Below are 576,716 nucleotides of genomic sequence, written 5' to 3'. Positions count from 1 at the left end.
TGTTCTTGTGTGCAACTGCATGTAGGTTTTTCATAGGATACCTTCTCCCTCAGACCACAGAAAAATAGCTGCTTGACGAGATTATGACCACACGGAAGGTAATAAAAATAATTTAAATTATCAAAGTGACCTTTCAATACAAGTTTCACATATTATAAATGTCTCTTCTTTTGCCTCATGAGGTTTAGCAAACTACTAGAAAGACTTTGTCTCAATTAACAGATCAGCATCTGCTATGAGGTTAGTTGCTTAATGCCACTTCAGCAAGCAAAATTAGCACCTTATTTGAGGCCCTGTTCCAGGGTCCTGGAATACAGGAAACTTACTGGGACAGGAGCTTGGTCCCGCTCTCCACAAGCCGTGTCAGCACTGTAACCCCTTCCATGTTGATGAACTCTGTGGCAAAGGTCACATCTGCTGAAAGTTTAGCCAGTTCCTTCATGGCATCCAGTCGGGCTTCCATGTTGTGCGACTGGATCCTCTCCATCAGCTGGCGAGCTGCCCTAGACTGGGAGGAAAGAGGGGTGATGCCAGTTACAGAACTCAGTCACCTGCCGACTGAGTTCTACCAGCATCAGCATTCTGTCAGAAGTCCATGGATGGGCAGAAAGAGCACAGCAAAGGTAGAGAGATACCAACAAGGACAGGATAAGTAGTAGCAGTCAGCAAGTCTAAGATAGACTAAAAAAAGGCTGCACTCAGCAACAGTTACAGCCAAGCAGGAGGCGATTAAAATGCTATTTTACATGTTAGAGTAAATGCTTGTTTTTCTTCTTGGTGAGGTGAGTGGAGGTGGATATTGAAATATGGACTGAGACTATTAAAGAAATACTTTTTTTTTAACATTGTATCTCTCAGATTTAAACCACCTCTTGCCCAAATAACTTCTTCCTGTTCTACTCACTCTCAGCTATATGCCATGACACTTGCACAAAAAAGGTCTAAGAATTTCAGTAAAAAGGAAGCTGCAGGAAGTCTGCAAAAGGCAACTGCTGAGGTCACAATAGCAGAAGTCACTAGGCACAACCCCCTCTGCATCAAATTTGTTTCTTATTTTAATTTCTGCATTAAGTCACTAGTACTGTTGCTTTCTCACTGATAATTCTAACTGCACTCATATTGAGAGTGTGCCTGTCAGTGCTTTATAACATGCTAATCTACAAAATACAATAAAAATGTAGACTGCATTTATTTACAGAAAGTCCTATTAAAGGGCAGAGCATCCAAAGGAAAGGTACACACCACAACTGGGAAGGAAATCAAGAGTGTACACCTCTGTGCGGAAAGGCCCACAACAAAGGTAAGCCCCCTTCAATTTAGGGAGGAGAAGAAGAAAAGCAAAGAGGCAAGAAACAGCCTGCCATGTGAGGATAGCTACTGAGAAAAAGGGATGTGAGGAAGCATTTACCGGGGAGACAGCCAGCTGTAGGATAGTTCCATTCTTGATGTCACAGCGAGTCTGAAAGAAAACATAAATTTTAAACTGCAGCAAAGTGTGGGGGAAAGAATGCAACTGGATCTACAGTGCACATTTGTATGCACAAGTAAAGGGGTTCCTATACCACACAACCCTACTGAGGGTGTTGAATTGAGTCACTGGGTCCTCACACCTACAAGCACGCAAAGGGAGAAGTGCAAGGCTCCTCGGCTGCATGACACCATTCAAGTCTGAGTATTTTTGATAGCGGAGGTGCCTCAAGGATTAGGGACAGTATTGTTCCGTGGCACTAGTCCAAGGCATTCTGCACTGTTGCCCAGGACATCAGCAAATTCTACCTCTCACACTGACCTGCTCTGTGATGTACAGCTGAGGACCATCAGCATACCGCAAGGTGTAGTATTCTGGGTTTGACAATGACCACCTGGCAGAGGAAGAAGATGGGCACATAAGGTTTTTCTTCTTCTTTCTTCTGGCTCTCAGTAACAGGCACTTGATCCCAGGAGGGTGGAAAAGAACTTTGAAGCAAAACTTTAGCATGGGAAATTAGGTCTCCCAAAGAGGACAGAAAATGCCTTCCTCTTGAGGAGGGGACAGGACTTCAGCCTGCTCTAAGTCAAGCTCTGTGGAATGTCTGAAGAGGCCTGTGCTTTATGAACAGCAAGATGGGCCAATCCTCAGAGACACTGACCCTAGAGGCATACATATGCACACACTCAGAATCAAAATAAAGATGCAAAGCCCCTATTTTCCAGGAGATCCTTTTGCTCCTGATTTAAACTCTGCCCCATTCCATGGCAAAAACTGGCAGCAGGCTGCATGGATCATGCTAGCAGCACATTGACAGGCAGCAGAGACTTTCCACAGTACCCCAGGAAGATTTGCCAGGGGGACAGACTTTCTCCACAAGGGTTAGCAGAGGATGACTCACCCATCACAGACCTCCTTGATGATGGATGCAAGAGGCCTTTTCTAGAACAGAAAGAGAGTGTCCTCAGTAGCCATGTTCCTCTCAACCAGAAAGGAATACTGCCCATTTCTATGCTTTCCACATTCCCGTATCAAGGTTGTGGTGCATTTCCTCCCCCACCTGGTTACCAGGTCTCACCTGATCTATTTCCAGCAGCTGGGCATTGGCACCTGGCCACTCAACAGCTACTTTTACAATGTCCGAAGGTGGTGGCATTGCTCCAGACTCCTCTGGGTGCCTTTACAACGGCATACGGCCCCACACCTGTTAAGAGAAAGGATAGTGAGCAGCTCTTTGAAAATTATTTCAATTGTCATACTGCATCTAACACCAAGCTTCAAAACACTACATAAGAACAGCCTTATGGCTTGCTGGGCCTGCCAGGGACAAAACATCCAGTGTACCAGATATCAAGGCCTCATACTAAAACAGCACATTGTGAAAGGTGTGCCCAACCTTATCACCAAAGAAACATTTCTGAGAGCTTGTTGGGGTCCTCGCACAAGGAGAGTCACTCTGATCAGCAAAGCCCCATCTGCCACCCACTGTCTGTACCGCCAGGTAAGTTTACAAGGCTAGTAAAGCAACAGCTCCCTAGGCTCAGCTACTGTCTGTACTGAGAGAGGGAATATACTGTCCAGGTAGACTCCCTCTCATGGGTGGTGTTTACTGATGCCCCATTCATATTTTTCAGATACCTTGATCCACTCAGGATACCCAAACAGGCTCCTAGGCAGAGCAGCAGCAGCTAGCTTTATCCTGTTCCCTTCCTATAACATCATAAATCCAAAACATCAACATCCATTCACAGAAGAAAATTTAACTCAGCATTTCCTCCGGAGGTCTACCTTTCACTCCTTTATCTGCCTTAGAGCATAAGCTTGCGTTCAAGGTTTGGTCCCAGACAGTTGTCAGACATGCTGGTTTGTGCTTTATCTGGTAGTAAGAGGCTGTAAAGAAATGTACTTGTTCAGTTCCTTTTTAATCCTCTCCTGGATGGAGGGAGTAGCCCTGTTCTCTCCGACAGAGCCACTGGGAGAGAGACAACACTCTCCATAAGCAGTTCTCAGGAACAAAGACTTCAAGCTGCCAAAAATGAGATCTGACCAGACATAGAAATAGTCCTGTCCTTAAGGACTCCTCCTAAGACTCAATTTCCAGCATACCCTGAATGAGATGGTAAACATCCGAAGAACAACTTCCCAGCTCCTATTTCTCCTGTTGGGGCAACCCAATCCCCCTTTCCCAGAATAGAGATGAGACAGTGCTGAGCAGGGACATTGTTTCACAAGTAACATTCTTTCCCAACTTCCTTGATCAACTGGGAAAGAGATGCTAAAACAGGCTAAGACTTGAAGGGAAACCAGCAGCCTTTGGAATTTTCCTGATGCAAGGCAAGTAAAGAAGAGAGAACTAGAAACATGGATCAGTGAAGACCAAGCAGCTGCAGAGATACTTGGCCCAGAAAATTAGTCTACATGACTACCCTGGAAAAGGGAATTTCCATTAAATTAGCTGAGTCTACCACTAAAGGCAGGTATGCCTGGACTGTATAAGATGTTGACCTAGAGATCCACTGATGATCTCAATCAATGAAGCTCATATAACACTTCCTTCCCTCAGAGACTGGTATCACTGCATGGAGAGATATGAACACTCAGGTGCGTGAACATTTCTCTGCATTTGTACACACACAAACCCCTTTATCATCTCCTTGTGACTTTTCTCAATCCAGTTGAGGCAGCTTCCTCACCTAGGAAAACAGAATGCTATGATCTCCTGGTGCAACCTTCTGAGATAGTTACACAATTATCATCACTCCTGCTGGCTGCAAATGCGGATGAGGGGTGCAAGTTTAGAATTTCTTTCATACCACCTCCTAGAAATGCCCAGTGTTATCACTGAGCTAGCCTTGCCCTCAAGTCTCCACCAGATCAGAGGTACTTGCTTTACAACGAAGGCATTTGCTGGAGAGAGAGATCAGCCATTCCCCTATTAAAACAAGTATTGTTTTCAATGAGAAGCCCTTCTGAAGCTGCCTTGCTCAGTTTGCTCTATTCTCAGCGAGTGTACGGTCTTTGCAGTTCCTGCATGAATCCAGGAAGCCTAAACTCCAAAGCTGTCTGGAGCTTCAGCCAACCCAAAAGGGAGGTTGGTATTGCATATGCACAGGAACACCATCCTCCTCCACTCCTATGACAGCCAGACTTTGTCCACTCCACCATCCCACCACCTGGAAAGTATCTGGCAAGCCAGCTTACCTCAACTTACAGAAATTATTACAGTCAGTACTCCTTGTGGCCTTCTCTTTCCTTTTTAGCACCAATCCTGAGAGTGGCTTATGTTTTCTAAAAACCCATAAAATGACTGTAAGACTAAACACATCTCATGCAGAAAAGCGCCAGTCAAGTTTGGTTCAGCTTTGCCAGTTTCTTAAAATAACATCTCCAACCTTTTAGACAAGCAGCACAGTGTTAATTCAGACTAACATATCAAGAAAGAGCTGGCCTCAGAAAAGCAACAGACTTGGTGTACCAACCAGGTTAAGCAGGTCTCGGGGGCAATGACAGAAAAGCATTTATATGATCCCTGTCATAAAAAATTGCAAATTAGAGTCAAGCAGTTACACAAACAACATCTGATATCTTACTTCCTAATCCTGGAGGGAAGACAACCAAGTCATCTCCCACTCCAAGATTCGCTCTGGATAAAAATTTTACCACTCTCATCTTGGCAACCAACAGGGAAGCCTGTCCTTCAGACGAAGTGCATCAGGTAAAAAACTCCAGCCTGGACAAGGTGAGGTCACACACAGGAAGGCTGCTCATGAGAGCTCATTTAAATCAGTGTTTCAAAGAAGCCTTTGCAGCCCACAGAGCCAGGCTAATTCACAGAAATCACTGAGCATACCCTATCCTATGGAAACACTGTCTCCATATCCCATGAGCATGTGCTAACATACCCCCCTCTTTCTTCACAAATTTTTATTATCAGTGTTCTCTTCTCCCACTCCAAGACAGAAAGACACAATTTACTCTTTGCTAAGAGAGAAATGTTAACTTGCAGCAAATATGCTCTCAAGAACCCTAAACCCATACAGAGCTGCTGGTGCTATTTTCATACCCATTACAATCAGGACTCTACTCTTTTCTTCCACACTCATCCTGAAGCAGCCAGTCTTCTTCTGTCCAAAGTGAACTAGGAATTCAGGCAATAAAGCATAAGGAACCCAGGGTCAGAAGAGCACCTTGCCTCATTGCATAAGCAGAGCAAAGCACTTAGGAACCTGCATAAAGACAAGAATGCTTTGAACATGATATATTTAGAAGACTGCAACCCCTGTACAGCACTTTTTATTGGGGTTAGTATCCATAGCAAGCCTACCTATACCAATTATCCTCAGCCTGTTCACAAGTCAACACCCAATACCTGCTATTTCTGAGGATAGGAAAAGTCTGCCAAGCATGCTGTACTGCAAGTTAGAAGAGTCCTTCCTGATCTTAAAACTTTGACTTTTTCTAACATCCAAGTACAATGTAATAAATAGACAAGGCAGAACCGAGAAAGCCTGCTGAACCAATGCACTCTGTAGCATGAGCTGTAAGAATTTGAAGCTTACCTGACTCTTCTGTCTTGCAAACAGATAGCTGAGCCTAAAAAACTATGAATCAGTCTTCCTCACTTCTTTTTCCTGAATTACACACACAAATAAATAAATACATTTTAAAATTCATTTAGACTTTCAAATTGCTTTTGCAGCAATAGCTCAAAACAAGGATAACTCATCAACTAAATCTTTAAGTACACTATGGCAATTACTGGTATACAAGCGGTAGCACAGCTCTGTACGTATTCCCCAAAGTGCCTAATTCGCACAACACCCCCAGATCTGCAGGATATATGGGTTTCCACCCATTAAGTCTAGAAACAGACAGGCAGTTCCCAAATGGTATATGATTTCCACTCACACTGCTCCATTCAGCAACTAAAGCCTATGATGGCCTAAACCTGAAAACCTGAGAAATCTTAGTCATACAGCACCAGCACACATCAGCTCCAATAATCAGACTGGCTCACAATAACAGAACTGATAATTACTTCTCCCACGAGTGAACCAACTCATGACTAGAAATAATCTAAATCCATTCAGTGTTCAAGGCACAGCAAATATACTGTGAAGAGGCAAGGCCCAAAGATCACATCCTTGAGTATTAAGAACTGAATTTGCAACTCTTTTCACTAATATACTCATAAGTAATTAGCATCTAATTACCACTTCTCCCTTCAGCCTTTTGCAGTACAGCCATAGTCTTTTATTTGTACTGCAACTTACATTGCAAGTTGCTACTGAAGAGTACAAGGAAATACAGTACTTCACATGCCATAAGAAAGAAGCCCAGGTTACTATAGAAGCCTTTACAAATCTCTAACTTGTCTTCTCCCTTGCAAAGAATATGCATCATTCACAGAGAGGAAGTGCACATTAAAACAAAAGCACTGATATTATGGGAAATTCTGCAGAAATCATAGAATGATTTAAGTTGGAAAAGACCCTTAAGATCATTGAGTCCAATCATAATCCTAACACTGCCAAGCCCACCACTAAACCATGACACTAGGTACCGTATAAATATAAATAAAGTCTCCTGTTTCATCAAAAAAAGTACTGCAGAGGTTGGCCCACAGCTCCTAGAGGTAATGCACTCTGTCTGCAGCTTCCTTGATAACCTCACCACTAAAACCAGTAACCAATCAAGTTGTATTACACTGCCTTCATGTCTCAAAAAAGCTTTCAGCTGCATACAAACTCAGAAAGTAACCCAAGTTAGACTATTTCTGCCCCAAACTTCTTCCATAAATGAGCACCCAATCATGACTGGAAACACTGTGCCCTATTCCAATCAGTTTGAGGCAGAGCAAATATGCAGTGGAAGAAATAGAGCTTAAGGACTGTTTTTTTGCACGGCAGCACCATTGAACAGATATCACATGAGCCTACCAAAGAAGAGATTCAAACATTAAAATCAATTGGCTAAGCAGAACCCAGAGAAGCAGGAACTAAAAATTAACAAAGGTAGGAAACTCTCCAGCAGTCTGGGTCAAACAACCCTTTGAAGGACCCACGCAGATCAGTGGCTCAGCAGAAGCAGCTTTCCAGAAGAGGACAATGAAGACTAGACTACAAATACAAAGGGTACTTCAGGTCAGCCTCGTAACATGAGGTTGTCTGTCAAATGCATTCTTTGAAAAGATTTTGCTGTACATCTGCAGACAAGAGAGGTGACATACCTTAAATTTTTCAATGGATATTTGCAGTGCACCAGTGATACATCTAATAAAAGGACTGTTCAGAAGTTCTTGGGAAGAAGCACAGGCTGCGATTTTGCGTAATTGTGATTATCAGTCACTTATGGGTCTCTCACAGCACATTCTTCTCAACAACAGCACGCAAGCAATTCTCACAGTTTTATACAGGGAGACAGCAGCCAAGCTGCAATCCATGAAAGATGAATTCACTCTGCTTCTGCAGAGCAAGTTCCTTCGTACAAAGCAGTGGTGTAGGGGTAGCTGCAAGGCAAGGAGAAATCAGCAGAGCCACTAATAACACACTATTCAAGAGACTTCTGAGAAGCTGCAAGCTAAAACAGAACTTCCCTATTCACAAACTCAGCCTTCTTTTCACTACAGATAGAGAACAAAGTGTGCTGCATACAGAATGAAAATGAGGAGGATGAAAGAACATTCCATGAAGAAGAAAAGCTGCCTGGTAGAATCCCCCTGTCAACAAGTGAAAAGCTGCAGCTTCTGAAACCTGTAGATGCGACAAAACATCCTAGTCAGTTCTCAGCAAGTCCCCAGGCGGTGGTACCAATGGGCCAAACAAAAGGTAGAAGCGATGTTAGCAGTGACTTGCTGGACAAGTGTGCAGAGAAGCCAGCTTCCTTGACCAAGCAGCACAAGAGGGTAGCACACAGCAGAGTCCAACCCGAGGGCTGCGTCACCTCATTTAGCATGCAAAGAGAAACATCCACCACTAGAGAAACCAAAGAACCAGGTGGCTCAGATTCTGTCTCTGGAACCCTACCTTCCTCCAAGGCCTTCCACAGCCACACTTTGGCTGCAAAACACTAAGCCTACGACTCTGGTCTCTTATATTGCGCATTCCAACAGAGTTGGGTAGAGACCATCTCTTGGCAAAGACAGAAACTGATAGCAACAGGAAAAAGAGAGAGGACTGCTTTTTTATTATTTTTAATCAGTCAAGCGAACTGAAAGCAGCCTGGCATCCAGCAGCCCCCGAAGCTTGGGCCACAACTCAATTTGAGGCGCTAAACGATTTTTTCCCCTGACGAAGCGCTGTCCGTTCGGGTCCGCTCGGCTCCCGGGGTGGGGGCGCGACCTGTGCCCTCCTTGGGCGGCTCCTCCGCCCGCCCGCCCCTCCCCGGTCCCACGGCCGCCCAGCGGGCCCCGCGCCCCCCCCCGAGTCGCGGTACAGCGGGAGCTCCGGGGCGGGGACCCCAGGCCAGAGCCTGGCGGCGGGGCGGGCCGCCGGAGGGAAGGGCCGCGACGGGCCCGGGAAGGCAGCACCAGGGACGGGACCCGCCAGGCACGAGGCCAGCAGCACGCCGCCCGGTTCCCCCCGGCTCCCGCCCGGTTCCCGCCCCCGCCCGCCGCCCTGCGCTCACCCAGCCCCGCCGCGGCCGCTCCACGCTCCGGCCGTCCGGCACCTCCGCCGGCCCCCCCTCCCCGCCCAGGCGCCGCCGGTCATTGGTGCCGCCGGCTGTCACTCAGCTCGCCTCGCCGCCGATTGGCCTTTACACGCGCGTCACGCGCCCGCAGCACGCTGCCATGGAAACCGCGGGCGGCTGACCCCGCCTCGGGGCGGAGCAGACCCGCCGGGCCAGCGGCGCGCGCGCCACCCGCCGGCCCCCGTTACCCTTCGTGTGTGACACTCTCCCCCCGGCAGCCCGAGACAATTACGTCAACCGAATCTCCCTCGTCCCTGCGCCCACCGCTCCTTCGGGGCCGCCACGGGAGGGCTCACGTTGGTTCCCCGTGCCTACGGCGCCCCGCCTCCCGGACCGGCTGCCACCGCCCCGGGCTGGGTCTCCACCGGCTCATGCACAACGGCCTTCCCTGCAGCTCTGCCGACCACACGGAGACTGGCAGGGAACAACCGGAGCAGCGGCGCCGCGCACGGACACCTGCCCCTCCGGAAGCGAGAGCGGGTCCGCGGCACCCTCCGCCGCTACTGACCGCCCCCACTCCGACGGGCCGCTCCCCGCCACCGGAAATGCGTCCATCGCGCGCCGGAAGGGGGCTGTGCGCGGGGCTGGGTGGGCAGCCGCGTGCGGGCGCGAGCGGGCGGAAGCGGCGAGAGCCGCGCGTAGGAGCTTCCGGCGGAGCGGACGGTGTGTCGGGAGCGAGTAACGGCGGCGGCGGGAGGGAACGCGGAGAGCTGCAGCCATGGTGAGCCGGGGCGAGGGCGAGGGGGGTCCCGCTCGACCCCGGTGCTCGGTGTAACGGGAGGTGCGTGTGGGGGGGATGTGTGTGTCTTTTGCAGACGGTGGGAAAGAGCAGCAAGATGCTGCAGCACATCGACTACCGCATGCGGTGCATCCTGCAGGACGGTCGCGTCTTCATCGGCACCTTCAAGGCCTTCGACAAGCACATGAACCTCATCCTTTGCGACTGCGACGAATTCCGCAAGATCAAGTGAGCGGCGCGGCCCGCGGTGCCCCCCGCCCCAAGCCCTGCCCGCTCCGCTGCGGCGGGAGGCGGCGGGGACATTTGCCCGCCCGGAGCGGAGAGCCGACACGGCAGCGGATGCTGCCAGCCTCTGCAGAAACAGCCGTGGCTTTAGTCTCGTTTGTCAAATCCCCAGACTACCAAGGTTCAAGGGGGACGTTGTTTCAGTTCTTTCCCGATAACCGCAATACACCTGCATGTGATGCCAATGTAGTCACCCTAACAGTTACCCATCACAGGAGAAAAATAATGGAGAATATACACATCTTGGCTTAGACTTCTGTGTGTACTTAGTTTGAGGCATATAAAAATGTGGTTTTTATGGTAGGTTCTCCTCTCTAGAATAGCCAAGTCATATATTCTATTGCAAATTCAAAGAGCATTGATTTTCTGCCCTCCCCCCGCCCCTTGCAACGTTTTCTTTCTTTTCGCACTAGACCTAAAAATTCAAAACAGCCGGAGCGGGAAGAGAAACGAGTCCTTGGTCTTGTGTTGCTGCGAGGAGAAAACCTGGTGTCCATGACAGTTGAAGGACCACCTCCAAAAGACGTAAGGAGAATGAGCACAGAACTAAGGAGACCGGAGGGATTTCTGATAAATTTGCTTCCTTGCAGGAGAATGCTAGTACAGGGTTGTCCTAGACTTCCAGGTGCTCTTGTGACTAGGTCCAACAAATTTTACTGCAGGAAGTTCTAATCCCTTTGGGGATTTGGACATTAATTGGGCAAAAGAGGGCTGTGGGCATCCCTAGGATCTGAGGATTTTTCCTTTGATAAATCTTCCTTTTGGGGGGGGTCTGTTTGCAGACTGGAATTGCCCGTGTACCTCTTGCCGGAGCTGCTGGAGGACCTGGAGTTGGGAGAGCAGCAGGGAGAGGTGTCCCAGCCGGTGCACCCATGCCACAGGCTCCAGCAGGATTAGCTGGCCCTGTCAGAGGAGTGGGAGGACCATCCCAGCAGGTGAGCTGCTGTGACCCATTAGAAAAGAGTTGTCTGTTGTATTCTGGGGTCACTTTTAATTCTTGGTACCAATGTGATGCAAGAAACTGGTGGAGTGGAAGAACTGTAATCTTAGTCTGTTACCAGGGAGTTTGAGCCTAGCAAGGCTTTTTGGTACTAGATTCCCCTATGTGTATATACCACGCAGCCGCTCGCTCACTCCCCCCACCCCTGTGGGATGAGTGAGAGAGTCGGAAGAGCAAAAGGAAAAAAAACCAAACCCACAAAAACTTGTGGGTTGAGATAAGAACAATAAGAAGAGTTAAACAATTAAAATAATAATTATTATTATGATAATAGCAATAATGATAATATAATAAAAAGGAAAAGGGGAAAAAGGAAAAAACTAGAAACACAAACGATACAACCGCTCACCACCTGCTGACTGACACTGCCAGTCCCCAAGTCGCGATTGCTCTCAGCCTTCCCTGGCCAGTTCCTCCCAGTTAACATACGGGGCATGACATTACATGATATGGAATATCCCTTTGGCCAATTTGAATCTGCTCTCTTAGCTGTGCCCCCTCCCCTCCTGGCTTCTTGTGCACCCGGCAGAGCATGGGAAGCTAGAAAAGTTATTGACTAGTATAAGCACTGCCCAGCAACAACTAAAACATCGGTGTGTTATCAACATTGTTTTCATACTAAGTCCAAAGCACAGCACTGTGCCAGCTATGGTGAAGAAAATTAACTTTATCCCAGCTGAAACCATGACAGTATCCACCCCTTATTCCATACCATTTATGTCATGCTCAGGTCCCATACTATCTAATACAACTTCAATAACCCCCACCTGCCTTCTCATCCTTTAATAGAATATATAGATTTCATTTATTCCCCTAGTCTATGGACCACCCCTGTAAAATGTCTGTGAAGTGTCCATTTAGTTAATTTAGTCCATGACTCTGGGCTCCATCTATTGTACGAGTCTTTCAGGGCCAGAGAGGTGGTGCGTGTGGCGTTGGATTGTTGCATGCTGAAGTCAGTCCTTGTTCCATCACCACTGCACTTTTCTTGGTTCAATGAAAGTTGGTTTTTTTATTATTTTTAATTTGGGAGATTCCCACCATGATACCATTGATATGGCATATAGCGACCATAGTAGTGATGACATAAAACATAATATAGCAATTAACAGCATACCATTAAGATCATTCGCTGTTTTCACCCAAAATCAAACCCCCTTGAGGTATACACTGGCCTCCTCCATCCTCCCGCATCACCCACCAAGTGCACCCAGGTCCTTGAGCAAAAGCAATCCCACAAATGGGTTTGCCTTTGCCTGAGGCAGGAGTAACCCAGACTGTTTTCCCCAACATATTTTTTATGTGCACTACAGGGACTCTCTCCCTTTCCACAGTACGTAAGGGTTCTGACTGGGCAGGGCCAGCTCAATTGGCAGATCCCCTCGTGTTGACTAACCAGGTGGCTTTTGCTAAATGTGTATCCCAGTGTTTAAATGTTCCACCCCCCATTGCTCTCAGTGTAGTTTTTAATAGTCCATTGTATCTTTTGATTTTCCCAGAGGCTGGTGCATGATAGGGGATGTGATACACCCACTCAATGCCATGCTCTTTGGCCCAGGTGTCTAGGAGGTTGTTTCAGAAATGAGTCCCGCTGTCTGACCCAATTCTCTCTGGGGTGCCATGTCGCCACAGGACTTGTTTTTTCAGGTCCAGGATAGTGTTGCGGGCAGTGGTATGGGGCACAGGGTATGATTCCAGCCAACCAGTGGTTGCTTCCACCATTGTAAGCACATGGCGCTTGCCTTGGCAGGTCTGTGGGAGTGTGATATAGTCGATCTGCCAAGCCTGCCTGTATTTATATTTCAGCCATCGTCCCCCATGCCACAGAGGCTTTACCCGCGTCGCTTGCTTGATTGCAGCACATGTTTCACATTCGTGGATAACCTGCGCAATAGCGTCCATGGTCAAGTCCACCCCTCAGTCATGAGCCCACCTGTACGTTGCATCTCTCCCTTGATGGCCTGAGGTGTCATGGGCCCACCGAGCTAGAAATATATCACCTGTATGTTGCCAATCCAGATCTATCTGAGCTGCTTCAATCTTAGCAGCCTGATCCTCCTGCTGGTTGTTTCGATGTTCTTCAGTGGCCCAACTCTTGGGGACGTGAGCATCCACATGGCGTACTTTTACAACCAGGTTCTCTACCTGGGCAGCAATATCTTGCCACAATGCAGCAGCTCAGATGGGTTTGCCTCTGCGCTGCCAGTTGCTTTGCTTCCATTGCTGTAAGCACCCCCACAGGGCATTTGCCACCATCCAGGAGTCAGTATAGAGATAGAGCACTGGCCACTTTTCCCATTCAGCAATGTCTAAGGCCAGCTGGATGGCCTTTACCTCTGCAAACTGGCTCGATTCACCTTCTCCTTCAGCAGTTTCTGCTACTTGTCGTGTAGGACTCCATACAGCAGCCTTCCATCTCCGGTGCTTTCCCACAAGGCGACAGGACCCATCAGTGAACAGGGCATACTGCTTTTCATCTTCTGACAGTTTGTTATACAGTGGGGCTTCTTCAGCACGTGTCACCTCCTCCTCTGGTGATATTCCAAAGTCTTTGCCTTCTGGCCAGTCCATGATCACTTCCAAGATTCCTGGGCAACTGGGGTTTCCTACTCGAGCCTGCTGGGTGATCAGTGCAACCCATTTACTCCACGTAGCATCAGTTGCATGGTGTGTAGAGGGGACGTTTCCTTTGAACACCCAGCCCAGCACTGGCAGTTGGGGTGACAGGAGCAACTGTGCTTCAATACCAACCATTTCTGAAGCAGATCAAACCCCTTCATATGCTGCCAATATCTCTTTTTCAGTTGGAGTATAGCGGGCTTCAGACCCTCTGTATCCCCGACTCCAAAACCCATGGGGTCAACCTCGGGTCTCCCCTGGTGCTTTCTGCCAGAGGCTCCAGGTAGGACCATTTTCCCCTGCTGTGGTGTAGAGCATATTTTTTACATCTTGTCCTGCCCGGACTGGCCCAAGGGCTACTGCATGAACTGTCTCCTATTTAATCTGTTCAAAGGCCTGTTGTTGCTCAGGGCCCCATTTGAAGTCATTCTTCCAGGTCACTTGATAGAGAGGGCTTATGGTCAGACTGTAACCTGGAATATGCATTCTCCAAAAACCCACAATGCCCCAAAAAGCTTGTGTTTCCTTTTCGCTAGTTGGTGGAGACATGGCTGCTATTTGTTGATCACATCTATTGGAATCTGACGACGTCCATCTTGCCATTTTATTCCTCAGAACTGGATCACTTCTGTGGGTCCCTTAACTTTACTTTGTTTTACGGCAAAACTGGCCTTCGGAAGGATTGGGCTATTTTCTTCCCTTTCTCAAAAACTTCTGCTGTGTTGCCCCACACGATGATGTCATCAATGTATTGTAGGTCTTTGGGAGCTCCACCTTGTCCAAGCATTATGGATCAGTCCATGGCAAATGGTAGGGCTGTGTTTCCACCCCTGGGGCAGTCGATTCCAGGTGTACTGGAGACCCCTCCAAGTAAAAGCAAACTGCGGCCTGCACTCTGCTGCCAGAGGGATGGAGAAGAATGCATTAGCGATATCAATTGTGGCATACCACTTGGGTGCCTTGGACTCCAGTTCGTATTGAAGTTCTAGCATGTCTGGCACAGCAGCACTCAACGGTGGAGTGACTTCATTCAGGCCACGATAGTCTACTGTTAGTCTCCACTCTCCATTAGACTTCTGCACTGGCCATATGGGACTGTTAAAGGGTTGGCTCTCCAGACGGTGAATGAGTTCATGGATGGGGATGAGACAGTCTCTGTTGGTGCGATATTGCCGCCGGTGCACTGTTGTGGTGGCGATCGGCACCTGTTGTTCTTTGACCTTCAGCAACCCCACAACAGAAGGGTCTTTCGAGAGGCCAGGCAAGGTAGACAGCTGTTTAATTTCCTCTGTCTCCAAGGCAGCTACACCAAAAGCCCACCTGTACTCTTTTGGGTCCTTGAAATACCCTCTCCTGAGGTAGTCTATGCCAAGGATGCACGGAGCCTCTGGGCCAGTCACAATGGGGTGCTTCTGCCACTCATTGCCAGTTAGGCTCACTTCGGCCTCCAATACAGTTAGCTCTTGGGATCCCCCTGTCACGCCAGCAATACTGATGGGTTCTGCCCCTATATAGTTTGATGGCATTAGGGTGCACTGGTGTCCACTAAAGCTTTATACTCCTGTGGGTCGGACATGTCAGGCCATCTAATCCACACAGTCCAGTAAACCCAGTTGTCCCTTTCCTCCACCTGGCTGGAGGCAGGGCCCCTCTATTCCTGATTATAGTATTTGTTACTCACTTCTTGGAAATATGAATCACAAGTGTCTCTGTTAGGATCAGAAATAAAATCGGCGCTTCTACTCCTCTGCCTGGGGAATTGCTTACTGGAAACTGGAGCAGCAGCTTTCCTGTAACCCCTCTTAGTGATTGTTTTTCTTTGCAGCTCATGTACCCATGCCTCTAGGGTCAAGGTAGGTTTTCCATCCCACTTGCTTATGTCCTCGCCATGGTCACGCAGGTAAAACCATAGGGTGCCCCGTGGTGTATGTCCTCTCTCTTGAGCAGAGGGACGCTTATTCCTAATGTCCGAGATACTGGTCTGTACCAGTGGGCAGTAGGACATATCTTCGTTGAGTTGCTGGACTTCCCGGGACAGTTTCTCCACAGCTGAGACGAGGGAGGAAGAGAGATTTGCTTTGTAATCCCGGAGTTTATCAATCACCTTTGCCACCCTTGGTGCCTCGTCATCTTTCCAGGACATTACTGCCAATGAGTTTCTGTGCATCGATGGTGTGCTCTGTACAAGCTTCCACCACATGGGTCGTGTGCACTGGCCTTCGTCTGGATCTTTGGATGACCGTTGGTCACTATAAATCACCTCACGCACAGCTAGTTCCCTCAGGTACTGGGTACCTTTCTCCATAGTCACGCATTTTCCTAGGCAATATACAATATCTTCCTTGAAGGGATGCCTTTCTCCTACACTGGACAGGAGTTGCCCCCAGAAGCTGAGGGCTTGTGTTACTTTTCCAATTGCTTTGTCAATGCCCTCTTCCCTAGAAAGGGATCCCAGTTGTTTGGCTTCCTTCCCCTCTAATTCCAGGCTAATGGCCCTGTAATCCCAGCATCAGAACAGCCAGGTGGCAATGTGCTCACCTGAATGACAGCTGAAATCTTTTCGCATATCGCAGCTCACTCAAGGACAGGGATCGGGTAGTTTCCATTTCTTGTACGAGTTATTCCTCCTCTTCTCCTTGTGATGGCCCTGCTGCTTCATCATCTCTTTCTAAATGAGTTGACTTTCTCTTCCAGGATTTCTTCTTGTGTATAGGGGCGACTGATACTGGCACGTGTTGATCCTCTGATTCAGCTGCAACACTTGTCACCGGGGTTGGAGTAGCTGCAGTGTCTGTCGCGGGGGTTTGAGTGGCCGCAGTGCTTGTTGCTTTCCTTGTCTTTGTCTTTTTAGATCCAGAGACCTTCTCTTCCCCTTGGGGGTACTGAATAGTGTTAAACAGGGCTCAATAGGCATGGGCCAGGCCCCAGCACATTGCAGTGATTTGTATCTCTTTGGAGTTGCCAGGGTGACAACATACTTCCTCCAAATATTCTCATTTTTCAGGATTCTGCACTTGTTCAGGAGTGAAGTCCCACATCACGGGGGGTGCCCACCGTCTTAGGCATTTGCCCATACTATCCCACATACCCTGCCACGCATAGCTATCGAGCCTTGGGGCAGATCTCTGGATGATATTCTTAAAGTGCTTATTAACCTTAGACAGAACTGACACCGTCTGCCAAAGCAGTATCAAGAGATGTATCTTAACTACCCAAGGATGTTCAAGATACTGAAAAGTTGTTGTAATGAAGGAGGAGGCATTACAGCAGGTGGTAGCTAAGGTGCCATTCTGTATTTCCTCCATAAAAATCTCTCAGAGCAGGAGGTACAATTGCTAATTGTCTCCATGAGGTGGTACCCGATGTACAGTAACAGCTTCAATATAAACTTCAAATACCAAACAAAACTCAAGGCCAATATTTTAAAAATAACTCTCCCAGGCAAAACATCGCTAATCCCTGCAGAGCACAGCAGACCACACAAACCAACACCAATCTTTAACAGACACAGCAAATACAAGAGCATGATGCAGATCAGATAAACTACTGTTGAGAACAGAGCCTATGCTGTGACCAGCAACTGTTATCACCTCAACCCTTCGTGCCCCACGTCGGGCACCAAAAAGGACTGTCATGGTTCAGCCCCAGTCGGCAGCTAAGCGCCACGCAGCCGCTCGCTCACTCCCCCCACCCCTGTGGGACGGGGGAGAGAATTAGAAGAGCAAAAGAAAAAAAAACCCAACCCCAAAAACTTGTGGGTTGAGATAAGAACAGTTTAATAATTAAAATAAAATAATAATAATAATGATTATGATGATAATAATGATCATATAATAAAAAAGGAAAAGGGGGGAAAAAAACCCCAACACAAATGATACAACCGCTCAACACCTGCTGACTGATGCTGCCAGTCCCCAAGTCGCGATTGCTCCCAGCCTCCCCCGGCCAGCCCCTCCCAGTTAACATACTGGGCATGACATTACATGATACAGAATATCCCTTTGGCCAGTTTGGATCCACTCTCTTAGCTGTGCCCCCTCCCCTCCCGGCTTCTTGTGCACCCGGCGGAGCATGGGAAGCTAGAAGAGTCCTTGACTAGTACAAGCCCTGCCCAGCAACAACTAAAACATCGGTGTGTTATCAACATTGTTTTCATACTAAGTCCAAAGCACAGCACTGTGCCAGCTACAGCAAAGAAAATTAACTCTATCCCAGCTGAAACCCTGACACCCTAGGAACTCTGTCTTACATAGTGGGAGGAAAGGCTTGAGAAGTGCAGCTTCTTGCACAGAATTCAAGTGGTATCCATGGAATTATATTACAGGTTTGTAGCATTATTTAATATGCTAAGAAGAGACTGGCATAATTTTCTGAAGAGGTAATAATTTAAATCTTGCTTATTTCTTAGTTATTAATGTAAAGCAGGTGTTGTGCTGTTTCTCTGTGAGCCTGTTTATTTTGTTTACAGGTGATGACACCTCAGGGTCGTGGAACAGTTGCAGCCGCTGCTGCAGCGGCCACTGCTAGCATAGCAGGAGCCCCAACTCAGTACACGCCAGGGCGTGGGGGTCCTCCCCCACCCATGAGCAGAGGAGCACCTCCTCCAGGTAGGAATTACTCCACAGCATGGGGCAGCAAGGAGCTCACATTATGTGGCAAGACTGGTGGTAAAGAGGTATTTATTTTTGAATATTCAGCTGGATTTATGTGCTTGTTCTTTCTTTGGCTTAAGGAATGATGGGACCTCCTCCAGGCATGAGACCACCTATGGGCCCACCGATGGGAATGCCACCTGGCCGAGGTGCTCCGATGGGAATGCCCCCACCAGGCATGAGACCACCACCCCCAGGAATGAGAGGTGAGCAGAGGTTATCTTAAATGCCTAGGAGCTGTAAGAAGCCATAACAAATAAAATGTTTGACGGGTGCTGTTTCAGTGCCTCCCTTGCTCTGGTAGTTGTCAGTAAATGCCTCAGTGTCAAAAAAGGGGTCCTTTTGAGCATGTCAAAAACGTCCTTCTGGTTTAGCCTTGCTTCCTCTTTCCTCTTCAATATTCACCTCGTTCCTTTATTCCCAGGACCCCCTCCACCTGGCATGCGTCCTCCAAGGCCGTAAGATATTCTGTAGTGTACCTTAGAACTGTGAGAAGACTGATGAAGGGAATATACCAAGCAGTACCACCTGTCAGAACTTTGCTATGTATATTTTATATTTACTGCTTGTAAAGTTGGCCCTTTTTAATAAAGTTGGAAAACCCAATACTTTGAGTCACTGTTGTGCTGGTCTGTTTCAGGAGTGCAGCCCTTACCTTTCACTGCTGTACTTGGGTCACCATAGAAGAGCAAGTTTGAAGCAAAAAAGCTCACTTTGTATTGACAGCCCAGAAGTTAACAGATTTAGGTCAATGTTGGCCTGTGTTCCTTATAGGAATTAAAGCATATCAATGACGTTGTAGCAAGCCTGATGGAAAAAAAATTATTGGGATGGTGGAGAGAGCAAAAATTCAAACAGAGTTTAATATTTTGATGAAATTAACTATGGGTTACTGATCAGAATTCTCCCCGCTTCATTCACAGTGGAACAAGTAAAATGGTGCCTATATTAGGAAGAGTGATCTCTGATGCTCTGCATTAAGCTGCTGCTTAATAGCCTACAGTAAACTTGCTTGTTAGTTATAGGTGGAGCTGCATGTGAAAAAAAAACAAGCCAGGATGAGCAAATTATCATTAATTCTGTACAGTCAGGTAAACCACCCTGCACTCTAGTTGTAGTCTTCCCTTCTTGCCTCAGCTTACAGCTGCTTTCTTTTCAGTTAGGAGGAAGCTGTCTGTGCCCCTGGCCCCTTGGGGATAATCCTTTCTTCAGACAGTAGTATCCTCTTGGAGATTTGTTTTAACTCCTGTGACTGTTATCTCTGAAGCCATCTTTGTGAGAGTCAGTCTGAACATTTTTCAATGTTTTTTCCCCTACTTTAGAAATAGGCTCTCCACCATAGAAATGGCTTTCAGCCATGCTAACCATGGAGATCACAGAAGTATATGAACAAAGCAATAAGTGTTCTCCAGTTTTTGCCCTAAAGACAACTTGACTTAGATGAACTAAAAGTCTGATAGAAAGATGTAACATATGCCAGCCCTCAGGTGTTCTAGCTATCCTATAAACCAGAACAAACATTTTAGAAAACAACAACAAAAAAATCAATCCTTTATTGCATGGGCTGCTGAAGATGTTTTCACGCAGGGTCTTCAAGTAGGTATTAACAAACATCCCAAAGCTGTTCCAGAACTTGAAGAAAAATTATTCCATTCTACTGAAATTGTCTCCTTGCAACACAAAGAAATCCAGGCCCTGGAGACAGCGTGTCTGAAATGTCCAAGTTAGCCATTTGGTAATTGCCAAGAGTTCTTACTTTCTCTTGTACCTGAAAGAGAAGATACTTGAAATTACATTCCACCAGCCTGACTCTCAATGATAGATAAGGAGCAGCACTGAGCATTTTCTAGGCAATGCTCTCCCACAGAGAAGCCTAGGTATGTGCTATTAAAGGCAGTATCCTTGACTGCCCCAGCATCAGACCTGCGGTAGGCGGTTAAGCTACTGCAGAGCCAACAACCCTGTTCAAAGGCCCTTGCTAAAAATCAGAAGAGAAGGAAAGAGACAGCAGGAAAAAAAAAAAAAAGTAAAAGGAGCTATACCTGGACTTGGATTTGAAGTTTCCTCCTTTCCTATGCTGGGTCATACCCAAGCGTTTTCGATCTTCAAATGATGGGCTTTTTAAGAGAGAAGGGAAGGTAAGACAAAAAACTATGGAAGTACATCAATAGCACAAGTACTTCTGGGAAGAATCCCTTTTCTGCTCTGCCCACCTTTTTTCCCCAATATCAAAGTACCCCTGAGAAAGGCCAGAGATGCAAAAAAACAAAAGTCACACCTAATAAAGTCTGGACTAATATACAACTGCTAAAACATTACCCGGCACGGTACTGCTTCAGAGCCTTCCTGCTTGTGTTGGTAAGCTCTTCGTCAAACACAGACAGTTTTTTCTTCCGTTTGGGGCCTAACACAGAGACAATAGTCAGAACATTGGCTGTAAAGACAAGGCCACAGCATCATCTTGTTTACTAGAGCCAGTAGTCTTGAGCACACCGATTAGCCTAATGAGCAGGAAAAGCAACGACTCGTCTCTGCAAATGCTCGCCCTGGCCCACACTGGTGGCCGTCCCCTCAAAGATCACCGCCTCCCTCTAGACAAACTAGTTTAGTTTACCTATTTGTAACAAAGTAACTGGCAGAAGGTAAGTCAGCTGTAAAACAAAAGTCTCCACCTGCTGGTGCTGCTGCTGGTTCCTCTTCTGGCAAGGCTCTGGCTCGCTTTGCTCGGCGATTCCTTTTTGCCAGCCGCTCAGCATACATTTGAGATTTCAAGATTTCAAACTGTGACCTCTCCTCTGGCTGAAAGGTGTTAAAATGCAAGTTTACAGTGATGTGAGGTTTTGCTAAGGGAGAACTAGGATGGTCCACCCAGGGTCCTGCTTGTTCATAAATGTACTCACTGTCATTTGGGCTTTTTTCTGTCTGTCCTGCATAAATTTCTTCCTTTTCTTTTTGCCTCGTAATGCTAGGTCAAACTCCTGCAGGGCTTTAGCCACTGGAGAGACAAAGAAAAACAAAGGATAAAGAACCTCTTGAAGTACAGAGTCCAGTTGCAGCTATGGAATTTAACACGGCAGCAGTGTCATGACTCACATTTCTCCTTCTTCCTCTCCTCACGGGTCTGGAACCAGCTCCGCTCCAAACCCTCACCCGCAGCCTCTTGTTTTCCTGTCTCCAACTGCTTCTTTGCCCTATTGATCTGAGATAATTCAAGCAAGTGAGCTCGTGGTGGCTAGAAAAATACCTCTCTCTTCCCTTTCTAAAGTAGGCAGGTTAAGTACATTAGGTATCATTATTTTAGCTGGGATGGAGTTAATTTTTCTTCGCTGTAGCTGGTACAGTGCTGTGTTTTGGATTTAGCATGAAAACAACGTTGATAACACACCGATGTTTTAGTTGTTGCTGGGCAGCGCTTGTACTAGCCAAGGACTTTTGTAGCTTCCCATGCTCTGCCGGGTGCACAAGCAGCTGGGAGGGGAGGGGACACAGCTAAGAGTGGATTCAAACTGGCCAAAGGGATAATTCCATATCATGACATCATGCCCCGTATATTTAAAGGTTGGACTAGATGATCCCTGAGGTCTCTTCCAACTTGTGATTCTGTGATTAATTGGGGGAAGTTGGCCGGGGGACACAGCGATCGCAGCTCAGGGACTGGCAGCATCGGTCAGCAGGTGGTGAGCTTGTGTTTTTTCCCCTTTTTTATTTTAACAGGCTTCATTTCTCTCTCATTTTCCTTATATATTATCATCATCATCATCATCACCATTATTACTATTACTATTTTAATTATTAAACTGTTCTTGTCTCAACCCATGACTTTTCTTGCTGTTGCACTTCCAATTCTCTCCCCATCCCACAGGGGTGGGGGGAGTGAGCGAGCAGCTGCGTGGTGCTTAGTTGCTGGCTGGGGCTAAACTACAACAATAGGGTAACTTCTTTATGCCCTATGTGTAGTCCAGATCCTAATAAATAAATAAATAAATAAATAAAATTCCTAAAAAAAAAAAAAAAAGCCCTTACCTGGGCCTCTGACTGCTGCATCTCACGTTCCTCACGCTCTAAGCACAGAACTGCATACACATCTTTCTCTAAATTCTCAATCTTCTCTCGAAATTTTAGTATGACATCTGAAAACGATATGGCGTGAACATCAGAAGCAGCTCGTGAAAAGTCCATCCTGGTTTGTAGCACTTCTTTTAGTGTCCCCTCTGTACCATGATATCCCCTGCCTACTGCTCTCCTGCTTTTTACCTCAGTGAAGTGCATACCTTGCGGGAGAATTCTGGCTTTCACTGGTGTTTTGGCAGCCTTCACAATATCTTTCAGCATCTTGCGCTCTTCCTCACCCACAAGTGAAACTGAACGACCAGCCCTGCCTGCTCTTGCTGTCCGCCCCACTCGATGAACGTAGTGTTTGGTGGTGTTGGGCATGGTAAAATTGATTACCTACAACAGAAACAGTGTTAGTAGGGAAAGGATACTTATGGACTCATTAAAAAGCTCAACACTCTAAATACTCACTGTTTTAACACCTTCAATATCAAGTCCACGTGCAGCCACATCTGTAGCTACCAGAATATCAATCTGCTCATCCTTAAAGCGCCTGAGATAAGAGATAGCAAATGCATTAGCAATGAATACAGCAATCCACTTCTGCCCTAAAACTTCCGACTCCTGCCTTTTTTTTGCCTATGATTGCCAACTAAGCCTGCTAATACCTGAGTGCTTCCAGCCGCTGTGCCTGAGAGAGGTTCCCATGAAGCTCCCCGACCCGTAGACCCATCAGCCCAAGCAGGATGTGCATACGGTGAGCTTGCTTCTTGGTCTGGGTGAAAAGCATCACATGATCTGGGAAGGTTCGTGTCAGTAGAGCTGAAAGAAAAGTCCTCTCAGTAGCCTGCTTCATGGTCACCTACTGATTCCAGCTTTTCCTTGCTCATTGCTAACCTGATACAATGGCCTCACGGTCCCCCTCTCGGTTGGGTCTGATCCGGATAAATTCCTGCCGCAGGAAAGGGGCAACATCTGTGTTGCTGTTCACAAAAATTCGGACAGGATTTTTCAGGGAAACAGAAGCCAAATCTTTCACCTACCAAAACAGGTTAAGGAAAAAAGTCCATACAGTCTCTGGTAAAAGACTAGATAAACTTCTATTCAACTTTCTGTGTCAATATGCTTCTCAGCAGCCTGTCTTACCTCCTCTGTCATTGTGGCAGAGAAAAGCATTGTCTGACGGTGGTTGGAGCACAACCTGATTATTTCCTTCATCTGTTCCTCAAAGTATTCATCCAGCATCCTACACAGGAGAAAAACAGCAAGGTAAGGCACCTTCATCTGGTTCTAGCTAAGAAACATTACTTAAGGCAGGGCAGCAAGACTGCCCTAATGCCTGGGAAAAGAAAAGCAGAACACTACCATCTTATTTTTCACTGCCGTCCTGCTTAGCGTACCTGTCCGCTTCATCCAAAATCAGCACCTCAACACTGCTCAGGTGGAAAGAAGGGCAGTTGTGGAGATGATCAATCAGTCGCCCAGGAGTGGCAATGAGAATGTCTGGCCCAGAGCGCAGAGCTGCTTCCTGAGTCTTCACATCTAGGCCACCTGAAAGAGAGCGAACATGGACTGCTGACTCCCTGAGCAGGCTGCAGCAGAGTACACAGATCCAAATTGCCTCAGAAATAGGAAACAACTCAGATGAATAACACATTCACAATAGAAGTGACCCCCACCTTTTCTTTCTCAGAAACCAACAAATAAATAGCATGGCACGGTATTGGAAAGTGAGATTTTAAACCATAGCACACCTACTAGAAGCATGCCTGCAATAACTGAACAGCCTCCAGTTCTATACCACAGAACTCCCAGTTCTGTATTGCGGTTTACAGCGGGCTGTACGGTTCACACAAGCAACTTAATACTCACCTACAGCAAGGCAAGTTGTGACACTGCTGAACTGTGCCAGCTGTTTTGTGACAGAGTGCACCTGAATACCCAGTTCTCGTGTTGGCACTAGAACCAACACCCGTGTAATTGGAGCCTGACGAGGTTTGTAAATCAGGCGCTCAAGGACAGGCAAGATGAAAGCAGCTGTTTTACCTAAAGAAGAAAATTAAGAATAATTACAAAGAATTATCAATTGTTGGGCATAGCTGATTCTCCATGTTTCCTGTGTCCTGCTCAACCCCCTACCTGTCCCAGTAGCAGCACAGGCACAAATATCCTTCCCCAGAAGGCCCACTGGGATACAGGCCTTCTGAATTGGCGTTGGTTGCTTGAAGCCAATTGCTGTGATTGCCTACAAAGGAGACAGAGCAATTAAACTGTGCCTTTGGTATGGCCAGAACTGGAGTGCTGGTCTCATCAGTACACGAGAGACATGGACATACTGGAGAGAGTCCAGCAAAAGGCCACGAAGATTATGAAGGGACCGGAGCATCTCACATAGGAGGAAAGGCTGACAGAGCTGGGACTGTTCTGCCTGGAGAAGAGAAGGGAAGGATCTTATCCATTTATATAAATATCTGAAGGGAAGGCAAAAAGAGGGCAGAGCCAGGCTCTTCTCAGTGGTGCCCAGTGACGGGACCGGAGGCCATGGGGCACAGATGGAAACACAGGAGGTTCCCTCTGAACACCAGGAAACACTTTTTCACTGTGAGAGTGACCGAGCACTGGCACAGGTTGCCCAGAGAGATTGTGGAGTCTCCATCCTTGTTGATACTCCAAAGCTGTCTGGACATGCTGTTGGGCAACCAGCTCTAGGTGGCCCTCCTTGAGCAGGGGTTTGGACAAGACAACCTCCAGAGACCCCTTCCAACCTCAGCCATTCTGCGATTCTGTGACAAGTTTCACTAAAGATAGCGTTGACATATTGCAAATCAAAGAATGGTTTCCATTATTTCAGAATAACAGCTCCTAAAGGACTATCACACTAGCTCCCACATAATTTCCTTTTCAGAAAGGCTGAAAGAGAATAGGAATTTGACGGTTCTGATCGGTGGAGTGGAGGCTGTACAACATTCTCCAGAGTAACACATGTAATAACTAAACTAGGTAAATACCTTTAGCAAAGGTCGTGAAAGATTCATGTCCTGGAATGACAAGTTATCATCGTATTGAGAGGCATCTTCAAAAAAGCTCTCTGCTTCCTAGAAACAGCAACAATAACAAAACTGGAACAACACAAGCAGCAACAAAACATGTTACCGAAGGGCTCTGGGCTGTTTCTGAGCTACGGCGTGTTAACCAAAGTCAAATTCCTCCAGAAGACATGCTGGAGAATGACCTACCATCATTCTGTCCATCACTTACCTTTTCTCCCTTTTTTGATCTCTTCCGTTCCTTCACTTTGACCGTATCTGCAGAAAAAGAGAAACGTGACAGGAATTAACAAGCACAGCTAAACACATAACAAATACGGTAACTACCTTCATCTCATACTTTTTGCCCTGAATATGTTATTGAGGGAAAAACCTTGGAAACAAGTACAGGCATGCAATAGAGTGAAATGCCAAGCAAATAGCCTTCCTCAGGGACAAGTTCAATTAAAGTGCTATGGCTACCACTCAAAATAAGCTTGACCAAAATCAGAAGGAATGTCACAGAAGGAGAACAACAAAAAATAAGAGGTTCTTGCCCACTCCCAGCAAGGCTTCACCCCAGACTTTTCTCCAGTGAACCAGCTCTGTCAGATTCTTGCCCCTGACCACCTCTCTACGTACTGCTAATACCTGCTTTTGTGAAGATAGTTTCATCATCTAATGAATACTGAGACTCTGCATCCTCTTCTTCGTCCCTACTGAAATCTTCACACTCCTCCTTTTTGATTTGATTATCCTCAGTCTCTGCATCTTCATCTCTCACCTTTGCTTGTTTAGCTTCTCTTTCCTAGAAAAAGATTTTTTTTTAAAAGTTTTCAAAAAAGTTTAAAATAAAAGCATAAAAAGAAGTTTTGAGCTTTTGCTTGTTGTTATTATGAGCCCATTCACAGATACATGGTTTTGCATAGCCTTAAATGTTAACAATTCTGCATTCTCCTCAGTTCAGCAACGCATCAGGTGCGGCTGCAGACCCAGTCGAGGTGATGAGCTGAGGCTCGAGCACTGCAGCTCAGCACGCTTTCAGTCTGTGCCTCCGGAAGGCCAAGCCCATACCAGTATTTTCAGTAATGAGAGAGAAAGATCCTGACCTGGGACTTCCTTTTCTGTCTCACTTTCTCAATCTTCTCATCCAGCGTCGTGGCCGCTCTCTAGGCAGGAAACCACACAAGAGGAGCTGTAAGAGGAGCCCGGGAGAGCGCGGAGCGCTGCGGCCTCAGGCTCTGCGGCCCCGGCCCAGGCCTCACCTTGCCGCGCAGCTGGCGCAGTGCCGCCGCCCAGGCGCCTTCCCCGCCGGCCTCCGCCTCGCCGAAGATGAAGGCAGCGCTGAAGTCTCCTCCTGCGGGGCCCCGGCGCCCGAGGCCCGGCGCCCGGCGCAGCTCCTGCGGTAAAACCGATGAGCAACGATCGCATCCCGGCCCGGCCCGGCCCAGGCAGCAGACCCTGCTCAGCCCCACCTCCTCATCCTCGGAGCCCCCAGACTCGGGATCCTCAGGCCCCGCGTCCCCCTCCGCGATGGTGCCCACCAGCCCCAGGCTCTGCAGCATGGCCGCGATCACGGCCCCGCCCCGGAACCGCGCTCCACCACGTCAGCCGGCGCCCGTGCGCGCGCTTGTGGGCGGGGAGACGCCTGGCCCCGCCCCGCTGGGGGAAAGGCAAACCGAAAGCGGTAGCGGCGGCACTGGGTGGGGGTGGTGGGGGGCTGCTCTTCCCACCGGGAACGGGGGCGAGGTTCCGCATCGGGGACGCTGACCGCTGGTAACGGCTGGTACCAGGGGAGGGCGGGGTGCGCTGCCCGCCGGGAGCGGGATGGGGCTGGGGCGGGGGGCGCGATCTCGTCGAGGGAGGCGATGCCCACCGGGATCGGGGCCGTGGGAGGGCGGGGGGCGATGCTGACCGGGGCTGGGGGAGGATGGGGAGGGCGATGCTCGGTGGGAACGGGGGCGGCGATCCTTGCTGGGGCCGGGGCCGGGGAAGGGCGGGGGGCGATGCTTATTGGGAACGGGACTGGGACTGGGACCGGGGGAGGGTGGGGGGCGGTGCTGAGCGGGACCGGGGACAGGGCGGGGGGCGGTGCTGACCGGACCGGGACTGGGACCGGGACCGGGGCCGGGGTAGGGCGGGGAGCAATGCTCGCTGGGAACAGGACCGGGACTGGGATCAGGACCGGGTTCGGGGGAGGGCGGGGGGCGGTGCTCGTTGGGACCAGGACCGGGACTGGGACCAGGACCGGGGCCGGGAGAGGGTGGGGGGCGATGCTTGCTGGGACCGGGGCCGGGGGAGGGCGGGGGGCGATGCTCGCTGGGACCGGGACTGGGACGGGGGCGGGGGAGGGCGGGGGGCGATGCCCTCTGAGACCGGGACAGGGACGGGGGCGGGGGAGGGGCGATGTTCACCGGGGCCGGGGGAGGGCGGGGGGCGATGCCCTCTGCGACCGGGACGGGGTCGGGGCCGGGGGAGGGCGGGGGGCGATGCCCTCTGAGACCGGGACGGGGTCGGGGCCGGGGGAGGGCGGGGGGCGATGCCCTCTGAGACCGGGACAGGGAAGGGGGCGGGGGAGGGGCGATGTTCACCGGGGCCGGGGGAGGGCGGGGGCGCCGCCCGCCGAGGCCGGGCGGGGGCGGCGGGGCGGCCCTTACGGGGAACTGGAAAGCGAAACTTGGGGCGGCGGCGGCGGCGGGGCGGGCCCGTCGGCTCCCGAGCCGTGCCGGGAGCGCACCAGCGCCGAGCACGACGGCGCCGGCGTTCGGGTGCAGGAGCGGCGCAGGCCCCGGCGCTGAGCGGTGCCTTCGCCCCGGACAGCTGCGACGCCCCGCGGAGGAGTCTCCGGGCCCAGCCATGGAGGGCGCCGGGCAGCAGCCGCACTCCCGGCAGCCCCGAGCTGGAGGGGGAGGTGAGTGTCGCCCGGTGAATGCAGGGCAGAAGGCTGTGGAAGCCTGGGGGGGATGGTGCTGGGGGTACAGGGGGGTTCCACTCCTTCCCTGCCTGTGTATAGCGACATTTCCTCTCAAGCCTAAATCCCAGCATTTCTGTATTTCCCCCTGGAGTCTAGCTGGGGCTATGAGGTGATGATGCACTGCTGCAATCTCTTTGCTAACTGTTTCTGCTAGTATTCAGTGCCTCCCAAAGTATTCTGTTGAGACCGTGACAAAGGCTATATGGTCTATGCTTGGTCTACTCTGAGAGGCCAGACTTTGTCCAGAAAGTCTGTGTTTTAACTGCTATATACAGTCCAAGTGGGCTACTACTGCCTTTGTCATTATTTCCATGGCTGAGAACTCCTGAGGAAATCCTGTCCTGTGCAGGAAACTTCATCTTCAGCCTTTCTTAATTCTGCTTTCTGTTCGATAGAAACAGTTTAGTTTTTTAGTGTCTTTGTGGCTTTAACAGCTTAAGTGAACTCTAGCCATGGCACACCTTTTAGCAGTTTGAAAAGGGGTACAAAGGAAACACCAATTTGAAAGTCTGTGTGCAAATATAATGGTAGTTTTCTAACTTGATGCTGACTGTCCAAAACCTGTCAAAAAGTCCATGCTTTTGTGCTGGGAGGCAGGTTAATGTGGTTGATTTATAACTAAGGAGTGTCTTTTTAAATTTATTTTATTTTTAAGGACATGCAGATCTTTGGGATACTGGCTTTATACGAAGAGGCAGAAACAGAACAAATAATATGTCAGGCCAGGCAGCTCAGTTCGGGGAAAGCCCACAAGCCAGTAATTATACTCTTCTACCTGGCCAAAGAGAGGAGAGATTTCATGGTTGGATTTGGAATGTTCCTCAGTCAAGCAAGAATAAACCAAGAAACCAAGGTGGACAGGCCAACAGTGGAGCTGCAGGACACTGGAATGAACAGGAGAATGAGGGAAGGAGAATGAGGCATCAAGGTGGACAAGCACATGAGAGGGCAAGAGGACCCTGGAACGAGCAAGAAAGTGAGAGTAGAGGAAGGAGGTATCAAGGTGGACAAGCACATGAGAGGGCAAGAGGGCCCTGGAATGAACAAGAAAATGAAGGTAGGGGAAGGAGGTATCAAGGTGGACAAACACATGAGAGGCCCAGAGGACCCCGGAATGAGCAAGAAAATGAAGGTAGGGGAAGGAGGTATCCAGGTGGACAAGCCCAGGAAGGAGCTAGAGGGCTGAGGAATGGGCAGGAAAATGAAGGTAAGGGAAGGAGGATGCAACCTCAGGATAATCCTCATTTCTACCAGAACCCTACCCCAGGTGGTGCCTGGCTCAGTGAGCAGCCTCAGCAAGTCAAAAGGATTGGCTATAAATTCCTAGAAAGTCTCCTCCAGAAAGACCCTTCAGAAATTGTCATCACACTTGCTTCCAGTTCAGGTTTGAAGGAACTTCTTTCCCAAATGGTTATGAAACCCAATTTCCTTCAACTCATTTGCCAGGTGCTTCGAAAAGCGTGCAGTTCCCGAATGGATAGACAGAGTGTCCAACAGCTTCTTGGAGTGGTGAAGGACTCCAACTTTCTCAAGATCTGTCTGCCACAGTATGTGTCTGACATGGTAACAGAAGCAGTCCCTGCTGTACGTCATCAGTACCCTGTGCATATTAGCAACATCATTTCAATTCTTCAGGACCTGATCAGTATTTTCCCAGCTAGCTCTGTGCAGAAAATCTCCATTCTCTTAACAGTCTTGCCAGCATCCATAAATGCCCTGAGAGCTGCTGGTGTGGACATCACAGAAGAAACAGAGAAGAATCTAAATAAAGTCCAGATGCTTGTGCAGCATCTGCAGGAGAAGAGACGTGAAGGCACACTGAGGGCTGATAACTATACACTTATGCAGCCTCAGACTCGTGGTCAAGAAGAAACCTATCGTACAATGACCATTTACCCATCATACAATGAGGTACACCATGATGAGAAACCCTTTCTACGTCCCAATATTGTTTCTGGAAGATATGAGAGCACCAGCATTTATCTTGACACTCATTTCCGGCTTTTGAGAGAAGACTTTGTAAGGCCTTTAAGGGAAGGTATCTTGGACCTTCTGCAAAGCTTTGAGGACAAAGGTTTGAGAAAGAAAAAATTTGATGATATCAGGATCTACTTTGACACACGGATTATTACCCCTCTCTGTTCCCCAACTGGTATTGTTTACAAGGTCCAGTTTGACATAAAACCACTGAAGTTTGTACGATGGCAGAATTCCAAACGCCTGCTATATGGATCCCTGATCTGCATGTCCAAAGATCACTTTGAAACATGCCTTTTTGCCACTGTTTCTAATCGTGATAATGCAGACCTTACCCAGGGGATTGTGCAGCTGTGTTTTAATGCACAGAGCCAGGCACTGCTGGCAGAGGTTCAGCCCTCAGACTCCTTCCTCATGGTAGAGACAACTGCCTACTTTGAGGCCTATCGGCATGTGTTAGAAGGGTTACAGGAAATCCAGGAAGAAGATATCCCATTCCAGAAGTACATCGTGGAATGTGATGCACAGGTGAAGGAGCCAACATACTTGACAATGGATACTGCCTACAACTTTGCACCCTTGATGCAAGATCCCTTGTCAGATGAAGAGATGCACCCTGATAGTTTGCAAAGAGAAAATGTCCGTGTTCTAGATCCCAAGCAGTGGCCTTCAATGGAAGCCTTGAGATTAGATGAGTCTCAGATGCAGGCCTTGAGTCTTGCACTCACCAAGGAGCTGGCTATTATCCAAGGACCTCCTGGGACTGGTGAGAAACATTTGCTTTAAGTCTCTGTTTTTTAAGGAGTTCTCCTTGATTCCTGCATTTAGGGAGAATAACTTCAGAGAAAGCCAGCTGTACTGTCTCCAAAGCTTTAGCACCATGCTTAATTGATGCTTGAGTAACCCAGTTAGCATGAGCTGTGGAGAAGGTTAAAATGTCCTCAGATACTCATATCTCAGCTTACGCATTGCTGACCTAGTGGCAAGTAGACATCAACTGCACTGTTGGCTCTGGTTGTGTACTGGGGAGAAAAAATTTTCAACCATCTTCAATAACATGGTACTTCTTGCTGTGAAACAGTCCTATTTTGTCTTCATAGCATGTTAGAACGTTGGGAGTGTTCAGCCATGATCCTTTGTGTAAATAAAGCATTACAAGATTAACTGTAATTGTTCTGAATGGTACCTGAACTCAACAAGCACCAGTGCTTGTGTTCTACTAGTATATGGATGTTTCATGCACAGCCAAATGTCATGTATGAAGCCCATATCAGAGTGGGCTGGGGGACACAGTGGCAGAGGAAACCCTGGGTCCAGGTCGAGCGTATTAACCAAAAGACAACATTCTTGCAGAGCATGGCCTTGCTCAGCTACAGGCTGGAAAGACAGTGTCATGCTACTTCGTTTACATTTTGTAAACTAGTTACCTCTGGGGTGAGCGCTCTTGGCACAGACCAGATTTGCAGCCTAGAAGGAAGTCCTGTATCTGTTTTTGATGATTCCTATGTTTCAAGGCACTCTGTGGAGGATGGATCACTGTTTTCTGATTCTGAGCTTGTTTTGCAGGGAAGACTTACGTGGGTTTGAAGATTGTTCAGGCTCTCTTGACTAATAAGCACGCATGGCAAAGCACTGTCCAGAAGTCTCCCATCCTTATAGTCTGCTACACTAACCATGCACTGGATCAGTTCTTAGAAGGTAAGAGTACCTGACAAGTATGATGGAGGGTCAGGTAGAAATTGTAATATAAGTCTTACTCTGCCCATCTTCTGGCATGATGACCTGCCCTTTTGGCTTTTTCTAGTGACTCTAGCCCTATTGATACACTGAAACTTCACTCAGACCAATCCAGTGTAGCATTTGCAGACAAAGAGCATTCTCCCTACCCCTTGTCCTACTGTAGAAAACAGAGCTTGCCTCTTTAGTACTAATATTTCTCTTTCGTTACCAGGAATATACACATTTCAGAAACATGGCATGGTGCGTGTTGGGGGCAGAAGTAGCAGTGAGGTCCTGAAGCAATTCACCCTGAGGGAGCTGAGGAAGCAGGGTGAATTCCGATACAACTTGCCAATGCATCTCCGCAGAGCCTATGTGAATGTACGTGCAGACTTCACTGGAGATGATGGGACTGCATTGCCTGTGCATTGGAGGAGCTAACTAAACTTCCTCCGCACTTGTTCTTTCACCTTGTCTTACACTGAAGGCAGTCTCTTAATTCTTCTGTCCATGTTCACTTTATCAGTTTCTTGTCCTGCTGTTTCTGAACTTTGCTTCTCTGAGTATGATGACGCCTCCCTTATCTTTGTTGTGAGTAGATAACCAGTGAGATGAAACTGGCTGAGGAGGAGCTCCATGAAGGTGCAAAGCACTTAGAGTGCACAACATATGGAATTCTGCATGAGCGCCACTTGAAAGCATGCATTGCACCCCAGCACTGGGACAGTCTGATGAATGGCCTGGTAAGAGAGGTCCCTTTCTTCTGAGTCAAGCAGTCTCAATGTATACTTACTACACTTTCTGCTAATGAGTCTGAGGTTCCCCAGGCACACTTCTTTTTAGCATCACTTGGCTACTAGGAAAGTGAGAGATTGAATAGCAAGCTGTGCCAAGTGACAGTAGTCTAGACTGGGTGGGGCAGGCAGGGGCTTTAAATTTTGCTCCTTTAAACTGTGGAGATTCTAAGTAATCTTTATCAGCATAAAAATGCAAGTGCCCAAATGAAAGCCTCTTAAACTTAAGGGGAGGAGGGGTGCTCTTTCTGAAGATCTGAGGCTGCTCAGACTTTCTTGCTCTGGAGGTCTCTCAGGGGACTTGTCCTAGTTGCCTGCTGCTACAAGGTGCTGCTTTGGCATCATCCTAAGACTCTGAAGTGCAATAGGCCTGGCTGCTGATGTGACTTTCCTTATATTAGGATGATGAGGAGTTTTACTACAGTGCTTCACAACACTCAATGATTCTGGAGTGGCTGGGCCTTGGTGTAACTGTCTTCACCCAGAATGCTGCAGAGGCTATAGATGCTGAGAATCCAGGTAAAAAAAACCAACCAAACAAAAACCACCAGACAAAAAAACCCACCTCATCCTCTACAGGTGTGTTTGCTTAAGCAGTGCATGTGTGCTAGAAAAGAGACACTGCTACTTTAACAGACACTGAAAGATGCGTGATGCTGTAAGGTAGTGGAAAAAAGATTGATCTTAATTTCCACATAGTGATCTGACTGCTGCACTGTGATTCTGCTAGAGTGGCTGTGGTTTACTGCATGTGACTGGTGATTCTCACAGGTGATCAGCAGGAGAAGGAGGAGGAGTGGGAAGGTGAAGCAGAAGAGGAGCTTTTGGACATCCCAGAGGAGGCTGACCTGATTCAAGCCGACAGAGTGATTGAAGATGAAGAGGCAGCAAATCCTCAGAGGAGGAAGGAGGAGGATCACAGAGCTGATCGTGAACTAGCTGCCATGCTGTTGGCTATGAGGCTGGAGGACCAAGAAAAAAGAACAGCTCAACCACAACAGAAGGCTATGCAGTGGGAGGTAACTGCATGTACTAGCATGCTCTGGCTATGCTTGACTATGTAAAGAATAACATGGGTATGCTAATATGGAAGAATCTCTGTGCTGTAACTGCTTATTGGGGAGCTTTTTTTCTGCAGGTAACTGCTGCCCAGCGGAAGAAAATGAAACAGAAGATGAAGGCTGAGCTCCGTAAACTGAGTGCAATGACAGAGCTAGAGGCCGAGGCTATTCAGGATCTGTGGCAACTTGACCTGAGCTCCCGCTGGAGGCTTTACAGGTGACAAACCTATTTTGCAGGGTCTCTCAGGTGAATGTTTCCTAGGGCTGTTCCAGTCTGCAAACTCTTTCTGTCAAGCCACGGTGTTTCTGTCCATACCTGTTTAGCTCCTTATTTGAACATGCTTGTTCTTACTTTCCCTGTATCGCACGGGCAGTGCCATCATCTCCACTATGTGTGTGTTTGGGACTAAGTACAGCTGCTAATAATCTCTTGACCAAAAGACACAGAGGAAGTTTTGAATGGAATCCACTGAGAATTTCTGGATTGCCATTCTGTTCCCCTTGCTCTGTATGATAATGGTACTTTCTTCTCAGGCTTTGGCTGCAGACCTATCAGGGGTTTATTCGACGGAGGATTCTGCAGCATGAACAGCAGTATCAGGCAGCAGCAGAAAGGCTGGCAGAACTGAGGCTGCAGGAAGATCTCTGCATTCTCAAGGAGGCCCAAATTGTGGGGATGACAACTACAGGTGCACAGCAGTTGGGAAGCAAACCAGTATTGCACTGCATCCAGTAATGGTTAAAAGACCTTGTTGCCGAAAGATTAGTATCATGTGCTGCTTGACAGCCTGGGTCAGGCTCTGCATTAGTCTGCAGCCTTCTTAATCTCTGACTCGCTTTGCAAATGTAGCTGTTATGTGAGTTGTCAGTTAACTGCATGAGCATTTTCTGTGCACTCTTGCACTCCCTCCATCTCAAGCAGCATTCTTCTAAGAGAAATGCTTCACTTCTTGTGGCTGAGTAAAACTAATACCTGCACTGCTATCCCCACGTCACCTTCTGGTGATGATAGTGTAAAGCTCATTGTAATATGACCCTTTGGAGAGAAAATTTTAGGTTTGTTTATGTGTGTTGATCAATGTATTAATTAGATATCTTATGTTGGAAGACAGAGTCATGAAAGGGCCACGGCAGGCATAGGACTCTAATCCCAACCTGCCTTCTCCAATAACTCTTCATATAGAAGCCATCCTTGGTATGGTGCAGTTTTAAAGTTCAAAAAGCTGAGTCTTGAAATGGGGAATCTTGGGAAGAACCCCAGTCTTTTGTGGGATACAGCCTGCTCCCCTCCCTGAAAATGCTTGTCGTACTGCCTGCATGTAATTACGTTCTGCTAAGTTTTATCTTCTCTCCTGGCTCAGGTGCTGCCAAATACCGTCAGATCTTGCAAAAAGCAGAGCCGCGAATTGTCATTGTAGAAGAGGCAGCAGAGGTGCTTGAGGCTCACACCATTACTACTCTGAGTAAAGCTTGCCAGCATCTCATCCTCATTGGAGATCACCAGCAGGTAACATCCATGACTAAAGCTTCTAACTGTTATGCAAATGAACTAGAACCTTTTAACCAAACACCATATGTGAAAGGTTGCCAAGGCTTACTGCTCCCCAGCGTCCATATATATGGTAGGTCCAGTCTCCTGTAGATTTGGAGTAGAGCTCCTGTGGGACTTGTCTTTTAGTTTAACTGATACAATTTTACATGTTCTTGTATCCACTTCAGTTGTGACTGTATCTAACTTTGATGTTTAGCACTTCTGCAAGAATGCAGCCTCTGGCCTTTCTATGGGGGACCAGTGACAGAAAAAGAAATGAGTGAAAAATCTTACTAATACATAGGAAAAGTGTTAAAACATGGATTTCCTATCCCTTCTTTTTCAGCTGAAGCCCGGTACAAATGTATATGACCTGGCCAAGAACTTCAATCTGGAAGTCTCTCTCTTTGAACGGCTGGTGAAAGTTGATTTCCCCTTTGTCCAACTGAAATACCAAGTGAGGAAAAGCTATAAAAAAACCTCAGTTGCATTTGCATTTAGGTTGTTTTAAGTTTGTAGTATGCTTAGGTTCATATTTCTATTCTCAGAGCAGCCTAAAAGAAAAGAATGTGCTATTTAATTCCCAGGAAGAATGGTAAGAGCAGTGAAACCGCCAGAGTGTTCCACTATATTTCTAATTATTCAGTGATGTCGTGCACAGCGCTGTGGTTCTCACATGTTTTAGTGCAATGAACATGGCTTATTGTGGCATCTGAAACTTCAGAACTCTGGAGACTGACAGCACAAGTCTTCTCAGGCTGCTCCCTGCTAAATTGCTGTAATCATCTATCTTGGTGCCTGGAGAAGTTCATTCTACCTCCAGCAGTCCCGTATTAAAACTATATAGAAGAGCTCATGTAGTGGTTAGGATGTGGTGCTGGCTTTTGTTATTTAGAGCAGTGTTCCTAGATTCACATTAAAACCAGCATTCTTAATACACCAAACTTGCCAAATGATTTTCCTGAAGACATTCAAGAATTGAATGGTAATTGCTGGTAGTGGCAGCGATGAGGGGAGGGTGGGGATTGGGACGTCCACCCTTCTTGACTCTTACTGGAAAGTCATCCTTGCCTTGTATTCAGCCAGTCTGTACAGTGGAACAATAGAATATTGACAGGGAAATATGGTGCTCCTTCCCTGAGACTGATAAAGTTGCTTTGTGTTTCAGCACCGCATGCGTCCTGAAATTGCCCAGCTTCTCAGTTCTCATATATACCAGGAGCTGGAGAACCATCCCTCTGTCCTGAAGTACGAGAACATAAAAGTGAGTTTTCAGCAATCCAAGCAATTGCTTTAGTCCCCTGTTACTGACTAAAATGAGTTTCTGTAAACTATGGTGTTCAAGGATTTCAAATTCTTAGATCAAGTTCATTTATTGAAACTTATACCTGAATCAAGGAAATATGATATAGAATTAAGCAAGTAATTTGTAGTTCTTCTGGCATTTGTGATGGTGGACACTGGAAATGGATCCAGTACCGATGACTTTAAAAGAACAGTGAAAAAATGGAAGAGGAACCAAAAGAATTGTAGGCAATTGAAAGCTAGGAAGAAATCTTAAATGAGGGACTTAAAGCATAATATGTGAAACTCCAACATAAGATAGGTGACTTGATTACTGGAACCCTCCTTCCTTGGGTTCTCTGTTTGGGCATTTTACTGATACACAACATCTGCAAACAAGCTCTATTCAGCTTAATAAAGCAATCGCTTATTGGCTAACATGCACAATAACAGCTAGAATTTAATAAGTTCTAGGCATTAGTATCCTTGCCACACCATAAGATGCTTGAAGAGTCTTTGCTATAGTCAGGTAGGTATCAGTCAGAAGAAGTGTCAGCCTCTGCTTTTTCCTTAATGTTACTCAGTTTCCATCTAAACACTAACTCCCTGTTTTCCGATTTTTCTTTCCCCACCCTAATTAGGGTTTCATACCTCTCCATGTTGATGCTTTTTTTGCATCTTTGAATTATTAACAATCATATCTCTGTGTGTAGTTTTACCTTTCTTGTCTTGCATAGCCCTGTTCTGCAGACTTGCTCGCAGCTCTCTGTCACAACTTAATTATTTTCCCAGAAGTCTGAGTCCAGGTTACACTGCCATGCTGAATCAGAGCTAGGCCTTGGATCTCTGAAACACAAGTGACTGAATACCCTGGGAGGAAGAATTGGAGGTAGCTACAGAACGAGGATTACAGTAGCTTAGCCTACGTAAATATCTCCTCATGAGAAGACAGTACTAATTAGTTAAAAGCTCTTTAACTGGAGGAGGAAGGCACACTGAAAACTATATCAGAATGCTGAAGCCAGGCAAGAGAAAATTAATACTGAGGATGATTTAATTACTAGAATATAAGCTATCTGGGAAAGTGGCAGGTCCTCTTTTGGTATCTTGAAATCCAGATCAAGTATTTTGTAGAAGATGCTTTCATTAAACAAATAAAAAAAACTCAAAACGCAACCAATCAAAAAAAACCAACCAAAACAAAAACGCCACCCAAAACCACAACACCTTAGGAGACCACAAAATTTTATCCCATTTCTCCTATGAGAAGCTATTCTGGAGAATCTTATGGTTCCATCTGGCCTTAAAACAAACTTGAGATACCAAAAGGCATCAGAATTGAATCTTCCCATCTAATACAGAAACCAATATAGGTGATCACTGAATTAAATTGTACAGCAGTGGACATTATGCCACTGTGGACACCTTGGAAAACCAGAGATCTGTGTCTGATCTACAGAAACTGTTCTTTCCTGATAAAAACAGTCTCTAGGTTTTGGCATGCAGCCCAAGAATTTCATATGGGTAGAATTCCAGTTAATAGCCAAAAAATAAAGGTCCCCACTAACTCAAGGCAAGTGGAATTTTTGAACAGGTGAGTAGGTAACTCTACACCCCTGGAGCTGGTACGTGACTACTGGAGTCCCTAGTGTTCCTAGTTATCCTGGTGGCAAAGCAATCCTTGTTGCTTCTTTATGTTTTTAGTGCAGTAACAGAGAATGCATGTTTTTTGCTAGGCAGTTTTAGGCAACTGCTAAGCCTGTGTACGGGTAATTTACTATCTCTTTCCCACGTGGCCAAAACAAGACATTGTTCACAAATGTGAAATGGAACTATGATCCCTTGAGAAATGTTACTAGCACTTAATCTTCTCATTTCTACAACCTGAAAAGATACAGTAGAAGCAACTCTGAAAAGATAGGCAATAAAATAATCCACAGGAACTGATTTCATATTTGTTTTATTAGTGAAATGTCACTAATAAGCTGAAATGTGATTAACAAGCTTAAACTCTGATCTGATGAATATGCTATGGAAATCTAAGAGGAGATCACCTAAGTATGCAGTAACTGCATACTGTAGTCCTCTCCTTAAGAGTCCTCCTGTCAGTGGATAACTGGGGACATGGAAACAGGCTGCAGTGACAGAGGCTAAAATTCTGTTTTTGACATTTCTTTCTCTTGTTTCAGGGGGTTTTATCTAACCTCTTCTTTGTGGAACATGACTTTCCCGAGCAAGAGATCCAGGAAGGGAAAAGCCACCAGAACCTACATGAAGCCGAGTTTGTAGTGGAACTGTGCAAATACTTCTTGTGTCAGGATTATCAACCTTCTCAGATCACCATTCTCACTACTTACACTGGACAGCTTTTCTGTCTGCGTAAGCTCATGCCAGCCAAGACCTTTGCAGGTGTGAAGGTTCATGTAGTAGATAAGTACCAGGGGGAGGAGAATGATATTATTCTACTGTCACTCGTGCGGAGCAACAAAGAGGAGAGAACTGGGTTTTTACAAATCCCTAATCGGATATGTGTAGCATTATCCAGAGCTAAGAAAGGGCTGTATTGTATTGGAAATATGAGAATGCTTGGCAAGGTTCCTCTCTGGAGCAAGATCATTCACACCCTTCGGGAGAAAGGTCACATTGGCCACTCATTGGTGCTTTGCTGTCAAAACCACCCTGAAACCAAGACACTGGTATCTACAGCAGCAGACTTCAGCCAAGTCCCAGAAGGAGGCTGTACTCGTCCCTGTGAATTTAGGTTGAGTTGCGGACATGTTTGCACAAGGGCATGTCACCCATATGACGCACAGCACAAAGAGTACCAGTGTCTGAAGCCTTGTCAAAAGGTGCTTTGTGCAGATGGGCATCGCTGTCCAAGGTCGTGTTATGAGCCCTGTGGTCGATGCATGGTGATGGTAGAGAAAACTATCTCTAAGTGTGGCCATCTGCAGATGGTGCCATGTTCTATTCCAGAGAATGAGTTTCTTTGCAAAGAACCTTGCCAGAAAAAGTTGAACTGTGGCCATGTGTGCAACAAATTCTGTGGGCATGAATGCACTGAGCGGTGTCCTGAACTGGTTGCAGTCACGCTGAAATGTGGCCACAACCAGGAAGTTAAATGCTGGATCACTGAGGAGATGAAACATGAGAATCCTGTGGAATGTAAGGCTAAGTGTTCTGTCACACTGGCATGTGGTCATGTATGCTCAGGTTCCTGTCATACCTGCTTTGAAGGAAGATTTCATAAACCATGTAACAGCCCATGCAAGCGCTTCCTGGTCTGCGGACACAAGTGTCGGCAGCCTTGTACTACAGAATGCCCCCCCTGCCAGGAGGAATGTCAGAACCACTGTATCCACAGCAGGTGTAAAAAGAAATGTGGAGAGAGCTGTTTTCCATGCGCTGAGCCATGCGAGTGGCGGTGCCAGCACTACCAGTGTACCAATCTCTGCTCTGAACCATGCAATAGGCCTCGCTGCAATGTACCATGTGCTAAGCTACTGTCCTGTGGTCATCCCTGTATTGGATTGTGTGGAGAGCCCTGCCCAAAGAAGTGCCTTGTTTGCGACCATGAGGAACTCACCCAGATCTTTTTTGGCTTTGAGGAAGACCCAGATGCTCGATTTGTACAGCTTGAAGACTGTGGCCATATCTTTGAGTCCCAAGGCCTTGACCATTATATGGATGAAGATGATGATGTCATCAAGCTGAAGGTATGCCCTATGTGTCAGACACCTATCAGAAAGAATTTGAGATATGGTACCATTGTGAAAAGGCGGCTAGATGAGATAGAAAAAGTGAAAAAGAAAATCCAAGGCCCAGCACAGGAAATTGAGTTTAGCAGACAAAGACTGCAGGCTGCACTGACAGGGCATGCTGTTCTGCAGAAGAATCTACCCTGTAAGTACCTCATGCTAGAAGACAAACTAAAGGCATCTGATCTCTCCACAAAGAAGATCGGACTGATTGAGAACCAGCTTAACTTCTATGAACGTGTAGCAGACCTAACCAATTCTATGAGCAAAATTGAAGCAAGTGAGAGGAAAGGGCAGAGAAAGCGGCTGGAGGAAGTTCAGGAGTGGCTGGATAGGCCGCGCCTCAGTTTTACGGGACAGGAGTTGTCTGACCTGCAGGCTGAGATCCAGAGACTGACCTATTTGCAGAGTCTCTTGGTAAGGTGCAAAGGTGCAAGTGGGATGATCACCCCAGCGCTTGCAGCAGAGATTGCCAGGGTACGTGAGATCCTGGAAGCACCAAGGAAGTTCACAGAGAAGGATGAGGCTGCGGTGAAGGCTGACCTGGAGAGGCTCTGCACTGCCTTGCCTGTGTCAGGGCTGGGAATCTCTGACGCTGAGCGGGTGCAGATTGTCAGTGCTATTGGCTGTCCCCGTGGCCACTGGTTCAAGTGCAAAAATGGGCATATCTATGTGATTGGGGACTGCGGGGGGGCAATGGAGAGGAGCAAGTGCCCCGAATGCCACGAAGTCATCGGGGGCACAAACCACACCCTGGACAGCACCAATAGCCTCGCCTCCGAGATGGATGGTGCGACCCACGCCGCCTGGTCCGAGACGGCCAACAACCTCCTCAACTTCGAGGATCTCCGCCGCCTGCTCTAGTGGGGTGTCAGCCCCGCTCCTAGCCCCGCTCCTTACCCCCTTCCTCCCCCGACCCTCGCGCCCAGGGCGCCGCATCACCTCTTTATTTTTGTCACTTTTTTGCTGAATTTTGCTGAATCTAATAAAGCGTATGGGTGCGCTCTGGGACGGGTGCGGTTTGTCGGGGCGGGGCAGGGAGAGGGCGGGCGCGGCGGTAGAGGCGGGGCCGCCTCCTGTCTGCCGTTAGCGGAAGTGACGTGGGGCGCGCGGATGGGCGGCCGTGACGGAGCGGGAGGCGCCGGCGTCAGGTCCCGCCGCCATGGAGGGGCGGGAGCCGCTGCGGGACCTGCGCGGCGCGCTGCGAGCGGTGCTGGCACGGGTCCGAGGTGGGCGCCGGGGCCGGGCGGGGGCCGCGCCGCGCCGCGCCGGCTCTCCGCTGGCTGAGGCCTCTCTCTGCCGTTACAGAGGGCGAACCGGGCGAGGGCCGCGAGCCGTTCGAGCTGCCGCGCTTCTGGGACGCGCTAGGTACGGGGCGGGGGGAGCGGGCGGGCTCTGAGGGGGCCGGGCCGGGTCTGGACGCCTGGGGCCGGGGCCTGGGCGGGAGCCGGTGCCCGGCTGGGCTCTGACGAGCGAGCGAGACCCCCGGCAGGTCTCCGGCTTTTGCCCTTCCCCTCCACCTGCTCCACCCCTGGCGGAGCAGCGGCCGGTGCCGAACTGTTGTCGCAACTAGATTTTTAAAGCCTTTAGTCTCTGCTAAAGCCCCGCAGCACGTCCTGGTGAAGGTGGCACGGACCGGGAAGCAAAATGTGGTTGTGAATGTCGTTACTAGCTAAGTAGAAAAACTGGGAAAAAAGCGGGCTTAGGACACATGCAACATGCATGGCACAAATACACCATGGAATTTTTCTTTTTCTGTATCGAGGTTTAGTTTATGTCTTGGAAGGAAGGAGTGGTAGTCAATCAGTATAGCAAAGCAGCATCAGAGGTGTTGCCCATCTAGCTGCTCTGTTTACCTTCTACCCAAGTTGCTTTCTATAGTTTTGCTCCCATTGAATCCTTTCTAGATCAGACATTCAAAGTAACGTCACAGGAAGCTACAAAGCTGAGTCTGGCATTCTCAAGGCCTCCACTAATTTCTGCAGAGGTGAGTGAAAGCCCCCACAGACTGTGAAATTGCAGTGTGTGTGACAAGTTTCAAGTATCTTTTCATTCACTTGAATAAAACAAAGTAATTCGGTTCAGTGCAAGCAAGGGATGTCAGTATGGGCTGTGCATTATAGAGTGTATTAATCCAATTCAAGAATTGTCTGGAGAGCTAATTTCTCTAAGTTAGGGAGACATAACCAAATAGAGGTATTCTTACAGTCTTGTCTTTAACACCTACAGCCGGTTACTGATTGAGACAGGATATTGGACAATACAGACCTTACATCTAACAAAGAATGCACAATATTTAATATTGCTGCTGTTAATTGACAGATTGTTGATTTTTTATCACACCTGTGTTTGGAGGAGAAAAAAAAAAGATCTCCAGTTTAAAATAATGATCTAAGCTACTTCATCCTTTCTGATGCATGAACACCACACCAGTACATGTTTTGCTACCAAATCATGGGGCGGCTTATGATGCATACAGCTTGATTACTGTATCTTCTTGTTGTGCTGTATTTGTTTCTCAAGCAAGACGACTGTTACTACACTTCCCTTTTTTCAAAACAACCTGAATATAAGTGATTGCTTGGGAGACTTTCTAAATGCAGTGCAGCATTGCACTGCTCACAGTTAATCCTTTTGCCTGTCCATTTGCAGGATTGCCAGAAGCTGAGTGAAGATGTCCAGAATGCTATTCTTGCAGTTGCTACAGTGTACTACTGGCTCCCCAAGGGCCAAGGTGAGATAGTGACAGCAGGCCAGTCACCACTATATGGGGTGGTGGTTCTTTCACCACTATATAAAGAAACCAAATATTTCAGAGTCTAGTGAGATCTGGCATCTGCAGGAAAGCAAGTTATCATGAGCAGGCAGTCCCATTATCAGCTGTTCTGTAGACCTGCAACATGTTTATGAGTGAAACACTTGTCTGTCTACTCCTGCAGATTTCTATCTGTGAAAGAGTGATAATGTAGGAAGTTGTATGGTTGATTGAGCATTCATATTTATAAAGTGTTGAAGTCCTTGTCCAAAGTCCTTTTGGAACTGGGAAACATGTTGCTTCCTTCAAAATACCTGTAACTTCTTATATATAGCGTATCGATACAAGCAGAGCCGTCTATGTGTTCATCTTCGGCAGTTGTTTTCTGTCAGTGCTGACTTTATGACAACTTTCTTGCTCTTAATCTCAACCAGGTACTACTCTTCGGAAGATGGTACGAGATGCTACCACTGAAGTAGTGGAAGGAATGATCCAACTCACAGAAACAATTCTCAGTGCTCCATTGGAGAGGTAGTAATTTTCTAGAAAAAAAAAGGAAGAAAAAGTTACAAGTAGACTTGTTAGGAAGCAGCAAGTGCAGACTGCTTCCTAAGGGAAGGCAGAAGCAGACTGTTGTTATGAGGCAGGAAGAAGCAGTGGCCACATCAGCAAAGGCTCTGTCCCCCAGTATCTGAGTTAGCAGAGCAGTGCTGGTGGGGGTAGTGAGGTTCAGCTGAGAGTCCAGATCATCAGATAAGCCCATTGCAATGAGGTCAAGCTGGAAAGTTAGGCCAGCAAGTCAGGGTGAGGTCCAGAGAGAGTAACCAGCATCAGACACCATCCAGTGTTTGCCCAGCACCTCCATTACAATGAGCTGGGTCTGAGGTCAAGGCAGGAACATGAAATCTGTGCGTCAGGATCCAGGTCAGAATCAAGGGGGTACGAGACTGGGTGCAGACAGTTTGTGCAGCCCTAGCACAAACAGGGCCCAGTGAAAGAACATCAAGGTAAAACCATCTCCTAGGGTAAAGAAGGGCTGGCCCTCATTTCTAGCTTTCTTCACAATACCTCCTGTCATCAAAGGAGCTGATCTTGTACTTAGCCAGCTAAACTTCAACTGAGCCAACTAAAGTAGGAGGGTGGAATACACTGAAGGCCCTGACAGTACCCTTTTGCCCTAGTGACCGAGTTGGGTACATTTGCCTACATGGAGAATAGATTTTCATCCTGTCTGTGGCAAGGAGAGATGCTGGGAGCAGGATTCCCATGAAGGTGCTGGATAGCGTTTGCATTGTTTGGCACTTTTTGCCCTTGGAGTGAACTGTCATATGCAAAGATTATGCGACTTCATAAAGCTAGTTATTGGACCACTATGGACCGCTTTCTCTCCTTATGGATTATGCAGAGGTCAGGAATCTCTGACACAGACTTCTGATTTGCATAGATTCTGAAAGATAAACAATAGGCCTAAGCACCTTGAGAGGCCTTTGTAAGAGGCTCCTGCTTCTTGTTCCAACAGATAATTAAACTTAGTAGGAGCCAGCACTTCTTGCTTTACACAGACATGAGGTACTACTGACAAGCTTGTTGGTGACATCTTTCCAGCAGAGCTTCTACTAGTGTGCATCATCTTTGGTGCAGAAAATAAAAACATAGTCTAGCAGAGTGGTGTTACTGAGTCTAACTTTGGGAGGCTTTGTTTTGTTTCAGCTTGTCTCAGGAACAGCTTATATCAACTGGTGGTGTGTGGGAGGCATGCGAGCAAGTGTCCAACCTGCCACGAGGTGAGTATTGTATGTGCAGAACAACAAAACTGGGACACGCTGTCTTGGAATATCAATAGCCCTTGCAAGGGGCATTCTAGCTAGTGCAATGAAGGCTCACTCATTCTGCAAAACCTGACTGTGTTTGAAATTTATAAGCTTGGAAGTCAGGCCAGATTCTTTGCATGGCAACCATGCAGATCTGAGCCTTGCAAAAAGTTTGATCCTATAATCTCAAGATCTAATGATTGCAAACCTACATGAACATTGTTGCAAGCTGATTTGAATCAGTGCAGTTACTCATTTTTCATCCTTTTACTTTTGCAGATAACCAGGCAGCGGTTGCATCAGCTCTGGCTGCATGTCTCGGTGTGGTCAAGGATGCTCTGGAGGAGATGGAACGTGTAAGGAAGCCCCTAAGCCGTTGAGGAACCTGCAGTGATGGACTGCAGCAATGGTTCAGTGATGGAGCGCAGGGATTGTTTTATATACAGGCTTTGATTTAAATTTGTTCTGATATGAGCTAGCTTATTGTGTTTTGCCTGGATTTTTAATGAGTTTTTAAGCTCAAGCCTGGTTTGCTTTATAGGTTTCCATAAGACATCTCCGAAATAGCGGGGGAGAGGAGCAAGGTGGCAGTGGGGCAGTTTATGTTGATGTTAAGAATGGCACTGTTTGCCAGGTTCTTGCTGTTTGCTCTGTTGACTTGGAATGGGGGATTCGTTTTTCTTAATCCAGTCCTGCTAGGGTTAACAGAATCTGGCAACTGAGGTGCTGGTTGGAAAGAGATTCCTCCATAAATTATTTTATGATTTCTAGATTATGTTTTCCCTTGCCTCCTGGGTGTTGCTGGAATTGATGTTAGGCTCTGGGTTTTCCATGCATCTGTGTTCTCAGGCTCTGGTAGAAGGACAAGACCCCTACAGTGACATCATGGAAGATGAAGAACTGGGCTTTCGGGGCAACAGAGATACATATTGGTCAGAGGCTGACCGGAAGCTGCTTAGCTCCTGCATGGGATTAATGAAGGCTTCTAAAGCTTGCCTGAAGAAGGTCTTGGGTGTAGTGAAGGCTTATGGCAAAGCTGATTCTCCAGAGCAGATCGCTCAGCTGGATGATCTTGCAGACATTGCTAATGAGATCAGTCCAAGGTAAGCAGGTCTCTCCCCATGCCACTTTTTGCTCCAGAGCAGTCTGTCTGTCTTGAGGGCTAGCGAATGGAGTAGGAAAACCTTTATGATGCTGAAGCTGTGAGCAGGTGCTGGAAGCAAGTGTGGTGGGGAAGACTGTTATTGCATAGGCTGTTGAGAATTGTGCAGGTTAGGAGAGGAACATGTGTTGCAGCTTGGAGTGGAGCTGAGGCCATGTCTCACTCTAAGGTGAGAGTTACAGATGTCTGAGAAGCCAGTGAGAAGCATCCCATGGGTATGACTGACGTTGTCTCCTTGTCATGTGCTGCTGTTCCTGACTTAACATTCAGGATGAGTGTAGGCTTTGACCAGGATCCATGAGTTATGCTGTCAGGACTTTTCTTCCATTGCTCCCCTCTCTTTTATTCTAGTGTTGATGAGCTGGCACTGAGCATGTATCCGCCTATGAACCAGCTGGCTGTGCGACTCAATGTAAGTATCTGCAGCCTGCATGCAGGTCTACACTCTTGTATGTAGAGGGAAGAAATCGCATTGGAGGGATTATGGAACTGTTAGGGAGAGGTGGGTGTTAGTGACTGTCTCGGTAAAGAGTTCTTAGGAATGAAGAGTTGCCTTTGATTCTTAGCTTAGCTTCCTTCGAGTGAAAATGCATTCCTCATCTTTACCTCTTCAGGGAAGAGCAGGGCCATTTAAGCTTTGGCTCTGAACTATAATCTATAGAGACATCCAATGACAGCACCTAAGGAAAGTGAGGTCTGAGGCTGCCGATGTACTGTGTGTCTGCTTTTGTTTCTTGGGTAATGTCAACTTGCTCAAATAAAGTTATCTAAATTAAAAGTACAAATTAAAAATTCTCACAGTGAGCGTTGTTAAGCACTGGAACAACGTGCTCAGAGAAGCAGTAGAATCTCCATCTTTGACAGTATTGAAAACTTGGCTGGGCAAGGCTCTGAGCAACCTGACTGAACTTTGAGGTAAGCCTTGCTTTGAGCAGGAGGTTGTACCAGATGATTTCCAGGGGTCCCTTGCATCATAAATTAAGTACATGTCTTCTCATATCTGAGAGTTTTTATTCTTAATTCTCGTTTCACGCCTTTGTCTAGTGGCTTGATTTTTTGCGATAAAAAAGAAAGTATTGCCTAATATCAAATTGCATTACAGTCAGTTACTTGTAACTTCATGCCTTAATATCAGTTAACAATTTCTAAGAGGCTTATCTTTTTAAAGAAAAAAGCATTTTAACGTATGCTTTAAAAAACAGCGTGGTTTTATTTTCACTTGTCCCAGCCAGCATTAGGTGGAGAGACACTCCCAGCATGGCAGTGATAGATAGCTTCCTTCTGCATCAGGATCTGTGGCAGTTCTACTCCTTCTTGGTTGTGTCGGGCATTCCTGCACGTCCTTTTTTTTCCAGTACTGCTCAGCCTCTTTTTTCCCATGTTTGGCTCACCCTATTTCCCTTTTGTTTCCTTCTAGGCTGCTAAGTTGGCCTCGGTATTAAAGAAAGTCTTAGAGATTACAAAGTGAGTATGAGTTACAGTTTTATAAGCATGTGTTTCCTGCTATGAAGGTTGATATCTTTCTGCCTCTTGTCAAAGATGACTAATTTTTAGACAGTAAATGCTGGCATTTTTTTAATAATTATGATGTTATCCAGTCACGAAGGGATGGGAGTAAGAAAAGGAGGATAGGGATGAAAGTGGTTCTCACTGAAGACACACACATATGTGTTAAGGTTTGGGACTAGAGACATGCATATGGGTTCTTCCTTGCTCAAAGCACTCTGGGGCTATAGCAGTCCTATTTTAATGCTGTGGTAATTCAGCACTTCACAATACCCACGTGCTGTCTAGATGCATAGGAATAAGGCACCCAGGAGGCTTTCCTAATAAATTTTCCTCCACTTTTGCAGGACGAGCCATGTATGTCCACCATCAGAGGAAGGCTGGGTGCAGTTTCTAACTGGTGCAGTAGATCACAACATGAATAAAATCAAGAACTTCACACAGGGTCAACTTTAGCTCTTCTATGTCTACATGTGTTGCTGTCACTGGCTCTGGCATATGCTTTTCCAGTGAATCTTGCTGTTTTCTAGCTACTGGGAGAATTATGAGAACAATGATTTTAGGAGAACTTTACTGCCACTTGGTAAAACTTACCCAGGAAGTTGCTCTTTGCCATTGCAGGAAGTGTCATTTTGCTTGGATTCCTGGGATGGTGCCATGCTGCATCTTAATGCTGTGAATGTGCCCCATTTGTCAGACATTACAGCTACCATGGGGTTCAAAGAACAATAAAATATTGCTAGATTTGCATGAGTGGCTTTATCTGTTTTCAGGTGGCAGAGCACATATACAGAAGGAAAGAGTCTTGCTGCTTTTGCAAGCAGCCTGATGAATCATGAAAAAATATGGAGCACTGCTGCTGTTTCCTGTCTAACCTTAGAGAAGAGTGAACTATCTTTCTCTTTTCTGTTTCCTCAGAAAGCAGTAGTAAATATTTACTACTTTACCAATGTCAAGGATCTGTAGGGAGATAAGGGTGTATGACTGGAGAAGTGCTGCATCTATCATCACTTTAAAGTTCCAGGATATCTTTCTTTGCCACAGGTAGGGAAAAATGACGAAGTGGTGGGTTCAGCTCATATGCATGGTGACAAATGCAACATTTGCTTTAGTATTTAGCCTATCTTTGTCACAGTAAGGTTCAATTTATAAAACTGGAGGGTGGGCATAGTGGCAGATGGGAGAGACTTGTACAAATAATCAGTCAGACATGGTTTTAAATATAACTTTAATTAAACTGTTAACATCTATGCTTGCCTAAGATCAGGGCACAGATCATGACCACTCTGTAAAGAGGACAGCAGGACCTGTTCTAAATTGGGCATCAGGCAGCTGCAATGTTGATAGTTTTGTAGCTCTTCAGGTTCTGGAGTTGAAGGCAGGTAAGACGTGCAGTGAGTCTTCTGGGTCCTGCTTGCGTGGGGGTCAAAGGGATTTGCAGCTCTTGAATGCTTTTAGGTTGCACAGAGCCCAACCTGAAAGGCAAGAGGGATTATACAGGAAGTGCACCTCTTTGTATTTCTAGTTACTGGGGCACAGGAGATGCATTTGCTAGACAGCAGTGTGGTGCCAAAAAAAGGAAGGGGAGAAAAAAAAGAAATAGAAGGCTAGCAGTTATTTAAACTACCACAATGGAATTGTGATCTGACAGTAATCTGGGAGGGAGACATGACAGGAGGGTTGAACTCTCCATGGAGGCATCTAAGGTTGCTTTGTCCTAATGCAGCTTCTTGAGAGAAATGTGAGGGTTTTTTCATGTGAAGGAGAGCGTGCCTTTTTGGATGACTCTTGGTTAAGTCAGGTTTGCCTGGCTCTTCAGTAGAGAAGGGGCAGATGCTGTTAAATTGTACCCAGGGACTGTCTTCATTGCTGACAGTGGGTAACGGGTGGAAAGATATGTCACAGACAATGTAGTTCTACTCCACTTACAGATGTTCAAGTGGCTAGCTCAAAAGCAATTGATTTCTTAACAGCAAATAATTTCAAAATTCCATAGCTCATTTCAGTGACCTGTAACTGTTGTCTTATTTAATGTGTATTTTTGCCTAAGCCTAGTGGTACTTCTCCTGTTACCCTTTTTGTTAGCAGGGGCCTCTGCTTCTGCTGTCTAGGCCTTTGGGGTTGAAGCTTTCACAAATGTCATACTGGCTTCAACTTATGTATTATACCTTTGTTGAAAGTTCTATTATCTGGCTTTTCTCCTATTCAGTGTGAAAATCTTCTGTATTATCTGTAAATAAATGACTGGATGCCTGAGGCTTTCATGCTGTAGCAGTCTCTTCCTGCCACATTGTTGTCCACTTATTTTTCAGTACAGCCTTTTCTGTGTAAGGGTTTGTCTAGCTCGCATTGTGTCTCTTTTTCCATTTACCATTCTTAGATCAATCGGTTTGCACTTACCTGAACTTCCTTTGTCTGTAAATGAGCCCTCGCCCTGCAACCACTATTACACACTTCTCCAAGGGTTCGGTGAGAGGGTTCAAGATGCTGATCTTTGCTGTGCTTGGCTGATATTGTACCATTTTTTCTGGAAACTGTAGAAAGAAGGAAAAGAGCTGAAACTAGAAAGAGATTCTTTTATGATTAAAAGGAGATAAATGATTTTTTGGTGCCAGAGGTCTCAGCCTGAGCTGCCAGTTGCCAGAAGAGGCAAAGTCCAGCTTACTTCCTTCTCAGCTACAGTCTTTACCTGTAATTTCCTACTGCAGGCTCTGATTTCCAGTCTGGTGAGTGAGTTAGAAGTCATGGGGATTTCCTTGTGCTCACGCATAGACAAGGTAGAAGTGGGAGTACTGTATACAACAGTGTGGCACAACTCACCCTTCCCAAACTGATGTCTCAGTGCTTTGAAAGAAAACAGCGTGAGGGGAGCCACTCAACCCAGCAGAATTTTTTTGCTGCTTATGATTATGAAAGCTGTTTTCTCACTACTGCAATAACAGAATAATAGACTGATCTAACCTCAATAGTGAGAGGGGGGTCTTGAATGCTGATCTCCTCCTGTGCAAAGTACACGTAGGAGTCTTCGTGTCTCAGAATGGCAGTCAGCCTAAGCAGATTGTTCTCTCCCAACTCCTTCCTGTACTGTGAGTAAGGCACAGAGACCTGCCAGTTGTTAGCTGGAATAGAGTGATGAAATAAAGATGACAATGCAGATGATAAGTACAGTCTCGTCTTAGCCTGCATGGCACCTAGGAGTATGTAGCGCCCAACATTGTACTAAAAGCTGCATTTAAAAGCTTAAGTGATCCAAACTGGATTTGCAGATTCAAAATCACTAGGGTGATGTTGCCAAAGTGTGTTATTTCAGTCACCTACAATCAACTATTCAGCCAACTGTTTGCAAACATGGCTAAGTCATTTTTTGCTGAAGTGAGAGAACTAGATATACTTTTCTAGCCAGGCACCCAGTAGAGTCCTTACCTTCATTGCTTTTGAGGATAAAATGAAACTCTTCCTTCCAAAGTTGGGTAATGGGCACACCATTATAATGTAGAGACTGGGCCCCAACTACCAGGTGAGTAGCCTTTTCTCCACCACTGTAGTTAAACACTTCAATGGAAAGTGGAACATCTTGTCCCAATAGCAGAGAACTCTTCAACTGGAGGTCGATGAAAGGGTTAACTAGCTCTTCAAGTGCAGTAGGAATGGAGCTAAACTGTGTTTTGCTGCCGCTGATGGTTGTCTCAAGTTTATTTATATTTCTGTAGGCTTTGTCAAGTACTTCTTTCTCCTGAAGAGAACCTGTCGTGAAAAAGGGAGCACATATTTTAGTATTCTTTCCTGTTTACTAGTGTGAACAGTAGGATGGCATTGAATTATCCTGGCAGTACTGTAGATAACTGTCTCTAAGAGCAGAGAGATATCCTGTTGTGCTTCTGTTTGGAGCAGTTTAAGAATTTCAGCTAACAGACCGTTCATTGGATGTACCTGAAAGATTCTGCCTGGGAAGATTTGTCATAGTTTTCAAAGTACCTTGGTGCTAACATATGTCTGAGTAAAAGAGGCAGTTGCCTCTAACTATAGCTGTAGCTAGGGCACAGTACTGTGTTCTCTTGTGATGGACTGCAGCGAAGGAGACAGTATGCCGTAGGCTGAGATAAGTAGGGTTGGGTCAGGGAAGCAGCACTCAATAATAGGTTCCGGAGGGGAAGCTACTTTTTAAGGGAGAGATTTAGACTGTTTCTGGGAGCACAACAGTCATTTTCAGAAAGCTGGAGCCTGAAATATATCTATATGTATTACAGGGGTAATGGGAGGTGAATGTACAGCGTGTACAGGTTACAGAAATCAGGAAAGAAGGTTTTCCAGACAGGCAGGAAAGTGCCGGGTAAAGAAAGGCCTGGCCTTCTAGACAGCTGGTTAATATAATTAAGCAGGATGAAATTTGAGGTATGTGTGTTTTGATTCTGTAGACAGTACGAGTAAGGTGTTTGTGTGCCATTCAGGAAGGGGAAGTAGTGAGAAGTGGATGACCCTAATCCTCTGGTAAGGCTCTGCTCTCTAGTCCTTTACTCTTCACTTGTAACACTGACAGGGAATGTGCTCAGGCACTTGCCTACCCTGTACCTTCAGGATACTTGTAGTTGTGTGTGATATCTTCACAGCGTTCGCTGCCCACACTCTTGGTGCTGATGTTGTTGCCAGTGTACTTTGTGCCACCGAGAGCTGGCTTGAGGGTGTAATCTGCATTTTGTATCCAGACCTGGCATTTGGCGTTCATGGCAGCAAAGAAGTAGCAGACATCGTAATCAACTTCTGTGTCCCCTTCTTTGATGGCTTTAACAGGGGCTGGCCCACAGAAGGATGGACCTGAAGAGAAAATATGACCCAGTTAAGATCCATATGCTTTCCCGACTAGACCCATGCCTAGTTCAGACCTATACTGGGAGTGGTGAAGTATCTGGTTTAGGAGGACATTAGGGACCAGTGCTGTGATAGAGCTCTTAGAACTATACAAACTGCGCAAACCAAACTGATGATGATTTAGTGCTTAAAGTCAACAGGGTAAGTCCCTGTCCTTTTGCATCCTTCCATTGGAAGTTGGAGAAAGGAGCAATACTGAACTGCTTTATTTCCCCCCCTTTCTAGTCTCCCCCACTCCCACCTTCCCAAGCCCGTCTTTGATATCTTACCTTTGCTTTTTTCCTGGCAGGTGGCATCCAGTGCCTGCCACCCACTGTACTTTGGTAGCAAGTCCGATCGAGCCATCCAGCATTCATTCCAAACGTGGAAGGTCCTGCAAGAGGCAGCATCATGTGCTTATACCAAAGGACTGAGCCCTGAGGTACAGTAAAGTTTTAGCCAAACCACAGCCAATTAATGCTCCTTTGAAAGAGCTCAGTGCATGTTGAGGAGAGCAGAGACCAGGGGTTTTGACACAAGTGGATTTTCTCCAGCTGGACTGGGTTATCATTCTTCCTTTGTGGGCCCTAGTTATAGGGCACACTTCAGTTCGGGTTGCGGCGATTTCTCAAGAGCGGGTCATGTAGACAGGATCGCAGCTGAGCTGTCTCCTGTCCACCTCTCTGCAGCTGTTTACCTCTTTCTTTTACCCCCTCTATGACTTCCTAGATCCAGGTATTGTCTCAAATTCTTGCTTGGGTCCTGCCATGTTTTCTTACCAGATACAGGCACTCTTGTCTTGTGTAAGCAGTGTCCCATCTTCGTCATAATACTCATCCACACTCAGGCTGCTCTTAGTGTTGTGAGCCCATGTAAAGCCTGTGACCACCCTGGTAGGAATTCCCAGGCATCTCAGAACTGTGCAGAAGAAAGAGCTGTGGATCAGTTGTGCATCCTGCCCTAAGGGTGCCTCTGCTGATAGATGTAGAGCCTTTTTTGGTGCTAGGCCTATTAGGAGTGGCACCAGGCCTGCTGTGTGGACTTTGCAAGAGGCATTGCTCCCTTGGAAATACACTATTTTAAGTGCGTTCAGTGAATGGTGTGTACTGATACTCTTTTTATCTCAAAGCTAGTGATGCTGAATGTTGCTGAAGAATCTCTGAGGACCTGTCTCTCACCTAAAGATCAAAGGTTATGTTACTTGGATCAGTGTTAATCCAGGTGTTTAGGCATATGCTAGAAGTTCTGCAGACCAAATAAGGCTTTGCTCAACACAAAAGTCTTTGAACCACCACTGTACCTGAACACATGACTGCAGCTAATACCCAGCACTGCCCGTAGCGGACAGGCTTGCATTGCGATGCAACCCACTGCCGGAGGATGGGGCTGCTTCCCAGCCACTTGGAAGGGGGTGTCCCATTATAGTATTGCCCAGTCCCATATTCTGTCAGGATTACTCTAAACTCATCGCAGTTCAGCTGCATGGAAGAAAGAGAGAAAGAAAGAAGGATTAAGGAATTGCCTCTGTCTGGTAGGTATACCTCATCCTGTTTGATGAAGCCACTCCCAAGGCAGATGAAACAGGGATTTTTTGTGCAAAGCATGAAGGTCACGGGTGAGCAGAATAGGTGCAACAGTCCCCCCAGAGATTTATTCAGTAAGAGTACTGTCACTGCTAAGAAACTCCTGCAGCACTACTTTGCTGCAAGAATATCAGGAAGGGCTGGAAATGGTCAGGAGGTGTTGTTTGGAACAGCCCTGGGCAGGCTTCCTTGTTGGTCAGTGGGTTGCCATAAACTGGCATTGAGAAGACGCTAGCTTTCGCTCTGCATTTGGGACTTATCTGCTAGGGTCAGGGCTGCTGTCTGCTCTCCTTACCATGGCAGCAACTGTGCGGCAGATGTAAATAGGGTTCTTGCGCTGGGTGTGATCCTTGTCTCGTTGACGGCATTCACCTACATCCAGCAGTGTGAAGCAGATGTCAACAATATCCTCATCAAACTGAAACAAGAACACATCATTTCAGGATATTTAGCTTCAACATTTGTTCTGCGGAGTCCCTGCAAGAGTTTGTAACTGTGCAGATTATTTCTGCCTTTCTGCTGATAGTCTTATGTAAGTGGGCTGTAGAGGAGAGCTCCAGGCAGAGATTTGGAAGGGGAGCACAACATATTAAAGGCAGACCTACAGCTTTATTGAAGCAAAGTGGGAAATGCATTAGCATGATACTGCATCTCCTGATTGAGGGAAATCGATGCTTTTCTGGAGCACTCTTTAGGTTGGCACAGAGGTACTTTTGCGATCTGGTGGCACTAGAGTGGAATAAAATTCTGTTCTAATCACTGGCTGTGTCAGATGGCTTTGGGCAAATTGGAAGATCTACTTGTCCTCACTTTACTTGTAAAATAGAGACAGTATTACTAAGCTCTGTTAAATGCTTTTATATCTGTTGATGAAATGAAGGCACACAAAACCCAGATATACATCAATGCATTTCTTCATAGAGAACAGCATGAGAAGGTAGCTAAGATGACATATACTGGCTTATGGGACTTCATACACAGGTCCCTGTTCTCCTGTACAGTCTTAGACAAAGACAGTGAGTGCAGAGAGCAAGTTCTTTCATCAAAGCCACAGTATGGAAATGGGTAGCATACAGCAGATATGCACGCTTCCTCTGCTGGTGGCTGCAAGAGAGCACAGACATGTTGGACCTCTTGCTTACCTGACTGAAGTCCCAGGGTTGTGCTAGGACTGCATTTTCAGTCCCCCAGTAGATGACACCCTCTGGGTTTAAAATGTACTCCTGCCGCTGTGCCTCATTAGCCAAGAACACCTCATCATCTAGATTAGAGGGAAAAAAGCATCAGGAAGAAAGCATTCCTGGTCTCAGATGCACTTGCATCTCTCTTTACATCAGTAGACTCCACTGCACCGCAGGGACTTCGGCAGGCCCTGGCATTCTGCCCTGGAAAAATACCACAGATTCTGAATCAGACAGGAAAGAAGAATTTCATTGTCATCTCTGTCTCCTTGTTCAGAAAGTTCCTCCAGACCTAGACTGTTGCACTAGCTAGCTCTTTTACTGTCCTGGTTGTTGACTTCTCTATCCCGAAGAAAGATTCAGTGGCCTTAATTAGACTAATTATAATCTTGACTCATCTTAAAATCTTTATTATAGGAAATACTTTATCAAACATTTTTCCCTTAGCAGGAGGACAGGGCTGTGGCAGTGGAGTACTCCAGGAACGGGATGGAAATCCTGAGGCAGGCAGCTTTCGCCTTTGATTAGCCCCTACCTCCTTCCTAAGGCACTGTGAGGAGCAGGGCAGGAGTGGCGGGGAGCACTAGGTGAGTCAACCTCAACCTCCACAGAGGCAGAGTGCCAGAGCTGAAAAGCTGGCTTTGTGAAGAGACTGATCCTGGCCTGCCTTTCTGTTTCTGACCACGTACCTTGGCACCAGGGATTAAAGAGAAGGGTGAAGTTGCCCAGGAAACAGTTAGACTTGGAGGCATGTAAAAGCAGAGTGTACTGGCCAATGGGAGCATTGGCAGGTGTGTTCACAGAGATGGTCCAGAAGTACGGGTCCTGTTCTTCCAGTGCTGCGCTCCACTGCTTCTGGTCTCCCAGGCTGGAGATGGGAAATTCAGTCTGGGTTCCATCTGCTTTGGAAGGATGTGATCCTGCAGCCAAAGAGATCTGGTTGTGTCTATTCTAGACATGCATCCTCACCCCATGCAGACTGCAGGGACCTTATCTATATGTGGAGCCATAGCTCTCCTTTCTTGTGAGAGAGTCTTAACCCTCTAGCAGCTTAATGCCTAGTGAATATTCCTAAGGTTAGTACTGCACTCAGGCCTCCATGTTTGAAGGTGGGGTGTGTATTTCATAGACTTGTAGAAACCAGGAACAGCCAGAATGGTGCAGACCTGCTGCTTCTTGGATTCGGTGTCTTGTAATGAAAGTCACAGCCAAATGCTCAGATTATGGTAAAACAAGCTGGAGCTGAATCCTGCTGCTTTTCTCAGGGGTCTTACTAGAAAACACTCTGTAACAGAAAAACATCTGTAACAGGCTAGCTAAGTTTGAACATTTCTAAACCAAAAGCCAGGAGAGAGGAGAGATCCCATGAGTACTTTCAAATCGTAGAGTAGCGAACCTGCACTGGTTATTGTGCTGCAGTGTCTCTTCTGGGAAGAGATCGAGTTTTGACTCTGCAGTCCCAGCAGCAGGAGACTCTACTCTGCCTTAGATAAACAGTTCAATGGCCTCACTTCTAAATGTGGGCACCTCTGACTAGCTCTGAAGATGGCTTTTGCCACCAGCTCTGTTATTCAGGTGGGTGGAGGACCAGAGCTCTGGTGATTATGTTACCTGTCTGTACTATGAGGAAGGTCTTCTTCAGCTGCTGCAGGTAGCTGTGTATCGGAGCTGAGAAGCTCAGAGTGATAGTGAATGGCTGCCCCCGCCTCACCACAAGCCTTTCAGTGGTGATTTCTTCTGTGTGGTGGTTATTGTTGTTCATTGTGATATTGAAATCACATTTTTTGATGCTCAGACCTGGAGTGTGAGAAGATACAGAATGAGTTTGGGGCTGTGAGCTGCCTGCAGTCTGGCCCTGGGCCACATCCTGAGACACACAAAGAGCTGATCATGTTTCTCCACTCAGACAGTGTCCCACTGTCTTTGAGACTTTCTGCTCAGTAACTGTAAGGGCCGTCACTCTGAGCTTTGTTGTTCTTGCGTCAAGTGGCTAATGAGCTGCCTTTGCTTGTACTGGTAGCATCATTAAGTGAACCAAATCATTATGCAAAAGCTCATTTCTGCCCAGGAAAGGACACGGAACAGACCTGAGCATTCAAATGATACAGCTATTATGGTTAGCACTGAGCATGCACTGCGACTACATTTGAATTCTTACTCTGTACTCAAGTGCACTGAAGGCACTCGAAGCAGCATCTTTCCATGTGGATACACGGTTGAAATTATACACAGGAGACAAGCTACTACACCCCACTTGCAATGTGGGTGCAAGCTCTTCCAGCAGTTACTGCACTATGTATGTCTGATATGCACCAAAGACGAGCAACGGGTGCGAACTTCACTGCTGGTTTGAATGCAGTCTGGCTGTATAGTCCTGGGACTATGCTGGATCACGGCAAATCAAACACCAGTTGTGCCTTCTTTGCACCACAAGGTTGGCAATCTCACACCCAGAGCTGCAGGAGACAGGAGGAGGAGTTCTTCTATCTCCTGCACGTGCATTATAGACATCATACATGCTTCTGTCCAACACCAGAAGAGAGAAAAAATTTGCCACAATTTCAAGCACCAAATTTCATGCTCAGTGGCTGAAGTGCCACTTGCACTTCTGGTTTTGGTGGTGTTTTAATCCTTTCAGACTTCTTGCTGAGAAGCAGATAACACTCTGTTTTTTCTCAACCTTGGGATCACCCTGACCTTGCTTATCTCTGCAGCTCCCAACTCATCACTAAGATCCTTGAACCTGTGGATTGTAACTGCTGCCCTTATATGACACATCCTGTCACCTATGTCCTGTTGCTGACCCAGGCTCCTCCCTTTGTTCCAGCTAAAAAAAATAAATCCACAGAGCATTCCCCTGCTATCTAAAGCCATTGGTCCTGTGCTAAAGCCATAATTACTTCTCTTTGCAGTTTTCATTGGTCTGCTCTCTCCTTATGTCTAACTTGCCTTGTCCTCTGCATTGATACCTTCTCCCATTGCTGTTGTCCCTTCTGTCTTTGTTGTGGGAGTCCCACTGGATTGTGTGCTTCATTTCTTTTCTCCCATATGAATTTTGCCATGCGTTGTTTTCAGTGAATGATTCTGGTCTGGCTTTCAAATCCTAATATGGCTCTCCTAGTTCATAGCCCTGCACCAGTTTAAGCTTTACAGAGCCACCTCTAACCTCACATATTTTCTTCTCTGTGCTGAAGATGGCTGTTCTGGCTATCTTGTAGACTGGTGAGTCATATGCAGTCTGGCTCTCTATCCTTCATATGACTTTTCATGGATCTTAATGTCACTTTCTGCAAGGTTACTTGGAACCTGGACCCTCTCCCTGCTCAAGTGGCTAAAACACTTAGTCATCCCTCTGCTTCGGTTTTGTACTCTGGCTTACCTCCCCCCACCCCCTCCCCCCATCCCCTATGGTAAGGATACCTCTCTTGCTTTTAATTCCAAATTCTCACGTCTGCCTTAGCTTCTCTCAAACTCCTCTTAGGTATCAGTACCAGCTTTTGTTCGCTGTCCCTTTTTGTGCAGTCCTCTATGCGACTTGAACTCCCTTAGCCTTTAGAGCACTTTCTTGGCTCCTGCCCTGTAAGAAGCTCACTTCTTCAGCAAGCCTCATGAAGGCTGTCTTGGAGCAGGGACAGTCGTTTTTCCTGGCAGACAACTGGCAAATGCTTGGGACTAACCAAAGTGATTTTTGCTTACCTTGACCCATGTCTAGTTCCCTGTACTGTAAAAGTCTTCAGCTTCTGCTCGCTCTGGTGGGCAATGGCTCCTTCCTTCAGCTTTCTTTAAAAATTATCCACTTGCAAAGTTGTTTGCTTGATTTCTTTATTCAGGGTGGGACGTGTTGTTGCCGCCTCTCCGTCAGCTTATCTTGCTGGCCTGCTGTGCAGAAGTTGAGGACTCCTTTATCTCTCAGACCACACTAAAGAGACCCACAGAAAGGGGTGACTTTTCCTACCTACAGATAAGGTTAAATTCCACAGCTGGGTGTGAAGCCTTTAGACAGCCAGTGACAACTTCTTCAGAGCTGTGCACTGGGGAGCCCAGAGTAGGAAATGGACATCTTAACTTGGCTCTAAACAATGCACAGAATGCACTTCAAATGTAAGCGTTGAAGAGCTGCTTTCCAGCACTGACCCTAAGTGACTTAGATCCTAAACCCTTCAAGCAGTAAAAAAAAGTCATTGCGTCCATTGCCCTTTTGCCTAATTAAAAAAAGTGAAACCACTTCAAAATGAGGAAACTTGTTAAAAGCAACAACTAAAAAAGTAGAATTTCTGTAGCATAATGCAAACTATTTAAAAATATCACACTGGAGACTTGGACTAAATGCATTCTTAAAGTTGCCATAATATAAAAGGAAGGTCACTGCATTGATAAATAATTGCTCAAAAGACAGGAAGATAGTCAGCAGAAATAAACAGTGTTCATTGCAGAGTGTGTCACCAGTAGTTTTGCAGAAATCTATGATCTTCCGCCAATTAATGAATTATTTGAGAAACAATAAAAAGACATGAGGTGGCAAAGCTTGCTCAGTTATTCTAAGTAGTAAAGATGAAGGAGGCAGCTTTGGAAAAGTTGTAGAGGAATCTGAAGATATTGAATGACTAGGCCATAAGAGAGCAAGTAGAGATCAGTGTAGGCACAAATACAATAGGAAAAAGGGAACAATATCATATATAAGCAGTGATGCATTCAGAAGTAGTTGTAGACATTGCAGAATGAGATTTGGATTTATACTAGATAGCTGCTGCACAATATGGTCCAGTGAGCTTGGTGTTTTCTTAGTATTGTGATATTAAACTTTACAATGGTTTGCTTTTATGTGTCATTTAGGCTAAATACAAACTCTCTTAGTTTTAGTCATTTGCAGCATGGCCTTAATTGTATAGATTCACAGAATCGCAGAATGGCTGAGGTTGGGTGGGCCTCTGGAGGTCGTCTTGTCCAAACCCCTGCTCAAGCAGGGCCACCTAGAGCTGGTTGCCCAAGAGCACATCCAGACAGCTTTGGAGTATCAACAAGGATGGAGACTCCACAATCTCTCTGGGCAACCTGTGCCAGTGCTCGGTCACTCTCACAGTGAAAAAGTGTTTCCTGGTGTTCAGAGGGAACCTCCTGTGTTTCCATCTGTGCCCATGGCCTCCGGTCCCGTCACTGGGCACCACTGAGAAGAGCCTGGCTCCATCCTTTTTCCACCCTCCCTTCAGGTATTTCTATACATCAACAAATTCCCTCCCCTGCCCCTTCTCTTCTGCAGGCGGAACAGTCCCGGCTCTGTCAGCCTTTCCTCCTGTGTGAGGTGCTACAGTCCTTTCATAATCTTTGTGCTCTCCAGTACGTCCATGTCTCTTGTACTGCTGAGCCCAGCACTGGGTACAGCACTCCAGGCGTGGCCTCACCAGTGCTGAATAAAGGGCAAGGACCACCTCCCTCGACCTGCTGGCAATACTTCACCTGGTGCACCCCAGGGTGTCGTTACCCTTCTTTGCAGCAAGGGCACATTGCTGGCTCATGTAAACTTTGACTGCTTTGACTTTTATTAGGAAGCATGGAGGTCCCCAGATTTGCAGAAATTGGTAAACACTAAATACAAGCACAGTGGGAGATCTGCTAGATAATTCTGTGAGTTTATTGTCAACATACATTTTTCAATGTCAATTATGTGTGATTTTAGTATGCCTCTTGAACTTTTTTATATAAAGAGCTAAACACAGCACATGACTGATTCATGCTCTTTAAGTGTATGCAAATTGCAAGCCAATTGATTGTGCTTAAAGTCTGACTTCCTTTGCATGATCAGTTATTTTAAATGCACCTTTGCAGTGTATGTGTTTATGAACATGTAAATTAGAGTGATTTAGATGCAAGCAGGTGTTTATCCTATCACCAGCGCCTTGTAATGGCTGTGTATACGCATAGTACCATCTCTTGGTCAAACTGGCAACTGCAAGTAATATTTACTACATAGGATGCACTGTGTAAACTGTAAACAGAAAACTGTTATTGTCCCTTTTTATCCTTCATTACACAGAAATGGGCTAAAAAGGCCCATTGAAAAGTTTAACACACAAAAGAGACTTGTGCATGCAGTGCTCAAGTGCTTGTACTAGCATTCCATCTGGTGAGAATTTGTGGTCCTACATTAGATACCTGAGGTTTTCTATCCAACATCTGAGAGAAAGAAACAGGAATTGGCCAGTACAGAAGTCAGAACATTCAGCAGAAGTGCTGAGATTTCCTACTTGTGAATCACATTTCTTTCTGTCTGGAACATGGGTTTCTCATATTTTGGTTTGCTTTCAGTTATCAGTTGTTTCATCTGTTACTTTAAATGCCATTCACATCTGATTCAGGACTTGTGTTTGGTCAAGGCAGACCCCAAAACGTTGTCTGCATTACTGATGGTACTAAAATGGAGCAACCATTTCTGTATATTGCAATTGTAACCACACTGGCAAAAAGCTGAGTTTGGATTGGTTCAGCGATTTTGCTGTCCTCAACCAGCAATTCGCATGTCTCTGTGCACACACTGTGAACTTTTAGACATGTTGATAGGTATTTCTAAAGTGTACATACAAGTATTTGTTTTCCTTATATGTTGGTGGTTAAAAGGTGGTTACACAAACACTTTGGAGTAGTATTTCTTCCCATGCACTCAGCATAACTGTATTTGGAGTGGTGCACAAAGGTTGTCCTCTTCTACTGGTTGTCTAGCTTCAGTACAACACTGTCTGTTGATAGTGATACGTTCTGTGTCAGGAAGTGGGCAAATGGACAATCCTTCAGATGCAATGACATATGGGTCCTTCAACGGTGTTGCCCTAAGATCCTCCAGAAAAGAAGGTCAGACACTGCAGAAAAATAGTAATTTTTTTAGTCTGAACTGCAAATTCAGTAACCCTTTGACTTACTTTGTCTTGCAGATTTGTTTTAAGGGTGGTTCTTTCATTTGCTTTCCACATGGCTGTTACTTAGGTGTTTCTGGCTCCAAAAAGAGAAAGTCTCTTCAACAGGAACAACTTATCTTTGCTGGAGCTCCAGGAACAGCATTCATTATGACATTCTTTTAAAAGACTGTGTTTGGTTTTCCCCTGCAAAATCCACCTCTCCTGTAAGTCCTTCTCACTGACCTCTCCAGTCACAAAGCCAACTCGATACCAGGTTTATTTTTCAGGCTTCCTTTTATTTAAGAAGTTGAAGCATTTGAGTTCAAGCTGTCCTTTATTATAAGATGTATTCCACTGCATTGTGCTGTACAGTTGCTAGCTGTGAACATAATTTGCTCAGGCATTTAACACATGTTAATCATGCTTCTGATATGTACTATTGTTTGTAAAACTACAGTTGTAATAGACCAGCATCCTTCTTACGCTGATTTCAACTTCTGAACTTGAGGTTGCAATATTGTTAACATCAGTGTTAGCACGTTTATCCAGTCTAATTCGGTCTCTGGCAGTACACAACGCCAGATGCCTTAGAAGAATGTGTATGAGCTTCACCCCAGCAAGTGAGGCATTGTCTCATACTAGATGATTTTCAAGACTGAGTATTTCATGATATGCAAGTTTTAATATCACTCTGAGTGTTCTTGTTAATCGTAAATATTCTTTGTAGTTGTCCCTTCCCATCTACTTTTCAGTCTAACATGTCATTAGTGGGACTCATAGAAACACAAGGTGCTGTCATCTCAGTTGAGCTGTCTGTTTATGCCAAGCTCTTGTTCTGCTCTTGATATGGCTGATGTAACACTCTGCATGATGGCTGACTAAAAAATGGCTTTCCTGCTGTGCGTTTACCAGGCTGAATTTCACTGAAATATCGTAATTTATTTTGCCTTGTTTGGGACCATCTGAAGTTCCTCATAGTTTTTTAGTCCTCAGTAATTTAAATGGCTTTATGTCATGAGCAGATTTTGTACCCTTTTTGCACTCACTTATTGCATTGCTGCTTCTGAAAGACTTCATCGAGGTCTAGGCAAGTGTTTTCACTGTTCTGTATCCACTGTGTCCCTGACATGCTTGCAGAAATCTAAAGGAAAAGTGATCTGTAGGATCCTTGAAAGTATCTATCCTGCATGGATGTAATGTGTTATTATCTTTACAGTGCTTGGGATTCTTGTTTTGCATGTGCAATCATAAATCTGTAAAAACCTTTATCATCTTTCTTACCTATAAAAATAGAACCTTAAAATGTACGTGTGCATCTTTAATAACTGGATCTCTTTCTGAATGTTGTGATCAAAAAATAAATACATCTAAGTTTCCCATTTATTTTGTCTACATTTCCAGCTCTGACATGGCACATCCGTGAATTAGATGTGAATTTTCCTTTTTGGTGGATTTTCTTGTTTCTTTAGAGCAACAAGAAATGCTTACGCTGTGCCTTTTGGTTTGTCTTTTATAGTGAGCAGTGCCCTCCACATTCAGTACACAAGAGTGATAGATACCAGGTGGTAAAGCAGTGCAGCTTTGGTGACAGAACCAGCTTTGAGTATTTCTGTTTGTTTTGTTTTGTTTTTAATCTGTAAAAGGGTAGTAATTTAATTGACTGCCTGCATCAAAGTGATGCCATGAAAAGCCAAAATCAGGACTCAATAGCCTGCACGACTATTAAGCAGGTTTTCCTTATTGCAGCGCTGGACGCACAGGGGATCACTCCTAATGTGCCTGCCCGTGCAGGGTTAATTGCGTAACTTATACAAGCTTTACATACGTATTCAGTAGTTTTCCGAGGACTCATTATCATATGCAAATGGACTTTGCGCATGCCTGTTGGTGTCTCTGGGTGGTCGTCAGGGGTCTCTGGATGAAGGATGTACCCTTCCTCACTGTGTCCGCTAGTTACCTTTTGCTTTCGTGCAAACTCAGTTCTGAGATCACATATGTACTGTCCTTGAGGGATAGCCTGTTCTGGTTTAGTGTTTGCACTGCAGTCCTTTATGGTTCAGTACATCTGCATTTCTAAGGTCAAATGTTGTTGTTGTAAATTTTTTTTTTAGGTGCTTCTTGTCTTGAAGCTTTTCTGACTCCCCCAAAGCAACAAGTTTTAGTCACAACAGTTCTAACTCTATCAAAGGCCCTAGAAACTTAGATCAGGAGAACAGAGTGGTGGGGAGAAACATTCAGCATACTGGAGACTGATTTTAATGTCTTTCAAGGCCATCTCATAGTATGAATGGGTCATAACAGCTAGTGCTCATTTGACTTCTTTTGAGTGATCAGAATGGAATGAGGGTGGGTCAGCCTCTTGGGCATGCTCAGATTTAAACTGCGTATTTATAAAGAAAAATACTGATAATTATCCATATTTTACTCTACCAACTTATGACTTCTGACTAAGGGCTGTGTAAAGATTCTAAGTTTGGCAAAAGCTATTTAAATCCTTCCTTGGGCACTTACACATTTTCCTCTGTGGTAATAATTAGTTTAATTGAACAGTTGTCTTATGTCTAAAAAGGAAGAATGTTTATTTCTTGTACACGGCACTGGCCAGATCTGCATTTTAACACATAAACTGAACTGGGTGTGGTTGCTGAGGGCAGTTAATAATGCTGACACCGTAACAACTCAGCAGCCCCAGGTGTTGCGAAGCTTGGAACTTGGCACAAGCTTTCAGGCTCATTTTCTTTTGAACAGCAGGCTTCCTTTACAAATAGTTAATTAGGATGAGGTCATTCCAAGCTCGTGTGACAAATGCTGTCTGAAATAATTTCCTGGATTGTATTTAAGAAGAAATAGTGAAGGAGTTTGAATGGCTTGGCTGTACTGTGTGTTGAATGTAATGACAGTCTGCATTCTTGTAAGATTTAGTGAGATTTTGTGAAATACCATCACTGCCTCAAGGCCTTTTCTGAGGCTTGTGGAGGATTGTATACCCTGACTTTCCAAGATCCTGGAAGACTTAATTGATAGGTGCACAGCTACCTTTTCCCCTCTCCTTTGCCTGGAGAAATCTGAATTCCTGTGTGCATGTCCTTTTCAATCTTCATTCCAGTCTCTCTGGGCTGACTGGTTTTGACAAGCTTCCGCAACCCTTGTGTATATGTGTGGGTGGCAAAATATTGTAGTTGATGTAATAAAATGGGAGATTACATGTTTTGAAGATTTTGTTGGCTTTAAATCAAAGAAATTTAAATGAGACCTCAGCTTAATCTGTGTCACAGAGTCAGTTTGTGCCACGATACATTCTTTCTGGGGAAGCTGGGACTGCATTGCTGACAGTACCAGGTGTTGTCAGGAGGAAAACATTGAATTGTCTCTTAGAAACATTCAGATTTTTGCTGATTTGGCTTGTTAACTCTGCAAGGAATACATGGACACAATGCTGGGATTTAGATATGGGTGGTATAATGCCTTCCTCCTGGAGGATGATGATCTACTTTAAGCAGCTTTGTGGAGTGAGGATATGTGGCTGTTAACTGAATTTTCATACATCCTTCTGATTATATTGTTCTGAGCTTTTTCTTCCCATCCTGTTCTTTCTGCACACTTCTGGAAGTATTGCAAAGTATCTGCCTTTGCAAACAGAAAAATCAGTCTTTTTTTCCCGTCTTCTTTATGATACCTGCGTGAAAGGAAACAGGTGGAACTTCCTCTGACGTAGGTTAGGAGGATAGATACAATGGTTCTGTAAGATACAGATAAAGGGCTGGGTGAAGTGTGTGGCAGCAGGCGTGGGTGAGTAACAGCCTTGAAGGTAGTGCCAGTACAAAACAAAAATACACGTCATAGGCGGCTTTTTCTCAAGTGGTCTCATAGGCAAGTTTGGCCAATTCTCCTGGTAGTATAGTGAGAAGTTTCTGACCTGGAGCAAAGTGAAAACACCCAACCTTTCCCCCAGCCCCCACTCCAATTTTATCAAAATACATCATGCCAAAATAATTAAGACGAATGCACTGATGGATTGCCTGTGATGGTTACAGCTTCTGATCACTAGACTGCCTGTTAGTCCTAGAACAGATTCAGACTAGCAGAGGATGAGATTACAAAGCCAGATAGCATTGTAAAGTGGGTCCCCACACACATTAATTTTCTCTTTGGGAAATTGCTTGTGTTTATGCTTAGCAAAGCCTCTGTAATTACTCCAAGGCAAATGCTGCAGTTCCTTATGAAGAGGATGCAGTTTGGGGTCCTTTGCTGTGGGCCAGTATGATAGCTTAGTCAGTTTTTCCTGCAATAACTCTTCCAAATCGGCACCTTTGTTTTGTCCACCATTTGTATTTAAAATGCAATGAAACATAGCAGTCAGCCTCAGTTACATATAAGTCCTGAAAAATTTTGGTTGTTCTTAAGTTAAAAAAATTATAATAGAAAATATTTAGGTAATACCTACAGTATAGGTATCAGTTTTGGCTTTGTCTGAAACCGTTTCTGGAGCTACTTTGCGAAACTGAGGACCTAAGTTGGCAGAATATTGAAAAATTTACTTATTCATTACATCAGCTGCATTTTTTTCTCTTTCTGCCTAATGGGAATAGGAACCAATTTTTCTTCTCCTGTAGATTCTTTTTAAAGTGAACTTTTTTCTTTTTTTTTTTTATTTTTGTTTTTGTCTGAGTTTTTGGTAGCTTTTCTGGCATTTGTGGCTCCACCACTGCATAGGGCCAGTTGCAGTCATGTTCTCTTAGGCTTATGGAAACCAAATGCATTTTGTTTGGATTAAAACAAAATGATTTCTTGAGTTCAGGGCTCTCTTCTCCTATGAATTCTTAACATTTCTCATGTTCTAAAGGTCTAACCACCTGGTAAAAAAGAAGTTCTTTATATTTTCCTTTTAGTGCTCATTAAAAAGAGTAAACTGGGGCAAAGACTTTTTCTTACCACATCTTTTAAAGGAACACTGTGTATATCTGTCCAGCTACATAAATAATATATTTCTAAAGATTTTATTGTCTTAGATAGCACTAGGAATGATACTTTTGCATATGTGATTGATAGAAGAAGAAAACTTTGGCAAATGGAGGTTTAAGACTTGGATAAAACATTCTGCTCCTTGAAGAGAGGAGATTTTATTTGTGCTCCTGTATTCCTTTGGAGTACACTTGCTGTAAAATCTCTATTTCCTAAAAATATTTTGTGACTTGCATGAGAATTTCTATATATTCCTGCCTCAGTGGGTGTCTCATACCTGAATGCAGTGTTATCCAGCAAGAAATTTCATGGAAGCTGCTGTTAAAATGTCAACTGATTCAAATAAAATTTTACATTAAAATACCAAATTTATAATCCAGAAGCTACTTTGGGAGAGCGTGACTGTAGAGATGTAGCCAACTGAACAAGATTTGGGATTGAATCTGTAGTATAGGGGCTATAAGACATTCTCACAGTATATTTTCCTTGTTAAATACCTTTTTCTCCCCTGTCAAGAGCCAAATGCTTTTCTTTTTTTCCTGGTAGAGCCAACTAAAGTAAGTGATAATTGAGGCTGTAACAGGAGGTGAATTTGTACGGTGTGTATACATGAAAATTTGCATAGTGCTTAACTGTAGTGTATCAGTGATAGAAATGTAATGTGTTTTGGTCTCAGTCAAGCTGGCTGTGGTAACGATTTATACTTTTATCTTTGGAGAAATTTCATTCATTCACTTAGTTCATCCAGAAAGAACTATGGGCATTTTGAGACAGTGGTGCATGCGTGAGGAGCTATGTGTGTAAATAAATGTGTCTTAGTCCAGATGACAGATCACCTATTTACTGTTTAATGATGTTCTGCTTCATTCCTATTTTCAGGAATAGCTATTCCAGCCTGTTACTATTTCAGGTGCTCTAGTGTTTGCCACTCCTTAATCAAGGGCATGTTTCTTTTAACTGCTTTTATACTGTTACTCCCAGTAATTTCTTTGCCAAATATTTCATTATTTATAATTTATCACATGATTAAATCATGATCTGAATAGGGAAACTGTGGACTGAAGAGTATTATTTATCAAATAGCTTCTCATTTTTCCAGTTATAAGAAGAGACTGCCATATTTTATTGCTCTATTTTCCTTCTAGTAATTACGTGAAAATGATAAAATTTTAGAATTGAATTATGTCAGCTACTGGGATAGTACTTTGGCTGTTACTGAATAAAAGTTATATTTAGTGAATATAATTAAATTATATTCAATGAAGCCTACAAAACCAGTGATATGAAATGGTATTCCTTGGAAATCTAGCTGCTATCATTGCTACAGGCTCTAATGCTGAAAACCATTACACTTGATCCTCTCCTTCAAGTTAAATTATATAATGATTTCCACTACTAATTCTATTCATGAATATCCATAAACTGGGTTAGGGAATGAAAAAGATGACACTTATATAGTGTATAGTACCTTTTTATTAATTTCCGTTCATATTACCTTGCTTTATGTTGGCTGAGTAGTCTGCATTTCTGTGCTCCCAGTCATAATCATGTACAAACAATGCACCAGTCTCATAAACAGAGACAAAACTGAACTGATGTACAGGCTGTATCACTGAGCAGGAGCCACATCAAGCATCACAAACCCCTTAATGCCTGAAAAATGGATGGAAAACAAGTCCACCTGAAGCTGCCTAGTGCCACTTTTGTAGGGAATGATTTCAAATTGGACTGTTGAGCTCTCCATGGGGGCCATTCTTGCCACACTAAAAGAGAAAATACATTTGTAAGTTCAAGCAGCTGAAAAATTATTGCTAAATGTTCTTCAGAGTCCCCAAATCTAAGACAGTATGGAAAGGAAGAGTCAGAGTAAGTGGCTGCTGTGTTTGTATGCTCCTAGCACAGTTGGACATAACCTTCCATGTTCACAGCCTCCTTGAAGAACTAATCAAGCTGTAATGGATGTGGTGCAATAGTTGCAGTTCTTAACCAGTGATAGAGAATTAGGGGTTGTATCATGAGGGCAAAACGCATTGAGCACCTGAGGAATGATCAGAAAGGTTATCTTTAGAAGAGCTCAAATCCCACTGTATGTGTTACCCTCAACACTCACAACGTTTAGAGTACTCTAGATATGCTCATGCTGTATTTTGGTGTGGTAAATACAATTACCTGTTGATTTTATGTCCATAGTTAGAAATGACTCTTGGCTGTCCAACACAAGGAGACCGATAGTAGCACCAGGAAACAGAGAGTGGGGGGAAAGGGCCTAAGGCAGTACTGAAGCTAAGCAATACTGTTGCTGGTAAGGCAAGGTAAGGTTCAAGGTCAGGATCTAGACCTGAATTTTGTATTCAGTGTAAATGAAGCTGTAGTGATTCACATAATTATCCACCTTTTGCTATCTTTTTTTGTTTTCTTCTCACAGTTTCTTGGTGCTAACTCCCCCAGCATAAATATTTTAAAGACCTTTAAAAATGTTTTAAAAATAATAACCTTGGAGGAGATGGGGGAACCATTTCTTACTGGTATGATACAGTGGACACATTTTTAAGGTATTTTGTTGCAGTATATGTCCTGGCTCTTTAGTAATTTAGTATCTGAAGGAAAAAAGATGATGTCACTTTCTCACTTTTCCTTCAAGGATTGTTTGGTTTTCCTTTTGCAAACCACACAAAGAAGAAAGTTTTTAAATTTTTGCCCTTTATATAGTTCAGTTACTAACTACAGCACTCTGATTTACATACTGTTGTTGAAAGCAGGCCATCTTTTTACTCCCTGAGCATTCTCTAATTCAAATCTTGGCAAAGGAGGTGTAAAAAACTCCAGCTAGTGTATGAAGAGTACTGACGTGATGGTATTTTGTCAAAGGTCGGTGCAAACAAAAGTCATGAGGTTGACAGAATCTTTTTTAAAATCCTGCTTTTATTCCGGATTTCCCACCAAAGTGAATGAGTTGCTAGCCAGATAGCATTTACGTACTTGATTCTGAGTTGCTCTTTGAGCAGGCCGCTACCTTCTGCTCTCAGCACACAGTCTGTCACCACTTCAGACAGTGGGTTGGTAAATGTGACCTGCACAGTAACAGCCTTGCGTACCACTGTTGGACCAAGGACCTACAGAGAGAAAACAATCTGCTTAGCCATGGCATTAGTCTCACTTCTTTCGTATGGTTTTCTCTTTTCATTCCCATTGCAAACTGCTTGATCTCTTAGGATCTCCTGGACAGGAAGGAGTCAGGAATTAATACACGTACATATTTCTGGGCATCAGAGTTCAGGCTTGAATCAGCCATCCAGTGTGGTTGAGAAAGAACAAACTACTGTATAATCCACCATTTAGTCCTAACTTTTTAACTAGGTCATTGTATGGTGTTATGTATAACACAGTATCTGATACGTATCAGAGTGAGAACAGAATGAGAATACAAGTATTAACTTGGCATATATGGCCAACTACTGTAGGCACCATAAGTCAAATTAGCTTTAGATAGGCTAAATGAAAGGCTTAGGATTAGAAAACATTGGAGGTGTGAGACAGAGGTGAATTGTGGCATCTCAGGGAAAAAAAATGGAAAGCCAAGTAGCAAATAAGCATATTCATTACCTTATTCTGACTGAGATAAAGTAGAATTGGCATATCTGGTTATCTTTGTAGATAATGTGATATTAATTAACATAATGGAGAAGTCAAGCACCCCAATTGCATTTCTGTATTATTGACTGTATGTTTATGCAGAAGTTTCAATCAACAGAAACATAAACCCTTCTTGAAACTTAGTCACTGAATTGAAGTAGTTTAATTCAGGTGCCTGCCCTATATAAGCTGACTGTTACTTGCATAATTCAGCACAGAAGGGTTTTTACAGAGTCTCACTAGAACTTGGCATACAGAAATCTCCAGACCTACAAAAATCCAAACTCTTTATTCCTGTGTGTAACCTTGCTTTTCCTGTACACTACTGACAGAGTGGTTTGGGATAGCTAATCTACTCTGGAGGCTCTGAAAGACTCTGCAAATTATCATATTCCCTCTATGTTGTTCGCAGTACAGTAGGCAGATAGCATTATATTCCATGTCTGATACAGCATATGAATGTGCTGAACTGTCCAAAACAAGTTAAGCTAGTTTCTGTGGATGTGATGGGCCATGCAAACCCAGGACTGTCCCCAGGCAGACATAGTGCATGGTCTTTCCTGTAAATTAAGAATTGCTTTTTACCCATTGAACAACATTTGTCAGAAGTCAGTCTTAAGTGGAAAAAAAGCCTTCACTTCTAATTATTAATCATTTGGGAAGATGTTACAGAAGGTGAAAAGTGCCACTTTACCTGATAAGGTAAAAGAACTTATTTGAATATTAGTAATAATGATAATAGTAATAAAGCCCCAGGCATTACCAGTGAAGCTAGTCAGTGAAGATGTTTCGTAAAAATCAGGCTTCCTAAATAAACTGGAAGAGAATGATCAGACTTCTTAGATATGGACTAGATCTCTCCGTCCCTCTCTGTTTCTCTCTGTCTGTCTGTCCATCTGTCTCTCCGGTGATAATCTTACCTTGTAACCCTTGTAACACTGAGAACTTTATCAGTGCCATGTCAGCAAGCACTGGCAAGAATACCGTAGCACATCTGCGCCCTGCAGAGGTTTGCTTTTCCTTAGTGTGTTTAATTTCACTTGTGTCATATGGCCTATTACTAGAGCAACAAGATCAAATCACCCTCGGGCATGATTTCACTTCCCACACTCCTTCCCATGAGAAGTAGATGGAGGTAGGATTCTAGCTGCTGCTTCTCAACACATCTCTCTAGGGTCACAAAGGGGACTAGCTTTTACCTTGATGGTGAGAAAAGGATCCTGAAGTACAATATCCTTCTCCACTAGAAGTGAGGCTCCCTGTTTGATTTTACACACAGCGGTCACTAGGATCTTCCTGTCATCCATCAGCGAGTTTTTGTACTGGGAATAGGAGATCTTGAATGAAATCTCTTTCACTGGAATGGAAATAGAAACAGAATTTCCCCGTCTTCTGTGTCTAAGTACCAGCTATCTGTAATATGTTTGTATTATAAGCAGCAAGGATGCTGTCACCCTGGGGCTGTCCATTTGTGGGTGTTGACAGCCAAGAGACAGGAATGATGCTCATAGGTGACTTCTACGTACACTCACATTGAGCACTAAATGATGAGGTACAATTTGGTAGCTGGACAGTTCTGAGGTTGGATATGTGTAGCAACCCCTGCTGGTGTTTTTATCATTTCTCTAAAGATGGGCATTTAACTCTCCTTCCTTGCAAAGAAGGCAGCAGTGAAAAGATGGGTTGGTGCAAATGCCCTTGCTGATGCAGCTGTTCAGCCTCTGCCTTAAAGAGGGTGCACTGTCAAAGTCTCTGTTCTGTGAGGAAGGCAGTGGATCTCAGTACATTGAGGAAAAAATGTTCATCTACTGCTGGAACAGTGGAAAGAGTTATAATGTGTTGTCTGTTAGCTTGGGAGGGTAGTTAAGTTCATCTGTGCTACACATCTCATTTTTCAGCAGTGTCCCTATAAAAGCAGGGCAAAGGCCATTATCTGCAGGTGGTGTAGCTCTTACGGCAGTCTGTAGTTACTGTCCTGCTGCAAAAAGACATAGGAGTATGTTTACCCCTTTAATCTGTCTTTATACTTTGCTTATGGGGAGCTGGTAGCTGAATAATCTCTGGTGTATGTCTCTTAGTTGTTCTCTCTTAGCAAAAAAGGTCATAATGTAGGACTAATAGTGGCTGTGCTGGGTCACACAAAAGGTCACCCAGCTCAGTATCCTTTCTAACAGTGCCCAAAAGCGAATACTTAAGACAGTGCAAATATATATGTTTCTCTTTCCCTGAATAGCCTTAACCTCCAACCATTTGCATGTCATGCACTTATTGAGCCATTCGTTATTTCTATGTGATTTGGCCACAAATCAAAGCTATCTCTTGTCCTAAGCTGTAATAAAATTAAAATTACCTTCTTCAGATCCAAGTTTAATAGACCTAGACAACTGCAAAATCTCTGCCTTTGGTTTTCTTGTGTAGAGAATGGCTGAAGCCCTCAGTTTAACCTTTATGGTCTTGAAATCTGAGATCAAGTTCTTGAGTGCCAAGGTAAGGAGGATATCCTGGCCAATTACAGGAGTCGCATCAAGGATCAGCTTCCCTGAGATACCGGGTTTTTGAGCAGGCTGTGTCATATTTTGTCTCCATGCTACTGAAGATCGTCTTCTAATTTTGGTTCTTTTTCCAGTCCTTCTCACACCAAGCAGCTTCAGTGCTTTTTTATACACCTGCCTTTCTTTTGAGGTTCCTGCTTTGAAAGATAACATGGTCAGAGTTCTCATGCATGCTGGGTATAGTGCAATGGAGCCATAACTGCTCTCAGTAAATACAGCTTAGGAAAGCTGAGGAGGGCAGCGATACACAAGAGGAGAAAGTGAGGTCTAACCTAAATGCTAATTTTGACACAAAAGCAAATGAATATACATGGTCATGAAGGCTGGAAAGTAAAACATGCCTGTTGGTTTTAGCTGGCTGTTCATGGGCACCTCTTAGAAGCTGTGAGCAGTAGAAAGAACTCCTGGGAGAGCTGAGTTCTGCATAAGCTGGGGCAATTGCCATCTCCTCTGAAACTAAGAAGGGTGAAAAAATCCTTTTGCAGAAACTGTCCCCAAACAACACTCCAGAATGGCTATTGCTGCATGTCATAACAGAAATATTTGTACCAGCTGATCAGAACAGCTGGGACAGAACATTTTACAGAAGTAGCTTTGACGTTGTATTGAATATATTAGTATTTCATCAAGACTCACAAAGGCCATAGTGAATCACTCTCAGCTGACAATGAGCCTTAAGATTTTGAAAATTCACAGTTACTTTCCTCCAGAAGAAGTAAAGAAATTGAATTGTAATAAAGAATTTACCTTCTGGATATTTGTAATTAGCAGTGATATCCACACGGGAGTTGGTGCCCACTGCTTTGGTGCTGATAAATTTTCCAATCTTCCTAGTATCAGAATAAATCCTCTCTTTTCTTTTTTTGCTATAGTGAATCCAAGTAACACAGTCAGCATTCACTGCTGCAAACACAAATGAGCTGTCGTAGTCCAGGTTCACATCCCCTTCCTTAATGGCTCTGGTGGAGGCAGGACCACACTGATATATGCCTGTATTAGAGAGAGGGAGAAGTTAAATGACTGCTTATTGTGAAAGAACACAAATCCTCATGCTGACAGCAAGAGGGAGAGGTAGTCACTCCAAAGACACGTTTAGATAAAGTGTGTTTTTACTTAATCAGTGCATTATGGTAACAGGAAGTCCAGAGACTCCACATGCATTTTCTGTCAAAAAGTAGGAGCACAGAGAAGGTTGTAAGGCTAATAATGTTTAGGGATAGCTAACACTTCTTGTGATATGTGCTATGTGAAATGTTCTAACCCTCCAAAGCTTGCAAGGCTGTATGTAAGCTGTCTAGGGAAAGGAGAGGAGAGGATGGGGGCCAAGTCAGAAGTACAGACTTACGAGGTGTGAGTCATCAATGCTGTATGTGCATTGAGAAGAACCAGAAAGCTAAATCTGATAAACTTGGAAGTGGGGAATGAGAAGCAGTTTATCTGGAGTTTGATGGGTTTTAACTGGCCAAATAAATGAATGTTTTGATGGAGGTCATCAAACTAGATCCATGAAGTTGTGTCTGTATTAGTAAATTAAACCAGAGTCAAAGTGTGAACCCAAGTCCACACTGTTTATTTGCTAGCAAGCTTCTTAGTGTGTTTTTTTCTGCCCCGCCCTTGTCAAAGAGTGATCTTTCAGACAGTGGCTGTGAAGAATTCAGGAAATGGGACAGACCAGGGTTTGTTCGCAGCAGGCTGTGCTATTAATTTGGTCTGGGAGGGGTAGTTCAGTGCTGTGAACAAAAGGCATTCTATGTCACTTGGTTTCAGAACCAGAGGATAGTTTAAGGCTTCTTTCATGTAGCTTTGTACATATATGCCATGTTGTTGCGTGCCATGGGGACATCATATGAAATATCTTTCTACACATTCCAGTGTGTCCTGTAAAATATCGGGTAGCGTCATAGGGCATATTTTATTTCCTGTTGTAAACTCTTTGGTTCAACCCTGTGACTATAAGCTCTAAAATCTTTACTTAGCAGCTTACTAAAAGGGGATTCAATTTGTTTTGCTACTAAATTTGTCCAATGCAAGCCAGCAAATGTGTCAAATGCCAGGAATGTGCCCTTGCAGCAAGGAAGGCCAGCAACATCCAGGGCTGCATCAGGAAGACCGTTGTCAGCAAGTCAAGGGACATGATCCTTTCCTTCTTCTCAGAACTGGTGAGACCACATCTGGAGTGCTGTGTCCAGTTCTGGGCTCCTTGTATAAGAAAGATTCAGACATAAGGGAGCAAGTCCTGCAAAGGGCCACAAAAATGATGAAGGGATGAGAACTGGGGCTGTTCAACCTGCAGAAGGGAAGGCTCAGGGGAATCTTATCAATGTGTATAAATATCTGATGGGAAGGTAAAAAGGACAGAATCAGACTTTCCTCAGTGATATCCAGTGTAAGGACAAGTGGCAGTGGGCACAAACTGAAACACAGAAAATTCCATTTAAACATAAGAAAAAAACTTTTTCTATGAGGGAGGTCAAACTCTGCAACAGCTTGCCCAGAGAGCTTGTGGAGTCTCCATCATATGAAATATTCAAAACCCAACTGGACCTGGTTCTGAGAAACCTGTTCTAATTGACCCTGTGCTGAGCAGGGGGTCGGAGTAAACAAACTCTGAAGGTCCCTTCCAACCTTAGCTATTCTATGTCATTTTATGAATCTGTCTAATGTTATGAGCTAAGACAAGCAAGGGTGAGATAAGTGAACTTAAGACGCACTGGGTTTTGTGGAAGCAGAGGATCAAAAAAAGTAGGAATTCGCATGCTGGTAGGTAATTCAGAGGCTGATAGAAGAGCAACCTGCTGGAGACTGATGTGGATATTGCTTTCCTTGTGCACCAAATTAATGCTACATCCCCAGGGAGTAGATGGAAGAGAGTTGTCCTGAAATTTAAGTAGCAATCTTTAGGAGTAACGATATCAACAGCTGTTTATATTTAGCACAGTGTTACCTTTGCTTCTTTCCTGGGGTGTTGCATCCAGAACCTGCCATCCATCATAAAAAGAGCCAAGATCTCTTCTAATGAACCAGCTTTCATTCCAGACATGGAAATTCCTGTAAGGGAGGTAGAATGGGGAATCCCTGATTCATATGATTAATTTTATAGTGAAAGATATGATACATTTGTGGTGCAATGCAAGAAGTAACCCTAGTCAAGTGAATGAAAATTCTTCTGTAGAGATCAGCTGCTGACTCCTTCCCTGAGTACCTCTTCCCCCTTCTTTGCCAGCTTTTTGTGTTCAGATCTCTGAGAAATGTTGGGACTTATGAAAATAATAATGTTAAAAGGAAAATAATTCATTGCAGAGTCAGGTATTCAATTCCGGACATTCCAGAACAACATACTGTACAGCCAAAGGTCTCCTGCTCACGTTGCTATCTGTTGGTATTTAATTCACAGTTCCTTCCTACTTCATGTCACCCTTGTCCCTTTCAGTCCACATGGTTTAGGGTGGTTGGTGACTGAAACACGGATGCATGCAGTACAGCACACATGTGCAGTGTGATACTTTCGGTGCACTTGTTTGTCAAAAGCATAATTTTTAACAGCTTTTCTGAGGTGAAAGAAACAGCATGTTGTTCCTAAAGGATGGGATGGAATTTTTCTCAGCTGCATTAAATATATTACCTTTACTTTAGTAACTTCTCAGTATTATGCAAGGGATGTATAAGGGTAATCATGAAAGACTGAGACAACAGCATGTAGCACAGGAGCTGGGTCTAAAATTTATGGGCTTCTGAGAGTGCTCTGCTTTAGGAATTGAGGCACAAGCTGATATTTTTGGGCAAGAGGTTGGTCACTCTTCAACTTTTTTTTTTAATTTAAACTTTTATACAGTCAAGACAAAATGAGCAGATATGTTTTCAAATTTTATGTTGAATAGCAATTGTACAAAGTATCTCCTCTGTTAGTTCTTCAGAGTGATGAAGCTGACTACATTTTGAATTTCTGAACACTGTACGCTGTTTATTCTTTGGTATGGGGTTTTATATCACTGGGAGCATGAGGTTGGGGATGTTTTTCAGGAGTATAATTCTAGGTCTTTTAATTAGAGGAGAATATAATGGAAGAAACATTAAGAAAAAAATAATATTTACCACACGCTGTCTTCAGTCAAGTGCAGGGTCTTTCCAGAAACGTCAATGTACTTATCAATACTCAGATTTATATTCTTGTCATGGGCAGAGTTGAAGTTTGTAATAACACGAGTAGGTATTCCCAAGCATCTCAGAACTGCAATATAGAATACCATAAAAGTGCATTTAGAAAGTATTTTTCTGTTTTTCTTGGCTTAGTAGTCTAGTGTATATGTTTTCAGTGGGGAAACAAACCCTCTGATGCTTTCCTCTCAGATATGATGCAAGTCACAGTCATTGTGCAAAATTGCTTAGAAAACAGTTCCACTCACACGCCATTCTTAGCTGCCATGTTCTTTTTAAGAAGTGTTAAATTCACCCATTTATTCTAGTCTTTCATTCTTCATTCTGTTCTCTCCCCTATTTATTCCCTGTCTTCATTTCTGTTACCTGCTTCTTTTCACTCTTCCTCTCTGAGACACACCTCTCGATTGCGTTATTTTTCCTTTGTATTTTCCCCAAAGTGACTGTTGTCTCTCAGAGCAGCTCTGAATGGAAACTGCTAGGATGCAGTGCTTTTCCTGACTTGCAGCTCCCTTTACAGGTCCTCAGAATTGTGATTTGGTTTTGTGTCACCAGGAGGTAAAACACAACAGTAGAAAGCTGACACTGTGAGGAGACAGACTTAAAAGAGCACTGGTTTTCTTTGAATCCTAGCTTTGAAACTGGAAACCTTGCTCTTTTCACCAGTCCAGCCTGGCAAACTGCTTTGCGTTTTGTTTGACGGTTTACAAAACTGGGGTGAAGTATCACAACCTGTGGCTGTTTAAAATAGAAGAAAATAACCCTTCATGCATGGAGAGCAGAGGTTCTTCCCTCTCTCTGTTAAAGCTGAAACAGCTTCAACAATAATATCACAAAGTTACGACGACAGAAATTCTAGTAAGCTTCCTTTGTGATAGCATTCTTCGTCCTTTCACGTATACCTGTGCACATTACTCCTGCGAAGACCCAGCACTGGCCATAGCGGACAGGTTTGTATCTCCCCCTGTACCACTTTCGAAGGATGGTCACACTTCCACTCCACTGCAAGGGGTTGGTTCCTGAGCGGTACTTTCCATTCCACTTCCCTTCCACTACTCCTTTTTCATCATTGCTGTTAACCTGAAAGAGTTCTTCTCATGAGAGAATTAGAATATTTACAGAAAAAGGGAGAGGGAAATAGGCAGAAATTACCCTTTTTGTACCACTGTTCTCATTGGCTGCGTGGTGGGACACAGTATTTGAATCTTAGATAGAATTTTATCTGCTGAAGTGCAACAATTGGATCAAACCCAGATCAGACTGTAGAGTTTGAGGATTCAAAACTGCCTTGCTTTTCAGTACAAATGTTCCCAAATGTACTGACTGCCAGCCTATTTAAATAGTCTCTGTTTCACTGATTAATTTAACCTCCCTGTGTGTCATTAATACTGTTACACGGTGTGTTCAGTATTGGTTCACGTTCTCAAGTGATTATTTGGAAGCCTCTAGAACTACATATTTTCTCTGAATGTGCACTTGTTGCAAATGTGCATATAGAACATATAGCTTGATCAAATTTGTTAGATGTGCTTGCATATATCTGCACACATCCATTTGAGAGGCCTGTTTAAGTGTCGTGTATGGTTGTACAGAAAACAGTTCTCTTTTAATGATTTTTTTCTTAAGTAGTTGTACTTTTAGTAATTTTTTACATCTAAGTAGAGTTTTTTCATTTATATTTAATTCATGTTGAAGTTGAAATTGCCTAAAGTGAGCGCTGTCGAAAAGGGTGAAAAGGAAGCTTTTGGGAAGCAGGTAAATTAAACTTTTGGGGTATTTTCCCTTAAGAATAAATCTCCATTTTACCTCTTCTGTTGCTATTTTTTGCAGAAAAGTTAGGTACTCCTAAGAAACATTGAGGCATTCACAATAAAGTATTGGGGTTTTTGCTAGTAGGTGCATTGGAGAGTTGTAATTAATTGATCACTTTACCATAGCGCTGATAACCCTGCTCACATAGATAGGATTGTTCCGCTTGGATACATCAACAGCTGGATCCTCCTGGTGGTTCAGGCTTCGATCCAGTATAGCCAGAGAGATATCAAGGATATCCTCTTCAAACTGAAATCAAACCAAGCAATATATTAAAGGCTAATTTAATAAATAAACCCAAGGATAGCCTCCCTACCTATTTTCTTTCTCCTAGCACAATAGAATGATGTTGATAATATAGGCATTTTTCTGTACTGTTAAAGAAAATGGAGCCAAGAAGAAAGCATAAGCACTAGGCTGCTGACTCTCCACAGTATGTTAAAGACGGCATGTTTATGAGCATGGTTTGGGGCCATAGCTACTAGCATTCATGAAGACATTACGTGGCCTGGTGGAACAGACAAGCCCACTTCAGGTCTGGCTCGGCAGGCTTTGCCCTCCCACATCCTGTCATGTCCCTACAGGTACCCCTCTGTTGTGAAAGCTTCACTCTGATGGGCCGCCTTCACCTTGTATCAGATGATCGGAACTGAAAGAAACCCACAGAATCATTACTGAGGATTAGGGTCACAGAGATACTGTGTTAGGCCCAGAGAATGCCAAAGTGCTATGCTGTATGGATGTGGTCAGGCAAGGATGCCACTTGACCTCTGAGACACAAAGCAGATCTAGCTGTTTCATTCATTAGTATAATAGAAGCCACAGTGATCAGGAGGATTAATAGAAATGTTGTCTGTGCAACTGCTGGTGCAGTTGTAAGACGTGAAGTGGTCAGGAATGTTTTGACTGGCCCAACAAGTTGCAGGATAGCTATGTGACTACAGCTGGGCTGTAGTTATGACTGTATTTGTAGCAGTTATGCTTAGAAGGCCAAACTGATTTTCAGAAATTCCAACTTGTTTCAGTTGAGTAGATTTGGGGTATTCTTTTAGTGTCTTCTGCCCCATTACTGAACCAATTGTGTAAATATTTAGATGTATTAGCCTCGCAATACGTAGAGGTTAATACTGGAATGGCTTCCTTTGCCCTTTACAAGGGTCAAGAAACAAGTAGAATTTTGCCAGTTTGTGTAATAGGCAAAAGAAACTAAAATTGTGCTTTGTTTCCTTTATTTTATATTTATTTTATGCCAGACAGGTGAAATGATCCTGGTGCTGCTGTAATGTATTGATAAGTGAGACATATATCTGCAATAAAATGATAAGTGAGAGGAATCCTGAACTCTTATACTGTGAGATAATGATTCTCTCTCCTCAAAACCCTATATATCCACTGTTCTTGTTTTCAAAGTTCCGGAATAGGTGATGCTGTTTACCTGTCCATAGTTCCAGGCTTCTTGTTGAATATATTTTTCCAGTCCCTGAAATATGATTCCACTGTCATTCAGGACATACTCCTGTCTCTCCTCTTCATTAGCCATATAGACATCATCATCTAGAAGCAGAATGAGACATGCTGGCTGAAAGGAAAGCTGTTTTGCTGTAACTGAAAATCTCACTTCAAGGGGAGTTCTAGGGAACAGGTCAGGCTGCCTGTGCATTCAGGCCTATGTCTCCCTGCTATACCTCTAGAGAGTATATACAGTGAATAAAATAAGCATGAAGTTCCTTTGACGGAACTGACTATTCTCCTGTCCCTTCACTAATATCAGTATGGGTCTTACTAGTAGTTATTGCTTAGTTTACAACTGAACACAAGTATCAGTAGGAAAAAATTATAAAATAAATATTTGGAATATTTCCTGCCTCTGATTTTTTATTCTACAAGCAAGAGGCTGGATCTTTGATGCATTGCAGCACTGAAGAAAGGGCAAAAACTCGATCCTTGACTTTGAGCAAAAAAAAAATCTTTCTGTAGCTATGACCGTCAGGTACGTGCTTTACTGTGACACCCAGATTTCCTGACTCAGACAATGAGTTTTTGAAGGATGTGATACATCAAAACATACTTGGACACCAGGGATTGAAGAGTAGCACAAACTGGCCCAAGAATGTTGAAGAGACCTTGTTCCCAGAAACAATCTGAAGTTTGAGTTTGTATCGTCCAATGACAGCATCAGCTGGGCTGAATATCATGAAGTTCATGCAGCCAGGCTCACTGGGCTCTTGGGTTGCGCTCCAGCCACTGGCACCCTCCTCAGAAAGGTTAAATATGGCCTTGGTCTGCTGTGATTCTGCTGGAGAAGGTCCTGCCAGAGGGAAGAAGCACAGCAATTCTGAATGACAGCTGCGGGGGACAAACTGGGGGTCAGTGATGATCGCAAGTCCATATTATTTTAATGACTACATTGCAAGATTGTGTCTTATCAGATCAAATGCTTATTCAATGTAAACTAGCTGCACTCCAATCCATAGAATCGTACTATGCAGCCCTCCGCGTTATGTGCACGACCCAGTAAAGGTGAGTATGCCCATAATCGTTCTAGACAAGCGAGGAGGCAAGCTTGTTGTCCTGAAAATCTGGCAGTTCAAAAATATGTAGGCAGGATGGGCCACACATGCTAGTACACATTTAATTAAGAGTCAGCAGCTGCCTGGAGAATTTTGTGGAGAAGCCTTTTGGGAAGATGCAAGTGGGAGTCTGATGAATGGAGGGGTCATGTAGACTGTTTTAGTAATAGGGAACACATTAAATTCATCAAGGGGAGTTTAAACAGGTGAAGTACAGAGTTAGGAGAGGAGACAAATGGGGGATGATGGTCCGTGAGAGGTAGAGCTGGAAAATGGTCAGGGGCCACAGAATGAAGACAACTTGCAGTATTGCAGGTATGTCCTTAGGAGCAGAGATACGGGCTCATTTTTAGAATGAGGATGGCCCTTACCATTCTATTAATGATCACCTTAACTGTCTATTGCCTTAAGGTACAGATTGAACTTTAAAATGGGAGCTCCTGAGGCTAAAAGGACAATGAATCCTGAATGGTACAGGAAAAGCTTAATGATTCAGGAATGCACCACATAGAGCTGTACGGCACTAGTGTTTTGGAGCTGGAGTGAATTGGAAGTGAGGTGAGTGCCATGGGAAAATTACCTGTGCTGGCAATAAAGGTGAAGTTGTCCCCAGATTGCACCGCTGTTTGGAGGTTCAGGGTGATGCTGAAGGCCTGTCCTCTCCTCAGGATTGCTTCTGTGCTGCTGTAATCCGAGGTGTGGTGTGCAGCTTTGTTTAGTTTGGATTGCCAATTGACATTTGCTATTTTCAGGACTAGAAAGACACAAGGCAAGTTAATGAAAAACATTTCTCCTTCAAACCTGTATATCTTTTCAGCTTTTCTAATGTAGTAGTTTTATTATATTTATATAAAGGTGGAGTTATATGCTCTAAGAAAACAGAAAAATCCACTGTCATTACTAAAAATTGCAGAATAACAACTGAAAGGAACAGCTAAAATGTCTTTTCTGCAGGCATCTTTCAGAGAGAGAAGAAAACACCCATTCAGAGAATTCATCTTTGATTAAAAAAAAAATCAAAACCCTGTTGTATTTAGGTAAGACTTTGTTAAAGTTTGAAGAGACTGTTCTGTTCCACCATGTTCCTGCTCTTTTCCTGTGGGGATCTCTAGTTCCCAGGATGCTTTACAGTTGCACAGAAAGAAGTATTAGACTTGCTCTCATGAGCAAGTGCGTGCCTGATCCTGGAAACACTGTATGACAGGTGGTGAACAGAAGGCTAGTATCTTCATTGTTGAACTTGCACATTATCTTCTCATGTATCTTATATCTCTGTTAATTTACACTCTTGTTGCTTGAAGCTGGGTGTTATTTCATACACTGTTGGAAAAAGATAACCAGCAGAGGACAGATGGTAGGATTAGGAGTGGCATATCTTGAGGCAGTGCTATGGGTTGCTCTGTTGTCTCATGATATGTTGCCTGCTATTAAAAATGGGACACTGAAGCACAGATCACAAAAGCTTTCAACCTTTCTTGTTCCTCAGGCAATTAAAACAACTACAACAAAACCCCAACAAACAAGCGAAAACAAAGCAGAAAAATACAGACCCTTCTATGAACACATGTGTTTGTGAAGTGTCCTTCCCCAGTATGATATTCCTGAGGAATTTCGCTTGAAGGAAATTTCCTGCAGGACTAAAGCATGTTAGCCCTTTGCAGACTAATACTGCTGTAAGCAACGCTTCCATCATTTCACTGAACTGAGGTACAGGGCTTGGTTTAGCGCACCTTGAATCATCTGGAATGAGGTTCATAGCTGAGGGAATCCGTAGGGTTCTGCTATAGAAATAGAGGGGGTGGGATCTGAGTTTTCTGCTGTGTTTGCAGCACAGAATTATGTTTTGTGAAGTCTTGATGTAGTCATAACTATACTAATTTTTCATCTTTTTGGAAGAAACATGAATGTGCACATGCAGTTCTGAGGCTGCAGTAAGACCTTTGAGCAAGTTGCTTTCCTGTAGTTTGTAAGGACAAACATGTTTGAGTATTTTCAGTTAAGTGAAGGCTCATGCTTCAGATATGTCACCTGGAGAAAAAAATTCCATTGATAGGGGTGTGACATTTGAGTCATGTGAGGTAAAATGTCTAGAAAGTTTCTCACTTGCATCATCACTTTATTTTCCTGACTTAAATATATTTAATTGAAAAGGACCTACAGAAAACAGCATTCCTAACATCAGATCCTCTAATTTAAGAATGAATTAGAACATATTTCTGAGGTGTACTTGGGCTCAGAGTTTGAAAAGAAGTTAACGTTGCAACACTTTACCGATGTATATCCTACCCCTGCGTATCCTGAACGGTGCAAGTTAAATGTCCAGGCTCTTCGGGCTGGGGACCATGCGTGTCATTAGTTGTGCAGCGATGCAGATAACTAAGAGCATTCTGCATGTCTGCAAATAAAAATGTAGCACGTATAGGATTTAATAGCAACTGAGCCATGGGTTTGGTACAAGTGGGACTCTGACATTTAGGGACCTAAACAGTGCTGCTAAGACTTTCAGAGTGGAACATCATAGGCAAAGAGAAGACATACAACAGAGTAAGAGGGAACACCTGGAGAACTAGGAAAGGTAAAGAAGGCAGTGGGTAGTGTTGGTTAGTTCTAGAATTTACTGCATTAAAAATTTGGTTTGCCTTACAAAGTCCACGGGTACAGAGGCGTTTCCAGTGAATATGTGCAGGACATCAGCAAAAACCGGTTTACATATGGGGCAAGAGCACAATAAAGCCTGATACCAGTCTTTTGTCCATGTGTACTTCAAATTTCTCCTTGTTTTCATCTTTGCAGTTTCAATTTAAATCTTATAATTTCTTTTTCTGCTTTTAGTATCCCTCTGCTGGAAAAACATATTTTCAATAATTCTGTCAATGTACGATTGGTCAAACATCTAAAAATCTGTTGGAAGAAGTGTTTATCCTCTAATGGGTGGACATTGGGAGCATGCTCATAAACAAAAGTCTGCAGAATTGGTGATCACTGTTGGAAATGCTGATCATTACGCACAGAGGGTTCTTGTTGCCTCTGACAGAAAGCTGAAGCTATAACAGAAAAAAATCCTTAGGCTAAATTGTAGATAGACTCTCTGTGTGCGTATGTATTATATGATACATCTTTCTAACTAGAGAACTTTCCGGAGAGCCTGAGAGTGAGAGCAAGTGCAGTGTAATGTATAGATATTGCGATTGCACTTCAACAAAACAGCACACAGAATAACACAGCCACTCTGTAGGGAGGTGAACACGGAGTCCAGAGGTCATCAAGTGACCTGTCTGAGGCCAGACACCAATTCCATATCAGAGAGGGATTAGACCCTGGGACTTCTATGTGGCAGTTTGATGCCCAAATCACTAGCCAACAATGTTGTTTAGGTGGCTGCAAAAGCACTGTATAGAGTAGTTAATGGATATGATAGAAAAATATTTTCTTAGTCTATTTTTCTATGTTACAGGAAAAAAGAATACGTTCAAGACCCATGATATATATATATATAAAAAGAAAATCAGTTCTAGTAGAATAAACTATAAATGCATTTAACCTAAAAAGGGCTAAATTGCCAAAAGAACAACTAGATGTAATTTATCATGTTTCTTCAGCAAATGTCACTCATCTGTATTGGAAGAGTGATGTCTGGAGCAATCAGGCTGTTTTTAACTTACCCCCCATAAGGTTTCTTTCTTCTTTTCCACACTTGTGCGTAGTTCAGGTTACAGATACAAAAGTGTGCAAGAACATTCTGAATCCTCTTCCACCAGCATGATTGATGAAAGGCTTAGGTCTCTTGACTTCACTACATAAGCTAGAGTTTATACAAGCTGGGTGTGACCTGTGGTTACTAGTTACTGTTTTTGTACTGATGTCTTACGTGAGCATCTACTTATGACTGCTCTAATTGCATAATCTTGAATCTAATTATGATTATTTAAAACGCATGAATGGCTGAGGAAAGATGTTAAAGAGTATCCTGGTGTCTTAACTATTTAGAGAAAAACATCCCAAATTGGATCTAATGAAGGAAATATGGTCTTAAGTAGACAGAAGAAACTTAATTTTGGATGGTTTGGTTTGTGTCGGTTTGGGTTTTTGGAGACTATACATAGAGAGGGCAGGTGTAGACAAATATACCTATCGTACAACATGGATGTATGGGACGTGGAGTGATCTAAGTAGAGTTATAATATATTAGTGTTACTGTCCCTCAGTAGCATCATGACTTTGCATAACATAAACCACCTTTTTTTTTTGGCATGTCTGCCTGAAGATCTTTCACATAACTGCATATAATTCATTCTTTCTTGGAAGCACACAGAGTTATGACGTTCTTATTATCTGTTCCTGACATGATTACCTATAATGTGCATTTCTTACATATGAAGCAATAAATCCCACTGAGAGGGTGTTGTCATGCAGTCACCTGTACATCAGGGATTTCTGTTAAGTACAGAGGAGTGTTTAATGGCTGCCTCTGCTTTTAATGATTTTTCTTTATAGGTCGGCGCTCATAATTCGTGTACATAGTTTCTCTGTAGCTATTTGGCATGGTGTCTTGACTTGGGCCCTGGAGGAAGCTACAGAGCTGTTCTTCTGGTGTAAGCCCTGCCCACCCTAATTGCCGACAGTCTTCTCCAGTCCTGAAGCTCCCTCGTGTTTTCTCCTCCCTCCTCCTGTGTCACAACTTATCTAGAAAAATGCCCTGCCGTTTGTCCCGATGGGAGGGTGCATGCTGTCCTGAACGTTCAATGGCTGTGACTGAGGAGTAAGGGGAGAGGGGGTGATCCCTTATTTTCCTCATCTCTACATTGTGTCTTTTTGTTGTTCTTTTCTGTTTTGTTTCCACATTCATATGAACATTGCTGGCAACCAAAAAGGCAAATCAATTACCTGCAGCTTAAATGTATTTTTAAAAAAGGAATCCAAAGTTTTGTTATGGTTTCTTGTGCATTTTTTTTTCAGTAAAAATTTGTGATCATGTCTGGATGCGTCAGACTCTGAAATATTATCACCTGTCAGACAAAAGTTGTCCGTATCGAAATCCTGATGGCTCTGTGGTTCAGAATCTTGGCCTTATTAATTCTGCTTTAAACATTTGATAAATTGGATGACAAATCTAGATCTTCAGGCTTGGCAGAGCTGTTTGTACACCATTACTGCCCCACACCCTACTTCTGAAGCGTGGCCAGGTGGTTACTGTGCCCTGTCAGTCAGTAGCTTTCATAGCAGTCCCAGAGATGCTATGTTGCCTGCAGTAATAGAGGATCCTTAAGGCTCCTTGGAAGTGTGTTTCAGGTGAGACCTGGTACCTGGCAATGTTAGGATCGGGAACCCACAAAGCAGGCATCCGCGTGCAAACACTCAACGGAGGTGTGGAGTAGGGGCTGCCTGTGAATGAGTTACATTGGGAAGGTTTGAAGAGAGATGTGTTCCTTGTCTCCAGTGACCTTGTGCTGGTGGGCAAAAAGTGTAGGTGACCTTGTGTTGCTGGACTTCGATATTAATGCAAGACTCTCCCTGTGCTTTGTGGTGCGTGGGGGCTCTGTCATGTTACATAGGAATTAAGTTACTGATTTGAATATGTACATGTGTTGTCTGCTCTGTGACAAGGCTGTGCCCACAGGCCACAGAAGCGTTGTTGTCATGGACCCCACACATTACTTTTTCCAGCCTTTGTAGGCTTTTTTCCTCCCCATTCCCAGAGCTAGAGGTGTCACAGAATACAGAAATTAAATGAACAATGGAGGAAATGTTCTACTTTTTAAAGTAAGAAGCTTGTGAAATGAAGGAAAAAGAACTTTCCTCTATCTTGTGATTTCTTGTAATATTTCCATGGAATGTATAATTCATTACAAAAGAATACAGTTAGAGGAATGGTTTTTATTTGTTGCTGGCAATTAGAACGTGGTCACAAAGAGATTGTATTAATTATCTGATGGAAAAGTCAAAACCAGGAGCTTAACAGAATGAGATTTGATAAAACAGTGAAACTATTTCTACAAGGAAAAGGCTTCATTTTTCTAGACAAGAGGACAAAAAAAAAAAAAAAAAAGAAGAAATACAATTAGAATCTAAATAATTAAGCACTGTTAAAGCAGGAGACTTGATTCTTTTGCAATGTAAGAAGTCACCTATTTTTGTGGAAAGTTTCTTGCTGTCATTACTGTCCCTATTCAGAGGAGAATGTCTTGCCATGTCAGTGCTGAAGTAGGAGATTGATTCCGTCACATTATGCACGTGCTACTGCAATGGTTACAAATCCCTTAACATGTGAAAATTTGTCACAAGAGAAGTCTACTTGCAGCTGTAAGGGCCCAGACTTGCGAGGTGTGAATTCAAAATAAATTTTTGATCTCTCCCTCGGCCCCAGTCGTGCCAGACTGAAAAAAAAATTAGAAGTCAGTTAATTCAGGCTTGCATTGTCTTTCCCTGAGATTCCCAAGAAGCAGAACTGCATGATAGCTAGGGCACCAACAGTTACTTGAGACCCAGCCTTGGTTTTTGAGAATTACTTAGGATCTGAGGCTTTGTGTAGACTAAGAAGTGAGAAAAGATAGTACCGTCTTCATTTACTCTTGAATAGACAGATGGAAATGAGAAGTGCTACATCATGCCTCCGTGTTAGGGCTGGGTACAAGTTTGGATAGTCAACACAAACTCAGAATAGGAAAACTCTGATGTCAAAGGTCAACACTCTGTCCAATGCCTGCTGGTTCATATCCATTTTGGCAATAGTATGGTTTTTCTAATGGCTGGGGTGCTTTGTTTTGTGTCTCCTTTTGGCCTAAATTGCCCTAAATTAGTCTTTCACTGGAATAATGTTTTCCACATTTTTATGGATTATTATGTCTAAATATTTCCAGAGCCATAGCAAATCAGGCTGTTTTATAATAAAACAAGCTTTAGGAAATACGAACTACTCAACACTGAGTTAATCCAAAAAGCAGCAGAGTCCAGAGGAAAAGAAAAAGGTGATAGAATATTTTGCTCTTATGTTTTGAAAAGGCATGATCTTCTACTTTAAAGGAGAACAGAGCAACTTCTTGTTTGGACTGAAACGAGGGGAGCTATGGCGGTGTCTTATTTGCTTTAACTCAGGCTTACTTTTGTAGCTGTAGAAGAAATATCAGAGAGACAAAAGAATTGGACATGCCTATTTGCTGTCCCAGGAAGGAAGAATGTTAGCAGTTTTTAGTTGTTAAAGAAGTTCCTATGTGGAAAAAATAATACAAGATTGAGAAATCTTAATATCTCAATACATGTTTGGTGGCATTTTTACTTTCATAAATAGAAAATATGAAGAAGACAATTCAACCATGAATATTTCTTTTGAGAAACTAGTCATGCTATTAGTCATGTTAGAAGAACTGAGTAAATGTTACAGCTTTCACTTACTGTATCTTGACCTGTTGATTCATCAAAGTCACTAGTAGTACACAGTGGTTCACAGGTTCAGGGAGGGGATTGGCATATGAGATCTCTAGAGTAACAGCTTTGTTCACTACAACCCGACGAGGAATCTAAATGGGAAAGACACGTTTCTGATCATTCAATGTTTTACACTTTTCTGGAGTCAGACTTGAGTCAAACTGTAAGCAGAACATCTCCCATATTTGAGGATGAAAAAGATACTGGTAGGAGCAGCGACATTTAACTGACAGTTGGTATGCCTTTCCTATACTTGAAGCTGGATTTGGATTATCTAAATAGTACTGTCAGGATCTATCGCTTGAATGGACAAAAAATGTGCAATATTTTATGCACAGTTTCAGAGAAATAGATCCCTGACTGTACAGACGCATCTCATTAAACTTGTCTGATCTTTTATTTGCTGAGTGCCTTTTTTTGGCATATTGTTGATTAGGATTAAAGTGTTAAAACAACATAAACCGGCCTTCACATAGATTAGAATTAAGGGTTTCAGTCTGTTTTTTGGGAGTAGGCAAAGTTGTTTAAAGGCAACACAAGCACTCGCCAATAACTAGAATACAGATGAAATGAAAACAAGTTCTGCGAACATGAAAGCAGTGGCATGCGACTGAGAAAGAAAGAAGGTGACAGAGCTGTTCTGAATAACGGGGCAGATTCCGGCAAAGATTTAAAACTGGTCTCTCCCATGCTTACTTTCTCATTTCAAGCAGGCAGAATTTTAGAGCAACATCTGAAACTGCAGCCTAAATTAATGTCTTTACCCCCTCATCTTAAGATCTTATCTTAAGATCTAAGCTCCAGAAAGACTCTTTAGTTCTTTCTGTCTGTTCAGGTCATCAGGGAGAGAATTGTTTACCTTAATGATAATGTTTGTGTCCTCTAAAATGATTGTCTTCTCCACCAGCAACTTCACCCCATGCATGTGCATGACTTCACACAAAGCAGTAACTTGGATCCTTTTGTCAGTAGTCAGATATTTTCCATAAGAAGAATAAGGGATCTTCAAGCGGATATGTTTCCCTGGAATTCAGACATATATTTAGGAACCATTACATTCTCAAAGAATGCTAAAGGAAAGAGAGTTATTGTGACAGATTTTGAAATTATTGAAGAGAACATTAGATAAAACAGCTGGAGTCTGTTTATATTTCTTCCTTGTGAGACTGGTTATGCATTTCCCTCTTCTGGTGATCCTGTTCTACTTTAACTCATTTGACCCTTAGAGTTTTGAATGGATGATTTTGGCCTGAAACTGAGGGATCTGCTCATCTTGCATTTCACTGGATTCCTGTCCCTTTGTATTTCTTATAATTAGAGGTGAATTAGAGGTGTAACCATTTTTATCTATTCCCTCCTTATATCCTACTTGTTTTACTTCAGTCAAGAAGAAAGTTTGGGTCAAGTTTCACAGAGAATCTTTTCAAGTGACCTGGTCAGCTGCTTATTGTAGTCCTACAACTTTTCTGCTGTGTATGGAAGAAAGGGTTATCTTTGTAGCCCCTGGAGATGAATATATCTCTATAACAGTTTTAATAGCCTTGACTCTTCAAAAGAGAGACGGAGAGTTTCGCTATAACTTTTAACCTTTGTCCTGGTTAATTTCTATTAAAGTGTCGCCTGTGGAGTATCAGAAAGCATACATCAGACTTTTTTTATTTCTGAAAAGAGTAAAATGGGTTTCTATACATGTAATAATCACCACAGACAGACAGACACATGTGCACATGTGTATACACACGCACATATACTCACACAGACACAGACACACACACATGCACAGTGTTGCTTCTGGACCTATAATATAAATGTAGCCTTCTATATAACATTTCATGAGACATTCAATTCCTGGTTGAACTAGTAAAAGTTTTCAGAGGAAAAAGAAATTTTATAAAATACAGTCTTAAACAATGCTATTAAGAGATGGACCAAGTAGATGCACTACAAGGCTGATATAAATATGACACTGATGATTTTTCCTTCCAGCTGCTTTCATGTGACTAAGAGGAGGGCTATATTGGCTCCTTAGGGACATTAAGAGTTACCTTTTTTAGAACCAAGATCCACAGAAGTGGTTGCCTTCAGGACCTCTGTCACTGCTCTCCTTGTGTACAGGACGGTTGATGCACTGAAGTCCACCTTCACGGTCTTGTGGTCAGAAGACAGGTTATTGAGACTTAAGATTAGGGTAATGTCTTTGCCAAACACTGGAGGTTCAGCCAGCTTGAATTTCCCAGAGATCCCAGGGTTTCTAATTGTCTCTGAAGGTCTTTCATGTGGAGATTCTGTGTGTCCTTCTGTGGTGTTTGATCCAAATAACTTGGCCAAGGCCTTTTTATAAACTCGTCTTTCCTCAGAAGAACCTGATTGAAGGAGAAAACCAAGTAAAATTCATAGTTTTGTTGCCATTTCACCTTCTCTGTGTAAAGGCTTTCAGAATGATACAGGGTGTCAGCTCTGCATCACCCAGAAATGTGCAATACCTGAAAGTTCCCCATTTTTTTTTATTAGGCCTCTGTTCAGCTTTTTCACAGGAAAGTAATGAACACACTGTAATAAGTCACTAAAAAGAAATATGCTGCATTTGTATTTGTTTAGGATGCAAGATTTCTTTTTCTTTGGTCAGAACATGCAGTGTGATAAGTGTTACATTGTTAATCTGATGATAACCAGCCTCTGTATTAAATATGGTTGCACTAAAATCTTGAGGAGTAAAGTATTGAAATATGGCCACTGATTCTGAATGGCAAACTTTTAAAAATGTTAAATACATCTTCCTCTTTTTTTTTAAGACTTTGAGCCACAAACATTAAGCAAACTGTTATATGAAATCTGTAACCCTAAATTTTAAAAAGATGGAAAGACATAGGTGCCAAGTTTTTGAGGGAAGACAAAAATATTCCTGCAAACATATGGCCATGCAGTTCTTAACTTTTGCTGCTTTGTTTTCCTAAGTACAGATGAATGGCACTTAGTCCCATTAACGTTTCCTAGTAGTTTTGTTTCCAGAATCCAATAATGTGGAGACTGAGTCCACCGGGAGTGCAAACACATAACAACCGAATGGCTGGATGTCAGTCCGGGAGCACAATAGATCCTAACTTGGTGAGTTTATACAGTCAGAGAGGGAGATTGAGTGAGTGACTCCTCTTGGGAGCAGAATTTATTTGCTGAGAGAGACTGAGCATGACATTGTAGGGGAGACGGATGTCTAGTGTTAGAGCGCTGGAGTTTAAGATTTTGTATTAGCGGTTTGATTGTTGCCCCACTCCCTCTGCCAGATATGCTGGAAAACTAGTACTTATTAATCTGCTACTTGCCATACTACAGACCTCTGCACAGTTTGTGATACATGATGGACTTGGTTTTAAGACTTTTTGGTATGACAGCTTGAGAGTTTGTCTGCCTTGGGTAGTAAAATGTATTTTCTAGCCCTGTTTTGTGTATATAGTACTTCTTGTACTTCTGTCTAAGGGACTAAAGTATATTCTGTATTGTGTCTTAAAAATGAAACTACTAAATACACAAAACCAGAAATATAATACTCATATTAAGAAAGTAGTCTGAGAACACTGGCAGAAATATTTTCTGAAGGAAGGGGAGAGATGCTCAAACAAACCAGGTTACCCGTCCTTGTTCTACCTGGAAGAACTACCCTGCTAGCTCTTCCTAGCACCAAGAACTCAGTAGGAGATAATTGTGATAACAAGGAGATAATTTGTGAAAATTCCTTTACCTTCTGGATATTTGTAATTACAGGTGATATCCACACGGGAATTGCTGCCCACAGCTTTGGTGCTGATAAATCTGCCAATTATTTCAGTATCACAATAAACTCTTTTCTTTGTTCCATCGTTGTATACAATCCATCTGTTGCAATCGGCATTCACCTCCGTATACACAAATAAGGTGTCATAATCCAAGTGTATATCACCTTCTTTGATGGCTATGACGGATGCGGGGCCACACTGAAATAATCCTAAAATATGAAAAAAAGATGTCAAACTATTAGTTGTGCTCACCTGGGAGAAAGAATGTTAAGTCATGCTAAGAACTCCTACTGTTACCTTTGCTTTGTTCTTGTGGAGTCGCATCTAAAACCTGCCATCCATTGTATGATGTTCCCAGGTCTGGGCGAATGAACCAGCTTTCGTTCCAGACGTGATAATCCCTGGAGACAAAGAACAATGTCTAAAAAGCATCATAACATAGAGTCATACAAACTTCCAATTTGAAAGGAGTAAGGAATTTTGTTTTTAAAGATTCTCCAAGATGTGACACAAGCTGTCTAGTTACAGCGACTCACTACCTCTTTCAAAGCGTAGATTTACTGCATTCTTTTCAGCTGTAGACCTCAGGATGGGGAGGGAGAGAATATAGATGTCAGCAGCTTGCTTTGGGAGCAATATGAACTATAAGTGAAAGACTTAAGCCTTGGATATAGGCAACACTTGGTGATTGGGTTCAGTAATCTTCAAATGTGGGAAATGCTTCATTTAAAAGAAACTTAAAATAGCTATACTGGGTCATATAAAATGCTTATAGAGGCCAATAGTCCATCTATAGTAGTGTGCAGCAGCAAACGTTTGGAAAAGAGGTAAGACCAGCACGTGAATAGAATATTTCCCGATATGCTTTATGATTTCTTGCAGTCAGAGAATTAGGGACTTTCTGAATTAGTCATTACATTGAAACCTCTGCATTTAATGGTAATTAGTCATCTTATTCTCCATGAATCTTTTTTGCCCTGTTTAAAAACTCTTTATAGCTTTGTTTTCAACAGCATCCAATGGTAATGAGTTCTACAAACTCTGAAAGGAAAGGATAGCACAAAAGATTGGTAAAATGTAAATCACAGGAGGACCCAGAAAAGATTTGTTGGCTGAATTTTCTTCAGAAGCTAATACTTTTAAAGAAGTGAAGAGGTGAAAGACTTCCCAGGATACTTCAACGACGTACACTCAGTGAAAGGAAGCAGACTAAAGATGATACTTTTTGCAAAAAGTAGCGTGCACAGAGGCTTTCAGCTATGTGATATAACCTTGGGCCTAGGTAGTTTACTTTCTGAAAAGTGAAGTGGCTGCAAAGTAAAGATTTTAAAACTGCAGCACAACTAAATTTACTCAAATTTTGGGGTTTGACTGATGATCGTGAGTCACTTTCAGTTTACAGCACTGAACTACAATAACCAATAACCAATAACCACGTCTGGAGGGTGTTGGGACTGTTCTCTTTTTCAGCTCCCACAAAGGGAAGATCTAGCTAAAGGAGTGCTGAAAAACTTCTTGGGGAGACTCCCATCTACTTGGGGAGCATGACAGGCCAAGCTGAGAAACACAGGCTCTGGATGTTTGATGAGAGAAAATTATGGGAGCAGTAAACCAGTAAGAGCATGGAAGGTACAGAGCTGCATTATCAGGAACAGACTGGTTAGGTGTCAATAATTAAAAAAGCCTTGGGAACTGGTACATTGTCAATGGAAACATGATTTTTAAAGAAAGTTGCAACTTGTTTGAGGTCAGGGACTGCAATAATCAGGCTGGTTAGTTGTTTGATGTAACTGTTACTTCAAAACCATGAAGTATGTTTTTCTTTCCAAATGGATATCTAGTGTATTAATTTAGATATTTGTATTAAGTTTTTTCCACTCAGTTGCTTTTGCACTAGTAGTGTTCATGATTTTAAGTCTCATAAATCCTCTCTCTAATTATTGGTGAGATGCAAAAAATTATATTTACCATGTGGAATCCTTGCTGATGTTAAGACTTTTTCCAGAGCTGTCATAGTACTTATCAATACTCAGGTTTCTATCCACATCATGGGCAGAGTTAAAATTTGAAACCAAACGAGTTGGAATCCCCAAGCACCTCAGAACTGAAATATATTAAAAACAAACAAACAAACAAAAAACCAAAAAAACCCAAACACAAACAAAAACCACACACAGCTTTCAATGATTACAAATATATGAGAAACAAAGTTAAATGTCTACATATTTTGTGACTCTTCAGCATTTGCAATCTTCAGAGCACTTTTTCGCTTGTAAAATTAATTGCTTTGTAGTTTTGATAAAACTAGAGGTCACAAATGCCTCTATTTCACCACAGTCGTCTATTCTTTAAGCTTACCTGTACACATCACACCTGCAAAAACCCAGCACTGGCCGTACTGAACAGGCTTGTAGTTGTCCTGACGCCATTTCTGGAGGATTACCACACTGCCATCCCATCTGGATGGATTCTCATGTGAATGGAAACTTCCTTGCCACTTTCCCAGGAGAACTCCATTATCATTATCATTTCCATTGATCTAAAAATAGGCCAATGGACAGAATGCACAAAATCAATTGTGTGTAATGCACCGTATCTAGTTAATTATATTGCTGAAGGTGCAGGTGGCTGAGTCTCAGTGCTATAACTAATGCTTTCTGCTTAAGCATGTGCAATTAAGATTAAGTTAGCTATTTCTTACCATAGAACTGATTACTCTGCCCACATATTTAGGATCTCCTCTTCGGGATACATCAATGGCTGAGTTCTGACGATAGTACAGGCTCAGATCAAGCATGGTAAGACAGATGTTTAGAAGGTCATCTTGAAACTGTGATCAGAGAGATAAATTTTTAAGAAAATGGATAGTTCCACAAACACATTTAGAGAAGATTCTACTGCAGTTTCTCCTTTGTAAGATATTCCAGCCCAAAAGTGATAGGCACAGTGAGGCACAAAGACAGTAGTATGCAGTTCCCACTGCAATATTGGCTAAAGACAGGGCTAACTAAATAAAGCAAAAATCTGGCAGGATGCCTTCTGCCATCAGAAGAGACGACTGCAGCAAAACTAAAACTGCCAAGCTTATTCTGACTACAGTTATTAGATTCTCTTGAATTATATCCCTGGAAACATTCAAGGTCAGGTTAGATGGGGCAACCTGATCTAGTTGATGGCCCTGCTCATCGCAGCGAGGTCGGACTAAATGATCTTTAAAGGTCCCTTCCAACCCAAACCATTCCATGCTTCTGTGTCAATGTCAGTCCACACTTGTACCATGAGCATCAAGTACATGTAGAAGTCAGTCCTAGCTGGAGTGCTGTGCTAAGCCATCTCTCACACCGAAGTCCTATTAGGCACCCAGTGAGCAAACCACAAGTAAGGCTATCCAGGTTTGTTCAGTTTTCATATATAGAGACATGCCTACCAGAGAGGCAAATAATGGTAAAACAAAATGCTATTGGAGACAGAATAAGAGCCCAAATGAATTCTTTATGGCTTACTTGGCCATAGTACCATCCTCTTGCTTCAATGTACTTTGCGTTGCCCACAAAGATTATTCCATTTTCATTTAGAACATATTCTTGTCTCTCGTTTTCATCAGCCATGTAGACGTTATCACCTGCAAGCCAAGTTGGACATGCTTTTACACTTAAAGCTAAGAATACTAGCAACCTTTCAAAAACATTTGTATCTTGATTTAGCAGGGAGAAATCTATTTGGAAGGTGCATTGTTATAGCTCCTTGAACATGTACAGTTCAGAGAAAATGCCTGCTATTGTATATAGCCTGGGGCAAGGGGAATCCATGTTATATAACTTTAACTTTTTTCTTTATCTTTATGGTTCAGTACATCTGCTTTTCTAAGGTCAAATGTTGTAATCGTAAATTTTTGTTCAGGCGCTTCTTGTCTTGAAGCCTTTCTGACTCCCCCAAAGCAATAAGTTTTAGTCACAACAGTTCTAACTCTATCAGTAACCTTTCTGTATTATCTAAATGTCTCCTATCTGTACGTTGTATTTTTGTGAGGAAGATAGAGAAAAGTACAGGCTAGCTCACTGGATTTTTCTGCCTTCTCACAGTAGTTAGACATAGAATAGACATTTGAAAAGAATCACACAGATGACATTTTCCTCTATTTTCCACTGGTGTTCGTCTTGTTTTAAGATTCCTAAATGAAGACCTCTACTTGCCTGATCCAAAGTGCTATCAGGAATGTTATTAGGATAGCCTGCTCAACAATTCACTTTGATTTCACTGTTGCGCATTGGTTTCCCTTGTCTATGGCACAGTAGGTAGCTGCTGTGTAAGCACTGGCTTCCTACAGATGTTTAGGTCGTTTTGCTCACTCTTTAGGTAGCAATATCTACTTAGCTCTGTGTTTAATTTCATAACGTTTAAAATTATTTTCTGAAAGCTTCAGGATTTCAGGAAATACATATAAAAATCAGCTTTTCTATTTTATTGAGTCAACTTTACCTTCCTATAGGAACTTCCCATCCTTCCCTTCCTGCAGATAAAAAGGTTGTGTAATTTATTTTGAAAATTATATCACATGATATAAGTCTATTTTAGTGATGGCTGTCCACACTTTATTTTTTTTTTAATACTATAATCATTGTTGATTCCCAAGCTTTTGGGCCAGCATAGGCCTAGGGAACTGTGTGCAGTTCCAGGTGCCGCACTTCAAGGTGTGGACCGGTTGGAAAGAGTGAGAGGATCGCGGAAAACGCTCAGCAATCCTGCAAATACAACTTATGAAGAAAATGTAACTTATGAATTAACTCAGAATTATTTAAGGTAGAAAAAAAAATCTGGGTGAGGAATGGGCAAGCATGACAATCAATTCCAGAAATTCTTGTGAAGAGGATGGGGTGGGGAAGGAAATCTGTTCTTGGTGTCTATTGTATATAGGATGAGTAGTTATATGCTGAAATCAAAGCAAAAAAATGTGCTTAGTTAATAGGAAAAAATCTAATGGAAAGGCTAGTGTTTTATTGGAGTGACTTGCCAGGGGAGGTACTGGAGCTTCCCTAATGGCTGATCATTAAGAAGGAATTCAAGATGTCAGGAATGACGTAAGTGCTAAACTGAACCTGCTTTAGAGCATGGTGTGGGACTAGGTAACTAATTTATGAGTTTGTGATTCTGAGCAATCTAAATATCCTATAATCACTTGAAGACCATCATTTTTCGAAGGTCCATGCTCTCAATTATAATGTTGTAGATCCAGTCCTCTGAATAAGTATACCTAGACTTTTTTAATAATAATGCTATTCCTACCACTAACTCAGAGCAAAATTAACATTAGTTTAAAAGGAGGAAAAAACCCACAACACACCACAACAAACCTCTTCCTTCCCAGTATAACTAAATAGTAACAACCCCTTCTTCTGTTACTGTCAGCACACAAGGAGAAAAAAAACGCCATCAGCCACGATAGTCCTCTTTTCACAGTTATAGAAAGACAGACCACTATAGACCTAATCCTTTATTAAGTTAATTTCTTTTAATACAGAAATACAAAAGTTATTATATATTCTGTCCTCTCATTCTGAACTTCAAATTTATCCTGGCATAGTGAGAAACAAGCAGGATGTAAATTTCTGTTGACAGTTTTTAATTAATATGTAAGTACACTTTCTAACATAGGTATATTTTTAGTAATTTCTTCATATAACCTTTGCCACAGAAACACGTGGCAAGGGTCAGCCATCTAGGGAAAAAGATGCATTCTACAAAACTCTCAAACATACAAATCCTTTTATCTCCTAAAGCTTTACAATTGATACGCTCACCTGTGAACTATAGACAAGCAGATCATTCATTTAGTTCCTGATTAGCACTCTTTATTCTAGTAGTTAACTGTACATTCCTTTAATACCATTAGGACATAATGCATCATTACCAGAGGCTGGCTTGCAAGTATCTTAGATTTCTCTTTAAATGTCCTTAAAAGACATCATTAATGTTAAAGTATCAGTTTTGTTTTATCCACAAGTTTGAAACAAATATGTTAGTGAATTAATAAGCTTATTGGTTTGTTACCATTATGGTAAGATAGGTATTTTCTGTGTCCAAATTCAGATTTGGACACAGAATTTGGACACGGAATATTATTTCAGATATATGACCTGTGAAACTAATTGTTTTCAACTTGCTAAACTAGAAATTTTCTTTTGTCCAAAAGGCTTTCCATGTGTTCAGTTATCCTAGTAACCCTTCATTGAACATGTTCTAATTCACAATTCCTGTTCAGGAAAGATTAACGGAACGAAAATTCCAAATGAGATCTTGTCACCTTGAACAATGGCATTAATATTTAAATCCTAGTAACTGTTTCCTCCTATACAGTTTAAGATTGCATTTGCCTTTTTCAGGGCCATTTCACTTCAGTTCTCATTCTTTGACTAACAAGTATTTTCACATTCTTCATGATTTCTAGCTGGTAAGTCTGCCATTGAAATTATCGTTACTTCTCCCTAAACATATGATCTTTTATTTTGTATTATTATATCTTATCCCTTCTTAACCACTCCAGTCTCTAAGGTCAGACAGTTATTTCTGTGTGGTATCCCAGCCCATCTGTGTATGGACAATGCTGCTTAATGTCAGCATATCAAAGTCAGTAATGAACCATTTGATCGGAGTTGTTTTTTCAGATGACACTTAAGGATCCACTAGTAGTTTTTCTCCAACCCAGTGCTTTTCCTTTCATCTCTAGTCCTGACTGTTTCCTTGTAAGTAGTTCTTTACTGATATTACAGTTTATGAATTAATTCCTGTCTTTTCCAGCTTAATGAATACCCTCCCATGTGGAACCATATCTACAGACCAGATCTGCCGATTATCCTTTGCTGAGAAAATAAATTATCTGTTTCCCTTCTGCAATGACACTACAGCGGTAATGTACCCTGAAACTGAATCTGTTCCTGTTTGTCAGGATCAGGGAGCTAGTCCACTCTGCAGAAGCTTATTCAGCAGCATCCTACTGTAAGGATAGTCCCTTTTGTTTGGCAGTGGTCGTTACATCGTGTGACAAATCTGGAGGGCTCTTTTGCAAAATCATTAGTTTTGAACTGGAATGGTGCAGCTTAATTTTTCTCAGTTTTCATCTGAGAACAAGTTTTCTGGTCTTGTGAGTACCACTGCTACTCTGGTGTTCCAGTTCAGGAGCTGTCAAATATTGCAGTCCCTGCAGTGTGGTTTCCATCAATTAGAAGTTACGCCACAAGTGATCTCTCAGGGGGTTCTGGGAAGGTTTTCCCCTCAGGACTGTCTATGCAGAGACAGTCTGAGTTTCCTGAACATACTCCTATAATTATTTCTGTCTTCCAAGACATGCTGAGTTAATTAGCAGCTTTTTTCATCTTGGTTCTTGATATATTTGTTAGTGGCCCTTGACTAACATACGGTCACAGAAGAAAATAGTGGATGATTGTGGTTACTTTTCTCTTCTTTTATAAGCTGTTTAGGCACTTGGCTGGCTAAGAGCTCCCTTAACTCTAGAGTGGCATATTTTAAGGCTAATCTAGGTTTCTAGACTATTCCATATTTGCAAAATCTGAGTTTAGGGATTTGCATTTCTTCTGCAACAGGCTGAGGCTGCAGAAATAAAAAATGGAGCAGCGAGAGATGTCCCTTTTCAACCCATGATGAAAGCCCTCTATCAGCTTTTATCAAGTTAGTTGAGCTATTGTCTTTGCAGTTAATATCTACAAGAGCAGCCTTGCTTTGATTTAGGTGGAAGCCAAGGCTGCTACTGTATGCTCGCTTCAAGTTCTGAGAAGTACATGCACTTATGAAAGTTTGTCTGCCCTTGTCTGCAGAAAAAGTGATCTGCTCAGTCCTGAAGAAAGAGTCTGTGATATCACCCCATACGGCACATGTCTTTAGCACAAAAGGGGGGAGGGGGTGCAGCAGCAGCTTTTTAATGTAGAAAAACCGGATCTCTGAACAGGTAGCTGAGATTGCTGCTGCTGGTGACCCAAAGAGAAACAGCATGAGGGAGCAAGCTCCCTTTAGCTATGAAAGCAAATAGGTCGATTATGTTCAAGAGCAGAGGCATCAGTACCTACCTGGGCACCAAGGGTTGAAGAGTAACACAAACTGCCCCAGGTATCTGGAGAAGATCTTGTTCCCTGAGGTTACCTGGAGGGTGAGATTGTATCGTCCAATGACAGCATCGGCTGGGCTGGATATTGTAAAGTTCATATAGCCGGACTCACTGGGTGCTTGGACAGCAGTCCAACCACTTGCCCCCACCTCAGAGAGGTTAAATACAGCCTTTGTACGATGAGATTCTGAGGGGGCTGGTCCTGCCAGAAAGAAGGGGTAATTGGTTTCCATTCCAGAGTGTGGTTACAATATTAACCTCACACTTGAAATAAGCACTTTAAGGGGGGAAAAACATTAAAAATACATGAAAAGAAACCCACATCTTTAAATAGAATTAGGGGAGAATGACAAGGGGTAAAGATTACTGTTCTGTGAGAACATGGATTAAGCTAAGGGGCGTTACCTATTTCAGTGACAAATGCTAGCTTCTCCCCAGTCTGCCTTGGTCTGTTGAAGTACAGGGTAATAGTGAAGGCTTGTCCTCGCCTCACAGTCAACTCAGTGTTGGCATATCTGTCAGTATGGTGCGCGCCTGCGTTTACTGATGGCTGCCAGCTGATATGTGTTGGTGTCAGATCTGTAAAACAGAAGACAAGCTATGAAGAAGCAGCCAGCATGGAAAGAAGTAATTTGCTGGTAAGTGGCATGATGAGGTTGCTAAGAGCAGTTATCTTTTACTGGAGGAAGGACAACTAAAAAGCAGATGCTCCATTAAATTGATTAAGTCTAGTGGTCAATAATAGGAATTTTTTGCTTGGGTTTTGTTACAGGGCTGTCATACACCAAGGACTTATATACTTCCTATACAGTGCTGGGTGCTCTTTCATCATTGGACTTAGAAAAATATTTACAGGAGCAAATCAGTGTCATGTCATTGTCAGGACCAAATAAAGTGGCCTGTAGCCCCTCTACATTTTCAACATATATATTTTTAGGATCCCAGAAATGGCTATTCGGGCATCTTACTTTTCCTGCTTACATCCTGATGCCATTTGGCCTGGAGCAGGGAAAAATACATAGTGAGCGATCATCTGTCTTATATGAATGAACAAGAGGTATTTGTGGACATAAGTTGGAGCTTTTGACGGAGAAATCAATCCGACTGAATTCAGCTCTATCCAAATGACAACTGGACCACTGGGACTCCTGTTCTAGTAGTTACTACCTTCATGTCCTAGAGGAATTCTGATGACTTACAGTGTGCTTAGAGTTCTCCGATATCAAGTGTCCTCCTGCACACACAATGTTATTGTGGTCTGTGGTTTAAAACCTGTAAAGTGGCTCTTGCCACCTTAAATGCTAAACTACCTTTTTGGCAAGCGAGTATGTATATGAGCTTCCTTGCAAGCTTGTTTTCCCTTCTATAGTTCATATTTTATTGCCACACTCAAACATGAGCAGTTATTCTGTCTTTGGGAGCTCTGAGGGACACCATCCTCTGTGTTCATACCTGCCCTACGAGGCTCCACAGAGTACACCTGGAGCACTGTGTTGCAAGTTTTGGCAAATGCTCAGGGCAAGTACCTTGGTGAAGAGGCTTCAAAATAATTTTATTAATGCTAGTATCATAAACGCAATGAGGTTGGGGGACACACACACAGGATAGGGGACATGACCACCACCATATTAAAGGGAATTCAGAAGAACAGAATAACAACAAAAAAGGTGAGATGGAAAGGATGGATTGAGGCCTATGGCACTATGCACTATTATGGTAGGGATCTTCAAACAAGATTGCAAGCCTGTCTCATACCATATAGCATAGCAATGAAATACTAAGTCAGATCTGAAACAATATAGCTGCGTATTAAATTACAATTTACCTATAATCTTTGAAGAAATAAAAGTAAAATCTAAACTATGCAGAAAAGTGTCATGATTAAATTCAAGGAAGAATAATTTTTTCTTTGTAGTCTTAAGACCATGAAGAAGTAATGTGAGTAAGCACTGATGGGCAAAAAAGGAGACTCTTTAACATGACTATCTGGGAAAACAGTGACTGCAGAGCACTGCTGTTTTCCCTGCAAAGCAACATTTTAAAAACTGATTTGAAAATGTTTGTTTCATCATTACAGAAGAGAGAACCCTGCTTTGCAATTGCCCAGTTCAATAATCATCTTAATTTTAAACTTTAAAAAGCAGAGATATTGTCATTACTGGTTTCCTTTGGTAGGGTTTTAATGCATCTTTGAATTCCCATCTGTAGGCTCCATGCTCACAGCTCCATTAGGACGAATTACACTGATTTTCTAATACAAAGCATAATACATCTCTGAAATAGCATTTAAAAACCAAAGGGTTTAGATGGAGTTCTGCATGGTGCCTTTTGAAGTAATGGGAATTTCTTTTCTTTTTTTTCCCCCCAAAATATCCTCTGTTTAGCTCAAAAATTCTTCTCAAACAGGTCTTAATAATAACCACATTAAAACTTTGAAAGTGAAGTGCAAGAACAAATTATAATGTAAGATTTCCTTCAGATAAGAAATCTGAGCAGATACCTACAGGGCATGTATCTTAAGGAAAGAGTCCTGAATAAAGTACCTGCTGAAGGGAAGCAAATGACACACAGAACTCACCTGCCATTCCCTCAGCTTATGAGAATTGCATACAACTTCTACTTTGTTCTTCAAGGCTGTCGAAGTCACATTAATCATAAAAAGAAAAAACCCAGCAATCTTTTTGTGCCGTCAGCTGAAATTTGAGAGAAGGGAGAAGTACTTAGCAGTTGTTATTAATACGTGTAGACTTGTCAAATGAATTAACTAGTTCCTATAATATATGTATGTCTAATGCCAATGTTCCTACTCAACGTGGGTGTAATTATGGGAGGAGATACCAAAATTATTTACTCAGAGGAAATGCATTCTCTTGAATCCCGAGACAAGAAGAACTTCCTACAAAGGATAATAGGTGTGCCATGAATAAGTTATCTTTAAGGATGAGGAAACAGCGAGTGTGGTGGGACGTAAAAGCCATATGAAGGGAAAAGGAGCATTTCCTGATTACTTAACTTCCAGATTGGTTAATGTCACTTCTGGTTCTGTTCAACAGCTGTGAATTGGCTTTAGAAGGTTTTTTGGGTCTCAGCTTGTCTCCAATGCCCCCTGACTTATGTTAAATGATAAATTCCCACCAGAAATAAATGTCTGTTTACTTGTTACACTAGGCAGCTCCATACTACTACTTCAGCATAAGTTTTATTTCAAAAAGAACCCCCAAACTATGAACCACGAGTAGTTTTTATCAGTGCAAACTCTAAGCCTGTCTGTCTTCATGACTGTGATTATATTGCTTTTTAGTTTTGTACCCTCACTTAAAAATATACAGGTGATAAAGTGACATTGTTGTGGGGAGGAATATTTATCTGTTTAAGAGTCTACAGCTCCACTGATCAAGTTTTAGCACTCAGTAAAGACTTAAAAAGTAAATTAGTCTGAATTGAAGTTACAAAGAAAAAAAAAAAACTGAAAAAGAAGCAGAAATTAAGCTCCAACAGCTGTATTTTTTTGAAAAAAAGATTGGTTTCTTGCACCTTTTTGAGAAACTTTGTTTTGCTACCACAAAAACTAAACGAGTACATACTCATATGACATCCATGTTAGCCCTATCCTGAAAGAAAAACATTAAAACTTTTCACACTTGGCAGCAGTGTATCTGGTATGGTCTAGCTCCACTTACATTATAATTCAGAGGTCCGTCCTCCTCTTGGAAGTTTCCAGGATGTTCAGGCTGTCAAAACTTGTTCCAGGAATCGCCTCAAATGGATTTGATTGCTGTTCAGAGCTACTTTGGTTGGTCTTTTTCTCTTTTCCTTAATTCATAGTCCTTGGAAACCATAAGAGCCACAAGCCTCTGATGTTACCTGATCTTCACACACAGCCCTAGTGACAAACCGCATCGACCAGTTCTTAAGTTCAGGTGTTCGGTACTTATAGTGATTGCTTCAGACGTTACACATTGCTCCCACTGGAGTATGACTATTTCCTCTCTTCTTCCTTGCTACTCACATAAGTAATTAAGTCTCAGAACACTTTTTCTGTCTCGGCTGCAACCACCTCCTTTACCTCTGTATGACACACCCACAGTGGTGTTCACCAAGCCACCAGAACCTCTCTCAGACTGGCCTACATCCCAAACTGGCACCTGCCAGTCCGCACCTTCACCACAGCAAAGCATCAGGAGCTGTTTTTGTAATCCCTTTGGAATGCAGCGGTCATGGTTCCTAAGTGACTAATGATGTAACATTGTCACAGGTGTTTTTCCTAGCTCAATTCCACCCACCCGTCATCCAAAATGGTTCAAAATATTTTTTTACTCCTTTTCCCTTGTTTCAGAGCCTTGAAATTTCAGGTAGTGCAGGTTGCTAACTTTTAGAGAAAAACATACTCTTTTATTTCAGCCATCTCCTCAATAATTTTGTCTCTTGTTCAAGATTTGCACTATCATATCCTCAGGGTAACCATACTGAACCTTACACTTGTCTTGTTGCTACTCTTTGCCAGAAAAAGGAGATCAGTATAACTTCTACAAAAAACCTTGCAGAGTCCCTTCTATGAGTCTGTACCCACGTAAGCACACATTCAATTAGAAATGTTACCTTCATGTGCGTGTGAAGTGTTGCAGGGGAAGGGTGTTGCCTTCCCATTAGTTCCCCTAGAGGTCCAATTTACAAGCTTCTCTCATTTCTGCTAGTGCAATTCACTCGATTTTGGTATAGTCTGGTTGTTTTCACACACAGAGGAGATGTAAAAGGAAGTCATTAAGTGTATATCCACATTCTAAATCCAAGGCTATGCTTGAGCTTGGACTTCTACTGTTTGGTCTACATGATGAGGGCTCTTGGCTCTGGTGAGCCTTGGGGAAGCTGAGGAGAAAAAGAGAGGGTACCACTGTGGGCTACTTGTACAGCCTCTCTGTAGCTCATCTCATTATATATCCAGTATGGTCTTGTGCTGACATCATGTGATTGGCAGTGGAAAACTAGGTGGCTGCAAGTGCCCTCCTAAAGCAATTTTTCTGGCTACAAGGGCAAACGGAGTTTATAGCCAAGCTGAGCTTGGGCTGCTCATATACCAGTGAGGAGTCCCTATGGCAAGTCACAGGTACCCTGTGCTGTGTGGTGGAAGTGGGGGCACAGAGCTGGCTCCAGGCACTTGTTAAGATTTCACTGGCTTCGGGGCCCAGCAATCTGAAGTCCAATAGAGCAGTAGCTTGACTTTCCATTCACTTCATCTGCACAGATAATTTTCAGAGATTGACTTAGTGTTGTACAATTATTGGCCATAAACCAAGCCACTCACTGGGCTACACCTATCTGACTTGTTCCCGGAATCCAGCTCTTGGTCCATACCTATCCTCCCGTAAACCATTTAATAAGCTTTACTAAACTTGAACTCTGAAAGATGACTTCCTGACACACATCGATAATGAAGAGTTCCTAACTCTTCTCAAGTTAAAATACCCTTAGACTTAAGATTATCCTCCCTTTGATTCCCAAAGAACACTTTCAGCAAGTGCAAAATACCAGCACGTGACAATATCATGTATGTTGAGCTGGGCAATTATCTTAATGTGTTTGTCAAATGGGTCTCAAATTGGACACCACCCAAATTCCTTCTGAACGTTTTCTATGCCTCATTTAGTCACTACGATTTACCAAAAAAGGAAAAATGTCAGGACAGACTTTGCAGCAAAAAAAAACCCCAAAGATAAAAAGCTAAATGACATAAATTGTGCAACTCATCCTGGCTACTTTCAAGTATCATGGTTGCAGTAAGGAGAAACACTGCTTTGAAAGTCCTCTAGATAAGGCTTTCAATGTGTAAAAATGAGTTTATGGATGTTTGTGCAGAGACATCTGGAGCTAGAAAGAATGATTTCCAAAGAAAACCAGACAAAAGACAAACAAACAGTCTCTGAGTAGAAGGTAAAACGCTCTTTTTAATGTTGTGGACACACACACAGTAAATGAAGAATCAACTATTCCTCAGTCTATTTAAAAATAGAATGTAAAATTTTAATGATATGATGTTGGTAACCCCTTATCACAGGAAGTGAGGATTTTGTTTTACTAATCTTGTCATCGTTTTCTGATGATATTTTATTCAATTTATACACACACAGACCATTTGTTGTGTATCTTCATGTTAGTCAATCACATTTACCATCTTAAAGGTCTTGATATTTGGAAATTTATCACAGGAGAAATTAACAAGCAGATGTTTGAGACCTGCCTCAGAAGGGATGAGTTGAAACTTTGTACTGGATGTCTCACTGGCTTTCACTGGTGGTACACTAAAAATAGGAAACAAAGGGAAAAAGATAAGCTGCAAACTGGCTTATGCATCATGCTTGAGTTTCTTTGCTAACCATCTCCCATCTTAAGTAAGAATTCCTATCAATTCAGTTTAGGATGGCCATGAAAAGACCATACAGGGTTTGGCTATCTGATATGTATTTAAATACTCAAACCCATGCATTAAGGTCTCTCACAAATACATTACACAGTGACCCAGATAAGAACACAAAGGGGGACATACTAGTATAATGAGATAAGACTTCATGCAGAACACAGGGCGTAAAACACATAATTGAATTATTAAAAATAATAATCTGAGACCATGAAGAATGTTAATACAAACACCTGAATTAGAATAGATTATAGCACCAAGAAAACCTCAGTGCTTACACAGCAGGAAATTCTGAACAGAAGTTAAAATATTTTAAACCAGTGTATTTTGTAATTTTCTGAAACTCATGTTTATGGTTTTCCCAAAGAGCCTTACCCTGACGTATTGTCTTGTCTTGCCTGAGGAAAAAGTTATATGTGATAGACAACACAAGGTTGCTAAATTCCCTCAGGAGAGCTTCTAAATGATGGGATAGATCACTCCTAGTTGCTCGAGCACAAATGGCAATGTTAAGTTGGTGTGTATGTTTGTTTGTTTCTGTTTGTCTCTGTGTGTGCGTATTCAAAGAGCACACCCATATCCCAGGTATTTTTCAGAAATAACTGCATTTGCTAGAATATGTCAAAATTTGTGTGCAATTTTGTATATGTAAAAAGTGAGGGACAGTCTGAAAATTTAACCTTTCTGTTTTAGTTGTGAAATACTGAAGGAAAAAGAGCAAGATACAAAATCATCAAAGCATAAAAATAGGAACCTGGGATCTAAAGTAAAAGGAAACTTCCAACCTGTGATTCTGTGATTCTGTGAAACTATTTTATTCCAGTCTTCTCATTCATCATGTCAACACCATCTAATAATTTCTTGACTGTCTTTATTAATCTCCTAAAATAATTATTTTGTATAGTTCTGAAAGCAGTGCTTGAAAATCAGTGTGTCTGTAGTTCTTGTTTTGGAAAAAACCTTTTTTTTGGTTTGTTTTTTTTTTTTTTTTTTAGTTAAAAAACCCAACCCAAGGCAACCCAAACTTTTATTGTAATATTCACCATTTTCCCAACTGTCTTCCTGCCTGCCTCATGGATTTCAGCTGTGTTCAACTACCAGGCCTTAGTAAAGTAAATTAAATAATCTAAGAAGTAGCTGCTGGTCATGGTTTAGTCTGTTCTTTAAAAGCCATCCTCCTTAGTTGTGATCTGTTGTGTCTGGAATAGCTACGCATGGAGCATACTTGGGGTTGTACTTTGCAGAGGTACCACCGTTTGAGATCACAACCTGTGTCTAAACAATCTGTGTTCATTTTTGTTCCCAAAGCTGGGACATCAGTGCATTTTCTTTTTACAAGTATGTCTATCTCTTTGATGTAAATGCAAAATGTTTAGAAGGCTGACACCCAGACTGGCACCTGCAGTCTATTTAATAAAGTGAAAAAAGAAAAATCCTCGTTAATATATGCTATAATTTGGGTATGGCATGGACAGAAACAGTCACGTATCCTATTGTTGGCCCTATGGGCACAACAAGAAGGTTCAACCTGTTTGGTCTATAGCAGCATAGACAGCCTCAGCAAAATTCACTGCATGGCTAAGAATGTACTTTTTGCTGGAACTGTGGGGCACTGTGGACAGGCAGGAAAACAAGTCCTGTCCAGTTATGACAGCAGTTATTTGACCTCCCAAACTATGGAGCCAAAGCCTAGCTTAGATGAAGAGCTGGTTCAAAGCTGTGTGCTTCATTACAAGAAGTTACATTGATTGGCCTCCTAAGTTACAGCAAGAAGAAAATGCTGTCTCATCCCACTGTTCAGTTCCAAGTCATCCATGCTTACATTCTTGCTCATGTATCTTTAATGGCAGGAAGGAGGCATTGCTTGCACTTACTTTATCTCAAGGATTTCTTTGAGCAGGCCATTGCCTTCTACCTGCAGCACACAGGCCATCACGTCTGTATCAATAGGATTGGTAAATATCACTTCCACATCCACTTCTTTATTCACTTTTGCTTCACCAAGTATCTGTGCAAAGAAAACACTTGAAAGTCCAGGTTCTCAGTATTCTTTTCTATGCAAGCTTTCTCAGTCATCAGAAGAGGAGATATTATGAGATGCTATGGTGGACCATGGCAGAATGTGAGCAGAATATCTCTTTTGGGGAAGAAAGTGCTTATAAGAGCTCATTTTCCTCCTTTCCTTGCCACTGCAGTTAGAGCAAAGGGACAGCAATTTACCTGTATGTCGATGGTAGGATTGTCCAGGCTGATGTCTCTTTGCACAAGCACTTGAATCCCACCTTCTACATGACATAAAGCTGTTACCTGGATCATGTTGTCTGTAGTTAACTGCTGTTGATATTCAGGATATGGTATCTTAATGGGAAATTGTTTCTCTGGAAGATAAAAGAAAAAATAATTTATATAAGCCCACAGAGTTTCACACCTAATATTAGTGGGACTAGGAAGGCCTTCAGCCATCACTGCCAAACTCAATTCATGCAGATCTACCAGTTTGCTATAGAAAGAGTGAGTTCTTCAGTGTCACCCCTCCTCCATTCCCTACATTGCCTGGCTTATTTTCCTCCCAATTGCTCTGAAAGATAAAATAGCTGGAGTTCAAGGAGTTTACCAGTGCTACTCCATTTGTTACGGGACATGCTCTGGTAGGCCTCATCGGTCCTATTTGCTCATGATATAATGAGACGAGCTGAATGATGTCTTCATATTTCTTTTATCTTTCCTAGCCCTATCTGCTTTTTATTATCATGTGTTTTTACAGTAGTTTCCATGCTGTAATTCAAATCAAGGAATACTGGGTGGGAAGGGATCTTCTCTGTCTCTGAATCCCAGCAATTCTGCATTTTTGCTATTTGTGCAATAAACATCAAGTTCAGAAGAACTGTGCAGAAGCTATGCTATATGCAGCAGTATATAGCAGATGAAAAACACAAGAAAAGATGGCAGGTCACCAATGCCTCACACTTTAATTGCATTCTAATGTGCTAATGGATGAGGGGTTTTTTTCTGCTGTTAGCCATGTCCTGTTACTTTTCAGTAAGGCCCCTTGTGATTGATGAGAACACATTTAGCTGGACTTGATTTCTATGTTTTTATGTTGTCCTTATCTTTTTTTATGAAAATTTTGTTAAATGACACTTCGTGTTTACTCACCATCTTGTTTTCACTCCTGAGATACATTTTCCAAAATGTGCAGAGTACTTAAGGCAATGATGGTGTGAAACATGACTTTTTAATATGTTTACAAGTGCAATTTTTTCAGCCTTTTATGCTTGTAGTTTATTAGAGATTTTTCACCCAAGTTGACCAGCTTCTAATGTCCATTTACTGATAAAACAAATATAAAATTATAATTAAAAGTCATTTGAAAAATTACCTTCCTTAGGAGACACAGTGACAGATATAGAGTCCTTCCAGATCTCATTAACTGGTCTTCTCGTGTACACAGTGCTCCAAGCAGTCATATTTACATGAACAGTCTTAGCCTCAGACTGTAAGTTTGCAAGAACCAGAATTAGATTGAGATCTTTGCCAACTTCTAAAGGACCAGCCACCTTAAACTTCCCGGAGATGTCAGGCTTTTGATCTATTTCCTCTTGTGTCGGTGCTGTAGGGTCAAATTTATCCTCAAGACCCAGCTTCTTACGGGCTTTTTTAAAAATCTCTCTTTCTTTCCTAGAACCTGTCAGAGAGAACCACGAAAATTATCCTCAACAGTTAACGTGTATCTCTTATTTTACATGACTGCTAGAGACAAGACAGGCGAACATGGTGTCTGTACTTACAGATGAACAGAGCCTCTGTTTTCCAGAGCCACCCCTAATTTTCTGGATCTGCAGTCATTAATGTCACTACCCTTCTAAGCACATTTTTTTGTAACACAAAATCTTAAGACCAAAGTTTCTCACTCTTCCCATTTCTATCCCTTTTTATGGTTGTAATATTTAGAAATGTCAATTCTTATTTGCTACTACAGAAAAGGCCCGTAACGTAAGGGAAGACTGATGGCACCATCAGATGGGTTGACTCTGGCTAGCAGCCAAACATCCACCCAGCCTCTCACTCACTCCCCATTACCACAGGATGGGGAGAAAACAGAGGGGAATAAGAAGACTCGTGGACTGAGATAATGACAGTTTAACAGCGAAAGCCAAAACTGCGCGTAAGCAATGCAAAAAGGGGAATACATCCACTACTCCACATCCGCAGGCAGATGTCCAGCCACTTCCTGGAAACCAGGGCCTCAACACATGTGACAGTTGCTTGGGAATACAAATGCTACAACCACGAATGCCTCCCACCCGTTCGCTCTGCCTTTTGGTGAGCTATTATTGCTGAGCACTAAATCATATGGTGTGGAATATTCCTGCGGTCAGGAATATTTGGGTCAGCTGTGCTGGCTGGGTCCCCTCCCAGCCTCTCGCCCACCCACAGCCACTGTGGCAGGAAGGGAGAGGGAGGGGTGAGAAAGCCTAGACACTCTGCAAGTATTGTAGTCCAAACCTTGATGTGTAATCAACACCTTTAGGGGGGCACCTATGAAGAAAGTTAACGCCATCCCAGCTGGAGCCAGTACACAATGGAAGCTAGTTATTTGGGCTCTGCTTTTCAACCTTCTGATATATATTTCCCTTAGCAGTGTTCATTCTTTGCACTTGCAAATTCAGTTCGTGATTGTAATTTTTTTTTTCTGCACTATCAAACCCAAAGCTCTGACAGGTTGATATGCTGTTTGACCCTTTGAAAGAGTTGCTTTTCCTGGGCCTGAGTGCTGATTTAGCTTAGGTTTCTGTAATAGGCCTTTCATCCTGCTGTCAAATAACTGGGCTGTAGACTAATTCTCGCAGACATAGTGCATATTAGCAACAGGCAGGCAGAACGGTGAATGCTTTACTCAGAGATATTTGGGCTTGCCTTATTTAGGTTCCACAAAGAAGCTCCATATCAGAAAGGGCAAGGCAGTATTTTTTACTCCTTACCTTCTCTTCCCTTCTCTGTTAGAACTGAATACACTGAGTATAAATTTTGCTCCTACCTTACAGATGTCCAAAATTTCCCACTAAGAGACTCCTAGCCTAAAGTTTATGTGTTTGGGAATGAAGCAGCTATGTAACCGCAAGAACCACTGTTTTTATTTACCTTCTTCATATTTATAATCGTTGGTGACATCTACACGATCATCTCTGCCGACTGCCTTTGTGCTCATGAATTCACCAATTGTAGTAGATTGAGAGAATATTAATGTTTTCTTTCCAGTTGCAAGGTCAATATTCCAGTACATACAGTCTGCATTCACTTCTGCAAATACGAACGGGCAGTCGTAGTCCAGATTTACATCTCCTTCTTTGATGGCGTGCCGTGAGGCAGGACCACACTGATAAATTCCTACGGCGTCAAGAAAAAATAATTCAGACCAAATCAAATCTTTGACAGTAAGCAGATTACTAGACAGATATTTATCAATGACTCATGATTTGCCCAGTGCTGTTGTCCCATTCTAGCCCACGGAGACCCTAATACCAGGCCAATCATTAATGCATCTTGTCTTTATTCTGAAGGTACACTTGATTTATTTTATATTATCACTTGATTCTCAATAGCTCTGGATATCTACATTGGAAATACAGGAATTACTGCAAAAGAGTGCTCCTAGAAGTCTCATTTGTTTCCTGGCATCACAGATGATCTGAGGCTTTTCTAATGTGATACATAAAATAGTCTCTTCTGCCACTCTATTTCTGAGCAGGATGAGAAATTACTTTTTCAATGGTTTTACATTTTTTCTTTTTTCATCTCTCTGAAAGTGACTAACTTTAAATTTTTTCAGCATTACTTTTGAAATAAAATATGTGTACCTCCACTTTCTTCTTGGGGAGTTGCATCCAGAATTTGCCATCCATTGTATGAAGGGCCCAAGTCACTGCGGGAAAACCAGCTTTCATTCCAGACATGGAAATTCCTATGTGCAGGAATGAACAAAGTAAGCTACTAGTATGTGTTTCTAAATTCCTGTTCACATCCATTAATCAGCCATCGTAGTTAAATGCATTAAATGCCTTATTTGGCACAGGTTCTTATCTGACCCTGACCACTTCCACTCTGATCCTGACTATATGGGAGTTATAGCTCCTTCAGATCAGAGCTGAAAATTGCATCGTGGAACAGACATAAATATTCAAGGGCAGAAAGCAAATTTGTAAAATTATACAAAATGTCTTGGGCCTGTTTTTCTCCAAAAGTTCTGAGCACATGCACTTCCTTAGTTTTAGCTGTTTGCCTTATAGCACAATGCTACAGTTATGCTTATCACTTATATTTAGAATGGGTCCAGAACAAGCAGGGGAGTAAACAAGGCAAAAGGCGCGGGACTGCGCCTGTTCTTTGCTGCATGCAAACTTTTTTGAATTGCATTTGATGCTTAATAGTGGCAATAATTAAATTATCTTCACTGCAAATCATGGCATGGCAAAAAAACCCCCAAACAAACACAAACCCAAACAAACGAAAAAAAAACCCAAACCAAAAAAAAAGAGTCAGGGAAGCCTGTTCTGTTGTACTTTCATAGTTTAATGTGAACTGTTTTTGAAGAATAGTTCCAAACTAAGTAAAGTCCCACTGTTTGACAGTTCCGGTATAATATCACAAATTTTCAGTCATCTGTGGCATCATAACTGTAACTTTGCCTGCCCTGGCTTCGATTAGCTGTTGTAACTCATGTCACAATTTTCAGTTTAACTGAGAAAGAGTGAAAACACCAAGTTTTGTAGTATAATTTGTAATATTTTTATTGATCCTCTGTGTGTATAGTTTTAAAGGCAATTTTAAAGAAGGTAACACAGCATTTGTCATTAGAATCTATAATCAGCACCTGAAGACTCTATAGGCATTGATAGGTCCTATTATTAGATATTGTAGAGCCTTACCATATGCTGTCAGCTGATCTGTTCAAATTATTTCCAGAAGCATCGTAAAACTCATCCACACGCAGATTTCCGTCTGCATCATGGGCAGAGCTGAAGTTTGTAATTGTGCGAGTGGGAATCCCCAGGCATCTAAGCACTAAAGAGTGAATAGAAAACCATAGTCAGAAAGCAGTATTTCTGGAATACAAAGTTTCCTGTAACATGTCTTGCAGGAATGTCGTGTAGGAAGTATTATTAGTGCTTCTTTTAGCAGAATCTGCAGTGTCAGTGATGTGCATGACATAAAACATACCTGTAGTCAATACTGCTGCAAAAACCCAACATTGTCCATATCTAACAGGTCTGAATCCTGATTTCTTCCACTTTTGCAGGATTTCACCGCTTCCAGTCCAGCTGCTTGGACTTTTCCCACCCTCATAATTTCCACTCCAGTTTCCTAGCAGCACCCCTTGGTCATCATTGGCATTGACCTGTAAAAATATTCACTAAATTTATGATGAGATAAATTAAGAGTTTACAACAGATGTAGCAGTGGTAGGGGAGTGGGCAGAAGAAGAGCCTTGAATGACATTTAGTGGACAAAAGTCACTGCTTCATGCAGCTGGCCTTTAGGAAGAAGCCTTATCTTTTCAGGGAAAAGAAATATGTGTCCTCTCAAGAAATGGAGAGCATTTAATTACTGTTCCTCCCACCCAAGTACAGTAGCACCAGGCAAGAAGGCAAACACCAGTTTTTAGTGAACCTTCCTGACGTGAGGTGGCCACATTACTACTGTATGATTGAATGGTGTCATCAACGCATATCATGCAGCTGAGCTTTCAGAACGTGCCTGGATCACCACATAGTGAGCCCTCAGCAAATGTACATTAAATTAGGGGAAGCGGTTGACACAACAAATGGGGCAGAGTCACCTTGAAAATCTTGGGTACTGGGTCAATAGAAATGTCATGAAGGTGAGGAAGAAAAGGCGTAGATTGAGGGTGTTGGGGTATTCTACTTGGGGTAGAATAACCCCACACATTGGTTCAGGCTGGGAAGCAGCTGGCTGAGTGGCAGCCCATCTGAAAGGGGCCTGGGAGTTACAGCAAATGCCAGGTTGAACTTGAGCCAACTGTGCTCTCATCATAAAGGGAAAGCCCACACTAGGCTACACTGGGAAAAGTGTGACCAGAAGATTTAGGGAAGCTATTAACCCCCTTTAATTATCCCTACTGAGGCTGTACCAGGAATCCTATCTCCAATTTTGGGTCCCTGAGTTCAAGGGGGTGTTGAGACGCTGAAGAGGGCCCAGGAGGGAGGGCTACCAAGATGGTCAGGGGCCCTGGAGTACAGTCTACAAGAAGTTGAGAGCACTGGGCTAGTTCAGTCTGGTTAAGAAAGGGATAAGGGAAATGTAGTAGCAGCTTAGAACTACTTGAATGGAACATAGTAAGTTGCCAAGAGTCCAACTTTTCTCTGTTCTGGCAGGTTATATAACAAGGGGCAACAGCAGAAAGTTGTAGCTTGGGAAAATCATATTTGACAGAAAAGAAAAACTCCTCACTAGGAGGGTAGTGCAGCTCTGGACCAGTCACCCAGGGAGGCCATGAAACCTCCATCCTTGGACATTTTCAAGGCAGCCTGACAAATCCATGGCTGAGCTGATGTAGTACCACTGGTAGTTCCACTTCAAATGGGAGGTAGGACTAAAGGCCTCCAAGGGACTGGTCCCTCAACATACCACCCTGTCTTATACTTTCGGTTTGACTATTGGATATCAAAGTGATAAGTATCAGAAATACCACAGATGAGGGAAGTCTAGCAGGCTGAGAGCAGACGACACCTTAGGTGTTTCTCTGGCCCATATTTCTGGTGCATACAAACAGGGGCCTAAAATTTTCTGAGACCTGCCTTCAGACTTATGTTCACTAACTACTTTAAAAGAACAGTTAGTAGTTTGGACTTTTTGAACATTTTGCTTACCATTGCGCTGAGAACACGGCCCAGATATTTGGGGTCATATCGGTGAGATACATCTGTGACACTATCCTGACGATAGTTTAAGCTTCGATCCAGCATGGCAAGGCAAATATTGAGAATATCATCTTGAAACTATGTTATAGAAAGAAGTTAGTGTTTTGGAAACACAGGTTACTTTACTGAATTCAGGAAAAGTAGACCCATATAAGTGTTTAATGTTATTTTTAATCACTGAATGAAGTGCTGCAGCTCAGACAAGAATTACCATCTAAAAATGTGGCCTCAACAAACTGTGAAGATTAGAACACAAAAAGCTTTTCAAAACTTAGAATCTGTGGACTTAAGGCTGGGACTTTGCCTCTCAGCATTGCTACAGTACTTTACCACCTAGCAGACACTAAAGTTTCTGCACCTCCAAATCCTAGGTCATATCACTGACCAGTCAATTACAAATCCCCATATTAATCAGTATAACAGGGCTTCACATGAGTCCTGCTTTCAATACCAGACTCCTGCTCTTCAGAGGTGTGTGACTATGATGAACTGGAAAAAGCAGGCAAGCCTTGGCCACCCAGTTCATATGAAAACCAGAGCACGAATCACTGTCTGATGTTGCAGTGCTGCATTTACCTGGCCAAAGTTCCATCCAAAGCTGCTGATACGATTTTTATTGCCTGCATAAATGATGCCAAACTCTTCTAGCACATACTCCTCACACTCAGCCTTGTTAGGCATGAACACATCATCACCTGAAAAGCCAAAACAGAGGTATGTACAACTACAGCAGGCAAAATAAAACTAAACCTCAGGAGCCTTGGTCTCCATCAATAAGAATGCTTGCAGATATCCACCCTTTGCTGTTATAAACAGATCATGAAACTCAGGATTTCCTATAATTAGAGAAAGGGTGGGGAGTGCCTGAGTGAAGACAGAGATATGACACTGTCAAATCTGGGAGAAGATGGCAGCTGGTAGATATGGCTCTTTTCTTGGTTCTGCAGAGACCAGACACGCTCTTCTAAACTTGTGCAGAAGTAGGGAAGCTCCAAAAAAAGCAGAACTTAATCTGCTTGAGCAGAACTTAATCTTTTAGGGCAAGCAGCTCTCCAGTTAGTACATGATACAGAGCTAATTTTATGTACCAGAAGGTCCTAAGAAACTGTTAAATCCTTCTCTTTTCCCATTGATATATTATGTGGTGAATGTTCAGCCCCCCCATTAAAGAAGCATAGATCGAATGGAGAAGCTGCAAATATTAATGAAGCTACAAGCAACTTAGTTCTCTCAGAGGAGATTCAACATGTTCATACCTGAAGACCAAGGGTTAAAAAGCAAAACAAAAGTGCCAAGGCTTGTTGGAGAGGAGCTGCCACTTGAAGGACTTTGAACGCTCAGCTTGTAACGTCCGATGACAGCATTAGGTGGGCTGGAGATAGAGATGCTCACAGAGTTGGAACTGGTAGACTGTAGAACTGCACTCCAGCTCTCCTTGCTCACTGTGCTGGAGATACCAAATGTAGCCTGCGTCTTAGTCAGCTTTGAGGGTTTTGGACCTTTTAAGGAAAATAAACAACATTTTTTTTCCCCAGCTTGCTGAAATAGAGATTTAGTTGTCAACAAACTCAGCAGGGATGTAACCCTCCCTTCAGATGAATTTGTGCCGTATGTTGAAAACTGAAGAACGCTATCACTGCTAGCTGAGATGGGAGTAATACAACAAACACCTCACACAGTTCCATGGCTATGTGAACCAGCACGCTGGCTGCCCTGTAGTGTGTATCAGGCCAAAAGAATGCCACAAGGCAGCATTACTCTTTCTGTGAAAGAAGTTGGGAGCCATACCTATTTCTGCGATGAATGTTAAGTTTTGCTCCGGCTGTTCTACTCCGTTGAAGGAGATAATGAAGGCCTGTCCTCTCCTTACAATCAACTCTTCGCTATGAAATTTACTTGTGTGGTGATCTCTTGCATTTTCTTTCAGGTGCCAGTTGGTACTTGGCTGCGTTGCAGCTATGAAAAAGTGAGAAAAGCAAGAAAACTTGAGGGTACATCCAAGGAGGAAGGAGCACAGACACACTTTACAAGGAGAAACTTGTTACTTTCTACAGGTAACTAGTACCCATGTGAGGTTTCCACCAAAAATAGAAATAATATATTCAGAGGTGCTTTTTTTTTTTTTTGTCTGAGACACTCTGCCTTGCATAGACCTGCATAATTAAATATAGAAGGAGTAGTATATCAGTACTAAAGGAAAATCAGAAAGGCATCTAAGAGGAGAGAACCATGAGAGAATTAAATACGGGTAAGTTACTTGGATAAAGAATCTGGCTGAACTCAGGTAATTCTTTCAAGGTGTCATCTGTTCCAAGACATGGTGTTATACTAACAAAGGCACAGCCTTGCTGCCTCTGAATAAGAAATAGAGAAACCTGATTGAGCTGAGAAACACTTCTGCATTTTAAACCATGACATCTGATCTCTAGCCCCATTTACGTGTCATGTACCTCTGATATAACTGACAGCTGCTATCTGTTGGAGGGACCTAACAAGAATATGTTGATAGACACTAGGCTGTCATTTGGCAGTGGGAGAGGTGGCAGAATTGGAGAGAGAACACTACTAAAATTGTGTATGTGAAAAAATATGTTGCAGGACGCTCTTGCATGTGAACTATGGCTTCAGTCAGAGGCCAAAGAGTAAGTATCTGAGGTTGGTTTGGCTCTGACATCATCAGAGCCTATGGAGAGTTCTCCAGTAGAAGATAACTCCATGGTTTAAATGAAGTGCAGAAATACAGAAGAAAAAGATATTTTGTTTTTCCTAAGGGCACTGTGTGCTTTTAAAAAATATTTTTATTTTTCCCCACCACCCCCCACCCCCCCAAAGAGGGAGAATAGGAAGGAGTGACAGTGTGGTCCTCAGTAGTGGACCACAGCTACCAGTGTCATTATTGAGTAAAAAAATCATTATCCCGTGTTCATACAGATTTATCAGTGTGAAGATTTTTTTACATCATGATCTTAAGTTTACCAAGTTTAGGCAAGTCTTGAAACAGCTACATTAGTAGTCTTAGCAAGGCAGTCACAGGTCACATGGGGGGAACACTTTTTTACAGTATCAAGGCGAGCAGCACACACTGATTTTTCAGGAACATACCTACTTTAAAAAAAGAATGTCTTCAGAAACTTAGCAATGAAGCACATCTATTGTAGAACAAACTGAGGGGTGGGGGAGATTTGTCTTTAGAAAGGCAGGAGTTATCTGGCAAGGTTGGAAAATCAACATGGGACTACTACTAATAATTATTAAACTGGTCAATTTGCATATGTATAATTATTAGCATGTAAGCAAAAAAAACCACCACACCCCGCTGCAGCAAACAAACCACCAAAAAAATATATCCCCTAAATTTTTGTACCCTCTCTGCCTTAACTTCAGGTTTCAACCGTCTCTGCTTGTTGTAGCCTCCCTCAGCCTTTGCAATGATACCTTCTTCAAATTCTGCTTTGCTCTGCCTCTTATGTCAGATTTGTCAGTCTCTCTTTTGCACTTGTTTGACAACTTCAAATAGCCACAGACTTCCTCTTCCTGCCTATTTGCAAATCCAACATTTTTACACCAGATAATACACCTCTTCTCCCAAATCTCATTCTGATAAGCTTGCTTCTCCCATGTGCACAGTAAGTTAAAAATGCAATTCTTGTGAAAATCCCTCTCCTAACTCTTGACGGAAGAGTTTTCTCTTCTTTTTTTTTTTTTGGATCAAAGCTCCTTAGAGCCGTAGTGATCTTCCAGTGTCCAGTACAGAACTGAATATGAGGTATTGATGTAAGAAAATAGCAAACAGAGCACTACAGAAGGGGCTTGCCCCTTGCTCACCTTGGCCCATATCTGATCAATACGTCCTGTATGAGCAGCTTCTGGAGCTTTCCTCTGAATGTCCTCCTCTACTTCAGTTGACTCAAGGAATGGCTGGTGCATTTCACTTCTTTAAAAGTCTAGGTGTAAAGTTGCCTGTTTGCAATATTTCCTGTGGGGGTGGAGCTTGAACAGCCTTCTTTGCCCCCGGCCTTTCTCTGGCCAAAGGGGCTTGAGGATTCATTTTTCATGAATTTTTCACTCTCTCAGTCCCCACATCCTGATCTCATTTCCTTGCAATCTAACATCTGAAGCTTGGACAACATTTATCGCTAACAATCTGGCCACTTGTTAAGAGTTTCTTAATGTATTTCAATTCATAAGAATTTCAGCATTTAGTTGCTTTTCTTTCTGTTATAATGATGAAATTATAGGAATAGCGTAACTCCTTCTTGCAACACATTGTTTTTAATTTGGAATACTTCTTGAGCAATATTTACAGTGAATTTTTCTTGAAATAATTCACTGAATACATTGTTTTCCTGGAGCTGCTTCCCCCCCCCCCCCCCCCCCCCCGCATTGTAGTAATTGCAAAACAATGAGCAAGATATTGCCTCTGCCCCAAATTTGATCAGGCCAAATTTAAAGAACCAATTTTTCATTTATCACATAATTACTGTTCAACAATGTTAAATACACAAGCAGTCCATGTCATATTTGCGTGACACACTACAGAGATGATAGTCAAGTACATCTGTGACTTGTGATAAAATAGCTATCACTGTTTTCAGCTGGTACACGACTATTTTTTGCTAGGCTATCTCTGAACATGCAACTGGCAATGCCAATAAATGCACAAATACCTTTCACTTAACTTCAAGGAGAGTGATTTCTTCTTATGCTTTGTAGGTGGCTCCACTTTCTGTTAAGAAATAGAGAGACTAATTCTGGTACTTTTATGAAACAACTGTAAAATCTGATGTACTGAATGTACAGTCTTAAGGATGCCACTGAGTGACACCCATTATGCTGGACTGGCCACAGCTAAACACCTTCCCAAATGCAGAATTTTAACTGGCTCGGCTCAGTATTCAGTAAATTGTTCTATTTTCAGGTTTGGATCATGTTTGGAAATTCCAGAACAGGAACTTGCTCAACCCATTTCGTATGCAGACATATTTTATTCTTATGTCCTATAAAAAGCTGTTATTAGAAGAAACAGTTTTTAACTAGGTATAATTCAGACTGCTGCTCTGAATCTCTGTTAATTAATAATATTTAATCTTAAGAGGGACCATAGTTTTATCACCCGCAAAGCCAAATTGTGATTTTAAAATTATAAGACTTCAATTCTTAAATTTAAAATTTGTTAGAATTTTATTATAAAATTCTAAGTCCAAACTTTAGAGGTTTCAGATGTTATGCTATACTCGCCTACCCATACTTTTAAATTCTCTTAAATGACATGCTAACAATTTTCAGAATAAAGTTGCTTTAAGATTTCAGCCTATCCTTGGATACATAGCAAACTGTTTCTCTTTGATAGAAAGATTAGTTACTGTTGAAAGGAAAAAAAAGTCAGCGATTATTCACCAAACAGCTGCCAATGCTTATTTGATCACATGTTTCACCTTTTTTTGTGTGACAGCAATAGTGTGCTGGATATCATCATCCTATAGGTCAGTGGCATAATTGGTTTTGGTATCTGATGGTCTGATAGTATAGTTACAAGCAGCATGTTCCAAAAAACAGATACAGTCCATTTATTCTGAAAGACAGAATGGCAAGGAGAACAAGTTGCGTCTGTTGTATCAGCTTCTGGTGTTTATTCCCAGCTGTGGCTAAGTTGCCTTGCAGGCCTCTGGTGTGCTTTGTTTGTAAAACAGATGAATGACACATACCGGACTTTTGGATTAAAGATTATGGGCAAAGGTTGAGAATGAGGGTTGAGTTAATGAGAAATACTGACACTAGTCAAAATACTAGTCAAGCAGAATGCATCTGACCCAGGCAGCTTCCTGTAAGCCAAGTAGTATTTGCAGAGCTTGTCTGGTGGCTGTAAGTGCTTGAAACTCTGGTGGATAACAAGAGAAGATTCTTTTGGACCTCAGAAAATGAAAGTTAAAAGCCATTTAGTATTTTGTTTTGTGTACCCAGAATAAGCCATATCAGAATCAGCTTTTGCAAACCAGTTCAGTCATATAACTCAGAACGTCCTTTTCCAGTTATACCCAGATTTCTTCCCGCCCTCCAGTAACTGTGTTAAAGAAATGAATCTGTAGGAGGAAAAGTTCAGCACTGAACGGTAAAGGACAATAGCCTAATTCCCTTCAGTATTACTTTCTCTGCTTCTTTGTTTGCATTGCCATTCTCTTCCCCGCCAACTCTGTATGAATCCACAGTAACACTTGAATTCTATTAAATGTCACCTATTAATTGTGCCTTTGTTTCAGGATGGAAAATCAGGCCTTAGACTAGCCTATCTGCTCCTTTATTCTTTCTGAGCACAGCTCTTCCTTACATACCCCTGAAGCACCACGCTACAACCACACAGCCATGACTCACTGGGGACCGCCTCAATACCTGGGAAGTTTGAGCTATTCTGTCTCCCCTCGCATTCCCTCATTGGATAATTAATCAAGAAATTTCAGCAGGAAAACCCACTCCTGCTACCCTAGATACAGGAAGTCAAGTAGTTTTCTATAGTTTTACTGTATTTGTGAACTACACTAGAGAGAGACCTGGGGCCCTGGAACAGTGGTATGGATTGACTCGCATCCTCAGGACTAGAACCCCGTGACGTAGTGTGGCCAAGCCCATATGGAAAAGTGTTTGGCTGAGATCTCTTCTGGGTCTTATGTGTTGTCCGAGGCGTACTTCTTATTTTCTGTCTTCCTCTTCCATTCACAATGCCCCAGGCAGCAGGGGCATCTTGAATGGAAGCCTGCAGCCTGCTGCTGCCTGAAGGCTTCCTGAAGTTCCTGGTTGTTCCTGAAGTTCTCCAATAGCCAGACTTTGAAGGCACCTGAACTTGGCACAGTCAGCTCCCATATTGTCTGTGTAAAGCAGGCTACCCTGTTAGCTGGGCTCAGATTTCCTCTTGGGATCTTGGCTCATTCCAGACGAGATAGCTCATTCCAGAAGGGAGACTGACAGTGACGTAGCAGTGACATGTACTAATATGTGAACTTCAAGAACTGCCATGGGACCAGTACACAGGAATAAGCCAAAATGACAGCGCTCAGACTGGGATGAACCTATGTTAGGCTCCCCAGACAGCTCCCACATGGTCACACGCAACCTGTTATTTATAGTCTATTATATTTAAATGTGTTTCCCTACCTCTCCCACTTACGCACACATTTCCATCGGAATGGAGTAAAGATATTATTTGGAAGTTCTAACTTCCAGCTATTGCTGCACACTCATCAGCAAAGAATACCTCTTTGCAGGCTCCCATCACTATGTCATACTGCTCATTTCTTCTGAGAATAAGACATGTTGTGCCGTTCTGTGGTCAAGCGCTTTTAATTCTAATGCACAAACAAGATGCTTGCAGGTGTGACTCACGCCTTAGTTGTAATGTCACTGAAGCTTAAAAGTGACAGACAGAAGCTGAGATAATTATTTTGAGTGTGAGACAGTGAAACAAATTGCTGAGTCCTTAGTAGCAGTAGTGTGCTGCAGACTATCAAAACCCTTCAAAAAAATCACCCTGCCAAATTCATAGGATCTTTCTAGGTGGCTTTCCCTTGTCTTTAAGCAACACGTTCTGGATTCTGTTTAAGTAGATCCATTAGAGATTGGCCCACAGATGCATAAAAGTCTTTGAGGAAAAAAGGTGTGCATTTGCAGGATGTGTGTGTCGGGTGGGTGTGAGGAGGGGGAGTGAGAGAGCGGGAGTGAAAGCAGTTATGCGCACACACACCTGCATGCAGACCCTCACAGTTTTTTACACTGAAATTGTGCGTGGCACAGTGAGGAGCATCCCCAGGCACTTTTGACATCTCCACTCAACTTGGGCTTGGATATTTCTTGGGTGCTGGGTATTTCTCAAGCAAGTGCTAGCCATAGTCAGCAAACACCAGTTTGTTCGTTAAATGCTGCTATTGCTTCTTTTATTTCATGCAATGAGAAAATTGTGGTTAAAAAGGATAGCCTGGTATATGACACTTAAAGAGGAAGTTTTTAGGGATCACCTTGCTAAAATATCTTGGCTAAGTTACTGGCAAATCGTTGCTTAAGAGGAAGTGTTACAATGCAGAAACAATTGGTTTGTGGTTTTTTCCCCATTGCTATAGATGAAGGTTTTTAACTGTCCACTTTACCGTACAGTTCTTTTGTTAAAAAGAAGGATTTTTCTACTCAGTCCAATCTTTCAGCTTTCAAATTGTGTGTTGCCATTTATTCAAGCTCTGCTCAGTGGAGATTTATGAGGGAATCAATAGCCTTATGCCCATCGTATGCACCTGATTCCCTCCCAGTCTATGTTCTGCTCTTAAGCAGGTAAGCATTTCGATGGTATTACACTTGGCAGATGCACTGAGGCGGTCATTAACTAAGTAAGCACCATCAAACCAGGCAAACAGCAGATGCTGTTGAGGGATGCTAGCACAAGTAGGTCAGGTCAATAACGCAAATTATTTCAAATAATAGTACATGGGTGAACACTGGTGTCCTACGAGTTCATGCAATCAGTTCTTCTAAAACTGTGAGAATAGGGTAACCGTGCCTCTTTTAAGCTCCATGAGGGACAAACAATGCCTGTCATTTCTGTCCTCAAGCTTCTGCTCTTTGGATGGTTGTTTTTTATTAATTTCCTCAGCTTTTCAAGCCTATGCCACATAAAGCCAGCACAGCATGAGCTCTATGCCTAGACGATGTAAAGTGGCGTCATCTGCACTCAGGCCTCATTACACATTTTTACACAGGTCCCAGCAAGTGAGAACATGGCCAGTCTTGCGTAAGTGTATTGATTTAATATCTTTCCTCCTAAGACCTCACTGCTGGACATCTCCTTACTTTGTCTGTATTTTAAAGTGCCTTTGCCTCTCACACTAATTTTAACAAATAGTTAAAATGGCATTACAGTTTGCTGACTCTGAATCTCCACGAAGGAATCTAGCCCGTAGTCTGTTCTTGGCACAGATATTCCCATTAACACAAGACTAATTCATACCTGAACTATTCTCTGATTCATTAAGTTTCATGCTAAAAAGATAGTTTGCAGTTTGCCATGACTACTTCTGCTCTATTTGCGGTTTTATAATATTTAACTCCTGTATGGCAATGTATGGATTATCTTCTTTTCCCTATTTGTCTCTTTTGGAAAATTCAGGAAAGAAAAATACTGAAACAACCTATTCATAATCTCAAAATGTAGTGTACTCCAACAACTCAGAGCCCTTCACAAAACATAATCCCACAGAGAAAGCTAACATATGGTACATTATTCAGTTGCCCGTTCCTTATGCACAAAGAGACTTTTTTTTTTCTTTTTCCTTTTTTTACTTACCAGCCATGCTTCCTTTCTCCTCTGTGCCTTGGACTTTGTATTTCTGTGAGAAACTGTAGGCCTATATGATAAGACTTGAAGCTCTGGTTGTGTGGCAGCATTTATAGAGAAAACTTTAGGCCTCTCCTTATGTTCAAACCAATTATAATTCACATTAGGTGGGTGAGGCGGATAAGTCATACCAGTGGGCATGTAAACTTCCTAGTGACCATATATTAGCTCATGGGTTTTAACACATTGCACTTATGCAATTTAGGCTATTTATCCAGAGGGTTAACTGAGATGCTTAGAAAAGAAGAGCATTTAATTGCAATCCTGGTATCCAGAATTTCATATACAATGATGCGTCACTTGGGAAGGGATTTTTTTTGAGTCAATATGAATTAATATATTTTCCCAGTATGATCCACAGATGAGTATTCATGCAATAAAAGTACATATTCATAATAAAATTCATAGGGTTCCCTCCATATGAGTGTACTCGTAAGTCTGGGAAAAAAAACCCAAACTTTTCATTTACCTCATCAGTCCTTTTTTGGGGATCACCACAGTAATGCCTTGGTGTCAGCCCCTCCTTCGAGTCTCCGTGAATTATACTAATGGTATTAATGCTGTAAATGTAATGTAAGCTACTATTAACTTGACAACCACTGAATGCTGAATAGCTCTGAGGAGTGGATCTCAAGTGGTAACTCTCCCTGCACAAAGAGAAACTTCATCCTCATAAAATAAAACACTCATTTTGTAGCAGGTACAAATTACAATTATAATTTGTGCTTCTATGGTGGTTACTCGTCTAGTTTCTGACTATAAAGACACAACAAAATATGTTAAAATACTTTGATCTGCACATATAGGACATTTTATAGACACAAAGAAAACAAATTTGTTAGCATGGCCCTACAATGTTTCTGGTTTTCAGTCTAATTCTTCATTTTTCATATCAGCCCTCTAGCAATTTGATCACGGATCTCTCTCTCTCTCCTTATACAGGAACTTCCATTTCCTTACACTTACACAGATCTGAACAAGGTATTTTGTCTCATTTTATTATTACTTCATCTCACTTATCTACAAAGAGAAGAGACTGAAGCAATCTCAGGAATGTTAGTGCTTACCTTGAAGAACTTGAAGGGCAGAAATTTCATAAGATCAGAAATGGGCAAGCACAATATCTATGTATAAAATGGGGCAAGAGGCATGAGAGAGTTGAGAAATTATAGTTGACTTCAACTAGTTTGATGGCAGTTCCTGGAAAATACTGAAATAGATGAACTTGTTAGCATCTAGAAGATGATTAACAGCTAGCATTGGGTTGCCAAGAAGTCAATCAAGCCCATTTAATTTTTGGTCCTTGACAGATCAATACACCAGAGAAGTAAGAAGCGGCAGCTATCATACATACTGACTTTCATTTGCAACAAGATCCCGCATGGTATTTTCATAAGCACACTTTGGAAACACTGATTACACAAGATTTCTATTAGTTAACTTCATAACTTGTTGTGTAAAAACAAATGCTGCATCGTTTCAATGGATCACTCTCAAACTGGGAGGGCACAGCCACTGAACCGCCATTAAAAGCTGCCTTGGAATTTTGACATTGGTTAAATATGCTCTTTCTGTAGTTACTAAGACTTCAGCTGAAGTACTATGTTAGCCCTGGGCTAACCTCAGCTGGATAATGTCAAGAATACAGAGAATGGAGAGCTTAAAAAAAATCAGAATGATGAAGTTGGATCTGTCTAAAACAGGGGCAACTGCAGAGATATGATGATGATTTTTGAAAAAGGTGAAAAGTGGTTATAGAAAGAGGGGGCCAGCTGAGGAGTCACGGTCTTAAAAATTTTAGTCTTTGACAAAAGACACTGAAGTGGAGCATAAAATGAAAATGTTGGCCGTGCAGAAAAGTACTCAGCTAGACCCTCTAGGTAGATTGTAAAAACTTTAGTAATTTTTCCCATGGAGATTAAGAATGGACTGAATGCACATTTGTCAAGGATAATATATATGTGTATAGCTGAGCTGTACTTGGGGAATTATTTCGATGTCAAAGCTGTGACAATTACACTTTTTCCCTCGTTTGCATACTCTTGGGGCTTGACGCTGAACTGTATGGTGTGGCCTTAGTAGGGAAACTAAGTATTCTGCGTCCAGTGCTGAGTCAGTCTCATTTGCCTTGCTATTGCTTTATTGCTGTGACCGGCTTGCCCACGGTGAATAAACTTCACATTGTGTCCGATGGTGAAGGGTTACTGAGTTCCTGACTAATATGACACACAAGCCTCCAGACTGCTTGCACGTCATGTTCATCTTAAGGACTGCTCATTTCAAAGAAGTAATAGAATGTTTCACAGCGAAATAATGTTAGCACTGTATCTGCCCAGTATTGAATCAGTTGAGATTCCTGTTTCTGCCGGTATAAGCCAGTTCACAAGAATCACCAGGAAGCCCCACAGTGGTCTTTCTTGATTATCTTGTGAAGGGAAAACCTGTCCTGTCTCCAGTCACTTGGATACTTATTCCCTGAAAGAAGGAATTTACAAAAGTGACCTGAAAATAACCACATATTTTTCTTGTGCAGAGAAAAGCTGACTCCTTTTTAGAATCCATTAAAGTTCATTGACTTTTTTGTGCCTTACAGCAATGTTACACATGCTAATTATGAGTTGTGTAAATAATGTTCTAAACATTTCATTTCTTCATTTAAGATCCACTAGTCCTTACATTGTCGGGGTTAAAAGGTACCCATGGCTTTGCTTCACTTTATTGTATTCCTCTATAACATCATGCCATAAGATACGATAATATAACCCTCCAAATTACGTAATTCCAGACTTTTCAGTCTCTCTTCATGCTTATGTCTAAGCTTGAATATGTCATGCATTTCTGAAACTTGTTCCATTTCTTCTGTATACCTTCTGATATAAAGGAAAAAGAATTGAACGTGATGCAGCAGGGAGAATACACTATCAATAAGATGGTGACAATGATTTTTAGTATTTTGTGATGTATTTTCTATTAATACAATTTTTGTTTGTTTGTTTGTTAGTCAAGCGTTTGCTCAGCTCAGCCCACAAGACTGTATTTGTTAATCTTATACAAAGGAATGGTGTCATAATGAGATATAAAACAACATGATCCTGGACAAGATATTTAGATGTGTAGACAGGTAAAAACAGGCATATTGGAAATCTTGCAAAGAGAGGCTGCACAACAATCTGGTGGGTGGAATCCATAACAAGAAAGGACAGGATTGGAGAGTATGAAATGAACTTGCAAGGGACTTGTAAATAACAGGCTCAGTGAGCTGATAACTGCAAGGACAATGCTGCAATAGATGGAAAGGCAAGCGGAATCAATTGTTTGAGATGGAAGAGAATATTGTTATTAGAGAGAAGCCAAACAAGTGTGAGAGACTGAGGAGCAGGATTAAGGAGAACAGGAATTGGGATGGAGCACAGCAGGAAGTGAAGAAGATGCAAAATTCATACATTTGAGACAAAAGAGAAATAGAGAAATTAGAGATGGAAAGTTAGGCAGGAGTACAGCTAAGGGGAAGAGGAAAATCACACATTCTGATATATTTTCATGGAAGAAATATTCCCCTGCAAGAGGAAAAAACATCACAGAAATGAGGGAACCTAGGGGTGAGGCAAAGATGGAGGAAACTGAACCATAATGATGGTTTGGTATTCATTAAAGTGCAACAAGAGTAGAACTGAGGAAGAGGAGAATGAAATTTGTGGAAATATCATCAGGAGGAGGTACTGGGAGAATCCCTAGCCTGAGGATGGTTGGCAGGATATAAGTATGAGAGAGAGAGAAAGGGGACGAAGGAAATGGAAGCTTTAAGAGTCTCAAAGACCAAATCAAGCAAAAGTGAGGAAATGGTGAGTAAAAAAGTACATCATTAGCATATATACAAAGAGCGTATTTCAATTCCTGTAATGAAATCCAACATGGCCTCTAAAATAGAATTAGCAAGACCTAATGTAAGAAATCTCATATGCCCATAGCTTTTCCATGTTTTCCAGCTGCATCTGCTGGTCTCATAAGTGACTGTTTCACTCTGCAAATCTTGTTTGTTGTGTAACCCTGGACCATTACAGCTACAGCAACAGTACTACTAGAATTTCACTGGTATTTTGGGAATGCTGAATTTGTCCTAAGAATTTAAAGCAGTACTTCACCTGGAACTGAGAGCTCGCAGCTATGTCCACAAATACTTTGACTCATAGCTAGACATTTTCTCCTTTTAGCTGAAATCATGTAGCGCTGAGCTCTGCATAACTAGGATGTTATGCAGCTCCTTTGGCAGTGGACCTGCACCTAGCAGTCGGCAAAGTAGGAAACTGCCAAGGACAGAGGCTGCTGGGGAGTCAGCAAGATGCCTTCCTTTTCTTCTGTCAGAGTGCTGGAAAGTCCCAACAGTTTTTACTGCTGCCAGGGGCGGCAGCTACTGCAGGAGTAGGGGCTGCCTTTCCCAGAAGCACTGGTTACCATCCACACCAGCAGTCCCTTTTCTCCTGGGTGCTCCCCACAGCTCTACCGTGCATCTCTCCCTCTCCTTATTCTGTTATCTTGCAGTGGAGGCAGTCAGACAGGAGTTTAGGCGTTTAGAAGGGCTGTAACTAGATAGTTAGGAGTTCATTGTATATTCCATAGTGGATAATTGTGTCTGACGCTGTCTCTGAAAGAAAATTCTTTGGAATCTATGAGTGCCAAGGAACAGGTCATGCCCACAGTATACTGGGCCACAAACACTGTATCATGGGTTTTCTCCCCACTCACTGGCATGGCATTAACCTGAGCTAACCAAACCTGTTCTGCAGAATCTAGCACTGTACACAAGCGCTGCCTCTGTAGCTCACCTTTACTCACAACCGCACGACTTTTCTCAGTTTCAAATCAGACTGAAGAAACTTCTGGACACCAGTGTGTCATCTTACTTAGCTTTGAGGCCGTCCTGTGCTTGGTTTGAGTTCCTTCAGCATCTGGTCAGTTTGGAATGCATGACTATGGCTACAGTGGAGTATAATCCATTTAGTTTCCAAACTAGACTGAATCTTAGTCTGACTGGACTAGAGTTGACCAAATTTTGGGGAGAGATTGTTGAGCAAGAAACACAACAATCAAACCAAGGGACTTCCTGAGGATTATTTCCAAGGCCTATGTTTGCATTTTAGAGAGTTAAGTGAGTCTCACTGCAGATTTAAAGAAGCATTAAAACGTTAAAGAAGCTGCCTTGTTTGTTTCTTTTTATGGATGAGGCAAATGAATCTTCTCTAGCTGTACAGGAAGGCAAGTGCTTTCTATTGTAAGGTGGCTGCTGTCATTTGTAACCAGGAGACAGGTTCAACAGCAGAAACTTACTATTTTGGACAGGATTTACTTTTGAAAGTCTGAAGCCACTTTTAACTGTGAAAGAGGGGAAGGGACATGGGTGAGTAACATGTTCTTTGCAGCTGTTACAGCTTTGATACTATCCATTTTGTGTCCCCGGAAGCACAATAATTTCACTTCATAATTTTAAGAACATCCATAACACTTATCAGCCTACCTTGAACTCTTTTTTTTTTTTTTTAAAGGTAGTAGCTGTAGTGACTAGGATTCCTATTTTATAGCCAGGGAAACTGGCAAGATAGGTGCCATGACTTGGCACTGTAAGTAATCTGACATCCTAAATCCAATCCCAGTACATTACTGTCAGCCCTGTTGTCCTGTTTAATCAGGCCTTTCATGATAAAAATATTAGAATAATGTTTCCCTTTGGAAATTTCTTTAGCAAATAACCTTGTAATAAATGATACTGCAGTAATTTATCCTTTGTATTTAGCAGAATAACCAGTGGCATGACTCGGTGGCTACACAGGGAAAGAACAGGTCGCTGGTACCAAATAGCCCACAATTTTTAAACTACTGCCGTTGGTATTAACAGTAACATTGACAATTGCAAATTTTTCTCTCTTTTTTCTTTCCATTCAATTAAAAATACTCAGTAGCATTCTGAGAAGCCATGAAATCTGCAGGGCTTTTTAACCTGCAATTTATGTTTTGCATCTGAAAACTGATTTCTAAGCCTCACGTATTCAGGTAAACAGAAATACTCGTTTTCTTGGCCCTCCCTCTGTTCAGGTTACTCATATTAGCACAGTTGTGCATGTGCCACTGTACAACAGTGTTCAGGACATTTCCTGTAATTTCATACTCAGGACTAGTTTTGAGAAACCAACTTGTTTTAACAGTTATTTCTTCTTTGTGAACCATGAAATAAGAAGTTATTGCTGTAATAGCGGAAGCTGTAAGCATGCCAAATCTCTTCCTTTGGGCAAAAAGGGGGAAAAAAGTATTGCCTCAAAAAGGCAAGCTATTTCAAGTTTGCTGTGTCCTCACTTCTTTGATGTTCTTCTGTAAGCACACGCTATTAGGTTTTATTGAGTTTTTTAAATAATCAGCTGGGAGCAGGTACTGATGTAAAATGAATATAGCAAAGCTAAATGTGAGACTGCATAGAAGGGGAAGGTGATTTTATTTTAAACAAGACTGATTTCAGCCACTCATGCTCATTCTCCTACAGATTTCAGTCAGTCAGTCTTTCATACTTGTTTTCCATACCCACATATTAACAAGGACCAAGACGTGTATGTCTGGCTAGTCTGACCAGGATTATTTGTGGTGAAACAGAGACAAAGGATGCCAGATTTGGAGTCATCATCACGTTTCCTGGGTTCTTTTTGCTGGGTGACCATGTGCTCATTTTGGAAGTGCCTTTTGTACCCTTCAGGGATCCAGGTCCATGAGTCATTAAGCAATGCTGTTGATTGACTGCCTGTCCTTTTGTCTCCTGTTCTGCAAGTAGTCTAGTTTTAGGCTGTCCTTTGTTTTCCCAGACTGTGAGTTTCAAGACTCTGACCATGATCTCAATGACCTGTTGGTGCTGTCAAGTCCCATCATTCTTTTGTCCCTTCTTTTCTTGTAATTCCTTCTGGTGCTTTCATACATATGTTTCTGCACATAATTTATTCATTTCAACCTTAATGTTTCTATGACAAATCTCTGCATTACAGAAGTACATCAGCTCACACAAATGAGCGAGACAAGGACAGTGTCTCAAACAGGTGACAGGCTATAGAGAGTATTCTGGGCTGAGTACTGTACCTGTCACACTGAAATTACATTTGGAATGACTTTTGCGCTGGTCATTCTGACAGAATAGCATTCATTACCAATGAAAGTCCATCAGCGTAAACTAGCTCACCCACTTGTTAAGGCATGAAATGTGCTTGGGATTTTGGTGACTTTTTAGTCACCAAACTCAATGCTGTGAACACTTTGGGAAGGAGAACAGTAAGATGAATGTTCTGGAATGACTGGAAATGTATCAGTGCTCTTTCATATACTATTGCTCCATTGGGCACTACCCAACAATAACAACAGTGCTATACAGGCTTCTGTAAGAGGAGTTCCTGAATTTAGGTACCAGTAGATTTGTCTGTTCTTTCACCTATGGATCTGTTTTTGGTTGAATAATGGCCTACAGTTCCTGGAAGCTCATTAAATGGAATCCATCTTGTAGGTAATTAATGACTGAGAGAACTAGGGGTTAAGCATGTTTATATGAGGGTTTGAGAGAGAATACCAAATAGTACAATAATCTTGAACCAGAATAAAAACGTTTTATGGAAGATGTTGCAGGTGAGTATAAGATGATGCTCCTACCTGTCTAATAACCAAAGGTTAACTGCTGTATTTGATGTCTCCAAGATTTTAACCCTGTAGTGCATAAATAATGGATTAGGACATTTCCTTGGAGGGAAACAAAACAAACCATAAAAAAAAACCCACCACCATGCTAAAGAGAAAAGAACATGCATGGATTGAACAGCATCTCAGCTAAAATTAAAACTAAAGTTTGTTTGTTTGTTACACAGATGGAGACAAAGACAGCAAATGTTAAAAGGTAGCAGACAGAAGATCAGTGAATGGGCTTAGCAGACCCATGATATCGCCACAAGCTTCTACAGAAGGAAGCGTTCCAGCTTGGTTAACTACGATAATTATTGGTAACAACTGTTCGTTATTTCTGTCTCCTGCTTACACCCTGTCACTATTGTTAACTGTATCTTGTTTAGCTTTGCTTCGGATGGTTCTGTTTGTAATCTTACGTGCATGTGTTAAAACATAAAGGTACCATGCTTAGTTTTTAGATTGTCATGGCTGAAGTCGAAGACACCACACAAATATAAACAAACTAAAGTAATATAACCAAACAGATCCAATTGAAAGCTACCTCCACCTCCAAATAAGAGAAACCAAGTTTCTCATGGTGATTAGGAGAATTGCTAACCAACATGTACTGCAAAGTTTGAATATGTAACATGAAGTATGATACATACACATATACTTGTGTGTGATGAAGCACTATTTTTAAAAACTACGAGACACCAAGTTATTGTCCTAGGTAGATGGTTGTCAAGTGACTGCGGCTACGGAAGAGGAAGTGGGAGAACTATCTAAATTACAAAGTTGAGAGACCAATTTTAGTAAGGCTCAATTAGTGCTGCCCCAGGAATTGTCAGTGGGGAAACGGGAAGGCAGGTAGAAGAAAGATTCAAGCTTTATGTCGAAGAAAAGCTGCTGCTTCTCAACTCCAAGTTAAAGCAGCTTTAGGAGAACTTAATTTTTCACAGCAGTGCAAGGTAACTTTGTTGGTATCAGCAGACCACAATGAAAATTACTGGAAAGGATTGGAATGGAGCTGGAACAAGGAATATGCTGCTGCTTTCACTGAATTTAAATATGCAGCTGTAAACTCCCACCTTAAAATTCCTGAGACAAGGAAAGCCTTTTCCAGTAAGGATTTTCACGTTCACTGATACTACGGGAGTGGCACTGTTAGAAAGTAGAAGTGAGTGAAAGCGAGTACCAATAGCATTGGAATTGCACTACTTTGGGGTTGGATCAAAACTTCACCCAGTCTGAGACCCACACTGTTTAGCAGCGGTCTGGACTACAGCAGTCTTTCACACTCAATAGCCTCGTTGCAATCCAGTCTGCCTAGACCCTCCTGAAGTACATAATTCCCGTGAAATGAGTAGGCAGCAGAGTACCATCCACCCAAGCGGCACAGCAGACACTAATATTAACGCATAGGGATTACTGTACATGCGTTACAAGAAGTGGATCATCTCGCTTGTGCATTAATTGAACAACAGACAGAGCAGAGTTATGCTCAAAACGTGGCCACAAAGTTCCAGAAAAATCAACCTCTAAAGGCTTCTTAGTCTAACGTAACTGGCCCTCTTTCTCTCCTACAGCATGCCCAAATATCATCCTATTCTGCTTCTAGAAGGGGGTGAGTGCGAGGTGTATTTGTGGCTTGTATGTTCTCATTTACCTTGCTTGTGCATATTAGATTGGCCTGTATGCTTACTTTATTTCTTCATGTATTTCTGCAGAACATTGATTTGTGCTGCCTTTACGTTTCTGTAGGGTGATGGATTTGCTACACCTCCATCAAGAAGCGCTGGCTGACAAACTTGCAATGCCATAACAGAGAGTCCGAGTTGAGACTGCGGAGTTGAGATATGTAGGCGAATACTGCTTAGGAGCAGTTGCTGGCCTTGCTTGACCGATAGGCACTGGTGAGTACAGCTGATTTTGTCTGACTTGAACAGGTTTATTGCAGTTGCAGAAACTTTTAGTCTGGCTTTAACACCCTACAGTAGTAGCATGTATGTGTTTACGAATTACATTAATCCTAGGACATTAGGGGCTGACTGCCCACCGCCACGAACAACTACAGGCTAAGGTCTGCAGACCTCTACAAGCTATCGCAAGGGGAGAGCCGTCAGACCGCAAACACCTCTGCAAAGGCCCTCGGAGCTTTGAGCTGTAACTCAAAACTTCCACCAACCCCCAAACTCATCCCGCCCTGCCCCGAAGCTCCCAACTGCCCCCAGCGCTATCCGAACCCTGCCCCGAAGCTCCCACCAAGCCTGACTCGGGGTCCCCAAAGCTCCCAGCGGCCGCACAAGCCTCTTCCCAAAGCTCCACCGACCCTCAATCGCTCCGCACCCCGCCTCGGGGCCGGCACCTGCGGGTGACAGATAGGACAGCCGGGGTCACAGCGGGGCAGGGCGAACCCCTTCGGGCTGCCCCGAGCGCCCCCTCCCCACGCGCCCCGTCCCTCAGAGGCCAACCAGCGCGCGGCTCCGCGCCGCCCACGGAGAGCTCACGCCGCGGTACGTGCGCAGGGTGTCCCGGAGGCGCGGCGCTGCTGCCACCTCCCGGCTGCCGGCCGGCACCGCACGCGCGGGGCGCGGGCGCACACCCAGCCCCCGCCCCGCTTGCTGCCGCCCTCCCCCGCGCGCCCGCAAGGCCTGCAGCCGGCTGCGCCACGCATGCGCGACCCGCCGCGCCCTGTTGATGCCAACCCCGCCCGCGCAAGCGGAGTCTGAGGGGGCCGCCCCCCGCTGCCCTCCCCGGCACGGCAGCCGGCAGGTTCGCGCGTGCGCAGTGCATCCCGCCGCGCGCAGGGCAGCCCCCTCGCCTTCAGGCTGCAGCAGTGCGGTCGGCTGGCCGGAGTTGTGGGCGGCGGCGGTGCTTGCCGCCGCTTGCTGGGGCTCGCAGGCCGCCCGCGCAGCTGGTTGCTGCTGCTCCGCAGTGCTCGCACAACGGCACTGCATCTGCCCGCTGCCCCCCCGCTCGCGTCCCTGGGACGGGCCCAGCTGCCAGTGCAGGCGTTGCTGGGCGTCGTGCCGGGTGTGAGCAGCACGCGCTGGTGGGCACGCACGAGGCCGGCGCCGCTCACCGCGGGCAGCGGTGTGGGCGTGAGCACGTGGGGTGTCCCCGTGCTGCAGGTGCCTTCTGGGGGCTGCGTCGTCCCTCCGCTCTCCTGTGCCATCGCCGCGTTCGCGGCCGGCGAGCGCGCGCTGCCCGGGAGCAGCACGGCGCCGAGGCGGGGCGGGCTCCTGACGGCGGGCGAGGGCTGGGCTGGCTGGTGCCGAGCGTCGCGGGGTCCCTGTGAGGTCAGTGCGGCCCTTCGGGTGGCTGCAGGCAGCGCGGGCGGGAGGTCTCCTGCCCCTTGGGGCCATCGCTGCCTGGAGGCAGAGGTGGAGCGGCCTGGCTGGGCTCTGCTCCTCAGCGGGAGCACAGGGCACGGCCTGCCCAGAGCGCGGATTTGACTTTCCCTTTTCCTCGTATCATCGTTAGGGCCACGGTTCCTCCCCAGCACCAGAGGGTGCGTGCGCTTGCCCCTGTGCACACGGCCTGGAAGCACGGGGGGGCACTGGAGCAGGATTTGGGCTCGGCATCCCAGGGAGGGCAGCTTCTCTTCTGGCAAGCGTGCCCTAGAGTGCTGGGAAGTCACAAGGAGGTTTAAGACTAATGTACTGAACAGATTCAAGGTCGGTGTTCAGTCAGGCACAGTGAGTGCAGCTGTGAATTAACTACTTGAGCATTGTATTGGGAGGAGCAAAACAGGCAGTTGCAGGCACCCTGAGCCCTCTCCCACCCCCAGGCACAGGCTGTGGGAGCCAGTTAACCAGGACACCAACTAGTTGAAAACCACAGTGAGCATGAGCCATGCTGACCCATGCTCAGCCCGTACAGCTGACCCAAAGTCACTGGTATGCGCTAAGCACCCTTCTGGAATGGGACCCCCATTCTCACACCATACTAGCACCTCCCTTCCCTAAGGGCCCAACAGAGCCCCCCGACCAGTTCCCCGCAAGACCCTAAACCACCAATGTATTTTGCCCAAAACCCTTAATGACCCCCAAACCCTGCCCCAGCACCCTCAGGCCCCAAAACACCTCTGGACCCTGCCCCCTTATCGGCACCAACTCCAGAACGTCCCTGGAAACCTGTCACAAAATGTTATGAATTACCATCTTTACCAAAAGGTTTGTAAAGGCTGGAGGGACAGGTGGAGCTGCCTGGCTATGTGGCACAGAAGATTATGGAGCTTATGTAAGGTGTAAAACCCAATCTAAACAAGAAGCACGTCCTAAATAATAGAGGAATGAAGCTTTAAGTAGCGTCAGGAGAAGTGGTTCCATCAATCTCACTTAGAGCTTTTGTGAAGTGCTCTGAAATTCACAACCTCATTAGTCTCTGGTTTGTTTTGCTGGAACAACTTGACCAGAAGCAGCTCCACCCAGTGATGTCAGTCAGTCATTTCAGTCATCCTCTCTGAGGCAGGCATCCATGTACAGGAACAGTTTAGGTGAGGTATGAAAAAGGTAGTGAGGTTGAAAGTGAGGGAAGCAAATTAAGTGCTGTCGCTCTTTCATGTACTTAAAAGAATGAGAGAATTGTGGGTTAAGCAGGTGTATATGAGGGTTTGAGAGAGAATGCTGAACAGCAGAATAATATTGAATCAGAATAGAAAAAAAATTTATAGAGGATTGTGCAGGCAAATATTAGGGGATGCTCCTAGTTGTCCAGTAGTCAAAGCTTAACCGCCATACTTGATGTTTCCAAGACGTTTACGCTGTCATGTGGGATGGCAAGAAATGTATTAAGACCTGTCCTTTAAGAAAAAAAAGAGCACAGTAAAGAGAAAAAGAACATAAATATAGGTATAAACATCTCATTTACAACGCAAAATTTATTGTTTATTATAGAAATGGAATCAATAATAGCAAATCCTGACAGAGAAAAACAGCCGAGCAGGTTTTTCTGAATTATGGCAACTGAATCGGATGAAAGAAGCAAAAGCAAAAATGCAATTTAGCTGACCCTTGGTAATACCAAGAATACCTACAGAAGGAGGTGTTCCCACCTGGCTGGCTAGGGTAACTACTGATAACAATGGTTGCTATTTCTGTCGCCTAAGGCCTGCACTGAGGACTAAGTGATCCTTTCCTACTCTGTGGATATTATCACCCGTATCTGGCTTAGCTTTGTTCATTTCTGTGTTTTTTAAAATCATATTTGCATATGTGAAAAAGGAAAGATATAATGCTTACTTTTTAGATTAATTGCTATGGCTGAAGTTGAAGAGATCAGAAAAAAGTAAGCTGGCTGAAAAAATGGGTTGAACTCAAAGTTGTCTCTATCTCCAAACAAGAAAAACCTGTGCTCTGGTCTTAGCGGAAAAAGTCAGTCACAGGCAGCCACTTATCACTGTGCACAGCTATTTGGCAGGTGTCTTGCTTGTTCAGGTAGAGGTGTATCTCTTGCCTTGCAGTCTTGATGCCAAAAAAATCAGGGGTTCAAGTTACAAAAGCCTTTCGACATCAAAGCAAGGCAACAGCTGGATTTCTGCCAGCACTGTATTTGAGCTATGTTGCTAGCCGGTCCTGCAGGCCAGGAGATCCGTAGAGGAGTCTGAATTAAAGAAACCGAGTGTTCAAGTGTTCATTTTAAGGAGGTGAATGAGGCAGGCAAAGGAACTGAGCTGCTCGCCCGACATTGGCAGAACAGCCCATCCAGCCTACCAACTATTGCCTGTTGCCAGCGGCAAAGTGCAGCTGTGGCGCTTGCTGGCAGGAGCGGCAGGGAGTGCAGGGCTACGCTCCAGTACAGAGCTAAGATGGAACCATCAGGGCTCTGTGGTCATCTGCTGAGGACATCTGACCTACCGACATGCCAAAAGTTGGTACTGCAGCTCGGGGGCCACACATGCACATTGTCCAAAGGCAATTGAAAAAAGCTGCAGAAGAATGTTGCAGTAATGACTGGCTGAAGTGATTAAATGGCAACTAAAATTCAATATCAGTAGCTGCAGAATATTGGTCATATTAAAAAAAAATAATTAGGCACTGGATGTACAAAGTCAAGTTTTTAATTTGATACCCAAGCTTTGGAAAACCTTTCAGAGTTTTTGTGGCCCAGTCTCTGTGAACATTAGTTCAGACCTCTGTGCCAATCATAAAGAAACTAGAGCAATAGAATTATTAGGAAAGGAAAAGAAACCATAGCAGAAAACCTTATTAATTCCATGGTGCCCAAGTCCTAAACACTACAAGAATTATTCTTATGGTTTAGGCCTCCAAACACTTTTGAAGAACCTTGAGAATCTGCTTGCAAAGAAATGCCCAGTGCCATACGAGAAGTTTCTTGTGCAGCACAGAAAGAACTCCATTTCATAGGAGCCTAGGCTTCCGGACCACTAACCATCCTTACTTTAAAATCAGACACTGTTCCTCCTGCCCTTCCTCTCTGTATATGCCCCAGAAAGCTTCTTGTTGAGAAGCTCTGGGCTTCTCTCTCCATCAGATGACTTTCCTTTAGTTTGGGGGTTGTTTTCCCCATTAAAAAATGTCAGAAATACTGTTTAGACTCTACCTTAACTGTCAGAGTCTGGTCTCAGTGTGATGAAAAAAGCCACAGGAAACTACATATTTTTAGCTTCATTCCTGATTACTGGATAACTTTTATTCATGGATACTCATAAAATTGTAAAAAACATTAAATCATGGAAATATCAGTATTTAGCATCAGTAAGTAAAACCCCTGCTGGTTTCAACAGCCTTTTTCAGACATAAAGTAGACGGGGGAAAGACTTTATGACAAGTTACCATGACTTGCAAAACCGCATTCCCACTTAACTCGTCTTTTGATAAAGGTTCCAGGAAGCTTCCCAATTCCCAGTTAGTAGTGGAATTAAAGCTACAATTTCAGATACCTTTGCATTAGCAATCCATAGCAACTACAGAGGCTGGGCATTTACTGACTGATAAATAGCTTTATCCCTCTTTGCATGTGAAAGAATTAATTACAGGAAAGGTAAATTACCACGTCAAGATAGCAAAGGAGAGGACAAGATTCATCTTTTCCTCAGTCTGATTTTCTGCTGGGCCAAGCCACCTTGTTTATGGCTTCCAGAAAGCCACTGGTGGCCAGCACACGCAGGCTTTTTCTCCTCCCAGAATAGCCAAATGCTAGCTAACCATTAAAGTTGTGTTTTAATCACAGCTGAAAATATACTTCTGGATTCATGTTCCAGGAAAGTCATAAAAGGACACGCATTCTTCCAAATTCATGCCGTATTAGATGTGCATCTGAACTTTGCATTGTCAGGTTTTGAAAATTGGCAGGGGGTGTAGAATTTAAACTGAAAAAACCTGATAAGCAAAACAAATTTCCAGTATCTCTTTACAGTTATGCTGTCTAGATCTAAAACTGAAAGGAGAATGCATGCCATGGTTTCAGCTGGGATAGAGTTAATTTTCTTCCTAGGAGCTGGTACAGTGCTGTGTTTTGCATTTAGTATAAGAATAATGTGACAACACACTGATGTTGCAGTTGGTGCCAAGTAGTGCTTGTACTAGTCAAGGACTTTTTCACCTTCCTGTGCTCTGCCAGGTGCGCAAGGAGCTGGGAGGGGGCACGGCTGGGACAGCTGACCCCAACTGACATCCCACACCGTATGGCGTCATGCTCAGCGTATAGAGCTGGGGGAAGGAGGAGGAAGGGGGGGACATGGGGAGTGATGGCGTTTGTCTGCCCAAGTTCATGTGATGGAGCCCTGCCTTCCTGAGGTGGCTGAATACCTGCCTGCCCGTGGGAAGAAGTGAGTGAACTCCTTGGTTTGCTTTGCTTGTGTGCATGGCTTTTGCTTTCCCTGTTAAACTGTCTTTATCTCAACCAATGTGTTTTCTCACTTTTACTTTTCTGATTCTCTCCCCCATCCTGCTGCGGGGGTGAGCGGCTGGGTGGGGCTGAGTTGCCAGCTGGGGTTAAACCACGACAATGCATTAAGAATACTAGGCTAGGTTTTCGATGCTGTCTGGAGTAGTTGGCTCCCCTAAAGAGAGAAGAGGAGTAAATATTAAGTTATCTCCACAGGGATAAATTGGCTGGTTTTGTCAGTAGGACATTTCAAAGAATAATCCATATAGCTACACACACACACACACAAAATAACGAGCTTTCCAAAACAGAGATACACATAGAACTTGGCTTTTCTATGCAGGAAGATGCAACAGAGCTGTAATGACAAAGCAGGTAAGTTAGTTGTAACTGCCTTAAACTGGTCCTCCCAGTGACATTCTTTACTGCAGTTGAATGACGTTCAAACAGATGCAAAATTGTTTCTTGCCTCTGAAAGCCAGAGGAAATGAGGGGAATCTCTCCCAGTCTCTCTCTCTCCAAATGAATTTTACCACTTATTAATAAAAGTAAGAAGGAAACATACCGGCAGCCACAGGAAATTGTTTTTGGAAAGCAATTTTTTGATCGATACAACTGAATGATCACTATTTAGGGTGATTATTAAAAATGAATTTCACTGTTCATATATTTTTGTGCATGAGATCATTCACATGATTTGTTGCACAATATCACTCTAGCAGTACTACATTTTTTCCCCACTTGCTCATCTGGAGAAACCCCAGATGATGGACTACTCTAGAAACTCCCCCTAGCTGGCTTCAAACATGTTCAGCCTCATTAGTTTTAGACAGACCAGCTCATAAAAATCTTCAAACATCATGAGAGGTTCCATGTGTGTCCCAAAACCAATATACACAGCAAAGTGCAAGCTGGGTAAAACGGCAAAATCCCTCAAAATAGATTTAAAAGACAGCACAAACCTCTAGTCCCACTCCTTAGGCGTTACTGCAGCAGTATGACTTGAATGTATTCGGAGTAGCATCACCAATAACGGAAGTGGATGATGGTGCTGAAACGTAATGTCTTTTCCATACACTCCAATTACATTAAAGTGGCAGAGGTTTGAGATTGTCAAACTATTCAGTTATTGATTGACCTTTAGATAGAGAGCATTTGGTTCCAGTTTCTCACTTTAACCCTGTGTTCCATTAAACTCACTACAGTTAGCACTCAGAATAAATTGCATTTTTGGAAGATTAACTAAGCCTGCACTAAGTGCACAATCTGTTCTCTCTCTTACCAATCACTCTCTTACCAACCACTTACAATTCATCAGCTTTTGCAATAAAAAAAAATGAGAAAGGTAAAAGTCTCAGAAAGAGCAGGGTTAAAAAGGGATGTTATGTTTTAATCACCTAATTTTTTTTCCCCTTTTCCACAAAACAGTGAAGAGCATGGGACTGCCAAAGGGAAGACGGAGACATTCTTTCATTTCCTGATTGAAAATACTATAAGAGATGGTTGCTTCACAAAATTGTATCAGGCTGCACTTTTTTCCTGTTTAAGCCAGCTTCCTCACAGGGAGAATGATCATTTGATATTAAAATCACTGCTAAAGGATCAATGGCTAATCCTACAGATGAATCCCATCAACAGTATCTAAAAAGCTTTTGGCTAATTCTTTTTAAAATGTGTCTCCACTGAAAGCAGTGAAAGTATAGTCAGTGTAAAGGGAAGGAGCATTTGGTTCCCTGCATTCAGATCACCCTGTATACAGCTGTTTCAGTCCTGCAGTAAGTGCTACAGTGGGATTTAATATGGGATGTTGTAGAACAAAGATGACAATATGCCAGATTGTAAAAGAATAAATTCTTTTTTTCCTATGTATAGTTTCTTCACAATCTTGTATCTTATATGGAAGAGATTTTTAATAACTGTCTCTGCAGAACCACAAAACATCATCGCTTTATACATACGACAGTGAGAAGAGAGAGGTTGGCATTCACCCGTGTGATAGACATGTCCTGCAACACTGAAATCCTTAGCTCTTGTTTAGTCTTTCCCTAGACAAAAACTCAACAGAAACCAACAGATTCCTGTTCATTTAATTTAGTTCCCTGAAAATCTCTTTCTTTGATTCTAGATGCTGCTTGGCAAAGCAGTTAATGCATTCTTAAATGTAAAGTCAAATGGGTTGGGTGCCTAAGAGCAAGGGTACATGGAGAGCCACTGCTGCAGCCAGAAGGGTGTCCAGCTGCATGGTTCTAGCCCCATCCTCTGCCGGTTCTGGCACTCATCCAACTTTTCTGTGAGCTGATTCAACTCACTAACTCAGCAGAAACCTATTCATTCTTTCACTGGTGTGTTTCCTGTTCAGTTAGCAAGCTGAATCAGCTCATAGCAAGGTTCAGTGAATCAGTACAAGGTGATGGAGGAAAGCAGGGAGTGAGGGGTGGGGGAAGCAGGCTGTCCTTGTTTCAGCAGAAGTGAGCTGTTGTACTGCTTTCTCCATGTTGTGTAACTTCACCCTGAGGGACTTTAGTAAAATCTGGTATTTGCCTTTCTGGAACTCGGCACAGACGTACCTAAGAAAGGATTTTCCTGGTGGTCAGCTGAGGGGTGCAGCCATAGGCACTGCAATTACTATGAAGGCGGCTGCTGGCAGCTAAGGATGTTACCATTGCCATGGGCTTACCGCTGCCGCCTTGCCGCAGCACAGGGTCCTACAGGTGAGCAAACAGCTCATGCCAGCACTTCTTATCTGCTTCAGTGCAAAGTTGGAGCGCGTACTTCATCCCACCATTGAAGGCTGTTCAGTAAACTTGGGCTGACTTTGTGACAAAAGGCACAATGAGCAGATGGCTAACCTACCCTGTCAGCTCTGCTTGTGCCTCTGCCAAAGGCATAGTGAAAACTCTGGTAACATCCATCATCTTTTGCATAGTGATCATGGCCTTCAGTTTTACGCCTCAGGGGAGGGAAGGGAAAGCTGAAGGGAAATGAGGGGAGATGAGGAGGTTCAGATAAGGTGCAGGACCCTGTGAAAAGATTATAACAATAATAATTTCTTTTTCAGTAGAAACACTGTGAAGCTTACTATAAGCTTACTATAAGCAATGGCCCTGTACTGTTTAGAGATTTAGAAAAATAGTCTTGGCAGTAAACCTGAAGGGTGAAACCTGTTGCTGTGTTCACTGTTTTTCTCTGACCAACAGAAAAGCAGGGTGCTGTAGAACAGAACAGGAAAACAAGTGTAATCTTCCACTGACTCCCAGCTCAGCATGGTTGGCAAGTGTTTTTCTAAAGTGAGTTTAAAGATCAGCTACCAGGTTAGAAGTGAAATATTTTGCAATTTCTAGCATTGAGGAGCTGCAGAGAGAATTTCTTTGTCAGTGGCACCACACTGGATCAGAACGCATCTTCAGATGCTGTCAGTGAACCAGAAAGCAGCAAGTGGATTACACAGGGGGAAAAGAATAATCATATGAGTCTCTGAAATGAGTGCCCTGCTGGTCTGCTGAATGTGGGCAAAACCCATGATTAAATCTGCTACCATTCCTGCTTTGCTGTCTGCTGTTGGCAGGCTTTATATCAAAGACAGGTCAAAAATCTAAATCTGCATTCATCTTGTATATCTACTGAAGAGAATTCTAAAAAATCCCCAAACTTACTGGGGTCAGGTTTGAGTTCTTCTAAATTATTTCCTATTGATAGGCTTTTTACAATTATCTGTTCTGCTGCATTTGTTTTTTCCTGCACTATGGAACATCTGGCTAATACATAGGGTACAAACATGCATCTTCAGGGCATAACAAAGTGCTCTGAGATAATTTATTTACTAGAAACAGTTAATGGGATGAGCAGAGGCCTACTGAGTATGAGAGAGAATGCTATAAATTACTCTCTGCTCTTTAAGAAATAAGAACATGAAGACCATTAAACACAAAGTCCTTTATGCTGAAAGTCCCACAGACTACGCAGTGGGGAGGAAAAGACTATTGCACTTCATTGTAAATATGGATGGGAACTATGAATAAACAAAAATAAGATTAAATGTTTCTCCTAGTCTTGTTGAGAAGAAGTGTCAACTTCTGGCTAAAAATCTTGCATGCAGAGTCCATTGAGAGACGTGGAACTAGAGCACAGAAAGGATGTGAATAAGCACAATGAATCTAAATGTTAAATCAAATGCTGTGCATGGCTGCAGGCCTCTGGCCTCATTTTTTAAGAATTCTTTTCTTGTAAAGCATAAGTCAAACTCTCAAAATGCTGTAATGGTACTTTCCAGATTTGCCTCCTTACCTATTAGTCTTTTCCAGACAACACAGTACACAATGCATGCTAGCATTTAGAAGATCAACCTTTATATTTTGCTAGCTGGCAGATTCACTCTGAAGGTGGCTTCTTAAGTGGGTTTTTTAACTACTTCTGCCTGTGAACAGCGAGGTCACAATAAAGGCAAGGTATCGGAAGATAAAAATTAGGAGATGATAATTCCAAACTGGTATTTGGATAAACAAATGTTTAAACTGGCTTACATATACACCAGAATTTTCTGATGAATAAAAAATCACAGAAGATGTAATCATATCAAAGATTAGATTCTTAGGGTAAATATAATTGCCTTATAGAAATGCTTGTTCCCAATAAATCAAGGGCAATCATTTTGTCCCCTTTCACATGCAGTTTTAGGAATATTATTTAAGCAGTAAAGAAAACTTAAGGCATTTACTGGCAGTGTATGACTAGTTGAGAGGAACTGCTGAACTTCAGCTGTGCCTTTAACCATTCACCCCAACTGATTTTTAAGCTCTTGAATGGTCTGTGCTGAAACAGTCATTTCAGGAAGCAAAAATAAAAGTACAGACAAAATTTATGTTGACCTGTAACACAAAGGCGTATTGTTGCTCTGTAAGAGATATTGTTGAAGAAGTCTAAGACATTGTGTAATGAAAGAATGCTTGAACTATCTTTTATAGCACAGATAATTGACTTGTCTCCACTTACATATTACAGCAATGATGGAACCATGTACGAATCTCAGATTAGTCAGGACCATTGGACCAGGCTGCCAACATACAATGAGTTAAGTGGTCCCTTTTTCTCTGAATGCTCTGATGAAAAACTGGTATAATAATTGTACTGGAATGGCCTGCACCTAATCCATGGGGATCCCCACTGAAAATCCCTGCTTCCACGGGGTGGGGTGATTGTACAGCTCAGGAGTGGGTGGAGGTATTTTATCATTCTCTGTCGCTTGACCAGGAGATGGCAGTAATTCCCTTTGCATCAGTCAGCGCAAAAAAGATACTCAGAAATGCAGACAAGGCATATAGGGGAGGGAGGAAGAAATTCACAAAACAGCTTACTAGAGCTAAGTGACTAAAATTACATTGCAGCCAACAGAAGGAATATACCTAAGCTCTTGTTTCTGTGACTATTTTCACTATTTCTTTGGTTTCTAAAAGAAAGACAAATTATTGCAAAGATACACAGCTCCCAGAGCTTTCAGTTAGGTATTATTTTTAGCACTAATCACATCTGCATATTGCAGAAAGAACAACACATTTCTAGCTGGCATTCAGCAGCTGTATGTTAATGTTATTTGGGAAAATATGCTCAAAAGCTTGTACATTAGAAAGAACTTGAATATGCAGAAGAGACCACCTTTTCCCCAGGCACCTCCACAGTGAAATGCACAATATTCTTGTACCAGTGCTGTGGCTCTAAACACACAGCTTAGCAGCACTCCTCCATGCTCTTGCCCCTTTGTGTTGTATCCGTCTTCCCCCTTGCAACTTTATAGACGGATCACATCAATTATTGTGCTATCCTTAGAGCATAGCCTGGGTATGTTCTGTAAATCCTCTTCAGCCTCAGTCTCAGCCAACCCTTTCACCCTACTCACATTGCTCCTGAACTTGCCTTCTGAAAGAAACAGTAGGAATTCTGTGCCTATGCCTTAAACTCTTACTCTCTGGTCTGAAAAATCCATATGCACAAAAAAAAATCTTTTGAAACGGTATTTCCCTCATTTTGCTCAAGTTCTAGAAATGTTCTACAGAGGGAATATCCAGGCAGGACTGCTGAAAGATATACTGAATTTGGTGTGGCTATTAAAAGGTATTAATGATAACCACATTTCAAAATCATATTTATTCTGGAAATACAAGAGTTATAAATTTATTAAATTACCTTGACAGATCCATGTGTGGTATAATGGATGCTGCCCCATTCATTTCAGTCCAAAAGATATATGTTGATTTTTACCAACCAAGAATCTGGCAGAATGAGTGGAGGAATATAACACTCACCCTTTCACCAGTCAAAAGAGTTAATGTTTCAAAAGTAATGATGACATTCCTGGCAAACAGCTCACAGAAGCTCCCATGAGAGACATTTTTTACATCAAATATTCATTACATCATTACAAATATACACCACCAGTTAGTCAACAATGGTATGTCAGTGTAAGAAAAGGCAAGGGTCTTTCTGTAAATTATGTCTAGTGGATTTTAAGACTTATGCAGGACAGATTATGTAAGCAAGGACTGTTGGAATAGGGCCTTTCTGCTTCTTTGTGATTTTATTTTCTATAGGTATGTGTGATGATTTCAGTGGTCTGTCTGAGCCATGTAATGCTGCTGTCACCTGCAGCTCATAGAAAAAGCCTTTATCCCTGCCTTGTCAGTCTAAACTCCTTCTACCACCCAGACAGAAAAACTCCTCAAGTCTTTTTGCAGGCTGGCATTAGCTACTTCCATATCACCCCATCCTCCATCTCCCAAACATATAAATTCCAGTCCCGTCAAGGTTATAGTGTCCTCCAGGCTTACACTGAAGCACTGCAGATAGTATGTCCTACATTCAATAGTTTTATGCCAGATCACACTATGTCAAGAAGGTATTTTGCAAGTAAATGTGAGCATACCCTGTGTGTGCTCCAAGCAACTGGCTAAACTTTATTTGAAGCCAAGAAGCTGAAAAGTCACATTAGCACAGCCTGGAGTGTTGTGGAGTAAATTCACATCACCCAGAGGGTGAAGGACAGGTATTGCTTTTCTAAAAATAATTCTTGTGCATCTACAAAAGCCAGTCCAGTTTTAGCTAGTTGTGGCTGTAACCAGTTTCCATTTAGGATCTCTCTTTATCTTAAGGGGCAATGAAGTTCTTTGTGATGGCCACAGTCCAGCCCTGTCTGGAGAGACTATCAGTGCCTTCAAATGAGTTAGACAATAAGTGATACTGAAAGGTTTTCTGAGGAACCAACTTTTGAATGATTCCATTGGCTTCAAAAAGATTGCACTTGCATTTGGGTAGCTATTTCAATCTGTCGCTAAGGAGAGTGACAACTTCTGTTTCAGCCATAACATGTAAATAAAATGCAGCCTTTAGTCTTTTAATGAATTGAAAATATATGTCAACACTGGGTACCTCAGTGTGTGTCACCTTGATGGAAGCACGCTGCCGCAGCATTAATGAAAACAACATGGAAGAGGTTAGCATTATCTCTCCATTAGACTTCTATTATCCTGTCTTACAATAATCCAAAGAGAGAAATAACATACTTTGTATTCATATTTATTTGCTTTATGGTGTATTATCACATGCACATTAAAAAGTGTAACTGTTGCAACATTACTGCACTATTTGATCAATATAGAGTGAAGACTTTTTCTCCCATTAGCCAGTATTTACTCACAGAGTTTGCTTTTGGGAAGTTTCTTTAAACACTTCTTACATTCTTTGTATACTTCCCATCTATTGCCTCACTAGCAGTACTGCATATTGATTATACAATATCATTGATTATATATTGGTTTACATTTATATTGTGGCCATCTGATGAGGTTTTAAAGATTCATTTCTTCATGTCAGCTTGTTGGATTTACCCCCATATGGTCACAAAATCATCAAAGCAAATACAAGGCTGTCCTGGCTTGTCCTGGTTTCAGCTGGGATAGAATTAATTTTCTTCCTAGTAGTTGGTACAGCACTGTGTTTTGGATGTAGTTTTAGTTGTTGCTAAGTAGTGCCTACACTAAGTCAAGGATTTTTCAGCTTCTCATGCCCTGCCAGCCAGAAGCCGGGAGAGGGCACAGCTGGGACAGTTGACCCCAACTGGCCAAAGGGCTGTTCCATACCATATGACATCATGCTCAGTACATAAACTGGGGGAAGCTGGCTGGGGGGCAGCGACCGCTGCCGGGGCACAGGCTGGGCATCGGTCGGAGGGTGGTGAGGAATTGCATTGTGCATCACTTATTTGGTATATTCTTTTTTTATTATTATTTCCCCTTCCTTTTCTGTCCTATTAAACTGTCTTTATCTCAACCCACAAGTTTTACTTTTTTTCCCCTGATTCTCTCCCCCATCCCCACGGGGTAGAGGGGGGAGTGAGCGAATCGCTGTGTGGGGTTTGGCTGCCTGCTGGGTTAAATCACAACAATACATGAAACAAATTATGAGTTAACTGTTTTTAGTGAGAGAATCAATTAGTTCCAAAGACAGGTGCCACAGCACAACTCAATTATGTCAGAAATAATATGACTAGCAGGCAAAATGGAAAGGTCCAAAAAGTCATTTTCCATTGCTGTTTTACTGCAAAATAATCTGCATATAGATATACGGTATATAATACTGATGATAAGCTTGAGAAGTTGTATTTTTCTTGGATGTGATTACTATAACTGGATTAACATGTCACAGTGACAGTGTATCGTGTTTATTTAACCTCAGACTGAGATTTGATCATTAGAAGGAATCGCTTCACAATGTCTTGTCTAGACTACCTCTTCACATTTTCCTTTAAAAATGCCAAGTTTTTTCCTTTTGTCTAACCAAAACAAACTGTGATTTAAATTGTGCCCAGGCCTGTCATTTTCCAATATTTTGTAATCTATTCCCCAATTGACAAGCATAACTGTCCTTTTTCATTTGCCCTTTACAAAAGCTAAGCCTTTGCAATTTTTGCCAGATACTTGCTGTCTGCTTCCTTGATCCTAGTCAGAAATCCTATTTACAGCAACTATATATTCTCAGAAGTTTAAGATAAAGAAAACCAAAACCCATTAGGGTCAGTGATTCCATTTCAAACCTAGGTCAGGGCAGACAACCTTAAAAACCACTGGGTATATCATCCAGTAAAATGATATCCACTTCAATTCACCCAAAAGTTACGGCTCCAAGAGTACAATAGAACATGGAGTTCCCCACATCTGGAAATCACAATCATGCTCACACTCAACATCAATTTCCTTCCATCCTAACTTTCAGCTAATATTATTCCAACCTGAGCACTGGCATCAGAGCAGATGTGTCCCCTCACTTAACAACTGCAACTTTTTCCAAATGGCCTCTAATCTTATTGGTTTTCAAGCTGCAGGATAAAAAAAATCTGTCAATAAACATAGCTTCAGCTTCCTAAGTCCCTCTGTAATTCTCATTCCAGTCAATGTCAGAGTAATTGCAGTTTCATATGATCAATGTCCTAGCCCAAGTACAGTCTTCCATCTGCATAAATATTTCCTGATCTGTCTTTTCACCTAGCCCTGGAAGATCAGTAATTGTTTTCTATTATAATCATTTTACCATTTCAGTCTTTAGCCTCAAGTTCAAGGTGCCTCTGAGTTGCCATCCATGTGAATGTTATTCTGTTTTCAGCATAATATCCTTCCTAATTTATACTGTCATATCTCCTTCTCCTTTCTCAGTGAGAATTGCCTGTCCTTAAACTCCGTATCTGGGTAATGTAATATTACAGCTTGTTCCTGAACTGGCCACATTTCAGTTACTCCAATTACACCAGACTTGTCTTTAAGCAGCAGATGTCCTTGCTCTTCCAATCTTGTTTTCTGTTTCCCCCTTCCCCATCGTGCCCTCCAGCACACTAAGTATTCACTTGCTAAACAGTAAACAGAAGCTGGTCTGCCTCATTCAAGCACTTTTCATATCTGAAATGGAAGGGGGGTTGTTGTGCAGTTACCATCTCTGTGGAATAAAACTATAGGATCTCATATCAGATAGGGATTGGCCCCAGTTTCAACAATAGGAGGTGCTCAGTAAAACCCTTTAACACAGACAAGGCAAAACAGCATTACATAGGAAGAGTTTTCCCATCTTTGTAGCTCATGTTAGCTCCTAGAGTGCCAACTCTAACTTTTCCCAGATAGAGGGAGGCCCATACAGCAGTTGTAAAAGAGCATCTGTATTAGTTTCTGGTCACCAGTTGCTAAAAGCTAGAACAAACGTCAGTGCACCTGTGAAAGGACAGGTCCAAAACTCATAGACGTCTGTGGAGATTTTCACTTCACTTGAATGTTTCTGGATCTCAAAGTCAGGCTCTTCATCACACAGCTTACAACATAAGTTTTGCCATTTATTTCCACAGATATGTCTGCCTTAGCAAGAAGACCAATATGTCCTTCCTTTGTCCTTAGGCTGGAATGATTACAGTCCATCTGTCACTCTGCCTTTTATTCCCAAGGGGATAGGTGTGTAGTCTTACATTTTCTGTTTTACGTCTCCAGGAAACCTGGCTGTACTATTGCCACATCTCTAAACACCAGAGGCCTCTCCTCCTGCACTAGGGAAATACAGCTTAACACCCAAGCTCATCAATGTTGGTCATAAAAACGGCATAAGTTTTTCTAGCTCACACACTCACTGCACATTTTATTTTATTTTACTTGAATACATGTATTGCGTATGCATTAAGCAGGCTATGCCAGAAGCATCATTCCAGAAACACATTTAACTCGACAGCCTGCTCAAGTGGAACAGCAGTGGTACTCATTACATATAAGACTGAAAGTCCTCCCAGAGCAGAGACTTCCAACAGAAGCTTTCCTTCCCCTCTCTGACTTACCAAGAACAGAGGAATTGCTATTCTGTGCCTCAGTTCTGAGCAACACATCGCCATGTTGGATTCAAAGTGGATGTAGTCAGGATACGACAACCCAGATAAAGGGCAATTTTGTTTCTCAGAATACGCAGATAGGAGTAAAATGGTAATCCGTTGTATGCAAGTTCAATAAAAACAAGCCAAGCTGCCTGTGTATATTTGTTCTCACTAGTATCACTTTGAGCAAACATGGGTTAAGTTTAAATTTCTGATCTAACTACATTGAAATTACAGAGCAGTGGCATCTATGAATTCGTCCTTCTGTAATTTCTTTCATATGAAAAGTACATTTTATCTCCATTTTCTTGCATTTAAAAAAAATTAGAACGTTTGGCATTTTAAGTGCCTACAAATGAGTTGACAGAGTGCCAAAAAGAATACATGTTAGGAGCGTGATTAAACATTCTGTAACTGAAACAGGTAAAGTATCAGTGGCATGAGGTGCCTTCCAAAAAAGCATCAGAGGGTTTTCATTGTGGTATCTTTGATGGAACAATAAAATATCTTGAAGCCCTGAGAAAGCAAAGTCAGGTACGTGACCACTTAGTAACTTCAATTCAAGTACAAGTGAAAAAGAATTATTAGAAATATCTTTTTTTTATCTTCTTTTCACAAGTCTAACCAATTTCTAGGGCTGAAGAGGAGCAGAAGTTAGCAAGGTCATGGATACTGTGAATATAAAGTGTCTAACTCATATTAGCTCTTCTGTACTCTATAAACGGTAGTTAAATGATCCTCACAGCTCCCAGGCTAAATAGGCTGATTTTACAAGTGGAAAAGTGCTAGCTCAGCTGTCCAATCTGACATGGGCATAGGTGTTCTTTTTCACTCAGTTACCTAGATTGAAGCAGAAGATACCTTGCCTAGAAGAAAGTCAGATACAAGGGATGGAAAAAAATCCAGCCCTGAAATTTCCATCTTCCTGCTGTCTTATTTGCAAAAGAGGAGGAAGAGATGAGAAATTTAATTTTGAGAAACATCTCATGGAGCAGTGTGCTGTGCCCCATGTGTGAGGCTGGTTTGTTCACTAGCAGTTAGCTCAGCTTTCCTTTTCTGCGTTGAGTTTCTCTGTCATTACAAGGTCAGACTTGCTGCAGAGACTAGAGAAACTGCAGTCCCAATGCATTTATATCATTACAGTGTTAACAAAATTCTCTCAGAACCAGCACTCTATTTAGAGCAGTACAAGACCCATCTGAAGCAAGTAAAGCTCACTACTGTTACTTTTATTTATTCCACAGGTGCTAAGAGCCAGATCAGAAAGACAACCGTACTGCGTCAAAGCTGCCCTGATTCCACAAGAAACTTGTCCTGTCCTCCCAGCTCACCAGCCTGCCCAGGGCAGCTGAGGTCTCTGTGGTTTCCCTGAGGGTCCTTCATAATACGAGGTAATTTTGTACCATTTACATACACTGTGCACTCTCAGACTGCAACCAGGACAAAAATTCTTATAGAAAGATTTCACTAGCCTGCCTTTATGGATTATAATGACCATTCTTAGTCCTAACTGACCAGAAAAGAGATGGCAAATGTCACTTTTACCTCAAGTTCACAAATATTTGCTGTTGTTAGAAGGGAGATGTGATTTCCCTCCTTAGGATAGGTGGTTTCCTTGGTTTCCTGGCAAGAAATGCATATATTTACAATACTAAGACTCCTAGTCAAGTTTGTGTTACCAAACATTCGTGTCCTAGAAATACTGCGGTTTCCTATTACTTATTACACCAACCATGTATAATGCCATATGGCCTTAATAACATGCCTGTCACTTTCAGAGAGTAATTACTTCAATTTTGGCAGCATTAATCTGCAATATTTGCTGTCTCTTTGGATGACATCGTAATGGTGCAATGCAAAAGTGATCAACATCTCTCAGGCTGTGAGAAAGGCAGTGTCTGAACAGATTATGATTTAAACCAGGCAAGGGCATTTTTCTTGAAAAACAATAAATTATTTTCACTAATGCTATTTTTAGGAATATTTGAGAAGGGAGGAAGGGACGACATTATTCATATAGAATTGCTAAAATCCTCCAAGATTCAAAATTTGAATATAAAATAATGCAGGATACCCTCTGCCTGTTTCCAGATCACTCCAAAAAGTAAAAAATATGACTGCTAAATTAGAAAAAGTAGTTTATGATTGTATTCTGTGGTCAACAAACCAGCTAAGGACACCACTTATATTTGTAGGTTGAGTACAGATTTCAAATCCTTCTACCAGTCTAATTCTGGAGGATTATAGTTTTAATTGCTGAATAAAAGAGATGCTGTGGCTTTGTAACTGATTAGAGATCCTCTACAAGAGTCCATGAGCTGGATGTGGCCACCCTCTAGGTATTGCAAAACTGCTTCATAAATTTGTGAAGCATTACTTCACACGTTACTAATCGTATATATCAGGTAGTCTCAAATGACTTGTGACCTGATTTGGTCTCATTACCCATGTAGTGAAGTGATGTCTGCCACGATTTTAATTGCTTGCAAGTCTGAGAAGTGGAAACAGAAGTCAGAATTTGTTGGCCTACACAAATACCAAGTAAAATTAACATGCTGAAAGTCTGGACTTATGTGCACTTCATCCTGTGCACACATAAACTAATATCCTGTCAAGACCTACATACGTTCTTAGCATTATTACCATTAGCATCCCTGCTGATGTGAATGGAAGTAGAGTTAGCATATGAGCCTGAGCAGAACTAGGAGCAGAATGACATTACCACAAGGCAAGACAAAAAGCTCAGAGGTAGTACAGGGCTGTATCATATCTTCCTTGTCCAATCACTCACGAGAACCTGTGGAGATCCAATGCTTTGATATATGATCATACTTAAAGTGATCATCCTATGGAATATCTGTGTAAAAGGTCTTTCCTAGGCAGAAGGAAAGTCCACCTGCTGTAGAAGACCAATAAAGCCTTCACTTGCCATTCTATTGTCTTTACATGCTCAGTCCTGACCATAAGCACAGTACCTCAGTGCACCTGAGCACTTTTAGAAACTGCATACACTAAATAGCCTGGATGCTTACATACCCATTCACAAAGTCAATACCCATACACTTATGCCCATTTAACATACTCTGTATGTTTGTCAGGGTACGGACCTAATCCAGATTTTACAAATTTTTTTTCTTGGACAAATACTTTTACAGTTACAGTTCGATATTAAATGTTGATAGATCCATGTGACATGCTACATTGATGTTATAATAAGCTATATACATAGCAATACAAATGATCCACATTCCATTGAAAAGGGAAATTACTGACACTATATTCTGTGTTATTATGTCAGCTGGACGTATGTGTGAAGGAAATCTCAAGCAGGGATACGGTTAATGCACTTGCACAGAATCCAGGTCATTATTTGTCATTACCAGAATACTGGTCATTACTCAATACAGAACATCTCTACAATGAAAGGCAGGGAATTCAGCTACGCAGCAAAATTGTGGTGTTCCTAATGAAAGAAGTCACCTTGGATTTTCAAGGGTTCCACTGAAACAGAGCGGTGTCTGTCCCTACAGAATGAGAAAGAGACTCACAACAGAATTTGAAAAGAGTGATATCACAGGCTTTGTCCAATTATGGAGAAAACATAGGCTTATTTCTAAGCCTGGCAGTTGATTGCTATATATGTCAATTGTCATTTACTATGCACAAGAACATGATGATCCACTTTTTCCTCCCACCACATATTTCATTGTAAACAAGGAATAGAGACATTCCTTCGGCGTGTTCTACTTTTCACAAACTGCCACTCATTTCTGACACTATCATTACCGATTATGGTTTTTGTATAGGACAGAATGATTAATCATTTTTGTGAAACCACACAAGCTGGTAAATGAAAGACAGAAGGTACTTTGGTATGAAAATCCTGAGTCCAGGTGGACGCAAGCCTACAAAATAAAATGGCATTGAAGATTCTGAAAGCAGTTAAGGTGTTACTGTGGCCAGTTCCAATAATAAAAACAGGCTTTATTTTTACAGGATATACCATAACATATAGAGCAAGACAGTATCTTTTTGGTGGTGTTTTCTAGCAAATTAAATGTCAAAATTTGTATTTATTTCATTGGATGAGTCTAAAACAAAGCAGAATGCCTGTACTGTATAGACATCTTTTCTGCTGCTTCATTGCTCTCCTCTGAGCTCTATGAAGCACTTGAGGACACTGACCTGCTTTTCATATCCTCAGGTACAGTCAAGCAATTCTTTAACAGTATTTCTATGCCATAAGATCTAATCCTGTGTAAAGATTTTAGGTACCTTTGAGCAAGAAATCCTGCACAGCAGAAGTCACATAATCGTATTAGTGCAGCTCTCCACAGGGGCTAAATAGCCTTGTTGAGAAGGACTTTGCTAGGCAGGGCTTCTCAGCTCAACCTTGGCAGCTCCCTGGTGGTAATTCAGTTATCTGCTTTGTGCTGTGCAGACACCCCTTTGTTTTCCTTTACCTAAGATCTGGATCACCCTCAGCTTCACTTCTGCTGTTTCTTTCCCTAGCCTTGCTGGTTCCCCAGTCTTTTATTGCAGATCAAGAAATATATGTGGCTGCTCTCAAGATTATGAAATAATATTAACCGCTTCATTTCAGTGGGAAGAACTGCTGCATAGCTAAAAAATGAAGATGTCATTTCCACTCTAAGCAAGCAGGGACCATGCTTCCTTACTAGCACTTTGCAGTATTTGTGGCCACCTTCACGAGAATTTTAACATAAAGGAATGAAGTACAAGTGTGCCCATCACTATTCAAGGGGATGTCTGAGATCTTCCGTTGCTAACTGAGCCTTTTTTGCCCCTTTGGTCACTGAAGTTTAGCGTGCTGTCAGAGGCAGCGTAATTTCTGGTGATTACAGGTTTATTATAAAAGTATTGGTGAAATATTCCGGTCTGGCTTCCTGCTTATATGTTCCCTAGGGTACACAATACCCTAGAAATATGCTGCTGAGATCAAGACTGAATTTTCTGTGGGAAACAAGAAAGGACAATCCAGAAGAACAGTATGATCAGTCTTCTATATGCAATAACCTGCATATAATGATCTTCTCTGTCAAAAGTCACAAGGCTCTTGCTCAGGGGGCCAAGGAGGAGAGGGACCTTCAACAAGAGTTCATAGGTGGGAAATCAAATGGCAGAAGGCATTTGGAGTACCTGCTGTTGGGTCCCTGAGTGACCAGCAACATCAGTCTCAGCAGCTGCTGCTAGCTCAGTTTCTCTAACAGCAAGGATTCAGGATACCTATCAGACCTTATTCCAACACCAATGACAGTTGCTGGTCTTCTGAATCTGAAAACTCTCCAGTGTCGAATGTACAAAAACTGAGGGAGCAAGGCAGGCAGGTGGGGATTGGAACAGCATTTCCTAAAGAGCAAAACTAAATACAGCAGAACAGAGCTAAATATTCAGAAAGTTTCAGGGACATAGTTTTAATTATTGAAGAAATTGAGTGGCATCTCCAAGGATTTTACAAACCTTGTCATAAAGACAAAGTCATTCTGATGGAAATGATCCACTGCAGAAACGTTGGAGACAAAACACTCCTCAGAACTCAGATGCTGAATCAATTTTCTGTGATTTAATTATTCTCTATGCATCAAATACATATTACATTACACCCATCTACACTGCAATTATCAAATCCATACTCGTATCCAATAACAAATGTGACATAAATCAGTTAGAGTAAACGTTGGTGAAAGAGACTTAAGAATGCTTTTGAGTCCATATTTAGAACAGACCAAAAGAGTGCATGTAGTTCTACTATTATTCAGTTGTAATGTGGTAACTTGTTAAGCCACAGTAACTCGATTGTGTACCAGCTCTTTAGTGACTCATCTGATTATGTAAACATGTTTAAATGCGTAATTATAACTTCTTGCATGTTGCAACTGCACACTTAACTTTTAAATTAACAGTCCTTTTATCTTTTTAAATATCCAAGTGATAGAAAATTATAGCATATTTATGTGAGAGTCTAGATTGTATCTTAGTTTTTCTCATATTTTCCTGTCCAAATACAAATAATTTAACTGAGAATTCTACATCTAATTAAAGAAATCCTGTCCCTAAATACCCTTGTGGTTCTGCACCCAAATTACTTTCTTCTTTCAGCAGTACGGCACAGCCTTCCCAAAGATGGATGTAAGCACAGTGATTGTTTGTTTCAAGGTTGCTATTAAGAAGGAACAAGATCAATCCTGTAGGTCAGCACAGGAACTAGTGGAGGAATGCAGCACCTGGGTGCAGGGTGTAGTTAGCAGTATTTATGCTTACCAGGCTATTATTCTCTGTGGCCTGCATTGTATATCTATAATTTCTGAAGACAGATCTGCCATTACACACATCACCCAGTGAGTGCAACAGAAAGATTTATCAGCACATTAAGAAATGTCTTTATGAAGAACAAACAAATACTTCCCTCAGTGAAATTAAAATTAAATGTTGGTGGCACGGCTGCCAAATGTTCATCTGCACTCAAATTGGTTTGTACTGAGATCAAGGATCAGATACTTTTTCAACAATTCTAAATCTCCTGAGGGCCAAACTGTGGAAAGGGGACCCAATGTTGGATTGGCAAGTAAGCAGAGAAGGGAATTGAAAAGCAAAAGAAGAAAATAAATGAAAGATTAATGGCATTAGCAGAAATCTATTTGTTCTGCGGAAGGTTTTAAGATATCAGCACCTCTTGTCTGATTATCAATGACAAATAAGTGCCAATGAGATTCAGCATTGCCCCTGTTGTGAATACCAAGGCAATATGCTCAGTTATGTGTGATCTCCAAAAATTCTTTCAAATACTATAGAAAACTACAGTTACAGATAAATGCTCACAAAGACTGACACGGTGGCATGGCATTTGATTTAACCCCAAGGTCTAACCACTTTAGAAACACGAACACCTTCTTTAGCAGCTCTTTCTGCAACCTTGTTCTTATATACACAAAAAACAGGAACAAGTTGAAATTTTCATCCTTCCCAAGCTTATACTATAACTAGGAAAGAAGAAGTACCAGGTGTTCTTATCACTGTATATACAATATGTTCACAATAATGAACCCTACAGGTCCTAGATGAAGGGATTGTGTCACTCCAGTTTCCCTGTGTGAAAGCTTGCTAGTAGCCTCTTCTGTTGGAAAACTGATCATCTAAAACTGCTGTAAAGTGAATTGGTTGTATCAAATGCAGCGATGCACCATGGGTGCAACTTAACTTGCAAAGTCCCAGCTCTTTTCATAGACATCTATAAATCTTTGCCCTTTACACCAGAACTATCATGCATCCCAGCTTGCTAAACCCTCCTAATTTAATGACACATATTTATTTGGAAATACTGTAGCAGAACAGCTTTAGAAGCATTACTTTGGCATTACACTGTGAGAAATTATGGTGGTTTGGGGTCTTCTAGCCTAATTAGATTCCATTTTGTTCAGTCATCCTCAAATGAAACTTCTATTTTCAAAGGATTTTGTGAAAAGTCTGCTAACGAAAGAGAATTTATAGTATTTATGGAGCAACAGTATAAATGGAATTTAATAGCCAAGTGCCAGCAGGGAACTGTCTAATCTTTATTGAATGCTGATTAGCGACCAAGGATTTCTGGTGAGATAATGAGCCCTGGCCTGGCTTCTCTCCAGTTTTTGACACTGGCACCAATGTACATCTACTAATTGCTAGAGGAATACATATAGTAACTGAACTTCAACGAATTAGTGGAGATTTAACCAAGTCATTGATGTTTATATCTTTGAAATTCACAGAAGTCAGATAATCACCACAGGCACTTAACGTACACCTTAGTTTATCCTATGCAAATAAATTAAGAGATTAATTTCCAGAACTGTGTGACTCCTCAAGAAACTTAGCACTGCAATGAGAATGTGTTACAATAACTACCATCAATCCAGACCTAGAAACTAAAACTGGGCTTATTCAGTTTGGCATGGGACCAATAAGCCCTGCACATCTAGAGTGATTTCAGGTCCTTGTAACGGGATCTGCCTGTGAACTTAATTATCAGGCCCCAAAAATTCAAGTGACCAAATCAAAATCACTGAATGCTGAGAACTTTAACATCTTGATCCATTTTTTCTATCTTCACTAAGAAAGCCACCACACTGAAACTTGAGAATTTAAGTCAAAAACTCGCTTGCACAGCCAAGCATAGAATTATGCATTTCTAGGATCAAGGCCCCACATTTTTTAAGCTTTTGTATTTGAATGGAATTTTGTCTCCATTCAGCAATCCCCAAAACATCTTTTCCCTAAGCGCTAATAAACATTTAAAAAATCATGACTAATTATGTAATTGCAAAAATTTCACTACAAATCTCAAGGTCTGTAAAAATGGCAGTAAAATGAAAAAAAGAAAATCACAAAAAACCCCACCCCACAACCAAAAAAAACCAAAAAAACCCCAACCCGAACCCAAAAACCCAACAAACCAAAACCACTCCAAATACTGCTTTCCTTCTCCTGCTGCATGCAGAACAAAATGATTCCACAAGTGTAACACTCAGGCTGGGTGCCCCAGAGCAGAGTTCTGGTTCCCCTCTGTCTCCCATCAGAACTCCAAAGGTAACCACAAACCTTAAGTCACAATATCTATCAGTGCATGTTCTTGTCACGGCATTAGGATCCCCCAGCAGTTACATACCTGAATGATAAAGCCCAACAATGCATTGAAGAAAGTTTATTCCCCTTTCCCCATTGTACCATAAACCTTAAATATCCTCTTAAGTTTACAAGAGGGATACTGTCACTAATTGGAATCTGTTAAACAAGTGAGAATAAAAGACCCAATAATACGCGGATGCCAGTGGATAGGTGTAACTGATAAAGAATAAGACCACTGTCAAAGCAATATAAGCATTATAAGTAATATAGATTGAGGGAAATTTCAAAACAGTTATTTGACTAAATAAAATTGGAAATTATAAAAGGAAACAAATATGTTCCATCCAGCTAAAAAATGCGCTCCCTATATATATACCTATAATTGCTATTTTGGCTTGGGAAGAAGCTGCAGGCACAATCAACCTAGATAGCATTTCAAACCTATTGTATTGTCATGAATGTATACACCTTTAATGGGTGGCTACAGATTGTAATTACATCTCAATGGGTGAGAGAAACAATTACTTCAGATTCAACAGTACAAATCCCCAAAGCTGGAATGATGCATCTGAGAAATCTCTTGCCGTTACTCTATTCTAGATAAGAAATTCAGGTTGTTTTGACCCAATTCAAGATTGCAAAAAAACCTGAGTCTATAAAATGACAGTCCTAAACAGGGAGGTGGAGAGGGAACACACAAGATACAAGAGAACAGTGACATTATCATGAGGTTACCAGTGGCATGAACTGACAGCACTTGAATTACTCTGTAAGAATTGCCTGTAGGGAAGTTTTCAGTTTGTTAGTTGCAAAGCACTTTGAAGAATAAACTAAATTCACTATGGAATGGTGATAAGTACACACATATGGAAAACTACTGGGGGCTTGCTAATCTCCTGCAGGTTTTTCTTATTTGTCTTCCCTTTTGCTTATCTACCACTAATACGGAAATAGAGAGGTGAGAAACTGACTGATTAACCTTATGCAGAAGATGGGTAAATAATTTCATGCTTATTAGCATACAAATCAACGCAATGGTTTTCTGGAAAATTTCCTCTAAAATCCTTTTGGAACTTCAAAAGCTCTGCAAAATCTGTGTTGATGGCATGATCTTCTATAGGTATCTCCTACAAAGCATTTTTCAAGTTCTGTCTCCCTGAAGTATTTAATTAAAAAAAACCCAAACAAACCAAAATAAAACCAAAAAATGTGTTAGACTTAGTATTCACCTGTATCCACAAAAATAAATGAAATTTTATTGCAGCGATGACCTTCTGTATAGCTCAGAAAATAAACTTTGCTTATGCATCTATGTACTGTAGCCTGCAGCTAACCTAATTTATCTAATTAATTTATTTCCCATAAGGACTACAGTGACTAGCAGGTGGTTCTTCACCTTCTTCCAGCTGCAAGATAATGCATGCCAGGAGATCTGTGTGAGCTATGCTGCTATTCTGGGCACCATAGAAGGACTGAACGCCAGGGAGATCCGTGCTCTCCTAACTCTGTAATGAATGGGGTTTTTCTTGTGCTCTCAGGAGAAAGGCGTATCTGTCAGTGATTGTAACCTGTTGCTTCTGGGATTTCTCCTAATGGGAGCTTTTTAAAAGTACTGTAGTTACCGTCATTGCATGTAAGGACCGTGGGGGATGGAAACCTTCAAAATAGGAAGATTTTTATCCTTTTTATTTTCAGTTGCCCTGTCTCTCATTAAGACAAAAACAAAACCACAACATAACAACAAACATAGGTTTGTACAAACACAGGTACTGTGCTGCTTTGCACCGAGCAGATGAATCAGTGTAACATACCACTTTCCAGTTCCTCTGCACAGTGCTGCTTTGGGACTCGTGAGGTTGGATAGAATAAGTCAACTATTAGGGCCAGAGATAATTATTTCCTTGGATTACATTGGCCCTGCTCTCTTAAATGCACATCCCCTGAAACATTTCTCATTGTTGGAGGGTTCAGACAAAATCTGCACTACTTCTTTCCTCCTTATAACTGAGAATTAGACTTCAAGTGGGCATGAATATTCATCAATAACGCAGGACGTCTGAAAACTCTTTTAATTTATCAAGCAGCATAGGGATATAACTGGAGACAGTAGGTGGCAAAAAGTTCATAGCAATGGGTAGCTTCATGGGGTTTCTGGTTTTTTTTGAACTTTTATGACGAGTGAGAAACACTGCTGGTGTAGAAGGGGATGCATATAAGACACTGTTTCATAGACTTTTGTCTTTTTACAAAAGCAAAAAGCCAGAATGTGTCTTGAGTGTGGTGAAGAACTTGGATGTTCCCATTACTGAATATCATTCCTATTTATACCCTGTTGGATATTTGCTTAACAAGACAGAGCTGGCAGGTTGAAAAGCCTCTGTAACATAGCTAGTGCATGTGCAGAAAGTAATGGCAGGGATGTAAAATAAGACTATCAAAGTATTAATTTAAAGGACTTTCAGAATAAAATGAATTTCATTCTGTGTAACAATGTTTAAAGGCTGTGTTATGAATTTGTAGTGGGTCTAAGGGCACAGGAAAAAATATAAACCCTTTACACTTCTAAGGGCTTTTCTAATTTAAGCCCAGGATTTCAGTCAGAAATAAGAATTCTCACCCCTTCAGTCTGTCCCATTCCGTCTGTATCTGGGATTTCATTTAGGTCCTTTTTAAAACAGAACCTTTCTCTACAGTTTTGATTTAGATTCATTTTCCCATAGAACCTTTGCAAACCACTTCCTCTTATGCCTAGTGCTGAGACCTAAGGGGCCTTGTTTCCCCTACAAAGTCAAATTACAGGCATCTGAAACAAATGCAGAGGCTACAGAAGAGCATTCTTTTTTGGCTACAGCTTTCTCTGTTGATTTTTCTTAAATGAACTCTTGAATAAATTAAGAGGTTGCCTCTGACTTCTCAGAAGGTGAAAAAAAAAAGCAGTAAGAGCATATGATCACATGATAAAATGACTAAGAGCTACCAAAGACAATTGTTTAGTAAAATATTCCCAGTCTGGAAAGCTCAAGACATACATGTGAACACACACATATGAAAAGCATATACCACACTAGAGTGATCTCTGCATGCAAAGTGATGTAAAGAAAGTAGACCCCAGTCATTCAGTCACTGCAGTCTTACTTTTATTTGGCTTTGCTTAATAAAAATGTTCATTATATTTCTAAATTACATGATAAGCAGCCTCATTATAGGTATGCCTATTTGACCTACAATGAATTATACCTTTTGGCACCCAGCTTGGGCATCAGAAATTGTTGGTCACAAGCCATAGTCTGAGTGTGCCTTATTCTGAGAGCGAGTGACAGCTGTTGCTCGTTTGAGTCAACTTTTGGTATATTCCTTTACAGGTAATCAGGACAATTTGGAACATACATGATAAGAATGCTTTTCATCAGCAGTGTGTGCCATTGATGTGCTAGTAAGGTGGGAGAGTGTTTGCAATATACTGGAGAAATGTTGCAGAATCATTTCAAGATTAATTTATAAGTAGTGGACCTTTCTAGAGTAGCTATGGCCTATGGGTATAATTATATCTACTGTATTTTCAAGACCAGCAATTCTAGACATTTGCTATTGGCTTTGTATTCTTCCAAAGCAAGTGGAGAATGCAAAACTGAAAAGAAAAAAATCCTGTACACGGTGAACATCAGCTCTTCTGTAATTATAAGGTCATAAAAAACTGATTGAGAAATTTGGAATGCTTGTATCACACACCTTTTCTTGCTAATAGGATTTGGGTACTGCTGGAGATTATATTTGATATTAGATGTACCTCCAGTTTCCTCCAGGCTGGAAATTCCTGTGTTCCATGTTCCTGTTGCCTTAAGAGATTAGGAGGACTTCAGCAGGTCAAAGAGAGAACAACAAAGGGAAATTTGGGACACATAAAATGTTAAGGAAATTACTGGAAGAGATGGAGTTATACAATTGTGGGTTTTGCTAGGTTCAAAATTTCACATTCATATTTTATTACTTTAAAAATATATCTTTGCTCTACACTGCACAATCTTAAATTACTAGTTCTGGCCCATTTTGTCTTTCAAGGACTGGATTGTTGTTTCTGATTTTTTTTTTTAGTATCAACATATTAATCTGTTTTTCCTTCAGTCTTTCAGCACCCTCCAGTAACAGAAACGACATTAAAATCTCATCAACATTCTTTTAATATATTTATATATTAATATATTTAATATATATAAACCTACCTGTTTTGAAGCTTGTTTATATTATGGAAGGAGCACTTGGGGGGAAGAAAGGTGAAGACGTGTCTTTATTCTTCAAAAAGAGCAAATTTGTGCTTTGCTGACATCTGAATATGCCTGTCACAAAGTATCCCATTAAAAGATTATTATAGTTGATATAATCAAAAAGCTGTCACTTAAAGAATGGTCTCTCTCTCAAATGTGCATGCAAGACTTACCCAAAATTAGACCTCTTAATTTGCCCTCTAGTTCAAATTTTTACATTCAACTAGTTTCATTTTAATCTTACCATATCGTTAAAACACAAAACTCTTCACATAAAGAAATGACATCTGGTCCTTCCTGCAAATGTCTTCATACTATTTGTATACAGCAGAGATGTAACCTGGTAGGTGACTTTAATGTTCAGTCTCTATACGTGTAAGGCTTGGAATACTCTATCACCTTGGCTTGCTTAAGCTCCAAAGGAGATCTGGGCAAAAGCCATTATGGTTACTCAAGGCCAAAACTCAAATGTCAAGAGAAGCTTCTTAAAATATGAATCCTTACTAGAAAGCTCCATTTCTGGCTTCTCATTCTTCCAAACTTTGCCTTTAAAAATGATTTTGATATTTTTTAAAGGCATAGGGTTACATCAATTTACTGTAATTGAACACAGAAATAGAATATTGATTTGCACAGACTAACTGGACACCACCCATCCATTTACATGAATAAATGTCTAACAGGCACATAAAATTACAGCAACTACGCTTGAATATTGGACACTCAATTCCATTCCACCAGGCTTCTGAAGTGATGGAAAATCAAGGCTTTGGATTGTAAATTTAAGTTTCTCCAAAATCTTTTTTGCCTTGCTTTATTACCGTTGACAAACCATCTTTGCTTGGTTTATAATGTTCACTGAGTAATACAAAGGCCTGATACATATTATACTTGAGATAGGTAAGTTACATGATAAATTGAGTTCATTTTTCTTATGTTGTTAATTTAAAGACTAGTAATGTATTGCTGTTTCAAATAAGCTGCTGTGTTCTCTGAGTCTTTGACCATATATCCTTTGTACAGAGGTTATTTATTATTTCTATTGCACCACTGCTGTACATAGCTTCTTACAATTACTGATTATATGACAGGAGAAAGATTTCAGTCAATCATGGCCAAGAAGAAAAATGTAATTTTCCCACCTCTACTGATAGCTTTATGAGCATCAGGCGAAATTCATTCCTAGGTAACGTCATTGATTACAATGGCACCACAACAGCAATGAATTACGTGCTCACATCCCATTTATTTATCTGCCTTTTCACAGTTAGCCACCACAGCTTATCTATTCCATGCCCTGAAGAGGGACGGTGCAATGTTTAGGGTGTCTTATTTAAGGAATGGAGGACCTCTCTACATTTCACTTTGTACTGAACTTCCTCAGTCAACCCTTTCAGACTGCAGCCTCAATATCAATAGGCTAAAAAGCACCTCTTCTACTCTGCATCCACTGCATATATTTTAGTTATTTCCATTAGATGAAACAGCTTCAAAAGGGTGCCCTTACTCCCAGAGTACCCAAAAGCCTGATAGCAGGGCATTCTCCTGCCAGATGGAAGATCTGGATTCAAGGCCCTGCTACAAATCAGATTAAGTCTCTCACATCGTAGAAGAGTGAATGCTTTACAGTAGGCTCTTGGGTTTGATGAGGTGTATGTTCACCAAAAAAACCGCAGCTGCTTTCTCTGCAAAGCACCAAGACAAAGCACTCGAAACAGCTATCAGATTGAACTAACAGGTGGGAAAGGAACACTGATTTGAAACCCCCATGGGGATTATTTGTGAATTATTTCTTTAGGAAGATTGGCAGTTTCAGCAGTTACAAGGTACATGCTTCCTTACTTGCATCTAAGCTCCAAGAGGTTTTTGCTGCAGAGGAGCACGTGTTTTGGGATCCCAGCAGTGCTTCAGTGTTTTCCCCAGGCCTGAAAGTGATAGCTAGTTCCCTATCCTCAAATAACAAGAAAACTCCAGAAATTATTAAATAACAAAGCTACCTAGGAGACAAGATCTGCCATTTCTTTGGTCTGGTCAGAAGAGCAAAGGTCCCTTCCTTTTATTAAGTGTAATACCTGTTAATTTGTAGTGATTTCAGGTTAATTGCTACTTATATTTGGAATTTCTTACCTACTTAATTTGACTTGTTGATGAACTGTGTATGGCAAACTTAGAAATCTGGATCTGGGTCAGTGAGAGCAAAAGTTGCTGCTCTTACTAGCAGCTTTTAGAATACAGAGCATTAAATCTAGTTCAGTTAGGGTTTTTCTTCTAAAGGCATGATGTCCATCCAGCTCTTTCAGCAAGAGACATCCAGCATCTTTTCTTGAACAGCGAAGTACATCAGTATCTTTTTTACTTTATTTGATTAATGTAAATGATTTGCCAGCAGCAATCAGACTGTTTGCCAGGATAGTCATTATACAGTGACAGAGATTAGTGAGGTACTTAATCAAAAACAGCAGTGATTGATACTCCGTCAGTTTTGGTCTTTAATCAGTGAAGCTTTCATCCAATCATCAGCCATTAGAGAGTCTCATTTATCTGATTACTTTTGGAGTATTGGACTTAAAAAAGAAATGCATAAAGGTAAGCTATAGACTTCCTGTGACATTATCCAGATATATGACTGCTTTTTCAACTTTCTGCAGCAGGGAAAGAATAACCCGTATCAACAATTATTTATACAGGATGTTTTTTTCAGATGGTTGGGGTGAGGATAGGGAATTTTTTAGCTCAGCTGTAGAGCACTAGTAGAATTTAGCCGCAGGTCAACAATGACCAAAACTAATTTTCATTTTATAGCTCTTTGGAGGCCTACTGTAAATGAGTTGGTGGTCTCAGTCCAGTTCCTAGAAAGCAGCAAAGTTGCCAATAAATTTGTTGCTTTTCATTTCTTCTCATAATGGCTAACCTAGATTACAATCGACCAAAATAACTGAAACTTCCTTCAGAAGGTATATGTATAATTTAATATGTGATGCAGTGTGAGCGAGCCAGCTCCTGGACATAACTTCCTCTCAACTTTCTCTGCACATTAGCAGCATATTTAATAACTAAAAAATGGAAGATGTGTTTCACAGTGTGTGCCACAAAACTACATAAATCCCAAGCAATTCTTGAAGAGCTTTAAGAATCTCCCAGCTTTGGTGAATTATGGTATAAACAAAGCCTAAATTGGACTGTCAGGTAGTGTAAAGTTATTAAGGAGAAAGAGCTTAATGCTCTATTTTGATATATAGAGAGGTGCAAAACCAACTAGTGATAATTATGCAGTTGAGGTAGATCCCCTAAAAGATAGAAAGATAAAAAACATCAAAATAATGAAGCTGTGAGATTGCACTTCCTCCAAATAGTCACACTGGAATGCAATGGAAAGACAAAAACCATCAATTAAATAGCTGCAAGTGTAAGAGGTACTAAAAAGACAGGATATAGACTGACCAAACTTAGTCACAGAATCAGGAAAAATATTCTTGTTTCACATTCTCAGAATCGTGCATTTTCAAAAGTGCATGTCAACATGTGAAATTAGCACAATGCTACATGTACTCATGGCTTCTCCAAACAATATTGATACATATGAACATACCTACTTTTCACAAGCAGAAACACATGGACGGTTCTGAGCTTTTAACCAGAATAATTTACTCCCCTGAAAAATATAGCCCCTTATGCATATGATCAGTGTAACTGCATAATAGTAAATGAATTTACACAGGTGGAAAAATCAGAGTACTCTGGAAAGCCTGGACATTCATATTAAGTGTCAATCAAATCTCACTAAATTAGGAGCATTGGAAGAATTCCTCAAAGCAACTGCTTCAGATCTATACCCATGTCCAGCAATAATTTGGCTGAGAGAATATAGTCTATTAAATATGTATCATGCTCTTACTCTTGGCTCTGTGTTAATGTAGAAGAAATGAATAGGTAAGAAAGCTTGGCACGTGAAAAAGTGTGTATATGTGGCAGATAAATCTGGTGGTTTGGAGATGATTGTGTTGAATATCGATATTCTTCAAATTATGGAATTTATTCACACCCGTCATATTTCCACTGCTGGGATAGAAAAGGTGCTTATGTTTAGAAGGGAAAGCATGATTTTTCTATGACTACAATCCTTCAAGCCAACTAATATAAATTGCTTTGAAAAAAATGCAATTTTTATTTTACTTTTAAGTTCAAAAAGGATATACTGACTGTATATATTCCTGACATCTGGAATTAAAACCAGGCATGGTGACAAGAGTGACTGTAGCAAATTGCAATGGGACAGTAAACGCACACAGTACTATGTTGGGCTGAATTTTAACCGAGATAATAAAAACAAGAGGTGACTGAATATTATTTTGTCCTAGACTTATGAAACAAAATTGACAGAACTCAAGTCTACTTCCCAAACATGAAATCTCTGATTCATTGAACACCAGAGCTCCAATGAAGTTGGCTTCACAGTTATGCTGTAACAAAACCGGAAATCAGAATATTTCAGGACTTGATTGTCAGGAGTAAAATGCTGAAGTCAATAGTTAGGCTGTTTCATACAAACCTATCCCAAATCTTACTCATCCAAATGAAGACAAACTTTGTACTGGTAGGTGGCAGAAGACTATGAAGGCTTTCTGGTTTTCTGCCTTTCCCAGATATGCTGGGGGACTTGAGGCAGTTTTGTAGGCAGTACCTAAGGAGTTTACAGTTGCCAGCCATCTCTTCCCAGATAAACCACTTATTTCCTGTGTTGTCAGACTAACCCAAGCACAGTATCCTGTAAAGAACTCTTATCTCCTTCAGCAGACTCATTTAGTAACCTACTAATGGTCTGCGCTATTGCTCATCAATGCCTCATTCTCTTGCCAAGGCTCAAATGAGACACACAAAGTGACAGAGAGTTAAAATGAAACCCATAGAATTATTATGCATACAGGAAACTAAAAAGCAGGGGGATACACCTTTCTTTCATGTAAAGAAATCCTTTGTATAATCTCAGTTTTAGGATTTCTTTCTCAGATTTCTTAACAATACCTACCAGTTGTAGAGAACTTTTCATCAGTAGACCTCAAATTGCTTTACAATGGAGGTCAGTGTCATTACAGCACTGGTCAAAGCCAAGTCTCAGGGGAACATGGCATTTTCAACAGGCTTCTAGTTCAGAATCATTTAATGTTGGAACACTGCATTTGATGTTTTCATTTCAAAGAAACTTTCCTTGCTGTTCCCCCCACACACTGCCGTTATAAACTTTCTATAATTTCCCCTTTCTCCTTGAGATAAGAGGAATTAGTACCATCTTGTTAATGACCCAGGGTAAATGAACTCCACAAGGTGATTTTCACTGAATAGGCTGCCCCTAAATTTTAATGGTCTATCATGCTCCCTAGCATATCAAGTTACCCACCTTTCTCATGCTATTTTTGGGTACAGACTGAGGTATGCAAAAAAACAACAATGTTTATGTCAACAACATTAAATTTTCAGATTCCTAGATCATAGAAGCTCTTCCTGTGTCCAGTTGTGTCCTGTCTGGGCCCCCCAATTTAAGAAGGACAGGGAACTCCTTGAGCAAGTCCAGCAGAGAGCTGCCAAGATGATCAGGGGACTGGAGCATCTCCCTTATGAAGAAAGGCTGAGAGACCTGGGTTTGTTCAGCCTGGAGAAGAGAAGGCTGAGGGGGGACACGGGAAGTTCCACCTGAACATGAGGACAAACCCTTTCCCTGTGCAGGTGCCAGAGCAGGGGCACAGGCTGCCCGGAGAGGCTGTGGAGTCCCTTCCCTGGAGACATTCAAAACCCACCTGGATACGGTCCTGTGCCCCTGCTCTGGGGGTGCCTGCTCAAGCAGCGGGTTGGATGAGGTGATCTCCAGAGGTCCCTTCCAGCCCCTACTTTCAGTGATTCTTCCCCATTTCCTCACATTATTTACATTGCAAATGCATCCCAAACATCACAATGTAACAGCCCTTAACGTCTTACTTTTTACTTCACTGCACAGATGATTTAGCTAAAGAATTTTCTATTTTGTTAAAATTATGATATAGTTTATCATCATTATTTCTTACACTATTCTTGAAGGATTGTTTATCACATTTTTGCTACATATGGATGTAAAGAACACAAGAAGCATACAGAGACTCGTTCTCTGGTATTCCAACATAGGACACCCAACACTTGAAGAAAACTAAAATTTGAACAAGCTGCTTGACCCAGTAAAAGAACAGTTGCTTGTCATGCGATGTTGTAATGTGCATGGTTAAAAATAGGGTTAGCAAATTTTCCTGTCAGCCTCCAAATACACTGACATTTATTGTCATTGGCACAAAAGTTAGGGTTACTTTCTTTATGACTCTCATTTACATTTATGTAGTTTCAGCAGAATGATTTTGAAAGAGAAAAATATTCAAAACATTCAAACAACTGGTTACTGATGTACAGACTGGATGAATCATCTGTGTTGGGGCTTGCTTTCAGCTGAGCTGCTACAGCTTTATAAATAGTAGCAATAACCATAACAAAATTAATCCACTTCAGCAAACAATGTAACTGTGTGCTCAAATTCCTTTTTACTGAGAAACTACACAACTAGTACTGAATCCTTAAAGTTTGCCTTACAACTAGTGGTGAAACTTCCATTGGTTTCCAAAATTAGGTTAGTTTTGCCTGATTTTGAAAATCCCATTCTTATACATACCCTTGAATACAGTTTTATTAGAGACTTAAAGTTAAGCGTGTGCTGAAGTATCTTGCTAAATGAACAAGAGTATATGACAGGATTGCATACAACAACAGGACACGGAATCCTGTGGGTCCCCAACAGTCTTATGGTTGTATTAATTGAGGACAATGATAGCATCACATCTAAATAAATCCTATCGGCTTCCTTGGAAGTTGAGATACTGACTCCAGCTTGTCTTGCTATAGATGGAATGTTCTTAATTTTGAAAAGAAGGAACAAAAGACAGTTTCTGGTGTCACAAAATGGTATGGGAAATCAACATTTCATTTCACATTTGTTTCCTTTCAAATGTCACCACGTGCCCATAGACAACATGTTAAACATCTTTGCAAATGGCCACACGCTATGTACATCTGCTTCAGTGATATTTCCTTCTTCAGCCAAGGGTGGCATAAATAACTGCATTGCTCAACCTAACGAAAGACGTGTTTACAAATTTCAGGTGAGAGTATCACTGGACAGAGGAACTCAGTGATTCTAGCACTTGATGTACTAATGCGATAGTACTGGATCTCATTGACCCCCTCTGCTAAAACAGTGGAAGAAATTCAACCTGGTAAGAAGAGCATAGGTTTCACTGAGTTTATGGAATTTTACTGAATGAAATCAGGTTTGCACTAACTATGGAATTTACAAGTATTTGCTCAAAAATTAGAATAAGATGGGGATTTTTTTTTTTTAAAGAGCAATTATGTCTGCAAATTTGTGTCATGGCTTGCATTTTGAAAGGCATTTCAAAGGAAATAAAGGTGTATTCATCCATACTTCCTAAAGTTTATTCTTCATTACAATCTGTTGGATTTTTACCCAACAGCTAAACAAAATGTGTAGGTTTCATACAGTATCTGTAAAGGCAGCCAACATAGATCATGATCTCCACCCCATCTCCTTTGATTCAGAAGCTATCTTTCAGTCTTTATACCTTATTTTAAAAGGACCAGTCCTGGCCTATTTTACTAGATATGAAATGTGTAGATCTCAAAGGCAGAGTAAATTTTCCAGAATTTCTGAGAAGAGGATAGATTTTAATCAAATGACATATCCCTTAGGATATGATCACAAGCGTTCTTTTAAGTGGAAGAAATAAAATGTCACATCTGCTAAGCTTCTTGTGACTGTTTTTTTAACTTTCATGGGTCTGGTAGAAAAGAAATGAAAAATTACTAAATTAATGCACACAACCCTTGAGTTCAAATGCTAGCAACTCACGGCCATGATGGACAATGTAGCATTAAATTCTGCTCTCCTAAAAGGGACTGTTGTGCTTAACACCCGAATGGGTTCCTAATAAAAGACGGGGCAAAACTTTTTCATGGTTCCATATGAATCACAGAATCACACAGAATGGTGGGGTTGGAAGGGACCCCTGGAGTTCATCTCGTCCAAGCCCCAATGAATGTACAGTAAGTTAGTAATCCAGTAAGTTACTGTTTTTCCATTCACAAATATATAGTTTTTTTGATGTGAGGTTGCTCAGTCCTGAAAAATAGCAATACAAGTCTTCCAGAATTATGTCCTGAATCTCAGTAAAGATTTTCAGTGCTAATAGAGGATTTTCACTGTGGCCTAAAGGAGAAAAAAATTGGCACAAACTACAATCTCTGGCCATCACAAAGTACTGCAGTATGTTACTACCACTATAAAGTATTAACTTCACTGGGGAAATAACTTCAGTTGCTGCACAGCTGGAATTTTACTTTTATTGATTGTTCCTCTAGATGCATTTTAAATGCAAAGGAGTTTTTATGTCAGTCCAAAACTTATTGTGGAAAAGATCTCAAGATATCATATTGGGAATTTCAAAATATGTGCATAAAAGAATGATCCTTTATGGGATCATGCTTGTTTTCATGCATATATTTTTTTAATTTAGTCTTTATATATAGATACATACCAGAATTCAAAATGTGGCCATTATACAAAGAAGACATTTCAGCTTGATTTCAAAGGAAGTGAGCTCAGGGTGGAAGTATGCTAATACAAATACAGAGTCAGAGGTGAAGGCTGTTCATTCTGGAGACCAAGAGCAGGTATCTACCAGGCCTTAGAGAGGTGGACCGCTGGGCTTAAAACACATTTCTTAAAAAAAAAATTAAAGTTATGCTTTTTTTTAAAAAATCACTTTAGAGGGAAAAATGATGTCGCACCAAATAAGTATAGCAGCTATTTAGAAAAATATTTTCCAATATGTACAAAAGAGTAACAAGATCATATTTTCATAGCTAGCTTCGAACCTGGCAGCCATATGTTTGACTGAGAGCACAGTGAGGCACACACTTCCTTAGAACTAAAGGAAAAGCTCCAGAAGCATTTGATATAAGTTAGGAAGGATCTTCCTGGTACAGAAGCTTAAGATGCCACACCTGTGCCTCTGGAGGATCCATACATAAGACCAAAATATGCTTGAGCTCAGACACCTAGAATGCAGAGTGCATATTGTTGAAAAAAATCTATGTACAGACATAATTTAGGAAAGATCACTGATGAACTGCTGTATTTTTTGTATGTTCCTACCATGTGGCAGCCCCAAATTGTGCTGAAACAAAAGCTACTTTAGGCTCCCAAGGTTGCTACTTGTGTGCTGTGCTGTAAATACTTAACATTTGACATACCGACACACAGAAAGGCGAGGAAAGCACAAAGCTCAAAATAAGGTCCCCCACTCTACACAATTGTTTATGAATTTAAAACTGGAACACATAATTTTGTATACAAAAAAACCACGCCTTTTAATGCTGATCTTAACCAAAACTGATACGTGTCTCATGAACAGAAAAGCATGTTCTTCTGCTAACAACGTCCATAAAGCTTTTGCTAATTCTGAATATTTTCCTCACGGTAAGTCACTTGTACTGTTGTTGTAGAAGAGTTAAGACATCATACCTCTTTTACTAAAGCCACTGAATGATCATAGGATCCTAGGATAATTTAGGTTGGAAAAGACTTCATTTAGTTCAAACTTTTTCTCCTAGCTGAGCCAGTTATGAGGTCAGAACAGATTGCTCAGGGCTTTATCCCATCTTTGGTACTTGACTTTAACAAAGCAGGCTCAATACTTAAAGATAAATGGGGAGATGGAAAGTATTCTCAAAAGAAATCTTGAGTTTGTAGCAATCTCAAAGCAGAGGAGTCTGGATTTAACTAGATTATGACTGGCAATGCCTTGTGAGTGCAACATCTGCAGATGTGATCGGATCATGTTTGTTGAACAGGCTGAGTATTAAAGATAAGAAACAGAGGAAAATACTCATTTGTTGAGTGAGTTAGGATTAGCTATGAGGTCTGTGAAGCAACTAGATAAGATGTCTGTTCATTTAACAATCTGAGAAGGACACTCTAAGCTGTCACTATTATCCATCCAACAGAGACTTCTTAGCTGAGATTTTGAGAAGTGATTATGAGAGCAGGAGAATCTGAAATATGTGACTGGATTGATTAAATGCAAAAGCCAGATATGTATAAATAGTCACATTGACAGAATTTTGATTGGCTAGTGACAATCACCTTCTACCTCAAGAATTATGAGGAAGTTAAGCAAAATAAATGATGACCTGTCATCACAAAGAGATAGACTACGGCATACGCAGTGACGGAAGCCAGACTTTTCTCTGGAATTCTCACTTTCATATCACAGCTGACATCTAGAAATAAATGTGCTAGGAAGATGCAACCACAGACCACTCTTGGAGATTAATAGCTCTGGGGTTTAAAAAGTGAACACTGAGTTCATAAAGAAACCAGACAAAAGTTTGGAGGAAACAATGGCTAGATTGAGAGGTAGTAATAATGAACTATAATCAAAGAATAAAAGCACTACAGAAATTCAGCATACTGCTGACATTAAAGGTCCTTAAAGACCAATACAACTGGTGTGAATAGTTTAAAATCTAAGGGATGCAGTGAGTCCCAATGAACCATAATACTGGTATCATACACACTGTAGAAGAAGAATCTCCATGCTGAGATGATTAACTGAAAATCTCATAAAGTTGAACAACAAACTGCTACAAACGGGAATATTTTGACTGTCTGGACACAACCCAAAACTTCCAGGATCAAATTTTTATATTTAGCAGCAGTCTATGATGAGAACAGACTGAATGTTAACATAAATCTCCTTTATATTGCCAGCCCCCTGAAAAAAGGGAGTTAGTGTAAATGAGAATCATATACTTTAAATCAAAGGAACAACAGACCAAGCAAAATTACTTCGGTCACATCTCAGTGAAACGTATCTGAGCACACTAATTGGAGACTCTATTTTGAAAATTAACACTCAGTTAGAGAAAAGTCAGGTTATAGGGAAAGCACTGCAAGTGTCACAAAGCAATTTTCCCCAGAAAAGTCAATTTTGCAATTATGTGGGAAATAATGAAATTAAACAAAGCAGGAAAAGTGGGGGGAAAATTGAGTGAGAGCCCTAGGCTTATATAATAAGCCCTAGACTCATATATTCCACGACCAATAATAAATATGCTAACATTAAAAAAGGGTCAACATTTATGAATGACCATTTGCAAAGACTAACCAAGCTTATGAAAGAGGCTTTGGGGAGGAATAATATATTCAACAGTGAGAAGTCTGAAAGGACAACAAAATGAAGAGGAAGACATACTCATGATAGGAAAGGCTAAGGTAGAAATTAAAGGATAATTACATACTGTTTAGAAAAGTACTAGGATATTTTCCTGGCATACAAAGAATGACATGTCGGTTGAAGAGAAAACTGGCTCTTAAGAGACAGTCTGAGTAATTTATTGAGAGTACAGGATGATTCTGCTAAAATAATTACTTAATAATTTTTATGTACGCTTGCAAAAAATGATTTGTTGAAAACTGCCAAATAGGTATCTCTCCCAAAGAAACAAAACTGAATTATAAAGGAGATTATCAAGGAAGACAGATCCCAATACTCACATTTGGCTGTAATGCATACAGCAAAAAGCTTCCTGTGCCAAGCAGAGGTGTACTTTGTCCTTTGCTACTGGGAACTGATTATAGCCCCCTCCATGTAAAATAGCATGGCATCTGGGCAACAATATTTAGAACAGCCTCCAGGAGAAGTCATTATGACAACAGAATGTGAGAGCGCAGTATGTTCTGTTTGTATCTCTTCCTTCTTTCTACTTCCTTGACAGATAAAATTAATGCAATTGATTCTGTATCATTCCGTCTCATCTCATTTGTTATTTCTGCATGCCAGTGGAATTCCCAACTGGCCAAGAGAAGAAAGTTCAGGCAGCTTCATCAGATTCTAGTTGCCAGTTTCTGAAATTATTAAAATTGAGTGTCCAAGTCCTAATTCTAAAGGAAGTTGCAGGGGCAGGGGGTATTGATTTTCAAGTGTTCACATTAATCTTCCTTCTCAGGGAGAGAAAGCACCAGCATGGAGAAATAAAAATACATCTTTGTTGGTAGCATACTAGTAGTATATCCATTTCTAGAGCCATCCAGCCAAGACACTGCAGATTTCCAGGGCTGAATGGCGTTCCAGGTGTAATGAAACAATCACATCCATATCACAAAATATTCTCCCATTTTGGTGTAAGTTTGTCATATAGTCAAGTTATATAGGTAGAAATACTGGCATAATTTTTCACCCATTTTTACCTAACCCTCTTCATGACGGTACCTATTTACCTTAAAGGGTGCTATGAGGATTAGTTTGTCTAGATTTGTAAGGCACTTTTGAAGAGAGAATGCAACATCCAGCATGAAGGTTGAGTTCTGTTGTTCTTGCTGTATTTGAACCTTACAAAACAAACAAACAAACAAAAATCACAGAGTCACAGAATCACAGACTGGCGGGGGCTGGAAGGGGCCTCTGGAGCTCACCCCGTCCCACCCCCTGCTGGAGCAGGCACCCCCAGAGCAGGGGCACAGGGCCGCGTCCAGGCGGGGTGTGAATGTCTCCAGGGAAGGGACCCCACAGCCTCCCTGGGCAGCCTGTGCCCCTGCTCTGGCACCTGCACAGGGAAAAAGCTTTTTCTCATATTGAGGTGGAACTTCCTGTCTTCCAACTTGTGCCCATGGCCAAGGAATCTTTTTTAATCTTTTAAATGTGAGTAGCGGTAAATCATATGTATATTCAAGGATGGTACATCAGTTCTGCTACAGTTAGAATTATTTAGGTTGGAAAAGACCTTTAGGATCAGTTCTTACACCTGACCTACACTTCTACTTATGCCACTAGTATACAAGCCATGTCCCCTAAATATTTAATTAAAAGTACATCCATTCTGTCAGATTGATCTGCTTCTTTCTGGTTTAAATTATTCCAGTCTTAGACAAGATGTAACCCTGGAATAATACATGATCTTATCTTTAGATGGGGTGCTGTGCAATGTATCTTAACCCCTTACAGAAATGAAGAACTGAGACAGTCTGTAAATCTGCCATGCCTTTGGGCTGTAAGGAAGAACTGAAAAGGACAGGAAAGAAGTATAAACAAATCTCAATTTTTCAGCACTTACTGCAATGCTTTTTAGCTATAAATAGGAATAATACATGACAACTTGGGGAAGAAGTGGATTATCAGCCATCTCAGTAATACCTAAGAGGCCACACAATCTCTGACCATCATTTATTTAAAATGAGGGTGGCTAAAGGGAAATTTCATCCTTAGCAAGGTTAGTGCAGGTTTTGCTCCCTCAGCAAAAGGAAGTTACCTATTGATTTTTCAAGTGGCCTGACTACCTACAGGTCACACAGGTCTAGTGTGAATCACAGTGATAAGGTCTGGGACAGAAGTGGACTAGATGCTATTCCACACCAAGCTCATTAACCACAAGGAGCGTATTAAAGCCATTGGCTTTGGCGGAATTACATCAGTGTAAATTAGAAGTGCAACAGCTCAAGCAAGACAGGCCACCAGATGGCAGATCATTAATAGTTTAAAGCCTAGTTTGGGGTCTGGTCGTTATTTCACATTCCGAAGTTTCGTGAATATTAAAAGGAACAGCTTCATTTAATAAAACAGCACTGGCTTACAGAAGAATGGACTGTTTTGGACAGAAAACCTTGGATTTCTGAAATAAATCTAAATGAAAAAAAGCCTCCCATCTGCAATGTTTACTATGCAAAATCTAGGAAATGCATACAGGTTTATTACTGCCTGAAACTGCTGTTTCTTAGCTGACATTTTGCCATGCTGCAACCATAATCAATTGGAGGAGAGACTGAGAAACAAGACTTAATAAAAAAGCTTTGTTAAGAGTTCATAGTGAAAAAGTAAGCTGAGAAATACACAGTGAAGCTATATATAATATTTGGTACGGAGTGGATACAATGGAGGTACAACCTCCCTGCTGTCTGTCATTAACAGATCCACAGCTAGTTATATTTAACGTGTTATGGCTCTCACATTTTTTACCACCTTACTGCTTTATCATTCTTGGGCAAGATACTTAGCACGTGTAAATTGGAATAGCTTAATATAATTTAATGGGGCTATACCAACAGATGCAGGTCATGGTTCCAGTTATTACTTGTTGAACATATTAGTAGCTTTCTTTTTTATAGTGTAGTGTGAGAAAAACCTCAGGTAAAAAAATCTTCCCCAAGACAGCTAAGCAAACTAGAGTACCAGGCATAGTCTGTCACCATTACTGCTGGGTGACCAAGTGGACTTTGGAGCTTCTCATCAAACCTCATCTCCCAACAGTGAGAAAGTTTCTATGACCCTTGAAGGTCCTGAAGCTTCATTTGTGTTAGCAGGAAATCTTCCCTAGTCTATAGGTAAATAATGTATTACCATTCTTGTTTCTCAAGCTCTAATAATCATATTTGGATTTTGGATTTTTAACAGCTCAAAGAGGGCTTTAGCATGGCAGAAAAAGGCAAACGGTGTGGTACACTCATATCTTACATTTATTTCAATTCATAGGGGCCAGTCATGCCAGAGTTTGGGATCTAAGGCTTTCTTTTCAGCACTTTTTAAAAGAAAACAGAGCTGCTGTTCCCTAAACTCTAAACTACAACCATCAGTTTCGGTGAGTCACCACACTCAAGGAACTGAGGCCGCAGCAGCACGACTTACACAGCATGCCCACCCATAAGCAGTGCAGTTGCAGGGGCTTATTCTCAGAGCATCCTTCCCTCTGTTGTTAGAAGAAAAATATTGTAAAAGCTCCTCCCTGTGACTTTCACCAGCATACTCTTTCACCTTGAATTCAGTAACAGGCTGGAGTTAGTACTTCTAAGATCTAGACTTAACCTCTCTCACTGGCACAGGTTTCTTTCCTCTATGCTTCAGTTTCTCCAGCAGTAACATAAGGATAATGCTTTTCTGCCTCACCCAGAACTTGTGAAGTGTCAGCAATCAGCCAAAATTCCAAACTGAAAGGTATCAATGCAATTCAAAGACTGCAATGCAATGTAGCAATATGTTCATCTGAGTTGCCTTGTATTGGTGGCTGCAGACCTAAATCTCTTCATCTCAAAAAGCAAAACCAGCTTTTTTGAGTCCTACAAAAGGTAGATGGTCGTGTTAGTGAAAATGAGGAGGAAGATTAGAGACAAAACCATTACTATTTCACAAGCTCTTCTGAGCTTTAGTGCAAAGTCTTCTTTGCCTACTAAAACAAGAGAGGATGGGCTTTATACAAAATATACATGAAAGAATTTGCTTGATTTAGTGTTGAATAGTCAGATCCCTCTCTCAGTTATAACTGTGTATTGAAGCTGATACAGGTCTACAATGAAGTGGTTAAATAGAAAGATTTTCTTGACAGATAATGGTTATTTTTTCTCTTTAGAGTTTCTTTTTCTTGAATTTCTGTTTTATCAGAATGTCTAAAGAAGGAATGGATCATCTGAATCTACTGTAAGAGAGCTGGGGGTGTCCTGTGTTGGTAACCAGAATATGCTGTGTTCACATATAGAGCAATCTTATTTATTGAGGTATCAAAGTAAGAGGACTTTCACCAGCCTTCACCAGAACTGAAGGCTGTACTTTGGAAGTCAGATTTCATGAAAAATACTTATAATGGTGCATAAGAACAGTGGTGATGGTTTTCCTCAAAAGCTCAAAATAAAAAGACCATTGAGCAACCTTTTGCTGATGCAGAATTTATTTTTTCCAGAAAGCTTTTAAAACTTCTCTTATATAGCTGAATCATAGCCAATCTTAGATAATGAATACACCGTAGAGTTATATTTTTTTTTGTGAGCTGATAAATTCATATAGATATACAATGTGTTATATGTACCATATATGGATTTGCCCTTGTGACAACATATTTCAAACCTAGAGATTAGAGTCCAGGAAGAGCATGTAATAAATTATTGAAACTTAATGAAAAAGTATATTTCTGGCTAGATTTTTCTTTCTACTTTAATATAACTAATTTACTAGGCTTGGTTGAATGTTAGAATATGTTTTTAAGCACTGACATACACCCTCTCTGCAGCTCTGGAGACAAGGCTTTCAAGACTTGCTCTCCCACTCCATTTGAGCACCAGGACTGAAATAGCAGCAGTGCATTTGCAAAATCCTGATGTGCCAGGTAATGAAGTAACTCTTTTCCTTGCTCCTTGGGGAAATCCAGTGGGATTAAAAGGAAAATAATTGACCGTGTTCTTATTAGGCTGGCAAGCATGAATCTCTGGAACGAGATCAGACATTGGCTGTCAAGGCTTTACTGAAGTTATAGAATACTCCAAAACTATACAGCCGTCTCCAGGAAGGAGAATGAAATATGAAACTGTTTCTCAAAACAAAAAGCCCACAATTTAAAATCAGGGTCTGACGTAAACCCAGCAGGCTTCTGTTGGGTGTTACATGAGGGATAAAACTGGTCTTGTTACATTAACAGTAAGCATATTGCTTATTTTAAAATAGCTATCATAAGTTGGAGTGAAGAACACATGCTCCATAGCTGGTTATTTCTAAAATAGTTAATACTATGCCATTCATGTTAAAATTAAAATCTTGATTTGGCTAATGTTTTCAGTTACATCATTAATTGTCACCCATTTCAGAATGGAAAATAGGTTTCAAAAAAGCATTCAAGCTTTATACAAATCTAAACCGAACTTATTATTGCAAAGGATTTCAGTCATATCCATTTTTATTCTCATTCCTAGTTAGATATAAAGGAACAAACATCTTCCATACCCTCAATAGTGTTTTGAACTCCACAAAAACACTGAAGCAACTTGTTAGCATAGTGATATAACATATTCATTATGAGCCAGCTGAAGTATTGCAAAGTTTGCATCTGTTGTCGTGAAGATAGATTGATATTAGATAGGATTCATTACAATTTTACACCATTCTAGCCTGTATTGTCCCTGCTTTCAAGCTAAGTAAAGAGCTATTTCCATAACAGCTACGGAACAATTCATTTGTATCCTTTCAGAATACACAACATCATTACCTCTGTGCCAAAACAACCTTCTGATGGAAGGCCCTTCTAAATGATAAATTGCACATTCAAGAAATGTAGTTTAGAAGATTACAATTCCAAAACTGTTCTCTTTTGTATTCCTACCCTGTATGTGTCGATGAGCTGATGAGTTTCGATTTTAGTAACTATATTTTACTATGGGATATACACGTCTGTTATGCAAATATTTTCAGTAGCAGTACACAGACACCTTATACATTCAACTGCAATCAGTTAACCAGGTACATTTGGATTCCCATATTTAGTTGCACCCACAGTCATGGGGAATGTACATACAACTTAAAATCATACTTCTCTGCATGTATTTGCCAAGGTTTAAAAAAATGTAGCCAAAATCATGCAATCTAGCATAACCTAAAAACTTGGTCAACCATATGTACAGCCATACTTAAAAACTGCACAAACGCACCTGAGTACCAGTTACCACAATCATTCATGAAACTGCACGCTGCACACGGGGCTGAAGCTAGAGGAGCGATGAGCATTATCCACCTGATTAGCTATGCTCTTTCAAGTTTCAGATTTCCTGAATACACATGTACCCCAAGATGAAGTATCAAAATCTAATTAAAAATTTATAAATCCCCCACTATTTAAGGTTCTCTATAGAGTAACAAATGGTGATAAAATAGAGGTTCATCAACATTTCCATTAGGAATTATATTGTTCAAATATCTAAAAGTAATTAAACCCATAAAAAGTGCTTCAGTTATTTATTTGCATTTTTAATAGTCTCTAATACAAGAACACCATTCAACACCCTAGGTGCCCTTGGCAGTCTTTTGAAGAAAGTAATAAACGATAATAATACCTAGCTCTTATACTGTGTTTTCACTAGTAGACCTTAAAGTGCTTTACAAAGGAACTAAGGCTCTGCAGCGAGTGAAAATCATGTCTATACATGTGTATCCATATTTTGCATGTAACAGTGGTGCACTAGCCATATGTGTTGTGATTATCTTAGAGAGAGCTCAGTTTAAAAATACACCTACTCTAGTTTATTGCACTCCTTAGAATTTGTTTTCCTGAAGACTGGAAGTAATGGTAAAAAATATTTAAGTCTTCAGGATGTCAAGTGTTACACGTGATGTGTGTATATTCCTGGAGGCTTATGAATGTCAGTTACCATTCAGGTGTCCACACCCAGATTGTCATTCCTTGGTGCCAGGTAAGGAAACAACATGAGCCTCTCTTGCCTACAGTACAGAAATAGTAATTAAACTGCTTTAATGGATGAAAAACTTCAACACTTTCAGAGTTCATATCTTTGACTTCTCTAGTCAGAGACCCTGTGGGCAAGATTTATGCATCAGACAAGAACTGAGATCACAACATAGTAACATTTTTGAAACGTGACCAAATTAGCTTCATGGAGGAGAAAACAAATGCTTCAAAGAGGACAAGATGTTCAGGAGTTGTCAAGTAGTATTTCAATTTTAAAGAGAAATAACAAATGCACTTTGGGCCCTAGTCTATTTTTACTTATCTGTATGTTTGCCTTGTCTCCTTCAAATGTATACACAGTTTGAAATACATCTCCATCTGTTGAGAGCTATGGGATGTTGAAAACAGTGTTTTCATGATGATTGAATGATCTAATTCAGATCTCAGCTAAAGACCATCATAATTACTCAGGAAACTCTAACTCCAAGTTTCTTCAACCACATGTTAGGCTTTGGTTCACCTCCTCCCATTTAGGAGAAGATATGTTAATCATGAGATTTCCCTCATCTCAGATTAGCCTAAGGGTCACTGTGTATCAACCATGTTATATCCATTAGCCTGATACGCACCTGTACTTTCCTCCACAACAATTTTGGTAATAAAAGTGCCCTTCCTTCAACAACAAATTATTTATTAGTAGAATGCAAACATACTTCCTACTTGAAAACATGAAAAATGCTAGACACACCTAGCTTTCCTCTTATGCTTACCAGTACCAACACACTGGGATAACCAATTCCTACAGAAACTTCCACAGATGATCCTCCATGAAGTGTACCCTGCAAATGATGCCCGTGACATCTCCTGGTATTTGACAATTAGTTTTCTTCTTAATAAGACCAATTATTTGACATCTTTAAAATGTCTTGCTTCCTGGCCAAAGGCCTCAAAACGCACACATATACATGACTGCCTTATCTGGTAAGCCATTTTTATCTCCCAGGTGTTTTTCTTCATGACTCCAGTGTAAGGTTTGGAGCAGCAATATTCCATCCATGAATCTCTAGCCCAGACCCTGGCTCCGTACTCGTACCGCAGTTGCTGTCAAGAATCTCGTGATCCATACTTCCCCTGTGTTTTGAGAAAACTTCCTACCTCTGCCATCTTCCAACTTTCTCCCATATCCCCTTCCCTCCTCTCCCACAACGTCTCCCCCTTCTCTTGTCCTCAGACACTCCAAAGCAATCCATACTCCCACCATCTCCCTTTTACAATAGCAAAGGCTGAGCTTTTCTGTCTTTTCCCTCTCTTACAGTACCTCCCTGTCGATCCCTTTTTGCCTGCCTCCTCTTTTCAATTACCCTTTGCTGCTCAGGGTCCCAAAATGCAGCAACAGACCTATCATATACTAGATGACTCCACGTACTTTGACACACGCAGCGCACCGCAAAAGGCAGCACAGGCTGTTTGCCTCAGAGTTCATCATTTCCATTAGGCAGCTGTTCTGCTAGAGTGGATGTACAGCTTGGCTGCTTGGCCACCCGGCCAGCCAGCATGAATGTATGTCCTGGTCAGTCAGACATTTGGTTGTGGTATTGCCTGCCAGTCCTCAGGTGAAACAAATAATGCAGGCTGCCTCTTAACTGTTGTTATGCCGAAGAAGTTGTCCTGCAAAGCACATGCTGCACAAGTCTGTCACAGAGTCTCTCTCAATAACTAGGTGACATATCAATATTTCTAGGTTTTTACACAGCCTCATCTGTGGTGTTCACAACACTATTACATTTCAGCTCCCCTTCTGTCGCAATCATATGTGACATATTACGTTTTATTTTAAAATATGTACATGCCCTAACTTTGCTTGAGAATTCTAAATAGGATCTTTGCAAAGATATGGAACATATGTTTGCTTCTACTAATTGATATAAACTGTTTTCCTTTTTAGAGAGCTCTGTTCAAAATAATGCCAAAATAATTGGATTTAAACCAGAAAATAAACTGTTTCGAGGTGGAATGGATGACAACAATGTGCTGATTGATCGGCCCATTACAAAGCAGAGATCCACAGGGATCTAGTGATGGCAGCTGTCGCTCCATCAGGATGTGACTATGAAAGCATAAAGCTTCATTTCCCTGCCTGCACAAATGGTAATAATATGTGCATACCTATTCTGAAGGTTTGCCATCAGATTCTAGCACTTTTGTATAGGTGATAAAAATTATGATGAGCCCACATTCAGATGGCTAAAACAATTGTATGTATCAACGTAAGAGTACAATTATGCCTTGAAGAAATATTAACACTTACAAAAATATGGATGAAAATTGACTTGCACAAACAAATCTACTAATATAAATAAAATATGCCTTACAGAAAGTTAAATAAAACTGCATGGCATGGTTGGAAGGCATGATGATTTGTAAAAAAAGACCACTGATGCAGCACAACTGAAGGAATAAATATCTAAAAGTAGTGAACAAAATCTTGGTAAATTATTAAAATCTCCACTTGAAACAAACTACACATTCTTTTACGCAATGAGTCCTTGTAATCCAAGTACTTATCAAAGGAATCCTCCACCCCATGTCCGCAGCTTTATCCCATCTTCTAAAGCGGGAACTGCACCGGGAAGGGCAGTGGAATTAGACACGGAGGGCTGTGCACATACCCCTGTGCCTCAGTTCCTGGCATTATCGATCTCCTGAATGGCCAAAAGGGCCATGTGGACTTGCCATACTGTTGTCATATAGAACAAAACTTCAGGACAATGTAAGGATAAGTCTTTGAAGATTTCCAACCAAGCCCCAAAAAAAGAAATCAGAAATATTTCTCCACAACAAATGTTCTTAAAAATGGGATGATCTTTCTAGGGGTTAAATGTACGCTGGCTACAGGGACATGGGGCCCTGCAGTACCTCAGTAGAGCGAACCAAATCTTGACAAGAGGCCACTGCTCTGATGATTGCAGTCACCAGGCTGAGAGCGAGCCTGTCCTATAGCAGGAGCTATAGGGAACTTGAAAGACATTAAATGGATTTTTCAGCTTGGGTCCCAGAAGAAAGGGTTACAGCAGGAGCAGTAATGCAAGACAGGAAATCAATGGACCCATAGAAATAAACATTTTACACATTTGTAGGTTTGATATTACTAAAAGACCATGCTAATCAAAGATTAGATTTTAAAAAAGAAAAAAGGTGAAAAAATGTCCCTGAACAGTGCCACAGATACCCGGAGTGGAGCTGCAAGTGCTAGAATCTGCTGCGTAATGAAAACTCAGTTTCAGCTCCCTTGTAAATCAGGAGGATTTACCTTGACTAGAAGAGGAATAGGATCATACCCTAAGATAAAAAGCACATACTAGTAACTACAACCACCATCACGTAAGATTACTCACCAAGTCTCCAAGCTTTCAGAGAGCTGATAATTTAAAGGAAATTTTAATTAAAAACCAGAAGAAAATAAAAAAGAGATGTCAAAACCAAAGCAATGTACCCAATCTGTTTTCTCCATTTACCTCATGATGTCTTGCTTCCTCCTTACTTCAGGTGGTTCAAATAACAGGATTTAAGATTTGGTTTTGCAACCAAAACATACAGCCAGCCCAAAACCAAGGATTAGGGCAGGAATAGGAAGTATCTATATTCTATATATATCTATATATATCTATATATTCAACAGAATCCTTTCCTCCACCTGCTACTCCCAAAACCACAAAGGAAAACTAAAGCAAAAGTCAAACAATTTCATTGCATGTGCAAATTTTCTCTTACAAGGTACTACTTCCATTTTTTTCCACACTTGGTACTTTTAAAATACTTACTGAAATCCACTTTATTTCTTCAGCTAATGAGCATTTAAACTGTCACCATTTGTACCAGCAAAGTAATGGAAATCAACTTTTTAACCTACAAATCCCATCCCCCCAAAAGATAAGGAGTAGTGATATAAGTATGATTGCCTACAAATGCAATGGAAGGGAAATATTTATGAAAGTGGTAAAAAGAACAGTATGATGAATGATCAAAAGATTTCAGAGTATGCACAACACAGAAGCTGAGATTCTCACATATATGGAAATATAAGAGAAAAATGTTTTCCTGGGGATATCACCTCCAATCATCACATGGAAATGTACGTAGAAAATGCACTTTTCTATGGTTGATTTTGCTTTGGAGTAGGAAGAGGGTTTTAAGGCAAATGGCAAAATGAGGAAAAAAATAATTTACGTATTTTTCAGTATACTTTCAGTTTCATACAAGCATATCCCATTGGACACAATGTAAAGCCCATAACATATCCCAGGCAACAGAACAACACACAAATAGGGAATGTGTCTTGCCTTATCAACTCAAATATTCACAGGCTGGAAAAAATTACAGAAGAAGAATAGTTTACAATAGCCTGGAAGCTATTAATTCAAACCGCAAAGAAGAAAAATGTGTCCAAACAGCAATAGTAGCTTTTCATCTAAAGTAGAAAAAATGGGCCATATGTATTGATTTTCTCTTTGGAATCTTTGGAAGCCAAAGGTCTGTAGGATTAATTAGCAATTGTGTTAATTAAAGAGTCAGGTCACTGCCACAGTATCATCGGGCTTGGCATGGTGGAAGACCTTTCAACCTGTTTTAAATTTACGACCTTGTTGCTTTTGGTCCATGCTTCTCAAGCAGCTTTGATCTCAGAACTGCTCTCATGTTTAATTTGGTTTCCTTCTTGCTGTGGAATACTGAATTTCAACTTGCCTTTCTAACTAAATGTTATGGTGGTGCAGTGCAATGAGATCTTTGCACACAACATGTTAATTTCCGACTAATTCTTTTGCTGTTGTGGTCTTACCTGTAAAAAATGTAACCCATGCTGACAGTCTCAGAAGAGTGTATGAAGGAACTAAGATGGAAGTGAAATAGCATTTCCGTGAGTCTATTATACTTTGAAAATAGTTTTTATTTCACCCTGTTTACAACCCTTCGTTTTGTTTCCTTATGACAAACCAAGTCGGGCACAGTCGCACCCTGGGCCAGAGGAAATGGGAAATTCTAACTCTCCCTCTTCTCCTACCACAAGGAAAAAAATTTTCTTCAGAAGCTATTTTGACACCAGATCAGAAACAAAAGTTGAAATGTAAGCACTGAACTCGCCATCAGACCAACCTGCCTTTAACGTGACTGTAACAACACGAACACACACTCCATGAAAACAATGTATCCACTGTTTGAATACCTGGGAATGCAATATCCCAGGCCGTGCTTCCTGCAGATCTGGTGGATTTGAAATCTCATGGCATTTTAGCCAGGTTCAATCCAATTTAATCCAATTTTCACTAATTTCAGTGATATTTGACACTCAGATGCCTTGAGAATAAGTAAAGTCCTTCAGATTATAGATGTCAGTAAAGGAGAGAAACTGAAACTAAGTCTGTCCTAAGGGGTGAGGCCATCTCTGCTCATTCCTCTGCACCCGTATTCTGGTTTGTGGTTACCCAGTCACCACGTTTATACCAGCACATATCATTTAGCATCAGCCACAGCACATGCTGCTTCTCGTGATACGCACAACAAGGAAATGGGAAGGAACAGAGGGTACATGCTGAGGAGCAGGGAAATGTGGGATGGAAGTGGACACACTGTAGAGAGATGTGGGTTGTTGCCGTAGAGTGAGTTGGGACACAGCGTCATTACGAACTAGGCTTCATTAATTCCAATGCTGATGAAAAAACTGGTTTCTTTAACCAATGCACCATAGACCTTACTGCAAAAAACCATGAATATGGAACGGTACATTAATAGAGTATTCAAAATGTATCACTACAATGCAAAAATTTCACATCATTAATCTTATTCATAGCAGCCAGCTATCCTGTCTGAAGAGAGCATGCAACGTGTTTTTAAAGAAGTAGGCTTTTGTCCTATAACTCTCCCTTGTAGTAGATAAAGAAGGTTCAAAGAACTTGATAAATCTGGGAGAAACAGCAGCCTTGTTCCACTATTTTTTCCATTGATGAACACATACATAAACACACACATAGATTCCAAGTGTATACTCTTACAGCAGTAACAACACAGGACATTCAAGTCACCATTGGTATGGTAAGCCAGCTTACGGGTTGTTTGATCTTTTGGACTTTTATTTTCAGGAAATCAATTCAAGTAACAAATTTCCAGACAGCTTTGCTAAAAGATAAATATTTAAATACTTTGACAGTAAGCTTTTCCCCAGATTCATATAGAATCCATTGCTGTTAAAGCAGATTAGGTAGTTAGCATCCTGGCAGATCATGAACCTGGAGACATAAACTAGGTGTTATTTTGTCCTTCCTCTACTATGCTTTGCACTATGGTGGAATACGTTATAACAAAACATACCTGTAATACAGAAGATAAAAATATCTGGAAGGAAAGCAGAAGTTCACAAGGTGTTATTCCTCCATCAGTGTTTTTGCACAGGTCAGCACACCAAAGCAACTTGGCCTGGTGCAACTTTCCATTGTACACTGTCAAAACTTTATGTAAAATATCTGGTGGTATTCCTCCTCCTGCATGCTTGACTGGTCACTGGGCTTTGTAGTTAATCATTCTGTGTAACATTTCTAAGTACTGACTTAAAAAATAATAATGTGTCACATAGCCCAAAGACTGGATGACTCTTACAGTCGTTGTAAAGAAAAATATTAAGTAAGGGAGAACAGATAGGTGATGGATATCTTGTCTTTAATTTTAGAGTCACGGATATGTGTGATATTTTCCAAATATTGCTTTATCACAAATTCATGTTTTGATTCCAGATGTTGTGATATGATGTTCTGCTCCTCAGCACTCTTACAGATGACACACACCTGTTCTGTATTTGGCTTCAGAATAAAAACTTCAGAGCTTTTATTTCTCTGTATTTTATTTCTGAGTTCCAGAAATTCCAGTTCTACATTAGGCCTTTTACTGGACATTTCTCAGTAAGTACATAACTGTGTGGGTGCTCTGTATTTCTACTTTGAGAAGACCTTTAGCTCTAAGGAAAATACTCACAATACAGCTCTGTACACATAGGACAAATTACCTTGAAATGCTGAAATTTTGCTTTATAAGACTCAGTCATATGTAGAATATCAACCAGAACTCCCCAGAATCAATGGAAGCACTGCGATGAGTTAAGCACGTGTCAGAGTGCTTCTAATGAATCTCTGTGTATACAGAGGTCTTACGTGATACACATGGATAGCATCTGTGCTACTTCACTAAGAATTTCACTTTGATAATGTTTCCATGACAAACATATGTGATATTTTTATAATGACTCATGAGCTATAAGTTTTAAACGTGATTCACATAAAGAATGTATAGTGCTACAAAGACATCAAAACAGTCACAAATATGGAACTTGTTAAGTTCTGCCTTGTCCCTTTATCTTCACGCAGGCAAATGCTTATTGAGGTGAAAAAAGGAGGAACCTATGAGGCACGAACATCATAATACATTTCCTTTACCATTCAAAGGTAAGTAGAGACGGAAGAAAGCAGGCATGCTTAGGCTAATCAGTAAAAGTAGCTGCCATTTTGTAAGGGAAATTATATTGGAAAATTCTGCTTTGTAACTATCATGCAGAAGAGAGGCAACTATAAAATCTCTGCTTTATCACGCAGTAAAGAAAACACGAACATTTTTGCTTTTTAAGAAAAAGGTCTTCAGTGCTTTATTCCTATAATCCTCGCCTCCACCACCACAGCCCTGTGGTGCAAATAACTTTCAGGGTTTGCATGGTCAAAGCCTGGTTTGTTTTTATTATTACTGTTACAATATGTCTTGCTGGAATAATCATATGACAAAACTTCCTGGAAAGTGAACTCTCAAATTAATGCTGAATTGAAGAAACATGTCAGGAGCATATAAGAAGTGAAGGAGTTACTGGAAAAACTGACTTGGAGTTTATGTATTTCTTTGAGCTTAAAAATTATATCAATTGGAGGACTTACACCATCAGTCTGGCAGGCTGCCAGAATAAATAATTGAAATACTGCTCTATACTTATGTTGTTCCAGTATAGTTTCTGAATAAGTTAATTCTGTGCATAATTGATAGTGAAAAAAAGAGAAGTACCCTTTGATAGGTAAGAGTCTTACTTACCTGTGGTGATTTCATTGCAATTCCTGTAAATGAGAAGATGAAGTCATGCTTTTTAAAAAACTGACATGGGTCAATGGGCACAAGCTGGAACACAGGAAGTTCTTTCTAAACATGAGAAAACACTTCTTCCCTGTGCAGGTGCCAGAGCAGGGGCACAGGCTGCCCAGGGAGGCTGTGGGGTCCCTTCCCTGGAGACATTCACACCCCGCCTGGACGCGGCCCTGTGCCCCTGCTCTGGGGGTGCCTGCTCAAACAGGTGGTGGGACAGGATGAGCTCCAGAGGGCCCTTCCAACCCCTGCCATTCTGTGATTCTGTAACTACTGATTATAACATTTATTTATAGGACAAGAAACAGGATTCTAAGCCTAAAGTAAAATCAATACTGTGTATGTCTGTGTCCATTGGTTATATAATTTTTTAGCTAAATATTTTCATTATTTAAATCCTTTTTTATGATGCCAGAACAACGATTGTACTTTATTTGCATTAAATTACTGTAAATTCATGGCCAGATTCACCACTGTTGTAACGAAATACGGCATTCTTAAACGGTGCAATGAAAAGCACCCGAAGTGCAGCATGATTTGCAAATTCCTTTGGTGTTGATTAAAATCTCACAAAAGGACACTGAAGTCCATAGGTTTTAGTATTTAATGTGTCACAGCCAACATATTAATTCTGCTTTCATGATGACTCATTGTGAACAAAGAGTTTTATTAAAACAATATGATGAACAACATAAAATAATAAAACTGCATCAAAAAATCTCATCAGAATAGAAGAGAATATAAACCAGATTTTCAAAAGCAGGGATACAAACCATACTTATGGACACTCATACATGCAAACTTTTGAAATGCTGGCTCTGAAATATAAAAATTACATTTAAAAATAGTATTCAGTTCTATAGGTCATGGCACAAATCCAGGAAGTATCTTAGATAATGGATCCACAGCCAGGAATCTTTCTCCAACTTGGCCTATTTAAACTCAGGGACAAGGTTCAGAAACCAATCTTTTAAAACACAGCATCCTAAAGCTATGCACACAAACAAGTGCACTATTTTTACTCTGATAAGCATGGAAGTTATTAATATAGTCACTGGAAACCCCTTGTGGTGTTTCCCTTCATTAAGCTAAGGCCAGGTATTTAATTTGTCCTGAAAATGGGCATCACTCATACTAGTAAGCATTCATTACTGAGAATTCTGACCCTTGAATGTTGTCAATTTAATCAGTCCGAGTGGAGAAGGTACAGCATAGAAAAACAGGTAGTGGTGGTAGTAACAGAAATGGCAAACATAACGAAAAGTCACAATTTTCAAGTATGTCACTATACACAGTATGCTATCCAACTCCTTGTCACCTCTGAAAATATTAATAAGATGTAACTTCTGTGCAAAACCATTGAGCTAACATATTGTCAATATTAAGCCCTGTATTTTCTGGGTTTTGTAGCCTTAAATTTGTGAGTAGTAATTTCTTTTCTATTCCCAAAGCAGTTGCTTCTTCTCTGAAAATAATTGTCTGAAACAATGAAAAGGCATTTTGGTAGTTTAAGGAGTTTCTTGATGAGAAATAGCAAACATCTGCTTGAAGTATTGCAGAGTGAGAGCTTCTTAAAAACTCTGCCTATTTGGGAAGTGTCAGGTAACTAAATGCAGCTACCAGCTTCCTCACTAATACTAGCATAAAGAAATAATTTGATACGGTTCAGCTTAGATTTTCAATTATGTAATTTTTATATTTTTTAATGTGCTGAGATATATTTACCTACTGTGCCACACACTTGTACCCAGTATTTCCAAAAGTGTGTACTTTAATCTTCTGTGGAGCTTGTGCATGAGGTGATACCAAATCTCTGCAAATATGATTTTTTCAAGACCCAACAGATGAGCTGGATAAGCAGAGTAGTTTCACAGGAGATACAGGAATAGGATTATCCCACCTTTTGAAGTATTTCACATAGGTGGAATGGAAAGAAGGGCCTTGTAGGCATAAAGAAGTAATTCAAAGCCACAAGGATTGATATTCAGGTCAATAATCCTGTCTACAACTGAAACGTTCTGGTAATGCTAAATATTTCCTAGAACAAAAAACCTTGAAACACATTATCAGCAGGGAGACGTGCTGGCAGATTTTTAGACTAACCAGGTGTGCAAATAAGGGCTTGTGTATATATAACTGCAGTAGAACACATATACTGCAATGACTTGCATCCTTGCCTTGCTCACGTGTCAGTCACTTATGGGTATTTGATTCCAAATATTACACACCTACCATACCCACAGGCAAGGCCAAGAGGCACAATTGTGTGGAAGAAGATGGTTGCTCCTCCCTCTTACAGGACAGGCAAAAGCAACTTAAACAGATCTACAGAGAAATCAAAAGGCTTCCGATTCTTCTTTTACACTGTTTTATCTGTAGCAATTTTACTAGAGGATTGAGAACACTGAAGAGATTCTAACTTTCACTATATGACTGTTTAATACGATATTTGGATAAAATAAGTGTGTCTCAAAGCCTAGAACACTCTTTACATGCCTGTGCAACTATTCCACTGAGTTTCATGCTGTGTCTGTAGGAGAATCAAATGCATAATGCAGCTCAATTCCAGTATTATCACTGCAGGAGAAAAAGCTGTATTACACATGCTCTGCCTATGGTACACCGTTTTTAACCACGTACTTTTTTCTGGGTAACTGTAGCAAATCATTCACTACTTGGAAACTCGTTCGCCCTGCACACACACATCCACAAACATCATCTAATGTTGACTATCTACAAAACACCAAGTTCTGTGTGTGTTAATCCCAAGTAGTGTTTTCATTAACTGACAATACTTATGAAGATTTCTTCATTGAAAACAGAGAATTATTTAATATGCATAGTGACAACAATATTCATTTGCAGACTTTTGTGTTTGGCATTTTGAATCTATCTTTCTTAAATTGGCTTTCTTGTAAGAAATTATCTTGATGGCTAATATTCCAGAGAGATTCAGTAACTGTAGATTATGGGGTTTAGTTTTGGTTGGTTCCTTGGTTTTCCTTTCTCTGGGGATGCTTTACTATACATCCACTTGAGTCTCCACTAGAGTAATGATGGAGAATCCTTACTGGGACAGATAATGTGTCTAACAGGTACAGTAACCACACTGTAATCTTTCACAGTTTACCTGCCTTCTACTTTCTCAATATCTGCCTATACTCCCACTTTGCATGGCATTTGTCATTCTAGATCCTTTGCTGCTTTGTATTTTCGTGGCTTTCCATCCTCTCATCCGCATTAATTTTAGTGCTATGCATTTCACGCTTTTAAGGTGTTTATAATTGAATTTCCTTCAAAAATATTTTTTCTTGGCATATTTTCCTCTGTCTTTGAGTTATCCAGATGGAATTTGCTGAGAGTTTCTCTCATTTGGAAGTATTTTTAATTAGCAGAAAAAAAAGATATTTTTTCCTCATCTTATTATTTTGAATTCTTCTTTATTTAAAAACTAGTGCATGAAAAGATTAAATACATTATATTAAAATGAAGATGTATTAACCAACAGCATTAACGTTCTCATGGTCTGTGGGGTAGAAGAGTGGGAAGAACCCTCTGATACAAAAAGTTTAAACCTGGCACCAGGCGACACGTGCACACTCCTTGGCACTTAATTAAAAATGTCATTGGAGAGCTGCTGAATAACTTCCATCTCAAGCAATTAAGCCTACGTAGTGACTCAGGCTTCCCTCGATCACTCATTAGAAGAAGCTCTCAGTTTCTAGGAACAATAGACTCATAATGTTAATGTCAGCTGCAAAATAATGTTCATGGCATTCAGAGATACACAAGTTAAGCTATGCATCAGAAGACTACTGAAAAGTTAATTTTGTGGAAGGCACTTAATCTAGAATTGAAACATAGTTGTGTCGCTGGGCTGCTGAGGAGAAAGTGTACCTAATGAAAGAGTAAAGAGAAAAATAATGAGGACAAGAGTATATTAATAAAATAGCAATACAGGTGCTTAAACAAATATGGGCTTCAGTGCCTAGGCTATAAATCTCATCTCTCTTGGCTTCAATTTCTGAACTTAGTGCTTCTGACATAAATAATTTTCAAAAGATGCTAAATCCATATAGGACAGGAATTCATTTGGTTTATAATAAGGCAACTCAAAGCATTTACTGGTGTAGGCAGGGTAAAGAAAGAAGAGTGTAACCATAACTCGTTAGCTCTGCTGGAGAAACACTGCATAACATGGTCACTCTTCATAAGCAGGGGCAGGGGGCGATGGCAATGATGGAACTGCCTGGCTACTTTAATGGCACATAACACTCTACAGCAATCAGAAATTGGGCTTCAGCTTAGTCTTCTGTTTAAAACATTTTTATATGTGTATTTACATACCTATATAGACAAAACATTTCTCTGAGATGAAATCTCACCCTAAGGTTTTGAATTTTACCATAAAGTACAAGAACAAGCCTCCATTTTTTCTATTTCTTCCTGTGGTTGATGTAACCTCTGACTAGTAAACTACATTATAAAATTTTTTTAAGGTTAATTTTTGGGACATTGCCTGTTGTTGGAAAGAGTTCACATATAATATGGCTTGTTTATGGCAATGAATGATTTAAATTATTCAAATAACTTTTTTGGGTAGTCCATAGAGTAAGAAGCTCAAGAAACCATTTTGTCCTGCATTCCAAACCAATTTCCTTGCAGAAAGCAGTTACATAGAAAACAGCCGATGTACACTCAAGAGCACTAAATTAACTTCTACCACTCAGGAGAAAGTGCCACATGCCACTGTGGACAGTTCAATGAAAAACTTCTGTTTGACACAGATAATCCATCAGAAAGATCAGAGGTGTTTAGAAAAGCATTAGGAATTGATTGAACGATAATCCCCAAACCAAATGTAAGTGGTAAACTCTCATCTGGAGCGCTGTGGTCAGGTAAGGTCCCACAATCTTAAAAAAGGATACAACAAGAAAAAATGGTTTTGAGAAGAGCAAAGTGCTGCCTAAGGGAGTAATGAGATTCATGTGTGAGAACAAACATATGAGAATAGGATTGCCTTGCTTAGGGGATTTCAGAAAAGAGGGGGAAGGAGGGAATTGCAAGGGCAATTTGAGAGCACAGTGACAACCATCTCTGGGAACCCTGCGGGTCACTGACTTTCCATGATGTCAGAAGGAGCTGAGGGCATGCAGATACTCCTGACTGTGGCATTGCTTGCCCATCATTTCTCTCAAGGTGAGCACAGAAAATTTTCTCCCTGTTGTTTTCTTCAAATGCTTTTTCTAGCTCGCATTCCTCTTTCAGCTTATTTATTGCAGTTTTTATTTCATTGACTTCACCATTTTTTTGGTTCTGACTTGGCTCCACAGTACTATCCATCTGCTCAGCTTCAACTTTACTGCCTATAACAGCCCAAAAAACTCAGCTCTAATAAAATAACCACAGTCTTTGAGTATGAGAATATAATAAATACATTAAGCTCTTCAAATGCAATTTATCTGTGAAAAATTCAAGAAATAGATTCCCAAATGAAAAACTGGACTTTCCCAAAAAGGTGGTTATATTTTCAGTCCTTTCACCGGGCCACATTCTCCGATGGTTTAAGTATGTCCAAATCCATTTACTTAGATTTCTATTAATTCTCAGCACCAAAAGACATAATCCTCCTCACATAGAAATCAAATCAGATGCAGACAGGTACATGTACATATATCCCACAATCAGATTTATGTTCAACGACGGCAACATGACACACACCTGTACGCGTTAACTTTTGTTACACTGGAACTTAACATATGATTTAGAAACCACAAGTTTTAAAGAAATTCCACAGGATCTTCCTTGCTTCCACAGTATAGAGGGAGAAACAGTTCTACCTGCATGATTCTTTATCTGGTATATTACATTCTATACATGAAATTACTATTACACCTAATTACAGGGACACTTGGAGTGCTGTGCTATGCATTGCAATGGCAAACTGCTGTGAGCAAATACTATCGCTTTCACAAAATGATCAAGTTTCTTCATGTGATTTCCTCCTGAAGTTTTGAATAAAATAGTTCCAATTGGAAGGGACGTCCCTACAACGATCATCTAGTCCAACTGCCTGACCAATTCAGGGCTGACCAAGTTAAAGCATGTTATTAAGGGCATTGTCCAAATGCCTCTTAAACATGGACAAGCTTGGAGCATCAACCATCTCTCTAGGAAGTCTGTTCCAGGGTTTGACCACCCTCTTGGTAAAGAAACATTTCCTAACATTTCAATGAAGAAAGCCTGAATTTTGCAATGATATCAACAACATTTCTAGAACTGACTACATCCATTTTATTAGGGTTTAGGAGATAATTTTTCCTATTATTTCTTTGTTTCTCAGATCATACAGCTATGCAATAACTCCTCTACTTGGTCTGTTATTCAACCTTCTAATAATAACAAATAGACCATTCTAAAAATAGAATGAGAAGAAATCAGTGGGCAATAGGCAGAATACCTTTAATTTGCACAATGTAATGCTTCAAATATGGTAAGTTCTGTAACAGAAAAAAATACTCCAAAATGAAATGCAGAAGACAGAAATATATAGCCTCCATTAGAACATGGCTTCCATGTCAATGCCTGACTTCTGACAAATCAATATAGAATATGAAATTCATTGTAAAAATACAGGTTTTCACACCCTCACTAGCTATATTGCAACACCGGCTTCAATATTTTAAAAAAAAATTTATTTTTTTTTTTTAAAATAACTTTTCCTCGCCTATCTGTGTGAGAGAGACAAAAAGGATCCATGCAGTTCTGGTTCCAGGTGGGATTCTGCTGCTTCACACTCCAGCATAAATTACCATTGGCCTAACTCATGTTCACTCATGAAAAGGTATTAAGACTGTAGGTGAACTTTCTCCTACAGATGAAGATTGATGCTCTAGAATGACTTTGACCACAAGTCATATCTTTGCCTCCTGTATCCAGTTATTCTATCCTCAATGCCACATAATTTTAATGAATTCTGGTACAACAAGTTTGAAGTTTCACTGAAAAGTATTAGTGTTAGTTTTGTACAATCCGTTTCCCCACATTAGGAAAGTCTGGGTTACCATGAGAATCAGTCGGTCCCATCTTCTTCAGTACAAGAAAACAGTGTAGAGCTGAGCAAAGAACAATACAGAACACGAATGAGATGTAAATGAGTGAGCTAAGAAAATGCTGAAAGCAAACCAAAAGCCAAAAGCATCCCTGGTGTAATTTCAGGGAAGTCAATGCATTGACAACAAGGATAAATTTGAGGCTTGGAACTGATGTACAGATGGTTGAAAAGGTTCTATACTAAAGAAAAATCGGGTCGCCTGTACCAGTCACTAAGAAGTTATGCAACAGGTTTCTGAACGATTGAAATCTGCCTTCTGTTGGTTTCCTGTTTTCACTTGACCCTTCGGAAAAGCCATTCAGGGCCTGTCACTGTCAATGTAAAAAGCAATTCTAAGCACAAAGGTTTGACTGTATGAGCAGATGGTGACCTTATCCCTGAATGTTAGTTCACCAGGCCGTATGTAGCAGGCTTTCACATGAAAATTTAATCGAGATGACCGTACAGATGTAGAACAAAGCAGTTTCAAACAGGCACAAAGCAAACAAGGAATGTGTCTAAACTGGGCAGATTTGAATGGCTGAAAACAAAATTGCTTTTGACTTGTTCTTAATAGTCTTGTTCAATTGTCAGAACTAAAGAAAAATCCCCTATGGCAGTTTAATATATATAGCACTAGAAATATCACATTCTCAGTTTATAGAAACATCAATTTTTTCTTATTCACTCTGGCATTCTTCAGATGATAGTATTAAGCTGTGTATTGATACATCTTGCAAATCCTGAAGATTAGGAAATTTTCACTCTTTAGCTTTTCAGAATTAACCTTTGAATAAAAAATCAAAACAAGTCTGAAGGAGACAAATTGCTGCCTGGCCATAAGGTCCACCAGCTAAAGCAGATACAAGGTGAGCTGGCAACTGTACTACACAACTTATGAGATCAGAGCAGCACAAATACAGTCACTCTATAGTAGAGTTCACCAAAATGCACAGGTCTTAGGTGGCTCAGTGCTACATTACACAGCTGGCACCCTCTGTGAAGTCTCCATCTTCCAGGAGACAAATTCATATCCTCCATCACATATATCAGAACATAAACACACATGCATGAACATATTTCTCACGAGTCCCAACAAAGGAGCAGGTGGAATGCAGATCTGTCTGCCTCCTTGCCAATCAGCAGATACAGTAAGGTGGGTATTTCAGGAAAAAGCACTGAACTGTATAAAATTAACCATCAGCAAGTACCTTCATGTACTGATCACAGACAGGATTGTAATGCAAAATAATATTGGAAAACTGGAGAAATAATTAAGAGAAGCAGTGAAAATGAAAACTGACAGTAGCTATACATGACATGTAGGACAAATCAACTGTATGAAGAAAAGGTTAGTAGGCATCTGTTTGTAAAGGATGGGGGGTTTAAGAGAAATATCAGCCAACATACATTAAAAATGTCACGCTTTTACAAAAAAAGTGTGACCATAGTACTGGGTTGCTTAAAGACTAATACTACCTAAAAGTGAGGCAATATAATTATTCTGGGCTACTTAGCACTGCTAAGACCTCAGCTGGAGTGCAATGTCAAATTTGCCCACAAGATATCAAGAAACACATGAACAATCTGGGGAGAATGGAGAGGAGAACAAGAATGACCAGAACACATGACCTAAAGAGACTGAAATGAATCATCTTCAACATTACAGACCAAGGGTAAACATGGTAACAGCTTATAAATCTGTGTAGGGAATGGACAGGACTATTCTAGCAGTAAGCAAAATGAATCATTGGGACAGATCACTAAGTGGACATTGTGATGGTTGTTAAGTACAGGTCAAGCAAACATCTTGCAAAGGGCAGTTGTTCCTGGTTTGGAACTCAGGGAATGTTCTGATGATCCCTCAACGTCCCTTCTGGCCCTATTTGACTAGGATACCACAAGCTAGAGGGTCACTGGGTCAGTTTAAATTCAGTGAAAATCTCATTAATCCAGTGCAATATTACCGAAGTTGAATTTTTTTTTCCTTCCTCCCTCTAGTGTTTTTTATGCTTGGCTAACCCAGTTTTGGAAGCAGTATAAGTACATGGCATAAAGATTTGGGCTTTTAGGTTTTGTTTCTTTAATTAAAATGTGATACTTGCACAATCCCTTTCATGAACACCAGTAAATATATACAAAGATTCTTTACACCAGTATGACAAACTCTTTCGTCAGCAGAAGAGCTATTAAAATGTTAATTAATGTGATACCCATACTGCTGCATCAGGATGCTTGTGATGTTTTGATGCAATAATTTGTGTGTGTAAACAACTCACGGTCTTTGGCAAGCCTCAGAGTTCCAAAAATGTACACGTGGCCTTTGAATAGGAGGATGCTTTTATGGTTCCATCCAGAACCACATAACGTTGTCCAGAGTCTTCCAAACCATCACCTCTTGATTCAGCCAATCAAACATATGTCTCTGTTTCACAGCTACCCCTTATAGAGTTTTCATGCATTATTTCCTTAAGCATTTTGAGATGCTACCTGCACAGAGATTAATAAGGTAAGTGGAAAGTGTGAGAATTGCATACAGCAAGTAAAATATTAAACAGCCACAAACTGGTCTCTAGGCTTACGGATGTAAACTGAATACTTCCATGGACAAATAATCATACATGTGGTGGCCACAGCTGAAAATTTGATCCACAACGCTCTGACCTAAAATGGAATGGTAGGCTTATATCTAGGTTTCATGATTCAGTGAGATCTTAATATGTGAAAATCTTTCATGTCTGCTCTGGTAGGCAGCTGAAGCTTTTTATAAACAAATACATTTCATTTATTTATTACAACTGAAATAGGTCAGCTACAGAGAATCAATACACTTATATTGAGGAAATACTCCTGAGACTAGAAATTCTAAAATAAGACAGTGTTTTGACAGTCCTCCTATTAACTGCTTTCCTCAGAGAAGTCTAAAAAGGCATATTCATTAGCCTCAAATTAAATTGTCCATGGTATGATTTGCTTCATATAACATAACATGACAGTAGCGAAACCCTGAAATGACACAAAAGACAAAATATTTAAATTTTAAGAATTTTCAATTAAAAAGGTAGCCTGTAAATCTGGAAGTCCCATAAACAAAGCAAAAAAGGATTATGGCTGGTAGCACTCTCATGACTTAATTTACATGTGAAAGAGCTCAAATTCTAGTTAATTATACTGCAGGCACAACCCTGAATATCCGGGGTATGGATATTCATTTCTCATTAAAAAACTCCAGCTTCTCTCTCCCTCTCTTTTCTTTAAAGATTTGTCATCTCACTGGTATTCACAGATCTGCAGAAAAACATCCAGCTAAAATACATGAATAAAAGTGTGACAAATATTGATATCAAAATTGCTTTCATATGAGTGTTTTATTCCTTCCAAAACTCTTCAGCTAAATATTCTGCTTATCTCTTCTTCCGCTAGATGCTCCCGTGATTCCCCCAAGCATTCTACCTTTAATTCATCATTTAGATATAAACAAATAGGAATTCAGGAAATCTACACATATCTTGCAAAAAAGTCTTTGGTCATGCACTCCTTTCTTTAAAATTCATTTCATCTCCTTCTTCCATCTCTATTATCATTCAGGTTATAAACAAAAGAATTAAGCTGCAACTGAGTTCATATTCTCATACTCCACATCAGTAAGATTCCCTCCTCTCACAGCCTCCAGAAGGACTGTGTTTTTCAGTGAGAATTCTCTAGACCATTCACTAGAGCAAGCGGTTTAAAATAATCTTTCTCCTTCTCCAAACCAAATTACGCTAGACACATATACCCAGTACTTTTATGGGCTTTTAGAAAGCATATTGGGATATTAAATCTTACAAATCTAGATTTGTAGGAGACTGTGTGTGTGTGTTTGTTTTGTGTAAATGTCTGGGAAAAAAAGAAAGATGTTGCTCCTTTTCCTCTGACTGACTATTAATTCCCCCAGAGCAAAAGCCCTGTAAATACGTTATGGTTGTGCTGCTGCGCTGGTCTAGCTGTCATTCCTTACAAACACAACAAATGTGTGAGCACTGACACTGGGCACTCCTTTAGGCTTGTTACATGAGCTACCTGTGTGCAGCCAGTGAAATCTGTGAGAACCCACAAAAATTTCTGTTCTCTTTCCTTCCCCTCATGAACCTAAAGACATACCACCAGGCAACAAAAATACACCATTGGAAAAATGAGGATAAACAGGGGGACTGGCATTTTCTTAGGTTATTTATTTTAATAGATCCTCCTCAGCATGGTTGCATTTGTCAAGAAATGACCACTAATACAGAACTGCCAGAACACAACAATGTGCAGCTTTAAGGTCCTGTTCACCTTTCTGAAACAGTGCAGGCTTCTAGCGTTGTTTGGACAAGGTGAGGAACCTGCGCTGCCAGTTACTCCATGGGCTGCAGCACTGACAAAAACCTCCACAGAAATTCTGCAAATCTCTTTCAGTCCATAACATGCTTGCTAGGCCTCCATGCAACTTCTTAGCTTTTTTTTTTCTTTCTTGTAAACAGTACAACAAGGACAGGCAATGGAGTTAGCATCTTCTCACACATCTCTACTGACCAGTTTTCCAAGTGCTTAAAACTTGTTGGATATTGTTTAAAAAGATTTATCTGCATTTTTCCCCTATTTTATTCCGTACCTGTTTCTTTCCCAGATTTCACTTTTATGGGGCGTTCAAGTAGACTCAAACTAAAAAAGAACAATGTGAATAAAACAAACCAAATTTTACTTGTTCACAAGTGAAAAGAAGTAAAACTGTTGGTCTGTACTCATCTATATGCACCAGCTCTAGGCAAATCCACACAAACCTCAGATGAATTTAATAATAGCACCCAAATAATATTCACTATTATAAGTTTCCTAAAATTCTATATGCATCTTCTATTTGTTCTTCTGGGATCCCACCATGACACAGAACTGTTTCATTAAATTTCCTCTATAAATCCATCTATTGACAGAGGAAGCTCACTTCAACAACAGCTACTTAGATGAAGATTCACAACCAGAGTCTTCCAGCCTTTTCAAACACACATGCATAAACTGGGATTCCTAAACTGATACTGGGACATTCCTCATGAACATGCTGTGTTCCTTGATTTCAGCAGGGTTTTGCAGGTACTTAGAACATTTTATAGTACAACCCCACATATGGACTTAGGATCCCCCATATATCAAAACATCTAAATTTGCCTTGTCTCCCTTCCAATTTAACAGCTTTTCCTACTTCAAAATCAACTGCGACACTGATTCAAATTTATTAATACAAAGCATGGAGTTTGATATTTTTCGTAGCTCTGTTCTAATTGTACCTGCTGTGGGATGATAGGACACATGAATATGTGTTTACCCTCAGCCTACAACTGAAGAGGAAGGACTTCTGGCACTGCAAATTATTTGAAGTGCTATTTAACCTTTTCTGGTATTGACATCATTTCCTTTGAGAGTGGAACAGAGCCTGTCATAGGTTATAGCTTTTATTCAGCACAGTAGATCTCATCTAGTCTGGCAGAGGTTCTTCTCTGGCAATTAATTCTATGTTTTATTCATCCCACAGTTCTTTAAAGCTGCAAATCAAAATGCCACTCTGTGCATTGCTAACCACATTATGAACCACCAGGACTGCAACTAAAGGTGCTTTTTGCATAGCAATCAGATTGCCTCTTTTCAGAGAAAATTAGTTTAGCTCTGTATTTATCTCACTAATTGCATTCACAGCATTACAGACAAAGTATCACCCACCTCAGATTTACATTATGCAAAACCTAATCTCTGTAAGTTACTAAACCAAAAGTGAGCCATACGGTTCCTCCTGAGACCCAGAAAACACACTGCTTGAACCGTCAATCCATATGAGTTGGATTTATCAGGAAAAAAGTTTAGATACCATAAATTATAAGAGAATAATTGCCTCAGAGCATGTGCGTGCTGTAAATTCACTGCTTCGGAGAAAACAGGACCAAACACGTGTTGCTGAGTTTATGTCCCCCCAATAATAATGAAAGTGAAGAGACAGTGTCTTAACTGAATTCGGTTCAGATAAATTCAAGAAATAATGTAACATTCAAATGGAAAGCAGTGAGTGCTCTTACAGCCATCCCTTCCAGATGCCCCCAGGGCTCCATTAAATTTATGGATAAGGTTAGTCAGTTTTCATTGTCCCACTGCAAGCTTGAAAAATTAAAATCTTCCATAAAGTGGTACATAAATGTGTGTCCCAACTAGCAGGAAAACTACGTTACACAAAGAGTTACAATTCAGGGGCCAGAATCTGCTGTTCTTATTTAGGCACAACTCCCACTGACGTCAATGGGTTCTTTGCTTGAAGCTGTTCGAGTAAAAACTGAGAGACTGAACCCCAGGTTGAAATGCTGTAGCTTAGAAAAACTCTATCGGGTACATTATTGTAGCTAAGTATTGCCAAGGGGTTTTAAGTACTGCTTTGTACTGTAATTAGCATTCCACCTCCTCCTCTATTAGCTCTATCAGTGTGTAAAGCGCTCTTCACAAATTTCTACAACAGATCAGATTGAGAGAGTGCATTAGAGACAGTGTTTTCATACTATGAATTCTTTTCCATTTTTAATTCTTTGTAAAGGTCCCTGTTCACAGGAATGACTCACAAGGTTGGTGCATTATTGTTCCACAGACTGCCTTTCAAAGTGCCAGTGGTTTAGACTTTTGAGATGAAACCTGTCACACCAGAAGCAATGCATAACATTTGTGAAGTCTAATTGCAGATTCTTCAGAAGGACTTTGCATTGACATGTGTCTGGTGATATTATGATATAAACATGAGAGACCGTAGTTTACTAAGGAGAATCTAGTGCTTTGGATATCCACATATACTCAAGACAAGTCAGTAAAATTGATCTGTGTTTGGACACAAAAAGAATACTAAAACTAATACTACAAAGTTAAAAGAACTAAGAATGGCAACAAAGGTCAGATGACAGGCCCGGCTACCCCAGAACCCTGCTTCTGGCTGTTGTCAACAGCGAAGGCTGAGTGAAGCTTACAGTGATACCTTCTCAAAATACTAGTTTATCACATTAAGATCTCCTGATTGAGAACTCATATCTTGGTATTTAATAGCTTTCAGTGGATTTTTCTTTCATCAATTTCTTCACTCATTTTTCAACCTACAGTTACTTTGCCTCCAAGTGTCTTCAGCAAGGAGGACAGATTAAGTTGCGTCTGCAAATGAGATTTTCCTCTGTGTAAAAGCATAAACTTCTTCCACAAAGGTTTAAAAATGCGGCCTCCATTATTTGTTGCCATTGGAAACTTTGAGTGAAGTTATCAGTATTTTCTGTAGCACTCACCAAAATGGGGAGCATCACAAACACTAATGAATTTACTTTGAAACATCTGAGGTAGGTAGATAAATATCTTAATTTTGTATTATCGCATAAAGAGACTATTTGCCTCAATATGTCAAATGCCATTGGTAGAGTGTGGCAAATCCAAGAGCAGAATCCAAGTCATCAGCATCCCTATCTGTTCTCTGCAGCACAGGTAAGGAAGAAAAAGCACAGAAAACTACAGAAAAAGAGAGGATCAATACTGAAGAGCTTTTGAAAGCTTAAGAATAAATTCAGATCTGACCTGAGTTAATGAAGCTGAAAGGAGCTGTACCCATTTTTCCCATTTTTTCAGTATTTTCACTTGTTCTGGTCTCCACAGCTACTAGCTTTTCAGATGAAATACATGGGTGGTGTTCTTATAAAATACCTGTATTTTCCTCTGTACTGGCTTCTTTCATAATATGTCTTTCTGAGTAAACCATATTGCATTTGCTTCATTACTGGCTAAATGGAGTTTCGGAATATTTCTGCTTGTGCAATATTCTGCCTATGGGATAAGGCTACTGTTTGGAATCCTTTGCAGATGGTTCTGTGTGGAACAGAAACAAGTCCATGCCTTCTGAAATGCAATAAACATCTTTCATGATCCCTTGCAAACTAAGAAAGAGACACTATAAACACATCATTCAGCTCACCTGCTTTAAAAGTCAAAGGAAACACACACACACACATACATGGACACAATTTCCAGGGATATCAATCCTACTGCAAAGTCAAGCAGTAGAACAGTCTTAATTCTGTATCTTTGAGTTTCTGCATTATGAGAGAGTCTTGAATCACAACTTAAATTATACTTACGACACGTGATCCCTTCAATTCAATGAGCAGCAGAGCCAAAGGACTCTATGAAGGCTACACAGACTTGAATAAACTGACATATCCCTATGCACATTGGATTTTCCCTACATATATGCACAACTTTGAACTGCAGCCTTAAGAATACTTTTGAAGGTATTCTTCATGAACTGAGAAACACAAGCGCTTCCAGCTAGCGTAATCTGGATCATGTTACTAGATAATGTTAACTATATGATATGCAACAGATTAAAAGCACAAATCCCTAATCAAAGCTTGCAACACACCTATATTTCTCTAGAAGAGCACTAGAAAAGAGCACTAGAAATAATCACTGAGGAATCCATTATTTTCACTGTAAAATATTTCTGTCCAGTTTCTGCTGTTCTTTTGATGCCTGAAAACACTGATACAGTCTCACACCCTTCATCAGCCACTGGTGTCCTTCACCGCTTGGGAAAGTTGAATGATTCAAAGACATTGTGTGCTGGTTTTATGGGAAGAAGTCTTACAGAGAAATTTTTGCTGAAGGAAGCACAAAGAGTCAGAATTGCCTCTTTTCTTTAGGATCTGAAAAAATATTATTCATTTTATCTAACAAAATACTAAGAGTGCTACTTGGTTCACCTGGCAATAGAGGGTGTGTTAAGACCCTCATTTGGAGATAAACAATGCTAGTGTCAAAGCAATCCCTGACCTTGCCTGTGACATGCCTCAACAAGCACAGAGAAAACTAAACTGAACTAATTTAGTGTCGGGGTTTTTTTAACCTTTCAACCTTCATGTAAGTTATACCACTGTAAAACTACTACCTCTTAAATTTACTTATCTTCTCTAAAATCCTGTCACATAAGAGAAAGGATTGATATGCACTAGCAATTACAGAGCAATACAGTGTTTATTTATCACTGATGGGGTAGAGCTTTTCTCTCTCTAATGTCTAATGGCTGAGGTTAATTTTCTAATCAGACGTGCATTTCCTCTATAACTGTGTTTCACTGAAGACAATCATTCGGATCATATCAGACATAACAAATCAGTCATTTTTGCCATGCCATTTTCAATGTTAATGTAGTGACTTTGAATCCAATGAGTGCCTTGCACAGATGATGCCTCTAGTTTTGCGCAAGTTTTGCATTCTTGCAGTTATAATGCAAAGCCAGATGGTTCAATCAATCAGCGCCTGGCAGGTAGATCTTGCTCACAAAATTGGGGAGCATGCCAGCATTCTTGACAGTATGGATGTTCTACCATCTCCACCTCTTGGCTTGAAATTTATCAGAGGTGAGAGTGATCAGAATTACACTTGAAGTCTGCACGCAAGTGGTTTTGGCATTGCACCACAGTTACAGGAAAAACAGCCAGGCTGAAGGCTTGAATTATGATCTTGCTCTTTCCCCTCCCGCCTTCCATTGCCAACTTTTTCTTAATGTCCTTTCAAAAACCTGGCATCATAAAAGAATGTAAAAAAGTGGAAAGAATGATGTTCAGATTCCCTTGGATGTATTTCTTTGGTTGATCCCATCCACAGTGAGCAAGCAGCCAGTAAGTTTGCCTTTGGGGTTCTCAAGAAGAGAAATAACCTCACATCACCTTATTCCCTTTTCTTTCTTTCTCTGTTCTTTTTTAACAAATTAAGGTGTGATTTATCTTTACTTTTGGTTTTGTAGGGACTTGGATTATGGGAAATAAGAATTAGGGGAGATTTAGTTGCTGGATCAATTAAAAATAAGCCCTTGCATTTCAGCACCAGGAAGCATCATGAATTGAAAGCTTTATATATATGATTTGAAAGTTCTGGTCCACATTTGAAAAACGTAGTCACTGGATTATTGTTCTCTAGAACATAGAGCTAGAAGATATGTCTAAAGATTATTAGTTCATTACCCTGCACCAATCCAGGACCAATTATCTGTATTGAACAGGGACTGACTTGTTTTTTTTCATTGCTTAAATGAAACAGAACTAACACAGGCACTTACTAAGCGGCACAAAAGCCAGACTCTAAACTGAGTTGAACTCTACACCACTGTCCTGCTCCCCCAGGCCAGCAGGGGATGTGTTGGCCTTCATTATAACCTGATAAAGTTTACCGGTTGGTCTAATTTCTGGCAGTTAAAGGTTTGGTCCACCCTTCATGCCCATGTAGTATGTCCTGTGTTGGGAAGACAGCAAGAAGTGAGTGGTCTATTTAGTTGGATTCATAACAGCTGAGAAACATCTCAGGCCCTGAAAGCCTTGATAGGTTGGTTTGGTGTAGGTTTTTTGCCATTTTATATGTTTGCACCACTCCAGCTGTACAAATCAAACTTGGAAACAGGATAATGCTGCAAACTGTATTATTTCAACAAATTGATCTCAATGAGGTTTTTGACAAGAAACTCAACTTTTCCATGGCTTCGTCTATGCACAGATGCACTTACTTGGTATTGGTGCCAACCATCAACAATAGTAACCCTTACGACAACTGTTAGCCTTTATTGTAAGCTCAGCAGAACATCCCCTATACCATCCCTCTACTGCTTAGGTATAGTACTTAGGTTCCAAAACCTGATAAAGAAACATTTGTATAGAAGCTACACAGTAATGAATACAACTGAGACATCATGATGTATGTATCACTTGGTCAGAAATACAACTTTTTTTTCTTATTATTCCTTCAGCCTACTTCATGAAGCACCACAGTGTCTAAAAGCTGCTTCTGTTAAAGCCTAAATTAGACATGATTCATTAGCCATCCTGATAGACCAGGAACAACACAATTCATCTCAAACACCTCAAATCCTCTAGAAGACAAAAAGCAAGTAATGGATACTACACTGATAATAAATTTATGATTTTCAGACTTACTAAGTAAAACAGACAGGACCAGAATTCTGTATTTTTTAGCTTTTTCCATCTTTTAGAAGCATTCACAACTGGCTGAAATTAGGTACCCAGTTTAGATACATGAATCATGAAGCTGGTCTCTCTGGGATGACAAAATATTCAGTGAAGAAAAAAAAAGGCTTACTAGAATTCAGACAAGAAATTTCCACATCCTCTGGGGATCTTCTGAAATAAAACAAGTGGAGTCCAAAATTTCAGTGTAGTTTCTTTCTCATAGATATTTCTCTACAATGAAGAACCCACCCTCTCAAAGAGGGGTTCTATGAAAAAGAATCTGTTAGCTCCACAGAGACAGTTCTACAACTAGTAAAAGGCTTTCATACAACTAGCCCACTTTCCTTCAGAGGATTTATTTTTTGCAGGCAAATATGGTCCACTGTAATTACTTTCCTCACTTTCTTACACACACAAGAGAAGAACACACAGCAAATATCCTCAAGTAGATATGCAGGGTTTTGTCTGTAATAAACTATGTATGGCATGACTAAAACATTTGTTCGTAATTTTCTGCAAACAGACTTTGGTATTTATGAGGCTGTTGGTTATGCATAACTTTATTCATAAGCATATCACAGCCTGGCAGGATTTGAAGAACTATTGTTTTTTAATTGATATTGTCTATTTTGGTACTTTGTGAAGCTGCTTGTGAGTTACATGGTCAGTTATTGTTTCCTCCAAGCTGGAAATAAATCACTAGCCTCTTTTTCTTAACTGCCTGTATATATTCAGCCTTTCCCAGGATCTGGGATGAACAAAAGCCCATATGCATGAAGGCACAATGAAAAATAAAAAGGAAAAACTCTCAGTGTGGTTGAACCGAGTGCATCTGAATAAATATCCATGAATACAGCTTTACAGTATTTAATTAGCTTCACCCTTTAGCTCATTTTTTTTCCCAAGGACTAATGCAAGAGGCACATATTCCTGCATTATAACAGCGACACCAGTTCTGCTCTCTTCTAGAAATTATAGCCACCTCCTCCCAACTTAGACTTCATAACCATTTCAGAGACTGTGACCCAAAATGCCTCACTATAGCTCTAAAAGCAGAATGACAGTATGAAGCATAAATGCTTCTGCCTGCAGTAATTTGAAGTGGAGCCTGTGCTTGAACACTTGCTTGCATAGAATTTTCAAGCCAGGTCTCCAAAACCAGACTTGCCAGCCAACACTGGTCGCTTTGTTTCCACCAAAAGGTGTGTAAGCACTAACACATCAGGATGTTCCATCTAAAAATTATGCTTTTGGCTTGAGCTGTCCCTTCAGTATAAACATATTACCTCCCTAATGTTTATGTATCTGCTTGACAACTCTCCAGCCATGAGGGTGGAATTCTGCCAACCAAAATTTTCTGTTTCATCTTTAATGTAAACAGTTGCTTTGAAGTGCTCCAGGTTCATTGAATGAACAAATATCTTGTTTATGTAAAATATTCAGGGAAAATTTCCACAACCCTTCAGTATATAATTGCAGTTTGCCTTCAGATTCATACAGTATATCAACAGATTTGGTTTTATACGCACAGAGGCTCTCCTATATGGTACAACCTTAGAACTATGCTTATTCTGAAAGATAAAACTAAGTGAGTAAGAAAAGCTGAGGAAAACAAAGCAAGCTGGCTTAAGCCAAAATGTTCAAATCTAGATACCCAAGGTTAAGCACCTAAAGTCGTATCAGCATACCAGTCATGTACATTTTATTTTTAGAAGTGACTAGACTTTTAGAGGCATCAAAAGTGGCTTTCCTGAAAAGACAGAACTGGTAAATCCGTTTATCTTGCAGTATATAATATTGATTCTTAATAAGAATGCAATATAAATGAAGTAAATATCAACTGTGTAAGAATCAATTTTACTTGTCTCTCCCTTGGGGCTGCCTTTTCCAGGACTGTTCCTCAACTGTACATTGAAGAAATCTTCCAGCTACAGCCACTTGTGTCTGCCTGCTCTCTAGTTGGGACAGTATTTGCAACTTTTGCAACTGATCAGTACCGTGCACAACCGGTTGTTCCAGGAAGCAACAACCCAACGGTACTGTGTATACGGTAGGTGCATTCATACGAGTGGGGTGGGGAGGGTATGTAGCATAGTGTAGGATCCTACTCACAGCTGGAGAAAATGCGTCTCTGGTCTAGACTTAGCCACCGGCAATGGCTTTAATCTAAGGACTACATTGTTCCCACTGATATTCATACCCTCCTTTTTGATTTGGTAATTCTACTTTTTAATGCAGCATGTTTATTTTTCCTAATTGAAAGTCAGGTTCCATTTTTCCTCTGCTGATTAAGCTAATCTCCTTTCATGGGCAAACAGCAAAAGTATATCAATCCAGTGTATGCTTCTGAAAGATATTATGGCTTCTTTAGCTTCCACAAATTTTCTTCATCTGGAAGAACATACACTGAAATAAATGAATTCAAATCTATTCTGTTTTTAAAAACTCTTTTCAGGAATTTTAGATTAATCAGATGAAACGGTATTCTTAACATGTGCACATGTGCATGCTTCAAAAACATTTTTAAATTCAAATATTACTAGACTATATAAAGCATTTAGTGAGTGAAGTCAGCTGCCCCGGAAGTTTTAAATTAAGAGGTATTCTTGTAAAAGCCTCACCTTCTAAGAGCACCACCAGTTAACCAACTTCTCTTCCTATGCATCCTGTGAAAGTAAGACTGGAAGATATATTTCACTTCTGCCAGCAAGGCCAGGTTCTAGTGAGACCTGGAGTCTCTCCAAAATCTGGGAAAGAAGCCAATGGGGAGTCCCAAAAATAGGTCCCTCTCAAGCAAAAAAGACATTGGCAAGTGCATCTATCTTGCAACGGATCAACACTTGTAAAACCCTACCACAGAGGAATACTGCCTTTGAGGTCATTTCATTTGTGATTTGCACAGTGCTCAACTCCTCTAACAGAAGGTAGTTTCCAGCACTTGGGATACCAGCCACGGGATAAGACTGTTCTACCGTTCTATAAATCTTGTATTTTAGACCACTTTTTAAAAAAATCCCATTCGCATTCTCATATAGCTTGTAACTACACTTATGGATGACTAATATGCTCTATTATATACAGTAAATATATTTATCTCATTTACTAAAAATAGTGTCATGCTCATCCATGCTACATGAAGAATAATCTCAACCATTTAGAATCGAGAATCATGGGTTAGATTAGGCTCTTGTTCTGTATTCCTCCTGTAAGAGATAGTGGAGGAACTGTCTTTTCCTGCTGCCTATATAGGAATCCAAGGGAGACTAGTCTCTCAACTTAGGTTTTTAAACAGATGCCTAAGGTGAAACTGTGTGAGAACAATCATCTTACGTATTCGCTTTCACCCTCACTAAATTAACTGGATAAGAATTCTCCTTGCTATGTTCTGTCACTTTCATGCATCAACAGCATAGGTTAGACCTGCAGTCACATATTACCCTTTAGCCTGTTTGCTTAGTATCAAGGCACCTCATTATTTAGCCACACGATGGATATAATGACAGTTGCTGCCATTAGGATGCCATTCATTCCAACATTTCAGACCGGTTTGAGAAAAGTGCTGGATAATGTTATGACCAAAAGATAACTGCATAGTCATGGAAGATTATGATCAGGAGAAACAGCATTATGGTTCAGGGCTTACTTACAGACTCCCTTATCTAAATTAGCAGCTCAGCACAAACTGAGGGAAGGACAGTAACTGATTAGCTTTTTAGTTTGTCTGTCCTCCACTGAAATGTCAGGAACTGGGCAAATCTAGAGACAGAATGTTGCTCCAGATGGATCAGTGATCCTATGTGCTACACCAAATTCAGAAATCCCAGAATCGTATATGTTACAACATCACTAAATAATGGTAAGTGGTTTGAATACATGTGTGTGAACAGCTGACTTTTTATTTCATCACTGACCTGGAAAACTATTACTGAAGAAATTAGTTTCACACTAATTTCTCAAAGCTTGTCCCCTTTTTTTTCTGCAGTGAGCTAATATTTCTTGTTGACTTCAGACTTATTTAAATTTTTAAATCACTGAAATAAAACAGAGCTGAGATGTTTATATTTTTATTTTCTCATTTAAAAAACCGATATACCTCATCTTCAGAAAGATGGTACAAATTTTTTACCAATTTCCTCCTTCTACAATTCCTCAAGAAGCAACAAAATTATCTGGTCAATCCAAATCTACATTTAACTAGGGGAAATTTTGACCAACCAACTCATGCAGTTCTAGCTTAGATAGATTTTCCCTCTTAGGAATAGAAGGCCATTCCCCCTTCTTGTACCAACGCTGATTCTCTGGTTTTCCTATTCATTCTCTTTCTTAATCCTATACACATCACTACAACCCCAGTATTTCCCTTCCTTCCCTTCTGAATGTTTTCTTTCTCTTTATCATGCATTCTTAAAGTCTGTTGGTTTCCCCCCGACTTTTCTTCTCTTTCCCTAAGTGATCCCATTGTTTATTTGCTAGCTTTGATACCATCCCAAATCCCTGCACAAATAAGATGCTTCTGTGGTCAGCTGCAAAAGAAGCAATGGCAGGAGGAAGATGCAAGTACAAGATCTGTGCTGACTAACTGAAGCCAGGATGTTTCATCAGGAACACTGCTTCCATTTACTGCCTCACTCGGCCCTTCTTCAATCACTGTGACCTCTCAGTTTTGGAAAAATTGATATCACCTTTGAAGTGGAGGTGCTTTCCAACACCCCCTGCATCTTACTAGCTGGTATGCACCCATGGTCTCCCTAACCCTGGAAGAGGACTGAGTGCTCTACAAACCTGTTGCTGTAGGTCTCTTCCTGCTCAGTTCTATTCTTTTCTTGTTCTTCATAACTGAATCACAGCCCATATGAAGTGGTTCAAGTTTCCAAGGACCTTCCTTGCTTTCTGAAAATTGCCCATACAAATACCTGAGTCCCTAGCATACATCAATTTAAAAAGTTTGGGCAAATGCTGGCATCTTTTAGTAACTAGAGGTTGTGCAAAGTGAGGATTAAATATGTGCTTAGCACTGTGAATGGCTGCTCAGCCAATGTCAAATCAAGCGAGCTCCACTTCAGCTGGCAGAGATGCTGCACATATAAAGTCCAGCTTATAAAGGTCTTTCTGCTCTTTGTCAAGCCCATAAAATAAAAGCAGTCCATGACATAAATCAAAAGGAACGCAAAATATCTCTCTCTCAAGCTGGTGATAAAGGCCTCATTTCAGTTCAGCATTCTGTGCAAGAGCCAAACATGGCAAAACACCGAGAAGAAAGGAGATGGAATCTCCCTCCCCTGTAACCTTTTCTACTTGGGTCATTTCAATTGATTCTTACCATAGCCTCATTACTGGATTCTCTCAACTGGCCTTATTTTGCCTGCTTATCTGAAAGGTAGGCAGTAAGTTCCCATTCCTCAGGAAGATTTAACTTCACCCCTGCCAAACCCTGTGTTGAATTCTTCTCCTTCATAGCTGCAACACTGACTTCAGATAGTGAACTCGGCTGCTTTTTTTTTTGATACAAACTCCCCCCTCTCCCTCAACCATGAAATGTTCTCATTGACTTTAACTTGCTCTGACTGGGCTATAAACAAATTATTCAAATAATTTGGAAAGCCAGTATCATTAAATAATCTTTTCTACTCATCAATCTAAACTGATTTGTTCAGACATAACCGAACCATGCTGTCTTTACATGAGGGAAATGATGCTTGGTTCTTCCTCTGTGCAATTTCTTCCTAAAAATATTTGCTCTTAAATAGGTTAATAGTTTTCCTCTGCCCACATTGAGTCTGTCAGGAAGGTAAATGCACAGCTAACCTTAACACACACTTTCCCAGGAAAGAGAGTAATTTATCATCGCAAGAACTATAGCACATCTAGGAGACATTAATAGATTGCCAGCCAAGTGACCTACATATGTCAAGGTAAGGCTACAATCAGCACAAGAAATCTTATATACACAAAAGAAGCATGACTCCATCTGGTTTGAGTTGCCATCTTGCTTTTATCTCCTTTTGCTGAAAGTTCTGACTGCTTCTTTGACTGTGCACCTCTTTATGTTAGATCCTAACGAGACAGCAATTGTACGCAGCAACACAGCATTCTCACACTGTTATGATTATGTGCTGGTGGGAAGGTCTGGAAAACCACTAAGGGTGTATAAACAGCAATAAATTAGTTCCATCTTCCTTAAGTAGCAAGTGTAAAAGGAGTAATGCAAAGGTGTACCAACCTATTCGTGAAAAAAATAGCGAAGACCTAGGGTCTTTTTGAACATCCATATGCCAATAACCACTGTTCTTGTCTGTATCAACCATCACACATAACTGTAAGCTTCTTAATCTGCACAAGGCACTGTAACACTTCAAACTGTGTACCTCTAATGCTGGTTTGGACCTCTCGTCCTGCTGAAAAACACTCTCCACGGCAGCTATCACCAGGTGGCACTATTGCACAGTCTGCCAAGCACTTTTCCCAGCGTGTGAGCAAACGTCCATTCTTTGGAAGACATGTTGATAATAGAATTGCTGATTATATTTTCGTTGGATAAAGTTTTGTCGTGTCAAAAGCAGGATAATTTGCTCTCTGCTTTGCTCCTTAGTGGAAATAAATCCTTTCAGGCAAAATTACTCCCTGGCAGTGGGATTCTGTAGAAGAGGGCATCCATCTGCTCTTTGTGACTACTGTTCCAGGACTGACGTAGCTAACAAAACAAATTACATTTAGAATACATCCACGCTATGTCACTGATTTCTCCTCTACCAAGAAGTCAGCCTAGAAGGTCCCATATATGTTTACTACTATTCAACAAAGGAAAACTACTATTCTGAGTGAAGGGTAAGGTCCAACTACTCTGAAATTTCAAGTAAACAGAAATATGACTTGGATGCAACCTGCACCTCTGTTCTAAATTGAAAAACACACAGGTAAACAAAGCACACACACACCCCCCACTCACTTTGAGGGACTAAGTTAATTTCTCTCGGTACAAAATGGGGAGAGTGAGAATTCACACTAAGTTTGTTTCTGTATCATTCTTTATATTTTAGTGGTCACTGTCAGTTGCTCAGAATCACATTCTGCTAGATGCCCCTCCACTGGCAAGGCAAGCAAACACTAACGTTTTTTAAGAAGCCATATGAACTATGTCTTGGTGTGTTGTTGAATGCACGTATCTTAAAAACATTGTTCTATGATTCTGTGATCTCAAATGATATTAACATAGCAATACTACTGTAAGTTGTGCAGCGGGCATTAACAACTACTACACAGTTGCCTTTTTCATAGGAGGAAGGGAAGAATTTGTGAAACACAAGTCCAGAAAATTCCCTGGAAATGCAGAGCAGGGGCTGAATTAATAAACCTAATTAACCCTCACATTCAGAAAGCATAAGGCACACAACACTCATCATTTCCCAGCACTCTGCCTCAGAACTGAGCAGCTAGAATGTTTCTCTGTTTTTTTAGAAGCATTGACTGTGCTGTTTCTGCTGGCCACCATTGACTTTTTAACTTTCAAAACAGCAAGTGGAATCAATGCTACCCATGGGAAAGGATCGAGGCATATTGTCACATGCTTGGTCAGATAAAACTCTGAGTTTCTATCTAAGAACATAGACATATCAGTCTTGTGTACTGTGACCCTTAGATTTCCCTCAGGGTAACACTGCTTAAAAGAGCACTACCTTCAGTAGTATATACATCAAGCAATCACTATTCAACACCTATCAAACACTTCAACACTGAGTCTTACAGAAAGGGGGTCAAAACTGTTTTCAAAACACCAAAGCCCACAGCTAATGCCTGTGATTTTGTCCTGTTGTTTCCCTGCTTCTCCTTTTAATGTCTTCTGCTATTCATCAGTGAACAGAGTGTGAACTGCAGAAATCTAACACTGAGCACTGATTGTATGTTTTCCTGGCATTTTCTGATTACAATAAGAGCTTCAGTAAGCAGGGCAGCTGTTAATCAAGCTACTAATCTTTGTGAATCAGAAATAAAAAAAGATCACAGTAGTGACCTATAAACACACCTACTCATTTATTGAAACTTAGACTGGCTAGTACTTGTTTTCAAGATTTCCAAAGCAAATTGGAGGTTTTGCAGGACATGTGCTTGCATTTCCTCCTCTGAAGTTCTAACACTGAACTAAGCATCCTAGTGGTCTATTGCATGAACTGTAAGATTTTCTACTAGTTAACTTTTGAACCAAGTGCATTAAGCATGCAGGCTGTATTCATCCTCACCAGGAGTTACCCATCAGGGACTCATTTGTTCCAGTATGTAATAATTTGCTGTGACCTTTCAGTGTCTCATTTTGTCAATTGCTTCTGAATACAAACTATGTAACATATAACCTAGCAGCTGATGGTCAGAGTACATAAAAAGACTGGTTATGCCACTGTTTCTTTGCTTTTCTTGTTTCAAAATTATTTTGATACACTACATTGGTTTTACACTTTATTTTCAAGCATAATTTAGAGTTTGTACTACTTGCTGAGATGTAATGCAAGTAGCATTTATATAGCATATCCTGCAACAGTGTACTGTTACACGGAATTAAACATTACTAAAACCCAGTGAAGTTTTCAATTTGGTACTCATGAAACGTGCTAAATGAACAGACTCTCCCTTTACCCATAAAAGAGGCATGATACAGGCAGCCTGAGGTTTAAACATTCCCTGACCCTTACCAGTGTGCCTCATGTCTGACCTAGAGGTGGTTTGTTCAGCCTTCAAATTCCATTCAGTCCTTGACCTCTATGCTGAGACTGTCATCACAGGTGCCAATTAGTGGCAAAGCATTTTGCTGGGGGATTCTGTGACTGACCTGACCATGAAGGGCTCTGCATCCCATTACGTCTTCCTGCACAAACCACCTCTGCTTTTCTACTCACTCCTTACTAATCCTGCTCTGATGTTCTGTAGAGATTTAATTATCTGAACTGGCCTGTACTTGTGCAGTAAAGAGACAGTTCTTTACCACACCATTGACCTGTTCATTTCTCTATGTCTATAAGCAAAGCAGTGATTAACTTCAGCCATATCAGAAAGGATATCACTAGACTTCTGGAGAGGCTTTAGAAGAGTTATTTTCAGAGATATTCACACCAGGCCACATGCCAACTTGACCCTGAGCTCTGGGCTCATATGATGAGTTGAAACCATTAATGACTTTAAGAAGATTACTATTGCAGCAACTATCACTGCACGTAGGGGCGATTCTGACTTAGAGGTGTCCAGTCATAATCCCACACAGCAGCCTTGCTTCAGTGCCTCCTCAGCCAAGCACACAGTGTATGTCAAGATTCAGAATCTGTGGTTCCTCTCGTATTTGAGTAGGAGCTTGTCATTGAGGAAGTCATCAACAAGATGGAGTCAGGCTTTTTAAAGCCATATGTGGCAGGATGATAAGAGACAATGGGCATAATGTCAAAGAAGAAAGGTTTTGACTGGATATAAGGAAAAGCTTTTTCACCATTAGGGAAGACAAGCATTGGAATAGCCTAGAAAAGCTGTGTAGCTTCCATCTTTGGATATTTTCAAGACTGTACTGGAGAAAGCCCTGAGGAACCTGGTCTGTTCCCATTTCTGACTCTGCTTTGAGCAAGCAGTCATACCAGAGACCTCCTGAAGCCTTTTCCAGTTTGAATTATGCTATGATGGTTCTATGATTACATCCAGCTTGACTGCTCAAAAACATCCAAGGGCAGAGACCGGACATCCTTTCTGAGCATCCTGTTCCAACGATTGTTTCAATTCATGCCTTTTGTCTCATGCTTCTCTGTCACACACTGCTGTGAAGAGCCTGGTTCTGTCTTCTTGATACCTAATTACCCTGTAAGTATCAGAAGGTTGCTATCAGATTGCTGTTAAGCCTTCCCCAGGCTAAACAATGCAGATTCCCTCAGATTCTTTTCTTAGCACATGAGATCTAGTCGGCAACCACTTTCATAGCCCTCCACTGAACCTGCTTCAGTTTATCAATTTCTTTTTTTTTTTGTACTGCGAGACCCAGAACTGGATGCACTATTCTATATGTGGTCCAACGAGTGCCAAGCACTGTAGCGTAAGGCATTAAGAGAATTTTCATCTTGCCACGGGTACCAAAAACGTTCCATCGTTAAAGTTTTGGAAAGAAGGTAACAATGAACATATTTTGCTTGTGTACACAGAAATTCACCAAAGACAAGGTGTGAAGCAATTTATTTTGTACCCTATATATTTAATGAAGTGAAGAGTATTTTGAAAGAAATTAGGATATTGTTTCCTTTAGGTCTGCCTGTTAATGCTGCAGCATGTCTGGGAATTGATTAAGATAGGTAGATGGATACCTCCTTATGAGGGATGGCATATTTTAGTATACTTTATTTATATATCTATATACATATACATGCATGCTCCATATATATGTGTGTATATATACATAAGATACTTGTTCCCATGTATTTCAAGTGCATCTGGAGGACCCTCCTCCTAGTCCTGCTGAGAGATGTCATGGATAAACAGTACAATTTTCACAAGAGCCAGAAATAATGGAATTCTACTGTGCCATGGCTTTCAGCAATTATTTCCAATAGACATGTATCACCCCGTAATTTCTTTGGTGTAGTCTATGTCAAGTATATTCCTGACTTTTCTTCCCCTGCATACTAACGCAACTAGTCAGTTGCCTTCATCAGCAAATTATCTTCAAACAAAACACTATATGACTAAAGTATGGGCAACTTCCAGTGAGAAAATTGGAAGGCTGACATGAATTTGTTTTCATCTTCAAAATCAAATCAATTGTTCAAAATCAACCGCAGTCAGTCTTTCAGCTGATCTTTGTAGTGACTGCAGAACAGGAGGTGCACAAGACTCTCCAGGATACAGCCAGGAACCAGACTGTTTTAGAGACTAATGTGCTAGCTATATTTTAGTTCAAGTAACTGGATTCATCCTACTAAATTCTTCCTGTGACATCATTTAAATGCACAAGAGTCTTCTTCATTTTCTCTCCAAGATATTACATAGACTGTTAGAGGATTCTAATCTTGTATTTGAGATGGCTACGTTCTGTTGGAAGTGTTGAGTAAAACAAGCACTAGTTATGATTTACACAGCCCAAAGCTTGTCTTTGAATAATTGACCTTTGTCTACATTCATCACAATGTGACATTGGAAACACCCCAGTAACACCCTCTCATTTATAACCAGACATAAGTATGGCACCCTGCAGCCTTGTGTAGAAATTACTGATAAAAAATCTAGCTTTTGGAAGGTAAATACTGTGTATCATTCCAAAGAGGTATTTAAGGAACTTTCAGCGTAAGATCTAACATACAACAGTAAGTCACACCACTATATTTGTTACAAAGTGAGGCAGCACAGCTGCTGATGCTGAACTTGTTAACTATATTCCAGACGGATGTCTTGTAGCGCCATAGCTATTACATCTGAGAACACAGTACGTGCATTTCAGGAGTCTGCAACACTGCATGCTGACTTTTGACATTGTTTCTAATTGCTCATATGATCTATTTTTTTGGCTTTTCAAATATATTTCCTAACCTCTTTGATTTGTGGTGGATTTTATTGTTTTTCTTTCTTCTTGGGTTCTAGAAATTCTGTATCTATGATGAAGCTATATTCACAATGCCCAGCAACACATACTTTTGAATAATAAATCACCTTCTACATTTTACAATAAGCATATTTTCTTCATTAATCATAGATGCAGAAGAGCCTTATAAGGCCTGGAACATTCAGAGGATGAGAAATAAGGGAACTCTGCTTCCTGGTAAGGGTTCAGCTCCAGCCTAGGTTATTCTTGCACCAAAGCCATAAACAGTGGGTAGCTTTTGTCTGGTCTCTTGTCTTGGCAATTGGCAACACTGCTGACTGGCCCATAGCCCATCTGTATTTATATTGTATCAGGCTCAGCAAAGCTAAAGGAAATTGAAAGGGCTTGAGGGCTGCAGCCTTCCAGATCGTAACATGGCTATTGGGTCTTAACTGAATGAGGATTATAGCTCTGTATGAGTCTCTGTATGAGTAATAACCACTATTACTAATGCAAACTTTCTGCAATTGTTAAAAACATGAGATTTATGACTAAAATATGATCATGTGTTTCAAGGCTACCCAACTGTCGTGGTTTAGACGCCAGCTCAGCCCCACACAGTCGTTCATTCACTCCCCCACTGGTAGATGGGGGAGAGAATCAGAAAAGTAACGCTCGTGGGTTGAGATAAGAACAGTTTAATAATTAAAATAAAATTTAAAAAAACCAACAACAACAAAAATGCAATGGAAAGGAAAACAACAAGAGGCGTGAAACCCGGGGGAGGGGGGGATGAACCACTGAAACAAACCACACGTGACACAGCCACTCACCACCCAACGACCCAACCCCGCACCTTCCCGAGCCGCAACTGCCCCTTTAATATACTGGTCGTGGTGTCACATGGTATGGAATGAACATCCCATTGGCCAGTCGGGGTCAGCCGCCCCGGCCGTGGCCCCGCCCCTCCCAGCCTCCCACCGACGCCAGCAGCACGCGGGAAGCTGGAAAGTTCCCCCACCACCACAGGCACCGCAATGAAGAGGATTAACTCCTTCTCAGCCAAAACCAGCACACCAACTTATATTTTCAAGCTTTAATCCATGAATTCAAGAACAATAGATTTTTTGATGGCATCTAAGGTTCTTACATGATCACATGACTCCAGCAGCTACATATTTAATGAAAAAAATACTGTAAAATCAGTAATATCATAACAATTCACAAGACTGTATATCTAAATGTTAAGGTCAACTTCATCTACAATGTTACATCCTCGCATTTCATCAGGCAACACTAATATCCTGCAAAGTAACATCTACCCAACCCTGACAGCTTTTCTAATGGTGTAACACTTTAATAATGTCTATAATGGTATTGCAGTAATTCCCTGATACTATAATTTCATGGACTGGAATTCCTCTCTGGCTAGAGACGTCTACCCATTAGAAGAAAAGTAGGTTTAGGCAACAGCTAGATCTAGAGAGCTAAACTGAATTGGACTAACAGCTACATATCCAGTCACTTAAAAGCATTGCCACAACCATCTTCCAACTGAAGGACTTCCTGGAGCAATCCAAGGCACCAATGGAGTGTACAAGAGTGCCAAGCTGTGCATGGATTCCCTTGACTGCTTGCAGACACAGTACATGAAAGTGTTTCAGTGGCTGGTGAACTGCAGATCTGTTCTTATTGTACATAGAAGTCAAAGGATTTTGTTTGTCCTGCAGGGATACTAATTCCCATACAAGATGCTGAACTGAAAGCTGAAGTCACCGAATTCCTCATCCAGGAGAATCACTTCTCGTAGCAAGAGCTTTCTTTTATGCTTTCACCTGTCCAGAACACTGCTGCTTATGCAGAATGCTCTTTTGTATCCATAACCTGTGTACTGTCATGCACAAGAAATAGGCTATCACAAGATTTCAGCACCCGCACAGTCATTGGGAACCCTGGCCAATTCACATATAATACCTTTCTTCCCTCACTAATTCATTTAAGTTATTCACCTAATGTCCCCCAGTTTAACAAGGATACCACATGAATGGGAAGGGGACACTGGGTAACAACACAACACTGTGAAACACCATTAGAGTTCAGCAGAAAGATGTAAATAACAGCCCAGATTGATTAAGGAACTGATGTGTTATGCTGAGCTGTGTATCAGCTTGTAGCTGTAATCCAACTGCACAGCTAGCCACACTACTGGAAACAATCAAGCTCCACACCATACTCCATGACAGGATGGATACTTTTGAGACTGAAGTAGTATGTAATAGGAGTGAGAAATGTTGCATGCTAGCAGAAGTCAGAACAGGATAAGACCCAAGTTCAGCATTGCTCCACTAAGACCGTAGCGCAACTTGAAATATTGCTAGTCTATTATACCTGCCAACTTAAAAAAAAAAAATTGTCTATTTGGTGGCTGTTTCTTATTTCTGTCTGTAATCTTACTAGAGCTGGAAATATTGAAAGTGACATTTACAGGGCAATATAAATACTTATGCTTTGTTTTTAAAGAGCCTGCCTTCAGTTATTGAATTCACAATAATTTTCTTTTCCTGTATTTCATTATTAAAATATTTTCTTTATAATTCAACTTCTTGTAGATACATATCATTTTACAGATTTGTAACCATATTCCTAAGTAAGCCAAAGAGCCTACAGAGAGTTTGCAGTAGGCTGTATGAAGTGTAGGAACAATCATAGAGCTTGTGCATCCTCCAAAATCATTTGCTGGAAGTTGAAAGAAAAGAATTGTTTCAATAAATGGTGTTTAGTCTAAGATGTCTCTCTCTCCCCATGAACGTGCTCTAGTAAGTGCAGTTGAATGCCAACGCATGGCTGCATCAGCCTAAATTCTGCCTTATGGACAGTGTCCAGGTTTGTGACATCTTGGATACGAGACTATCAGGCCAAAGCCCAAGCTTACCATTTGTTATAATGACGCCAAGTGGAAACCATCCCAGCAGAGAGAGCCCAAAGAAAGCTTTATGCATCATTAAACCCTGAAACAGAGATTTAAAGTAGCTTTAGGTCCACATGTGTGTCCTCTGTTGTGGTGAATTACACTTGCATGCATAGTATCTCCTCAGTTCATTTCGTTATCAGCAAAACAATGTGTTAGTGAAGGGAGTAATGTGTGAAGTTTAAAAATAAAACATGAAGTCTATTTTAATGATGAATTTTACTACAAATCCAAAGATTTCACTGTTGCCAGGTTCAGGGTTTTGAATTGGTGTATTTTGAAAAAGCCAATCAGAATATGCCTTTGTGTATGGACTTGGCTTTTGGATTTCAAACAGCTCAGTGATTATGCAGGGCAGGCCGATATTTTATGCATATATGTGTGTATATATACACACATACACACATGCATATCTCTGTGTGTGCGCGCACTGATCAACAGTGGTCATATGTCTCTGGCAAGTAACCAGTGAAAACATTCTGGGTGTTCCTGTTTCATGCAACCTGCTGACAACAGAATCCTCTTGACAGTCTGTCTACCTTGGGCCACACTTACCACTGATAAGCAACGAACACTGAATTTGATTCCACTGCTTCTACAGGGGGAAAACAAAAACAGTAGAAAGAAAACATGTTATATTGCAGCCTAAGCTTGAATTACATTATAAAAAAAGAGCAAAGCTACGTGTTTCGTGTTTCAATTCTGACTACAGTGATCTTGAGATCTGAAAAAACAGAATAATCCCTGAATGATAAGAAATAAGTATTAATGAAGATGGAGGTGCAGTATCTGCTGGAATATTTTTCTATATTTTTTAATCAAAAGAAAGGCCTCCAGCACAGTCATTAAATACTCTACAGGTTAAAGGTAAATAATAAAGATCAGGGGACAAAGGAGGTTAATGGCAGATTGCGTCCTAAATTACTTTTATTTGCATTTTAATGTGATGAGAGCATTTCTTGACACTAGTAGATATTAATCAGAATCACATGCTTCCTCTAATCTCATTGATTAGGGTGAAAGTCTCAGATTTCTGGCTTAACTGAGTGGTGTTTGCAAACATTAAGGGTTCACACTAGCTCATACTATGAACAAGTAAGAGAAGATTTGAGAACAGTCTTATTTAGAATAGCTCTGGCTGATTTTTCATACTGCAGGGGAAATTCTTTGGAGAACTATCACAAGAGGAAGTAGAATAATTATTACATAGAAAATATTCCCAGTCAGGTAACCCTGCTTTGTCTCTCAGATGAATGCATTGACATGCATTCAGAAATTTGATTAATAAACTAAACAAAAAGACTCACTGTATTAAAGATCGATGTGGAATGCTGCACTTCTTTTTTTAACTCAGGCAAATTTTATCCCAGCACAGATTTGCATTCTACAGACTTTAAAACAGATTCTGGTGCAGATAGGGTGCATTAACACAACAAAGATTTCATTACACATACTCTACCTAACTATATGCACTTCAGGCAGATCAGCTGCTACATGCATTGTACCAGTTGTTGAACAGTCAGCAAAAGTCATCTGAGAAGCTGGGTAAATTCTTAAGTCATTGTGTATAAGCAATACTCGTACCTAGCCACTTTAAAACTGGATTGATTCAGGAACCCCTTGAGAGATGCAGTTATGTTTTGGTTTCTGCATAGGCATATTAATTTACTTCACTCATACTGAAGAGTATCTTACTTTGTATGTTGTCTCAAGTAAAAGAATGAGACTATATGTGGAGCAAAATGTGGCATGACTAGCGGCTTTTAGTTACAAAACAGCAAGAAAAAGTGTAATCACAATAGAAAATGTGCTTTAAAATTAAATTTGGGGAGATCTGGAGAATCAGTGAACAATACATTAAAGCCTATAGGAATCACAGAGACACTCCTTACACAAAATGTATGAAAGGACAGAATGGAAAACACAGATAACAGCAAAAGGGAAAAGCAACTACATATGTGCCTATGAAGTGACATGTAAATCTGTTAAGAAAGGAAAAGCAAAGCAGGCAGTTTTGAATTAGACAACAAAAGCAATCCTCCTTTTCCATCCCTCTCGCAAATAGTAATTTTTAAATAGTAAATTTTAAACTTCATAGGTTGAAAGACAAACTTCAACTAACTGGACTAAGTGATCCCTAAATAATACAAGATATAGACCACTTCCTGTGCTTCAATATTCTAAATAAAAAGCTGTGTCTGCTTATCTTCATAAATAGTATGAACACTTACTACCTGCACAAGGTCTCCTCCAAAAATCATGAATTATTTTCTTTGTTAAAAGCTTCCTTGTTATTGTTAAATTAGATTACACTGAGATTCTGAAGAGTTTCTGTCATTTCTCTTTTAGAAGTACACTTAATGAAAAGTGTTTTTCTGTTTTTATTGTGCAAACATCAGAACAAAAGATATCAACATAGTATATTTGATAAACTATCTCTGAGACAAACTGTTAGTTAGAGGACCAGCTGCATCCAGCTCCATCCTTTGAGTGTAATGAGCAAATCTCTTCGGCGTTTAAAAATCTATTTAAACTTGATTTAAATGTTTTGATGGAGGCAAGTGAAGTGTGAATTTCAAAATGGTTATTTTGTTAAATGAGTGGCTAAAGCTTGAAAAGACTCATAGACCATTGTGCAACAACAGAACTCATCACATTGTATTAGTGGGAGAAACAGCCACTTTCAAGTGAACAGGAGGTGGCAAGAGAAGTTAATGCTGACAAGCCAAGTTTGACCATAAGTCAGTCTGGATCCATGCATTCATTTTTAAAAGACCTACTTTCCTCACATCAGCAGAAATGATATATATGGTTTTTGTTTTCTCTTGTTTAACCTCGAGACCTAGTCCCACAGTTGTCTTGGAACTGAGATGCCATAGATTGCTAGAACCAATAAAGTGTGATCTGTGTTTTCTCTGGGTCTTTGTAACCACGAATATTAAGACAAGCTGATAGTGTCTGCAGAGGTAATGGCCTCTGTAGGTCAGCTGGTCAAAATACATGCGTATCATTTGCTTCCTGGGAAGAGTGAACACATCAAATAAAAATAAAACACCAGTGGTTGGTGAATTTCAAAGGCCATTGTTTAGGTGACTGAACTGGTTAAAAGTATTACTTTCTTTTTATGCTTAAATTTCACCTGATCCTGTCCCTTCTCCCCTATTTTCTGATAATTTGTTCTGTATTAAATAACAAAAACCTTGGTAGCTTGCTAAGTGCTGTACCTCAGCTATACCCTAGGCCACCCCAAAAGTCATCTTTTGACAGCAGACAGTGGCAACCTCATTAGTTAATGGTCAGAAGGAAAAACAAAAGGAGCAGCTAATGTACTAAGCCCGTCATTAATGGCAGTAATGTCCATTCCTGCGACTGCAGCAGTAATAAACCATGTTTAGTCAATCTATAATCCCAGTGATTTACTAGACAGCTAAGTACGGTTAGGTGAGTGGAATATGGAACTACACAGTTTATTTTGACATCACGTAGGTAATGTCCTATTCTCCTTTCTCAAGGTAAGGTAAGATCTCTTCTTCCTTTAATAATTAAGATACAGCTAGCTTAAAAATAATTCTTTTTTGTAGAATTAGAACACTGTACTCTCACACAACCTATAGCCGAGTTTCCCCACTGACAAATATAACCACCTCCAGTCTGAAAGTGGGGAGTTCCTAACCACTGCAAGAGCTGCACTTGAAATCAAGCCTATTGTCTATAATTCTTTCAGTTTGTCCTCATTAATTGAACAGATTCTGATAGATTGAATAGTCACCCGGTATCTTGCCACAACGGAATTAAAAATCATCTCGGGACAAGGACAACTGCATAAACCTTAACAGAAAGGTTATATTCTCAAAGACTCCCAAAGGTTTTGCACCATCTTAATAGCTATTTAAACTAAAATCCTTGTTGACAAGTTGCAAAATCTGAGTCCATTTGTGAGGTTTTATAAATTCCAAATATTGATTCATTCTGGATGGTAAAGGAGAATGAAGTCACACAGCTGGAAGCACATTTACAATAACTTATTAACAGGTTATAGAGAAAGAGATAGTTCCAAACTAAGAAAAAAAATCATACAAGGTGAAATGCTTTTTAGGGATTAACATACAAAGAATAAAATGTAAGTCCTTTATGCCAAGTTTTCTACTTATCTGGCTTCCCTATGAGTTACGTATTAACATAAACCAGTATATTCCTAACTTCTAATCTTAGCAATAGAAATATAACTGTCAGCAGCTTCTTTGACTCTATCAGTTCAGCATATTTTCCCCCATCTGTCAGCAAACAGCAGTGCAGTAAACAGACACAACAGCCTAACTTAGCTATGAATATACAACGAAGTAAATCACCCGTATCAATTTAAGTTAAATTGTTATGGTTGGCAAAAAAAGGACATATATTAGGTGACTGCTAGATTTGACTTGAACAACTGATCTTTCATAGCAGCGTGAAACCAATGTCCCTCAGTCCCTGGAGTTCTAGACCTAACAGCATGACATCCTGGTAGGTGTGCAAGTAATGATCTTCTTGGGAACAGTAACAGATTAAACAGCACTAACTGGGTCCTCAGCTATGCAACAGGTGCTGGCACTTTGGAGATCACTGTTCTTAGTAACAGCTGTTTTCAGCTGTAACTAACATGTAAAAGGGAAGCTAAAAGAGGAACCCATTATAGCTTTCTGGCCTGAGAACGGGGGAAGCATTAATATGAGCTCATGTTTGGCATATAATAAGCAGCCTAAAACTTCTGTAACTTTTCTCTATCTGGTACACAGGTAGTCACACTAACTCAAAGAACTGTCTTGTGGGAGTTAAGGTGGAATTTCCTACCATACCATCTCCTTTGGAAGGACTTTTCTAAGTTGACCTATTCCCATTTTTACATCATCTGACTCAACACAGTTTTCAGAACTGTGAACTTCATTCACAAAGCTTCCCTCATATTCAGAAAAAGTATGTAAGTCCTGATTCAGAAGCATATATAACCTTTCTGGCATCTCTTATTAGCTAGATTTTTAAATTAATTAGACTGCTAGGCAAATGCTTAAGGCAGCCTAGCTAAAGATAGATCTATAAAGCCTCTTGCAGAAACAAGAGAGTGAATCCTACTTGCACTAGAGACCAACCAAATATGAACTGGCTCTGAAAAAGAAGTCACGCAGACTTAACTAAAAGAGGCCAAGCTTATTAATTAAAGCGCCATGACTGTGCAGCCGATGAGTGGAGCTAACTCAAACCTGGACAGCTTACATCACAGACAGAGCAAACTTGTTTGCAAAAGTGTGTGCAGACATACCCTAACCACATACCCAGCTACACTGGGCAGATGGACATCCAAGATCTTGTTGCTGCAAAGTTTGGAGTTTTAGCACTTAATGCCCCTTTGTGATTTGTGCTGTATGTCCATCAGTACAAATATGGTGATAATATGTACCTCCTATAGGCATGGCTTTTAGGTACAATTAATCTAAATTTCCAAAGCATTTCAGGAGTTTTCTTTACGCTCCTCCCCATTTTCCCTCTCTCTCTCCAATTAACACTGTGCCTTTCTTTGTAAAATATCCCTCACTGTTTGCTCTGCTATTCTCTCCACCCAGTCTTTCCCAAAAACACTGAAGGCAAGAACAGAACTTTCCAATCCACAGTGTTCAGAATGGTTCATAATTAGGCAAAATGTGTTCACTGACACCTCTAGCAATTGCTCATTATGAAGAAGCTGAGAAAACAAATGAAGGAAAAAAGAATTAGGGAGGTCACTAACTACGGAGCCATTTGAGACTTATAGGCGTAATGAATAGCCTTCTGGAACAAGAGAACTCCGGCCACACAGACTGCCTTCTTTGGTGAACTCTTGAGACAGTTTATTTCTATCATTCCTCTTGACCAAAACCAGGTAAACTAATGGCTTTCAAAAGGTGGAAATATTTTATATGTTTCAGTTAAAATGACTATTTAAACATGAAATGGGTGGCCTGGGCAGACTGTCAAGATGGGCAGAGTAAGGATTTACCTCTTGCAAACTTTCCCCTGACGTGATATTACTTAAGGACATATGCTTTCATGTGGATTGTGTGGTTTCGTTTTTAAGGGCAGAGCCAAAGTTTGGACTGCAGAAAAGTTTCAAATCCTGTAGTTAGGGAATCCTTTTGAGAGAGCAACACATGGCTTTCATTGGCTTCGCTTTTCCAGAAAGAAAGAACAGTGAGTCTAAGCAAAGGAAAACAGAGTAGAAAAACAGAATACAGCCCCAGACTAGAGCTACAGCAACCGTCATCATAAAAGTTTGCATAGACCTCATAAAAGTTTACACACAGACAGTAAACAAAATCTTGCATCAGAACCAAGTTACAATTAAAGCAATGCAAAATGAAATTACTGGAAGACACATATTCCAGCATTTACCAACTAATATCAGTATTTCACAAGGAGGAGGTGAGGGGTGTGGAGAGTAGAAGTATCTTCAAATTGTATCTTATTCTTTCCAAAACAGAAAACTTCATTCATGTCTGGTATTCTGCCAGGTCTCAGCCCTTCAGAACACTGAGCAACCACAGGTCTCAGAAAAGTACAGGATACTCGATGGCTTTCAGCACCTTGCAGAACAAATATATACTATTGTATTGCATTTATGAACACAAATCAATGAAAGAAACCAGCAAATTTTGGAGTGAGGTGTACAACATGCAGGCTGTGGAAACGGAATCTGACCCAAAGTCAATTGAATGATTCCTATCAGTTTCCCTGGGACTGGGATCAGGCATTTATTTTTTTTGAAAGCGGCCAGATTGATAGCCCTGGAGACCATAAGTTCTGTTTATCCACATAACGAGCATAGTACAGCCAGGAGCATGTGATCTTAACCCACACTGAGTGCCCTGACGGGGGGCCTCAGTCGTTCACTGGAAGAATAGCTTTTTCAGGTGAAAAGGGAATTTACTCTGGGTAGCCCATTTACCCCTTGGCCTCTCTGCTGAAGCTGCCAATTACAGTCAAATGTTGGTAGCTTATTTCTCCTTCCCTAAACTATTGTCATATCCGCTGGTGCAGATTTAACTGAAAAATTTTTGCTGCAAGTTGAAAAGAGGATTTGTAACTTACTCCAGCCACAACTGTAGCTAACTAGACCAACTGGCTTTGCAGACTTTTTATGTTACCTTACAATGTCAGCTAGAATTGTCAACAACCTTCAGAAAGCCGTGACCTTCAAGAGAAGGTATAGCACCCACTCCTTAAATTTGCATTTATTGATATGGACAGCATGGTAGTGAGAACGGTCATCACTGACGTCTTTGGCTGAGACAAGGGGATGGATTCATGTGCAAAGGGCCAGCACAAGCACCAACAAATTCTTCAGAAGAGGGGTACCTTACAGCCCTGTTCTGTCAGCTACCGTTGAAAAGTTTCAGCCACATTAAATTTATCTTCTTAAAGGCAACACATGAAATAAGGCATTTCAAATAAGTCAACATAAAAATAATCTCTGATAATCTGCTTTGTTTTTCCATCTAGAAATTATTTCACTTTCTGATCCATATATATTTCCTACCCTGTGAATTTTAGACAAGAATGCCATTACAGAAAAAACCTGAACAAACCAGTCTTTACTGAAAGTTAACAGTTATATAGACATAACTCCAAGAATCTACTGGAATTTGAGGTGGAGTGGGAGCATTTTGCATTAATATTTTTAAAAGAACAAAACTTCACCACCTCCTCTAAAAGGGATAGTATTGTTTAATTCAATTCTACAGCATTTCCTAAAAGGGCATTAAAACTCATGTAATTTTCTTTCAGTTCTTTCATCATCTGAGTATTTCAAATAATACCATTCCTGCCGAAGAACAAGTCTCTTCTATTTCCTCATTTATCCCCCCTCAGCCTTCAGCACGCTTCCACCTGTCCTGTCCCACATGGCTGCAAACCACCAGCTTGGAGGTAAAGAATGCAGGTCTTGTCTATGTAACCCACAAGGGAGTTGACAGAGCTCACGTGAGGTGTATGAGAGTCATGCTCCCCAGCTCTGAGAGGGGCTTTTGGGCAGCTGACATGAAAATCAGCCTTGCACAAGGATGTAAGTGGTTTCAAGAGCGGGTCTCTGGTAATTTTCAAGACGTCAAACAGCTCTCCAAACACTTACCTCATGCTATCCAGCCTTTTACCACCTAGTTCTGACAAAATGCACACATAGAGAGAAAGCTTTGCAGCTCAAGAAACCCTGCAGCACATACAGATGAAGCAGGTCTAAATAGTGTTCCCCTACTCTGACTTCATACTGGGGCTAAATTGTTCTGTCTTTTAAGAAAGCTACAGAAGCGAAAAATGCCCGTTTGGAAAGTAAGGGAGGTGCAGAAATGTTCCGGTCTATCCTCTCCTCAGTTGACAGACATGTCAGGCTCTTGAGAACAAAGGCCAGGAGAATTTCACAACACTGACCAGTCTGGTTCAGCTCAGGATCCCTCCAGAATCTTTCCCTGATGTCATTATTCCACTATTAGCATTGTCACTTTGCACCTTCCCTTCCCACATTGGCACACAGCAGAGGAGGCAGAAGAGAACTTAACTATGTCTACAGTAGTCTTGACACCTGAGCATAATACTGTTTGCAAAACTGTCAGATTACAATACCACATACTGTAGAGATTGCCTTGTGTTTCTCCATTCCCAAAAATTTTGATACTGCAAAAGTCACAGTTGTCACTTCAGGTCTTATAATACATGAACGTGACCACTGCACAAAATCCTAAGAGTCTTCATTATATTTATCCTCAATGCCTCTGCATTTTGCAATGAAAGGAATGTAGCCCAGAGAACTGTGCTCAGTCCAGACAAAACTGCTTATGAGTCTGACTCCTGCAGAAATCAGGGGCGTGTGAATCAGGGGCACTGAACATCTGGGTCTAAGGTTATTTGCATTAACTCTCATGGGAGGTCTGCACAACCTGCATTTTGTTCCATCCCTCATTTCAGCCCCCATTTGCCTGCCCATTGCTTTAACAACACTTTTATGACCTGGGCCAGAGTCTTCTGTGTGGTTCTGAAAGTAAATGGCACCATAAAAAAAAGATATATTTCCTGCCTTTTTTAATCCTTTACATTCCCCACATCTGCTTTTGTTGCCCTCCTCCAGGAGATAAAGATGAGCTCTGCCCCCTTCCATCATTATGGAAAATACATAATATTAATACAGTCTTATTATTTACTTTTTAAATGTGGAATGAATTTCCAAGCTGGCAGAAAGTAGGTCTGCAAATACTTGCTGAAATCCAAACTTAGTTTTCTTTGCTTGTCTGCACCACTGTGAAATTGGAATTACCATGCCACAGGAGCACCCAACTGAAATCCAAACAGATTCCCACTTTCCTCTCAGGATACTCAAATTTTCCAGCATCGCTGACTAATTTAAGGATTAACAGATCTTTGGGATCATGGCCCGAAGTGTAAGGAGGGGGCCCAACATCTAAGCCAGGCACAGCAGGCAGCTGTGAGCCAGAGTCTAGAGCAGAAGGGAAACTCTAGCTGGCACGCCTCAGAGCTGTTAGCTGCTGGCTGGCTGGAGGCCTAATGTTAAGGAACTATAATTAGGACCCAAGGGGCTGTGGAAAGAGACTTATAGCACCATCCCAGAGTCTGCATCACTTTGACCTGAGGGAAAGGCAGAGGCTGAAAATCACCCCACTTGAGGGATGCTAGCTGGCTAGCTTGTTACAGGAGAAGAGCCAAAGAAACAGAGCCAAACCCAGCACCTTTGTGCTCACAATGCCAAGTCATGTACAGCTTGTAAAAGACTGAAAGCAATATACTGTGACATCTAGGTGACTATCACATGCTTGTCCCCAGGCTGAGAAACCCATACCTTTCTGCAGTCTCATGTACAAGCACATAGACCAGGCATAACCTCTTCAAAATTAATGACGTTATATTTTCATAGAAGGTGAGGGGATCAGAATAAGGCCCAGCACTCTGAGAAGGAGTGGGTTCACTCCAAGGTGACTGGCCTTCAGCACAAGCACATTATCAGTACCAGATGAGGAAAAAAGAAATAATCCTACTTACAGTTCACCCCTAGTTTGATAACTGCTGGCTGAGGAAAGAAAGATGTCCTGATTTAGAACGGAGGAATAGACTGGTCAGGCCTCTCTGGATATGGTGAACACATGCATGGACTTGTTGCCACTGAACTGTACTTGGCAGAATTACGGAATTTAGTGATTTTGATGGAATTGTCTAATCTCTCTTCCCTGCTCCTGACGTCCCATAATAAAAAGTCCTGTTGTCACATCAGGTCCTTTCTACACATAATAACCTTTTGATCACAACACTATTTAAAAATTTGGTGTATTTTGTTAAACATAATTTTGATTAAACTATTAAGGTGACAAGCCTCTGTTACCTATGCAAAAACAAACATTTGAAAACTGCCTCCAAAAAAAGGGCACATGTATGAACTTGAATATTCACAGTAGGTCCCCAATCTCTTGCTTGTTTAAACAAGAGACCTAGGAAAGAGTCTGAACATGACAACTGCACATCTTCAGATGGACCTGCAGTGCCTCTAACTTTGACTTTTATCCTTCTGCTGCAGGTCATTCAATCACTTCTTCTCCAAGGGGAAACACTCAGCTACAGCATAGATGCATACAACATGGCTGGCAATAAACTACACCATGGGACAGAAAACATCACACAAAAGTGACCTTTTGGCTCAACAAAATCTCAATTAGCTCAGTCAGCAGAGAGAATTTAGGCAAACATGCAGAGGTCTGATACCTTCCATCCAATAGAGACCTACAAATGCAAGCACAAGTCAAAACATTGCAATGGTGGTTACCTTGGTGCAACAGTGAATTCCAAATATTTCTGCACGGCCTCAGGATACAGCTCCATTAATACTCCGGTATTATCCTTCTGGTTTTTGGCAACTGATCTCTTTACTGTTTCGTGTCTGTAACTCATGTTCTTAAAGTTACAATGAGTCCCAGTGCATATACTCTAAAAACCGCAGATGAAATCACAGAGGTTCAAATATATCTTTCACACCAGAAAATACATTTGAATTGCACTTCAACCCAAGATCACTGGACTAAACAACACTCTTTACATATGTTAGTCAGCATTAGCAAAAGAAAAAAGAAATAAAAAACCCTTTGATAAGAGAGTAAATCATGCAGAATTCTGGATTTGGTCTGACCTTTGGTTTTGAACCCTTGTTTTTATCTCTCTTCCCAGCATCACCCTCACTGGAATCAGTGTCAAATATAGTAGAAGAGCTCTCAAGATGCTAACTGGATTTTAATTATCTGAAATCTCTGTCATTTTTCCAATGCAAAGAGAGAATGTCTGAGCTTAGCACGGCAAAAGAATTATTCAGATACCTGTTCTAAAGAGAACCACCAGCATAGGCTGTATTGTTTTCTTTGCTGGCACAGCGACTGCCCTTCAGTACAATACAGGACACCAAACTCTAAACTCAGAATGGCATTGGCTAGGGATTCTCTTGTTGTCATTATCTCCTTGCTCTGTGCAAGCCTGAGAAACTTCTGTAACAGTAATTCCCAAGTTGTGGTCTACAGGGAGCTGCCTTGCTCTCCTCCTCATTTCCACAGAAGCCCTTGGAAAGAAAGAATATGCACCAGCTTAGCTCTTGCAACATAATAAGATGAGGATATCAGCCAGCTGGAAGCTTCCCCTTGAGATTAAGCAAGAAATGAAAGTAAATCCAATAAGCACCAACTTGAGGCCTGAAGCTGCCAGGCATAAATAAGAAGCAACAGCCTTCAAGTGGAGAAAGCAACAAGACAGCCAACTGGCCAATATTCGGGGCAAAGAACAGAGAGAAAGAAGTTGAATAAATAGAGGACAAACTAACTCACACATCTATTTTCTCACTTCAAAACTCTGGCTGTACAGAAAAAAGACCTATGGCCCTCCACAATTGCTGCAGACATGTTCACAGTGAAAGGGAAGGTGGTGTCCACATGGCATTTAAGAATGGCTCCCTCAGAAAATCACTGAACTGAGCTTTAGAGCAAAGGTTGAAGAAAAGAGGTAAGTAAAGATACCGTGATTATGGGAATGAGATAAAATACAGCATGGATTTTTCAACAGTAGATCATGCCAGACTAATCCAGTATCTTTTTCCTAAGGTAACTGATGGTCTAAGGAAACACAGCAGAAAAATAGAGCAGACTTGATCTAGCAAAACTTGAAGGGTTCACTTGATAAAATGCCATATCAGAAATATCTTATTACTAAGGATAGGAAAGATGGAGATCAATTAGACTGGTGAGGAGCTGCCTAAAAGTCTTGATTTGTGTTCACAAAAGCTCCAGTTTTTGACTGGCCACTACACATTTTCATTAACATTCACAATTCACAGCAGAAGAGTGAGAAATGGAACAAAAGAACCTGCTGATGACAAAAAGTTGGAAGGCCTCGTTAATAAGATAATGGGGTATCATACTGGAAGAAGGTGGTAATTTGTGACTGGAATGACAGAACTAGGATGTAATGTGTATTGAATCTGTTGTTTTTTAAATCTGCCGTGGGTTTTCATACAAACAACTTTCAAGGAGTAGATCTAAACTAATGAAAAATGATTAGGACAGATTTTCTTTTTCAGCTTCCCTGGCAACTTAGTGCAGACCCCATGAATAAAAAACATCTAAAGCTTTAGTTTAAATCTTCTGATGCAACAAACAAAATATTTGCAGAAATGCAAGTTACATGATAGCACAAAATCACAAGCTTGATTCTACAGCACAGAGTATAAAGATCAAGGTTTTGTGTTTTCTTCCACACTGGACATAAAAGTAGCCATCCCGAAGCTCTACACTGCAGAACTAAATTCCAGTAGGTATGTAGGTATCGCCCCTGTACATGCTACGCCTGTGTTCAGTTACCCCTGAAGTATGGAGAATTGCCTTGAGAATGAAGCTAGCATGAGTTGAAACCAGCTAGTGAAACAAGTTTAGGCAACAGATCCAACAAGGCTTCAACCCTTGAAGTACAGCTGTGAAATCCCAAATGCCACAAAGTTAGCCTGCAATAGCATGAAAAAGCTTTTGAAGTGTGGGGGAGGATGGGAGAAAAGAGAGGTGACAGTGAATGCAGACAGAGAGATAACTCTAAGCATTGTGGGTAATGAAGCCATGGGAAGGTCTTATTTTATTTTAGAGGTTTCTTTGAGTTTCACCTTTTTCATGTCTGTGGAGGCATCACAGAAATTGGCAGAAGAAATCAAATCACCCACACAGGATTTCCATTTTTCACAGGTGCAGAGATGCCAAGATATCTTTCACAATTTTAATATCAACTCCGGTAAGATTTTCTTTAGTCTAGCAACAAGATTAAAATAACTGTTCTACTATTAAATTTCAGTTTGATTTTCAACATAAAAAACGACCATTTTAAATCCAAGATAGTGTGGTATAGAACTGATAAACAATTATTTCCTATCACTAACAAAAAGGTAAAGATGAAAAAATGTTCTATAAAACTGCTCTTCAAAATACTATACTTGAAGAAGGGAAAAGAAAAACAATCTCCATATGGCCTCATTCTCCTGTGTGGATCTGAGTTTAGCCCCGACTATGTTTACTACATTGCATCTGTCATCCCTCTGACCAAGCTTCCATGTGCATCACAGGAAGCCCAGGAAATCAAACACCATAGAAAACTAAGTCCAATTACAGTTCGCTGGCTCACAACGATGACTGGAATGTGTAATATTTAAATTAAAATTTGTGGGAGAAACCACAGTGAAAATGCAAACCTAAATTTAGGGGAATATCTGGTGATTTTTGACAAAAAGCCAAGTGCGTACGTAGAAGTTGGGTCCTCTGATCAGCCAGAAGAACAATCTCCTGGGTGTTGATGGCAAATTTTTGAGGAAGAAGCTTTATTCTGTTTTCAGACACCTTTTATGAATATTTTCTCTGATGAGTATTCCTCAAAGAGAAGACTTAAGAGATGTGGTGTTTAAGGCCCTGATTTTGTAAATACTTATCCACAAGAACAATTTTGTGTATGCTTATGGCAGCCTCATGTTAAATGGGATGATCACTTGCATGAGGTTACTCATTTAGCTATTTAATATTGTAACTAACTCTAAACTAAAACTACAATGAGACCTGGAGGAATTATGTGTATTTAACAACTTGAGCATGCTATCTTTTTTCTTAAAAAAATTAATTCACATCATGTTCTGTGAGGAATTCTTGAAACACATGTTTTGTTGAACTCACACCTGCTTCTGGATTCTTCCCCCACCATCTGCTCTATTTTCTGCCATTCACTTTCACTATGGGATTGGTCATCCCAGTTACTGTTGTTTTTGCTGTTTAGTTGAATGATTCAGCTTTTAAAACAAGAAAAATCAGATATTTCAAGATGGCTGTGTACTGTTTCTGAATGGGATGCTCTGAGATGCATGTTTGGAAGGCGCACACAACCTAAAAACTGAGAATAAAAATTTTAGTAAGAGATTTTTTTTTCCAGAAAATTAATTTGAAGACATCACAGCTTTGCTTCTCTTTTTAGAGTTTAATTTTAATTTTTTGAAAATTTATTTCCCAAAAATACTAACAAAACAAACTCTGCCCATTAGATGAAGGTTTTTGAAACTAACTCTAGTTTAGGGAACATTTTCCTAAGTAATAGCTTGAATGCACATATATGAACTGAAAAACCTTATTTGGCTTAGCATGAGTATCTGTGTGTGCTCACACTTTCCTTTCTGTTTCGCATTATTTATTTAAAAACCTGCATCACTTTATAAGGATATATTCAGCTCTGTGTCACTTGTAAACAAATCGTGGTCTCCAAAGAAAGAGTAGAAAAGGGAAGAGGCTTCTCCCTTTCTCACTCACTATGAGCCTCAAAACATTCACACTGAGCTCTGTCCTATGTGTCATATGGCCAAACTGCGGTCGCTCTGAGAAACACAATGGTGGACTGTAAATATTCATGAAAACAGACAAGTGCAAAGGGATAAAAATATGATAGAAATATATCTTCCAATTACTGTCTATGGAAACCTAGTCAGTGATCCTCCAAACAAGAAACAGAAGAAATGTCATATGGCTCCACTGCATCTCCTGAATCTTCCCAACTAATACCACGTGCTCAATGAATAAATTTAAAGACTGGTATGTTTGAGACAATGAATGAAGTATTTGTAGTGAATTACCTGTTTATCATTACTTAAAATGTTAATACAAATCAGAATATTTTAAACTCTTACCGAATTCCTAGTGGAACTACAAACATCCACCACAGCTTTCAGGAATCTCCGCTGAAGGATCACACAAAGGATCCTTTGCTGAAAAGACGAGGGGGAAAACAGTCTCTAGAGAATTCTGTCTGGTTTGCTTCAAATATTCTGCAGTTCTCCATCTCTGGAAGACAAAGGAGGGGGAATCTTCCCCCTGGTGCTAGTGTGAATTTAGCTTGTGTCTTTGTGTCTCCATGGAGACAATGTAAACACATCTGTTTTCTTTTTGCACTTGCGATGGAAGCATTCTACACAGAATTCGTCATTGTGGGGAACAAAAACATTATCTCGGGGCAGAAACAGAATTCTTCACCACAGTGACCAAAGCAAACCTGGTTTAGTTAATTTCCATCAATGATCAGTGTCACCAGGAGAAAAGACCAGAGAGTGTAAAGTCATAGCTTAAAGCTCAGGGCACGCATCTCTGGACATTTGAATTTAGTGTTTAGTAAAATAATAGATATTAAGCTCATCTTGCAAGGGAAGAAAAAGAAATATAAATGCGGGATATTCAAGGCCATCAGGTGAAATGCAACATTTTAGAAATCTGCAGTATCAATATGATATTATAAAGTTGCCACAGCTGTTATACTTTGTTGCCCCTTTGCACAGCCACTGCAAATGAATAATTCCCAAGACCTGACAACAAAGCTTCATTGTAGAAACTCTTTCATATGTACGTTATTTGTAACTTTATTTTACATTTCCCTCAACATTTATTCATTGCCAGTTAATGAAAGAGGAAAACACATGGCACTGCAACTGTGTCAAAGTTACTTGTTCATCTTGTTAAACAAATTTCAACCCCAGAACTGGCAAAGGAAAGCAAAAGTTTAAACCAGCACTCAGTTTCAATAGCTTCAGCGCCTGAAGCATGTTAAGCTAGTTTTTACCAGTCATAACAATGTCCCACGTTCCTTGTTAATACATTAATATAACAGAGTATAACGTGCTCAAACATCACTGTCTGCAAAAGGAGGAAATATGAAATGAAGATATCCTACCAGAATTCTAGTGTTTTCAACAAAATCAAACCATTGATTTTAGAAAACCCACCACATTTACTGCAACCACACAGCTTCAGTATGCATTCTTAATATTCAAGCATTTTATTAATCACTCCTGCTTGTGAAATCTTTAGCCTTCAATATGAAATAATCCCATGATGCACTAAGCAGTTTTTGGCTGTGACTGCAAGCCTAGAAATAGGAAGTTCTTTCTGTAAAGTACTTTCTCTTAAACAGAAGTGATTGCTCTTTACCACACAAAGTCCTTACAGAAGTAAAGAAACAGAAATGTTATTTTAAAGATATATTGGAAATTGCAAATACTGAACCTTTTTATTATGGACTAGTAAAGTACTAGTAGTGTGTTTTAAAAAAAAAGGTTAATGCATGTGCTTTATAGGGAGAAAGTATTAAGAATATTAAGAATATGGAAAGCAACTAATTTGTATCATTTTAAAGGCCCTTGACAGGTCTATGCAATAAGCAATATAATGTTATCCTTCTAACATCCATGATATAGTATTCAGAGATTCAGATTCTGATAACTACGGTTCACCTTGGGCCTTTCCAAAACAATAACTGAAGACGTGATTTTTGATATCTTTGCTTTGTGCTACTAAATAACTACCATTTCCCACACCTTTGGGATTGAAAGAAATGTATATGTGCATCCCCTGTGTATAACAGTATATTCATTCATATATGAAAGCTTTAGGCCCTTTTATTAAAAGCATGAGTATATTTAAATAAGTCATATTCATTTGTCTTTAAATAAATACTTGCTTCTCAAATAAGCACCAGAAAATAGAGCAGGCATCCATCTATGCTGTGCGAGCCTCTAAACAAATGACACTACCTAATAGTGTTTTGCAGTGTTTAAGATTTTGGTTGTTATTTTCTTCCCTACTAAAGAAAGCTATACAATTATGAAAGTATAATTATGCAGGATTACTTTTGTAGCACTGAAATGACAGAAATAATTCCCTTATCATAGATGTCTCTCTGCTTTGCAAGGCAAATGGCAGAGTTAGACATAAAAAAGGGAATAAATCATTCAAACCCTTGGACCCCTTCCCCTCACTTTTCTCCACCCCAATCTTCTTTCTGTTCATATCATATAACTAAGATAATAAAGCATCTCATATGAATGAGTAGAGAGGATGATAACAATAAAGAAGTAAGAAATTTAGAAAACAGTACTAGGTAGCTACTGTAGGTTAGTTATCTACAGTACAAAAGTCACTTCCCTGGTGCAGCTTTTTAAGGTCTTGCTGTTCTTGGGGTGTACGCATTTGTATGTTCACACAAGTTTAAAAGAAGATGTTCCACATCATGATTCATCAAGGAAAGTAAATACAAAGAACCTGAATGTAGAGAAGTACACTTGAACAACACTCTCTAGCTGAACGGGACAGCAGGTTATAAACCTGTTCTGCTCCTGAGTGAAACAAACTGACAAAATCCTTATTGACTTCAGTCAAACAATACACTCTGCACATGCAAAAGGACTGATTCTTGGAATTTAATTTATTTTGATAGTATTCCCCTTTGAAAAACCCTGTAGGTATCTAAAATGTCTTTCCAAAATCTAACCAAAATCTGATGAAAATGAAATAAAGTCTTCCATTAACTTGGACGGATACTGAATCAGACTCTGAACCATTAGTACAAACACCTGCAAAACCAATAATTAATATTTATTGTTCTGCATTTTAATTTTTGAACAATGATAATCTGCTGTACATGGATTACAATTCTTCTTTCCTCAGAATTCTGTTCGACTGTGTCCATTTCTTTATATTTGTTCTCCCCTTAGTGACAGCATTTATTAAATTATGTATTCTGATTTATATCTAGCTCCATTTCCTACTAAGCTTGTTACATGCTTCATTCAATAAACTGTATAGCCAGCTCCCTAAAAATAAACATATGTTTACTTCTGAAATGTCACCTTAAAGGATTTAAATTCATCTGATGGAGAATAAAAGAGGTAATTTCAGATAAAAGCCCAAACTTAGGTTTTGTCCTTTTCAATCTCAATACTTCAAATTGTCCAGAAACTCACATGAGACTGGGTGTGGGCACACCAGACATTGTCTGACCATCATGCAAAACAAATACTGACCAGATATGCAGTCTTGGGAAGGATTATGCCTTCCTGGTAAAATGATTACCAACATCATGAGGAAGAATAACAGTAATCACATGAAAGAAAAAAAGCTTAAGCATAAACATAAAGCATGTAAGAGAATAAAAATAGTGATATTTATAGCTGTCTGCAAAACACCAAGTAAGTTTAAAACACAGGGCTTGGAACCATTTTGGTGACAGGCACAAATGAAGAGAAGGCATGAAGTAGCAATGGGAAGTGCAGTTCCCTTACACTCACAAAGAAACATCCTTTTATATATTTTTGGTTCTAGCATAAATCCCTCTCTACCTCTGCCCTACCCATAAACCAGAGTTCCCTAAGCCTTATTTTCTTTTATAAGTCACAGATAGAACACATACCACCTGGCTTCCTACTCTGAAGGTAAAACTATTCATATCATGTCAATTTATGTTCCTAATGAACAGCACCTTACACTTCAGTTTGATGCAAAACCTATTGCAATTAACACAGAAAGGACTTTGACATCAGTGGACTTTGAATCAGTCTTCAAACTCTAAGCCCAGCATGCAAGTGATGCGGGAGCAGAATAAATACCTTATCTCTGGGAGCAGGCAACAAGAAAATCAAATGTCTAGAATCAGACAGCACTGAGGCTAATGAGGAGAACCCCTTCTGTTCAGGTGAGAAAGACGTATCAGGTTTGTTGTTTGCTAGTTTTCTGATGTTCAGGCAGGTTTCTAAAGATAAGCCATTGTCTCAATTTGCTTTCAGTTTCCTTAAGAGAAGGATTTTAAATCATATTACAGAGGTTTGGAAACAAGCTTCTGTGAGCAGCAGAAGCCTGAATAGCACCCAGCATCTGTCCAATTAGCTCAGGGAAAAACTGGAAGGTGAGATTTTGCTAGTCCAACCTTAACATATAAAAGACACTTAGTTTCTAGGACAATAAAAGACACTTTGTGAAGCATTTGTACTTTTGTTTCAGTGTCGATCTCACCCATTTAAATGTTTCACATTTATTAGCTTTGCAGCTCCCATTTTTATGCTAATTAAACATCTCAACTTTCAATATTTCTTTTAGAAAGGTATCAGCTACCTCACAACAGGAACTCCCCAGGCAGGAAGAGATGTTAGCATTCATGTTGCAATTTAAACTGTTTAATTGCTAACTAGATATGCATGATGTCCCATAAACTTCCAGAGATGTGTCACAGAAAAGGTTCACACCGAGTCATGTCCTCTCAAAGGACAGGTCAGATGATTAAAGCTGAGGCCATTAGTCATTTCACAGCTTGGTTGGGTTGGCTGTGATTTTTTATGCCTTTCAGAATACTTAGCTAAGGAATTTTATGACATGGCAATAGGTAAAGTGAAAAGGAAACAGTAATTATTTCAAAGCATGAAAGGAATTTGATTTTATAATGTCAATTTTTTTGACTGCATAGTGCATAATAAAAGGAGCTTGTAAGTTTTTGTTTGACAAAACCACAAAACTATCCTTGGAGATTATGTGAAAACTTACCCTTAAGTTTTTGCACAGCAAGACAGAAGTCAAAATGCCTGAGCTACTTTTCAATAAAACAAACAGTTCTTATTGTCAAATATTGCCATGGATTGTCACCCCAGGGTAGAAGTTGTTACTCAGTATTTACTAATGATATTCTTCTTCAGCTATGGCTGGCCATCCTGGGTTTGACAGAGCCCAGCTCTGGGCACACACCCAGCTGGCACTCTTGGATCACAGAAGCTCTTGTCCCTTTTTCAACTTTGCTGGCAAAGCATCAGCACAGATCCCAGGGATGAATTAATCTACTATATAAATATATACCGTGGAATCTTCCCTTGGGAAAAGAGTCCATGTTCACAGAGAACTGTCATTCTAATTGAAAGTTTCATTGATGCAGACAATGGTATTTAGTTACAATTTAAGACATTTATTTGAATTTGTTCTATAGCTTTTCCAGAAGGATGTTCACTAGAAATGGCTTACAAATGTCAATAAAGAAGAACACAGAATTTATATTTTCTTGATATATTAAAAACATATCAACATGCCAATGGTTTTATATTTCATTCTTCTAAAATGTCAACATAATATTAATATGGAGGAAAATCTAGCATTAAAAAGGAGGTAAAAGGATGAAGAAAACAACTGGGCAGTGTGGTTTCTTCCTTTTTCTCTCCTCATTCCCCAGTTTTCAAATGGAAACAACTAATATGTTCGTTATCTACAGATTTTTCAGAACAGCAAACAAGTATACTCTCCTTCCTAACCAGCCAAAGTATCAATACATTTTCATTTATAAATAGGAAAATTAACATAGAAAGTGGAAAGAATAGAGTAGGTCTAGAAAAACAACTCAGAATTCCTAACCATTCTAGCTCGAATCCATTAGACCAAGTGACACAGCTGCTCACTAATTTCAGACACACTGAATGGAAAATTCAGATTAGGCATCTTCTTTACTAGAGGAGTGCTTTTGCTGGGCAGCATTATGCAATTAGGTATGACATTGGTAATAATCTGAAGAGTCTGTGTAAGAATTGACGGGTATTCTGAATTACTTTTCTAATCACAGTCAAAAATGATGAAACGCATATGTGAAGTGTGAAACATTTGTCACAACAGCTATTGTCCCATACAGAAGTACAGAATAACCACACATTTTTCATCTCCCTCCTTCAAATCTGAGCTCTTTAAAACAATGAGCGAGCACATATTTGGGAAGTCAGTTTTCTCTTGACTCACCACAGAAGACAGGCAGCAGAACGCAAGAAAATGTTTAGATGAAGATAAAATTAACCAAGTATTAATACTGGGTGTCCAAAGCCACAGAAGAAGGGGGAGAGTGCTCTGAAACACAACCAGGGAAAAGAACCTCACGGTCAGGGCCCTGAGCACGTCATCCCCACTCCTGGTGGTGTGGCTGCCAGGGCCAGGGGCCAACAGAGATAGGGCAGCTGAGGGCTGCCTGTGTCTCTAAAGATGTGAGCCATAAATACTGTGCTCAGAGCTGGAGGTTCAACAGTACATAGGACTTTTCAACCTAAGAAGCCTGTTTCTGTCAAGCAGGATCAGGTGTTCTTGACTGAAGAGCTATGGCAGAGAGTGTAGAACAGAAGTAATTTACTGGACCTTACTGAGATTCAAGTGTCAAAAAGCAGTAAGTTTTAGACAAAACAACTGGTGGTGTCCCACCATGGATGATTTCTATTAGATCCATGCCAAAGCATTTCTGTTTGTTTCAAAGTATCTTGTCATTGCAATAACGGTGTGCATCAAATCCAAAGGACATTAAAGTCAACGGATATACCAAAGACGTTCTAAATGTTACCTGTACAGTAAGTGAATATGTATTGTGGATTTTCATAAAACAAATACCTACCTTATTTAAGATGATTCCTGTCATCTTGTAATGTTGATAGAAATATATCTTCTGTTACTTACAGTGCTACTTAATATGCCCCATCATCTCTTCAAAGAAGGCTGGCCTCTGCCCCCAAAAAGCACATCCTATAATTAAAAAACATAAAAGAAGCTGTTGCCAACAAGAACATTGTGTTTTAAAAGCAAGACTTCCCTTTTCTTCTAAATAGGTCCTGCACAAAATCAGCATCCAGTTAATAAAATGTGGTAAATATTTCTGATCCATGTGGAATAGAAGTTAGTTTTGCACTGAGAGAGCTCAACACTGTGTGTACGCTTCTGCAGAACTGATTGCACAGCTGCATCTCACCAGCTGCTGTCTGTGTGAAACCTTCCCAATGTGACTTTCTAGCAAACACTTTGCTATTTGGTATCCATCTGGCAGTCAGCTCTATATTGTCATCAACTCCTCCTTCTCTGAGTTTTCTCTTTGAATTCAGAGCCATCACTGTAGTATCAGTAATTTTTAAAACATGGATCTCCTAACCTCTGGAGAAAAGGTTCAAGTAATTTTCTTCTGTAACAGGCCCCTGCTGAGCTTCACTCATAAAAAACAATCAGGTATGGCTTCACTGCTTGGAACAGAAGCCAGGGCAAAGGAACCGTATGTTCCATTAATGTAAATCAGCACAGCGATTTAGATTACTGTGGATCTGGCCGGTGCAGTTCTAGTTTACACTAAAACTAAGTTTTGATGATTAACATTACCCAGAGTCTAAGCAATCAAATGCAACATAATTACTATGAACAAATAACCAATTTTGGACTTCTGTGTACATAATTAATTCAGATATTTAGTTGCATACATAAATATCTTCTACATCCATTTATCTTATTGTGTAATAAAAGCCCATCCATCATATAATTAACTAAGCAGTTCAGAAATATGGAAATGATGCATAGCTCTATACAGCAGTTATCTGAACCTCAGCCTTTCAGAAATCATAAGCAAATGCCTTTTATGGAAAAAAGTACGAAAGAACTCTAGAATGGCGCCTTAGAACTGTCAATCGATTTTAGATTCTTTATTCCTGGAGTTCAGAGCTTTTTTAAACCCCACCCAACAATCCTAATATCTAAAACATTTTTTACAGAGGCTCAAGATTCTGTGTAAATAACTGTTTCCAACAGCTAAGGCTGCAAGTAAAACTCCCTGGGTACCAAGAGCAAGCCGGGAAGGAGATACGCAATCACATAAAAAGGAGAGCTTACCCCTAGGAAGCGTCAGTTAGAGCAAGCAACAGGGATATTGATACATAGCTACTGTTACCAACTCTGCAAGCCATCCTTTACTCCTTACATAATTCACATATAAAACAAGTAAGATAATAATAACATCACTTCTTGTTCCTCACAGAAGAATTTAATGGAACTAATCGTTGCTGTAAAGCCCTTTAGAATTTATTTCTGAAAGAAACTTTATAAAAAGCAGGATATCATTACTCATGTGACAGCACACACATAAAATCAATTACTGCTGCATCTTTTTTAGGTCATTTTGTTGGTCATGAGCTCTCATCATAATATTTGGTGCCCTGCATATTCTCTAAGGAGCCCTACCTCCTCACCATGCCTCATGACATGACATAAATTTTTAGGCAAGCTACTTTTTCAGCTTCTCACAAACCATAGTTTGGTTTGGGGTGGTTTATTTCTTTTTAGAGGGGGAGGGGAGGGGAGAGGAGAGGAGAGGAGAGCATATTGTATTTGGCAGTGTACACACCTTTCACCTCCCCTGCCATCTTCCTCTGCAACATTGTTTTTGCAGCTGTTAACCTCCGCCACCCCTCTTTTGAAATGAGTCTTGAATTTCTTCAAGGAAATTGGGAAGTCCTAATGAGTTTGAGGCACACCAAAGCTATCCCATGGACTCAGTCAGATACTGTTCATCTAATTTACAAACTTTTGTCTCAAGCACACACACAAAGCAGGTTAGTGCAAATGCAACTGCTGAAGTATGAGCCTGATAAATATCTTCAACCAGAATTAACTGCTGATGCAAGTTGGGCAACAGGCAATTTATAGAGAAAGAGAACTCCCCTTTCACTTCTTTCAGAGTCTGTAGTCAACATTCCAAAATAGTCCTGCTTTTTAGGAATTAGTTTTTATCACAGTCACAGAACTAAGGAGTGAGGGGTGAAATTCTGATCAAGCTAAACAAGTATGTCAGAATTCAGGCTTCAAACTTGAGTGCATGATGTCAAAACCACTGAGCTCTGGCAGAAGTGCCAGTACGGAAAATAAACGGAAGAAACAGATGGGTCTACTCACAGGCAGAGCAGCCTTTCCAAAGGGAGACCAGCTGCAACATACTTAATATAAGCCAGGATCCTGTGCCTGTGCTTCATGCTGCTGAGAGAATCTAACTGGAGGTGTGAAACAAAAGGAGGATACTGACTCTGGCATACCACACAGATCCCTCTCTATCCAAATTAACATTGACCAAAACATGCTGCTGGTCAGTAGAGACTGCATTTTGCTAAGGAAAAATTACTTCCACCCCAGTAAGTGGATGCACTGTTAACAGGACTGAGAAGTGATGACCTTGTTCTAAGTGACAGCAGTGGCTTGGGGAATCAGATGAGAACAGGGCTACTGAAAAAGCCACACACTCAAATATGGGAATTCAGTCCTCAAAAAAGTTCTATGACAGACTGATTAAGCATTCGCAAAGAACTAATGCCTTGGCTCCAGTACAGAGTAGTGTAGGAAATGCTTTTCTGTCCTGTAGAAATCTGGGATTTAACTTTCTTTTTAACTTCAAAATGGAAAAAAGAAAAGTAGACAAGCACACTAAAAACAGCCCAAAGTTTAAGGCTGGCCAGCTGGCAGCTCTTGAGCCACAGACAGTTTGCAAGACATTCATGTACCATCCCATTGCAGTGCTAAGTGATAGCAATGAAGCCCTACGGACAAAGGAACTGCTGAGAAATTCAAATCGCTAGGCAAGTAAGCCAAGTAAACTACTGAAACCAACATCAGTAGGATCAACCATTACCTGGAAACTAGCAGTAACACTAAAACAAAAAATGAGAAACCTTTAAGATCTTCCTATAAACTCTTCTTCTGTCAAAGCCTCTGAATAATAAGATACAAAATTCTGTGGCTCTGCCTTATATGTAAGTTTTATTAAGTGGTCCTCAAGTCAGAAAAAGCAATCCACCCTACAAAAGTTCATCAGTTTATATCAGTATATAGAAAAGCACTATTCAGACCTCGTAGAGCAAGAAACTGAACCTAGACCTCTCACGTCTTGGAGAACAGGTAGGGAGCCCATTGCGGTTAAGGCTTACTGTGCTCTAATCAAAGACAACTTGGATTTATAAATAAGGAATTTCTTCTAGTTTAAAGATAAGTAACTAAGAACTGCAACAAGAAAGAAACTGTTAATCTATAAATGCTGAAGGGTAGAAATAAAGCAAGAATTCCCTTGTTTTGAATTTTGTTGCATCCCTTGAAATTAGAATCCACAGCTTCCCTAAGGGCTCAGTTTGCTAGACCTTGCATGTTGTTTGCGTTTTGTAAATCTGGGTATTGAAACCTGTTGTGCCCCTGTGATTCATTCACATTGCACACTTAAGTATTATTACACTCTTCACATTTGATATGTAGAGCAAAAGATAAGAGCCAGGGCTTTGGCTGGTTTCCTAATACAAGGATATACTGACACAGAGGGAATGCACGAGCCTGCTGTTTTGAAACTGCAAACACAGAAACTGGCTCAGATGTGTGTTTTCACCTGTACTACAAACACCTTGGGTTGTCTTCACGCTTTCAGAAACACGTGAACACCTTAGGTAAATTACAATGAAAAGAGAGGTAGAAGGAATATGGTGTTAGGGTAGAAGGACCAGACAACAGGGGAAAATCAGGACACAAAGGGCTGCTAAGGGAAGCTGGCTTTTGGGGAGCACAGGCAGGAGACTATCAAGGGAAAGAGGGCTATGGAATAAACTGCCCACACATACACATTACACTACTCTGCTACTGAACTGCAGGTAGCTTGATGGTTCTTTCTTTTTCTTTTCTCTGTCCTTATTTTGTGAAAACATCATATTTTTCATACATAAAACAGGAAATAACATATTTGGCTATTCTAGATAAACGTCTGATTGTTCATTTGAAGAGTAGCCCATCTATAGTAGGAACCGTATTATTAGATAAATCAAGGATAGCATAAATAGGGAAGAAAATACATGCTTTACTAATTCCAGTGAAGAGTATTTCTGTTGTGTACCCCAAGAGTTCCAAGCTACTGCAGAAATTTTGCTGAGATGGATGATCTGTAATCTTAGAATTACTACTGAAGGTACAACATTCTGTGTTACAAGCATGTGAAAAAAAAAAGCCCTTATCATTCAATGATGTACCTGCGGCATGGTTCACAGACTGAAGCAATACAAAACCACCTAGGGACCAAACACCGCCTACCTCCGAAGCACCGTTGTATTAAGAGACAACTGCTAAAGCGCTGGTATATGTCCTTAAAGAAAATCATGCAAGGAGGATATATAACCTGCTGAGAAATGTTCCTCTGTCAAACAGTGGAAATATTTTAAGTGGGAAACTTTGGGTGCTTCTGTTCTAAACTAAATTTGAAAAAAAAATATTTTCTATATCAGTTTGAATAATAAGAATAGAAGATAGTTATAAAATCCACCTGTGACACCTTCCTTAGAGCCACTGCAAACATTTATAGAGGACAAGCTGAGAATTGAAAATTATCTTGACAGGTTGGAGAGAATCTAAACTCAACAAAGTTAAATTCAATAAAGATAAGTGTAAAATGCTATACACTTAGGAAGGACAAATGAAATGCACAAAGCAAAATGGGGACCATCTGGCAAGGCAGCACTTCAGCAGAAAACCACCAAAAGCTTATGGCGAATCAGTAACATGATGCTCAGATAAAAAAGGTTAATCTTATTCTGGAAGGCATTGTTATAAGAATCATATGTAAGACACAGAGGCAATCTATTCTACTCAGTTTGAGAAGTCAGGAAAGCATTTCCAGATTGGGGAACCAGAAAAGAAAATATCTGGAGAGATTCTAGAAGAGCAGGGCCAGAAAGAGATGTGGAAATAACTGGCAGAGAAAATAAATAGGGGACTGTCTAGAATGTCCAGTAACACAGAGAGTCAAGAGTTATGTAGAAGGTGCTCCTGCAAAAGAGATTTCACAACAGAAATTAATCTTATTTAAGGACAGAGAGTCAGATCTTTACCCAGACTGGCAGAGCAAAAATTATGTATACGTACAAAAGGTTACTAACTCTAACTCAACACAAAAGCTAATTGAACTTCAGAACAAGGCAGCCAATGTTTTCCCTTGTAAAAATATAAAAATAAAACTGCCTTTAAAGAAGGAACAACTCCTACACTTTGCAAAGCCTGTTTGGTACATACTACAGTATTTTCAGAGGGGAGGCAATTTAATAGATGACAACGAGGTACCCCTAAGGTGATAATAATCAAAAAGAACAGGACTGTTCATATTTGTTGTGATTCCAAGGTTACCATTACCCAACATTGTCTGACATGTTCTCTCCTTTTCATAATTTAGAGAACGGCTTTGCCCCATTGCTGTGGTTGACATTTCTTCCATCTCAATGAAATCAGCCTCTAACTTATTCTCATGTTGGCTTTTAAACAAGAAGGGTAGATAAGCAGATGAAGGCATTGTGGGTACTGGGCAGAGTGCTGCAATTCACGTTACAGGGAAAGTGCCTGCTGCATTACAGAATGCTAATGGGAGAGCTATGGTCCCTATACCTCCTGGTTAAGTCTGTGCCTAATTATGAAGGAATCATACAGATACAGTAGGATCCATCTTTTAACTAAATAAACACAGAATGACAGGCTTAGCTCCATATACTTACTGTTATGCCAGCAGGCTTCTTAAACACAATGGTAACATTTAAAATTCTGCAAGATATAAATAAGTATTTTGGCCAGTGTCATGGTTTTAGCTGGGATAGAGTTAATTTTCTTCACTCTAGCTGGCATAGTGCTGTGCTTTGAACTTAGCATGAAAAAAATGTTGAGATAACACACCGATGTTTTGGCTGTTGCTGGGTAGCACTTGTACTGGTCAAGGTCTTTTTCAGCTCCCCATGCTCTGCTGGGGGCACAAGGAGCTGGGAGGGGGCACAGCCAGGACAGCTGACCCCAACTGACCAACGGGATATTCCATGCCGTATGGCGTCATGCTCAGTATATAAAGCTGGGGGAAGAGGAAGGAAGGGGGGACGTTTGGAGTAATGGCATTTGTCTTCCCAAGTAACAGTTACACGTGATGGAGCCCTGCTTTCCTGGGGATGGCTGAGCACCTGCCTGCCCGTGGGAAGTAGTGAATTAATTCCTTGTTTTGCTTTGCTTCCACGTGCAGCTTTTGCTTTACCTATTAAACTGTCGTTATCTCAAACCATGAGTTGCCTCACTTTTACTCTTCCGATTCTCCCCCGTCCCACCAGGGGGGAGTGAGCGAGCGGCTGCGTCGTGCCTGGTTGCTGACTGGGGCTAAACCACGACAGCCAGTTATATTCTCGCCAATTGGTCAGTTTAGTCTCTTTTTGAAATCTTAGATTAACCAGTCTATTTCCACAGGCAAACCAGTTACATTAACTAATACATTAATTAAGCATTAAGCTACCTTTTCATTTAATTCCATTCCTGCTTTGATCATTTTAGGGGAATAGCGTCCATTGATCTGATCAAGAGAAACAGAGCCAAATAACTCACCGAAACTTTTCAGTTTGTAATGGTGACTAAAAACAAAGCTCTTTCTGGTTAGCATAGGGACCTGGGGAAAAGGGAATTGTATATGTTGATGTGCATTTTTTGATAGCAGAAAATAGATTATTGCTGTTCCAATGGAAGTGGATTATTAATCTTCCTGTGAATTTATGATACTCAAACAATGATCAAAGAAATATGGGAGATATTTATAAGCATAAAACTCCAGAGAAAAATTAGCTCTATTTCATTGCTGGGATCCAGAATACACTCCTCTGCAATTATTTGGCATTAGAAAGAAGTTCCTATATCTACCCTTTTCTCTGTGATATATCCACCTGTTTCCATATTGTGTGTTTCATCATTTGGATTATAATTTTCTAATGCCTTCTGGTGCATTTGTGACACTGAATAATAATGCAGCAAAACTACTATTTCTTAGCATCGTATGTAAGAGGCAAAGGTTTCTTTGCTCCAAAGCAGCACGCCACCAACGATAAATTATCCTGCTACTATGTGTACTATAATGGGGTTTGGGAAATTATCCAGAATCCACCAAAACCTTTGTTTAAGACCCTTTTCCCCTCCACCCACCCACTTCTCATTCAGTCCATTGGGAAAACAATCTACTAAAAGCTGAAGGGATTCTCTCAAGTAATAGGGGTGGACTTCACTCTTTCAATTTTCTCTTCAGCAATAATGAAGATTTAAATTTACTTTAGTGTGTACAAACATTATTCATGTGATTCTCTGGGATCTGCACACACAACATCCCCTGCAAACCGCTCTCCAAAAATTCAAAATTTAATTCATAGCCCAATGCCTACTTCAGGACAAAATGCCAGACTCCTGAAAGCCTTAGCATTCTCTCTGCTCTGCTGCCAAAGGATTGCTATTCCTAGAGAATTCAGCTCTGTAAGATAAGTGTTAATACGTTATTTCTGTAGGTCTCCAGGGCCTGAAGTTTGAATTTAATGTGAACTGAACAAAATCATTTGCTTTTTATCAGCATGGTCCATGAACCATGGTTTGAGGCCAATATGTGACTCTGAGGAAAATGAATTTAGCTCCAACTCCCTAATCCCCGGATAAGATCATAAAATCACCACACATCACTCAGTACTGTTTAGCAAGAAATGCCTGCCTCTGTAGTAATAATAAAAAAACTGAATTACAGTCACTGGCTCCTCAAAGATGATGGCTCTTGCAGGTTCAGGTGAAGTACGTGATTGTGTAAGCAGAAGATGGAGCGCAGCCAATAGAGCACAATAACCTCCATTTCACATTGCTGTTTGATTTCTAGAAATCTATTTTCAAAAAAGAACCATCCTCTTGCACACTCTTTCCCTTTTAAACACACACATACACATACTTTTATGCATAATAATTCTGTGTCAAACTCATGCTCTGCCGTAGGTATAATTCCAGAGTAACTGTGGGAGTAACACCTGAAGTAGACTGTTGTAAAAGCAAATTTAGTTATGATTTATTCAGTTTATTCACATGCAAACACGGAAACTCAAATGTAGAGACAATTGTTGAAACAATTAGTGTTTTCCATAAAACTAATAGAATTATATAAGCTAAAGAAGGAAAAGACTCAAATATGTAACAGCCAAGGTGTATTAGTTCATAAGAATTCACTGTTATTTCAAATACTGGTGCCACCTCTCTTGATTAGATGCAATGAATTTCACTAAATAGAAAATTTAGTAGCAAGAACTAATAGGAAGCAACTAAGAGCAAACTAATAGCAAGAATTTCACTAAACTGGAAAACTATATCTAAATTTCAACTCTGTGACATGCAGAGATACTGAACATTAAATAGCAAAAACCTGATGGTACATCTGTCCTGGCACAGAGCAGAAACAAACAATACAACCCATTACAACTAACCCTCCCACTTAATAGGTAAAGCCTAACCAAATGGAACACCTCGGACAATTTGATGGAATAATCTGGTATGACAAATAACCCTGAGAGAAAATGCAGAGAAGATACTCTGAGCACATTATTTCCTAAAATTTCTTCTCAGAAGTCTGTGAGCTCCCTTAAGATTCTTCATACAGTGAAGGATGAACTCAGTAGAATATTCTCAATTGCTTTCTCTGAAGCAAGCTTAAGTATTTTTTATTCCATCATGTAAGCTTTTAAAGAACCTTTTCTTCAAGCTCAATAGACTATGGACCAACCTGTCAGTAAACAGCGTGATAAGAGTTTAAAGAACAGCGTATAAATAGACATAAGCCAACAAACTGATGGACCCCAACATTGCTCAGATATTTTTTGTACAATTCAAGCAACTACAATCAAACACATTCTACTCTGGGTAACATCAAGTGCAGTCCTTAAATTCAGAGCCATTCCATTATTTAGGCATAGGCAAAATAACTCCAGATTTACCAAAAGCAGAGCAGAATTTGTTTGTTCACAGAAAGTGTTATACAAGATTAGTTTAAGATTCAGTTTAGCACTGGTGTTTTAAAACAAAGGGGCAGGATTTGCTAGTTTGACCAAAGTCCCATGTTCATCTGCACAAAAAGCAAACTAGTTTAGAGTGCGAACAGAGCTATCACACAGCTATCCACATCTGACTGTCCATTAATTCAAAGTTAATTATAAACATATTTAAAGTTAGCATATTAATCAGTGAAATCTGAAATAAAAGTAGCTACAAAAATAGTCATACTGTTTAAACTAAACTAGTACAAGTCTGTGCGTGTAGATTAGTTTTAACAGTTTCTGCAATTTCCATTTGAACCCAAGTGCAATGAATTGTCTGACTCCACCTCTCATTACAAAAAAAACAAATCAAAGCCAGTTCCTGTTTGGCGCAGAATTTTTAGGCAAGGGTGCCAGATCCTGACAAGAATATGTTGGGGGTATCTGTGCATGCATACCTATTTTAAATGATACTAAATAAAATATCAATCTTTCTTTAAAAAAGAAAAAAACAGACAGTGATGTTCAAACAGGAATTCAGAGTCAGACAGTGATATATTTTAGAATATATTACTTCAGACCCTGGAATAAGCTGAACGTATACTAATCTGATTAATTAATTATGAATATGTTATTATCATATTATTAAAATTAATTATTCGGTGAGGATGTGCTGCAGCACTTTTTTCCAGAAGGGTTCACATATGATCCAGCCCAGAGATTTTCAGTGGGTTTTTTTCCAGTTCCTTTCTGACAAACAAGAACATGACCATCATTGCCTTATACCTTGTTTCAAGCCGAATCTCTTGATTCAATACCTGTGCTCATACTCAATCACCTCCACTTCCTTGTTTGACCTCTTTCTGGATAACTTTGAGTCTACATTTTGTCCCTTTCAACTTTTATTGATTTTTTTTTCAATACTTGAATTTGTACATTTCCTGCCCACACACCCCGCTAATGGCAAAATCCTTCACTCTAAGCACGTATCTGTTGTTGCCCCTCTGTCTGGATTTGTACTCTTCAATGACGAGCTGTGATGACAGGCAAGAAACAAGGCTGAAGTAACCAGAGTGTATAGGGCGTGCAGACAGCTGTATTAGAGATCTCTCAGGTGACAGGAGGAAAACACTTTTAAATCCCAGTTTTTTACAGAGGGAGAAAAAATACCCCACCTGTTAACACAAAATATATTGACTGGCTTAGATATACCAAATTGTCAGTGAACAAGCATAGATAGGAAAACATTATGCATGAACCTAAACAGGAGCAAAGCCTCAAACACGCAGGCATTTTTTGTACATTCATTTGAAAATTATAGCTAACCTCTCTAATGTGTATTCCAGCTCAAAAATAAAACATTGGTAATACCCACCAACACTTGTACAAGAAGTTATATTAACTCTGCTAAAATAGTTTCTTCTACATTTGGTTTCGGGAAGGGGAAGAAACACAGGAATTTTTTATTTGCTTGGTTTTTTACATTGCAAGAACTAACTTGGTCCTGGCTAAAACTTCAGCCCCACTGAAATTGTGTCAGGGATGTATTTGGATCCAGAAGACCTAAAATCTTAAGTAGCAAGAAACAACCTCACAGCACTCAGCTCAGGCACAGAAGCAGAACACAAGCTCAGGGGAGTAAGGAACATTTTCTTTCAAATGCAAATCTACATGTAACAGGTAAAGTTTTGTCATCTGATGAGAAACCTCTCCTGCCATTCAGTGCATGGTTCCAGTAGTAAATAGGTAATTTTCCTGCATTGCCTTTTGGGACAGTTTGGGTTTATATTAATAAGGATAAGCAGAGAATGCATCTTTGTTGACTGACAAGGCTGGAAATAGCAGCAAAGCTAGCGTTAATTCCATAACCCATTCTGTTTTGAATGGGACCTAAACAATAAAGGGCAAAGTATTCAGCATGACAGTATTTTTGTCTGTGGACAGGACTGATCTGTGGAGCATAGTGATATTGCTGCAGTGCTAAATCTGCACTGGTACACAGGCAGGACACAGTATGGGAAAAAGACCCAAAGCAACATGAATGAGAAACACTGACAAAAGTTGCAAAGTGGGAAGCTTGGACTGCTATTGTAGTACCTGAAAAATAAAAATTGTCTTGATGGCAAGGTTAGAATGAAAAAAAAATTTAATTGCACACAAGAAATGTGACCCTCTGCTCTGATTTTCAAGGACTGGAATAGGTACATGTCCAGAAGCGGATATTTAAGTTCCTACACAACAGGTATTCAAGGAGGCAGTTATGTACCTATGAAATGCAGATGCCTATAGTTTTTTACTGTAGCTAATAAAATGGGTTTCAAGGATAATATTTGGGTCTTGGGTACATAGAGCCAAGTCCTTTCAAAATCCAAATGTAAGACGCTTGCCATGAAGACATATAGTTCATTGACAGCCCAAGGCAAATATAAAAGAGAATCATTCAGCACAGGAGACAGGAAAAACGTAGGGAACACGGAAGAATAACAATAAAATACTTTCCCCAGGAAAAGCATTTAACACATCATCACTGTGGATTTACAAGAAGAGTTTAAATTCTTAGTAGGAATTATAACGCAGAGAAGTCACCAGAAAGTTATGAAGAGAGCAGAATGATCCATATGATCTTTTCTGCTTCTGCCATTAATGATTTGAAGCAACACGGAATAACTAAATATCTCTCTCTTGATTAGGGTTAGAGGCTTATGTAATTATGAATGATTGTGCCTCAGATGAGACATCACAAACAACGATCAAAGCTAAGATATTCAATATAAATGGCCTCTGTGGATGTCCTATTTGATTTGCATGTTTTCAAATTAAAAAAAATCATTATGCTCAACTCTGCTGGGATTCATTCCTAAGCCTTCAAGTTTAACAAGGTTGCCCTCTAAAGCCATTGGTGTATTCCCGCCTATGAAAAGCAAACACTTTACCGTATCATTACAAAAACCCAAAGAAAACAAATACACAAACAAAAATGCTTCCAGAGCCACTCAGGAATCAGAAACTGTGGATTGAATCTCATCAATAAGTGGATACACCCTAAACTCATCTTTAATGGAACTAAAACAGAACACTCAAACACCTTGCCAACCTCTGTGTAAATAACTCCTACAAAAATATACATCAGACTATGAGCTGACAGACATGACTGAACTGAATGTAATTTGTCTCGTGTGCAGAGCCAGCTCTTTCCTTTTTTCCCATGTTACTGATCCTGTTGCTGCTTGATAAGCTAATTAAATTTCTCACAATTGCTAAGTAAAACATGTAATTAGCATTCCAGTACATGAAATTGCTGCCAGCCCACTCCACTGGTTTGAGCTAGGAATATTCAGCTAATAAATAATGCTTCTCATACTGACTTTGGACCATTTGTACAGTTAAGGTGCTACTTACCTATTTCACAGGGGTGGTATAAAAGCTAGGTCACAATTTGGAGGACAGAAGCCTAGTGAACTAGAGCTTTGATGGGAAATAGGTGGGAAAGCTGATTGACTCTTGACTTAGCCAGTGTCTGTCTTTGATAAATGAGGAACAGCAAAAGAAATCCTGTGAAGTCACAGACCTGAAATGGCTTTGATTCTTTGATTCTTTTTCCTTAGTGGTGGGTCAACTTACTAAAATTGGAGTGTGTTTCACCTAGACAAAACAGTTTCATTTTCGTATTGAGAATATCAGTGTGAGGTTAAGTAAATAAATTACTGATAGTTTGATATTACAGCAATGATGGTTAATGAATCTATGGTAACCAGCAGAACTACCCTGAGTTATATATATCACAAATATAAGAAATAGTATTAATGAATTAGATTAATATGTAGGACTAATGAATGTGTGTTAAAGAATGACATTTCAGAGATGTTTTCCAACACCACCTTGCAATGCCGGCTGCTCATTGTTTCAAACAGGATGGGGTGAGAGTAGGAGAACTCTTGACTTTTGTTATAACTGATTCTTTCAGCAAAAGTTTTGTGACTGTTCAAAGCAACACAGTTAAATTGGACAAGCTAAAAATTAAAGAAATATAGCTAAAAATTAAAGAAATACATTAATTAGACATTCACTAAAAAGTTGCAAGCCAGCAACCTGGCTAAAGTATGTTTTGCTCATTACAGCAGGGATTTTCTTTCTTACATTGTCTTTTTATTTAAATCTTGGTTTGAGCCCTTTTTGAGAATTGAGATGATAATGATGTTGTGACACACACTTTTCAACTTGATGATTTTGACATTTTAGTAGTTGCATTATCTGGCCATATCTACTTGTCTGAGATCCAAAAGGTATAAAAAGCACTTTGACCAGCTGAGCTCTGTTCTTTTCTCAGCTACATTCCTTCCTGAGACTGAATTTTGGTTTTACTATATTAAAAAATAGAATTTTGCATTTGTTTTTTGTTCATGAGAATATCATCTTTCTTATTATGTTAACTGAGTTAACGTAATAAATGAGGTGCAAGTTGTGCTCTCCTCTAACTGCCATTTTTCACCTCTCAGACAGTATCTTCAGAGATTTTACCTTTGCTATTAATTCATAGCTGGAGTGTCCTAGACTTAAACTTAACTGTGTTGATTGTCATACTGAGTATGTACCCTTTGGTGAAAACTCAAGTTTTACAACATTTTTGTTCAAAGACATAGATGTTTTGTACTAACAGGCCTTGAAATCTAAAGCTTAGCCATTGGTCCACTGGTAAAGCTTGTAATACCCAGAAGAAAGGTGCTGAAGAACAGAAAACCAAATCTGATCTTGAAGCTCACCTCCAAACTTTTTACTTCCCTGAAACTGAGTTCACTGATAAAATTCATTTGTACCACGTGATTTATTAGATATGCATTAAAGATACAGTGCATTACACTGCTCTACGGAGCACAGAATACTTCTAGATTTTACTTAACTAAGAAATGAAATATCTTAACTCAGACTCAATAGATGTCATAATTTTACCTATAAGAAGTCATTCAATTTACAGTTTCCAACACGGCTGAGTAACAGTGATGCTAGAACTGAAAAGGTGGCCCCGGACACCTTAATTCTGGCCTTCCTACACTGCAGTTACTCATCCTTATGACAATGGGGTGGGGGGCTCTCTCACATCTCAGAGCAGACTGCACAAGAGGACGCAGTTTCATCTGCCACCAAGACAACTACTCCAATGACTACTGGTAAACCCAGAGGTACTTACTACCAACCTCTGCTGTAACAGATTCTTCACAAGACTTTTGTATGGCTGCCGAGGCTTGTCATGATAGGTAATATTAACCCTACAGAAACTCTCACAAGATAATGCAGCTTTTTGTAAGACAACAAAACAGGAACTTTCTAGGGTTATGATTTCAGAACATTACTCTCTATTTCTCAAGTCTTAAAGACTTTCCCTCACCAGAAGATAGCTCCTGTCATCCTGATCCTCCTGGAAATGACTCCACATTAAGAAATGGTAACTCATTTCCCTCCTTCCATTGCTGCTAGTATTTCTATTGCAATTGCAACTGATGTTTGTATTTTGGATGACAATACCAAGAAATATGTTATGAGGAAAAGGAAACATATTTACACAATACATGTTAAAAATTAGTAGAGACTGATGTCAGGAATACATTTCAATTGTTCACTTGCAGTGTTGATGAAAGTTTATGGAGTTCTTTCCCAGCTGAGCATTGCGTAGTCCTTAAATCACCTGATGACTTTGTAAAAACACAAGTGCAAAATAGATCAATCACGCCAATCAGGTACTGCTTTCCTCATTAATATGCATTAAAGATGAGTCTGTCCTAGAGCTTGACAGGAGATTTAGCAATCCTTACATTAGCAAATACATGTCTGGTATTCCTTTTGATTCCTATTACATTAGTTTAAAAATTATTAACAATTCCCATTCTCACATAAGGGAAAACGATCTAATTATTCATGTTGACACGTCAGGTTGTAATCAAGCCCAATTTGTTACCTTTAAGGGTGAGGAACTGAAAGGTCCTCACTGCAAACATATTAAGCATACTGTTAAAAAGAAGAAATCAATACCTTCTTTTAATTGCACATGCTTTCTTTAAATGGGTAGATGCATTTGCTTGAAAAGGAATGTAGTGCTGGCTACTAATGTCATACAGTAGCCAGTACAAATCATACTAATGGTAGGACAAGTTGATCTTATTTCAGTCAGCTAAGATCCAATCTACCAAGTAATTATATCTTACAAAGTGTTTCAAGAGTACTTTAAAACACTGGGGAGTTCAGAAAAATAGCATATACCCTACCAGTTCCTGTCTTTGGACATACCAGAGCTTGTAAACTGGACAATTAAAACTAGCAATTAAATGCTCTGGAAGCTAGTGAATGCTAATGGATTTATTAGTTCCCTCGATTCTAATGGCACATTGGACCCCTCTAACTGCTTCTCAAAGGAAACCATCCTTTAAGGCTGAGCAAAGCATGCTTACCCTCACCTAAGTATCTGATAAAGAATACTAATCACTTTCAACTTAAGATGGTAAAATTATGAAGTTACTTGCAATTCTTACAAAAAACTTATAAATCAGATATATTTGCAAGTAGCTACAAAACTGGAAAAATCAGAAGCTTCTTTTGACAAGACTCATCCAGAAAATGACAGGAAGTTTAGAGTTCTTGTATTGTTACAGCTACATGGTGTTCAAGTACAAGCTGAGTCACCAACAGAATAGCCCTTTTTGAATTACAGATAAGTTCAGGTCTTGAATGTACAAAATCAGAATTTCTGAAGGAAAGAAACCAATATATATAAAAGCTACTATAGTAACCAACTGAAATCATACAAGAAAGGGACCACCATTTGCAGAAGTGTGAAGGTCTTCTGCCAGAGGAGTAGAAAGACGGAACTGAACAGGAAGATTAAACTGCATATTTTGTTTTACCATTTCTTTTTCAGATAACAAAACCCCATGATTTTAATGCAACTACCCTATCTGTTACAAATAAGAAAAGCTGGCATCTTTGTTTAATGGTGATGTTGTTTTAGGACTGTATAAGGCTTTTGGAATGGAAATTGGAAGTATAGAAGGGTTATACCTAAAGTAACACTGGTTTGAAATACGAAAATAATCTCTTCTAAACCAGGCACTAGGAATCCCTAAAAACAAGTTTATAGACAATTTGAAAATAGTTCTGACAGTAGGCTTGAAACAGCTTAGCTGTATTAATATGAATCAACACAACCTGACGATTCATCAGCTGCCAAAATGTGCACCAGGAATTTCTATGTTGGCAGTTTGGACAGCAACAGGGAGGATGAAAAATTTGTGATCAAAAGATCTCTTCATGTAAAAACATTTAAAATCCTAGGTACAATAATGAGTAACTATCAAGAATTTCCAAGAATTACCAACAAGCCCAGTGATTGTTTCAGACATCTCAAATTACTTTGGGACCCTCAAATATTACGAGACCATTCAGACAAGCTGATCTGATAGTATTCTAGTGAGTATACTGCCTGGTGTAATTTTACAAGTACTAGTACGTTACCCCATAAGACTGGAAAAAAAATCTCCTTTTGGAAATGAATCAAAAAGGGGAGACTGTGGAGGCACACTATAGAAATAATGACATCGTTTGGGGTAATGCGAGTTCTGAAAAAGCCTAGAAGAATGAGACCCAATGTATACAGTTTAAGACTAACATTAACACTACCAGTATATGCCAATGAACAAGATTCTAAAGGAGGTGTGCAGGGTGTGTTTACTTCCAAAACGGAAACAGTTTTCAGTTCAAACAAGAAACTAAATCCTGTAGCCGATTTTGATTAGCACAATTTGTAGAATATTGCCCTAACTGAAGGTTCAACCAGTGTTTGTATCACTTGGAGTTTTGGTTTCCAGTTTTAAATTTGTTTCACTGGTATATAGAATCAATTTGAATACTGTAAATACACCAGTGGCCTCCTTTAGGCTTTGGGTTTTTATTATTTTATACCAGGTTATCAACACTGAGTTAGAGGCATTTACCAACCTGGGTTATAAACAAAAACTAAACCCATCTTGAGGTGACTAAAGGATCAATTCTTCAAATGAAGGAACTGGATTTGACTGGACATTTCTGAGGTACAGGAGTGTCAATGTGGAGTCATATGTATATAAATGGAAAGACTTTAGTTATATTAGGGAGGAAACAAGGGAGGAGCCTGAGAAAGTGATTTTTCCTATTATTCAAGGAATGTAAGTGTTAGCTAGAAGAAAAAATTGATGTTTAGGACACGTATGAAATAGTCCGCTTGTTTAATAAAATCCAAAATAAGATTAAGCATAATAATTACTCAATAAAGAGCAGGCAAAACATAAATATATAGGAAAAGAAATAATTTGTATTGCCCATAGTGAATGTATGATGCATACTGTCTAAAGGCATTAAGTTTCCAAGTTTGGATAAAGATACATAGTATGCTTACTTGTACTGCTCCAACTGTTTCTCTTATGGCCACAAACCAAAAGATAAATATTTTCTAACATGTCGGAAACTTCCTTAAGTAGCAGTTAGATCACTAGGAACTGTAACACCTTGTCCAATACACAATTTTGTTTTCTTAATAGAATGTGATCTACGTTAGCATTCTGAATTTCTTTCACTTACTGTTATCCTATCACAGTTTGATCCAGACATAGATATTTTTTACACAGCCACTTACTGCAGATTTTGCCAGTTTTCTGGAAGCTGACATCTACAAGGAATGTGTGAAAGTGCTTCCCCAAAGACAACTTCAAATTTAGAAAGCACTTTGCAGAAATTGCTGGTCTTGGGAACCCAGTTTGTGAGTTGGTACAATGCATTTGGCACACCAGTGTTACATGTTTCTGGAAGGTAGAAACCAGAGGGACTGATCAGAAAACCCTTGGCCATCAGCTTCTGCTGTGTGTCCAGTGAAGCTTACTAAGTGGAACGAGACTAACAGAGAGAATAATACACTGCGCAAACGAGTGGTATTGCATGGTTACTAAAGACTTACCATTTTACCATGGTTGTCCTAATGGTCCAGGTACATTTCTAAATTCCTATTTGGTTTCCACCAAATAGGTTATTTGGTTATATATGGTTCATATATGGTTCATAACTATTTGGTTATGAATTAATCTGGTTCTGAGAATTTAGATTAATAGTTTACATTTAAGGTACACATTCCATTACTAAACTTATGAAAGAATAGATTCCAAACTGATAGAGACCGATTGGCTCCAAAAAAACCATGTATTAACCCACATTTTTATGAAAGACGACTCGAACTAGCAGTATCTACATGGCTCGAAGGTGATACAAAAAATGGGTGACAGATGAAGGAATTGTTGTAGTTAATGTCGCACACACACCACCTGAAATATTAATTGCTAGGACTGGAGCCCCTTCACAGCGGACAGCTCTGGGGGTCCTTTTTCAACTCTTCACTCACACACACTCACTCTCGGGTGCTTTCTCTTCCCTCAGGCTCACACTAGGTTTCCCCCAAAGCAGAGTCTCAACATGACGTACACGAGATGAATTTATTGAGTGGTACAGTGGTAAGGAACAGCTCAAGCTAGGTGCCTCCAGAGATGGACCCAGAACAAAGAAATCCCTGGGCAGTTAAACCCTTACAATCTAAGTTCCCCTCCCCACACAAAACAGCTTGGTCCAATAGCAATATTTGGGACTGGGGTCTTCTTGTTCCATATTGGATCCTTTCTCTGTCTCCAGGTGGGACATAACTTTTCTTATCTTAATGGATGCAGCTTCTGCTGAGGGTTGTGGCTACCTTACCTTTCTGGTTTGCACCACTTTCAGGGCCTTCCTTCATGTAGCTAAGTAAAAGGTCAGTACAAGGTCAGCCTATCTATGTGGAGGTTCACAGCTTGCAGCCTAAGGCTTTAACAAGCCTTGCTACTAATGCTTGTGGATTGGATTTTGTTTGAGCTAGAAAGAGACTACTACAACAGTTGCATCACATGTTTTTCCTGGGCTTTGTTCCTCTCTCTCCCTCGTGTCGTTTTCCTTTTCCTTTCCCTTTCCCTTTCCCTTTCCCTTTTTCTTCTTCTTCTTATTAGTCATGATTAACCATTATTAATTATTATTATTATTATTTTAATTATTAAACCATTCTTATCTCAACCCACGAGTTTTCTTACTTTTGCTTTTCAGATTCTCACCTCCATTGCACTGGAGGAGGAGGGGGAGCGAGTGGCTGGGTGGTGCTTGGTTGCCAGCTGGGGTTAAACCACAACAGTAAAGAACAGATTTACCCTGAGTTTACTGTGAGATTATGTAAGCCATACATATAATTAATGAATACGTAAATCAGCACAAAGAGAAAATGGATTCTGAAGACTGACTTTTTACAGCTGTTCGCTCTCATCATGCTGCTATGCCTGCTGTATATCCTGTTTCAGGCAAATTGTAGTGGGAGTAGAAAAGCTTCTGTCTTTTGATCTTTTCAGTAAAAATAACTCCTATCTATCCACTCCCCTATAATAATTTATGGAATACTGTTCAGAGGGGCAAACCATCCCACATTTTTCACAGCCACAGGAAATTCAAAAGTTACAATATAAGGACAACTGGCATAGTGAAGTATAATGTTTGCAGCACATTATATGCTCACTGCTGTTTGCTAGAAGGTAGTTAATATCCTGCCTTAGAGTTCTGACAGCTTCTTAACTTGGGAACAGCATGGCGTGAATGTACAGACAACTCAGTCTCATGCTGTGCCTGAGCTGGAATATCTTTGCAGGATCCGGAACCTGTGGAAACTCCATGTGTCAGCACAGAGCTAAAAACCAAAGGTTTCAAGGTTGTTCCACAGCATGAGGTATAGTTACATTGCATCCCCCTATAGGTCCTGTAGCAGCCACACTATCCAGACTTTTCCATATCTGGGAGGGATCCTGTTCTCCCACTACCCAGCAGGTAAGAAGTTAACTGTGAATGGAACACAATAGATCTGCCAAACCCAAATGTATTAAGTTACAGACTGATCCAAAGGCTCCTGAGATTAGCTGATCTCTTCTTACTTTGTATTAGTTGCACCCAGTGTTTCTTCAACTCCCACCAAATGGACTGATGGACAAAATGTAGGTAACGCTTTCAAAATTACCTCCAACTTAGATGGGATTAAATTAACTTGGTAACTGCAACATACTCTGTCTATGAGTTTGATGGCTTAGGCCCCTACTGCTCCATAAAAACATATTTAGAGCAAATTACCAGATGTACCACAGTGACAAAAGTCTGCTCATTAGCAAAGGTTACTATTTTTCCAGGGGAGACAACCACTTAAAAAGAAGCATCCCTCATGCTGGAAGACTGAGAACCACAGCAGCATTGTGCTTTTTCAGATCTCCAAATTAGTACACATTTTTGTCATGTCAGGGTTCTACATCTGTTTATATGTTGCAAACATCTATGAATATTAATTACCATTTGTTCCAGAAGAGCTGTAAATCGTTTAATTAGGAACCTGTCATCATATTTATATTGTCTAAAGGAAAATCCAAACCACAACAGAATATTAAATTAAGGTAAAATTTACTCCACAATCACCATTTATAAATACATAAATTGGTGCACTTAGACCCTTCACATAAGGTGATCTATTTTCTGTTTACTGGTCATATTTTGATCTAATAAATATATACAAGAGCTGAAAAGTACATTGTGTTGACATTCCATTAACAGTTGGGCAAAGCACAGATCAAAAGGGCCAGTTTTGGACTCTTTGCTCAAAGAGGCCAGCAACTGCAGGAGGTGCTGAATTCAGCCTGAGAATTACAGAGAATGAACCCCTAAAATCAGCAATAAAAATAAATTACCCATAAATAAATGATGTACTGACAAATAATGAAGGCTCAACTGACAAATATTTAACGCTGGAACTTTCCTTCCTATACACCTTCTTCCAATATTTATTAAGCTAATCATCTCAGCATTTCATGAATGCAAATTGCTTTTTCTCCATACTCAGTTAATTTTGTCTCTAAACAATGAAGTCTCTTCACTGATTCATGCCACTCATACTGTGCACCATTCATATACTCCAGCCAGCAATACTTACGATTTACATTCTTCCCTCACAGTCTGGGGACAATACAGCATATATAAATTGGCAGCACAACTGTAACAAAAGGTCCTTTGAAATATTTACCTGACTTTGACCCTTCTGTAAATATCATGTATTAAAAAAAAGGCTCTGCAGAAAGGCTCAGCTATGGCCAAATGTTGTTTTCATTAATATTCTAAAGATGCCGAAGTTTTACCTGTGAGCCAGACTCCTCCTAGGTTTCTAGATTTCTCACTGAAGAGAGAACATAAGTCTGTTAATCAATAGTTGTAAAAAAAAAAATTAGCAGAGCCTGTAGTAAGTAGCAGTCTTAGACTGTTAACACTGACTCAGTAATGTTATTTCAGTGCACAGGCAAAAATGACTTGTATGAGGGACAAACTTGTAATTGCCGAACACTTAAATGCAAACCTCTTTAATATGGAGGGTGGTGAAGGAGACAAAGCCAGCCACAAAGAAGAAATGTATTTCACTACACAGTCTTCCCAATGTAGGTGATTTTTTGACTTTAAATTACTTTTGAGGATACTCGTTCACTCCTTTTCTATTAATGTTCAATTAAAATTTGTATGCATTAGATTTCAACGTTATCAGAAAAGCCTGAAAATGCTTCAGCTCCCATGCAGCTGACAGCTAACACTCAAATGCCTAAAATTTTATGCATTGCATCATGAGAAGTATCTGCATGTAAATTTACATATTTTTTCCATTTTCACGCAAATGAGATAATGTAAGGCATGTAAGTTAAAATAAAGGTTAATTCCTTCTCCACAAGTTTTACCCCTTTTATGACTACCATGACTTATGTGCAACAGAAAACAATGCATAGGGTGTTTCCCCATGAGTTAAAGCCCAGTTGAAGTTAATGACTGCCTTCTCTTTTTTGGGGCCATCAAGTCTCAGCTCAGTGGCCATCAATCCCCAGGAAATGCCTGGTTCCTGAAATCATTATTGCTTAATTGAAAGGACAGCAACCAACACAGTAGAAAACATATAGCCTTCTACTGGGAATGTATGAAGTACAGGCTCACATTGAGGAACTCTTTTCTTCCATACCCTCAGATCAGAAGTTGAGAACAACCTGGGAGGGGAAATAAATCTAAGGATACAAAGAGCTTCAGCAACAAACCAGCAGGTCATAAATAAAATCCCCCCACAAACACCAAGGGGTTTTGTTTTTCTTTTCTCTCTTTCTTTTTTTTTATCATTATTCACCCTGACATGAATCCTAATTAAAATTTTACACAGTGTGTATTTTAATTAGCCGTGGCTGGAGTGGTGAAAGCTATCAATATTTAGCAGGATAATTGTATGAAATGACTTTTCAAAAATGAACAGCAGGCATGAATCCACTCAGCAGCAGGGGGTTATTCAGACTCACACTGCGCAAGATGGGGTGCCTCAGATAATGTGTGAGAGATAATAATGCACACAGGGAGTGACACATGCTGCCATATTTTGTGCTTCATTGGTTTTCTGCAAACAGCATTTGGCTCTTGTTGCACTCAGGACGTCAGGGTTCACACAAGCTTCAAGCTGGTGATTTTTATCTTTATCTTGTTTATTTATTTTATCTTAAATAGAAGGACGTGTTTAATAACAACGCACACAAACAAAAGACTGAGACACAGCTCCATGTATGACCTAGTCTGATTATACTTTGCAGAGGCTAACAAGGAACAAAATCAAGAACAGAGGCTTTCTTTCTTTCTTCCTCTTTATTATCAAAAAGAAAAGAAGAAAAGCTTTTCCCATCCTGGCAGAATACAAAGCAGTAAATTAATTTCTCTTTTGCAAATGCATGGTGCAAATGTACTCAGCTTTATTTTGAAATAGCTTTGTAACAGTTCACTTCTCACATAATCTTTCTCTCCTTTCTTTCACAAAAGAACAGGGACACACAAATTGCAACGTAATGTGCTTGCTATGGCACAGCAAAAAAAAGCAGGAAACACCTGGAAATGTTTCCCATGTGCACCATGGAAATTTTCAGTAACATCGCATAAAATGGGGTTCAAAGGCAGTTATTAAGCAGTCCGTGGGACAAAGTCCTTGAGGAACTATGTATTCAAGAGTAAGAACACAAATTCCAACACAAAAATCCCTACACAGACAGCCAGATATAAAGCCCAAATGAGAGTATCAGCGTGCAATTTCAGGTGAAATGTATTCAAGAACCAGCTGTTTAGTTTTAGAAGATGCAAATGAGCATGTTTCTACCGGTTGCCTGCAGAAAGTCACTTGCTTTACCATCATGGCAAAGAGCATTCCCTCAGCTTCAGGTGATTCCTTCATCTCCTGTAACTAGGCTGATAGAACAGAACACCAGCATATGTTCAGGGGTCTTAATAATACTAGAATTAAATGCAGAGGGCCAAACTGGTACTGAAATTCACACTCATCATAAGGTGGCAGATTGAAGACTGAAAACTGTATGTATTCTGCAGAAGTTGACGGTACCTGTATCATTTCAGCACACAAAAAAACCACAGCGTGACAGACCCCTAATATGCACATAACTTCAGTATACTCTGGCCTTCCCTTTCCTTTCCCCCTTTCACGGCACAAGATGAATAGAAACAGCCTGGGCCTACAATGCAGTATTTCAGCATAAGCTTTAACTATACCTTAGGTATGGCACATAATGCAGCATCAACTGCATCCAAATCTATCCCATAGTTCTTTAGAGCCAAATCAGCCATAAAACTCAGAGACCAAGACATATAGCCACATTGTATATCATCTCAATGCACTGCATACCAGCAATAGAACAATTATAATGCTGCTAATGGAATTAGGTTGACAGAAACATGAGAAGTTTATAAAGCGAGACCAGTAGGAAAGACTTTTTTTCACAACTTAACAGACGTGTAAAGCACTAAGCTTTACAGCACAGCAGCCATTTGCACTGCTATACCACTGATGAATTACCCCTTCAGAGGCTCTGATCTAAAGCCCTGTGAAGCTACAGGAGACCCTTCATTGAGTTCAACAACTACTGGAATGGGCTCCCAAGTTAAGTTCGTGTGCAAGCCTGGGAATCCAAAATCTTCTTCTCATGGCTGCAAGAGACTTGTTGAGTGATTTCAGCCAGTTCATTTCACCCTTCTGTGCCTTAGTTTCAATTTAAACTGAGACTCACAGCAGTTTTTACAACCTTCATTGAGCAACAGTTGTAAATCTCTCTCAAATTCCTGGGAGGTGGTATGCTGGTGCTAAGTATTTTTAACACTAAACACATTACCACATACAAAGTTGGCGCTTAGTGGCTAAGCAGGAAAAAGGAGAGGCACAAAACACCCAGAGAAGTAGAAACAGCACATAAAAATATCCTAAAGTTAAAACAAAAAAATCAAATAAAGATAAAACCCAAGACAACCAATTTACCCAACTAACTACTTTAAAGAGTTCTATGTAAATACCAGAGTTTAGCCTTCTCTAAACACGAACAAGATCACAATCAGAATTTGGTTTTTTGTTCAAAAATTTAAAAAGGGGGGGACAAAATATGAACTTTGGGAAATGAATTTAATTTTTAAAAGTATGTTCTGTGGCATAGTATTTCAATGAAAGCTTTCTCCTTTCTTTTATCTTTACAAAAGCTGAATTGATTCTTGTTTTTTAAACAAAGAGCTACATTTGGGTGTTCATTATTACTTGGTGCTATTAATTTTGGAAAAACACAACTTCTCAAAGTAAGATTGAATTATTACATCCTGTTTTTAAGACAAGCTAACCTGAGCCTGCAAAATCTACATATAGGAATGAAAATAACCCACTTTAACTTTTCCTGACCGTTCTAACAATACCTTAATTTGAAAATTTATCTTCTGTATGAAATGCACATATTGAAGCCAGCTGATTGAGTACTGTGTAATACAGCAGATAAGGAATGCAATGTCTCTCCTGCAGAATGTAAAAACAAAACAAACCACACACACAAAAAAGTATGTTATGACGGAAAAGTATCAAGCTGGACAAAAAAGAGAAGCAGCATAGTTTTAATCCATTTCATAGAAAAAAAAAATTCATCCATTTTATATTGGAAAAGGGGAGGAAAAAAGTTGTGGAAGCAAAGGAAACAGCCTTCCTGATGGGTACAATGAATTCACAAAAAGCAGCTTGACATGATTAATAGTGAAAGAGTGTTGGGTGGGGTAATTGCATTAAAATGACAACATCAACTATTTTGGCTTTCAGGCAACAGTAGAACATCGGTTTATATGCAGTATCTCGTAATGGAACACACAATGGAATGACTGTAACTGACAGGAGGGTAGTGACAAGACAGCCAAAAAAGTACAGGAAGACTGAGTGGTACGGCAGCTATAATAAAAGATTTTTTTCATGGTTATATAGAGTATCAACTTCAAGGAATGACCAAGGTTAGCATCTGCAGCAGGCTGATGTTTGCCAAGCGTTTTAAAGATGGGAACTGGCTGAGAAGCGGAGTTGGGGAGGGGGCACTGGTGTCAGAAACTTGCTCCTTCAGTTAACACAAATCAGCAAAGGAATGATGTTCCCTGTCAGTATCTGTTGCATACCTCAAGGGGCACAGCCTAGGCTTCAACACTGGTTGCACACTCTTGTCCCACTGGAGCACCTACAAACCATCACCCTGACTCTTCCAACTCCCACGCAAATAAATCAGAAAAATAATTACATGCAATAATCTATCCAGAGACAGCAGCATCTGGATTGGGTGAGTAACCCCAGAGATCTTGTTACACATTCACATCATTCAAAATACATTAATCTTGCTGCCAGTAAAAGTAATTGCTTAAGAATTAACTTGGGTATTTATAAAGGCACCTTACCCTTCATATAGATGAAAGCTCTGTCATATAGTGAGCCTTACAAAAGATACAGTAACTGAAGGGGCATTTGGATTAAACAAGAATATTGTGTTGGACCCTAAGGAAATGAATCTGCCATGAGGAAAAAAGGGATCTAAACATAAAGCACTATGGTAGTTTATGGTTGTCTCTCCACAGTGTTAACAGGTAATGAACACCAATATCTTTTGGATGTTTTGGAAAAAAAAAGCTACTAAATAACAAGGCCTTGTTTTCAGACAAATTAAATATGTAGCCCTGGTAATCCATGCCTGGAACAGAAGGCTTACCAGGCAGACATACCTCAACAGCAGAACAGTTGAGTCTATTTTTCTGAGAAGGATAATGTGTGACTACAATACTGCAATAAAACAGTCATTTAGTTGGGTATAACCGCTGTCTGAAGTGTTGGCAAGTTTGACATGCATTATATAATGCAGGGCTTTCAATTTAGCTTTGCTTCCATCCAGAACTGGTGAATGGTGTTGATGTTATGAATGAAATTAACATGGATTTATTTCTCCTTATTTTTTAAAATACCAGTACGCATCATTATCCCTGTCGCAGCCACCAACATCTTGTGCTATGATATGTACCCTTGGTCTTTTAATAAGAAGCAAATATGTTACAAATATTCCAAGCACAATTTACAGACTTTCAGTCTAGGAAAAGGACAAAGAAGGACAGTGAATTACTGTCAATTCCCCTTATCACCTCTTTGCATAAATGCTCAGAGGGCACCACAGGCCTGATTTCAAGGCGAAAGATGGTTGGACAGGCAGGCAGTTGTCTGGGAAAGCAAACATGAGATAGGGATGGGAAAACCATCCACTGGGAACAGAAGGGAGTTGGAATCACAGATGTGTAAGTAACGTAGAGAGCCTACTGGGGAACCAGGAATCTCCTTGGGTGGCTGCAAACTTTATAGAACTGATGAAAACAGAATAATCTTAACCCAAAAGGAAGAGAAGCTTGGAAAGCTTGGAAAAGAAAACCAGCTGTCCCTGCAGCTTTTTTTGTATCTAGAATGAGTTCATAAGCTTCTGTTCCTCTGTTGATGGAGCCATTTCACATCCTTAAGAAGTAAAAAGCTAGAGAAAGCGATACCTACTGACCCTTGCCAGTCTAGGAAACAAAGGGCACTATGCAGTGAGCATCCAGCTGCCATTTAAGCAGAACACATGGAACTTATGGATTTGAAAGAGACAGTTTTGGAGAAAGGCAACATAGGTCTGCATGTGCAGATCGATAGACAACCTCCTTGCCAGTAGTAGGAGAGCATGCCCATATCCTAATGCACTGGGCCTCTTGTATCTTTGAAATTGTCCTGGTTTTGGCTGGGATAAAGTTAATTTTCTTCCTAGGAGCTGGTACAGTGCTGTGCTTTGGATTTAGTATGAGAATAATGTGGGAGGGGGTACGGCTGGGACAGCTGACCCCAACTGACATCCCACACCATATGGCATCATGCTCGGCGTATAGAGCTGGGGGAAGGAGAAGGAAGGGGGGGACATTGGGAGTGATGACGTTTGTCTGCCCAAGTTCATGTGACGGAGCCCTGCCTTCCTGAGGTGGCTGAACACCTGCCTGCCGCTGGGAAGGAGTGAGTGAACTCCTTGGTTTGCTTTCCTTGTGTGCATGGCTTTTGCTTTCCCTGTTAAACTGTCTTTATCTCAACCCACAAGTTTTCTCACTTCTACTTTTCTGACTGATTCTCTCCCCTATCCTGCTGCAGAGGGGAGTGAGTGAGCAGCTGGGTGAAGCTGAGTTGCCAGCTGGGGTTAAACCACAACAGAAATCTAGAACCAGGCTTTACTGCAAGCTTTGTACCTTAACCCTATTTTATTAGAAACTGAGCCACTGCTGAGCAAGAAGTAATGTAAGGACAGCCTGTGGATTATTATCAGTAGGATATGATGAACTTAAAAATTTCTAATAACATTAACTCTTCAATGTGTCCAATATTCTGATTTTGACTGTATCAGTTTTAATCATAATCAGTTACTGTAACAGACTTCAAAATATAGTAAGCCACTTGGGAATTCTTCCATCTAAGGGATTGGCGGGAGGTGTGCAGGAACGAATCTTGAAACTATTAGATAAACTAAGCAAAAATTAAGAAAGAGTCTGGCTTTATTTTTAGAGTATTCCAAAATCTGTGTGATATTACAAGTGAAGCCAATAGGGCCACACTAAAACACAGACACAGCTGAGTGATAAAAAAATCCAGAAAATGTTACTAATAAACTTTATTGGAGGGATTCCTAAACAAACACTGATGCCCAACACTGAATAGAAAAATCAAAGCTGGATTTTAGTTTACAAAAACTACCTGTGATCAACTTTCCAATAATGAATGAATGTAACACTTCACAGCAACAAGATCTTTAAAGTCAGTGCAAATAATATTAAATCCAAACATTACCAGCAGTGGTTGCAAAAATCTTTTTAGCAATATGTATGCAACTATTCCAGTCAAATCACACGTACACATTTCCCACACATCTACAAACAGGTGTGTATGTAGTACTACTCAGAAAAAAGAAAAACCAAAACCAAACTCAAAAAAACCCAGTGAAGACAGAATGAAAAAGGGAGATATCCATCCTAATTTATTTGTGTCAGTGAAAGATTTTATCATAGTTTTTTATCATAGAAAAACCCTCACCTTCTGGGTCACACAAAGCACAGAGTAAAAAAAAAACCAGAGGATACTATTAACCAGGCTCTGTGTATCTGATGCAGGTGGTTTTTAATTTCACAACAAACCAACAATTCAGGTCAAATTTGTCAGAATTCTTGTTATGGTTTTAAATTTATCTCATAAGCCTGGTCCTGGATGAAATAAATCTAGTTTTATTTACACCTTGCTATCAGAATTATTTAAATTCCAAATTTAATTTTAATGTGGAATAAGTTAAAGCTCTAGGACTCTAGAATCTCTAGAATTTCATTCTGCAAAATAGGTATTCAAAATAGAAAGCAAAAATGAAACTGTAAGAATCAAAGACAAAAAAAAAGTGGAAGAGCTCCAAATTTCAGAGTTCTGACAACTATCCCAGGAGTTGAACATCGCTGTGGCAATTTTCATCCACAAGCAAATCCAGCTTCCCTTATATTTAGAAAATTTAAAAATTAAAAAATGGAGGAGAGACGGAGGAGAGAGATTCTTTTACACCACTTTATCACCAGGGATTTTTTTAGTGAATAATTACAGTTTTCCTCCTAGGAAATCATTATTTCAGACAGATGGTTTCAACCGTTCTAGAGGATTTCTTTTTAAATATCATATGTTTATAGATAACATACACTAGTTCCAAATAATTAGATAATGTTCTTAGATCAGGAATTCCAAAGGTGACAATTTCTGTTTATCAGATATACCTTGGATATTTCTACGGCTCTTCGGCTCTTCTTCCAATATTGTCAACAGTCGAGTTTGTCTTGCAGACCCTGACAAACACAGCTATGCACATTTGACAGAGGCACAGAGAGAATACATGGATAGCTCAAGTTCAACTAGGCAACACAGGGATCTGACCCTGGTTAATTCCCTCCTCCCAGAACATTGTTCCGATCCTTCAAGAGAACCATAACAGCAAATAGGGATGAGGCATCCCAATCCTTTAGGTAGCTTCAAAGATCTCAACCTGAAAGTCTTGGAGTAATTTATTCATAATCCTGTTAAATCACCCTGAACCCACAGATTTTATCTGTATTTCAAAGAAAACAGAACACTGGGCCTTAATTTCTGAGCAAATTCATTTTACCTGGAAAAGATTTGTAACAAAAACAAGTATTCTACATATACTGTATCAACGTACAGCTTTCAGAGTCAGATAATAGTAATGTACAGTATCTGAACACAACACAACACATTCTGAATAAAATTTGCCATAGGGACATGCACACGTAAGAATGAACCATAACATGCCAAGCCATGGCACAGAGTTGCAGCATTCCGCAAGCACACTTCCAGATGCTCCTATTTAGCCACTTCATATGCCGCTACCTGATCAGCATGCAGAAGAGCTTGGCATGCAAACTGTTGAAAATTCTTTCTGCTAACTACAACCAAACATATGACCCTTAACTTCTTTTCTTTAAATTAAATCTTATGGAGAAATATTTCACAATATAAGCGTCCCTCTCAAAATCCTCAAAAGAATCAATAAGGATCATTATTCCAGTCATTATTTGTAGCTTGACATCTGAAAAATTTCAAAACCATCTATTTTACTGTTGGATTAACTAAGGCACAGAGAGGCAGTTAATATAAAATCAAAGTAACTCAATGGAAGGCTCCTAAGTGACTTCTTGATGACCTAAGGGCTGTACAAGTCATTAGTCCTCATTCCCTTCCCAGCAGTAAATTTATTCCTCAAAGGGTAAAAAGTTAACTTTAAGCTATCATGTCCCCGACAAGGGTAATATCCTTTATGTAACCTCTTCAATTTGCCTATCTGTACCAAAACTGCTATGTGCATCACTGAAGTTTTTAAAGAGCAGGAATCCACAGAAGGTCAAGACCTAAATGACATATTTCCCTTTAGCCTGCAGATAAGCGAGAACAAGTTTTCTCAGCACAGGCTTAACAGTGAGCCCTTTAAAATTTATCCTTCATATCAAAACCAATATCAATTTATTGCTGGGTCACAAAGATGAAAGCAAATCAAAAAATGTTTCAAGCATCTCCAGAAAAGAAGAAAGTTCTTGGAATGCATTAACTTTCTCTAATAACCATCATAAAAATATAAAGCTAATGAGGAAAAAAATTAAACTACTGTAAGAAGTGAGTTAAAACAAGATTATGAAAATGCAATATTTGTCCAGGTGAAAATATTAACACTTTAATAAGATCTTCAACCAGTTTCTAAACATCCCACAGAAAAAACTTTATTAAAAAATGCACCTAAAACTGAGCAAGTAGTGACAACTTTAATTTATAAGGTATTTTTAGTACCTCCAGAAAATTTTTATTTGTACATTGGCCCAGAGTCTCCATGCCAAATGTTCTGAGAAGTAAGAACTTCCGTGCTTTCACAGACATGTTCTGACTGTAAAAAATCTCTTCTGGGAGGATAAATAAGATGCAGAATGCTTTCTTTATAGTAATTTTCATTATAATGTTATTAGCTATTCTGTTGCAGAGGAGCTCCAAACCTTAATAAATACATGTATTTTTAAATTTAAAGTTAAGAATATCTTTTTTTCCTTCCAAATTAATATTGGACTTCAAGCAAAACTCTGCATTAACTTTTTTTCTTTGAAAGCTTTGCCATGATCTATGCAAGAACAGGATCAGAACCACAGTCCCTACTCCAAACAATTTATATGTATTAACACTAAGCTGTCTGTGTAGCACAGTTCATTGGAAGAAGTACATAAAATTGTATTATTTCAGCCATATCACGTGAAACTTCCTCTAGAAGACTTGTATGACACAAGTCCTCTAGGCAGAGGTCAGTTTTACCCACTTAAAAGCCCCAGGTTATTTGCAGTAGTGTAGGTTTCATTTTTTTTTATTTCAAAATGTTTTTAATAGCTGATACCTTCCAGCTGATTGCTTAAAGCTACTTGCTTCACAAAGCAAGAACATTGTGGAGAGGTGCCAAGGAACTTCATTAGAGCTCACTCAGCAAAGACCAGAAAATGTGTATCAATTCAAATGACTTCACTAGAGTTTCGGTGCTTAACAGAAACAGGGATGGAAAGAGGGCGTAGGGTGGAGACGACAACCGGAAAAGACCACAAACAGTGTGTTCTGCTCTTTCTTCTTTGCAAACACCCTAAAAACTGAATGCATGAAGATTATAGATGAATCAACAACATTTTTTCCTCCTCATATTTACCAGATAACATAGAGAACATGTTTATACTAGAATTATTTGTCCCAAACAGCAGAGAGTACGCCTGTCACATATAATCCATGCTGCTGTCATGTGCTCTTCCAAAATGGTGTTACTTTTAATATCACACTTTCATTACATTTAAAATAAGTGCAGTATGAGGATAAAAGTGTTGGTCCCAGATGGAAAAATCCCTAGAATTGAGAAGTTTCAGACCAATTTCCAGAACGCTCTTTTTATACGCTCTAATTTGCTTTTCTTCTAAGGATAGCAATAGAAAAATAGCAAGTGAGGTAATAGCAACTTTGGACCAACAACCAGTGTAAAATCACTGCATCCACTGAATCCAGTGGTAACTCTGCTTTGGACTTAAGAGGAGTAGAAATTAAATCCCAAGTATTTATCAGAAGGAACTGAAGAAAGGATGCGAAACAGAAACTGATAAAATGACAACCAATCTCTGAGAGTCCAAAATGAAACTTTTTCCAGTGTGCTTAGCTTCTTCCACATAATTTTAATCCTGAAATGTCTCATATGTCTTTCAATTATACTGTCAGTATTAAATAGAAGTGACATAAATCAGTTAGGAGGTTGACACAGTGGAGAAAATTCTTTCTATTAAAAACTTGAGATAAAACAGAGGAAAACAGGCTGCTCCTAATAAGAACTGCAAGAGAGAAGGTTCTTTAATAAAAGAATCATATTGCACTTAAGAGCACGGTGTACTTTCTTTCAGTTGACGTCACCATCTCCGCTCTTCGACAGCCAGCTCTGGTAGCTTTATCACCTACTACAACTACTAAACAAAGGAGTTTATTTCTTTATCTGTCAGGAAAAAGGCTCTATGTTTCTAGTGCATTTCAATCACACTTTGCTGACAAAAGGCAGGGGAGAAAGCTAATATGCAAGACAAAACTGAAGAACAATTTTTTATGTAACTTTCTGATGAAGAGAAATCCTACACACACACCCTGCCATCTATGGAAATGGGCGGTCTTGAGTCCAACACAGACTACGAACCTCCTCAACTCACTTATCTGTTTGACCTCAGATATCTGTATAATCTTGTTGAATTATGTTGGAAGGCACACATGTATTTGTACCACAACTGTACTTAACCAAACACTCAGGAAACAAACCCCCATGGAGCAAAAAGCAAATCATAACGTTCCAGTTGAGAGTATTGTTTTAAAGATTTAACTCATCCACGTTTCACTTCTATTGTTACATGTACCACATGTTTGCTGTTAAATTAGATAATAGAATTAATTTCAATTCTTTCCCACACTGTGTGAAAAAAAGATACAATATTTATCCATCTACAAAAAACAAAAAAGGGAAAATAGCTGTTGGACTTTAAAGAGGGCGAAGCAAACAAACCCAAGCATACAAAGAGGGGAAAACCCATTATAAAATGTCTTTATAATGGCTTTGGGGGAAAAAAAATCTTTGAACTAATTTTTTTCTGAAGAAAAAGCTTATTCTGCATGTTACCCCTGTAAACAATACAGCAGTCACGGTACTGTACTTATCTCCCCTTATGACATTCCTTTCACTGTGATTTGCTAAAACTCTTAAAATGTGTTTGACTGTTTTACTGTCAAATTGTCCTTTGTTCTCCATTGTTCTCTTTGCAATGGTTCACATATTCAGCAGTCTTAAGATTTATTAAGATTTGTTTTGCCAGTGACACAAACCAGCAGCAGAACTCTGCCTGTTGAACTAAAAGAACTGCTTGATCCCATAACACATGGGCATACGTCTAGGAACAGTAAGGCTAGATATTCTGGACCTAGAGTTAAAGTGAAGCAAACAAATTAATATTGAAAGGACAATATATGGGATCTGATCTTGGGTAAGCCCCTGTAGCTAGTGATATGAGACCAGATGAATTCTGAAATAGAAACAAAGGGCAAAATCCCCAAATCACTGTGAAATGAACCTACTTGGTGTTCCACACAGAATGGACTGGCATGATCTGATTAAATTACTTGAAACCTTCAAGTCACCTCCTAAAGAGATACCATGGTCAATGCTTTGTGAGTCCTCTGATAAAGAAATGAACCAGATTACAACCCTTGTACTCTGGAAAATATGAGAAATGGCATTCCCATCACGTGCTTTTTCACTTCAGTTGTCAGGTAATTTTGGATGTAACCCCCAGAACCATTATACCTGACACTATGTGAAAGCTATGTAAAGTAAGTGCTCAGGAAAGCAGTATCTACCAGGATAAGAAACATTCAAACAAAACAGCACAAGGAATTTTCAAATCAGTACATTCTCCCAGTACAGTGTTCCTTGTGATTATTTTAAGGACAAAAAATACATCTTACCCTTCACCTGGTGCCAGATTTTTAGGGTTGTACACCACTCAAGGTTGACTGAGCAAAAAAGATTCTTGGTTTTATCTTACGAGTTGTTTTCCAATAACTTGGGTAAGTTTTGAATTGGCTTTTTAAAATGGAGAATAAAATTAGAATAAAAGGAGGAGCAGATTAGACTAGTTGCTACACTTTGATTTTTTTTTTAACCTAGGACATTTATTTCCATGATGGGTAAAGGTTTTCTTGAGGAAACTTTATTTTCTTAAAGACATGGACAATTTGCACTTGGAAAGCTTTTGTAATCACACCTAATCATGAGCAAAGAGCAGACCTGTAACCTGGTCAAGTATTTGGGACTGCACTGGCAAGCTTTTCCTGTGAACACAGTAAACACTAAAGTTGCATATGTCACCAACAAACAGTAGAATGCATCCGTCTATTAATGCTTTGAAGTTAACAGATCAGCATTATTGACACCTGTATTCCTAAATGTACAATATTTGTATAAAGGAAAAAGAAATAGCAAAGGAAGAAGATTCCTCATAACATGGAAAGTATCAAGGAGTCTCTCAAACTTCATTCTAATTTTAAATACTTTCTATTACCATAGTCCATGGAAATCACTTGTGCAAGTTATATCCAGCTATTTACACAAGCTTCCATAATAAAAGCAAAATAAAACAAAATAAAACAAAATAGGCATTTCTAAACCTACGCTGACAGCAGAAACCTGGAAGATAAAACCCATTTGTTCCCTCAAAGGATGATTGGCTTTAGTGGTGCTAACGTGCATTCCCAGCCTCTGACTTGAGGTGGTCAGCCCATAACCTGCTATTCCAGAATACAGAATGTTTATCCCTAGGCAAAATAAAGGCCAAATATGGAATTCATCTTGGACATAACAAAACAGCAGGGAATCCCAATCCTCTGCTTCTCTTGGCATACACTAGAATTACAGCCATTTACCCAAAGGGAGTGCAGCTACCTCTCCGAGAATACCTTCTGAGAATCTGGAGCCTGATGAATTCCTAAGACAAGTGCTGTTGATGAAAATGCCACAAATCCCCACTAACTGAACTGCTTGCTTGCCCTCCCCTAGCTGGGCAAACAACTACTAATAGTGTCATTGTGACAGAACAAAGCTTCACTGTAACTGCTAAAGCAGTGAGCCCAAGCTGAACCCCAGCGCTGTCACATCTCTGGCGATTTCAGTACCAGACATTGACCAACTGGCAGCCCCAACAGTGTAAATGCAGACTTTGTCATTAACTTCAAAAGATATTGTACCAGATTCTTACAGAGTTCACCAAGGAGTCAGATCTTCTGCCATCTGCTTGAGTTATTCATTATAAGATTAATATTAGCCCTGATTTTTCAACAAGAATGGAAATGTGATGAACACTATTTTGCTTTAATGTGCTAGTGACACATTCCCCAAAAAGTATTAAGGACTGGACATTGCTTTTTACCTCAGAGTAAATGTTCACTTAAGCAAGAAACAAGGCAGGTGCAAAAGGTTCAAGGGAAGACATTACCTAGGGACTGGCTATTTCAGAATTCTGAAACAGGCTGATCATAGGTGATAGGGGATCTGATTAAATCACACTGGTTTTACCATTTAAGGATAAGTATAGATGAGCTGTCATTCTACCAGCTGGAGATTTTATTTCCTAGAAGAGCTTCTCAAATGGAAACACTTAAAATCCACTTTGGATGCACAGCTGAGTCACGAGTGTGTTTATTCTTAGTATTTCTGCCATAATGTACATTAAATTTGAAAAATGCTTGTTGAACTATTTGTACTGGGATAGAAATAAAGAAATGGCATTATTTTGTTTTCTTTTTATTCCCTCTGGTGATCAGCATATCCCAGTTTTGCCCTGCAATCCCTTCTGCTAGTTTATCAGTATTATTTCTTTCTAAATGAAACTTGTTACTTGTCTTCCCAGGGCAATTAATTTTTTTCTTGTTTGGTCCGTGTTTAAATAAGCTATTGATTTTATTTTCAAGGTAATTTAAGGTGGGAATACAGTTCTTATTCGATAACTACCAGCCTAATGCGCTTTGAGTAAATAAATGTTATGGTTTCAATTTTTTATTTTTGTCATCAAAATCGACCAAGCGACAACTGCTACTCATGTGGTTGGGTTTGGAGACGAAATGTTGTGTGAAGCAATAAGTAACATTAATAATTCAGTGAAGTGTTACCCGTGGCTAAATAATTACAAAAGATGGGACATAACACACTAGAGTGGTAGAAGAAGCTTGTCATTATACTATACCCTAAAGCAGGTGGCAATGGCGTAGCGGCATAAACAAAATTAAATACCATAAATTTTTAGAGGTCATACTTTTATTATATGAGACTCATTTCTGCTACAGGTGCGGACTGAGGATGCCCACCTGAACGACATAGTAATGTTGCCATCAGCTGCTGTATTGCTCAGAAATCAGAAACAGTTTGCACAGGCTGTCCTTTCCAGCACCTGAAGATAGTCATCTTCATCATAATAATGATGGAGATAGTCATCTCCACCCAAAAAAGGGTGGAGACAGACAGACACAGACTATCACCATGCACATCTTTAACCTCCATCTTTTCTACAACTTGAGAGGTCTAAGCTGTTCACATTCTCCTAGTAAGTACTGCTAATATCCATGTCTCTCTGTAAAGCACAATTTAAAAATATATTACCAATTCTAGGACAGGTCCCTTAAACTGCCTGAAGCTTTTACATGTCGTAGAATGAAAATTAACATCCTCCCCCATACCAGGCTTTCACTTTGAAAAAGAGTAGCAGCTCTTTAGTCCATCTTTAACAACACATTGCTCAGTTGTCAAGGGAAAATAGTATAATCCTGTATTTCTTGACACTAAAGCCTGGACTAAAACAAACCCCACCAGTAAGCATTTTCAAGTGCTATACTCATATTTTAAATATCCTCTCATAAAATAATATTATCCCAAATATTCATAATTTAGAATTAAAACATCTACAGTAATAGTTTATATTTTCTCCATGTGAAATGTTGAAAGGCTTATGAAGAACCAAGAAATAACAAGTAAAATAGTGACTGCAAAGGGTCAGGTGTATGGTTAAGACAGAAAGCCAGCTTCATCACTAAGGAGTAGATAGAGGGACAACTTTCAGGAAGACTTGACAGGTTTCAGTAGGAAAAATCAATAGGAAAAATGTATCTTCAGCAAAAAGAAACAGTGACAAATTGTGGCCGGAGCCATCTATTAACAGCAATAATGAATTAGTACTTACTATTCAGGTATACCACTTCATTTCCTTTACAGATCAAAACGTCACTGCATATCTTTTTCAACCAATTGTTTTCCTATTCTGTGTTACGCAAAAGAAAAGGACCTTGAGAATACAAATCTTATACATAACTAACTAGGTCTTGAAAATATTATTGCAATGCATTAATAGTACATGATTCCCTTTCTGTTACGAAACACACAATCAACAGTCTGCATTTGCCTAAATGTAAAACCAAAAACCATCCAGGAGCTGACAGCAAAAGAAAGGAAGAAAAGAGATAAGGCTTGTTTTCAATGTTGAATGTAATTGAGCTTCTATTGCTGAAAAGGTTATTTGGCAAATTTGAGGGTGTGGGGGTGTGGAGGAGTGCAGAAGGATGAAAGTTGGTTGCTAAAATACATATATTTGAATTTTTCAACACCTAGAAAATGGCACAGGATTCAAATCCTGCTTCTAGTACCAGCTACTGGACATAACTCCAGTGCAATTTGATTTTTGTAGCTCTCATTAACAAAACATCCAGATTGAAACACCATACTAGTTCAAGAGCTACCATAGACTTTGGGAAAGACAGGACCTATTAGTTATTGTTCTCAAAATTATAAGCCTGTCCTCAGGGCCTACTACTGACTAAAAGCCTGCATGATATGGCTTAGTTAACAGCTATTGCACTGAAAGCCTGGAAGGAAAAGTTCTATGAGCATCTCCCTTCTCCTTCTCCTCATGCCTTTAAATGACATTACCAACACAGACCAGACACCTCTGCCCAACTGTTCTATGCTTTTCCACAGTGTTGCCAGCTTATTACACCACAGCAGGTTAATGGCATACTTCTGAGAGTCTCAGTTCTTAGAATCATGCAATTACTGAAAGTCTCCATCTTTTTAAAAGTTTCCTTCCCATAGAGTTGAAGAAAAAAGCATAATGAGGGAGATAATTTAATTCCTAAAAAGCAAATGAAAAATTCTAGCTTTGCTAGTTTTCTAAATCTCATGGCTTCGGGGAGAGAATGAATTTTCAAGATTTGAGGTTGGCAGTTCTGCTAATCTCACTTTACTTTAGTGTTTCTTACTAAACTCCACACACACATTTAGAAAATGAAAAAGCTGTTTGGAAAGAGAAAATAATATTTTTTCCAACAAAATCCCAAACTTTTGAAATAAAAAAGGACATTACATTGCAAACTAATTACTGCATTCTGATATTGCGATCTGACTAGTTGGCAGCTTAAAATATGACATTATTGTAAATAAATGCATAAAAATGTCAGCTGAGAAACACAGTTGGCTACAAATCTGAAAGTGGTAATGAAAATGAAATGAAAAATGATGCATCACAATGAGGAAGAATTTGGAGATGAGGCAAAATTCTAAAGCTGCATTAAAATTCATTCTGCCAACAAGCTTAGATGAAAGTGACCTCCAAGGGTTATAAGATCTCTCCCCTCAGCTACTTGGCATTCATCAACAGGTGAGAATTTTCTATACTGAAATGGATGTAGTCATTATGGTTGCTTTTTAAAAGAAAAAAGGAAAGGAATTTGCTGCTTTATGTTGAAAGGAAAATATTAAATAAGTTGCAATGCATAAGAAGAATGCAAACTCTTCAGGTGAAGGGCACAGTTTCAATAAAAAAGAAATACCCATGATACAGTTGTTATGTACCAGATCACTGGAACTTGTTAATCTGAGACATTCAGATGACGTAGCTCAGCTGACTGTGTCTGAATCGGTGGCAACTGGTCCCACACTGCAGAGTTTGTAAAACCCTGAGCTTTGTAAAAAATCTTTCAGGCAAAGATGTCTATGTCCAGACAGAGACCTGTCGTTTTATTCAGACGTTGCCTTCAAGTTTATAGGTCCAGATAGTCACAGAAGCTGGCAACAGGGACAGGCTGAAGGACACCAACCACTGGATTTACGGAGATGCAGTGTCGCCAATACAGTAAAACAAGCTGCAGTAGACATGGCTTTGCTGCACTGCAGTCAGAGTAGACAGCTTTTATTAAATAAACTGAAAAGCAAAAAGAAAGAAAAAGCTTTCTGAAGTAGTAGTTGTTAATTTTACTGTCCTTTGATAAAAAATAACTGAGATGACAAAAACTTTGATTTCATGGAGATTGATCTTATCATCAACTACCTGATACTTGTCTGGAAGAATACAATGCCTGAAATGTAAGTAAATCCACACCCTTAAGTGTGCCTCCTTTCAGGAGAAAATTCTGTTTCCTCCCAAAATTTCTGCCTTCTATTTGGTAACAAAAAAGCAGTAGAATTTTATAATAATACATTAAAATTTTAGAACCATTTCAATAACTAGATTTGCCTTTAAAAAACCCCGAACATTAAGCCTTCAGCAGGGTCACTGACGTTTAATGAATTATGAATTGGTTCTTTCAGAGCATCCCAGTCTGGTTATCTTACTAGCCTCATTAAGATTTTTCCATCTAGAATACCAACCCTTTGATAATATCTACTTAGTCTTGTTTTCCATCTGACAGCTGTCACAGAGGAATGAATGGAATATTTGAAGATCTTTGCTGGAGACAATTTCCTTCACATAATTTTGGTGACATTACATGATAGGTTGGGTAAATCCTATGTTCACTAGGTTCTTTAAGAGATACCCTTATCCAATGCAGTCACTGTAAGCATGCCATGAATAAGCTAATGTCACTATTTTACAGTACTTTTGAAGACCAGATCTTTTGCCTAACACTGTATACTGCATGTTCAACATCAGACGTAAAACTATAATAGTTCTTCATTATGTACTAAGCTGCCAGCAGACTGTAGTTGGTTACCCAGAGCACGTTATTGAGTTATTCATTGTCCTTATACGTAAATATAATATAAAAGTTAGAATACAGGTGGCAGCTAAGTTAACAGTACATGGCAAGAACACTGAAACATCCTGCTTACAGAGACGTCTGCAGCCATCAAATCATACTTTGCTGTAATCCACTGCTCAATCCCCATCACTCCTAGGCATACACATCTATGTAACAGTGTTTCAAGGAAACAGCTGCTAATTTACTAAAAGCAAGGCCTTCAGGAGTCACAGTTACATCTTCTGCAAATGTTCTCACTCCAAATGTTTACAATAATTTTGTAAATTCCATCAGTATCAAAGGATTAATCTTTGTACACATACAAGCACTGCATACAGCCACACATCCCAAACTCCCCATTCCAGTTAAAGTGCAGCTGCCTGACCTGAAAACTCTAAGTCCAAATCAGTTTACAGTAAAATTCAAGAATTACATATTCCTGCATTAATTTTGCAGCTGGTATGCTAAAGAAAGAGTTGAATTATATCATCATGTCTCAGAGAGACAGGGGAAAGCACTGTGTGGACCTGAAAAGCAGTCGGGAGGAAAATCAAGACAACTGTGGATGCTGGTTTCCTTCCAGCACACAAGTTTTGACAACAGAAAAAGGCTTGGTTTAAACTGCAGTTTGCTGGGAATTCTGCTTAAATAAGAAACAAAGCGTAGGCAGAGGTTCATCTGTCATGGAATTGGTAAACACTGCATGGAATTAAAAAATCCAGTTCCTTCAAATAAGGTCAAAGAATGAACTAACTATTAATGAGTGGAACATTACAAAGACAATTCTTTTAAAAAGCTGTACTTTGAAAAGAAGATTTAAAAAATGTTTTGTGCTGATCTACCCTTTATTTCATAAGTATAAGTTCCGTTTGGATGAAATAAAGCCAACTGACCACTTCTGAATATTTAGACTGATTTTCTTAAAAGAAGGGTTTTTCTGATGACTGTCAAATAGAGTTCCTATAGTTCTAATATTAATAGTATATTCTTCATAATTTCCTGGAATTTTATGTGCATCCTTTTAACATTTCTCTGATATACAATTGCATATTCTTTCATTTATTATTTGTAGATATTTTAAACAATCATGAAGAGGTGTGGAAAGACCACAACCTGTGGCTGACCATTTTACCAAGGAAGATACCAATTGTAGAGTATCCAAGATAAAATTACATTTATAATGTGGATGATGCAGTGTTGAAAAGGTTGTTCAGACTGTAGCCATTCTTAGCCAGGAGGCTAGTTATTAAAGTCACTGCAAAGGCAACTAACAGCATCAGGTAGTTCTGCCTTTATCTATATTATTCTCCTAAAACGCTTTAGTAGAGAGGAGAAGTAAGCAAAGGACAAACAGCAAACTACTGCAGGAAGTCTAGCTAGGCATACTTCTTTAGGTATTTAGAACCATAAGCTCCCTCTACTGGTACAGCTGAATTACTAGGTATAGATAATGGTCCTAGATTCTGTAGCTTTAGCCTTAGCACATACCCTATTGCTTCTGCATTGTCACACACAACATTAACTTTTCACTTCTACAGTGTCCTTTTAAACCTAGTAATAAAAAAAGGAGTAGATGCAAGGCCATACAAATTCTAAATCTATTTCCTTAGAAGACCTATAAATCTTCAGCATTTGGGCTAGGAATCTATTTTGGTTTTAATAATGTTTATTCATGAAACTCTACAATGTTTTCTCAGATGCTAGTTTCAAGTTTGGCAAAAAAGAGTAATGCTTGCCAATGATAAGGCAGGTTTTTGTTATTAACAGTACTGTTGAAAACCAGAACCTCATCCAAATATGCCATAGCACAAGAAGCTGATAAAGGGTAGCATACATGATTAATTCAGGTCATTAAAATTGGTGAAGCATTAGTCAAGCCAAAGGGCAAAAGTACCAATTAAAATAATCTGTAAAAAGCTCAGGCAGTATCTTATATACATAAGTGTATGTTGCGCAATGATCAGTCAACCTTAAACCAAGTTTTTCTCCAAACTTTGCCCCCTGCAGCCGGTCAATCAATTCATTCACACAGAGGGGAGAAAGCCCACAGTTTTTAAAAAATAACTTCTTGCAGTACTTTTTGCTAAATATTCTCCATTTTTACCTGTAAGTGAACTAGTCTCGTCCACTCTTGTTAGTCTTACATTTTCAAAAGCATTTCTAAACTTATCTCTTGCTCCATAAAATAAAAGGTGCAAAAGCACCTTTGAGGATGCGTGATCCTCAAATTTATGCCTGGAGTTTTTTGTGAACTAACGTGAATGATCATATAAAAAGATTCATATCCAGTTTCTATAGGATATCCATACTCATTTGATCGACTATCTGGATTTCTACATATAGACCAAAGAACAGTAACTGAAGATCTCATTCTTTATAAACAACCAAAAGCTACACTTTGCTAAGAATTAGCTGCACTGAGCAGAATGCCAGTTCTCCTTCTAAATATTAAGTTTCCAGATGCAATAACAACTGTATCCCAAAAAGCATCTTAAAGCATCTTTACAAATTAGAAGGGAAATGACAAATCATAGATCAAGACACTTGTACAAGCATCATATCAGGCATCAGTACAAGCATGAGTAAGTGTGACTATATTGGAAGTGCTGGGTGGGCTGCAAAGCAAGGGTCAAAAGCACAAGAGCTATTGTTTGGTATGCCAGACCGGGAATAGTTTTTGTAGACTGGGAACAGGGAGTTTTTGTAGGCATGGATCAGGTCTGGCATTGTTTGTTTTTTTAGCTTGTTTTCACGTGCCAGAGCTGGGTCCATTTTGAGTAGATTTCATTTCTATAAAACCCTCCAGCAATGTCATTTTGACTTCACTGCGATCCCTGCACAGCTCCTGTCTGGGACCCCATTACATGGAAAGAAGTTCAATAATCCATTCTCAAACCAGCAAAAGCACAATTAAGTGTTTAACCTCAGGATGTGAAAGGCGAGGCTTCTACCTAGTCATGTGTGCAGAGTGATGAAATGCAATTCTGGAAACAACACCGGAAGATATTTGTTGAGATCTAAATAGAATCATCTCAACAGGCTTCACTCAAGTGAAATTTGCTAGTGAGAATCTTTTCAAAGCAATGCAATTTTGTCTGTTCAAAATGCCCTTTGGATATCCCTTGCACAGCACAGGCAGAACACATGAGCATCAGGAGCGCTGCAGCACAGGAAGTGGAAAGAACATTGCCATCTTATATATCAATGAAAACTCACTCTGCAAGATCTGAACATACTACCTGAAAAGCGCTACTCATACATGAAACATGAACAAGATGGTGCTTTGGCCCTCAAATGCCTGTTTATGTTTTGACAACTACCACAATCCATTTTGACAAAAAGCAGTGCAGCTGAATGGAATTAAGCTTCTGTACAATCAGAGGCAAGTGAAAAACCATAAGGAATTATACAGAGTTTTTGGCACCATCTGAAGTTAGTTTTACTGCTCTTTCAAACCTCTCCTGAGCAGCACACCTGGCATCCAAAGGCCCCACTTAACAACACAACAGACAAAAAAATCTAGCAAAGCAGGAGGTAGCAACAAGTTTAGGTGGAGGATATAATAGTCACTCCAGAGGCAGCAGGACAGGACTTGCTATTAGCACTCAGAAAACCTTCCACAGACCACACACAAGGAAGAGCTAAAATATAGCAAAGCATTCTTTAGGAAAGCATAAAGGAAGCATTCAGATCCTTCAGCAAACACATACACACATTGCTTCCCATGGCTTTATGACACAGCCTGATTATAGGACTTTGGCAATGAGTAGTGTCCTGCAACACCATTCTGTACTGAGGTGGTTTTCACATGGAGTGAATTCTTTCCAGTGCCCACAAAAGAACGGCTAGGAATGGCTTGCCTGGCACTACAGCAGTATTGAATGTCACATTGAAGACCACTAAGTACCTTATCATGTGTGAAGCTATTATGTTTTAAATAGTTACTTTATTCCCTAGAAAAATAATGTATGAAACATATCTCATCTTAGAAGTGATTTCCTAAATACTGAAGCTTTACAGAAAATCTTTCCCAGACTAATTTGGATCCCCTTGTGACACGCTAGCTAGAGGTTATGGTCATGTCCTAAGCTTTCATCTGAAAAAGAGATGAAGTCCAATTTTTTTTTTCTTAAGGATAATGACAAATAGGATTTGCACATGTTTAATCACTGGTTACAAGCATTTCTTTACAGAGGATATTTGCCCACTTTGGGTATCACAGTAACAAAAGACCCGCACAACACTTTCCTCCAGATTGTAGCACGGATATTGTAAGGAGTGTTCACTCTGTGCCTCTGTGATAATGAATTCAATTTTAGCATGGAAAAGCAAAACATTTAAAGGTGAAATAAGTTTTCCAAGATTGCACAGCAAATTGCTAGCATAACCAGAATTGAGACTGAGAAGAAATCTTTCACTCCTAACCCTCTGGACCATGCGCTTTTGTGGTAAGTGGTGTGACTCTACAGCTGCACAGCTCGCTGGTAATGTAAGAGTCTTAATCTACATGCAGCATTATTGGCAGGAAGAAGCAGAGACTATGGCTCTGCAGCTCATTACATTGGACTTGGCAAATAGGCAAATAAAAATATGGTAACTTTATCTGCATTGGGGATGAAATGCTTAAACAATCAGTATTCATGTATTTTGAGAACCCGACAGTATATTTTTAAGCAATTCCAACTAATGCTAACATTATTACATAAGCTCTTCTATCTGTAATTTACTAAAATTTACAATTATACACAGAAAAATTAACTAAGCAAAACAACCAAAAAAAACCCTTTCAGGCACATAGGAATCAAGCTGCCTTGCTACTCTCAAGAAATTCTACTTAAATCATATTTGAACAGTGGCACAAAAGGACCCCCATGCAGTGGCATTAATGGGCAGGTAATCTATACATGTAGAAACACACAGATAGAAAAATTACATTAGGTTGATTATTTACTTATTGAGATTATCTGCTCACTGCGTGCATCTCAGCTCCTCAACAGGCACCAGCAAAGACAGGTGGAGAAACAGGCACCATAACATTTACAGAACATATCAGTACTAATTTCTATTTTCTTTTTAAACTTCACAATAGTTTTAAATTATTTCTACACTTTAGTACTGATGTACTCTTTCTCCACATTCAGACTCTGTACCCTGCAGTTTTCTCCAGACTACATGTGGTAAAAGTGTGATCAATATAATCTGTCTTTTATTAACATGCAAAACAACAGTACATGCCAGACCTTTGATGGGGCAGTCATAAATGTCAGTTCAGCCTAATGCCTGGAGGTTTCATAGTCCAGTGTCAGCATGAACTGACACAAAACCCATAACTGTTTGCAGTAAGAAAGACAGAAAGATGAAAATGAGACAGAGAGAGAGATAAAAGAAACTAATGAATGAAAACAAGCAAGCAAGGAAGAAAGAAAGGAGATAGAAATAATAAGATCCTGAAGCCTACACACTAAAGTTTCCTGAGTCTTCTGTACATCATGCTCTGTACTTAAGAGTTCAGAATGTTACAATTTAGAGTGTTATGACATAAACAGATCAGTGTTTGCTATATATGCTGATATTACTTCACGAAACGTTACATGAAAAGCCTTTTCTCCATTCTTTTCTTCACTGAAGAAAACATGCCATGTTACCAATAGGACTTGATCGCAATAAGATAGAGCTTGTTATCTGATAAGAACACATTTCTGTTTTTTCCTCAGAGATAACATAATTCTTAGGCTTCCTATTGATGATCATAAACAGCACAAAATCAATGTCTAATTATCAGTCTGAGTTTAATACACATTTGCACTGATTTTTCTTCTTCCTTTAGATACAACAAAATTCTTTTGAAACAAGTTGGTTTGAAAAGGTATCTTAGCAGATGTGAATTTGCTAAAAAAATTGTGAAAGGAAGAAAATGCCTAAGTTGTTTTCAGTGTCCAGGTCTTCCATACCAATAGCACCGTTACTTATATGTTAAATATGGCTTCATTTGCAAAATTACATTCGCTCAAAAGCTGAAAAACTGCACAAGGTTGACATATTTTGAAGTTGCACAATTTCTAGGAATCTTACCTGCTTTGAGTTACATTTTAACTCCTACTCCCTGTGTTTTTTCCCCAACATTCCCTTCACAGGACTAGAAATGCCTGGTAACTCAGTGGTTTTGTTTTATTTTCTACTAAACAGGTAAAACTAATCGCATTGTGAAACTAGTGATTTTTATATGCATTTTCACTGTTCTTGCATACTTCATATTCAAAGTCTTCCTTCTACTGAGTATGAAATCCAAAGATAAACACATTTTAGCAGGAGTGCCTGATAAAACCAGCCATTTTAGTCAAGAGGCAGGAATGTGTGGGAATTTTACAGTTTTAATAAGCCATAACTTTAGGTAGCATATGCTACCTTGGTTCCAACGGCTGCAGAATGATGTTATCAATTTACACCTGCAAAGGCTATGGCCTAGTATTTTAGTTACTTGCAACTGAGGGATGCAAGGAAGCAAGACTGACTAAATACAAAGTGCTTCACAAAGAGCGAGAGATCTAAAAAAAAAAATCAGGAAAGCTACAAATGCTTTGTTTCACTCTTGCATGTTCTATCTTTAAGACACTTCTTTTCTCCCATTAAATACCCCGGCCCTCTATGCTATTCAAAGTGATTAGTGATTTACTCTGGAAAAAAACATGAAATCTGATTTAAAGTTGCTGTCATCAATCAGCACCACAACAAATGGTGCCAAATGTCTATCTACTGAGTAATTGTGCAACCCACACTTTTTGCATAATTGGAATGATAGTTGCTGATCTAAAGAAGAATTAACATAAATCTCCAGTATGAAACAGCTGCTGGTACCCATCAGTATCTCTTGGCATCCTCCCCATCTCACTGTATTGTTGCTTTTGGACAAATCACTTATCATAGTCTGGCAACAGAAGACCTTCAATAAACTAGAGCTAGCAAGGACTAAACATGCACAAATCCTTTACACCATTTAAAATGGACCTCAGGAAAGCAAAACAAACAAGTGAAGTACACAATTAAATATGTTTTTCCCATCTTTCGAACTTATTCACTTGACTTCCCAGTCCCACATGTCTAGAGGTAATTCTAAATACCTCTGACATTCACCTCTCTAAGTAAATCCTGACTCATGAACCTGAGACGAAACACATTATGTGACTACCAAGAACTGCATCGTTTACCTTGAAAGTCCCTGGCCATAGTCCTTTCATAACATGTTCCATTTCTACCTAAACAAAAAAAAACCTCCATAAGAAGATGCAGGCTTTGTTTCTCCTGTTAACATGTGATATGTCGAATCTTTAGAAGATTAAAACATGGAACAATAAAGCCAGTGTCCAGTTCCAGCCTCTGACAGAGAGATCCTATCTGTTGCTGGCCAACTTGCTTGAATTGCATGACACTCTCTTAAATTACTGTTTCATACACCCTAATTTTTGTTGTCCTCATTTACTGAGATAACACATTAACTTGGGTAAGATCTTTCCTACCCACACCGAGTCTAGCACAACAGAGTCATAGCATTCTGAGGTACCACATACTATTATACTATTCTTTGTATTAAGAGTTACCTCATCTCACATTTCCTGGGTGGAAGACCATAAAAGCTAAAACACATTCTAGTTTAAAACTAGTATGTGCAGCTCAACAAGTAATTTATCAGGCTTTTATGCACTGTGACTTTGATACCCTACATGTACTTTTAAAAATTTCTGTTTTCTTATTGTGATTAGGCAGGGCTTACAGGCTCAGCTGGATATAGCAAGTATATCCAATCACTTGTACACCACCTATAGAACACAGTGTTACAAATTTAAAGGTTATAAATGTAAACCTTCCTCAGCTAGAGTAGCAATCACCATTTCTTTCTAAAACACAGATGGAAGCACCACCCCAAGTAAACAGGGTACCCTTCTAGATATCACAGCTAGAGCCACAGCTGAAGCAAGTCCTTAGCACCAACAGAGATTTGCTCACACTTTAATTAAGAACCTGGCTCATGACATTTAGCAAAATAATTTGTTCAATGATACAATGCATTTTAAAATTCAGACTGCATATCTGAAACTGACTTTTGACACACAATAATTGCAAGACTTTTTATAGTTTCTCTGTTCCTCTCAAACACTAAAAATGTCAGACAAATGGAGAGTGAATGCTATGGTTATGAATAGAAATCTGAAAGCAAAAGGCAGATAATCAGTAGCCTTAACGATGACAACCATACCCTTTGGGAATCAAAACCAGAGCTCTTATATGTACCCTTGTCACTTTTCCAACCAAGAATCTGAGGCTATGGTTTAAACAGCAACATTCCCTAGAGGATACTTACGTGAAACAGAGATCACTAGCATCTTACAGGGAAAAGAAAATAGTGCATTCACTCTTCTTGGCAATGACACACAGACTGATGCAGCAAATAGATGTGCTTGCTCATTTACTTCACTGTGTAAAGTGTACTCAGGATTGATGGAATACTGCAAGAATCTTGGCATTATATTGCCTCTTTGATGGCATGATATTGCCAGTTGGGTTTTAGCTGGGGGAAAAATAGCAGAAAGGCTTAATTTTGGAACTATATTTACCAGAGCAGAAGGTCAATTGTCAGGGTACACGGTAAGCGTATGACTAGAAAGGCATGGAGAAAGCAGCAAAGAACAGAGGAGGACTCATGCTCTAAACCATGGTGACCGAGCCCTGAAAGAAGCAGAAAGAATGATGAAGCAGTGTAAATGGAATGACCTTTTGAAGAGGATCTGCACCCACCACAGCTTCTGCCCATGGCCATCCTGGTGACACAGAGTTGAGGTGCAAGGGAAAGGAGGAGGATGCCTGAATTCCTTCAGTGCAGCAATATAAAGGCTCCCTACGGTTTGTGAGCAAAGGAGATATTGAGGAAATGTAATGCTAATCACCCTGAACACTGGGAACTTCTGAAAAATTGTCTAGCCCAAAAGTAGATCAGATTGCTATAACTCTACTAACTACTGGCTGTTCCCACTTTCACTTGGAGATATTTTGACACTCCAGATATTTTGACTGGCCAGAATCCGGACCTAATGATCTTTGAATTGTCAGCCTCCAGTCATATCTTCTTCTCAGTGTCCAAAAAGATGTAATGAAAAAAGTAATCAACAAATAAATGTTCACAAATTAATTCTCAGGATATAACTATAGAGTTATATAGTTACTATATAGTTATATAGTTAACTATAGTTAACTATATAGTGTCCAGCCTGTCTTACAATATTTGTTCGCAGCCTACAGAATGCTTCCAACACTTCAGCTTTTCTCAATAGAGAAGGAACAAGTCTACTCAAATATGCAATGTCCGAGTCAAAGAGTTCAAATACGTATATATAAAAAATTTAAGGTATACATAGTATACGTATAATGTATGTATAGGGGCGTGTGTGTGTATATATATATCTGAACCAAGTAATCATTCCCGAATATTTCTGAATTTCTTTGTGATGGCTTGAAGGCTTATTTAAGCTACACTCAGTGTTCAAATCAAATAGTTTTTCTCTGAAAGACATGATGAAGCAACACAGTCACACTCAGAAGTTCTGCTGTTTGGAAAAGATGACAGAGTACTGCCTTCATTTGTAGTAGAGGTTATGAGGTTCAGCCTTGCAGTTTCCTTCCAATGAAGTAACCCAATAGACCCTGAAACAGAGCCATCAGTTAAAGGATTTCTTAGCAGCTCTTTCAAACAAAACCAGACATGCTGGCTGTAGAAAACACAGTCTGGGCTGTAATTTCAATTTCTTTATAAAGTTGTTGTTGTGCCCTCTGGATTTGACAAAAATCCACTATGAGCAGTGTAAGATTCACACCTACTGACATGTATGGCAACGTTGCACTAATTGCCCACTTTTCTAACTTGGAAATCAACTCAAAAATGTATACCTATTTTATTACAGTTGCACATATTACCTCTATTTCAGTAAAATCTTACATTTATTAATATTATGATGAAAGTTGTGACCTCATTATATGAGACAATATAAAGGGCAAAAAATAGCATGTGTCAGAATTTTCACAACATTGTACATCAGTTCCCTCACATTCCTTAAATCATGACTGAGAACATTATGTTAATCCCATGAGGAAAACTGGTTTTAGTGTCACAACAAAATGTCTTCCTGAATGTATGTCACTGTAATACAATACACGACTCGGCAGAAATGCTTGAATGAGCTCAGGTGCTAAAGCTAGCAAAATTGCACTCCATACAGATTAATTACCTCTGCTAAAAAGCTGGAAAAATATATGATTTGTCCAATATCTGCCAAATATGACAGCAGTTTCTAATATGTTAACTATTTCCAGACATAACGAGTGAAAAATCCAGGCACTGAGCAAGAAGAATATAATAAATTACATAGATGACATCACTTTATTGCAATGACAAAGCCAATGATGTATGCAAAATGTAAAATTAATTGTATTTTAGCAGTAACACAATTTTTTTCAGATTTTGAGCTGTGCTGTATAAGCCTGTAGAGCAAATCTAGTGTAAAACAGCATAAGGAGGAGGCCATAAAGAGCCTGCTACTTCAGAAGACTTTTTGAAAGCCATTAAGACTATAAACTAAACGTAAAAATCTTTAAGAAAAACCAAAAAGCAACATAGCCCTTTTGACAACCTGCTGGCTGTACCAGCTGAAGCTCTACCCATGAAATGGAAATAATAAACTTGTGCAAGACACTCAGATGCCACACATTTTCAAATCACTTAACATAATGTGATGTATCACTGATAGAGTGAAAATACCTTAAACTAGTAAGGAAAGAGTTACTGCTATTTCTTAAACCATGAGAACATATAACAGCAGGTAACATTTGAGGGATAGAACTTCTAATTTTCCAAGTTTCTAATTTTCCAACTCTTCAGTAGAAAACAAAAATAAGGAATTCTTACAGCTACATCTCATCCACTGAAACAGAAAGGGGCAGAAATACCAGCATTTTGATTCTGAGTAGGACAAAATATGTAACTATGTTTACTATATTTAACTATATAACTAATATTTAGCATTGGCTAATATATATCAGTTAACAAGAGGAAAAGCCAAGCAGTTCTTCAAAGCTAACTCTTCTGATCATACATCACAGCAGATTAAGCTGTAGTATGAAGTATAGCTTAATAGTATTACCCTGAATTTTTCAATTTACCTATTGATTTAGGGAATGAATCTGTCCAATATACCACATATATACACAGCATTGCCTATAAACTTTATGATAAATGCAAATGTTGAAGACACTAAAACCTCAGCTGCAGAACCAGACATACATTTTCAGGTTTGTTTGGAGGTTTTTTTGCTACAGGTTTCACTGTGATTCAACAGCATACAAAACAATAGGACAACTCTCAGCACTCACAAGGATCATTACAAAGAGGTGAATGACATCAATCAACAAAAACTGACTTAGATGGCATGCAGGTTTGTGGGCTACACCTGTCAGTAGGCAACAGAGACTTTGTGGCAATACATGAGCAAGAAAACTCTTGAGTATGAGTAAACAGGTGGAAATTTCACTTCCCTTGAAATAACAAATTAAAATAGTAAAAGAGAAGCCGTACTGGGAGAGCACTAGCAGCATCCTACTGGGAATGTATTCCTCAAAGGTAGCACCTTGCAGTCACTCATAGATTTTTTTGAAAGGCGGCAGAAACATCAGCAAAATGACATTGGGGTGGGGGGATGTGGAGGGACATTGCCCATTCATTATCGAGCAAGAAGTAATATTACTTAGATTTTTAGCAAAACTACAGCTTGGCATGCCAGATCTTTTGTTGTCATCAGCCAAGATTCAGTTTCTTCTTGCCTTAAATTGCAATCTTTACTTCTACGCTCTGGGCCATGTCAAGTTATAAATAAGATACTGCTGTTGAGGGTTTTTTTGCTGGTAGATACAGGTTATGATCCATGTTTAAATTTTTTGCATAGAAGACGATGAACAGATAAAAAAAATCAAATTCATCACATTATCTGAGCAGAATGGTATGCAACTGGTATTATGCTGATTATTATACAGGCATGTAACAACACAAGATTCTTGACCCAAGGAGATAACAATCAAGTAGAGAAATTAACAATATGGTTTGAATATGTGGTAACTTACTCAGGTGCTGGGGTCAGATTGGAATATCCAGTCATGAAGATCTCAGGTCAGTTTTGTTTTCAAAGTGATAAAGAATCTTCATCCTAACCTGACATTATTTTATGGCAATGAGCCAAAATGTTACAGTTTGATTTCTGAGTACTGCACACATCTGGGATGATTGCTGGAACATATTGTCATGATTTGGGGGGATGGGAGATAAAGAGGATAGATCTGAGGAATTTGATTTAAAAGCCAGTGAAAGAATGAGGAGTAAACAACAGATCAAGGATAATAATTCATGTTTCTCTGCAATACTGCTTAAACTTTTTATGTTATAAACCGTAATTTTAGTCATAATATTTCTGCTCATGTTAGTAAAGTGTTAAATTTTAATTTAATGTTATAAACTGAAGAAAATCAGCTGACATAAAAAATCTCTCAAAAAAATAATGCTAGAGAAAATGGATCATTTGAAATAAATTCCAGAAAAGTTTCAAGCTGCATAACATCATATCTGGCAATTTCTTTCTAGACATTTAACCATCTTCCCAATATGATTCAGACCCTAACATTCCTTTTATGTTAGAAAATATGCTTACAGGCTCCTTTTCCCTGGGTTAAACTGTCCCTTTTTTTGCATTTTGAAGTTAATTTCAAACCTTAGATTGATAAATGCCTCTGCACTAAGTCAGTAGAACAGCAACAAAAAAGCCTACAATCAAACCATGGTTATTTGGTCCTGAACTGCTAGCAAAACAGCGAAACTCAGCACGTTTTAAAAGAAATTTGAAAAAGTCACAAATATAATCAAATAAACCTGAAACCTGTTCAGCATTCACCATCTTCCCTATCCTTTGATGTTTTCACACAAAGGTATAAGGTCTCATTTCTCAAAATCTTTTCCAGCACAATGATGTCATCCACTCCTCTTGTAGCTCTTGCACTGCACTAGCTGCTTTTTAAACTTACAGTTTTTGACAAAAAGATATACACAGATGCCATACACAGAAGATTTCACTTGTGCATTGTATCATTCCTATCATGAAGTTGGTGGATAATTTACAAACAAATGTTATAAATCTAAATATTTGGAGAAACTGAAAATCTGTCTTGGACTTTTCTGGGTTAAACACTTTCATCAAAGTAATTACAAATGTAAATACATATTTGCCCAATAAAAACTGATATTTGATCAGCAAATAAATATTCCTGCACTCTTCTGTATCAAGCATACCAAACACATACTTTCATTACAGATTTTTTAAAATTTAATTTATGATTCCACTTAAACATGTACTTTTTAAAAAATGAGTTCACATCCCTAATAAAATATCCAATCCATATATGTTGTGTGCTCAACAACATTTTGGCCATTGTAAACACTGGAGTTCAGTAAGCTTTAGCTACATCCCTGACATATATTTTTTTTCTTTTGAAATAGAATATAAGTAGTGCAGAGATAGCTTGGTTCAGCTTTTTATTATATAGTCATTTTCCCATTAGCTTGTTTCCGAAAGATTACCAAATAGTAACAATCATCGAATGCAACCAACTTGGGTCAAACTGATTTGATCCTAGAGCTTCATATGAACAATTCCATATCTCATTCCCAACCTCTTGACCCAGATATCAGGATTTTTTTTTTAATCCAACACAGATGATCTGTAGCTAGTATTAATCCAAAAATTCAATCTCTCCCTTTCATTTTCATTTCTTCTCAGTCAAACAGCTCTGCAAAGGGAATATAACAGGCTTCTGGCTGTGTAATTGCGAAGAATAATACACAGAATATAAAAACTTGACAAAGATGAAATGCACAGTGAAGTTACCCTTCTGGGTCCATTAGACAACATTTTAAACTATTTTAATCACAAAGAGGACTATTTGGCTGGAATATTAATGATAAATGTTTTAATGGATTGGGACATTTAAAATCACCTTAAAACTACAAAGACATCTTTAATTCAAAAGACTGGCAGAAGATATTAAAGAGTAGGTCATGTCTTCATGTGAAAGAGAGAAGGCAGTGTAAAGAAAATCTTACCATTGCCCCCCTTTTTTCTACAGGTTTCTACAGGTTTTGACTGCTTAATTAGAAAAAGTTTATTTATGCCCACAATTAGTATGTAAAGATTTTTAAATTTTGGACCAGTACAAACCCAACAAACTACAAATATACCTGTAGTGAACACCAAGAAACCTTCCATTAAGTAGCTGGAAATGGGCCATGTTTCCTTTAGCTATGGTTACAAGGACTTCTCTGCACAAAGCGTTGTCCAGGTTAATGGCACAATATGTTTGCCCCTGTACTTGGAAATAATTATCAAAGTTCTAAAATACTATATACAAGAAGTTCAAATTTCTTGCTTTTTAAAATGAATATATCTATACAGGCACACTCCTTTTACCTGCCCTATGGCTCCACTACAAAATCATTCTAGACTGATATCTCCAACAGATTTTTATCTTCCACAACACCCAGATTTGGTCCTTGGCACTTTGGGCTTCACTTGACATGTCATTAAGGATAAAGTGCCTCAGGGGTTGGTAAGAAGGAAGAAATTTTTCACCTCTGTTACCAGAATGCATCAAAGCCCAAATCATAAGCAATAACTTTACCAGTGTCTGAATTTAAGATGGAATAGAAAAAAAAACCAACAACAACATAGATCAGGAAAAAGTATGTTGTATAAATGGAGCTACATCAACATTCAGGATGAGGATCTGGCCCAATTATCTCATGGTATAACATGCCACAATCTTTCTACCTTTCACAGTAGATACATCTGCAGAACAAATTAGTTTATCCAGGTTACAAAGTAATAACATCATAAGATATTTATAGACCATAAGACACTAATATGTGAGTCCATTCTCTACAGCCTGGTCAGACTGGCCATCAGAGAGCAAGAAGTGTAATTAAATGGCTCAGTTGGGGATACTGAAAGAAAGATTAGTGGTAAACCACTAACCTGCAAGCTAGGATAGAGTACAGTAATGCCACAGGCTCAACTCTGAAAGAAAAAGCTGGTAATTCGAAGTTAAATTATTTGAACTGAAATTTATCTCTACCATACCTGCACTGACCAAATCTAGCTCTAGTGCTACTACAGTGGCAATGCTGTACTGTCAGGAAAATTCTTAGTGTGGTTGTAATACATTGATGCAGAGTCTGAACAGCCCCAAGGAGGAGAAGTGGCTCTTGATATGACACCAGGATGCTGAGTGAAACCTGGAGGCTATTTAAAACAGAGCGGGGTTGAGGAAGGTATTAGTCTAGTAAATAAATGTAGTTTAGAAAACCAGTTTAGAGAGCTTTTATTTGGGGGTCATCTAAAGTTGGAAATTCTCTCTATTGCTGTCTCCTTGCTGGAGGGACACAGGTTTACACTTAAAAGGCGATATCTTTCACAACATCTGGTACTTGAAAATGCCACTTTCAAAATGCCTGTTGAATCTCAATGACAAATACACACAAACACTTGAAATTCTCAAACTTGTTACCTGCAGTAACTTAATGGCCACGTAACAGTTTGCCTGCACATAGTCAGGTTGACCACTGCTGGTAAAATAAAAGTACTCGATCTTTGTCAGGTTCAAAATATCAAAGAAACTTTAAAACAAAACCATATATATTGCAAAATAACAAACAATAAAGTTATTTATGTCAAAACAGAAAGCAATTATAAAGGATAAATTATATACTATTATGTGGCTGGTTGTTGCAATCTTTTACACGTTATCTGTTGTAACAATGATTCCCGTTACATATACCATAGTAAACTCACAAACTATATATAATGTGATTTCAGCTCCTGACATAAGGTATTAATAATACAAGGTTTAGTACTTATATTTTTCAAACAAAGCTCTTTGCTTTTGGTCAGTTTTATGTGCTTCTGGATTATACAGAAAGATGTTAAGATTATTATCTTCTATCTTTGTGGGCTCAGATACCACGTTATGGGTTCAAAATAAAGGAATTTGAATTTGTCATTAAATCCCTATGTAAAAAGAAAACCCCAAAGCAAACCTCCTTACTTTTCATTGTCTTTGAATCAACATCTTGTAATAGACTACAGTTATTAAAAATAAAATATTAAGATGGATAGGGCTTAGAAAGGAACTGTAAACAAATTTCTACCTGGGATCAGCATGAGTTTTCCCAAAGGAAACATACCCAGTTTCTTCATAGTAATAGACAAACACTCACATAAAGGGAGAAACAACTCTTCACAAAAAGAAAAGATAAATACTCTAAAGAAATTTAACATATTAAATGCTGCAAAATCACAACTCCGCTGAAAGAGTCCTTTCATATGCACAGCATATAAACACATGCTTAGGACATATGCACAGGGAGAAGATGAGGCATGAAGATTCAGATCTATTTGAAAAAAAATCATGCAAGTCTCTGTGTTTCTGTGGGAGATTCAGTTTTGAAGGACAATATTCCAGATCTCTTTCTTAATACCAGTTGGCACAATTGGTAGGCAAGGTGGCTCTAAGCCAGCTCTACCTCAGCCAGGGATTCCCTCTTGCCAGAGGAATCTTAGCTGCCAACTCAGAAAGCTTTATAGAGCAAAGGAGCCAGCAAACAGTCCAGGATATGGCTTAATATTTTTTTTTCCTACTAAAGACAATTTTATGGCAGTTAGCATGTACAGAAGGCCCTTGCCCAAAAATGGGCTGGTAAAAGAGTGAGTCCCATATTCAGCAATTTTTCTGGAGCTTGATTTTCCACCACCAATCCAATGTAAGCAAGCAAGTTATCCTTTAGATCTTCATTCACAGTTTGCAGTGGCCTTGCATAAATGTAGGTACTGGTAGGAAAGGAATAAGCAGATTTAAAGATTCTATTTCTTTTAAAAGACTTATTTTTTGTACCACTCATTCATATTTTGCTCTTCTTTTGTCCTCCCATGCCATTCTTTTTGTACTGAGTTTTGCCTTCTATGCTTTTTCACTGTCTCTCAAATAAACAGATGCCTAATAAGGTTAGAATGAATTAGTAAAATGGAATATGCAATGTCCAGATAAATCCATTGCAAATCAGATCATCCCTACTCCAGAAGAAAATGTGCCTAAACTCTCTTAAAGTGTCAGAAAGTGATATCTCCAGGGAAGACCTAAAGGTGTCTGATGATTTTTACAGGTAACAAAACACACATGGTTTTCTCCGATTATGATGCTAGCCTGTGTGTTTATTGTTTACAGAGCAGCATAAATTTGTGAACAACAAAAGGATCCTGTTGCATACTAGGGATAAACAAAAACTTGGGAAGGCAAGAGAAAGAAAAGAAAATCCTACACAAAATTTTATTCTTCTAAAATAGAAGAACATACACAAGTTCTCCAGCAGAAGATCCCAGTTGTCTTTAGTACAACTGGGATTTCTCCTTTAACCTTATTGGAGGTATAAAGAACATGACTTTATTATAAGGAATAAACAAGATGGAAATTAAACAAATGGAGCTTGTCTTGGATTGACCAAGTCTTAAATGTCATGGCAAAATTGAGCAAAAGCCCCTAGGAGATTTGTGGCAGTTAGTTATACTGAGCCTTTTGTTACTATCAAAAGACTATATTCAGATAAGTACATAAATCATAAAGCTGCAAATAACAGAGTAACTGGAAGACAGGATGTATGAACTCTAAAGTGAAGTGGACTTAAAACTAACAGTCAGTACTGCCGTGTTGCTCTTTTCCAGAAAATCTGAAATGTCATCTGTCAAAACTTTTAGATTATGCTTCAAATGTATTACTCTATTACCCAACATTAAAAGGGCAAAGGGCATACCATGTGTTGCACAAAAAACAGAGGGACTAACTTTTAGATTCATTCTTCAAATAATAAAAGAGAGTAATCTAAAAATGCATATGCAACAAGACATAATCCATATTTTCTGGTTTTACAACTAGGTCAGCTGACCACAGTTCTTAGAAACTATGAAACTATGGGTCCCTTCCAACCTAAACCATTCTATGATTCTATAAAACCCCACTGCAGTTGATAAAAATGGAGACCTGAGTTTTGAGTTTTACAATCAAAGAGATGAAATATAGAAAACGTGATTTATTTATACATGCCTATTCTTTTTTGTCCAGAGCAGTTTTTGCCTGTTGCAATCACAAAGTGAGAAACACAACAGATGCAACTAAAAAGAATGTAATATAATTTATAAGCAATTCTCCTTCATATTCAGTTCTCTTATGCATTGTGCTAAGAAATAGGTTAAATAAACATATAACCAGTGTGCTCAGGCAGCGGGATGAAAGTTCAAATGATAACCTGCTCTCAGCAGGACTAAAATACAAAATGGATTGGGAATTTTATTGTTAATGATGTTTTCCTACATGCAATTTTCCTGCAAAACCATCTGTCGGAAATGAAAATGTTTCATTTAGGAGGTATTATAAGTTATTGTTTAAGCTAAAAAAATTTCAAGAAAGCATCACAAACATGTCACAACTCGGAAAAATCAAACCCAGAAATTAATCCACCCACGCAATGGCAGAAATTAATTTGAATTTTCTCTCTAAATCCTTACTGCTTCAGATAATGTTACTCTTTGTGATCCTTTTGCACTGCATTTGCTTATTGTCTTCTATGATTCAGTAGCCAGAATGCCATGATTTATGTATTTTAGGACCAAACTTGAATGTGTGGATGTCAAAGCTCTTGTCTTGTGAGGGCTCATTTCCCATACAGATTTAAGTTGCAAGCAGCACACAACAATTTTATATTTTCTGCAGTTATTCTTAGTTATACCATCACAGCATAGAAATACATATTATTACAAATAATTATAAATGTTTAAGTTTACATTCTGCCTGTAAAGACCACGATCCTTACAGCTGCTGTGCTTGGCATATTAAAGTAACTTTTGCTATACAAGTTTTGGGGATATAAGAATACTATTTGCCATACTGTATGGCATCATATATTGAAAAAGGATCCTATCTGGTAAAATATGTTTAATAAAAAAGACCTCTGCTTCATCGAACAGAGCTCTGCTGAAGGGAGAGCAGTGGGTGTTGTTTACTTCGACTTCAGCAAGGCTTTTGACACTGTCTCCCATAACATCCTCATAGGCAAGCTCAGGAAGTGTGGGTTAGATGAGAGGACAGTGAGGTGGATAGAGAACTGGTTGAATGCCAGAGCTGAGAGGGTTGTGATCAATGGGGCAGAGTTTGGCCCATAACTAGTGGTGCTCTCCAGGGGTCTGTGCTGGGTCCAGCCCGGTTCAACATATTCACCAATTACCTGGAAGAAGGGACAGAGTGTACCCTCAGCAAGTTTACCGATGGTACCAAACTGGGAGGAGGGGGTGATGCACCAGAAAGCTGTGCTGCCATCCAGCGAGACCTGGACAGGCTGGAGAACTGGGCCGAGGGGAACCTCATGAAATTCAACAAGAGCAAGTGTAAGGTCCTGCACCTGGGGAGGAACAACCCCATGCACCAGTACGGGTTGGGGGCTGACCTGCTGGAAAGCGGCTCTGCTGAGAAGGCCCTGGGAGTGCTGGTGGGCAGCAAGCTGACCATGAGCCAGCACCGTGCTCTTGTGGCCAAGAAGGCCAAGGGTATCCTGGGGTGCATTAAAAGGATTGAGGCCAGCAGGGTGAGGGAGGTTATCCTGCCCCTCTACTCCACCCTAGTGAGGCCACATCTGGAGTGCTGTGTCCAGTTCTGGGCTCCTTAGGTCAAGAAGGACAGGGAACTGCTGGAGAGAGTCCAGTGGAGAGGTGCCAAGATGATCAGGGGACTGGAGCATCTCTCTTATGAGGAAAGGCTGAGAGACCTGGGTTTGTTCAGCCTGGAGAAGAGAAGACTGAGGGGGGATCTCATCAATGCCTATAAATATCTGAAGGGTGGGTGTCAAGAGGATGGGGCTGGACTCTCTTCAGTGATGCCCAATGACAGGACAAGGGGCAATGGGCACAAGGTGGAACACGGGAAGTTCTACCTGAATATGAGGAAAAACTCCTTCCCTGTGCGGGTGCCAGAGCAGTGGCACAGGCTGCCCAGGGAGGCTGTGGAGTCCCTTCCCTGGAGACATTCAAACCCCGCCTGGACATGGTCTTGTGCACCCTGCCCTGGTTGTCCCTGCTCAAGCACAGAGTTGGACATGGTGATCTCCAGAGGTCCCTTCCAGCCCCTGCCATTCTGATTCTGTGATGCAATGGATTTGCCAGACAAAATTTTGATCCTTTTCCAAAAATCAGAACATGTTTTTTCACTCTGGGAAACTTCAATCTACTTTAATAGGATTTCATCTGAGTGAGGAATGGGTTAAAAATGAAACAATGGCCTGAGCATTTATCCCACAATGTAGTTTCTTTCGTAAGAACCATATATTGAAAACAACTGGGTGGGTTTCTCATTTGCTGCTCCTGCTTCCTAGAAGCTGCAGAGCTCAGTCCCTTCCCCCTTCATACACACATTCATATTTCTCTACTCTGCCAATACAAAATTAAAAGGCAAAATCTGAGGATTCATACAATTAGGGGTTACAGCTTGTGATGTCACTGTCATGGGAGCAGAAATGTCTTTAATCAGAAGTTCTTTATGTAACAAGAAAACTATTGAAATGGTTTATTTTTTCTGATGCTTTATATCAACATGACAAGCAGCAAGAAGAGCACAGCATGGGACTGTACACTCGTTTTCTACCCAAAGAAAGGGTATAGACAAAAAAGGATGTGTTATTGTGATGTCTCATTTGTGCCAAATACCTGTTTTACACTTGACAATCCAGCTTATATCTAAAGCTGTTTGACTTCAGCCCAATAGTCTGGAGAAAAGGAGGCTGAAGGGAGACCTTATCACTCTCTGCAACTACCTGAAAGGATGTTATAGCAAGGTGGCTGTTGGTCTCTTCTCCCAAGTTACTAGTGACAGGATGAGAGGAAATGGCCTCAAGCTGCATCAGGGCAGGTTTAGATTGGATATTAGGGAAAATGTCTTTAATGAAAGAGTGGTCAGGCATTGGAAGAGGCTGCCCAGAGAGGTGGTGGAGTCACCATCCCTGGAGGTGTTCAAAAAACATGTTGATGAGGCACTTCAGGTCATGGTTTTTGAGGCCATGGTGGTGGTGGGTTGACGGTTGGACCTGATGATCTTAGAGGTCTTTTCCAACTGTAATGATTCTATGATAACACTGGCCTGCCCATCAATAAAGGACGTGTTTATACAGACCCACATTGTCCCAAGAAAACTGCTACCTATATACAAATTTGCAACATAAAGACAGTGTATGTAAGTGTACATTCAGTGCATGTATTTGAGAATAGTAAAATCCAAAAGAAATCCTGCTTTTGCCTATATTCTCTGTTCCCTAGCAGAAGCAAATACCTTCAAGTCAACAATCCTTGAGACCCTGGAGGTTTCAAATATGGCTTCACACACATCAAGATGTATCTCACACATGCATGTCTGGCTTGAGACCAGATACTAAGTCAAAAAAGGAAAATGGCAGTTCTGTTAGAGATTTTTAAGTAGTAAAGGCTAGTAGCTATAATCCAGGTGTGACTGCGGTTCAAACTACATATCCCAAAGGTCAGTGATTTTAAGGCTCAGTACATTGAAACACAAGCAGCATTTGTAAGATACTGCCCAACAATATCTGTGGTATTGAACAGTTATCATAGCAGAGACAGTGGTAACCAAGGAAGCTTGAAAGATTTGCTGTATAACCAGAAAACCTAGATGCCAGAACATCAAGTTAAGGTGTCACAACAGTTCCTGCTCTTCTTAATATCTATGAACCTGTGCTTGTGTGGCCTAGCCTAGAGCTATACTGTTTATTATATCTTAGATCTTGAACAAGAGGCATGAAGAAAACGTTTAAATACAGCTTGTGAATTAACTTGTGTGAGTGAAGACATTTCTTGTTGCTGGTGAAGAGTGAAACTCAGATATGACTTAAAGTATTAAAGAGTACATACTTTTCTGTTCTTCATCTGCAAATTACAGATCCACTGGTTAACATACAATTGCACCTGCAGTAGAATTCTATATGTAAAATAAAACTCCCAGATACTATAAGAAAAAATTCCCAGTGATAACTATGTTCAATTCCTCAAGCATTTTTTAAGAATGCAGAAATTGCATTTTTGTTGATTGGTGTTAGTTTAGAAAAATACAAATAATAGGAAAGATCCATGCCACATACACATTCAGTCCACACCAAACATAAGTATCAGATCTATGCATAAATCTGCATATGCAACAGAGTAATTTCACAGGTTCCCTGTGCTCTCAGTCTCATTTTTAATTTGCCTTGTTTGAAATTAAATCATCAGTCATGAGACCTGTAACATATTTTATGGAATTATTTGATCTCTCCCATTAAAAATACAATTAAAGCATGTCACTCCTCCATACACATTGCATATGTATGCACAGGCATGATCTATTGGTACATTCACAACTTCTTGACTTTGGTGAAATTGCAAACCTTCATTAGAAAGGAAGAGACAGAGAGCCCTGGCAGTTTTCAGATCTTTAGGGGGTCATTTATTGTTGTAATAAATTTCATTTTTCTATCTGAAGGGTAGAGTCTAAACACTGTAATAGAGTAATATTGAGGTATTTATTTTACTTCATTTTTTTCTTTAGCTGAAATGCTAGCAAGGGAGTGTTTTTCAGCTTGGCAGGCAGCCAGACATTTCTCAGTAAATAATGTGAACGCTGTCCTGCAGTGTAAAGCTGTACATCTTTGCAAAAATGTTCAGTCCCCTGCTAGAGTCCAAGGAATCTTTGCTTACAAAGTGTGTCTGCAGAAGCTTCTTCAGCAAGCAACTTGGCAGAGATTTCTAAACTATATGAAGTTCTTTCTCCCTCTGTCTCTTTTTCCCCACTGAAATGACTTAATGTGTTCCTCCTCTTTAATATGCTTTTCCTTAACATACCGGAGAGAGAGGAAAAAAAATCTTCTATAGTCTAGCTAAGGTGTCCCAGGCTCTGTCTTCCACCCAAACCCTGAAAGATCTGCTCTGTAAGGTCTAGTGCCAGATTCACTACTGTTATCAAAGCAGGCATGCAATATATGCAATTGCTCAGAAAGTATCATTGGCAGGGCTCCATTATAACTATGTATACTTGAAGTATATAATGAGTGTACTACGCATTTCAAATTAAGAAATTTGGTTTAGTTGCCAGCAGCTGATGTTGTAAATAGGCTCTTAAAAGGGTAACTTTTGGATACATATCATTCAGATCACTCAGATTCCAGCTGACAAAGGCAGGATCAGTGTTCTTAGAAGCTGTAGAAGGTACAAAGCAAGTGTCCCATTCTTACCTAAGTGAAGGCAGTCAGTGCAAGTGATTGCATCCAGACAGGTGCATCTTGATGAATTGGACTGAAAAGGGAAACTTCACATTACAAAGGGATTGTGAACAAATTAAATCCATTTTAGGTTAAATGAATAAACCAATACAGTAAGTTTTGCTTTTGTGCACGTAGAAAGTCAGAAGAGAGAAGTAATTTCTGAGCATGTGTGGGTAGCAGAAGGAACTTGATGACTGTGATCCTTGCGTGAGTGTAGTAACCTGCTTTTATGTGTAACACATCAAAGAGGAAACTTAACTTGTGGAAAGAGATTATGAGGCTTTTTTTTTATCTCTGTGTATCATCTGGCACCTCAAGAAAGGAAAAGATTTACAGCCACTGTTAAACATGTTCCTTGTAGCCACCCAAATGGCATGCCTTCAGCAGCTATCACTCTGGTATTGCCCCTCTGCACGTCCTCACTTATCTGACCCCACAGCACAGTTCAGGCTTTAAAAGCCATAACAAAGCTCAACTGTTTAGTGGAAGGATTGCATGCTTTCTCAGAACTGAACAAAAACCACATTAATTAATCAATATTTGCAAAGCCCTTTGAAACAGAAAAGTGCTCTAGAAGCTACAGATTGTTGTTGCTGAACACTTCCCTGTTAGTGCTGGAGTTATGATCCATTTCCCTTAACGTGTTCTGAGTAAGGGGATATGAAACATGAGGTTGCAGTTACCAATTATGACAGTTATCAAAGAACATGCAAAAACTCACAGTTTTGACAGCTGTCTCTACACAGAAAGACTAATCTTGGAGTCAAATAAGCAGAGGTTTAGGCAGCTGTTTCCTTATGTACTTGTTGTACCTTCTGTTGCTATTGTTTTTCTTTTTTTCCCCTTCCCCTAACAGATACAGCTGTTTGCCAGCAGAAGGCATGGCCCTGTGGGATAGGAACATAACATTTCACTCACCATCCACTGGCATTTTCAGTGGTTAGCACTGTCCATCCATGTTTTTGTTTTCTCAGTAGTGTCAGCACCTAAATGACATTCCAGCTAGTTTCAGTTCTGCAGCCTCTGACTTTAATTTGTTTGTTGAGGTAAATATGCTACACTATCTAAATATAGGCTAGGTCTCGCAACATTTGAAATAGCACATTGATTTTCATAACAGTTCCTGAGTCATGACTGGCACATAACCAAACTAAAACAAACCCCAGCTTTCGACACTTTATAAAAAGTGGCAACATTCCCACAAATCTGCTTTGTCTTTATAACAAAGCAACTTCTTTATGACTAAGGCTCTAAGGTATGTTTCTGATTAGTTTATTCAATCCCAAGTTGTTTTTTTTCACTGGGAACTTAACATATTTCACATGGTAATAAAAAAAGGGGGGGGGTTAAAATTCAAACTTTGTCTTTGCACTCATATGCCGAGTTCCACTCTCATGGTTTTGCCTGGTTCACTTCAAAGAACAGCCTGCTGCAAGACCTGGAACTAAATCAGTGGCCCAAGTTCATGCTATTTGGTTCTTAGGGTTTGTTTTTGCGTTCACGCTAGTATTTAATTACTGATGCTATTAATATAACTCCATATATCTTTATTTGGAAAAGGGCAGTTGGCAAGCACAATCAGATGTGTTGGATTGATTAAGGTTAATGGATCTTCTAAGACATTAGGGATTTAAAAAATTTAATTATTGCAGCTAATGCATATCAATATTTTTAACTCTACTGAAAGCATCAGCCTAATAGATTGCATTTTGCTCAACTTTGCATAAAGAAAAGTTGTGGGAAGAAAGTTACAGGGTAACATGTACACACAATCTCTTGTTGGAAGGGACTTGAAAGCACCCAGTAAAACCAAAACTCTTAGTGCAAACACATAGTGTGGGAATGGCAAGAGATGTTGTTTTCTGAGCTTCTTGCAGTGATGAACACCTGCTGCGCATGGAAACCATACCAAAATAATTTTTGAAGAGTTTTCTTGGAGGTACCAGACCCCAGTCTCATTGAACTCTTGTAATAGGCACTGCAATCTTTTTTTCATGAAGAAAACAAACCTTTTCAGGGATACAGTGCTCTTTATCATGAACTCTGTGGAAAACCGTTCATTCTGCCTGTCTTTGGTCTCCTGAACCATAATTGCTTGCAGCTTTACCTCTGCACACACTGTTAATGCACTCCTTGACCAACTAGAAAAATAGGCTTATTCTCTAACAGAGAATGCTCTTTAACAGAAGATCTTTGATGATTTTAAGATGTTTGCTATAATATTTGACAAAAGTGCTGCTTAGTTTTCTAACCTCATTTTAAACACTATAGATTGCCAAGTATACACCGCTTAGAATGAAGCAGGAGAAAATACTGTTATGATGGCCGACAATTGGATGCCTATGTTGAAAGATGTTATTTACTAGTTCATTTGTTATAGTAATAATATGTTGTGAATTTATTAATCTAATAAAATGCACTTCTTCAAGTACGACTATCCCAGATCTCACGGATGAAAGAATGGTTCATCGGCAAGTTCACAAATTGCCCAGGGTCACATTCCAAGATAGTAGCAGGTGAAAATAGAGAAGAACGCCCCTGAACTGATGGCATGTTGCTGGTCTATTTGAATCTTGCCTTAATCACATCCATGACATACATGATACTGATGAGGTATGCATGCAGAATTTGTCATATTCTTAATCTATACAAAAAAGTAATAAAAACTGTAATGAGCCAGGGGAAAGAAGATATATTTTAAAACAGGTAAGCAAATGTGTTTGCAGCAGTTGTTTTGCTTCTGAAAGAAAAGACTTCACAGAGAAACATTGAGACTTAAGGCATAATTTTTTATATTTGACAGCAGTGGACTGAGACACAACTTACCTGTATATGCTTATGGATTCTGCCAAGATTTCTTGTACAACTGAACAAGTTATTTATATTTTCATTGTTTCAGAGGTGAGTTGTTTGCCTATGGACCATCCTTTGTTTGTCTTGTATATATGATGACAGCATGCAAAGCACTCAGATGAAGAGCATCTTTTTATGCGTATATTTGGTACCTAGAACAATTGGTTTAAGATGTTAGAAGGAGTTTCTATGTATTAACAAAATCAAACAATATCTCACAAAACTATTATGATGAGACTTGATTAGAACATATATGGGAATAACTTAGGCTTGAGAATAGTTTTGTATGATTAATAGAAGATTCACTAGCTACTATGTCATTCTAGTAATTATGACTATATAGAAACCATTCCTTAAAAATATTTTGCAATGACAAATTTTCCCTTCAGATTAGGCATTCCACATGAGGGCAAAACTTCATCCATCTGGATTCTTATAAGAAAAATCCAAATAATTTCATTTTGAGTATTTTTGATACTTTTTTGTAATAATAAGATAAATCTCAGCTGTGTTGAGATCCTTTAATGCAAAGACAAAGCCTTCCTAGGGGGTAAGAAACATATCCTATCTTTGAAATTGTCTATTTGGAGTAATCCATTGTACCATTTACAAGACACTTTTTAATGGCATTGGTATGGAATACATATTTCTTTACAATAATAGAGAAAGACCTACGATTAATTTAATTACAAGACTATCCAGCTATGGATAACATACATGTCAATGTGAAAAGATAACCTTAAAATTGGCCTAATAATATATCTCAAATCCTACAAGTCCTGCAAAATATATCTGGTCCCTACTCTGGTTTTAAACCCATAATTTAATGACACTGCTCCAATGAGAAATAAGAATCTGACAGTTTTGAAAAATGACAAAAATTAATTTAGAACTTGTGTTAACACATGCACCAAATGTACCTTTTTTTCTTTCCACAGCATGCATCTCAAGACTGTTTTGTTAACTTTAAGTTGTTGAATATTGAAAAGAATTTGCATCATTCTCTTGACACATCTTCATAAAAATATTACCCTGGAACCTCTTGAAATAAAATTAACTTCTCATTCCCTGGAATTTCTGTGGAGAATCAACTGAAAATTTAGGAACCTGTTAAAAAGTATGATCAGGGAGGTCTGTAACAAGGAAATGATTAATATAAAAAGAGAAGTAAAACAGGAATTATGGCTGTCTTTATGGAAAGTTTACACATGCACTGATCTGAACTACCACCTGATGTGGAGATAGGGACCCAAAATAGGTCCCAAAATAGGAGATAGGGACCCCGCACATAGGCTGTCCTCATGTTCATGGAAAAACCTTCACATTAGGAACGTGAAAGGCTAAAACTCAACACCATTAAATAGTGAAAGAGACTTTTGACTCTTTTGGAACAGCTTCTCCACAGGAGGTGTCTAAGAAGTCTAAACACAGACAGATTTTAGCCCTGCTTTATGCCCATTGAAGCAGGATGAGGCACCGCCGGCCTCCTGACACCCCATGGGGAGAACTCCGATTATTAAGCGGGAAGTACAGAAGTTTTATCAGGTCAGGACTTTATCCCCACCGACCTGAGGAGGATTAGACCCCACATGCACTTCTCTTTCTCCGATTGACACCCCACCACACACACCCCCCCACAGGGCCCCCCCGGTGCCCCACCTGGTACGCCTCTCGGGGGCTGCCTGGGGCGGTGCCGCAGCGCTCCCAGGGCACCCCGAGCCGCGCTTCTCGTCCCTCGCGCCGCGGCGGCGGCGGCGGGCCTTGCGGGAGGGCGGCCGGCAGGGAGAGAAGGAGCTGAGGGGTGCTGTGCGGGGGACGGGGCAGAGGGTGCCAAGAGGAGAGCGCTGAGGTGAGGGGCGCCAGCGATCCTGAGGGGAGCGGGGGAGGGGAGGCGGGTATGGCCGCGGCTCCTGAGGGTGCGGAGGGCAAAGAGCTGCTTGGCGGGGGGTCTAAAGCTTTCTGCTGACTACCCACCTCCTCGGCGGGGTGCTTGGGCGGGAGTCCCCCGGCGAGGGAGGCGGCCGCGCTTGGAGGAGGCGCCTCGCAACAGATGGTTAAAGCCGGCTGGCTCCTCGCCCGCGGCCCGCATTGGCCGGCGGCGCGGGAGGAAGGGCGGGAGGGAGCCGGTGCCGGCAGTGGCCGGAGGTGCGCGGCCCCGTGGCGGGGAGCGGAGCCCAGCGCCCCCAGCCCGCTCGCTTCCCGCGCCGCTGCTGAGGCGACCTCCGCCCCGGAAAGTCGGTCGCCTCGCAGCCGTTGCTCGCCGGCGGCCCCGGGCCACCTGTGAGTTTTCCGCCTGGCGGGTGCTGTAAGTAACGCTGGCTCCGTGCGCGGCCGGGCCGGGGCCGCCGGCAGGGCTCTGGCTGCGGGGGCGGGAGGCCCGGCGGGCTCGGCTCTCCCGGCTGCTGCCCGCGCTTGGGGCGGGCGAGCCGGAGCTGCCGGCTTCTCCTCCGGTTTAACCCGTACAGTAGGGAAACTAGGAAGGTGTGGGGGGAGATCCTCCCCCCGGCGGGAGCTGAATCAGTACCGGGGAGATTTTTATCACCTGTAAGGGAGGAAACCGCCGCTCCCTCCCCTCCGGAGGGGGGACACGACAGAGTCGCTTGTGGTGAATAATAACCGGGTTTTGGTCCTGGGCGCTCTGCGGGGGGGCTGTCAGGTGGGCAGCTGAGGTGCGGGGGAGGCGACTTGCCCAAGGTCACGCAGCGAGGCAGTGGCTGAGCTGGAAAATAACATGCGCTGTGCTAAAAACTTCTGGTGCCCAGTCCTGTGCTGGGCTGTTGAACAGCACTGCAGGGCTCCAGGCACAGGCGTGGTGGAGTTGTAGGTAGGTCTCTAATCAGGTTGGTGGATTTCTTCTGGCTTTTTTTTTTTCTTTTGTTTGTTTGTGTGGTTTCTGGTTTTTTTTTGTTGTTGTTGTTCTCCTTTAAAGCCTTATGTATCGATGTGAAACCGTGCAGGGGTGCAGTGTCTGTGTCATCTCACTGGCGAAAGCCTGTGAGGTGATGACACGGACTGCAGACACGTGAATGAGTGCATTTATGCTCTTGCTTTTCTGTGGCTAATGTTAAGTTTAACAGACTAACACCAGAAATTGTTGGTGAACAATATGATGCTTTTTCTCCTTTTTTTACTATGGCAATAAGTAATGTCTTTGCTGTTAACGGTGAAGGTCTTCTTATGCCATCAGACTGTAGTTGAGAAAAGTCCACTAATTGGTTAGGTGTCAGCTGTGCTCCAGAATTAATCTGCAGTGCAATAGCTTTTAGGCTCAATGCATGTGAGAGATGTAAAGTATGGTGGGCCATGCTTTAAGAACTTATGTACTGGAGTATAATGTGATTAAGAGTTCTCCAAAGGATGCAACTGAAGTAATTGTTTTAGTGCTAGCCACATGCATAACAACTCTCTCTCCTTCTCTAAATATCATTTTAATGAGTTTACACAAATATATTCTTCTGTAGTTTGTTCCCGCTAATGTTCAGTGTTTCTCTTGAGCTTCTCATTATGAGGAAGTAAAACTGACAGGTGTAAGGATGTTGTTTTGATTAAACATTTATGAGAGTCCTCCAAGTCAATCCTTTTCTTTGACTTTGATTGATCCTTGTGTTTCATGACATGTCCTGCAGCACTGAAACTTAAAAGTTTAAGCGTGCTGTTCAAAAACTAAATGTAGCCCCCTACCATCTTCCTCAACTTTACCTTAACTGTTCTGCTTGGTTTTGGGGGGTGGGAAATTTAATATAAGAGAGGCCTAGGAAAACACTTAAAATATTTGTGTAAACAGAATGGCTTTACTTTTAATCTGTATTAGGGAGTTCAGGTGAACTCTGGATTCTCATCAGCACAAATCATGGAATTCCAGGCAAGGTTCCTGGCGTGGCGGGGCATTCCTGCTATAGAACTTTTGTAGTTTGCATGTAGAGGGTTTTGTCTGTGTTTGCTTTAACCTAATTCAGAAAATGTAGTGTTATTCTCAAAGTATGTAATGGACTTTTTTTTTTCCTGGACTTTGGTATTTGCAAAAAACCCTTTTTGTTGTGTGTATGTTTTGGCTACGTAACACTCTTTTTTTTCTGCTTTAGATTCCTTGCGAGGAGTCTGATTTCAGGTAGTTTCTAGCTGAAAGTGTTTGCCCTTACTGTATAAAACTGGCTTGATTAGTCTGGTCTTTCAGTACCAGATCCTCCATAATTCCTTCTAAAGGGATAGGAAAATGTCTGTAGTTTTTCTACCTAAGTAGCTAATGTTATTAGACTAAACAAAACGTTAAGTTTTAGTAGATGATGCTTTTTATGGCTCTGTATGTTTTGTTTTTAAGTCTATGTATCCCACTGTTGTGACTTCCTTTCAAACATTTGTTATGAGGATCCCAGGTGAGAAGAATTATGGCTGTTCATCTACAAAAATAGAAGTCCAAATAGACTTAGTGATATAAAATTTTGAAACATAACTGATTTAGGTATATGAATAAGACCCTTCCTTCTTGCAAATCAGAAAGAAAGCAATGGAATAAAGCAAATACTTTTGCTGTGTAATAGTAGGTGCCTATTTTTGAGATGCTAGATTTAATACCTAGTATCTCAAAGAAATCCACAACTTGGAAAGGGTGTGGATTTTCTCTTCAAAATTGTTTTTAGAAGTAATTAATTTGAATTCTGGGCAGCTCAAACTTCTTGCTCTGTAGATAGCATGGAATGATTAAAATATCTTCCAAATAATTTTACCCCATCAGAGACACAATATTTTTTTTCTCCATTTTCCTCCCCACATCCTTTCCTCAGTCACCTGTATATGTAGCCTCACTGTGAAGTTCAGAATAGAGTAGAAGTAAGATCAAGAACTGCTACGAACCCATCAGAGAATTCTGGTTAAAGGCATTGGTGAGATCATACTTCTATGAGAAATGCTCTATGCCTTTGCCAATTTCCATGAAAAGTAGGTAAGACCTGACTTTCAAATTGTCCCTTGCAGTATCCTTGACAGAACACAGTCTCATTTTTATCAATATGCTGGGCAACTCTCTCAGGCTGGAGCGGACATTTTGGTGAATGAGATACAGGCCTACATTTCCAATATAAAAATGGATGTTCCTGTATGCTCGTGTTTTTGAGAGTATCTTGGGTTTGTTCCAGTACAAGCCGTAATTTAATTTGAAACCTGCAAAACTGTAATGAGTGGAGTTTTTGTTTGGGTTTTTCATTTTGCTTCGTTTCCCTCCCTCCCCATTAGTATTAGTCTGTAATAGACTTGGATTTTTGTTTAACTCTTGGAAATAATCTGAATTTCTCAGTATAGTTTGTTCTGGTTAACTGCTTCTCCTCCACCCATCCCCACCACCACACTGTTCACCCATTCTGTAATGATAATGCAAGTTTCAGAAGGGAGCGTTTCAACTAATTAGCATTCGGCCTCTGTAGGAGGAGAAAAGATGTGTGATATATCTGAATTCCATAAAAATGTTACTTTGGACTTGTCTCAGTGCTAAGTACAGCTATGCCTTTCTACAAATACAGATGCTGCAAGTGTAAAGGTCTTCAGCAAGAAGCAGCGTCCAACAAAGCATTGCTTCTGAGGCAGTAAGAATGTCTCAGTAAACAGAAATTTTTATCTTCCCTCTTGCAAGGAGTTGTACTTGAGTTCTCCTAATATGTGAAATGTATGCTCGTATTGTGCAGCTGCCCTGGGATCCCTCGTGCACGGATATACATGTTGGTGTCTACAGTGGTCTGTATCACAGTGAAATGTAAACTTCTGTTTTCTGTGTTATCACAGTTGTGTATACACTCGGGTAAGGCGCTCTTTTTCTTTTTTTTAAGAGTGAATGCAATAGTTCCACAGTTTAACCTAGACTCACTTCTGTGTTTGTGTGTATATATACATATATATGCATGTGTAAAAAAAAAATACAGCAATGTGTATGTATGTTTTTATTTTCTAAATCCTGGTGAGCAAAACTTCCAATTAGTGTTTGAAATAATGTCTTCTTTCTGCAGTTTGACTGTGGTAGAAAATATGTTTTGGTGCTCAGATTAGAATGACACTAAAGAAAATTATCTAGTGTGAAAGATCCAACAACAGAATCGGGAAACTTTGTTCAAGTGAAACTGTCTGTAAAGCTGAGTGAGATCCATAAAGCAGGTATGACTTTTAGCTTTACAACAGCCTCTTTTATACTTGGAACCTTTATAACACAGATAAGTTTCCTACATCAAATGTTTTTACTATCTAAACTTATGTACAATGAACAGCAGTAGCTAAATGATGACTTGATGATGAAGAAATACATACAGTGGTGTGCTGACATCTGTAACCTGGTCTTGTTATAGCAGTGATATTTTTGCCCCCTTTGAACAATGTAGAAGTTTTTTTGATGTAGTTAGTATCTGCAATGAGATTGTTCTAGATCTTAGTTTGTTATTTTGTATTTATGTTTATATTTTCAAGCAGTGGTTCACCTTCCACAGTAAAATCAGGATAGCAGCTCACAGTTCAGTGTGTTTAAGCAGTTTGTGGTGAAAGAAAAGGTTTTGATTTATAATCACTAGTACTAATTAGCCATGTTTAATGGATTGTTTATCTACTAGGCTGCAGAGTTGTCTCTAATCTGCATACAGTATTCTAAAATGAAAGTAATAACTTTGTGGTGATGGGGAAAAAACTGTAAATATCAATACTTCACAAGAAAAACTTAAATACTGGATGATGTCTCATGGCTTCAGAAAGACATGTCCTATTAGAAATAGGCAGCACCTTATTTTGAGTTCCTAAAAAAAGGTAATCAAATTGCCTGCCTTATTTGAAGATCTTGGACAGGCAACAATCAGCGTGAAAGGCTGAAATTATTATCCCTGAGATACGAAGTACTGTAAACAATGGCTCTACTGTGATCTGGCAGTTCTAGTTCTGACCATCTCTGTGGCAGAGTCATTAACTATGACTACCTGGTTTAATAGATGGATTGAGTGTATTTAAGAACTTGTGTTTTCTAGTAATATTTGGGAAAGGAAGATTGTGGATCTTAAAGATGCCGAAACGTGGCAGAAGCTAATGTTGTTATAATCTGGAAACCAAATAAGGAAAACTTCTTGTAAGATTTTGGTGTCTGCAGGTCCTGATGAATTGACCTGTTGCATAGATTTTCTTAGATCTGCTTATAGATTGAATATTTTTTTCTGGATTCTGTCTTCTATGTGGCTGAAATGCTAACAATGTGAAGTTCTTCATGCATCCTTCTTTGCAGTGTAATTCCAGCATGTTACCCAGAGTTACTGCCATTCCGTAGAGGGGAAGAACACAGGTCAAAAGGTGGAAGTGTGTTTTAGAGTGGGGATTTTGTTGTTTTGGTTTTATAGCTTTAATATAAGAATTCGAACCCAACACATCTTACTTCCGTGGCTGTGAAAGGAGTAATGATACGCAGTCTTGGAAATTGTAACTTCCTTCTAAGGAAGGTTGAAATACTGAAACCATAAAGCTCAGTGTACACCTGAAAACTCAAGTTCTGATTCTTCTTCCACACCAAATACTTGGTGGGACTCTTAAAAAATTATGGATTTAACATGAGCTGATCTTTGCAAAGCTTTATTGTTCAGTTTCCTCTCTTCCTTTTTCCCTGCTTCCTTTTTGTCTTAGTTAAAAGTAATAACAAGTTTATGTTGCATTGTTATCATAGTGTTAATTTTCAGCTGGGTGTGAAGTTATCTTATGCCTAAAGTAATAATAAAATGTATGGATAGTCTCTTTTTTAAAACACAATTACAAGATCCCGTCATCTGAATTTCAGTTTGAGTAGTGAACAAGGTAGTATTAAATGTCTGTATCCGGCTTGTCCAGTGATAGCAAGAAAAATCTTTGTGCTTTCCTAATAAGTCATATACCTGCAACCCCCAGTGACTTTGTGGAGGGCTACTGTAAAGAGTACGAGTGTTCATCTTTATTTTTTTCCTAGTAGTGTTTAAATGGGCATTTCAATACATGGGCGTGCATAGTGTCCTCTTTCTCCCATTTTTAGGTAATCTGGGGAATTAATCTCTCTAATCCGTAAACCACTTCTGATGAACCTAGTAACATCTAGTAGGAAATAACAGGAAATAGTATTACTATATTGGGGGAAAAACTGCATATTGGTTGGTATAAAAAAAGTAAAACTTAAAAATGGATGTCCTTTGAGAACTTAGGGCTTTGTTCTTGCTCCAACCTGTTGCTCTTTCCTAAAGTGTCTTAGGGACCTGAGGAAATATCTCAAATATTTGAGGAAGTTGGGGGTTTATGTATGTATGAAGTAAATTGAGAACTTTGTAAGGTGCAGACTGTTTCTAGATCGTGCTGTGTCAGGAACATTGTTCTTTCATTATGCTGGGATTTAAAATCCTTTTAAACTATAGACTTCCAAATCTCACTGTGCCAGGCATGTGATACGTGCCTTGAGCGTCAGTTGTTGGGAATATGAGTGTTCCTAGAGATTCATGACTTTGGGAGAGATGAAGGCCTCTCTCGGAGAAAGGCGCATGGTAAGAAAGGACTAGTACAAAATTAGATGGGTTACCTAATGGACTGGTTGCTTTCTTTGGCTCAGACCTCAGTTTAGGGTGTTCTGAAGAAGCTGTCCAAGTTACTTTCTTGTGGTATTGATGTGTTTGAATTAAGAGATTTCACTGTGGTATGTATGTATTACAAAACTTAAAGCTATACTGGGTCTACTTAGGTGAGCAGAACAGGGTGAAATCTAATAAAATTGTCTCTGCGCTGTTCAGGTATTCAGTCAGCTTGGTCAGATAAGAATTCAGACAAGTTTGAGGCAAGTTCTGAATGGTTGTCACTGCTTAGTAATGCCTTGGTTCCAGAGCATTTCTCTGTGTTTTTGGGTTTGTTTTTTTTTAATGTGTGTATGTGTCTTTTGTGTTAGTTTCTTTTTTTCCCCTAACTTCACTACACAGTGAATCAAATTCATCACCACTTTTCACCATCCCTGTACTCTTGCAACCAATGTACAGCTTGTGCCTTTGGGTAGGGAAAGAAGAAAAAGCCAGCTATGTTGCTGACTAATGTTTAGAATTATCAACTTGGATTTTTAATAAAAAATATGCTATATGTATCTGTTACTAATCAGGTTAAGGGGAATACCTGTTATTGATAAGTGCCCGATGAACATCCTGAAGTTACCAGCTCCTCTTGTTGCAAATTAATAGCTTGCAATTCCCTTCACCCACCCTTATTTTTGCGTATATTCCATGCACAATTGGGTTTCTGTGTTATTAATTCTGTTTAAAAAAAAAAAAAATCCCTTTTAGTCTTCATTAAGTTTTATTTTCCCCTATATTTCCAGTACCAGAAGGATTTGAAGGACTTTCTAAAGAATCTGGCTCCTTTACATCATCCTTTTTGTCAGAGGAAGCATGTAGAAGACTTCAATGGCTTAGAGAAAAATCATATGGTTCTGCTCTTAGAAAGGTTTTCTTTATAGATAATATGTGTGGAGATAAGTTAATTTACAAAATGTAACTCAGCTGTACATAGAGAAGGGTGAAAAAGCGTAGTTGCAACTGAAGACAACACTGCAATGTGTCTTCTGCCACCTAATTAATTGGGTGAATATTTGGATCTTGCTGTACATCTGGAAATACCATGATAAAATGGTTTCTGTGATCCACTTGGTTTCTTTTCGGACTGCTCCAAATGCTAGCACACTGATAAAAGTGGAGGCAGCTGTAAGAGTGTAGATAAGTGAGTTCCAATTAGCGCCTCTAAATCTCTATCAAATGATCTGTCTTTAGTCACACTTGTCTGGTAGTCTAACTATGGAATCAAAGCAATCTTTAAAAATTTTATTGAATTTCCTTGCATGTGATATTTGCAAGGGTTATATCCTCGGTGCTGCCTGCTGGAGAACAGACTTGGAACCAGTAGAGCTTAGCTATGATACAAGAGCCTGCAAGTTCTGTAGCTGTTCACAGTGTGACATTAATGGTGTTAAATTAGCAACATCAGCGATATTAACTAATTTCCTCATTCAGACTGTGACATTTGTTTGGTAAAAGGATCATTAAACATATGCAAACATCCTATGTGCAGTAAAAGGTCTTTGGGCCCTGACAAATGATAAATGAGAAAATTACAGGTTGTAGGAAAATGTAAATATCATTCTTTGGAAATCTGTCCTCTGGCAAGGCAAAAATGTTGCCCCCTAAGCAGTGAAAGATTCATTATATTCTGTTCACATGCATAAAGAATGCTGGAGACTACTTTACATACTTAACACATGTCTTGATGTCTCTTCCTTTCTTTCAGGCACTGCTGTTGAATTGGGATTTGTCCTGGTTTCGTTAAACAAGTACTCCAGCAGTGCACTGTAGAAAAGTGCTATAGCATCAATTAGCCCTTCCTATAATCTTCTGGATAATTTTGAATGTTTTCCCTATTAACAGCTTTATGTCACTTTTTAAAATCGGCTGCTATGCAAGAGGTGAAAGTAAGGGGCTCGCATAATAAGTCCCTTTCCATCAGATGACTGCATGTAATAGAAACTTGCATGTGAACTGATGAATGCATTTACCATGGCTTTTGAGAAAGTCACAAGGATCATCTGAAACTAGATTAATCCTTTCTTACTCTTCCTGTCTGTAGCTGTATAAGGATTTGTAGTGTTGGGTTAGGGTACTAACATTGCCAGCTTCAGAACATAAAAGCTTCAACAATGTGATGCATTTGCAGTAGCTTATTACCTAGTGCAGTTCATGAGTAAATTTTCTAGCTTCTGCACCGATGTTCTAAAGTGAGACTAAGTACGGTACTTCAGCCACTGCTGTTTATCTCATTAAAGCTGCAGCTGGAGCAGCTGTGCTGTCGAACAACAAAACTAAATTGTGAGTTCTTCCTGCTTTTATCTTGTAATATCACTGCAGTTTGAAAAGAACCAGACCTGATAGTTATTGTCATTTTGAAAATGGCAAAAGTAATCTTCAGAGACTTTAAAACTTTTGTCGATCTTTGCAAGAACAGAGGTTAGAAATAAAAATAACAGTTCTATTAAATTTTAAAAACTTAAAAATGGCTGAAAAATTTAACTTTTTATTAGCTTGCAACAGTATCTTTCCTCCCTTCCTCTGGAAGCTAGATTTGGAAATAGCAACCCTATAAGATTATTAAAGATCTAGTTAAAAACAAGCAAAAACCAACAATCCCCCAAAAACAAACAAAAAAACCCCGCAGAATTCAATTGGACTGATCAATTCCATTGACTGGAATGTCTGATACCTCTGTTTTCGAATGTGATTCTTGCAAATTTTTCTAGGATATGATTCCCAAGCTATGAAGGCATGTAACTTGATGTGTGCTAAGATAACTAATAACCAAGTACAACCTGATATGTTCATGGTTATTTGGATGCATCTGAGATGTACCACAGTACAGCTTTGTGAGTCTGATTCAGAAACAACTGTTTTAAGCAAGAAAATGTTCTCAAGCACAGCAGAATCTTCAAAAAAGTGAAGACTCTGATATTTATTTTTAAAAAAAAACAAAAAACCAAACACTTGCTGAGCCGTGGAAAGGGAGAGAGGGAATGGGAATAGAGCCTGAATTTGGCAAGCCTTGTGCAGGAAAGTGTCATATATGCCCCATGATACTTTGGTATTGGGAGATGAACAGAGCACCTTGATACCAGTAATGCTTGAAAGCTGAACGTGAAATAAAACACTTCCCTCATTTAAGACTTTGGCTATATCTCTAGAGGATGAGGATCTGGTTTTCATCGCATATTGTTGGGAGCTGTCAAATATAATTATTTCCTCTTAACGGTCTATCCTGAAAACAACACAGGAACTCCCTAGGAGGAATGCAGAGGAAAGAAGTAAAATGAGCTATGATCTAAAATAATTATTACCCCAATAAGGGAAGACTGAATTAGTTTGTTTCCTTAATCTAGAGAATCTAAGATTGCCACAAGTGGGTCAGCTTTGTGTATACTGTGGATAAGACACGGTAGAGCAAAATTGCAGCAGAGTGAGGTTTTGGGAGAGCGTGGGGTATTTTGAGATAAAACTTTGGACATTCAACAAGTTGAGAGAGATTGAAAGAAAAATCTATCCCATTTGGCAGGCAGTGGTTTGAGGTGGCTTTTTAATTTATAATTTCATGTATCATGGCTTTTGCTAGTTGACTGCTGGGACTAGTTCTTGTTGTTCCCTTTGCATAACTCTGCTCCTGTTGGACACTCTGCCACTCTAATGGTGGTGAAATCTTGAGCACCAGAGGGCAGGCAGAAGATTTGGATATTTGTTTTAAAGGTAGATTGCACTCACACTGTTGCATAAACTGACTGCCAGATTAGAGGCTGAGAGAACACTGCTTCCATGTCAGTTGGCCCAGACTGGGAGCAAAAGGGTGACACTATTACATGATGGAAATATGTAATATCCATGTTTCTGGAATTAGATGATAAGCCAAACAGAATTCCTTCTTTCTTCAGGACCTAAGACTTTGAGAAAGCCTGTGATTTCTCTTCTGTCCTCTTACAAGGTAGTGTGATGTGCTAGTTGTTTCTAGTGATCTTGAGCAGGGAGTCATTATAATAAGTTTAGAATATTTAATAAGTTGTGATATGAATATGCACATTTAGATTTGTGGTGTGAACTTGGACTTCCGCCGCGCTGCATTTTAAAGAACAGGAGTAAAGTTCTGAAACCTTGTGAGAAGTTTAACAGGTTGGCAGACATCCGAGAGGGAGAAGAGCTCTATATACCTCCTTTCTCCCATGGAGGAAAGGCATAGGCTGGCTGAACTCCAGTGATTCCTTCTTTTTTGAATCAGTCCTCTCTGATCAGGTAGCACTCGATTGGATTGCTGACGTATAAATATGTAATGCTTCCCATGTTGTTTTTTAGAAAGGGTAGTTACGTGTTAGAACCCCATACCCGTCCATTAGTGTACAGCAGAGTTGTAGTAGTGAATGTTAAGTCTGAAAAAGAAATTAATTCCAAGACTTAACATTTATCAGTTACCTGCTTAATCAAATTTCTGTATGAAATTCTTTGAATAAGTATTCTTTTGAGTCTTCTGATACATTTTAAGTATTTCTGCTCTGTGTGTTAACAAAACTCCTTTGGTTATGAAAGACTTATTTTAGGTTTGTGGGTTTTACCAAATTTGGTTAGCTCTGATTTCTCAATCTTAGAGTGTCACTATCAGGATGAGTGTGTTTATACTGTGGATTCTGTCTGACTCCATCTCTGATTGTACATTCCTGATATAGAATGGAGACAACGCAACTATGGTGGCAGAGATGGGTATGGCAGAATCACCTGAGATTAGATTCAATTTATTGGTTTTATAGCACTTGCTTATTTTCAGGCTGCTAATAATATCAAGGAAAGTCAGTTTAAAACTAGCTGAGGCCAAAATCAGCATAGTGATAGGAGTAGTAAGAACCTGAAAGTGATATTTGTGGGTAATTTGGTGAGCAGAAGCACAGTGGTGACATAAATCTTAATTGTAAAGACATCTTACAAAAGAGGCACTAGTACTATTCCTACTTTTCAGCATATATATGCAGAATTTTAAGTTTTCTTCCTCTAATTTTCCCTGGTATGATATTAAGGAAAGAGAAATATGTGTATGTAGTAGAAATATGCTACAACCCGGAAAGAGAATAGTTGAAAGACAGATTTCCTGTCCTGGATGAAAAATGAACTCTCTGCAATACTTCTTGACTTTTGCTGTGTATGTATCTAAAAATCTGTAAGTGGAAAGCTTTCTACTATCAATTGTACTGCAAGGTAAGACCATCTCTTTCTATTCTTGTCTGAATCAATATTAAATCACCTTGCCAGCCAGTAAAGTTTTAATGCTCAATAACTTTTTGTCATGCTATGAGTGTTTCTTTCATTATCTGTATGCTGAATTTTGATGTTCTCTTTGATCTTAGGGCAAAGGCTTAGGTACCAACCTTATCATGTTGATATCTTTACTTTCATTAGTCTTCCTCATGTGTGTTCATTGCATCTGCAATGAGACAGCGATTGGAGTGTTCAAGATGCTTATTGGGAACTACTGATCCTTGGAAACCTAATGCCTGTCTCATAGGGCCCAGTCCTAAAACCCAGTGGGAGTTTTGTCTGCATGTGGTGTCTTAAGCAATCTTCCTGTGACAGGGCTACTGAGTTGTGAAACGGCAAAAGGGATATCTAATTTGTTAGAGCAAAAATATACTGCAGTGACTAGCTGGAATTTTTTATCATTTTGCCACAGCTGTGCTAGAGTTAGTTGTTTCTTTCAGCTGTATACTGTGTCCTCTTTGGCTTTTGCTTTTGTTTTCTCTTACCCCCTCCAACCCCATCCACCTTGGTCCTAACTCTAGATTGAAAGTAGATTATATGAAAGGATACAAAATGGCAATTTCTGCCCTGTGTCTGTGATCCTTCTTAAGTTACAGTAAGTTTTAATTTATTCAAATCTTGTGAGGTATGCTTAATAAATAACTACCCTGAAAGTGTTTAGCAATTCACTAGCCGTGCCAGAATTTTTTCATATAAATACAATATTTTTAGGGAATTCCAGAATTTATGGGGCTTTTTACGTATAAAGTTCATTAAAAAAACAAAAATAACCAACCTACAACCCCCCCCCCCCAAACAACAAAACACCAAAACAAAAAACAAACCCCAAACACTTCTTGACAGAAATTTTTGTGCCTTCCAGTAAGTAGCTGACATATACACAGCCAGTAAAACATGCAAAACAGTTTAAAAACAGGTTGTAACATAAGAAGCAATAAGGTGGGTTTTTTCAGTTTATGGGGAGTGATGTATCATCAACATAAGGAAATACGCTGTTGTGCTTGCTGAGTTTAACTGATCATGAATTTACAACCTAGAAAACTTGGAACAACTGGCACTAGGCAAGGTAAATAGCAAGAAGGGGTGGATAAATATTTAAGATTTAATGTTACTAAATAATTTAATATTTGTTATTATCCAAAACCCATGCAAACGAGTCAATCAACCTTCACTGCAACCTAATAAGCATTTCTAAGCCACATTTAATGCATGATGATTCTCAAGTCAGAGAAGCTAAACTAAAAATTTCAAAATGTGGGTAGAGTTTCTGTTCCTTTTGTGACTGGCTCTAGATTTAGGATACTGAATGCTACTGTAGTCAGGGTAGGCACAAACATGCATGAGGCTTTCCAGAAATGGAACCTCAGGCACCCATACCCTGGCTTGGATGATCTGGTTCTTAGGGTTATGGTGCTAGCAGACTACACTTAAGAAATCTAGAAGCTGTGGATTATTGTGTTTTTCAAAGCAAAAAGGAGTGAACAGTAGTTGAGCCAGTAATAGGTTCCTGTGGTAAAAGCAGCTAATGTTATCTTGGGCTGCATTAGGACGAGTGTTGCCAGTGGGTCTTTGGATCTGATCCTTCCTCTCTATTCTGCACTGGTAAGGCTTCACCTGGAGTACTGTGTCCATTTCTGTGCTTACCAGTACAAGAAAGAGATGGACCAACTGAAGAGAGCCTACTCAATGGCCACTAAGATGTTTATGGCTGGGAGAGCTGGGACTGTTCAGCTTACAGAAGACAAGGCTTTGGGGGATCTCTTCAATTTAGATAAACACCTGAAGGGAGGTGTCATCTTTTTAGCTAGGATAGAGTGAATTTTCTTCACTGTAGCTGGTACAGTGCTGTGCTTTGGACTTAGTATGAGAATAATATTGACAGTACACCAATGTTTTAGTTGTTGCTAGGCAGTGCTTATACTAGTCAAGGACTTCCAGCCTTCCATGCTCTGCTGGGGGCACAAGAAGCCGGGAGGGGAGGGGGCACAGCCAAGAGAGCTGATCCAAACTGACCAATGGGATATTCCATATCATATGATGTCACGCCCAGTATGTTAACTGCGGGGAGTTGGCTGGGGGACACAGCGATTGCGGCTCAGGGACTGGCAGAGTCGTTGGCAGGTGGTGAGCGGTTGCATCACTTGTTGTTTGGGGGTTTTTTCCCCTCTTCCCAAGATTTCACCTCTGTCTTTCTCTCTTGTTGTTTTCCTTTTCATCATCATATTATTAATGTTTTATTTTCAATGTTTAGCTGTTCTTATCTCAACCCACGATTTTTTTACTTTGGCCCTTCCAATTCTCTCCCCCATCCCATAGGGGTGGAGGGAGTGAGTAGAAAGGCTGTGTGGTGTTTAGTTGCTGACTGGGGCTAAACCATGACAGGAGGGTATAGAGAGGACACAGCCAGGCTCTTGTCAGTGGTGTTCAGTGACAGACAAGGCCATGGGCACAGACTGAAACACAGGAGGTTCTGTCTGAGCATAAAGAAGCACTTCTTTTACTGTGAGGATGACTGAACACTGGACCAGGCTGCCCGGAGAGGTTATGGAGTCTCCATCCTTGAATATATTCAAAAGCTATCTGGACATAGTCCTGGGCAGCTGGCTTGGGGTGGCCCTGCTTAAGGAGGGGGGTTGGACCAGATGATCTCCAGAGGTCCCTCTCAACCTCATCCATTCTGTGACAAACTGCGGACTACTCCCAATTCTGTTGCTAGTTACTCTGAGTTTGCCTGCCTCCAGCTTCTTATTTCGTGTTACAATTGTGTTTATGTACTTGAATTTTGCTTGGAAGTTACTGCAACAGCCAGTCACTTAACTTGTAGAATCAGACTCTTCTGAAAACACTGACTTAGTAAAGTTGCTGTAAAAAAAGCAAGGACTCTGCAGAATTGGAGGGCTCTGCAGAAGGGAGAGCTTCCAGAAGAGTTCTGAGAGGGTGCTGTTAGATGCTGGAAACTGCGTACTCAGACCTTAGACGTCTCAGGTGACTTGCTAAAGGATCATGAAAATGATATTCTCTTTTGAATATTCTTTGTCTTTTTATATTAGGTTACTACTTACCTGGCAGATGTTCGCAGACTGAGAATGGCATGGTGTGGAGGACACTGCAGTAAAAGTGTTTAATCCCCCTTTCTTTGGTATGTTTTCACTCTTCATAACAAAATGTACTGTATTTATAACATGTTGGTTATTGCAGACATATCTGCGAAATAATGATGGGATGCAAGAATATGGGGTTGACTTCATTAAAAGTCATTATAATCACAATGCAAAAAAACCCCCAACTGTTGCGTTTCTATCACTTGATGGCTTATTTAAAAACAATTTTGAAGAGGCAATGTCTGAAGCTCTTACATTCATTGACTAGTTATGATTAGATGTTAAGTAATGCAGTGCTATAAATCCAATGCTCTACCACTGAAAACATTTTGCCTCATGAGTTTACCTGTAGGAATACTTTCTGTTTCTTCTCAAGGTGTTAAAACCTGCATTACTGCTATGGTTGTGAGGAACTATAGGGGGACTGGGTTCCAGGTAACTTCAGAAATTCTCATACCCATTGCACTGATTTAAAAATATGTGCACTGTTAATGAGGAAGTACACATACATCACGCATCTCAGGAATATTGCAGCTATGGAGATTGTCTTAAAATCAGTCATCTTTCAGTGTGGTCAGTCTTTTAGAAACTACAATATCTACTTCTTAGTGATAATAAATTATTCAATGCAGAAAACATTAAACCCCTTAATTAACAGGAAAACTTAATATATGCTTAAAGGCTCTGGTGAGTTTCGGTCTGCTGTTTTTATGGATGCAGAACTCTTGCCAGAAGGATTCCCGTTCAGCTGGGTACAAATCTTGCAACATAAGAGACTCTAACTTACATAGGATGAAATGGAGCTTAAATACACAGGCACCTGAACGATAAACATGAATACCCTCTTTGCAAGGACTTCTTTGATTCTGTTTTCAGTTGAATATCAGGTAATTTAGCATTGTTCACTTTCCAAAAACCCCTTGCCATAGGTGAAGCCAACACTACCAAAGGCAAAGAAAGTTAGTATCTCCACATTGTGTTTGGTGACGTTTATTTCTTCGCAAGAATCCAGCATAATGCCAGTTTCCTCAGTTTCATCCATGAGCAGAGGGTAGTGTTTACAATTGGACAGTCAGCTCTCTGATTGGCAGACAAGATGACCTCTGCCTATCAAGTTTCAACATGAATTCCTTTAGGAATTGGGACTGAAAACATCTAGAGTTCTAGGGTAGGCTTTCCTTGCCTAAAGTCTTCACTTCTAACGTGCTGTAAGGCAGTCATTTCTAAGCACTGACTGTTTTAAAGCCTCATGATGAACAGCAAGGCTTTTTCCTCCTCTTCCTGTCACTGATACTTTCACTTGGATTTGTTAGGATGGGTTCAGAGCCAGCAGCAGAATTTGGCTGAATAAAGAGTGACAGGTGTCAGATTCTTGGATTTTTTTTCTACTATTCAAATGCTTCTAAAATAATTACCTCTAGGCCAGATGCTTGGCTATTTCTAGTCCTCTGCCATTCCTATTTTGCTTTAAGGCAAGAAACAAGGAGTTCCTTTGTATAGAAAAATCTCCAGCATAGATCTAATGCAACATCCCCGTGTTGGATCTACTGCCTTGAATGCTGTTTCCTGATTTGCCACAGATGCATTGGAGTGTCTTGGGGAAGGGATAAAAATACTGTGTGTGTTGGTGATGCTGTCTAAAAAAGCCCAGTTAATGGGAATGAGGATATCAGCATCGTTTTCAGTTGTAAGGTGTCCCTTTGCTATTTTTTGTTTGCTTCCTTCCTCCCCCACTATTACTTGGATACTCCTGGGAATCTAGCCTTTGGATACTGTTGGCCATCTAGCCTGTGGATCACCAGAGACACAGCTCTCTGCGTAATGCAGTACAACTAAGCTAGGTCCAAATGAGATTCCTTGAGTACCTGGGCAGAGATCTGCATTTACTTTTTTTCACAGACCTTGGTGCTAATGTGGTTAAATTACTTTGAGCTAGTTTGGATACCTCTAAACTGAGCTGTGGTCTGTAGAGACAGGTGGTCTGGATTTTGCAGATTCTCTGCGCTCTTGGAATTAGCTTTCATACAGCAGATTAATGTGTTTTTGTACACTTATTAAATACATTTGGATATGTCTGTTTACAATTTTTAGGGAAGTTGAAACATTAGTGAAATTATATTGATCTTACTGGAAGCAGAGCGTTCTACCAGTTGGACCAATTAGGTGTCTAAATGGAATTTCAGAATTAAGTCACCTTCAGATTGGTATCTTTTTTTTATTTTCTTCTTTCCAACCTGCTGGCCGACCAGAGTAATCTCTTTTTTCTTTTTTTTTTTATAATGTCTGTGAAGACTTTTGAAGATAACCACATAGAAAATATGTCTGTAGTGTTCTAAAAACAAACAAACAAAAAAAACCAAACCCCACTGTGAGGCTACTGACTTGAAACTGATTTATTTTTAAATTTGTCTTCAGTTAACTAAAGATAAAACAGGTCTCTTCTGCCACTGTAACAAAATGGAAAACAATTTTTTGGGGTGTATAATGCAGGGTTGCAGTTGTTAACTGTTGACCCTGCCATTACACTACAGGAATTTTTTGGAACTATGAGTGAGCAGTCAAGCAGAAGCCAAGCTGAAGCAACAACTCTGATGAATGACATCTCAAAGCAGAAAGAATGTTTTTTAATAACTTAAGGCATTCCCTGTAGAAAAGGAAAACAAAGGATTTGCAGTCTATTTATAATCTTAACTTCTGGAAGTGGGGGGGGAAATGTGCGTGCGTGTGTGTGTGCACGTTGGAGGTTTAAATTTATTTAGAGAACCCAGAGAGAAAAGATGGTGAAGCAGAAACTTCCAAGGTTTCTGATGTTTACCGAGTACTGTGGTGGATAAGCTGGGTTCTTCCCTTGCTTTAATTGCATGTGTGAAGAAATTTAATGGAGACTGTGTCTATGTGGCAAGGGAACTTTGTATCAAAAGCAGAGAAATTAACACTAAATTTGAGCTCTGGATTTACATATTAGCATATGCTAAGCTGCTTCATCCTTCATCAGCTAATGTGTAGTTAGATGCAATTCGGCATTACTAAATAGTGTAACGTAAGCAGCCCTGTAGAGCAAGATAGTCAGTGCTGAGCACCTGACATCCATGCTGTGTTTTGTGCTGTTTTTCTTTATACCAATTCTAGTCTGGTCCTTACAGCTGAATTTAAATTAACATTTGTAGTAGGTTTTAAATGAGCCTCTAAGGTACATCTTATGGCTTACTTTGATCCAAAAAGGGTCCTGTTGGACTGCAGAGAAATGGGGGTTGGGGTCAGTTCATCACACATTGTTTCTGCCACTCCTTCACTCCTCACACTCTTCCAGCGTGGGGTCCCTCCCGTGGGAGACAGTCCTCCATGAACTTCTCCAATGTGAGCCCTTCCCACAGGCTGCAGTTCTTAAACTGCTCCAGCGTGGGTCCCTCCCACAGGGCATAGTCCTTCAGGAACAGACTACTTCAGTGTGGGTCCCCCATGGGGTCACAGGTTCTGCCAGCAAACCTGCTCCAGCCTGGGCTCCTCTCCCCAGGGGGCCACAGCTCCTGCCAGGAAACTGCTCCAGCATGGGTTTCCCATGGGGTCACAGCCTCCTTTGGGCATCGCCTGCTCCAGCATGGAGTCCTCCATGGGCTGCAGGTGGATATCTGCTCCACCATGGACCTCTGGGGGCTGCAGGGGGACAGCCTGCCTCACCAGGGTCTGCAGGGGAGTGTCTGCTCTTGCACCTGGAGCACCTCCTCCCCTCCTTCGCTGACCTTGGTGTCTGCAGTGTTTTTTCTCTTGCATATTCTCATTCTTCTCTCTGGCTGCAGTTGCTGTTGCACAGGGGTTCTCCCCGCCCATATGTTGTCAAAGAGGCACCACCACCATCACTGATGGGCTTGACCTTGGCCAGTGGCAGGTCTGACTTGGAGCTGGCTGGCATTGGCTCTATCAGACATAAGGGAAGCTTCTTGCAGCTTCTCATAGAAGCCACCCCTGTAGCCCCATGCTACCAAAACCTTGCCATGCAAACCCATACAGGACAAAACTGTGGGTAGACGTGGGTTTTCACATGCATCAAATATTATTGTAAAGAGGAAGGGAATAATATCTTCCTCATTCATTAGATACAGGACATGAAATAATGGCCTGATGTTTCATGAGGGAGGCTAGATAGTTAGAAGAGCTTCTTTTTTACAAATATGGAGGTTTGCAGCCTCTGGAGGTTTAAAGAATAGGTAACAGCCAGGGGCTGGAAGGTTCAGTGCTTCTGGGCATGCCTTGGACAGCTAGGTGGACTGGACAATTTCTTGATGAAATCCCTCTAGACCTATTCAATGATGGGTGATGAAAGGTTAGTTTTTCCGCTGTGAACAGCGCTTCATGCTTTTAATTCTTCGTGTGCAGTATGCAATAGAAACAGGGTGTGACTAAAACCTTAAAGGCAAACTACAGTCAGGGTTCAGTCTAGTGAACTATGAAGCTGATTCCTTTTTCTGTATCTGACAGATTCCAAACTCTTGGAAAGTGATGTTGATTTAAAACAAACATAAACCAAGGTCCAAATTTTCCAGTGTGCTGTTTTGTCCTTACAGACACGTGTTTGTCAGACATATAAATGTGTCTTGTTGACACTGATGTCTAGCACATAGATCCGAAGGAATGTGTTTGTGTGGTGAATTAAGTGAATTTCTAGTTATGCTTTGAATTAAAAAAAAAAAAAAACAAAACAAAAAACCCCAACAAAATCCAAACCTGAAATAAAAAATTGAAAGCTTCATAGATAAAGACAGTTACATGTTTTTCAAACATCTGGTCCCTTCTAAAATATATTCCAGAAGTTGATTTTGGAAAATCCACTTTGTGGATCTGTTTTGGTGACTCAGTTCATTTGACTGTTGATCACATTTAAAATTTTTTTTTTGCTGATGAGATAGTCTCAGTTAGAATTGGCTAAACCAATTTGCAAATCAGGATTTAAAAACACTGAGCCACAATACGCCAGTTTCTATGCTTTTGATTTCTCCTACTCCCCATCCTTTCTTCATACACCAGGAGAAAATGATCTGTCTAGTTTTGATTTATTTTGCACAACAGAAAGTAAGCTTGTTAAGTCCAAGTCAATGATAATGAAATGTTTGAGCCTATGTTAGCTTCGCAGAAGATTGTATTGTGTAATCCAGCACTTCACTATTCTGACAAGCTGAAGAAATGTTTCCAGTAGAGGAACCAGTTGGAAGAAATGAATCATCATCTGTGGGGAAAAGAGGGGGAAAAAAGGGCAAAAATATTGTTCTCTATGAATTAGACTTAATTTACTTTTGAGTGAACTCAGGCTACCTCTAGAAAAATTATAACCTAGAATAGCCCATGATATTGCAAAACAGCGTTCAAGTTGTTTGTTGTATTCACCTTCTGTATTTGGCTGACAGAGGGAAAGATCAGCAGCTGAGGAAGTAACTTCCTCTGAACCTTTGATCCCAGATTCTGTTGCTGTGGCTCAATCTTGGCAGGAGTTATCTTGCTTTCTCTTACAGTAGCCTTAGGAAGACTGTCAGACTTCTCATGCTTAAATATCTTTAGTGTTGCATCGTGTTCTGAAGGAAATAGTCCCACTTTACTTGTTCCATTATATTATCTCTTGTTGAAGAAAAAAATGTTGAACTTTTTCTATGTTATCCTCTTTCCTTTGTGAGCGTGTTCTATAGAAACCACTGATATAAAAGTTATTGCGCTTAAAGTGGAAACCTCTGAAGATGATGTCAGCTGTTCTTTGTGGTAGGAGCCTTAAATAGAGTTCCAAGGTGAAACTATTTACTGCAGATACGAACTTGTCATTTCATTTCTAAAGTAGGATTTGATCAATAGATTACAGTAATCCTATTTTTGGTACATAAGTTGTGGAAAATAGAAGGCTGAGGTCAAAATCACTTTCAGTACAATGTAGTTCACTGCGAGTTCTTCTGATATATCAAGGTTAGACTTCTACTTGAGTAACTTCATCTGTCTTTGCTTCTTTAGAATAACTTGTTGTGTGACAATGTCTAAGTAGTTGGTCTCTTTAAATGATAGTAAAAGAGAGGTACCTAGGAAAGTGGCTACTGCGGCATGCTGTGTTCATATTTACATAGTTGGGGATGGGGGGAACATTACCCACTTCTGCCCTACTAAATAGGGCTATGGTGTTGCATAATTGTTTCAAGGCTTTCTGTTTTGGGTGGTGTTATAAGTAATGCTATCGTGTGTATACTGAAGGTGGCGATAACATAATTTGAACAATGGAGTACCTCTGTTTCAACATAAATTGGAAAATAACTCGTAATGTATTTTATTGGTTTACTTTAAAAATATCTGTTTAGGAATCTCAAAAATAGTGCTGGAGACACCGAAGATAAATAACACTCTGGTCTAATCCTGCATTCTTATTCTCACAGCAAGGCAGTCAAAGATCTGTCATGCCCGGTGTTTTATCCCTAGTTGCAGCCAGTGATAGGCGCGTAAGTATGTAGGAAGATCACAAAGGTAGAGAGGTATGCTATTGAGAAGTCCCTCTGGCTGAGCAAGTTCCACAAGTTGTGTCATGCCTACACTGTTGCAATTAATAATCCTTGATTGATTTCTTTGCCTATAATTGTATCTTTTCACTAAATTGAACTGGTTTTACTGTTCTAAAAATTTTTGAGCATTTGTGTTTGGGTCGTGCTTTTCACAAAGATTCCTGGAGCTTTCTTCTGTCTGGTAGTTCGTAGTTCTGAGCCCTTCATTGAATGTGGATCAGTAAGGTGATATGAAGAGAAGGGAACTAACTTCAACATAGTTGGGGTAACTGTGATTAGAATAAGATTGTTTAGGAAAACAGAGATAGCAGCTGAAAAAGAGGAAGTTCTTTGTTAGTCAGAAATGGCAGTTTGAAAGATAACATCTTAAAGATTCTCTGTGACTTAGTTTTTTAAAAAAAACTTGTTAATTTAAAACTATATTCCAAGTCAACTTTGTATTCAGAAGAAGCAGCAATTAAAGTTGCTTATCTGACGACCTGTGGATGTGTTTGGTATATTGTGAAGATGTTGTGGTTTTTTTAAGTTGGACTATGGTAACGATTCTTTGACTCTTAGTAGGCAAAGAACTGAAGCAGTTAATAAACTCACTTCCCAGAAAGCCTTTTTGTAAACTTAGTTTTACAGGTTGATTTACTACTGTATTATAAAAAGGTGGTTCAGAAACATAGTATAATTTAGTTGGCTATAAATTTTAGATATTGTTGAACATTCCACATCATCTGTTGGAGGAGGGGGAAAAATAACTGCAAACAATGACACTATAGCAATGACACTAGAGCGCATGGTGTGGAAACCCTGTTGTATAGGGTGATGATTTGACTAGTGGGATTTCTGATGTCTAAATGCTAGTATGTTTCACATCATCTGGCCTAGACACCTTGTGCTAGAGAAGTTGTATATTCATGTGGTTGTGAAGCTAGAATGGATAGTACTACAGAACTTAGTTTAGTTAAATACTGATTTTATTGAAATTTTTTTTAAATAGTTAGGATCTTGATGCAAGTTTCAGCAAGAGAACTCCAGAGCCACATTTCTGTAGCTGTGCAAGAAGTGAAGGAAAATCTTAGGTTTACAAGCTCCTAATGCGGGTGCTATATGACTCTGAATTCTAGGAAGGCTTCATGTTTATAATAAGCTTTGAAAAAAATACACTGTAGAGAACAGAAAAAAATGGTCTTGAAGTTCTTGCTTTGCTGTTATTTATGTGTTTATTCCATGTCATCCCTTTCCAAGACCATAAGATCATCCCACTTCAGAGAAGAAGAAAAAAAAAAAGTAAATCAACACATTTGGTTTGAAATCCATTATACTTAAGTGCAAAACCAGATAGTGTTATTTTGCTTTTGTTCTTTAAGCTGGTTAGGTATAGATTTTTGAGCTTTTCTACAGTTGTGCAAGGTAGAAGTAATTAGAGAGATCGGTTTTTGACATTTTGGTTCATTTCTAGCAGCTGGGGCTTTAAGAAAAATCACCAAACAGCAATGCAGTCTCCATTTGCAATGATATGCAAGCCTCTCTGACACAAAGTATGGCTGTTATCTAATACTGGACTATTGCTTGACAGCTTTATTTTTTTGAACAGTGATTTGTTAATATATTCGTTGTGCAGACATTTTGTTGTGCAAAAGATTATCTTGCATCCGTACGTGGGCAGGTTTTTTTCTCTAGCAAATTGTACCTTTTGCTTTTTGCCTTCCAGTGTATACATCTTAGTGTTCTATTCATGGCTGTACAAAGCTTTAAATAGAACTTGCTGTTTGTCTCTCATGAATCATTCATTCATCAGTATATGTGATACATTATTAATCTTTAATCTGAGGATTCAAGTGTTGTCACTGAAAACATGCATCTTAGCCGATTTTGATGTTACCCAGACAGGACAAAAATACCAAAATCATTCATTTCACTTGTTTTTCTTATGAATGGTTTAGATGAAAATCAGGTTGCTCTGTTTATACTTATGGAAGCTTTTATGCTGGGACACAGCTGGAGAAATAATATTTAAGGGGGGAGATGGGGTACACAGTTGCTTGATTTTAGCATTGTTCTGTCTGTAAGAACCACCTGCCGTTAGTTAAGGCTTATGCACTCAGACCATGAAGTGCACCTTTTGTTTCTCTAGGTGTATTGTAAGTGATGCCAACTGTAGAAGGAGGAAGGATTGTTCAGGTTTTGGGAAGCTTTAGTAGAACATGTTGTGGTGTACTGAACTGTGATAATGTCCCCTGAATTTAGCGTGGCTTTTGTTGAGAGCAAAGATACAGGAAAAGAAATGCCAAAATCTACAAAATATCTACAAAAATTCTAAGAAATTATCCAGCCCCTTCCTAACTCTGATCTTTAGTTTACTCATCTGAGACAGTGAGTTAAAGAGAAATAAAGATTAGTTTGTTTCATTAGGAAGTTATGTGTGGCCACTTGGACTTTTTGTAGGCTGGATCTCGGTTCAGCTTGATTCTGATTCAGTTTAACTTCATTTCATTTTCTTTGTTCTTCTCAATGTTTACAAGGTAGGCTTCTTTTTTTTAAGCTATTATGTGGCCTTGGAAGCCCTATTTATGGCCAGCGGGGACTGTATAGGAAGAAAATGAATTCAAGTTCAAAACCAGTAACATGCCCAAATTTTGCATGGTGCTAAGCTCCTTCTGTGAGTTACTGCAGCTAGTGGTAGTAAGAATTAGTTGAGATGCCTTGTTAATTTTCAGGCAGATGTTGGTATTCTGCAGACTGATAATTCAGTGAAATTTAATAATAATGGTAATTGAGGAATTCAGTGAAAAATAAATACAAAGAATCAAGTGGACACTTGATCATTCCAGAATGCAAATGCTAGGGAATGGTAATGCTGGTATAGTGAATATGGAATAGAGAAGATATCAATCATAGAGCCCAATGGTGTAGTTGTTATAATCAGACTATTGGAGTGACAGTTTTAAGATTCTTAAACATATGCTATTGCAAAACAGAATATTTTTTGGAGGTAAAACTAGAGATGTTTTAAAAATCATCTTTGCAAGAATTTAAAGGGAGAGGGGGGTGAAAGGACTTGAAGAAAAAGCAATGGTTGAAGCTTTCGGTCTTTTCTGCTGTCTGTACTGTTCTCAGTGCACACCATTGCTGCCTGCTAATCCCATTCCGGGACTACGGATTCAGACTTAAAATGCCTGCGTACCGCTAAGTCTGTAGTCTGAATTCCAGGACTTGTGGCATTAGAGATCAACATGTTTGTGTAAGTTAAGTATTTGAGGTGTGTGCTTGTGTGGGATTCTTACGTAGGGGGAGTCACTAGGAGATTTCGGGGGGGGGAATCTTGTTGGTGTGGGAAAGATGCTGCCTGGGATATTCAGCTGAAAGGAAGGTGGAAGAGTGTCCCCAGCTAAAGTAGAAAATGTTGCTGCTGTAAATGGAAATGGCTGTTCAGAGAGCTACAAGGAGATAGGACTGGACCACAAAATAGGTTTGTTCCAATGCTTGGCTGGGGTGAGTTAGAAATCATTCCTTTGGGCTGAACAGGGTGTGTTTGAAACCTTGGTATTAAAGGTAACAGGATTTTCTTCTCTCCCCGTCAATTGATGCTCTGTTAAAGTACAAAAATGCCTTGTTTGAATAAATGGAACTGTTGCTTTCTCATTCTTTTAATTCAGGTCTTGATTATAAGCAGTTTTAAAAAGCAATTCAGATAAAGCTACAGTATTCAAGCAGAATTCTTTAATTCTCAAAGTCATTCTTGGTAACAAAATACTTGCTTTGTGATTTGCTGATGTACTTCAAATTATTTGCTGGGTGCTGAGGTCACTAGCTACTAGCATCAAAATACAGTACCTGTGTTGCTAGACTTATTCTCAAGTCTAGCACTGATTTAACTTTGACTTACTTTTCACTTCAACTTTGGATTTTAGACTGAGTAGGAGTTTGTTGGCACTGGATCCTTATACCTGCTTGCTACTTCTGTTGAAAAGATAGTATTTCAGATTAAAATGGCCTCTTTGAAGGAAAACAATCAATTGATCTCCACCTCGAAGTTTTAGTGCCATGTGTTACACCTAAAATTTTGATCCAGAGCTCCCACCATTCAGCTACTTTTTGTTTGTATTGTGTGTGTAATTACTAGTGCATCTTGTCTGCAGCCACTTCTGATGTTTTTTTCCTTACACAGCAACAAAAGAGGAAAGTGTGAAGAACAGGAGACTAGCTACAAACATGACAGCAGCCATGGAAATTAAGGCAGTTTTAGTACTCCTAAGAAACCAAGCTGGTAGTCTCTTAATTAAATCTGATGTAGCTACAGCTTTCTTGATAATTCATGCAGTATTTCTGAACCCTCTTTTGCATCATTTTAGGAAAGTATGTACTAATCTATTGGATGCAAACTGGTCCTAAACATTTAAATTGTTCAATATTGCCAATTCTTGCAATGTTTGGGCTATTGGGCTCCTCCTGCTACAGCTATTGAGGTATTTTGTTCATAAAACACTCTATTGAGGCAAAATACTTGCATATGCATTATTTAGATCCCGATAAAACTCATTAAAACTTTCATTTGGGCTTTTTCTTAACCCGTGTAACTGACTCGTATTAATTACTTCCTTGCGAGCCCTGTTTTGGGAGAGAAAGTGTACTTAAATATTTCCCTTAAATATTAAAAGGAAGAGGAAGAAGAAAAAACAAGAGGAGGGGAAGGCAGACTGTATAGAGTGTTAAATATTCTGTATTTGTGTATGTTTCCATACTTGCATTCAGAACCATTTAAATTGTGTGTGTGTATACACTGTACTTTGTTTCATCAAAATAATGTGAAATTAGTTAAAAGTGGTATGAATCATAATGACAGACTTGGTGCCTTGGTATCCAAGATACGTTAACATGCTGATAAGTTACTTGTTTTCCTGCTGTGAGAACTGGTTGCTGTATTTGATTCTTTAGCTGAATACAAACTAAATTAAATCTGCAGTGACCTATATTGTGCTCTAGCTAATGACCCAGTTAACCTCTGGTTAATTTTCTGTCTCTTGGTGTCCTGGGAACAGGGACATGTTTATTTCAGTTGCCACAAACCTTTAGAAATGTGCCACTGGCATTTATTATTCTAGAGCTGTGTGTTTTAATAGAAATTAGCTAATGGGCCGTGGGGGTCTGCAGAAGTTGTAGAATGCCAATGAGGAGTTTTCTTTCATTTTTCCTCCGCCGTGATTTACATGACTAAGCTTTTAGCTTTTCTTGGTTTTGTTTTTGTTTCTTGAGTATTGATCTGTCTCCTGTGGAGGAAACAAACTATTTGCTTAACGTGCAGGAGGACATTATTGTTGGCAGCTTCCCAGAGACTCCCCTCTTCTGCGTGCTTTAAATTAAACTAGAACCAGTACAGACGTTGGTAGGGAAGTTTGCAGCTAATGCAATTTTATTGTTGCCTGGCTATGTTACGCAAATAAATCTGAATATAACCATAAAATAATAATAATGAAGATCTTGTCTATGGGCAAATCTGAACGCTACTTTTCTGATGCAAACAGGATTCTCTGGCAGCTGGGTGGGCTCATCTATGAAGTATATGTTCTTTTTCAGGAAATGAAGTTTTACTGATAGAACAACTGGGAGAGCAAGGCAGAATGATATCCACGCCCATTCATAGTAACAGTCCATATTGTCTGTGTTATGGATCTATTAAGAAATGCATAGTCCAAACTAACCTGAACCTTTTCTGACACGTAGAACGTCTAGTGCTTACAGGTTGAGGCCTTGAGAAACAACTGTTCTGGAGCCAATCCTTTCTGCTCTGTCTGTTCCTTGAAGTTTTTACCATAAATTTCCTTTGGAGCTGAAATCCTTCCTTATTTTTTTGTTTATGGCAGCAACAAGAGCAGGTAGAAGCAGCTGACTGAGTGCTCAGCCTTATGCTGTAGTATAGCTGCTCTGTGAAGAGCAGATGGAAACAGGTCTACAGCAGGACTGAGTCCTGTGTTGGCCATGTAAGCAGACGGGTGTGTAGGGGGCGTGGGGAAGCTATAGGACACTTGTTCAGACACTTGTTAGTTTTGTTTTGTGACCTAAGAATCACTGCTTGATGATGTTACATTAAAAATATGCAATGCTAAGAGGGAGAGGAGAATTTTCCATGAACAGATTCTTGGGAACTTGTTCTGTTCAGCCAGGTGGCTTAGAGCACCACACAAAATAAGCAGAGTCTGCATGTGCCTTGGGTATAATCTGCAGTTTTGCTGGAGACCAGCTGCCTCCACCAGCTGAGGAGAACTAGCAGTCTTTTTATCTGGCCTCATTTCCTTGTTACCTGTGAAAAATATTAAACGTGGAAAAAAACATTCCTGAGACTGTACAAGCTTTATCACTTGCTGTGAAACCACTGCCATCCAAATAGGACTTTGCATATCTTCTACCTGGTGGTTAAACAAATTTCTTCCTCTCTTCTAAGAACCTTCTAAGGATCCACCACATTGTATCCTACTGGGCACTGCAACCCTTCTCCTCCTTGTTTTAAGGAGGAAGGGTGTGGAAATTATGTGAAATATTATCTGTAGAAATAACACTGAAGTTGTGGTTTGTTATGTTGTTACAATGTGGCTTTGTGCCTGAACTTAAATGATGTAAAAAATGTCCAGTGTTCTCCTGGTTGGTTTGGTTGGTTTTTTATTTGTTTGTGACAGGGAAAGAAGCAAAATATCAACCTCTCTGTTGTTTTTTTCTTGAAATTTAAGTCTAAACAAAATGAATTTTAAATTGCAAGATATTAAATCCCTCCCTCTTTACTGACTGGAGCATCTTGAAAACTTTTTCTGTCAGTCATCAGAGAGTACAGGGATTTCTACATACAAAGGGAGCTCCAGTGCCCCACAGCTTAGTCCCTAGTCTTTTCTGTTTATGAGCTTATTCTGTCAGGGTCTGTTAGTTTTGGTATTGTTAGAGGTTTAACAGGATTTCAGACCTGGTGGTGGTCTCCGTGGGTCCTTTCCCTATTTCACCTCTGGGTATTCCTACTGCTAGAGGAAAAAAGCAACTGTGACTGAGAAGATTGGAATTACACACAGTGTAATTCCCTTATTCATAAATTAATAAGGGAATTACTTCTCTCGGTTAGCGGTTGAGGAACAAAATCACAAGCTTTTGCAAGAGAGGGAATGGACTTTTCAGATATTTCAAATCCTAAACTCAATGATACCTCTTTATTGTCTTCTCTTGTGTTTAAAAAGAAATCAATGAGAGAAATTGTTCCTGTGTAGATGTATGTGATGTTTTTATCAATTTGTACAAATCTGCAGTCAGGGCTATTGAGCCAGTATAAGGAGAAGACCTCATTCAGATTGAAGGCCTAACCTGAGTTCCTTCAAGACCAGGTAAGAAAAATATATTGAGCATATTATACTGTGCTTGGGATAACTTTCTCATGTGGTATGTGTTCAGATTAAGTTTTGTGATGAAAAGTAGTTTTCCCTCTTGCTGAAGGGGCAATTTGACACCATGTATTCATCTGTCACAAGTAGTTTCTGAATACCATACAAAGCAATGCAATGAATTGTGAACTGTTGAAGATGAAGGTATGGAAGTATAAGAAAGTTGAAGGAAAAAGCTAAAACATTTCTGAAACAGGATTTCAGAAAGAAATTTCAGAAATGCTCTTGACAGAATATTATTTTCGTTGCATGTTTATTTGCAAAGAGGGAAAAGATTTTTTAAATACTTTGATCCCAAGAGATTTCATAATATGTGATGAATATCATAATAAATAATCTCTCTGAACTGCTAACTGCTTTTGTTTATAGAAAAGAAATTACCTTCCTAGTGGTTCTTTATTTCAAATATTTAACTGAACTGCTCAGAGATTCTGCTCTTCTGTTTGATTCCCTTCTTCAGTGCACTTTTACACTGACACCTACAAGAAACTTAACTGATGCTGCCTACAGCGTGGACACTTAAGGAGAATTTTGACACTACCTCTGTCTCACAGGACAGAAAATACTTTGCATAAGTATTCTGTAGTATGGGTGTGGTATGAAGAAGCTCATCTCACATATTTGTGCTTGAAAATTGTTCTTTTTGAAATATAAACACTCTAATGGAGAAACAGTACATTATTTTGGGACTAAATTTTTATTTAAAGACAAAAGTCTGAAAAACAGGATTGGGTTTTGATCTTGCAAACATGACTCTATATAGTCTGTTAATGACATTCATGAATCTACTTGTTTAGCCTGATGGACATAATTTCAAAAATATTCCTAAAAGGTAAAATGTAAATTGCCATGTAGCTCTAGGGGTAAGGCATACATGTTGTTAGTGCTGGCTGTTTATGGATACTGATTCCATTACCATCCCCAAGATTTAAACACATATTTAGTGTATTGAAACCTAGCTGGTTATGGTTTTCTTTTCTTTTAAACAATATGCCTAAAAACTCTGAAACAAAATACCAAGCTTTTAATAACTGCCTGCATTTTTTCCTCTCTCCTCTTCTTGGTGCTCCCTAATTATTGTAAGCAGGGCAACAGTTCACTTGCCAAGTAGTTTTCAACACAGAGTGCAGAATTCCAGTAACTTCTGTTAAGCTGCTTTTCTTCAGGGAGAATTTAACAAGACATTATGCCCTCTCCAGGTAGTGCAGATGTTCAAGATAACACTGATTAAGGAAACTCATGTCAAACTGCAGAGTTTTCCTAAACCACAGCAATGCAAAAGCAATACCTTACTCAGAATGTTTATAGAAAGAATAAAGCATGACTGTGTCAAATTTTGTTGAATTAGTTTCCGTAGCTTCAGCCCTTGAATATATATAGAATAATTTTAGTTTTTTCCCCATTGAACTGACTTGAAGCCTGCAAATGTCACTTTTCTGTAACACCTGACTGTCAGAGTAAAACTCAGCAAATGGAAAAGATGATACATGGAAAAATATTCTTGGTTTGGAAGGTGGGGTAAAGGTAGCCATTACATCAATGAGTTTAATACCAGATTTAATCTCTTATTTATACTATTCTATTCTATTCTTGCCCTGGTATTAATTTGGAGTCAAGTGACTTCAATGCAGTTGCACTAGGATACTTCAATATGAAGAGAAAAGGCATTTACTCTTACCTTTTTACACCATTTCTCTTTGAAGATGTTTACCATTCGGGAAAAAGGTTGGCATTTAGGCAGATATACCCCATTGTTTTGCTGTTGATGCTTGTATCATGAGTAAGCCTCTTCCGATGTGTGCTTGTGTGGGGTCTTCTGGAGTTTGGTTTATTTCACATTTATTAAAATTCAAGAGGGGTAATGAAGAGAACAAAAAATTTTTGTTTGTTTTTAATTCAAATCATGGCTCTTGAATCATCTGAGAAGGGTGAGTACGCCACGCATCCAGGCACACGGGCTATGTAGGCACTACGCTGAAAGGCTTCTGCTGTTGAGCTATGTGGCCCAGTAGATCCAGAAGGTGCACTGCTCCTTTGCTGCTGCAGTGCTGTGGCTTCTTTTATTCTCAGATGCTGTGTTTTGAAATGCAGCTGGTGAATTTTCTGAACAGCATAGGAAAGGAGAGACTGTGATGCACTATAAATGTGAGGTCTGGGAACCCTTTACTTTTAGCTCTGTAGCCACTGTGTCAGGATGCTTGACTGAGACACAGGTGAATGTATGTGTGTGTCCCTGGCCTTTAACCGAGGCATGCTTAGTGGAGGGAGTGGCCTTGTCAGTCTTTCAGTGTTGCTCTAGCTGTCGTCATTTGTCCAAGGGACCCATATGTTTCAATGTGATGATATGCGTGTTATGGAAATTTGGAATTCATTATTTTGAATTTACTGTGAAGTGTTAATGAATGACTGCACAAAGCCTAAAAACAATTAAAATGCAAATGCTGATCGTCCACTTGCACATTGAACTTCAAGTTTTAACTCTGCCTTCTTTATTCTGCATCTTTTTTCGATGTTGGCTGCAAATATTACTTGGAGAGATTTCCCGAATTTTATTAAAACAAGAAATCAGAAACATTTTGAGACTTGTGGCATTAGAAATCTGACCAGTGCTTACTTCAGATATGACCTTGCCATGCCTAAGGTATTAGATATGCACTGGTAGAGAGAGAAGAGCTCCACGTTCAATATAAATGTAAAAAAGCTTTAGATGCTGCTGATTATCTGTCGCTTTGCATGAATAACTACAGCAGCTTGCAAATACGTAGGATTTGGCAGAGACCAGAATCGCAAATCCTTTGCAATAGCACTGCACTCAGATTAAGTTGCTGTGAAATCTTTCCTCAGTCACTAATTTCACACTCTAGAGATGGTACCATGGACGGTTTACACCATATAAATCTTATTTTAATAACAGCTTCCTTGAGCTTTAAAATGTTTTTAGGAATTGTTGGTTTTTGATAAGGAAATAGTATATAATGCCTTTGGAGTAAATATTGTAGGTTGTTAGATGCTTTATAATTGTAGCATCCATGACAATTTAGAGAATGTTGAGAGGGTGAGGCCCAAAACATATTATTCTAACGGTGCATGTTCTGTTTAGTGTGGTGGTTAATAGTGGGAATAACACTTAAAGTAGCTTTTTAACATCCGCTTTATCTTTATTTGGAAAATAAAACTTGAATTTGCAACGTCATTTTATATGCAACAGGAAAACAGGAAAATGATGTAAAATGAGTAGTCTGTGACAACTTACAGAAAAATATTATACATCAAAAATTTACATTTGTCATATGAGCCTTCTGCAGCCTTTTATTTCAAAAGGAGGTTCTCAGTGGTAGGATAGAACACCTGCCCCCAAACACAGAAAATTGGTAAGGGCTATTCTAGCATAGCTAGCAGCTGTGCAGGGGAGGGGGAGGAAGCAAACCATTTATCTGGTATGTGAGAGAATGGTAGAACTGAGACTGAAATCTTTCTTCCCTGTGTTAAACATTTGCCACATCAGTTGGCTCTTAGGGGGTGTATTTGACACTTCACACCCCTTTTTACCCAACAACTCTTGCCTTCCTCCCATTCTCCTACGTAGAAGGTCTTGGTTTTATTTTGATAGGATTGATTTTGAAGTCAATGTGACGTGGTTTCAGTATGATACAATATGATGGGATAGGAAAAATGCTTCACGGGAAACCCAAAAAACGATGCTGTGTGTAACCTGATGTGCTCTATTTTAGTTACTATGTGAGGAACGTGGTCAGTCCAACACTGTTCCCGTTTACATGCTTTGCAGCTGTGTTTGACAGTGCCCCAGTATTTATCTAATGCAGTTAAAATTAGATTTGTTGCACAATAAGCCTAAATCTTTAGGAAAAACCAGTATTTTCTTGATTATGAAGTATAAATCTACAACTAAAAGTAGTTGGTAAAAATGAGAATTTTTCCTGGAAAACTGGGATTGTACTTGTTTTTAGTGAACAAAAGTAATAGATTTCACTCTTCCATCCTAGAAACACAGCAATATATTCTTTGTAAGGCAACAAGAATTTAATCTGTCAAACATCCGGTTGACCTTGACTTCAGTCAGTGAAAAATTCTGTTCTGGCTTCTTGCCTCAATTGTTACTAAGTGGGCAAGTATGAGTGTGTAGAAGTTTGTATTTAACCTTCTTTATGGGTTGGTGGGTTTAATCTGTCTCATCTCCCTCCTTGGGCTGGAGGTCTAGGTGTGAGAAGTAAACAGTACTTAAGCTTCTAGTAGTATGTAGCTACTAGGAGAGACTGGTGAGGTGATAGACACCAAAGTGGCTCTTAATCCTGCAAGATACAGATTGAGGAGTTGAAAAAGGGGCATAATGGAACTGAATAATCTGGATTGCTGCTTTTACCATTTCTGAACAATGTTTAACTTGGCCCTTAATCTGTGTTTTGGGCTGCTTTCCTCAGCTTTTGTTTTGCCTTTTTATTTTTTTATGCTGCACATTTAGGAAAATGTTCTCTATAAATCAGATGAAAAATTGGCAGTAGACTTCAGTTCTCATTTCTGTGGGTGGCAAGACCAGGATCTCTCTTCTGATATGGTGCATGGCTGATAAATTTTAATGTTACTTCTGTTAGCACATGTTAGATGGGGAAGGATCTTGTAGGGAACTAGATGTTGAAGTAGATATGCTCTTAATGTTAACAGCTAGGCATAAATGACTTGTCTATGGAAAAAAATCCTTCTCGGTCTGCCTTTATTTACTTGGATTTTAAATAGAGGGAATTTTTAAATTTCTTTAGTCTGAGCATTTAATGTTGGGAAGTGATGAGATGTCTAAGAACAAGGAAATAAATGCAGGACTAGGCTTTCAGACAATGTACTTCTTGCTAATAATTAGGAATATGGGGGGGTGGTTGTATCGGTTTGGTTTTTTGGTTTCATTTTGTTTTTTGATACCCACTGTTCTCCATCCCCTGATATATAAGAACAGATGTGTGATTTTCATTACATGTTTATTGCTGGGTAGATAATTTAGAATTAAAACACCTTAACTGTATAAAGATTGCCTTACTGCATTTTCTTCAAGCATTCATGTTCATTAGAAATATGAAATCTAAGATACTTTCATAGTAAATTTAAAAATGCACTTCACTGTCTGTATCTGTTGTTTACTGTGTAGGTGCTACTGACATGTATTTGGTTAAAAACAAAGATGAAACGGATCCACAGAAAAATGACAGCAAAGAATGCAACTTGTTATAAAATAAGTAAAAATGTCCAAGCTACGTTGTATATGACACATTGCCAGGCAAATGCCTAGCAGAGGGTGCGATTGTCTACACTGCGTTAGGTTATTCGTCATACATGGGACACCACAGATGAGTTGTATAGATTTTTATTTATTTATGATTTTGTATCATGTGGCTTTTAAACCTCCTCTTTTTGTAAATTAATATTGCAGATGTACACTCTATGTATGATAGTGCTTAAAGTGTCCAAAATATTAGTATGCTTTTAAGACAATTCTTTTTAAATCTGCCACATTAAATGGACCGAGCACCAACCTTTTTATGCAGAGACTAATGGCCATTTAATCTATACATTCTGCAGATGATGTTAAACTTCTTTATATCTTGAAACACAGTAGACATTTTGATCGCTTGATGTGAAATTACATCTTGCAAAGTTACCGTAATTGTGACTACATGTCTGACAATTATTCTGTTGTATGTGAGTCTGTGCTGATCACAAACTTCAGGAGTTGTGCTTGGTTGAAGTATGGCTAGAAAGTTGTTAGTCTTCTGCAGTAGCTGTGATTCAGTTTTGTGCTGCCAGTGTAGCCCCCAACTAAAAAACAAGAACGTTTCAATTTTACCTAGAGATTTGTTTTCACTTTTTTCAAATGATCAGTCTGTGACAGTTTTGATTCCACTTTTTACTTGTGCTATGCTCTGGCTATGTAGAAATACAGAGAGTTTCATCTTTCGTAAGAAGCTATGACATGCTGGTTTCTATTTTCAACCAAATTCTTAAGAGGAACGGTATTTATTTCTAAGTAAAAGCCTGAAGCAAATTCCATTGTAAATTTGTAATGCCACCTTATAGTAAAGGAAGCTGCAGTGACATGTCTGTGCCAGAACTCTGTTCTTTTTAATGCTAATTCTTCATGTTTCTCCATCTTGCCTAATGTATGTCATGTATGGTGAATTATGAGAGTCTGAATGAACTATGCTTCAAATTTAAGGTGTGTTTGTTTAACCGCATAAAAATGTGAGAGATTGGAGAACCCTTTTCCTTCGACACCAGATCTCTTCAGAATTCCTTCCGAGTGTTCTTGTAATATTATAGAAATTGTTTGAAAATCAGTGACAATTAATACTTCTGTTTAGAAATGAGATGCACTAGTTTCTGCTTTGTGTAGCTTGACATGCACAAAATACTTGTGTTGTGCTCTGCATACCACCACCACCATCAACAACAAAATCTTTCCTTGATTTTATGGTGAACTGAAATCTTGCATGGTACTTTTTGGCTATACTTCTCTATCACAGAATAATTTAGGCTAGAAGGGGCCTGTGGAGGTCACTAGTTGAATTCCTTCCAAGCAGGAGATGACTTCAAAATTTAATTGTGGCTTATTGCTCTAGTCTCTTTTTTTAAATATGGGCTGTCCCCTTCCAAGTGAGGTGCAGCTGAAGTAATGTTATGTCTGACTATTAATTCCATCCAGTCAGCTTCTGTTATGAAAACAGGCATCCCTAATGTCTTTGATATCTCTGCTAATGCAGAGTGTAACAGAGGTATCTGACTGCCTCGGAGAGATGCCTTCATTACATGTAAGTTGGAGAAGCTACAAGGGAAAATCTAGCGCACTTCCTGACTTCTGGTACGACAAAATTCTCAACATGACAAGTCTAGAATATGCTGCAGTTTCCTCCACTCACCCAATATGTGCCAAAGAGAATGAGGAGGCAATGTGGCTTATGTGAGGTCTGTGCTGTTACAGCTAATTTATTTTTATGAGATTATTGTGCTGATCCTCTAGCAGAGGTGGTCAGTGTAATAACCTAACACAGGACAGAGTCAGTTCCTGTAAGTTGTTATCCAGCCTGAACAGAGAGAGGAAGCTGAACTAAATGCAGGGTACTGTGAGCTCTTTGGTTTGTTGTGTCTGGATGATGGTTATTTCCTAGTTGAGGGGATCAAACTCAGTCATCCTGTCATCTATAACTGGAAGGAGGATGCTTAAGGTAGTTTTGGCTCTCTGAGTCAATAGTAATGATTAGACTAGGGTTACCCAAAGGCTGCAGACTATTTTATCCACTTTGTCTTTGCTTTAACTTATGTGCTGTTTCCTTGATAGCTCCCATTCTCCTCCACTATCATTGCTTCAGCTCTTGCTGGGCTCAATGTCAGCCTGTTCTTATTGGAACTTTATTTTGTACTTACCTAATTTAGCCATCAAATGTATTTCATCCTGGTGGCTAAAAAAAGAGTTATAGATGAAAATTCTTGGCAAGGATAAGAGATTAAAGAAGACCAGGATAATGTCTTTTCTGTTCAGTTATTCGTATAGAAGGGATGTGATGATTGGAATGAGGGTGGTAGGGGGGAAGCTTGTGCATTGTATTTTATAGATCATCCTTAACAGTTCTGATGCATAGGCCTAGATTATACCTCTGTTCTTTATTTAAATAAAATGGCAAATTTTTTGATGGTAACTATGAAAATGAAAAACTGCAAATGATCTGTTCTGCCTGGTATTTGAAGCTAGAATCCCTTTTTTCCTGTCATTCTTTTTTTCTGTGTTCTCTGTTGCAGTTTCTTGCTACCACCATTAGTTTTGGAAGTAGCTGCCTTTCACTGACAGCTTATTGCAGAGAATACTGTATTCCAAGTGGTCCCCAAAATGTTTACAAAAGTGTGATTGATAACACAATTCACTGTCTTATTTTCTTCAAATGTTATATTATCTAGGCCATCGGATAAAATAGCTATGTAAAGAAGTTAGCATCAAGCTTTTGGGAGCTCTACATCGAGTCTTATAATACAAGCACATTCCAGTTTAAACTGAAACTTGCAATAACAAATTAATGACTAATAGCAGACAGTGTCCTATAGAAAAATACCTCTAGCTGGTCTTCTATTTTGGAAGACAAATGTCCGATTAAGTTGTAAAACAACAGTTGTTGTTAGAACCTGTGGAAAATATGATAGACGTTTGTTAATGTCCACAGGAAAATACAGAAATTTTTTCTTAAAAGGATTTTACACAATAAGAATATCATAACTCCATAATACACATTTATATCAAAATCAATATGCAAAGCATGTGATTAAAAGGCAAGCACAGTTGGCATTTGAACATCAGTTTTAATTGAGGCTGTTCCTACATTCTGTACACTTCAAGGAAATTAATGGCAGTGTTTCAGTCCTTCAAGAAAAATTAATTATCCCTGCTGATTCCCAGTTCCCGTGCTTCCTTCTTAGCCCTGTTTTCTGATAGCCCAGCAGGTTTGGAGAACCACTGTTTATTTATACAGAATATTTCATTGCTTTGAGGGGAGGGTGTGGGCATTTAAAAATTTAACAGCTGTTTCAGGTCACTTACAGCTTAAGCAGCTCTTTCATTTTGAATGATTTATTTAGTTGGCCTCTCATTGAGTTGTCAGCAGTTTGCAGAGACTGTAACCGTGTGAAGAAAAGATCCTAATTTGTCAGCTCAAGAGAAGGGGAGTTGTTTGTAGTCAGAGAGAAAAAGGAATTAGTTCATTTTGTGGGTCTGACATGTTGGCTATCCCCAGATTCGGTACTGAAAGAAAGGTGGCTGTCAGCCATGCGTTTGTGATTAGAGACTAAAAAGAGAAGAAGAAGGGGTGAGTGTGTGAGGTTAAAGGAAGGCAGCAGAGATTGGAATAGAATATTTCTTCTGAAAGATGTGAGAGAATGTACATGGGTGCACATTTTATGCCTCAGAGGGGAAAATAGTAGAGGGAGTTGTCAGAACTAAGAACAGATATGAACAAGGAGCTGAGCTTTCCCCCAGCTTGAGAATAAGATAGTATATGACATTAAAAAGAAATAACCATGGAATGTTAAATAAGATACGATTGTGAAGAATATATCTCTTAACTGACTCATCTGCTATGGCAGTTCATAACAGTTCATCAGATGTATGGCACAGTTGCTTTAAAAAAAAAGTTTGACAGTGATGCTGCAGTAATTTAAGGCAAGCCTCATGCTGCAGATGTAAATTGATAATTTCTAGAAATCAAAAAAGTGTGATGCATGTCATCTGTGTAAATTGGTATGCTTATGCTGAACATGTATTATCAGGGTGATAAAAGGTTTTGCCAAGATGTGATATTTCAGAAAAAGGTACTTGGAAGAGTAGGACAAGAGCAGGATTAGAAGATGATATGATGATCCCATTGACATAATGCTTTTTAAATCATTTATCAAGAAACTGGTTACATCTAAAGTTGGTGATGCTGGTTCCAATGAGTAACAGTAGGTATTTTTGGCATAATTGTAGAACCTGATTTAAGCAATGCTATTGATAGATGTCTGTATTTACTATTAGTATAAAACTATATTTTATATATATTAATTATATTATTGACTCAAGAGTCTCTTCATAAATGTCTACTTTTCTTGCACCTACAAGTGCTTTATATAGAATCAATTTAGCACTAATACTGCAGACCATATTCTGGAAAAAAGACATTTTGAAACCAAACCCTTCGCTGTCTGTTTACTCTTGCATTATGGGAAGATGCTGAGCTTTCTAAACACATCCTTTGAGTGTATTTTAACTACCGCTAACTTATGCCAGAAGGTTCAGTTTCTTTTACAACTGTGGACTTTCATTATAGCCTAACCTCTTAACGTTTGTGTTGTATATTTCATAGACGTTATGCACATGCAGATAATAATTGGTAGAGGCAAATGGTACTGAGAATCTAGAATGGGTATAGATCTAATCTGTCAGATACCCATTGTGCATGTGTGTATATATTTTATATATTTTTTAACAGATTGACTTACTGTAGTAACAGATTAAAAACAGGAGTTTTAGGATATTTTTTTTTTCTTTAGATGTGTTTAACTTTGTCTTCCTGTGCTCATAGTACATTGTGCCCCCCCAGCCCACTCGCTGCTGGGGTGAGAGGCAGCAAAGGCCCTGGCTCTGTGTAAGCCCTGCTCAGCAGGAACGACAACACCCCTGTGCTATCAGCCCTGTTTCCAGCACAAATCCAAGCCAGAGCCCCACACTGGCTGCTGTGAAGAAAATGAACTCTATCCCAGCCAAAACCAGCACAGCTTGGCTTATAATATTTGACAACTGCAGGTACCCAGTCACTAAAATTAGTCTAGCAAGATCGTTCTGTATTAGATGTGCAAGAACTGTATTCTTGATTGCTTTGCTTGAGTAGACATTCTGTTGGTCTCTGCTATGTATTTTATTTTGGTCTCTTTAGATGCCTGCCTTCTGTTCCTCCTTTTCAGTTTGTTTAATGTTTTTTCTAGACAAATTTGCCCTGCTTGCAAAATATAGAAGAGTTTCAAAACTGAGAAGGACCCTTTAGGCCAGAATTTTGCTTGTAACAGAAAGATTTATAGCAAATATTATATTCCTTGCAGTTACATGCTAACTACCGTGGTAATATATACAGTTGTGTTCCATCAGAGTGACTGAAAACTAGATGTTTTCCTTTGCCTGTAGGTAGCATGTAAGAGACTCCATCAGTCACTATCAGAAACTGGTACATCATACACACTCTGAAAGTCCTGCTTTCTTGGCAGCATAAGTAGTGGATGGCACTTCATTCATGAGTTGTTTATGTTTTTGTCAAATGTTAGTTTCTTGCATGATTATAGGTGATAGTACAGGAGACAAAACAAAAACTTAAACTTTTATGAATGATGTCATGTGTCACAATATACAGAAAAGACAAGGATGGGGAAATAAACCAGTGTGCAGAAAGGTAAGCTGAAAACCTCCCAAGTTAAATATTGTTTAATCTCTGAAAATATTCTAGTATCAGGGTGGTTGTTTTTTTTAAGGAAATGCAGCTGTCCCTCAGATACAGGTAATATTTGTTGCACCAAAACCAGTTTTTCAGTACTATGGCTAAACTAAATTTATTGAAGTAGCCATAATACAATGGATGTAAATAGCTTCCTTCAGAGTTGCAATGACACAAAAAAAAGCCCAGACCTGCAAGGAAGTTTCATATAGTTTTAATGTAGATTCCAGCTCAAAGCATTTTCAGTAAAAGGAGAATCTAGAAAAAATATATACTCTTTTAACAAGTGAAAAATAAGCAGTAGCTTTATTGTTTCTGAAGGAATGTATTTTTGAGATCAAAATACAGCATGAATGTCAAGGATTGTCTATACGTAGGCCTGATGTGAGCCTTTCTCAAGAGAATGCAGTGAAGAATTTTGTTTCCAGCAGGACTGTTTTGTATAAATAAAAAGAGATTAGAGTTTCATTTTAATAAATATTACAAACTAAATTCAGGCTGTACGGAGCAAGAGTATTAGGTTCTGTATATATAAATAATTGTGCTTACTTTAGGTCTCTAGTGGAGTTACAGAGTGCACATTCTGAAATGTGCCCAGAGGTATCTCTAGCTCTGGGGACTAAATTCTGCAGTGCTATGGTGGTATAACACACCTGCGTCTGTGGAAGTATGGACTTTGTTAAAGAAGTGCTGACTATTGTTGTCTTGGCTCTATGTTTAACTATAGCGTGTTGTTTTAAACTACTGCATTCCTGATCTTGGAGAAATGGAGTGGTTTTGTTCTGATTAGATGTGCTATTTTTCCTTTTTCTTTTAATGTTCTACTTATCTTTTTTCTTTGAGTAAAAGTTTATGTATTTGCTCCTGCATTCTTTTCCAGTTTCAATCTAATTTTTCTCTCTTATTCTTCCATCTCTTCCCCCTCTCTGCCCTCCTGTTCCAAAAAGTGAAGACCAGTGCTTATGTTTATTTTCCCATTCCCTTTCAGAGCCAGGTTGCGTGCCCAGCAACTATTCTTTCCTGATTAGACTCGCAGCCACAAAATCTGTCTCTACTTGATGTACTCAGACTGATCCTGCTTTCAAAAAACTGCTTAACCAACACACTTTGCTTTGCCGAAGAGGAGGGGAGAAGGGGAAACAGTAGCAAGGTTTCAAAGTCCTGACTTACTACATCTATTCTTGAAACTTGCAGCAGTACATGGCAGGTTAGGAAGGGGAAAGAAATTTCTTTCTTCCCTTCCATCCTCCTTAAAAAAGAATCTTTAAGGGGATCGGTTGATGGAGTTGTCTCCCAGATGATGGTCTTGCATTTCATGTACTGTATATATAAATATGTATATTTCTGTAAATAGTTTATAGTTTGTTTAGATATGATATAGGTCTGACTCTCTTTGTACTAGCATAACTGTTTAGATTTCAAGAAAAGTACTTCTGACCTTGCATCAGGACAAATGGAAGGGAGTTTGATTCTTATATCCAGAAACTGGAGAAGCTTGAGTTTCTCCTTTCTTTTCTGCTGCTAGCATGCATGAAACCAACCAATAAGTGTTTTTCCCTAAACAGAGGATTGGTACCCCTTTGGCAATGTATTACTGTACAGTATCAAACCTTGGGGAGGTTATGAAGGCAAGATTCTACCTTCTCCATAATTTTTGTAATCTAATAAAATAATAACTTCAGAGGGACAGAGGTATCAGCTGCAAATGTATATATTTTTGAAAACTGGTGGTTGGGTGGATCAGATAAATGGCTTGTTTCAGGGAAAGGCTTGAGGTAAAAGCTTCAGCTGAACAATTTTCTGTTAGCCAGTTTTTGTCAGTCTGGGTATTTATTAATCAATTAGTACAAACACAGCTTGGAATCAGGTATAATACTACTTGGTCTAGTTGTAATTTGAGGAAGTTTAGGTGGAGCTCGACCAGGGCTGAAGAGTGATGTGTTGCAGAGGGCTATTTATGAACGGATCCACATGCAAATGAAGTTAGTTAAGTTAATGGCTTACAAAAGAAGTTGTTTTGTAGTAGAATTTAAGTGCTAGGCAAGTACACAGCACTAATGAGAACTACTTAAAAACAAAACTTGGCTTTGCAAACATAAAATCATGATTCAGTAGACATGATCAAACTCCGTCACATCACACGGTTCCAAACTAACTTTGTAAAGGATCCCCTCATCGTTAGTGTGAATTAGTGAATTTCCTCTACTGTGTCTGGCATAATGGAAAAGCAAAGTAATGTAGAGATGCATAAAACCACCATTCTGCAAAAAAAGAAAATGTTAAAAACATCAGAAGGTAATCACTTTAAACCTGGTATTTGGTAACGACAGTAGCCTAGGTATAGCCAGCCATTCACAACTGCAGTGAGCAACTGTTCCGTTCCAACCGTATGGCAAATAATAATCCATTACAGTAACAGTAGGAGATAGCAATGTTTGCTAGATGTTATCAGTTCTTCAGGTGTAACACATGTCTAATTGTAGAATGAATTATGAATGCAATAACTGTAATGTCACAATTTTTGTAGTTGTGTGTTCATTGTGTTGCTATGAATACATCCTGGCTTGTAAAAAAGAATGTTCACATGCCTCTTCCTTGAGGTTTGTTTTTTTTAAATGTATATTAACAGTGCAGTGACTTGTTATTGTATGAGCATTCTGTGATGAAATTCTAGGGTAAAGACATTTACTGACTATATAAAGTAACAAATGAAAGTTGCTGAGATTTAGTCTTGGGGTGGGTATGTACAGACAATGATTCAGAATTGAATTTCAAATCTGAAAATATTTTTCATTTGCTGCCATGAAAATGTCAAGTATTTGTCACATCTCTATCTTATCTCCATGCAGACTAGTCATGGAAGGTATGATGGGAAGTACGCGTTTCATTACTTCTTTTAGCCAAGTCTTATGTAAAAGATAATTTTCAGGTTACAAACTATCAGCCAGTTGCTGGGAGGTGTTTGTTTACTTGCCAGAGAATCCCTGACAATACAAATAAATAAAAATGATCAAGAGTTCTACCAGAAGAACAAAATGTGAGTTCCCCAGTCATGTACCCATTACTCTGGTGAGAAGATTTAATCAAACATTATAGAAGTTATAGAAGTTAGTAGCATATTTCCTCTTGATCATAAATGTGATCTGCATAAACAATTTCTAGTGTGCTGTATAGAATCTATCTTTGGAATTAGTATGCCATACAAAGTAGTTCTGGGGCAATCAACTACAGCAGTTCAATTACTAGCTGTTGAATTTTTCATATTTTCTCAAATCTTAGCCATATACATAAATTTATTTCTCAAATTCCATAGATAAGACATTTAACTGTGGGTATGCAGAATGATATACAGTTTTAAGTCAAAGAAAGATGCCTTGTAAAAGAAAAAAAAAAAAGATTTGCCAACAAATACAATAAAACTCTGTTACCTTAGGGGAAAAAAGTGAAAAAAGTAGATACTGGTATTTTACCCAAAAGGCTTTCATCATCTTCTTGTTTTCAGAATTGTGCAGGACTTGGCTGTGGAAATGTTGACCATTCTGCAGACTTCATGGTATTTCAGTAAAGCTTGGGGCTTATCTATTTGGTTCCCACATAGCCTTCAGTTTCATCAAGTTTTTGCTTTCGGTGGAATTGTAAAGAGGTGCAGGACAGTAATTGTTTCTCAGAGCTAGATGAATCCTGACTTTCCAGTGTTATATAAATTGTCAGTAAAAAGATTATCTGAAAGGAAAAGAGACTGCTTCTTAATAGTCTGGGCTACAGTATTTTCACTAGACAGAGCTTTTAACTCTGGTGTCTTAGATGGGAAGAAGTAGGATTCCCGAGATGCCTGACTGGTTGACAACTTTAGATGCCATGGCAGACAGTAGGAATTACTTTTCTTCCATGAAGAAGGGAAGGGTGCTCTCCAAACCAGCTAGAAGGTAGAAGTCTTGTGGCAAATATTTCAATTATTTAATATATAGCATCAAAAAGCTACGTTGATTCTGGGTCACAAGGAAACTGATGGGATGTTTCTGAATTGGGGCTATTTTGGCATCAATCTGCTACAGCACTGAAGTTTTGCATGGATTTTGTCATTTTGACAGGAGTGCTATAAATTAATGACCCTTAACAGCATATTTCACATCATGAAGGGCCATTTAAGAAACAACTCTTTGGCACTTCCAATTTGTAATGTTTCCCCTACCTCTTCACCAGGACTATGGGGGTCACAGAGGGCACGCAGGTAAAGAAATGCTAGTGGATTGTCTAGGAGATGGCGCTTTTTTTTTTGTGATGTATTTAGTATGACTACTGAAGACTAAGGTATCAAGGAAAATTAGTAATTTCTAATTAAGTTTATCTAATCTCAGAACCATCTGAAGGTTGGTAGGAAGGACGATGGTTCAGTGCTATTAGAGCTACAGAAATGGAGATCTGGGTATTTATAATTCAAAGCAACATTTTTTGAGATTGATGTCAGTGTGGGCTGTCAAACCGAACAAAAATATGGCTGAATGAATACAGAATTCTATCAGCATGCTTGAATTTGAATTTCCTGTGATTACTCAAGGGCATGGTAAATCTGTTTCACGAAGATTACAATCATCCTGTGCTGTGGTCAGTAAAATGTACAAGACTCGTAATCCACATTAGAAGCCTGTTTTCTGAACTCCGGGAAAATAGAAAGTATGCAAAGGATGTAAGCCTTGTTTTATTTTTATATGTGTGTATATAAACAAAGATAAATGTGTATTCAGATGGGTGTACGTGTGTGTATGTATATATCTACTTATACATTTATACTTTGATATATTTTTTTAAAACATTTCCTTCTGCCTTTCTTCCCATGTTTAGTAGAAGAGGTTTCATATCTTAATGCTTTCAGGGGCTGTTGTGCACTTTGTCAGTCTGGGAACAGAAGTTACGATCCGTGTCTCTGCCTGCCTACATGTCTGCCAAGCCGTTTCAGCATCCTCCCTTCCTGAGTGATGAATCAGCAGTATGTTCTTCAGTACTGCTGAGGTACACAAGGTGACCAAACAGTAGCTGAAGGAAAGAAGCCTTGTGAATGAGGGGGCACTCCTCATGTATTGCACTTGGACTCCATTTCTTCAGTGTATGAGGAGATGTAAAATCTTCCTCTTTTAATAGCTGGAGCATAAGAACTCTGAGTTCTCTTGCTCTTTTTTGCCTTCAACTGTCACCACAAAATGGACAACAAGAATCCAGGTACTTACTGTCTGTCTGAAAAGTTCCATTCCTAACTCTTGGTAGTTGGTAAACTCAAGCTTTCCAGTATTCTGAGTTACTGTGTTGCTTCCTGACTAAATTGGTGGTATAATTCTCAGCTACCACAGTAATCCAGGAAGGCAAAGCTGTAATGTAGACTGAAAACTCATAAATAACGTATAACTACTGCAGTACCTTTCTCAGTGTTTAATCAGCCTCCAACCTCGGTACATTTCCTCGGTGATGTTTCTTACACTTGTCAGTGTTCTGAAGGTGTGTGTTTGACCAGTGTTTTCTAAACTTAGTGGACAGTCAACCTACAGTTCCTGTTTCTTGATATACTTGTCGTGGACTTGAGAGGTCAAGGCTAGATCTACCTCTCTTTGAAATGATCCATGGCTTCTGTCATGATTGTTAATAAGAATATATATGTCGCAGATGCGGAGTACGGCGTATGAGAAAGTCCAGCAGTCAGTGATCTCTGACCAGAAAGCTGTTCTCTTAAACAGGCTGACCATTTTGTGCCCTTTACCGTACCCTTATTGGTTTGGTTAACTATATTGGTTAAGCAATTAACCTCATTGTTCTACTTGTAATTACCATTGCAAAGGAAGTTCCCTCTTTTTAGATAACTCTCCTTGTTGCATAATTCAGCTGGCGTTTACGGTATGATCACGTTAGGCAAAAGACTTGTTGTGGTTTGTACTTAATGAGACTCTCCATGTGTCTAAACTGCTTATCAGTGTATGCGAGGGGTTCATGGTTCAGTTCACCAGTAATCATTTCAGGTAACTTCTTGCCTGATTTAATCATCTCTACCAAAAATAGTACGTCTTTTGTAAATTTTGGGAGAGAAAGTAAAGCATGTGGTGAACTTAAACTTCAGCAAATGGCTTCCAGGTTAATTTTAAAAGGGAGTTAGGCACTCTGCCACTCACAAAGCGCTGGAAAGTCATTGACATGTTCCTGTCAGTTATTGATAAATCCATTGGTGAGGGAGAACTGTAAAACAATATTCTGCTTTAGTGTTTTAGCAAGCTGTCAGAAATAAACAGCTGCAAATATCAAGATGGTTGCACTGTCAAATAACCCTGATTTTAAAGGTGACAACAACATGCACTACTCTGATTTTATGATCTATCAATGACTATGGGAATAAACAATTATGTTAAAATGTAAAGGTGTGAAAGGCTAACATTGAGGAAACAAAACTGACACAGTAAGAGTTAACAATGGTGTCTAAGCGATTTATTAGCTATTGAGATCACAGACTGCATGATTACTTCACAAAGAATATTCTTGTAGTGTAAGTTGCATCAGGTAAACTAGATATCCAGGCTGGAAAGATGCTTTTTCCTCTATTTAAATTTGGTACCTAAATTTGTGGTCCTGAATCACTTTCTGGAGAAACCCACCCTTTTTCCTATGCACTGAATACAGTATCATAGCTTGGACACCTAAAGACAAGGCCTGTTTTAGTATAATGCTTCTTAATATTAGGTTCCTAAAGTTATTTTGTCCAAATTTTTGGCAGAAAGATTTGGGAAGTTCACTACCTGGAATAGATAATACCAGTAACGATAATGGTACTTTTATCATTCCTCTTTCATATGAGAAAGAAGCAATTTGCTTAGTCAGTAACTATGTAAATGATAAAAAAGTGTTAGCTATGCTAATAACAGGTAAAATACATAGGCATTCCACTTCTTCTCCTTTTAAAAAACTTAGTCTGTGCTACATGTTATATTCAGGTTTTTTAGCAAGTGTGGTAAATCGTGTGTTGTTCTTTGTGCTGTTTTGCCTAGCTTGACTTCTGAGAAAATGAGGAGAAATATACTTGTTCATAATGAATAGAATAGACTTCACATCACCCGATACTAATGATAGCCTGTGCATTTTGCAACTGCTACAACTCTGGTTATTCAAAATAAATTTTGAACTTGAAAACGTCTTTAAGCAGGATGATATTCGTATATGAATCATAAGAAAATTCTGGTTAGAAGGAACCTCAGGACATCACCTGTGAAGCCCCTTGCTCCAAGCAGGATCAGCTATGAGGTCAGACCAGTTTGCCCAGGGCTTCTCCAGTCAGGTGTTAAAAATCTCCAAGGATGAAGATGTGTGTGTGGTTTTTGGTTTTATACACACAGGTGTGTGTGCGCGCGCGCACACAAATATATGTATACTATATGTATACATACATAAAAATCAGTCTATACATACATATATGTATACGTGTTAATATGCTGTACCCCAACACTCAAAAACCAGCTACAAGACTTAAACGGCCTCTGCCCTCAAGATTCTGTACAGAAGCCTGGTCATTAGGAATCCAATCCTGAAACTTGATTACCTAGGCTATTCATTATCTTGCTGAACTAGGACTTGCCTGAGTAACTTAAGTTCCAAATTACTGCCGTGTTTGAGCGTGCTTTCATAATTCTTAAGCTTTCTGTCTCTTAGTGTAATACAACTAGTTGGCTTTCTCATGCCACTTGCTGCAGTTGTGCTAGAAATCAGGTGTTGTTCTGCATCAGCGGAAACTTAAGTTTTTGATACTTCTGGCATGCTGTGGGTATGCAGTCTAATTCAGCGTGATCTGTGTATTGTTTGTATGCAGCATATACCTTCAGTGCACCTTTGCCTTCTCCTAGTGGAAACAGAAGAGAATATTTTGAAATAATGAAGAACATGACAAAAAGTTACCCTTAGAAACAAGATAGATCAGAACCTTGGATGAAAAGGGAAAACGTTTACACCTTTACACCTGTAGTTACTTTCACTTAAGATGGGAGCATATCCTGTTCGTGAGCGAGAATATCTGCAACACTGATAGCTGAAATGCAATACAGTCAAATTTTGAGCAACATCAACTTGAACAGGTGATAAGTCTTAAGGCTGCATGCTCTCATGCAGCTGTTGATGTTATTACACAACTTGCAGGATACTTGAAATATTTCTGATGTTGGTGATGACACAATCTGAAATTAAAGCTTCTTAGCTAAAGGAAGAAGAGACTAAACTCTGAATTTACTCTGCTCATGGACAAGATATTAATGAAGCATAGTAAACGAATCTAAACACTCTATACATCCTCAATTTTGTCATCCTTTTATCTCTCTCTGCCTCAGTAAGTGGAACTGGGAATAGCATTTAGAATTAAATAACGAGGAACTGAATGTTAAATAAAAATTAGCCCCCAAAAATGCATACATAAAGAGCCAGAGAAATAATCTCATAGATGGTATTTACTCTTTAATATATCATAGAAATTTCTCTCCAGTTTATGCAACTATTCTACTAAATACTTACCTGCAGATCCCTTATATCACAATCCATATTTTTAATGGACTGACTAGGTAAAGATTTCTTCATAAATGCTTTCCCAGTCAAACTGTAGATAGATTGGCTTAACAACACCTTGGTAACAGGGGTAATTCTCCCTAGAAGTAAGTTAGGTTTATTAATTGCAAACATACTGTATTGTTAGGCTGGGATATTGATAACTTCAGATGTCTTTGCATTTTTTATGTAAATTTGAATAGTAACTGTGGCTCTGGGGAAAAAGGTTCATGATAGCTATTCATGAAGATTTAATGAAGCTAGGCCTTCTGCTTTTAAAGATGTGATGTTCTTAGTGGCTGTTTATAAGTAAGAATTTTATCTAGGATGGAAGAAACTTCACAGACAAATACTTATGAAAGAATGTTAAAACTGACAAATAATTGAATGATCGTCTAGTACAATTTATTTTGGAATCCCATAGTAACTATCCTTTAGGTTAGTCAAGCATTAGAAATATTTCACTTTTTCTACATTGCACAGCTTCTGCACATGTGAAGGACTGAAAAGTGAAAAAGTTCAAAGGTTTGCCCCAAAGTCGAGAAGGACAGATCGTTGTGGAAGAAACAGCTTTCTGGTTATGACTGATCACTATGAAAGAGATGCACGTGTTTGAATAGGGAAGTTTGTGAGTTGAAGTTCAGTTAATCCTCTATAGCAACAGTCAGGCTGTGATGCCTCAGAAGGAAAATAATGACAGACCTAGTGTTTTCACCCCTACCACATGCCTGAAAATAGGTAGGAAAGAAATGAGAAGAAATAGTTTGGCTAAGCAAAGTGTTGGAGTACTTATTCAGTACATTTCAAACGCACTTGACCTTCTTTTGCATTTAAATATTTTTAAAAATACAGCTTTCATGTAGTAGTTCCTTGAGTGGCCGTTACTAGATGCATTGTTATTCAGCATTTTTATCAAAACTCTTTTTTCAGTTTATGAATTGACACTGGTTGTAATCACTTTAACATATGACTGGCTTGAGTTCTGAACAGTCTGTGGTGTGTCTTCTAGAACTTTTGGAAGTACAGCCTAAAACCTTAGGTGGAAAATTTCGCTTTAATGCAAAAGCACCTTTTTCTACATCTTCAAAGATGCAAAAGGAAGCAGTTTTCTAAAGAATCCAGAAACAAGAGGAGGTTTAGAACTGACCTTAATTACATTAACAATCTCTGAACGTTAATAGTCACTGTCTTCAGCTTGCACCTTATCCTGTGATAAAGAATATTGTTGGAGAATAAAGATCACAGGAAGCATCAGTTTTATTATGAATTGTTTAATTTTTTTTAAGCTGTTAACTGTTTAATTTCTATATCTTAAAGAATACAAACTAAAATTTAGTTAAAGTTTTTCCTTGTGTCTAATTCTAAATTATCATTAGGAAAAGTTCTTGTTTTCTGCTGGAATGATTTAGCCTCCTTGGCTTGTATAGAATAGATTGTGTGCAATTTTCTCAGCTATGTCTCTTCCTTTCCCCAAAACAGTTATTGATCTGAGAAGACTATCCTTTTTCATCTTGTCCAGAGACTAGCCGCAGTTTCTGTAGATAAGACCAATGATGTGCAGTACAAACAGTCTTAGCTCTCATGGATGTGCTGGTTTTGGCTGGGATAGAGTTCATTTTCTTCACAGCAGCCAGTGTGGGGCTCTGGCTTGGATTTGTGCTGGAAACAGGGCTGATAGCACAGGGGTGTTGTCGTTCCTGCTGAGCAGGGCTTACACAGAGCCAGGGCCTTTGCTGCCTCTCACCCCAGCAGCGAGTGGCCTTGGGGAGCACAAGGAGCTGGGAGGGGGCACGGCTGGGACAGCTGACCCCGACTGACCCCAGGGACGTCCCACACTAGGTGATGTCATGCTCGGCGTATAGAGCTGGGGGAAGGAGGAGGAAGGGGGGACGTTGGGAGTGATGGTGTTTGCCTGCCCAGGTCACCGTTCCGTGTGACGGAGCCCTGCCTTCCTGAGATGGCTGAACACCTGCCTGCCGCTGGGAAGGGGTGAATGAATTCCCTGTTTTGTTTTGCTTGTGTGCATGGCTTTTGCTTTCTCTATTATTTTCCTATTTCCTTGTTTTACCCTTCTGATCCCCTCCCCTGTCCCACTGCGGAGGGGAGTGAGCGAGCGGCTGGGTGGGGCTCAGCTGCCTGCTGGGGTTAAACCACGACAGTGGATCATGTGCAGTATTTGCCTTTATCAGAGATGTCTCTGATGTAGGGATGACCAGATAGTCTTACTTGCAAATAAAACATCAAAAAGGAGAAATGGCTACTCTTCTTTGTTTTTCACTTCTGGATTATTTTCTTCAGCATACAGTGCCAAATCAAAGGATGCGTACATCTTATGCACTGTATTCTGTAGGGTGTTCTGGATGTGGATTTGATAATTCATAGAAATTTTGATATTCCACACAAAATACTTATACTCACCTAAGGAATGAAGAATATTTCTCCCGATGTGAAGTTTGTGTAGCTCTCTGTTTGTCTTCTAACTCTCATTATGTGTACAGTTGTAGGAAATCTAGAATTTCAAGACTTAAGACTAAATATACTTCCCTCAGAGTGTTCTAAACATTGTAATTTGGATATCTTGTCCATATCCGTAGGTTTCTGTACTGAAAGATTTGGAAATAGTATCTATTGTAGGAAGATGATCTATTTGGAAAGCCATGCTCATCCCTGAATTGAGACCTGAGTTGTGTAAGTTAAGAATACATGTCATGGGGAAAGAAAGAAAATATGCATAGTCACCTCGTTTTGTTTGCCATTAGCCTTTCAGATACTGCATTATGGTTCAGTGCTAATTATGCTACTCCAGAGCTCCATAATAAGAGTAATAGCCTTTTGATCCCTGAGCTGAAGAGTCTACAGATAATAAAGCTGAGAAAACAGTGGCAAAGCTCATGTACTCTCTTCATGAGTATGAAGTAGCACACAAATGAGCTACCTCATATTCTGTTTTAGGAGTAAATCAAGGAAAACTTTTGGGTATCTTTGATTTTGCAAACAGAGCCATCAAATCTGTAAGAAGCAGGATGTTATATTACTCTTGCCAGTTTATAATGCCGTCCCTCTTGATGCTGAAATGATATCGTAGCTGTGCATTGAGACAACTACAAACACTGTGTCGTTCTAACCCTGAGTCAGATTTTTGATTCTCTGAGGTATCTTAGCTTTTCTTCTGATGCTGAGGGACTAATGACAGCCTTGAGAATGTCCTGGGAGAAAGGAAGAGGAAAGATTTATAACTGTGCTGTAAAGATGCAGCTCAACAAGCTTGTGAGAATCTATGAGTAACTGTAAACAAATGCATTTGGTTTTATTGTATTACTGAGAAAGTGGGGGTTTTCCCCTACGTATTCTTTCTTCTCTGTTTCCAAAATGTTGCCTTGTGAGGGATGAAGGCTGACCTCTGCTACTTTATTATTTTCTGCTGGACAGTTTTGCATGTTACCTTTCAAATCTTCTGGATATGGAATTTGGAATCCAGAGTTATAGCAATATGATTTACTTCATGCTAACCTTATTTGCAAAGTGTGCAGAAATTCAAAATGCAAAGTGAATCTGTGCAAAAGCTATTCGGGTTTCTGAAGCCCTGAAAATTTTAAACTAAGTCGTAGGCAGGGATTCCTTGCTAATGACCAAACAAGAAATTGCTTCTTGTAACAAGGCCAGTTCTCTCTCAGGATATGGAAAAGATCATAATTTACTTAGGGTGTTTACCTCACCATCATGCAATAAGTCCTTACTATTGGACTTAAATTTTCTCTGCATTAATGCAACCATGCTTTTATTAAATTAATGAACTAGTGTTTTCATTGTGAAGGTGTAAAACTTTCACCACCTCTTTCTAGGGTACCATATTCCTCTATGTAAGCAAACGCTGATCCCTGCTCCAAGAAGTTTAAAGGTGTAGGTGGCACAGGGCAAGATAATGGCAAATCTGTTTATCAGACTGTTTATGCTTAAAATAGTGACCTACATCATGCCTAATTATTTTTAAATAAAATGTATTTCTAAAACTGGTGACTTTTCAATGTTCCAAAAAGCAAACATGATATGAGAGTCAGTGCAGAATACGATTTCCAGCAGCATGAGTTCTGTTTGCCAGAATCACTGCTAAAAATGAGATGCTTACTTTATTCTTAGGACTTTTATGTACTTTACCCCAAAGTGCTTCAAGTTTTATTTTAGTGAACTTTGCCGTTAGCATGTTAGAACCATTCCCTTACAGCATTGCAGAACCCAGCACTGAAGAGTTGGGAAGTACCAGCATAGAAATTACTGCAGACTGTCTGAGCGGGTTACTTAATACAGATTTCTGTGTAGAAATTTTTCATCGTTTCCATCAAATACCACCATAATACTTCACAAGAATAAATGCTCTTCCTAGTGCACTTTTTGAATGGGAAGATTATAGTTGTGCTTTACAAGTGATTAACTGAGAAAAAGATAGAAGTCAAAAGTATCCTTTGTTCATTTTTGTTGGTGCTGCTTTGGCAGGTGGAAGGCTGCGCAGCTGGGAGGTAGTTTACTCTCATGCAGCCTTTTCTACTCTGCAAAGATGCTGACTTCAGCCACAGTACTAATTCTCAGCAAGTTTTTTGAAGTTCCAGCTCAATCCTCCCCTTCCCCTTGCCTCTGCAGAGAAAATCAGGTGCACGCTCTCATCAGCTGTGAAAAGTTTGTAGTTGGATTAATTAGCCCTGCTCAGATTCAGGGCTTGTTAACTGTTTTTAGCAATGCATTAGCATACTCACTGTGCTTGCATTTCTGAAGCTAGCCTATTACTGCACTGCATTGCCATCTAAACACATCAACTCAGTCAGATGTAGCGTATTGTACCAACCGAGTAGACATGTCACTTAGCTCCTCCTAAGAAATTTTGCTGTTGAGAAAGGGGAAAAAAATTAAAAACAATCAAAAAACAACAAACAAAACAAACAAAAAACCCACAAAAAAACCACACACACACAAAAAAACCACAAAAAAACCACACACACACAAAAAATCCACAAAAAAAAACCCACCCAAAAAACCCCAAACACCAAAAAACCAACTAGCTGACAGAACTAGTAAGTTGTCATCCTCTATTTGAACCAGCACTATAGGAGGATGAAATGCACATGTTGCTTCAGAGTCTTCTGTATGTTTGCTGACAAGGGAATGGTAAGTCTTAGGAAGAAGAGGTTTGATCTTTGCTTTTCTCTTGGGACAATTCAGCAGCAGACTGTCTGAATCTAACATAGTATCTGTGTTTGCCTCCTGCAGTGTTTTACTATAGTAACAGCTGCGCAAATAGTGAAATACATTACTGCTGGACAAAGACTGTAAATAGAATTTATGGGCTAATCAATGTATTATATATTTTGTAATCGTGCAAGAAAATAGCCGGGTACCGTTTGCCATATTGGTCATAAAAAGCTGTAAGTACACATAATAAAACCAAGAGTGGAAGTAGTATGGAAACTGGAATTTGGTTGTAAACTATTTATAGCTTCCTTTGATTGTTGAGGTAAGTTACTTAACACATTTAATTATTTATGGTTTTCAGATACACTAGTTCAACTTGTAATCTTTTTAAGGCACAAGAGGTAACAGATTTATCAGTATAATGCTGTGGTCATACACTCTAGAAAGAACTGCTTTTAGGAGACAAAGTATATGTCAGAGATTTTATTTAGGGTCCTCTGGTATTTGTCACTAGGATAGGACAAATTGCAGCAAAGATCATAATATTTATATAAAATTTTGTTGTATCTTTTTTCCCCTGAAACTGTAATTAGTCTTTGCTAAAATATTTGGTGTTGCTTTCTGCAGAAGTCATGGTAGGCGTTAGTTTCAGTCTTTGCTGAAAGAACACAACTGCATATTCTTTGGTCTATTTTAAGATCCAAGTTCTTCGTAAATTAGTATTTTTCTGAGGTTTTCCTTCTTTCTGGGGGCGCATTATTATTAGTGACATAATAAAATGAGTTAATCATGTATTTCTTATTTTATTAGAAAACAGGAGTTGAGTTTAAAGATTGGGGCTGAGTAGTTCCCTACTTGTAGGGTTTATGCTTTGAAACATGGAGCAGCAGTGGCAGTGGGTGACTGTACAGGTGCAGCATGGCATAATCAGGGTGAAAAAATGAGATTTATACAGGAAGCATGCTATTTTTGGATACTTAAGTTGACATGAATCCCTTGTGAATTAAACCATTTAATATACGAAATGGAAAAAGTCCTTCTAATCTTCCTTTTGAATGAGCCGTGAAATAGGATACGTGAACAGTCTGAAGTGTGAAGAGGTTACTGTGGCTTGGTTCCAATATTTTTTATAAGATATTAAAAGATCTGCACTAGCCAGGAGCTTAAAGGAGAAATTGTGATCTTCTATAAAATAATACAATATGTATCTGAAAATTTGCCATGAAAAATGGACATAAGCTTTCAATACTGTTTCTGAAAGCGTTCTTGACACTGCCTAACAAACCCATAATGTACTCAACTACAACATAGCACTTTCTATTAGAAAGTAGTTAAATAACTGCATTCGTGTCTGTAGTTGCACCTCTTTTTCGGGGAAAAACAATGCTCGCATTTCACGTTTGCTGTAATAGACTCCAGAGTGACTGCAACTAAAAGACTTGTATGTAGTCAAATTTCTTTTAAAAAATTATTTATATTAAGTAACTTTTGATTAAAAGTCCTAAGTTTGTGGTACAAGCTTCAAGACACCTGAAGAGCTGGGATTTGTATCATAGTAAACTGTTTTTGTAATGCATTGATTTCTTAACACGGTGCCAGTATTTAAGCCTTCTTTCCCTTCAGGCAGCGTGTTTTGTCTGACGTTAAGCTGTTGCTTCTGGTGTGAAAATTAATAATATTAGCTGAATGGTAACTTTTTAAACTTTTCTTAATACTTCTTATTAAAAAATTTTAAATCTTCCTCTTCCCATGAGTAACCTATTCTTATCGTGACTTGATCTAGTCTTAAAAGCTAAACCACAGCAGGTGGGTAATACGAATCACCGTTGCTTTGTTGAACAGGTCTATAATGATCCAGGGTTCTCTATTGTGCTGACTAGTTATAGTTCTACCTCCCCTATGTGCAGGTTTGAATCTTCAGCACTTCTGAAAATTAGAATGTCTGAGAATTTGCTAAAATGGCAGTGTCTGTGTATACAGGTACTTTGCTCCACTGCCACTATTTATATTGCAGTGCCCTAGTGGGGCCTATTTCTGCTTTCTTCAGGTTTATGCATGCAACACTACCACCAGTATCATCAGAAATAACTCCCTGTATTTTTATCTATAACAGTAGGGATTGAAAATTCTATTTACATTCCAGAGCTGGAGGTTATCCTAGTAGGAAGGAGCTATAAGTAACACAAAATGTGTTCGGGGCAGACTTCTTGACTTAAAGAAATTGTGCTGTTGGCATGTGTCAGAGTCACAGTCTGCAAGACTGCACATGCCCAACAGAGATTGCAGACTGTCCTGGCGAAGAATCTTTGTTTGTTTCTCAACTTGTATTTGTAATAACAAGTTCAGCAAGATTTGAATTCTTTTTGGAATCCCTAAGTACCATCAGTACTAAATATAATGCCTATTCAGCATCAGTGATAGTAGAATTGGTAAGTGAGCAGGGTAGCGATACAGTCCTTGTTTAATGCTAGTGGGACAACTGTATGCAGAAAGCGTGGCAGGCAACTGTATACCAGGAAAAACCCCACTTCTGTGTTTTGAAGGAGAAAAGAATGCCTGAGAGGCCAAGGTTATGAGCAGTATTTTCTAAAAAAAATTCTGTAGCAGGGAGAGAAGAGACTGCTTATGGATAGTTTTGCAAAACGGTGTGGTTTCTTTGGTGACGGTGTTCTTATCTTTGCCTGATGCTTTGTCCAAAGAAATCAGTCATATTATGATTTACTTAATGCTAGTTAATGGTTGCATTGAAGTCCTTCCTGCGGGTGTTGTACAGAGTGCTGTTAGTAGCTTAATGGGTACAGTTTTTCGTGTCCTGAATAAATCAGTACCTTAGAAGGGGAATAGAGCAATGTTGTTATGCTGTCTCTTGGGAGGAAATCACAAATTAAGATATTTGCCATGTGTTCCTAAAGTCTGATTTTAATGAGTGGACTGCTTTAGTTACACATGTAAATAAAAGCAAAACTGTGCACACTAGTGAATCGCTTACCAATTTGTTCGTGGTAATATTTTACAGCTGCTGGTAATGGAAAGCTTGATTACTTACCCCAGTGTTCCTCTATAGAAGACCAATTGCTGACCTTGTGAGTGTAAAACCCTCTTGTACTGTTAATTGCCTAGTCTCTGTGGCACTTAAAATTCATTCATATATTCCATGAGGACATTTGTAGACATGTTCAAAGTTTATTTAGTGATGAGCACTGAGGAACTGAGCTCAAAGTTTCCTTTTTGGATGCAAATTTTATTTTCAGTTTCCAGAAAGCCTCTTTTGTCAAATAATAGAAAGCTAGTATTTCCCTGACAGTTGAAAAATTGTGAAGTATTTTTCTGATGGTTGATCTTTACAGAAAGTGCTGCTTTTCTGAGAAAACTTGGGAAAAGTAAGCATTATTGTAAATCATTGTACTTGTGTTAAGATTAATAGATGTATTGATCTGTGACAATTGATAATCTGGCGAGGGCAGGGAGGATTTAAAATTCTGACTATAGTTCATTTATACTGTGGCTTCTCAATTTACACTCTGCACTCTCTGAAGCTCTCAGGTTTGTGGTTCTGACGTTCTAAGTTGCTAAGATAATCTGCTAAAACGTAATTTTTTAACCATGTCATATTTGCCTTATTGAATTAGGTCTGTAATGTGTCCAGTATTCTGCGTGGAATACTGAATCTTCTTCATGTACTTTCAGAGAATTATCTGTCCCTCTTTTAAGACATGTCCCCAGTTTAAGACCTCTGGTCCAAATCTGAAGCCAAGGCTCTGAGAGTCTGGTAGTATGTGCCGGCACAATGTAAGGGAAATACTGTCCATCTTTCTCTTCTCTGATCTTCACTATTTGCACTAGATGCTTTGCTTCTTTTTTTCAGGAGTACCTCACTCTGGGAGTTAGTCTTGCTGTTAGATGTCTGACTCATGGATGGATGTTACAAGACTCTTACAAGATTGTTGGAGTACATTGATCCTAAATCCTGGTCTTCACAATAAATTCAAATGGCAGATTGGTGTAATTAATAATATAGCTGAGCTCTTGGCCAGGTTGGAATCTTTAAAGCATGTCCTATTTAAAGATCAGTTCATTTACCTTTTATTGGAGCAGGGAAGCAAACATCTGTGCTGCTTTTTTGCTAATTACCTCTGATGTTTCTGTTTAGACAAGCTGTTCATATTCCCTCTCTTCTGTACTGCTCATTTCTCTCTCTTGCGTTTTGAGAGATCTCTTTTGTCTTTGTCACTCCCTTCTCACTGCTTTCTGAGTACTTTAAAATTCAGTTTGGTATGTTTTCTCTTTCCACCCTTTGCCCTGTTATTTTGCAATTACAGTTTTAAGCAAGGATCTAGTACTTTCCTGTGATGCTAATGTAAAAGAACATGATGCAGGGTAAATGCAGGTAAGGAGGGTAGAGGGGAGTAACCATCAGTGGGTGGAAGTCACTATCTTGGTGGGTTGTACCATTGCCAGTCTGAAGTTTTGGCCACCCAGAGATTTTGCTCTGTACTCACAAAATGATTCAGATTATTTTTTCCAATTTTTGTTTTGGTTTGCTTTTTAAATATATTTAACTTCATAGTAGCATATCTATGAAGGACAAAATATGCCTAAACTGAAGTGCAGTCAGTCATTAATATTAGGGAATTTGGACTTTCTTGAATATGAGAGGTAGGTTTTCATTCCTTCATTGTTGCCATTATATATGTCTCTCTATGCCAAAAGTCCTCTGTACAAGGGGTAAAGTTTTATGCTATGCTTCCATTTAGGGCATGGCCATGAAATTACTTAAAATATCGACTAATTTGGATTTAGTGTCCGTTTCAGGATTCTATAATTTTGTTTCAACTGAATGTGTGGTGTTAACGATGCATCATTATTAATCTCTTGCAGGGTATCTTTTATGTCGTTTTCTAAGTAACACATCTCATAATTGTTTATATTGAATACTAGGCGTGGAGTGTGTTAGTGGTTGGGTTTGTGTGCATGCTTTTCATTTGGTTGATATTTTTTAACAAACCCTGTCATGTGGTCATGAAAATTGAGCGACACCCTCTACTGTTTTAAAAGGAAGTTCTTCACTGTAACAAGTGGAATAAAGATGAACAAACTTTACCTTTCAAGACTTTTAGGTTTCACTGTGAATATTTTGTACAGCTTGAGTTGTTATGTTGTAGACCAACGAAGTAATTGCACAGCCTTTGAGCCTGATCGTACTTAAGTATATGGATAATGAGAAACACTGCAAAAGCTCTCTAATTAAGATAAAATTATTTACAGCAGCAGCAGCTGCTAGTTGTAGTGGCTGAAAACTTTATAGCTGTTCCAATCTTAGGAATTTGTAGCTTTGCTACAATTCAGGCTGTTGGCGGTAACATAGAGGCTGTGCTCAATCCTTCAGAAGTTAAAGAAATACGACAAAGTAGATTTAAGGGGCTTTTTAGGTTTTGGGTTTTTTTTCTTATATAAAGCAATGCTAGGCATTTTCTTTGATTGACATACTTATTACTGTTCCTAGCATGAATACAGCAAGAGAAGAAGAAAAAATTGCTTAGCAGTTCACGTGAGCTACTAGAGAAACCTATTATAAGCTTAATCCTAAATCATACAGAGATGCCACTCTGCTGACCTTGCTATTGTGTGTGGCTTTCAGTAGAACTACATTTTTATTATGATTATTTCCTTCACTGTCCTAGGAACCTGGCTTTGCCTCCCTTTCTAATTGGGAGTTTTAATGGAAAGCAGTGGTACATTTGGCTCCCATCCTTGACTTTTCTGCAGCAAATAACATCGCTAGTAAGAGCTACTCATGGAGAAATGTGCTGCTCTTGCATGCACAGATTCAATTTCGTTATACTTGTGTATGCTCCTTGACTGTGGCACAGCAGTCTGTATGGTCCTCAAAAGCTGCAACTTTGTCTCTGCTCACTGGAAAATTAAGTTCAAAGGGATGGGGGAGTGAAAACTGATTGTCACTGAAGAGAGGTTGATGAAGGAGCTGTGAATGTCTTTATGTGAGAGTTGCAATTTTGAATTTGAACTGACTGTTAATGAGCGTCATAACTGTTTTAACAGCTGATGTTCTGGTGTAGTTAAATACTTAAACATGCGCCCCCTCCTTTTTAAAGTTAATTTTATGCTTGTGAAGTTGAGCACTCAAGTGTTCTTTTAGTTTGGTCCCTCACACAAGTAAATTATCATTGTACGTGACCATGGCATAAATGTTTGTTTTGTTCTCCCTTGTTCAATATGCAGAACAGATGGACCTTACTGCATCAGGTAACTGCAGTACTTTCTTCTTACCATCCTGATGCCTGGCTTATCAGGCGCTACACAATAGTGAACCTGAATGCAGAACTATTAACTACTTGGGTTCTTTTACACTGACCAGCAACATAATATCTAAATACTTTATGATTATTAGAGTAATTTCAAATCAGGTATCATTACTGCTACCATTTCAGGCAAGGGGAAGATAGGTGCAGCACAATTTAGATTAAAATCTACCGATTAGCTCAGGAATTTGGGGGATTGATTTATCTAGATGACTTTGCATTTTTATAGCATTTTATAGCCTAATTGTCATAAGCACACCTCTGGCTTCATTTGCAGTTTAGCACGTGCAATGCATCCGAGAGTCAGTCAGACACCCAGGAAATGGTGGCCATTGTAAGCTAAGCCATCAACTGTGGAAAAGCTTTGCTTTAAGTAATTTCTCAGTCATTCAACAGAAGTCATTAATAGTTAAATGTTAGTGTAATAATTTACAGTTAAACATGCTTTTTGTGGTGGAGGATTGCTTTGTTACTGCTTGAGGTTTTTTGGGGTTTGTTTTGTTTGCTTTTGCTGTTGTGTGGAAGACTACTGCAACCAGTCATGTGAGAAGAGAGATGGTTCGTACCATTATGTACTACCTGATGAATGTAGTGAGTGCTGTAGTAGCAGGTGGTGATCCTCTGCATATGAGCCAGCTGCGTGAAAGCACTGAGGCGCAGCTGGCCAGCAACCGAAATAGCTTTTTGCCAACAGAAAGGGGGCTTCAGGAACTGAGGGCTTCTAGGTTTACTTTCGAGTTCCAGAGGAAGGTGTGCAGGTGTAGTTAAAAGGACCTGGACTTCTGTTCCACCCTACCTGTCTGTTTCCATCACCCTTTCACCTTTCTGGCTATTAGAAGTAATTAAGAGCAAATGAGTGCCTCAGCTCCAGTAGAAGAGGGGAAACGGGTTAAAGAAATGTGACATGTTGGCTCTGTACCAGTAAATTTATGGAGTGTTTTAGATGAGGATAGCGTATAACAATATAGATCACTAGAGACTAGTTAAATACGTGCACTATTTCAAAGATTCATTAGTAGGCACTTGGAAGTTGAATGATGATAGATGCATTGCAAGCCACAGTTAAGTTTTGCTTTTCCTTCTTTCATTTAGTGAACCCATATATTAAAAATCAACACTGTGTTAAAAGAGAATGGATCAATTAAAGATGATTGGGACAAATTACACTGTCTGTGAAGCTTGTACAAGTAAATTTATTTGATTGGTTTACAGGGTGCATAGTTGTTGTGTAAGAATTATGGTTATAGCTGTGCTTGAGGGCAATCATTTTAATGTTTTTGTACCCTATGAAATATAGTACTTAAAACACAAATACCAAATTATGGCCTGCATCTTTAGTCCCATTGGATTGCAACACTGAACTCAGCATGGTTGAATAGTCTTCAAGTAGTCCGCAATAGCATTATGTTTTGGTGAACTCCAAATACGTAATACCCAGTGTAAACAGTTTGCTACCGAGAGAGCAGGCAAGTTAGGCATTTGACATTCTTTTCATGGATTTCTAACCTTGTTGATGTTGAACCTTTCATCTTTGGAAAGGGGAAATAAGCTTTTGTCCGAAACCAACATTTTAATTATATTTTTTAATGGGTTTTGACTCACTGAGGACAGAAAATATTCTAGTACAATGTGAGAATCTACCAGGTAAATTGAGTGGCTTATACTGTGCATAGTCAGATGCATGTAGATATGGGTTGTAGGCTGTCTTAATGCTTCTGTGCCCTTTGGACAGAGATGAACAGGCCAGTGTGCTTGAGGAGGAGTATTGGGAGACTAGCGTGTGGTGTGCTGGGCCAGAAAGATATTTTGCTTTGGAAGAGAAGTGGAAGCAACTGGCACGAGAAGCTTTATGGTTTTGATGAGGTGGACTGAAGGTAATAAGAGATGACAGTAAATACAGAGGGGACTGAGCTTTACACGGCTGTGGATCAAAGTAAGCTATACTAAGTGAAACACTGGAATATGATTTGTGAAGCATCCCTAATATTGGCAAGGGGATGAACTCAATAATAATCTAATATGGGATAAAAAACACAATTCATGGTTATACCCTTCATTTTCGGCTGTCTGTAGAGCTTAGATATTAGTTATAAACATTTTTTTTTTCTGCGTGGTTTTGTTTGTACCCATGAGCTTTGCAAACATGTTTTAATAAAAACCTGAGGTTCATCTTATGCATTGTCTCAAGCTTTCAGCAAGGAACTAGAGTGTTTGTGCTACAACCTAATACTATCTCCAAGGTGTTATTTGTATATTTCTGAGAATATTTGTGTAGCAGTATAGGCCTTGCCCTGTTGAAGAACTGCAGAACCTCTCTTTGCTAATTTTAGGTGGATTTTTCCCTTTCAAAGTATTTGAGTTTCTCCATAAAGCACTGTCTGTGAAGCTGTAATTAATTGTCAAAGCCCTGCCGGTGAAGTCCGCTTTGCTCCAGAACATAAAAATGAGCTGTTTTTTACCTGTAATGTCATGACTTGTTTCCTTGAACAGTAATTGATGTCAATTGTAGATGATGTCTATGAACTTGAAATTGTGTTGTTTATTTGCTAGAGACCTTGAGAGTGTGATCTTCTAGCTCAGTCACGGTGGTATAGATTACATCTGTAGTGCAAGAATTGTCTAGGGACATAAATTACAGCAATTAAAATTAGTTAGAGGAGAGAGAATGATGCATTATTAATTGGCATAGTCATTAAGGGGCTGCAAAGAACCTAAAAGAGATACAATGTCAATACTCAAGCACTAAAAGTGACAGGCAGTGTGCAAAGACCAATGATTGTATTCAAAGTCTGAGGTCATTAAGACACAGGCAATTACGTGGAATTTTATGACTGCGGGTTAAGATCACTCCAACATACTAACAGTATGTTAAAGTGGAAATTTTTCAAGACATATAATATTCAGATGACTGCTCTGAAGGCTGGAGTAGTGCAATTAATTTCTACCTAAAGAATGTGTAGCCCTTTATTTTGAAGAAGTCGGAACAAAGAATTGTAAGGAAATCCCATCAGCAACCTGGTGAATTTAAGCAGAAAAATGAATATTTTGCAGCCTTAAATATAATAATCTGAGCTCATATAAAGAAGGATAAATCTTGTTACACTGAATAATGAAGATTTAATTAAGAGTCTCTTTATACTACAGAAACAAAGTCTTGCCTGTGTCATGCTGAGAAATATGGCAATCTGAATAAGAGGCTCATGCTAATGCAGCTGTATATCAGCTACTTAATTATTCATAAACCTTCTTGTCAGTGAGTTTCAGTGATTTACCTATCTCAGCTAATTTGCCTTATTGGAAATAGTGCTTGTTTTATAAAGTAGTTCATTTATAGAGCTATAAATGAGGAATAAATGTGGAAAAGGAAGCATCTTTCCTTGAGAGAGAAGTTTTAATAATTGATTCACAAAGCAAAGTAAACTTTAAATACTAGAGGTGTTAGGACAGCAATTATTTGTTTTGACAAGTGACGGAAGAATGTATGTCTACTGGGTGGAGAGTTAAAACTCCAAAGTAAACATCTCAATTTTTTCTCATCTAAAGGATCCTTGGAAAGTTTTGGCTTTTCAAAACTTACCAATGCCTTCCTATTCTGCTTGCGAAGAATTCAGATTTCTAATTCATCTCTCTGTCTACCCCAGAGTTTAAACACTGAATGTGATTAGCTTTGCTGTGCAGATGCCGAATTGAATGGCCTCTGTTGATTCAGAGAAGCTGAGTAGTGTCAGAGTTCAGTTACTATGCTTTCAGGAAGGCCTCCTGTTGCCAAAATGAGCTTTCTCTTTTCTTTTTCCAAGCTGCATGCCAGAGTCTGCATCAGCATGCAACTGTACACAAGAAAAGCATGTATGTATAGCCACTGAAAAAGCAATACAAATGTACAGCTACGTCTTCTCTAAGAGCAGCCACCCAGACGTTAGTGTCTCCATTAGCAAGTGAGGGGGCTCTCTGTTTGCCTGTGTTAGATGCGTACCTGTTTGCTTAAATAGTGTTTTTGACCAGTTAATCCTTCAGGCCACTGACAACCAGATGTGCCATGATTCTGGCTATTTAGTCTTTGAGCTGTGGTTAAAAACTGTTGTGTAAGACAGCCTTTCTCCTGCTATCTCTGAGGTTATCTCTGTGTTCAGTGTAGTAGAGCAGTTTACGTTCCAAGTATAATGATTTAGCATTATCACACTGAAATGTGTCTGCCTTATTGTATCCAGCACTTTGTTATTTTGGCTGTAGATACTTTGCTTCTGTGTTATATCCTCAAGACTCGGCACTGGTTTGAATTAACTGCTTAGTAGTCAGAGCAGGTACCGTATGATGCAGTGTACTTCATCATTGGTGTTGTTCTCTGGATGTTTCTATGATTCAATACACGATGCCAACCAGGAACTGTGGAATTCAAGGTCTCTGGCGTCTAAGTAACTAACAAGCTTCCATTATTCCATTCCTGGCTTCCATTAATTTTTCTGCTGCTCTTTTCAGACTTTTAGGCTGTGTGGGGAGCTTGTTGCTGGGAGCTATAATCATGTCAATCATTAGAGTTGAACCAGAATGGTGAATATTCATTTTAAGTCATATAGGCAAATAGGGTTGGCTCTTGTGTTCAAATAATGTTTGATGTTGGGTGAAAGAAATTAAGGAGGTAAGCAACAGGGAAACAAAAGAATTGTCAGACAATTCTGAAGAGTTTGTCTGGAGTATAGCAGTTCCAGAGGCTCAGTGAAGCACTATTTGTGTGTTCAGCCACTGTGTAGAGTTTGGCAACGTAGGATAATGCTGTAAAGAAGTGGTGGTGACAGGTTATTTGCCCTAGGCCAGCAAGCAACAGACCACAAACCGAAGTGCTTTTGTTCGGCTAAAGCAGCATATTGCTCTTCCTATGTGTGCGTTTACCACCTTTCCCTCTAGTAGGCAGGAGTGAGCCACACTGGGAAAATCTAGGTGTTGTCTTGGGATCTCAAGACGACCGGTGCTACGCTTAACTGATGCTTGCCAATGTTTTCACAGTATAAATGTGGGCAGTTTCCGTCGTCTGAGCCAAATTATGCAGGTGTAATCACAAAGCAATTGTCAGAAACCTTGCCTGTGCTCAAGAGGCTATTGGCAGCTCTGCATAATTGAGGTTCCTGACTGGCATTTGGTGAGTCACATATGTCCATCCTATATGTCACTGGGATAGCGGTGGTCCAGTCTCACTGAAAAAATAAACAGTCATCCATTCTTAAAGGAAATACGTGCCCACCATCTCATCTATGTTCCACCCTGCTCCTCTGGTTCAGATTTTCTGCAGTGCAACATAAAATTAAATCAATTGCATAAAAACCAACCAACCAAAGGGCTTTACTATTTATATATTTTTAAATAACATTTTTATACAAAATAGCAGTCCAGATTAAACTGGTTTACTGAGGTATACTGCTGCTGACTGGTGTGAGCACTGACCATTTTGCTTTGACTTATTCAATTTATTAAATGTAATAGGGAAATAATTGTGTTCTGTTACTGAGGTGTAGCGTACTCCGCAACACGTGACTGCAGTAAGGTGGCAGTACTCTGCCACATAGTATCAGAAAAGTAGTTATTGTAAGCATTGGCTCAGTCTGCTTCCAGAGCTGTTTTTTTCCGTTAGTGGGGAACTGAAAATCATGCAGAACAGGAACTCATAGGATTATTAAGACAAAGACATTTTTATTTTTAAAATGAAATACATAAATGTTAGAAATGTGCTATAGTGATTAGCAAGAAACTCTTATTTATAGTCTTCTTTTAACTGGGGATGGAATAATAAATATGTAGAATTTTGTATTTTCTCAGTATTTGGTGAACAGTATCCTTTGGATCAGGTTGCAACTGTGGAGCCAATTGTTACTTCGCTGCCGTTTGCTCAAAACTGCACTGAAGTTGGTCACAGCATTACTATGAGCGAGTCAGACTTCCCAGACAGATTAAGAGAGCTCATGAAATGACTTGATTGAAGTGAGGTTGGAAGGTGGTGCTGAACCTCCGTGATGCCTGCCAGAGTGGTTGCTTATCACAGATACGTAGCACCATATGTTTCCATTTGAGTAAACAGGAGGCCTTACCGCTCAGAATTGCTGTAAATAATGATAACACTTAGGAAGAAAGAGACATCAGATGAAGTCTTTGTACTATAAATGAAACATACCTTTTTAAAGTTCTTTGGAAGTACAATTCTGGTAACAATTATAGGACACTGTCCTACAGTTCTCTTGACAACAGACCCCAGGAAATAGAATACACATTCTTGTTACAGGAGGAACAGGTGATATCTCCTACGATTACATTGTTCACTCTGCCTAAGCTTGTGAGAGCTTTGCAATATATTATGGTCTCTTTGGACTTTTTCTGCCAGTTAGACACTTGAATTTTGGGGGAAGACTATACAATTACCTTCTTGGGGGTGGTGAAGTTAAGAAAGAATTATCTTTTCCTTTTTATTTTTTTTCAATGTGTTAAAAACTGTTTTCATATGAAGCGGGGACTCAGTTTGACCTGAGGAGGTTGTGGGAACAGTCTTTCTGATTTAATCATCTTGCTCAATCATGAAAACTAACAAAAACTTTGATTATATGATCAGTAGTTTCATTTGCATGGCTGGCAGTTCTCCTGGGGGTGTGGGGTGTGAGGGGGGGAACCCCCAACCAAACTGTGTCAGTTTTTTTAACTTCACTTAGTCTTTTTATTTTCTGCCCAATTAGTTTTCACATGTGCTGTTCTTTAGAGTGACTGGACATGATTTATCTCAGCAAAGGGGGGTTCAGAAGGCCTTTCCATCAGTTGTTCTTCTGATCTGCCAAGACACTAAACACCCTCAAAATACACACCTTGTACTTCGTTATTGCACTTTCTATGCTGAAGCATACATGAAAATACTTTTTAATTGTACAATTAAAGTGAGTGTGCTATACATGAATTACAGTGTATGAACAATAGTATTTCCTAAGTGCAATTGCTTTCACTTTATATTTTTACTTTCCTTTTTGAAAGGGTTTTGATACAAGTGCTTGTAAGCCTTATTGATGTTCATGGATTAGCAACACTAATCTTTTTCCTATGTTATAAAGTTACATGTTAATGCAGCAGATCGTGAGAAACAGGCAATACAGAGAACTTGTAGGTGTAACTGGGCAAGTCTCTGAAAATCTGCTAGTAATTTACGTACATGGTACAGTCTTGAAATACTCAATTTCAAATTTCTTCCAAAGGACCCTCTCTTCTTGAGAGTATCTCTTGCCAGACATGTGGAAATCTGCCCAGGCAAGTTACCCCGCACTGTTTGCACATATGCAGGCTTGTGTACTGTGTTTAAAGATTCATCATTATTGATTTTCCTTTCTTGAGCTTCTTGTGTCATTTGTCACATTTTAGAAGATCAACTTCACTTTCATAAACAGTTTATCTGTGATCTCCGTTCAGTTAACATAGCCAGGGAACAATAGTTCCCTTGCAATGGTGCCACCTCTCATACCAAATTTACTTGTCCTGAATTCTTTGAGCCAGATTAAAGTCATGCTGTGGATGATACGCCTTGTGTATTCTCATTTCACGTGACAAAATAAGTTACACTAGAAAGCTTGCAGTGGCCTTTGTGAAAATATATCATTTTAATAACGAGTTGGAGATACTGGAGTGGTCGCTGGCACGTGATCTGAACAACTTGCTGCAGACTAACCATAGCTGCAACAGTTATTGACAGGTAAGTGGTGTGGCTGTAGGGTGCATGGCTGAGACTTTATGGGTGCAAAGCAACTGTCTGCCGCAACTGGAAGCCTGTCTTGAAAGTCAGTATCTACTTTAGATTTCACTGAAGTATATGAATAGTTAAAATTGTTTTTCTCCCTATATATTACTTTACATTATTGACTTTGAATCTCACCTGCTATTTTATTGCCAATTACTCAATAATATGAAATTCTTCTGCACTTTTCTGTTAAATTTAACCTATCCTGAATAATTGTTACATGAACGAATGTTGTCATCTCACTTTTTCATCTGTTCCTAGGACATCTATTAATATATTTTATGGCGTGGATCCCAATACACATTCTCACGGGTCCCTTCTAAAGGTCTTCTCTACCATGTAAAATAACAATCTGTTTTGACCTTTCCTTTCCTGTTTCAACCACTTAAGTCACATGCTAGGGCTCCAGTTTGCCCCATGATATTTTAGTTACTTTAAAAACCTTCATTTGAAGGAATTTTTTCATGAACTTTTTGGGAAACAAATATGCTTTATTAATCAGATCATTTTAATCACTATGTCCACTGACTTCACAGAATCACAGGTCGGAAGGGACCTCAGGGATCATGTAGTCCAACCTTTCTAGGAAGAGCACAGTCTAGACAAGATGGCCCAGCACCCTGTCCAGCTGACTGGTAAAGGTGTCCAGTGTGGCCGAGTCAACCCCTTCCCTGGGGAGATTATTCCAATGGTGACTGTCCTCAGTGTGAAAAATTTTCCTCTTGTGTCCAGTCAGAATCTCCCCAAGAGGAACTTGTGTCCATCCCACCTTGTCCTCTCCATGTGACTCCTTGTAAAAAGGGAGTCTCCATCTTTCTGTAGCTACCCCTTAAGTACTGGTACATGGGGATGAGATCCCCTATAAGCCTCCTTTTCTCAAGGCTGAACAAACCCAGCCTATCCTCGTATGGCAGCTTCCCAGTCCTTTGATCATCTTGGTGGCCCTTCTCTGGACCCCTTCCAGCCTGTCCACATCCTTTTTGTAGAGCAGGGACCAGAACTGTACACAGTACTCCAGGTGTGGCCTGACAAGTGCTCAGTAGAGTGGGATGATGACTTCTTTATCTCTGCTGGTGATGCCCTTTTTGATGCAACCCAGCATCCTGTTGGCCTTCTTGGCTGCAGCAGCCACTGTTTGCTCATGTTGAGCTTCCTGTCCACCAGGACCCCCAGGTCCCTTTCCACAGAGCTGCTCTCCAGCCAGGTGGATCCCAGTCTGTGCTGCACTCCTGGATTATGTTTTCCCAGGTGCATGATCTTACACTTGTCCTTGTTGAAATTCATAAGGTTCTTGCTGGCCCGCTCTTCCAGCCTATCCAGATCTTCCTGCAGAGCAGCTCTCCCTTCTGGAGTGTCTACTTCCCCACTCAATTTGGTGTCCTCCGCAAACTTCATCAGGCTACACTTGATCCCATTATCCAGATCACTTATGAAGATGTTGACTAACATTGGCCCAATATCGATCCCTGGGGGACTCCACTAGTGACAGGTTGCCAGTTTGAGAAAGAGCTATTTACCACCACCCTTTGGGTGTGGCCTCTCAGCCAGTTCCCCACCCACTGCACAGACCACTTGCCTAGGCCATAACACATCAATTTCTCCAGGAGGAGACTGTGGGGGACCATATCAAAGGCCTTGGAGAAGTCCAGGTAGACAGTGTCCACTGCCCGCCCCATGTCAGCCAGGCAAGTCACTTTGTCATAGAAGGCCACCAGGTTTGTCAAGCACCATCCGCCTTTAGTGAAGCCATGTTGGCTTTTCCCAATCACATGCTTCATTTGACTTGTGATGGCCTCCAGGAGGATTCGCTCCATAACTTTCCCAGGGATTGAAGTAAGGCTGATCCATCTTTAGTTACCCGGATCCTCCCTCAAGCCCTTCTTGTAGATAGGGGTAACATTGGCCTTCCTCCAGTCCTCTGGGACATCCCCCATTCTCCATGACTTCTCAAAGATTATGGAGAGTGGCCTTGCAATAATGTCAGCCAGCTCTCTCAACACCCTCAGGTGGATGTCGTCAGGGCTCATTAATCTGTGGAGGTCAAGCTCCTGTAGTTGTTCGTATACTAACTCTTCCTCCACTGATGGTGGGTCAGTGTTTGGTTCAATTGGCAATTTTGTTCCCAAAGCCTGGGACCCTACAGTGCTGGTGAAGACAGAGGTGAAGAAGGTGTTGAGGACCTCTGCCTTTTCTGCATCATTGGTGACTGATCCTCCTTTTCCGTTTAGCAGTGGGCCCATGTTTTCCTTCTTTTTCTCCTTATGGTTGACATGTCTGAAGAACCCTTTCTTGTTATTTTTTTATGTCTACAGCCAGTTTCAATTCAAATTGGGCTTTTGCTTTTCTGACTGTGTCTCTGAACTCTCTGGCTATGCCCTTGTAGCTCTTGACGGATAATCCTCCACTTTTCCATTTCTGGTGTGCTTCCCTTTTTGGATTTGAGTAGACCCACGAGGTCATTGTTGAGCCATGGGGACCTCTTGCTCCGCTTACTTCCCTTTCCTTTGTAGGGGATAAATTGGCTTTGTGCTTCCAAGAGAGAGTTCTTGAAGAACTCCCAGCACTCACCAGCTCCTTTGTGTTCCATGGAAGCTTCCCATTGAATCCCTCCCAACTGAGCCCTGAGTGAACTGAAGTTTGCTCTTCTAAAATCCAGAACCCTTGCCTTAGAGCTGACCTTCAGCACACTCAGCAGGATCCCGAACTCCACAATACTGTGGTCACTGCAGCCAAGGCTATCACTAACAGAGATATTGCAAAGCAGGCTTTCTCAGTTTGTGAATAGCAAGTCCAGCAGCGCCTCCTTCCTGGTTGGCACGACTGACGTTTGTATGAGGAAGCAGTCCTCTATGCATTCCAGAAACTTGGCGGATGACATGCGAGCTGCTGTACTGTTCTTCCAGCAGATGTCTGGGTAGTTGAAGTCACCCATCAGGACCAGGTTCTGTTGGCCAGAAGCTTGCTTTAGTGCCCCAGATATTGCTTCGTCGGCTTCGTCATCGTGGTTAGGAGGTCAATAGCAGATGCCCACTGTGAGGTCCTGCTTGGAGATGACCCCTTTGACTTTAACCCAGAGGCTTTCGATAGAGCAGTCGCAATCACCATAGTTGACTTCGATACATTCAAGGTGTTTCTTGATGTAGAGTGCAACTCCTCCACCTCTTCTACCCTGCCTGTCCTTACGAAAGACTTCCTCATATGGTTTTAATAAACTTGTGGGGCAGTGCTTTCTGGCTTACAATATGCATATGGACTGCCTTCCAATATATATATTCATCCGTGTATTACTAACTGTGTTGTTTTCTAACTTCTGTATTCATAACTTAAACTGGCATAACGCAGTGAAGAATGAGTCTCGGTTTTTGTGTTGTGTTTTACTCAGCAGAGAACAGAAGCTGAACTGAGAGATAACAAAATAAAATAGATATAAAAGAGACAAAAAAGGAAAATAGCATCATATCTCAAAAGAAAAATGAGATGGGGCAGTACTTTGCTGTAAAAGAGCAAGTGTATGTTGAAAGTCCTTCAGGTGCTTTTGACCATCGTAGCTTTGTTTAAATCACATCACTGAATCAGTGACAGTTCATTCCAGCCAAGTATCTTTCTGCTGGGTATTTGGGATGGCTTTAGGCATTCCATTCTCTCCTTTTCCTACTATCCACACATCTCTCTCCTTCCTTAACTTTTGATAATGATGCTACATGTGGCAGAGACATGGGGAATAGAATTCTCTATTGTTGTTGTAACATTTAGTTTTAAGGTAGCACCTTGTATATGCCATGCAGTGCCAAAAACTCATCCATTACAGTAGCCCTCTCTCTTTTTCAGATGATAACAGAGAAAATCTGAGTGAAGGAGACTAGCCTAACTTTTGGAAGTGTTCAGTGTTTCTGAAGTTTCAGTTATGCTCCTGGATTGCTCAGCATTTCTGAAATTCGGTCTGTTAATACCCAAACCAACAGGAAGAAGTTGATATTAATGGAAATTTAATTTTGAACTCTGCTCCCAAGCAAAGATCCTTAAGGAAAAAGTCCCTTACTTAACAGAATTGTTCAACTTCCAAAATGCTTAATTTTTCTCATTCATATTATGGTGGTCATCTTGCTGTTATGTTTTGTATGGGCAGTGGTACTTCTTAGAGTCAACTCATGTTGACAAAGGTTCAAAAGCTTACCACAGGAGGAAAAACATTGAAATAGCTAAATCCATTCTTTTGAGTTGAAGTCATTTGGAAACTGTGGGTCACAATAAGAGCACGGATACCACTATGTGCAGTAAGGGTTAGTTAACTCTTGTCCCAGGTAACGTGTGTGCTACAGCTTGGAAGAGCCATGAGTGTGAGTAACCTTGTTCAAACACTTGTCTTAGTTCCATTCCAGTATCTCATTTGAGCCAAGATCTGTAAAACAAGAAACTGACTCAGCCTTCTCTGTTGTAAGGGCTTCTTTTTCACAGCAGTTCTGAATTGTCTGTGATGGAGGTTGCAGAATGTGATTGTATTTATGTGGCTGTGGATACCTGAAATGCAGGATATGCAGTTGGGATCTTATTGTAAAATGTGAGGTTAATACCAACATACGTTTACATGGGAATTAGTACGTGATGGATAATGTCTATCAAGAGAAACAATGTGGACAGGTTGCTTTAACGTAAACAAGAGAGGCCAGTGAGGCTTGCACTACTGGACTGTTATTATGAACAGACCTGCGCTTATTTATCTTACCGTGACTACTATGTAACAAACAGAGATTTCTTTTCATACCTTTGTTGAGATGATTTGCAAAATCCAGAGCAGGAGAGGGTAAAATGTGTGAGAAGACTACTTCAAGAGATACCCACTACTTGAATTTTTTTATTTGCTTTATAGTTTTTCTTCTATGTAACAGATGGGAAAAATGGTAATCAATATATATTTTTTTAAAAAGGCACACTGGTTTGGTAAGGCATGATATTCTACACTGAGGTTAGTGGAATTGGGGTGGCATAACTTAGGACAAAGAGAGGATGATATCAAGGGCCACAAAAAAAAAGGCAAAACAAAAAAAAATGCTGAAGATCCCAGGAAAGAGTAATAGGAGCTTAAGCTCTTTCATTTCTAAGTCCACAAGTCCTCTGATTTTCAGTTCCTCCTCTCAAAGAGAGAACATACATATAACTGGGTTATACAAGAAGCTGGACAATTCTAACCACTATCATATGCAGGGTTTTTTTCGCCTCTTTTGTAAAATATGAAACCGGCATTACCATGCTGTTGATATGGAGTCGATAACTGTACTTACATCTATTGTTTATTGCATAATTTGGTAGATATCACAGCAGAAGTTAAGGGTTTATCTGCACTTTTTTAAACATATGAATGGAGTTCTTTTGACTTTCTTAAAAATATTAGTTTTCTGGTAAGCAGACAATGAACCAGCTGTCAATAATATTACTTTGTGTGATATTCTTGTTGCATGTTTGCTAGTGGGGTGCTGAACTGACACTCTGAGGAAAAAGGTGTATAAGCAACTGAGAATAAACTTCAGCCAGGTTACATTATCTGACACTTCTGTAACAGAACATGGCTCTCCGTTTTTGTTTTTGTGTGAATTTGAAGTTGTAAATCTTCCTGCTTAATCTTAGTTTCCTCTTTCCCAGAAATGTGTTTTGCTAGGCAGAGGAGTGCGTTGTACTCTGTGGTCCCCTGGGGTTATCCACGTAAATTTTCAGTTTATTTTAATTTGCTTTCTTTGTTGATTCTTAATTTCATTTCGTCATAACTTGGCATGTTGTTTAGCTGCAATTTCCCAAGGTCTGCAGCTCCCCTGCCCTGGTCATGTCACTTTTGATTAAGCAGTCGCAAAGCCCTTTACCCAGCTTCTAAAGGGTAAAAGTCAAAAATCAATAATGTGCCAGTCCTCCCCAAGTGCAGTACCAGTCAGAGGTAAATGAATGATTAAACATGATGAATAACAGTGTAATGGAAGACGCAAAGTAGGGAAAAGTGCTCACTTTAGCCTAAACTCAGAGATTTATTGCTGAGTACTACAAATAATGGAGTCATCAATCTTCCAAGGACTAAAAAAGGCATCTACTGCAGCCAGTTTAAAATGCAGTGAAAGAAATCTTACCTCCTCATCATTGCCTGTTGTGGTCCAGTTATTCTGTGGTATCGAATACACGCTGCATAAGGAAATCAGTATGTAAACTTTGTAGTTAACATTGGGTGCTTCTTGTACAGTTTAAAGTTGTTAAGGTTATTTGATAGAGAAGAAAAAATAGCCAGTATCAGTTAGTATGACTGCGTGCGTACAAGGATGCCAACGTTCAAATGTCTAAATGGTACCAAATGACTGACATAGATTAGTTTTGTAAGATGGGACTCAGATGGTAATTATACTTAGTAAAACAAGGGGAAAAAAGAATATTGCTTAAAGACTGAAAAGAGAAACTGTTCAAGGATATAAGGCAAAGAAGATAGTATAAAAGTTAGAGCTTCTACGGGATAATGGGAGTAATTTAATGATAAATGCTCACCAATGCCTAGTTTTTCTAAGTTAATTCTTCAGTTGGCTATTGACGAAGAAGCCCAGTTACAGATGGAACAGTTTTCCTTATCATGTTCACCAAAGATGAGGAAAATACACAGAAATGGAGAGTGTGTCAGTATTACAGAATTAGAAAAGGTTTGTTGGCTGTTTGTAGCTGTAGCCTCTCAGAGTTAGAAGTAGTCAATATTGGACGAGAGAACCTCCCAGGACGGCCCGGCTCCTGCAGGAAACAGTGCTATGGATTTTGGTTGAAATCCTCTATTTTAAGTGCGTTACATTTGCAGCCTGGCAAAAAGTAGTGTCTAAAGTACGTTCAAGCCATCCCTACATACTGATGTATGCTTTCATTGCTAAAAGTGTGTGGGTGTGAACAACCTCGGGAAACATAGAAATCTTCTGGGGCAGACATATTAGGAGGAGGTCCCCGAGGACTGTGTGGTGCAGCACAGAGTGTCATCTCCATAGATGTGGGGCTGCAGCCACCTCTTCCTGTGAAGAAATCTCTTCTGGCAAATGGAAGGCTTTTAAAGGCTCTTCATTCAGTAGGAAAAATAGGGCAGTGGTGAAGCTTCTGTTTTTTCTTTCTACCTTTGAATAAACTATAACTTGGTGTTAGGACTTGTTCTGTCTTTAGTATGAGAAGCGTTGGGTAACTTCAACTATTTTGAATTCAGGAAATCCTCATCATTTTAGTTTTCAGTGTCAACTTCTCACAGTTACATTCTAGGTGCGTAAATTCATCCTGTGGTTTTTAATGGAATGCATCAGCACTATTCTGGGTTTCTTTATCACCGTCATGTCTCTTGTGTATGCTTCCTTGCTTCTTCCTATCAAAAAAATCTTTTAACTTTGAGATTTCTTCCCTCCTTATGTTTCCCATGACCTATTAGCTCTTCAGAGAAATTCCTACTCTGATCTATTACTTTTTTGTACTCCCCTCACCCCAAATACTTATAAGGTAAGTGGATTCCATATACATATGTATGTCTTCTATAAATATATGGAATCCACTTATCTTTTACAGATGTCTTCTGAAGGATTCCTGTCTTCTCTGTGGAACTTGAGAGATGCTCTGCATTTAGTTTCATCTAGTGGTTCTGATATTTAATTGACTTTCACAGTGAGGTCAGAAAGCTGGTACAGAATGGTATGCAGCCACCTCGGATCCCTAGATGTCTTGCCCAGTGACATTTCCCAGCATTCTGGCAGCAACATCTTTTCATTTATTACACATACTATTAATTTGCCATGGGGTCTGGTATTGATCTTTCAGTCCCATTAAAATCAGCTACTTTAATTTTAACCCTTTTCCCTTGGAAGAACAGAACTTGTATCCTGAGGTGTTTACCAATTACTGTCAAGTAGTTAATCCACCCCTTTTTCTTTAACATTGACTGAACTACAGTGCAAGAAATAAAAAGACGGTTTCTTGAAGAGCTTGCAAAAGCACTGTCAGAAACGGTATTGTACCAGTAAAGAGAAGGAAGACACCGCAAAGAAAGCTTGTGGCTGATTTGCTTCCTAATCCTGCTTAGTAGGGTGTCATCTGTGTTCCTGGGCAGTTCATTTATGTTTGATATGATCAGTCAGGCTGCATCATTAAACTGCTAGGTCCATTTAAATGGGAACTGTATGGTATTAAATTTTATTACATGCAGTCTGTTGTTTCTTGTTGGCTTTCATTCTGTGCCTGATTCTTTCTTTCTCAACTTTTCTGGCTTTTGCTGCCTTTTGGAGCTGTTTTAGGGGAAGGGATCTAAACACATGGATTTATTTACTGTCTGTATGGATAGTTTAAATTTATTTGATCCACCTTGATTTTTCCTGTCTTTCTGCCAGTTTGGAACATACTGGGACAAATATGTTCTGGCAGACATATTCTTGGGTTGACCTCTTCTCAGTCAGTGAACTAACACCAGCAATATTTTTGAGGTAAGATTATTTAGAAAAAAAAACCCAAAATTAAATTAAATTTAGATTTCTAATTGCAGAAAACACACTACAGCAGGATACACTGGTTTTATCCCAACGCTCTTCCCTCATAGGTGTGGAATTTGGAGGTGGATCAGTGTTCTTGCTAGAGGCTCTGAGACTAGGGCCCCTGCTGCAGCTCAGGCCATCAAATTTTCTGCCTTTAGCAGTGGAATAAATTGCCAGCTGAACTTCTCTCAATGATTCTGTCTTAACCTTTATTCCTTTTAGTGAATACTGACTTCTTATATGAGCTTCTACCATTTTTCTTCTGAGGTGAAGAGTGACTAGAGAACTCTTGCTCCCCATTCCATTTGGTATATCACACCTATGCCTCACTGCAGCAGCAGAGAAGATGGGAAAGCATGGAGCTAAGTCAGAGGGCTATGGGCAATGTTAAGATGTGGACTTTTAAGTTGGACACATGTGGAATTCCTCAAGTCTCCGGAGAGCTGCAGCTCCATTCTGTGAGGTTTAATGTGGATGTGAAGATTCTCACAGAAAGAAGACTTCCCTAAAGCAAAATAAGTCTTGTGACTTTGGGCCTTGCAAAGACAGACCAATGCTGCCAAGCGACATCAAAATTGGACAGCAGATTCTATCTTCCTATTGTGAGGAAAGTTTTCTGGCTTTTCTTTTCACATCAGCTCTTTCAGTGTTCTGCATTAGACTCTGCCACAAGTCTCACTTTCCACAAATGCTTGGACCACTTGTGAGACGCAGTATTGGGATCTAACAGAACAGTCTGACTTGCACTCCACAGACCCTCACTTTGAGGGTCTAGAGTCTGACCAGGCAAAAGGAATGTGTCTTTCCTCTCAAAGGGCTTGTGCTCTGTTAAAGTATAAAGAGTGCTTCAGGCAACCTGTGACCAAATGAAAGACATATGAACTCTTCATTCCCTATGCAGCTGAGTTATCAGCGGATTAGATATATAAATATGAAAACATTTCTTACGTTTTAAAGTGACACTGACTTATCAGGGCTCAGATGAATAGCATACGACCTCCTGTGTGAAACGAGCTGGGGGAATCCTGCACGCTCCCATGAGGGGTTACACTCATGCCGAGTTCCTTCTGGAAAGGCTGTCAGTGCCTTGCGAGGAACTCCTTAAAACCTAGAATCTTCTCCCTTAAGCACTATAAAAGAAAAGGTTTCTTATTCAAACTTCCTTTGAGGATCTTGCAATAGCTAAATGAAAATTTATAGTTTAAAATAGTTTTATAAAAATCAATTTGTTATATATGACTTTCCATGTTTGAGAACCAGGAAGAATATGGGGTTTCTTTTCCTGAGGTCACACGCTGATTATGTGCAAACCGTACTTTCTCATACAGACACTGAATAACAATGTCCATTTTACAGAGTTGAGACAGAAGAAGAGAGCAGGTTAGAAGACTTTAATCCTCTAACTCTCATTCCTGTTCTGTGGTGCTGGTATTTGTGTTTTTAGTAACGGGATCACAGGTTGCCTTTAACCCTTTGACTCTGAATGTCAGATGCGGGGGGTTGGAAAGAGCCTGACACTCCACAAAGGACAGTATGCTGATCTCTGCCAACAGCTCCATGTTGTGGGAGTGTGTGTCTGTTATATGATGCACTGGGAGGGAAGCAGACCTTTTTCACCTTTATCCTGAGGCTGCTTTTACCCCTTTTAATGCATCTGAATTCAGAGGGGCACAGGGAAGTTCAGGGTAACATCAGCTAAAAATACAGGCAGAGCTCAGACTTCGCTATCAAAGGCAGCATTGTGTGTTGCTTACCTGTGCTCATGCTGAGCAGCATTGTGGTGCAGCACAGGGAGGTCAGTCGTGATACCTAGCAGCTATGGTAAACAGTAGCAGTAACAGTTGGGTCCTATTAACCTTCTGTGTCATGAACAATTACAGATCTACAATTAAGTATCTTAGAAACATGGGCGTAGGTTTTCCTCGTGTTCCTTGGTCAAACGCACTTACGATTAAGTCTCAGGTGTTGGTAAGTCAACTGACTTAATCATAGCTAAACCATACCAAACTTTGTTGTTATCATTACCTATGAAAGTTGAATTTGATTCTTTCCCCTGTGCCCGTGAAGTATATTATGTCTTGCCTGCAGCAAAAGTCACTTGCTAGCAACTTTTTCTTTCCTCAAGGCAAGTTCTTTCTCTGCATACTGGGAAATAGTTTCTATGTCATGTTAGAACTCTTACTGCTCATTTGGAAGGCTTGACTTCATGAAACCTCAAATGTGGTAACCATGCCAATCATATCCTCTTCATCTTGCTCCTCTCAAAATGACTCACGGCCTCAAAACTACTGCAAGCAACATATTAAAATCACTCAGCAGTTGGCATACAGGACGTTCTGGAAATTTGTTATGAAGTATGAAACAAATTTCCTTCCTCAAAGTCCCCTACTGACATTCCTGGAAAAAGCATGAGCCGTGATGATTTGCAAAGCAACTTAAAATTTGGCTGCGCTGGCATTGTTTTTGTGGGAAGTTGCCACTGTATCAGTTCTGGCATCATTCTAAACAGTCTAAACTTCTGTTTAATATGAAAGGTATTGCTATACTCAAGAGAAAGTTCTAACAGAAAACTTGGTAGATAAGAAACTTCTCATTCTTTAAACATTGTCGGTCAGCGCATCTGGAAAAAATACTTCTGGAACTTCTGATTTACAAGGGTTTGTATTAATGTGCTTCCCTGTAGAGCAGAATGAGCATTTGATCAGTTTATGCTGTTCTGTCCTCCTAGGCAATAACATTTTATTTACTCAATAACAATTTATCTATCTCATTTTACTAGAAGAGTCTCACTCTGTGTACTCTTTATGAGCCAACTTCATTTCAGTTCATTATATTGTTTTACTGATTTGCACTCACCTTCAAAACCAGGAAAGGAATTGCAGTTCCAAGCTAGACGCCTTTTGCTGCTGAACGTCAACTGCATCTTCACTCCTCAGGAGTCTCGCAGGAGCTGCTTCAGGAGTTCCTAGTGTTCAGCTGATATCTTTCAGTGCTGACCTCAGCTGCATTAAAAACATGTTGGAACAGACATTGTTTCAGAAATCCTTAATGATGACAGCACCTTTTCACAAATGCAGCATCCATTAATCACACAATGGACGTTATTTCAACGCCAAAGGCTAGAAGAGTGTGGTCGTACATCTTCATTGTTGCTTATCTGTCAGTGTCAGTGCACCAATATCGATGGGTTTCACTCAGTATGCAACAGTAGGAACCTGTATCAGGAGGGGCAGACTGTTCCTAGGAGTCTTGGTTCTTCCCATGGTTATTCTCAAAGATAGCTTGTCAGGTCCTTTATTTATTTTTAAAAAGACTATAGGGGTTCTTATTCTTTGAGCATTATTTAGTGAATGCTCAGTTCATGTTAAGATTTTTTCCAAAATCTTCTTAAGCCTTAAATAATTAAGAAAAAATCATTTTAACACGCACCTATTGACTTTCTAGCTAGTACCAAATGACTTGAAATAAATAAATCATGAAAACAGCCTGATACTTCAGACAAAAGTGTGCGTTGATGAGGAACAAAGGAGTCGATTCAGTTAGGGTAGCAGTGAATGCTGTTGGAAATAACAGGTATGTGCAAAAATGCAAGCCTGGCATATCAGACTCCACTCTAACAAATACCAGTACATATCAAAGGGTTTTTGAAATGGATTCCTTTGTTTGCAGGTGCATTACACCTTGCAGCCGTTAATTTTTTGTAGTATTTCATCTTCTAAATGATGAATTTATATATCAGGAGATCCAAAGAGACTGTATTTTAATCAAGGCTTTGGGATGCTAAGTCCCACAGTAACGCATAAAAAGATGCAGGCTCTGCTCTCATCTAATTTGGTTACAAACAATAAGTATGAGGCTTGAGGACAAACAATATAGGTTGAATTATCTGCTTTCTCTGTGGCTTTCTACATAAACCAGCCCTCTAACAAGGCTTCCACTGTGTTTTCTTTTTTCTTTTAAGATAACAAGGTTCCTGATCATAAATGTACCAAGAAAATAAGGAAATAATCACTATATAAAATGAATTTGCTATCTAAGTCAGGGTATGGACAATAGTCTGTCACATAGCGCTTCATAGTTGCCTCATAAGGCCAGTATATATACTTTGCCTGCTGTTATGCCTGCTCACGGCAGCATGGTTTATAGGAGTATAAACAGATTAGTATCTTTTCTCTAAAATATCTGGCATGTATTCACTGTACAAATCCCTCGAGTGCCTGATAAATATGCAATATCAGTCTCATTTCTTTAAAGAAACATTGACACTTACTCTGTGCTGCTTTGAAATAAAACCTTTCCTTCTTAAGCTGTTTAAGAAAAAATGACCCACAAAACTTTCCTTAATTTTTTTTTAATGTCTGTTTCTTAAATACATAAAACTGTCTGTTTTGTGATTTCTCCCTCTTGCCTTTTTTCCTATTTATTTGTTTTAGAAATTAACAGTTTTGCTAAAGGGTTCACTACTTCTGTGCTGGAATTTTCCAAGCTGGAGTTTCATAGAATATCTTGCATAAAAACTTTGGCTCATTTGCTGAGCTTGTCAGGGCATATTTCCTTTGAAAGTTCAAAACAGTCTTTTTGATGCCATATTTTTCCCTCAGACAGTGCAGTATGTGATGATATTTGTTCCTGGAGAGGTTCACAGGACAAGCTATGATTCACTTTTTTAAAAAAATAATTTCACAAGAGACACAGGATTTCAAGAGGGTTTTGTTTTGCATCAGTTTGGACACACACACACACTCCTCCCCCCTATACTCACAATAAGCTGCTTCTGAAGTAGAAAGCGCATTTGCAACCTGTGTTTATATCCAGCTATCCACCTACCTAAGGAAATAACCTTGGGCTCTAAAAACAGTGTTGTACCTTGTGACCTAAGTGAACAGCAATAGTAACTGAAACAGGAAAAAATGCTACAGATATATAGTGGACATGCTTCCTAGTGTTACAGCAGAAAACTGTATGCCTGGCATCTTCTCCTGTTAAGACATCAATGAGGGGACACAGCAGCATACTGCTTCCTGAATATAACACAGTTGTTTTTCCTACAGTTTAAAATAATAGTATAACTCTATCTGCTTGGTCACGCTGTTCAGTTGGGTTTGTCCAAGGAGATTGTGTGGGTAAACCCTATTGTATTTAGTGCATAAGTGGAAAATATATAAAGAGAAATAGAACTTCAAAGTTCTCATTGTTAGAAATGTCAATAACCATTATTTGGTGTCTCTAAAGTCATGCTAAGGAGAGGGAGTTGATGCTGCCGTAAGTGTTAGGATGGCTTTCTCTTTAATACCTCTCTGTTGGCAGATGTTTAGGTGAGCAGATTCCTGCATGTTATCAAACCGCGTGTGTGCTAAGATCTGCAGAGCTCAGAATAAAATACTGATTACAGCCTTACTGCTTGAATTCTGTTGTATGTTAAAAGTACCTTCTGTTATGTTTGGTTTACTTTTCAGGTGCTTATTAGTTTGAAAATTAAGTGGTTGGGTTTTTTTTTTTCCAAGCAGTAAGTGCAAGCAGTATCAAAGGCTTAAAACTTGCTTTGTTTTGAAGTATAATGCATACAAGTGAGGAGGAAATCTTGTATTCTTGGAATTAAGTATGTAGCTAATTTAAAAAAATATTTTACGTTCATGCATAACTGTAAAGAGAAGTATTTTTATAAAGGGCAAAGGCACTTAGGGTGGCACACAGTTTTTCTTATTAGATGAGTGACAATTAACTATTCAGAAACTGTAAGCTAGTGTTTCCTAAATGCTGTAATTTGAATTAAGGTCTGGCTGGAAGAACATAAGCTTACACAATGTGGGCTCTGTGTAGAATACTTTTTTTTTCCAAGGTGAAAGTTCATGGATTCAGCGTACTCTGTCCGAGTATTTGCTGTGTACTAAGTATGCTGGAAAATAATAATAAAAGGAGAACAACAGAACTGAAGAATACAAATAGAGGGGAAAATGTGAAAGTGCCTAACTAAATATGGATAAATGCTTGTCAAGGCATTCTGATACGGCCCTCTCTTTGACAGATAAAGATGAGAGAACATCAAGGGAAGTAGAGTTGATATGAGCTTTGTGCTGCAAACAGGCAGTGCACCAATTTTGAGTGTACTGTAAATTTATGACTTGTCTAGAAATCTAGAGCAAGTGTGTTGGAAAGATGAGATCATTTGTCATATCCTAGAACACAGCAAGCCTGGTAGGTATCGGATTTGCGGACCTTAGGTGACTCAGATTTTGGAATGACTTTTTGAAGTGTTGAAACCATTCTGTTTCTGTTTGATTCTTATACCATTCAGATCAGCATAATGTCTTAGCATCTTGCAGTACACTGTCACATGAGTAACAGTTGTCCTTTAGGTTAATTCTTTTGTTCATCCTCAGTTTGGGAAGAGAAGTGGATGTGCAATGCAGTCCTTGGTTCCCGTAGATTCCTTTTTTTTTAATTTTATTTTAAAAATACATTGGATGAGATTTTTTATTACAAAAAAAGGAGTCTGACATGCACATTGTTCTTAATGGAAGTGAGGTTTGAATTTTTTTCACTAGGGAAAGGTTTTTTCATAAAAACTGGAGGAATTAGGAATTCTTGAATCTTTTTCCCTGTTGCTCTGCATTAGTATGATTATTTATGTTTGTACGCGTGTAAAATGAGATGGATAGCATTACATGCAAATGTTTTGCACCCTGTTGCTTAGCTACTCAAAGTTGGGGTCAGGTACTGCTGCTTTCTAATGAATCACACTGGGATTTTGAACAGCTGACCGCCTTTTACGCTGGCTCCCACTGAAAAAATGAGGCTAAGAGTGGTCAGTCACAAGAATACAAGGACTGATAACTAGGTTTCTTAGCTAACTGCTAAATGAGCAGAACTGTGTCATTTCTGAGAATGAGTTTGATATTATCAAACTTGAGAGCCTCAGGTTAGTCTCCACTGCCCATGTTTGCTTATATCCTTAAACTGGTTTGTTGGGGACCAGAGCTTTAGAATTTGTGATTCTGAATTTTTGCCCCATTATATTTTTTTCCTGTTTACACTGAAACTATTGATAAAAACAGCGCATTTTACTTACAAACTTCTAATCTATAGTAGTGCTTCTTTAACAATTTTGCTGACAGGAAAACATGGTAAGTATCTATCTAGATGCAACTATGTGATATTGTTGTATTGGCAAGATCACATCAGGTGGGCGGAGAAGGTTTTTATGAGTGTTTTCTGCTGTGCATGAAGTGTATGAAAAAATACTGGCAGCAATATAGGCAGGTGTAAACTAAGATGACACTTTAGTATTCCATTCATTTTCTTTTAAGTGCATTCTATCTAGTCTAAAAACATTGAGTGTATATTTGGTACTATCTATTTTCCTAACCTCTTCCTTTCACAGAAAATCTTTAATCACACGTACAATTTCAGTTGACTGAATTAAGGAAGATGGATAACTGGAGGGAGGAAACTCAGGCTACTAACTCTTCCTTTGCTTACTTATCTAGATCCAGTTGTCTCTTCTTCCTAAGAATATTTACTCATCTGAGCCTAGTTGACTCTTCTGTCTGGGAATATTTACCTTTTTTTCCAGCCTGGTTTCTCCTGTTGCAATTGCTTAAGTCTTGGAACATGCTGTCTTCCCACTGCCTAAAGACCAACTGAGGTTCGGTACCAGGTGGTCAGACTGCATCCCAAAGAGTTTTGGAATTATAGGGAAGTAGATGTGACAAGGAGGTAAAGTGTGAGCTGAGTAGCAGTGCACGTTATAGTGGTATGAAATATCTTATATTCACAAGTCTAATTTTTTAAGGAAGCTTTCTGAGAGGGAGAAGAAAACAGTTTGACTTTTATCCGTTCTATGTATTACTAGGGGCTATCAACTTTGAAAATTGCTTTGTGTTGCTGTTAGATATCTTAGATTTGATGGTTGCTTTCTGTTACTTTTGACAGTATTCTAAATGAGCACTGGGAAAACAAGGTGCCTTTTGTGATCATAAACATCTGAAGCAATAATTTAAAATCATTATAAACAAACACATCTTCCTGCTGGAAGATGCTCACTGAGGCACCTACTCAGACTTCATTCAGTTCCCCAGAATTAGATACTTAAAGGTCTGCTTGACCTTTGTGGTGGTAAGACTGTTCCCATGTGTATACTAAGTCAGAAAAGGTAAAAAGAAGTATTAATAAAGTTGTAAATATTGAAGATGCTGGAAAGTATTTACAAGCTTTTGAGGATGCGTCACAGTTGATTTATGCAGTTATTACAATTTATTCATTGCTAAATGCATAGGAACGCTGTCCAAATTCTTGAAAACCCTTTCTTCATTGAGATCAAGGTAGTATGAGACCTGAGTGTTACCTGTGTTTGTCATGTAGTGTCATCTGTGCGTTTACTATTGAATTGCAGCATTGTCTGAGGATTGGTATGTACGAAAGTATGTGAAAATGCAAGCTTGAGGTTATAAACATGTTAATTTTAGTTGAATTCACAGTGCTGTATTTCATTTGTCTATTGTAGTTCAATCTTTTTGACTTAGGAACTGCTGCAAAGCTATTCTGCATTTATTTTTAGAGCTGTAGGTCAGCAAGAGAACTTCTAATGCTCTGTTATAGCCGAGATAGTGGTATTATGCTTCATTGTAGCTACCAACATCAATCTCGTATGGAGCTAATATTACGCCCCTAGGAATAGCCATCCTTACTGTAATCCCTACACTTTACAATAATATGTCAGAATGGGGACAAAATACTTCAGTGCTTAAATTGCAGAAGGATTCATCATCATATAAGCACAGATGTAGAATGACCTGTAAGACTATATATAAATGCAATACACTTCAGGTTGTAAAAATTAAAGAGGTCAGTTATTCTAATCTTACATAATAGTGCTGCAAAACATAAACTACAATTTCACATACGCTGCCTCAGACCCATGTAGCCAGGCCATTTACATGATGCTGCCTATTTCAGTAGAAGTGATGTGGGGAAGAGCACCGAGATAACACATTGTTTGTGTCACATGGAAAGGGGACAACTGGGGACTGATGTGTATCTTAAGTAAAATCAGAAGCAGCTAGACAACATAAGGTTTAAAAATCCAACTTCAGTTAATAGTATCTATATCTGCGCTGTAACTATTTGCCACAGTATTTAATTGCTCCTTTCCATTAAACTGATGAAGCTACTAAGAAACTTCAGCTTCTAACTTACCTTAGTTCATCACTGTTACAGTCACCGGGGCAGGTCTAATGAACTTTTCTCTGAATTAAGTTTTGTCAGATTTAACAGTGAGAGGATAAGGAGATCAGCACATTGCAAACTGAAGGTAGAGAAATATCTGCTATAAACTTTGAGAAGGCTTTCTATCAGATTACTGTTGTAAAAGGTCTAAGGAGCTCCTGCTTTGAATGCAGCCTGCTAAATAGAGAGTTTCAGTCTCTTTGCCATGTGTTTTGGTCTGATAGGCAAATGTTAACACTCCCACTCCTTAGCTCTGTTTCAAAGCAGGGAGAATAGCATATGCAGATTGCATTTATGATCTGAGCAGTACTGGATTATCTGGAAACATAAACTAGATTTAGACCTGTGTTTCTGCCAGATCGAAATCATGATTTAGTCTGGTGAACTATGGGAGGAGAAGTGATACCTGATCTAGGACAGTCTCTTGGGATGAAGTTACCCCAACAACATTTTCTAACAGGTCTGAACTAGCAGAGTGGCTTGAAGTCAGCCCTCTTTTTATTGGTTTGATCCATTCAGGCCATCCTAAAATTCAGTAGAATTTTTTTATTTGTGGTTCCAGCAGCAAAGAGTTTTCAATCACTCAAGTTGTGATTTGTACCTCTACATTTGTCAGCCACGTGCTAACAATGGGGAATGTGTGTGGAAAATTAGGATTTGCAGAAATTGTTGAGAAGGGAAGGGAAGAAGATATGTGCTACTTGAAGAAAAAGGTTACAGTCTAAGAAAGAAGGGTTTTCAAAAGTCAAAACAAGCCCTTGAGGTTTCTCTGATGTTCAAGTTTGATCACAGGGTAAAAACTGATGAGCAGTGCTTTCTAACTTCAGATGCTGTTAGCAGCAGTGGAGTGTCTCTGATTTGAAGAGAGTGTGCACGACACGTATGTGTCAGCATCCTCAAGGCAGTTTGTAGTTAGGTACATACTAGCATAGCTATGCAAATTCTGTGAGTTATTACCATTGCCTGTTATCAACTCTGCAACAGACAACTCTGCATTATGCTTAACTTTTAATAAACATGTCAGTCTCTTAAGGTCTCTTACAGCAGAGGCATCAGTTAAGGACTGATGAAAGGGTCTCACTTGGAACATGATATTTTCTTCTGGACCTTAAGCACCCTGCTGCAAATTTTTTTCAGTCTTTTTTTGTTCTTGGACTCAGTGCCTGTGATCCTGTTGTGGGTTAACCCCAGCAGGCAGCTGAGCCCCACCCAGCTGCTCACTCGCTCCCTGGCAGTGGGATGGGGGAGAGGATCAGAAGGGTAAAAAAGCAAAAACTCATGGGTTGAGATAAAGACAATTTTGTAGGTAGAGCAAATACTATGTGTGCCAGCAAAACAAAACAGGGAATTCATTCACCCCTTCCCAGCGGCAGGCAGGTGTTCAGCCATCTCAGGAAGGCAGGGCTCCGTCACACGGAACGGTGACCTGGGCAGGCAAACGCCACTCCCAACGTCCCCCCTTCCTCCTCCTTCCCCCAGCTCTATACGCCGAGCATGACATCACCTGGTGTGGGACGTCCCTGGGGTCAGTCGGGGTCAGCTGTCCCAGCCGTGCCCCCTCCCAGCTCCTTGTGCCCCCCCAGGCCACTCGCTGCTGGGGTGAGAGGCAGCAAAGGGCCTGGCTCTGTGTAAGCCCTGCTCAGCAGGAACGACAACACCCCTGTGCTATCAGCCCTGTTTCCAGCACAAATCCAAGCCAGAGCCCCACACTGGCTGCTGTGAAGAAAATGAACTCTATCCCAGCCAAAACCAGTACAGATCCTTAGGGGATCAAAGTAAACAGACTGCCTGTTGACTGTTATAGAAAGATCCTGAATCATGACTTTCCATCATAAATACGTTGGCATTTTCCTGCTTGCCTTTTTTTCCTCACAAACTGGACAGGGCTTGGATAAGTTCTAAGTACGTGATTATATCAGAGTCCTAGTTATTTATTTATTCTTTGAAGCTTCCTATTCTGTTTACTTCATGGTGCCTGAGCAATTGAGCACTTGAGCATTGTGTCATCAATATGGATGTGTCTACCCGAGTCTTTAGATAGCCCAGGATACCAGATATGGAAAGTATAAACTGCTTTACTAAGGTTGCATTAAGGAATGTTTCTATTTTAATTTTAACACCAGTTGGTGAATAGGTCTGTGTGTAGCGTGGGAAGGTTGCTATCTCCTCGGACGGTGTACCCCAGCATTCCCCTTGTCCTTCTCCCTCTCCCCCTTTCTCTGCCTCACCCTGCCCCCAGAAACATACGTGCACATTGCCCACTGCAGTAAGTGCTGGGGCATACCTTAGCTGACACTCAGCAGATATATGGGCACACACATCAGTACCTTGTTTGCCCTGTAGACTTCTCCAGAGCACAGGGCGGTTCTCATGCGCTTGCTCCTCGCAGCGTTATTTGAGTGTGTATTGCCTAGAGCACTACTTTGTTGCTCTCGTTATCTGGGTGGTGACAGTTCAGAGCACAATTGCCTGAGACCTTGGTTGGCAACGTTAATCTGAAAGACCTTCCATGTGCTGAGTATCAAGGAGAGCCGTTTGCACGGGATAGTAGTTGATTTGTTCTGATGCATGTATGGAAACTATGGTAGGCAAAGCAAATGAATACATGTTATGTAGCTTGGAGATTTAATCTGCGGAGCCCCAGAGGTCCATGGGCTTCAAGCTGGAAACTGCTAGCCTAGCAAACAGAACAGTGTTTTGGAGCCCAGGATGCCTGTTCCTAGGTGGATCACTGACCGGTTGAATTGATCTTGAGTAAGTCATTTTACCTTTCTACAGCTCAGTTTCTCAAATCAATGTAACAAATATTTCATGCCTAATTTGTAAGACCCTTTGAGATCTAATTATTAAAAGCATTAGGTAAGAAGTAAAGTTACTACTAGAGAATATAAGATATGTGAAACCAGTTAGGCTAAAAACCTAAGAGAATTATAACTTTTATATTTTCATCTAGAAAAAGCCAAAGATGGTCAAGTTTAATTTAGCTGCAAAATGACCTCAGATCTGAACTACACTGCCATATGATAATGTAGTGTCCTGATGCAGATGTCGTCTTCCTGGCTCTGCAGTGTCAGCCAAAGAGCAGGCTTAGCGTTTGGATTGCAGAGGTGTATGGAATTGGCTGATTTTTAGGAAAAGCTATAAATTCAGGCCCTTGTCTATCCGGAGTTCAGATCCAAGGGGTTTATTTTAGGCATATCTATAGCAGTGGGATAAGAAAGGAGAATTATTAAATGAGGGCAGGAGCAGGAGGAGGAGTTAGCTGGGAAGAGAAGTTTCCAACCTAAACATTTTTGTCTTTAAAAATCGCAGCTGAATATAACAGATTAATAGATATCATTTATCTCTATGCTTTTCAGCCTGATTTTGACAAATTGCTGACTGAAATCTAAGAACACTTTCAAAATGCTACCTTTTTTCTTTGTGCATATTATTTTTAAACAGAAGTATTGTCATATTTTGAAAGATTATTTGGGTGCTTTTAGTTTTGACTGGTACGAATTTTAATAGACTAGATATCTTTCTACATTAAAAATCAGTAAAAATAAATGTGTTAATTGAGACAATACTCTATCCCAATTGTTAATGAAAAGTCTTTCACAGTATTTGTAGGGCAAAACCAGTATGTTGAAAGATCTGGACAAGGAGATAAAATATTACTTCTAAGTTCTTATCATTTGGTTTTAATATGGTTCAAATAAAGATGGTTTTTAAGAGATATTACTGTCCATAAATAATTAACATGTTTTCCACTGTTAGCATTTGAAGTGTTATCAGCTTCCTTCTGGCAGATGACACACTGCTTTAAGTTTCAAATATCTACTAATTCATGCAGCTTTTAAAAGCAAGCATTCTAAACAGGTGCTACCTGATATAACTCATTTTGATTTTGACTTGATGAGCCTGAGACTGGGATATTATTTGCATATATCTCTCCTTTTTCCGTGTCTTAGATATTGGAACCACCATGTTTTGCAAGAATCTTATGCCCAAGATAGTTTTTAAAAAAATAAAATTGCCCTAGGCGTTTTAGAGGTTTTAATCATAAAACTGGGAGTGTTAAATAGGTTCTCATTTAGCAAGTGTGTCATGGTGCTTTTGGTGAAATATTTTTCTGTTCACATAAAATACTTTCTTCTTGGTAAAATATACTAGGCTATTCCAGTTACTTTGTCTTAAGCTGATGCAAGTCAGAACAAAATTTGGTCTGTGATCTTGTATGCATTTAGAAATATGCAAGCCAAAAATCTGCTGGTGAATAGGAAATCCACCTTGGAATTGCATACTCCTACAGCCAGAGCTCTTTGAATAAAACATTCCACTTTACTCCACAAAAGATTTTGGCCATTTTTTAAATCCATTCAGCTGGGAATTATTAAGCCTGAAGTTTGTCTTGACCTGTTTCTTTGCTAGTAAACAAAATTTGAAATGTTTTAATGCTGAGCTATAAATACTGATTGGTGCTTTACCATCATTCATACTCGAAGGATAGTGGATAAGTTTTTAGTTTTACAGCTGTTATTACTAAAAATCTGTGTGATTATTTGTTAGGTACATCCAGGAGCTTTTTGCTGATACTATGTGGTTTTATTCAGAAAAAACTAAAAGCCAAATCTGCAAAAATAGATTTTCAGTTTAAAATCTCATTTTATCAAATTGCTCTGTATCTACAGTTTACATATCAACTTTTCAGCGTATGGCAAGAACTTTTTCCAACTAAGAGCATCCAGTCTTGTCTTAAAGAATAGTATCTTCAATTCCTGAAGATATTCTCATGTCAGACCCTCTTATTTGGCAGGGGAGGTAGTTGATCTCTTATACTTTGGGACTAGCATTTTTCTCAAGAATTATTGCTGTAATCAGCCATGAGAGTGATGAGGCATACAAATAACATAAAGCTAACTAAAATGTAAATAAAAAGGTTGCGTTGCCAAACGTCAAAAGTGTTCAGCTACAATTTCAGGACTTAAGGAAAGCTACATAAATTTTCCTATGGGTGCTAACCACTTCCGAAAAATCAATTCACTCCATTTTAGGTGTGTAAATGAGACTTACTATCTGTAAGGTATCTGACCTGTAATTTGTTGCTCACATAATGCAGCAGCTTTGCAGTGATGGAAATATAGACTGTGCTTCTACTGAAGATAGTAATAAAATTCTCTCTGAATTCAGGATCAGACCTAATTTTCAAGGAATGCTTGAAGTCAGAAATAATCTGTATTCTAAGCCAGAAAAGGCAGCTGTGATGTTTCAAAATTTAAAAAAAAATAATAAAAATTATGTTTAGAGGGACCAATCAGGCGCAATTTGTTCTTTGCCAAACATAGCTGTAGCCAGCAACACTCCTACAATGATGATGAGTTAGGGCTTTCTTTTAAATGGCAAATAGAGAGGATGCTGCTTGTGAATCTAGAGAAAATGACATAGAGCTAAGTATTTTTCTCAAATGAAAAGAGAAATTATGATTACAAATAATAACTCAAAGTGACAGTATGGCATAGCAAAGGGGCTCAGTCGGATCTTGTAATATGCTGTATGCACAAAGAAAATATAAATCACCTGAAATAGGTACTTATGTGAGAGAAGATAAAAGGCTGAAACTTAACTAGTTAGGTGGAAGACCAGGATGCTAGTCAGATTACAGAATTGGAATCTTTTATCTTATTATATAAAGTATGAAAGAAGAATCTAATTGCACAGGACTCTGAACACAGACAGTAGCTGAAGACTTATTTTTAGTGCTTTAGACAACTCTATAATCAGCCTGAAATTTTTAAAATACGAACAAAAATCAGATCTCTTTATACAACTATTAAATAACACAAAAGACGAGAAGAGGAAGAAACAGGGTTGCAAGGCACATTTCAGACATCACTGAGTCAGTGGCTGTTAATAGCATAGTATTGTAGTCATGATCTAGGCTTTCTGGCACGCAGGAATCTTAATTGTCACTTCCTTATAGGAGACTGTAAGCTCTAAAGGTGATGCTAAAGCTCACACGTAGATTCAATTCTATTTTTAACTTTCTGGAAATGAAAGTAAAGCATTCTTTAGCAGGGACAGGACATGTTTCTGTTTCAGTATTTTTCTTCATTTTGAATGAAGTAGAAATCATTTGGATGCCTTTAATGTCCTTTAGACATTGTATAAATCATCTCTGCCTTTGGGACCTAGGGGAAAAAAATTGAAATTGTTGACCTCTAATTAAAAAGCAACTTTTTCTAAATATAATTGTCTATATTTTAAGAACACATAATGTATGCATGAAATCTTTCAAATGACTGCACATTACCTGTACTGAGAGTTAATGAAGCTACCATAACACCGTCAAACTTGCATATCTACTTGCTGATACATCTCCGTAGTCCCCAGAGGAAATAACCTGCGTAACCAAATGCACCAAATGACCTTACAGAAAGTGAGTCAAGAAACCCCCAAGGTCCTTGCAGATGATCAATAAGTGAATGATGCCAACGACTGGTAGGTGAACATTTCTCATGAGGTAACTACCGTATCTCTGATGAATCAGTCCAGACCCTCGAGAGACATCTACAAAGCACCTTCAAAAGATAAGCCTCCATGTTAAAATTCATGATTCTGTTAAAAGGTAAAAATGATAGACTTGTCAGAGATACTGGTTTTATGGGTATTATAATTTTCTTAACCTCTCTTCTGATTTCTCCTGTATCCCCACCTCAGTAGTAAGCCTATGTTTTTCAGCAGATGAGTAAGCTGTGCCTCTTCTTTCTTCGTTAGCAAGCCTTCTTGTATCAGAGGTACAGGAAGCTACTTTTCTTTCAGATGGCTTGATTAACACATTACTTAGAGCAGTTTAGCTTTGAAGATTGCTGCTTCTATTTCAGACCTGAGGAAGTGCTTGGTATGCCTCAGGGTGTGTCTGTTCTTCCCACGTGTAGCAGTTGATCTAGTAACAGCTAACACAACCCACCGTAAGCTTTGCCTCACTTGTGCTATTGAGGCAACCGAACAAGAAAATGACTGTGCGAAATGCTGGCAATTGTGCCATTTGCTCTCCTGGTATTTCTTAAAATTGTGCATTTGAAGTCCAGCTTAGAATATATAAATACTCAGTCAGATCCAGATATCTATTATTATTATTAAAAGTGTTTGAGGTAGAGAGGGAGAACTGCTAAACAGTAATAAGGAGAACACAATAAAAAGCACGGTAAGGAAACAGTAAGCTGTAGCTTTCCTGGTGGAGGTGAAGTCCAGTTGCATCCCTTTGGACTTCGTGCCTACAGAATAGGTCTTTGTAAGTGAAGGTTCTTCACCTGTAGGTGCAGCAAATTCAACTGAACCTAAAAACCGCAAACCAAACCTTTCTATGGCAAAGAGTACATAACATACACTGGATACCTGCTCCAACCTGGGAGCTATTCAGAGGCAGGACATGAAAGTGAGCATTCCCGGGTGCCAGGAGCGCTCTACTGGAGACAGGTGGAGATTGTGCTGTCGTGCAGGCAGAGTCTCCGCTAACATTAAATGCACAGTGGGCCACACAAAAGAGTTATCCTTTTAGTGTTATATTAAGGTGAGACCTGCTGCTCTACCCATCCCGTATCAGTTGATTATATGTCTTTCTGCTCTAATACTTTCAAATCAGACTGTAGCTGTTACTAGATAGGCACAGAGTATTTATCATTACATACTTCACTGTTGTCTTAAGAAATGTGATTTAAATAAGGACAATGGCTATTGACTCCTGTAAGAGAGGTTTTAGTAAAAGTGAATATAAGTCTTTCACATTTTGCATCACAGACTGCCTTGTGCTGAGCTTGCAGCTAATCATTAGTTGAACAATGCATTCAGTTGATTGTAGTCCCACTGCTCCATATCCGTACAGTTTCAACATCCAGGTATCAGAATAAGAGGCAGCCTGCGCACCATACTAAAATGTGTTGAAAGCCTATGAAGGAAAATTAGATCAGGATGTAAAAAATAATTCATCTAAATTCTGTATGAAAAGAAAAATTCTTTATTAGAATCAACTATTGAATCATTGCTGGCTTACAAGCAGCTATTGTAGGGGTCATTTACAAATGGGGAAATTGAGGCCTGTTTTTTCACTATTGTTCTTTTCTTTATATGGGCTGTGTGGCCAACAATTGTTCATTGAATTTACATCCTCTGTCTAGATCTTCAGATGCATCTTTGAGCCTTATTAGTAATATTCATGCTCAGAACATGTATATTCATTTTGTATGTGAACTTCAGGTTCATTCTAACAGTGTTTACTTATTAATTTCTGCTGGCTTTCCAGGAAAGACTTGAGTTTGTTGTCCAGATAGGTAACCCATCACTTCTGTCAGTGCACTGGAGCGTTACTTTTGGTACTGTTACAACTTCCCCATCATCTTTGCTGCTTCAATATTTTGCTGGTTAACTTGCATCCACTGTTGTGAGTTACCATTAAAATTGATTAATCTTAAACTAGATTTGTATTAGGTCTTGACACATTGCAAACTTCTAACTAAATCCATACAGTATACTACAGTAAATCTTTATTTTCTCACTGAAGAGTATAATGAATTTTCTTTGCTTAGTATTTAGATCAATCAAGCAGAGGTGAATTTTTTCCTTCTTTACTTTTCTTGGCTGTGTTCCCCTTTTCCATTTTCACAGTACCTCAAAACTTATAAACCATTTTCCCCCATAATATGATTGCATATTTATAGAAAGTGCAACTTGACTTTAAAAGATAAGAGTGGAGCAACGGCCCACAAAATCCTGTTGAGCTGGAGTCTGCAATATAAAACACATATAATGTGAGGGATCAAGGAGTGGAGCATATTGTGCTGTTTATGCCTTCCTAATAGCATTCCAATCTGTTGTTGAAGCAGTATTTACACATTTTATGCAACTGAGATTAAGTTGTCTAAAGAAGTAAAAAATTAAACTCTATACTGCCATAAGGTTTCTGACCAGTGTAATCAGTATGACTCTGGACTGAATACTGTAATAAATTACACTGAGGAAGAGCGAGCGAGATCAGACTCATGTTCTGTTTCTGGCTTTAGGTCTTTAAAGGTGGCTCAGAGCATGTGCGTATACTTTAAAAAATATGAAAGCACAGAGGAGAAATCAAAATGACTAATGGTTTGAGATGTTTACATAGGATGAGTTACTATAAAGATAAAGATTATCAGGTCTGAAGAAGAGTTGGAAGGCATTGACTGAAGTATGTAAAAACATGAAAGCCAGCTCTTCTTTTGTATTTCATGTAACATGAGAACAATATTTGAGCTCTGAAAGCACAATATATTTGGCAGCAGTGAAACGGACATGCTGCGCGCAGCATGTTGCCTGTCTTCTATTTTTGGGGTGGTTTTTAATGACTTTGGACTGTCTCTTACTGTCTTCTCATTTCCCAGAAGTTGCTTCTCTGTATCGCTGACAGGCTGCTCTTCCTGTTGTGCTCCATTACGGGGGTCAGTCCCCCGTGAGTGCTTGTTGCACCCTTGAGTTTCAGCTGTTATCTCAGGACTGATGAAGGGTAATGCTCTGGATCTCCACTATCTGCCAACTGGATCAAAGTGGTTCCCCTTTACGTGCAAATCCGTGGTTTAGTTAAAAGTCCAACATGCATTGTTCAATATGGTTTTCTGTGCCACGCTGTTTGAGAGTAAGGGGGACAGACAAACTGTAGATTAAATTTTTGGAGGGATTTATGTGCCTAATAATGCAGACAGATGCGATATGATATATAAAGAAATGCTTGCATGTCTGTTGTCTCCTAATTTTAGTAGGTATATCCTGGGACTTTATTTTTAGACAAATTATTTAGATAATAGGCAACATTTGTTATTTGAGGTACAGTAAAATAACTCCAAGCTGTTAAATGGCATACTGGGAGAGAGATCTGCAATTTAGCTGGTGACGCGCAGTGAAAAAGCTCTGGTGTGGGAGTGAAAGGGAACGATCTTTCTTCTTCATTTTATCTTTTGAACTCCTGATCAGTTATGATGATCCATATAGACCAATGGAATCTTTTTCCAGTTAGTGAATGAAAACTGTTTTATTTAAAAAGTAGATACCTAAAAGGTTCCTTCCCCATTGTACCAGTAGGCTTTCAGACCTCCTTGTTTTACCAGTAGTTTCACATGATTTTATTGCACTAGACTTCGAATAACCCACAGTGTTTTAAATACATCTTTATTCCTTGAATTTTTGGCAACAGGAAAACTAGCTGAAAACACTAAACTGCCTTAACTTTGGAAACTGTTCACCAAGTATACATAATAGTTGTTATCCATCCTATTTTGTAACAGTGCCAGAACAAGTTCTTTTGAAATGCATGAGATGGAAACCCCATTCTCTTCAAGAGGAAGCACCTTTCACTTTGCAGGGTTGTCTCAGACCAGGGGGTATATTATCCTCTTAATGCACTTGCATAACTCCCATTAACATTAATGGAAATTACATGCACCCACTGTGAGGTGAATATACTCTTTTGTTGAAATGAGCGATCTATTGCGACAGATTTTCCAGTGATGTTAAATCAAATTTAGATTGCTATACTAATGTCACTAATACTAGTTTTAGTATCTTTGTTGCTTGTAGTTTGTATTAGTGAAAATTCACAATGTAGCTTCGTATTAGGTCAGATGTTTCTTATAATGGAAAATCCCATTTACAGTGCTGTAGAAAAATGATGTTTTAAACAGGGAGTGTGTCCATTTCCTTCTCCATTGTAAAATGTGAACCACTGTATAGCAAACTTTGTATTTTCTTTTGGGTTGGTAGTTACTGTTTGCAGTCCCTTTAGCGAGAGTTTGTAGAGGTTGTGTATTGCAAACTGTTGGCCTGTGGTTAGGGCAGGGGAATGCTGGGCTCCTGGCCTTGTTGCTGAAAGTCTGTTTGGCTCTGGGTGACTCAGCTGCCTTATCTGACACTAACTTGTGTCTAAAATGTGTGGAATCAGAACCTCATAGCTCACAGGTGCGTTGGAAAAATTAATTATCTGTAAATTGTTTTATTGTGAGATGAAAGTTGCTAGCAAAAGGCCAAACGTTATCTCAGAAAGCAATATAACAATTCTGTCAAAATGTTAGCAAGATGTAGCTCCTGTTTCACACACAGCTTTTGTATTATTGTAACTCCCTGTTAGGGAGCGGTTTGTTTATACCAATACAGTTATACTGTTGCAGCCCCTAGTGTGGGCCCAGTTGTACTGACACAAAGTGCTTTGCTTGTACTGTTTTTTCCTGTCCGTACAGGCGCACGCTTGGTACCTTACTAGTGACATACTTGTATTTGGAGGAATTGTGCCATTTCATTTTTTGCTGATTTAGGGTCAAATCTATGTGTAGCCAAGAATGCTGCCGACAATGAAAAAAGGTTCAAGACGATTAGCCTTCTCCAGCAAAGTCCAAATTAGGTCATTGGAGGCAATGATTGTTTTAAAGCAAAAATCCAAATAAATCATAGATGGAACAGAAGTATTTGTGTGTGTGTATATATATCTATATCTATCTTGTATTGCTTTTCAAAATATTTACTTCTAGAACTCTAGACTACAGCCAGGCATTTTCCCCGTAGCATTTTCAGGAACCGTCGTATCTCCTTGCTGGTTCTGCAGCTGTAGAAGTGTGTATTTTGACTTGAGTAGGTAAATGATAGAATCTTCTTTTTCTAATCTGTTTCTTTCCCCTCCTCTTCCATTGATTGTTGTTCCTGCACACAAAAACTATATCCTGTCCATTTTCAACCACATAAACCATTTTTGCTGTAGCATCATTTTATGATAAAATTAGTGGCTTAAAGTTCTCTATATTCTCAGATGCATGCTTTCTAATGCATATTTTACAGATACAGATTCAAAATAAAAACTTACGGATACACTGGAATCTGTGATCTATGGCCACCTCTGGGTGTAGTTCAGTGTTAGATGTAAAAATAAGTGTTGGGAAGTTCTGAGGTAACCTGTGTTTGAACGTGTGACACCATCAGCATGGGAACGCTAGAAGAAAATGTTATACTCTTAAATTTTTGTTAACGTATTAATGCACCAGTATCTTTGAAACATAGGCATTTAAGAGGCCCTTAAAGAATCCACTGAAGGTATGACATATGTCCATATTTATCCAAACAGAACTTAAGTTCCAGGAGTAGAATATAACTTGTTCCAAGAGGTGTAGCCAAGCACCTGCAGTAAACCTAGTCCCTACCTCCAGGAGCTTGATTAAGCTTTTCTTAATTACTAGTGAATGTTGGGGTCCTTTGCTTCCCACTGCACCGGTGGGCTGGGCGCCGGGTTACCGGCACACGAAGAAGCCCTCGGGCCCTCTCTCCACAGGTGTCTCGGTGCAGGCCCCGGGCAGAGCCGGGCCGTGTCCCCTCGCCCCTCAGCACAGCAGCAGCAGCGAGGGGCCCGCCCGCCGCTGGCCAGCGGAGACGAGAATAAATTATGAGGGGCAGTTAATGCCCTCCCCCGCCGCGGACTACCCCCTTTGCTTTGTGCGCCCAGCGGCAGCGCGGCGTCGGCCGCTTCCCCCGGGGGGGCTCTGCCCCCGCCGCGCTGCCGCTGGCCCCGGGCGCTGGGGGAACAGGTTTCCTCTCTGCGCGCCGCCGGGGCGTTGCGTCAATCCTGGGAGGAGGATCCTCGAGGTAAATGAACTTTTTAAACGGGAAAAGGAGAAGAAGGGAGAGGAGGAAGAAGGGGGGGGTGGGGGGGGTGGAGGGCAGCACCCGCCCGAGCGCTTCCTCTAAACGCTGGTTCGGGAAACGGGCTTCGGCCGCTGCCCGGCGCCGCGGCCGGAGGAGGATGCGCTTCCCCGCCCCGGCGGGCTCCGCGGGCCGGCTGTGCCAGCCCCGGCCGTAGCGCGGCACGGCTGGGCGCCAGCTCCGCGGGTGAGGCGGCGGCGGCGGCGCAGGGAGCGCTGGAGGGGAGCCGGGAGACCGGCGCCTCCCCGGGCAGGGAGGGCGCGGAGCCGGGGAGCGGCTGGCGGCGGTGCCCTCGCATCTGGGGCTCCCGGAGGCCGAGCCAGGCTGCCATAGCGGGGAGCCTGGGCGGGAGGGTCTAATGCAGCAGGCGGCGAGCAGGTCTGGCCGCGCTCCTGCTGCATAGGTAACGGGCGGGGCTGGAAGTTGAGTGAGGCGCTGCGAGAAAGGGGGCTTAGGGCTGGGAGGGCAGGCAGGGGCGAGCGGGCGGTGGATGCTGGACCGGCGGAGGCTGGGGGAGAGGCGGCGCGGTGCGGTCCCGCCGCCGGGGTGGCTGCGGCCCCGGCCAGCCCCGTCGGGGCTGCGGGAGCTCCCCCGGGGCGCCACCGCCCTCCGGCCCTCCCGGCTCTGGGGCTGCCGCCGCCGGCCCCGGCGCGGCGGGCGCTGGGGGCCAGCTCGGTAGCTGTTAGCCGGGGTTGGGGGGTGCCGCGACCCCTCCTTGAGCGGGGGAGGAGACGGGTACGGCCCTGGGGGTGGTGGGTGTCGGAGGGGCCCCTCTGCGCCTTCCCCCCCCCGCCGGAGCTGTCCCCGGCGCCGGGCTGTGGCTGTGGGGGAAAGAGTTTCCAAAGACAACTGATGCTATCGCACTTAGCTTCTCATTTAGCAAATTACCGTGCCACCCCACTGCCTAGGTGTGCTTGCCTGGGTATGTACGCAGCATGCTTTTATTTCGTCTATGAGGCTGCAAAAAATCGTTTATTTGGTGGAATGTATTTGTGTAATGGTAACTGTTCTTGCCTACTTCTTCTGTCTTAAAGCACTTACGTTCTTTCTGATATTTTCAGAAGAGAATGTCTGTGGTTACTGCTGTAGTTACTGCTGTAGTTAATACAAGTTAATATTGTTATCTTTAAAGTCAAAGACTGTGTATCTTCATTGTTTATAGCTATGTGAAGATAATAATAGAGAAATCATTCTTAATCTCTTTCAAGTTGTTATTGGGTTATCATTGTGTGTGGTGCAGAAAAGTGCGTTTATTATTCTGGATTGGGGAATCCAAATAGCAGTTCAACCTGAGGACTAATTAATTGTGCATGTATTACTGGAGAGCTCTAATAATACTGTGCAGGCAGTGAACAGAAAGAATAGTATGGATTCGTGGAAAGTGTATTGTGCTGTTTAAAACACTTTCAAAAATATCAAGTCCTAGGGAAATTTATATGTAATTTATAATTCAATTTTAATTAAACTAAAAACACAGAATAAGAAGAGATTCTGTAATGTGAGTAAGCTTCCCTGTGATAAACATTTAGCTTTGGTATAGAGTTCACAAGCATAAGGAAGGAGGGTCAGATGAACATGTCTGAATAGTACTCCAGTGCTCTAATAAGTCTGGAAGCTCTGTTTCTGACTTTTTTTCTGAAGAAATTGTAGCTACGTGCAAATAATAACACTTTAGCCATAGTTTGTGTAGGTAAATCAGCACAGCTCTAATCTTCGAGAGTCATGTTTAGCACTGGGGGTTTGTTCTTGTACTTTCTCTTAAATTTTTGACTGCCTGGGGGGGAAAAAATCAGAAAGTATAAAAGTATAAGAAAGCTCAGCATGTTGTTAGATTACAGCCGTAATGTTGATACTAGCCTTCCCCTGAGAACCTTGTTTGATTGCAAACAAGATCCTTCCCAATCCACATATAAAAATGTGTTTATCTCTTACAAGCAAAATGTAATGGTTTCAAATGCTGTTTGATGGCCTCAGTGAAAAAGGAGTTATCTTAACCAAACCTGGCTGTACAGGAGTAACTCAAGAGTTAAAAGAACAGCAGCATGGCTGAATCCATTTAACTGGCAAAGTGGTTTTAATTGGGTTGGTTGCTAGGGAATGGCTACAGTGCCATGTATTTTGATGAATTTAAGCATTGGACAAATGGTGTACCTAAGTCTGCCTAAATAGTACACCTGGTATTGGCTCCAGCCGCGTTGAGAGCAGGTGTGCGTTGCTCCTTGCTAACCAGTTTTCTGTTATTGTGCAGTTCCACTGTGTGGCTTACCTGCTGTTACCCTGTTCTGTGGTGGCTGCTGGGCAGGTTGAGCTTGCCATACCAATTCTGTATTTAGTGTTTTACAGTATGCTTATTTTTTTAAAAAATCCATTAACATAAACGTGAAACAGCTTTCTAGAAGTAGGCTCATAGCATGATTAACTTATGTGTTTGATACAAGAATTAATTTGTTACATGTTTGTACCTCTTCTGTTACAGGAAGAGTCAGATACTGTTCTTGATTATATTGGAATAACTTACTTATTTGACTTAAGGGAAGCTGCAGTGGGCTTATGTGTTGGGACAGTTATGCTAGGACTTGCATTAGCAAGGTTGGGAGCGTCAGTGTGTGCGAGCCACTGTCAGTTACTGGTTTTACAGACAGGGCCTGTTACATCTGTGCTAAGCAATACTAATCAATAGCATGTTAAAACTACCATCTGGGGGTAGAACTGACACCAGTCATCCCTGTGCATCCTGCCTGTGCTGCTGTAGAGCTGACGTTAATTACTAAGGGTAGTATTAAAAAGAAGTCTTTCCTTGGTGTAAATGCTACTTGGGAACAGAATCTGGCTCCATTCTTATATAAATAGAATAAATGTGCTGAAGCCTGACTCTCTCTTTTCAACATTTATAATGTGACTTAGTGTAATGTTCTGTGTTGCCACACAGGAGAATTAAGTTTGGCTCTATTCTCATTCCCCATACTAGCAGGAGTTAAGAACAAAAAGAGACAGCTGTATCTAATTCAGGCTATGAAGGGAGTCAGGGACTTGTTAAACTCGACCGTAAACCATAGAAAATAGGAGGACCAGACTTTCTCTAAAGCAGCCTGCTAGGAGATTTCATAGGCTTAATAAAGCTCAGCTAGATGTCCCAGCTGAAGAACGTTTCATAAATTTCTGATAGCACTTTCCTAAATATAAAACAGGAGTGACCAGACTTGTCAAGTTCATATGTGTAATCTGGGAGAAAATAAGAGGCATACCTAATTCTCATGAGAGCCACTACAGATTAAGCATCTTTAATATTGGAGGATGGCCTGCAGAGGCATATAAAGCAGCGAACCATCTGTACCACTCGGATCAAAATGCATCGTTGGAGAGGGTGCTATATTAAAAGTGAAGGCAGATTGGGGCACTGCTGTGGAGCTCTTCTGGCTTTATCTATGAGTTGCAGATTAAACTTGTTGACAGAAATGGGGAAAGAACTGTTAATAGAGCCATTATGTCATATTTCTTCCCTGAAGTTCACTGAAGGCTAGGGGTTAAAAAAAAAATCAATCTGCATTTGATCACTGGCAACCCATGTGAGAGACTCTTCTGTTGCTATTCGGAGAACTATTTAAAGCTAGCTTTTAGATTTTACTGTGTATATGCTGTAAGCTGTAGCATGTCTAGCTTTTATGAATACATACTTCAAGAAATATGTTATTTTCTAAAATTGCTTTAATTTTCTTACCTAGTTATTGGTATGAGTTTTGCACATAATTGCATACTTTGACTTGGTTCCCAGCAGTACTTACCTTGATAATAATAGGAACATAACACATCAGAATAGTTGAAAAATCTTCATTGAGGAGGGGGTTGAGAAAGAGATAACAGGTTTGGTGGAAGATGCCTGTTGTACTTGATGTGAATTTCTTTCACCCGCGGTATCATCTCAGAGACAACTAGTTCTTTTAACCATAAATATACAAGTGTGGATAAAGTATCTGGGGAGTAGCAGTTTATGTACATCCCCAAATGTGTTAAGTATTTTATAGATAGATAAGCAGTACTCTGAGCTGCGGACAACTTGTATTTTTAGATACAATGAAGTGAGTGAGGGGCAATAAAGTGTGAGGAAAAGACAGGCTGAGGCGAGGGAGGCAATGAGGTCATGACGTTACTTCCATGCATTTGTTTAAAAGACATGAGAAAAATGCAAGGAAGACAGTTGTATGCACAATACTCTACAGTGTGTAGTTATGAGCAGATATAACAAGACTGGACAGCCTCCTACATGCTGCAAGAAAAGTCAGCGAATGCTATTATTCTGAGAAGCTATTGGCTAGTATAGGGCAGTAAAAAACTACATTAACTTTTAGACCTTCAACAAAACGTGTGTGTGTAACGAAAACATGTATGTGGTCAGTTGTTTGTTTTTTTTTAAACAGAAGTACATAAGGAATCATTTCTGAAGAGCAAAAGATGTTTCTCTACCCCTTCCCCCAAAAAGCTGGTGTCCAGGGATATGTGCCTGCTAAACTAATTCCCCCCCCCCCCCCTTTCCCTTTTGAAACAGATCCAGGTTTGTGTCTCAGGCTGCTTTTGACTACTCTGGAGAGTAGCAACACATTGAATCTGACATGATTCTTCCCAGTTGTACTGCTGCAGATGGAATTCTGAGTACAAGGAATGAAAATTGATAGGATTTGTCGGTGTTCCTTCTGCTATAGCCTGGCAAATCTCTGAGCAGCAGCAAAGGTACTAAAGCTCTATCTGTAAACTTAGGTAGTTGGACTTTTCTCTTTCCCTACCCACTGGAACAAGTACTAGGATATTTTAAATCGATTTTTAGTTTCTATGAAAAAAGTTAATTTCACCTGCCTGTGAGACTCACTGGAGAGACTAGTAAGGAAGAAGGATTTTTCATTTCCTCAAACCTATTAGTGTACATTTTTGGAAAGCAGCCTTAATAAATATTGCATCATACTATAGCTACGTATCTGTTGACTTCCATGAAAATTCAGTATGCTTTTCTTAAATAAGCACAGAAGCAGAGTATAATTTTTCAGACCAGTGGTTTTGCTATTGCACGAGAACTTTCTTAATCAAAGTTTATCTCAAAGAACAGACGCTGGTAGAGATGAAGTAATAATGTGGCTATGAAATAATCTGCTGGAGGAAAAACTACTTTCCCAAGTGGCTTTAGGGACAAAATAGCCAATGTATTTCTTTGGGTAAAAACACTGTGCTACGTTCTTTCTACACAGGCATTTCTAGGCTTTACAAAAAGCAGATAGTCTCCCTTGTGTCATTTTTAATTGATTTTTCACTGCATTACAAGAGATCATTGGCACCGGTCCAGGAGAAGGCAGGCAGCATTTAGGGGATTCATCAAAAACTGACTCTGATCACTGGATCTGATGAAATAATTAGTACTTGATATTTTCAATACAGTTTCATACTGTTATTTTGACTTCCAAAAGCAAGAAAAAATCCCTTTGTACCAAAAGATCACTGAGTGAAACTGATTTCAAAAATTCTTCGGCACGCTTGTTCATTTTTTTGGAATCTCCTTGTAGAATTGCTAAGAATTTTTTATTGGCTGATTAACAGGAGCAGCACCAGTTAGACATGCTCTGTTTTGCAAACAAGTCAATTTTGGGGCATTGTATTTCTGATGGAGAGAAGTCATAGGTAGTGCAAACCATTTTAGTGTCTCCGTTCCCATATATTTGCAGTAATGGGCCTTCAAATGTGTTCATTAATAATAATGATATTTTTAAAAAAAACATCTTGGAAACCAACAGAAATGCTGAAGTGGTATCACACTAACGTCAAAGCTGTGGTATATTTCAAACCATAGTTCCAAGATCTGGGCAGCTCTGCTCTCTAATGAAATTTGTAAAATAAATCAGTGTATAACAGGTCTTCTATCTGAGGATCCTCTGTCATCTTGCAAGCATGTTGTTAAGTCAGTAAATTTTACCACAGTCCTGTTCAAAAATGTGGATAGATGTGGTTTTTTTCTTCAACATCTGCGTTTTTGATGCAGTAAAAAAAATGTCATCTCAAAACATCCCAGAACCTTAAGGAAGAAGATTGCTTTTTATAGCTATCAAAACAAAACTGTTTGATACCCTGCTATATCATTGAACTTGCTGCCAAATTTGAACATAGAGTGAAACTCCATTGCCTATGTTGGTAACAGCTTATGAACTGTGAATTTTTCAAGTTTCTGCTTCTAGCTGGCACTAGAAAAACATTCAGTTGCTTTGTTATTGTTTGGTTGTGGGTTTTTTTCCCCATAGGAATTAGATTATTTCAAGTATATTGCTTTTTACTTCTTTGGAGAGAACCTTGCTGTTCCTTAGCGGGGCAGGAGGGTCAAGGTATAAATAAATACTTATTTCCCTCTCCCTTATAGGAGACCTGCAAACAAAAAAGAAACAGAAGCCATTAACCTGCCTTGTTCAGAGAGAACAGTAAATCAGCACAGTATGGCACAGTATAGTATTGTCCTTGGATTATTCATGATGACTGTTTTATCACTGTTGGATGGAAGTTCAGCTTTCCTGTTAAATCAGCGTCTGAAGGGAAGATTTCAAAGAGACCGTAGAAACATCCGCCCAAACATCATCCTTGTTCTTACTGATGATCAAGATGTAGAACTTGGTAAGAGCACAACAAGAATTTTAGCTAACGAGTATGGCACTGCTTTTCCTTGAAGCTAGATTCTTGCATTCAAAATAATTATCTTTTTTTTTTAGTGTAAAAAATGATAGGAAGAACAAGTAGGAAAAGCTTAAACCTACCTTTATGTAGAAAATACTTCCTGTCTGCATGCAATTCAAGGACAGCAAAAAATTAGTCTCAACCTAAAACTCCAAACTTCTTGTTTCTGTGGAAATAAGAGATTCCTGCCTATCTGTCTTCATCTAGACAAGTAAACTGTGCTTCTGGCAATTGCCAAGTATAACCTGGGAAGCTACATGCCAAAGCAGTAGGTTTAAATTAATAACTGATTATTGCACCTTGTAATTACCCGAATTTTTTTGTATAATTGCAGACATTCATTACATATATACAATTTTAATTACTTAAATGTTGCCTAACATAGTCATGCTATTCTTGGTATTGTCCACTTAGACGTGTAGTTAATTACTGACCAAAATCACTTAGTATGAAAAGGTTCTACTGTGTTATTCAACACTGTGTTAATTGTTGAAGAAAGGAGGTGAAGATTAAACACACGCTTTGCCTAATGACTTGGAATAATGAATTAACTGACAGGGTTTGGGTTTTGTTCTGTTACCTGAACAAGCTTATATTTACCAGCTGTTGTCTGTAGTTCAGAGAAGTGATTAACACAAACCAGTTTACGTTAATAATTTTGCATGAGAAATAAGCTTTTAAGTGAGTATAAAGCCTGGAACGCCTGAAAGACAGGACCTTGTATATGTGTGGTCTGGTGGGGTTTTTTGTCAGTTACTGCATCAAATTTCTAGTATGGATGGGAAAAATTGGAAAACAGACCTCACAGAAGAAACAGAACACAATAGTAAAGTTAATCAACTTGTATTACTTATACACTTACTCATCTAGTTGAGAAGTTTATCACAGCAACGTGGCAGTATTCTTACAGATGCTTCCTTTTTATCAGTATTACTGCATGTTTGCAGTGTCGTACGTGTCACATTCTTCTCAAAGGTGGTGAGAAAGCCTATGGCAGTAACCAAATACAAATGTAATTCAAATCAGTAGGATCAGAAGATTTGTTGTTGTTACTTTTTTTTAAGTGGTTATTTGGATCACAAAGCAGTTTCAATAATGCATATCCAAAAGAACCTAAGTACATTATCTTGCAGGCTCAGAATGTGGTCCTAAAAAATTTATCATCTTCTATTTTGTGCTAGCCTGCTTGTTTCTGATGCAATTGTCTAAGTCCTTTGGGTAGTATATTTCTCTTCTCTGATAATCTGATGCTTTCCAATTTCAAGCATAATGGGCATGTGTCCACACAAATTAGGATCTAACTAAGGAAAATCCATTTGATGAAGCTGAGATTTGATATTTGTCATTTGCCACTAATGGCTTTGTGAGACCCAATATTTGTTTGAATTAATTTTTATTCTTGTCTATTGTCTGGTGAGCTGTCCAAGTTAATCAAAATTGCCATTTGTGGGGATTGTGGTTAATGCATTTATGAAAGATGAAAACAAGATGTGAATTACAAATAAAAGCTAAGGAAAACTTGGAAGCTATGAAAGTGTAGCACAGAAAGCTGTGCATAACTAAGATTTCATCTGTTTCTAAGAATATTCTGTAACTGATGGGTGTTGCAGCTTTCATTGTTCTTTTGTGGCTACTTTTGAGGCAAAAGGGAACACAACACAATCTCAAGTGCTCTTAACAGCTTTTCCTCTATTCAGATTCAACAATGTACCAGAAGCAGGTGGAGTTTACCAGAAAGAGAATATCATCCTTTCAGGAAAGGAGTGCAACTTTTTTTGTTGTTCTTTTTTTGTTTGGGTTTTTTTGTTTGTGGTGGTTTTTAGTTTGTTTGTTTTTGGCAGGTGTATGTGTGTGTTTCATTTGCATTACTGTTAATCATGAGTTTTACTTGGGGAACCAAACCCCTCAGCCTTGTATTGAAAAAAGGAAAAGACTGATGAGGGGATGATGAAAAGGATGCAGAATCTCCAGGTCAGAGGAGAATGAGTGTAAATTGTAATAGATACAAATGGGAGAAGACAAATGAGAACACCAAAAACTACTGAAACATGCACGTTCAGTTAACTGTCTGATCAAGACAGTTGTACTGACAAGTAGAATATAAAGAGGAATATACTGATGAGGAGAAAGAATTAATTAGAAACAGAGACCTTTTTTTTTTTCTCCATTAGAGCCATTTAAGTCCAAGTTAGTATAATGCTGATGTCCCCTGTGTGATGGACTCAGCATCTCCAGTTTAATTAGGTTTGCCTACCATATTGCTGTGGTTTAACAAACCATCTTATTTCACTATCTCATAGTTGGAGAAAGATCTGATTATTTAGAAGATATTTCAGCCACATTAGAGAAATGTGAGTTAGAAGTGATTTGTATGTTCCTACACCTTCCCCTGAAAAACTACAGAAGTGGCTTGGAAGATAATTTTTCTTGGTTATCATATATGGAGATTAGGGCCTTAGAGCTTCGTTAAAATTAAATGGGGGGGGGGGGGAAGGAAATGAAGATGTGAAAAGGGTGTCTAATGAGGTTTGAATAGAATAAAAATAGAAGGCTTTAGGGGGCAGTTAATTAACATTGTCGGGTTCAGTTAACACATCTGCGTATGGATACCACCTCTTAAATTGTGCTTCAGAGTAGACTAAGTCACTTGGGACTTAATACAAGTTCTTCAACAGCTGGAGCTCCCTAAAACTCCTGTAAAATATGACCTCTGGCAACAAAACACAACTAATGAGGAAGTCAATATTATTTCATAAACAACTGGTATATTTTCTCCACTAATATTAGTCAAAATATTAGCCTTATCCCTAAAGTGAACTGTGAAGACACACTAAGCAAAGATATGAATACCACACAAATTGCAAGGGGATTTTCAACCTGGGTTTTGCTTCACTTTGTTCAGTGAGCAGCTTGAATGCATCAAATTGATCAAACTTTCATATTTTCACAGTAGTCCAATTGATATATTTTTAAAATAGCTTAGAAATTTCACATTTAACCACTAGACAATTTTTATTAATTATCAGTGGTTTTAGACAGGTAACAGAACATTTTCTGAATTAAATATTGACACTTGAAAGCATGACTTAGCTTGGTACATCCACTAATGAAACCCCAGAAGGTTTTCCAACTCAAAAGGTGGTTGGTGAGGTTCCAGTTGCTGATTAACGCATAACTAATCTTCCACAGAAAGATCAATTTCTGCATTTTCTCACAATTCTACGTTTGTATCGGAGGCAAGCTGAAGAAATAAGTTTGGGTTGGCTGGGTTAATGCTCTTTAAAATATTTAAAGCTGGCCTATTTTAGATTGTACAGAAGAGTATGCTGGATTTTTACCTTCCACTGATCTGTCACTCTGTATTAGTTCTCAAGCTGGGGAAGCAGATTAGATCATATGTTTTTGTATTAAAGACTGTTGATATATAGGCCCTTGTCATTACAGCAGTTTTATTAAAGGAGGTTACGGTCCCCAAGGGGAGTCTTAACATGTACTGTTATTTATGCACAGATGCCTCTGTCATTTAAAGGGGTTGTTAAATTTTATTTTAATATTGGGATGACAAAACATTCTTTCAGTCTGCCTGTTAAGCTTGGGCTAGCTCATAAGACAACACAGAGGGAACATCCACAGTTTTCAGGCTCCCGAAATGTATAATTGACTGTTAGAATTGTTGACTGTGGTGTTAGTGCTTTTGAGCACTGACACTTAACCCACAGAAACAGAAACTCTCGCTTTCTTCAGGAACTTCTTTTCTGATATGTGATGTTTAGCAAGTTCTAAAGGGGGAGTGCAATAACCTGCCTGGTTCTTCTCACAAAGTGATGTGACGGAGATGTGCTCTGACCTGAGAAATGTGCAAACAGATTTCACTTTTTTTTTTAATATTCATTCCAACAAAATGACCTCAAGAAAACTAATACCATGGCTATTTTTAGGTGAAATGACCTACAGTAGCTATTAACCTTCCTCCACAGTGCCAGAGAGTCAAATTTTGTATGTGGCTTATGACCATTTTCCCTCTAGGTTTTGACTCCTGGTTATATCAATGTGCCCTGTATCAAATCGACTTATTGTTGCAATTTCATAACGAAATCCCTGCCTAAAGAGCTTAGAAGAAACCTAAACTCATTATTGACAGAAACAACATACAGTTTGTGCCAGATGGTTGCAGGATGCATTGATTAAAGCTGAACTATTAATCCAACTCAACCTTGGGTAAGTTAGCCCCAACCCTACTCGAGCATGAACCCATACCTTCATCACCATGTTAGCTATTGGCTTTCCCTGCTTATAACAGGAAGGGAGGGTTGGTGATGGAAAGGTTTACTTACTCTCTTTGCAAGGTTGTGCTGATGACAGGTACCATTACAAGTTCTCTGGGAAATGGAAATTCTTCCTAGATCAAGTATGACTCACTCTGATGCAGTTTTAACTATATCAGGCACCAATATATGAGGGAAACTGAATGTCTTCTGTGTCTAGGAAGAACTCTGATATGGATCCAGATTTAACTAGGTGGATGTCTGTGGTAAAGATCCAGTCTTTGTCCAAAGCCTTGTCTTAAACGGGAAACAGAACAGCCATCTGGCAGCAGTGTGGCGTTGTGTAATTGTTGGCAAAAAGACTTTTGCTCCCGTTACCTCAATTCATTCAAGCCCCTGCCAGTTAAACTTGCTTGTTTGTTTTTGGATGATGGTTATAAACTACATAGTGTTATATGTCCCAAGTAGTCATCTAAAAATCTGATTCTGCAGAACCAAGCCTAAGAAAATTGAGTTTTAGGTAACACTATTATCAAAATGGATCAAGCGGTTAGACAGCATAGTGTGGGCTGGTTATGGAAATTATTAGGAGGGCTTTCCTTTGCCTTTGGGTCAGTGAAAGTTATAGAAATCAATACCTGCTCATACATCACATTAGAGAAAAGAACATTCTATCTAGAGAACAACTCTAGCAGACCCTGCTTGAGCAGAGCGTTGGACTAAATCTCCAGGCGACCCTTCCAACCTCAATCGTTCTGTGATTGCAACCCTCAGCCTTTTGCAGAAGATTAGCACAAAAGTCAGTGCATCAGGTATCTTCTGAAACTAAGGATTAAATAATGCTTAAGGAGTATGCAAACTTTGGTCAGAGTTGCTGCACAAAGTGAATTTGACCCTCAGGCCACATTGTCTCAGCCTAATTCATGCTGGTTCTTGCCTTCTGCTGCTGGAACAGTACTAGTGGCTCCAGAGAAGCTGCACAGATGGTGCAGATACTTAGAGCGGTAAATCTTGAGTTTGGAGAGAGAGAAGTTAAAAAAGCATCATGATCTATGTCAACAGGTTTGAGTCAAATCTTAATTTAGGACTTCAGTATTTGGTTCTCAAAACAATGGGATAACTTCACTAGAGGGGGGGATTAATGATATCTCTGGATTTGGTTCATTATGAGATTACAGTGCCCTTACTACCTGTGCTGCATTCTGGTCTCTGATGTAACAAAGTAACAAAAGAGCTCTTAGTTAGCTTTTATGGCTGAAACAAGACAATAATTCTGAGGTGGTTTTCTTCTTCCAGGGTCTATGCAAGTGATGAATAAAACAAGGCGGATCATGGAACACGGAGGTGCTCATTTCATCAATGCCTTCGTGACAACACCCATGTGCTGCCCATCTCGCTCCTCTATTCTTACGGGAAAGTACGTCCACAACCACAACACTTACACTAACAATGAGAACTGTTCTTCTCCATCCTGGCAGGCTCAGCATGAAATACGTACGTTTGCAGTGTACCTCAACAACACAGGATACAGGACAGGTAAGTTCAAGGTTGGCTCCATCTGAAACCTTCCTTAGACTTACTAGTACAGGGGATGATGTATATAATATTTTAATTTGTTCTCATAATGGACTGCAAAAGTACAGAATGCCACAGCTTCGGTCTGGTGTGTAGGTTTAGTTTCCTTGTACTTTCCTTGCTTGAGGAAATCTAAAACAAGAAACAAAAAAAAACCCAAACCCCACTTTTTTCAGAAGTTGGGAAGGATAAAATAATGTGCGTGCTCAAACCGAAGGCGTAGCACATGTAGCATATGCCCTGCAATCAATAAAAATACATATCGTGACAATGCAAGGGATGGATTTTCCTTCTACAGTGGAAGCCATTGAGGCAGTAGGTGTTACAGGTATGTCTTCCTCTGTGTTAACCTCTCTCACAATCTAAAAAAATGCCAGTCTCAAGAATAGTGGCTGAAGGGCTGTGTTCTCGTTACACAGCCACTACACGTAGACAATGAGTTCCCAATCTCAGTATATTAAGCAATAGGTCTGATTTTGAAGAGCTTCTCACATCATTGTCTTATTATATATTGTGGGAAATAAGGCAAGAAGGACAGTTTATGTAAACAAACCAAGACAACTGATTGATTAATCTTTAGAAAAGCCAGTGTAAGCAACATCTGAATCCTTGCTAACTTAAAACAGTGGACACTAGTACTTCAACTTGGAGCAGGAGGTCATTAGAATGGAAAAGAAACAAAGAGATCCTGTGACAAACATTTCTGAATGTCAGGGAATTTCTCTGCCAAACGTTCCTGTGTAAACATTTACAGAAAAAGGGTTCTGTTTTCCATGAACATACCCGTCTCTTTCTGTGGGACAACTTTTAAAATGCACAATGCATTGTTGCATGCTTGGGTCCTGCAGCAACAAATACCAAGATGTTTTATTGGAATACAGATTTAAACTTTCCCTTAGATGTTACTTATTGAGGAAAGCTTCTCTTTTCCATTTGCCTGGCTGGCTGAATGATTAGGTCTTAAAATTGGTGACTGATTCCAGAATATTTTGTCAGCCTTATCTGCAGTCAGGAAATGAAAAGACATGTTTATCTTATTAAATTCAACAGAATTAGGGATGGTGGGCCAAATTTAGCCTGGCAGAAAGACACTTTTGCTTCAGTGAATCTTCTGAGACAGTTCTGTTAATTTATGGTAGGATTTAATGTGGCTCAGTATGCAGCAAATGCAGTACACGTTTTGGCTAACTTACCATCCTTGTTCCTGTTGAGCAGTACCCTATAGTACAGCTAACCCTATCCAGTTAAATGAACCTATTAACAAAGGAAAAAGCTGCTATCTGTATGGTAGTAGTCACTACCTTACTGGTGGTACATCCATACTTGAATTATGCAAAGAATTAATACCATTTTCCACCAGTCGTGTATTTTGAACCTAGAGAAAAGTCATTGTGGGAGGTCCATCTCTGCCATTATAAAAAATTTCTTGGGAATAAAAGGAGTAATCATTCTTAGCACTTTCACAGGGCTTTATAATAATTAACTAATGAATTCATTAAAATTCAGTGACAATCTTCCATTTCCTTCATTAATATTAGACTGAGAAGATACAGTGGCTGACTGCATTCAAATAATTATTTTTCCACTTCACTGTCTGAGCTTTTGACATTTTAAATTGATTTTAACATTAAATTTTAAGAAAGAGGAGAAAGGCTATTGGTAAATGTTTATTACCTGAAAAATACATGACCAGATTTTAATATCTAGATACATGCCAGGAGAAAAATTCTTAGATTATCAGTTTCCTGCTTAGAATTTTCTCTCCACAATAGTTGCTGGTTACTATTTTCTATTACATCAATACTTAAAAACTTAACTGAAGTGGATCTCGGTGTATAATTGCTTGGTAGGGAATAATTGGTGACCTAAACAGTCAATGGGTAAACAAAACTAGAGACAGAATAGTGGCGTACTTTCTACAAGGTCCCATGCAGGTGAAGAGCAACATTAAGAGGAGGTGCAGGTTTCGATGCACACTCCAGTGCCCTAGCCCCTAAGCCATGCTGCACTTCTCTGTCATGTTACATACATACAAAAAAAAAAAACCAGATTCTCAAGTCAGAGTAACATTCTATATGCAGGACAGGTAGCTTTTGCAGATGAAGAAGTGAAGGCCACTTTTAAAAATTGTAACCAAGTGATTTAAGAGTCAGACTTAATTTTTAGAAGTGATTTGCACGATTAGGAACTGAAGTGTTATGATATTCACCTCCAAGACATCTAGGTGACTTTTCAAAATGGGATATCAGGGTTCTGAATTATTTATCTTGAAGGTAAATTAGTTTCCTTAGGTCTTTTCCTCTCTATACAGAAATATTATCTTAGCAAGGTCTGTCAAATTATATCTGTTAGATGGTTTAAGACCATTAGACTTGAAAATGGTGTGAAAGAAAGATTCAGCGTAGTGGCTCTACCATGATAGCTGTTATTGCAAAAGGAAACCAAGGATCTCTGCTGGAAGGGACATAAGAAGAGTCCTGACGTATGCGCCAAATCCACTGACTCTGTTACTACTGCTGGCAGGCTTGGTCCATGGTGGTGAATTACTAAGCTGGAATATCCTGCAAGTAGTCTGGAGAATGACATTTTCAAACAAAAGACAGTTCTGGATTTCCTGCCTCATGTGTTAAAGACTCTTTTCTCCCTCCCTCCCTCCCTCCCAGCTCTAACTTCAGTTCTATACTATAAGTTGGTTTCAAGTCAAACATACATGTATCCTTTCCCTCTGTTTCTAATTGAGTTCTAAGCGTTGGTAATTTCGCTTTAAACATAATGTATGATAACTTGAAATGAGAACGCATTAAGTAGAGCTGTGGTCTCCTGAGGATTATGCAGAGGTTCTAGCGGTAAAACTTATCTATACAGCTACTGTTTCATCACCTCTCTTCTGCACGTAGCTTCACGTTATTTAATGCACATTTTAACTGTCCTGAAAAGAGGAATATATACACTTCTGTGAACAGCTCACGGAGTAAAATCCACAAGATAGCCTTCAATTGAATACAACTTCCCCAGGAGCTTGAGATGAAGGCATCCCCAACTACAGAAATAAGCCAGTGTCTGTGGCTTCCTTATTTCCAGTCTTATTTTGTTTCCCTCTTACCCTCTCTCTTATTTCTTTCCCTAAATCTGTTTTCAACATAAAATGTTGTAGATCATGAGAAACACCTCATCTTTTTCTTTCCCCCTGCTATAATGTACTCTTCTGATAGGATGCCAATTCTAGCATTTAAAGTGTAATGGCTTTGTCATCCTGATTTATTGTTTCAAGCAAGAAGTAATTCATAGCTTGATATTTTTTCAGAAATAGGATTACCATTTCATAGCATTGAAAGCAGCTAAAAGCTAAACCGAGTATTTGCACATTATGAAAATATTTTTTAAATCTTAGTTTAGTTCTTTTAGGATGGCAGTACTTACAAAGTAAAAGAACCTGTTGGCTTACTAAGTTTTTAATCTTCCAGTGCCATTTGTCTTCAATATTATGTAGCTTATGAGCCAAAAATGACAAGAGGTTCCCACCTTCTCATTCCAGTTTAAGACCTTAAATTGCAGCTAGCAATTTAAGTCCTTGTGGTATCTTCCTGCATTTTTTCTTTGCTTTTCTGAACGCTGGGATTTTTGCAGAAGTCTTTCAAAATCATAATTTACTTAGTACCGTTTTCCTAAGTTGCCTTTCCCTACATGCCCAAAGGTGTGAGTGCTCTATGTGGCCCACATGGTTATATACTTCCCCTGTACAGCAGTGATATACAATTTAGTGAGCGCTGAAAAGACTTAGTGATATGGAAGTTCAAAGATAGAATAATAAGCTGTATGCCATCTTTTAATAAAGTGCGTAGGAGAACAGCGATGATTTCAGAGACTTACCAGTGCCTACACTATAAACTGTGCAGATAGATTCTAATTCCAGTTTCTGGAACTTGAATTCCAATTTCTTTGAATTGGAACATCCTCATGCCTTTTTGTATGTTTTAGTAGGATGCATACTGCCCTGAGACCTTTGTCTTGTCTTCCAAGTTAGAGATAAGAGCACTTCTCATCCTTGTGTATATGTTATGCCTGGGAGGACTGTATATATTTTTGAAATGGATGCATTTCAGGACAGGAAGGGGTGACTGGTTATTTACAAATGAAAAGTGTCAAATATATTTTGTTGTCAGTAGTAAAAGATAAATGTACAGGCAATAAACTACTGCAGAACCTACATTTCTTCTCTTTCAGTTAATATCTTGTTGAAAGGAATTCTGTGGTTATAGTGAATCAGGGTTGGACTTTTCTCCTAATTGGATTCAGTAAGACTTGATTGTTTTTCTTTATAAACTAATGCTTTTAGTAGTGTTCTTCCAATTTTATTGCTAGGTGGAAAAAAACCCAGCTTTGTTAGAATACAGCAAATATTTCTTCTTGCACAGCATATCTTGGTAGCTCCCTGAAACTTGGCAATCGGGTTTCCTTCAAATCCTATAGACAAAAAGGCTCTAAATGAAATCCTTTTGGAGTTGGCCCAAATACCATGGTGCAAACTTTGGTATTTTAGTAAAGATTCAGCATTAAGCTAGAGAAGCTTTTGCTTAGAGCGTTTGTTTATTAACAAAGGTCTGATAATCGACCATTGCATGTTGCATGCAGTGAGAGGAGGATAAATCTGAAGGCTAAGATTATTCTGTGACCATGATTCATAAAAGGGAGGGTGACACCCACGGTAAATTTTTAGTAAAATATCTCTCTGTTGTGGTGGGTTTGATGTTGGGAAATGCTTTGGGGAAAATCTGAATGGTTAGGATTGGCCACCAAGAATATGAGCAGACTGACTGGTGATACTGAGCTGTCTTGTAGAGTAGTGCTCTAAACCACGTAGCCAGCCAGAGCTTCCACTTTCCCTTGTGCTGCCCAGTACAGGAAATGATGCTGTTGCAATACACTAAGTCACTTTGTCCTGAATTGTAAAAAAGATTGATGATATGAGAGGGATGTTCAGAAAGATATTTATGCCTTACAATTCTAGTTGCGTTTAAACTTTCATAAGCTGTGCTGTAGACATTAGTGAAAGGGGGCTTTGGCCCCAGTTCCATTGGGAATTTGCTCACCTGAGAAGGACAAGCAAGACTTGGCTCACCATCAGCATTCTTCTGTTTGATTCCTTGTTGACCACTTCAAAATATTTGGTTTGAGCCCTTTTGTTTTATTTGGCTTCATCTGCTCCCCTTCGGCCAATTCCCTTGATTCATTAAATAGATCTTGGCATTGATCCTTGGCCACAACAGAGGAACGTGCAATGCAAATTCAGGAAGAGGAACAAAGGTGTCATAAAGATTACTTTATGCATTGCCTTTGTCCTCCTAGATATCAAACTAGTCCCCTGGCATAACAAGAAAGCCTGTAGGCGATTCTAACTGCTGTGGTTACCAGTCACTGTACAACATGGTTTTTACAACTATTATGTTTCATGAATTGTAATGATAATTTTTTTTCCAGTTACAGAGAAGACCTGTGCACATAAAGGCTCTCGCCTTTAGTACTACTCTCTTTATGTCCCTGTGATGGTGGATGGAGCATGAGATCTTTAAGAAAATTTTGTGCTCTCAATGTACTACAGGTAGAGAAAAATTAGGCCATCATGTGCAGTAGACTGAAATAAAATGTGTGTATGCACCTGTACTCCTTTCCTTAGTCTAGCTGGTTAAGTACTTCAATGAATTAATCATTTCAAGGACTGCTGCGGACATACAAAAGAAAGAAATAGCAAAAAAGTACTCGGATCCCAGTTTCCCTCAGCATCCTAAAACTGATGGAACTAAAGGGATCTTAGAACAAAATGTGGTCTTAAGCCCCTCTCTTCCTCCTTAAAAATACTCTAACATCTAGGAAATCACTGTATGTTTTATGCAGCCCATTAGATTTACTGCAGTTACTGAGGTATTAATACTAATGCCGTATCTTCTAATCTTTGCAGTAGTGTCATATTTCCTCTTGTCACTAAAGGTGCCAACTGGTTTTGTTGAGGTGACTTCAGCACTTAGGAGTTACTGATTTTTGGAAAATCTGATTGGTTATTTTGATACCTAATGAGAACTGATATCTGTTGAACAATCTTCCCCAGGGAACCAAATTTAATACTAAATTACAGGATTTTATCTCAGAACCCCCAGATTTCTGCTATAAATCCATTAATTTCGCTGGGTTTATTCCATTGTACATTGTCAGTTTAACAGTATATTTGGCCATGAAGTGAATGCAAAACTGACTTGACCTTTGGACTTACTGCTTGTTACACGTGTACTTAGCCATACTGAGAGTGCTTTCTCCTCTGCTTTCCTCTGATTGTCTCTTAGAGGACAAAAGGTACTGAAAGTAATTTTTGCTAGACGTACAGCAGAAATAAGATCAGAAATGTCCCCCCGGCCCAATCCAAAACTAAGGGCTTGCTCAAATGTAGCTAATTGTTCAACTTCAAGCTAGGGAAAACTAGTATCGGATACGGAAGTAAAAGATTTTAGAGGGGTAAACAAATCCCTATGAGTAACTAAGACTTGCAGCTCAAAACTTAAGTTAATACCTGGAAAGTTGGCTGTTGAAATATGACAGAAAAACAGTGCTTTAAATAAATCTTTAAAGTACTTAATGCACAACATTTATGTTTAAGTGTAAAGGCTTAATAGCTTAAAATATGAGTTTAACTTCACAGTCATGGTAGTGAGTGCAATTTAATGGGGTGCTAATAGGTGGATACAGCTAAGTAGCATGAAGGATATGAAGAGAAGACTCCAGGAGGAAGGATGTGTGGTCTAAATCTGAGCTTACTGTCTAGGAGTAACAAAAAGCCAAATTTTACTTTTTCTCAGCTTCAGGATTTATTCTGAGAGCATGAATGCTTACAAACATATTCCTAAATTCTGAAATCATGGAATCATGTATATTTAACTGAAGATGAGCCTCGGAAGTCATCTAGCTCATCATAGGATCACAGGCTAATTTGAGTCGGAAGGGGCCTCAGGAGGTCTCTTTACCACCACCTGTTCAAAGCCTGCCCCAGGCCATGTTGCTGAGGGCTTTATCCAGTCTAGTCTTGAAAAGTGCCAAGGATTGGAATTGCATAGTCTTTCTGAGCAAACTGTTTGACTGTTTTTGTAGAAAAGCTTTTATTTATATCCAGGCTGAACCTTACTTGTTTCAATCTATGCTAGTTCTTTCCTGGCCCCTCACCATGCACCACCATGAAGAGCCTGGTTTTGTCTTCTCAATAGTCGCCTTGCAGCTGAAAAGGTTATTGGCTCCCCCTGAAGCCAGGCTAACATTGCTTCACGGAGTATATTTTTTCAAGTGCATAACTTGACTTGGGTTTACATATAGCAGAGCTGTATCTTTCACTGCTTCCCAAGAGAATGTAACGTATCACTGCCAGGAGGTATTACCAGTACTCCTCTCATACGTTCCTTTCTTGATTTCATCTTCTTACTTTATTTAAAATGAGCATAAATGTTATGATCATATTGTTAAACAGGTTTTTAGTGGAATGGATAAGCTATATTAGCCAGTAGTTAACAGAACTGTGTCTAAATGGATGACTAACTATGGTCAGAATCAGAGCTACCAAATCAGGGAAAGTGAATGAAAGACACAAATTCTGTCTCTAAATCTGATCTTCTGGCAGTTCTACACTGGTCAATCTTTGTTGACTTCCACTGCATTCCTGTTTCTAGTTTGAGAACTGAAAAAGGTCTGTTATATCCAACTCCCGATGTTGGGCAGTGCATATGGAATAAAAAGGGATGAATGATCCCGTGCATCATTTTCTTGATACATCCTGAATTATCTTAGTTTTCAGTTTAGTGCAAAGTTTTGTGTATATCCTTTGTAGATGCATTTTAGTCGTGTTAACTATTTTTTAGGTAGGTACTAGGGAAAGAATTAGTGTTTGAAAAAAGGGGAAAAAACCCAACAGACTTGTAGAGTTTGGCAGGTGATATAGCGAGGTGATAGAACTAGCTTGAACATTTCCAATGGCAGTAAATGACATCCCGATGTCCGTTCTTTTGATGGTGCTTTTACACTACATTTGGTAATGCGCAAGGTGTGCTTAAGCAGTGAGCTGTGGCCTTTGGTATATCTGCAGTTGTGTTACATTCAGAGCAGACCTTTGTGTTAATTAACAGCACAGGGAAAATTCTTTTGTGTGCCATTTTTTCATTACAGGAAGAGTTTATAAAACAAACCTCTTGTAAAAATTCCGCTCTATACCAGAGAATTTTCCAGGTGCTTATCATCGAAGGGTGAGACTCTGAGAAAAGAACCATAGAAGGTTATGAGCGCCTGCGGAAGTGGTAACAGTGTACAAAGGACTCAATTCTTGCATATCCTGTTTTATGTAGTCTTAGGAGAAACTATGTTGTATAGTATTTAAAGCAAAGGAAAATCACTTTCTTAATGCATTTATTAAAAGCAGCCACTTGGACGTTTTTTAATGATCATTTCATAGACTGGATATAGGAACATGGCTGAGCATTTCAAACAGCAGCCTCTGAGAATGTTTATTAATGAAATCTTGGAGCAGTTTGAAATTGGATGTACCAAAGGCATGTGCGCTCTAGTGAGCAGCTGTCTCTGGTGGTGAACTAAACTGATGAGGGGAAAACTTGTGTTAGAGAGAATCTTTACAATCCAGAATCAAAATCTTTCACCAGCATCAAGAGAGCTTTATTGTAACCCAATATTTTGTACGGTAGAGATGTTTTAAAGTTTTTTAATAACAAGCCTTTAAATGACTGAGAAGGAGGAGGAAAAGAAAAAGATACGAAATGGAAGATTGGAAACAGCAGAGAAAATTATTTAAAGCACTTTGACATCCATGGAAGATTATAAAGACATCCTGAATGTACAATGAGGGATATGCAAAAGGTGCTGGAAGGAACTTCCGCCAGACTTCCCTTTAATGCCTCTGCAGAATAACAATTAAGTAATTCTTTACAGAATGCCTCTTTCCTGAGTTCTTCAGCTGGCTCAGCCAAAGGTTTTAGGAATGGATTGGTTCCCGTGAGCAGAAATGCCAAATATGTCTCTGTTTGGATATAATATGTTGAATGGGGTACAAAAGGCTTTGGACTGCCTTGTTCATACCTGCTACTGTAGAGAGTGGTCAGTGTTTCGATCCTGCGCTCCTTGTTACCAGGACAAGAAAAAATGTGCATCGGTATTGTTTACCCATAACCAGTGAGGGTTGCCTTTAATTCTTTAAACATTAGAAGTTGTTCATAGAGGAAAATAATTTGAAAAAGTGTATATACTGTATAACTACAGTCCCTGAGTAATGTGATAGTTCTCGCCTACAGAGAAGATTTTGCTTTGTTCATTGCTGCTAGTTAACATCTTCTTTAACCAAACAAAGTAATGAGGTGTAGTTTAGGACAGTGAAACAAATCCTTTTTTGCAGCATGTGTCTCGGTCACTTAACCCTTTTGTAAGTGGCTCTTCTTTAAAATAGCATAAGATCTTACCTGCTTTTGCAGTGTAGTTTGAAAGCACAGTGTAATTTTAAGGAATTTATTGTGTCCCAAGAGATGTGCCTCTCGTGACATAGATCTTAATTTTGTCAGCACTTTCATCTATTTCAAACACTTCGAAAAATCTCAAACATTCACTTCCTTTTGGCTCACCCTACGCATTAATTGAATACGTTGAAATTTGTTCGGGGGGAGGATTTAAAATATGCTTTTGAATTCTAACGAAGCACTTTGAACTGGATCTTATGGACATTCGGTGCACAAGTAAATTTATTTCATTCAATTCCACTATATTATTTTATACTATTATATTCCTAATATAATGTTTCCCATTTATTTTAGAAAAGAAAAACAAAATCAGGTAATGATTTGGAGCTCTCTCACATACTGTTTTGTATCACTATTTCTCACTGTTCTCGCTGTGTCTATCTTTTGGACACACACGTTCAGCCTGCTACAGATAGACAAATCCATTTACTTCAGTGAGGCTGGCCCTTTTTACAGTGGTTGAAAGCCTGTTCTACTCTTTCCACAGTATTGCTCCTTGCATGTATATAAGTACAAGAAGGTGCAGTATCAGACATTATAGCTTTAAAAAAACCCAAAACTTAAGAACCTGGGAACTGCAAATTGTGTGCTCAAATCCCCTAGACTTTGAGATGAGCTTTAAACTAAGGCCAAGATTAGAATCTCAAATATTTGGTTGTCCTTACAGAAGCACAGTTGTTTCCTGATGGATGGTCAGGATGAGATGCTGAAGGCACTATATGCCACTGGATTAAAAATATTTGTTTGGGTTTGTTCAGCCTGGACAAGAGAAGACTGTGAGGGAATTTCATCAATACCTAGAAATACCTAAAGGGAGGGTGTCAGGACGATGGGACTGGACTCTTTTCAGTAGTGCCCAATGACAGGACAAGGGTCAATGGGCACAAGCTGGAACACAGGAAATTCTTCCTAAACATGAGAAAACACTTCTTCACTGTGCAGGTGCCAGAGCCGTGGCACAGGCTGCCCAGGGAGGCTGTGGAGTCCCTTCCCTGGAGACATTCACACCCCGCCTGGACGCGGCCCTGTGCCCCTGCTCTGGGGGTGCCTGCTCAAGCAGGGGGTGGGACGAGGTGATCGCCAGAGGTCCCTTCCAACCCCTGCCATTCTGTGATTCTGAAATGTCAGGTGGAATGAGTGTAAACATCTTTGTGCTAGTCACTCGTGATGGTAATACTAACTTGTATTGCCAGATCATTCAAACATTAACATCTGAGCTCTGATCACAAAAAGTCAGGTGCCGAATCGCAGTGCAGTCTGCAGACCCAAGAGCAGAATTTTGCCTTTAAGCTTTAAAAAAAGCTAGACTAACAGTCTTCCAGTATAATTTATCCTGTAATTGCATAGTGATGACATAACATATAAACTAATACCGAAAAGTGTGTTCCTTTAAATTATTTTGTTTACTGGACTAGTGTGAAAGCATCATTGGGTACATCATATAGTTCAGAGAATTTGGGTTCTTCTCATAGAAATCTAATGCTTTTCATTTTCCTTAATCATTTTCTGGAAAATATTTTGTTTCTGTACACTTGTGGCTTATAGAGCAAGGCTAGCATATACACTGCTCTTCTGGGAGGATGGCTCAAATGCCTGCCCTGTATTCTGTAAGAATCCGTGTACTCATTCTGCACTTGTTCTGCCAAACGGGCTGCTGCTTCATTTCTTCTAGGCAGCAAGTTTAAAATCTCATCATATTTATTGTCCTCATTTGTCACCATTTCTCCCAAGCCGGCTTCCTATTAGTGACTTCACTGCTTCTGCCAGTTCCTTAGGTGGAGATGGCTTAAGTGGGTGTAACCAAAATGAAAAAATGTAGCTAAATTGGGTGATTCAGAGTAGGATGAGATAATGTGGCAACAGACACTATTTTAAGCATTCTCTGTTTTGTTCGTATGACTCTGAATGTATCAAGCACTAAAGAAAATATAATGGTAATTCTGGTCCAGTTTCTCTCACATGTAGTCGGGTTGTAAATCAAAAGATCTGCATTATGGAGCTCTGAAATAAACACAGACAAATTTATAACTTGGGACTTATCTCTTACCTTAGTTGTATCTGAATGAGGAAAACAAAGCTCCCCTCAGAAGAGACAGAAAGGAAAGAACATGATTAAATGTGATGTCTTTGAAGTGTTTCTGTTATGCCTTCTTACTGTGCTTCTGCTTTCTCTACCCCTAGCTTTCTTTGGAAAGTACCTTAATGAATACAATGGCTCCTATGTGCCTCCTGGTTGGAAAGAATGGGTTGGATTACTTAAAAACTCTCGATTTTACAACTACACACTCTGTAGAAACGGAGTGAAGGAAAAGCATGGATATGACTACTCCAGGGTAGGTCCTATTGACTTATTTCTATTTTTTTAACATTTGGACGTGACTGCAAGAAAGCTGTGCTTCATGGTTTCAGTCTAACTAAATAATTCTTTTTGTACTTGAAGGCTGCTACATTTAACATTAGCTACAACCCAGTAGGCATTGTGTTTGGACTTTTTGTTATCTTCCATTCCGGGGGGGGGCATGTTACTGAAAATGTTGGTAACAGCAATGGAAACAAACAGAACAACTTGAGATTGTATTATGAGATGAAGATGTGAAAATGGATTGAAATGCCGTATGATAACTATTTCTGTGCTTTGTATTTTAATTATTGTGTGCTGAGTCAGAGTGTCATCTATTCCCTTGGTGTAGAACTGACTCCAGTGGAGTTACACAAGCGTAAATGAGATAAGAATCCAGTTCTCTCCAGCTAGACCCATTTTTTTCTGTTAAAGAATTTGTTTCACAGCCATAATATGATGGAGAATTCATAATATCTTGGTATATCTTACGATAATTCTGAATGAACGGGGAATTTAACTATTAAATTTATATCTCTGTTCATTGTTACAGTCATGCATGTTTCCTAATATCCTTGCCAGGCTTTTATACCCTGGCCAAACTTACTAAAGCTTGATAGTCATGTCAAATGCAGTATCATTTTTTTTTCCCCCATCTAGCATGCATTACAGCTCAGTTACCCATTTGCAGTCAGGAGTGTGTTTATTTCAGCCAGAAGTGTTACCTTTCCAAAGGAGCCAGCCCTTATGAATTCCTAAAATAGCCTGAATTGTCTCTGAAGTATGATGATAAATAAACTTATCCATAAGCTGCTGTAGTTTAGGTAGTGTATAACTTACGAAGTGGACTCACTCCAGAGCAATGCTAATTTGTAAGGTATATTTGCCTAACGGATTCAGTTCACTTTCTCTTATTGAGCACAAATCCTGCCTCCATATTTGTGTTTCATTAGCAAGGTGTTCATGGTCAGTTTTTTCTTTAGAAGGTTGATGTCTGTGTGATTTCCCCCTTGCCCTCCTCTATTTGCCATTTTTAATTGAATGTTCTTTGTGTTGAAAGATAAAACCTAACAGGCTTCTGGGTTTCCTTTTCTATCACCAGCTGCTACAGGGAAGGGGGAACTGATGTACAGAATTATTTGTGGTATATTTCCCTTCTGATCTATGAAGCATGAGTGTGCTAATCTTTCCAGCCATGTATCAAAAATGTTACATTGGAAATATATCTTAGGTGCAACAAAGTCAGGCAGGTGATTTCACAGGGCACTGTTCCCCATTGAGCCAAGGAGCCGACAGGGAGCTTTGTGTTCCGATGTACTCAGCTCTGTTTTGTGTACACGATACTTGGAAATGTTTAGGTTTTAATTTGGTTTAGTTTTTCCTACTGAGTTTGGTAATAAAAAAAAAGTCTGATGAAAATATAAATGTTCTGATAATCTTCATATTCTTGTGTAATACCCAGCTATGGTAATAAACAGATGACAGTGTGCAGAGCAACAGCACTTGCTGATGTTAACGCTGGAGTTCAAATGAACAAACAGAAGCTGAAATACAAGACTGCTTCTCTTTCTTTCCTGCCGTTTTTGTTGCTGGAAACTTACTTTTCCAGCAATGAACAATGCGATCAGGTTATTCTTTAGCCCTATCTACTTGGTGTAGTTAATGTTAATTATGTGCCAGTGGAAAACTAGAAAAACACATTACTGATTCCGTCCTCCAATGTGACTGCTTGGTTGCTTGGTCAGAAAATCAAATCTTTGCAAACTCTTTCAGATTTTCTAATGGGAAATGTTCTACTTTGATTTTTCTTTTTCAGTTTTTGTCAACTTTTTTAGATGAATTTTTAGTTTTGTATACATTCACACAGTCTACTACAACCTCAACAATCTGGAGCTTTTAAAAAAACAGAAATCAGTTAAAGGAAGTGTTTCTGTTTGGTCTTTTGGCCTGCTAAACATGGGTTTTGCATGTTGAATTTGAATGATTTTCACTTTGACCAGGTGAAAACAATCTTCAAAACAAAGTTTGAAAACTGTGCTCTTGTAATGGCTAAATCAAAGATGAGTTACACACTTAAGTGACCAACCGGCTTAAAGAACAGGCGCATCTTAGGTAAACATCAGTGCATTTGTGAGTGTGCTTCAGCATTCAGTCTCAGCTATGAGTATGGTCTCAGGTATTGAAACTATGTTCAGAAGTCAGTTCTACTTTGATCTGGCTTACTGTACGTTCTCCCTTCCCCTGCATATGCTTATGAATGGAACTCCTTCGGTTAACTTTGATGGAATTACGCCTATTTATATCTCCTTTCAGGAGTGAAAATACCCTATCAATAACAGTCATAATCGTGGCAGTTCCATAACAGACATGCGTCATGTTGGGACCAATGTATAAAATCGTAAATGGAGGCTTTGCCAGCCTTGTTCTGGGATACACAGGAAGTAACTTGGGGAAAGTAAATACAGTCAGTGAAAAAGGCTTCCTTTGATGAATGATAAGCTGACTTCTCAGATAAGGACATTAGCAGTGGTAAAGAGGAGCAAGTGTCTGAACCATGGATACAAAGCTGTGCTTAAAAGGAGATGCAATCCAATATGCACCACACCTTGTACTTGTTCACTTGACCAGAGGCAGATGTTATGTCTGATTTTACATTCAGCTGTGACATGACAGTTGTTATTTTGGTTTTTAAAGGTGCAGTTTCATATCCTGAGGGATATTTGTATTTGCAGCATTTTCTGTGGCGCAGCCTAAGAGAGAACATGGCTTAAAAACGCTAGTTTCAATCCCTATAGCTCCAGCAGATATCAGCAGAGTGATAATGACACTTCCTAGAAAATAGGAAGATAGTCCATATCTTTGAAGGGAAGTTTTCTAAATTCTCAGCAATTTATTTGATAGGCTATATCTCTCTCAGATTGTTCACTGTGTCTGTAATATGGAATGAAATTTTGGTCCAGTTACCCCTTTAGCTTTAGTGGTTTCTGGTTTAGAGGGAGGATAAGAAAAAGGAACATGAAGCCATCTGGATTTTCAAAGCAGTTTTATGATACAAGTTCAGACTATACACCTTGAAGATATTGACACCAAAAAGCAAAGAAATTGACCTGTAATTTTTTTTTAATTAATACCTGGTCATTGTATTTAGTGTTGTGATCTTCATAATGCAATTACATACTCTGGGAAGAAAGAGTCCTATCTGATCATCTTTAATGTCTTGCATTTCTGAGAGGAAGCTGTTGCTTTTCATATTTCTAGGCCGTGGAGAAAGAATGATTTGGGTTTAGTTTTTGAAGTTTTAACATCTGTAACTCACTCCCTCCTCCTCCCATTCTGAGTGAAGTAGCTTCTTTTTTCCTGGTTCTTATGAGATCTCAGACCTCCCATTCCCATCTCACCCACCCCAACTTGAAATTATTTTTCAAGTATCTCATTATACTTTTACTTCTACTTGCAGGATTATCTAACTGATCTGATTACCAATGACAGTATTACCTTCTTCAGAATCTCAAAGAAGATGTATCCTCACAGGCCTGTACTGATGGTTATAAGCCATGCTGCTCCTCACGGCCCTGAAGATTCAGCCCCTCAGTACTCACATCTCTTTCCTAATGCCTCACAACACATGTAAGGAAAACCAAAACCCTTTCATTTCCAGGTTCAGGAGTATGGAGAAGGCCTGGGTACCTCTGGGAGAGCAGTGTTTGCTTTATAATACTCTTGGCCTAAGTTTGTCACAAATATATAAGAAGAGTTTCAAGATTTTTCTTTTTGTTATCTCTTCATACTAGTATAAGTATCTTGAGAATGGCTACTGCATCTAGAACTCGGAATTGTAGCTCACTGAGATAAATGGAAAAATTCATGTTGAATTCACTGGCTATTGTTGCAACGTATTTGGGAAGTAAAGCACTTTTATTTTGAGCAGGGGGATCAAAATCTGGTTGTTGGGCTGTTTTCAGTTCTCTTCAGGAGAAGAAACTATCTCTGTCCTTATGTATAAACTATATTTTCCTATGTGTATTACCAAAAATCACCATAGTATGCAGTGCTTACTACTCCTGTTTGATATGTGGAAAGAAAGGAAATATAGGCCTGCAGCACCAAATTAGACAAGCTATATTTGAATGAGCTGGTATGTCTCTACATGACTCAGTAGAATGTCTTGAACAGGTCCCAAAGCCAATATCACCTGGTTCCTGAGTTAACATGTTCAGAAGCTCCATGATGAGATGGTTCTTGTTTATAGCACAGAGACATTTTACAGGTACCGCTCTGTAATGCTCCGTTACAGGCATCTCCTCGTGTGCTGATAAAATGAATGGTTCTCCCAAATCACCTTTTGGCACAATTGAAAACACTCCAATGTTTTTCGAATTACTGGCTCTGTGCCTTCATTGATGTTCAACATTTGTAGCTTTCTTCCTACATGCCTTTTTTATTATTATTTATTTTTTAAAGGGGAATTCTGTGGGTTTTTTTTAATTTGTGAAGTAACTGAGAACCGATGGAAGTAATAATCAATTGGTAGCCGAAGCTGCTCAGGGCTAGTCCAAAGTCCAGTGAAATCCGTTTGAGCTTTTTTTACTTTATTTAAAATAGTCTGAGAGAAAAGGCTTCCATTGTTCTATTGTCTAGGTATTGCATAACGTAGAATTATATATTCCATTATTTTGTGCTGTGCTACCGAAGAGAATCTGTGTCCTAGATCTACAGCAGAGCAGTATTTCATGTTTGTTTGCTGCCTTGTGCTCATTTACTTTCTTTGAAATGAAAATTACAGAAATACCAAATGAGCAACTTCTCATAGCTTATACCCAGTATTGACCTCAGTCTTATTAGAAGTTCCTTTGGAAGGCATTCGTATCTCAGAGATGATAATCATTTATCAAGCGACATTCTGTAGCAATTTAATCATGCTAGTCGAATGAAAAAGAGTAGAAGGATTTGAGGAAGGCCAGCAATGAAAAATATAAACTACGTTTATTTTTCTTTTGCTCGTAGTTTAAATTTTATTTTTCACACAAACTAGGTTTATCTTCCTGATTTTAAAGTAGTAATACAAAACTATTTTTAATTGTAGGTGACTTTTCTTGCAGTGATAACAATTACACAGGAAGTGTCGCTCTATGGAAACAAATTTTGTGTGTAAAGAAACAAATTATCTTAGTAGATTAAGGAACTGTTTTTCTTTTGGATATGAATGTAAAACAGGATTTTATGTGCATCTTGTACAAAGAAACTACCAATCTTACTCTAAACAATTTTTTCAGCACTACATAATAATGATCCATGAGAGTTTTCATGGGCCTGGGTTTAAGATTAAATATAACAATGCAGAATGTGCCTTATTCCCTCACTGTATGTACAGATTAGTTCTCTACTTTCCATTTTTTCCCTTGTTCCTACATCCCAGGGAATCCCTCAGTGGCATAAATCTGTCAATGATAAAGGGTGTAGGCAGTTCCCACTGTTTTGTTGTCGGATGGGTATGGTAGGGAAGGATCAGAACACAGGTAGAACGCTCCTTATGAACTGCCCTAAAAGCAGTAGGCAATACCCTGAACAGCGTCTTCGCCTGGTCCCAGAATCCGAAGGCATTACGCCATGTGGCACGTCCCTGTACCTCTTCTTGGGGCAGCGCTGACAAAGTCTGCAAGTGAATTCTTGAGCAAAGTGAAGGTGTGACTGTGGCGCTTACACTGGGTGACATACATACTGCATTGTGTAGCATTGTATGTACTTCTGTTGCTAACTTATGCTGCTGTTCTCTTGCTTCTGTTATTACATCCACTAGCTGGTATGACCATTCCACCCTGTACTGCAGTCTCCATCTCGTTCTATAGAGCTCCTTTTCGTGTGCATCTGCAGTCTCCTCTTGTTTGAGTATTACTTATATCAACCAGCTTCACATAGCAAATCCTTAGGCTACGTGGCTGGTTTTCCCTTTTTACGGCCTATACTGATAGCTACAGAGAATGCAACAGCTGGGCAGTTTAACAGTGATCAGAAATGTTGCTTCTGGAGAGGGTACATTTTACCACCCATCTTTTCCAAGGTCAAATGCAATCAGATTAGGACTTATCTTCTGAGTACATTTGAAGAGGTTATCTTAACAAACTTCTAGGAATGTTATATTTGTATGTTTTTCCCATAAGACAGACAAATCTGTTAAGTGTAAGAGGGTTATATTTGTAGTAATCAAAGAAAATCACGGGCTTTGGTTGGATTAAACAGCGGGAGGTTTCAAATCAGCCAGGAAATCACAAAGTAAGCTGAAAAGGAGTTTGCCAAGCATTTTTTATTCATTCTGGGCATCACATAGCAACAGTTTCCATAACTGTCAGCATTTTCAAAGGAGCAATGTCATTATTTCAGGCACAATAACATTCTGAAATTCAGGAGGCTATTAACAATACAGAGAGAATAAACACCAGCCCTTTCCTCCCTATATGAAGAAGCCTTCATTTGCCACCTACGCATATTTTTGAGAGAGCATCTAACAGGTTTTCAGCATAAAACATTTCACTGTCAGATTATTAATCTCATATTTATATTAAAACTCTTAAGACTACCTGTCATATTCAAAGATATATTAGGTACACAGTATTTGAGGATATGTTTCAACTTCTGTTGCTATTGTTTATCTTAATAACTTACCCTGCCGCTCTGTTGCATACACAAAACCAACAGTACATGTTTGCCAAATAGGAGCAGAATTTATCAGGAAATTGTGTGCTGGGAAGAAGAAAATAACTGAATATCTGCAATTTTTTCCTGTGTTACTTGCATAGACTGAGTTTATTGCTTTCAATGAAAAAATGAAGTCTCAACAAATCACTTAGGAAAAGTAATTTTTAATATTATACTCTGCTGGTGATGTGTTTGAGCCAAGATATGAAGAAATTGACAAAGGTGGTTCTCAATCTTAAGTAATAACAAACTTTTTAGGAATAGATATAGTATGTAAATGTAATATTTCTTGCAAATGTAAGCTGCAATATAGCTTTCCAGTGAGTTGTTGATGCAGAGTGTCAACATTATGGTAATGATATACAAAAATAAATATTTTGTTTAGATCTAGTTAACCTAGAGCAATATAATTATGCACAGAAAAGCAATCTCTGGAACTGCCAACAACCTTAAATTATGGACGGTCAGTGATTTTTCTCCTCATCACTTTCAATGATGCCACAGGATCATGAGAACTTGGAGGGGCTGTGAGATTCCAGGAGGACATTGAATCCAGCTCTTGGAATTCTGCACGGACTTTAGTTAAAGTTTCTGATAATAACAAAGGAGTTGGTGTCTGGAAAGTGTCTGCAAAATACCGTCCTATTTCCCCTCACCCCTGCTTTTCTTGGCAGGTCTTTAAAATCCGGCTATGTATCCACTTCTGCTTGCCATGAGCTCACATGCAGTTTGATACCACCAGGTAGGGTGCCTGTGCTCCTCTGGGTACATGAGTGTGAAAGTATTCAAGTAGCCAGTCATGTTGAAATCAAAAAAGCTGTCAAAGAACATGGTAAAACCTTCTCAGCAAGTTCTGTAGTTATTGTTAAACAGCTTGCATCAGCCATAATATTTGATGCTAACGTGGACTGAGTGAAAGCGAAGCAATTACATGAGTAGGAACTCTATAGTACGTGCTTCATCCAGATCATACTTGTGGAGTTAGACTTCTGAGGTTAGTCACTTGACCTTAAAATGCATCCATGTTAGTCTGAAGACTCTGCAGAAACAATGTATATTTATTCTTTTAATAGATGTTATTTCCCACAGAGTTGTTTTTATTCTCCCATCTTTTGTATAGAACATAAAAGACTTCTCTAAAGTAAATCTAATGTTTTCTTGTGCATCTCAGAGAGTTAATCCTATAGCGTTGATCAAATAGAAATTATTGGTATACATTACCATGGCTTTTTTCTACACTGCTAAAACATTGTGTTTTTCATTCTGTTCCTTAGCACTCCCAGTTATAACTATGCTCCAAACCCAGACAAGCACTGGATAATGAGGTATACGGGTCCCATGAAACCTATACACATGGAGTTCACTAACATGCTACAGAGAAAGCGCCTTCAAACGCTCATGTCTGTGGATGACTCTATGGAGATGGTAAGATTAGTAGTCCCTTTTTTTTTGGCTAAACAGGTGCTTGTTTCTTGAGTTAAGCTCCAAGATGTGCTGTACGTGAAGATAAGGGGGAGGGAAAGAAAGAAGGAAGGACTGCATCAGTTTTTTTAATAACGTGCAATCCTTTCACCTCGGAGGATTTTGCCTCTCTATTCAGTGTGTAAGGATCCTCACCTCCTAAAGACAGGTACTGTGAGTTGGGTGGTATAAGTGGGCTGATTTGTTTCCACAGGACAGCTACTGGTTAAGGGGAAGAGGGAGGGATCACCTGAAAAAAAGTACATCATAAATTCTGAAAAAATCATCTTAGAGTGAAAAGTCATCCTACAGCCTGTTGGAGATAACTATCTGACTGTGGGCCTATTTTGATCCTGTAACACTGAGTTTCTGAGAGAACAGTAACAACAAAAAGTGATGCTACAGGATTCCTAACTGGAATACTACCATGGTAAACCAGGTCCAAGATGTTAAATGTTGGAAATAAATATATAGGGAGATTTTTTTTAAAATTAAGTCTACATTACATAACAATGAAATCTCTTATTGCAAGCTGAGTGTCTTGAATAGAAGTGTCTGAATTAGCTAAAAGCTAGTCTGAAAAAGAACGGGTTTCCAGTTGTAAGAAGGCAGATTTAAAGGTGTTGCAATTTACTGCTTATCTCTTGGCATTCTTATTCAAAAAAGGTAGAACATAGAATAACAGGAGTCCTGTAAGGCAAAGATGAGATTATCTGTATGGCATTGCATCAACTTGTTAGTAATGTCTTATAATTACCGATTCAGGCAAGCATGATCTCTACTTCATATTAATGAATGTATTTAGATGGATCAGATATCAGCATTAGGGGAGTTTGGCTGTTTTACTACACTATTTTGATATTATGTTTAATAAAATGGTTTTATTTTGAGTGATTCACTGCAGGCAAAAGCAGCTGGGTTGTGGTTTAGTTGTAGTTGCCAAGTTCGCCTGATCTTTTCTACTGAATTATAGGAATCTAATAGTCTTTAAAAATGTTAAAAAAAAAAACAAAACAAAACACCAACCCCTCAAAAAAAAAATCCAAAACAACAACCACCGAAGACTTTTTCCTCTGTGCTGATGTGTTCTGGATCTGTGTGAGGCACCACTTTGGTGCTGCCCCACCACCTTCGTACGTTTGCAAGTGAAAATGTAACACAAGAATTGGTCTGTGGTGCCCAAGTTGGTACACTTAACATAAAGATTCTCATGCAAAATCATAGAAGCAACCTTGAACAGAATTAAAGCTCCTCTTAATTCTCCATATTAGTTGTCCAGCTAGTGAGAGAGTATGACCAAGTGGTATTTATCTGGTAGGGATTTTGCAAATAGTCTGCGTAATGGGGACTCATTTGTCTGAAGGCAAGTTTGCTGAGTGTTGCTTAAATAACTGTGAGGTTCAAAATGCTGTCATTTTATTAGAATTATTTGCTGCAGGAAAAAGATAAAGGTGAAGAGAAAATGTCAAAAATGCTTGTCACCTTGAAACTTTTATCTCTGTTACCATATTTATATAGTACTATCTTGACAGCTCTCATGCAAAATACTGAACCCAAGCACTTCTGAAAATATGACATGGTAATGTGTTTAGCTTAAACCAGAAAACAGAAGTTTGGCTTGTAATAGCCACAATATTCAGTTAGTAAAATTATTATGTGATTATGGAATGGATTACTCAGAATAGTCCATTGTGATAACTCAGTGGCATAATAAAACTGTTGTTATTTATTTGTATATTACACATAGGTAGAAATTTATATCCAATATTCTGTATATAGTGCTACTCAGTGGAATGTATTTCATATTTTCTTTTGCTTTTTTTCAGATTTACAATACATTGGTTGAAACAGGTGAACTGGACAATACATATATAATATACACAGCAGACCATGGTTATCATATTGGGCAGTTTGGGCTGGTGAAAGGAAAGTCCATGCCATATGAGTTTGATATCAGAGTTCCTTTCTATGTCCGAGGTCCAAATGTGGAGGCTGGATCCTTGTAAGTTCTTGTCTATTGTGTGTGTGTCTGTGTATGTAGTGACCAGAAAAACCCTTTATGTTCACACCTCTAGTTGTATTGACCTGACATCCAAATGGAGGCACAAAGTTCTCTCATCCTGACTGACTTCCTGCTCATCTGTAGCAGAAAAATATGTCTACTCAGATAGCAGAACTGATAGCACGTGCTGGTATAACATAGTCAAGGTTTTATGCCGTTGCCCTTCTGCTCGCATAGGTGTGCAGCACAAGCCACTACACTTTTGTGGATGGAGTGGAAAAAACCACTTTGAAATATGTCCAATCTCGGAGATGCTTATTTGCCTCCTTTTGAGGAGTGGAAATAATACACATAACTGTCACGTTTTCAAGGTAAAAAAATATATTGTATAATGTTTGCTGCCACAGTAGGTAATTATTGCTGGACATTAAACCGCTTAGTGGAGTCACCTGTTTCAGTTTATGAAGAAGAATGTATGTAATAGCTCATATATTGTCTTCCACGAAGATTCTTTTTAGCTCATCCTTTGAGATTACACGGTTAGGACTGTTTGTCGGATGCACACAAGCATGCAGAATATGACTGTTAATTAAAATGGTAGCTTTGATCAGCTAAGAAATTATGTAAATACACTTTCTAAGCAATTATTTCAATAGCAAATATTTGCACTTAAGTAATGATTTTGGACAGAGTGCCATAATTTGCTGCCTTTTATTTATATCAGTGTGCATGTTTTAGCATAATTAACACACCCAGTCTTCCACACACAATTTTTTTTCTTTACCACAGAGGAACAGATCTAGCGTGTAATATGGTAGTAAATAGCTATAAAAAAGATCTCATTCTATTTACTGGTTAAATTCACTGATTCGCATTATCAGCAGGCACAAAAATGTTAAATTCTGTAGATATTGCACTGTGTGTCTAATTAATTTATGGCAGTTATGCCTGTGAAATAAACAATATTACCTCTCTAAAGAGCAGGGGAGGGATTCCTCAGGTGGAATTAAACATGTTACCTCAGCACGGGAAGAAGTTTGTCTGCAGCAGCACAGAATTTCAAGCGAGCTGGATTAGCCTTCTAAGAACACGCTCTCTTTCAATTCAGCTGCAGTTTTTGGTCTTACTGGAGAGGCAACGCTAATATGGCCCAAAAGGACTGAACTAGTTTTTCTGCAACATGCAATGCTAGAGACCAGCTGCCTTGTGTCTGCTGTAGTTCAAGGATCTTTACTCCTCGACATATGTAAAACCTGTGTCACCCTCCCACTGAATTTTATTTTTCAGTGGCTTCTGAAGATGAAAAAATATTTCTGTTACAATCAGAGGAGTCAGCCTGGCAGAGTCTAACAGAGGAGGGCGCATCGCAGTACAACAAATAGGAAGAACAGGATAAAATACCTTGGAGGGGAAATATATCAGATAATAAATTGATCCTCCCTTTCAGCCTGATTTTCTTTAAATGGTAGAACTTCAATCATCCATGTTTTGCGTGAACCTTATGTTTCTCCTGCAGAGTAATTGTCATGACTCCCTTTTGATACCAACGAAGATTTAGTAGCAGTCATTGTAGCAGTCATTACTAAGCTCTCATTTCTATTACCAAATATGCTACACCACAATTATTAGTAATTAAAATCAAATTAGGTACATCAATTTAATTCATCATCCATGCTCTTGTCAGTGCCTGTTTGCTCACTCGCTCAAAAATGTAGTCATTTTTAAATGGTGTCTCATTAATTAATGTGAATTTAGCAGGTTTCTTCTGTCCTGTATTTTGAGCTAGAATTCTGCATTGACATGTATAGCAGCCCATCTGGTCCCATCCTTCCTTTGTGCCTGAAAATCATAGCACAGTGATTCTTTATGTTCAGTGTTGTAGAAGACTCTCTGTAGAGCAGTGTGCTCACTTTCATCCCCCCCCTTCAAAGAAATTGAGTGCCTGCCTTATTTTTTTAAGAAAAGAAATAGCTGATAAAGAGTTTGTACATATGTAATATTGTGAGTCATTGTAGAACACTGGCATAGACATATTTGAAATAAGTTTGTAAGGTTCAATGTAACCTGAAATGCTTCTTCAAAACCAGACCCATAGTAAGACCAAGTCACATGGTTGGAAATTTGGGCATTTGTTTAGCTACTGAATGCCAGGCAGAGCACAGATGCTCTGATGCATGAACTCATATTTAGCTGTGGAAGTTCAACGGGTTTGGGGATAGGAGCTGTCTGTAGTCTCCTGGAGTTGATGCTGATGGTTTAACCAAATTTGAAGTCAACTTAATTTCAAATATTGTCCTGTTAACCGTGGGGGCTGAGGAGCACATGCCACTACTCTAAGTAGCAGGGCAGGGCTGTTCCTAAGCATTTGCAGGATGGAAAACTGCACTTGGGAAGATGGATATAACTTCAATTAAAGTTGTGCTTTTATTTTCTTTATTTTTTTTTTTCCTTCATAACTGTTCCTCTCTGCAAATATATTTCTACTCATGTTCCCTTCAGAACATGCTGGCTGTGATATGAACTGAGGTACTTATTTCTGTAACATATTTTGAAACAGATAAAGCAAGTGCTACCTGCCAAATCTATTTTTAATAAAGTCATCAGCATATTTGGCAGACACTTTGATTCTATAAGACACCCAAGAGTTTTTCCAATGCTATCCCATGTTTTGAAACACTTTTGAACCCTCTTCTACTATAATTAACAAACTTTGCCTTATGAATTACTTTGCTTTCTCAAAAATGCTCTGTGCTAAAGTTTTAAATCTTCATATTAGTCCCTCTTGAGGTTTTGCAACGTAGCTGTATTTTACATTTTAATTCCCTTCATGGAAATTAATCGGATTGCATAATCTTTTCGTCTTTGCAGGTGTCACAAAATAAGTCTTTTCAGATCCCTGGTCTCTGTGGAAGAGCTGGATTTGCTTGGTATCATTACATAGACTTTAAATCAGCTTCTCATATATGTTTTTTCAGGAATCCTCACATTGTGTTGAATATTGATCTTGCACCTACAATTCTAGATATTGCTGGGTTGGATATTCCGTCTGATATGGATGGTAAATCCATTCTAAAGCTTCTGGATTCTGAGAGACCAGTGAATAGGTAAGAAACGGAAATGTGTGTGTAAACATGCATGTGTTTGTACGGGAGACTGAGCAAGTATTCAGCAACATGCAGCAAATTTAAAGGAAATTATAATAAAATTACCATCTATATGAGTATATTATTCACTGGAAAATCTAAAGGCCTATTTGGCAATATGTGACTGACTTCATTATTTATTTTCTTTTCGTCAGGTTCATATACTATCTATATGGCATTGGGATATACTGAATGTAATCTGTGTAGCCGTGAGAGGGCTACACATGAAGGTCTTTAGCTGTATGAGTTATAGATTTGTAAATGTCTCTGTGGCATCATTTGTAGCAAAGCATTTCATACTGAATAAATTTTAGAATAATTGAATTGAAAGGGTTGGTTGTGTATCAGACTATAATATAAAGACAGGCTGGCACTCAGAATTGCACAGTTATTTGACTTTTTTTTTCATTGGAAGAAGACTGAAGAAGAGAATTAGGCTGGATGCTTGCTAGAGAAAACCAGCAGCATAAGAGAAGGAGATTTGCTTTACAAGTAGTTGGGTGGAGGGAGAGGCGGAAATGAGCAGCTGCTTTAGAATAGGATACTTGGAGGGTAGCGTGCAGGTTAAGAGCCCAAACGGAGTCAGGAAATCCTGATTTAATTTGTGATCCTTTGTGATCAAGGACAATTCAGTTAATCCCCTGTGCCTTAAACGTGCTTATGTTGAAATAGTTGTACTATGTGGATCTGTTGTGGATTTTTGTCCTTGTGAGAACAAATCTGTCCTGTGTTTGTTCATGATTTGCACTGAGGTCTATGTGCCTGGTTCATAAAGCTGGATGTCCCCTTGTGCGGTTTTATGTAATGTTTCTTATCCAAATTGGGGGTGGGAAAGAAAACTGGAGCATGACTTGATTACTGGTTTTGTGTGTTTTCCTTCTTCCTGTCCTCGTTTTCTCCTAGGTTCCATTTAAAGAAAAAGATGAAGGTGTGGAGAGACTCATTCCTAGTGGAAAGAGGGTAAGGAAAGTGTTAATCACAAAGCCCAGTCTTTTTAAATAGAAGGATCCTGAATAGCTAAAGCCAAAGCAGCACTCTACCACGGACCTAAAGCCATTTAGCTGTGCCAGCAGGGACACAGCCACAGCAGCAGTATGCCTAATGGCAGTGATTGTGTGATAGGAGGGAATGTATGGCCTTTGCCTATACCCTGCATAAATGTGCTGTTGGAGTAGGGGAAGAGGAGTCTTACTTGGATTGAGAGATGGAAAGGCATCCCTTTTTCTTTCAGCTGCTGCCCCCGTCCCTCCTGCTTGTATCATGGGAGTATGAATAACCTTTCCTCTCTTGAGTGTTCATCTGCTGGCCTTTCCCTCTATGCCTCTGTCTTAATACGTAACACAGGGCATGAAGGGTTTGCGAAGTGCAGCCCTGTAGAGTGAGGAGGATATGGTCTCTTTATATCGACCGATGCTGCTGCCTGCCAGTCAGACATGAAACACACTGTCTTGGTTTTGTATGTTTTTTTTATGCTCCCTGAGAGCAGAGCACGATACAAATAACTTGTGTGTTATCAGAGATGACGATAAGTGCTAGTTTCTACTAGACTGTTAAGTTTTGGCCACCAGTGATGCTATGGACTTGGCAGATAACCTACTCCTCTGAGCCTCTTCAGCAAACTGTATGTATATCTTGGAATTAATATTAATGCAAAAATACATCTTTCCTCCCCTCCCCCAGTAAACTGCTGCATAAGAGAGAGAATGAGAAGGTAGATGCCCAAGAAGAAAACTTTCTACCCAAATACCAGCGTGTAAAAGACCTCTGTCAGCGAGCTGAGTACCAAACAGCTTGTGAACAGCTTGGCCAGGTAGGGCATTGTACCACTGACTGAAAGCAAGCAGTTGTAGTTGGGCTAAGCTTAACACCTTCACTGTGACAATGTCTTTCACCTTGTCAATGCCAACTTATAAATCAAATGGCTCGTTCTATGGCCTTTGCTCAAAACTGTATTACAGCATTTAAGAGACTGACTGTCAGTCAGGAAATTGCTGATTCAAGTGCCTCTGTATTGATTCCTGACTACTGTTAAGAGAACTGCCTAGCCTGTTTTAACATTTTATTCCCCAAACAGAATCTGGTTTGGGATTCATTAGTGATGAGAAGCTACAATGAACCTAATAGACTGGCCTCCTCCAAATGCATATAGCTCCCTTTACTTAGAATTCTTAATTTAACTCATTTTGTTGCTCCTATTTGGAATTACATGTGATAATGGGAAACTAACATTCTGTGAACTCAATATATCCCTCCTAACAAAACTATACTGTGAAAACACACATGCAATTATGACTGCAGGCAGTCTCTGTGTGTAGGGGCACAAAGCTCACTGATTGTGTGTTATTTCTTTTGTTGTTACCTAACTGTTCTGGGCAGATATGAAAATATGTTCACTTTTGATCAAAGTTATGTCAAAGAAATTTGGGGAAAAAACATTTTGAGTAGTATCAATACATGGTCTCAGTGCATGACAAGGTTTTGCAAATTTACCAGAGCCGTGCAAAGGCATAGCAAAGCTGTCTCCACCAGCTCCACTCCTGGGGAGATGTCTCCACTCTGGGGGGAATTCTCATCTGCTGGAAACACGGCAAAATTGAGTCTGTGCCCTTGCTTTCTCATCCAGGTACCAGTCAGAGGTACCCCCTTTCAAGGGCCGTAACGCATTCTGCCTGTGGACATGTGGTCAAAGGGGTGAAGCTAGATGGGTCCACATGCTAGCGTGTTCTTTATTAGGCTGGCGTTACCTCATATCCTGGCAGCTCAGAGGGCTGTCAGAGTAAGTCAGTCTGGAATATAACCGTTCCAGCAGACGTGGTCTGAATGTCTTACCAAGGCTATAGTCAGTAATGGGCTACTCAGGCTACAGTAGTTCATTTCCTACTGTCAGAGGCCAGACTCCCTGCTTCTGGCTCTACCAATCGTGTAGTTCAGTGCACCTGCGAAATGAGTCCATTGTTCCTTAGGTGTTTGGATCCAATTTATATGTATAAGCATTTTCCAGATGCTCTTTTCTTCCTGGGGCTTGTCAGATTTAGTATACAGAGAGATTATAATGTCCTATTCTTCCTAAAGATATTGAACTGCAGTAGCTTATTGCCATCAGATGTCAAGCTGAAATTTTAGATGGGTGGGAGCAAGCCACTGTTTTTTGAATTTACAATGTTCTTCAAGAAACTGGGGGGAAAGTCATTGTTTCTGCTACAGCATCATCTAGTAAGTAGTTTGGGGAGGTATGGCTTTTCTTTTTCCGTTAGTACTTTCCCTTTGAGAGATGATTCAACTTCTTCCTTTTGTCTTCATCTTCCCAATTATTTTGAACATTATTGTAAGAACAGAGGGGAAAAGAGACTTTCCAAGTCCATGTTGTCACTGAAGCTGTCTCTTTGCATAAGGTAACTTAGCTACGTTCAGGCTTTCTTACTTTAATTACCATATGTCTCAGTTATGGAAGAAGGGGGAAGGCCCTGTATTGTCTACACACATCCACAGGCTTATGTTTTCTTCCATGGATAATAAAATAACTTTGAGATCTGTAAGAAGTGGGGATAAAATGTCAACTCCATACTCAGTATTACCAATAAATTCCAAAGTGAAGGTGTGCTAATGAGAGATGTGTGTGCTGCATCCTCAGTGTCAGGAGACAGAGAGAAGAATTGTTTTGAGCAGTTCAGTCAGATGTAATTGGAAGTGATAGGATGAAATTGAGCAAAAAAGAAATTTAAGTTGGACATCAGGAAAAATTGCCTAACAATCAAGTCAATTAGAGTCTGGGAAGGGCTCTCAGGGGAGTCTCAATCCATCTAACTCCTGCTCTGGAGAATATGTCCTAGTAGTCTGTCTAGACAGCAGGAATAGTGGGAGATGAATGTACTTATTTGAGGATAAATTGTGTCTAAATATGGGTGCACCCGAAAGTCTTTTCAGAGTGAAGCAAGACCAACTTCTCAAATGACAAATGGGTGTTGTCTGTTTGCTGGTGCTGTTCACAGGTCTGCATAGCAAGTAGAATGAGCCCAAATGAATAACATAGCACTGCCTTGGGGGAGTTTATGGTATACAGCAGATACAGTGGTTATTTAGCAGATGTCTCCTGATCCTTTGGGAGACTTTATTATTGTGCATTTAACAGCATCTGGAGTGTTCAGTGCAAAGGGTGAATTTTCACATCCTGATGCAAAGATAGAGAAGTCTCGGTCAGAATTAGGTGAAAGCTAGCTAAAGTCATTGGACTCTTTCTTTCAATTTAAACAAGTTTTGGGGACCTGCTGTCCCATGCACAGAGAAGTCTGAGCAGTGCCAGGGAATCTGAAGTGTGAGCAGGAGATGAGAAGCACAAATGGAGGACAAAGACTCAGAAGGGGAGTGAATGAGAAGAGACAAGGACAAAGCTTAGAGTAAAGGAGAGGTAAAGAAAGCTTTGAATGTGAGATGGAGAAATTGAAATTCTGCTTTGAGAGCGTGCACGTTTGTGAATACAGTTCTATCACCACAAAATGCTCTTCCTTTGCAAATCTCTGTCACCCTCCTTGACCTATAATCGTTTTGATAAGAGAGCACCAGGATCATGGAGATGAGGCTATTCATGCTGTTTAAAACCTTGTTTCAGAGTCCATTATGTGGGATTTTTTTGGCAACTCTAATATATGTAAATTCTTCTGAGTGCAATGGGAATCTGTGTGTTGCCATGTTTTCTTTTCCAGTTAGTAGGGTTTGGTCTGTATTAGTTATTTGCATCCAACAAAGGGTGACTGTAGGCTCAGATGAAAGAGCAGCTCAGCATTTATATTCAAGGATTTAAAAGAGATGAGCTCTTTCTTCCCACATGAAATAAAAAACATTTATCCTAGTACCTAATGGCTTCCACACAATTTTTTTCTCCTCACTGTAGTTCGGCCTTTCATTCCAAACTGGCTGGTAAGAGGATGCTGACCCACTTTTATCTGGCGGCCTGCATTAATGTGCTTTTGTGGAAGCCAATTATGATATCAGCATTGCTCTGTAGAGTATTCCCAGCAACTCCACCGTATGATAACAACAGCTGCACAAAATCTCCCTCTAAGTCATTTGCCAACTTTCTCCACATTTGTTAAACATGCAATACCTGCAGCACTGCTGATTGCGATAGGGATTCTATGCTCTACATGGAGGGGGGGAGTATTAATTTTGTCTTTAGCAGGACCTGGCATAGTACAATAATATTGCTAACTTGTGAAGAAAAGTAGCTGTCTGAATTCACGTTATTTCCTTTTCAAATCCTTTTTATTTTCAAAGCTCTATTTATGTGCAAATAACTCTACTACAAGTAGAGTTTGCCTTTAAATAGCATTAACTAATGTTATTTTATATGACACTTTTCACCAGGAGAACATTCAAAATGCAAGAATTTGAACTTTGTTTACTTCAGATGTTCTGCAGATGAAAGCTTTGATATGCAGTCTTCCCTCTGATTGCTTTGTGCTGTGCCAGGATCACAAAGGGGCATTCACTTTTTGTAACTGGCATGAAGATATCATAAGTAAAAGTATATCACCTACTCGATTGGCCCCCCCAGTTCTCTGACACAGTATGGCATAGCAGTGATGAAAACTATTCTGATCAATTTGTGTTTTCCTACAGCAATTCATAAGTGGTACCTCTAGATCTTGTCCCTGCCACCATAATCATCAATAGCCATTGCCTACTGCCACGGGTGGAGCAGTGGAAAAATTACTTACATTTTCTCCTTTTCCTGAGGGCACTGTAGTTTGAACTTATGTTAGCCAGACCTAGGAAACTAAGTGAAGTTTTATAAGGAATTTCTTTAAAAAATGGGAAGGAAGTTTTTTGATCTGTGTATCTTTCATGGTTGTCCGGTTCTTTTGTACCTAGCAGAGATATCCTGAGGTTACTAAAGAATTTAGGTTCTGTTGATAAGTGAAGCATATCAAGCCAGCTAGAATCCAGATAATTTTAATAGCTTGTTAGGCAGATCTTTGCAGTTCCTGAATTCCAGTGCAAGTTGCACGTGCTCAGCAACTTTCAGGATCCGGTTCTTAATCTGCGATTGCGACAAGAAATGACTTGTTGATAACTTCATACATTAAAAATTTTATCAGCCCTCAAACTGATAACATTAGGAGGCAACAAACCATGAAAATTAAAATAGTGATGATTTATTAAGGGCCATTACTCAAGGATTGTATTCCTTATCAGGAATTACAATTAACAAAACTGTTTTCCTTCTTTATAGGCTATTTCTGGCTAATGATTTCCGGAGGCTATTTTACATGTGAGGTTTTTGCTTCTTGTTGCTTCACAAAACCAAGAAATTTGCATCTCTTGTTAGCCGAGATTTTTAAACTCCTTGTCATTACAGCAGTGGGGGTTGGAAGTGGCTTGCCAAAATCAATACCAACATTTAATAAAACCACCAAATTTTTCAAATATCCTGACACGAGTAGCGAAGTAGTTTAGTTCAAAAGACAATGAGCTGGAGGTCAGGAGACTTGCTTCAGCCTCAGAACTCTTACAGACTCGATGTGGGACCTCCAACAAATCAATTCCCCTTTTGGTGCTGCTGTTTTTTTCCTCCACCACTAATGTAATTTCTGCTTAAGCTGCACTCACTCCTTAGCTTCTGCAGTACCTAACACAGCAGCTGGGACCATTTGATTCCACAATCCAATTATATTAATAATAAATGAATTCTATAATTGTAATATTAAATTTAGCTGAATACCTGATTTTCCATTTGCATGTTAGTTGGTTGTCGTGCCTGCCTCACTTCAGCTACAGTTTGGGGCATTAAAAAGCCCTCCAAATTTTCTGTCAGTAAATTGTTCATCCATCTTACAACTTTGAGGTTTGAGTGATAGGTAGTGTTTGACAACTGAAATTGAGCTGAAAGCCCAGAGGTCTGAATCTGCAAAAATCATGAGCCAGTGTAATGAAATAAGGTCCAGCTGGAATGAAGACCAGGCAGTGCTATTTATATACTGGTGACATGAAATAGAGGGAACTAGACTCGTCCTTTGCCAATGGATAAATTGGAAGAAGTTATGGGATGGAGTGGGGGCGGGGAACAAAAAAAAAAAAACCAACAAAAACGTTAAAAGATTAAGCAAATAATACCTGTGGGAAAGAAATAAAGAACTGGGCATATTCAGTCAAAAAAATAGCTGAGAGAGGAATCTCTGCCTGAATCTAAGAGATGCTATACAGAAAAAGCGATTATTTTCAGTCAGCAAGAACAGAGTAGTAGTAATGTGTATGAGACAAACAATGGGAAATTCAAGCTGACTATTTCCTGAAACGTGTAACATCTGAGGACAAGCCACCAGCAAAAGCAGTAGAACTACCTCTTGCAGAGAATGGGCTTGCATCGCTCCGTGGATTTTGCTGGTTTGTCCTCGTAAGCCCAATAAAAGATAACACAAGGAGCAAACCAAAGCAAAGGAGAAGAGATAACTAAACTGTTGCTTCAACTGTTTCATACTAAACTGTAACTGTACTGTTTCATAAAAGCAAAAAGGTATCCTGACTGCCCATAAATGAATTTGGACTGGAAGTTAGAATATTTCTAGGCATTAAAGCAGTTTGTCTCTAGCTCACTAGCCAATGTGGCAGCAAGGATGGGCTTCGGAAAGCATCGGCATAAACTAAAGAAGGTGGATATTGCTGAAGTGTTGTTGTCGGGTTGCTGGCAAGGACAGAGGACTTCATTATCCTGCAGAAACTTTGATTCTTAGAGCCTATGTCCCTAAAACCGTTAGGGAGGGAGCCTTGCTGGCAGCAAACTGATCAGATAGTTTCACTTTTCTCTGTAAAAGGGAATGGAATCTCTTTAGCTTAACAAAAAGAGGAGCTGATGAGACACAGCATGCTGATTTAAGGCTCAGCTCTGAAAGCTCTATGTTTCATCTGGAACCTTTTCTTAGCACGGCTTGTGTGATCAGCCCTTTTCCCCCCAAAAAAAACTATGTCAATTGAGAGAGATTCACTGAGGGAAATGAGTGAATTGTAGGAAAAAGTCCTACAGGGAAGGTCACGGCTATTTATTTCTGATTGGGGCCTCAAGTAATGACTTTGAATTAACATCTGTGATTGCTGTAGCGGTAAGAAGACATTGATGCACAATAATGCAAAAACCACTTCATGGTGATGGAGGCTGTGAAGGAAATAATGGGGTTTTGACAGAAAAATACAACATGTCTTTTTCTGCTAAGGGGTCATTTGCATATTCAAGGTGAATAGTGTTACTGGAGGAAACAGGGTGTCTGTTCAGTCTACAGCTGCTGCTGTTAAGATTCATGTTTCATAGATACTGAAGTCCTAATTTACTCTTGTTGATACATATAGCAGGTAGTTTGGTCTGGAGGGGAGAATATATACTACAAACTGTCTTTTTTTTTCTCCTTTGCAGTGTACCTTTGAACAAGATCTCAGTTCAGTAGCACTAATTTCTCCACTAAACTAAAGCCCAGACTCTTCTGCTTTGCACACAACTAACCGAGTAGCGTGTGTTGTGCAGTGGGAGTAGGGTAGAGGATGGAGTAGAAGTGTTAGAACAAGCCCAGCACAGTAGGTGGCAGAAAGCACAAGCGCAGCAGCTAACTTGGCCTGCCTGAAGATGGTGGGAAATCTCCAGCTGGAACAGCTTTAACGGTTAAATGAGGTGTCTGGAAAGTTTTGCACGATGTGAGCTTGATGGACTTCAGGACGTATTGCAAAAGCCATTTATTTGGTGGCTTGAGTAGCTGTTCTGCAAGGCTATGCAGGAGGAAAGACAAGTTCTTCCTTTGCAGTTTTGATATGAGCTGGGATGAAGCTTATGGGGAGTGGGTTTTCCACTGACTTTTAGTTTAAACTGCCCTCCCTTTCAGGACTTACAAGCTATAGAACTTAGATTAGGAACACATCTTTTGATCTAATGAAGAAAAGACCTGAAAAGTTAGGGGCAAGTGGTGAACTAAGGACACTTTGGTTTTTTGACTGGTTGAGTTAATCCACTATTTATATGTAATTATGTTTTGCTGTTGGATCGTTATCATTTGTACCTGTGAGCCAAAGTATCTCTGGGGCACTCTGGAGTTCTTCACACAGGGATTTAATTATTTAAGTGATTACCTCTTATAAAATAGTTTTGGTTGCTTCCAGGGTTTGACACAGGCTTCTGCATGATGGTATGCTGTGCGCTAGAAACCAATTTAAAATGCCAGAATTCACAATGTTTAAATCTTCTTGACTGTCAAGCAGAGGTTTCCACAGTTCCCTTGCAATTACTGCCCTTTTCCATAAGTTTGAAAGCATCCTGTGGAAATGACTGCAACTGATAATAGCCATGATATTGACCTAGCGAATTTGTGTTTGTACTTATAAGCAGACTAAGGGTAAGCTGTTGAATCTCAGACACATTTACACACACGCCCATATCTGTTTGGGGGGGAAAACAGTAAAAGCTTGAGAGTTTTTTTCCTGCCTGCATGTGTTCAGTGTTTGCTTCTAAAGTCATTTACGTAGTTCTGCGCTGCAGTCATTCAGCAGTGGGCCTGTTAATGCATACAATGTGCCTTTCCAGCAAAGCCTTTATGATGTTTTCACTGTAGCATACAGCTGCCTCGGAAACATTTAAACTGCACCAAAAATTAAAGGATTTTTTCCAGTTCACCTGGAGGGGAAAAATAAGCATCACTTTCTTGACAGGAGATGAAAGAAGTAGAGAAAATATGTTTTTGGGCCACACATCAGAGCACTTATTTACAATAGTTCTCATCATGGCGTTTAACTTGCCCTCTGTTGAATCTTCATTTTTCATGTATCAGACACCTACAGCATAGAGCTGTACTGAGCAGAAAATGCAGTTTGTTCATATATTTTCAAAAATGAGATTCAGGTGAATTGAAATGGGAAACAGCAACAAACATTTTTACATCTTTTCATTGCGAAAGACACAGTTTCTTATTCTAGTACAATAACTTTTACTTCAAACCTCAGTCCATGCATCAAAGTTAGGCATTTATAAAAAATAATAAACAAGACTCAGCAATTTATTCTTCAAAGGTTATTTTTGTTCTACACTCTACCTAGGTAATTGTGTCCAGCTTTACAGATGAAGACAGTCAACGCAAAAGTGTCTGATTCCAATGTCTTATTGTCAGTATCTCTCATTGATTTCCAGTGATTCCTTGTGCTGAAAGTTAAGCCAAGATTATCTGCATCAGTGCAAGGCTTGGATCATACAGGAGGTTGGATACAGTATCTGCAACTAAGAAGTAATTATAGCTCAGGAGAGCTGGTATCCAATTGTCTGAGGAAATAAGTGGACACATCATACCTCTAATAATTTAAAATGAGAGGATCTCCTGTGGACATAGATAAATCCACTGTAACTGGCCAGCTCACCTGTGACTCCTGTTAAATTCCGTATTACAAAAGCACAAGGGTACGGCTTCTGACTTTTGTTGTTATGCAAACAATGGAGTGAGTTTCAGTGGAAAACATAAGCTTTGTCCTAGCCTGGGCGCACCTCTGTGGGAATCTTCCTCCTAGAGTTGCAGGCTGCTGTAAAATGTCATCTCACTTGGGAGCTGTTGCTGTTTTTCCTTCTGTTCTTTTATTTGGAAAATTCTCAGTATTCCAATGAGTTCTGGAGGCACAGACTTAGGATTTTGTAATAGGGAAAAAGAGGAATGCTTCTCAAGACTCAGCAAAAAGCTGAAGTGTTTCACAGAGTCTCTATTTAAAGCATTACTCTTAGGCTTTTTTATATATCTCAAAGCATAGCTCTGTAGCTAGTAGTGTTGTTGGTAAATAAAGCAGTAGGTGCAATCATTTAGTGATGTATCAGGGAAGTGGGTAAAACTTCTGTGCCAGATTGAAGGTGGCTGAACTCCCTTGCTGTTGGCACAGCTCTGACAGCAGCACAAAGGGAGCTATAAGCAAGTTACTTCAGGTTTTGAGTAACAGAAGGAATTGGAGATTAGATATGAGATTTTCTCTGGTTTGAGTGGAAAAAGGAGGGGATTCTCACTTCATAGGCATCCAGTGCAGCTCACCATTGCTGGTCAAGCCCAAGGATATTGAATGGGAAAAGCCATTAGGAGAAACACTCAAGATGGGGATAAACTTGTCTAATTACAGACTTATGTAGCTGATCCAGTCATACTGACCCTTTTAAAGGTCAGCGAAGAGAAACAGGCGCTTCTTCAGGGCAACCCTTTTTCTTACCTTTTTTATATAGCCACCTTAGGATGAAGTGAATTATACCCTGAAACTTTCCTTTTCTCTGACTGTAGAACGAGTCTAGATAACTAGCTCAGACCAGATCCTTACAGTAAAGGAATCCACAACTCGGATAAAATCATCCCACCATCAGACGTTTGAACTAGGAAAGAGGAGATTTCTCCGACAAGTTTTTTTCCCTTTGTGTAGAGTATGGGGTAGGGCTGAGATTATATGCAGGCCTGGAGCTTGGTGCTGTTTTAATGGCATAATAGTGGCATAGATTCCTGCCAGCCAGACAAACACACTTGCTGGCAGGCAAGGATTCTTTCAAACCAGTGGATAAGACTTGAACCATCCTTGGTTTACAGCACAGTTATGCTTCTGAAAGTTATCACTTGTCACCCTCGTGTTTTCAGCTGTAGTATTGACTTGGTTAAGAAATACCCCTTGTTCTGCCTCCAGGAAACAAATGCAAGAGAGTTCCAAAGAGTTCCTGTTTTGTCTGAAAACGGAAGATTTACAAAAAAGTCTGTTTTGGTAGTGGGTGATAGGTGAGCCCCAGCTTACTGCAGTGAGGAGTCTCTGATAGATCTCTGGACCTGGCCATTAAACAGGGGACATCTGGGACAGAGTTCTAATCACTGAATTTTTCTTCCAGAAATGGCAGTGTGTGGAAGATGCCAGTGGAAAGCTGAAGCTACACAAGTGCAAGGGAATGGCGAGCTTGGCAGCTGCAGGCAACAGCAAAGGCACCTCCAATATTTTGCCCAAGTATTATAACAGGAATAATGAAGACTGCAATTGTGAAGAGAATGAATATAAGCTGAGCCATGTCGGACGGAGAAAGAAACTTTTCTCCAAGAAAAGTAAGGAACCCACTGTATCTTCTGTCTCTGCCTTAGAAAACTGTTAGGCGTTTGTTCTCTAACACATAATTGTCCTAATTTTCATGGGCATTGAATTCTCTCAGCGTATATACTGTGTTTCTACTTGTGAAACTGTGCCTAATATTGGACAATCAGATTTGTGGCTGTCCCTGTCTGTAGGAAAAGGAGTGTTTGATCCAAAATAGTGTCCTATTTATGTCTGTCGGAACAGGGAAATGCAGTGCCACTGAAGTGGCAAGTAGCACATCCTCACATAGGGCGTGAAGCATGAGCAGTGTTTTACAGTAAATGCTCCAGTTTTCAGTAGGTACTGCAATGCTTGGCGCCGTTACTGCAGTAATTTATTTTTAATAAGGATGCGTGTGTTTTGTTACAGAAGCTGCTTGCTTCTACCGTCCTTTCCTTGTGCTCAGTCAGCATGGAGACAAGGCTGATTTTTAACCAGAGATCACGTCCAAAGGGGATGACTACTGTTTCTACAGATCAGGTGCTTTTTTAGAAAGCCCATTCCACTGGCTTTGTATTAAACCTTAGTCAAACTAACATCTATATTTGAAGTACATAGTCTAATTATAGATTAAAGAGGCAAACGGCAGCACAGAATTATTATTCACTTGTAATGTTTCTTTAGTCTCACTCCACAAATACAGAGCCTTAATTATTTAGCAGATTAGTCTTCTGTATAATGACCTGGCACAAGCTTCAAACAGAGAGTTTAAATTGATTTTCTCCCATTATATTTGCCTTGCAAGCTGATTAGTACCTACTAAGCTAATTTTTAGTTGAAAAAAATTATTGGTTACAGGATGAAATTACTCAACTATACTTGGTGTTTAAATGTGTGGCACAGCAGATAATCTTTAAATAACACTAGAACTTGCAGTTCAATTAACTTTTTAAGTCACACAATAAAGTTCAGTCATGGGGAGTCAAATAACAGGAGTAGATCGAAGGCACTTAAATAAGAAGAAGAAAACAATTTAAGTGAGGGCAACATAATGCTATCTGATAATACTTAACATTTACTTAAGTACTTTTCATCTGTGTTGTGCTTCCTAAACATTAACTAATTTTCGCAACATCCAGGGCAGGTGGTTAAGTGTATAATTACCTTTAGTTTATGTGTGAAGGAGGTTGAGGTACAAAAAGTGAAGGCGGCTCCCCCTAGCATAGGGATCAGAGTGGTGCTTCTTTCCCTATGTTCTGCTCAGAAGTGGCAGAGGTTACACTGTACCCTTCAGCTCGCTTGCCTCATTGAACCGTAAGGCATAAACGTTAGCAGCATAAGATAGGATCTTGACAACCGTGTTCCAATTGCTTGTGTCTTGAGTAGAATAACTGACTGCAGAGATGCTTTGGTTTGCCCTCTGCCCACATCCAGGGTGTGCCATGCAGTGGAAGAGGTTAGCTTGGACCTATTGACATGGACTCTTTTTATTTGGTGTTGGCTATTCTTTTAAATGCACTTATCTAACAAACCACATGCTGAACGCAAATGAGCATGAAGCAAGGCAAGTGAAGGTAACATACCAAGGTTTTTCTAAACAGCTTACCTAAGAAAGCTGGTTCGCTGGATTGTGAATGGTAGGAGGGTGACCTGAACACTGATGATGTGTATTTGGATTTTTATGGCCTGTTTCATGAGGCTTGAGATAAATTGCAGTCTGTGCTGGGTTGCATAGTTCCGAGGGCATCTTTGGATTCTGCTGCTCAGAATTTGGTGACTGCAGCCCTACTTGAATGCCAGTAAATGCTATTCATTAGATTGAACAATAGCTAAATAGAAAACAGAAGTTCCAAACTGGACTAGGGTTACATCCACATTAATGCTTTACTTCACAGCAGTAGTGTAATTTTGAAGGAAACAGCCTGAGCGCTCCCTAAAAGAGATGGATTTGCAGAGCAGTTTTGATGGATTCTAACCTACAGTCATTTGCAGAAAACTAAATTGGATGCCCTGCTTCAAGTGTGTTGCAAACCCTAATGGGGTTATGAGGATTCGTCTTTCAGCAAGATTAAACCAGTTATGTGTAGTGAGACCGTGTGGTCTAAAAGGCCAGACTAAATTGCTGATAGAGGGGCTGAAGCACCAAATGTTTTGATAAAGTAATTGCTTTCTAATGTAGGCATGGTTTAGACCCATTGCCAGGTACACCAATGCAGGCAACAGTGTTCTCTAAATTGAGTAAATTCAGTTGCAAAACAGGGTGATGTCACGTACGTGCCACTTGGGCCATGTACAAATACACAACTCACCTGCAAAGCTTCTACATGCTAGAAACATAAGCATGGTATATCTGGGTTTGGATGCCAGGAATGTTTGTCTTTCTGTGTCTTCTTTATCTTCCTTAGTATGTTTTTGTTTTTATAAGATAGATAAAACAAAGCTTTGCAGTAGGAACACAGTTTAAAGTGATAGTGAGCTCTTAAAATCTTTGGCTGTGTTGTGGTCCATTATGTTTCTCTTGCTGTGGATTTGATCTCCTTCTGTGATGAACAAGTGCATGTGATTAAAGGAGTTATTAAGCTGCATGTAGAGAAATGATGATAGGCCACACAGATTTGTAAACAACAAACAGAAGCGTGTACAAAGGAGCTAGTGCATTTCTATTCTAATTTTCATGTAATTTGTTTTTCTTTTGAGGTAGTCTCAATGCTGGAGCAAAGTGACCCAAACCTGAACATCAGCTAATTTAAAGAGTGCATTTGAAGTATAATTTTTAGTGGCAGTTGTGAGAAACTGGGTGTGTGAAAGTGTTTGGGTTATTTTTTTTCCTCTTCAAAATATCTAAAGACACAGATTCAAAATAAGACTTCTAGAAATCCCTAGGTACATAATGCCCAAGAAAAAACACCACACCTCTAAATCTTATCTGTATTTCTAGACACTTGAGATATTTTTAAAAATCTGACTTCAAAGTGCCTAATTTTACTTTGGTGTTAAAGAAAAAAATGCTTCTTCTCTATAAAATTCTGGAAAATATATAGACATTACTGGGAAACGTTAAGCAGGAATTCACAAGGCTAGTGGTGAATATGTTCCTCGTGTCATGTGTAGAAGCAGAATCCTTGCATACCAGCGTATTCTGTCATCCTTGTGATGCTGGAAAATACATCAGATCCAAAATACCTACGAAGAGCAAGTGTCAACAGGAAAGACCAAGGAGAACAGGAGAGACCAACAGGAAAGACCAAGAGTTCAGCAGTGTTCCTGCTGAGCAGTCATGCTCCTGCTTCGGGGAAGTTGCCATACAGTAGATAGAGCTGGTTACAGCCTTGTCAGTTATTCCTGAGAAAACTATCATTTCCAGATGATCTCAGTGTTAAATCATGAATTTGGCTGCAAAATAAGTAATAAGGCTTGAGTGATGAAGATGTGAGGAGAGTTAAATATAAACCCGAAAGCTGGGCATGTTTATGTCAGATAGGGAGTTGATGGTTTTATAATGCAACATTGCCTTGCTTTATTCAGTTAAATAATAATTGTGGATTCTGCAGTTCGTGCTTTTGGTAGACAATGTTGAAACCTGAGATGCTATCAAAAAAACAGTTGTAAAAAATCAGGTGGGTTTGAGTTTCTAAACTGTCTGGGGAAATCTGGACCAGAACAGCGTACTGCCTTTCAGGCTCCAGTGAAGACAGGCATGCTTGTCAAGTGCTCCAAGAAGACACAGCTGTGGCTGAGTGCAGCACTGAATCGTAGTTAGCTTGCTTAGGCTTAAATTTCTCCGGACTCCATTTCCAGACTCGGTTCTGAAGATGCAGCTTCTCAGCAGTACCATCTGTAAGACAGCTAGATTCTGTAAGACCATAGGGAGAGAGGCATCGGGACTCATAGAACTTACCAAAGCCAAACTTTAATAACTTGAAAAAGAGAGTATAGGTGTTTTGGGCCAAATATTTAACAGCCCTAGATCTACTTTGTTAGTGCATTGTGTACACAAGTAAATGAATTGGAGAGTAAAACTTATCCTGGGGGAGGATTGACTAGTAAGTAATGAGACATCGGTACTTATGCTGGCAGTGCACTTTGGAGGTGGGAGAGCACAGCACAGATGCATGTTGATCCTATCAAATATTTTAACCACTTCGTCTGAAAATAATGGAGTTCGGTACTAACCACAGCGCTGAGTCAGCACTGTGGATAGCACATTGCGATGAAGCAATACAAGTCCTTTGTGAGCTGTCTCTCCAGACCAATTTGTTCGCTGTAAGGCTGGGTTAGTTTGGCTGCAAGGGAGGAGTAACTCCTGGCTTCACATTCTTCAGGGATGGGAGTAGACGACAGTTCCCTGCAGCTATCTGCTGAGGTCCAACATGCTGGATTGGCATATTAGACTTGGAAGGAAGGTAAATTGTTAGTTGGCTGAGCTTAACAAGATGAAATGAGGGAACAATTAAAGAAATGGGAGTTTGTACTTTGAATATAATTGCTAGGGTGTAGCTTTTTGGAACGTCCTCCTACTTCTGAAAAAGATGGGAGTTTCCTTCTCACTTACTCAAACGTTTCCTGAATAGGTGCCTGAAATAGGGTTGGTCTTTTGGGTTTTTTCCCGCCCCCCTTCGGCAGTGACTCACCTGGCATAATATCAGCAATAAACTTTGAACCACAGGTGGAAAATGTGCAAAGCCAGACAATCCAGCTGGTATTCTACTTTCTGTGTGTGGTGCTGACAAGAATATAGTCTTTGGACCACTTTCAGGTGGGAGGAGATGTTTATTTCTCTTCCCACAGTCTACAAAATGGCTTTTGAGACTTTGCGGGCCGTTTGGGATTAATGTAAGGTTTCTTGAAAAAAGTCACTCTGCGTTAATGCCAGAGCATGCCAGTTGACAGGAATACTTGTTAATTTTTGTTGGTTTACCTCCCATTCCTTTTTTTTTTCCCCTGCTTGTTTTACTGTGGAGGTTATCCCATAGAGGAAGTTGGTTTTCCTGTAGAGCTTGGGATTGCAAGAAATGTTGGCCATCTCGTTTGGCACATTGGCTGAGTTTTCTCCTTATCAGATTGCAGAACGAAATCCCGTTCTTGTGAGATGGGCTGTGTGTTTCAGCTCTGTGTAAAGGAGAGGTGACTAGAGGAGCCAGAGGACTTGATTGTTTCCAGTAATGTCTGACATGACTCCAAGCCTCATATACAGAACAAAGACTCGGGCACTGGGCAGGGAGGAGAAGAGACTGTGGCACTTAGGTTGTACTTTTTTCTGAAGAAATGAGGTGGTTATGCTTAGTGTAATGAGTGACTCTCCGCAGCCATTGGCAGAGAGCAAGAAATATGGCCAGAGATGAACCCCATCATACAGGAGGGAAGTTTAGACATGGATCTAAGATATAATTGTGCCATTCCAGACCTAACAGAGGAGCAGCTCTGGGGATTTGGGCTGGGATAGAGAGCTTTGGAAAGCACTAATGGTGAAAAGATCAATGAGAATCTCATACTGCCTAGTGACAATTCGTAGCAAGCGTTTCATTTTGCCTTTGGGCTGCAAATGTAGAAGCAAAGTCTGAGTGCATGCACAGCACTGGAGGTGGTGCTTCATCCAGAAACTCGCTGACTGGTCTGCACATCAGGAAAATAATTGCAAAGAAAAAAATTAGATGTGGATAAAAGTAAAGATTCAGATAGTAATCCTTCCTGAAAAAATCTTACCTTGAAGAATGAGCATAGAACTGAGAAAGGGCTCAGGCTGAACACCGGGGATACTTGGGACAGCTTCAGGGAAGTGTTGCTGGAATCCCAGCAGTGCAGCATAGTGCGGCCGGCAGTGACAGTGAGCTGCTCTGGAAGGGTGGCCGAAGACCTGTCGTGACCTGTCAGGGTTAGTTTTTAAGGTCTTGCTGCCATCTAGCGACTCTCAGCGGGAAGAGCAGAGTCTCTTTTAGCTGTTCGCTCTCAAAGTGACAAGGACATTTTTTTCCCCTCTGCCATCCTTGTGCATTTTCATTATATCTGCCCTCTCTCTCACACCTGAAGGTATCCATCTATCCATGCAAAAGGTAATGAAGCAGCAGCTCAGAGGACAGCTGCAACAAACACCATTTGTCATCCAGTTAATTCTATATATCACAGTATGGGCTGTTTTGGTTTTTTGGTTTTTTTCGCCTCCCAAGAACCACAGAGGACTGAATTGTAACATGCTGTTTCCCCCCCTCTTAATCCTTTTTACTTCCCTTTCCATGCAGAATACAAACCAAGCTATGCCCGGAATCGCTCTATCCGCTCTGTATCTGTTGAGCTGGATGGAGCCATTTATAACTTGGGCTTAGAGGATGGGTACCAGCCTGTATTACCAAGAAACATCACCAAGCGGCACAAGATGCAGAGGGCTATACTTCGTGAGGAGGAAGATAAAGACATGGGGGAATACAGTGGCACTGGTGGCATCGCAGAGTATGCAGCCCCGAGCCTAATCAAAGTGACGCACAGGTGAGTGCACGTGGTGTGTTTCTAAAAGCTTTTCCTGCTTAAGTGGCCGCTTTATGGAAACGGGTGTGTTAACTTGCGATAAGCATATTGTCCCCCTTTTGGATACCCAGTCTAGCTTCACTAAAATTCTTACTCTCATCTGTACAACAGCTTTTTGTTTTATTTTGGCTTTGTCATGTTCAGAGGGGCACGAAGCTACCGAAGAACTACAGCAGTGCTTTTATGCCTTCTGCACTTTGGAGACAGCAATCGCTGACCAGCGTGCGTTTGCAGTGAGGGCAAGCAACAGTTGTGTGTACATCTGTGTGAAACCAGGAGGGGCTCTACCCATGGAAATGTCCGGGTGTAGTGGGTAACCTGGCCTGTCCGGAGACCAAAGGCTCCAGCTGGAGTGTGACCTAGTTTCATGTCGTTGGTTGCTTTGTATTTCAAACATAAAAGAAGGGAGGAGGCAGCCTCTTGGAGCTTTCCGTAGCCAGTGCTAGGAAAGGAAAATCTGTTTTATGAATGAAGTTGGATGGACTAGGAGGACTGGGAAATGGAACATATTGAGAGAGAGGTGAGGGAATTGTCTGGGACTCTAATAGCTAAAACTTCTTTCCTCAGTGTGCAAGTCTAGGGACTGATGATGTATCTTCAACTGTACTTAATTAGTTTAGTCACCATTTCCGCTTGTGAATTATCAGGAAACCCACCAATCATTATTGATTATGTGCATTAAATTGTTTAATGACTAGCTCATATAAACAGGCATGAGCCAGTTAGCTGCTGTTGAAATCTGTGGTTACCGTTTGACTTCTGTTTACAGGGTTAGAGACTCGCTAATACAAGGAAACGTAGCTAGGTTGACATCAGGGAATTGTGTTCCCTTGCACCAGCTCTCATGAATGTTCAGGACCCATAAATCGCTATTTGTGCTTTTCTTCTGGAACAAATTAAATTGATTTTTGCTGCCTTGCTGGGTGAATCCCAAATCCACACAAGGAACTGTTGGGAAGGTTGTGCATAATTCATGAGGAGTCCCCAGGAACACTTGCAGGAAAGAAGGCAGTGGGACAACATGCATGAGGTGGTTAAAAGAAAATAAAGGAGTATTGAAAATACTCAGCTTTAATTTAAACAAGCATTCAAAAATGATACTTGGTATTTGCTGACCCCTAATAAACTTCTTGGGTAAATCTATCCAGCATTTTTTTGTTTGTTTGTTTTTTGAAAGAATTGTAAAACCTGGATTGCATTAGAAGTTAGTGAAACATAAGCACTTAAAATCATCAGAGGGTATTTTGCCTTTGAAGTCAGGGAGATATCTTTAAAGAATTTTATCCTTTTTGTAGAGAACAGCAAAATTTCTTTGTTTCCCTCCCCCCCTTATGATTTAGTAATACTTCTTATAAAGGAGTAGTTTATCCTTGCCCCTATCCCTGTATCACTTAATTATGCATTGGAAAATTGTTTCTGGGCAATGCTTTCTGTGTTCGCTAGTTAGCAGAGATTATTTATGTCGACAGCCTACTGAATAAGCAAGAACTCTGTGCAACACAATTTACATATAAAAATTAATCAGTCAACAGGTTCTGCTTGATAGGAATAGTCTCCTTGAATTTTTCTACTTCTGAAGTATTTCCATGGCAACTCAAACCCAAACTTCTTTCCTGGCTCATAACACGCTCTTCTCCCCTTGAACGAACATTGGTTTTGTTGAATTCTGCATGTCATTTGCAATCTGGCTTCTCATCTGTCCTGGAGTTGTTTTATTAAAACCAGCTGTTTGCATTGCTCTGTATGAGTGTATCCACAATAGTAACCATTGTTTGCTTTCCCACGCCAAGGTGCTATATCCTGGAGAATGATACCGTTCAGTGTGACACGGATCTGTACAGGTCACTGCAAGCTTGGAAGGACCATAAACTTCACATTGACCACGAGGTCAGTGATGTTATCAGTCACGCATTTGCCGTGTGTGTTTTCAGCATGGTTTTCTGTGGGCTGATAGGATCGTGCTGACTGTGTGTGTGTCTGTCTGCCTCTGGCTATCTGTGCCCCTTCCTGGAACCTTTTGAACTTGCTGGCTGATTTCAGAATAGATATTTCAGAGATAATTATTACAAGTTTGTGAAGACAAGATACTGAGTGGAGGACAGAACTGCAACTGAAGTGATAGCTGAGATACGTCATAAGCCTTATGAGATAAATGAGAGACTTATAAGTGTCCCCCATCCTGGGAAAAATCTCACCTCAATCTTTTTCACATCTTACTAGCCCTGCTCCGCAATGCACCTCTCAAAAAGAGGCCTTCAACTGTCAAACATAAGCCCAAGGAAAAGTGAGCTTCATTAGTTTCAGTGCTTCTAGAATTATTTCTTTTGCTTGCTCGTGTTTAGCCCTTGCACTTTGGAACTGAATTTGTTTTCCTTAGGCTTGTGGATATGAAGAACCTGGAGATCATTTGCCCTGTGAAATTTGCCTATAAAACTTAATCTGACATTTTTGTCAAACCCTTCACACATGTTGTGAATGAAAGAAGCAGCCTTTCTAAGGACCCGATAACGGTAGAACAAATGCCAAAGACGAGGATAAAGAAAGGACCTCCTGTAACCTCTTACCAAATTACATGAATTCACAGCAAAGTCCTACATAAAAACTTGCTGGCCGCATTTTATGGTACCGACTGACATGTGGCAAGGCAGATAGATACTGAACCCCTTACTAGCTCTGCTAGGATGAAAAAGGGCTTTTTCAGTATCACCATACTGTCCTAATTCTTTTTTGTTCAGAAAATGTAGGCTATAAGGAATGCCAAAGAAAATGAGAGCTTGCTTCAACACGCCTGTTGTTTCTGATTTAGGGTGATGGGGCTGGACTCTTTGTGTTTTTTTCTTGAACACTCTGTCCTATCCGTGCTTCAGCAGCCATGTGCTTCCACTAGACTTATGGTCACCGATGGCTGATGGTTGTTTTGCAGTGACTTTGTTGTTCACACTGGATTACTTTATTTTTTCTTGCTGTCTACGGAACCAAGGTAGAAGCCTGTAATAGCCATCTGAGTGGAAATGGGCCACGCTATGTGTGAGCTAGACTGAACAAAAGCAGGAGTTTCATTTACTGGGGGTTAAAAAAAAGGTGGTTAAAAATAAGCCATGTGGGTGGCACAATTAACCGCTAATCCATATCCCATGTGGCCAGACGTTGCTAAAGACTGCCATGCAAAACGACGGAGCCTTGCTGCTTTTCTCTTTCAGAAGCTCTGAAGAGGGGGCTTCAGAGCACTCCCTCCCCACCCCCTTCTCAGGTTCATAACAGGCTGAAATTTAAGGGCTTCATTTTCCTCTGAGTAACCTTTTTCCCCTCACAAATGTGCTGTAGAGCACAAGAGGAAATATCACAATGGAACCAGGAGTGGTTGTCTACATGAGGCTGTGAGCCCCCCGTCCCCCAGTGCCACGTTCCGCTTTCACATTCAGTAATCAAAGCTGGCGAACACCGGCGAGGTTTCCTTCTGCTGTAGTTTCCTTTTGGAAAGGGAGATAATCTGAAAATGCTTGCTAGTGGTGGGAGTCATGGGAGGTGGTGGAAAGGAAGCATTTGGTGACAAAAGAATGGGTTTGAGAAGGTTAGAATAAGACTAAATCATGCTGTGTTTTATCTTTACTTTTCTTTATCTGTATCTTTACTTTTTTTAGATTGAAACTTTGCAAAATAAAATAAAAAACCTGAGGGAGGTGAGAGGTCATCTGAAGAAGAAGAGACCTGAAGAGTGTGATTGTAACAAGATAAGGTATTTCTTGTACTTCTTCAGAGTAATTGTTTGTAGTGTGCAACTGTAGCTGATCTATGTCTTCACAGGAGAGATCAGAATCCCGTTTAAGTGGTCGCTACTTACCGTACTCTTGTATAACACTTTCTGGGGGAGCTGGTGCACCTTCTGCCAGGCACGAGTTCAGTTGCCTCTGTCAAGGGGTGATGAGGTATCAGGACATGGAACATGGCTCTAAACCAGTCAGTTATGCTCTTGTACTAAAGATGCTGCTATTAGATACAGAGATTAATGTTTTCAGCTGCAGGCTTTTTTCCAAAAACTTGCTTTCTACAATGGCAAGTTGTCAGTACGGTGAAGTGTTACACAAACCTGTTTTAAAATGAATAGCGTGTAAAGTATATGGAAAAATAGGGTGGGGAGATGAGAGAATGTCTTCCCACTCCGTTTCTTCCAAGGCTGGATGTATTATCTCATCGGATACAATCACCGCAGTATTTCACAGTTATGCCAGGTGGGAGAAGCCGGAAATTAACGGTGCAGAGTAGCTGTGTTTTTGTAACCGCCACTGGCTTAGTGCATCAGATCTTTTTATTCCCTAGTGCAGACGATTTGTGAATTTTAAGCGCAACAGGCAATGATGAAATAGCGATTATGCGTTAAGGTCTCTGCATAGCTGATTTCTCATATAGCCAAATACTTGCAAAATGCCCACCGATGGCATGGAAAGAAGGTTCAAGCACACCCGAATCCTTCTGGGGAGCAAGCAAGCTCTTGCTCTGCAAATAAGCACAGCAGAAAATCTTTCAGAATCAAGTCTTAACCCAGACAGAATTTGCCTGGAGAAGGCTGTTCAGAAAGAAACCAGGAGCTGCTCCTGATCCTAGTGATCACAGAGCACCTCTGAGGCTGCTGCGAGCCTGACGTCACCAGGAGTGCAGCAGCCGGTGGCGGTACAAGTATCACAAAGAAAGCTGTGCTTGAGGGTGCTCCGAACCACGAGGCAGCTGTGCCATATCACTGGCGGCTAAAGCAGCTTTAAGTGGCCTCTGTGAGAGGGTATGGAGGATACTTCTCTGTCTCCTTGGTATAACGGGAAGAGTCTTTGAGCATAACACTTAAATCCTTGGGGGCACAATACACTCTACAGACAGGAGGTACACAGTCGTCGTGGCCCGTGTGGATTCTGCAGCGGGGCTTCAGCAACAGGTAACTGAAATACGGAGAACATCGATTTATTGGGTTATGTTAACCCATACGTGGAGCCCATGGCAAAAGGGGTTTAAAATGAAATCAGTATCATTCTAAATGGCAAATCCCCCAAAAGTGTCTTGTTTTATAATCCACTGCTTTCAAAACTGATGTTAACAACTGAGTTTGTTCAGTATAGATTGTAATGATTAGGTTATTTTTATTAGTGACTGTTTTATAGTAAGTGTAAAAATGTTATGTTTTCAGGCCCAATATAGGAAGCACTTATATTTGTGCATAGTGTTATTCAGGTGAATCAATGGAGTTAATCATCTGAGTTACACATGTTTAAGTGTTTGCAGAATTGCATTGAATTCGGATTTAGGATTAGTTAATGACATACCCAGCGTCTGCAAAAGATAAAAAAATTGAAGATAGGTAGTTCTTTAATAATTTTATTTTGTTAATTTGCTATGAGGATTAAATTTATTAGAGGTCCGATAGCATTACTAATTTAAAAGATTTGTTTTGTTTTGAAGGGAATTTTAGTCTGACTTAATTCTCAATTACTGCTTAAAAAGTAACATAGATTGAAGTTAGTTTGTCTTTGCTGATTCGCGTGGGTAGTAATGTTACCCGCTGCAGAACACTGCCACCGGCCGAAGCTCTTGTCTTTTTTTAACTTCGCAAACTGCACAGAAAGGAAATTTCTGGAAAACCTTGCAAGAGTTTCTGGAGACAGAGCCAGAACAGTAGAGCCACCCAGCTCGAATGTGGATGTCTGCTGACACCCTCCATATCTCAGAACATGTTAGACACTGCTATTGCTGGGACAGTTCCGTGCATCCTCTTAAAGTTTCTCTGGAACTCCTAGCTAGTAACAATGGAGGGAAAAAACCAACCCTACAAAGTACAACTGGAATATAAGTTATTTCATTCAGAAGGAAAATGACAGGAAGGTGGTATATGCTTGTCATCTGAACAGATTAGTGACTATTTAGTTGAAGAAATATTGCAATTGCATTATAAGCCTATTGATTTTATCTGCGCTGCGTCGGGAAGCAAGGACCACTGACAGCTGACGATGAAAATCGCAGCTGGAACCATCTGTGGCTACGTGTTGCAGCGCAGTGTTAGAGCGGCAGGTGACACTGCACAAACGGGCCAGGGACAGCAAGCGGCGCGACAAGGCTCCCAGGTGCCTGACCCGGCCCAGCCAGGCTGCTTTGTATTCACCGCGTACATGAGTGAATGCAAGGGCGAGGGACACTGGATTAAACCTGCTTCAAATCCAGTGTGGAAGCGGGTCATGACCGGGAGCGACTGGTTTTTCTGTTGTTCATCAACAATGCTGCTTTTACCTTGCAGTTACCATTCAAAACACAAAAGCAAGCTGAGGCACAAGGGATCTAGTCTCCATCCTTTCAAGTAAGTGAAGGCCTGTTCCTTTGAAAGGGGAAATGCAAAGATGTTAACATTTGGTCCATGCACACCCGTTACAAACAAATAGAAGTAGCAGTATTTCATTTATCCTGTACTAGAAAGAATAAACACACAGACACCAGGGCAAGGAACTAAGCCCGTGTTGAAATGCTTGTATATTTGAGATAAGGTTCCTGGTTTGGGAAATGTCACATCACAGATTTCAGGCAAACCTGTAAAACCCTTTGGCTTCATTTATTTTTCTCAGTGACATTGAATTGCAGTGAGTTATGTCCGGAGACATTTGGAAGAGAAGCCATTTACTTAAAAAGTACTAGTTATTTCTTTCCCTCAAAGCAGCTTATTTTATTAGCTGCTTCATTTTTTTTTAGGTGTGGTCAAGTATAACAGAGTCTGCATGACCCTAATGTTTCATGTGTGCAGGAAAGCCCTACAGGAGAAAGACAGGCTGTGGCTTCTTCGAGAGCAAAGGCGGAAGAAGAAACTGCGCAAGCTGCTTAAGAGAATAAAAAATAACGACACGTGCAGCATGCCCGGCCTGACCTGCTTCACCCACGACAACCAACACTGGCAAACTGCTCCCCTGTGGACACGTAAGGATGCTTTAAACTAAGTAATAGGTAGGCGGGTACTGGCTGGGCTGGGCTGGGATTCTGGGTTACTAGAAGTTACCGGTATCATCAGTTACGTAGCCAAAGCCACGCAGCCTTCCTCACACTAAATAACTCTGTTTCAGTGTCGGCATTATCCTCGTGCAAAAGACAAGGGAGTTAAAAACAAAAAACAGCTGCAGATAAAAACCTACAGCTACTGAGCACAGTACGATCACGTGCAGCATCTCACCCTCTGGAATGTTTCCCAGCCAGAGGAGACAGGGAGAGCAACTAGCCGAGATGGCGCTTCAGTTAGCCGTGTGGTGGGGGTTAGGTGCGCGTAGAACAAGCTGATGCTGGAAGACATGCGCTGCTTTAGAGCTCAGGAGTCAGAGCTACTGTCTGTGAATAAACTTTATACCATAAACAGGAAGTAATAAAGAGTGCGGAAGGCAGCAGCGTGGAGCTTTTGTCTTTGTAACTCTCCAATTTGCAGTGGGCCCTTTCTGTGCCTGTACCAGCGCCAACAACAACACATACTGGTGTTTGAGGACAATCAACGAGACCCACAACTTCCTGTTTTGTGAATTTGCTACTGGATTTTTGGAGTATTTTGATCTCAATACTGATCCATATCAGGTACCTGATCTAGAAATACATCGTTGTTCCTTATTGATGCTAAATTGAAATAGCGCAGTATTGGTGCAGGATGTAGATAAGGCCTAAATCATTTAATGTAGTGTTATTTGGCTTCTTCCCTGTTACAGCTAAACCGCATGTGTTCCATATACGAAAGTTACCAAAGTACAGGGCAATAGTTACTAACAGGAACTCCTGTTTATTGCAGCTAATTAATGCAGTGAATACGCTGGATAGGGACGTTCTCAATCAACTGCACGTCCAGCTCATGGAACTAAGGAGCTGTAAAGGGTATAAACAATGCAATCCGAGAACTAGGAACATGGATCTGGGTAAGCGCCTGCCTGTTGTACTCGGGAACCCCCCCAAAGCAAACAGGGCTCTTGCTTACCGTTATGAAACTTGTATCAGTCAAAAGGATTTTAGTATTTATTTATACTGGCAACGTCCTGCTGATGGCTGCATGCTCAGATTTTTTGTATTTGTTCAATTGGTATTATGTAATGTTACTTAAATGAAGACTGATACTTCATAGTAGTGAGGAGTATTGCTGAGATGCAGGGGAAGGAACAAAACTGGTGAAAGAGGGAAAGGATAACTCTAACAGCCACTGCTGAGTTCGTAGGCTGACAGGACAGGTGCAAGGGACTTCAGGAGTTCATCTCATCCCAACTTCTGCTCAACGCAGGGTCGGCTGTGAGGTCAGACCAGCTTACTCGGGGGTTTATCCAGTCCCAACTCAAAAGCCTCCAAGGATGGACGCGGCACAGCCTCTCTGGGCAGCCCGTTTGGCACTGGAGTTTCAGCGTTCCAACTGGAGGCACAGTTTTTAGAAACGCTTATTTTAGAGACAGTGCAGCCCACGCAGCCTTGTGGTAAACTGGCTTAAAAATAACTTCAGAAAGGGTGCGAGTGCTTGAGCCGATCAGTTCTCCCCACCTGTGTTACTGCAAGGTGGTTGTGAAATAACAGCACATCTGAGAAGGGTTGCGTTAAGCTACCAAAAGATGTGCTCCTGTAACTATGGATTTAAATTCCAAAAAGCAATATGGGTCTCTGCTCTTGTTCTAGGCCAGTTTCATCATTTCTTATCCATTAAATTTTTTCTGGGTCTACTCAAGGGATCTGGTTTTTATACTGCTTGTGATTTTTTGGTTTTTTTAAATGTTTAATGATGACAGCAAACCAAAAGGTAGTTACTTGTATTTCTTCTTCTTAAATTGCATTTCTTATACCTCTTAGTACAATTGAGTTGACATAAGAAATGCTATTTTTAAAATGTATAACCTTTAGAGCTTTCAGACCCCCGCTCCAAAAATACTGTTATCTACCCAAGTCTGCCAACGCCCCAATACAAATTTCAGTCTTACTTAGTACATGCATCCCACAGAGCTGTACATTTTGAAATCAGCATGTTTTGGCATTTAAATACACCCTGAAGGACACTTACAGAGACGTTTCAAAGCTATCCATCCAACTGACTACCTGTTTTACCTAGAATAAGCGATTGAACACGAAAACAACAGCTCCAGTTAACATGTATGGCAGTACGCGTTAATCTGTTAATATTCTTAGGCCTTTTTTAAATTGTGCCAAACCTGATACCTTCTTGTGTTGCAGGCGACGGTTACTGACATTGTTAATTTTTCCTCATCTAGGACTTAAAGATGGAAGCTACGAGCAGTACAGGTACATTTAAAAGACTAGTTAAATTATTATTCCTAAGTACTACCTTCGTGCTAAGGGAGTGGGAGCGTGGGACTGGGAGCCACATGGACAGGTGCTGCCTGGAACCGCGTTCACAAGCTCTTTCCAACCCAGTTACTATGAAACACTGGAGCTATTTCTGTTTCAATGTTACAGCACGTTCTAATCTTTGTAGTCAAAGTTCAGGCTCCACTCTTCCTCCTTCCTACATCTCTCAGCCTGTAGTGCTGGTGGTTTTCTTGGTGATGGTTAACTTTTGTCTCCTTTTGCTGCTTGAAAATTAGGCAGTTTCAGCGTCGAAAGTGGCCAGATGTGAAGAGACCATCATCTGCCAAGTCACTGTGAGTTGGGAGCAGTTCACAAAAAGCTTTTCCTTACCTTGCTTTCCCTCACTTCTCTTTTTGCATGCAGCACCTTTTTTAACATCATCATCCATTCTCATGGAAGGCTTAAGTGGGAAGTCCTCTAAATGACGCAAGAAACAAACATGATACCGCCATCATTACAGACAACCGCTGCTGCACAAAACCTTGGGTACATGTTTTCTGGGAACCTGGGAGCGCTGAGGTCGAGGCAGTTTCAAACTTGAGCAAAGGTGGATGCTCAGTTGAAGAAACCAATTATGGTGAACTGCCATTAAAAATCAGGGACCATTACGCTGGTTTTGTCTGAACTTTTAAACGTGTAGCAGCCACCTAGTGGTGGCTCACACCATCCAGAAAGGACAAAACCGATCGTAGTTTCTCAGAGTAGAGAGAGGATCGTGTACTTTCTTGCTGTTTATCCAGCCACAGCCTCATGTGTTGTGAGCGAAAAAAGCAAGTTAGAACAGAAAGTAGACCACATGACAGATCTGTGCATTTTGGTTTAGTCTGACATTATACTAAAGTCTGAGATTGCCCTTTAAAACTTGGAAAATTATATTCAGTTCTCAACTTGCCAGAGCCCAAAGGTGAGATACAAACTTAAAGGCATGAAAAATGGTTACCCTTGCCTGTTGCTGAATCTCCCCATAAAAAGTAGGTTGAAACTTCAGCTCATTAAAAATCTTAAGGTGTGCTCAAATTGTGCAGAGAAAAAAATTTGTGCAAGTACCTCACCAGGCACAGTCTAGCATTCCCAACTCGCCTAAGAGGAGTTGTTGCTCATTTAACGGGTAGGTTTTTTTCTTTCTAGTTGAGGAGATCCAAGACTGGCTTTAGAACCAAAACGAAGCTAGAATTAATGAGACGCAAGTTCTGTACAGGTTGACGTGTCAAACGTAGCTGGGTTGTTCCTGTGATACACTTGCTCTGTTTTTATAGGTGCTCTACAGCGTTTCGGGGTTGGTTTTTTTTTTCCTGCACGGAACCATTAAAAATATTTTTTCTAACTACTTCCTACTAGGATGCTACACACTAAATCATGTTTGTTTTATTTTAAAGAGGACAACTGTGGGAAGGATGGGAGGGCTAACCTCCCCCAGCCGCTGCCCCGCCATGAGGATAAAACTGGCCAGAACTTGAACCCATGTACAGACTAAGTGAAAATGTGTATGACTTGAGAGAGTTATAATGTTAGCCTGGAGGACTGGATGAACTTTAAGGCTGAAATAGATAGTGTTTGCACTGGTGAGTGACTTAAATAGATGCAGTGAAATTATGGGAAATGCTGTCAGAAATACAGGTCTCTGAAATCCACTATTGTACCTGCTTTTGCTTTGGATTATACCTCACCTGCTTCACAAGGCATTTTACTCCAAGACGACACCACTAACGCTGAGCCAGGAACTGGCCGAAGGAGATCCAGCCGCGTCCCAAAGAGGATTGCCGTCCCAGGGGGCAAAGTGCACGCAAAGACAGCGCAAGTAAACTTAAAACGTTTCAGTTCAGCTGCATCTTCAGACGTCACAAGAAGAACTTCAAAGCCAAGTACAACTCGAAAGCAAGAGTCAGAAAACATGGATGCTTTTGCTTCTCGCTGGGGTAAAGGCCACGCTCGGCAAGAACTTTTAAGAGGTGCAGGAATTGAAGCGAGCAGCACTGAATATTCTCAGTACCGTGATATTTCTCAGATTTCCTCTGAGGACACGTTCTAGTTCCACGTCTACTTGTCCATCCTATTGCCACCTCTAGGAAAATTAGAGAAAATCTTGACTAACAGGACGCCAGATTTTTGGAGGAGTTGTGTAAATATTGATCAATATACTGTTTGAAAATAAATTCCTTCAGGTTGTGAAGAATTTTGTTAATAAAAGAGTGGAATGCCCACACACCATTTCTCAAAATGTTACTTAATGTTGCATAGCACATTTCAGAATTTATCAATTTTTTTAAAGTACTGAAAAAATTCAGTAAATGTACATCTTAAATTTTAATGAAATCAGATTTGTATGAAGTTTTTTTATGTGGTAATATTATATTGTATGTTCAAAACCAAAACAATTCCTCTGAGAAAGCAGTGTTTGCTGACTAGTGTAACTTTTACATTTATTTTAAAAAAAGGCAGCTCCAAGAAGTTCAATACTTGTAGCCAATAAAGAATAATCTAGTTACAGTTCAGTCTACGAAAAAGTAGATGTTCTGCATGACAGTTACTGTTCAAAGGCTTTTAAAGGGGAAACCCCACCGTTCTCCTAAGGAAGCACAGCGTACAGAGTCTGTTTGAGTATTTTCGTAACGACGTTATTAAATACGTTGCAGTACAGGCACTAGCGGTGATATTCGTGTACCTGATTTTTTTTCATGTTAATCTGCTACCTGTTTTAAAGGCCCAGGCAGGAGCTCGCTCGCGTGGCAGACTTGACCAACTGTGGCCTTCGCTCCTAACAAGAGGTACTGTTTTTCCAACCAGAAACTTAACTTGCACTTGTAGAGAGACAGGGTAAAAATACATCATGGAAATGATTGTGACACCCTTTCTGGGTTTGCACAACAGGAAATGCAAGTGGAATTACTTCACAAGGGACATAGGTCTCTGGTACCACGCCCCCGTACTGAAAAAGTACACTTGATTTAGGAATTGGGGGGCGGGGGGGGCGGGGAGGAAAACCAACACACTCAAGAAGTGGCAGGGGGTCTTCCATGGTATGTGCTACGTAGCAAAACTAGGCTTGAGCTTGTATCAGATGTGAATTAGCCAAATACATTTCCCAAAATCATCTTGCAAATAAATTTTTTAAATATATGGACTAGATGATTGTCTGGCTCAATCTAGCCATGGATGTTGTTTGTAACCTGTTAGAGACTTCATGGATTATCAGAAACATCTGCTAGATGATGAGTCCTGCATCAGTACAAACAAGTGAAAAATACTGAATTTAAACTCACCCATAGAAACACATTTTTGCTGCTTTCCAGAGAAAAGCATTAGCTGTCCACCGGTCCCAGCAAGGACGCAGAAAGAATACTAGGTTAGAGCAAAAAAAAAAAAATTACACTTACCTTTTTTGTGTGTGTTCAGCCTATAGCCTATGACAGGATGCGGGCGCGGCGCTCCATCCTGCACGGCCAGCGTCGCTGCTCCCGTCGCACATCAGTCAGAGGCTTGAAAAGTTACCGTGTCCCTTTGTACAAAACACTGAGCTGTGGGACTTATATGTGACGCAGCAGCAGCGGTGGTTTTGTGAAAGGTAGGTTGTCGCCAGGCTACGGGGCGAGCTGCCCCCTCCTCTCCCCTCAGCTCTGCTGAAGGCTGCTCTTTACGTTGAAAAAGACACAAATTCCACTCGGTGTCGGTGCAACGCTAGTTGCTAAACGGGTCTCACGGGCGGAAGGTCTACGTCGTTGGCACCTTCGCTTGTACGGCCAACTAGGAGAGTTCACGTGGTTGCCATCCATAGCTCTCGGCAGGAATAGCACCGGCTTTTCTCTGACCTCTCCAGGATGCAGTTATCAGCCTTAGAGCGCTAACACACTATGTCACCAAGTTCTGATTTTAAATAGAAACCTTTATTTACATTACTATTAACATCCAAACACAAAAATCAGAAGAGCAGTAATACCTTACAACCAACTCTTTTATAAATCAGTCCCCATGATTTTTGTTTTCCAACATAAAGATACAGATATTTCAAGCAATACTTAATGTAAACTAAACTTAAATGCAATTCTCAATACTGTATGCCTTCTCCTGAGAATTTTTTTTTTAAATATTGCTCTCAGAATTACGTGGTTTCATACTTGCTGTATCATTCTGGTAGTCTGCACATAAATTCTAAAATAAAATGTGTGCTAGTTGGTACAACATTCAAATAGTTTTGTGTTATGATTGAAAAATGCTCCTGATTTTCTAAGTTTAAAAGCAGTATTTTAGGCCAAGATTGGAAAAAAATACTACGTGTGAATTTTATAAAAACATGGTTTCTGTGATCAAAGGAGTAACAGAAACATGCAACAGAACGACGCTCATTAGGCATCAGCCATCAGAGGTGGCTCACTGGTCTCTTGCTGTTGAAAAATGTCACACAGGATGTTTTTTAAAAACATTCAGAAAAATCTGCTGCTGTAGAACCAAACCAGAATTGGTGGAGATAGATATTAACTGCCAACAGATTTCAAGGTCAGTTTTATTTACTGCAGTAGGTAAGATTTTCAAACTAGATGTAGCCTTTAAGATCAGTGCTGCCAAGAAGGATGTCGTCAATGCATTGTAAAAATGCCCCCCTCCCCCCTGTCAAGTTTAAACTAAAAATCTTTGGATTCAGCAAAAACGTAGATACTGGAAAGCTCCAACATTCTAAACTTATGAGAAAAGGATGAGCCTTTGTAACATCAGTCAGGTCCCAGTTACACATAGATGTATAAACAGAATCACTCATTTAAAAAAAAAATTCAAAGGGCGTGATGTAAAGTTTGGTACATGGTCCAAGAGCTCACCTAATGAAAGCAATCAGGGTTTGTAGCTTCCATCAATATAATGAACAACTACAAAATATAAAGACTGTTCTACTCTGATTTGCTCTAAAACCCAAGGGCTTGTTGCCTTGCAACTTCAGGAGGCAGCACTTGCTTATTCAACAAACAGGTATGTTCTAAGAAAGAAAAAAGAAGATAAAAGTTTTGCATTAAAAACCACACGTGAGTTGGACCGAAGGTTTCAGATAAATACTCTCACCTGCTCTCTGTCGCCAGTACGAACTGCAGAGGCAGGGTCGCATAGAGCAGATCCGCTAAATCTGCCTTCCCTTTGGAACACAACCGGCCCTATGGTAAGAATGAACTTTTTGAGAGTATTTCTAGTTATTTCTATTAAAATAGAAGATCACTGAATATTCTGAACGACACCACCAGGTCTTGCTCACAGTACCAAGAAGAAGCAATCGAGAACACAGATTTTTTTTTTGTTTTTACTCACTTGGGAGAAGTCAGTTTTCCATTACACAGTGAACAACAGAACAAAAGCACCACACATCTTAAACATTTCTGGGTCGTCCCTTATGGAAGTTTAGAGGTTTGACTCGTCGTAACTGCCTGAAACGGGAAAAACTGCAGAGGGTTCTTCATTTTAAGGAACCAAAGGGGAGGGGGCGGGAACAGACACAACGAAGCAGTAAATAATGTGAATCAATTTGTAACCAGGCGTAAATACTGATATGAGAGAAACCTGCTCAGAAAATACATTCGTTACTATTAGAACAATCCAATGAGGTGCAGATGTTTGGTTAAAGTGTGGCTTAATATCCTTCAAGATTTCTGGCTGTCATGTAACAACAAATATTTTGCAACAGACAAACTGTTTTGAAGAACGAGAGTTCATTAAAAGTGACCAAAAGAAGACAGAATCCCAATTCATCAACTGAAAAGGCAACATATTATAGAAAGACACGACTGTCATGACACGTCAATAACATCTCACAACGCAGAGCCTTTTTGTCAAATTGCCTGATGTAAAAAGAAATTTAACAAAGTGCTCACAGGTGGAGAATGCATTTAACAACTGGTCTTTTATAAAACGCTATATGTTAAAGATGTAAAAATAAATGAAGTGTTGAAGACCAAAGAAGGGAAAGATGCGGGCCAAAGTCACCCAGCTTCAAAGTCATTAAATTTAATTAAAAAAAAAAAAAAAAAAATCTATTTGGACCTCAACTACACTGAGTTTACAGAAATCAATTTTGTTAAATATTTAGCTTCACAAACTCTGCAAAAATGAGTTAGTGACCTACAAAAGTCATATATATAATACATTATCTTAAAGATCATATTTACAAAATTTATTCACAAAAAGACTGCAAAATTCTGATTCAGACTGCAGTGCCTTGCCTTGAGTTTTCTGAAGTTATTTTCAAAAAGATGAAAGATTATTGCTCTGATTTCCACACGCAGAAAACCTTACATCATGCAGTCTTTTCAAATAATTCTTAAGAGATTGTGTTTGAGAAGGAACATGAGTACACCCTACCTTCATATTACGTCCTTATCAAAGATATTGCATTAATCCATTATATAGTCTTTTATAAAGTGCACTCAGCTGCACATCAATATGTAAATATTAGTCACAATTGTGTTTAAATAATTTAAATTTATTATCCTCTCTTTTACCCCTTGGCTTCAACGGACAGGATTTTGGACTAGTACGTGCCAATTCATTTTGCACTGCTACTTTGCTTGGGAAATCCTGACTCTTGGGGGCAAGAGATTAAAAGCAGCATTTATATTCAGGAATTAATGTAAAAGAGTCAAGGCTAGGAACTACATTCTCTGTCAGATATTGTTACTAGAGAAATCAGAAAACTCTTACCACCGTGACTTCTCCAGGCACTTCTGTCTGCCTGTAGTTAAAGGGCTTTGGATCGTGACAGTAAATAGATAAGGTACGCCAGGAGTCTGCCCATCCGCTATCTACTGAAATGCCATTGCCAAATTCACATTTCTAGAGGCAGAGCGCCAAAAATATTTATGACCTTTTTTGTACACCACAATATACAGTAATACAGAGACTGCTTCTACGAAAATGTATTTTTCTTGGGGTTTTTTTGGTTTTTCTTTTTTTTTTTTTTTTTTCTTCTTTCTCTGGATGAAGTCATTTAGGACACCATGGTGATTAACAGGAAAAATCACTTATTTCCGTAAGGCCAGTACTAGTTGCCCAGAAGAATGCAAAGTTTTCCTTTCTAATACTAGTGCATCATTAATACAGCGCATTCTTGTTTGAAGATACGGTTCTAGGTGTCAGCAGTATTTCTGTTAAAGAAAAGAAGAAATAATCATCAGAGAAAATACAAACCACCCTTGCTGAAAAAACTGGGCAACAATCTGCATTTGGAAGAGGAAAGTACTGACAGTCACTTTCTAAGCAGAAGAGCAGCATTTTAGTGCTCCACTTTGAAGGTAAATTTGTAGATCAGAAATGCTCTCCCAGAACTTCCTAAACATGTTATTCGGCTATCCTCACTCTGACACGTGGGTTTGGGAAATCTGCCGTTTCACCTTCATTTTCCCCTCTTTATAAAAGGCACTTGTTATTTCAAAGTCCTCCAATGCCTCACTTATCCCCCACAAGTCCTCAGATTATTTTGGCTGCCTCCTTAGGTACCTTAGACAAAATTTCACGAGGTACTTGAATATATTTAGCTTATCTCAGTATTACATTGTTCATCCCTTGGTATTTTGTGGAAGGATTACAGCAAAAGGATATTTCGCACTTAGGCCGCCTTTGCAGTGCCAGCTCATTTTTCCCTTAAATAAGGGGCCTAAATTTTCCAGTTTCTTGCTACATATCCACAAGCTACATTAAGGTGTTATAAGGGTAAGTAGCAGCAGCAGCTTCTGCCACAAGGAGGGTACTGTGCTACCAGGATTCTTGGTCTGACTCCCGAGACCTATCGTTTATAATCTTTTACATCTGCTGAAGGTGCTTTTCACAGTCTCTGTGTTTTGCTCTCTGGGGTTTCTCCAGGCTCAGAAGTATTTAAGCATCCTTTGTGCAGTTTAAGCCTTGATCTGACCTATGATACTTCAAAGTCAGCAGCTAATCACAGCGTAGAGCTTGGGTTCATCATGGATTTGATTTAAATATCATCAGAACTAAGGTATCTCTTGGGACACACAAATGTTAGGTCCGCAGATGTAAATACAAACAGGATAACTGAGAACAGGATTGTGCCAGAGGAATGGCTTGAAGCAAATTGTACTCAATGGGAAACACATCAACAGATCTTTTCATCAATCTTCATGTACCACTTACCTGGTCTGGACCCATAGGCATCCCTGACATTGGCATGGTATTAATATTCATCTGTCCAATATGGCCACTGCTGCCATTCATGTGCATCATACTGTACGCTGCCGGGTTACCTTGATGGCTGAACTGCTGCTGCGGGAAGGAACTGAAGCACAAAAGGACAAATAAAATTACCTTCCAAGAAGTTTACACATTGATATACTGCTGCCCCTGCACCAGCTGCCAGCATGTGAAAGATACAACTATTGTTACATTTACTTGTTTCTACCTAGTATCTGCTTAAGGCAGAAACAGAAATTTCTGCCCCAAAAGGAATTCTGCCTTTCTGGGTAGGCACAGAAGTTTGTGTATGTGTTTCCCACTGTAGCCTTTTTGGAGGCGTCTGTTAGGGCTGTACTGTCCGCTGTGACCTTCTATTCACTCCCCAGCCCCGAGTTATTTTTTCAGTATTCAAAGACTGAATGTTGCTTCCAGTTATAAAAATGGCAGAGGTCCCATATGACTAAATGGAGCCAAGCACAAGATACATTTAATCTATTTCCTAAAGCACAACAGGATCAAGGACCGTACAGACACTAGACACACAATTATTTTTCCCTCTTCTAAATCCTTTTCCTACTACAAGCCATTTAGCAAGTATCTACTTCCAACAAAATGAAAGCCAATTTCTGAGCTACAGGTTGTAACTGTGAAGTTCACCTGCTCCTGGCCATGCTTCCCGAGGGCCAGCCCTTCATCTCAGGGGACTGGTACATTGTTGCTGTCTGAGGATGCTGCATCATAGAATTCTGGGAAGGTCCAATTCTTGATGACATCATTGGGTTGGGAGGGCTTGATACTCTGCTAAATGCAGGATCAGGTTGTTGGCTTATTCCTTAAAAGACAAAGGACAGACGATACACTTCAGTTAACATCACCTAGTACTTTTAGTTTATCTGCTTGGAATGATGGGAAGGGAAAAAGTCATCCTTTTTTGTATTTCCCATTTTTCAGTATGATTGGTAGTTGGGTAGTTTGGATTGATGATAAATTAAGAAAGGGAAAAGAACATCAGACAGACAAAAAACCCCAAGTCAGTACTAGTACCATAATTCGGTGGATAGGGGAATTGCTGTGGAGGAACTTGAGCCATTGGGGGGCCCGTCAAAGCACTGTCCATGCTTCCTGAGGCAGTCACGTTTGGTGGCGGACTGAAGGCCTGAGGCTGCTGTTGCTGCTGCATCATCATTGCCATCCTCTGTTGTCTAAAATGATGACTTATTAGCTCCCTGTTACGCTGAGCCACCATTTGAGCATTAAGAAAACCTTGCTGCTATTCCCCAAAGAAAAGAAAAATCATATTAGAAACCACTTTTACAAATGAAATCATTTCAATCAAACCGCCTACACTCTCAGACCCAGCATATTCATTACCAGAATGGAAAGTTAAGAAAACCCACAGCCTGTACAAAAATCATCAAAATATCAGACAAAGGTTGTCATTAGGGCTAAACAAATGATAAAGTAGATTAGCTACCATATCCTACATGGAGAAGACTTTGGTGTATTGAGAGTGTGACCTAATGAACAAATCCCTCTGAATCTCATCAATGAGAGAAGTAATAAAAACCCTTTCTTTAATGGGGGGGGGGGGGGGGGGGGGGACAGGACAGCAAAACAAAAAGGAATTGTGTAGAACCATGAAAGACGGTCCGAATTCTAGAGAGCCATGTAAGAGCTGTACCAATTTAAACACCACCGATTCAGACAGCTAGTGCAGTAATTACTTACCTGTGATCCCACCTGTGGCTGCATCACGGGTCTCATCACTGAGGTATTACCAGTGACTGGATTTTCCATTTTCATTTCAAGCGCTTGACGGGTCTGATTCATAAACTTGGAAAAAGACATTGTAGCACTATTAGCTTGAAAATACCAGTATCTGAACAAAATAATGGCAACTCCAAAAAACATTCTTTACAGACCTCCTGAATCCACGAAGTGCAATGGCTGATTTTTGCCTTGTTTGATGTACCTGAAGTACCAAACTTTGTTAAGTAGCTCAAACACAGACAAAAAGATAAAAACCCTCTAAACAGTGCGGCACTAACTGGCTTTATTTCTTCCTTCCCTTGAAATTAGCACCTTTTAAGAATAAATCTATGGCAGACTCTCTATTTGTTCCAAATCATGTTTTGGGCAGAAGGGTATACCTACTTCCTTTGCTTAAAATAATAAAATTCTGTTTCCTTCCCTCTCCATCACAAAACCCCATACAGCTTGAATTAGTGTCACAGACCAACCAAGAGAGAACACAGTGTTTCCTAAGGATTAAACATTGCTGTTCCACATCACACAGCACTATCTCAGTTTTCTGAGTTTTGTTTGTAGAATGCACTTGATATGAGGACTGTATTTTCACACAGGGAATTCACTGCTGAGATCCTGCAGCAATTTTTTAAGCAGTACTTTCAACCCAGTGTTAAGACCTGTGTGTCTGTATCTACTCTCTCACCTTTCATCCCAAGAAAATACCTAAAATTACATCAAATCAATAAATGGAAAGCAAGCCCTGATTTCAATAAGCCCAAATGATAAAACACAGTGAAAAACAAGTAACATTTCATTTACAGCTGCCCATTTAATGATATCAGTGAGATTCAGAAAAAATACTAAATCCTAACATGGATAAAGAGACCATCCAGAGCTACGTCGTACATGAATACTGTTTTAAGTAGCAATAACGAAGTGTGCTGCAGGAACCAATCCAATCTGTAGCTAAGGAGGCTGATGAAGGAGAAACACTTGTCCTAATACAGGTTCTTTCACTCCTACAGCCATTAGGCACTCGGTGTAAAAAGCACTGTCAAAATGAAAGATCCATCCTTTCAATCACCTGCTGTAATGTTGATTTTCATATTCAGGAAGCCAACGCAATTCAGTGTGCACCTTATTCCATGCCAAAACAAGAAGAAAGTATAAACGCAGGAGCAAAAGATTACCTGCTGCCCCTGAAGCCTCTGCTGGAGCTGCATGCGGAGCTGCTTTGGTGTATTGGTTCGAGGTCTCATCACATTTGCTCTCGGATGCATGCTTTGAAGTGGAAAATTGCTCTGTTGGCTCATCTGATTCATCACTGAATTAAAGGATGGCTGCTGTCCCTGAATGTTACTAAAACCTCCTGGCATTGCTGTCCCTTGCCCTTGATAGGGCTGACCATACAACGAAGCCTTCTGGTCAATCATAACTGAAGATTCCTGACCTTGAAATGAATCTTGTTTGGGTTCCAAAGCTTGTCCCTTCAACAGATATAAAAGTGTTTCACTAGCAGTATATTCTTTAAGCAGGAATTCCTAAAGAAACAATAAAGCTAGCACAGCATACAACCACCAATAGTTTCCTGGGTAGAACATAGAATGGACAGATTGCTCTTAGTTTTGTCTCCAGGCAAATGAAAGAACAGAAGTTAAGTGTTTTTAAATAAGTTCTGCTTCACACTGCTTACGTCGGCAGACCAGTATCATTTCTCAAGCCCTTCTGCACTTTTAAAGTGCTATTTGTACAAATGACAACGTGATTTTGTGTTTTTTAGCAAGTTCCAAATTATTCATAGAATGTCTTTTTCCTGTCTGCCAGCCATGCAAATTCAAGCTGGAACCAGAGGAGACAGAAGTGTCCTACTCACTAACACGTCACTGCTAGTCCAACATTTCACAATCCAAGCTCAGTTGACAAGAGTTTACTAAAGAAACCCAACACAATTCTCTGCTTATAGAATTATAATGATTTGCACCCAGAAAAAAACCCTATATACCAAGGCATATTACAATGAATGTAATAAGAAGATGCCACTGTGTTTTTGTAATGCACAAGAAATTTCCTGAATACTGAGCTTCTCCAGTGAAAATCACTACTGAATGTAGATGCTTCCAAAGGTGGATTTAGGAGAATGAAGACAAAGAAGCAAAGAAACAGTGAGTGAGAAGGCCCTCTCCACTTCCTTTTCAAGTAACAAAATAATACAGGCTTTTGGAAAATAAATGGTCCAAATCTCATTTTACTTACTTGGTTTACAAGATCAGGAATTCCTAATGCTCTGTCAATTTCTTCAAGACCTGTGACATCCGTATTACTCAGCAGTGTGTGCAGCTGGTCCAAAAGTGCCCTTTCATCATTCTGGCCTTCCATATTTGGTGCCGGACATAAGAGGTCATCCAAAGAGTTTCTAACTAATTGTCTATAAATAGAAAAACAGTACAACCATTATGGACTATAAAGGCATACACATAATTTTTCTATAATATATTCACCTGGACACAACTAAGTACTAAAATCACCCAAAAGACTGAAGTAAGACATAAGAACTTAAGTCCCAAATTGAGGTCCTAAACTGTCCAGCCAACTACCACATATCCTCAAACACACATAGATTCTGTTTTCTCCTGGCTTCTGTATGTGCCACAGAGACATGATTTCAGGTTTTCCACCTCTTTTCTCTGTGCCTCCCAACTCAAAAAGATTGATTGATTTTGTTAGCAATGCATTTTTTGTGGAGCTGGGTTAAAAGATACCCAGTATCAAATCAGCAGCAGAAATGGAAATAGGTTCTGACTCCAATCCGTTATCCCCACTGTACAGGCTACATCAATTTTTTCCCCAGGTCGTAAATTCTTCTAACAAACAGTGTACAGTTGTATGTAAACTTTTCTTAAACCAACCCCAATTCTACCTGTTCTGTGAACCCCGCGATGCTTGCTCCATGGACAGCATGTTGTCAGGCCACGATCCTGGTTGGTTGGATGGTCCTGGCTGTCCATACGGATTCCCCCCCATGCCAATGTTTATCTCATTTGGCCCTGTAGAGTAAAACATTTGTGTATTTTTTAAAAGCAAAAGGTGTCATCTTGCTCTCCCAGCATTCACATAAAGCACTGTGGACGATCACACAAAAGTCAAGCAGCCTTATGAGCTTTCCATTCGCACGTTTTGAAGTGTATACTTACATAAACTCACACCCAAGATAATTTCTGAATAGACCACAGATGTAAATATGACAGTGATCTAAAGCTGCTACCCTGTTAGAGCAGAATTGCTCGATCGGATCCTTAAGCCCCTCAAATAGCAACTTGACAGATACAGCAACTTTGCATCAAAAAAAAAAAAAGTTTTCTGGCCAATGGAATCTGGGTACTCACAAATGTACAGCGTCATCGTGACATCAACGACATTTGGCATGTTAAATTCCAGAACGGTGAAAATCAAAAGAAACAGAAGGTACATAACAACATTTTGCTCTTTGGGAGTAGGTCCCTTCTTCTACCTATTCAGAGACAGACAGCACTACATAGGAGATTGTGTCATCCCATTATTTCCCAATATTTGTAGGAATCACTAGCAATAACGATTTCTAGGAAGCTAAGCTGAAGAATTCTGACTCAGTCAGGACTGTGCAAATTTTCTTCCTGATTTAGCCTTATATCCACATCACACTGAAACAGTAAGCCTGTCTAAGAGAAGTGGTAACAGCCCTGGTAGCCTTCCATGATAAAGAAGGGAAAACAGGAATGCCACTGCCTCTTTTGGCCCTTTTTGTGCCTGCTGGCATTGGCACATTGACCAGGACAATTTCAGCTCTGGGCTAAACCTTTGTTAGAGGTTATAGAACAGAAAAGACCCACAGGCTTTAAGACTCTCTTCATATTTTAGACATGTGTCTTATTTTCTCTCATGCAAACATGAATACTTAAAAGAGGACCTGTATTTACAATGTGATTGTATATGAAATTTGGGTACTCTGTGTGAGAAGAATTTTGAAATCCTTAAGAAAAAGCTTTAAAAAACCCTGATTTCCAAGAATTTAACAGCCAAAAAAAAATCTACATCAAGTATAATAAATTAAACAGAATATTAGTATGTTCAAATATAATTGTTTGGGTGGCCACAGTGCTTGTCACCGGGGTTGGAGTAGCCACAGCGTCTGTCGCGGGGGTTTGAGTGGCCGCAGCGCTTGTTGCTTTCCTTGTCTTTGTCTTTTTAGATCCAGAGGCCTTCTCTTCCCCTTGGGGGTACTGAATAGTGTTAAACAGGGCTCGATAGGCATGGGCCAGGCCCCAGCACATTGCAGTGATTTGTGCATCTCTGGAATTGCCAGAGTGACAACATACTTCTTCCAAACGTTCTACTCATTTTTCAGGATTCTGCACTTGTTCAGGAGTGAAGTCCCACATCACGGGGGGTGCCCACCGTCTTAGGCATTTGCCCATACTATCCCACATACCCTGCCACGCATAGCTATCGAGCCTTGGGGCAGATCTCTGGATGATATTCTTAAAGTGCTTATTAACCTTAGACAGAACTGACACCGTCTGCCAAAGCAGTATCAAGAGATGTATCTTGACTACCCAAGGATGTTCAAGATACCAAAAACTTGTTGTAATAAAGGAGGAGGCATTACAGCAGGTGGTAGCTAAGGTGCCATTCTGTATTTCCTCCATAAAAAACCTCTCAGAGGAGGAGGTACAATTGCTAATTGACTCCATGAGGTGGTACCCGATGTACAGTAACAGCTTCCATGCAAGACCTAAATAACCAATAACGGTCAAGGCCAGTGTTTTAATAACAAGTCTCGTAGGCAAAACATCTCTAATCACTGCAGAGCACAGCAAACTGCAAAAACCAACAGCAATTTTTAACATGTATTTTACAATCAGCATGGTTAAGACTGGACAAACTAATATTGAGAGCAGATGAATCAATGCTGTGACCAGCAACTGTTATTATCTCAAACCCTTCGTGCCCCACGGTGGGCACCAAAATGGACTGTTGTGGTTCAGCCTCAGCTGGCAACTGAACACCACGCAGCCGCTCGCTCACCCCCCCACCCCTGTGGGATGGGGAAGAGAATTGGAAGAGCAAAAGAACTTGTGGTTTGAGATAAGCACAATTTAATAATTACAATAAAATAATTATGATGATGATAATAATAATGACAATAATAATAACAATAATGACAATAATGTTAATATAATAAAATGGGAAAGGAAGGGAAAGGAAAAAAAAAGGGAAAAAAACACAGAAACACGAACGATACAACCGCTCACCACCTGCCGACCAATGCTGTCGGTCCCCGAGCCGCGATTGCTCCCAGCCTCCCCCGGCCAGCCCCTCCCAGTTAACATACTGGGCATGACATTACATGATATGGAATATCCCTTTGGTCAGTTTGAATCTGCTCTCTTAGCTGTGCCCCCTCCCCTCCCGGCTTCTTGTGCACCCGGCAGAGCATGGGAAGCTAGAAATGTCCTTGACCGGTACAAGCTCTGCCCAGCAACAGCCAAAACATCTGTGTGTTATCTCAACATTTTTTTCCATGCTAAGTTCAAAGCACAGCACTATGCCAGCTAGAGTGAAGAAAATTAACTCTATCCCAGCTAAAACCATGACAAGGTGGCATTTAGTTCCTGGAATTTAGCAGAGAAGCACTGCACTAAAGAAATACACAGAAATTATCCCCCAAAAATCTGGAGACTCGGCATGAACTATCTGTGTATGAAACACAGATACCACCAGAAGAAAACAAAAAGAATACCAAAAAGTCATCAAATGCCCCAGTCAGTGGACAGTAGCAGTCTTTACCTCAAAAAGCCGTTGGATGAAAAGCTAGTTTTCTACCAAAACCAGAAAGATTCTCATGATGAACACTTACTAAGAAGCTAGTGAGATTGTGCTAAGCAGGACAATAAAAAGTAAAGAACTTACTCATGTGAATCATCTGCTGTTGTAGCATTGGTCTGGTACCAGGTATGCTATTAGAGCGAACGGGCAGCCCAGGCATAGAGCCACCCACCGTGGGTCTGGGAAGGGACGCACTGAACTCGGGTCCTGGTCTCAACATCGAAGCAGAACTTGTAGGTTCCAATCTGTTCACCTTTGAGTTTGGCAAACCCCAGTCTCCTGACTGAGGCTGGTTCATCGCTGCATTTCTGTTGGGAGCACTTGCTATAATGAAGAGCAGAAAATACAATAATTTTTCATCTAGAATACATTACATGTTTTGGTTTTAGAATTCTTTTTATGGGGTTTTGTTTTACCAACAAGGACACCTGCCAGTGACAGAGCAATTCACTGAACTCCTACAAAAGCATCTAAAGCTTACCATGCCAATTTCTAAATCAAACAACTATATTAATCTAAATATATTTTAAAATACTAATGACTGACTGCCATCGTGACCTGTTCTTGCTTCTATATATGAAAAATATCTTAAATTCAAAACTCAAAATACTAAAAAATAATTTTAACTACTAAACAAAAGTAAAGTACTGCTAATAATACACAGATGGTAAACAGTTACGTTCTTATAATTTTAGCTAGGGACAATAGTTTAGAAGGATTTATATGCTGATGGTAAAATTAATGTTCTTTAACATTAAGGTTTCTTCTAACCAAAATTCATATTATAATCTTGCAACATTTTTTACATAAAAGCTTTTTCCTTTACAATGAGATTTATTTGTACACAATCAACAAACCCAGATTTGCTCCAAAATTTTCCTGGTTTTCAATCCTTCTTGGACTTCCACCCATCAGGTTTTGCTTTTGTAACATGGAGAACGCGTTGACATTCCTCACTGGAGCGCTTGAGCCCACAGGGCTGTCTAAAGATATGGCTCTGTTGAAAGGTGGGCGGGTAGTCTGCACAGGCTGTGGACTCCTCATGCCTGCTAAAGAATTAGAAGATGCATGCAACTGTACACTTTCAATAGAAAGTACCATTAATGACTTAAGCAAGTCTCATCTATCTATGGGCACGTATATTTGACCTTTAAAAAGCCAGGAATAGTTATTTTGCTTATGTTCTCACGACACAAATCACATTTTAATTCCATAGGACCTTTTACAGGAAAAGCCAAATGCAGTTCCCTTTGGCCCTAGACATGAAACGGTTAGTTTTAAGTTAGTTTTATTTAATTTAATTCTGTAATGAACCATGTTTTTAACATTTTGAAATAGATTAGTATTACAGACACCTCTATATATATATATGAGAGGACTGCCCAGCCTTTGGGTAACTCTGACATGGAGACAGAAACAAGTCAGACAGTTCTATTTGCACCAGGGTGAATCCAGACGCAGTGTGCTTCTGAGCACAGTGTATACATGGACTAATTAACCCAGAAATCACTGTGCTCCACAGCCAATACTGTCAGTGGCCTCATGTGTTCTTGTACCTGTTTTTACATTTTTCATTATCCGTGTTTCACCTGCTGAGGTTACCTCAGCCATCTATCGCCCTATATAATCAAGGGATGACCAATGTTACAAAAGGAAGTGACAGCTGCAATGATGCTGGTCTATTAGCAAGGTTCTCTCTCCCTCCTGTTCAGCTTCCTACTAAGGAAGAGCATTCCTTTCAATGTCGAGGAGGAGTACTGATCAGAATTTGCAGGCCACAAGACATTTTCACAAAGAGTAAGTGGGAAATCAAAAGCTTGCCACCAATCCCATACTGCTTCCCTAGTCATCTGTAAGGAACAACAATTCTCAATTCTAATTTACAACTCAAAAAACATGTTTCCTGATGTCTTGTCCCTGAGAAACCTACATTAGACAAACCCTGAGGAAACCATAAAATAAGGAACTGAAGTTAACATTATTCATTGTGTACATAGTAGAGGAGTGCTGTCAAGACAGCCAATAGCGTACATAATAGCCTATGAAAGCATAATTAGCCATTTCGCATTACATTTGCCCTTGAAGATGCAGGAGATCAAGAAAGTATTTTCTAATGATTTGAGGATGCATTATGTTTACATCAGGTAAGAAGAAAACCCTAATTTTAAAACCAAAGTGATATTAGATGAAACTCCTTACCCAATAGGGCATTTCCTTGAAATAATGCTTGTTTTGTTCCAAGGTTGTTTCCATTTGCAGACATAGCATTATTGTAAAACTCTGAACTAGTCAGATCACCTAGAATTACATCCAAATTATCCAGGTCTCCGCTCATCTGAAAAAGATGCAGTGAAATACCAAGCTTATTTACTATCATATGGCTGTCCCTCAGCTTTTATTTCGCTCCTCACTAATCTTAAAACCTACAGCTGGGGGTGAAACGTTTTAGTTCACTGGCAGTACCTTGAGCTACCTCTAAATTTCCAAAGAACTTCAGGTGTCATTTAGTTACATTGTTTTTAGAGTATTTTGTTTGACTAATTTTGAGAACTAGGAGACACTGGAGGTACACATAAATGCAACTAAAAACACCTTTGAATACAAACATTTCAGTCATTACAAAGATAAAAACACTAAATGAGAGCAAACAATGTCAAGAATGTGTACCATTCTGTGATAAATAACGTATTTGTCATACACAAAAAGCCTAGTTTGATCACTGGGAAACGCAGCGACATATGAAAAGTACCCACAGAATGTTCTGGTCAACTGGAGCCCTAACCTTCTTTAAAAATTTGTCCTTAAATCAGATGCAGTTTTAACAGAAAAAGAATTGCATATTGTGGATTCATATCTTCACAAAACAAGCTTCTCTGAATATGTTAATTAGATCTCAGGAGCGAGTACTGGAACTACGCTTTGGGTACTATTACACAGTAGTTAGTGCCTGTTCCTTAAGCGGTACTCAAAAGAAGTGGCATTTCATTTATAGCCAGCCAATAACTAATATAAAAATTGTGCAGTGATTTTTTATTTACATAGTTATTACTGACTTGGGAAATCCTAGTTCTAAGATATCAATGTGATTTTAGTAAACTCTGCCATATTGACCATATTATTTACTTTGAAGCAGTTCCAAATGTACCTTAGGAACTAAATACAAAAGAAATATTGTCTATACTTTATAGGAACAGCTGTCCCTAACAAGTGGACTGCTGTTTTCAGAAGAGTTGTTCCATGGTGACGTAGTTTGCTACATCGTGACATTTCTTGGAATTTCGACTGCATAAACATTGAAACAAATAAATATATATACACATATATATATATTTTTACTTGAATGCAGAATATATATTTATTTGGAACTTTTCCCCTCATTTAAGGAAAAAAAGAGTGCTAGAACCAATGAATGAACCACAACCAATCTACAGCTACTTTAAGTATCACACATTTTTGCGTATTGTTTATATTTTCAAACTGAAATCGTGTTTCACCTTTTGCTATTATACTGCCAACTAGTTACAGAGGCAGGCACAGCTCCATTTCCTAGTAAGCCATAAACATGTGCTATGTGAGAAAGCAGATGTTAAAGATCTGATTTTAAGGAATAATCTGTAAATATATGACACCTTAATTGTACCATAACTTCAGGATAGCATTAGTCTAGGACTTCAGTACACCACGTTTGGTTACGTACACATCCTGTAGTTCTCGTTGTGCTTTTTCAGGTACCTGAAACTTTATAAAACCTGAGCGTAGTTTCACACCATTTGCACAGAACTTTCTTAGAAATGTTTACACACGCATACTAAAAAGCATGCTCTTATTTAGCCATTCACTGTTATAAGAAAATATTGGTTTGTTCACTACCATCATTTTACATTATACTGTACCTCCTCTGCTGGTTCTGTTTTTATTTTCATCTCTTTTTCTTGACTAGAAGTAGGAATTGTAGAACTACTGCATTGCCCCATTTTATTATCCACACTTTCTACTTTAGGCTTCAACTCTTTGGAAAGTGGGTCCTTAACATCATCTTTATCTAACAGATATCTTAGTAAAGCATTGTTTTCCTTCTTCTTTGGGCTCAGTTGTTCCTGTTTGACAGTGCCTTCTCCGCAGGGGGCTGTATTACTAGCATCATGATAGGTGTCTTTACCAGTAGCTTCAGCAGTGATCTTGGCTACTTCTGCAGGAGAATTACCATTCTGCAACAATTTATGTAAAATCCTATGCTTCTCTTGCAGGAGCGACCCATGCATGTTTGAGGAGGAAGATACCCCTCCAGAAGTTGACGAGGAAACTCCTGAAGGACTGGTAACATTGGTAGAAGGTTCTTTACAATTTGAGTCTAAAGGTGAGCTTGATGCTGTAGAATGTCCTCTTTCATCTGAGGAGCACGTGAGTAGCTGAAGCAGTTTTTTATGACCTTTGCTTTCAGATGGTCCTCTCTGACTTTCACATGTCTCCAGATTTCCCTCTTTACTATCTTTTTCACCAAGGAGATCTCTGCTGTTTGACTGGCAGATGGAACTTTCCACTTGGTTTTGCTCACAATACAAACCAGAAGGGCTTTTGGAGTCCTGGGTACTCGTTTTACTTTGCTGAGCTATGCTCACGTTTGGGGAATTATCCAATTTTGGACCCGGTGAAGAAAGTGTTGATAAAAGGGAAGTTCCAACACCCTCGCTAATGGCTTGAAGAGCACTAAGAGAACTGCTAGAGAAAGTGCTGTTGCCGGTGTTGCTGGCAGATCCCATCGGAGAGTGCATACCTGTATCGCATGACAGAGATCAAACCTGTTAGGCTACAGTGCTGTCTGTATCTACTTTTCCTTTGGATTATGTACGACTGCCACATAATTATTTTTAAACAATTTTTTTACCATGAAATTAGGTATGCTACCATTTAAGTAACACATACAAGGTCATATAGAACTGGTAAAAAGAATGAAAGATGGAATTCAGATAAAGGTGAGAAAAGATAGCTTAAAAAAATAAAAAGAGCTTATAGCAAAAGTAAAATACCTGTAACTGGAGAAAACTGGTGAGAACTCATTTTTGGGCTCCCTCGATTCCTAGGAGATATCATTAGATTCTGTTGGTTGGAAGTTAAACCAGGACTACCATGTGGTGGGCTACTTATATTTAGCCCATAACTGTTGTTCTGATAAGCAGAGGGCTGCATTCCGGATGCAGAGTTCACTGGCCCCATGTTACCAGGGCCTCCATATCGAGTGCTGCCAAGCTGACCCACTGCGTTGGGATCTCCCACACCATAGTTCCTGTTCTGCATTGGCATGGCTTGACCAGGTGACATGTTCATAAGACCACCAACAGAGTTCGTGTTTCCAGCCACAGGTGTTCTGATGTTTTGCCCAACTGAAGTAGGATTTGGCCGAAATCCATTTTGTTCTCTGCAAGTTGAACAACATCCCCAGAAATCCCAAGAAAACAAATTAAAACCTTATTTGGAATCAAGTGCTACAAAGACAGAATAACATAATTAAATAATTTTCCAAGTATTTTTCAAAAAGAACAGTGAGAATTCAAGTTTCCACAAAAGCAGAACTACTACCACCATACCATGCGTTTATTCATTACAGAAGTGCTTGGTCCTTTAGGTGGTTTGAATTTCAACTATATACAGTATTACCCCTTCAAAAGGCTTTCACCAACAGTCACAAGTCAGGTTTATCAGTTTAAACACCTTCCTCCTTTTACTCCCTCTCCAAGTCAATGCATGACACCATTCTACTCTGCACACTAATAGTGCCCTGAACAATCTCAGCTACTCATTTTTCAGCATCTGGAGGCATTTTAATGTCAGAAGCAGATTCCCTCCAGAGTGGCATTTCAATTATTCTTGCAATCAACAAGAACAGGTCACAGGAAGTGCTCTTTAAGGTACATTTAACTTTGAGTCATCAATGATTCATCTGAGGGGGTTTTGTTGTCTTTTTAATTGGTCTGCAATTAAAAGGAGTAAGATAAAGCATGTAACTGAGCATTTCTATCTTCAGTGTTTCATCATTATTAATTGTTAACCCAAAAGAATAATGCATACATAATACAGGCTCCACACAGATACTGGGGAAAACCTCTCTTTTGACTGTGACTGTCACGCAGTTAAGTTAGGAGTGTCAGTGATAGGCTGACACATTTATTTGTATGCTATGCAACTCTGCTTCCCAAGTTATTCCTCCTCTGTTTGAGTTTTAATCAGATAAAATGCTTTGGTATACTATTTTTTTTTCAAGTATCTTCAAGGTCAGATACATTTTTAAAAGCTATGACACTTGAACGACAAACAGATACCACTGATTTCACCTTTGAAGAAAGTGGGTAGAGACAAATCCATGGCGGTCATTAGTTACAGGATTTCGAAATAGTTTACTCTTTGTTTGCGCTGTCACTATAGTACCATCCGCTAAAGAAAACCGATACAGTGGTGTTTCAGCATGACCTTGTGTATAAGCTGTAAAGGAAATACACAAATATAGTTCATATTTAAAAAGCCAAGAACTAATAATATGCACTCTATAGATTTGTAAAACAATACCCTTAATTTGCCGGATACGTAAAAAAAAAATTTCACACCCAAGACATATTCAGGAAAAGGAAGTATTCCACATTTTCTCCTAAATTAGTAGAGGGAAGATAAAAGCAACCAAGTTTATTTTGATGCTGCAGTATTTTGTGCTCACCATGCACAGCTGGCAAAGTTCTACATTTGTTGACAGACTTCCAGGGCTAGGTTAGGAGGTTTCCATGGCTCCTCCCTGGGGAGGAGGACTAGTCAACACTTAAATAGTAATCGCACTAAAACATACAGGTAATTAATATGGAATAGAAATGAAACTTAGAAGCCTTCAGATGAAGTTTTTAAGTTTACAGGTTTTGTTCCAATCAAAAAATTGTGGAAACCATTGCTTTTCATCCGAGCTCCAAATTTCTTGTTAATTTAGGATTTAGTTACTCGGTCAAGTTGAAGACCTTCCAATGGAATGGAACCTCCATTTTCTGCCAGTATGTTTCCCTTTGTTTAAAATCCCTCTACCTGAATTACACCGTGAATCCTTCAAAAAATACTAGAGTTTAGAAAACTTAGAAAATGTCATCTTTCCTACTATAGACAGTGGCTGTACTTCACTTTGTCTATCAAGGTTATCAAATTAACATTACAAAATACATAACACTGCAACACTGAAAATATTTTGAACGCTTGCGTCTTGAGTAAGAAAAAGGCATCAACACAACTGTTTCCACTTTTAGTGAGCTATCCTTTAATAAAAGAAAAGATGAATTAAAATAAAAGGAAAGACAAACTGTTAAACAAAGATAATAATTAAGGATTACATGTTATTTCAGAAATATAGCTGTCACTGTCATTGCTGTAGCTGTCTGTGGAAAAACAGATTACTTCAGGCTCCCAGACCATGCATCTGACACTTTCCATGGAAATTGTAGAGGCACACATTAGAAAAGCCACATAACTTCCATCAGAATTCCTATTTCTCAAGGGGTCATCCTGCTTTAGCTTGTAAATATGAGTCACAGAAATTAACACTAACAAAAAAATATGAAAAACATGAACATGGGCAGAATTTAGCGGTTTTGTTTTTCAGAAAAAAATGCAGCCCCTAGGAAAAGCAGTATGACCGACACTGCAAACATATTTCTACCTTCATGATAGTGGCGTTTGTTTGACCATGACTGTCCATCATTATGGCATAAGAACCTCTGAATACACCGACGAATTATGTCTTCAAAGCCAGGTCTCATGGAAGACCGCAATGAGTTTGTATCAATGTTGACAAGCTTGCCTGTAATGGGAAAGAAAATACAAGTTAAACTCTTTATCACAGAATCACAGAATGGTGGGGGCTGGAAGGGGCCTCTGGAGATCACCCCGTCCCACCCCTGCTTGAGCAGGCACCCCCAGAGCAGGGGCACAGGACCACGTCCAGGCGGGGTGTGAATGTCTCCAGGGAAGGGACCCCACAGCCTCCCTGGGCAGCCTGTGCCACTGCTCTGGCACCCGCACAGGGAAGAAGGTTTTTCTCATATTTAAATTGAACTTCCTGTGTTCCACTGTGTTTATGACTATGCCAATCCCTTTGTATAAATCTGGTACATTTCAGAAGGCTCCAGTATCACCATTTCAATTAATTGTTCATCAGCCTAACACCAAATTTGAGTATGCATAATTTACATTTATGAATTATCTGCCATGTGAGAGAATATGATGCTGCTTGTTAAAACATCACTATTCAAAGGGATTTAAAGAACTGAATAAGAGGAAGTTAAGCACCCAGAGGTTAATGCCAGAGCTTCAGAAAACAGTAACTTTAGTCTCGCATTACAGGCAACCAAAGGATGCATACACAGTAGAATTTTCAAAAATACTGACCAACTACATCCACAAATGAATATCATAAACATTAACTGGCATCGAAAAAGCCCCATCTAGATTATATAAGTATTCCAATTTAAACAGCATAAAACACTTTAAACATTAGCTCATGCACTGCAGAAAAATACAAGCATTCTAAAGAACTTTCATTAGCTTCAGTTATGATTTAAAATATTTCTTACGTGTAAAAGAAAGCACAATGACAACCATTTGAAATGCTGCCACGTTAAAATAAAAACCAAGTAATGCTTTATACCAAGCTGCCAACCAACAGCATACTAGCATAGAGGCAGACAATGCATCCCACAGTTATTATACCCCACTGCCAACAGAGGTATATTGCAAAAACCAGTTGGGAATTCTCAGGATGAATTCTGCTAGTCTCTACAAACACACATACATAATTTATTTAAAATAAGCACACGGACACAACAAAAAAAAAAAAAAAAAAAAAGAGACGACACCTTCATTTTGGTACATTTCTCACCTGAAAGATCATGTCTTGTAATAAAGCTCTCTGGATTTGTTGGAAATACCCTTTCTGCAGTTGTGATACGACGTGCCACACAAATCATACAGGACTGCAAATCTGTATATAAAAAAAGAATGTTTCTTCTTTACTTTTTCTCCTGTTTTACTCTATTAAAGCATCTAATAAAATAGCTGAAGAGTCCTTCATTATTAAAATGGAAGCATAAACAACAAGTAAGTTTTTGCATTCTGTTCCTACTTACTCAAAAATGGATTGCAGAAGTTCCAGGTCTCATCACACATACCAAATACCAGAAAGCTCTACTCAGAGATTTCTTTTGTGCACAGTAATTCCACAAAATTTCCTACCTTCCCCCTCTTCCATCATAGCTCTTGGCTGTGATAAAGCAAAGCACTGCATTGTTTCATATCTTTGACGAGTATCCTGGTGGCTGCCTACATCTTCCAAAAGATCATGAGAAGTTTTCACCATCATCCGGCAATTGAATGTATGACTCTTCTGTCTGGGCGATTCATTGGTCCAGGCAACTCCATTAACTTAAAAGAACACAGTAAAAATTTATAAAAATTTTCAGATAAAATCAATTCATAACTGATTTTTCTTATATTTTCTTGCTCCTAGATTAGAGGGATTAAAGAATATTTAAGATGCTTTTTCAATATACCACCGGCTTTATATCTTGGGAATAGTAGTATTCAGAACCAAGTAAAAAAACCCTTTCCTTTACATGACACTTTCAGTCGCTTGAAGGAGAGCTGAGAAGTCATTCATAGATTTAAAAAACAAGCAGTCCCCTCAACTCATCTTGTGGCTTGAGGTAACAGGTTCCTTTAGGATCCCGGTTTTAAATTACAGGTAAACAAACTGCAAAGGCTGAAGTAGTGTGAATTTCCAGCACATTTATTTCTGGTAGTGTGCTTTAGTAAGAACTCAGTAATATTTTCAACATACTTCTATACAGTCAGATATTGTCTGTATAAGTAGTGGATAACCTTTGAAAACAAATTACAAGTCGTGCTTTTCCTTCTCTAATTGTTTTCAAATAGCCTAGTAACAGTCTAGTAAGTCAGCTTTTATTACCTGAAGATTTAGGTAAGTTTTTAAGAAAGTCCTTCCGGTCCTCTTCATGCAAGATTCCATAGACACTTGTATTAACCAAATCTTCTTGTTTATACTGCAGATACTGTGTGACGTTTTCTGACACAAATACTATGTTCCCATCTCGATTCACAACAAACAGGAAACCGTCCAGTGCCTAAACATTAACGTGACAACACATCATGTAAGACACACTGACTAATTCTGAACACAATTCAGTTTAGAGTCTATGTGGGTGATAAATGTCAAGTTACAATACATGCATTTCTTTTCAAGGGTAGAGCTGAAGTTTTAAATTTTTCTCTGAGGAAACTGTCTGGTAAGGAATGATTTCAATATTAAGAATTAATCTGTTCATTTGTTATTCCACAGAGCTCTTTCACAGTGATAACCAGCCTTCTTGTTTCTTTGCTTTATTTGAACACAAGATAATGAATTTGTAACATTATTTCAATAACTGGCAAATTGAAACAAGAAGAAATTCAGTAGCAACAAGGAGTAAGATATGAACGTGAAGACATTTCCGCCAGCAAGTGATGAGATAAGAGGAGAGGGTCTATTCATACCTTAAAATACTGTATTATCTTAACTGAAAGAAAAATTCAACACCACGTAGGTACTGAACAGTTACGTTTCAAAAGTGCTGTTTAATGGACTTGTAAATATGGGGTTGGTTTTCTAGGCGTAAATAAAAGGTATCTGCTATTTACCTTTTTTTGCAATTATTCGTAAGTTATTTCACTTGATGGCAACATTTGTTTAAAACACTTCACAGTTTAGAAACACAAACCCCAATAGCCATCACAAACCTCTAGTCTTTGCAAAACCTCACCCATTTATTTTAATGCCTATCCCCTAAAAAAGCAAAATATTCCTCGTACTACTGAGCACTGCTTTAGTGGTAATTTGCTAATGAGTGCTGGAGAAAGTAAAGCACAAGAATATCAGAAAAAGCCAAATGCTGTTGTTCTTTTTCTTTCTACAGAGAATTTCAGCAAAATTAAGAAAATATGACAGATTTTATTCCTGTCCCTTTCAAACATAGTTCTGTATAGTTCCTACATACCATGTATTACTACAGGATTGCAGGTTTTACTGTAATATTTTCACCTGCCTTAAGTATTTGTCTCCATAGGGATTTACTAGGGCCTAATTTGTACTTGCCTGTAATAAAAGAGGTCCCAATGAATCCTTATCAATAACTCCTTGACCCGTAGAAGATACATCAGCTTTCTGAACATCGTCATCATTAGAAACCGCTTTTCCTGAAACCCAAAAGACACATTTCAGCAAAGCAACATTTCATAGGAAGACCACAGTTTAACATTACAAGCCAGATTCTAGGAAGCATGTGAACAAAGGCCAGAAAAAAAAGCACAAATAAGAGAGGAAGTCTCATATATCGTTAGTTGCTTAAGATCAGAAAAAATGTCACAGCTACATCATGCCAAACCTTCTGCTTACATAAACTGACCCGACAGTTAAAGTTGGATCAACTTGTTTTGTGAACAATATTTCTTCTGCTGCTTTTGGGATCATCTGTCTGATGAATCCCTGCTGAACCTTTCAATCTTTCAACACTCTCGTTATACATATCTCTTCCTTCTGGTTTTATTTTCATCACCTCATCATTGCTGGTCACAGTCTTCAGATGCCATGACCATTATTCTACAAAAAGGCTTTGGCTCATGCTAATATACGTGTGCATATATGTGTGTGTGTGTGTAGAGTAAAATTTTATTTTAAGAATCAAAATATCCTAAATAAATCAATTGCAGGGGAAGGTGGAATGGGAATCCACACCAGGCAGCAGAATTACAGAAAGCAAATAGTAAACTTTGCTCTGTGGTACTAAGCAGACTGCAAGAGGAGCACAACATACTCAAGTCCATAATCCAACAGAATTATTACGTCAGAATACACTAGATTATACTAGAAAAACATTAAAAACAGTAGTTAGGATTATTTTTTTTAGAATTGTTGTAACATGTTTTCAAAAGATGTGGCAATTTACCAAGATAGGTAAAATATACACTGTAGCTCACTTGATTTTTTTTAATGCTTTACTGTCCAAAGGCAATAGATACACTCAGCAGGCTATAGTCATTGGGGGATGGGTGGGGGGAAGGAGGGAGGGGTTTAAAAAAATTTCATATATATATACCCCTCACTATACATTTCAAAAAATAGGCTTTGCATATACTTGTCCGTTAAAAAAAAAATGTTACTGTACCACGCAGGTTTACACTGGCTGGCAAAAATTACAAAAAATTGATGCACTGCTGTTTTCTCCTTTGTTGACTTAACTATATCCCGAGTACAGTCAACTGCACTATTTAATTATCTGATCTCAAGCTAAATGCATTTTAAATATATTGGAGTCCAATGCTTAAACATTTAGGAAGCATGTATTAAACAGCACAAGAAAAGAAAGCAAAGTCCATAGAAACATAATATAAAAAACAGCAATAAAAATTTATCTATCTGATTGGAAGTGTGCCCCCATAAGAAACTAGTATTTTTTAAGAAATTCATTTCAAAGCATTAAAGTCCCTTTAAGCATGAAGTCCCTTGAAGTGAAAGACGACAGTATTCCTCATACCAGTGGGTATTTGGTATATTGTACCAGCTGACGGTACGATATCATGTTTTTAGTTTCTTTGTGGACTATCTCAAGCTTTCCCAGTATTTTCAGGAAATTGATAATAAAGGCCATACAAAGTTCTAAAGCCCTGATTCCCAATAAAAAGTAGTGATGGTAAATACTTGCTAACTTTTAAACATAAAATTATTTAAGGCATATTAAAGGTTTTGTTCAAGTCAAGGTCTGAAGACTTTTCTCAGTTACATGCTACTGTGAAAAACATCACCCAATTTCCCAGGTAACTACTGCTTTGGAAAAGGAATCACAAGAAAATGAAATTATTTATTTTGGCTTCACAGGGGAGTGTACCTTGCTCTTTTATCTGTCGAATCTGTCTCACGGTTTCTTTTAAAATAGCACATTTGTCTGGTTTGACATTGAAATTGTCAATGTCACTCAGATTAGCAGATATCAGTTCAGCCAGTTCTTCAATGTATTTGCTTTCCTGCTCACGCCGACGCTTCTCACCACTGCAGGTCAGACTAGAAACCAAAAACATCATTTCACACACTTACATACCATCATACACAAAAGCTGTGCTCACTCTGTGAACTTTAATGTACTGCATGTAACACATACCTTTTAAACCTAGGTAGAGGTTATTCTTCCAGAAAACATAAATCTGAAGGGGCATGCGTGGGGTGTGTGTTTTGTTACATTGCTGTTTGGCTTTGGGTTTTGTGGGTTTTTTTTTTTTAAGAATTTGAAGTACAAATTTATCTTAAGAGGATATGAGAGTGTTACTTATCAAAAAAATCCTCCTGTGATAACTCTGTGGTTAAATTTAATGAAAATAGCAATTGCCTGTTATAAAACTGTAATATTATATAGAAAAAAATATTTTAACCTTAAAAGTTACTTCAGATTTGTTTATAGTTTATTAGACAAATGAAATAGAATTTTAACATTCTATGAAATCCCTTTGGTTTGCTTGTAATGAGATGAATACAGAAGGTGATAGCTCAGAGAAATTTCTAGGAATCAGGACAAAAACGCCATCCCAACATCCAAGAAAATCAGAATCCCAGACAACCTAATATTGCTGGAGAAAGTCCCTCTCTGAAATTCCTTTTCCTACACAGATTAACGTGCTGAGTAAAGACACTGTCTACAGCCTAAATAAAGAGAGAGAACAGCATCATACTCAGAGTATGCCAAGAGTAGGAAAAGGAGGACTCAGGAGAAAGGAAAGGGGCAAGAATGGGCACTCTGAGGGAATCAAAGAATGAATATTCTTTGAGAAGCAACCAAGTGGAATAGTTAGGAAAGCATGCATGGACCAATACTGGAGAAAACAAACACATGACAAAGCAGGGGCTTGAAAGATGAAGAAAGCTAACGAAGGGTGACAAACTGAAAAACCGAATTCCTGAATGGACAGATAGACACTGGAGGAGAGAGAAATTGGAATGGACACTCAAAAAGAGATAGTGGAATACAGTGGAAGAATCTGAGGATCTCATACACAATCTGTTGCATGATGGAGGTAACTGGCATGGGACAGTGGGCATGTATATAAAAGGGAGAAATATAAGCACACATGATGCCCGACATTTTGGTGAAACTGAAGACAAATTTAATACAGGTTAATACCCTGTGGGAGCAAGAATATGAAAGGATAACACAGAACCCTTTACACGTGGCAAAAAGCAATGAGGTTGGGACAGAAAATCAGTTCCCCCAGATAATGATCACTGACAAGAGCTGAGTGAGGGGCAGGAAGACAGCATGGAATGCCACAATTCAAGACAAGCTTGGGAAGAACCACTCTGGAGAATGAGAAGTCTAAAAAAGTGCTCAACCTATTGCAGTACTCCGTGCTGGCTGTAACCACCTGAAATGAGGCCTGCCAAATCAATTACCAGATATAAGTTGCTGCCTTTGAAATTTCTGTGAAGCAAGAAGTTTTTCCTCTTTTGCCTTGCAATCAAAGCTTCAGTGATTCCTTATATGTTCAGTCTATTAAGATTTCTGCAAGAGTCTCATAACAGAGCATGGTTCATCAGCTTTGGTCTATCTACACATAACAGTAGTTTTATATCTTCACAACAGAAGCTGGCCTAAAGAATTTTTCAACAGAACAAAATTACTAGTTAGAACTTACTCTAAATAGCAATGAGAACTTGAAAATTACTTTTTAAAAACTCATAATACAAAAGAGAGAGAAGTCTAATAAACCTACCTTGCACCTGGTGTATCACAGGGCAATGGCTTGCGCTTCCTTGACTCATTGGTCAAACTATCCAAGGAGTTTTCTCCTAGTCCACTCATCTTGACCATGCATCAGCAACTAAAAACAATAAAGTAAGAATTGTCAATGAACCTCTCAAAATAAAAATTTAAAATGCAGAGAGCTTATCTGGATAAGTTATTTATTTTTATTCGATTTAAAAGTCAGTATTTTTACTGGAAATCCATATACCTTTTTAGTATTAAAAAATAATACCTGGTTATCATTTTTTAAATATATTTTCTATCTTGCCAAAACATAGGTTTATAAAGCTTTATATCAATATAAGCAAAAATTAATGTAAAAATGATTCATTTGATTCCACCAGAGATGTTTAAAGTTTTGCACCATAGTACTGGGACCACTGTATAGCTCCGACTTGTCTGAAAAGAAAAAGATTTTCAGTGTTTTAATGTATGTTTAGATAACTTGGAAAGACATTAGTAAATTAATATGTTATGCCAAAATGTAGTTAAATACTAAGGATAAAGTTAGATACGATTAAAGAAAAAGGCAAGTGATACTTTATGGCAATGAAGGATGGGTGACCAGAACACTGAAAATACAGAAATGCTGAATAAAATTTCCTTTTCTGTATGCTCCTTTTTTCTCTACATGTAATGTAACCACTGCAGCCACAAATAGTTGCCATCCTTAGGAGTAAATCAGTGGGCTTAAATAAGAGTTTCACGCTTGGTTCAGTATAAAGCCAACAGATTACTATTACCATCTCTAACCAACAGGTTACTATAGTCTTAACTTCATTTCTCTTGCTAAACCTTCTAAAATGAACAGAGTTTTCTAACACTCTGAGGACACGGCAAGCAAAGACTTCAGAACTCTACTGTTTCTGCAGCAAAGACTGGGCCATAATCTGATGAAGTAATAGGTTGCTTTTGTTAAAGTCTAGTTATGTTAAACAAGCCTGGCAGACTATATATCCATGACACTCATCTCCCCTCACTCCCCAAGAGCAAAAAGGAACACAGTCACAGAGGAGGGAAGATGCCTATCCCAGATCCTACTATGATACAATCAACAACATGCTGAGGGACGCAAAAAAAAAAAAGTTTTAATGGCTCTATGCTATTGAGGTAGCCAGAGTATTTTAGAATATAATTAGAAATATAAAATAATCTAATAATTTCCATTTGGTTTTTTGTACCACAATGACAACAAGGCTGATCTGGGCAGTTAGAATCTTAGCATTATTTTATCCTTTTTACAGAAATTTCCAAATTAAATGTAAATTTAATTTACTGCTATCTCGTTCAGACTGCAGTTCTTTACCCCATACAGCAACAACAGTAACTGGTCTTAAACACTTAGGTAAGACAGTTATACTTGTTTGTTGGAGACTAACTTTTCCACAGCGTGTCACATAGCCACTAATAAATCTCTCAGGGGAAAAAGAAGTTCTTTAAGGGTCTCCACAAGAAAACCCCACCATTACCACAGTTATTAAAATAAAATGATTTAGGATGACAAAATCCCTCAGAGTCTGTGACCACATATTACAAGAACAGGGAACTGACAGACACGCTTTCATCTAATGAAGTTTATGTTAAGGTATCAGAGGCTGGCAGCCAACTGACTTGAAGCAGCTCTGCAGAACAGGATCGGGGCACCCTGGCGAACAAGAAGTTAGTTAAACACACGTCAGCCGTATAACCCTTGCAGAAAAGAAAACCAACCCCTTAGAAAGGCAGCTCATCAACTCAGTGCTTCCAGGACAAAACACCTAAAGCAAAAAAGAGAAGTGTGTGTATTACTTCTGATGTACCAACCCTGACTGGGTTTTTATGCTTACTGGCGTTCTGTGGCAAAAAAAAAAAAAAAAAAATACTGCTATAGTTCTTTCTAAAGTCTAAACTGAAAGGGTGAAGACACGCAAGAACATATTTGCACGAAGCAGCATGGGGGTTGCTTGCAATAGCTGATACTGTTATTGTAGGACATTAGCTATGGGTGGAGAATCCTTCCAGCAGTACAAACCTGTGAAAGCTAGACAGGACAGAGGACTGCTGGCTGCACTGAGGAGCAGACGCTGGATTACCCTGGCATGCGTACAAAGCTCAGAAGTAAAATGGCATCTCTTTAAAGCACCAGTTATCTTTGCAGCTAGGCAAACGTTACAATGCTTAACAAAAAGTTGTATTCATAGCCAATCCTCACCCAGTCCACAGGCATAAGGAGAGGAAGGATAATATACTTTGTATATCACAAGAAAATAAAACATGGCAGTGAAACATAATCTTGCATTTCAAATAAAAAAATTACAAAACATGCCTAACTCTGTAACTATGATCATAGACCGTACTGATAACAAGTTGGTTTTACATCTAAATATTGATAAAAAACCAGGATGAATAAGACAAAACCCAATATAGAGAGAGGTGGAAGAGCAAGCCTGAAGACTTTTATTCAATCATGTATTCCTCCAGGGCGAACATCTCTCAAATACATTCATAGTGGCCTGCCTTATGTGAAGTTCAAGAAAAATATACTGTTAAGCCAGTAGGTGCCAGTATAGCACCAAACAACTGCAGGGATAATAATTTCTTCAATTAAGCAGCTGAATGAGAAACTACTTATCTGAACAAGTAAGCAGTTTCAAAAACAAATTATATAAACAGGCTATGATCACGCAAAAAGCAGTTGATTATCTGAAGGTGACACTCAACAGAACATATGATTCATAAGGTCTTCTGCCTACAGACCTCAGCTAAGGCTGGATCCTGAGAGTCATTCTGTAGGTGGCACACCCCCCCCCCCCCCAGGACTGGTGCTTCCCTCCCAGTAACTGCATTCTCAGGCAGAGCATAGAGCTGCAGGGTTAAGAGCTACTGCGGAAAGAGAAGGGAAGAGCTTAAAATATAAGACTTAAGGATAGCTCAGGAAGGGCGTGGGCACAGCAAATATGTCAGAAGATAAGAGTAAATTCTATTGAAGAGGAGGAAAGATTTAAAATACATTAAATGGTTGAAAATCTGAGCTAGGACAGACATTTCACCAGAACGTAATTTTGCAGGTAAAATGACTTAGAATGGAAAAGTCACTTCTGGTCTAACATCTACCTGTACTAACAGGTAACTCACAATATGATTAAACAGAAAACCAAAATTATTACATTTTTGTCTCAGAAACATGACACATTATCAGAGAATACAACCTTTCTTCCATTTAAGAAAACCTTTCAGTGCCTAAATATAGAAGCTTGGAGAAGGAAGGAAAAATTAGGTAATTTGTGTAGGCTGTTTCCCTACTATTACACCCAAGTAGCTTGTAGTAGTACCTTCAGGCCTGAAGCTGCAGAGTTCCTGCACATGTATTTCCTTTCCCCAAGAGTATCATTACAAGCTGAGAGGCATGTAATGCCTAGAACAACTCTCTAACTGCTTAGCTAAGGAAATGACAGAAGCTGCTTCCCAATACAAATGGATTTACGGCACAAATTGTTAACAGTCAAACTAATTTCCCTACAGGAAATATCAGCAAAAGAAGCCATCATTCAGTGAGTTAATAATGAAAAAAGTCACCAGTTAAAATGTACCAGGTGTTATATTTATTCATTGAATATGAACCTATAATTTCTAATGGACTAAAAAGTTTTTCCAAAAAGAAATCTATTTTGGGGGGTTGGGGGGGGCTTCCTGAAGTTAACCATAATTTCAAAAACCAGCTCTGAAACACAGCTTTCCAAAGTTAAAACTTCGATGCATTTTTATGCTAAAAGCAAAAAAAAAAAAAAAAAAACCACAAAAAAAACCCCCAAACACACCACAGCCATCTTTGTAAACTTACTTTCTGAGCTAACAGGCAATAGCATTATTTCTGGCTCATGAACCTATAATGCTGGCTAGAAAGACTCCTCTGCCAGTTATACTGCACAATATTATCTACCTAAGCATTTTTGAAAGGAACGAATTACACAGTTATATTCTTTATATTATTTGTGTAATTAAAATAAATCTACAAACTAGCTTGATTTGACTCAATGAATAGCTTAGTTACTACATAAAAGCAGGCAAATATAAGAAATTATGTTAGATTTTAGGTAAGTATAAATTACCCAAAACACAGGAACTATAATCTTCCATCATAGAATATTATTCTTACTCAGAATAATGGAAATACAGATATGACAGCAACCATTTTTATGAAAAATCTGACAATCATTCTATTTTTCTTCAAAGTTGCATGTACAAACTCAAAAAGTAGATGGCAAACCTACTGTATAGAAAGATAACTAACATTGGGACTGTATTATGAACTTGAGCTACCAACACACGCTATTATGCACTTTTTAAGGAAATTTCTATGCAAATATTTGCTCAAAATGCAAGAAGCTACAGCAGATCGATTACATATGAGGATAAAGAAATACTGACTACAAATTCTACCCAGTGACTAACCACCACATTTTTCTAAAATTTATCTGGTTCTAGTTAATATAAATGATAGAGACAATTTCTTGGGACTGCCAAATTATAAAGCCAGGTACTTCATGAACAATAATTCCTAGGTACATAATAATATTTAAATGTTTGCTAGACTGATGTTATCAGCACCAGCAATTAATTTTAATTTCTAAATTAAATTGCCCACGTTACTCCACTGTATTACAGTACTTTGTCATTTTCATTGAACATTTTATAAAATAAAAGCATTTTATGCTCCACTCCATTTAGCTATTGAAAACAATGACACAAAGCCACACTTTGTTCCATTCAATATGATTTTCCAAAAGTTATTTGGAAAAAGCAAAGCCCTAGCGCTTGCCAAATAGTTTAGAAAGGTATATATTTCTCTGTAACAGAGAATGTTAAAGTTGAATGGAAACAAGTACATCCAGAGCCCTCCAAAGTTTACACTTAAAGCAAATTGAGAAAAAACAAGATGACATAAGAGATGGTTTAAAGTCTTCAAGGCAAGACATTGTTTAGTTCCATCAGCTGTAGCAGTAATGAACCATTATATACTGATGTTCCTAACCCCACCAGTGGAGTGGAACCAAAGGCAGCAATATTCGGAGAAAAAGTTCCAAACTTTCACGATTATCTGCAAATATTAAGTACCAGTTTCTGCATTGCCATTTGATTTATCTTTTCAAATATAATCCTAAATTTGCCAAAATTTTTCTCACTTATCAAAAAGGGGAAAAAATAAAAAATAAGACGGACCTTTCTGCTCATCAATAAGTGCATTGAAAAAGCATTTGTCCTTATTATTAAGGTGCACATGTCTACATCCTTTGCAGTGCAGTATATACTTTTCACATGTCAGGTCTGTTCATTTCTCAGTGAAAACCGTAGGTAAGACTGTTAAAAAGGTACTGGTTTTTGCACAAGACAGGTAAAACAAGTTCTAGTAAACACTAACCCATCCATCGCAACAATGTATGTACAGCCTTCCAAACAAAAACCTAAAATTTTTTAAAAATCATCAGCATTTAGGACTTGCATTTTTCAACCTGCCAGGGTTTCAGTATTTTGTCAGGCTTCAAAAAAAAAAATGTTTTTTTCCCCTAAAATTCTGTCCCAGGCTATCAATAAAAGTATGTGTGTGTTGACAATATAGTATTGTTTGAAATTGGGAAAGTTCCTAAAGCCATTTCCTAGAGAGCATTCAAGTCAAAAGGACATCGAGAAGTACGAAGCACAGTAAGCAGAAAGTTTTCGGCTTGATACGAGAGTTTCTTCCCTGGTCTTACTCACTGCACCCTCACACAAATTGGAAAGCTACTAACCCAACATTCATTAGATCACTTTCTGCTAGTCTGTCTTTCAAGGCACTGGTTTCCTTCTCCAATTCAAGCATTATTCCCTCATGTCCATGTTCTCAGCAGTTGTACATGAAAAACCTATTCAAACAGGACACGGTGACCAGGAAGGTTTTGTCCTAACAGGGGCCCAAAAATATAAACAATTAGATGCTTCAGTTTTAGTTTTTGTGTTTGTTTAGCTGAAAAATTCGACCACACACACACCCACAAAAAAACCCAAAACTCACAAAGCATAACTATACAATACTAATTTAAAACATATCCAAACTACTTTCAAAAAATCATATTATTTGCATTAAAATATTTTTAACACTTCTTTGGTCCCATGAAACCATCAGCTTTTCCCTGTACTAAATATATGTACTCATGGTGTCTTGTATGCTTGGAAGCAATTCTGAGTTGATTTCTTGTTTGAAAAATTCACTACTGGGAAGATTAACTCTATCCCAGCCAAAACCAGCACAAATATTAAATATAATCCTCCTTCCTAAAAACCAAGACATAATTCACACAGTTTTTTCAGATACAAGTTGTAATAAACTGGTTTATATTAAGAAAAGGCCCAAATATTTAAATTTTATTTGATACAAATAAAACTAGAGGGCATTCCATTCAGCAACTCCATATTCTTAGTGAAAATTTGTTATTTCAAACTTATATTTCTCTCAAATACACATACATAAAAAGTTTGATAGCTTTCCAGTGAAACTTCTGATTCAAAATATTCTTGAAACTATGCAAAGATTCTTTTGTTATAAGACTGACAACACTTAAAAACTGATGTTCCCATTTACATATATAGGAATCCACAAAGAGACAAATGTAGAAAACTCACTTTCTGGCAGCAGCAAAGTGAGGAGTCTTTGTTTTCCTTTTTTTTTCCCCCCCAAAACTTCTTTCTTCCCTCCCCATCTTTTCTTGTTCTTAAGAACATGCGTCTTATATATTTACATGTACAATTTGTAAATTGTAGCTTTAAAAATGGTCAGGGAATAACTATTCAGGCACACACTGTTCAAATATGAAATCAGTCACTTACTTGTCCTTAGCAAACATTCAAGCACAGCAGATTTTTCAGACCTTCAGAATCAGAAGTCATTTTAAGTCACATCCTGAAAAACAAAAAAGGCTGTACTTTAAAAAACACGTGCTTGCTTTTCAATTTTTTCATCTAGTATTAATAATCTTGTCAAAAAGTAAAGAATCAATATAGAGATATTTTAATGTTAAATGAGTCTAAAACTCAACTGTAGCTGTCATCTCTGCTATATGCTAAACAGCTCAAAAGTCTGAATCTTGACAGCACAAATGCCACCCAGTAAGCTAGATTTCCCTTCACTTAAGAACTGAACATATTTAGTGTAAATGTACTTTTTTTTTTTTACTTTGGAATAAATAATGAAAGTGTTGTAGAGGTTTGATTTCAGTAATCTTTAAATCTTAATATAAAAAGCCACAGCCCCAAATTAATTATTTTGTAAAGTTATGACTGGCAAGTAAAAACTAAGTGTGTAGCGACTCTATGTCAGCCTGTACACACTGCTTGGTACGTAATTATTACATGACAATAGCAAACTGTTTTCAGAGCTATGAACACTCAAGTTTCTGTTACTCTGTTTTTCTATGAAATTCTAGGCATGATTAATCCATATTACCATGCATTTTATTATACAAGGTATGATTAGGTGTGCTAATTAGTGAGACTCTGGGCCTCTGCAGAGAATTATAGTAACTTAGGAAAAGTTTTAAACAACAGCTGTGTGATTGAATTTATTTACTGAAAACTGCTTAAAGCACTATGTAAAGCAGAGGCCGTTCAAGCTAATTAGAAAAATAAATTGCTCTTGGGAAATATTTATAAGACATTCACATGTAAGCACACACCATAGTCCTATCCAAAATCAAGAGTTTCAAAATTGGTACTTCTACCCAGACTACTTAACAGGTAATCACTAGCAGGCAGGTAAAGTATTATTCAAGTAGCTCATTTCTTAAGAAATTAAACTGAAGCTTTTCATGTCAATTGGTTGCATATGCATTCATCTGCTGTTTTAAGCATCCCTTTGACAATACTGATTGTAGCTTTATTTATATGAACTGGAATTACCAATTAGGTTGATTGACAATGTGGTCACGTAAGAGTAAGCATCAAGAGTAAACTGTCTCCTAATGAAAGATTTCTATAACACCATTTTATGCTAAATCAACCTCTGCTAATCATGGAAACCAGAACAAAAGCACAAAAAAAAAAAAGAGAAGAAGAAAAATCCAAGAAAACTTAAGACGCAGTATCAGAAACATTTGGACATCGTGGAAAATTAAATCCTTCAGCTGTTAATTTCTGTAAAAATGCTAAACCTGACCTATACTGCACTCAGTGATAGCTCGCTGTCTGGCTTCCCTGGAATGGTCTTACACCCAGCAAGGGCTATTTTCTGATGTCTCCACTGGACAGAATTTATGAAACAAAAAGACAGCATAAATTATGTTCACCATTTAGTTTGAGGTGCATGTTTTTTTCCTCAAATTTCTACAACAGCTTGATAAACTGGTGAATACAGCTGTGCAAGAACAGAAGCAGTTCAACAGAATCACAAACAAGACTCTCACTGAGAAGCTGAACTACGCAGGAGAAACAAACAGCACAAAATAACTTAAAGGTGGGAGATTCAATACCCAGAAGTATAAAAAAGATTCTGTATGACTGGAAATGCAAGGGGAAGGAGAAACACCCTGAAAATTTGTTAAGTGGAAGACCACAAAAAAATTTAACACTATTTAAATTAGTTTTAGAATATTCCCTTTATATTCCTCTTAAGCAAATATTCATTCCATGGATGTCAATATCTGAGCTGCTTAAACAGAAGATGGAATGCAACTTATCAAAGAAGTACTGCAGTAAAGTAACTAAAAAATAGCTTTCTGAATAATCTGAAGGCTCTTGAAGGGTTAGAAAAGCATCTGGAGTAGCATTTGCACTAATTTGGTCTGGCCGAACACTGTGGAGGACCATCCTATGAGAACTGTCAACTGGCAGGGCAATCTAGACAGATACTCTAAATTCTGTTCTACAGACCAGGATGAGCTTAAAACAACCTGAAGAAGGGATGAAAACCCTACCCAGTAAACCAAACAAAAAGTTAACATCAAATATGCTTTTGTAAAATTTTGCCATATATCAAAAGTAAACTAGACTTCAAGTTCCTACCACTATAAATAAAACAGGATATTAAAATTCTATAGCAAGTCATTATATTGTTAGCAACTACGACATTTAAATTAAAAAATAAGATACATCCCACTTTTTCAATAATACTTGGTGTTTTCCTGCTAATGAAAGCCTGAACTCTTACATATTGAAAGTGGACCATTCAACTCTGTTGTCCCTCCTCTAAAACCACATGCTCCCTCGCCTGAATACAGAGATAATAGCCAACTTCGTTAACTTTTTAAATACAAAAAATATTTTATTTCAGCCTTGTTTTCTGTTCTGCTCCACACAAATTAGTTGAGGGTATTAGAGTGCCTGTATCAAAGCACAGTCATGCACTAAAGCTACTGCCAGTCTCAGAGCCAGTATTATTCTAAACCGCTTGGCATTCGGGGCTGTGCAGTCAGCTTCTCCACCAGCTCTCACCACACCGCTACCACTTTCAACATGTGAGCATACTATTTCCTGTCTAAAAACTGCTCAACCAAAAAACAAGAGTGCTCACGCAAAAGCACCATTTGGCACGTTTTCATCTCTATGAGCTCAACATAGTGACCTTCAACTGATTTCCACACTTTCAGGATGAGCTACAGAGATACTTGCAGTTTATACCATATAGAAACTAGGCATCCAACACAGCCTGGCTACCAAATTTAAATGCACATATGGTCCATCTTTTGATCCAATTTTTAAAATACATAAAAGAAAGAAGATTACATTAGCTTTTGGGTGGGACATCTTAGTGACAAGCCATATTGTTGCTTGTGGCACAGACAACAACAATATGACAGAGAGCTAAAGCAACACTTTTTAAGGTTGAAAATATACATATATATTCATAGTCAAATGTGCCAGATATGGTGAATACAATGGTTACTTTTTGAAAGAAGATGTAAAAAGGATTCTCTCTGTAATCCTCCTTAAATGTGTTAGAGATAATTAATGTGACTGTTTAAAAAAGAAATTAAATACAATATACTACGCTTCAAACTACAGTACATAAACCAACATATTTTTAAACTTCTGGGGGAGGGGAAAAACAGCAGATAAAAAATGCCTGAACTTTAGCTTTGTGAATCAGAAAGTATAATGTAACAAACTCAAGTACACTGAGTTAATAAGGAGGTTTTGGTGTACTGTTAACTATTTTGTACTAAAAAGTCTTTTAACTTTTAAGATTAAAGTAGCTATACTTATATTAGGAAGCAAACAGCAAAGTATATTGTTTTGATACATCTTTATCCTAATCTAGCACTTCTATCAGTACAATAATACAGTAACTAATAAAATACTATTCCAAAACATATGCATTTAATCATTCTCGACTCTTCCCTCCCCAGCCAAAAAGGTCATTTGCTAGACAATAAATGACTCAGACAGAGACGTCACTGAATCAGGGCTGTCAGGTTGAGTGGGGGGGGGGGGGGGAGTGCCATCTATAATCCGGCAGCCCATAAAGCACACCTTGTTGCAACATGTTAAATAATCTTAACTCAGCACACATTCTTTTTATATTATACGTTCCATTTTAGGAAGACCATAATTTTTCAGGCCTTGTCAGGTTTCATTTACCAATTCCCCTACAGTGTTTAGTAAGCACTATGCACTCCTGGGCTATTTTTCAGCCATGGCAATTAACTTGAGCCTTGTTCACTTTGCATATATTAAAATGACAGGACACTTTGAGTTAAAGGATGGTCAGAGGTGGAACACACTCCGAGAGAGTCTCCTGTTCCTCTGATAAATAATGCGTGTGGCACTCTATTTTTGGAATGCCATTACTTGTTAATTTGTTTCCTATACGTCCATTTGGCAGTCACAGCAATAGATACAGGACCCTGTTACAACAAACAAAAGGTATGAAAGGGAGAAGGGGGCTCCAGGGAACTCCCTGTCATAAAAACAACTAGTCTTTATCCTTATGTCTTCACCGTACGCTGCAGAACACTTGTAAAAATCTCACCTGACAGCTTCTGCACAAAGCACTGTGGTAAAGCGGTTCTGCACCTCATCACGGGTCCAAAGACATGAGAGCCACATTCTAGACTCAGAACAAATGCTTCCCTCATAACCCAGCTGTGAAAAGATATCGTACTTATTTGGCTAGGTGTGTTTGTCAGGATATGGCTCCTGTAAGTAAAAGGCAATTGGGCATGATGCAGCCACACCACCTATTTGCATGACACTGGCAACAAGAATTGGTATGCTCAAACACAGCAGGCCAAAAAAATATTGAAGGCAGCCTTTTATCTTGACTAATTTCCAAGCCACTGTACTGGAAGAGGTAATTTGGGCTTTCAGTATAGCTGACGGCCTCAGCCCAGTATATTTAGAATGTTTTTAACATAGGTAAGTCCTTACAGACTTGTATCCAGAAGAGTTAGTAATTTTTTTTAAACCATTAAAAATTTAATAAAATATATAGAAGGAAAAAAATCCCTACCTCAAATACTGCAAAGAAGGAAACGTGATATGTGGGCTACTATGACGAGACTTGATAACTACTTAACTAGTAAGAAACCACTGAACACCACCATTCTTTTCTGTACATCCAGACACTTTAACAGCAGAAGAAACTCAGGCAAGGCAGTAGCTGACTGAAATACATATGGTCTACTTAGGTTTTATATTAATATTTAATGATGTTCTAAAAGCAGAAGACACTTCTTCCCATCACCCTTGCCAAAAACAGCGGGTACTAGGGAAACAGGTTGTACTGACCAGTGCACAAACCTACTAACTGCAATAAAATTCTAATTTAAACAAAGAAAAAAAGGGGGGAAATTTACATAAAAAGTGTTCTATTTACAAGACAAAATACCCTTGCCAGAGCCCACAAGAGAGTACCAAGATAAGTGTTGAAGAGCCACTTTCCAGCTCTATATACACCTAAATCGTAAGTGACTCCATGACATAACCCACAGGTTAGTAAGAAGAAGGCAAGCTGTACAATGTATCTCTATGTATTACAATGTCAGCTTAATTAGGAATTAATTCACATAATTTGTTAAAATGGAATTACGTAATCCTAAATTATTTAAGGATTAGTCCAAAGTACAAAATGTCTCTAAATTAGAAAAGGACATCAACTAAGAGCTTTAGATCATTAAACTATCAGTTTGAACCTGTACACCTGAAAACATTCTTTATTTTAATCACATCTAATTGTTTATGTTTTGGTTTTAGGCAGATATATTAACCTACCTGATGAAAGCTTGTTTCATGCTTTATCAATATATGACTTCAGTTCTTACACAATTTTGACCATTACACATTACAATAACATGATTACCATTTCAGCACAAACTTTAATCACTGCCATTATAAAGAAAAAGTCCAAAGCGAAGGGATGATTGCCAGAAACGAAGTAACTATCATATCAAATGCAAACACAAAGTGATAACTACTAGTAGATACTAGATGGGATTCATGGCACAACTTACAAAATTGGGAGAACTAGGTTTTATGGAACAAAATCACACATAAATATGAGGTGTTTTTTTTCTTACAGAACACAGTAGCTCCTGTAAGATAACAAGAGTGTCAGACATTTTCCTACATGATCTGACAAAGATACAAGAGCTCTTACCTTAATTTAACAATACTAACGAATTCGTTTTCCCTCACAGGGGAGGAAGCAACTTCCCAAACATAGTTTCAATATAGTAAGAATTCAATCTGCAAGCTTTCAGTAGCAACAACTATCATTTTCTTTGCGGCAGCTATACACTGACACTTCAAAAGCAGAGTCCTTACCAAGTTCTTGGTGAAAACAGGAAATGTAATCAACTAAACTGAGTTTGTTTCGTTAAACACACGTGATCCCTCTCCAAGTCATTAATAAGTCCATTCCCTTTCCTGAAGCTCTGAATGTGCCATCAGCAAGTCCATTCTCCTTCCTGAGACATTGAATGGGTTCTCATACATTTTCATATATTATATACATGCAATTTTCTTGTTCTCGTTCTGCCCTACGAGTATCGCATGGAAGCAAAGACTGCTTGCTGGATTTCTAGAGAGAGACAACTTAAACGCAACTGTAGTATTACAATTAGCATTAACTCATTTAGTGCTATGGCATTGTTACAATTGAATCAGACCCTACTCATTTTACAGAGATCACAGTTTTATATAAAACATGTTTAGAATTAGAAGAGTTCAGAATCAGAGTTTTCCAAAGCAGCAGTTAAAAATCGGGCAAAATATCAGCAATTCCCTTGTCAAAGCCTGTCCATTGCAAGCTTAAATTTAGAGACGTAAGTCATTTTCCATTTGGATCAAAATCTCTAACATTACCAAAATGCCTTCAGACAAAGGGAAAAACTGACTGGTTTTGACAGAATGAAACATTTACTGTACACACTATCAGTTTCTGACACGTGATCTCTATCAAGTAGATGCTAGGCTTAACGCCAGCTTTTGAACTTCTACAAGTAATACTCAGAAAAACATTCAAAACAGATGAATCTGCTGCATTTTCTACAGCTATTATTAGCAATTGATGTTCACCCCCAGTATTTCCAATTTAGCCTTTGCATTTTGTACGTGAATTGAAAGTATTCATCAATTCAGTAGGTATGGAGATTGGCTTTTAAGAAAACTGCTTATTTGAAGTAGCAAACACTTGCAAGTGCCAAGTTGCAGGGCAAAAATATTTTTTTAATTAGAATTGCACAGCTGAAAAAACATTCTAACTATTCTTTTTATATTTGCCTATTTAAAAAGCAAGCTTCTCAATTAAAAGCAAGTCTCTCAATTAAAAGCTGCATTCAATCTAAAATTTTTTGAATTATCTAATCGTAGTTTTGTTTCCCCTGTTCTACTTCGGGCAACTGTTCATCTTCGGAGATCAGATGTGATCTAGTTCATGCTCACGTGCCTTAAACAGCACTGTCATTAATCATCCCACCAGACATTTAGCCTATCAGCCTGTTCACTTCATCTGCCATTGCCTAGCACTTGAATAATCACAAATTATTAGGAAGCACAAAAGTTTATCAACAGCTGGAAATGGCAAATCCTTGAAAAGAAGAGTCCTGATGCTTCTGAGTATTCCTACACAGCTCGGTCATTTTTTGCCTTTGTGGAAGTACTGGGGAAGAGTGAAATACAATTGTTTCTGTAATCATATGAAGTCTCCTGGCAGATACTGCAAACTTCCAACAAAGCTAACCTTTTCTTGGGTGGACACAACAAAAAATACCATTTAGGGCCAAACTGACCAAGTGAGGCATAAAGATCTCTGAAGTGAAAATGTTTGAACACTAAATACAATCAGATCAACTTCCAAATTTACTGAATATCCTGGCCATGAACAGAAAGAGCCTCTTTGATTCTGACTTCTAAAAAGCAAACCTTTCGCTTTTATGAACAACACAAAACTAGGTATGCAATTCAGTGCTACAATTTCAAGAATCTTTTATGTTAGTGTCTAGACAACAATCTTTTGTTCTGCATTTGCAAGACACAATTTGTTACACAATTAACAAATTAGTTTCTAATATTAACCTTGGAAAAACTCCAATCTCTCAAGAATTCCATAGCACAAATACCAAGAAAACAACACAAAATAATGCTTAATGAAATATTTTGGTTCCAGTCTTTATGATGCTTCAAATACAGGTTTTAGTATTAGTAGCAGAGTTACATGTGGACAAATTAATAGAGAAATAAGCCTTGCCAGTGGTGCTCTGGGTCCAGAGCAGATGAGCTGCGATATAAGCCACCCAAAACATGCTCAGAGTAATTTCTGTCCCTCTTCCTAGATATTCAAAGCCAGTTCTTCTACAAAACATACCATCCCACACTACCAAGCCTCTAGTACTGGATAGAAGCACTGATTACCCTTGTAAAAAAAAAAAAAAAAATCATGTCATAAATTGTGTGGCCTGCTGTCATGAATTTGCAGCCAGTTGAAATACACATTTCCAAGGGCACAAATATTTGAGGGAATAGTATTGTTATTACAAAACAACAACAAAGATAAACAGTAATGAGAAGCAGCTTAAATAACTTAGCTAAATGTTTAGATTTAATCACAGCCTCCTGTAAAACAACCAGAAATTATGCTGTATCTGTGGATTTTTTTACCTTTTGAGTGCTCTTAACTTAGAAAACAGGACTAGACAACAGACAAAACTCACCCTGTAGAAGTGATGAAGAGTGTGACCTGCTAGTATGCTTTAAACACAAGCCAGTTTTAACTGGAAAATAAAGTAGCCAACCATAAAAGGATGTTGGTACAAGACAACAGTTCAGCAATGTAATGCAAAGCACAAAATAGCTTCCTGTTTCTGTAAACACTTGCTTTTTCTACACGAGTAGCATAGCTGAGGAGCATGTAAAAAAAGTATGTTTGCTTACTAAAAAAAACATTCTTAATGAACCACTGCTACTGCCTGCTCAACTCAGCCATCCGCCTACCTGTGCAACTAATATGGTCCATGAGCAAATCCAAATTGCCTACCATGACACCTGAGTGTACCGAGCCGAGAATCATAACACACATGGGGTTCCAGGTACTTCAAAGAAAGCTACATCCATGCTTAGAGCTAAACCCAAAATTCACTGACCTGACAGACAGCGAATCTGGTATTGAGCGTAGCTAATCTCAAGATAGAAGAAAAATATCTGTATTCATTTTGAAATGAAAATACATAAAAGTATATGTTTAAAATTAGCCATTCCTAATATTCCTAGTTGCTTTAACAGTGCAGGTGAGCACACCTGCCTTTAATCTCTAGAAAAAAAAACATAAATATAGGTTTGAAACTCTCAATCGCACACTTACGTTTCACACTAAAACTGCACGCTTCTTTGGTGATATTTTTAAGTCAACGATCTCTGAGACGCCAAATAGTATTTGTTAAACAAAACTAATTTTTCCACATTTTGCCATAAATCTCCTGTATATACAAATACAGAGTCAGCTAAATCTTCCTCTCACATGAGTAGAATAATTTAAAGATTATTTGTGACCTAAATTTCTTCTCATAGAGCCTATGCCAATTTGCCCGAGAAAAGAATCAAAGGAGTAGTGGTCATTAGAGCTGCAAGAGAGAAAAGAACCCAGAAGAGTGTACACATCTGTGACATCTCAATATGAATGGAGACAATAGATGCCTTATACAGCTATAATGGAGGGTGTGGGGGAGGCAGGCTAGCAAGCCCTTTTTGTTTGTGCCACGACGATGTGAATAATTCTGTAAAATGCAATTAGGAAGCATTATGTGCCATAACTAAATTAGTCTTATTTCTTGCTGGATTTCTTAGCTGAATTCAGTTTTTAGAAGAATCAGGCAGAAGTCATGAAACAGACTCAAACACAGAGAAACAGGAAAAGAAAACATGAGTCTCTGCAGAAGTAGAAGAAAAAGTAACCAGCTAGGTATGCTGGGCATATTTTATAAAAGCAATCAAACAAAAGGGCAAATCCATGGAACAAATAAAGCCTTGCGTTTCTATGGACCTCAAAAAGCATTATTGCCTGGCCATCAGAGAAAACAGATTAGAACCTTAGAGAAATATGTAAGTAAAGAGAGCAGAAAATGAAGACGACCGAATTCTTACTAGAACTCACCAGATGTTCATAGATTAAAACATAGAAGACTTCCTAAATTTAATTCCACATTTGACAGAGTATTTAGGGGTTCTTTGTAAGACAACCAAAGTACTACTTAAAATTGAATTAATCAGCTTTGAATACATCTACTCTACATTCAAAAGGCCCTTCTAATCTTAAGCTTCATTTTTAATATTTTTTTTTTTTACTAGAAATGTGTATTGGCACACTAAAAAGACTGAGCAAACAAGACAATCACTGCAAATTCCCTGCTATTTAAAACCTAGAAGTCTTGAGTTTCACTATAGGAATCAAGTGAAGATTTAATTTTCGAAACTACTTAGAATTGTGCCAAAACACTTTTCCACATTAAACAAAGACATACAGACCGCATGACACGTTTATTATAAAATTTCTAGCACATTACAATATTGTATTTATTTCTACACATCATTTGTAGCTCCAGTTCAAACTCTTAAAACCAAGCATCTTTCGCAGTATTAACGTGGAAGAAAAAGGAAAAGGAAGTCAGCACATTGATCAGTTACTGACTGTGGACACAAATCAAAGAAATTCTCAAAGATACTATTATTCTCCTGTAAAGTTAGTTGTGCTTAAAAAAAATATGCAGCTTAGAAGCAGTGTGGAATATTAATTTACACATCTCTAGTGATATGTGATGACTTCACCACTCACCCCCATCCCTCAAGATGGAAAAGTGATTACACTGTCACTGTATGACTGTATCGTGATGACAACAGTGAGAGAGGCAGAGAAACAAAAAAGATGCAGGCTCTCAAGTGAATTCTGGATAATAGCTGCTACACCTACACGCTTTAGGAACACAGAACAAAAACATCAAAAAAAGTACCTTTATGGCTCGATCAGAAAGTTAAGGGGGATACCACAGGGAAGAGGTTAGCATTTAAAAAGTGGAAAGCTTGTCTACATGGGAAGAACTGAAACACCCATAGAAGACGGTAAATTGAATGTAAACAGGAAATACAGGACTAAAAAAAGAACTAGAAGAGTGCCTTGCGCTGAACTCCAATTGATAATAAAAAGATATTTAAACACATCAGAAGCAGGAAGCCAGCTAGGGAGACAGTGGACCTCTTCATGGCAAAAGCATAAAATGGGCACTCAGAGAGGATAAAGCCATAGCTCTGAAAGTCTCTTCATGTTGGCTTTCACCTCTGAAGATACTGGAGAGATCTCCACTTCCAGCATTTCTTTGCAGCAAACTGGTTGGAGAAGCAAAATGAATTTTAAGGAATTACAGAGGAAAAATTAAACCAAACAGACACACGAAGTCTGTTAGGTCACCACGATATCCTTCACTCAAGAAGGGGTTCAAATGTCAGTCTTCAGAACTGCTGGCCAAACTGCACAATGGGTTGTTAGAAGGGGCTACTGTATCAGAGGGCTGGCAGGTGACCAGGGTAGCTTCTACTGACATGAATGAATCCAGAAGGACTCCCTGGAGCTATGAACCAATGAATTGGACATTCATGCCTTGATTGACTTCCATCCATAGTAAGATGATAGAAGCTATACTAAAGAATAATACCACTGAGCACATGGATAAACAAAGTCTGCAGAAGAAGAGCCAACATGGCATGACTTCTGAATAGGGAAGGCTTATCTGAGGAAAAAAAGAAAGTTGCACAGAATTATTGCGTGACCTCTATGACCCTCAGACTGAACTAATATTTCTTGGCATTTTACATTTGTTAAAACTTGTAAGAATTTTTTTTTTTTAATATTTGAATTGCTTTAGTGCAGCAGCAAAAACATATTTACCCATATAACCTCAGTAAAATGCACAGGGAACTTATATAGAGACCGCTTTGCCAGTATGAAACATGATTTTACTAAGGTTTGTTGACAGACCTTTACCAGGAAGCTTCCCTAGTAATAGAATAAGCCTAAGAAAAACTAGTGGGATAAACATGGCACTATCATTTCAAACATCTAATATTTTGTAAAAGTGAAAGCTTCAACCGCTTATGAGCCAGAGGTGAATGAAAGAGGACTGAAGAGAGTTCAGTGAAACTCTGAATTGCAATTTAGGTTTTTGGTGGTGGTTTTGGTTTGGTTTGAGAGGGTTTTTGTTTGGGGTGGGTTGTTTTTTTTTTTTCTGTGTGTACGTTTTGGGGTTTTTTTCCCCCCTTTACAACCATGTATAATTAAAACTCACGTTTCTTATTTAAAAAAAAAAAGATGGCTTCTAGATGTAAGCTCCTTGCTTCTCCATTTTCTTCAGTCAGATTTTAAGGTAGACTGTTGATATTTTCAAATTTTCTTTTACAGTGCTGGGGAATGGAATCTGGTTTTCTTTTTAAATGGAAAACAAGATGCTTTGCTAGTTGTGTCACTGTCACAGTTGGAGTTAGAAGAGAAAGAGCAAATATAACGAGTTTTGAAAAAAACCTGGAAATGCTGCAGCCTGCAACAAACATATACAAATGTGAAGAAAAAGCAATGGTGTTTTCCTTCCTATATTAACTGAGAAGTATTTTAATATGAAAAATATTAAAAACTACAATATTACCTGTGACTTCCAATTGTCAAAACTGCTTCAGGAAAAAAAAGTGCTACAATTATTTAGGTCATGAACAAACAATAAGCAAATTAACCTAGGGGGAAAAAAAGTATTTTAGAGAATGAACAAAGACAAGCACTTGACCATCAGTGCATTGTGAGAATCTATGCATGGAAAGGATCTGTAAAACTCAAAACCACAGGCTTGTTTACATGGGAAGACTTACTACCATTATTATACCAATAAACCACCATATCTACTTACACCTACCTCAGAACAAAGTAAGTGGACTTTAAAAAAAACCTTAATATTAGATAAGTTACTTAGAGCAAAAGTTCAGCCAGGAATGTTAAGCCACAAGTCTGAAAATAGTGGCATAGTAACATTGATCCATTTTACCATGTAGGCAAGCACAATAATTTGTTCAGTAAGTATGTAAGTTCCATAAGTAGGGAATGATAACACAGTTTGGCCAACATATTCAAAACTTACCTGTGTGCTAATCACCTCCTCCTTTTCTAGACTGATTGTAACTGAATGAACATTTATCTGTGAAATATTTGAAAGTAGAAAAGCTATCTAAGATTAATCAGTCAACCCATGAAAGCATACACTAACTACCTTACCCATACTGCAGTATACTTTTAAGGCTTTCACTCATTTACAATAGTAAAATGAGTCTTGCACACCACCACTGCAGCACCAGTACCGCACAAAATTATAATTTCATTACAGCATGCTACTTTCTCCATGCTCCCTACTATAATTTGCTGTTCAATATCAGTGACCAGCACTGGTAAAAATAAAGCTATTCATCCATTTTTATTATAACAAAATGCTTTTTAAAACAAAGGATTTACATCCTTAATCATTCTTAGCATCTACAATTTTACATAATGATGCCTACAGCTACTTCACAAGGAAAAGAACAAACAAAGCAACAAAAACTTTACAGGCAGAAATAGGCTCCCCTCCAACACATACCTTACCATATATTTAAGCTTGTATAAAATTAAGAAAGCATGCCAAAATCTAACTCAGAAAGAAAGCTTCTCACTTTTAAGATCTTTATGAGCTTGCCCCTCCATCAGTTCCACTTTGGCAATCTATGTGTTACAACTGTGAAATAAAGACTGTTGTTCTAGACTGGGGCTAGCCAAAAAAGGACAGACAAGCTTCAAGTCACTGCAACAAAATATCTTATTTACTACCTTCAAAACAAATAAACAAACCCAAAAATGAAACAAAAAACACCACAAAAAATCCCAAAGCATCACCACCACCAAGATCACAGTGTGCCATTGCAAAGAGAAATCAAAGTAACCCAACAAAGTAATCCAAAATATCTCAAGAAATGTCACATAAGAGCAGTTTTCCTCAGTAAAGATGTGCCTATATATATAAAAAAATTCATTTTCTTGAGCACACGCACATGGACGGATCCATGGAAGAAAGACTTTACAGGATAAAAGTATACGAACATGGTCTGACAAGAGAAAAAGTTAACATTGATAAGAGATCCATTTGCTCATCATTCTACCAGTACTCCATAAACAGCAAACAAATTTTGAGGGGTACCGCTAAAGAGAAGAATAGAACTTCTGAATTACCTGCAATATACAGATATTCACAAGTAATTAAAACTAATCATCCTGGCACAACTACACTGACTTTTTATTCCTGTTTATAAAATGATAGTTTTCTGCTATTCATACAGCTTATTTTGTCTGCAAAGCCAAATCTTACTAGGCATCAGTTTAGGGTTCTCATGAACCTAAACAAAAGACTAAAGTCAGCCAGCTTTTTTTAAGGACAGTAGTTAAAATCTATGGATTATTTCAACACCAACAAGCTCAAGAGAGAGATATTTTTCTACTGTCTTGTTGCCTGCATGACTTTTAATACCTGGTTATGCATTAGTAACATCTTGAAATGGTCCAACAAAAGTAACTCCGCATTTTAAATTCAGCAAAGAAATGGGGAGGATTTGAGAGTTGCTACAATTATGACCACAATTTTGGCTAAGGTCAATCCAAACACCACAGGAAATACAGTGAATCCATTCTGCCTCTTAGGAGTGTTTGAGACCAACTAATGTTTAAAACCCTGTTGCTCCCAAACTGGAGCAAAGAAATCCCATCTTGAATCTCCAATTTTTAACAAACTGGTCCAGCAAAGTCTGAATTCCAGGCTGGCTTCAGACCTTAATTTGACTTTAGCAATTTGGATATTATTTGAAGATGAAAGAAAATTATTTCTGAGGTCATCTGAAATTACTTCCATGTAGAAGTGACAAAGTAAAAGTATTTGGTATGAATGTTAATAATGTTTGTATGAAGTATTTAGTAAGAACACTAGTAAGGAGAAAGAAATGTACCTTACACCACTGATCAACAACTGAAGTGTTGACTATCACAGTCATACTCATCCATTTTATCTTTAGGAGTCACCTACAGTTTCGAGTTACGTGGCATCAGACCACTGTGATCTGTTTAGCACTACGATGAGTTACTGAAGTAACAGGAAACCGAGAGTCTAAAAATAGACCAGCAAACTATGTAGACTAGCAGAAAAATTGTCAAATATGAAAATAATAATTTCTTCCACACAATTCTCTAAGAGGATTATTATGCAAGAGTAATTACATATAGAGTTTTGAACATTTCAAAACAAACACGTAATTCTTTATGACCTTTAAAGCAAGTAGAACAAGTTTTTCACTATTTGGCCAGTGCACACAAACTATTTACAAAGGTATCAAAATGGCTACCAGACAATTTGTTCATCGCTGAAAAAACTTTTTTCTTTTTCGAAGAGAAGCTTTAGCACTTTATTCTAATGATAAATAGCATTTTTACTCCATTTAATTTCATGGTATCTGGAAAATGTATGCTTCCAAAAGACTATCAGACATTCAAAACAATCCCATGTACTGAAAGTCTGGTCTAAAGTTCACTAAACATTTAATAGGGAAAAAGTATTTCTAAGCTTTAAACATTACTCTTACTGTTTTACATTATAGTGCCAGGTTACAAAATGTTAACGTTGTGACTAAATTTGATAAAGGAAAATCATTATGGGTTTACAGTCTGGATTCTCATCTTAATGAGAGTTAACATCTTTAGAACAAAATGTTCAAAGCTGCAAGACATATGCTGAACATGTGTATACATGTAAAGCTTTGAAAGCTGCTTAAAAGTGTGAGAATGAGTAAAGCTCATGTTACCCTTGATAAATGTCAGCTGTCAGGCATTGCAGTGTAATACACACTATTTTTCCACAAACTAGAGCCCAGAAAAATGCAATTTTTACTTCACTGGCTGAATATAATGCATTATACATGGCAACATCTACCCAAGGTCAAAAGTTTAGTGTTTTCAAATTTTAACTTCCAAAGCAGAGTACTGTTACACAGGCATCATCACCACACTGAAACTAACGGAAGTATTTCCAAAAATCTCTGGTAAAGTCACATATAATGCTTTAATATACACATTCCAACAAAATGGACGCATTCAACATCAAGTCAAAAAGAACCTGAAAGAGGAGACAGTTATCCTTATATCCACCACCAATGCTGCATTTTTTACAGTCCAATTTTACTTGACCAACATTTTCTGCTGTAGTAAATCACTCATCATAAATTTCTAATTGTATCTTGCCAAATGAGCCCAACAAACCGTGCAAAGTCTTGGAACACTAGGTGTACAATAAAAGGGTGGGGTAGGGATCAGAATCGCAGAACTTTCCATTAAGAAGTGTTACTTTTTAATGTGACATAAATACATCAATCATCCCTATCTACAGTGCAGTCCACTTAAAAAAAGCGGTTCATTCCCCAGCTCCCCCATTTGAAACCACATATAATTTATCATTCTGTTTATATGAAAAATTATTACTATGCTACCGTTATCATGCCAAATGGTGAAATGTACTTTAAAAATTTCCCTGTGATTACCATGTTAACAGGCAGGTGACTTGTTCCGCAGCTAAGTCTGAATGAAGCACTATGACAATCTTCCGTGATTTTTTACTAAAAGTATTAGCCAGTTATCCTGCACAGGGTAAAAGCTCAGTGTGTTGAAAGATCATGAAATACACATTGTCATATCAATGCCTTTCCCTCTCTGTGTTTGAGGAATAAGTATTTTGATCCATTGAAATTTAAAATACTTCTACTGGGATTTTCAGAAGCACATAGCATTGGTCTAAGCCTGTTTCTGTTAATTCAATGAGAATTCTATCACCAACTCCAGTAGAAATACTAAGGCTGAAATTAGTACTTCTTTCAAAATTTTACCTTCAGCAGGGGAAAAAATAAAAATCTTTTACCTGAATATCTTTATTAACTTCAAATAGAAAGGTACAGTACATGTTCTGTCCTATCAGAAGACTTAGAGCACCCAAATTTTATGTAGAACTATTTTGCAAGTTAATTATAAACATAGATATGCACTGTACACAAAGCCAAGAAAAACAGATAAAATAACTCCATTTGCTCAACAGACACCTTTAAAGAATATTCTGGTAATACTATCTATATTAAACCTGGTATCTGAATTGAAACAACTCGTATTTAAAATTATTTCAGTCTACTTGGTGTTTTCTAAGAATGTCAATAACCTACAATATTCGTATTTTTTAATTTAGAAAAGACACACTTTTTTACACACTAACTGTCCATTAGTTATAGTTACGATAAGTAATCTAAATGGTCTTTCATCAGCTATATTGAACACCAGTGTTGCAAAACCAGAACAATAACTGCTGAAAGCAGTGGCAACTTACCTCTAGGCCTACTACAAAAATGGCATTATTTGTAGCAATATCAACATCCAAATAACATCCTTTGACTGCAAAAGTTATTATAAGCACTAATCAAAGCAAACTATTGAGTTTCAGCAGTATGGAAAAACTCTTCAGACCTTTTATGGCATGAGAAAGAATACAAAGTATGAAAAAGTCCCCTTGCACATTTAATTTACAGTATTCACTGCATCTGCTCTGAAACCAACACTGGTGATGTGAAATGAGAGCTGAACAATCAAGGCAGAAAATGTAATGAAAATGTTGTATCCTAAAATAAGTTGCCTATTCATACCAGCAAGAAGATGTATAGTTCTGAAGAGTAGCACTTCTATGTTCTGTTTCAAAATAAATATCTAACATTACATACGTCTTAATGCTATAATCCTCATACTGGCATTTCAAAATAGGTACTTTCAAAGAGATAGATTAGTAAGTATATCCCATATTAGTGTGGCAGACATATAAAAAACAAAAGGAATGATACTAAGAATGACAAAACAAACTGTCAAACTAAGGGCCACAGTGTACCTACTACCAACCAGGGAAAATATCCTGCGAAATGGAAAGCAGTTCACTCAAGTTAGCTGTAACTGGTGAAGTCTTAAGTTTTAAACCATAACAGAAGACATACAATGTTTCATTGATGAATTCTAGAATGTTTTCTTAGTCTTTAAATTATTTCCTTCTATTCTCATAACTTTTAGAAAGATTACTAGATTCTTTCATTCATTCTAAAGCGAAATCTGTCACACTTAAAACCAAAGTGAAGTTTAGTTCAGATGAGAGGTAAACTGCATCCAGCTGTCATGGAAGAGGTAAATGCCCCTTATCTATGAAGGGTAACACTGCCTCAGATTACAAGAGCCACAAATCCTGCAATTTTGCAGTAAACACCAGTTATTTTTACTGCTATACACATCTTTCCTAGGTCTAGATGTTCTTTAAAATTCAAGGATCTGTGCAGAACTCTGGATGATGAGTGGGGATTTCTTAATATCTTTGGGCAAGTGAAAGGGTTACCACTTACTGCCCTGCCATTACTGCATGGGCAGCTACTCATGGACAAATTGCTCATTACTAGCCACTAAGATGTCACACATCACAGTGGAGCTTTTTAAGCAAAATGAAACTGGTATCTTAAAACATCATTCTGCAAACTGCAGTGGTTCAGGATTGACAAATAACCGTCACACGGTACAAGCAGGGCAGAAGTTCCTCAGTTTCTCATCAGAGCATCTAAGACACGACTGAAAAATTGTCTTAGGTCTGCTAGTTTATAGGACTGAAAAAATCTTTAAAACATCTTTAAAAAAGGCAGGTTTTTAAATGATTGCACTTCAGAGACACACTGCATTAAGTTTCCCAAAAGCAAGGACTAATTTTGCTTTACAGCTCAGCAACTCAATATTTTCCTAACTTTTTGAGCCAATGAATGACTAGCAGACTTCAAAGTTTCTCAGAAGCTACCCTGAAACTTCATAAAACCATTAACAGAAGGACACTAAGAAGACAGCATGAATGGTCTACTATGTATAACAGTGCCATTAAACAGTATTAATCTTGCTCTGACAGAGTGTAAAGGCAAGCAACTACGAGAATTACAACTTAGAATGCTTTTACTTCTAGAAAGATCGGAAAGTATGTTCTGCATACCTGAAAAGACATAATTAATATTTATATTATGTACCCATAAAATAACAAGAAAGCAAAGAGAAGGGTCATTTCCTTCAAATAAAGATAGCATTTCTGGCACTAATGTGCTCATTACCAATACCCGTTTGCCACAGAGGCATAGAATTCACTATGTCGTATCATATCAGAGCCTCACCTTACTCAGTACTGAAAAAGGGTCAATCCACCAAAGGGAGGTTTAGCTTCCCAGGAACCAGTAGGAAACTAATACATGCCATTGAATACCCTTATAAATATAAGATCTACTAACTATAAATATTTCCCTATTCAAAAAAGACAAAATACTTTTTAGTATACTAATAACTTGCCTGATATCATGTGCCTGCTAACTGTATAAGTAAATTTTTTTAAAATCTATTTTAAATGGTTTTCCTTTTCATTTAACAGGATGCCCCCATTGTCCTCCTCATAAAACACACCAGACTCCAGACTGGTTTTATGTGTCATGCTCTGTTATTCAGCTTCTGAAAACCTCAAACATTTATTCTCTCTCCAAATAACCATTCTGCCTCTTATAGCAAGCTTAAGCAAGCTTCATATTGATCTTAGTTTTCTTTACTTTCAACTTTAGAATATTTCTAAATAAGATTCCTCTGACTGAAATCCTCAATTCTAATCCTGTCACAACAACATGAGAGCAATGCTGACACAGGACCCAGGAGAACATTATATAGGTGGTAGAGAATCAAGGTGAAAAAAACAAAAGAAAGCTAAAACAAAGAGACAGAACTGCTTTTCCTACTTTAACCGTATTGTGGAGAAAAGAAAGGGAATGACAGCTTTTGAAATAACAAATCACCTAATGAATATTCTGTACAAGAAGCTGGAAAAGACAAAAAGAAGCATAATTAAAGTTATCAATATATTCAATATATATAAAAGCATTAATTAAAAATTCCTGAAATTAGTATTACTGGAAATGTTACTATCCTCACGGGTGTTTTTCTTACGAACAGCAGTCATAGATGAATTAAAAGACTGTGACCATCACAGAGCTTGCAATTCCCCTTCCTCCTCCATTTGCATAGCCAGGATAATTCAGGTTTGCCCCTTCTATTTATAATTACATTAAATAGGCATTGAATAAAAAGCAACATTATTTCTCCTACTGTAAGACATAAGAAATGCTTCCCTCAAATAAAATAAACTTTCTGTAATTGTCTATGTTCAGTACACAGGGTCCTTTTTCCTCCCTGGGACAGACAAAGCTTAGCACTTGAAAAAAATTCAGATAGGCATCACTAATTTTTCTGTTCTCTATCACATCACAGCCCTGAGGTTTATTATGGAAGAATGTTTGCAGTGGTCTGTTCTAGTGCTGGAAATGGGAATCTGTTTAAGTAGTAACATCCAAACTGAAAAATACTCATCCTGTATTTCACAGCGTCATTACGAAAGACTACAATAGCATGTGGAGCCAGCAAGACAAAAGACATACTGGCATATCATTTTTGCTCTGGATCTATTTGTATTTGTCAGATGCTTAATTTATCAGGACATTCCCTATTTTTATCTTGAGAACTAAAATTGTTTACTGTAAGGATTACAATAGTATTATTTTAAGGATTACTGTATCGTGCTTTTAATTTACTTATCTTTAAGAAAACTATACATTTCTACTGCCACATGACAGGAGGGAGCGAACAATGGGCACCATGCAGTGATACATCATGAAGAATTTTTGATATCACAAAGTGTAAAGTTGATCCCTTTTGTTGTTTCAGCCTTTCAGATCTAGACTGCAGGAGACTATTGTAAGGAGGACTATATACCATAAATGAGTAAATGCAACAGTTAGAGCACTTCAGCCAATCTTCTGTTTTCCTTCCTCCATCTGTTCAGGGATGTGGTGTCTCTACTATTTAAAATTCATGTACTGCTTTGAGAAGTAGCCAGATAGGTTATACTGATTATAATCCAAAAGGACAAGTACTATATGCTCAATAAACACCAGAAGGAAAGTTTAGGGAAACCAGAGCTACTGACAAAATAGGATTGATAAGGAAAGCTTTCCACAACACACCAAAAAAACGTGAATGTGAATTGCAGAGAGGATTCTACATTAGCATGTGGAATTTCTTTGAGCAATCCTGTCCTGTCCTGTCCTGTCCTACCCCTTCACCGCAAGACCCACAAACAAACAACCTAAAACCAGTTTTAAACTGTGCTGGAAATACAGCAGGGTCTTCTAAAAAGACTGCAGAGTAAACACCCTGGTCTGCTACTTCAGGAGAAATCAGTAAGGAAAGTCACTGTTTACTGTCCCTGTGGCCTGAGAAGACCTCAGCCTACAACAGAAGCTAGGAACAACCTGGCTATTAGGGCACATCAATCCAGAAACCTTTATGAGCGACAGCTGTATAGATAATGCAACCTACAGAGATAATAAATGCATCAAGTCCTTTCAGCTACAGCAGCCAATCCCTGTACTTACCCCATTTTTCAAGAAAGTGCAGGAGGCGAAATACAACTCACAGCAGGAGGTCTGCTTCACTGAGATCACACCACTTTGTTCTATCTGAAAAACACTGCTTTCTACATACTGTTTTGTATATTTTTAAAAAAAAAAGAGGACAGATTTCTTGACACCAATTCCTGAACTCTAGTGCCAGAGAAACAAGACTGTGTGTATGTACACATATGCTTAAAGGAATCAACATGTCTGCAGCTCAAAATTTTTTGCATCTGTTCATCTTGCTACATCCCGATGGCATTCAAGAGAACTTACAAAAATTATGATGCTAGCAGAGAAGGTGAGAGAATGAATACACTGGCGTTTGGTTTGTTTGGCTTTGTTGGGTTTTTTTGACTGTTTTTAAGAAGTTGCTGCTATAAACCTGTTCCAATGCTAGAGCAAAACTGGACATTAAACTTGGTTGAAAGTCCGTTGAGAAACTCTAGATTTGATCAACGTATTTCTTAGAAAAGGTAAATCTCCATATCTTACACAGCTATTCAAAGAGAGCTTTACATTTCAGGAACCCAACCCACTAATTTTGTAGAGGACCAGAAGTTTACTCCTCACTGGAGATCTGCAACAAGGATGCAGACAGAACAGTTCTGAGATGAACCTATTGAGGAAGCAGCAGAGAAAAAGCCACTTATTGCATCCCATGATGAAACACTTGGGCTGCAGATAGAAAGTTTCAACACTAACTGAAACAGAAATAAAAGCAGAAGACAGAAACAATGGCAATGTTTTAAAAACAAACAAAAATCTAAGTTCCAACTACTACGGGTCTACTCTTTTTCAGCGTCATTTGTGCCTGCGTGACATTTAGGACCCAACTTAGCGGGAAGTGGCAAGCTTCAATACTAGATGCCAGAGTCCAGCTCACTGTACAACTCTGTGATCAAAACCAGGAGACTGAGGGGAAATTAGCCAGCAGAAATTTGAAGCACACCACAGAAGTACTGATGAGTTTTGGAGTGTAAAATAATTTTCCAAATTGAGAGGTTATGCTCTAGCATTTCCTCTAACTCATCTTTCCACCCTTCAGTGAAACGTGACAATAGGAACTGCTTACTCTAGATAACAGAAAGAAGAGATGAAAACACCTTGGTGTGAACTTTTTTTTAAATTTCTCATTCACAGTTTGGAAATGGGGGGGGCTGAAAATTCTAAGAGGGCAGCTCCAAAGCAGCAGATTGCAATTCCCCCCTGAAGAAACTGGGGAGATGTAACCAACCTCAACATCTACTCTGAATAAAGGCACAGAATAAAACAGTACAGAAGACCACATTTTCTTTTCATTTTGTGACTGCGTGTTTAATGCTTTTTGGTTACAAAATGTATTGACGGTATCCCTGATACCCCTCTTTCTGGCCATTTTCATTAGAAGTAAAGGTTACACTAGTGGTTTTCGCATGATCAGCAGTTAGCTCTCAATAACAGTCTTCAGTAACACTCCCCCCAAAGTAGGACACTTTGAAGTTATAGGATTTACAAATCTGGTGAAATTTGTGTTTCTTTAGCTCGAGAGTCAGCTTTCATTTTTTTGCCAGTTTCCCACCCTACTGCTGGCACATGCAATAATATTTTTAGAGATCACCAATTTCTAACACTAAAAGGCACGTAAACCCAATGTTACCACAATGCAAGCACGCAACTGATCAAGAGGAGCCTTTCAGATAGAGAAATTTAAATGACACTTCAGAAACAGAATTCACAAGTGATTCTTAGGGCCTAGCAGTTGTTACTCTCTCTTCTTTCCTTTAGAAGAACATTTATTCCATTTCACTGTGATAAGCAGTATCATTTGCAGCTTCAGTGCAGCTCCACTGTGAAGGCAGACGAACTGCCACAAAACGGACAATGAGAAGCAGACAGGACGCACACAGGCACAGGGAGGACAGAACAAAGAATCACAGGGAGTGGGGAAAAATAAACTATATAATAGCTGCTGCTTGGGAACACTAGCTGGAACGAACAGGGAGGCCACCAACTATCATTACAAGCGCATGTTTCTTTTGCAGTTGCAAGGAGAACTGCACACAAGAGGGGGCAGGGGATCTGCTATTAATCATATTATATTCATTGTTCCCTTGATGCTGCTGGCAGTGCTTCAGGAGACTCCCTCAATTCCCAGACAAAACTGCAGTGAGAACAGCAGCACTCCAAAAACAGCCCACACCGAGCCTTCAGCCTTGTCCTACTATGTTAACACTGCCGTAAACTAAACACTACTTAACCACTCCGCTGCTTATTGAACTGAATTTTTTTAAAAATGCAAATCACAGCAGTTGAGGGTCCCACCCCACCCAAATCTCTCATTAGGAAAACCAACACGCTGCATAAGTCTGATGAAACTATTTGCAAGAACAAGCCACTAGAGAGGTGAAAACATCAGCCTCAAGTAGTCAGGAATCAAGTTTCTTTGTTGAGGAAGAGTTTTGAATGTTATCTCTAAGTCAGGTGCTGAGTGACTCCTTGATTAAGTGGCACTTAACGTTCAGTAAGCTTAATGTCCCAGCAAGAACAGCAGGCTGATACCTGTGCCTGGGAGCAGGGGAGGGAGAAAATGGCAGCTGATGCAGCAAGGTAACCAAGTCAGCCATTCTTTTGTCAGTGAAGACAGACGTGTTTAAGGGGAAAGAAACGTGGATTAACTGAATCTCGTATTCATACTTCATTGAAAACGTAATGCTACTTTAATTTGTCTGGTTTGGCAAAGCTACAGGGGAAAGGTGACTGTTCTCGACCACAGATATTTTTTTGTTGTGACAAACTGCATAGTGTGAGAGTGACAGACGCTCCAGTTCGGTCCAGAATGCGTTAGAGGCGGCCTCCCTAAATAAAAATTCATAGCCTTGGCTTCCATGGGCCCCTGACACTCTTCAAGTTGCCAGTGAAGTTCAGCTGGCACCGCTTGTCTCCCAGACTGAACAAATATATTCTTTTGTTTAAGGAAGATACGGAAGAGTAGAACAGCTACAGTTAGGTAAATATGCATTTAACGCACCAGCCTACGAACGAAGTAGTAACGAGACGTTTCTGCCTCGGTTTTCAGTACGGAGAAATCACTTCGCTCTCAAAAAACACCACGTTTATCAAGCAGCAGGGCTGACTGCCGCCAGCCCGCCCGATGACTCACCCTCCCTTCCCCACTTTCTAATTAGCCGCGATAGTCAGCATCAATTCGGTGGTTGTTTTTTTGTTTTTAACCACACCAAAAAAAACCATCTTGGAAGCTGACGAGCGGCCTCCTGCTGGCGTGCGGGTGGGGGTTTTGGAAGCTGGCTGCGGCTGGACGCGGCGCAGCTCCCCCGTCCGCGGGGCACGCAAAGCACCGGCTCGCGCGGGCGCGCCCCCGCCCTCGGGCGGCTGCCGCATGCGGGACGGCACGATCCCAGGGAACCCGCTCAGGGACGGGGGGACGAGCCGCGGGCGCCGGCAGGGGAAGGCGTTCCACCAGCGCGGCCGCGGGGTCAAAAGTTTACCGTGGTTTCAATTTCACCTTTCCGCAGCCAATGAGCGCGCGGCGGCCCCAGCGCGCGGCGGGGGCAGCGCCGCCCTTAACCCCTTGCGGCCCGGCGCCGCAGCGGAGCGCAGCGGCCCCCGCCCTCGGCGCCCCTCGGGGCAGCGGGCCCAGGAGCGGCGCGAAGCCCCGCAGCAGCGAGGCAGAAGTTAAGGGCTGCAGAAGGGGGTCCCCTCGCCCCCCGTTTTAGTTGAAAACCAGGCCAGCAATCTAAGGGGTAGCGCCGGCTCTCGGCCCTATCACAGCAGCGGGGCTGCAAGTGACAGCGGCGAGGCTGTGCTGGCAAACAGGAAAGACTGACCTTGCGAAAGGGGAGGGCGGGACAAGCCCGGCACAGAATTGTCGGAAAGGGTTCCGAACGCGCGGCCAGAGCGGAGCTGCGGGGATTTACTTTGGTTCTTGTCAAACGAGGACTCGTCCTTGCCCTGGCGTGAGGCCGGGCAGCCCAAGGAGCCCGGCCGCGCCCTGCCCGGTCCCCACAGCGGCCTTGGCAATACTCGGCTCAGGGTGTTGACCGCAAAACAAGCCATCCCCCTATCTACTCCCAAAGGATGGGCATTGAAGTTGTGGTTCTTGGGTACAGAAATCTTCAGCTTTTCAGTCTTGCACAGGAAAACAAGCAATACCTAGCCCTAGAAATAGAAAATGGTCTGGATGTGAGACATTTGTAATATAGTGTCTTGCTTTGGCACAGAAAAAGAAGGTGCATCTTAGTCTCCACTCCTTTCACGGTTACAGAACTAGGGGAAGAACATAGAACTGGCTTCTTGTTCCACTGTATGCCTCCGTTCTGTATCAGTGGTTCAGGTTATATCATCTCCTAATCAGTAGTTCTGATTTAAAATTTTAATGGAGAGAATTACATCTGGACTCAAAATACCAGCACTAGCAAATGTAGTTTCACCTCAGGGACTACTGACTTAGTGAATCAGTACACTGTGGAGTATCCCAAAATCCATGCTCAGACCAGTTTTATTCTCTAAGAGATTGACAAAAATGCCGAAGACAGCAAATACTGAATGACACAATCTGTGATTGTGCTTTGGCATCCACTTGATCTGGGAAGTGAGTATCAACCACACTTGAACACGGAGAGCAACAAACTTATCACATCTTTATTGGCCTTGCACACCACGAGGAAAGAGGACTTTAAGTGAAGATTTGGATGAAGAGTTCTCAATTTGGTGCAATAACAGACAATATAACATGAGGCAGCATGAAGAGAAGTGTATAAAGCACATAGTTAAGGCAAATTCAGAAGCAAAGTAACCTAAGAATGTTCAACACAGCAGAAAGGGGTGGGGTTACACAGACACTGACATGAGCGAGTGGCAACTCTGACTCAATACCAAGTAGAATGGCAAGTCACAACATACACTTGCCAGGTAAACAACATCGAATTAAACCATTCCAAAACAGGCAGCAGTCAAGTCAGAAAAACTTGAGAACATGTATGTTAGCATACTCAGATCTCCACCACAGTGCACAATTACGAGAGTCAATATAATTGTGAAGAGGTAAAATGACTAAATATGCCAGACATGCAGAAGAACTTTATGCTGAAGATGCCAGTTAAATAAAGTAGAACTCAGTTTTCAAAACCCTGAAACCAACCAGATGGTAAATAGTTCAAGATAATGCACATGACAACCTACAGGAAAAAACATCAGTCAGGTGGCAGCTATTACTAATTCTCCAGAAAAATGCAGTTTGAAAATTGGTAAAATGATCTTACACAGAATCTTAAAGGCATTCACAGCACTTTGTGATGATGAAAGGCATTCTGGTCTCAGCCCTCTGTGTAGGTACCCAGGGAGGACAGACAGATATCTTACGAACAGCTATGCCAGCTGAAAATACTGCCAACAATCTCCTTTTTGTTAGTTCAATTCACAAAAGTTTTGGGCAAGAAGATAATCATGCAAAGCTCTTAAAACCTGCTTCAGGAATAGTCAACCACTCAATTTAAGAGCGGCCAACAAAACAATTGCCAGCTCGTAGGCAAGGTCAAACAGTCATTTCTTGAGCAGGCACAGGTAGAGTCCTTTCTCCATCTATGCAAATAGGCATAACAGCTCAATACAGCTACTATGAGGTTACGTTTAATGCCCTGAGAGCCGCTAAAAAAAGATGCAGTAAGTGATTAAAATACATCAAGTCAAAGTTGAAGACGTCATGAGGATCTTAGCTGACTAAGATCATGCCGTACTACCAAGCTTTTCTACTCTAGTTCAAAAATGGTAAGACACCAATGAAAATGCTATCAAATAACATTGTATTTTCATAGTTTAGCTAGGCTAAAATAGTTTTGCCAATAGTAATTTAAGACTTAATTACATATATAAAAAGCTGTTTTCCTCTCAGTAAAAAAGCAGTATGTTTTTGTTGTTTTACCTTCTCTAAATACAGTGTCATTTTAGAGAAATTCTTTTAAATTGAGATATCATAAATAAATTCCCTTTTTATAAGATGGCCTCATTTTAAAAGAAAATGGATGCTATAAAATTTTACATCAAGTCAGCATGTTACCAAGAAGCTTTTCTGTGTGTTCTGAATTTGATTAAGACAAGCCAAGGTCACTTCCTGAAAGATGCCTACCACTGCAGCTGCAAGCAAACTAGGCTCCTAGGAGCTCGAAAGCTGGGGGATGGGAAGCCGCACTAGCAATTTCTAACACTGTCTCCAAAAATACACCAATTACAAAACTTGACTAGTATTTAGAAGTGTTTACTAGATCACCACAGAAGTAACCTATTAACTGAAGTCTGAGTCTGTGTAATCATGTTTTCAAGCAAAAAAAGATTCCCGATGATGTACAAGCATGTCTACAAAAAAACCAAATAATTCTGAAGACCCTTTACTAAACTTTATGCAATTCTCTTGAAAATGTACTTTTTATTTTTAACCTCTATGTTTTATTATGCCGCTCATGAAGCTACCTTGAATTAACAGCATGTCTTAGTCGCGCTGAAACTGTGAGGCTCCACCCAATCTACACTGTGTCCTATTCTGAAGCCCTTTAGGAAAAACTTCAGGAAAGCATGCAAGCTCTTTCCAGAAGTCTAGAGCATGCATTTCCCCAGTTTCTGAAGACTATACCTATTGTTTGCAAAACCAATTAGAAATTAGCTGTGTTCACCTGTAATTTTAAAGATATTTTAAAATATTTTAAAAACATGTCATATTTGCATTATGCATGAGGCCAAACAAATGTGGTTTCTTCAATTCCCAGACACAGTTAATGCTTACAGGTCATGAAAATACGATCCATACCAAAACAGTATTTTTTGCTTTTTGTGTGTACAAATAAAGATTCATACAATTTGGAGTACGAAACGGGGAGGGGTGGAGAGGAGGAGCAGATTGCTGAAAAACATTTAAAACCACACACCAACAGACATTCCCACAAGGGCATCTGTTAGCCTAGGAAAGGGGCCCCAGTGACTTTATTTATGAACACACATGCTCAATTTAATATACTTCATCTTTAAAACAGCCTTGATATACCTAACATTGCAACTGAAGTTTCATACTTGGCCTAAATCAGGAGGATCTACTGAATGAGAGTTAATTTTTGACAAACTGGTGACCCAAGGAAAAAAAAACAACAACACTGCTGGTTTCGGGTGGGCATCTGCCTAAAATAGAAAAATACTCTAAAGCATATCATTACCTATGCAGGCACGGCTACATCTGTGGTTAAGGATGCCTAACATTTTCCATCACAGAAGCCTGTTTTAATTCTTTAGTGACTCTCTCTCACACACCCCTCAGAAGTACTTCTTGTGGAAGACTTGCATTAAATTGGTTCAGACATTTAAAAACAGAGTGCAGAACTCAGCTGAACAAAATATAACCTTTTATTCAGTCCAAGAAGTTAAAGCTTTAGAAGAGAAACTGATCAAATGACTGAACAAGCCAAACTTCATCTTGCTACTCCAATAAGGTATCTGTACAGACAGTAAGTGCCTTTAAAGTCTTTGAACATGCTCAGTTTTGTTTTAAACCACTTGCCAAGACCCTCGAGTATTTTATCTAACCAAGTAAGCTGTGTCACTGCACAGCTCCTCTGTGCTGACAGGATAGAACATGCTTTATCACCACATTATAAAGACCAAGAGCAGCTTCTCTATAAACCTGCCAGCTACGAAGCAGTTCAAGTGCCTGGCAGCACAGTCGCTAGTGAACAGGGACATTTTTCTAGGTTATACTGCCCCACCCATACACAGCACCCACAAAACAGGAGGCAGCACCAGGACCAAGGGCTCAAAGGCCACCCTTCCCTTCCCCCCTCCTCGCAGTTCGAGATCCCAGTTGAAACCACAGATGGGGGTCTCAGCCAGTAGTTCTAGAAACACCCTGCTCCTGCCCCTCTAGTGGCTAGCCCATGCTCAGCCCAGGGACCAAAGTGGTGTCAGTCTGCTCTGGGGGATTCCAGATGACAACCTTGCTGGCAAACGGAGTAGAAATTTCCTTATGGTGAGTTATACTATTTTTTCCATATGCTTTTTGAAGGCATACAGAAAGTTACACTGAAAATACTAAGGTTGCGAGGTCATTAAAAAAAAAAGGTAAAATAGTATGGTCAACTCCAACTCTCAACGCTTCTTCCTTTAACCCTTGTTGCAGATGATTAAGCACATTGCTGTGTAACTGTTTATTAGACTCTACATGGGACTGGCACCAATCAGTTCACAGAAAAGACTACTATACACTTACTTACTTGTATCATCTCCAAAGTACGTTACTATTTCGGCAGCCATGTTCACATTACTATGCCGTGATAACAAATGGTCTTATAAATGGAGAACTGAAGTCTGCCCAGGACCCCATACCCTAACCTGGCCTTTGCCCAGCATGGGTACATAGGCAGTTTCAGTGACATTCAAATTAGGACACAGGCGGTTTTTTTTCCTGGGAAGAGTAAAAAACACTGATCTATACTGCCTTGATTATGAGAGATCGCAACTTCCAATTAAGAATATTAATTCAGAGCAGACTTTAAACTAGCGTTTCAATCACTGATATAACTGCTGGAAATATTTACACCCACCAATAAGGAGGAGCACATGAGCAGGACTCTACGCCTGTACAGTCCATAAATCACCTTGGCTTGCCTGCGGCACATTTTGCTAGTCAGCAGATGCAGTACTTACGGGCATTTATTCATGCCTTTGCACAGGAACTAAGCTATAGAATTAATGTCAGTAAATATATTATTTTACACGGTAAAACAACTAATTTTAATCAAAGCTCTGGATACATTACCATTTTAAAAATGTAGATTCATATTCTGAAAAAGTGGCTGAGTGCTATGGGGAGAGGGCAGGGGAAGACAGCTATCCATTAGGGGTGGCCATATTACACACACAGGCTTCAACAGGAGTGAAATGCCTGCTGTGTTAAGAGCGCTTTTTACAATTCCACTTGGTACCTCTTTTTATCAGGCATAATTTTTTTTCGTTTATTGAAAAACACAAACACACCCTTTGCTTTTAAAATTAGATCTTGTCCTCCTCTGACCTAATAATAATAAAAGGTCCGTTAATGAAGTTTCCTGAGTTTTTGGCATAACTAGACTCTCAAATTTGAGAGTATAAGATCAGAGACCAAAGCAAAGGAAGTTACTGAAGAAAGGAAATCAAAATAGTTTTTACGTTTTCCATGCATAGCATCAGTGCTTACATATGATTTACTTCATTGTAAGGAGTAAGTACAGCTACTTAATACAAAGGTGACACTTCTAAAACACAATTTGACCTTGAAATATGGAAATGTCCCTAGCTCAATGCTATAATTAAAATCTGATTAAGTTTGAGTGTAGTTAGTATAGCTGCAAAAGGTGTTCATTTAGGTCAACACAAATGCTTACCATTCAAGATTTGAAGTGACAGCTATCTAGAGTATACCAATAAATCTGAGCATTTCATTAGCTAAAAATCCCTTTTGCTCTATTTTTTCATATACCTCACTATATTTCATATTCATAGTGACCAGAGCTTAGTAGAATACCTTCAGCTAAACTGCAAAATAAAGGCAGAATAGAATCACTCCCAAATTTAGTTAACTTGTCTCTCCACAGTACAGTCAAGTTATCTTGTCGTATTTCACATGTTGCCCATCCTCTGCGTACCAATGGTTATAACACAGAGCACCTGCTGAAACGTACCGCACAAAACTGAAAGCTGAAATGTTATTTTACATGTCACTCAAATCTTAGATTTCAGGTGTCAATTATTTAAAAATTAAGCTAAAATGGAGGAGGAAAAAACCCCAAAGGTTTTTTCCAAAGTCTTGTTCAATGCTATACAAAACAGAAAAATAGCACCTAGAGAGAGATGATAGACTAGAGAGTCACAGAGTCTCCTCCAAGGCCTACAACAAAAGGGCAAGAGGCAAGCTTTGCTACCTGCAACAAGTTAAATTTCAGTTTTTAAATAGTGGTTGAACACAGGAGCCCATTTCAGAGAGCCTATGAAATCTCTATGCTAAGAGACCTTCAAAACTTGACTGAACAAAACCCCGACCATCCAGCTCTAATTTTGTTCACAGTGTTTGGACCAATGATGCATCATTTCTCTACCATTTTCAGTAAAACATTGTCATCAGACAATTACGTAGTGTGGCCCAATGATGAACTGGTACCATTATAACAACGGGCTACTAAGACAAGACTACTTTACAAATGATCCTATTTTGTCTTAATTTTAAAATGTATTACCACATTCTTTTTGGTGCTGATTTAAGCATGTATGCTTTATTAATCTAAGGTACTCTTTACATTTTGCATACTTCCGTTAGTATGTCCAGTCCATCTTTACTGGACACAAAGTATGTATTCCTGACCACCACATTAATTCCTACCATGAAGGTTTTAGTTTTTTTTTTTCCCAATTTATGAGAAAAAGGAGCGTCGTTTTGAATAAGACTCTCAATGCCCTCTGGATTTTTTTTTTGTCCAAACTTTACTATTCTTTAAAAAGATTTTTCCATTGCATAAAAACCTTACACTTTAGTTTTTCTAATGTTCTGTTAAAGAAGCAATACCTTCACTTTCATTAAAAAGACGTTTTTCAACAAATCTCATATTAAGCCCCCTAACTTCCTTACAGCAAGCAGAAAATCAGTTTTGCTCATTAAAGGTTTTATACAAACAGCACTTCTCAAACACTGATGTTTATCTGCAGAACTCTCCAAAATGACACTAGCATCATATAGCACAGAAATTCCAAGTAATTTTAGGAAGATTTGCAGCCATTCTGGAAGTTAGTACAAGAGGTCAGTGACTGCCAAAAACAGAAAAAGGGATCACATCCTTCCAAGTGCCAAAAACATTTGTAATGTTTTGTTTCAGATCCAGTTGCTTCCTTGTTTATAGATAAATGGCTAAGTAGTTGTGTAGTTTCACAACATTAGGAAGCAATTTTATGTATTTTTTATAGTGGACTGGAAGAAGCGCCAGGACAGAGCTGTTGAATTTTTATTATTATTACTTTTTATTACGTGCATTGTATCTTTAGTTCCCATACAAGTAGGAGCGACTGAATTGCATCTTACACTCAACAAAACCGTGAGCTGGGGAACCACTGTTTGGACATTTGTCTGCCAATGAGACATCACGATGCATCCACCACAACTTAAACAACTCCTCTTTTACCAGACTTTGTCATTCTGCAGTTTAATTCGAAGTTTAACTCGATGCTAAGCTTTCATGTTAGCGTTCAGCCACACCTCTGCACTGAGAGGCTTTTTTATGAGCATCTGGTGAGCACATCAAACATGTAACTAACTGATTAGCACCAGTCATGCATTTATGTCATACAACTGGAGTATATCAGCTATACAGCGTAGCTGATTCAACGTGTTTTCTTGTCAGTAATCACCACACTGCATTTGTCCAGTTAAGTGACCTTTTATTACACTACATCACACTTCCATGGAACTCAAAAAAAAAAAGGGAAGTTATGTTTAGGTACACCACAGTCAGAATCTTATATTCTTGGGCCCTGTCAAAAATTTTAAGAGAAAAGTTACTAATATTGTCTCTAGGCATGGCATAGCTTTAGTATTTTATTTTTAAAAGCCCACTAAGTATTTTTAGTGTACTGAACAGTTCATTAAAAGTTCAGAAAGTTACAAAGCCTTACCTACACTTGAGCATTCACCAGTAGGAAGCTTACTTTGTTAGATTCTCATATAGATTAAGCCTATAAATAACAGTGTACATACAATAACAGGATAAACACAGCATACCACGGAGGGAACCCAAGAAAAGAACATACAAAAATTAAGTCTGATGTCATTAGTTCTGTCTTAACGAATAAAAATGCTGTTATTTAAGGTTTTTTTCACTGCAAGTAGATTTATGACAGACAATATGCTTAGACAAGTGTCTCCATCCAGTCAAGAGCAAAAGTTATTTATTCCTTCTCTCCACCACATATTATTTACCTCAGTGTGTCATCTGTCTGCAAATCATTGCTTAGGAACTGTAACATTTTCATAAACACAGCTATCTGAAAGAAAACACAATCTTTTCTGTGCTTTGAAGACATCATTCTCCAAAGGTTTTCCTTCTGCTGTCTCATTTGCTTAATTTTGCTTTAACCTTCCCTTATTCTAATCAAGCTAGCTCACTTGAATTTTATTTCAGGGCACCTGCTAAACTCCAGAGTGAAGAGGCTGATCTTATCGGAAGAGACTATTCTGAAGGAGGTGCTTCCTTCCTTGAGACCAAAATCCCATTGAATAGAATGTCCAAAGTTATCAGTTTCACTACTCTCCAGCAACAGGTATAGAGCGTGACACATTAACCTATTTGAGTGTTGAAAGCTAAATTGGTTACTCCAGAAGTTAGGTAAAAAAAACAAAACAAAACCCCAAATAAAGCAAAAAACCCACCAAAAAAACCAGAACCAAACCAAAACCCACCAGTGATTAGCCTGATAGCCACTCTGGGCCCCAAACAGCTTTGTCTAAGAAATACCATTTCATCACCTTTGTTTCAAAAGAACTGTTCTAAGTAAAGTATTCACATCATCAGCTACTTCAAAAAGAAGAAAACTGTAGTTTCAGTGATACAGAGAATTAAAAACTAAAGGCAGATATATACACAGGATGCTACGACTCAATCCCACAACTTTTAAGAGCAATATCCTTTAGTGGCCCAAGTATCCCCCAAAAGCCCATTAGCATTAGTTACTGTTTTACATAACGAGGCCAGATCATACCACACCTTTCCTAAGTTTAAGGGAGGTGTAGGAGAGCAAACTATATACAATATTAGTGTCAAACATAAGAAGATATCTTTATTTTTTTAAGGGAATTGAAATTATTTTCTCCCTTTTCCTAACACCCTAAATACAAATGTTTTCTCTGGATCAGTCCTCGTAAGTGAAAGTAGCCCTGGACAATTAAGTCCAGCAGAGAAGACTTACCTAGCACAGTGTTCATTCTCCAACAGAGTCCAGCAGGAATGCCTAGAAAGAAAAAGGTAAGCATATGAACATGTTTCAGCATATTCTCAGACTTCACAATCTACAGCTCAGGAATTTCCTCATTCAAAAAGGACTGAGTTTCCCAGCAGCTGGATTCCTCTTCTACAGAAGTTTCTTTCTGAACCCATGAAAACGAATACAGCTAGAATATTCTGTGGCAGTCAGTTCTGTAGTGAGGCTCTACACTATGTGAAAGTATCCGTTTTTTATTTTTAGCTGTCGTCTGATAATAAGGAGGAGGAACACAATAAGTGAGATTACTACAGAGGAACACTTTTTTCCTGTTGATTTTCCATGACACTTGTGGTTCTTTTGTATACATCCACCTTGTACTCTCAAGCTAAAAAAAAAAAAAAAAAAGAGATGGCAGAGAAGTGCTAGCAAATTCTGTTTCTCATTAAAAAAATTTAGCTTTGATCTTTAAAAAATACAGAGAAAGATGAAGTCCACTATACTCTTTTCACAAGGAAGGCGTAACATGACTGGATAATACAGTTTTTTCAATTTTGCATTCTTTTTCTTCACTGACAACTCACAACACAACTTTTTGAACCCTGCTTAGCACTAGTCCGTCATTTTGACAGAATAATTAATTCAGTTGGTTGGCTGGTTTTTTTAACGCCGAGGAGAAGAAAATTCAGCAAAAAAATCTATTGGTTATAGCAGGTCTACTTCTCCCTTAAGTACATCACTAGGCATAAAGACAAAAGCATCACTCAGAATAAGGACAAGCCTCCTAAATCAAGTGCTGGGGATACATACAGCCACTCACCCAGAAGAGAAAGTTCCCTTGAATCCCTATCGTTTCTTCTTCAGTGACCACCCTGATAGTGATTGTAACTACTACCTGTAGTTACCAAGTCTACATTCTTAGAGGGCAAGAATAAAAGATCGGAGGTAAGCAAGCCATTATTAGGACCTACTCCCAGAACAAGAAGTACTAGAGAGAGGTGTTTTCTCTTAAGAGTTTACCAAATCTTCATGCAGTAAGCTTTGCAGAGTTATTTTAGTCAAGATCAGTCTTATGCTTATAAAGTAATTAGGAAACTTACCAGTTAAGTCAATAAATGAATTTACAATAAGCAGAAGAAAGGTCTGTATAAAACCAAGTTCAAACAACACTAGTAAGTTCTGTAAGGCTGTAGTAACAAACTCCATGCAGTGAAATATCTGATCTGCCACACTGGCTTTATCCAAAGCCCAAATAAACAAAACAAGTTTGTTTTAGGCTGTGACAATAAACACATTTCAGTTGTCATATGTCTTCAACAATATATTTTGCCTTTAGGGAGGAAAAAAGCTGTAGTAAGCCTTAGAAATCCCATCTCCAAGCTTGAACTTTGCATTAAATTTGTAAAGTAACATTTAGATAAGATATCCAAAATGTAAACAAAGCAATGGCAGCAGCTTTATTTCACAATACATAGTTTATTTCAATACTTTTAATCAGTGAGAAACCAACTAAACAATACACAATCCACAATGCAATCCTTGCAAAAGCTGGAAAAGATATTAAGGTTCATGTCAAGTTCAACGTGCTCTATTTTTAACTTTAGTCAAGTCCCTTCTCATTAGCAGAAACTTAATATTTGAGAAAGGATTAGGAGCAGCTAGAAAGTTAGTTTGATATAGAAATTCATGTATTTAAAAAACCCAAAATTTTTAGTCCAACGAATAATTCAGTTGAAAGTTACTTAGACCTAGCCAACTAACATAATCTCACACTGTCACAGTATACCAAATCAAGGTTTACAGATTGCTTTAGAATGTAGTAATCAATTGCTTGCTATTATTTTTTCATAATCACTGTGTGCTTTGTAAGCGTAAGTTTCATTCAAAAATTGTAAAACCCCCACAAATTCTAGACTCCCACTTTGCTCTAGCTCACAGAGAAATGTAGTCTTCACATCCATATAGTTTGACACTGATGGAACAATTTCTTTAGCATACCGTTTTAATTGTGAAATTTAGGACACTCCTGTAAGACCTGCTGAAGATACTTCTTAAAGCATTTCACAAGATAAAACCAATCCTGACAATCTCATGATTGACTTGCTAGGGAAAAGCAGAGAGATTACATAATAGTGAACTGGAAGAAAGACCACACACCTTTCAAAACAAGCCCAGTAATTCTGCATTTCAAGGATGCTAACAAGTAGGGAAGAGGCATGAGCATCTGCTTGTCTTTAAGAGATAATAAACTGGTTTTGAGCATTCCTGTATAGGTGAGCACCTGTATCATATGACAGATAGCCCTGTTTGGAGGCCAGAATTCTTTCAAGAAGTCTAGGACAGAAGTACCACCTTTTTTTCCTAGAGATAGTGTTAGCACTAGCAGAGACCATGACACATTTATATGCACGTGGCAGATACTGAAATCTTTCAGATGACTGCTAGCAAAACTATGAATTAGTGCCCATCTCCATATTATTTTACTGCACACAAGCATTAACTTACTTTGAGAGGATTAAACTAGCTTCTGCCAATTCTGACATCAGTAACTTCTGCTCTGTCGTGGTAAATTGTAACTAATACAGAACTTAACATTTCCAAGATGACAGTAGTATCCTTGTAGCTAGAGCAATAGAAAAGTGTTGTGGTAAACTTTTGCCTGGAGACAGTTTAGTCACATCTGGATATATGGCAGCAAACCCAAGATAAACAATTATCCCAAATGGAAAACAACCAAAACATCTTAATTCTAGAAGCTGCACTTTCTGCTTGTCTAAAATTATTAAAGCACTTAAGTATTCTTTGTTTTATCTGACTCTTGATCTGTCCTTTGTCCTTCTGTTTCTCTAGCTTTTTGACAAACGGAGATATGATCTAGGACTGCAAGCATTGAATGCATGGAGCGAAGCAGATTCAAGATAATGCCACATTCTAGCAGACTTTGTCAAGAAATTCTTCTTGCACTTAGAATGAGGAAAGACCTGCTAAGGTAGTTGCCAGTGAAGAAATTTAAGTTGATTAAAAATGCAGGCAAGGAGCTTTACACCTTAGGCTTATTCCAGGCGTGCTTCAAAAAAGAAAGTGCCAGTGGTACAATTTTTCTGGAAAACTAGCTGTTTTGTCCGAATCTACTTGGTGTATCATAAGAGTTAATAAAGTTTTAATATAAAAGCTGCTTCATCTGTTCTGCAAAACATGTTTACAATATTGTTTTATATAACAAATCTTTGTGCAAATTCCTCCAGGTGTGAAATACCAGCTGTGAACTAACCAATGGTGGCCAATCTTGTCTTAAGCACTTAAGCAATTGCTTAATTGTGTTCCATGGCCCCTCAGGTTCTTGAAAGTAATATTGAAATGCATGAGGACTTCCTATGCAAGTATGCAGAGAAAACTCAGAGAGCAGCTTCTGAAATCCCAGGTTCAGAGGTGAGGTCTTTAATTTAGTATGAATATGCTAAAAATGCTACCTTAATATACTAGGCAAGTTAGAACAAGTCATTTTTCAGCTGTATTCTTTTGTGGTGTTTTGTGGGTGGGGTTTTGTTTTTGTTTTAGACTAACCAATAGCCCTGGATGTACCCTTGTTTCAGCTGATGTAGCTAAAGCCTCTCCAGGGCTGTTACTTATTTTTTTCCACTGTTGATGCTATGGAGCCGGTGTAACTCTAGGAGAGAAACATTCCATTTTATGCACAGGGTTTTTTTGTTGGCAGGGTGGGGTTTTTTTGTTGTTTTTAACAATAACTACATTAAAATCTTTTCTAAATGAATCAATCTGTGGTGAAGTGCCTTGCTAACTTTATTTGGGGAGGAAGAAAAGCCTGGAAGATTTTTGAGTTTTTTATTATTCCAGAAAAAACAAGTCTAGACTGGATTGGAATTACTAAATATCAAGACTCTATAATAGAAGAAACTTTCAGGGGAGTGAGTATGACTATAGGAAAGCATCCAACCTTTTGTTCAAAATATTACATTATAAAGTTGAAACAGCCTTGCATTACATTATAAAGTTGAAACAGCCTTGCTACTGCAAAAAAATAACCTTTAAAGTGGCTGAGACAATTAGTGTAGCTAAAGTTGAGTCTATTTTGTATATAGCCAGTACATATATTTGGAAGAAAACATTGCCACTGTCTAGGATCTTAGCTCACCTGCTTTTGTTAAAAGATATCAACTAGCTGCATCCTCAAGAAATCTGTAACAGCTGTGGACGATCAGACTGGGTCTTATGAACTCTTGGACAGTTCTTAAACAGGAATAGTATCCTGTAAAATACCATGAAAAACACAAGCGTAAGGCTGACCCACAAGTCTAGCCTGGTCACTTTCAGAAAACCCTCTGAGTGCGCATAAAGTGAAATACAAATACAATTTGTCTTTTAAGCAGATAATAATGGTATCTGCTCTACAATGTTTTCTTTTAATGAAATTTGCATGAATATGCCTTAGGCAGCTTTGAAGTTACCTTTTACCAGCCATGTAGCCAAGATGTGGCATTCAGCAACAATTTGGTTTACAGTATCTGGATAAACTTGCCATGGAGCTCAGCAGAGGCTCACAGTCCAGTGCGACAAGATAGCCATCCTGTGGTGGTACAGCTAGGGGATTGCACTGACAGCTTTGGGGTGATAAGCCTGTACCTCAGACTACGAGCATGTCCCTAGTAATTAGTAATGCAGACACGAGCCCTGTGGCTTAAATTATCTCTCAGTAAATACTTGCCCATGTGCACTTTAGTCACCTGCATAAGGCTGTTTATTTTGTAGACAAGGAAGTGCTTGTATATGCCACTACTTCATATCATGTGAAAATGACTTGTGTATCATGCCCTGGAAACCTCTGTGATGTGGCACAGGTGAAAATTGTTCTTTTTCTCTTGCTATGGCCTCACCCTATAGCAATGGATACACTAGTGTTTTCATGCTATAGTGTGTGTTAAAATTTTAACAGACTGCTTACTTTGGAGAAAAAGATACCGACACAACATGAATGCCTCTTAGAGACGAACCTTAATCAAGTAGACATTTTTCTTAACCCCCTTTTACCAACAGTTTGAACATACAACTCTTTTCCACCCTCTTACTGTGGTCTAGTCTTGTTTTACTGAGGGTGGAAGGCAACTGGATTACTGATCTGGTATCCCTAACTCATGTTTTCATTCCTGCCTTAAATATATGTTTATCCTGTTAATCTAGAAATAGAAGTTCCAGCTCACCTATTATTTCTGTGTAGTACTAGTAGTACTCCAAGGATGGAGCTCTTTGGGTTCTGTGGACAACTACTATTGAACCTGCTTGTATAAAAATTCCAGTCAATCCCAACTCTTAAAGGTCTCAAAGACAGGTCTTGGTTGCATTTATTTAAAAATAGATATATCCAAATCCAGTTCTAGAAAATAGCACCAAATCTAGATCACACTACAGGAAGTGACTTCTCAACTTCTGGCCAGCAGCTCCAGAGATGTTAACAGAAATTATTCTGAGAACAGCTCTGTAAAATATTTCTTAGTACGAGATATACAAATCATGCACTTGGGAAATAACAATATTCCCCAAACCTACAAGCTAATCAAGTTAAAACACAGGCGTGTGTGGGAGACCAGCTAATTCATGTTTTTGAGAGGAAGCTAGAAGAACTTGGTCTGTTCAGCCTAAGCAGCAAAAGGAGGGATTAAATTGCCGTCTGAATATATTAAGTTCTCAAATCAAAAGCTTACCACTTTATGAAAGAGGATGGAGATATAGTCAGACATAATACCAACTGCTGAATCTAGTGGCTGCTTCTATTGATATCATACTACTACTTCAGCCCATGAAATGATGCAATAAGAAAGAGGAAAACCATGTTCAAATCCAAATAGGAAAACCAACCAAAAAGCCATGTAAAACCTGGTAGCTTTTTACTAGTCAGGTAACTATCCAAACCAAGGGAACAGCACTTTGTCATTCTAATCAAGTTTTTGTATAGTGGGTTCAATTTTATGCATGTAGTATAATAGAATCTCTTGTAACCTCAGACAAAATCAACTTTGTGAACAACCCCTTCGCTAGCCTTCTCTCTGAATGATGGTGCATTGGACTGAAAATGCTGCTAAGTGTATTTGACATTCTCTAACTACATCCACAAGGATTTAGATGCAAGAATGCATCTGGATGTCTCACAAAAAGCCCTCAAGTATAAGAAGCTCTGAATTCTCAACTCAGCACAAGTTTCAGCATCTTGTCTAAATTTTCACCAGTGTAGGCTTAATTTTTACACCATAACCTTCAGCCTTGGTCACTAATTTTTATTCAAGTTCTTCAGCTTCTACAGGTTCTATTTTTTGTTTTGCTTTTAAATAAGACGATTTCACACCATTGATACTAGATTACTTATGATTTACATTTCAACTAAAATCCACCCCTCAATGAATCCAAGAGCCTTCAAATATCTGACAGACATATGTAATAAAAGAGAATTTCCTTTCCCTCAATCCAAAAATAAAATACTGCTTTGCATCCCTATTGTTGCTTTCTCAAAGCAGAACAATCATTTCCTGAATTGTTTGGTGTAGATATTTTGCTTAAGCAGCAAACACTCCAGGCTACAACTGATGAGTGACCTTGAGACAGCTCTTAGAAGGCAGTTGCCATAGTAACACCACCACAAATGTGGTACATCCTCAGCTGACACCACCAATCTGGTGCAACAGATCCATAATAAGTGCATCTACCCGATATTATTATTACTATTTAAGGAGGAAGTTACCAGATTTTTTTAAGAATTATTTAAAAAAACCGGCAGTGCCCTGATAGACATTGAAAACTATCTATGAATACAAGCGACTAAGGCTATACAAGTCCACACAGCGCAAGAGTTAAAGTACTCTATAATAATGCACTACTGGAAGTTGAAGCTGTTCAGTGTGTTAATCCAGAGAGCAGTCCTTGGTGCAGGAAATGAATCTACTGAAGAAACCTTGCAATAGCACATAATGAAGAAAGTTTATTGTCTTTTCTCAGATTCTCCAATATAAATAGACTTTATGGAGCCCTGCTATGTCAAGCTTAATGCAAAATGTGAGCACAATGGATTATTTTTGAATGCTAGAATATTTTCAGTCTCACCTGTGCAACCTCATCACCTTGAGTAAACTTTCAAACCAACTTTGCACTACAGAATAGTGTTGCCCCAAAGAGTTTTTCTCTACATAGCATGACACTAGTTCTTGTGAGCTCTGAAAGAGGAAGAAAAAGGTGAATCATTACTGAAAAAGCAATAAAAATGAAACATCTAGAATTTAAGAGTGCTAGTTAACAGAAATGTTCAGTAGAACCATTTCTGTTTAAAGACAAAATTAATTAACAGATTAAGACAGTTAATTATAACAACCTAGCAGTCAGACATTAAAGTTCACTTTAAAACTAAACTGCAGTTTCAAGACCCATCTTTTTCTTAACCTCAAACCAGCAGAAAAGGCCAATCATAAGTTTCAGAGTTTGATGATGTTCAAGAGATTCTATTATAGGTAAAACATACGTGTATTCTAATTAGAAACAAGGGTTAGGACCGCTCTGACTCTCAAAGTCAGCTCACTTCATGGGTTTGCCCTTATCATAACCTCCATACTGGTGGAATCTGTGTGTCAGCTAAGAGTTAATCACAGTTAGAAGTGAAGTCATACACTTTAAAACAGGCTTTTGGACACTCCAATCTAAAGAGTCTGGTCCACAGTTAATTCAGTCAGTCAAGTCCTCGCCCTGAAACCTGGCCAAGGAGCTCCTGCACCCATAACTGTAACCTAAAGGTAGACAGAAAACAGAAAAAAAGTTCCCAGACAATACTAAGCAGACATTCAACAGGGCCCTAAATCCAAAAAAACATCAATCATTTTGGCAACTGTGTGTAATAGTGCAATTACCAATCAAAAGGGTTCAGCTGTGTTGCTCTTGGAGGTCTAGAAACACTTGCCACCTTGGCTCAAAGAAGTATTATTTGAGACTGATTACATAAATTACTGTTATGTGCCACTTCTCCCATTACTTCTGTGAAGTTGCAGGTAAGATGGCCATTTTCCAAATTGACCCGTGTCCTGTCAATCTGCGTACAGGCATTGACAGATTCCTTTTGAACAGGTGTTCATATGGACATTGAATATGTTTCCATTTAGCAACAGCTTCCCACAGTAAACATACCTTTTATCAGAGTACAATAATTTGTCTTCAGTTTTGCACATAGTTGTTTATTTTGGCCTAGCTCTACAGGTTAACTTTGGAAACTATCTAGACCTAGACATGAAAGGCACTTTTGGTATAAAATAAGACATAGCTGTAGACAAAACTTGTTCTGTACTGTCCTTCCCTCCGCTTCTGTTTGTCTCCATTTAAAAAAATCTTCAGACAAAAAAGTTTAACCTGGATTTTGTGGAAGTGAAAGTTAGAACTTAAGTGACAGCTCCACTACAGATTATTAAGCACTGACTCTATAAATGCTGCCAAGTATTATCAATCTACTCTGCAAGCTCATTTAGAAACAAGCATCACCAGCTTTTGAAGTTCTTTACTGCTTGTTCTGGTTTTGGCTGAGATAGTTAATATTCTTCACAGCAGCCAGTGTGGGGCTCTGGCTTGGATTTGTGCTGGAAACAGGGCTGATAGCACAGGGGTGTTGTCGTTCCTGCTGAGCAGGGCTTACACAGAGCCAGGGCCTTTGCTGCCTCTCACCCCAGCAGCGAGTGGCCTTGGGGAGCACAAGGAGCTGGGAGGGGGCACGGCTGGGACAGCTGACCCCGACTGACCCCAGGGACGTCCCACACCAGGTGATGTCATGCTCGGCGTATAGAGCTGGGGGAAGGAGGAGGAAGGGGGGACGTTGGGAGTGATGGCGTTTGCCTGCCCAAGTCACCGTTCCGTGTGACGGAGCCCTGCCTTCCTGAGATGGCTGAACACCTGCCTGCCGCTGGGAAGGGGTGAATGAATTCCCTCTTTTGCTTTGCTTGTGTGCATGGCTTTTGCTTTCCCTGTTAAACTGTCTTTATCTCAACCCAGGAGTTTTCTCCCATCCCACTGGGGGGAGGTGAGCAAGCAGCTGGGTGGGGCTTAGTTGCCAGCTGCAGTTAAAACAGCGTTCTTAGTCCTCAGCCTCAACCTAGTAACCATGAAGTCCCTTACCACCTATGAAGGACCTCTAATCACAACAGCATAGGAGAAACGAACAATTAAAAAGTAATTCATAACAAAAACTAATATATTCAAAACCCATCTTTTTCTTAAACTCAAACCAGCAGAAAAGGCCAATCATATTAAGGCCTGTTAAAAATCGTTCAACCCGAGACCCAGTAGCATGGGGTTGCTGATGATCTGAGTCAAAACTAAAGTGATTCATTTCATAGACTGATTTACCCAGAATAGAATTATTGCAGTGCTTACACCTTTCAGCAGGTTATTCTGCTCAGCAATATGTATATGCGCTATGCTAGTAACAAATACATATTAAATGTTTGCAGGTTTCTCAACAGCACTCAATATATCTAACTTAATAATATCTCTATAATAACTAATATATCAATATATCTAACTTAATTCCTATTGACTTAAGTGAAGTTAGTTTTCCAATGCAGATACAACAGGTGAGGAACTACCAGCAATAATACATAATTAGTAACTCCACCAACTCTTTCTAGTTACACCCCAAGGTAGACAAGGGTGCTGAATTTCTCCTACACCCAGGTGACACTTGAGTCTCTTCTATAACACATTTGTATCAGGAATAGAGTCTTACAGGAAATCCATCCAGTTTAAATTTTGATAGACTGTGTTGCTCTAGTCCCATCTCATCCCACCCATTCCCTTGCACTAGTACTGATATTTCCTGCAACTAGGGGTATGCCAGCAGCCAGAAGTTGTCTGGGTGGTTTTCTTTGGTTTTGGGGTTCAGGGTTTTTTGTTGGTGGGAGGGAGAGAATGGACAATTTTGAATTAAATCTGTTCACTAACTGTAAGGGGCCCGGGCCCAGACCCAGAGCAAGGGGAAGAGAGGTATCAGAAAGGACACCCAGTAGCCCTGACTTGGCTTGAGCAGTTGTGGAAGTATACCACACTGCCTTGGAAAGGCAGTGTTCCATGGGAATGCATCTGAAGGGTTCTGTTTTCATATTTTCAATTAATACTGGAAAGAAGTCAGTTTGTTGCGATGTTGCTTGCTTCTTGCACAGTGTACCACCTTAGCTCCCAGCCCAGCGTTTAAGCAAAAACAACCCCTCAACCCATTTTATAAAGGACGGTTTAGGCCCTAAACCTAAACCAAAAGAGCGTAAGTCAAAAATAAATATCTGTAGTGACAGAAAGACAAGGCACATTCAAAGTACAGAGTCCTCTAGATCTTGGAGAAAGGTCAGGGAGCCTTTTGGTAAACAAGAAGAACTTACACAGAAAAGAGCTTCAAGGTAGATAAATGAGGTTGAACCTGTAGATCCCCTCAGTTTGATTTTCACCAATGCATCTGAAGCTACAATAATTTTATAAATAACCATTAAATAGGCTCTAAAGTTAACTGTTTTACAACAGAATATGCTTAGAACAGGATATGTTTCCCAATGTCTTTCCTTCCTTTACTGTATCAAAGATACAATTAAGATTTCTAGTTTAGCAACATACAGCCCTTATTGGAAATGTTAGTCTAGAATTACTATCGGAAGCAAGAAGAGATGGATTGTCACCTGGCAGTGATCATCTAGTAATAGTAACAGTTAACAAACTGTAAAACAAGAAACTGAAGGCAAAATTAATATAATCAGTAATAGATATCCAGCATGGGAGTGGTTTACGCACATTCTTACAATAACTTTTTTCTTGACAATTCATTTTCAGGGAGCATTTGCTCACCAAATAGCTTGAAGTTTCCGTCAAAATGAGACTCCTAACTGAAATTCCAGCAATATAAGCATGCCTGCATGTTATTAAAAGAAATAGTGGAAAATTTTGCAGGCTGACATCCAGAATGTCTGCGGTTCCCTTTCGTATTTCTCTCTTCTTGCAAAGCAGTTATTAGACCAGAACTTCAAACTTTTTTTTGTTTGGTGATGCCTGGAAATTTCCACTGCTTTAACATATTTTTAAAAAGCCTTCTCAAGTATACAGCTCAAACGTTACACTTCTGCCTAGACGGAATCTTTAGTTTAAGCAAAAGTTTCATTGACATAAAGCAGTGCTAAGGTCGGGGGCGGGGGGGGGGGGGGGGGGGGGGGAGAAACTTCGCTCATATGTCAAAAGTATTGCTTGGCCCATCTGAAATATTATCATACGACATATTAATCACTTGATAGAGGTCATCTGAGGCCCAGCTACAGTCAGAGAGCAAAAGAAAACAAAGCAGTTCAGGATAACCTACCTTGTAGCTGTACATTTGAGCAGAAAATACAGTGGATGACAATGTAAGCTATTCTGTCCCTATCAAGTGATGGTTCTCGCTCACTTTCGTCGAATCTCCACTCACTTTACATCTCACTGGATCCCACTCGTCACCCGTACTACCTTCTTATGATATCTAACACAGCCAGTACAAGTCTGGTAAGTTTGCTAGCACAGGTTCTACACCTCACCTCTACAAGTCTTGTTTATGAGCTACGAACATGCATCACTAAAAGATTAGGGGCTTCAACAGAAAACCCACAGCTGTAATACAAAAGCATTCAAAAGCTACTCCAGCCAGTGCAGATGCTTCTTTTTTTTCCAGTTTTCTGTCCACCAATCAGAAGATCTGCCTTCCTCTTAAGGGGGGGGTCAAATGGACATTCTAGGTTAACAGAGGTGCTGGTTTTGTTCCATTTTAATCAAGAGAACAATCTGCATATAAAGTACTCTTGCTTTTGTTGCCTTTAGAGCTATCTATGTAGTACAACAGAGTACGACTTAGAGCAAATATTTTTCAACCTCCTTCTTAACTAGTTAAAGACATCAGGAATCTCTCTTATAGCACTTAATAGTTATAACTGAGCCAAGCAATGGCATTTTATAAGTAATGGTTAAAAGGATTAAAAATCCATGCGCACCTAACAACAGTACCTAAGTGTGGTCCTCTAGTAGGCCATATGCTGCGGTCTGTCCATTGAGCCAGAAATTCCCACCCTGAACATCAAAAAGGCTTCCAGAGAAGATAAAACCAAGCTGGTACTACAACAAAAGATGTTGCTGTATCTGCTTTAGTCCATTGCAGCAGCAAAGATGGAAAAAGCACAAAAGGAATTGCAACACAAGCTATAATTCCTTACTTCTAACCCTTTTAGCCCAGCCTTTATGGGGAAAAAAGTTAATATAGAGGAAGATGTCTGAAAAAATCTACCAGTCACTGGCAAAAAAGAAGTTGCAAATTTTTGTTTTAAATCACCTCCTTAAGCTTCTAAGAATGGATAACCATTTTAAAGTCACCATTGTGAACAGGAGTAACGAATTACTTTTTGAACCTTTACTATTCTCCCATAAGCTTCCAAGAAACAATACAGAACTTCCACATACTGATTGATTTTGCGTGTGCACACACACTGTTGTGGTTTAACTCGGCAGGCAGCTAATCACCATGCAGCCATTCACTCACTCCCCTCCCCGCAGTGGGGTGGCAGAGAGAATCAGGGCCAAAAAAAAAAAGATTAATGGGTTGAGATAAAGGCAATTTAATAGGACAGAAAAGAACGTGCAAAACAAGTGATGCACAGTGCCACTGCTCACCACTCAACAACCGATGCCCAGCCAGTTCCCAAGCAGCGGCCCCCCAGCCAGCTTTCCCCCAGTTTATTTACTGAGCATGACATCACATGGCATGGAACATCCCTTTGGCCAGTTTGGGTCAGCTGTCCTGGCTGTGCCGCCTCCCAGCTTCTTGTACATCTCCAGCCTTTTCAGTTGGTAAAGCATGAGAAACTGAAAAGTCCTCGACTTAGTGTAGGCACTACTTGGCAAAAACAAAAACATCAGTGTGTTATCAATATTATTCTCATACTAAGTCCAAGGCACAGCACTGTACCAACTACTAAGAAGAAAATTAACTCTACCCCAGCTGAAACCAGGACACACATATGTGTACCCTCTCAGCAGTTGTCTAAAAAGTTTTAGAAAAAAGTTTATCCAAGTAGGCTACATTAGCTGCCACCCACTCACACACATAGCATAGCAAAACACATGCAGCACAGAGGCTTCCCTTTTCCTGGGGCTCACTAGCCTCCAGGGAATGTGATGAAAACACAACTCAGGTATTTGACAAAACCAGCAATGTTAAGATGTTAATACCTCCATAGGGCAATTGCTGAGGTGTTAGAATTACAATTTGAGCGCACAAGGCAAAACCAGGAGAATGCTACCTTTGCTTTAGGTTTTAGCTCTCCAGACCAGCAGTCCCCTCGATTGACTGTTCCGAACAACAAAAAGTTTCCTCAAAACACTGGATTAAGGAACATGCATTTACTTTTTTTTCAGAAAGTAAATTGTTTATTTCTGCCATCTGCTTAATCCTTCCATTAATAAGATACAGCAACAAAAGCCACCCAACCCACTCCCTGCTCCATTACCTGTTCTATCACTTCAGGAAGTTTCAGTGAGGCAGGGCACGAAGTAACCACAGATAAAGTATATAGAGCAATTTTTTGTTCTTCGGCATGCATGTATAACAACTTCTAACTGCATTTTATTAGAGACTTCCCCGATTCATGCTAACTAAAAAAGCATTTGGAAGTCATCTATGATTTCCGAGACCATTCATGTAAGAGTTAACTAGCAGCTGACTGATGTACTTTGAGCAAGTCCGTTCATATGTGATTCTATAACCAAATGTTTCATGCTGAATCAGCACTGGAAGCTGGACTTGACTTCACACCATTATCTATATGTAAATGACTCAGCTCACCAATATTTGGCCAGTGGGCACTAACAACAAAACATTAAACCCATGCAGTCTAGAAAGGTTCCTTTCTACACCTACAGCAATATTTAAGTGTCTTTTAAAAAAAGAACAATAAGAGGTCTAAAAGAAAAAAATTAACTACTGCTTATGCAAGTCAAGAAAGCAGCTCATCTATATACGAGAGATTTTGTAAATAAAAATCTTGTGAGGACGTTTTACATATTTACATATAAACTAAATAGTAAAATAGCACCCTTAGAGCTTACCAACGTAGAGTTTGCCAATATAAGGTAGAAACAGCTGCTTAGTCTTATGCTACAACACTTCATACCTTGTGCTCTAGCTAGAGCTCAGAGCAGTAACAGACCCGCTTAAGACATAGAAAAACAAAGATTCAGAGATTTTTGGATGCGCAAAATGGGGAGAGGGAAAGAAAAAAAAAGTACAGCACTACTGTAAGCTTCCATCGCTTAGTCATTCTTTGGCATAGTGAAACATCAGAAACACTTGAGCTATTTTTGACATTTCTTCCCAAGATTATGCTCTTGTTCTTTTAAGTCTTTAATAAAGAGATGACTCTCAAAACAGACTATAAGAGAACTGCAACAGTGGTTTTGCAGCAGCCAGTGCTAGTGAGCCAGCTTTGCATTGTCCTTGCGGAACAAGTATATATATTTACCTACTCACTTTCTGCAGTTTAGAAAAGCATGGGATAAGAAACAGTCTGCTTGATTTTGCCATGCAACCCATTGCTAACAGATTTCAATATTGCACCATCTGGTAGATTGGGAACATTATCAGCAAGTTATAGCTTTAACAAAAAAAAAATACACACACACACACACTAATTCTCAAGTTTGTCACAACAGTTATGAAGTTCAGCGTTCTAAAAAAAAGAAAAACCCAAGAGTTTAAAATCTCCATGTCTGTTTTAAAAGAATCAAGAATTGACGGGTGGTTGGTTGGTTGTTAGATCTCCACCAACTCCTTCTCGGGGACTTGATGTTAGATGACTTAATATTACAAAAGCCCAGAAGGGACAGCACAGTTCGCATTTTTAATGCATTACCTGAAATGCATTGACTTAGTTATGATACAGCCAACATACTTAACATAAAGGCTTTCATAATGAAGAAAACCCACTTATAATCACTTTTAAAAGTTTCATGTTCAGCGTTATGATGGATCCTTTGCCTTAAAGCTCTTATACTCCGTCTTCATTAGGTAAAAATGACAAGCATTTGATACTACTTAAATTGTTTATAAAAGCATACTATAAAATCTGGAATAAAGCTGTATTTTTCCTTTGAAGTTCAAAATTACCTGTTAAGGAATATAAAGAAGGATATTTAGCACATCTATGGTCATATAAAAGGTGATCCTCTTACCTCCAAGAGAACATAAATTTAATACAGCATCGCATGATATCACCACAACTATACCTGCAACTTGCTTCAGTAACAGGAAGAGAGATGCTTCCCTAGACACAGAGTGGTGACACTGAAGTCTTATCTAGCTTGTGATCAGCTAGAAAGACAAATGGGTGTTCGAATACACTTGGAAGGAGTGCAATATATGAATTAACAGTTTTGCTACCGTTGCCTTAATAAAAAAAGAAGGTACTGCGTTACAGTTCTGTTGCACACATGACCCAGACAAACACTGGCATTGAAACAAAATGCTTAACATTAAAAAAACTGGGTAAGCTTTCAAGGAAGCACTGAAAGTGGCAGGCAAACACCTAATCTGCCAGCTGGGTTTTTTTTTCAGCAAAGACAATTGGCAGATAGTCTTTAGACAACAGATTTTGGCTTGCTTTTCTCGAGCCTGGGTGGTTTCCCTTAGGGTCACTTTTTCTTTCCTTTCCCACACTCACTAGTCTTCTGCATGTATTTGTAAATAGAGTAAAACCCAAGTTGAAGACGACCTTGAAAAAGATTTTCATTAGAAACAATTTAAGAACTAATTGTATTTGTTGAAGGGAACACAGTCCACTCTTAATTCTTTGATGTTTACAGTGTCATTCAAAAACATGTTTGTATGACCTAATGATAAAATACTCCAGAAAACTTCATTTTTACCATTTGTGTTTGCTGAGAAAAGCTACTGGAATCACTAAATACATGTCACATTCTATTCCCCCTCACCTAAAAGTTCACAAGAAAAAGCACACATGTAGCCCTGTGGAGATTCTAGGCAAACAAAGCCAATCCCAAAGAGCAGGTTTCATCCATACATTAAATAGCCTTACAGCCTCTGAGACCAGGGAGATAAAAGGTACTTCTGCCTTTTCTTTCTGCCCTCTTCCACTCAGTCCCCCTCCTACCAGTGCCAAGGGGGCAGGGGGAAGAGTGTTAGGCTACAACTACCCAAGGGAAACACATTATATTAAACATTTTTAGCCATGCAACCTGTTTTGGTGTTGCCTTTGAAAAAGGCAGACAACTCATTTTCTCACTTCCATGCAGCAGAGAACAGAAGGAGAAAAAAAAAACTTCATAACTCAGAAGTCACATAGAGAATATTCCATGCAACTATATATACAAACCTACCTTGAAAATGTGCCTCTAAAAGGCCTTCTACATATACCTGCAATACTAAATTATCTCATTCCATGGCTCTGACATATCTTGACATGCACGGAAGTGTGGAAACAGTAAAGGGTTCAGGCTTTGTGACAAAACCTCATACTCAGCCAAGGCTAATCCAGGTGCTAGTCATTATGGCTAGCAGTATAACAGTTATATTGTTCTGCAGCCCTCCTCTTCTCCCTCCTCCCCCATTTTCAGGTGCACCTGATAAATCAGGGTAAAACTGCTATGTAGTTTAGCCACATGTGTAACAACTTTGATGAAAAACTGCTTGCCCTGACCTAACAATTACAACATTTTCTGGAGAACTTTTACAGTGTTTTCAGATTTCTAGAACAATCTCATCCATAAAATGCAGTTATGATGGTTTTAGACTTCAAGTCGTGACACTGTCCATGTTTGTAATCTTCAAAAAAGAACTTCACTTGATGGTAAGTAAGCCTTTAAAATAAAATTTCTAATCGGGCAATGATCCATAACCTAACAAAGTCTGTTTGACAAACAGTTTAACTACACCTGACCTGAACAGGCTCACATTTAACAGTGGGGGTGGGGACACAACCAAAACCAAACCAGTGCTGTAAAAACCCCAACTCCACACACACAAAAACCACATAAAGTCAGGGAATATTTAAAGGTAGGTAGATAGATAGATAGCTCTACCTATAGAGCTGACCTTATCATCTCCTCTCTTCTAGTATATTGCAAAAGAAGTCACAACCTCAGAAGTGACTTAGACCATATCCTAAGCTTATCATAACAGGTAACAAGCCTGACTTTCCAGGTTATAAGCATAATCAGCAGTAAAGCCAATGGTGGCCCCCTTGCCACCTCTCCTTCTAATTTAAATAGCATGCTGTCTTAAACAACTGCCTTTTTCTTACCTGCGTACAATGTCAGAAGTAGGGCTGGCTCTAGAAAACATAAGAGAATAATGTGCGTCTACACCTAAAAAAGCATAAAACCTCACTAACAATAATTCCACACGCTGCACACCAAAGACTAAAGATCCCTCATGAGACTGAATTTGGAGGCAAATTAATTTTGTTCCACTTCAAAGACAATCAGCTTTTTGATAGCTGTCAACTAAAAGTCACTAATTTAAAGTTTTATTAAAGTAATAGGGTCCATCTGAAGTGTACCTCCCACTTACATGGGGTAAAAAAGGAATTTATGTACCTTCTCTTAGCTGAATGCAGGATACAAAATCAGAGTGGAAATATATTCCACAGCAGATTTAAACTGGTAGCAGTCAAATTCTTTCACAATTGCTTCTTCCCTAATATGCTACATTTAGAAACATCAATAGATCTAGCCAGAGAAAAAAAAGCACACAGGCATGCTGCCCCAGCATTCAGGTATAAATATTCTTCACCACCCTCTCATATCCTTGGCATAAAGAATACTATTCTTCCCCTTCCCCTCCCCTCCATTTTTAGTATAAAAACCAAGTCGAAAGAATATTTAAGATATTTCTAAATACTCATGACCACAAACATTAATGCAGAATATCCTGTATCATACAGTCATTCAAGATCACCTCTTCGAGGGAGGCTCATTTAAATGCAGGAGTTGAAGCAACCTCCAGTGTCAGACTGTAGTGTCCAATATCATTTTACATGCTACCAATGGCTTGATTTTGCAGACAAATATAACCAAGACATCCTTTCTTTCTCAGGCTTCTTAAAAAAAAGAAACACCACTATGCAACTGTAACATAGAAATTAATCTTTAAGGTTTTGACGGTGATTTCTTGTCCATTATTAATGAAAAAGCCCACGATCAAAAGATAACATTCTATTGTAAAACAGATTTCCTTCTCCTTCCTACACTGCATTTTGTCTCAACTATCCATTAGTCTCAGTAACACTATGCAAAAAATTGATAAGCAGAAAATGTGAGCTTCCAAGTTAATAAATCCAAAGCCAGGATGAACAGAGGTTTCAAATGGGGGTGGGGGGGAAACACCACCAAAAAAACCACAACACCCACCCACCCACACCCCAAACAACTCATATGCCAAATAAAAGCAAACTGGAAACAGCACACTGTCATCAGGAAAGGTACTTAAAGCAAGGCTGAATACTGGGTTTATTCTGTCTGCTATCACTTCCCCGTCCACCAACCTCTATCTTCATATCACAGCAGCAAATCCATTGGTATTTATTTAAAAAAAAAAAAAGAGTAGTAGTAACAGAGTTGAATGAAATTCTGAACAGTCAGTTAAACCACCCATTACAACTGCTAACAGTAAATACAATTACTGTACATTAACATGCACAGTCTAGTTAAAAAATAAAAAAACAACAAAAACCACACAGAAGAAAAAAACAACAACAACCCACAATTTTGTCTGCTTCCTCTGAACCCAAGCTCTTACACTGGGGCTTTCACTCAGGTACTATTTGTTATTATGAAACTCTCTTGTATTTATATTTAGAACACACATCTTTGCCCCATGTGTAGCAGCTCATTATAAGTAGGAAATATTTCAAGAGAAAATATTTATTTTTACAATAGTGAAAACAAGCTTAGAGTTCTACCTTAAGTGTCTATTTTAACTGTATTATAGATACTACATAGCTAGACATTACTGTCTCTCACAATTCTAATTTGCTTCAGTTTTGTCTTGTTATTCCAGATAGAATCCAACATAATATTTTCTGTTAACTTTTAGATAAAAGATTTAAAGGCAGAATCAGATTTTTTTTTTAAACAGCCTAAAGAGAAAGGAGATACTACCTGAATAAGAGAGACTGATTTAAACCGTGCTCACTGGATGAACTGACAAAGTAGGAAGCTTCTCTTTTAAAAGAAAGCCTGACTGTGCGTAAGAGTAGGAGCAGAAACCAGAAACAGAACCAACTTTAAAACCAAACAAGGAGGACTCTGGGAATTATGTCAACCTCAGACAACATCCCCACCCATATTCACCCCATTTATACCCCAGAATCACTAACACCTACAGTGGTATGTGACCTCGGGGGGGGGGGAGAAAATCTCATCTCCATCCCTCAACAGCACAGTTTCATTGCAGCTACAAGGCAGAAATGGGTAAGAGGCATGAAACGCACCTTTTATTTGTAGTACTTTTCATCCCTTTTCTTATTACCAGAGACAAGAGAAGTCACCTCTGAAACTTACCGAGGGTACAGGATGATCAGGAGGAGAATGCAGATAACAAGGTCTTTGGAACCGCCTCAGTATCAGATAAGCCCAGATGAATGGCAGATGGGGCCATTCTAGCCCAGGTATTTCACCCACACACCCCCTCTACTCAGGCTGGGAAACCCAGGGTCAGGCGCTTCTGAGCACAAATCCATAGCGACCTCAAGCCTCGCTGCTACAGGAGGCACCTCCGCCCAAACTCACCCTGCCCAGCTCGCATCACGCAGCGGTACGGAGCCTGCGGCTCGGCACGCTAGTCCCCGCCGCCGCCTCAGGAATGCCCCCGTCTAACTACGCTCGGCACTAAAGTTACAATGGGTAGAGAGAGGTAAAGGCATTTACACGCTGCCCTGGGAATCCCCGCACCCCCAGCCTTAGAATTACTCCTCACACGCAACCCGTCTACGCTCCCCTTCCTCCTCCCCTCAGGGAGACACATCCATATTGGGGCGGGGGGCGAGAGGCGGGGAAGGAGAGCCGCCCCTCAGGGCCAGCCCCGGGCTGCTCCCTTCCCCGGCGAGGGGCAGCCCTCTCTCCCTCCCTCCCTCCCCCATCGCGGTCCCACCCCAGCGCTAGAAGCAGGGGAACAAGAACCAGAACTCTCCTCCCTCCACTCGTTACTCCCTCCCTCCAAACCCCACTCACCTGGGAAAGGAGCCAACGCTCAGCTACGTCTCCTTCTCCCCGTCTCCCCCACACTCAGCCTCTCGCCGCCATTTTCCTCCCTGCCTGGATTTAAATAGGAACCAGCCTCCCCGAGCGGAGCCGGCGGGCGGCGCGGGGCGTTGTGGGGCCTGTAGTACGGCCCCGCGCGGGCGCCGGCGGGACGCGGCCCGCCCCGGCGCGGAGCATCATGGTACGTGTAGTGCCGCCGCCGCCCCTGCCCTCCCCGCAAGGGTAGCCCCAGCCGGGGCCGAGGAAGCGGTCCCGGGGTCAGCTCGCCGCGCCAGGCGCCCCTGCAGCGCGGCCGGCCCCGCCGCCCGGAGACGGGGCCCCTCGGTGAAACGCCGGGCTGGCGCTCCCCTGCCCGGTGTCCGGCGCTGCAGCGGGAGCGGGCGGCGGGGGCACGGCCGTGCGGTATCCGGCAGAGCGCGCTTGATCGGCACGAGGGGTTAAAATGCAGTAAGGCATCAGCCCCGCACACAGCGCCCAGTCACACCACCGAGGCGAAAGTTGCGGCTCAGTAACCTTTGTGGAGCATTTGCTACGCCAAGCTGCGTTTTTTCGATTTCAAAGAAAAATATCAGTCTGTTGAAGTGAATGTCTACTAAAATGCAAATGAGTTGGGATAAAAATTAAAAAGAACGTAAATAGCTTCAGTTACTCTCTACCTCAGGTACCTGTCAAAGATGGTTTTCAAACTCACGGCAGGAGTTCACTTGCCATCTGTAAAAAAGCAAGGCGAGGAGACGGAGGACTGGGGACTCACAGAATATAACCTTCCCGTGCCGCCGTTTGCTTCCATAAATGCCATTTGCATAAAACTTTTTTTAGAACATGTATTTAAAACATTCTAAAACAGGGTGCCTGGAAAACCTGGTATACCTCAGTTTTAGGTATTTATAAAGCAGCCATATAAAAATGCTCTTTTTATTTTGAAAATTTATGAAGTGTGAAATAAGTCCATGCGTTTTCATTAAGTCCTGCCAACCTATTCATACAGAGCTCATTACAGGACCACAGCCACACTTAACACTCAAGACAGACAGACAAGTAAAGCCATTAAATACCCCTTCCAGTAATTCTCAAACAAACAAACAAAAAAAAAAAAAAGTCAAACTAGCACTGGGCACCAATGAGCAAGTTACTGGTACAATACGAGCCTCCAGCTACCTCCGAGACGAGCGTTATGGACCAAAAAAATCCAGAGATAAATTCAAATGTGTCAAGTTCTGGAGAAAACAAGCCCCACCTTAGATTTTACCTTGCAGTTACACTACACAAGAACTTACCAATTATAAATGTTTGTACTTTTGAACTCCAGTGTAACCAACTGGTAAACAGATTCCCTATCATGTTATCACAACAGAAAAGAGCTCGTGTTGTTAGCGTACCTTAGGAGGGATGAGGTCCTGTTGCATTTCCTGAAAGTGTGAGGTCTCCTGTTTAACAGTTCCACTTCTTCCATTCGCAGCAATCTTTTCCTGCAGGGTGTTTGTTCTCTTCTTCCACTACAAATTATAACAGAGCATTTATGAGAGCAAAACCAAAGGAAGGATGCAGGGAGGTACAGGTTAATGAGAAGCAGAGGTAACACTGGCATTTAGTTGGTGTAGGTTTTCATTTAGGTAAACTACACGCTATTAATATTTCTTCCATTTAGACCACACGGCCTATGAATTATACTTACACTGCATCTATGACACCTTAGACTCAAGGCTGATCAAGAACTCCAAGTGTCAGAGTACAAATACTGTGTACCTTTTCCTCCCTTTTAACCTTTGGTTTCCGTCGTAGCAATTATAAACACATGACTTCAAAGTTACCTCTACCTTTACATAATGAAGGATACAGTGATAAAGTGTTTTCATTTTTCATTGATATGTGATGTTCTACAAAAATTAGTAAGATCATCCCCCCAAAAATTTTGTACTTGTCTTAAAAGCTGGTCACAGTAAATGTGGCTGTAGAACTGTAACATTTAACATTTTTATCTATTTGCTCCACCTGCTGGTACATATTCCTTTTAAAGCAGTCGTTAGAAGCCTAACTGTGTTAAAAATTTAGCCAAAAATGTACGCAAGAGACATACTTGTCTTTCAGCTGAAGTTATGTAACGTACTAACTAAATCCAGTCTGATCCCAAAATTTTCTCAGTCAAATAAAAGGCCAGTGGAAGCATAGACTTAGGGAAACGTGACCACAGCTCACTTTTGGACACTGCCGTTCATTTTTATTCTGACAATAACCCACTCAGTCATCATTTTCCATCATCTATTATTCTTCTCCAAAAACGTTTTCTCTTCCACGTGGACATCTCTCTACATAACTGATTTGTCTCCTCAGTTTCCAAGATCAATTTCTCTTTGGACAATTAGTGCAAGAGAAACATCCCATTTCTATAGCCTATTTAATTGTTTTCTGCTCAGAGACAGAAAAAACCCACTATGATCAACAAACACTCCTTATAACAAGTTTTACATGAGCTTAGATTTCTTCCTGTTCCACCTATTGATAAAATTTTTTAAAAATTTATTTTTTAAAATATTTTGCAAGGAAATAGTAACAACATCCCCATTAAAAAGAAAAAAAACCCAACCAACACTGCATCATTTCTAGGCTATGACATTTTCCAGTAATACTCCAGGCCAAGTAGCTTTCCATCCCTTCTTCCCTTCCCAAATTAGGAATGGACAACACAAAAACCCTACCCTCCCTGCTCCCCTAAACCTAAAATCTCCCCCCAAAATCTTTGGTATCAGAATTTTTTTTATATATATCCATAAAGAAATTTTGAGTTCCCTGATCTAACCAGGTTTAGCAAGAACTTACGTTTATCTCATCACCACCAGGTTTTCTGTGGCTGAAATGGAACTTTGCGATGACTGCAAAGTTTTAACTTGCTTTAACTTGTGGGGTTTTGTTGTTGTTGTTGTTTGGGTTTTTTTTGTTTGTTTGTTTGTAGCAGATTGATTGCAGACTTCTTGACTGGAGTTGATGAGAAGATTTGGTGTACAAAAGACCCTGAAATTACCATATAGACATCACAGGGACTGAAGAGAAAAGTTGTTCTGGCATTGAATAAGCAGCAAATAAAACCAACACTGCTAGGAAACAGCTAGAAGTGTTGAAGAACTGGAGTGCCTCTGGTTTGGGTTGTTGTTGGTTTGTTTGTTTGGTTTTTTTTCAGTTTAAAGAAATCCAAAGTATATACATACCTTCTTCCTAGACTAGCAATCCAGTTTGTGTGGCTAATCTGCCTAACTGACCAGACTATCAAGGGTAAGTGGTTTAGAATAATAATAGAACAGATTATTTAATGGCAAAGGAAATTTAACAAAATTAGAGAGTAAAATGAGATGCATCAGAAATACATCATTAGAGAACAATTTTTTTTAAATGGAAAAAGTTTTCTTTAGCAATACCTTATCAAGTGAATAATCAGAAACTTATATACACAGAAAACATGGCTCTTGTCCTATAGATTATTGACTATAATGTTAAACAATCAACAAATCCTCATGTAAAACAGTGTAAAACAAAACCTCTCAAACTGCAGTGTTTCAGCAAGATAATTTATATTTTCAGCAGCCTTTCACTAAAACATAATTTTACCTTATACAATTATTAAATTATATTTATGCAAAATTATTTTCCATAATGCATTTTTAAAAGAACACCACATTTCAACACTAATTGCTTAACCAGAAAAAGGACAGACACCTTGATTAACTGAAATAGAAATACATCTTACAGAGAATGAAGACCAAACCAGTGTATTTGTTGCCATCAGGCAGTCACACATTAGTCAATGTACTCTGGAGTACATTGCTGGTTTTGCTGAAAGAGTAATTGTATATTAGAATTTTAGGGCATAATTGTAACAATGAAATGTTACAACAATACTGGTTTATAAACATTTCTCTCTTGCTCATGGTCTGTAAATTCATAAGCTCAGTTCCAGCTACTGAGGCTTAAAGCCAAGCATCTAAAGTTTCACAGTTTACAGTATCAATGTTGTTTTACCCATTTCTTTAACTATTAGAAATTTTTTGTGGTAGAAGTCAACACTCATATGGTTTAAGAAAGGCTGTACGTACCTGCTTTCAATTTAAGCAGATGCAGCAGCCCATTTTAACATTAAGAAACAAATATAGATGAAACATTGTGATGGAACCCAATTCATTTATCAACAAAATAATGAAACTAATCAATTATTTACAGAGAGTTACATAGTATTCAACAAGACTGAGTATTTAGAAATTCTAGCATTTTTCAGAACTTGCTTAAAACTCCTGCTCCCAGACAACATGCTGTATTTTTAGAACCTACTCTGAATGATTTCCTTTTTTAGTGGACTCAAACAGGAACAGGCAAGAGCAACACTACTCTGCACATCACCATGCCACCGTATAACCTGTACTCTATTCCACTTCACGTGGCCAGCTCAAAACCTCACTAAGAAGTGAACATAAAATGCATCAGCTAAAGAGACTCTGTTTTTAAAACCAAGATGATCTGTTCATTCCTAACTTACAGATCAAAAACAGTGATACAGATTTGTAGTATAAGCTTTTCTGCACTGCCTAAAAGATACCTTTCCTTTTATCTTTAAAAGAATATTCAGGAGATAAAACAACTCTTACATCCCAACAAAGAGGAAAGGGAGGTTAAAAGTAAGAGGACCTAATTTTGTTTTCCCAAAAGCAGATGCACAGTAATATTTTATATTTTGATGTGCACATAACTACTCGCAAAGGACCTCTGACATATGAAATACATTTACAATTAGATTGTGACAAGATACAACATAGAGTTGCTCTGAAAGTCCTATGATTTACATAAACTAAAATCTTAAATGTAAAAAGAGCTTAATAGGATCATTCATTACAATATTACATCACTAGGGAACATGCCTCAACATCTGTGCTGACAGATATTATACAACTTCAGGAAAGGCTACATGGTTGAAACAGGAAGAAATCAGTATCTAATTTGATTGTTACTCTATTTGGCATTCATAATATTGAACAAAGTGAAAAATACAATCAGCTTAGTTCTCAGAAAAAACTGACAAAGCTATATTTAAGTAACAGAAAAAAGAGGAGGCGGCTGAGGGGAGACCTTATTGCTCTCTACAACTACCTGAAAGGAGTTTGTAGTGAGGCAGAGGTCGGACTCTTCTCCCTAGTAACGAGTGATAGGATGAGAGGAAATGGCCTCAAGCTGCACCAGGGAAAGTTTAGGTTGGATATTAGGAAAAACATTGGAACAGGCTGCCCAGGGAGGTGGTTGAGTCTCCACCCCTGGAGATATTTAAAAGAAGGGTAGATGTGGTACTTGAGGATATGGTTTGGTGGTAGACTTGGCAGTGATAGGTTTGCAGTTGGACTTGATGATCTTAGAGGTCTCCTCCAACCATGACGATTCTATGATTCTAAATCCCAACCAAAAAAAAAAATCCGCAAAACAAACCCCACCAAACACTACCCTAACAGGCTGCAGTCTTCATCCTAGACCTCAAGTGTGGGCTTTCCAACTTGTCTGTTTCATGGCACATAGGAACTGTGTTTCTAAGACTTCTGAAGATCCTCTGTGACATAACCATGACTTCACAGTACTTGTTACCCTTGGCTTAGATTTGGCTTTAATTAGGTCTTATTCAGTGAAGTACTTCTGTATGAAAATTCTACTGTGCATTTTGTTTTATTGACTTCATAACGAGATGCCTGGATTGACCTTGGATTTTGCTATGACACAAGGAGTTTGGAATTGGTTGAAGTATTTGGTTAAAGAAAAGTCATTTCAAAGACATTAGACATTTTTGGTAATGCTTCTGAAAGCTGCAATTCAAAAGAAATTGTCAAGCACTTGGGAACTCAGTTAGTGACCTATGTCTCACACCTTCCCTAGAAATTATTGTGCTTAACACATGGGAACAATCCCTGAATGTGGCAGGTTTTTTCTAACCATGGAACAAACCAACATAATTTTAGTTTAAACAGTGTAAAAGGAGTTTAAAAAGTAATTGCAGAGTTAAGCTCAGAATCACTTTAGTCTTGTAAATT

At 39.7% G+C, this 576,716-nt stretch overlaps 11 protein-coding genes and 1 long non-coding RNA gene across 33 annotated transcripts in view; 5 read left to right on the top strand and 7 right to left on the bottom strand.

The window, feature by feature from the left end:
* Positions 1-9,583, bottom strand: part of ELMO2 (engulfment and cell motility 2) — a 26,621-nt gene extending 17,038 nt beyond the window's left edge. For 2 of the 7 annotated variants that reach the window (XM_075108870.1, XM_075108874.1), the window contains exons 1-6: positions 9,422-9,546; positions 2,547-2,672; positions 2,370-2,410; positions 1,790-1,862; positions 1,409-1,459; positions 327-508 (exon numbers count right to left, since the gene is read on the bottom strand). In XM_075108870.1, the coding sequence (XP_074964971.1) occupies positions 327-508; positions 1,409-1,459; positions 1,790-1,862; positions 2,370-2,410; positions 2,547-2,624 (425 nt within the window). In that variant the 5' untranslated portion in view covers positions 2,625-2,672; positions 9,422-9,546. Of the gene's footprint in view, positions 1-326; positions 509-1,408; positions 1,460-1,789; positions 1,863-2,369; positions 2,411-2,546; positions 2,673-6,027; positions 6,100-9,094; positions 9,172-9,389 lie in introns of those variants that run through there. The other 5 variants (XM_075108869.1, XM_075108875.1, XM_075108872.1 and 2 more) reach the window with 4 other exon arrangements.
* Positions 9,584-9,667: 84 nt separating this feature from the next.
* Positions 9,668-19,058, top strand: SNRPB (small nuclear ribonucleoprotein polypeptides B and B1). Its single transcript, XM_075108881.1, has 7 exons — positions 9,668-9,878; positions 9,973-10,124; positions 10,595-10,706; positions 10,964-11,116; positions 18,269-18,407; positions 18,533-18,658; positions 18,877-19,058. Exons 1-7 carry the CDS (start codon positions 9,876-9,878, stop codon positions 18,912-18,914), a joined length of 723 nt encoding a protein of 240 aa, XP_074964982.1. The 5' UTR covers positions 9,668-9,875; the 3' UTR covers positions 18,915-19,058.
* A 914-nt stretch (positions 19,059-19,972) lies between these two features.
* Positions 19,973-27,140, bottom strand: DDX27 (DEAD-box helicase 27). Of its 3 annotated transcripts, none has more exons than XM_075108867.1 (21): positions 27,007-27,140; positions 26,797-26,931; positions 26,641-26,700; positions 26,183-26,339; positions 25,764-25,810; positions 25,514-25,600; positions 24,645-24,750; positions 24,378-24,551; positions 23,906-24,056; positions 23,652-23,751; positions 23,403-23,544; positions 23,174-23,327; positions 22,977-23,058; positions 22,724-22,901; positions 22,476-22,582; positions 21,546-21,651; positions 21,353-21,447; positions 21,125-21,251; positions 20,772-20,856; positions 20,495-20,569; positions 19,973-20,220 (listed from the first exon to the last, which is right to left on the bottom strand). In XM_075108867.1, the coding sequence occupies exons 1-21, from the start codon at positions 27,094-27,096 to the stop codon at positions 20,205-20,207; spliced, it is 2,274 nt and encodes a 757-aa protein (XP_074964968.1). In that variant the 5' UTR covers positions 27,097-27,140; the 3' UTR covers positions 19,973-20,204. The 3 variants fall into 3 exon arrangements, with proteins under 3 accessions (XP_074964968.1, XP_074964969.1, XP_074964966.1); XM_075108868.1 differs by having other exon boundaries at positions 19,973-20,147; XM_075108865.1 differs by having other exon boundaries at positions 26,797-27,124.
* A 52-nt stretch (positions 27,141-27,192) lies between these two features.
* ZNFX1 (zinc finger NFX1-type containing 1) lies at positions 27,193-41,637 on the top strand. Of its 5 annotated transcripts, none has more exons than XM_075109221.1 (14): positions 27,193-27,307; positions 28,352-28,442; positions 29,161-31,248; positions 32,049-32,180; positions 32,434-32,582; positions 32,801-32,944; positions 33,397-33,514; positions 33,767-34,014; positions 34,134-34,273; positions 34,591-34,745; positions 35,418-35,563; positions 35,934-36,044; positions 36,756-36,851; positions 39,061-41,637. In XM_075109221.1, the coding sequence occupies exons 2-14, from the start codon at positions 28,388-28,390 to the stop codon at positions 41,491-41,493; spliced, it is 6,015 nt and encodes a 2,004-aa protein (XP_074965322.1). In that variant the 5' UTR covers positions 27,193-27,307; positions 28,352-28,387; the 3' UTR covers positions 41,494-41,637. The 5 variants fall into 5 exon arrangements, with proteins under 5 accessions (XP_074965322.1, XP_074965320.1, XP_074965321.1 ...); XM_075109219.1 differs by having other exon boundaries at positions 27,202-27,307; positions 28,306-28,442; XM_075109220.1 differs by having other exon boundaries at positions 27,202-27,313.
* A 71-nt stretch (positions 41,638-41,708) lies between these two features.
* CCNDBP1 (cyclin D1 binding protein 1) lies at positions 41,709-50,134 on the top strand. The gene is made up of 11 exons (XM_075109225.1): positions 41,709-41,858; positions 41,938-41,997; positions 42,537-42,616; positions 43,282-43,363; positions 43,819-43,915; positions 45,095-45,168; positions 45,475-45,551; positions 46,045-46,298; positions 46,709-46,769; positions 47,775-47,821; positions 48,211-50,134. The coding sequence occupies exons 1-11, from the start codon at positions 41,792-41,794 to the stop codon at positions 48,317-48,319; spliced, it is 1,008 nt and encodes a 335-aa protein (XP_074965326.1). The 5' UTR covers positions 41,709-41,791; the 3' UTR covers positions 48,320-50,134.
* On the bottom strand, positions 49,075-59,393 carry LOC142064352 (protein 4.2-like). The gene is made up of 13 exons (XM_075109223.1): positions 59,169-59,393; positions 57,084-57,269; positions 56,162-56,392; positions 55,434-55,552; positions 54,587-54,709; positions 54,009-54,186; positions 53,488-53,626; positions 52,999-53,102; positions 52,433-52,675; positions 51,287-51,607; positions 50,825-50,982; positions 50,264-50,397; positions 49,075-49,338 (listed from the first exon to the last, which is right to left on the bottom strand). The coding sequence occupies exons 1-13, from the start codon at positions 59,176-59,178 to the stop codon at positions 49,188-49,190; spliced, it is 2,097 nt and encodes a 698-aa protein (XP_074965324.1). The 5' UTR covers positions 59,179-59,393; the 3' UTR covers positions 49,075-49,187.
* Positions 53,097-191,323, top strand: LOC142064355 (uncharacterized). The gene is made up of 7 exons (XR_012663063.1): positions 53,097-53,150; positions 118,630-118,756; positions 133,956-134,087; positions 135,517-135,668; positions 153,733-153,879; positions 181,513-181,608; positions 191,085-191,323. It is a non-coding gene; the product is annotated as an uncharacterized LOC142064355 (long non-coding RNA).
* Positions 68,931-82,831, bottom strand: LOC142064293 (protein-glutamine gamma-glutamyltransferase 6-like). Its single transcript, XM_075109051.1, has 12 exons — positions 82,624-82,831; positions 81,542-81,781; positions 80,909-81,027; positions 79,594-79,722; positions 78,564-78,741; positions 77,599-77,734; positions 76,451-76,554; positions 74,254-74,496; positions 73,305-73,640; positions 72,154-72,311; positions 70,301-70,434; positions 68,931-69,084 (listed from the first exon to the last, which is right to left on the bottom strand). The coding sequence occupies exons 1-12, from the start codon at positions 82,829-82,831 to the stop codon at positions 68,931-68,933; spliced, it is 2,139 nt and encodes a 712-aa protein (XP_074965152.1).
* On the bottom strand, positions 85,764-103,936 carry LOC142064292 (protein-glutamine gamma-glutamyltransferase 6-like). Its single transcript, XM_075109050.1, has 13 exons — positions 103,930-103,936; positions 101,757-101,930; positions 101,314-101,553; positions 96,739-96,857; positions 95,937-96,065; positions 95,594-95,774; positions 95,204-95,339; positions 93,533-93,636; positions 93,202-93,444; positions 91,511-91,828; positions 90,325-90,488; positions 89,433-89,557; positions 85,764-88,417 (listed from the first exon to the last, which is right to left on the bottom strand). Exons 1-13 carry the CDS (start codon positions 103,934-103,936, stop codon positions 88,267-88,269), a joined length of 2,091 nt encoding a protein of 696 aa, XP_074965151.1. The 3' UTR covers positions 85,764-88,266.
* On the bottom strand, positions 107,344-120,621 carry LOC142064353 (protein-glutamine gamma-glutamyltransferase E-like). Its single transcript, XM_075109224.1, has 13 exons — positions 120,528-120,621; positions 118,491-118,658; positions 117,959-118,201; positions 117,279-117,397; positions 116,652-116,780; positions 114,982-115,159; positions 114,690-114,825; positions 113,622-113,725; positions 112,906-113,151; positions 111,143-111,448; positions 109,984-110,141; positions 109,638-109,771; positions 107,344-107,647 (listed from the first exon to the last, which is right to left on the bottom strand). The coding sequence occupies exons 1-13, from the start codon at positions 120,535-120,537 to the stop codon at positions 107,500-107,502; spliced, it is 2,079 nt and encodes a 692-aa protein (XP_074965325.1). The 5' UTR covers positions 120,538-120,621; the 3' UTR covers positions 107,344-107,499.
* Positions 191,324-315,176: 123,853 nt separating the features above from the next.
* Positions 315,177-482,859, top strand: SULF2 (sulfatase 2). 3 transcript variants are annotated; one of them, XM_075109215.1, is made up of 22 exons: positions 315,177-315,267; positions 417,610-417,791; positions 419,458-419,705; positions 425,327-425,566; positions 437,335-437,486; positions 440,949-441,118; positions 445,459-445,609; positions 447,472-447,647; positions 450,623-450,751; positions 451,694-451,750; positions 452,471-452,600; positions 462,651-462,858; positions 469,063-469,306; positions 471,136-471,232; positions 472,987-473,081; positions 475,620-475,679; positions 476,118-476,287; positions 476,784-476,926; positions 477,135-477,258; positions 478,585-478,615; positions 478,918-478,974; positions 480,058-482,859. In XM_075109215.1, exons 3-22 carry the CDS (start codon positions 419,531-419,533, stop codon positions 480,086-480,088), a joined length of 2,640 nt encoding a protein of 879 aa, XP_074965316.1. In that variant the 5' UTR covers positions 315,177-315,267; positions 417,610-417,791; positions 419,458-419,530; the 3' UTR covers positions 480,089-482,859. The 3 variants fall into 3 exon arrangements, with proteins under 3 accessions (XP_074965316.1, XP_074965317.1, XP_074965315.1); XM_075109216.1 differs by lacking the exon at positions 315,177-315,267 and adding an exon at positions 412,909-413,009; XM_075109214.1 differs by lacking the exon at positions 315,177-315,267 and adding an exon at positions 413,114-413,252.
* NCOA3 (nuclear receptor coactivator 3) lies at positions 482,547-570,745 on the bottom strand. 8 transcript variants are annotated; one of them, XM_075109207.1, is made up of 24 exons: positions 570,634-570,745; positions 550,348-550,389; positions 516,154-516,226; positions 509,282-509,389; positions 507,409-507,581; positions 505,620-505,720; positions 504,438-504,612; positions 503,705-503,893; positions 503,352-503,453; positions 502,134-502,274; positions 500,779-500,926; positions 499,477-499,865; positions 498,343-499,223; positions 496,649-496,784; positions 495,307-495,498; positions 494,534-494,773; positions 491,505-491,631; positions 490,841-491,012; positions 489,778-490,074; positions 488,567-488,671; positions 487,883-488,108; positions 487,496-487,670; positions 486,800-486,941; positions 482,547-485,796 (listed from the first exon to the last, which is right to left on the bottom strand). In XM_075109207.1, the coding sequence occupies exons 4-24, from the start codon at positions 509,377-509,379 to the stop codon at positions 485,785-485,787; spliced, it is 4,221 nt and encodes a 1,406-aa protein (XP_074965308.1). In that variant the 5' UTR covers positions 509,380-509,389; positions 516,154-516,226; positions 550,348-550,389; positions 570,634-570,745; the 3' UTR covers positions 482,547-485,784. The 8 variants fall into 8 exon arrangements, 7 of the variants coding, with proteins under 7 accessions (XP_074965308.1, XP_074965310.1, XP_074965309.1 ...); XM_075109209.1 differs by having other exon boundaries at positions 487,883-488,105; XM_075109208.1 differs by having other exon boundaries at positions 495,307-495,495.
* Between the last annotated feature and the right edge of the window lie 5,971 nt (positions 570,746-576,716).

This window comes from Phalacrocorax aristotelis, chromosome 13 (assembly GCF_949628215.1).
Source record: "Phalacrocorax aristotelis chromosome 13, bGulAri2.1, whole genome shotgun sequence".
Lineage (NCBI taxonomy): Eukaryota > Metazoa > Chordata > Aves > Suliformes > Phalacrocoracidae > Phalacrocorax > Phalacrocorax aristotelis.
The sequence above is the reverse complement of the archived record's forward strand: the minus strand, read 5'-3'. Positions and strand labels throughout refer to the sequence as shown.

Excerpts from the sequence above, each read along its gene's own strand:
- CCNDBP1 (XM_075109225.1), top strand. The coding sequence starts at position 41,792 with ATGGAGGGGCGGGAGCCGCTGCGGGACCTGCGCGGCGCGCTGCGAGCG. Across the intron at positions 42,617-43,281 it reads CTCCACTAATTTCTGCAGAG|GATTGCCAGAAGCTGAGTGA; the intron begins GTGAGTGAAAGC and ends GTCCATTTGCAG. Across the intron at positions 45,552-46,044 it reads CTCTGGAGGAGATGGAACGT|GCTCTGGTAGAAGGACAAGA; the intron begins GTAAGGAAGCCC and ends CTGTGTTCTCAG.
- LOC142064293 (XM_075109051.1), bottom strand. The coding sequence starts at position 82,831 with ATGTTTTTCATTAACTTGCCTTGTGTCTTTCTAGTCCTGAAAATAGCA. Across the intron at positions 81,782-82,623 it reads CACCTTTATTGCCAGCACAG|GACCTTCTCCAGCAGAATCA; the intron begins GTAATTTTCCCA and ends TCCCTCTGGCAG. Across the intron at positions 76,555-77,598 it reads TTGACTGAAGACAGCGTGTG|GAATTTCCATGTCTGGAATG; the intron begins GTAAATATTATT and ends CCTCCCTTACAG.
- SULF2 (XM_075109215.1), top strand. The coding sequence starts at position 419,531 with ATGGCACAGTATAGTATTGTCCTTGGATTATTCATGATGACTGTTTTA. Across the intron at positions 445,610-447,471 it reads TGGATGACTCTATGGAGATG|ATTTACAATACATTGGTTGA; the intron begins GTAAGATTAGTA and ends GCTTTTTTTCAG. Across the intron at positions 451,751-452,470 it reads TCATTCCTAGTGGAAAGAGG|TAAACTGCTGCATAAGAGAG; the intron begins GTAAGGAAAGTG and ends CCCCTCCCCCAG.
- LOC142064353 (XM_075109224.1), bottom strand. Across the intron at positions 116,781-117,278 it reads TTGGATGGAACTTTGGCCAG|TTTCAAGATGATATTCTCAA; the intron begins GTAAATGCAGCA and ends TCTATAACATAG. Across the intron at positions 115,160-116,651 it reads GCCGTGTTCTCAGCGCAATG|GTCAATGCCAATGATGACCA; the intron begins GTAAGCAAAATG and ends ATATTTTTACAG.
- SNRPB (XM_075108881.1), top strand. Across the intron at positions 10,707-10,963 it reads AAGGACCACCTCCAAAAGAC|ACTGGAATTGCCCGTGTACC; the intron begins GTAAGGAGAATG and ends GTCTGTTTGCAG. Across the intron at positions 18,659-18,876 it reads ACCACCCCCAGGAATGAGAG|GACCCCCTCCACCTGGCATG; the intron begins GTGAGCAGAGGT and ends CTTTATTCCCAG.
- ZNFX1 (XM_075109221.1), top strand. The coding sequence starts at position 28,388 with ATGGAGGGCGCCGGGCAGCAGCCGCACTCCCGGCAGCCCCGAGCTGGA. Across the intron at positions 28,443-29,160 it reads GCCCCGAGCTGGAGGGGGAG|GACATGCAGATCTTTGGGAT; the intron begins GTGAGTGTCGCC and ends TTTATTTTTAAG. Across the intron at positions 32,583-32,800 it reads TCCGCAGAGCCTATGTGAAT|ATAACCAGTGAGATGAAACT; the intron begins GTACGTGCAGAC and ends TGTTGTGAGTAG.
- NCOA3 (XM_075109207.1), bottom strand. The coding sequence starts at position 509,379 with ATGGTCAAGATGAGTGGACTAGGAGAAAACTCCTTGGATAGTTTGACC. Across the intron at positions 500,927-502,133 it reads CAAACGCCACTATCATGAAG|CTTATACACAAGGTCATGCT; the intron begins GTAGAAATATGT and ends TTTCCTTTACAG. Across the intron at positions 499,224-499,476 it reads CCAGTTTTCTCCAGTTACAG|GTATGCACTCTCCGATGGGA; the intron begins GTATTTTACTTT and ends CATGCGATACAG.
- LOC142064352 (XM_075109223.1), bottom strand. Across the intron at positions 53,627-54,008 it reads AGCTGCAGTCATGTGTTCAG|TTCTGAGATGCCTGGGAATT; the intron begins GTACAGTGGTGG and ends TCTTCTGCACAG. Across the intron at positions 49,339-50,263 it reads TACAGACAAAGGAAGTTCAG|GTTGGGCTCTGTGCAACCTA; the intron begins GTAAGTGCAAAC and ends CTTGCCTTTCAG.
- DDX27 (XM_075108868.1), bottom strand. The coding sequence starts at position 27,096 with ATGCTGCAGAGCCTGGGGCTGGTGGGCACCATCGCGGAGGGGGACGCG. Across the intron at positions 24,751-25,513 it reads TTTCACGACCTTTGCTAAAG|GCAATCACAGCAATTGGCTT; the intron begins GTATTTACCTAG and ends TCTCCTTTGTAG. Across the intron at positions 23,752-23,905 it reads ATTTTGGATGAAGCGGACAG|GATGCTGGATGAATACTTTG; the intron begins GTACGCTAAGCA and ends TCTCCTGTGTAG.
- LOC142064292 (XM_075109050.1), bottom strand. Across the intron at positions 96,858-101,313 it reads CTTCAACCCTTGGTGCCCAG|GTGATAACGTCTACATGGCT; the intron begins GTAGGTACTGAT and ends CTTGGCTTGCAG. Across the intron at positions 95,340-95,593 it reads TGCAGGTGTGATGTGTACAG|TTCTGAGGTGCTTGGGGATT; the intron begins GTAAGCTTAAAG and ends AATATATTTCAG.